The sequence below is a fragment of the Ceratotherium simum genome, chromosome 1 (genome assembly GCF_057802395.1).
Source record: "Ceratotherium simum simum isolate JZ-2026a chromosome 1, ASM5780239v1, whole genome shotgun sequence".
Taxonomy (NCBI): domain Eukaryota; kingdom Metazoa; phylum Chordata; class Mammalia; order Perissodactyla; family Rhinocerotidae; genus Ceratotherium; species Ceratotherium simum.
Window position 1 is genome coordinate 98,931,609 of NC_141900.1, and position 576,716 is coordinate 99,508,324.

At 38.5% G+C, this 576,716-nt stretch overlaps 4 protein-coding genes, 1 long non-coding RNA gene and 1 pseudogene across 17 annotated transcripts; 3 read left to right on the forward strand and 3 right to left on the reverse strand.

Moving 5' to 3' along the window:
* Positions 1 to 6,164: 6,164 nt before the first annotated feature.
* LOC101393310 (olfactory receptor 2A1/2A42-like) lies at positions 6,165 to 7,101 on the forward strand (annotated as a pseudogene).
* Positions 7,102 to 26,170: 19,069 nt separating this feature from the next.
* Positions 26,171 to 27,112, forward strand: LOC101395595 (olfactory receptor 2A1/2A42). Its single transcript, XM_004430647.3, has one exon. The coding sequence runs from the start codon at positions 26,171 to 26,173 to the stop codon at positions 27,110 to 27,112; it is 942 nt and encodes a 313-aa protein (XP_004430704.1).
* Positions 27,113 to 34,015: 6,903 nt separating this feature from the next.
* LOC147918310 (uncharacterized) lies at positions 34,016 to 47,347 on the reverse strand. 2 transcript variants are annotated; one of them, XR_015552478.1, is made up of 5 exons: positions 46,772 to 47,347; positions 43,060 to 43,250; positions 37,056 to 37,177; positions 35,368 to 35,419; positions 34,016 to 34,375 (listed from the first exon to the last, which is right to left on the reverse strand). It is a non-coding gene; the product is annotated as an uncharacterized LOC147918310 (long non-coding RNA). The 2 variants fall into 2 exon arrangements; XR_015552484.1 differs by lacking the exon at positions 35,368 to 35,419 and having other exon boundaries at positions 34,018 to 34,375; positions 46,772 to 47,242.
* On the forward strand, positions 46,827 to 71,456 carry ARHGEF5 (Rho guanine nucleotide exchange factor 5). 6 transcript variants are annotated; one of them, XM_004430646.3, is made up of 15 exons: positions 46,830 to 46,923; positions 53,256 to 56,466; positions 57,023 to 57,080; positions 57,494 to 57,558; positions 57,773 to 58,026; positions 60,421 to 60,581; positions 61,086 to 61,238; positions 61,544 to 61,673; positions 61,965 to 62,039; positions 62,484 to 62,573; positions 63,716 to 63,873; positions 64,506 to 64,667; positions 66,456 to 66,526; positions 68,558 to 68,662; positions 69,382 to 71,456. In XM_004430646.3, exons 2-15 carry the CDS (start codon positions 53,268 to 53,270, stop codon positions 69,537 to 69,539), a joined length of 4,839 nt encoding a protein of 1,612 aa, XP_004430703.2. In that variant the 5' UTR covers positions 46,830 to 46,923; positions 53,256 to 53,267; the 3' UTR covers positions 69,540 to 71,456. The 6 variants fall into 6 exon arrangements, with proteins under 6 accessions (XP_087288269.1, XP_087288266.1, XP_087288252.1 ...); XM_087432117.1 differs by having other exon boundaries at positions 61,086 to 61,139; XM_087432133.1 differs by having other exon boundaries at positions 46,846 to 46,982.
* Positions 71,457 to 82,005: 10,549 nt separating this feature from the next.
* Positions 82,006 to 88,271, reverse strand: NOBOX (NOBOX oogenesis homeobox). Its single transcript, XM_087434650.1, has 8 exons — positions 88,235 to 88,271; positions 85,804 to 86,355; positions 85,308 to 85,414; positions 84,844 to 84,956; positions 84,492 to 84,577; positions 84,038 to 84,269; positions 83,389 to 83,669; positions 82,006 to 82,644 (listed from the first exon to the last, which is right to left on the reverse strand). The coding sequence occupies exons 1-8, from the start codon at positions 88,269 to 88,271 to the stop codon at positions 82,343 to 82,345; spliced, it is 1,710 nt and encodes a 569-aa protein (XP_087290776.1). The 3' UTR covers positions 82,006 to 82,342.
* Positions 88,272 to 93,599: 5,328 nt separating this feature from the next.
* Positions 93,600 to 446,930, reverse strand: TPK1 (thiamin pyrophosphokinase 1). Of its 7 annotated transcripts, none has more exons than XM_087432188.1 (9): positions 446,022 to 446,122; positions 445,546 to 445,609; positions 377,169 to 377,240; positions 320,116 to 320,185; positions 298,063 to 298,135; positions 278,470 to 278,565; positions 249,992 to 250,138; positions 210,833 to 210,944; positions 93,600 to 94,968 (listed from the first exon to the last, which is right to left on the reverse strand). In XM_087432188.1, exons 2-9 carry the CDS (start codon positions 445,586 to 445,588, stop codon positions 94,958 to 94,960), a joined length of 624 nt encoding a protein of 207 aa, XP_087288314.1. In that variant the 5' UTR covers positions 445,589 to 445,609; positions 446,022 to 446,122; the 3' UTR covers positions 93,600 to 94,957. The 7 variants fall into 7 exon arrangements, with proteins under 7 accessions (XP_087288314.1, XP_087288296.1, XP_087288287.1 ...); XM_087432170.1 differs by lacking the exon at positions 93,600 to 94,968 and adding an exon at positions 118,912 to 120,482 and having other exon boundaries at positions 446,022 to 446,121; XM_087432161.1 differs by lacking the exons at positions 93,600 to 94,968; positions 446,022 to 446,122 and adding exons at positions 198,726 to 199,396; positions 446,845 to 446,930.
* Positions 446,931 to 576,716: the final 129,786 nt, after the last annotated feature.

Below are 576,716 nucleotides of genomic sequence, written 5' to 3' on the forward strand. Positions count from 1 at the left end.
TGGACTTTTATTTTTGGGGAGGTTTTTGATTACTGTTTCAATCTCCTTACTGTTGATTGGTCTACTCAGATTCTCTATTTCTACTTGATTCAGTTTTGGAAGGTTGTATGATTCTAAGAATTTATCTGTTTCTTCTAGATTATCCAATTTGCTAGCGTATAGCTTTTCATAGTATTCTCTCATAATCTTTTGTATTTCTGAGGTGTCCATTATAATTTTTCCTCTTTCATTTCTGATTTTACTTATTTGAGCCGTCTCTCTTTTTTTCTTGGTGAGTCTAACTAAAGGTTTGTAAATTTTGTGTATCTTTTCAAAGAACCAGCTCTTAGTTTCATTGATCTTTTCTATTGTTTTTTTTAGTCGCTATTTCATTTATTTCTGCTCTGATTTTTATTATTTCCTTCCTTCTATTGATTTTTTGATTTGTTTGTTCTTCTTTTTCCAATTCCTTTAGGTGTACCATTAGATTGTTTACTTGAGATTTTTTTGGTTTATTGAGATAAGCCTGTATTGCTGTCAATTTCCCTCTTAAAACAGCTTTTGCTATATCCCATAGATTTTGGAATGTCATATTTTTGTTTTCATTTTCCTCCCGATATTTTTTGATTTCTCCTTTGATTTCTTCATTAACTCAATCATTGTTCAGTAACATTTTGTTTAATCTCCACATATTTGTGGATTTTCTGATTTTCTTCCTGTAGTTGATTTCTAGTTTCACACCATTGTGGTCAGAAAAGAGGCTTGGTATTATTTCAGTCTTCTTAAATTTATTGAGACTTGTTTTGTGGCCTAATATGTGACCAGTCCTGAAGAATATTTCCTGTGCGTTTGAAAAGAATGTATATTCTGCGGTTTTTGGATGTAATGTTCTGTATATATCTACTAAGTCCATCTGGTCTAATGTGCCATTTAAGGCCAATGTTTCCTTATTGGTGTTCTGTTTGGATGATCTATCCATTGGTGTACGTAGAGTGTTAAAGTCTCCCACTATTATTGTGTTGCTGTCTATTTCTCCTTCACATCTGTTAATAATTGCTTTAATAGTTGCTTTATATATTTAGCTGCTCCTACGTTGGGTGCATAGTTATTTACAAGTGTTATATCCTCTTTTGGATTGTTATCTTGATCATTATGTAGTGCCCTTCTTTGTCTCCTGTTACAGTTTTAATTTTAAAGTCTATTTTGTCTGATATAAGTATTGCTACCCCAGCTTTGTTTTCATTTCCATTTGCATGGAGTATTTTTTCCATCCCTTCACTTTCAATTTGTGAGTGTCTTTAGGTCTGAAGTGTGTCTCTTGTATGCAGCATATACACGGATCTTGTTTTTTTATCCAATCAGGCACCCTATGCTTTTTATTGGAGCATTTAGTCCATTGACATTTAAAGTAGCTATTGATACGTATGTACTTATTGCCATTTTGTTCCTTTTTTTCTGAGTGTTTTAGTATTTCTTCTCTGTTCCTTTCTTCTTCTCTTGTTCTCTTTCCTTGTAGTTTGATGGCTTTCTTTAGTATTGTGTTTGGGTTCCTTTCACTTAATTTTTTGTATATTTATTGTAGGTTTCTAGTTTGTGATTACCTTGAGGTTCATATATAATAACCTATCTGTATTAAGTTGATGGTCTCTTTAGTTTGAGCTCTTTCTAAAAACTCTACTCTTTTACTCACTTCCTCCCACATTTTATGTTGTTTTATTTTCTTTTTTGAGGAAGATTGGCCCTGCACTGATGTCTGATGCCAATCTTCCTCTTTTTTTTCTTTTTTCTCCCCAAAGCCCTGTACATAGTCGTGTATCATAGTTTTAGAGTTGTAGCTCTATATCTATTTTGGATGCTGCCTCAGAATGGTTTGATGAGTGGTGAGCTGGTGTGCACTCTGGATCCAAACCAGCAAACCCCAGGCCACAAAGCAGAATGTGAGAACTTAACTGCTATGCCACCAGGCCAACCCCATTTATGAGTTTTTGTGCGTGTGTGTGTGTGTGTGTGTGTGTGAGGAAGATTAGCTCTGAGCTAACATCCGATGCCAATCCTCCTCTTTTTGCTGAGGAAGATTGGCCCTAGGCTAACATCCATGCCCATCTTCCTCTACTTTTATATGGGACGCTGCCACAGCATGGCTTGACAAGTGGTGCATGGGTGCGCACATGGGATCTGAACCTGCGAACCCTGGGCTGCTGAAGCAGAGCACATGCGCTTAACCACTACACCACCAGGCCAGCCCTTTCCCTTTTATGTTTGTGATATCGTGTCTAACCTCTTTGTGTGTGTTTGCGTATCTGTTACCCTCTTATCATGGAAATAGGTAATTTTAGTACTTTTGTCTTTTGACCTTCATATTACCTTCATAGGTGGTTGATCTGCTACCTTTAGTGTATTTTTGCCTTTACAAGTGATTTTATTGCTTTTTTTTTTTAGAATTTTCTCATTCCTATTTGTGGTCTTCTCTTTCCCACTTAAATAAGTCCCTTAGCATTTCTTGTAAGACTGGTTTCTTGGTGATAAAATCCTGTTATTTTTGCTTGTCTGGGAAACTTTTTATCTCCTTTCATTCTGAATGATAACCTTGCTGGGTAGAGTATTCTCTGCCATAGGTTTTTTCCTTTCAGCACTTTAAATATATCGTGCCACTCCCTTCTAGCCTGTAAGGTGTCTGCTGAGAACTCAGCTGATAGCCTTATGGGATTTCCTTTGTATGTAACTTGTTGCCTTTCTCTTGTGGCTTTTAGGATTCTCTCTTTCTCTTTAATTCTGGACATTTTAATTATAACGTGTCTTGGTGTGGGCCTTTTTGGATTTACCTTGTTTGGTGCTCTCTGTGCTTCCTGTACCTTGACGTCTCTTTCCTTCTTTAGTTTAGGAAAGTTTTCAGCTATTATTTCTTCAAATAGATTCTCTGCCCCTTTGTCTCTCTCTGTTTCTTCTGGGACACCTATAATATGGATGTTAGTATGCTTGATGTTGTCCCAGAGGTCCCTTAGACTGCTCTCATTTTTTTAAATTCTTTTGTCTTTTATCTGTTCAGCTTGGGTGATTTCCTCCAGTCTTTCATCCAGCTCATTGATCCTTTCTTCTGTATCATCTATTGAGTCCCTCTAGTGAATTTTTCATTTCTAGTATTGTATTATTCATTTCTGATTGTTTTTTTTTTTTATTTTCCAATTGTTTGTTGAAGTTCTCACTGAGTTTGTCCATTCTTCTCCCAAGATCAGTAGGCATCCTTATGACTTTTTGTTTGACCTCTTTGCCAGGTAGATTTTTTTATTTATGTTTCATTTAGTTCTTTTTCTGGGGTTTTGTCCTGTTCCCTTACTTGGAATGTATTCCTTTGTCTCCTCATTTTGCCTCTTTCTCTGTGCTTATATCTATGTATTAGGTATGTCAGCTATGTCTCTTGATCTTGGAGAGGTGGCCGTAGGTAAGAGATGTCTTATGAGGCCCAGCAGTGTGCTTTCCTCTTGTCACAAATTTAAAATATTTCAGGAGTGTCCCCTTTGTGGGCTACAAGTGTCCTTCTGTTGTGCCAGGGCTGTTCTTGCTGCAGGTGCCCAGGGAGTCTACACTATCCCCGTGGGTGGCTGGTTGTAATGCTCAGCTGCGTGTGGCTGCTATGGACCCTTCAGTCACTTTATCAGTCATGGGGAGCCTCAGCACAGTTGGCTGCAAGGTCTAATAGCACGTTCCTGTTGCAGTTTTTCTGGTAAGTGAGTAGGCCACTAGCGTGGCTTCTTGCTAGACCCAGGGGCTTACAATTGCTGTAGGCCTCCATCCTACAAGGCTCTTGTCATCTCTTTCAGGATTGCAGCTGAGTGGGGCTCACCTCAGGCATGGGAGCACCCAATTGTTTCAGGCTTTGGAAGGTGGGGCTGATCCCCTATGCAGCTGTTTGAGAAGCACAAGTCTTCTTCAGTTGACACACCCTACCACCCACAAGTCCCCACACACACTGTCAACACAGTCCTGCCCTGTGCACACACCTCAATCTCCTGAAGAGGACCAAGTTGCCCCACTGCTGCGGCCCCACACACTACACTGCTGCTGGGGCCCCACACACTACACCCACTCCTCGTGCATGACCTGCCCTGCAGAGGTGGACCCACTCACCCTGCTGCAGAGGATCCAGGCAGCCTGCCTATTCAGGCCCACAAGTTGCTTGAGGGCTTTCTGTTGGGTGAGGCCAGTCCCTAGGGAAGGTTGCCTGCCATGGCTGAGCTGGATTAAATAAGTGCTCTAGTAGGTGGAGCAGACCATGGGCTAACAGGCCAGGGGAAGAACTCCAATGGCATCTGCCAGCATCTTTGTCAGCACGCTGGTACTAGGTCACAATAATGGCTGCCACCAATGTCTCAGTCCCTGGAGAGGTCTCACCTCTCACCAAGATGCACCCAGAGCCTATCAGGTGAATCTCTTCATCAAAGGACTGTGCATCTTTCTTTCTGGTGATTTTAGGTTGCTCTCTGAAACAGGTGAATTTGTGCATGGGCCCTTTAAGAGCAGGCTTTTTTTTCCTTATGACTGATAGCTTTTCTGAGGGTATTCCCTGTTATTGTTAGCAGCCAGCAAAGCCAGATATTATGACACTCACTCATCTCAGTTGTGCTGAGTCCAAAAGCTGCTTATAGTGGTACTGCTCCCTGGCTCAGATCCCCCACTCCTCCGGTGAAGGCTACATACCTTAGGATTGCTCCTGGCCGGCTATGAAGTGCCACGCCTGGAAGGTGGTTTTTTTTCTCTCCAGAAAGGAATTTCTGCCTCTCCTACCTCAGTCAGCACTGTCCCTTGTTCTGTGGGTTCTTTTTATCCAGTTTTCAGATCTCTCTCAGGGGTAAGTGTTACAAGAGTAGTTGTAAATTTGTTACATCCATGGGATGAGGTGAGTTCAGAGTCTGCCTATGCCGCTGTCTTGACACCAACCTCTCCACTTGTTTATTTTTTATTTTGTTGCTTGTGCTTTAGGTGTCATATTCAAAAAATCATTGCCAAGACCTATGTCAAGGAGCTGTTTTTCCATTTTCTTCTAGGAGTTTTATGATTTTCAGTCTTATATTTAAGTTTTTAATCCATTTTGTGTTAATTTTTGTGAGTGGTGTAAGATAGGGGTCTAGTTTTATTCTTTTACATGCGAACATCCAATTTTCACAGCACCATTTATTGAAGAGGCTGTCTTTTCTCCATTGAGTATTCCTTGCTTCCTTGTCAGATATTAGTCAACCTTATATGTACGAGTTTATTTCTGGGCTCTCAATTCTGTTCCATTGGTCTATGTGTCTGTTTTTATGCCAGTACTATACTGTTTTGATTATTATAGCTTTATAATATACTTTGAAATCAGGAAGTGTAATGCCTGCTGCTTTCTTCTTCTTTTTCAGTATTACTTTGGCTATTCGGGGTCTTTTGTAGTTTTAAATTTTAGGATTGTTTTTTCTACTTCTGTAAAAAATGCCATTAGAATCTTGACAGGGATTGCATTGGATCCATAGATGGTTCTGAGTAGTGTGGACATTTTAACAATATTCTTCTAATCTGTGAACATGGGATTTAGATACTGATAGTAACTCAATCATAATTTCTACTGAAGTAAGTAAAATTGTTTTCTTTTCCAGGACCATTCTCATTTTTAAAGCTCTTCTGTAACTATTTCTACTGTCCAGTAATTCTCTTACAGATTTGGACATTTGTAGCTCTGAGACAATCCATATTTCCTGATTATTTTCTTTGCAATCTGGTTTGATATTTCTTAATTCCATCACAGTGTCAGTGGATCTAGGTAGGTAATCACTGGTGACATAGTCCCCTTCTGTAAAATTGCATATCAGATTAAGAATTTAGCTTAATGGACAGACACAATTTAAATTTGTTTAAATAGGTAAGTCAGTCTCTTTCTTTCTTTCTTTCTTTCTTTCTTTCTTTCTTTCTTTCCTTCTTCCTTCTTTCCTTCTTTCCTTCCTTCCTTCCTTCCCTCCCTCCTTCTTTCTTTCCTTCCTTCTTCCCTCCTTCTTTCCTTCCTTCCTTCCTTCCTTTCTTCTTTCTTCCCTCCCTCCCTCTCTTTATTTATAAGTCAATGAGTTCGGTGATTACTAATAATTTTTCACACAGTAAAAATTTATGGGACAATAAATAAAATAGATGTCACATAGCTATCTGGTTCTCTCTTTAATAGTGAAATGAAGGAAAATCAGACAATGGTTACAGAGTTCATCCTACTGGGATTTTGTCTTGGTCTAAGGATCCATGTTGTCCTTTTTGGACTTTTTGCTTTATTCTATACCTTCACCCTGCTGGGGAACGGGGTCATCCTGGGGCTCATCTCACTGGACTCCAGGCTGCACACTCCCATGTACTTCTTCCTCTCACACCTGGCCACTGTCAACCTAGCCTATGCCTGCAACATGGTGCCCCAGATGCTGATGAACCTCCTGAATCCAGCCAAGCCCACCTCCTTTGCTGGCTGCATGACACAAACCTTTCTCTTTTTGAGTTTTGCTCACATCGACTGTCTTCTCCTGGTGGTGATGTTCTCTGATCGGTATGTGGCTATCTGCCATCCTCTTCAATATTCTGTCAGCATAAGCTGGAAAGTCTGCATCAACTTGGTGGTGATTTCCTGGGCATGTGGCTTTCTCCTGGCCCTGGTCCATGTGAGCCTCATCCTGCGGCTGCCCTTCTGTGGACCTCATGAAATCAACCACTTCTCCTGTGAAATCTTGTCTGTCCTCAAGTTGGCCTGTGCTGACACTAGGCTCAACTTAGATGTCATCTTTGTTGCTTCTGTGTTTGTTTTAGTTGGGCCACTCTGCTTTGTTCTGGTGTCCTACACACGCATCCTATTTGCCATCCTCAGGATCAAGTCTGGGGAGGCCGCAGAAAGACCTTCTCCACCTGCTCCTCTCACTTCTGTGTGGTCGGGCTCTTCTTTGGCAGTGCCATCGTCACGTACATGGCCCCCAAATTCCACCATCCTGAGGAGCAGCAGAAGATCCTTTTCCTATTTTACAGTTTTTTCAACCCTGTGCTGAACCCACTGATGTACAGAGGAATGCAGAGGTCAAGGGTGCCCTGAGGAGAGCACTGTGCAAGGAAAGTCATTCCCAATTGGAATGACATTTGAATCACCAGCCTAAGTGCTTGATTACTGCCTAAATCCAGAAAAGTTTACAACTCTCTTTTTATGTGTGCCTAAATGACACAAGAGCAAACTTTCCCTCTTCCTTTGAAGGAAAAGTTTTAGACATGTCGTATTCATTGATTTTCTATCAGATGTGATTTTTTTCTTTTATTTCTCATTGACTTAAGTATCTGTGAGATTAAAAATTATGTTAATTCATTTTCTGGGTTCCAAAAGTTGAATACAGTCTATCTACCTCCCTTATCTAACTATATTAACTCACTAACTGTATATGTCACAAGATTTTGGAAGAAAAAACGCTGCTGTGAAAGGAAGTGCTCCCCCAAACCCGAAGGCACACTAGTCCATTCTCCCACAATTGCACTTGCCCTGTTAAAGAATAACTGAGGGATATTTCGTTTTGTTGCATGACATTGAGAAATTGCACATGAAAATTGTCTCACATTAGGGAGTTAACAAGCAGGCCAAGTGAAGGAACAAAATTAATACAAAGTATATAGGAGGAAGGAGAGGCGAGAAGGATAAAACCTCAGTCGGTGTGGGAACAGTGCACATTGTTTACAACTATGGGGTAAACTGGTTGCTTCCAGAGTCTTTCTCAGTTTCACAGTAAGAGTGAACAGAAGATTTGTTCAGAAGAATAAGTGTGTGCCCTTCACTTGGGAATTAATAATTACTCATCTCAATTCTTAATTACTGTGTGTGGGCAGCAGAGCTTACTGAATGTAAAAACAAAACGAGTTCTTATAATAGCTAGCATTTTGATTAATTACTTACCAGGTGCTATATGCTATATCCTGATAGCACTTTACATGGATCATCTCATTCAGTCAAAGAAATCCATGACGAAGGTCCTATTATCATTCTATTTTATATATCCACACACCAGAAAGTAGCAAATGTCAGATTTTACATAGACATTCTGGCTACCGAGCCCTCTGTACTTAACCACAACAATATAGTATGTCAACATCAGTGTTATCAAATAAAAAACAAGGCTAAGTTATCCCAAGGAAGGATGTGTTAAGTGAAGGAGGGTTTCCTCACAGCCTCATGTGTCCACAGTGAACCGATCTGTGCTCTGTGAGGCCTGCGAGATCATCTATGAGAGGCTGGTTGTCCTGGACAGTAAATCCTATGGGCAGAGTCACAAAAATCATTGGAACTTTAGAGGAATACAGAACATGAAGGTGAGAATAAAGGTCGTTCTCATTGAGATTGGTGATTTATTTCAGCTAAGACCCAGAACCAATATGCCAAGACACCAACATAATAGTCTCTCTCCCACTGTCTCTCTGTCTCTATCTCTCTCTCTCTCTGACTCTATGTCTCTGTCTCTCTCACTGTCTCTCTGTCTCTATCTCTCTCTCTGACTCTATGTCTCTGTCTCTCTCACTGTGGATCAGTCACTGCACTTTACTTTATTATCTCCTTTAATCCTCAAAACAGCCCTTTGAGGTAAAAGATAATCAATATCCCCGCTTTACATATAAGGAAACTGAGGCACAGAGAGATTGAGTAACTTGCACAGTATCATAGCTAACAACTATCCAGTCCAGGACTGAACTAAGGCAATCTGATTCCTGACCCTACAGTCATAACCACTGAGTAAAATGGCCTCTTCAGCGCATATCCGTGGATCAGAGGGTAACACTGCCTCTTTACAGCATATCTGTGGATAAAGATCAGAGAAATCAAGAGGGTGAAACAAAACAAATGACCAAGACCAAGTGATGGGCATTAGACTTTAGACAGAAAAGGACTTACAATTGCTAATGAAAGCAGCTTAACTCTAAACTGATATGTGAAAAATGGATGTGGTAACAAGAAACAACCGTGACTCCCTGGGTCAGAGATGGAGGAGGGCTCTGGCGATGAGCTGGGCAGTGAAACAGAAAACAATGGAAGAGAAGATTGATGTTGCAGTTTCACATTGGTGCCTCATCAATGGAATAGAATTAGAATGGATGTTTGGTAGTATTATATCCAAAAAGAGCACTTCTCCTAGACAAAGGAATTCAGATTTCATTTTCCATGTTCAAAATTGTTATAATCATTCAGGTGGTATTTACAGAACAGTGCTCAGGTAGGTATCAAGTTTCAGGGTTCCCTGAGGGTAGGAACTGGACTCTGTTCATCACACTTTCACCAACACTAGCACACTGCCTACCACATAGTAAGCAATCAACAAGCACTGGTTGTGTAACTTCATGAGCCTTTAACTCTCAGTTAACTACTTACACACAATTTTCGGAGTTAAACTATCTTCTGATTTCTACTTTGTGTGTGTGTGTGTGAGGAAGAGTGGCTCAGAGCTAACATCTGTGCCCATCTTCTATTTTGTATGTGGGACACCACCACAGTATGGCTTGACGAGTGGTGTAGGTGCGACCCCAGGATCCGAACACGTGAACCTGGGCCGCCAAAGCAGAGAGCGCTGAACTTAACCACTATGCCACCGGGCTGGCCCCAAATGATTTCTACATTTTTAAAATCCTTTTGTTTGTGGAACATAGTATGGTAGAAAATAATTGTAGCTAAAATTCATTTAGTACTGGCTGTGTACCAGACACTACATTAAATTCTTTAGATGTAATCCTCACATCAAAGCTGTGAAGTAAGTATTAAGAGTATTTTCATTTATACAAAGGAAATTGAGGTTTAGAGAATTAATTAATTGTACTCAATGTTACAAAAATATCAAGTGGTGGAATCGGAATTCAAGTGCAGCCAATTGTGTCTAGATTAACTGTGAACCATTCTTTTGAAAAGGATCTTCTGATATTTACATTTCCAATGGCTAGACTAGGCCTGTTTCATAGCAGTCACTCAATAAATGCTGACTAAATAAATAAGTGAATGATCACTTAGCCCAAACCTCTATTCAGTACAAAGTACGTAACTCCATAAAGCATGTAACTTTAGTATGGCAGCTATTCGTTCTTCAAGGTTTAACATCTTACTGCCCATTTAGTTCCGGATGTACTCAGTTCTTGCAAAAGTTTCTTATGGGGTGAATATTAATAATTAATTGCATTCCTTTTGCCAGTGATCACAGAGGAACTACAAACATATTAGGAGAAGGTATTTAGTGCTTAATATACAAATAAGAGAGAGAGAGAGCTATGTATATTCATGTAGAACAGAGGTTATGGGCCTTTCAAAAAGAGCATGCCAAATCGCTAAACCCTATGATTATGGTATGCTGGGATGGTGCTTGTGCTAGCAGAGCAGTCACACAGGCAGTATTAACCCTCCTATCTCTTCCAAGAGGGTGGAAATATTAGGGGCAGTAACTACCAAAAATGATAGGAATGGGATGCTGTGGGTGGAAGCCAATGAAATTGGCTTGAAGCCACTTGAAATTGGATCCCACTATATCTTTGACTTGTGGAGCCGGCACTGCCAACCACTGACCTATAGGATAATTGTTTAGTCTTTGCTAGATAGTGTAGACCAGTGCTTCTCTGATATTAATGTGCATTCAGATCATCCAGGGATCTTACAAAATTACAGGTTCTGATTCAGCAAGTCTGAATGAGACGGGAAGAGATTTGCATTTCTAACAATCTCTCATTTCTTGCTGATGCTGCTGACTCACAGACCACACTTTAAATATTAATGATATAGAGAAGCATTGTTAAATCTGTGGTTCTTAGGAGGAGGAGGGAGGAAAAGGAAAGAAGCGTTAGAATGTGGTCTCACAGGATGTCATGGCTGTAATTTTTTCCCCAGACCACAAGGAAGGCTCCATTTTCCTTGGCTTCTTGATGAACGTTGACTAGAGCACTGGCTCAATTTATCTGGTTTTGGTTTGGTTTTTGCTTGTTGTTCTCTGTTATTTGTTTGTTTTTAATTTGTGTAACCCTGTTGAGCCAAGAGAAGAGGTGCATTGTTGGGCGCGGTCTGGCTTAATCCTCAGAGGGCTGGCTCAGTGCCAGGACGTCTGGGTTTCTAGTCCACTTCTACCAATGCCACCAGGTCGTTGTGTGGCCTTAGAAAAGTCACTTACCTCCTCTAGGCATTGGTCTTCCCACCTGTAAAATGAAATATTAGACTAGATAATCTATAAGTTCCTTCCATTTCTCTAATTCTATGCCTCTTTACTAGCTTTCTAGCATTTAGATTTTTTCTTTTACATAGGAGACAAAATAAAATGGATTATTTTGAGATAACTGAATAAAATTAACTCCTGAGATCCTTGCACATAGTAGGAATTCAAAAGTAACCACCAAATTAATGAATGATTTGCACATATTTATGATTTAAGAACTATGAATGGCATACGGCATGTAGAATATTACATAAGAAGTTCTACATGAACTGTTGTCCTTAAGAAAAAATGGATCTTGTTATCCTGTTTGGAAAGGATTAAGAATACCATTCTTTGAGGTCAGCTCAGTGGCCTAGTAGTTAATTTCGGCACACTCCACTTCAGCGGCCCAGGTGTGGTTCCCAGGCACAGACCTACACCACTTGTCAGCAGCCATGCTGTGGCAGCAACCCATATACAAAACAGAGGAAGATTGGCACAGATGTTAACTGATGGCAAATCTTCCTCAGCAAAAAAAAAAAAAAAATAGAATACCATTCATTCACAAAGGCTCCCATATCTCTACTCATGAGTGTTATCATAATATCAATAGCTTGCATGTATTGAGTGCTTATTCTTTATTAAGCACTGTTCCATGAGGACACATCCATTAATATCATTCTAATCCTCACAACAATTACTAGAGGTAAGTTTTACTATTATATTCAATTTATACATAAAAAAGCTAAGGCGCAGAGATGTTAAGTACCCCTTAATGGTCACATAGCTAGTGAGAGGCACAGCAGGACTCTCATCTAAGTCTTCCAAAGACCAAAGACCATGTCCGTAACTACTAAGTTATACTGTTCCCCTGCAGTCTGAAAAATCATCCTAAGAAAGGAGATAGTTATACAGCTAATATATTTTAACACATATGTTTAAAAAAAAAAGTGGGGGGGTAATATACAAACCTGTAGCCAGCCCTGGTGGTCTAGTGGTTAAGATCTGGCCCTCTCACCATCGCGCCCCAGGTTCATTTCCACGTCACCTGTCATTTGTTATACTGTCACAGCTGCATGTTGCTGTGATGCTGAAAGCTATGCCATCAGTATTTCAAATACCAGCAGGGTCACCCATGTTAGACAGGTTTCAACAGAGCTTCCAGACTAAGATAGACGAGGAAGAAGGACCTGGCCACCCATTTCTGAAAAAAATTGACCACGAAAGTCCCATGAATAGCAGTGGAGCACAGTCTGATGTAGCGCCAGAGGATGAGAGGATGGTGCAAAAAGACCAGAAAGGGTTCTATTCTGCTGTACACACGGTTGCTGCAAGTTGGAAGCGACTCCACGGCACTAACAACAACAAAAAAAATACAAAACCGTGAGAAAATGGACAAAAATATTTAGATACAGATACTCAGACTATTCACATAATAAACACAAGTCACCAATAAATATGACAATGTCTTTATCCTCAATCAGAAAAACTGACTTTAAAATGAGATACCATTTATTGCCCAACAGATTGTGAAAAAAAGTCGATACTATGTATTGTTGGTGATTATGTGAGTAAAAATAAACACACACTATTGGTGGAAGTGTAAACTGGGACAGCTTTCAGATGATAAAAAATTTAGAAATATTTATTCAACATTTAAAATGTGAATACCTGGGGCCGGCCCAGTGATATAATAGTTAAGGTCACATGTTCCACTTAGGGGGCCCAGGGTTCCCCGGTTTGGATCCTGGGCGCAGACCTACTCACCACTCATCAAGCCATGCTGAGGAGGCGTCCTATATAGAAGAGCTACAATTCTACAACTATGATACACAACTATGTACTGGGGCTTTGGGGAGAAAAAAGAAAAAGAGGAAGATTAACAACAGATGTTAGTGCAAGGCCAATCTTCCTCAAAAAAATAAATAAATAAATACATAAAAAATAAAAATGAGCTGCCCATCCTAATGGCCCAGTCTCTGCTGGCCAGTTGGTAGGTTTCATTTTAAAAAAATAAAAAGAAAAACATAAAATAAAATGTGGGGGCCGGCCCGGTGGCACAAGCGGTTAAGTGCGTGCGCTCCGCTGCGGCGGCCCGGGGTTCGCTGGTTCGGATGCCCGGCGCGCACGGACGCACTGCTTGGCAACCCATGCTGTGGCAGCGTCCCATATAAAGTGGAGGAAGATGGGCACAGATGTTAGCCCAGGGCCGTCTTCCTCAGCAAAAAAAGAGGAGGATTGGCGGATGTTAGCACAGGGCTGATCTCCTCACAAAAAAAAAAAAAAATGTGAATACCAATCCCAAGAATCTATTCTAGAGAAATACTTAACGTATATAACTGCACAAAGGAATGTATACAAGGGTTTTGAATGGAAATTTATTGCAAAAAATTCCAAATAATCTAATGTTTATGAATTTTGGAGTTATTAAATTATGATAAGTATATTATGCAGTTCTTGAAAAGAACAAGTATCATCCATAATGAGCTACAACAGAAATTGCTCATCAAATATAGTTAAATAAAGGAAGCAAGTCACATTTTTATCATTCTTTCTCATTTTGTAGGGAAAATTCCTAGATACACACAAATTCATATACATGTATGTATGTGGGTACACGTGTGCATATATGTTTTTATATGTCTGTATGTAATTTAATGAGAAAATGATCTAGAATGATGCACACCGAGCAGTCAACAGAAGTTGCTTTTAGAAAGAGAGTAAGCTATGAGAAATAAATGTGTTTTTTGATAATCTTAGAATGAATGTGTATTAATGTTAGAATTTTTTTATAAAACCTTCTCTCAAGGCACCTCTGGTCCCTTAAGTTCTCAAATATGTGTCAGTACTGTCAGTGCAAATAACCAATAATCAATCTACAGATCAAAATAGAAGTGACTTTAGTATATGAGCCAATTCTGAGAACTATGGCCTGGGGGAAAGCAACCTCCACCAAGGAAAGAAGCATGCTGAAGAAGCAAAGTGTACAGCAAGGTTATATAACGTTTTGGAACAAGGAACATATATCAAATATGACAGATATACTTTTTTTTCTTTTCACTACGTCTCAAGATGTTTTGCTATGCACAGCAGGTCAGTCTGACCCTGATTTCCGGGAAGGAATGCTTATCTTGAAAGAGATGCTGATATGAGACATCCCTATCTTTAAAGGCAGCATTCTTTGCTTTGGGATACTGTAAATGTTTAAAGCAATGTACAATGCATGCTTGACAGGCCACATCAGGCCATTCTGGAAAAACAAGTTCAGGCCAAACCAGTTTTAAACCAAAATGGCTTCCTGATATACCTCAATATATTAACCTTCCTTATTGCTTTTCATTTATTCCATCAGTACATATTTCTCACATATCTTAGTGAAAGCCAAAATTAAATTATTATTAAAAGCAGTTTAGAATTTTGTTGGACTGCTAAATTGTATAAAGGTATTTCTTTGAAAATAACCCTTTTGTATCTATTTACTTTATTATTGAATATTACAATGTAATGTTTAAATAAGGTAACCTACTTATTAATTAAAATAATTTGAATGAGAAACCAAATAACACACAAAATAAACCATGATTCCCCAAATTCTAAGGCAACTGCATGGCATAAACAAAACACCAATATATTGTGCAGGAATTAGATGCTCTTGACAATGTGAATTGATCTTGGGGGCTCCTAATACTTTAGTTTTAGAGTTACTAGTCCTTCTTCACTCCTTTTATCTCTGTAACAATGTTAAGTAATATATCAGTTAGGGTAAAGCTGTAACAGATAAACCCCTAAATCACAGTGATTTAACAAAATAAAAGTTTACTTCTTGCTCATGTGAAGTCCTATGCATGTATGTGAGACAGCCTTCCATGTGGTGATTCAGGGACCCAGGCACCCTCCATCTCGTGGCCCAACCATCCTTGGGGCCTTGGAGACCTTCATCTCCAGCCCAAAATGGGAAGAGGAATCATGCAAGAAGCATTCCCACTTCACACCCACTGTAGCCCTAGAAGTGGCACAAATCTCTTCTGCTTATATTCCTTTCTTAAGAATATGACCCCCACAATATAAGAGGCCTGGGAAATGCAGCCACTTGCTGGCAGTTACATTCCAGAGACAATTGTGCCTAAGGAAAAGAAGCGCACATCTTTTAAGGAGCTATGTCTTCCTTAAGGTAACACTAGCAGCTGACATAAATAAACCCTAAAAATAGCCTTAGTAAATTCTGCCTCTTTCATTCCCTGTGGTTAAGAATTCCAAACAAACTTCTGCCCTTTTAACCCATGATTACTTAAGAAATACCATACAGACGTTACCATTTTCATTCTCTACCAACACTTTGTCATACCATCCACGCCATTGATCTATTTATAACCAATATTCTTAAGGTGTTGATAATAGAAATGGATTCTCTAAAACCATTCTTAACACAGGTTTCCAGTGTACTGGTTGCTCGTGAAAGGCAGTCTCCTGATTTCCGCATGCTGACATATAATGTAAACCTTTGAGGGCATATTCATGTCAACTAAGATCTGACCATTCCCTCTCTGTTGTTCTCCTTCATAGACATTTATATTTTGTGTATGTTCATGTGTCACTTTCACAACTTTTAGAAGCTGTCCACAGGTTAAAGTTATGCCAACTTGATATGTAACAGAAAACACTTTATTTTGAGGTGCTGCATTTCCTAAACTTTATTTTGTTTGGCATTATAAAATTTTACATTTAAGTTCTGATTGTCTTAGTTAAAACTTTCTATTTTTATACCTTAAAGTGACTTTTTATAACTGATGTCTATATGGTGTTGAATACAGAAAAACATGTCCTAAAACTATTGTTTTCACAATATTTTTGTCATTTACATCAGTTTCCTAATTTCCACCTTTTTTGTAGTATACCTGGGTGTGAAAAGAGAAATAAAGAAGATTCTAATATTTATGGATTGCCTACAATGAGGCGGTATTTTTATATAATTAGGAACACTATTTTGTGTCCCTAAGTAAATATGTGGTTCTTCTCACAAGACATGTACAGTTGGAGCACAGGTAAGCATGTTCTCAAAATACGATAACCTATGCAAGATTTTCCTCAAGTTTATGTCATAATCCCAGCAGGTCAGGGATCACACTGTAACAAACTCATTACTTTGCAAATTGCACAGCCGCTAGATATGAAATCTTTAGTCCTCTTACGACTGGTATAAGAGAGAAACATAAATAAACATAAGAACCCCTTAGGCAGCAAATATCTCCACCCACCTGAGAGAAGGGGTGGCTTCTAGGGGAAGCTGCATCCTTGGAGAGGGTCCTTTCCTCCCCTCCCCTAAGGGACTGGACTCAGAATCTCCCCACTTCACAATGGAGAGTAGAGAATACTTCCAACAGTTGACCTGCATTGGTGGTTCCTGCCCTAGAAAACCCTCCCTGGGCAGGTTCTAATAAGCCCCACTGGCACACCTTGGGCTCTCTTTGGACTCCCTAATCCACTCCAGGCCTCCATAACCACCTCTCTACAGTGTCTTCACACCTTGAGTTACTTGGAATCAGCTGATTTTTCAGGGTCCCGTTTTCCCACCTCTGCTGCAACTCGAGGGTCCCGGATGACAGTGGGGAGAAGCTGAACGACAAGGTTAACGCCAGGAGCTTGTTCATTGCCACACTGGTTCTGCTTCCTTATAGGTTCACCTGGACCATCTGGAGATGTGGGAACTAGGGCAGAGTGGGATCCATGAAATCCAAATAATGCCAAGTATCTGGGGACCGTAATAAGTGATGTTGTCTCAGAGGTATGCTCTGTGGCTCCGTCTGTGTTCCCTAATTGTGCGTCCTGCTGGGGATGAGAACGGAAACAGAAAAAGAGTATTGCTTTGTATCTCCTTCCCAGTGGAGGTGGGCATGCATTACATCTCACGGCCCACTTACTCCAGGGATCCCTCCAGAGCTGCCAACTAGTTTGAGATCATCAGAGAATAAAACCTCCTTTTCTGATGATTCTGCCACATTTTCCATCAGGAACAGAAGTGAGGGTTCTGGAGCTCCCACAGAAGCTTCTAGAAAGCAGGACCCTGCCCAACCTTCAGGTGCTTTCCCCTTCTGAGATCCTTGAGTCCAAATGTGGGAGCTAAACAGGTTGCCTTTTTTATTTTACCATCAATTCCTCTTAGATGTGTTGTAGCATCTAGTCTTTTGTTAACTCTCACTGTTATATTGCTCTTCTTTTTAAACATGGGTAAGGAAATTCAATCCTCTCTAAATGTGGACTGATTATTATTCTGCTATGGGGATAGTTTGAGGAAAAGTTATTGCTAGCTTAGTTGAACATGTTGCTCACAAATAATGTAAGTATGTATAGAATTTGGTTAATTTCATCTTATGCAGTAGAGAAGTAGCTGCATTAAAGCAATAACTTTGTGAACATTGATGCTAGATAAAAGAATAAGAAATTTCTGTGTGATGGATTTAATGGAATATATGGAATAATTTTCTTAAGCCAAAGGAGAGTGCACTTTATATATTATGGAATCATTTTACACTTCAGGGAAACTTACATTGGTTTAGTCCTTGTGTTTATGTCTTGTCAACAAAACCACAATCTATGATCTATACTGTCCATACACATCTCTTCCATTACCCATAACTTGGAGAACGGTTTCAGGCACACAGGAAATACTTAATGATTACTTTTACATGTTAGACTTTCCCAAACGTGGAGGTGAGTGAATGTGTGTGAGCGTGTGGTTGAGGTGGTAGGGGGGAAGTGCAGAAAAGGGAAGGAGTTGCTACCTAAAGGATAATCTCTTCAGTTTTTAATAGAATTGTCAGTGTTGTGCTCTTTTTAATCCCTAATATCTCTTCAACTGATTATGCACTTTCCCAATAATGACATCAAAAGATCATAAGCCAAAACCTGTTTTACTAATCCTTCAACAACATATTATCCACAAAATACGTTGCTGACTTACATTGTTATAATCAAGACTTTGCAAAATGGGCTTTCAGAGGATAATGGCTAACAAGAAGAATGACTTCCAGGGACTACCAGGAACCATAAACAGGCCATGTTGGTCAGGTCCATACAATCATAGGCTAGTCAAGAAGCTGATAGAGATTGATAGTACCTGATCCCAAGTACTGAGTGTTCACTGTGTAGCGGGCATATGCTCAATGTATAACAGGTATTATCTCAATTAACAACCTCGTGAGAAAGGTACTATCACTTTTCTCCTTTTAAAAAAACAGGAAATTGGGGTTTGGAGAGCTTAAGAAATATACTCAAAGTCACTCAGATAGTAAATATGTTTCTGACCCCTAAGCCCATGATCTTTAATTGCTACTCTATAGTGCCTTTCAATGTTTTGGGAGGTTTTTTGTTTTTATTTTTTTGCGTGAGAATCTGGCTCAAGGAAGAATGTGGAGAGCTCATTAATGTTTTGTTTTCTCAGATTTAATCAAATTGATATCCAATCGGTAAATAAATATTTATTGAACACCAACCATGCCCCAGGCACAATTCATGGTCAAATATATGGTCTTTTTATCACTGACTAGATCAAAAAGATTTCTTCAATCAAAGGGTATATTTTAAACACAAATAGTTATTAAATTAACTCTCAAGTACAAGTCAATAGCCCTTATTGGCTGTTATGGTATCAGGAGAGAGTATTTCAATATCCCAGATAAGTGCATTGGCAGATATTACTGCTATTATGAATTATAAGATAATATTTTCCAAGGTTGCTTATAAGACAGTTTACCTGAATGTAGACTTTCTATGTAATCAAAATCCTCTAAGAAACCACGCAAATATTGGAAATATTGACAAGTCTCTAGAAATACTGTGGAGATACATAATGGTGAGGTAGGAAAGAGAGATTTTGAGAATGGGGAATTGTTGAAAAGAGATAAGGAAAATAGGAAATGGAGAGAGAATATCATAAAAGAGACCAGAGAAGGAAAGAGATCGGGATAGACGCAATAATATAGTCAGGCACAGGAACAGGGACAGGGGAGATACAGCCATCAAGAGAGGCAAAAAACTCAGAGCAAAGAAAGTTACCAGGGATAAAGAGGGACATTACACTTGATAAGGGTCAATTCTCCAACAAGACATCACAATCCTTAATGTATATGCACCTAACAACAGAGCATCAAAATACATGAGACAAAAACTGATAGAACTGAAAGGAGAAATAGATGAACCTACTATTATAGTCGAAGACTTCAACATCCTTTTATCAGAAATAGACAGACTCAGCAGGCAAAAAATCAGTAGGAATATAGTTGAACTCAACAATACCATCAATCAATTGGATATAATGAATACCTACAGACTAATTCATCCAACAACAGCAAAATACACATTCTTTTCAAGCTCACATGGAACATTCACCAAGATAGACCACATTCTGGGATATAAAACATACCTTAGGGGCCGGCCCCATGGCGTAGTGGTTAAGTATGCACGCTCTGCTGCTGGCTGCCTGGGTTCGGATCCCAGGTGCGCATTGAAGCACCGCTTGTCAGGCCATATAAAGTGGAGGAAGATAGGCACAGATGTTAGCCCAGGGCCAGTCTTCCTCAGCAAAAAGAAGAGGATTGGCATGGATGTTAGCTCAGGGCTAATCTTCCCCACAAAAAAAGAAAAAGAAAAAAACCCACCTTAAGTTTAAAAGAATAAAAACAGTACAATGTCTGCTCTCAGACCACAGTGGAATTTAAGTAGAAATCAATAACAGAAAAACAGGTGGAAAATCACAAAATATTTGGAGATTAAACAATGCCTTTCTAAATAATACATGGATTAAAGAAGAAATCTCAAAAGAAATTTAAAAATACAAGCATACTTAGGAGATATTGCAGGTTCAGTTCCAGACCACTGCAATAAAGCAAATAACACAATAAAGCTAGTCACATGAATTTTTTGGCTTCCCAGTGCATATAAAAGTTATGTTTATGCTATACTGTAGTCTATTAAGACAGCAATAGCAATATATCTTAAAAAACAATGTACATACTTTAATTAAAAAATACTTTATTGCTAAAAAATGCTAACCATCATTTGAGCCTTCAGCAAGTCATAATCTTTTTGCTGATGGAGGGTCTCGCCTCAATGTTGATTGCTGCTGACTGATCAGGGTGGTTGTTGCTAAAGGTGGTTGCTGGGATGCCAGTGGAAATATCTTAAAATAAGACAACAATGAAGTTTGCTATGTTGACTGACTCTTCCTTTCATGAACATTTTCTCTGTAGCATTCAATGCTGTTTGATAGCATTTTACCCACATTAGAACTTCTTTCAAAATTGCAGTCAATCCTCTCAAATCTTGCTGCTGCTTCCTCAACTAAATTTGTGTAATATTCTAAATCTTTTGTTCTCATTTCAACAGTCTTCACAGCATCTTCACCAGGAGTAGATTCCATCTCTAGAAACCACTTTCTTTGCTCATCTATAAAAAGCAACTCCTCCTCCGTTAAAAGTTTTATCATGAGATTGCAGCAATTCAGTCACCTCTTCAGGCTCCACTTGTAACTCTAGTTCTCTGGCTATTTCCACCACATCTGCAGTTACTTCCTCCACTGAAGTCTTGAAGTCCTCGAAGTCATCTGTGAGGGTTGGAATCAACTTCTTCCAAACTCCTCCTAATGTTGATATTTTGACTTCTTTCCATGAATCATGAGTGTTCTTAATGACATCTACAATGGTGAATCCTTTCCAGAAGGTTTTCAGTTTACTTTGTCCAGATCCATCAGAGGAATCACTATGCATGGCAGCTATAGTCTTACAAAATGTGTTTCCTAAATAATAAGACTTGAAAGTCAAAATTAATCCTTGATCCATGAGCTGCAGAATGGATGTTGTGTTAGCAGGCATGAAAACAACATTAATCTTGTTGTACATCATCAGAGCTCTTGGGTGACCAGGTGCATTGTCAGTGAGCTGTTGTATTTTGAAAGGAATCTTTTTTCTGAGCAGTAGGTCTCAGCAGTGGGCTTAAAATACTCAGTAAGCCATGCTGTAAACAGATATATTGTCATCTAGGCTTTGCTGTTCCATTTATAGAGCACAGGCAGAGTAGACTTAGCATAATTCTTAAGGGCCTTAGGATTTTTGGCATGATAAATGAGCATTGGCTTCAACTTAAAATCACCAGTTGCATTAGCCCCTGACGAGAGAGTCAGCCTGCCCTTTGAAGCTTTGAAGCCAGGGATTGACCTCTCCTCTCTAGCTGGGAAAGTCCTAAATGGCATCTTCTTCCAATATAAGGCTGTTTCATCTACACTGAAAATATGTTGTTTAGTCTAGCCACCTTCATTAATTATCTTAGCTAGATCTTCTGAATAAGTTGCTGCAGTTTCTACATCAGCATTTGCTGCCTCACCTCGCACTTTTATGTTATAGAGGCAGCTTCTTTCCTTAAACCTCATGAACCAACATCTGCTAGCTTCAGACTTTTCTTCTGCAGCTTGCTCACCTCTCTCAGACTTCATAGAATTGAAGAGAGTTAGGGCCTTGCTCTGGATTGGGCTTTGGCTTAAGAGAATGTTGTAGTTTGATCTGGTTTGATCTTCTATCTAGACACTAAAACTTTCTCCATATCAGCAACAAGGCTGTTTTGCTTTCTTATCATTCACGTGTTCACTGGAGCAGCACTTTCAGTTTCCTTCAAGAGCTTTTCCTTTTGCATTCACAACTTGGCTAACTGTTTGGTGCAAGAGGCCTAGCTTTCAGCCTATCTTGACTTTCACTATGCCTTCCTGACTAAGCTTAATCACTTCTAGCTTTTGATTTAAAGTGGGAGACGTATGACTCTTGCTTTCACTTGAAAACTTAGAGGCCATTGTAGGGTTATTAATTAGCCTAATTTCAATATTGTTGTGTCTCAGGGAATAGGGAGGCCCAATGAGAGGGAGAGAGATGGGGGAAGGCTGGTCAGTGGAGCAGTCAGAATACACACAACATTTATTAAGTTCGCCCTCTTATGGGGGCACAGTTCATGGCACCCCAACACGATTACAATAGTAACATCAAAGATCACCAATCACAGATCACCATAACAAATATAAAAATCATGAAAAAATTTGAAATATTGACAGAATTACCAAAATGTGACACAGAAACGTGAAGTGAGCAAATGTTGTTGGAAAAATGATATCATTAGACTTGCTTGAGGCAGGGTTGCCATAAATCTTCAATTTGGAAAAAAATGCAGTATCTGTGAAGCACAATAAAATGAGATATGCCTGTATTTTGAACTAAAAGAGAAATGGAAGAAGGTTCTATTGAGTTCATTTGTTGTAACAAATATTTCTTATTACTTGGAAGTAAACTATCCAATACTTCAGTTCAACTGAGGATTTAAAAATAGCTTTCATTTTAGGAATGCTGCATGACTCATGCCCACAACATTTAAAAAGAGTTAGTCAGCTCATCAGATCTTAAATTTTACTTTTGGAAACATTGGCTCCATCTAGTACTGACAGGTTTGTTCATGTGTAAAGAAATGATTTCAATCTTAGATATTTAGTTTGAAGCCATGGAGATACCGGATAATCTATTAGTCATCAAACAATTTGCCAATTTTTAAATTGCTAAATTGTAGAGACATACAGATAATTTCAAGCACAAAACAATGCCTGCATGTTACATTTGGAACTGGGATATGTTTAATTTCTTTTCTAGTCTCTCCTTTCACTTCTGCCAATCCTTTGGCAAATTTAATCCATTTGAGTTCAGGTAAGAAGATTTTAGTATCATTTAGAAGGAAATAAAATATGAGGAAAAAAGAAAGAATATAGAAGTGTCTTTCAGGTGTTCAATGCTTAAACATTTTGGAGAGTCTACAGTTATGCTTATTAAACTTCAGACAGGGGGCCAGCCTGGTGGCGCAAGCGGTTAAGTGCGCGCGCTCCGCTGCGGCAGCCCAGGGTTCGCAGGTTCGGATCCCGGGCGCGCACTGACACACCGTTTGGCAAGTCATGCTGTGGCGGCATCCCATATAAAGTGGAGGAAGATGGGCACAGATGTTAGCCCAGGGCCAATCTTCCTCAGCAAAAAGAGGAGGATTGGCAGATGTTAGCTCAGGGCTGATCTTCCTCACAAAAAAACAAACAAACAAAAAAAAACTTCAGACAGTCTGTTCTTTTTCGCCTTGGGAAGATTGTCCTTAATCAGGTATTATTATGGTAGGCAAGCAAGCCAGAAATTCCAGATCCAGTCCAAGGATGGTCCAAAAATTTAATTTTTAGGCATTCATTCATTCACATGTATTCATTCGTTTATTTCTTCATTCAGTAAACATTTGCTAAGTGCCAGAATTACAAAAATGGGTACACTGTTCCTTGTTCACAAGGAGTGTATTACAATCCAGTCCTGTAAAAGAAATCAGACTTTCAGCCCATATGGCAACTGTTCCTAAGGAATCTTACTGTACACATTAGACCCTCCTTTCTCTCATCACTCCTTTTAAATTTCAAAGAGATTCATTCTTTGTAAGTAATGTTTCTTTTCCCTTTATATAAGCATTTTGGAAGGAAATAAAGAAGGACTGAATAAAGAGATTAAGCTTTTTATAGGATGTGGATTCAAATGCAAGTTCACAACTAAATATTTTCATATGTTTTGTGTGTTTTCTGAATAAATTTAGAAGGCTGTCCTAGCACAATAATTTTTTATATAATCCCGGAAAAAAAATAAGCCATGATCTTGTGATAGGAGTTCATAGTATAATAGCTAGATTCATTTGTGTCTGGGTGATATAATAATTTATTGAGAGTGGTTATTTTAAAAAACAATCATTTGTTGCTTCTAGAGAGGAATCTAGAGGGAAATGTCCTTCCGGATCCCAATTAGCTGCTCAGAAAAGCTTTCCTTGGGTTGGATTTCAACGAGATTATCTCTGCCCAGGGCCTGGCCCTCACTCTGTAGATCCAGCTTTGGAAATTTTTTTCAGCATACACATTTCTCAGCTGTATATACTATCCAAACTCAAAAAAGAACCATGAATAAACTTAATGGAATTATGTATTATAAAAAGTTGGGAAGAACTTTGCTTATAGCACATTCTCTCTTTGTCAAAACATCGACACAAGACAGCAAATTAATACCTAACGGTTGATTGGTGAGCACAGGATTGGAGCAGAGGGGGTTAACTGGAGATGCTGCCAGCCAGGGTGATTGATCACTTATCACTCAAGCCATCTGAGCTGTAGAGACAGAGCCACCTGGAGGGCAGCACTTGCATACTGCTGGGCTACACTCCCCTGGACAGTGCCGAAGCCGTGCCAGCAAACACTGGCCCTCGTGAACCACCCCTTCTTCCGTCGCCTTTCTCTAGTACTCCACACAACTGTTACATTTGGGTGCCCTGAATCACAGATCCTCCTCCGCTGCTTCTGTGAGATTGCATCAAAGCACTTTGAGTGGAGTTCTGGATGCACTCAGAACTCCCCAGTGACATGTTCATTCAGGTTGTCTTGTTTTCTTCCTCCAGTTCTTCTCATCTATTATGAGTGAATTTTACAAATTTCACTTCTCCAAAAGCAGTGTTCTCTTATTTCCAAGATCCTTGGGAGCATTTCATTGATGTCTCCATTGGTATTAGTGACGGCTGGACCGGGGTCTTATTAACAGCACGGCCTTTCCTTACAGTAATCCTGGAGAAACTTTTTCTTCAGAGGCAAGCAGACACAAGTTCAATAGCTCAGCCTCAGGTTATTTTTGCAAAGGCACTAACAAATGTTTGCACTAGCAAAGATGCTGGATTTCTACGTGGTATATTGAGGAACCTGTTATCTAGGACTTAAGGACAAGCCAACTATTACTTGGCACATCACCAATTCACAGAAGTATCAAATGCCTGACTGCCAATTTATTGCTACAGCAATCTGTAAAATGACAAATTCACTAAACTGTCTCTTTTTCAAAATTTTTTCAATTAGCCATCTATAAAGCATTTAGCAATTCTTGTGTTGCTGTAGTAAGGCAGAGTTAATTTCTTTATGAAGGGTCATTTCTTATGTTTTTGAATTTTACACATGGTATGTGACACAAATGCTAAGCCATTAACCAAGTAGTAGGTCTTCTAACACACTGCCATTCAGGGATGGCCTTTCCTACTTATATTAGTGCCTGGATTTGCTCTTTTAATAGGAATAGATATAGGATGAGTTACAAATATTGCATGGGGAACTACATCCTGAAATGTCATCACACATTCACACACAGTGAGCCTTCAAGTCAATGTGTGAATGCCTGGCATCATGCCCATTGACACCCCTGCACACAAAGTCTAGACTCACAATACATGAACACTGAGTAGTCCCAAAGAATCCAATTCCTACAAATTTTATGTGCTGTTATTCAAAACAGATTTTTGGTAGATCAGTAACCGTGAATCAATCAGTAGATTAATTGACAAATGGCCAATTGTCAATTTGTATTCATTACCCACTGTAAAAATATAGTCATTAAAGCCCATATGTAGCACGTCCATTGATTCCTTCTTAGCAAGCTAAACAATCACATTGTCGTAAAATTTGCTTTTCCTCTTTTTGTTCCTCCTGTTACCATGTAAACTGCTCTAGAGCGCAAAGATTGATTTCAGTTGCTCAAAGCAACAAAGTTGATATTTCTATTGATAAACTAGAATTACCTCTCTTTTCTAGGACTTCTCTAATTCTCATTTTTGGAGTTCTCCCATTACTGATTACTTCTACATTCCAGAAATTTTCTTAATAATCTTGACACATACAGCTCTACGACGATCCCCATTTCATGTTTATTTTACTTCCTCTTTTGGTTTGACATTCTTTCTTCCTGTCACAAGCATCAATGGCTCTAGGAAATCTTTAATTGATGGCACAATCTCCTTCTATAAAATGGGACGTCAGATTAAGTGACTAGGATGTAACTAGATCATTAATTTATCTTCTAAAGTGACTAAATTTATAAAATAATATCTAGATGTTTTTTGACAATTCTGTTCTAAATTATCCATTTTATGTTTTTCACAGTGAAATGGGGAAAAATAAGACAATGGTTACAGAGTTCATCCTACTGGGATTTTGTCTGGGCCCAGGGATTCAGATGCTTCTCTTTGGGCTCTTCTCCCTGTTCTACGCCTTCACTCTGCTGGGGAATGGGGTCATCCTGGGGCTCATCTCACTGGACTCCAGGCTGCACACCCCCATGTACTTCTTCCTCTCACACCTGGCCATGGTCGACATAGCCTATGCCTGCAACACAGTGCCCCAGATGCTGGTGAACCTCCTGAATCCAGCCAAGCCTATCTCCTTTGCTGGCTGCATGACACAGACCTTTCTCTTTTTGACATTTGCTGTCACTGAATGTTTTCTCTTGGCGATGATGTCCTATGATCGGTATGTGGCCATCAGCCACCCCCTCCGATATTCTATCATCGTGAGCTGGAGAGTCTGCATCACCCTTGTGTTGACTTCCTGGGCATGTGGCTCCCTCATGGCCATGATCCATGTGAGCCTCATGCTGAGGCTGCCCTTCTGTGGGCCTCGTGAAATCAACCACTTCTCCTGTGAAATCTTGTCTGTCCTCAAGTTGGCCTGTGCTGACACTAGGTTCAACTTAGTTGTCATTTTTGTTGCTTCTGTGTTTGTCTTAGTCGGGCCCCTCTGCTCAGTGCTGGTGTCCTACACACGCATCCTGTTTGCCATCCTCAGGATCAAGTCTGGGGAGGGCTGCAGAAAGGCCTTCTCCACCTGCTCCTCCCACCTCTGTGTGGTCGGGCTCTTCTTTGGCAGCGCCATCGTCACGTACATGGCCCCCAAATCCCGCCATCCTGAGGAGCAGCAGAAGATCCTTTTCCTGTTTTACAGTTTTTTCAACCCTATGCTGAACCCACTGATCTACAGCCTGAGGAACGCAGAGGTCAAGGGTGCCCTGAGGAGAGCACTGTGCAAGGAAAGTCATTCCCAATTGGAATGACATTTGAATCAGCAGACTCAGTAGTCCACTGGAGCCTTGGGTACTGAATACCACCTAAGTTCATTACTCTCTTTATATCTGAGACTGAATGATCCAAGAGACTCTGTAAAGCCCTCCTTTTTCCTCCCCAGAAAATATTTAGGTTTTGCTGTATTCATACATTTAATTCTATCAAACATTTATTTTTTTCATTTAACTGCTTAGTGAGTTGAGAATATCTAGGGGGAAAAAATTATTTCATCCACTGCTATGTATTCCAAAAAGTTAAAACAGCCACTGTCCCTCTGACTGCATCAGGTGTGCTCAGTAATAGCAGAACAGCAGGTGTTACCAGATGTAGCCACACTGTTAACAATTTTTTTAAACAGTGCAGCCACTGGCAGAGACCCAGAGCCCATTGATAACCTTTGTCCATTTTCACCTTACATTTGGATATTTCCCTTCAATTGTACTTCCTCTTACAAATAGTAAATATATCTAAATGCCTACTCAAGCTTGGGTAAAATTGGTATTACTGATTAAATCCTGTAGTCTGTCTTACAATTTCTGTGGTAAGAAAGTGAGTCCACACGCATGCAGCTGGCATCCTAAGGAATCACCCAGCAAAATCCAGTTTCCAATCTGCCCTGGGCTTTTGATAGCCACTTGTTTCTCAACTCTTCTCACCTTCTCAAGAAGAGAATCTGTGATTCTCTCTGAATAAACACACACTCCTCACTCAGGGGGAGTTAGCAAGTGCTACAACCCACCTTCAATTGCCAGGTATGGATGGAAAGCCCCAAGCAGAGGCCACTAATGGAATAAAAAGGGTTTTTAATAATGATAATAGGTAATATTACTATTAAGTACTTCTTCTATGCCATCCACTGCACATTGATAGCTACTTTGCAGAAATCACCTCATTTTATCATCATAACAAATCCATTTCCCCTTAACATTCCATTTTATAGATGCAAACATTAATGAATGGCAAATGCTAGACTCATACCCCAACAATCTGACTCCCAAGCCTTCTCTACTTAACACAACAATGTAGTGCATCATTATCAATGTTATCAAGTTAACAATAAGGCTAACCTATCCCAACACAGTTATTTTAGGTGAATGTGGGTTTCTTCTCAGTCTAATATGAGCCATGTTGAGGCCAGGAGAGCCAGAGATCATTTACAGAAGACATCTTGTCCTGGTCAGTGAGTCCTATGGGTGTGGTCGCAAGGGAGGTGAAGAGTTTTAGAGGAGCACAGAGCACAGAGAGGGTAGGAATGGAGGGTGTTCTCATCAAGGTCAGAGGTTTAGTTCAGAACTGAGCATGATGGGAAGACCCAGAACCAAGACATCTCTAGTTTCATACACACCATTCATGTTCATGTGCACATGTGTGCATGTGCCCACACATATTTATTGAGTGCTTACTATGGTGAGACATTGTTCTAAGCACCTTACAAGTATTACCTTTTTAAATCCCCATGATAACCTTATTAGATATGGGCTATTATTAACTACTTTTTAAGTGAGAAAACAGAGGCCCTGTGATCACAACCACTATATAAAAATCAAAGAGATTGTGATGTTCCGGAAGAAGAAGGAGAAGGAAGAGGAGGAGGAGAGAGTAAGAAACTTTCAACCTCTAGCCAAAGGTAGGCACTGGGCTCCAGATAGAAAAAGTACTTACATTTGCTAAAGAATGCAGCTTGACCTTACGCTGGTGTGAAAATGAGGGTGAGGGAGCAAGAAAGGATTGTGACTCCACTCAGGGATGGAGAAGGAGCCTCTCCACTGGCAGGACCGTGAAACAGAAAACAATGGAAGAAAGAGGCTGACAACGCGGATTTAAATTGATGGTTCACCAATTGAAGGGCATTTGAAAGAGTTCTTGTGATTTATCCAAACTGGATATAATTCATAATTCCAATATTTCCTTATACAGTCTTTAAATGATGTTTAGTTTTATGGAAGATAAACTGCAATGCAGTTGCATGCTGCATTGCAACATTTGGTGGGATACAGTCCAGCAGCAGGAAAAAGTGTGAAGAGCTGTAATTCCAGGGGTTGGTCTCAAGGGAAAAAAGCTCCCCCGGTACAAGACAGAACAGCAAAAAAGCATGAGGTACAGAAACCATGCCCAGGGACCCACCTGTGTGGACCCTTGACTCTGTGTACAGCACTCTCCAAGGACTGGCCTAAGCGTCCAGGAAGCCCAACCTGCTGCCCAGACCTTAACCACATGTGATTTGTAGCTAGAGACCTGGGATCTAGTTTCAGGTTGACCATTTGCTGGCTGTGCTCTTTCCAGGGAAGTCTGTTATACCGCCTGAGCCTCAGTCCCTCATCTGCACATTATGCACAGTGAGAGCTGCCTAGCTGCCCCACAGGACGGCTGGAAGGCTCAAACAAGAGAGATGCAAATGGACATATTTTGAAGACTTCAAGTGCTAGGCAAACATAAGATATTACTATTATTATTAACATTATGTCAGAAATTATTCTAATACTTTCGAGGTTGCCAAACTTTTGAGTCTGGTACCAAGACTATCCTTTAGTCAGGAAGAGCACTGGGGCTGATAGGTCACCAAACCTTTGCCTTCATGGATTCCACATGCCCCCTTTAGCAGCACAAGAGGCCACTCAGCTTTGCAGGGAACAGCCATACCAGGAGTCCCAACTGCAGCCCAGACTCAGGGACCCTTTTGTGTCAGTTGGCAAAGGACCTAGGGGGAAGCTCTCTTCCTTTGAACCTGTTCCTAGCCCACCCACCAAGATAACATGGGAGACCTTTCTTAAGGCAAAGGAATTCAGATTTTGTTTTTGATCTCCAACATTTTATAATCTTAAACCTGGGTTTTATTATACATTTCTCAAATCTGTATTATCTCTCCACAAGGGGAAGGACAAGAATGGTTCATCTCTTCATCCCCAACACCTTAAATTCCTAACAGGTAGTGAGCGCACACGAAATACTTGGTAAATAAATAAAGGCCACTTTAACTATCTGATTGCCTCATTTCCAAATTTTCAGTGTTGAGCTATCTTCTGATTTCTAACCTTTTTAAAATCTCTCTAACTGTGGGTTATAGTATAGTAGAAATTTAATTGTATTTAATAATTATTGGGCACTTACCATGTGGCGGACACTATATAAAATGTTTTAATATAGACTTCACATTAAATCTGTGGAGTGGGTATTATTACTATCCTTATATAATGATCAGGAAAATGAAGTTTAGAGAAGTTAATTAATTTACCCAAAGTCACAAAATTGTTCACTGGTACAAACATAATTCAAGACCAGGCAGACTGGCTTTAAATTAACTCAGAACCACTCTGTTGGAGGATCTACTGATATTCATAACCTAAATGGTGGCATCAGGACTGTTCATAGTATACACTCAATAAACTTTGATTGAATGAACAAACAAATAGTCATTGTGTCCAAATTTCCACCCACAATTTATGGGCCAGGGATATGTTACTGTGGGAGATCAAGATTTGGCCACCCTGACATATGTCTCTTTACCTTGATTGTTTTCTCTGATGGACATTTGACCTCCCCCACAAACTGCCTAAAGAATTTGACATAGAAGACCAGGTTCCAGGAAGGAGTTACTATCTGATGGCTGTAATATAATGTAAAATAGATGTTACAATAGGAAAGGCACCAACGGGCCCCTCTCATCAAAAATTCTGTCTCTTCCCAGCCACATTCTCTAGGTGGCCCTGCTAGGAGTTGCCAGACAAACATTTACATTTATAAGGGAAATCTCCATTTGTAAAGGTATCTCCCTCTCTGTATTGGGAAGAGGGGGGATGACCTCATTTCTAGAAACTTATCAATGTGAAAGTTGAGGCCTTAAATCTGCATAATAACCTTACTCTTGTTTACTGTGGTTTTCTGGTACTCTCCCATAACTGACTCCCCCCACCCCCAACATCCTCCTTTGTCTTGGCTGAAGATGGCATTTAAGATGAGAATCTCTGGGGGCCGGCCCGGTGGCACAAGCGGTTAAGTGCACGCACTCTGCTGCGGCGGTCCTGGGATCGCCGGTTCGGATCCCAGGCGCGCACCAACACACTGCTTGGCAAGCCATGCTGTGGCGGCATCCCATATAAAGTGGAAGAAGATGGGCATGGATGTTAGCCCAGGGCCAGTCTTCCTCAGCAAAAAAAAAAAAGAGGAGGATTGGCAGAAGTTAGCACAGGGCTGATCTCACAAAAAATAAAAAATAAAAATAAATTTAAAAAAAAAGATGAGAATCTTTGCTATTGTGTTGAGAAACTCAGTTTCCCTGGTTCCTCCCATGTATATATGTTATTAAACTTGGTATTATTTTCTCCTGCTAACCTGTCCTTTTTATTATTTGGCCAGCCATAAGAACCTAAAGGGAAAGGGTGGAAGGGGATTCTCCCTCTTCCCTGACATTACCCTTCATTCCTTTAAATTAGATATCCTATTGACCATTAGATTTATCCAATTCTTGCTTTCAGTATACTCTTATGTGATGGATATTAATAGTCAAGAATATATTATTGCTTGATCACAGAGAAGAAAGGAAAGAAATTAGGGTAGAAATATAGCTCCTAATATAAAAAATGCTGGGAACGTTTATTCATTTCTATCATAGGGAGCAGTGTTCATTGGTTTCTCAAAGGAGAGTGCCAAATTACTGAGCCTGTGATTCTGGAAGGCCAGGATGGTGCAGATGCCAGATGGGAAGCTATGTCAGGGTGTTGCCTTTGAAAACTGGCAAGGGGTGGAGACAATTATGGGCAGTAACTACTGGAAACGATAGGGATGGGGATCTGTGTGTGGCAGCTCATTCACTTGCCACCTGAAATTGGCACCTGTGGCATCCTTGGCATGTTGGACCAGGGATTGCCAACCACCGACCTGTAGGATTGCCATTCACTGTTGCTGTGAGTGTAGAGTGTCATTGTTAAATATGGGTTGTTGAGAGCAGACAAAAATGGAAGGAGAGTTGGAATGCCGTCCCACTGGGTGAAAACTCATCTATGTTTTCCCAATCAGCTGGGAAGGGAAGTCTTATACTCCCGGCTTTCTTGACAAACTTTCAACAGCATCGGCTTATTTTGATCTTTTAACCTGTGTTTCTCTGTTTGTTTTTAATTTTTGAAATCATGTTGGGCCAAAAGAAGAGGTGGATCCTTGAGCAAAGTATGATTCAGTCAACCAAGTGCTGGCTCAGAGTTAGGATGTCTGGGTTCTTATCCCAATTCCCCCACTAACTCACTGTGTGACCTTAGAAAAGTAACTTAACTCCTCTAGCCTTCGGTTTCCTCATGTATAAAATGAAAAGTTGAACTAGACAATCTTCAAAGTTCTTTCATATTTTCTAATTTTCTGTCTCTCTGTTGGTTTCCTCAGATTTCATTAGAATTTGGATTTTCACTTTTTCAAAAAACATAGAATAAATTCCATGCAGAAAAAATGAAATGGACTCTTAAAGATAATTGAATATCTTTGGCCTTAAACATAGTAGGAACTCAAGAGTAAGTGCTGAATTAATAACTGCGTTGAATATTTCAGTGGTCTGGTAAATGGGAATTGCATAAGGCTGGCTGAAACATAAGGTGAAATGCCTACTCTAAGAAAAAGGAGTTTTATTAGCCTTCTTGGATCTTATTAAGAGTAATTTTCATTGGGAAAGGATCTAGGACCTGGAATAAAACTTAAATGTCTAATTCTGTATCTCTATTGCCCACATTATAAATAATAATTTTAATAGCTTGTATTTATTGAATGCTTATTAAGAGTTAGGCATTGTGCTAAGATACAGGAATTATTATCTTGTCTAAATTTCATAACAATTCTATGAGTTTAGTACTTTTATTACACTTATTTTTAAAAAGGAAACAGAGGCACAGAGATGGTAAGAACTTTCCTACAGTTATAAGCAAGTGTGTGACACAACCTGGGCTCTCATCCAGCTCAGCCTGACTCTGGAGACCACACCCATGACCACTCAATGTACTGCCTCCTTGTAGCCTGGGCTTAGGGAATCTTTTCTGTCTACAGTTAAGTGAGGCTCAAGAAAATCAACGTGAATACTCTGAAAGTCCATTTTAAGAAAAAGATAAAAATGTAACCAACAGAGTTTTCAATACATATGTGTAAAAAACAAAATAGTAATATACAGATCAGTTTTTTAATTGGGCAAAAACTACCAAGGTGTAAGCAGAGATAAATGAACCATGCACAGTAGAACAGGTGAAAACTACTAATGAATATGATAAGAAGTGTACAGCCTCTCTAGGAATTAGAGAAATAAACTTGAAAGCATGAGATACCATTTTTTGCCCATCAGATGGACAAGACACTTTCTAGTATTGTTGAGCATGTGGGCAAATAGATATTTCCCCCATAGTCTTGGTGGAAACACAAATTGATTTGGTGGTTATTTGGGAATATATCTTTAAAAATAAAAATTTGCACAACTTTTGATGCAGCAATTCCAATTCTAGGAACATAGCCAAAGAAATATTCACATATATGTGTGTCAAATATATACATATAAATGTATTTTAAATTGAAGCATTATTGGTAATAGCAAAATGTCACAAACAACCTAATATTCTTCGATAGTAAAGTTGTTAAATAAAACATTATAAATCTATAATATGGAATATTATGCATCTATTAAAATAACCAAGTTTTATCTCTATAATGTCCAGGGAAGATGCTCATAAAAGAAGTTATATTGATATACTACTTTCTCATTCACGTAGAGGAAAACCTATCTGTGTGTGTGTGTGTGTGTGTGTGTGTGTGTGTATGTATACAGACATATAGTAAGCCACAGGAAAATATTCAAAATGATAAACATTAAAGGGTTAAAGAAGATGACTCTCAAAATGGAAAATGTACAACGGAAAATTATTAGAAAATTTTAAAGTAAACAAGTGTTGGTATTGTAATTTAAAAAAAGGAAAAGAAACAGTTAATTCAGCTTACTTTATTCTGATGTCTTCTTGATCTTCTGGCTCTCAAATATGAGTCAGCACACATTTGCTCACACACTACAGTCAAACCCAGGACAAAATAAACAATGATTGATATTTTGGATTTTGTTAGACTGTTTTAAATTGTACTACAGTATTTTCTTTAATATAATAAAAATTTCTCCTCTTGTTCAGAGCAGGCATTCCTGACTAGCAAGCAGCTAGCCACCAATTGGTGAGTCAGAAAGGATCCTTACACCTTGTGGATCTGTCATCATCTCCACGTATTTCCCAAGGTTGTGATGTGTGCTGGAAGGAGAAAAAGCACAGAGGCTTTAGTGGACCTGGCTTAAAAGTGGACTCGTCACTTCTGCTCACATCCTACCAGCTAAAACTTGGTCACGTGGTCATACAAAAAATGCAAAGAAGTCTGGGAAATACAGTCTCTATATTACACAGGAATAAGAGGAAACAGCTTGGATAAACATCTAGCAGTCTCTGCCACAAGTAATCAGAGGCTCTGAGTTTCTAGCTCTCTGGCTCTTCAAGACAACAGGGAAACTCCAGAGAAGTGGCAGTACTAAGAGGTGGAGAGACTTGAGCCTTCTCCCCAGATCTCCATCAGCAGCACTCCCATTGATACATATAATAGATCTTTTCCAGTTTTATGTGAAATACAATCCAAGTAAAGCTTCACGACAAATCCCCTCAGCCCCACTACAGTAGAGACATTGTGAACTGTGCTGCTCCCCAGATCACTTCCTGAGGGACCCAGCTGTGTCAGCCCTGAACCATCAAATCTCTAGATAGTGGGGAATCCTGTAGACCTGGGTTCAGGTATCCATGATTAGCTGTATCCTTGTTTTGCTTCCCCTTCTATAAAATGGTGATAAGACACCACTCACCCTCTCTGTTCCAAGGGGATGTCCTGAACTTCAAAAAACGTAATATACATGGGGCTGGCCTGGTGGCGCAAGCGGTTAAGTGCGCCCACTCAGCTGCGCGGCCCAGGGGTTCACCGGTTCGGATCCCGGGCGTGCACCAACCACCGCTTGGCAAGCCATGCTGTGGCGGCATCCCACATAAAGTGGAGGAAGATGGGCACGGATGTTAGCCCAGGGCCAGTCTTCCTCAGCAAAAAAACAAAAGAGGAGGATTGGCAGATGTTAGCACAGGGCTGATCTTCCTCACCAAAAGAAAAAAAAAATGGTAATATACACATCAACACTTTTTAAGCTGAAAAGAAGTACTAAACATTACTCCTAGTTCAGCATAGAGATTCATTAATTCTCTTCTCTCACCTTCTTCCTTTTCTCCTCTCCCACTTTCTCCATATATTAGTTACCTGAGCCCCTGTAAAAGAGATAGAGGACTTGAAATGTGCTGTCTCTAACTAAAGCCCACTATAGTTCAGTTCTAGGGAAGATATCAGGAAAGAGCCAAAGGAGAGCATCTAAACAAAAAGTATAACTGGGCAAAGGGTTAAAGCTAGGGGAACCCAAACTAAACAGGTATGTGGTCCTTTCTTCCCAGAAAGTAGGCTGTCATAGGAGATTAGACAGCTGATACTGTAGGAGGGTGGGGAGAACGGAAAGGCTGCATTTCCAGCTGCTATCCAAAATGATATTACTATGGTGTTTGCACTGAACTGGAAAAGCAGAAAGGAAGTGATGACTGAAGTTGGGAAAGAGTCAAAATACTAAGTGATTGAATCTTCCGGCATACAGAAGACATCCCATACTCCATGCCTGGGTTGTTGGATCCTTCTCCATCAGACACATAAGAACAAATTGCTACTGTGTAAGCAGTGGGCATCTTCTTGTGGGTTGTAGCAATGCTACTGGTAGAGTAATATGACTTCATGAGCTATTTGCCCTTTTATGAAGCTAATGCCCATACAGTATGATTTTAGAGGCACTCGAGGCTTACAATGATCTCTCCTTCCTGCCTTCAGATACTCAGAATTTCTTTAGCAAGACAATCTTTTGTTTCACAATCATAGATAAACTTAACACACAGATGCATATGTCCATGGTACGTTGTGAATAGCAGGTCCCAGGGGACCTGTTTTGATAAGAGTTAGAGTCCTAGATACCTAAAGAGGGTGAGGAGTAAGGGAAGCTGGGACTCTCTCTGTCAAGCTCACCTACCTTAATTCTTACCTCTTCTAAAACTTGTGGCCACACCAGATTTTTAGCTACCATTTAAGTCTCTAAAACGTGGAGACTTAAGAAAATGGCAAAAATGAAACAAAACAAATATACACTAGTTCCACCAATAGGTGGCTGATTAAGTAAAGAGCAGTACCTCAATGCAATGGAATGCCATGTAATTATCAACAAAAAACAATATGGACATTCTTCATATCTTACATAGAAAAATCTCCAAGATACATCGAGAAAAGCAAGTGTAATAGGAAGATGGGTAGATAATCTATATCAGTATGTGCTTATATGTGCATAATATAATCTGGAGGGATACATAAGAAACAAGGGGGCTGGAAACTGGGATGATGGTGACAAGCAAGAGCATAACCAGGCCTGAAGCTTATAAAATTGGGGGCAGCTTCTTTAAGAAAAAGAATGTGAATTTATGACTACAAATGTAGTTCAGGGCTCTGGAAGGGGCCCTTGGTAGGGCTCTGAAGCTTTGCTAGCATCACAGTAAATCCACCACTGGGGACAAGCAGGGGAGGGAGAATATCAACAAATACCTTTGAGAGCTGCTAGAAATTTGAGCTGTTTTTACCCATTCAAAAAACTAAATTAAAAAAAAATCACAATATTTGCCAATGTAGCTTTGGAGAAATAGAACTGATTAGGTGACCCAGCCTCGTGAAAAATTTCAGTTCAGATAATCAAATTCATAACAAGAAAATTGTGAAAACTGCAACAGTAACTACACTGAAATATCATATTTCACCTATCAGATTGGCAAAGATTAAAAAGTTCTAAAAACACATAGTTAATGAGAACATGGGGTGTCATACATTGCTGTTACTTGGTAAAAATGACCTCCATGGAGAATGATTTGTCAGTATCTTCCACAATTACGAATGCACATGCCATTTGACCCAGCAATTCCACATCCATTCAACAGAATATTGTACAGCTGAAAAATAAACAAGGAAGCTCTTTATGTACTGATAATATAAAACAATCTTCAATTTATATTTTTCAGTGAAAAATGCAAGTTTCAAAATATATCCTGGGCCAGCATAGTAATATATTTCCTATAAGCTCAGAATATTTTTGGAAGCATTTCACAAACCACTTGTAATATTGGAGTGTCCAGTAAAGGGAACTGGATAGCTGAGGGAATATGTGTGAAAGAAAAAATTTACACTTTTGTACTTTTAAATTTTGAAACGTCAATGTGTAACTTTTTCAAAACATGATTTTTGAAAAAGCTGAAACAGATTTTTTTGAATATTGCAAAATTTACAGTAATGTTAAACTCTAATGAAGCCTGAGACTGTTCAGAGGGCAGCCTATTCAAGTCCCAGACCTTCCCAGGGAGATCAATTCCACATTTGATGCAGACCAAACCAGGGTCAAGAAAGGTTGAGAAGATGGGGTATTTCTTCCCCTCCACTGGAAAGCAAAGCATTCAAAAGTCTCATTAGTCGTTCAATGATTCAATGAATCTATGATTCTAAAAGAAACATCTTCCCAGGGAGTATTTTTTCAGTGGACCCAATACAATTTGTAGAAATTGATTCTGTAAGTTTCTGGCAGTGATGAATTCTTCTCTGAGCTCCCCTTTACAGTGCTTTAGCTCCCTAAAGATTAAGGGACCTCTTTTTCCCAACTCCTCTGCAGGAGACAGAAAAGAGCCACGGCAGCCAGTGTTTCTTCCTTTATTTTCCTTTGTTTTCATTGGGGACTTAGAGTTACTTTGCTAAATTAAAAGAAGACAGGATCCCTTGGGACATGGCTGAAACCCAAACCTGAGGACACACCACCGAAAAGAAACAAGTCTGAGACAGGAGAATATTGGATCCCGTATGTGTGTGATTATTCTAAATATAAGAAAGATGAGCTGCTAGCTCGGCCATCAAAGATTTAGGATATATGAGAAACCTTTTGTTACTCATAAATTGGGTATTCCAAGAATTATTTAGAGCCAAGAATGCATTTCACAATTGATTTTTTTAAAGACTGTTTTCAGAACAAAAAGGCTTGTGATGGAAAGAATTTACTTCCACAAGATGGTGCTATTGCTTCTGCCAGGCAGAAAACACATTTCCTTCAGGAACTAGAAATCCAAAATAGACTTCTGACTGGTGACCAAATCTGTGAGTGCTTTGGTGAATCTGCCACAGCAGCACATTGTCAAAAGCATTCTGATGGAGAATGATTCGGGCCAAAAGGGTGAAGGTTGTCGCAGGTAATCATGCCTTCCACTCCTCCACACATACCCCAGCTGATGTCTCAAGGCTTCATGCTCACCCTCCAGCCCACTACTACTCCCAAATGCTACTCCTACCACTGTCAGGCGTATGTGTGTCAGGAAGGGAACCTGGGTAGTAAGGGGAGGCATAGAGTGTCAACGGTCATGGAAATGTATCTCCCATCTCCCACATCCTCCCACACTTTCTGCCCAGGGGCAGCTCAAGACTCTCCTCTTCAGCAGAGCCTTTCCTTACCACTCTGGCCCACATTAGTTATACTTTTCTTTGAATTTCCCTGGCATTATTATTTTTACCCTGCTTTGAGCTTATCAGAGGTTGCTTTAGAATATTATTTTATCATTTCCATCTAAATTTTCCAAGTTCTTTTGGAGCAGAGTCCATGTCATAATTGCCTTTGTATATGCCACAACAACGAGCATGCTACCTTGAATTTATGCATAGTAATGACATCGCAAATGCAGATAATCTAAGGTAAGCGCTCAACAACCTCGGTTGGTAGCCTGAGTGAACGGGAGGATGCTAACCCCAGTTGGCCACTATCCAGCAGCTAGGAGTATGACCTTTTAAGCCACAACCTCTCTGGAGCTGTTTGATCATCTCTAAAAGGAGAGGCTTGAACTGTCCTCCTAACTCTATTTTCTTTTTAATGTTTTGCTTTATGAATTTAATGGCTTCAATGTCCCTGTCTTGAGGGAACCATGGAGGCAGGAATATTTGTATCATAAGGGAAATAGAAGGATACTTCTGATGAATTGAAAAGCATCTCCCTCTCTATTCATCCTTATTCTGCCCCCATTTTTCTGTCTCCCATCCATGCCTCTCTGTGCCTTGGCAATCAGAACTGTGACACAGCAATAGACAGCAGGTAATTCCCTTTCTCTTTTGCTACCACAACCTCTCCACTCCCACAGGGAGGTGAGGGCAGGTAGGTGGAAGCCTAGGGGCACAGTGACAGCAGGATCCTCTGGGCCCATTGTTAGGAGTAGGACAGGAAACCTGCTGTGCAGCTATAGGAGTCGGGGCTGCAGTTGGAAGACGAATGGGATAAATAATACAGATTAGGATGGAAGAGAGATACTTGTGCCCAAGGACAGTCACTGGGGACTTTGATAACTGGAACAGGACATTTGCAGAAATGGACATCGAAGACGGATTAGGGATAAAGCCAATGACTTTCTAATGGCAAAAGGGAAAGACAGTGTTTGACCAAGAAGGGCAGAACTAAGATCATTTCTGTGTTCAAAATAACCAGCATGTTGTTATCAGTTTTTGCCTTCTATTATGCCCATCGGAAGAGGCAACACACAAAGACCCAACTCAGTCTTTCAACAATATGATGAGATTTTAGTCTTAAAAAGATAAAATACAAAAAAAATACAGACATAATGCATGTTTTCCACCTTCCAAATAGGAGGAAAAAAATAAAATATATATGTATAAAAATGATAGAAGATTTGGCTTTAAGCCCCAACAGAGGAATTCCTGGCACCCTAACTCCCTCTTCCTATCAGTGTAAGATCTGGTATAAACATTTATGTACATATCAGTATGCATTTGTGTGTGTATATTTCTCATCTTATACCAAAAAGAATACAGCTCATAAACATATATACACATGTACATATTCACACACGATAAAAGTGGATGAAAGAAGAAAATACGACAAAATGAAAATAAAAATAGAAACAGTAAGAGTTCACAGAGAAAAATGACTAGAACTTTAAAATTCATTCTGATTGGAAAAAGTAAAAAACATAAGATTGATGCACAATCTTATGTATATATGTAAATTATGTAAATTAAAAATACACGAGCATTTATGTAAATTAAAAATACACGAGCACAAACAATACAGGGTTTTTTATAATAAAAAAGGAGTAAATAAGCAACACAAAGGAGGAAACTTGAACAAACCAAAGGAATCACCTTTGACAGTGTGCCATGAAGACTGTAGTTAATACAACTTTCGGCACCTGCCTTTCCCAAATAAAAATAAAGCAGGTGATTTATAACAAAACCTAGGAAGTGCCATTATGGAGATTAGCTCTAAATGTCGTGAAAGTTTGGAAGAGAGAACAAGGGAAGGTTTCACCAAGGAGTGACCTCAATGTTGGATCTTGAAGAACGTGTAAGAGTTTGCAGAAAGTAGGGAAAGAGAAAGTGTAAGCTGAGGGCAACATAAAAGCAGAGGTTTCCAAGTCCAATCAAAGGATAAGAAGGGAAAGAGTAGAGATAATTTGCTTCACTCTTATGCAATGTTTTTGAGATGCAAATCTGGCCCTGTCACTCCCTGCTTTAAATCCTTCAATGGCTTCCCTTGCCCTCAAGATAAAGACCAAAATCCTTAATGTGGTCACCCAGGCCCCCACGATCTCTGGTCTCTACTCACATCATTAGTTTCATTTTGTGCCAAGGTCCCTCCATCCTCCTCCAGATCTGAGACACTCTAGCTTTCATTCAGTTTCTAAAATGAGCCAATGACCTTGCTGCCTCAAGGTTTTCAAACGCTTTATCTCCTCCTAGAACTCTCCTCCCCATCCTCTTTGCCTAGCTCATTTCTATTCATCCTTCAGAGTTCAGCTGAAATAGGACTTCCAAACTATTGATTTCTCTAACTATTCAGATGAGGTCATTCTCTTGGGTTATAAATATCTACTTTTTAGCATGCATTAAAATTATACTAACATAATAATTAAGTAATCATGTTTAATGTCTATGTGCTGGCGTAACATAAGCTCCTTGAGATCAAGGACCATGTAAACCACTATATCCCCAGCCCCTCATTCAATGCCTTGCACATAATGGGAACACAATAAATATATGTTGGATGATTGAGTGAATTAAATAATTGAGTAAGAATGCCCTGGTTGGGTTGGGGAAGTGATTCTGCTCTCAGACAGCTACCCAAGACTGTAGAATCTAAATAAGAGTTGAGGGCCCGGCCCTGTGGCCTAGTGGTTAAGTTCGGTGCACTCCGCTTCACCAGCCTGGGTTCGGTTCCCAAGTGTGGACATACACCACTGGTCAGGGGCCATGCTGTGGCGGCAACCCACACGCAAAATAGAGGAAGACTGGCACAGATGTTAGCTCAGGGCGAATCTTCCTCAGCAAAAAAATAAATAAGAGTTGAGGTCCAAAAAAGGAATCACTGACCCCATTCTTTCTATCAGGGGTCCACACAGTGGGATGCTCAGTGGATCCATAGTGAGAACGGGAGGAAAAAGAACTTTTCATTATATTTATTCTTATCTCATTATCTTAATCTCATTATTTTAAAATGTCTGTTTTTGCATATTATAAAGAAGTAAATGTATATAGTTTATAAATAAATAAACCACTCATATATTGAGAATGCTTGTTGAAATTTTTTTTATTGATGGAAGGTAGGATAAAAGATGTTTTTAAACCACTGCTGTAGATCAGAGGGTCTTCATTATCATTAAGCATCCAAATCAGCAAGGAGCTATTTTCCAATAGTTCTGCTTGACTCCATATCTCCAGAATTGAAACTCCACAGGTTTTGGGCAAGGGCAAATTCATAAAGCTCATCAGGCGACTATAACGGAAGCCTCTGGTAAAGAACCACTGCTTTTATATCAGGATTCCCAAATCTAGCTTCTCATCATAATCACCTGGGACACTTAAAAACAAACAAACAGACAATAAGAAAGAAAAAAATCTTTCCTGGAGATTTTTCTAATTTGCCAGGTTTGAGAGACACTGCAATAGAGCCAGAACTCCACTAAAGGGACTCCATCGGTTTTAGTCTCTTTGTGATCAGGGATCATCCTCATCCCCATTCTTATCTTCCAAGAATTTTGAGGAAACTTGAGAAACATCCCAAAACCAAGCACTGAAAACAATCGAGACAATCTGCATCTGAATAATGGCACTTCTAGGGATTGCTACTGCAATGCAGGGTAGGACCCTGCTGTCTCTCTATGGCTCCCGGCACTCTACCATAGCTGTGACCATTCTGTGGAAAGACGTGGTCCTTCTCAGACATTATTTACCAGACTCTTTGGAGACGCTCAATTGAATAAGATGCAGAGGCATGTATATTTTCCTATGATATATGCACCCAAGTTAAAAATATACACAGGAGAAATGTCAAGAACTATGAGCCTCCAGCGACCTGGGGAGAGTGTGGAGTCAGGCAGCCAGATTATGAAGGATCTTGTAGGCCATGCATGCTACTGGGGTTAGACTTTACTCTTCCAGAGATGGGGCTCCTCTAAAAGATTTTTTTTCAGCCTTATTGAGTATAATTGACAAATAGGAATTGTATATATTTAAGATGGACAACTTGATGTTTCCACATACATACACACTGTGAAATGATTACCACGATCAAGCTAATTAAGATACCCATCAGCTTATATAGTTACGATTTTTTTCTTTTTCTTCCCTGTCGTTTCTTCACCACACTTCATGTTAAGCCCACACTATTTGCCCTTCCCAGAATGTGCTCAGGCTTCTATTTTTCCACATCCCATTTCTAGTGTTGGTATGCCTTTCCCCTATACTCCTCTCCACCAGGTAACAGAGTCTTTTTAGGACAAGTCAACTCAAGCATCACCTTATCCATTCAGGCTTCTCTCCTTGCCGGAGCAGGGCTCTCTGCTTCAGGCTTCCACCGCACTTTGTGTAGATCTCAACATAACACTTATCAGGCTCTGCTATCGTGATTTGTTATCTGTTTCTCTCCTCGATTAGATGGAGAGCTCCTTGGGGCCAGAGACTTGGTCTTTGTATATCTGGTTTCTAAAACTGCATATTGAGTAAATGAACAAAAAACAATGAATGAGGCAATCAGTATTTACACCTTGAACAGCATTAAAGTTAGACTAGTGCCAATGTGCAAAGGTTGAGAAAAGAAATAAAGGGAAATCAAGGATGAGAAAAGAAAAATATATTCATCATAATGGAACAGGATAGTTAAGAATCACACTGGCCAGGTCAGGGTGGATTGAACGGAGAAAGACAGAGAGACCAGAGACCACGGTCAGCCAAGTTAAGAAAAGAACTGAGTTCAAAATCAGTTCAAAAAGGTTCAAAGGGGGCTAATGGGATCAGGCAAAAAGCACAGTCTGAAAGGCCAGAGGAATAGTCAAAGAACTAGCACTGGATCCACTGAGAGTCAGAGGTAACCAAGTGGGACCCCACACAGCCAGTAACCGCGGATGGTGGCACCAGGAGGACATCTGGTCAGAGCAGTGACAGCCCCAGGGATAACTGATGAGTTCCTGCTTCAAAAAGGTCACTGTGATTCCTTTAGTCTCAATACCAAGAACTACACAGGATAGTTCTCTGTCTTTCCCCCACCATGGCTGGATCTCAAAGGCATTGTCTCCAATTTAAATGTCCCCCAATTCCAGAACCTGTTCTTTTTCTCCCCCATCTAATATAGCTCTTATTTTAAAATAACTTTATTTTGAATCTGTTTACCTTTCCCAGCTCTTATCACCTTGTTATTGTAAACGTATTCATTCAACATACATAACTATCACGCACTGTTAGGAAAGGAAACTAACCCGTATCAAGCACCTTCTACACCTGTACTAAGGTGATGTATTACCTTATTGAATTACCACAACAACCCAGTGAGGCAGGTATTATTAAATATTATTATCCTCATTTAAGACATTAAAAAAATGAAGCATATGAAGATTAAAATGAAGCAAAGGAAGGTTAATACGCCAAATTTTTGCGTTAAGTGGTGAAGGTGGGATTCAAATCCACCCATCTGAATCTAAATCTCATCCTCTTTCCACTGTATCACTCTCTCCTCTCTAGGCCTTTACAGAGGAAATATAGGCCCAAACAAAATATCAAAATCTCGGGATAGGATGACAGGCCTGCTTAAGAAGCCCACACACCAAGGGCAAGTATCAAGTAATGGAAAAAACAAAAATGAACACCCCAGTTTGCAAAGTGAAGGGAAGAGGAGCCTGGAGAGCTAGATTTGTCCGCATATGCAAACACCCTGCAGACAGGGATGCTCCATGGCAAGAGCCAACTCCCTAAGTGATAAGTTTTAACTTTCCTACATCTCACTACTAGTTGAAAAGTCAGGTCAAGCCTTGTATGCTTAACTCTCTGGACAAGAGCCCCGAGGTCACTGAATCAAGGGTGGTGACTTAAAAAAAAAACAAAAATGCTGATAGGCCAGAGCTGGCAGAACAAGAGGAGGTCAAGTCTATGAGACATGACATCCAGAGAAAACAAAGGGCTAGAGAGCTGTAATCAAGGAGAAACAAGTGAAGCCCGAGCAGAGCAGAAAGAATAGCCAGGCTGGTTCAGGGGGCAGTTTCAGCTCCTCTGACCACACTGCCCATTCCCAGCAGGCACTATGGGACATAGCAGAGATCAGCAAGTTCAGCCCAAGGACCAGACATTTACTAACCTTGCTCACCCACTAGAAATTGTGGACAGCGATGACAAAATGGAGTAACATATGTCATACTTCTAAAATGGAGCTGGGAGGCCATTAAGGAAGTAGGGCTTACGCATGCACGCCATGTCCCAACCCAGAAGGAATGTAACTTCTGAACTGTGCTTCACTGCTGTCACCTTGACCTTCTTTCAAGAAATATGCTTGCTCCCCTAGATAAGAACTTTCCACCTTAGAGATGGCCTTAGCAACCAATCACGTATAACCAAGAAGTAACAGTTGTTGCCAGCACCAATGAAATTTTGGAAAACAACCTGTGTGATTTATCTCTTTTTGCCTTTATAAACCCTCGCCTCCTTTGTCCTCCTCGGAGCACATTTTGGGTTTCTGCCTGAATCTGTGTCTCTGGAATTGCAATTCTAATTCCCCAGATAAATATCTGCTCTTTGAATTGTAGTGAATTTTTCCTCAGTCAACAAAATCAAGGGCTCTCATACCTTGGACTGAGTTCTCTTTCCCAGCCTAGAAATAGTCAGTTCTAGCTTAAACCTTTTGACTTACTGCACTCTCCATTCTTACTCCCTTGCTGGGTTTATGACACGTGCTAGGCCTGCCCTTACGTACCTGAACTTCTAGTCTTGGTTTTGCCCATTGCTTCCCACACCTTACGTGGCAGCATAGAGAAGGCTGAAGGCTGCTGAACCATTTAGGGCCTAACCTCTCTGGCCAAAGTAATATGGGCAAAGTAGCACATTCTTTGAACATAGAGATGCTTCACGACTCTATTGGAGAAGAGACCATTCTACCTTAATGACATTCTGTCCTAAAGCCCCCTTCAAAATCCTTGTAAGCACAGTCAGCCAGGATCAATGCAGCAGCCAATGGGCACAGTAATCTGGAAATGGTCTAACTGACTAGCTGTTTGGGCTTATAGATGATGGCATTCCCAAGAACAAAACAGCCAGACAGCCCATTAAGATTCTACCTGACTTATATCATCACGGAAACCCCTGGAGTAACGAGTGGGGTTGGGGGCTGAGCAGACTAAAATGAACATATCAAGAATCTCTGTCCCCTAGAAGAAGGATTCTTACTGTGTGTGTGTGACTGCACCATAGAATATTTTGGCATTCTTTGAAGTCTGTGGAGAGGTATAAAGATAGACCCACTCTGGCTTGGCCTCCAAGACCACTGGGGCACAAGGTTTCCCTGAAAGAATCAGAAAAAAAAACACACAGGCCTGCGACAGAGGCTTAGATACTTAAAAACAAACATACACACGTCCTGGGAAGAAGACAGAAGGAACACATACCCTGAGATATATAACCATCCTAAAACGAACTCAGATAATACATAGCTGCACATTCCTAGGCCGTAAGAGATGGCCTCCTAGGGAGACAGAGAAAGAGAGAGTAGGATACACCCTTCCTCATGCAGGGAGAGACAGGTAGACATCAAGAAGAGAAATGAACATTGAGGCCCGAAGATAAAGACGCATGTACAGACAAACACAGAAACTCAGACATTCAGAGACACAGACCAGCCAAAGAGAAACACCAACAGAGGGCAGATCAGCATGGTCCCGAGTCAGGCGCAGGTGAAGACCTGAGTACAGGGGAGAAGAAACGCGCAGCAGCTTTCAGAGACACACCAGGACACAGGCGAGGCCCCCCCGCTCCGTGCGGCCCGCGCCCTCTGGTCCCTCCTGCCGGCCGCTGTGCGCCCGGCCTGCGCCCCGCACGCCGCCCCGCTCTCCCGCCGCCGGCCCGCGGCGCCCGGTCCTCCGCCCGGCCGGCACTCCCCAGCTCTGACGCGGGAGCTCCCCTCACACCAATGAGGCTCGGCCGCCGCCGGGACCTGCCCCTCCCCCGGGAAGGTGTGTCCCTGGTTTCCTCACCTGAAACTTCCGAGGAGACCAGATCCCTCCCTCCCGTCCGGGCGGGCCGCGGGTGGGGCGGCGCGGGCGGCGGGGCCTGCGCTGGGGACTGCCGGCCGGCGCCGGGGACCGGAGGGGGCTCTTGGGCCGCGACAGCATGTGACACTGACCAGGTGGGTGCCCTCGTCCCTGCGCAGCTCCTGGCTCCGGGCGGCTGGAGAGCCCGGCGGAGGTAAGGGAGGCACGGGGAGACAGGAATCTAGGCCTTCCCCCTGGGACCAGCCCCAGCTGGGTGCCGGGCGCAGGCTCCGGAAATGGGGGGCTGGGCAGAGAGGCGGGGTTCGGGGCGTGTGACTGAGTACCCTGGTCAGGAAGAGGAGGGAAGCTGGAGGAAATACTCTTGCCTGAAAAACTTGCTTCCGGCCTGGTCTCTACCTTGGAAATGGGCACCCTGCCCCCAGATCCCCCGGCCAATAATCAGGGCTCTTTCTTCAAAGTTTAGGCCCTGGGGAAAGCTAACCCCTATGATAAGGGATGACTGAGATTCCCTTGTGAATGCGCTCCCAACCTAGAGATCTTTCATTGTCTCCTTCTTAACCAGGCCTGGGCCTGCCTTCCTTTATCTTCCTATGGATTAGCATTCTGCGTATGTCTAAGTACACACCTCCCCCTGGTAGCCAGGGTGCTTTAACCTGTAAAAATGACTCCTGCCCTGCCCCCCACCCTATTTCCGCCTATACTGGGAGTACTTCCAAAGCTTCGTGTTAATCACCACACTGCATTTTGAACTTGGGGAGGCGCGAAGGGAGCTGTTAAGAGTTGGAGGTTGGGATGGGGGTGCTAGAACCTGGTTCAGGCTCTAGTTCTGAGCATCATTTATAATTGCCTTCCAGCAAGACTGCCCTAGGAGAGCTGATCCTGATGCCGCTTGCTTTTCAGATCTCAGGCCCTTCTCTCCTTCCTGGAGCCTGGGTTCCCAAGACAGATTGTCCCTCTTTGTCCACCTAGGAGTGAACTCTGGCCAGGACTCTTGTCAGATTGAGGGGAAAGGGTATGTCAAACAGACAAGGGAGGGGGTGACTTTCCTTTCTAGCTTCTTCCCTCTTTTGCTCCCCCACTGCATTCCAAGCCCTTGCATCCTTGGCCTACTCTAGAAATCCCAGCCCCTCACTAAACAGCTCCTCATGTGGCCTCTTTCTTATGCACACCTGGGGTATCCTAGGCCCTAGCAAAGTGGGGATCATTTGTTAACCAATTGGTGAGCCTGAAACTGAAGCCATGTCTTCTGAGGGGGCTCGTGGGGCAACGGCTGGGGAGAGGGAAGGATAGGGGGTGTCGATTCTGAGTGACACTGCCCTGCAAGAGGAATGTATGTCATTACGCTAGTGGGGAGGAAAGAGGAGTCAGGAAGTGTGCAAAGGAATCCCTCTTATCAAAAGAATACAGTGATTCTAAATATAGTCAAGAGTCTTCATATATTAGGGGTCCCTAAAGGGTATGGCTGCCCACACTGTGGTCTGTCTGAGGTTGTCTGTGGCCACATTAAGCATGGCATCTGTGGGATAGACAGGAACATGTCATTCCTTGTGTCTGGAGTGGTCAGTCACTGTGTGGTGTGGACAAGAACGGGGTCACTCACAGGGTCATGGGTTGAACAGGAGCAGTGTCACTCAAGTGTCGGTGGTACAGATCCAAACAGGTGACTTACAGCATCTGGTGTGGACAGGCGCTGAGTCACTCACCATGTCTGTGGAGTGAACAGGAGCTGGTCATTTAGTGTCTGCAAGGTGGACCAGAACGAGCTCATCCTCACAGTCTTTGTGAAGGACACAAACAGGTCACTCACACTCACATTATCTTTGTGGATGGTGCCGGGGCCACAGGTAGGCTTGGTGTATGTGAGCATTAACACTAGAGATGTTCTCTGTAAGACCAACTGTCTACAAGACAGTGGATGATGTGATATTTTCAGACATTAGGGAATAGCTAAGAGATTTTTATTACAGTTTTCACTGGGATGGTGAGACTTTCGTAAAGTGAATAAACACTGGTCTTAGCAGTTAGTCGTCCAGAAAGCTACTCTTATTTTGATATCTTTGTAGCATTGGGAGCAGTAAAGTCAAACAGTGAATAAAGGCATACATCTATGTGATGGTCATATTTTCTAAATCAAAATTAGAACATATATCTTTTGATTTGGGGGATGTTTTCCTAAGGTGAGCAGCAGTATGGATGATATAGTGTAAATGCAGAAGTATTGTAACCTCAAGAATATTTTAGTAATTTGTGGTGTTAAGTCAGAGTATTCAAAACAGACACTGCTAGAAAATCCAGGAAATATGGTCCTCAAAAATACACATGGCACTCGACATCGGTTCAAAGAATAAGTAGTGTGATGAGGGGGAGGAGATATCTTTGAAATACAATTTTATGTCTCGTGCCTAGAAATGGACAAGAGCTAAGGTGTTGAGGGGCTCCGAGGGAGCTACTGAGCTCTGTCACACACTGTTAATGGGATGACTTGGAGCTTTATCTCAAAAGAAGTTCCGTGTAGATGGGGTCAGCAGATGCAAAATAAAATGTCTCTGGTCTGGAGGAAGCCCAGATCACCATGATGCCATGCTCATGCACCATGATGCTGTGCTCAGACAAATAGTGATTATTCACCGCCAGTGGAGAGGAAATGAGGTGGCAGCCCCATAACGGGCAGTGCAAAAAAACTCTCTCTTGATGTCTTTATGTGAGTAAAACTATGTTTTACAGACTTCCTTTAGCTTTGTCATGTTCTAGGTTTGTATTGCCTGATCGTAATAGGATTACTAGGACAAGATCAAGTATAGGGAAATGGTGGCTGAGCTGGTGACCACCAATATTTCCAAATGGATAAAGATAGTATTAGAAATAATGTCAGTGGGGTTGCAGGACACAGACTTGCATTGTGTCACTAGAATGGAACTGAAGATGTCCATGTAGCACACGGTGTATATAGATATAGCCTAAATAGAGCAGAAACACACCTATATACTGAGAGACTGCTTGTTGTGAGGACATGACGGTGTATATGGGTACAGTGACAGGACAGTATAGATGTGGGTAAGGGGAGACTACAGGTTTAGTCCCACGGTCTCCTTAGGCAGGTAGGAGCCAAGTTTCAGAAAGTGTTTACAGTGAGCAAGTATATTATTTAACGCGTGGTTGAGAGAATAGAGTCAGGTCACAGAATCATCCATAGTGATTATAGTATTTTGTACTTAGGGCTAGAAATAGGGAACAAATCACGCACTGTGTCAATTAACTGGAAAAGGCCATAAAAGTCCTTCTACACAAGGACACTTATGGTAGACATGGCCCATCGAGATGGTATCTGTGTCTATGGGGTGGCCTGGAACTTGTCACATACTACGTCTGCAGGGTGGCTAGGGACCTGCCTGTTTAATTATGTCAGGCTCTATTGCATAGAAACTGCAAGGGTGGCTTATTGCATGTGTGTGTGTGTGTATGTGTGTGATGTGCGTGTGGATGTGTGCTCGTGCAAGCATGTATGCATGTGCAATACCTCAGCAGGAAAACAGGCGTTTTGGGCAGGGGGCTTCCACTTTAAGCCTAGGCCAGACAAGAAAGGTGCGGGTCCAGGTGCTGCTGTGGGTTCCATAGGCCCCCGGGGTCTTCCCCAGGCTCGTGACCTGCCAGCTTTTTTACAGCTGGGCTTCTGGTTGCTTATAGTAGACTTCAGTCAGGAGACCTTGGTTTGAGTTCACCTGTACCGTTTGCTTAGGAAATTTGAGCAAGTGACCTTCAGTTTCCTCATCTGTAAATTAAGCAAAGTTTTCTGTGTGTCTCTAAAGGTCCTTCCAGCTCATAAATCCTATATTTCTCTCTTACACTTACTCTCTCTCTCATCAACAATAATTACAATCCCTAACATTTCTATGACCCTTAAAGTTAGCAATGTACTTTTTTGTGTTATCTTATTTAATCTTCATTAGAACTCCTTGCAAAGGAAGTATTTTATCCCCTTTTTAAAAGAAAATGGATAATCATTTGGATACCCAAGAAAATGGATATCCAAGAAAATGGATAATCCGTTTAAAAGAAAATAGAATATCAAATAAAGGATTTCTACAGTTGTCTTAAAATTAGCAAGATACAAAAAATGCAGAACTAAAAATTGAACAACCCCCTTTAACTCTGTGTTCTCCCTTCCTTCATTCATGCAATAAATCCTTGTCGAGGGCCATTTGAGCCTCAGGCAGAGGGCACCGAGCAGTTAATATGGCACTGTTTGTGCCCTCATGAAGCTCATGGTCTAGCCCAGACAACAGATATGTAACTACAAGTGCAATGAGTGTGAGAGAAGAAGCAAAGGGTTTTCTGGGGCAGGAAAAGAGGATTCCAGGCAGAGGAGCAGCACATGTGAAGGCCTACAGATGAGAGAGAGGGAGGTGAGCTAAAGGGACTGAAACACAGTGGGGTGGGGGAGGTCCTGACAGGTGATGAGGCTGCTGGAGGGGGCGGCAGAGGCCAGGTTGTGGAGGGCATATAACCCATGCTGAATATTTGCATTTGATCCCAGTGGCAGTCAGAGGCTACTGAAGAATTTAAACTAGAAGCGGGCTTTTAAGGATCACTCAGGTGCTGGGTAGAGAGTGCCTTGGAAATAGGGCAAGAGAAGCTGTGTGGAGGCCAGTGGCCAGGCTGTGCCCCAGGTGCAGTGGCCTGAGTGAGAGGCCAGCAGCATGCACCAGGGCCAAGCAGTGGAGATGGAGAGAAGTGGACAGACTTGAGGAATATTTAGGAGGCGGGGTCAGCAGGACTTGGTGACTGATTAGATATAGGGAATGTGGGCCAGGAGGGAAACAAGAAATTTATTTTATAATTGAAAAATATTTATTGAGCACTTAGTATGGGCCAGGTATTGTGCCAGGTATAGACAACTGAGCAGGACAGATATAGTTCTTGATCTCGTGAAGCTTACCACCTATTGTTTGAGATAGATGATAATCAAAATACACACATAATTATATAATTACAATTGTATAAATGCTACAAGGCAGAGGTAAAGTGAACTATGGTTGATAAGTGTACAAAGAGGAGTAAAGTAACCTAGTTAGAGGATTGGGGAACTGAAGGGGTTAAACCAGGAAATGGAGTCTCACAAATAACAAGAAAGAGAGTTTTTCTAATGTCAGTAGTGTCAAACACTGACAAGAATCACCAAAATAAGCATCATAGTATCTCCTTTGGAGTAAACAACTTGAAGATTGTAGGGGAGGTGGGCAGAGTGGTGCTAATGAAGTTTGGTTGGAGGTAGGTGAGATGTGAGGATATGAAGACAGCAGGTGTGAATATCTCCTTTCATGAGTTAGAAAGATGAGAAAGACATGAACAAACTTAAATTCTGTTGGGGTGGTTCTAACAGAGAAGATGAAGTTGTGAGAGGAAGAGTTGACCCATAGCATAAGGTCCCTGAGACAGCAGGCTAAAGAAGATGGCCTTGGAAAGAGGGGACACATCTTGCGCTGCCAGAGGAGGACAGATGGAAAAAGCGAAATGCACGTCACTGTGAATTGCAAGAAACTGAAGCAGTTCTTCTCCATTGGTTTCTAAATTCTTTGCAAATTAGGATATGAGGTATTCTGTGGGAAGTGAGAAGAGAGGTGAGAAGGTCAAAATTTTGAGAAGTAATGAGAAGAGTTTACAAAGTTGTTGGAGAGAAGGGGAGAGTAAGATAATGAGGGTGACACACTTTTATGGATGTAGTCGAAGTGGGTAACCGTTGTATCTACTATGGTTCTAATAAGTCTAGTTATCATTCCACTTTATAACAGCTGTCTCTATAATTGAACACAAAATTGTTGATTAGTTACAAGGCTCTGCTAGACACTATGGCAAATAAGATATAGTAAAATCCAGACCCTGTATAAAGGAGATCACACAATGCTTTAGTACCTCGGACATTGGCTGTAATGGCCAGACCTATTTTAATCCCCCATCAACAGCTTAGGAGGATGATCCCCCTCCAGACACTGCTTCTCTGGGCTGTTAGATCTAAGGTGTGTCACTCATAGTGTCTGGGAGTTATATGAGACTGAGTCATTCTTGGTGTCCAGAGAGTAACAGAGAGAGACTATATGACATAATACAATCTGGGGAGTCATGACCACTGGGAACACTTGTTACTCTGGCAATGGTCTTATGCTCTAATTTAATTCTTTATTATCTGTCTCCCCCACAAGAGTGCAGGCTCCATGAGGACACTGTCTTTGTCTCGTTCACTACTGAATGACCCACACTTAAAAGGGGCTCTGGGAAAATATTTATTAAATGAATAAATAAATGATAAGTTTTATAGAGGCTATTGCTTATTTTGTTGAGTAACTTTCTTCTCAAAGAATGCCTGTAAATGGAACCAAAGAAATGTCCCACTCTTGTTCTTTTTGGTCTATTCCTCTGATAGGTAAAAGCAGAAGAGGTGACAGAAACTTTATCTTTTATTCCTCTTTAGGATTCAGCCCTGATGGAGGATGAGGAGCCCCAACATGGAGCCTCAACTTCTATCCCTGACATAGCGGAATTCGATGCTATCCCTGAAGCTCTTATGAGAAGCAGCCAAACCCTTGCCTTGGGGCCTGAAGCTCAAGAAGGCCAGGACCCATCCTATAAGTGGGCAGAGGGACGCAGACTCTTGGAGACCCAGCAGAGAGATTTAAGGGATGTGAATGACTATGCAACAGAGAGTATGATTTCTTTCCCCAAGGAAGCCTCTGCAGATGTGGAGACCAACCAGGACAACCTTATGGCTGAGGCTTGTGACACTCCAGAGCGCCAGGAGGCAGTGCCTCAGAGCCTGGCAGACCGACAGGCGGAGACACTAGCTCCCCCAGAGCTCTGGGCTTGCCCTGTCCAAGGGGAACATCTAGACATGGTCCCAATATCCAGTGAACTGGGCAGCAGAATGGAGGTGGAATTTAGAACAGAACTCACTTCGTTGATATTGGGAACCGAACAAGCAGAAGAGAAGGAAAACAATTCTCCAGACACCTCTGCTCAGACCAGATTTTGGCCTTCCTGTGAAGAGCACCCTGCAGAGACCAGCCGGCCACAGGACTCTGAAATTGGAACCGTCAGGCAGGGGGAAGAGCTACAGTCTATGGGGGTGCAGGAAATCCAAGGGAGAGAAGGGCTCATGTGTCCCCAGGAGGCTGAGGGGCTGGAGGCGCAGGGACAAGAGGAAGTGGGATTTCAGGGAGCAGGAAGTCTGGGGGAGGATGTTTGTTCTGATGGGCATTTAGGGGAGCAGGAACACATGGGACAGCAGGTTAATGATACAGAGGAAGAACAGAAGCAAAAACAGGAGCAGATACAAGATGATGTGATGCTTGCCAAACAAGGAGAAAGAGAGGGGCTTAATGGGGGATTGGGAAGTCTGAATTATGCTGAGTGGGAGAGGAGGACTCAGTGCCAGGGAGATCTGGAACAGGGCGGACAGAGGCAGAGGGAGTGGAGGGGGCCAGAAGAAAGTAGAGTGGACACTCAGTATGAGGAGAATCAAAGCTTAGTGGGGAAATCAGTGGAAGTAACTAAAAAGCAAGAAGACCAGGGTCTATGGGGGACATTGATGCCAGTAGAGGCCCAGGAGGAGGAGGTGGGATCAAGCAAGGAGGACCCAGGGAATTGGGGTGGGGCTGCACTAGGGGGAGTGGGAGGAGAAAGGAATCCAGAAGAGGGGGAAGAGCATGATGGTCCTTCCACAGTGGCACTGGTAGCCCCTGAGGTGTCTTCTCCCTGTGACTTGTTTCCGGACACCTGTTATCCCATGACCAGGATTCCCAGGACTCAGACAGAGCCTAGGGCTGAGGAACTGTGCCCCAAAGCTCTGTCTCCTACACTGGAGCCAATAGGATGGTCCCACCAGCCCATTTCTGTACCTAGCTCCTTTCCTGCTGGGGAGTCGCCTGACCAAGAAACAAGTCAAGACAGCCAGCAAGAAGGATCCGAGCTGGGGAAGGGGACAGCATCCAGCCAGGGGACTGAGGTGGCCTCTGCCAAGACCTCTGTGACTCCTCCAAGGACACCAGATTCAGCACCTTCCAGTCCTACTGAAGTCTCCCCCAGCACCACTGCCTCATCATCTGCTAGCTCCTCAGTTGCCTTTCCCAGGAGGGAGCCCTCTCTTGCTGCATGTTCACCAGAAACCTCCAGAACCTCTCTCTCGACTGACAACCCGTCTCCCTGTGGGGCTTCCAAGACTCCACTGGCTGCCTTCCATGGCTTCCCATCTGCAGAGGCTACCATGGACCCATGTGCCAGCTCCGACTGGGCCAGCCCTCAGAGCCCCCTAGCCAACTGCACAGGGGCTGTCCAACACCTAAGGAGCAACTCCTTCCCGGGCTCTCACAGGACAGAGCTGATTCCAGACCTGGTGGGACTATCATTTTCCTTCTCCCATTCAGAGTTACCCCAGAGGCCCCCCAAACCTGCCATCTATGGCTCTGTGATCCCAAGAAGGGACAGGAGAAGTGGAAGGGACTGCAGCGTCTTTCCAGAATCTTCTAGGTCATTATCCGCTCCAGGGCAGGACTCTCAAGAATTCACCTCACATCCAGAGAGGCCCAGCAGTCCCCACAGCAGCCAGCAATGGGGCTCCCCACGTAATTCAGACTTAGCCCCAGGGTCTCTTGCCTGTGTCTCTTCTCCACCCCCAGTCTCCATAGATATGAGGATCCATGAACCTCCACCCCCGCCTCCTCCAGAGAAGAGGCACGTCCACTCCTCCATGGTGGAGAGAGATGGCCGTCTCCATGCAGTGGTCCCCACACTGAAACAATGTAGCCATCATCCTCCATTAGCCCTAGGTTCAGAGCTACATGGCCCCACCAAAGGCCCAATTCCCCAAGTTCCTGAATCCCTTGTGGCAAGGCAACACCGACCTCTGCCCTCTACCCCGGACACTCCCCACCATGCTCGGACCTCTTTCCCCCCAAGGCTGAGATACAACAAGCCATTACCCCCAACTCCTGACTCGTCCCAGCCCCACCATTCTTCCATTTCTTCTTCCACTAGCCCAAGAGTCTACAGGCCTTTACCCCCTGTCCCTATCATGGATTCTCCCACTGAACCACCCCCGTTACCCCCAAAGTCCAGGGGGAAAAGCAGGAGCACCAAAGGAGGACTCATGAATTCAGGGGTTCAAGCCAAGCCAAGGCCTGTTTGTCAAGAGTGGACCGTCTCCACTCCTCATGTTGCTGGACGTACTTCCTGGCCCCCAGCCATGGGCAGATCAACAGATTCTTTGGCTTCCACCAGTAGGAGTAAGAGTGAAATGTCCCCTGGCATGGCTTTCAGCAACATGACAGCTCTTCTGACTCCCGGTTCCCCCAGCAGCCCCTGGCCTCTGGAGCCCCAGGGACCCACCTCTGAACCAGGGCTCTCAGAAGGGTCTGAGACCCCTGCCAGAGGATCTTTGAGAAGAACAGCCCCTCAGGAAGGAGCCAATGGCCTGAGGAGGTCAGACGTAGGCCGAGCATGGCAGCCAGAAAAACCTAGCCATCCCCATCTGGAGAAGGCGTCCAGCTGCCCCCACAGGCGGGACCCGGGGAGACCACAGGAAGGGAGCAGTGGACAGGCTGCAGTCCCTGATGAGGGGTCAAATAAGCACAAGGGCTGGAACCGGCAAGGCCTACGCAGACCTTCCATCTTGCCCGAGGGCTCTTCAGGTGAGCAAGGACAACAGGGACACTCACATCAGACCAAGCTTTCTCCACCTCTTACCACCTCATCCATCTTCTGTCAGGGGCTCCTGCTGTTCCCTCTGCTGGTTTCACTCACCCACATACCCAACCCCACCATAGAAGGAAGCCCAGAGAGCCTCTCTGAGCTCACGATGCTCTTCCTTCTCCTTCCCCTCCCTCTCCATCACCCAACCATGATGTTCTTTTATTGTGTATCTCTTTTTCTCAGGGTTGTTCTGGACCCCCACTTCTTTCCAGTTACCAACACCTGCTTGATGTCCTCCTAGTAGTAGAGAAGACATCCTCTACTTGTCTGATTCATGTTCTGACATGAGGGATGGGATGTCCCTAGTACTAGGGTATTAGTGTCCTCAGATGCTTTCTCCTTTGGTACTTCCCTCCCTCACAGATTCCTAGTGGAGCTCTTTCATTCCACCCCCCAACCCCCAGTTGCCTGCATCTCCCTCTCTAGGTCTTACCTTCTTCAGCTCTCTGAAAGTCCCTCTAAAATCTCAGTTACTTCACCCATTTCCATTTTCAGATATAAGAGGTCCAGCCGTGGAAAGATTCCCTGTCCTCTCAGACACCATTGTTTTTCGGTGAGTTACCCTCTCTCCTAACAGACACACCTGTATTCTCTTTTTTTAGGATTCTGAGATGTCCATTAGTTGACAAGGGTTCTGGGACCCTGTCTTTTCCAGGGGTGGGGAGGGGAAGAGACAGACATCAGGATTCCACGGTAGAGAGATCCTTTATATACCTGCTTCTGTCAGCTGAGTCCAAGTCTCCCATCCGTTTGGCCATTTACTAAACCTCCTATAAAGGTTCAACATGACATCCAAGAAAACTCCAAACTACCCAAAAGTGGGTCAGGCTACAACTTGCCTCGTCAGGGGATTTGGCCCTGACATCCCTGCACTGAGAGTTTAAAGACTATCTCATCTACAGTTACCTGGGGCTTCTCTGTATCTAATGGCCAGCGAGCACCCCAGAGCCCTTCTCTACTCCACAGGGAGAAAAAACCAAAGGAGCTGATGGGAGGCTTCTCAAGGCGCCGCTCGAAGCTCATCAACTCCTGTGAGTACCTTGAGACAGAACCACAGACCCACTTGGGTGTTCTGCCCAAGACTGGAGAGGGGCTCATGGCTCTCAGCAGTGGGGTGGTGATATCTATAGGGAGACAGAATTGCAGGAGAGCCAGAAGCAGTTTGGTGGCTTCTGTCTGTTTCTGTGCCTCAACTCCCCTGTCTCCCTAACTCTCTCCCTCTCCCACGCTTCTTCACTGCTGTAGCTCAGCTGCTGTACCAGGAGTATAGTGATGTGGTTCTGAACAAGGAGATTCAGAGCCAGCAGCGGCTGGACAGCCTGGCAGAGGCACCTGGGCCCGCCTCCCCCCGGCAGCCCCGAAAGGCCCTGGTCTCCTCAGAGTCTTACCTGCAGCGCCTCTCCATGGCCTCCAGAGGCTCCCTCTGGCAGGAAATCCCTGTGGTGCGCAATAGCACCGTGCTGCTCTCCATGACCCATCAAGACCAAAAACTGCAAGAGGTACACAGCGGGGCAGGGCGGGCAGGGGAAGGGGATACAGGAGGGAAAGCAAAGTCTCATTTGTTTGCATCCTTATCTCATACTCATCACCACCACTGAGAGCAGGCTGTCCCCACCACACACTCATGCACATCATGACTATTGGTCATCTCCACTCTGATGGATTTGAACTGCTTTCTGAATGTCACCACTCTCCCTCCTCTCCATCTCCTCATGCTATGGGCCCTTTACTCCTGCCCATTACTGGTTTAAGCTCATAAAAAGTGACCACGCCTCTGAATTTCTTGGGAAGAATGTGGAATTAATCTCATCACTACTGCTTAGACTAAAAAATTTCCCCGCTCAACCAGGGTTTCAGGCTACACTAAAGTTTTCCTCTTCAAACAAGGCACATGTAGGGGCTTTTGTTGCGTTCCTTCAAGAGTGCCCCTTGCAGCTGTCCTGTGGTCCATTGGTCTCACAGAGGCTTTTGAATGACCATCAGTCTCTGCTTGGTTGTCACTCCCAATAGCAAGACTGTAGTAGAGGCTGTTTGTCTGATGTTATTGCCATTAATAGGTTTTACGTGGAGAGCTTCTATGTTTACTGCTTTAAGGTCAAGTCATGCTGACCTGATTTTGAATCCTGGCTCCACTGTTTACTAGCTGTCTAACCTTAGGGAGGTTATATAACTTCACTAAATCTCAGCTTGCTCACCTAAAAATTGAGGATAATAATGTCAACCTTTCAGGGTTGCTGTGCAGTTTAAATCAAATAACATATCTGGTTTTTAGCCTAGTGTCTGGTACAGAGTGTGACACATAGCAGTGCCATACTCTCCCCCTTTCAGAGGTGAGAAGGAGTGAAGTTTTGGCCAGAAGGATTTACGGGTAAACAATGCTCTTACCAAGTCAAACAAAGACAGATATAAATATTTAGGTGTTTTGAAGCTCAGACTTGGGGGCCCTGTTCTGACCTCAACTTTTAAAGCACGTGGAGGATATTTAGAAAATCACTGATCTGCCCCATATTTATGGACCAAACAATGGGGAGATGACATGTGCTCTAGCTCTCTTTCACCAACTCCAGCATACTAGGAAGTCCGCGAGGGCTCCTGGGCCAGCCCTGATCTCACATTTCTCAGAAGAGAGACCTCTATGCCTCGACCTCTTGTGCACACATATTCCTTTCATAAAATAGCACTTCTGGGGTCTACAAAGTGCTTTGACTGACTCCATTTCTTTTGATTGTCACAACATCTTTGTGAGGTGGGGGTCATTATATCTACACAAGAATATTAGAAAACTGAGGCTCAGAGATTAAATGAGCCACCCAAAATCATATAGTCAGCATATTTTAGAGCCAGGAGGCAAACCTGAACCTTCAGTGTCCCTGTTAGTGTTGTTGTATGTGAGGGTCATCTGGCCGTGTCATCAGTTATCCAAGTCATCACTGAGGTGTGGGTGTCTTCTTTCATTTTTCTATCCATGCATGTATCTTGAAGCTGCATGCTTGGATGAAGAGCATGACCAGCCTAGCTAGAGAAGGACAGGGCCGTGAGTCATTGTGCCCCCTGCCAAAACCTCCAAACAGGATCTCAAGTCCTGGACGATTTCCATGAAGCCACAACTGCATCATCTCATTCTCAAATATCCTGCTTCCTTCCATTTCTCCTCAAATCCCAAATCACCTTCATCCTCTAAACCTTGTCCTCTTTTAAAGTTCTCTAAGTGACTCCATCGTCTGCCCATTTACCAAACTCCAAAACTGAGGCCTTGGCTGTGACTTTTCCTTCTCTTTCAGCCCCCATTCTAGCAAATAACCAAGTCCTTCCAAATCTCCCTCCTAAATAATTGTGAAATTTGCATACCTCTCCCCATCCTTGTGGCTCTTCTGGCCTTCATCTCTCATCTGGACTTACTGCGAAGTTTCCTAACGTGGCTCTCTTGGCCCTTCCAATCTTTTCTCCACACTGTGCTCAGAAATATCTTTGTAAAAACAAATCTGGCCAAGTTGTTTCCCTACATAAAGCCTCTTTTTGTTTTCCCATTGTCGTAAGTCCAAACTATTTTACCTTGTTTACATAATCCTCCAGACCTTGTCTCTGTTTGCCTCTCCAGCTTCATCTCCTGCCACTACTATAGTATGCTTGGTTCCAAAAACACTCAATTTATTTAAGTTTCTTGAAAGCATCTTTTTCTCTGACACCTTTGGAGGCTTTCACATGTTCTTCCCTTGGCCTCAAATGCTCTTTTCCTGTCCCCCCTACCTTAGATTAGGTTCTGGTATGACTGTGAGCTATAAAAGAATCTGTCTTGTTCATTGTTCTACCCCTAAAACTTTACACAGGGGCTAGCATACACCAGGGACTCAAGAAATGTTTTTAATCAATCTTCCTCCTCCTCAACCTCCTAGGCCAAATTTGAGCTGATTGTGTCAGAAGCCTCATACCTGCGCAGTCTGCATATAGCTGTGGATCATTTCCAACGTTCAGAGCAGCTCAAGGCCATTCTTTCCAACCAGGATCACCAATGGCTCTTCTCTCGTTTACAGGATGTGCGTGATGTCAGCACCATGTGAGATTCCTCTGCTTCCAAATGCCACTTGCTCAGCCTCACTATCTTTAGCCTATAAACCTTCAGTTGTTTTTTTTCTCTCTCAGAAACCCTCTCATTGCTCCCTCCATGATTCCCAATGGTCATATGAATAGGGAAAGCAGAGGAGAGAGTGTGTAGGTGGATAGATCCATTAATGGATAAATAAGTGAATGAGAAATGCCTCCTGGGTTGAAGTTTTGGATGTACTGTGGGCCGCACTGCATTTGAGATGTGGGAAGCATCTAAAGATCAGAAAACCAGAACAGGTTCAAAAGAAGAACAAGAAATGGAATAACAGGACCAGAGAGTTAGATCAGTGGTAAACTGGGGACAGCCCTAGTGCACAGCAAGGGGCACAGAGCTCAGGACAGTCAATAGAAGTTATTTACTAATAGAAGTCACAAGCTCAAGGTATAGCAGGGGTCAGCCAACTGGTCACGTGAGGCTCACGAGTCTCATGAGACTTGTTTGGATGCTGTACAGGTTCCTTTCAGACCTGGAGGAGAACTTCGAGAACAACATCTTCACCTTCCAAGTGTGTGATGTAGTCCTGAACCATGCCCCCAACTTCCGCCGGGTCTACCTGCCTTATGTCACCAACCAGACCTACCAGGAACGCACCTTCCAAACACTGCTGTGAGACCCAATCCCATTCAGTCCCCATGTGGGCCCTGCAATGACCTTGCACCAAAACCCCCAACACCCAACCCAGAGTGCTATCCCAGGAGCACATGTTCTTGTGCCTGCTCTGTGATCTTAAGTTCTAACCTTCCTACCAGATCAGATGCCCTCAGCCATTACATCTGGGCCCCCTATACATTGAATCCCACCATTCCTTCCCAACCCACAGACATTCCACTGAGTCTCCACTCCCCATGCCTTCGCTGTGTCCTCCAATACTCCCCACATCCCTCCTCACCTGAGGCTTGCTGCCCATGCAGGAATACCAACAGCAGTTTCCGAGAGGTCCTGGAGAAGCTGGAGAGTGACCCCATCTGCCAACGCCTTTCCCTCAAGTCCTTTCTGATCCTGCCCTTCCAGCGCATCACTCGTCTTAAACTGCTGCTCCAGGTACAGCAGATCCTACCTGGGTCCTCTCCCTTCAATTCAAAGGGATGATCCCAGGAAGTCCCAAGACTATCTGTTCTTCTGCCACTCTTCCACACCCTGTGGATGACGTGAGCAGTCTCCTCACTTCCCACATCCTCCTTTCTCAGGGTGAATTTGCTGCTAAAATTTTGTTTCCAGAATTCTCCATTAGCCCACCCCCAATCACCTCTTCTATTAGCCCACCCCTATCACCTCTTCCTGTTTTCCCATCCCTTCTTTCCATCTGGCTCCTACCTACTGTTTGTTCTATAGAACATTCTGAAGAGAACACAGCCTGGCTCTTCAGAGGAAGCTGAGGCCACGAAGGCACACCATGCCCTGGAGGAGGTAGGCAGCCACCACCCTGACTCTGATGCCCTGATTGTCCTTCACAGAGAACTTTTCCTTGTCCAGGCCCATGACTCCAGGAAGCACAGGACCCTGCCAATGGGATTGCTCAGCCACCTCACTGCATCCACCAAACCTCCAAACATACATACCCCACAGCCTCCTCTCCCACACGGAGGGCACTCCACACCAAGGGACTCTGCTCTCACTACCACAATCCCCAGATTAAATCTTCCTTTCACCCAGTCCAGGAATGTTTTATCAGGTCATACAAAGCATACCAGAGTCCTAGAATTTCAACTTGATGCTGCCTTCATGCAATTTTAGCCTGGTAGAAAAGACTGAGGCTCTCACAACCGATTTCCAGATTTCTTTCAGGGGACTCAAAGGTCAAAGCCTCTAACACAGTGCTCTTCCTCTTTCCTCACCCTGCTCAACACTCAGCTGATCCGAGACTGCAATAACAACGTCCAGAGCATGCGACGGACCGAGGAGCTGATCTACCTGAGCCAGAAGATTGAGTTTGAGTGCAAAGTGAGTTATTCCCTAACCCCCCACCCTGCCCATGAAACTCTTTAGCTTATCCCACAGGTCACCCTCTAACATAGAACCATCTTGCTCACACAGTCCTAGTCTCTAACCTCATCTCTGCACACCTTCTGTTCTGTCCTATTTCTAGGATACCTGAATACCTACTTCAATCTCCATGGTATATTGTTAAATGAAATGGGCAGATACAGAACTGTGTGTGTTATAATATATTGCCTTTGGTGAAAAAGTAGGAGGATACAAATTTGTATGTATATTTTCTGGTATATACATAAAGAAAATCTGGAAGGATACATAAGAAATAAAGAACAGTGGTTACCTGAAAGAGAGAGTGTTCATTTGGGAACTGGGCAGATGAGGGAGAATTTATCAGTGTAAACCTTTATGAAGATATATTTTTGGTGCTTGAACCATTCAATATTTTATCAACTCTCCATCTACTTTTACCAAAGAAATGTAAAATTGAATCCAAATATAGGTCCAAAATCTCCCAACCAAGTACAAATCTAAAATAGACAGTCTACATTCAAATTCCAACTCAGAACAAATACCATCTTCATCTCCCTGGAAGAGAGGGAAAAGCTTATCCACATATTAATCATAGTCTGGTACCCTTATCTTTACCCAAATTCCAGCTCCAAGCAGACCCCACCTAGTTCTCCTTATTCTCACTCCCACATGTGATTCCAACTGCTTCTCTCATGTCTCTGGTTATAATCAAAGAAAGAACAGATGTCAGAACTTCTCAAATCTTTTGACGTTAAGACACACATCATGCTGTTCCCTGCCTTGTTCCTTCACATGCCCTGATTGGGCTCTTCTTCAGTTCAAGCTTCTAGGGAGGAGCTTTCTCATATAGTCGCTATCCTGGGTTGGACCATAGGCACATTCCATTGCCTGAGCTATGGACATAGGAGCTGTACAGCAGTGGACATTGGTAGTTAGAGGGTTCAGAGAGAAATCAAGTCTAAGTAGATGGGTTATGAGCAAGAGGGAAGATGTGGAGGAGAGGAATGTCAATGGCAGAACTTAGGAGAAAGAGGCATGGTTAGGAAGGGAGGACTGAGAGGAAGCCTCATGCTGTCCTGTCTGTGACACTGCCTTCTCTGTCTTCCCCTACCCTGTAGATATTCCCGCTCATTTCACAGTCTCGCTGGCTGGTGAAGAGTGGAGAGCTGACAGCCCTTGAGTTCAGTGCCTCCCCAGGGCTGCGAAGGAAACTGAACACGCGTCCAATCCACCTGCATCTCTTCAATGACTGTCTGTTGCTGTCTCGGCCCCGAGAGTCAGTGACTGGAATGGGAGGCCAGGGCGCAAGAGGGAAATGGGATGAGGCAAGAGGGAAGGACTAAAAGGGACAGAGAAGGGTCATGTTCCTAAAAGAACCCTTCTCAATGGTTCAACCCATGGTGTGGAGGTCACGGCCTAATGAAGAGAAAGAAACATCCAAAGCAAAAAAGGGGATCCTGCCTAATTATGTATGAAATCAAATGGTAGGACCCATGTTGTGTTACAGACACGGAGCAAAATAGAGCAAATTAGCTTATCACATACTCCATCGGTCTATTTGAGGTTTCTTTGGGCTAGGCTCAGGCTGCTAGCCTAGAAGCACTTAGCCAATTCCAGATCCTGACTCTTTGGGCCTAAGGGCCTTAGACAATTTGTATTGGTTCTCTCTTCAACTCTTTAAAATGGCAAAGTATCCATTGCACTAGATGTGTGGTTTGCCAAGCTGGTGACAAATTCCTGGGGACTCTGGAGCTACCATCTTGGGAGCAAGTTAGCACCATCTTATGGTTTTTATGAGAATATGCAGGCTGCCCAGATGCTAAGAACACGGATTCTGAATCAAAAGATATGAGGGTGGATGAAGCATGACAACTCTAGAATCAGGTTGAAAAGACTTGTATTTTGCAGGGGTAGCCGATTCCTGGTATTTGACCATGCTCCCTTCTCCTCTATCCGGGGGGAAAAGTGTGAAATGAAGCTACATGGACCTCACAAAAACCTCTTCCGACTCTTCCTGCGGCACAACACCCAGGGCAGCCAGGCTGAGTTCCTCTTCCGCACCGAGACTCAGTGAGATGGGGCTGGGCAGAGGAGTCGCAGGGAGGTGGGAGGACAGCTTGGAAAGGACGTGGGACCAAGGCAGAAAATGTGTCCAGAAAACAGCCACAGCACTATTTAGCCCATTCTGGACTGGGGAGCATCCATAGAGAAACCCACCAAACTCCTAGAGCTAATAGACGCCTTACAGGAGACTGGGTGGGAGAGGGTGTAAAGTCGCTATGAATGCTTAACATCTATTTTATACCCTTTCATCAAGAAGGGCAAAGTCTATGAGATACCAGAAAGGAGATGGACTAGTATGGAGTAACTAAAGAATTGGATTACTGACATCATGAGCAAATGCCTGTGTGTACAAGCCAGAAATTCCTCAGTGCCCAAGACTGGTGGGCATATAAGTGCATAAGACAGGCACTGGGGTGCCTTTAGCTTTCCTTGCTCCCACCTTCCAACCCAGTCCTCTGCTGAACAGAAATCCATAGTGATGAGAACTTGGATTTGCTCATCTTTTTAGTAATAATTTTTTAAAAAATACATTCACCCATACATTTTGGAGAGTATTAAAAACAATACCTATAAAATCTGGTACACAATGCCTATAATATTAAACAGCTATAAGACTATAACTATTATTGCTGTTATAAAAGACATAAGAAATGTCTTCTTTAAAAAGTTTGATATAATTTCTTATGGTCTGAGGATCCTCATGTTGTAGACACTGTTCAGTTTGGTCCCTCAGAAGACAGTTCAGGGTGGGATCAATAATGCCTGTCCTGGGCCGGCCCCGTGGCTTAGCGGTTAAGTGTGCACACTCCGCTACTGGTGGCCCGGGTTTGGAGCACGGGCGCGCACCAACACACGGCTTGTCTGGCCATGCTGAGTCCACGTCCCACGTACAGCAACTAGAAGGATGTGCAACTATGACATACAACTATCTACTGGGGCTTTGGGGAAAAAAAAGGAGGAGGATTGGCAATAGATGTTAGCTCAGAGCCGGTCTTCCTCAGCAAAAAGAGGAGGATTAGCATGGATGTTAGCTCAGGGCTGATCTTCCTCACAAAAAAAAATAAAATAAAATAAAATAAAAAATAATGCCTGTCCTCACTTATGAGACAGAGGGGCTGGTACAGGGGTTTGTATGCAAAATGTCACCTAAATCAGATAATTAGATGCAGACTCATGTTCTTTTCTTAGTGCTTTGGGCAACATCTTCCAGGAACAGTAATAGTGTCCTCTTTCAATTACTCCAGCAAGTATGGAAGCAAAGGCTAAGATAATGCAAAAACCTCCAGATAATTACAAAATTAGGCTTGGATTATATTACACAACAAAAAAATAGTAGATATATCTCCCTGATCTAATTATGATTACAGAATAATTTTCATCTCTGAGATAGTTGATTGAAGGGAGGTGGCAGAGGAGTGTCAAGAATTATGCAAAGTGATAGAGGCAATCTAAACTGAGATGAACATTTTGCTCAGTACAAGTCCCAAAATGGAAAATGTACATGTATATACTTGACAGTTGACTTTTTGCCCCCACTTGCAAGATACAAGAAGCCATTAGGAGGATAAGCTTAGAAAGACAAGGGAAAAATATAGGGTGACAAGACACATTATCATATAGTTCAAGATCCTGTCATATTTCCAACCAAGCAGAGTCACATTGACTTTTGTCCTAGATATCATTGAACTAGACAACTTTTTGAACTAGGCAAGTAATTTCCCTTCCCCATCATTGGCCCTTATCCTACACCCCTAGAGCTGCAGTTGAAGCAATGACCCTGCTTTGTTTTCTCAGAAGTGAAAAGCTTCGATGGATCTCAGCTTTGGCCATGCCAAGAGAGGAGTTGGACCTTCTAGAGTGTTATGGTGAGTGAGGGTCTAAGAGGGAGAGAATAATGGCAGGGTCATAAGTTTCCCTAGGATATAGGAGTTTAGGAGGCTGGATGGTAACTCTGGGAAGCTTTCATTTATTGCTTTTGTCCAGAATTTCAGGGTAGAAGACTGGCCACTGGAGCTTAAACACCTGAGATGCATCTGCTTAAAACTGCTCATCACCTTGACAATGCCTCCCTCCCATACTCTCCCTACCTTGGGCAATAGCTTGCTCTTTTTAAGTATTTGTCTCTTTAAGTCTATTCTGCTATTATTTTGCCTAGATTTTATCGGCTTAAAGGTCTTAGCCCTGGTGGGCTAGTGGTTAAGATTCCGCTCTCTCATTGCTGGTGCTCAGGTCCGTTTCCCGGTCAGGGAACCACACCACCCATCAGTTGGTTGTCATACTGCTGTGGTGGCTGTGTGTTGCTGTGATGCTGAAAGCTATGCCACCGGTATTTCAAATACCAGCAGGGCCACCCATGGTGGATAGTTTTCAGTGGAGCTTCCGGTCTAAGACAGCCTAGGAAGACTAGTACCTGACCACACACTTCTGAAAAAATTGGCCATGAAAACCCTATGAATAGCAGCAGAGCATTGTCAGATATAGTGCAGGAAGGTGAGAGGATGGAGCAAAAAGACTGGGCAGGGTTCCTTTCTGCTATTCACCAGCTCACTAGGAGTTGGAATCAACTTGACAGTACTAACAACAACAAAAAGGTCTTAGAGAAATCCGGGAGGATGTAGGGCTGGAGTGGGAGTTGCAGGAGGGTTAAAAACACAGTAGATTTGTCTTGACCACACTCCCTCCTGTATAGGATGACCTGAGACCACTGCCCCTTACCCCAGGCTTCCAGGTACCCACGGGCAGCCACAGGCACACATGCATTAAGAACGTGTCTGCATTCATGCCAAGACTGGACTTCTAGGTCTCATATAAGCCCCACAGTTGTCATCCAGCAAGAATTCCTTAATTCATATCCAGAGAGGAACTGAACTCAAAGGAATACTGGGCCTGTAGTGACTCAAAAAAACCAAATACAAGGAAGCTTGGAAAAGGAAATAGGAGAACCAGACTGTAAACTGAGTTCTGTTCTGTAATTTGTTCACTTTGTAATCCATCTGGTTGCCTTCGGTTCCCTGGCAGGTAAGGAAGGCAAGATAATTCTTCCTCCCTCACTGTGATCTTGTGAGTGGCACATGTGGATGAGCGGTAGAAAAAGACGTAGAGATAATAGTGCAGTGTTCTGTTTGTTTTCTGAGAGAACCAGGGCAGTGTGGTAAAGTAGAAAGAACAATAAACCCGTGTAAGATGGTATGTTTATGAGTTAGGAATACTCTGAGACTTGTTATCTTGAGCTTCAAAACTGGATTTCCCCTGGTTCACAAAAATCTAGAAATATTGAAAATCCAAAATTTCCTCAAGAATCGGCTTGATCAACCCAGTCATTTATAGATGAGGAAACTGAAGCTAACGGGGATTAAATGCCTTGCTTAGATCATACCCGGAACCACACTGGTTCAGTCTCTTCTAGCCCTACATCTGGTACTGTGAAGAATGAGTCACAGACTCAGATTTTACAATCTAGTTGGAGAGACATAATACATACATGAAACAGATAAGATAAGAAGATAATGGTGTGGCATAGACAATCACTTTTAAAGGAATTCAGAATCCATTGAGGTCCAAAGAGTCAGGGAAGGTTTCAGAGGGAAGATGGGTCTCTAGCTGAATCTCAAGTATTTGTAATAATGAGTCACTAATGGTGGTCACAGCATATTTCTCAATTCATCTTCCCTGGAGAAATAGAATTTTTGATTGATTTCAATTCTGATATTCCTCTTTCCTTATCAACTGTTTTGTTCCCTGGTAGAAGATGGAGACTTTTCCAGTTGTGTCTTTTGTCTGTAACTTTCAGCAGCCCAAACTTTCTCTATCACAAGTCCTCCCAACCTCCCTCTGTAATTACTTCTCCATGTTCCAGTCATTTTCCTAACCTTTCTTCACACTCTTGTCTTCCAAAGCCTCCCCACAAGTACAGTGCCTTCGAGCCTACCATCCCCGAGAGAATGACGAGTTGGCACTAGAGAAGGCTGACGTGGTGATGGTGACTCAGCAAAGCAGTGATGGTAAGAGGGAGAATCCACCAGGAGTAGGCTGGGCATTGGAGGTGGACACCCTAGGTGGATGTATTAGTTTCCTAGGGCTGCTTAACAATGTACCACAAATTGGGTCGCTTAAAACAATAGAAATTTATCCTCTCACTGTTCAGGAGGCCAGAAGTCCAAAATCAAGGTGTCATCAGGGCTATGCTCCTCTGAAGCCTCTAGGGGAGGATCCTTCCTTGCCTCTTCCAGCTTCCAGTAGTCTCGAGTATTCCTGGGTTTGTGGCAATCTCTACCTTCGATCTCTACTTCCATCTTCATGTGGCCATCCTCCTTCTGTGTGTATGTGTGTGTGTCCAAATTTCCCTCTTTTTATAAGGATACCAGTTATATTGGATTAATGGCCCACTTTACTCAAAGGTGACCTCATCTTAACTTTACTAATTACATCTGCAACCACCCTGTTCCCTAATAAGGTCACATTCTGAGGTACTTGGTGTTAGGACTTCAACATGTATTTTAGGGGAGCACAATTCAACCCATGGGAGTGGAGAAGGCCCAGGAATAGGCAACTGTAGGCTTTGCCAGAACCAGAGCAGCCAGGGTTAGTGCATTGGGAGGCTGGACTTCCCATGCTGGGGGCTCTCCAGTCTATTCAGTCTTAGGATTAGACAAGTTTCCAGGAGAAATTATTGTGAGTCTTTCCCAGGTAATTCTTCTTCCCACCCACTTTGTGCCCATAGGCTGGCTGGAGGGCGTGAGACTCTCAGATGGGGAGCGAGGCTGGTTCCCTCTGCAACAAGTGGAGTTCATTTCCAACCCAGAGGTCCGTGCACGGAACCTGGAGGAGGCCCAGCGAGTCAAGACTGCCAAACTACAGCTGGTGGGACAGCAGACCTAGCTATTCTCTGAGAGAAATCCCCTGAGCTTAAGGGCAACACATTCGTGGAGAGGGCTGGCCCCAGAACCCTGCAACAGAGGCCTTCTGTGGACCAAGAACTAGACCTTCTGAAAGCGACAGGACAAAATCCAGCTACCAGTGCTAGTCCCACGCCTCCTTTTTTGTGCTTTGTGCTTGGTGGGAGGATTTTGAGGGACTTTGCACTGGTATCTAGGGACCTTTTTCTCATAGGAAAAGGGACAAATGGGGCCTAAGCCAAGAAACTTTACTTCTACTACCATGTAGTCCTTAAACATTCTCTGCTTCGGACTGCAGATTCAGAGCTGACCAGTTTCCATCATGGCCGTATGTTAAACAGAATCTGACCTCAGTCCACTGGAGGGAAATGTTTAAGGGAGTTAACACATCAGATGGAAGGGTCAACCTTGTGACCCCTAAGGTATCTTCCAACTTTGGAGATTTTCCATAATTATTGGTGTGAGGTCAGTGCATATATCTCTGGGATCTATGTCTCTTGGTGGCCACGTGAGGGTACTACTCTCTCACTCTAATAAACTTGGCACTTCTCCAAGCATTTTCTTTTCAGACTCCTCAGCACTGAACAAGGTCAGAACACGGAATCCCATGAGGGTTTGGATTTAGATGTAATGAGAGACCAAGATGGTGCCTAGGTTAGGCAGATGCTGACTCCTGCTTTATGACTCCCGAGAGTTTGGGCAGCTTTTCTGCTTGTTATAGCCTCAGAGGTTGTAGAATGAATTAGAAAGAATTGAAGGAAGGCTAGTTTGGATGGATTTGGAAATCTAGCTCAGACCATTCATAACTTTATATTCCGACCTGAATTATTGTGAAGGTATCTTCCCAGCTATTTCATCCTCTTTGTAAAAGTCAGCATAGTGTAATGGAAAGAGTTCTAGAATCCAAGTCAAGAAACCTCAACTCCAGTTACTGCACTGCCATAATTCAGCCTGTCTGTGTCTCAGGTTCCATAAATGTAAAATGCAGGATCGGACCAAGTAACCTCCCAAGTCCTATCCAACTCTACAATGTACGATTCTCTCTCTCCTATCAGATTGCCCTGCTGAGTTGAAGAGCATCACTCGTTACACCTTGTTCTCATATAGTGCCCTTATACAGCAATAGTACTTTTAAGCTGGATCATTATGGTCCTTGCCTGGACATTCTAGTACTCCATTTTATCTTTAGGAGAGCTCAAGAGTACAATTGCATTGCAACTTTGTACAAAGGTAAGAATAATACTATAAACTTGTCCTATGCCCAATTAACAATGATATGACATGATAGTATCACTTCTGATGACACATTTTATTTTCAATGCATCCTAAAATGTAAGTTAGCTTGCTTAATTTTTAGAAAAGTTGTCACTATAGTAATTAAGATGGAAGTAATATTAATTTTACCTAAATCGGTTGACCCTACTAAAAAAACTAAAATAGGGATAGTTTTGGAGAAGTTCAATTGAGGTTTTTCACTATTTTCGTAAAGCCAGCTTTCTATTATTAATATATGATATATTAATATGTATATGTTATAATGTAAACTAACAACTAGTTCTTCTTAATAGCAATAACCATAATTATAATCCAAATTATTTGTTCAAACCAGTATTTGAATACTGGCCATATGGCTCAAACAGAGCCATAGTCAACCTTATATTTTCTAGGCAAATTCTCCCTTATCTTCCTAGAGAGATAAAATATCAACTTCTGAATGATACATATGCAAGTAACTTTTTTAGTTGAATGACTGCTTCTTTGCTTGAAGTTGCTAAGGCTTTCTGAGCACCTTTGAAGCTGACTTCCATAAGACTAAAACTGTTTTTAGATGTTTAATATGTATTCGTTTAATTGGGTGATTCTCACCTCATCTGGGAAATTAAAAGACAATTGGCTTCTACCTGTTCTTGGTTTTAAAAACAAAAAACAAACAAAACTTAGATGTGAGTAGTCTCTCCTCAGTTGAATTACTAAATTTTCCATACATTGGGTTTTGAAAAATTGGGTACAGTTCTCCTTATTTTCTGCTTCCTTCTTCAGATTTCCAGAATTTAACTCAACTTATTCTTTAATCCTAATTGGCATCACTGTTTTAGAAACATAGCAATTTCTTATGCGAGAATGTGAAAACAACCACTAACAGTGCTTTTTGGACAGAACTACCTTTGAGGCATATATGAATATACAGTATTTTGTTGGCTTTTGAGCAAAACCATGCACACAGGTAATGTCTTCAGGAGACACAACAACAGTCCTATCTACAGCCCCTTTTCTGAATTGTACCGTGCTTGGCGCTTAACATCTCTAGATAGATACTGAGTTATTTCCTCTGTGCACTTGACCATGTTGAATTTCCTTCTGTCACTTTCACCTACTCACGCAGCATAGAAAGCTGTTCTTTAAAGTTTATTTTCACCATCAACTTTTCACTGAGAGTTAACTATGGTCTTAAGATTTTTATTGCGCACTCCTTGCTCTATCATGGTCATTTATAATGATTTTAATAAGATTAGTGTCCATGTTAGTGTCTGGAAGGCTCAGAGTTTGAGATGTGTTTGTTTTCCCGAATTTTGTTTTCTCTTAAACAACTTCTATATGCATGATTTGCTACGAGATAAAATGGATTTGGGTCCTATAATGCCTGTTTTTTTTTAAATTAGCATTTGGAGTAGGCGTTAAAAGTCTGAAAATCTAAAGAAATTACATTCGCTGGCTCCCTTTCTTTCACATACATAGATAAACTCCATGCCCTTTTGGACCCCATTTGCTCTACCCACAATAGTCTGTGTGCTTTTAAGTATTCAGTGCTGCCCTTATAACCTCTTCTTAAGGAGGTAAAATTAGAAATCCAGTATTTTGGTACAGTGGCCCTTTATAGACACAACTATTCCTAACCCACCCACCCCAGGACACATTGAGATGGATACGTGCTTGTACATGGTTTCTCAAAGCTCTACATACATATCTTTTTCTGGTGATTCGGCTCTATCACTCACCCAGTTCGGTGACCCCAAAGCTGCATTTGCTATAAACATGACTCAGGAGCTGCATGATTGCAGCAACTCCCAGCCTGCTGTTTAATGTAATCTTCTAATTCTGAAATCAGGTGTGCAGAGAGGCCAAAGGTTACAAGTAAATAAGCTAAAGAGAAACAGATACCACACTCAGTGATGATTCAAATGTACTTAGAATATTCTCTATACTTAATAGTTTTTGACCCACTTCTTCCGACCCACCCATTTTAAATGACAATTATGGCGTGGAAATTTCTCTAGCCTCTTCCTTGAAAGAAGATGAGGCAGAGCATCTCTTCAGTCTGCAGAATCCCAGGCAACATTGCAAAAACAAGGCTATGGGCACGAAGAAGACTCAGGGAGGGCAGGTGAGTGGACGAGGGTGTTTATGCTTCCTGGGTGGCCTGTGAGCGGGAAATGTGTGGAGGAAAGGAGCTGGGCTGGTGTGTGCTGTAAACTTTTCCAAGGGAGCAAGCCAGTGAGGGTGGGAGTGACTACCGATCCCTGCTGCCTGGTGAATGAGTCATGGGCCTGAGGGCAGAGCCTCTACAGGGAGGGGCCAGTCTGGCCCACAAAGTTCCCCAGGAGCTCCAATGGGCAGATAAATATCTTCCTGGCAGTTTACCTGAGCATTTCAAAGAGGCAATTATCTCTGAACAATGCAGATGGAAATCCAGAAGTAGAGTGGGAGCTGGTCAGTTGATTGCACTGAGTGAGATGGAGGTTCTAAATCTGCTCACAGACTGAGGGGCTCCCGAACGCCAGGGAGAAAGTTTAGACTCTTCTGGAAAGGGTGGCTGAGAGGGATAGACCATAGGATACTATGGTAGAGTCCACAAATCCAGCAAGAGAGACGTTAGCCATCACAGAAGCAGATAGTCCTAGGGAGAACAGGAAAATGCAGAAGGCAATGGGATGAAAATGCAGAAGGTTGGGACGCATCTAGCCAGTTTTAGAGTGTTTTATTATGGAGCCCAACTTGTAGTGGGGATGAGAAAATCATCCACTGTTGGAGTGGAAAGAACTCTAAAGACCTTTGTGTCTCACACCCTCACTTGTCACAACGGAGCCTGGAGGAGGGAGATCATTTGCCTGATGTCAATCAGCCACTTATAAACCACAGATTAGAACAGCTTGATGTTCACCTCTAGAATTTAAGCAAGTGGTTTGCTGAGTTTGTGCTCATCACAAAAGGTTGAAGGTGACTTGTCATAAAATGCAAAGATTGAGCAAACAGAATATGTATAGGCAGGTTATTTTGGAGAGAGTGTGAGGAGCTGGTGGTCAGACTTGTGGAATTGTTAATAAGCAGGCTTGGGTGATAGAATTGAGCTCGGCCAGGCAACAGACTGGAAACAAAGGTGAGGTGTGGTTTTCGCAGCCATTCATCATCCTTGCACGGCAGGGCCTTAAAGAAGTGGAGAGTCAGATAATGTGGTGTGTGTGTGTGTAAAGAGGTGGCCGTTTAGATTTAAGGGAGAGAAGTACAAGAGGATCTTTACTAGAAGACAGAATTTATGCAGAAAAACTGGGCTTCCTCCTTGAGCTAAAACCATACCGGCATTAACAAATAAAAAAAAGATGAAGAGTTTTCCAGCTGAAAATGAAGGAAAATGAATGTATAAAATTTTTTTTTAAAACATTTGACAGTAGTCCTTTAAATTGGTTCTGGGAACATTTTTTAGTTCACTGGGTAAGAAAATATACCTGATTTCACCAATTCAAATAATTAAGAGTTATAGGAAGTAACAGAAAGTCAAACCAAAATGAATACAGTCACAAACTGCATAATGACGTTTCAGTCAACAATTGACTGTATATACGACAGTGGTCCCATAAGATTAGTACCATAGAGCCTAGGTGTGTAGTAGGCTACACCATCTAGGTTTGTGTAAGTACACTCTATGATGTTTGCACAACGACAAAATCGCCTAATGGTGCATTTCTCAGAACTATTCCTGTCATTAAGCAACGCATGATGGTAATGAGCAAGAAGGTGAAATAAAGAAGTGGGCAAATTGGAATGCTTGGAAACATTATATGCTTGTTATTGACGGTAGCTCAGAAGGGAACTCTGGAAAACAGATTGCGTCCGTGGCAAGCTGCAGGAATATGGATTGGGGCAAGGGAGCCGAGTAGGAGAGGACACATCGGATAGAATTAGATGGAAAAAATGCCGTGAGTAGCAGCAGGGTGAAAGTGCATCAGAAAGGACCATGGAATCTCTGTGGGTGGAAATTCCATTCTCAGATAATAAAACTGTGGCAGGAGGAATGTTCTTGAGGCAACTTGACCAGAGTAATGAGACTAAGAAACAAAATGTGAAAGCTACAAATGAAGATGCAGAAGCTATAATGCTGAGGCAGAAACCAACTCCTCTGGGCCTCCATATTTTGTAAACCGTATTCCTAGATGCCTAGGCTCTAAAACCTAGGCTCAGTTTGACATTCTTTCCTCCCTACCCACACAATTCTATTCCATTGATTTCTTCCTAGCATTGCTCACATTGATTGCTTCTCTCTTGTTTGTCTACCACTATTTTAGTCTCAACACCTCATTCCTGGACAAGAGAATGACTTCCCCGTTGGTCTATCTACTCCTAGATTTCACCTGCAATCTCTCTGGAGGAGGGCGCTGTAATAATCTCAAATTTGGCTGTATCTTCTTTACCCTTCTTATTATCTGCCAGGCAATAAGTCTTGTCACAGCTGGCCCCCACCTGGCCACCCAGCTCCCACTCACCCCCTCCACCTCCCTCCCTTTTTCACATTGCTCCTACACACACTTCACTTCTCCCTCTGACTGTTCTTCTCATATGTTCCAATTCCTCTTCCAGTTTTGGAACATGCAGCTTCCTGTTCCCTTTCACCACTGTTCTCTCTTCCCTCTTCTGTCTCACAACAATGTCCCTACTTCTTTTTAAATCAAACTAAACAGTACTGAGTGTTTATTTAAATACAAGCCTGGGGTCTTGGAAGGATTTGATTCTAAATCTAGTCTAGATCACACCCATTGTTTGATGACACCCACCCCCACCTTCTGAACTTCCTTATTATCTCCCTTTAAAACTATCCAAATACATTGCTTCCTGGAGTTGGCACCTCCTGACAGAGGGTTACATCCTGTCCAAAATTTATGTCTTTTGTAACTTTGGGAAAATACACCTCTCTGAGTCTCAGATTTTCACCTGTCAAATGAGTAACACCTTATGGGATTGTTGTGAAATGAAATTACCTATTAGAGAGCTAGATACACAATCGATGCTAAATAAATGGTTATCATCATCATTAGTATTTTGTCTGAGGACCGATTTCTGGGTAAGGTAAGTAAGCTATTTCAGGTCCTCATGGGGTCTCATAAAACACACAAACACACAAAATTGCCTATCATTAATAGCCTTTGACCTGTTAAGGCTCTTTCAGTTTTTTAAATGATATAGGCATTCAGGAAGAAAGACTCTTGTATCTGCATTTAGTGAGATGGAAAATAAAATGAACTCAGAAGACTTCTATCTAGACTTGGCTAAGGCATTCTTAGGAAATCATTTCAGCCTTAGTGTCCTCCTCTGTAAATTGAGATTATTATATCTAATTTGCACAATTATTTGTCCAACCTCCTCTGCAGACTGACTGACCTAGTTGGGCTTCTGATTCCTGCCTCATCCGGCTCCTCCAGCTCTCTCCTCCTCTACTGTCAGGCCTTTCCTTCCCCATCTCAACGCCACCTTTCCTTCAGCCCCTTTCTCCTTTTCTTCATTGGTGTCTCTGTGAGTCCATCCTAACGCCCTTTCTTTTGCTCTTCCTGAGCAGTTTGGCATGGTCTCTTGATCTCCGCTAGTGTTTTCTATGCTGAAGAGGCCCAGCGGCAACCATTAGTCCTTATCTCTCTCACAGATGCTAGTTCCATATTTTTCTCCCTAGCCATGTCCACCCAGAAACCACAGGAACTTCAGCCCCAACATACACAAACAAAATGGTCTCTTTTCCCCAAATTTGCTCCATCCCCATTATTTCCTTTCTCAATTGTCAGCATTTCTTAGTTACTGAAGTCTTTGTCCTCTTCTCTGTCTCTTCAATTCCTTTCAAGTAATTTTCTATTGCATTATACTAATTCTGGCTCTTAAATATTTCTCAGATCTGGCCTTCTTCTTTCTTTACACTGCCTTACTCTGGGCTCTTATCATCTCTCACTTACACTAATTCACTAGTCTTGTCTCGTTTCCCTCCATCTCCTCTTTAAGCCCTGCCATCTCCATTTGTCTTTCTAAAATACAAATTTGGTCAAGTCATGCCCCTGAGTTAAAACTGCCAGTGCCTCTCTAATCGCCCAAAGAATACGCTCCAACATCTTAGCATTGTGTTTGAGGCCTTTCCTACTCTCCTCTCACCACCTCATCTTTCACCACAGTCCCTCCAATGGCTTCTTCTACAAACAAATCCAGCCACTCTGAACTTGTCCCTAATCGTCTTTCCAATCTCAATGTGCTTACACTCACTATACCTTCTTCCTGAAACACCTTTTCCTCCCCTCCCTGCTTTTCCAAATTCTACTCTTCCGTTATGCGTAATGCCTCGAGCTCCGAAGCTTTCTTAGCCCCAGCAGACACGGCTGCTCCACCTTCTGGACTTCTGTCACACTTTGTTCTCATGGCTGGTCCTGCACGGCATTGCCCCCTGTACTGTAAGAGGTAATTTGTGTTGTCAGAGTCCCCCACAAGACAGTCAGTTCCCTGACAGCTGGAAAGACATTTTATTTATCTTTGTATTCACTCAGTACTGTAGATGCCTGTAAATCTCCATCCAATGACAGAATGATTGTCTGCCTTTATTTCTCAGGACTTTGTTATGAAACTCAAATGAAAGAGTATTTTTAAAAGAGCAGTGTAAACTAAAATACAAATATAAGAATACTAAACCTTCCAGACTGTCCCTTAAACTAAAATAACACCACTTCCTGGTGAATGAAGGAGATGCCTCACTTCCCGGAAGTCAGATTTACTCTTAATTAATCAAGACTATTCACTTGGAGTGGAATCAACAAAGGCCAAATTATCTTTTGCAGCCTGTTTTCCTGTGTTCTGTTTATGCAAATGTTGTTAAAATATACATTTAAAAATAAATTCTAATGGACTATCTCGGAAATATATAAATAACTAATATAAAAAATTTAGCTAACAGGAACAGAAAATATAATAGGAATCCAACAGATTTCAGAGCATTTTTTTTAGACCAGTGTGGAGCCTGAATGGAGGGTTATAACGGCAGGAGGGAGGAGAGTACCAAATGAACTGGGTTTATGCAATGAACACAGGACTGCTCAGGAGCCTGAACTGGAAGAAAGTTGAGTAGAGATACAGAGGCCGACTCCTGGACCATCTCTATCTGAATTGCAAAGCTATCATGGATCCTTAGCAGAGCGCTACAACTAGGGTTGCCAGATTTAGCAAATAGAAATACAGGACAACAAATATTGCAGAAAGCATACTTATACTGAAAAATCATTTGTTGTTTCTCTGCAATTCAAATTTAACTGGACAGTCTATATTTTATCTGGCAAACTAAGCTACGACCCAAATGACTTCACTATGTTTGAACCTGATATTAGTGGCTCTAGGGCGTTTTGGAGAAAGAATTAGCATGGACTTTTTTGTGTGTGTGTGAGGAAGATCAGCCCTGAGCTACCATCCATGCCAATCCTCCTCCTTTTTTTCCCTTTTTCTCCCCAAAGCCCCAGAAGATAGTTGTATGTCATAGTTGCACATCCTTCTAGTTGCCGTATGTGGGACACGGCCTCAGTGTGGCCGGACAAGCGGTGCGTTGGTGTGCGCCCGGGATCCGACCCCCGCCGCCAGTAGCGGAGCGCGCGCACCCAACCGCTAAGCCACTAAGCCACTAAGCCACCGGCCGGCGCCCAGCATGGGCTTTCTTACTGCAAACACCCAGAATGGTTTAAGGCCACAGTGAAACTGGTGCTAGATTGCCATCTAGTGGAAAAATTGTGATCATGAACGCTTAAGCTGGAGGGATAGACACATTTTTTTCCGGAGTCTGCAAGGAAGACTCTAGCCAACTGCAAAGCCCTGAGGATGCGCTGTTGAGAGGGTGATGATATCAAGAGGATGGGGCAGGGTGGGCGGGGGTGGAGGTGAGGTGGAAGGAATGCTGAAATGTGCTGGCCCTGAGATCTAAGAACAGGAGTGCCCTGCCTGTGGCTTCCCAGCAAGCAGAGACTTGGCTCCCTCACTCCAACCACAACCAAAAGAAAAGTGAGAGCTAATGGTGAGAAGCACACCATCCTCCAAATGAGGATGGCCCAGAGGGATGTGGAACTATTCAAAATGAAGTTCTGCAAATGTAATCCCAGATCATTATAATGAGGAAGGAAAGAAGTCATCCAAAAGGTAACAATGTGGCTACAAGCTCAGATTTTTTAAAAGGGCTGAAAAGATGTAAAAGTTAAAAAGAGGCACATACTGGAATTCCAAGGATAACCTCTCAAAGGGTGAAGCCCAGAAGAAACTTGTGCTACAAAACATGCTCAAGACCAATACTAACAGTAACACTAGCAGAGATGATAATAAAACCACCCTTGGAACAGGAAGAACAGGGAAAAGAGAATTGTATACTCCTGGAGACAGACATTACAATGTTAACATAAAGAGAGCAGAAGCACTTAACTCTTAGTGTAGCCTGTCTTCTCCAGAACGGAAAATAGTCCAGAAATTAAAAGCATTGGACAAAAAACTTAAGATGGTCTTAAAACCCAGACAAGAGTCTTGTAGCTGATTTAAATAATTCTATTTTTTTTTTTCCAGAGCAGAAGATCTCTAAGATTTAACAGAGGGAATTTTTCTAATCTTCAAAGAGATGATTTGTAGAAACTAAAGGAGGATAAATTTAATGTAATATTCTCATAAGTTTCTACAAGAGATTATTGAAAGATGTTTTATCAATATTTAGATAAAAATTATCATAAAAGACAATAAGTGTTCCCCAAGAAAAAGCCATGCCAAACTCATCTATTATGTTTAGGTTTACAAAAACATTAAATTATTGCAGTGCTATAAAGAGAATATTTTATTGTAGTGAGTCATACAGCAAAGTTTTTCCCAAAATCCTTTTCTAAAATCCTGGAGATCGCAAAGAATGGCCCCATTATTATGAATGATAATATAGTTAAGGAGGACTTTTAGCTAGTTTAACTCTCTTCTCAAAAAAGTGCTCATTAATGGAGTATTTTCAAGGAGGGGTATCAAAATATTGTGTACTTCCTTATATTCTGTTTACTAATTATAAGCTACTTGATTATAAAATGTATAAAACATACTGATCAAATTTGCAGAGAGAACAAAATTGCATAAAATGGAAAATGTTATATAAGGACTCCAAATCATTTTAACAAGCTCAATAATGGGCTAAAATTAACCAAATGAAACTGAAGAAGCAATATAAATGTCAATTCTTCGAATACAAAATTAGAGAAAATTGCTTTAAAACAGCTTCTGTTAAATGACCTAGGGGTCGTAGTTGACAGTAAGTTTATTTTGGGCCAAGAATATGAACTGGTTGCAAAAAATAAAGCCAATTCCTCTCTAGAAAACATTAAGAAAAAAGAGTGTCCTATTTGGTGGAGGTGACAGCCACACTGTACAATGCAGTTGATCAGACTGCATTCAAAGTTTCATCTCTGGCACCACTCATAAAAGGGACATCCATAAACTCATATTCATTTGAAAAGAGGCATCTAGGGTGGTAAAGAGCCTGGAGACCAAGCCACATGAGGGCAAGGCTTTGAGGAACGACTTTGCAATATTAGATTTATTCTTTGTAGCACAGAGAAAGCAAAACTCAGATCAATTAAACAATATTGACTTCCTCCTACTAGAAGGAAGAACTTTATAATAATTAAAGCTTTCAGAAATTCTATAGGCTCTTGTGTAAGGGTTAGCCACCCCCTCCTCTGCAGCATCCCCTGGAAAATCAAGACTGAATGATCCTCCCCCAGGAGTCGGGTAGAGGAGATTCCTGCATTTGTCAGGAGGTTGGACTTGTCAGCCTGTAAGCTTTCTTCCACCTCTAGGATTCTATGCTTCTAAGACGTTGTCACCATTTTCTCTTTGTTTGGTCTACCATGCATTCTTAATTATCAATTAACTCGTTTTGTTTTTAGTATACGATTAGATTGTCTAACACTTTTTAATCTAAGTGTTGCCTGTAAACACAGATCTTCAAGTATATCACCCTTCAGTTCTTGGCTTTAGATGTCTACACTGTTGCATTTGCTCCACACCAGGGTGCTACTAATCTGAGTGGCAAGAACCTGAACCAATTAAGATCTGGAGGAGAAAATATCCAGCCTCCCCAGGGAGTTTTGAAAGCAACAGAATGTTGTGGTGATGGATGGAAAGAGAGGAACAATAGCATATAATTGAACGGTTATCATCTTTCATCTTTTCCCCTCATGTCTGCTTTTAGGCCGCTCATTTTGTGGGCTTCATGAGACAGAATGTGAAAATAAAAGATCTGTGAAATGTATGCTTTAAAAGACCCAGTTATATGTCATAATACAAGACATTTAACACTTTCATGTATACATTCTAATCCCTAAATTAAGCCTGGCTATTACAATACTTGAGTGGCAATGAGAGATGATGGCTAGAATACTAGAGCAGGACTACTAAATACTGTTGGTCTATAAAGCCCTCCACAGATACACGGACATGTGTGTTTGTGTGACTAAGGAGTTTCTTCTCCATTTCCAACTATTTTTCCTTTTCAGTTCTTATGGGTCATAACCCTGGAACTATTGTGATGGATATAATAATTGCTTATAACACAAGTTTTTGAAAAATATTATATATTTTCCGATAATCATAGCATTTGGAGGTTCACAATGGCACCCCCTACACCCCCCCAAATGCACAGTGGTTTAGATCAATAGCCCTCAAATCCTAGCTATTTGGGTGCTGTAGGGCCATCAGATGTGGGGTGCTAAACATATATATATATAAAAGCATCTTCCTCTTGGTGCTCGCTCTTCTCATTCCCACCTACCCCAACCCCCAAAAAAAGAGCTTTGAGGAAATAAGTTATGGTTCACACACGAGAGACCTGACCTAAAATATCCTTGGGCTTCTCTTGTAATCGTATTGCTACAGGGCCCAAATACCAGAGAGGCCCAGGCTTGAGTTTGCTCAGGTCCAGTCCTGAGTTTGGGAATAGAACATGGTTTAATGGCAGAACTAAAGACAAGGCCCAAGATGCCCAATTCCTCCCCCAGCAGGAGAGATGGGCCCAGGGAGGATGCCAGGCTCCACATGATCATGCCCAATGGACACCTCATCCAGGACGCACAGGACTACATCAACCAACCAATCAGCTGAGTGGAAGGAAATGGAGCTTACTGTGAGCGGGGAAACACATTATTACAGAGAGAAACCAAAGAGTAGACTAGTTTATTGCTTACAATGGACACTCTGGCTCATTTGTCTAGCAAGGAAAGGAAACAACACAAACTGATAAACATTCAGAAGTAATACAGCCATCCTCTGTCTTCAGGACCACCATAAAGAGGTGTGGAGAAAAGGGCAGGGCCAGCCCTCTTCCTTCTCCAATCAGTGTCCAGCAACATGAGCCCACACAGGGGGAATCCGCCGACTTCCACCGCAGGCAACAGAATCCACTGTCGTTCCTAACACTTCAACTGCCATCTCCCCACTGGCACCCCAACACTCTCTCACGGAGCAGCCTCTTTTCTCTCCTCAGCCCCATGACTAGGGCCTATGGCTGTTCTTGTCTTCCTCTCGAACCTCCTTGGGTGCTGAGGGCTGCTCCACAGAGACAGCAGGCTGCTCCTCTTGGGCCTTGCCGAGTACAGGCCCAGTTCCTGGTCTGGCCCCTTCAGACAGCCGGGTGAGACCTGGAGAAGGCTGCCTGCTCGTAACCTGAGCACAGGAAGCTGGAAAAAGATTGGAGAAGTGGCCATCGCCTCCTGGGGGGTGCCCCAGAGCAGGTGGACAGAAGGGACCGGGGAAGGGCAGTTCTGGCAAGCAGGGGTCATTCCAGGGGACTGTACCTGTGGGGTCAAAGTGCATAGGAGAGATTAGGCAGGATTAAAGATATCAACCCCAATTCAACATGTTCTGTGACAGAGTCCCCTCCCCCCTCCACAGAAACCCAGGTTAGGACCCCATGCAAGTCTGGGTGAAATCCCAGCATCAGGTGCTCCTTCAGGACCGGGCACGCTCCTGACTCGAGGTCCTGTGGTTCGGGAACATCAACACAAAGTGGACCATGGGTCAGGCCAAGTGTCCTCTCACACAGGCAGCAAGCAGACCAGGAACCAACCAGACACCTCTTTCTTCTCTGTCTACTGGAATTTAGTCTTAAGAAGATGGTTGCTTCCAGGATTGCAGAGATCCGAGTGGTCTGTCAGAATACTAATATTGTTGCCATCTACTCTGTGCCAAGGACTTCACTCATATTGTTTCTAATCCTCATCAAATTCCTCTATGATATGGCAATATTACTCCCATTTCAGAGTCCAGGAAACCGAGACTCAGGAGAGCTAGTAACTGCTGAGCTGGACTTCACCCTTTGGTTTTCCTAACTCCAAAGTTCTCTTGCTGATTCTCACTCTGCTCTGCAGCCTCCAAGACACTTGAGGAAGAAGAGCTTCACAGAGACAACCAGGGGCCAGAAAAAGTGATTCCCTCACCACCCTGCCCTGCCTCAGCATTTCCTCCAGCAAATGAGGCTCTCTGTCCATTCCCACCTTCCTCAGTCACGAAGGGCACCTTCTCTTCCAGCCCCAACTCACTCATGTTCCCAGCAGGTGGCTGCAGCAGGATCTGCCCTGATGGGGGACCTGGGAAGTAGCCCTGCGAGGTACCCCCATTGGGGCCATAAGGCAATGTGAAGAGAGAGTCCTCTGGCAGTGGAGGCGTCAGTGAACTGGGCACGTGGAAGGGGAAGGGATGCAGGTATGAAAACTGGGGCTGTGGAGCCTGGGGGAACTGGAACGGTCCCGGCTGGTTGCTTTGTTGGTAGTCCTGGGGTTCCAGCTCTTCCAAGTATGAGCAAGTGGGTGGTGGCGTGACACTGTGGGGGACAGACGAGTATTTCGTGAGGCTCAGGCGTGGCATCCTCATTCCTACCACACAATAGGTAAGTCCCTCCCCCTCCCCTCCTCTCCCCCTCACCTCCCCTCCCCATCTCCATGACCCCAGACTTGCTGCCTCTTCTCCGTCCTCTTCCTCCTCCTAGCTTCTCACCCTCATTCCTGCTCTACCTCTGTGATATCCTTGATCCTTCCCACCCCAAATCCACTTATCCCTTTAATCCTCATTACATTTACTACTCCCTGCTTCTCACAGCTAACTCTTTCCCGTCCCAAGCTTCATCTATCTTTTCTCCTTCTTTACCCCTCCCAAGATAACTCAACTGCCCACACCCATTAAATTCCATACCTTGTCCCCCAGGACCCACAGGGGCCATTCTTGTGGCTGCTGTCACTGTCAGGAGTATCCACCAGCATAGGCATCAGTTGGGGGGTGTGGACAGGGCCGAGGGGAAAAGGAAGGTTGGCTCTTCGAACCGGTGGGGGGCTGAAGAGTGGTGGGGTCACCGCCGCCCTCTGAGCACCCTCACTCTGTTGGGTTGGGGTCAGGGTCTGGTCAGACATCAGCAGCATGGGCGGCTCTGGGAACAGAAATCAAAGAAGCATTGTAAGAGTAAGAAAATGCGGAGGCAGATTTGGGATTGCTGGATGGTAGAAGTGTGCCATACCTGGGTCCCCCTGAAGAGGCCCCACTGGTCCAAAACAGTGGAGAGCTTTGGTCCACTCCCACATCTATCGAGAGAGGACCCTCTGTCTTCCTAGCTGCCATATCCCTCAGATAACCCTCAGAAGGGTCAGCTCACCTGGAAGAGTATCCAGAGGGGGCACCTGAGGGAAGATACCAGGCTCTGGGTCCATGGGCACAGTCGGTGGCAGCTCAGCTGCAGAGCTAGAGGCAGACAGAATAAAGATTATAGGTCGAGTGGTCCCTGGATTTAGACCACAGCCTCAGTGCAGAGAAAAGGACACCGGATTCCCAACTCTGCCTCCATGCAAAGCAGTGGCAGCTTCCTGACCCCATCTAGCCAAAATCCCTCTAAACACTAACCAACAACGCCCAGCCTTCCAACACTCTCTCCTTCTAGACCCCAGGATCCCAGCTTAGACCCCACCTCCCACCTGCAGGGAGGATCCAGGAAGAGGGGCAATGCTTACCTGAACTGACTGCTGGCAGGGGTAGGGGCGGGCCCTGCAGGACTGTCCTTATTCTCCTTCCCATTCAGTTTCTCCACTTTTCGCCACTTTGCCCGGCGATTCTGGAACCACACCTGCAGGGGAGAGACACATGAAGAGCTTGAGAAATGGGGTAGAGACTAAGACTCAGGTCCTGACTGTCACAAAGTGAGCTACCTGACTTCAGAACGTCATTTCACCACTTTGCTTCCAATGCCTCTCTGTCAAATCAGTTTTATAAAAAGGTTCATCGAGATAGCCTCTGAGATACTTTCCTCTTCTAATATTCTAAGGCTGGAACTGTATGGAAACAGGCAAAGACACAGCTAGATCCGAGACCTCACTTCACCCCTATTCAGGGAGACGCTGGTACTTGGTCTGCTCTTTGAGAGTTCCAAGCCGCAGATTCTCCTCCACCCCGCAACCAGTTGGCCAGCTCCCTTTACCATGATGCGTTGGGGGGTGACCCCCACCGTCTGGGCGATCTCCCGGCGCTTATCACTGTCTGGGTAGTGGTCTTCTTGGAAGATCCTTTCTAGCTCCTCCAGCTGATCTGGAAGAAAAAAATTCGAATGAGAACAACCAGTGATGTGGCAGCAGAGAAAAAAGACAGATGCCTTCAGGATGGGACCACTGTCTTCAACCCAAGGGCCTTCCCAGAGCCTTGCAACTAAATTCCCCATTGGGCTGGGGCCTCTGTCTCCTGGGCTTTGTGACAGGTACTAACCTGGTCCCAATTTCACTTTCTGATGAGGCAACCTAACCTTCCCCTCTGAGGGTCAGAGGCCGTGGCGCTGCCACAGGTCAAGAAAGAATCCCGGACAAGGTGACAGACAAAACTACCCACACTCGAGTCTCCTGGGGCTCCGTTCTCTGCACAACTCACCTTCCCTGGAGATGACACCAGATCTCTTAGGTTTCCTCTCACTCGCAGGGACTTACCTGAGCGGTATAGTGTTCGAGTCTTTTTCCGAACTTGGCAGGTCACTTCTGGGGGCCTCTTCTTCTGGTCTGTGTTGTGGCTGTTTGGGGCCAATGTGCTGAGGAGGTTGGACAGATGGCAAGGTCCCCGGCCTGACCCACAAGGCACTGGGTTGTGTGTGCCATGGGCTGAGTTAGTGGCACCAGGAGATGATGTGGAGGCCAAACCCACGGCATTAGGCTTTTTCTGCTTATTGGGGGCTGGAGAGCAGGGCCTCTTCCCTGGCTTCACCTCTCTCACCGGGAGGGCGCAGCCTTCCCCCTGGGGCTGGGGCCTAGGCGGGGCCAGAGTTCTGTCTTTGTGGAGAGCCCCCGAGCCAGTTGGCTGGCACACTCTCCCAGCATCAGCCCCAGTTAGTTCCCCAGGGGCCTCTGACGGCTTCTTCTCCCAGGAGACAGCGCAGGAGAGGGGTGGTTCCTCATCCGGGGCACCCTGAGGGTGGGGGGCTGAACTCCGCAGTGGTTTCTCCTCCTTCAGCCCAGCAGCCAGGGGCTTGCCTCCACCTTCCTGGCCTGTGGAGAGCCAGCAGGCACTGACCTTAGCACCAGGGAGAAGGAAGAGCCTGGACTAAGAGGATATGCTGCTTCCCGCTGGGCAACTGCTCTCCTGTTTGATCTTAAGCTTTACTTTGTCCACTTATCAAATGGGGTAACAATTCCAGGCTTACCTTCCTAACTTGGCTATTGTGAGGAGCAAATTAGATAATCCAATTGCTTTGAAAAATGTAAGCAAATATACGCAAGCATAAGGGGTTGCACACATACATAGACGGTAGGAGAGCCTAATTTGGGGAGCACTCACTCCCTGTGAGCTCCCTGGTTTTTTCCAGACACCAGGAATGGGAGTTTGAGGAACAGGTATCTGTTTAGGTCTTTCTAAGAGGCAAATGTTGGGACAGGGGGTGGACTGGGAAGAAAGAAAGAGATGGAGATTCTGCTTGTTCCCAGACTGGATCTTGGTCCTGCTGCAGATACAGGCAGTATCACTTAGAGCAGGGACCAGGCAGGATCGGATGGTCTCCAGACGAACAGGCAAGGACATCAAAGGAGCTAACAGGAATGAACATCCTCACCTTTCACAGAACTCACTCTGTCCCTGCCAACCCTCCTCATCCCCATACCCACCCCCAAACCCCTCCCTGCAAAGCAGAAGCTCGCTCAGGGGCCTTAGACGCAGGCCAACCCTCTTTTTTTTTTTTTTTCAATTTTATTTATTTTTTCCCCCAAAGCCCCAGTAGATAGTTGTATGTCATAGCTGCACTTCCTTCTAGTTGCTGTATGTGGGACGCGGCCTCAGCATGGCCGGAGAAGCAGTGCGTCCGTGCGCGCCCGGGATCCGAACCCAGGCCGCCAGCAGCGGCGCGTGCGCGCACTTAACTGCTAAGCCACCGGGCCAGCCGAGGCCAACCCTCTTTTACAGGTAAGGACGAGTGACTCACCTGGCACTGAAAGTCCTATCACTCATCCTCCAAGTTGGTTGGACGATGAGTGGTTCGAGCTACGACTGGTTCATCAGGAGCTTACCATGTCCCAGGCACTGTGCTAAGCACCTCTCAAAGACCAGTACAGTATACATTCAATCCCTGAGAGGAGACCTATTAATATCTCATTCTAACAGATGAAGAACTAGGGATTAGAAAGTCGAGTAATTTGCCCCAGATCACACAGCACAGCGCTCTTAACCACCATGCCGAGTCCTTCCCAGGCTCACCAAACCCTCTCCAGTTCACCTCTCCACTTATTCATGACCCCCAGAACCCTCAGCTCAAGGAGCTGCTTTATCATTTCCAAGTAAATTGGAATCTTTTTAAATGGATGCTACCCAGTGACTAAGAGCTATTGTTATTTTAATAAAAATTGCATGAGATATAATGTCCTAAGGAATGACTAACAATGTGTCAAGGAAGATGGATGGTCGTGGGGTAAGGTGTTTTGTCAAACTGTTTCCTAGGGTACACTTTAGACCTGACTGGCAGGAGGGGCCTGGAGCTGGTGGAGAGGGCGAGCAGGCCTCCACAGGGGAGAAGGGGCACGGCCAGGTGGCAGTATGAGGGGGAGGGCCAGAGTGGTTTTACAGCATTTCAGGAGAGCTTGTAGCCTAGCAAACCTGGTACACAGCAGGTGCTCGAGAAATGCGACATATTACAGTGCTACGCCCACGTAAGAAAGGTGACTGGTGTCGGAACCTAGACCAGAATGGTCCTGGGACTCCCGGGCCTGCGTTTTCTCCTCCACGTGGAGAGTGATCCAACCCCAAGGATGGAGGGTGCGGCGCTGTGGGCCTCCCTAGCACCCGGCCCACCCCAGCCCCTCGGCCTCCCCAAGCTCTAGAGTCGGCTGACACCCACTGGCCGTGTGGCCAGAGGCCCCCCAGACCAGCCCAGGCGCTCACCCCGCGGTTCCTGGCGGGGCTCCCGGGTGGGTCCCATGGCCCGGACTCCCTCCGCGGCTGCTCAGCCCGGCTGCACAGGCGCCGCCTAATGAACCTCGCGGGCCGGCAGGTGTGCGGAGCCCGCACGCGCGGGGAGCCCGAGCCCGCGCCCCTCACCCGCGCCGGGCGAGGCTGTCCCGGGACCGCCGCGTGGGGCAGCTGCACGGCCCGAGGGCCTGGGGCGAGGCCCGCAGCTCCCGCCCCCGCGGCCAGCGGGAGGGCCAGGTGCGGGGCTGGGCCGGCGCCCCTCCCCAGGCGGGGGCGGGAGCAGACCTCCTGGGGGGCCGGAGGCTCGCCCTTCCACGGCTAGGCTCGGTCCTGGGCCCCGTTGGTAATGGATTTGGTCGTGGCTTGAGGCTTGGAAGCAGAGACCCTACCCTTCCCTGCGAACTGTGGAAGGCGACCTCCGGAGCCACTTATCAAGGGAGCCGCGGACGCTGGGGCGTCCCATCTGTCTCTCGGCTGCTCACTGAAGTTTCTCCAAGCCTCAGGGTTCATGAGCCTCCCAGCCCCCCGTACTGATTGAAGGTCCTTAGAGCACAGAGCTGTCCTCGGTGACTGAGAGCAAGCTGAAAGAAGCCACTACAAGGTCAACTCCAGGAGGTGCGAACTTCTCCGGAAGGACACAACTGCGCAAGCACGGGAGGCCGCGGGTAAACCCAAGAAGGTACCGGCTAGTCAAGGATTTGTCACCGTGTCTCCCCCACCTGATGTCAGTTTTATTCTCTGAGAATGAAGGGGAGTCTCATAGGGGAGCTCTCACAGGGGTGATCTTTATGATTCCTAGTTCATAGACTGTTTCTTGCCTTCTTTATAAAACAGTTTCAGAATTTAAAATTCTCATCGCCTCTTCCCTACATCTGCCCGAGAGTGGGAGGTGCTGGTCAACTTGAAACAGGTGCTTGGAGCTGGGGGGGAGGGGGCACAAGTCCAGAACGGATTCCAGGTGTTTTGGTTTTAGGATGTAAAAGACTCTGGACACCACATGCTTTCATGCTGTAATCACTTATTGGTACATTTTCTTGTGCCATAAATTCCTTTGAGGGGCTTGGCCTACCCGTGTGGACTTGGGAGAGTTGCAAGAGTTTTAGTTCTTTCTGAAACATAAAAATATAAGTGGACTGACTTCGTGACAGTATGATCAAAACTTTAGACATCTGACGTTTCTTTCTAACTCCTTCTATAAGACTAATATCCTCCAGTAAACGAGGGGTTTAGAAATAGGGCCCAGTTTCTCAGCTACCTATGAAGCGTTCTAGGCCAGGTGAGCAAGGAGGGGCGGGCCGTGAAGTTGCTTTCTGCGTGAGAAATCAGAACTGTTTGGTGGTGACATGGTTGTAAGTGGAATACAAGTCTGCTTGATTAAACACTTATAGGACACCTACTGTATGCCAGGCACTGTGCACAAGTCATTTCCTTGCCTGCAGATGCTTACTGGTAGGGAGGGGATTAGAAGAGTAACACAAGTAAATGGACAATGTCAGTACAACGTGGTCAGTGACGAGTCAGAAGCATGCGCAGGCTCATGAGCACAGAGGAGCAGGAGCCTCTCCAGGACTAGGATTGCGGGGTGGGGGGGGACGGGGAGGGACACAGGTAAGGCCTTTGGAAAGAGTGACACGAGGGCCGGCCCCGTGGCTTAGCGGTTAAGTGCCCGAGCTCTGCTGCTGGCGCCTGGTTCGGACCAGGGCGCGCCCCGACGCACCGCTTCTCTGGCCATGAGGCCGCATCCCACATACAGCAACTAGAAGGATGTGAAACTATGATGTACAAGTATCTTCTGGGGCTTTAGGGGGGGAAAAAAAAAAAAAGTGACACGAGCTATGAGGTGAAGGATAAAAGGAGAGGCGTGTTCAATGTCCCAGCCTTGCTTAGAGCCCTGGGTGGCCCTTGCCTGCCCCTGAGATCAAGACCCAGCTCCCCCACTGGGTCAGGTCCTTTTCTCTGAAGCCTTGGCTCCCCTGCTTCCCAGGCCCAAGTACTCCAGCTTTATTGTCTTTTGACCTAGTGATTCTCAAAGAGTGTTCCTAAAGCCCCGTAGATCAGAATTTCCTAGGGAATTTGTTAAAAATGTGGCTCCCAGGCCCCATCCCCAGAAATTTTAATTGGTAAGTCTAGAGAGGGATCCAGAAATAGCCATTGTAACAAGCCCCTCAGGTGATTTTTATTCATGTTGTAGTTTGAGACCCTCTTAGACTTTTCAAAAACAAAGTCAATTAAAACCATCCTGGGGATGGGGGTGGGGGTCTGCGTGGGGGAAGGACGTGACCTTTTGTCCTTTACTGAGGTGTCTGCTGCACTGAGATCGGGCACAATTAATTTCATAATAGATTATCCTAGCATATTAATTTAAGAATAAAGCATCCTTTTCTGCCATCATTTATGTTGGCAGAATGATCTTTCCTCTCACTGGTTGCCCTCTGCCTGGGTGAAGGTCAGAAAAGCAAAGATTTCAAGTCACCCATAGACTAGACCCAGCCTTACCCAAAACTTTGAAAGATACAGGGTCTAACTGTATAAAAGAGTTTGCTCTTGGATTTAGGGAACTGAAAGTATTGGCATCTTCTAAATACATAATCAGATTTGTTGAGCTTGGGCTTGACAGAAAAACCCAGGTTGTCTGTCTGTCTTCCTCAGTCTTGATATTCTTGGCTTACTGTTGTGTGACTTTTTTTACAAATGGTATAGTTTTGTTTGTTTATTAACATGAAAATTTGATTTAATGCCTACAAGTGAATTTAGCCTAAGAAGGCTTGGGAGAATGCCTTGATGTGTTTTGATGGGAAGGGGTTGTATTTATGATAAATGCTAAAAGTCATGTTTCATGGGTCAACTTGGAGGGAAGGAGGTAGGGAAGGGAGAGACGACAAGAAGATATTGATTTAGCTCATATGCTCAACCTTCTTTAGAGGGAAGGGTTTTTTATCTTTATTTTTTTGATTTCTTAATTTTCAGAGCCAAATTGTAAAACCAGCACTGCCAGCCTCTTAGCAAGAGCCTTTTATTCCAACATCTTTTTATTCTCATGGATAGAATGACAGAACAAAAAGAAACATGTGTGATGCTCCTAAAGAATATAATTAATCATTTTTTTCAGTCTATGTAGAGTTAATCATATAATTAGGTTAAGTGAAATAAGCATTCTTTGTCCTTGCTCTCTTGCTGCCTATAATGAGAAAAATAACCAGTAGAAGGCATCTGATTGAGAAAATTTTTCAAAGCAGAAACACAAAGTAATTTGTTCTTGGCCTATGTGCCACCCTGGGCGTAGGCGACAGCAGGTCGTTGGAAGACCTGGGACCAGAGAGGCAAGAATACGGTTGTGAAAGACAGGAAAAAATCTGAACTGGCCCTTGGTAGGGAGATGACAGTGGCAGCCAAAAGAGAGGTAGGGCCCAGGAAACCAGGAGGAGAAGCACCGTCCAAGGCAGGGGAGGGCAGAGGGTAGCTGAAGCCAGTCACATGTTCAGGGACAAGGACATCTGAGCCTGAAGAAGCAAATGGCCAGATGATCAGATAAACACCCCACCCCCGATGGCGAAGCTGAGGGTGCCAGTGACTGGGAGGGGCAACGGGAACTGCCAAAGTCTCTGCCCAGCGGCTTCCTCTGGAAGTCCCAGAAAACGAAGGTTTGAGGTTGCCCTCAAAGGGCACTGAGAACACCTGGCTAAAGTGGAAACTGCCCTGGCAGGGAGAAGACAGATTCTGGCATGAATTAGCCTAGTAACTTCTAATCCTTGTGCCCCACTCACTCAAGATTTTATGGTTCTAACAAGAATGGGGACCACGTTTAAGACGTGTGGTTGTGCTGCTCTTGTTTTTAATAATAAACCACCATTGTGTGTTTTGGAATTTAGGAAGTACCTTCCATCCATTCTCATTCCTTCCTCCCGATGCGCCTGTGTCGTGGAGCTCCTTTCTGCTCATCCTACCTAGGCTTCCTCAGGATTGCAAAGCTGTAGTGCTAATTATAGCACTACATTCAAGACCCCCTGCAGACCTGGCCCCAACTTCCTGGAACTTCATCTGTGGGTACCCCCCCAGCCCCTGCCCCTCTTGCCTAGTCTCCTCTCAGCCTTTTGTTCTAATCTTGCAATCCTCTCTCAGAAGGGCCCTTGCCTTCTCATGCCTCAGGGCCACAGATCACATTGTTCTATGAAACCTCTTCCCCTTCCCTTTTATTTCTGTTGAAGTGTTACTCATACTTCAAAGCCCAGTCCTTTCCTGTGAAGCCTATCCCAGCTTTCCACAGCCAGAATGAGTTGTCCCTCCCATGTCCTCCCACTGGGCTGTGTTTACATTGACGTTAAGTCATTTAGCGTGGGCTGACCTGATTTGAATTCTGTATGTTCTCCCCTGGATTGTGAGTTCTTAGGTGTTAACATTACCTCTGTTCAGGCCAGGCTCTTTCTACTTGCTTTACAAACATCAACTCACTGAATCCTCCTAACAACCCTAGGAGACTCTATTATTAGCCCCATTTTATTGAAGAAGCAACTGTGGTGTAGAAAGCTTAAAAGTACTTCGCCAAGGTCACACGGCTGGTAAGTGCACACCTAGGATTTGCACCCAGTTAGTCTGGTTCCCGCCCTAGGTTCCTAACCATTAGGCTGCACTGTCTATTTGATTCTTGTTTGCATCACAATCCTCCAGTGCTTGGCATCGTGATTTGCACATGGGGGATCAATAATTGTTCATCGACCAAAAATTGATCACGATTGCCAGGAGTTAGGGAGCTGGGAGGAGGGCGGTGGGTGGGGACGGGGTGGCTTTGGCTATACAAGGGAGCAGCAGTGATGGAACTGTTCTGAATCTTGACTGTGATGGTGGCCACACAAGTCTACACATGAGATAAAATCGCATAGAACTAAAGATAGACACAAATGAATGTGTGCAAGACTGGTGAAATCTGAGTAGGGTCTGTGGATTGTACAGATGTCAGCTTCCTGGAGTGACATTGTATTATAGTTATGCAAGATGTTACCATTGGGGGAAATAGGGGAAGGGTATATGGGATCTTTCTGTGTCATTTCTTACCATTGCATGAGAATCTACAATGATCTCAAAATAAAAAGTAAAAAAAAAAAATGTTGATCCCAATGTTCTGACAACAAATTCAGTTCTCCTGGACTTGGTTAAATTTAATTCACAGAAATAATATTTTGTGAATAGTATCACTACTAACCTTTTGTTAACAATAATTTAAAAACATTTAGATTTAAATTATACCTCTTCCTTTAACAGGGCTGTGGATAGCAAGCAGAAGAATTTATATCTAATTTGTTTTAAAAGTAAAACAAGAACTATGTCTCTGTTCAAATAGGAATGTAAATTTATTAGGAACATATTGGTAAATACAGAATGATTAGGAAGGAAAAATATAATTTCCCGTCAAACAACAATGCAGTTTGGTGCATTTCCTCAATAGCATTTTTGCCATTATTGTTGTTTTGTATATGTTCTCTATGATTATAATTATACTCTGTACATAATTTTTAGCATTTCTCCCCCACCATGTACTATGAAAAGCACAGTCCTATATTATTTCAAAGTCTTCAGAATTTATTGAGTGACAATATTGTAATTTAACTATTCTCCACCTGTTGGAAAAACTTTTAATGTAAATCTCCACATTTTTCAAAATTGAAAAGCAAATTTGAAATAAAGCTTGTAACTCTTTTTTTCTTTTACAGACTTTTTAAATCTCTTCCAGTTGGTGATTGATCTGGTCTGGCTTTTTACAGTCCCATACCCATGAGGAGCCATGAAGTTATTCACTGCGCAGAAATAGACCAGCAGCCAGGCTGGCACGGGTACAGCTAAAGTGTTTCATCAAGGAGGGGTCCGGGATTCTGAGGTCATTAACTTAACAGGCTGGCATGGCAGCTTTAGTGAGAGGAAGAAAAACCCCTATACGAGGTGTTTTTTCCTCCTTTGCTGTCGTGGGGCAGCACCTCTGCCAGTGGCTTGACAGACTTTTCTGGTGTTCGGGTCTAGGGTCGTGGCTCTTAGAAGGAAGAGCTCTGCCGGGAGACCTCAGTGTGTGGGAAGAGAGCCCTGTCTTCCGGCCACAGTGTGGTCCTCGCAGTTCTACTTGTGCTTTCAGGACATGGATGCATGTCTTCCTGCGCTTGGAAGCCTTCCTTGTCCCCCGTGACCCAGGTGCCCTCCAGGTCTGGTGAATAGCGTGAAAGGTGGGGGACGTCATGGTAAGCAGGCTTCTCCGTCCTTCTGGGGCTCCAGACTTTTAGGTCCACTAACATTAGAGTGACAATTCCAGGTCTTGGGAATTGAAGATGACGTGCCCTGTCTTGAAATGTCTCCTTTTGCTTAATATCAATCAAGGGCAAGATCATTAGTGTGGGTTAGAAGCTAGGAGCTACTTCCTTTGCATGGAGGAGGGAATGGGGAAATAGGCTTGCGTTTAGTGAGGCGGAGAGATGAAATGATAGAAGACTAGATTGATTACCCGAGAAATAATTAGGCCTGCAAAACCTGTCGTTCAATTTGTTGGAAAGACAAGGGAGCGATAGAACCGGATAGGCTACTAGACTCTGTCTTCAGCTTGCAAAAAGCTTCTGATTGTCTCTGTCTTGCCAACGAGGTTGCTGCGTGTGTTATTAAATTGGTGCAAGGGAGTCTGGGGCTGTGACGGGGCCACCTGGAGTTCAGGCAGGGTGTCATTCAGAGCAGTCCTAAGGAGAGGAAGAAAAGAGCAACAGAGAGGGGAAAGCCATGTTTGGAATTAGAGATGGATTAGACATTATTAGATACATCTGCTTTAGTCAGGCGATCTAATTTCTCATCTGAACTCTTAGAGATTCTGATCTGGATTCTTAGAGATACTGCTCCAAGGCCCAATTCTTTGGCTTTTCTGTTGATGTGGCCTCATGAGCCAGGGTGAGCACTGATGCCTCTCCAACTTCTCAAACTGAACTGATTCCCACCCACAAATTTGTCGCACCTCCAGTCCTCCGTCCTTTTGTATCACCCAGCCAGGTGGACTCACCTTTGACTCCACTCTCTCCCTCACAGCTTACGTGTAAACTGCCAAAATAGTCCCACCAGCTCAACCTACAAAACACATCTCAAATCCTTTAACTTCTGTCATTGTCACCACTCTGATCAAGCCCCTCTCCTCTCCTGCCTGTCCTTCAGTGACAGCTTCCTAAACTTATTTCCCTGTTTCTACTCCTGTGCCGTTACAATCCATTCTCCACACACTTGCAAGGGAGATAGTCTTAAAATGTAGATTAAGTCACGCATGTCATTCTTCTATTTTTACGCTATAATGACTTTCCATGGTACACAGAGGAAAATGAAAACTTCTTACTATAGCCCTGCATGATCTGGCTCTGGTTTACCACTCTCAGCTGACTATTCTTGTCTTTCACGCACCTTAGACATATCTAGTTTTTCCCATCTGGAGGTCTTTACATACGCTATTGCTGTACCTGAAAACGTTTTTTTCTTCTTGTGGCTCATTCCTACTCAGTTCTCAGTTTAAATGTTAGCTCTCAAAGAGGACTCCTTTGACCACTTTATCTACTTAGCACCTGCCTCCTAATATTTTCTCTTTTTTTCCGTTACAACTCTTAAGACAACATGTAATTATATTTTTGTTTGTTTATAGACTGTCTTCTCTACTGTATTTTAAGCTCCATGGGTACAGAAACTACACTGGTTTGTTTGACCGAGGTATTCCTGTGTGTACAGTGCCTCTGTCACAGTGCTGGCTTATAAATATCAAATATTTGTCAGACGAATGAATGAACTAATAATATGGCCATTTTAGTTGGAAAGGAGAAAAAAGGATTATCAGATTCATGGCACAAATTGCAGTTTCTGGTAATTCACAGTCTGATACATAACAGGTATTTGATAAGGCCATCAAGTTGTAATGATTCCTGAAAGTATTGGCCATTTTGAGAACTGAAGAGTTCAGAAGCCAGGGATACAATGTGGCGTTTTATTGCTTGTTGTAGAGAACACAGTGAGACTTGGCGTGACTCTTTGGTAAAGTCTATCTTCACCAGAGGCCATGACTTTTCAGAGGAGAAGTAGAAGCCAGAGCTGCAGCCCGTTAGGGCTGTCCTTTGTGCTGTTATTGTCATATATTTTCCTTCTACCTATGTTATAAACCCCACAACGCATTGTTATTTTTCTTGCTTTCAATAGTCAATTACCTTTAAAAATATTTTTAAAATAAGAAAAAATAATATATTTACTTACATATTTACCATTTCCAGTGTTCATCATTCCTTTGGTTAAAATAGATTTCTATCTGATATCATTTTCCATGTTAAAGGAATTCCTTTAACGTTTCTTGTGGTAAAAATCTGGTGATGAATTTTTCAGTGTTTATATGTCTGAATGATCTTTATTTTGCCTTGTTTTGCAAGTTGGGTATAGAATTCTAGGCTGACAGTTCTTCTTTTATTCCTTTAAAAATGTTGGTCCCCTGTCTTCTGTCTTGCATTGTTCCTGAGGAGGAGTCAGTTATCATTCCTGTCTTTGTTCCTCTGCACATGTGACTTTTTTGTCTCTAATTGGTTTTAAGATTTTCTCTTGAGGGCCGGCTCTGTGGCTTAGCGGTTAAGTGCGCGCGCTCTGATGCTGGCGGCCCGGGTTCGGATCCCGGGCACGCCCCAAGGCACCACTTCTCCGACCAACCCGAGGCCGAGTCCCACGTACAGCAACTAGAAGGATGTGAACCTATGACATACAACTATCTACTGGGGCTTTGGGGGGAAAAAAATGAATAAATAAAATCTTTAAAAAAAAAAAAAAAAAAAAAAAAAAGATTTTCTCTTGATAACTGGTTGTAAGCAGCTTGATTATGATGTGCATTAGTATAGTTTTTTATGCATCTGGGGGTTCATATAGCTTCTTGGATTTGTCATTCATAATTTCCATCAAATTGGGAGATTTTTCTTCCATTATTTCTTCAAGTATTTTTTTTCTGTCTTACCTTCTCTCTCTTCTGTTCTTCAGGGTCACCAATTATACTATATTATCCTTTTGAAGTTGTCTCACAGTTCACTGATGTTTTATATGCTGCTTTTTTTGGTGGGGGGCAGGCTTTTTCCTTTCTGTGTTTCATTTTGGAGAGTTTTCTTTGCTATGTCTTAAAGTTTTCTATCTTTTTCAGTGCCTGCACTTAATTCCATTCAGTTTATCATCTAAAACATTGATTTTTTTTTTTCATCTCTCAAAGTTTGATTTGGTTCCCTTTTATATCCCCCATGTCTTTACTTAACATGCAATATTTTCCTTTACCTTCTTGAGTATATGGAATATAATTATGTAACTGTTTAATGTCCTTGTCTACTATTTTTGGGTCTGTTTCTATCAATATACTTTTGTCCTAATTATAGGTCATATTTTCTTGCTTCTTTGCATACCTGGAAATGTTGTATTAGATGTCACACATTGTGAATTTTCCCTTGTTGTATATATAGGAGATATGTATCTAGATAGATAGATATCTCTCTATATTCATATCTCCTATATGTATATTCTTGAGCCTTGCTTTGTGTTCTGTTACTTGGAAACACTTGAATCCTTTTGAGACTCACTTTTAAGTTCTGTTACATAGAACCAGAGGCATCTTCAGTCTAAGGCTAATTTTCCCTACTACTGAGGCAACACCTTCTGAGTACCCCACCCAACACCATGTGTCACAAGGTTCTTCCACTCTGGCTTGTAGGAATACAAACTATTCCTGGCCCTGTGTGAAGTCCAGTGATTGTTTGTTTTTCCATTGGTTTTTCCTAGCTATTGAAGTTGCCTCATAGACATGCAGTGGTCAGTACTCAGCTGAAGACTTGAGGGGAATCCCTGGAGATCTCTGGAGCTCTCTCTTTGTCTCTTCTGAAGTAGTCTTCTCTAGATGCAGCTCTCTCCTCTCCCTGTAGTTCTCTCCTTTCCAGTATTCCATCCTCTGAATTCTAGCCACTTTAGTCTCCCTGAATTCTCAATTCTATATCCTCAACTCAGCAAGGCCAACCCCTGCCCTGCAACCTGGAAATTTCCTCCAGACAATAAGCTGGGGTAATTGTAGGGCTCAGCTCATTTGTTTCCCTTTTCTCAGGAATGACAGTCCTGCATTGGCTGTTGTCCAGTTCTGAAAATCATTGTTTCATATATTTTGTACATTTTTTTACTTGTCTAAGATGGTAGGGTAAATCTGGTGTCTGTTACTCCATACTGACCAGAAGTGGAAGTGCCCACAAACTACTTTATATATTTCAGTTAGCTCTTCACTGCCTAAAGGGTCAAGTTCAAACTCCTTAGTGTTGCACAGTCAGTCCTTTACAAGCCGACTTCATGATAACCCCCGTCCCCCACTCCAGCCTCTTTCAGTAATTCAAAGTAATTTGTCAAATCTTGACCATATGCAAACTCTTTCATCCTCAGTATATTGCACATGCTCTTGTCTCTGCCTAGAAAGACCTTCCAGCGTATCCCCCATCTGGCCAAATTCCACTTCTTCTTTAAGACTCAACTCAATTCTCAATTTGTCTGTTAAATTCTTCCAGACCTCAGTGTTAATTGCTACTGCTGTGTTCCCACAGCACTCAGGACATGCCTCTGTTATGCACTTAAGACACTTTTATGGAGATTCTTAGTTTGACTTCTACACCTGACTGAGGTCTCCTAATCTCATTGAGGATAATAACCTCTACATCTTATTCACATTTTCATCCTCAGCCTAGCCCAGTACCTGACTTGTAGTAGGTTCTTGGCAAATGTTTGCTTAATGACTGAATGTTCTGTCACAGTGTATGATCTTGCTCTTTGAAGATAACATTGGCTTGCTTATTTGAGGAACTTGGGAATGATAATTAAGAAAAACTGAATAAAAATTGGACTAGCAGAGCTGCCATTGTCAAGCAGGTGTTCTACATGATGTTTATCAGTGAAGATGCTGAGCAGGTGCTCTTCGCTTCTAGGATATCATCCCGCCATTAACACAGCTCATGGCCAGTAGTTTTTCTCTCTCTCTCACAGATGGTGGTTCTGTGACTGATTTCTGTGAGGAGTGAGTGCAGGAAAAGTTATTCCTTGGGAGTTCCCTGGAGTTAATATAATATAATCATTTTCAAAGCATCAGCTTCAACTCTGAGAGAGAATTGGAATCAGGGTACTTCTGGCATGATGGAAGGCCAGTATCGTAGAGACTATGACTCAGATATCCCCTGAATTGCCTTGGACATGTGCAATCAAGATGATGTATATTAGGGATTCAAGATTCTTGACACTTCTTGAAAGCTGACAATTTAGGAAAAAGCAAACATTTTGGAAGCCTACCTCCATAATCAAGATGGGGAAGGGTAATCAGGTGTGTCACCAAATAAAACAAAGCCCACCAGAACTATAAAGGAAAAAACAACAACCTGAATTTATTTACTTGCTTGCCATGCAAGGGAAGACACACCACTGAAGAAATTCACTAAATAGTTAACTGGGGTGGAAGTGGAAGTGGGGATCAAGGAGCTTTATCCACTAGAATGGGGGCTTCAGTGTAGTTATGCTAAGTAATGATTGAAAACTTCCTCTCTGAATTGAACAGAATGAGTCCATAAGTCTGTACATGATTGGCTAAAACAAGCCCATTGGTCAGAAAAGAGTCTATAAGGTTCTGACATACCAGATTACTCAAAATTCTGAGTCTTTTATCAGCTTGGTTTAGATAGTAGTTTGCTAAAAGTTCGTGGTTGTTCAATAACTTCACCTGGTTGGAAACAATTTTGGTGAAACCCAGCATTCGGTTTTGATCTCCCCTAGGCATGTGTAGTGGTAAGTGGAAAATTTTCCTTTTATAGGTGTGATAATGTTATTTATCACATGTATAATTTTAGAGGGACACACCTGATTTAGCTTGGACAAGGGTAGACCATGAGCTCTATATTGGTAGAGGAAAAGTAATGATGTTACAGAGATAGGACTCTCAACAGGTAAAATTTATCAAGTGCTGAAAAAAACAACTTGGGCTTTGGAGTAGGGAAGGCTTGGTTTTGCATTCCAATTTAGCCGCCTCTTCACTTGATAAATTCATCTAAGTCTCAGTTTTTTCATGTAAAACAAAGATAATATCAGTTAATGGGAAGATTAAATGAGATGCTGTATGTAAGGCACCTCCTGCGGTGGCCTGCCTGCTCCTTACATGATGGACAGTGGAGAGCTGATAGCTTTCCTCCCCTGCCGTCTCCCACCCACATGCACCCCCAGATATGTGAACACCTCAACTGTCCCTCTACACGCTCCTGGACTCCTAGACTCCTTCTGAGCATGCCCCTCCCATGCCCTCTCCCCCCGCCCCCCACCTTTCCACATATATCCCCTTTTATTTCTCTCTTCTCCTCTTAACACATAAAGTTCTATTTGTAGGTCCAAAAGATGACCTTTCTTCATATTCTTCATTAATAAATTAGATTATAACTTCAGTACAACATTCCTCTTTGTTATAAAATTCTAACTGCTTAGTGTTGGAAATCAAGCTGCTTTTGGGAAAGGCAAATTGTCAAATGCAACTGTGAAGGAGGTTTAGATTTGAGAACCAGCAACTCAGATGCCCAGAACCAGTGAGTCTGTCTCCCTTCATCCCTCATCCCAAATACGGGGACCTATATGGCCTATAGCATAATCCTAATTTTACTCAAACAGCAAAGATCTTCTATGACAGGGCTCAGGATGCCTTGGAACATTTGATACTCATTGAGCAAGGCTGGGTGGTCTGTCATTCTTGTCACAGGAGAAAATGGTCACGATGTGGGCATTCTAGGAGACAGAAGAATTAGTGGGATCATAAACTAACAGATGTCCAAGTTCCTGTAGAACAAGGTGGAGAACTGGGTACCTCATTATATGAAAAGAAATTATATGCCTTTGAAACTCTATGAGACTCCTGGATTACTGGCCCTAAAATCTGAGGGGAACTGTCACCTTCCTCCACCATTCTCTTACCGCATCTTGTTTGACGTTTTCCCTAATGCACTTGGAACAATGTCTCTAGAGGAGTGCCAAAGAGCATGGTAGGGAGTGATTTAGAATGACTGCTCTGTTGTTTTGCAACTTCTTTAGGCAGGTTTGAGACTCTAATGTTGATTTTACGGAAAGGGTCATCCATGAAAGATGAGGACGGTGTGAATCGTATCAAGGGAGAAAAAGAAGATTGCAAAGTAAATAGGACAGGTTAGGGTAGGGTCACTTATGCTGCAATAATAATAATAATAATAAAAGATGTTTATTTGTCACTCATGCTGCATGTCCAGCACTGGTCGGTAGGGCATTCTGCTCCATATGCTCGGGGACCCACGCTGACCAGCTTCTGCCCCATCATCTGGAAGGCACATCCTGTTCCTCAGACCTGCCAGCAGAAGTGAGGGCCTTTCAACTGCCTCAGCTTGGAATTGACCCCATCCCTTCTACTCATATTTTGTTATCCTGAGCTAGTCAGATGGCTCCAATTAACTGCAAGGGCACTGAGAAATGGGTGAGAAAATGGAATATTTAGGGGAGCATTATTGACTTAGCCTGCTCTTCTGGTCGCCAAACATCTATCTGCTCTCTTCCCAATTTCTAAAGACAATCTAAAAGTTGTATTTGGTCAATGCATCTGGCACCACTTCCAGGATCAGTGAGTGCTGTACAATAGTCACTGTATCGGGTTAGGACCAGCTCCTCTCAGTTTGGAGATCTAAGAAGAAGACAAGTTATCTACTGCTCTCATAGCTAGTACACAGTGGAAGAATAAGAACAGGTTAGCTGTAATAAACATATTTTGTAAGGTCAAGAATGGGAGTTTTGTACATTTGCTCTTCTTTATGGCCTCTTCTCACCAGAAGGAGGGGGCTTTTCTTCTGTCTTCTCACTTTGCCCTGCTAAGAAGGGTCTCGCATTTCTAAATATAATCTCTCCCACTGCTTAATTAATCCAATTCTTCCAATTTTTCTAGGAACTTCTACCCACCTATTTGCATCGTTAACCCCTCTCTCTCTGTTGATTTCTTCCCTTCCACTTGAATGAATTTTATTGTTCTGTGTATTAAGCACATTCTGTGTGCAAACAATGTATTAAGCACATTCTGTGTGCAAACAATGATGCTGAGGTCACAGAGTAACACAGATGAAGGAGACCTTTGATTCTCATAATCTCATGGAAATGAGTAAGAGAGAGATGTTGGAAGATAACTTTTTGAGATAGTAATTTGTATTTTGTTCATTGTATTTTTTCCTCTTTCATATTTCAGACAAAGGTTTACGCCCTCTGCATTCCCTTGACTCAGGAATTTTTGCAAGGTAGAAAGCTAAAGAAAGCTGCTTGAAATCAAAGACTCTTCTGCCTCTCTTAAAAAAGTGAAGGACATTAAAGGGTCTGTGGGAGGAGAAAGGCAAGAAGAGAGTCCTTTGAAAGGAGCAAGCAGGGACACTGCCCAGCTGGGGAGAGGTTGTGGCGGGGCCCAGGCACTGCTTGGCAACCTCCCAGTGAGGAGGAAGGACCACACAGGGCCTGGCTTAGTTTATGTCTCAGGAGGCCCAGGGGAATTCCCATTCTGCATGTTTTACCTTTTATTAAGGCTCAATCTTTCCTTTCTTACCCCCTGCCTTCCTCACATATTTCCAGAGCACCTGCTGGGGACAGCATAGGAAATACCCTATGACTGCAATGGGAGATAAGTGATGGTTCTTACTCTAGTGGTACCAACAGTCTACTGGGGGGACATAATTATAATTAATAATTAATTATAAATATACTATATTAATTATTAATATAATTATTATAATGTAATTATTGTTATAATAATTATAATTCTTAAAATAAGAATGTGGTCAAAGCAATCTGGGAGGATAGAAAAGGAAATGGCCAACCCTCACACATCAGTTTCTTCTCTTTCTTCAGTGAACTCTTTCTTAATTTCTATGGTATTGCACTCTCCTGAATCCTTATCTCAAGCAATCATTTGACCCTTTGCTCTCAGAGCGTGCTTTCTCTGTCTCATATCTTTGTGTTTCTTTCTCTCCAATATCTGGAGGATTGTATCATGCATTTACTTTTGTTCTCTAGTGTTCTTCAAATCTTATAAACTTAGGCAGAAAAGGAATTTATTGAAAAATATATGAGTAGCTCATACATTCAGAGGTAAGGTAAAAAGTCATACTTGGCAAATGGCTCTACGAAGTCAAGTTCCCAACCAAAGAAGAGTCTGGGTCAGGCATCGCCATGGGCGCCTCGACGCTAGGGAGATCATTGCTGTGAATCATTTCTTAACTCTTTCTGCATCTTTGAGTTTCTCCTTTAAGACTCAGAGTCCTGAGCAGAAGCATCTAATTGACCTGGTCTTGATACATCCTCACCCTCCAGCCACTAGAGGGCAGGGGCAGGGAATAGCTGGCTTCTAGGTTCCCACAGCGGGAAGTGGAGCCCTGCTTCCACCAAAATCCACTCAGTAAGGAGTCTTCCTAAACAGGAAGGTATTTGGAAGTTGAATATAGAAACAAACAACTTGCCCCTTCAAGTGTCATTACCTGCCTATATTTTATCAGGAAATTCAGATTCATCCCAAATCTATAACTCTAGTTCTGACCCTCTGCTTGTCTTTCCAGTTGCGTTCAGAGCCTTCCTCTTGGATGCTCCATAGCACTCCAAACTTACATAGGATAAAGAGTGGCCATCTCTCTTCTCCTTCTCATACTATTTCTTCAAGAATCACCTGGGAAACTAGTTAAAAAAGCAGCTTCCCTTGATTCATTCCCCCTCGCCACAATTCTGATTTTGTGCTTCTGGAGTAGGGGCCGGGAATCTGCAGTCTTTAGCAGGAGGCCCAGGTAATCTGACACTTGTAGTGGCTGTTCTTTGAGGAACAAGGTTCTCATCTCTTAGCAACTCTTGCCAACTTTTTCTCTGCTACATCTCTTAAATTTTTCTTTGCCACATCTCTCAAATCCTTCTTTTCTTTTCCCCCAAATAGTATGCCTTCACTATTACAAAGAGTGTTTTCAAGCCACCTTTCTCCATTATTGGTTTTATCTATCTGTCCCGCCATCGCTGGTGTAGAACTTCTCATAGGCATCTCTGTTTATTCTGTGGGAGGTAGAGGGAAACTGCCATCGACTTCCTGGTTCTCTTGAGAATTGGCTATACTTCCAGAAACTGGGTTCTGGATGATATGGTATGAGATCCCTGGAAAGACAGGCACTGACCAATCAGAATGGATACTGGCTGTAAACAGCGGGTAACAGGCCTGAATCCTGCTAATCATAAACAATAATTCTTTGGGCTTCTGTTTTTGCAACCCAGCAGGTCTTCACTAAGGCCACACCTGCACAGGTCACACTATAAGTCAAATTAGTTGTCAAAGTGATTTCTGCCCTGCTCCAGAGGGGCTCTGCAAACTGCCTTCTGAGCATGACCTGTGGTGAATATTTACTCCCTCATTTGGGCACATTATGATCATGCCCCCATGATTTCCTTTAGACATCTTCCTTGTCAAACTGAATGGTGTGTTCAAAGGTTTGTTTTGTACCATGGAGCTATTCATATAAAATTATTCTGAGGAGTCTTCCATTATTCACTACCCTGGCACAAATAGTACAGCTTTACTTCCTCTCTTCCCAGTGAGCAAGGGGTTAGAATAAGGAGGCTGCCTCCCTCCACAGGGACAGTTTCTTATGAAGAGGATTATACAGTTTTCTTTTGTCTTATAGTTGATATATTGATGTGGTTTTATGTCTTTTCTCACCTTGAAATTTTCCTGGTAGATTTTAATTTAAAAGTTGAAGATGGAAGTCTCAATTTCCTTGATTCTTTGACCTCTGAGTTAGAAGATGGTTGTAGTAAATCATTAGAAGCAAAGAAGTGAGAATGTTCCATTTGTTCTGGGAGCGTTTGACATCATACGTTTGACCTCAGACTTACAACAAGGCAAAACACTGAAAGAGAAACATTCGTGATCTCTATTCCTAACCTAAGCCAAACAATAGCATTGTCCCATGCAGCCTGTAAGGAACACGCAGTATCCCTGCTCCCTTGTTTCTGTATATATTAAAGCACTGAGCTCCCTGATCAGATCAAGAGACTAGCACTACAACCAACAGCTCAGTGCAAAGGCTGAATAAATACAGAAACTTACCCTGAGTGCTTCCAATTTATTTAATAACTGTGGCACATGTGAATCTAGGTTCACACACTCAGATATGTGAGAATGTCACCTTTCTTTATGTTCTCTAAGTTACTCTATTTTGAAGCTAAACATCTATTTCTTTAGGCTGCCACGAAATACAACGTGTCATTTTAAGGGCTTCTCCAAGGTTCTGGGCCTTACACAGTAGAGACCTGGCATCTGTTCATATAGGTCATCACTGAGACACCTGTTGCCATTGTCTACACATTCCCTTTAGGCCTGAGAGCTCTCTACGTGGGAGAAAGGAATCTTTGGCAAACTGCATCAGTGGTCCTATCTCTGTAGACGTTGCACACTGTCCCTCTCTCTGGGGTCTTGCTGCTTCCTCCTAATACAATCCACCACCTCAGCCCAGGGACAGCTCTTTCTGTCTCCGATGAAGCTCCTTCCTGTTGTCTGCTTCTCCAGTCCACTCTCCTTTTCCCCTCAAAGCTTGTTCTTAGACTGAATTATTAGCAACCAAAAATTTAGTTTCTTTCCTTGAGAACAAGGAGGACAGAAGCTCAGAAAGAGAGGGAATGTTCGCGTCCCCTCCTTCTAGTGTAGCAGAGGAAAAAAATAGAGAAGTCTGATACTAGAAGTCTTATATGCTAGCCCCCGGGCATTTGTTCAGTTCCTACTATGTATAAAATTCAGTACTCACTCCTTCTCGTGAATTGGCTCTGACTATATCTTAGACACTCTGTTAAGCATTGAAGGCATATGTAGTCCTTGTCAACATCATGCAGGGTTCTAGGGTGCAATCAACAAAAACCAATTCTTGCAAATTTAAGCAAAAAGGGTCTGGGGCATCAGGGAAGTCCCCCTCCAAAAAAGAAGGAAAAAAGAAATAATGCGGAGTTAGCCAGATAAATGAATTGTAAGAATAAATGGTGACAGAAGAGACTGAAGAAACAAGTAGGGACCAAGCACTGGAGAAGGAGAAAGGGAAACAAAGATGAATAGGCAGTTTCTGCCCCTAAAGGACTTTACAGTTTGATGAGGAAATGGACCTCTGTGCCAATAATTTGAGGAAATGAATGAAGGGAGGTAGAGCTTAGTCACAGCTCTGCTTGGAAGCAGCCAGCTTCCATGTTCCTGGAAAGTTGGTCTTGAGCACCGTGTAGCCTCTAAGTGCTAACACTGAGGTAGAGATAATGATCAAGTTCTTCTACAAGGCACAAGGGAACAGGCTGTCAGGCATAAACAGTAGAGCATCCTGAATGGAGAAGCCACTGTAAAATTCTCTTCCTTGTGGCCTTGCTTTGTCAGTAGTAAAATGTCATCCCTGAGTTTGGAAGGAACCTTCACATACCATATGATTTCCATTGTTGATGTTGAATATCTTCTAGAGAATACCATTTCCATGGGGTCAAACCCAAGTCATTAGAGACAAGCACTCCATTTGCAGTTTGATCTTAAAGCTATTTACTTTTCATCAATTGAGGCAGTTATCTTGACACACTGTATTTTAGTAAGGCTTGGCTGCCACCTGGTGGAGGAAGTTCTCCAATAGGTACATTTCAATATTGAACAAATAAGATGTTTGTGTCCTTAGTCAACTGTATGTTTGGAGGTGTAAAAAAATATTCTGCAATATTGTGGTTGCCTTAGGGGAATTAAAGACTTACATGAATATAACTGTGTTCATGGTATGTATGTAGAGTTCAGGGTATGTATGCAAAGTCCTGTTTATCTGCAAATAGGATTACATGTCAATCAAATGAGCCTCGAGCACCAGAGTCAATGTCTTCTAGGGTTCTTTCTAGCTCTGAGATTGTGCAAGTCTTTACCTAGCTCTAGAGAACAATTTTGAGGCCAGAACTATTGGGATTCTTATTGCCAGCCAGAGCTAGACTAGAATCCTCCCAGTTCCAGCCCAGGTGTGAAAACTCCTAGAAACCACTCCCTCATGGAAGAGATCACATGGAGCAAATTCGAACCAGAAAGAATCCTCATCTCCTTTTACCAGACAACAGCCCTGTAAGGGAGGAACATGTGAAAGGTGAGTGGAAAGCAGGCAGGGTGAAATTTAACAATGCTAGTCACCTGACGGATTCTCCTTAAGTTGACTTCTTCCTTACCAATGTCTAAAAGAACCACACAAGCCAAGGGAAAATGATCTGTTTGCCTTTGGATTCTGGAACCATCTAGGATATAAGAAAGACATCTTGATAGTGTAGAATGATTAATATAATAATATATTGGATGGGCCAGCCTGGTGGCTTAGTGGTTTGGATCCGGGCGCGCACCGACGCACCGCTTCTCTGGCCATGCTGAGGCTGCGTCCCACATACAGCAACTAGAAGGATGTGCAACTATGACGTACAACTATCTACTGGGGCTTTGGGAGGGGGGGAGAAGGATTGGCAATAGATGTTAGCTTAGAGCCGATCTTCCTCAGCAAAAAGAGGAAGATTAGCACGGATGTTAGCTCAGGGCTGATCTCCCTCACAAAAATATAATAATAATAATAATAATATATTGGATCAAATTTATACCCCTTCCCCGATTTCCATGGCCCCCTTTTCCCACTGGCTGCCACTGGCTGCTTGGTCTATGAGCATCCCACCACTGCTGTCCCCTCACCTAACACGACTGTCCCCTTGTTCTCCCCCAGTGAAGGCTGGGTTCCAGGGGTCTGTTCAAGTCAGGCGTGGACACCAATGCTGCCCTCCCCCTGGGAGAGGCCAGGGCAGACCTCAGTGGAGTGCCTGGGATTTGGCTTCCATAGTGGCTGCCTGGAAAGCCCAGTGACAAATCCAGTGGAAGTACAAGGGGTAGGGTCTGGGTCATAGGCAGGGGAAATAGCTTGTACAGAGGTCTTGAGAGAGCAAAGAGAGTTCAGAGAATGGAAGGGGTCAGCGTGGTGGAGTGTGGGGAGCAGACGAGAGAGGAAGGCAGAGGACAGATGACACAGAGCCTTGTAGGATGATCTGGGACCTTAGCCTGAGTACAGTGGGAAGCCATGTACAGAAGAGTTATACAGCAGGTGTGCATTTTGAGAAGACTGCTCAGGCTGCAGTGAGAGACGTGATTGGAGGGAGACAAATCTTGAGCAAGGGAGACGCGTGAGGAGATGTTTGAGAGGAGGCTGGAGCTGATGGTGGCACTAGGTGGTGGCAGTTGACTTGCAGTCAGGAGACCAGAGATCGTGTTCTGGCTCTGTCTCTAACTCGGGGTGAGTTATTTAAACCTCCTGATGCTCTATTTTCTCATCTGTCTGTTGGAGTTAAAACTACCTGATTCCTAGTCTTATTTTGAAATTAAATAAGATCATATGAACACACTTGCTAAATAACAGGTGCTTCAGGAGTACTATTTGGGTGTGAAGGGTGTGAGGAAGGAGTGGCCTCCAATGATTAGCACAGCTGTCATGGCCATTAAGCATGGCCACCAGGAAGTCCTTGCTAAGCAGGCCCTAGCTTCGGTTCACACTGAGTAACACAGGTGACTTACCTGGGCATAAGGAGGTTTATCTTAAATACTATCTCCACTGGGTTAAGGATGGAGCCAGAGATATTTCTGGTAATAGAAATGTCAACACCAAATGGCGGCAGGCCACTTGAAACAGCAGCGCAGAGATATGCCAGCTGGCATTTGCTGCCCACTGTGTATGCACATATTAAAACACAGGCCGGTAAACATTGTAATTAACAATCCTGGAGTGACGGTATGTTCAGGCAGTAAAAACAGGTGATGGATTTGAAATGCAATTTGAGCTTAATCATTTAGGTGAGGTTATTTCATAGTTGACTAATTTAACAAACCATTTTTAAAGGGTGCTAATTAAAAATTGCCCGAGGTTATCAATTTGCTGCCAGAACTGCAGAAGAATGGGCAGGGAAGGGTTTCAGTCCAGCTACTTATTGAATAAAGCATAAGACTTGATTACCATGTCAGGGGGATTTTTTAAATGGAGATATTTTCATTTGGAGCATATTTTTTCATTTAGGGGAGGAGTTATTGCAAGACTAGAATGACATAGTGCCTTGTGTGGTTTCTTTTGTTCCTCATTATATCCAGTGTCATTAGGGCAAATTCTGTTTTACATCCTGGAGTGGGGAGCCTTGGAGTCCTGGTTTGTAGTCTCTAAAATGTATGGAATAGAACTGAAGGCTGAAACCCAAGGCACCTGGTTACCGTGTCTATTTCAGTCATCCAAGTCTGACGGTTGGTTTAGTTAGAGCATTTACAGTGCTGAGAGGGTGGTTGATGCAATTCTTCTTGGTGCTTTTCTACTTTCTTTGGAAGATTCTAAAAATTAGTCGCCTCCAGGAAATCTCAGTAAGAATTAGACTGTAAGCTCCAAGGCGACAGGCACCATGTTTGTCTTGCTCTGCCCTCAGTTCCCAGTGCTGGCACGTGGTAAATTCTCAGTGAGCCCCTGCTGAATGCGGGAATCTGCTCTGTGCCAGGTGTTGCTCTAGGGGTTTGGGGTACATCAGGGAATAAAACAAAAATCTCTGTCCTTTTGGAGATACATTCTAGCAGGAGGAAGAGAGAACATAATAAATAAGTAAATTATATGGTATGATAGAAGATGATAAATTATTTGAAAAAAAAATTAAAGCAAAGTAAGAAGGATTGAAAGTGCCAGCGACATGGAGGGGTGGAGTTGGGGTAGTTGGCACTTTTCTTTATTAAACAGCATGCGTCAGGTAGGCCTTGTTGAGAAGGTGAGATTTGAGAAATGATTGAAAATGACAAGGGCGCTAGCCTGGCGGATCTGGGCAGGAGCAGTCCTGACAGACAGAAGACCTAGAGCGAAGGCCCTAAGGCAGGAGTGCCACTAGGGGTGTTTGAGGAATAGCAAAGAGGCCCGACTCTTTGAAGCTTGACCAGAGTCAGCAGGGGGAAAGTATAAATCGAGAGGGAGGTTATGGGGGGAGTGGGCCAGATCATCTGGGCATTTTGGTCCATTGTAAGGACTTGGCTTTTTCCCTAAGCCACTGCAGGATTTTGAGTAGAGAAATGGCATGATGGGACATGGCCTATGCAGAAAACAGTCAGGGGAGGAGGACAAAGTATAAGCAGGGACACTTGGGGGTGATTGCAGGGATTCCGATGAGAGATAATGGCGGCGTGGACCAGGGTGATAATGGCAGAGATGATGAGAAGTGGTCAGATTCTAAATACACTTTGAAAGTAGAGCTAGCAATTGTGAGAGAAGGAGGAGACAAGAGTGACTCAAGGCTCTGGGCTTGAACAACCGGAAGGATAGGACTGCCATCATCGAGATGGGAAGTAGTAGATGGAGCAGGCTTTTGGAGAACAGCACAGGTTTAGTGGTGGACATGTTGAGTGTGGAAAGTCTATTACATATCAGAGTGGAGGTGTCAAGTAGACAATTCAATATGTGGGTTTCCATACAGACGTTGTCTGAGTCTGTAAGTGCTAGATGAGATCACTAAGAGAGTGAGCAGACACTCTGAAAAAGAAAACAGTAAGGACTAACCTAGGAGTTGTCCTACATTAAAAGGCTGGAAGAAAAGTGGAGGAACCAGTACAGGGTACAGAGAAGGAGCCACCAGTGAGGCAGGAGTAAATCCAAGAGAGTGTGGTGTCCTGAAGTCAAGGGAAGAATGTGATCACTGTGTTAAATATTCCTAATAGGTCAAGGACGTGAGGACTAAGCCTTCATCATTGGCTTGGCTCTAGAATAGGGATGCCATTGGTGCCCTTAAAGACAGTACTTTGTGGAGTGGTGGGGCCATGGCATCATCAGAGTGGGTTTGAGAGACAAATGGGAGCAGAGGAATTGGAAAGAGTGCATTTATTTAGATGACTTTGGAGAAAGGTTTACTGCAAAGGAGGATAAAGAAATGAGGTGGTAGCTGATAGAGGAAGTGGGGTCAGCAGAAGAATGTGTTTGAGATAGTATTTTTTTTTTATGCCAATGAGAATGATACGGGGAGAGGAAAAGATGATGATGTAGGCGTGAATGGATTACAGACATGTAGTATGGTTGCCAGGCATCATTGAGGGCCACTTAAAAAATGGTGTGCATGTATGTACATACATGTTTAATTTCAGGTGAGGCCAGTCATCATGGTTGTGTTTTTCTCCCGCTATTTTCAGGTACAAGGGAGGCAGAGAGTTGGATTTAAACAGAGTTTTGGCTTTGCTAAGTGAGCACAACGAGAGAGTTGAGGGTTTAAGTAAGGGTGTGATTATGATTGAAATGGAATTTACGAGGAATTTAATGAATATGTGATTGAATGAAAAGCTGAAATTTCATTTATAAAAAAGAAAAAAATTTGTGTTTTGGAACAATAAATGTTATCTTTCAATGTCTGAGAAAATACAGAATGAATCAGACACTAGGGGTCTCCATGCTGGTGGATGTCCTGTGTGTGTGTCTGTATAGTCTTTGCCCACTTCTCTGTCCATCTGTCTTCCTGGGCCTGTCTGTCTGTGTGCTCCTATTTATTAGTGCCTTTGAGAATCTGACTGTGCCTTCCTCTGTGTGTCTCTCTGGGCCTGTCTGTTTGTGTGAATGTCTTTGTAATGTTAGAAAATGGTTTTTGTTGTTTTTGTTTTTGGTGAGCAAGATTGGTCCTGAGCTAACATCCGTTGCCAGTCTTCCTCTTTTTGCTGAGAAAAATTAGCCCTGAGCTAACATCTGTGCCAAGCTTCCTCTGTTTTGTATATGGGATGCTGCTACAACATGGCTCGATGAGCGGTGTGTAGGTCTGCGCCCAGGATCCGAACTCAGGAACCCTGGGCCGCCAAAGCGGAGTGTGTGAACTTAACTGCTACACCACCTGGCCGCCCCCTAGAAAATGTTTTTATTAAAATGTGATGATTTATTTATTTATTTTTTTTTTCATTTTATTTATTTATCTATTTTTTCCCCCAAAGCCCCAGTAGATAGTTGTATGCACATCCTTCTAGTTGCTGTATGTGGGACGCGGCCTCAGCATGGCCGGAGAAGCGGTGCGTCGGTGCGCGCCCGGGAGCCGAACCCGGGCTGCTAGCAGCGGAGCTCACGCGCTTAACCACTAAGCCACGGGGCCGGCCCTGATGATTTATTTTTTCTTACAGATAGGGATTTTACTGGATACATAAAAGTCCATCTTCTACTGCTATGTTAACTATTAATAGTTGAAGGTAACGTTCACTAGAATTCCAAATGGATTAGAAAAGGGAAGCAAACTTTTCTCTCTTTTTCCTCTCTCTTCTTTCCCCATGTCCTTTGCCCAAAGTGAATGTGCCATTTTTGGCCTCTTTTTTCAGTTTTCATTGTCTCCATTGCCATGTATATTTCCTTTTTTTCTTCCCTCTTTTTTCCATCTCTCTTGTCTCTCTGTTATTTAATTGTAATGTAAGCCTGTGAGGGCATCATTGTACCCCAGGGTCTGCCTTGCAGAAGTGTTTAAATTTGTGTTTAAGAACAGCAATATTTCAACTTAGAATGTCCTGTTTAACTGGATTTTCTGCTTTATTGCAAGTGAACTCGTTGTAATGAACAGCACAGGGTCAGTCTCCTGCCTAGGACTTGGGAACTCGCATCGAACCAGGGAAATGCACTTCACCTACATTCTTTCATCTGCCTTCTTCCGTAGGTCAAACACTTCACCAGCCATAAATTTTCAACCTAGAAACCTGACAAGCAGATGCAATAGCAGTAAATTTTCAATGAGGCCCTAAGAATACATTTGTAAAAAATACAGAATTAAGATTGCTTCTGATGGTTTTAGCTAAGCACCACAATTCTAGAAAGCAGTATCTAGTCTCTCCCTCAAACTTCATATAGGTATAAAATCTTGGATTGCCTGGGGAGTTACTCAGCATAGAATCTTGGGGATTAATTTGGAGCCCAGATCCCACAAGTGTTGGTCCGGCCTTGGGTTGAACACTGGGGAGCTTGCCAGGTTGAGACAGAGTGAGCCCATTCTGTAGTTGCTGGATGGCAAAATTGTTAGGGGATTCTTTTTTACGTGAAGATGAAATGGGTCTCCATAAAGTCTGCAGAAGGTCCTGGTATAGTGAATGTTTGGAGTAGGCTAGAATCTGAGTAAGTGGACACTTCAGTAACTTGGGCATTCTGTAACTCCTATTCTTTGTAGTCAATCCATTCAACCTATCCCCTTGGACTCTAATATCATTTACTTGATTTTAGTGCTATGAACTTCAGCTCTTGTAAATTGCACATCTATCCAAGAGAAAGGTTAAGCCTTAGAACAACTTGTGGAAAGCTATTACTGAAAACAGGAATGAATAACAATAGCATCAGTGTGACTAACATCATTTATGTATTGATATGAATACACAATTACTAGCAACATTTAGTCTAGTGAAGAAATTAGGAAAATGATTTGCATATCCACATCTTAAAATTTAGGGCAAAGGTTTCTTTTTGTGGAAAACTTACTTTCTTCCTAAAAAATTTCTATCCTACCTCCATTTAGCCTTAAAAATAATATATTCACTGCTTCATGATTTAATCTGTGATTTTTCCTCATGAAACTCATTGTTCAACACCGCTGGCATACAAATACTCAAACTGACCATGTTGCTCAGTTCCTTGCAATGGAATTGAATAAAAACTTGGATTAAAAGGTCAACTTTAAAATATGCATAATAAATTCACTGACTAAAAGCTATCCCAACAACTTTCTGCACCATTTCTCCTCATCTCATTATTCTTGTAGGCTTCCCTGAATTTTAAGGAGTGCAAATAAAAGAGCAGAATGTGTAGACCACTGGGGCCTAGGAAATTTTTTTCATGAATAGGGAATGAAAGGGAGAGTGAAAAGTATTTCTTAAATTAATGAAGTTGATATAGTAGAGAGAGAATTGATGGACACTTAATATTTCCTATAGCACAAAAAAGTAAAATCTCTATATTCTTCTAAGAAATCTGTTACTCTATGTCCTTCACGTATTTGGTCCCATAGCCATGGTATTGAAAGCCTCACTATTTTTGAGATTATTTTTCTAATTTTATAACCAATGATACTAAAATTATTGGGGTTATCCAGCAGGGTGTGGTGGGACAAAGCATAGGAATTTCTATAAGGGAGAGGTGAGTAGAATGTCTTAATATTACAGAGAACACTTGTACATGCATTCTACAAATATTTTCTGAGTAACTATTTGTGTTAATAAAAGTTGTATGAAGAGAAGTTTTTTGGAGAAGATAGGTTTTTTCAATAAAAAACAGTCTTTTGTGGCATTTATATTTTTTTAAAAGTTAACAGTGCTACTTATTAATAGAGAACACTGAATTAAAATCACAAATAATAAGGTTTAGTGTGGGTAATTCAGTTGAAGATAACATACCTTTTTTTTATGGTTTTAGACTCAGGCTAATTTCATATGCATATTAAAGGTTTAATTTGAAGAACAGATGTAAACACAAATAAAATGTCAGAACTGAATGCCATGGTCTCCAAGTATTTGAAAATAATATGTATTCTTCTTGTCTGTAGTCTATGTCAACTCATGACAGCCAAGGTCATTCTTTGAACCTCCAAAGCTGGAAATAGGTCCACCTACAAAATTTCCGACTCTGAAAAATTTCTTTGTTAACCTCTTATTTTTGCATTTTCTCCAGCAAGTCAAGCCAGTCAAATGTGCTCTTCACATTTATTTTGACCTTGTTTCTTTTAGTCGATACCAGTCTTCCAAACTTCTGTCATTACTCACCTCGTGGCTTTCATTTTCCCTTATCTGTCCATTTCAAGGAACTTAAAATTCCTTGGCCTTTTGATTTTCCTTTATTGTTTACTTACTGTAATTTGCCTTGAATGACATCTGTAAGCCCAGCCTTGGTGCTGTGAACATTATTTCCTTCTTCTGATGTATGAGTGAGCAAGTATACATACTAGTCTATCCAATCTAGAATTAGGGTGCTTATCTTTAGGACTGAGGAACCTATTCAGGGGAAACCTGAGCATAATACTACTTTAAAGCTTGGATAGTTAGGGATCAAGGAAGGAAAAGAACAATAGTCTCCAGGGACTAGGGAAACCAAGCAGTATATTCCTGGGGTCTGGGTTCAAGTGGGGAGGTTAGTTAATGCACCAGTGGTACCACACAAATATTTTTTGCACACTTGCTGATGACAGGGCCCTATTCTAAGACAGAGGATACAGCAGATAACAAGAAACACAAAGTCCATGCTCCCAAGGGGTTGACATTTCAGCAAAGGATTCAGAATGTTAAGCAACTAAGCATAAAATTAATTATGCCATTCAGATTGGACTCTGCTCAGTTCCTGCAGAATTTTATACTCATAATTTCCCATGTTTATTGTTCAAAAATATAACTGGCTGTTAAATATTCACTAGTCGTTAGGGTTTAAAGGTAATTTGAAAAGAAATAAGATATGATTTGTAATCTTTTATCAATTCCTTTTACTGTTAGATAAAAACCCTTTTCAACCTTTGGACTAACACAGTATTATATATCTTAGATTTCTTGGTTCTCAGGGACCGTCTATGGGTCTATTCTGAGAAATTTCTTATTTCTCAACTATAGGTGATCTCAGGGCGCTGTTTATGTTTTTCAAGTCATTGGGAGAGATGGCATTAGTTTTTCTTTTTGTTTTGCTGTATACAAAGCCCTTGCTTTCAGTGGTGGAATTAAGTACACAGGGAACAAGTCCTTCATTCCCCAGGAAGAAGAATGATGCTGCCATGACCTCTTTCCCAGGATGGAACCGTAGCTGTTCTGTGTACAGTGGTGAGATCACACATCAGCTCTGAGCCGCCAGGGGTGCCAAGCCAATGGAGAATAATTGATCATGGCTGCCTGGAGAATCGTTTTGAGATGAGGCACAGGCTCTGGCTCATCAGAAAAGAAAACTATGATTGATAAGTGAAATCTGCTGTGGGCAAGGGAGGGCAAACTCGTACTGTATGAGCCGGGAATTTTCCATTCTGTGTATACAGACTCCCTGGGACCGGCTTGACCTTGAGGCTTCAATTTTCTTCTCCCCAGGTACAAGGATCATTTATTTTATTCTGAATAGAATGCTTTAGACAGAACTTAAATAATCTAGCTCCCTACCACCACCCCCTTCCTAATGAAGTTAAATTGGTTTTATTATTCCCAAATCGGATTAACATTCAGCCTGCTGTCACTGGTAGGTTATTCCCCTTAGCACACATATAAGAATAAAAACTATTATTATTAAGTGGTAAGGATAAAGAGGTAAATTATACTCATCTTGTCTTAAACTGAGGAAAGAAGTATATGTTCAGTGCAGAACTCTCGCATGCACACACACATACACATTTTTAAAAAGTCGCTTTATGCATTTTACTCTACCCTTTGGTGTGTTTTTTCAATCTAGAATAGATTTCTGGGTGTTTTTCAATTTAGAATAAATTATCAGAGTACACTACATGTTTGTGTGTGTCAATCAGGTCAAAAGACAAAATGTATTTCTAGAAAGTCGTGGTCAATCTAGTTGGAAAGTCACCCCTCAGACCACACTCCTTTCCTAAGCACAGAGCCTCAGGGTAGAGAACAGTTTTTAACCGCTTCCTGACGTGGCGTCTGTTATCAGTCTCAATCACATCAAATCCATGTGCTGCTTGATTGTGATTGTTCAGGTAAAGCTTTGGAAGGCGTGAATTTGAGCAGGAGTAGTGAGCAAGGTCTGTTTAAAATGCATCCACATGTACAGAAGCATGACACAGATGCTTGAGCAGTTACCCTTACGAACGCCCAGGCTCTCAGGGCCACCTCCTCCTGGCTCGGAGCGAACCTCTGTAACTAGTGAAACGGCCCAGTTCCCATCCCAAGAGAAAACTGCTCTGTCTGCTTAGCAGAACTTAAGGAGTGAAGATGGGTTACGGTGCCCGGCCTGTGTCTGGGAGCGTGGTCCACTCCCAATGCCTGGACCACACACCACTTATCACAGCTCATAGTCACCGTGACTCCACCCAGGGTTTCAATCTGCAGCCATTTTCAGGTTTTCCCTGCTGCCTGAAGAGTGATCACAGCATGTCCTCACTAGTCCGTGATTTAGGAGCCAGATGCCATTTCTGGGGGACTGGCACTAGATTTATAAAAACCCACGTAAAGAAGAAACAGATTGAAGTCAAAAGGGCCAAGGAGCACAGGTCACTTGCCCACCAGAGCCCAACTTCTGGTTTCTCCATGGCTGCAAGCTGGAGGTCAGGACAGGACAGGAGTGCGGGCGGGGGGCCGCGGGCGGGGGGCCGCGGGCGGGGGGCCGCGGGTGGGCTAAGAGAGCGCACTGCGATCTCAGCAGCAGACTCGGTAACACTGGAATATATAGTTAGTAACACTGGGAAATAACGAAGGGATGCTAGTCGAAATGATGTGGTGAGGAAGTCCCTAAAGAGGAAATTTGTATTTAAGTGGTGTTAAGGAATGGCATGGGGTCAAATAATAAGACCAGTACCTAATTCTTCAGTGGCCTGGCAGGAATTGGGAGGGGTGCCCTGTACTTGAAGCGAAACCCTTCCATGGGCCTCCAGTGGCTGCAGCGTGATGCGTAGGTGGTGATGTGGGATAAGTCTCAATGATGTTTTTATTCTCCCTCAGTGCTTACTAAGCTTCAGCAAACTTCTTTTTGTTAAGTATCCACTTACTAACACTGGTAAGAATTTCAGGATAAACAGGACATTCTTTTGTAGTAAAATTTTGAAACAGTGGACACATTTCTATGTATATAATACATGTCTAGTGATGAATATATGATGGCTGAGCCTGAGCTTCTAAGTGAAGCAGAAGGAGTAAGTGCTGAGTGCCACGCCTCTTGACCCGCTCTCCTTTGCTCCTTCCTAGTTCCTTTTGGTGCAGGTACTGTTTCGGGCAGTGCTTTGGAGGTCTTAGGTGTTTTTCTGTTGGAGGTTCCGAGTTGAAGGAGCCAGACTTGACTGATCTTCCCCCCTGGCTTCCTGACAAGGGTTTCTGCTGTGAATGGGAAGGTAGGCAGTATATGCACAGAAGCTCTGGGCTCTGCATTTGTGCTGAGCAGATGCAGAAGGGCCCAGAACTGGGCTCCACTACAGCACTGACCATCTGATCTGGGACTCACCTGTGCTCCAATCCCTTCTCTTGCTCCCCAGGGTTCTTCCTCCACCGATTTTCTTCACTTTCTCTACTATGGCATTTCCTTCTCTCTGTTGGTTCTTCTTCCTCCAGCTTATAAAGATCTTTGAAAGCAATCTACCTGTCCTTCCTTTGCAAGTCCTACAAGGTACACCAGTGCTACCTATAACCCCAGTTTCATAGATGGGGCAGCGGGTCCAGAGAGATGAAGTGCAAACACCTGGCACAGGTGAGCTAGAGAGTAACCTCCATGGAGATTAGAGAAAATAATAATGATGCTGGGCTGCTCTGAAATCAGATGAGCAAAGTACTGTAGCTATTAATCCTTTGAGCAAATCTTTTTCTTGTACAGAAATACTGATTATGAGATTGGTGATAATGAAATACAGTTGAGAAAACGGACTGTTTTCTTAAAAACTGACCACAGACATGGGCATTGGTAGCTAAATATTTTTATTTGACCTCCAGATTCAATCTCACATATATTTGCATAAATAATTAAAATTGTCTCTAATGATTGACTGTTCACACTTGCATGCCAGTTCAGCTGCTCTGCTTCCATTCTCCACTTACAATCCGACCCTCCCTCTGTGGTAGCACCAGGAAGAGCTACTGCTGGTCCCTTTCCTTACAGCAACATGGGGACTGCGTGTACGGAAACCACATTAGGCAGGTCTTCCTTATGTCGTGGTTTGTATGGCAACATTCGGTTTGGTAAACAGGACAGAAAAGGGTAAGAGGATGAAGAGGGTCTGATCATAAAATAAACATGAATACATTTCAATGCCCCAGGTGGTTTAGTAACTGTGCATTATCTGCCTAATAACATCCAAGCGTCAGGGTCTGGACTCTGAGGGTGGGGAGGAACCTCAGGCACCGTCTGTCAACCCCTTCCCTTTTCTATGGAGACGGGTTCAGGGAACTTGGATGGATGGCTGCACTGGGACAAGAATGCAGGCTTTAGACCCAGGCTCCTTAGTACATGGTGTTCACTTGTGCACGTGGATTGCCAACCTCATTTTCTGCTAATCAGAGCAAACTTGTGGTCTATGAACCAATATTTTTTCAGTCTGAGGTATGTCAGAAACAGTTCAATTTCATGCTTAAGTTTCCTCTGCACAACATTTACAGTCCAGGTTGTAATTATGATGAGGGCAGTTCTGATCTGTCACTCCACTACAGCCCAGCACACTCACTGCAGAAGCTGAGTTTGGGGTGAATATGTCAGTAGAGCTTTATGAATTGTCATTTATCCATCATGTCATTTCTCTTTTCACCTATAGCTTACCTACCTGTTTTCCAATTTAATAATTAGGTCAGTGATTCTTGATGTATTCCTAAAAGATAATACCAAAGACAGTACTAAGGCCAGACTGAAATGGTGCAGTTCTAACATCGCAATGTGGAAGAATTTCCTTTCTCTATTATATGAAGGAATCTAATATTAACAGACACTCAGAAGAAGCCCTTGATGTTAAGCATTTAAGGATGGGCAGACGGAGGTTTATATCCTGGACACCAAGGACCCTCAACAGAGCTGTCTCAGCTTCAAAATTAAAAGCAATTTTCTAGGATAAGTGGAATGTTTAATAACATAAGAATAATCAGTACTGAATTTTATGGTGGAATGATCCACATTAGTTTTCCAACTGAATGTAACAGAGCTTATTTGTTTTATTAACAAATAATGAGCCCCCCCCCACTATAAAACAGAGATCTGTCATTTATAATGTCACCTTAATTATTTAAACGGTAACATCTTTAAAACTAGCAGGCTTCCCATGGAGAGATTTGGATTCCTGCAAACCACAGTGAACTGTTCTTGTTGAGCAATAAGTCTTGCAAATGAGGTAAGTCTGAGGCACGGCTGTGGACGTTGGTGGGTGGGTTAGTTTTTGATGGCCATGGTCCAGAGGAGTGGGTGGTCTGTTTCCACGGTCACAACACCAGATCCATCGTAGGTATTGGAAGTACTGACTAGTGTTCCAAAACTAAGCATATGATTTGCTGTAAGAAAATAAGAAGAAACTATTTAATGAGAGCCAACCATTCTCCAGTGTAGAATGTCTTTGTCAAGTTACCAAAAAGCAATTAAGCACGTGCTTTGATAGAAGATATATAAAATGTGATAGGTGAAATATATGATATGGGATTTTAAAACTGAAAATGTCTATAACTTGCCATAACCACTCTTCCTGGAGTTGGTTATTGGTTATTTACCATTTGGGGATATATCCCATTCTCAATACTAAATTTCAGTAAAATTTTTTTTCTTTATTGACTATAAAACCAAAACCCATTTCTGTTATGTGCTATTCCGTGCTTGGGTACCATTTTAATTTTTCTTGATGATTCAGAATTAACATTTTACGTAAGTTATTAAGCTCTATAAAGATGCAGTTTTAGCTTCAAGCATAAATGATATGGGGCAGAAAGCTAATTACTTCAAACAACATGAGATTTTGGTCATTTTTTTCTCAAAGTAAGAAAAGCCCAAGTGAACACAGCTTACTTTCTGTAAAATTAATAGGAACTCAGAGGTCAAGGCAGACTTCCAACTACGTCATCATGAGCAAGCTACCTAGGCTCAGCCGTAAAATGAGGGCAAGAGATGAGATAATCCTTTAAACTACTTAATTATCAAAGTAAAGGCTTAAGAGTTAAGTTATATAATTAGAATTTATATATTTACAAGTTACATAAATATATTGGCTGAAGTTAATGCCTAGGCACAGATTGGGTTCATGTCATCAACCTGATCTAAACTCATGACTATCCTATAAACATTCCTTGATAATATTATTTTCTTTGAGAAAATTCAAAGAGAAAAATAAACGTTATGGAGCCCACACTGTCGGAGCCAGAAGAGGCCTCCTTTCCTTCAAAGTGTAGCTATGAAGTTACACTGCTCCGGGGAAATAATGCAGTTATATTGCTCACTTCCCACTAGAGGGAGCCTGTTATCTTCCTGAGGAAATCGTGAAAAGGCAATTTAAAAATTCAGAAAAAGTATTACAGGATAACATATGATCAATATTACCGGTTCACACAATTTACTTATTAAAACTCAAATTATTTCTTTTTCATAGTTGTCAATGCCTTTACTAATGCAAACACGAAGTTATGAAGTAAAACTATACAGGAATACAGAGGGGACCTCATGTGACTATTACCCGAACATACAACTCACTATAAGAGGCTCTTGCCTCTTCAGTAATCTGGAACTGTTCTGAGATGAAGTTTCTAAATGATATTAATATGCACATAAATTAAATTTACAAGTCCAGACACTTATTACATAGATAGTAGGCTAGGGTGGTGGTCGTGGCAGGATTGACAGCAAAGTCAACTTGGAATCTGTTGAGAAAGAAGCCTTGGCTCTCCTGAAGGGCAGCCTTGCCTGGAGTCTGGGCGCACACCAGGTGCCTCCTAACATCCAGCCCAGGCCTGGGGTTTCAAGGTTTTCCCAAGAGCCAACAGGGGAAAAGAGCTGGGGAGCTGTTTGAACATTTCAAACCATTTATTCATAAAGGCAATTTAGGATGCTTTAGCATACCTGCCAGCTCTACAGTGGAAACTCCCCAGTGAAGAACAAGGTATGCACAACCCACCTGAATTTGAAACAATGCATTTTAAGATTCTGGAAACTGATTAGATTAAAATCTTGGCTTTTACTTGGGCTCAGAGTACAAAATTATTTCTCTAGTTTGCAGGTGCATATAAATTCCTTTCTGATTTTCTGAAGGCAGACTATGGATTTCAGATGATCGGGGGTAGAGACTTACATGATGTATATTGGTTTTTCTAAGACATTGTTGCATCTTAATTCTTAAATGGGGAAAGAACTGAAATGGTTTTATTAGGGCATAAGAAGCTACAATTTTTTCTTTGCAGGAAACATTTCTTTGAGTTAAGGAAGGCCATTATTATCCATACTTGTAAATTATGTTTTTATTTTATTTATTTTGCAATGTTTAAAATTCCAGGGCCGGCCTCGTGGCTTAGTGGTTAAGTGCACACGCTCTGCTGCTGGCGGCCTGGGTTCAGATCCTGAGTGTGCACTGATGCACCGCTTCTCCAGCCATGCTGAGGCTGTGTCCCACATACAGCAACTAGAAGGATGTGCAGCTATGACATACAACTATCTACTGGGGCTTTGGGGGGAAAAATAAATAAAAAAATTATATTTAAAAAAAAAATTCCACCAAGACCAGTTATTAAACATGTCTTAGTTGGCTTTGGGATGCTGTAACAAAATACCATAGACTGGTGGCTTAAACAACAGTCAGGGTACCACAGCGTGGTTGGGTTCTGGGGAGAACCCTCTTCTGGCTTTCAGACAGCTGCCTTCTTGCTGTATCCTCAAATGATAGAGAGAGACATCTCCTGTCTCTTCCTATTTTATTAATTAATCCCATCATGAGGGTCATGAGTTACCCTCATGACCCAATCCAACTCTAACTCCCTCCCACAGGCCCTGCCTCCAAACAAACACCATCACATTGGGGGTTATGGCTTCAACATATGAATTTTAGAGGGACACACACATTCAGTCCATAACAATCCAGTTACAATTAATTAAAGGTTACAATTAAATGTGCTTGATTATCTCCAACTTTATGGAAAGTACAATAAAATAATAGAAAACTAAGATGAATATGCTGAAACACAATATCATGAAATTTAATTTACTATTTCACTACAATTATTTTGGAGTATATTTTCTTCAAGTCAAAGAATCATAATTTTGGACAAAACCTTAAAGTCTTCCTTAAGTGAAAAAAATCTTTATTTTTTTTTGAAGAAAATATTTGGAATTATGACTGAACTCCCTCCTCCCCAAATGTTTGAGGGTTGATTGTGAAATCAAATACATAAGACTGGCAGACAGACAACTTCCCACAGAAAGGAGAGAAACAAATTCTTTTTTTATTATTATTTTTCTTCATTTTATTGAGATATAATTGAGATATAACACTGTATAAGTTTAAGGTGTACAGCATAATGACTTGACATGCATATATACTGCAAAATGATTACCAAAATAAATTTAGTTAACATCTATCACCTCATATAGTTACAAAATTTTTTTTTTCCTTGTGATGAGAACTTTTAGGATCCACTCTTACCAGCTTTCAAACATACCATACAGCATGGGTCACTACAGTCATTGTGTTGTACATTACCTCACCAGTACTTATTTATCTTATTTGACCACTTTGCTACAAGTCACCTCACGCCCTGCCTCTGGCAACCACAAATCTGATCTCTTTTTCTATGAGTTTGGTTTTTTTAGATTCCACATATAAATAAGATCATACAGTATTTGTCTTTCTCTGTCTGACTTATTTCACTTAGTATAATGCCCTCAAGGCCCATCCATGCTGTCGCAAATGGCAGGATTATTTATATGGCTTTACTCTGCAAATGGGGAAAGCCACTAGCTGTGCTCTCAAGCGCCACTGTAAGCGGGGCTGCAGGGTGGGCTACACTGATTGCTGGGAGCTCTGTTAGGGTTGCCTGGTCAGGCGGGGCTGGAGGCTACATTCAGCAGGTAGGGCTGTGAATTAGCCTCCCTGTCAGGTGGAGCAGCAGAACAGGCTTCAAGGCCAGCATGGCTTGTTGTTTGGGGTCCTAACTCAAGCAGAACTGTGCACCAAGTTCCCTAAACAAATGGGGCCACTGTCCTGGCTCTGCACATGGGCAGAGCTCCTGCCTGGGCTCTCAACCCACCAATCTGTTTTTCTGTAGCTATGAGTTCGTTTGTGTGTGTGTGTGTGTGTGTTTAGATTCTATACAAAAGAGAGATCATCTGATATTTGTCTTTCTCTGTTTGAATTATTTCACTTAGCGTAATGCCCTCAAGGTTCATCCATGTTGTTGCAAATGACAGGATTTCCTGCTTTATTATGACTGAATAGTATTTCATTGTGTGTGTGTGTGTATGTATCACGTTTTCTTTATCCACTCATCCATCAATGGACACTTAGATTGTTCACATATCTTGGCTATTGTAAATGATGCTGCAGTAAACATTGGGGTGCAGATATCTTTTCAAGTGAGTGTTTTAGTTTCCTTCAAATACCCAGAAGTAGAATTGCTAGATCATGTGGTAGTTCTATTTTTAATTTTCTGAGGAACCTCCATACTGTTTTCCATAGTGGCTACACCAATTTCCTTTTTTTGATAACAGCCATTCTAACAGGTGTGCGGTGATATCTCATTGTGGTTTTGATTTGCATTTCCCTGATGATTAGTGATGTTGAGCACCTTTGCATGTATTTGTTGGCCATCTGTATGTCTTCTTTGGAAAAATGTCCATCTAATTTGATTGTTTGGGGTTTTCTGCTATTGACTTGTATAACTTCTTTATATATTTTGGATATTATCCTCTTATCTAATATATGATTGCGAATTTCCTATTTGGCTTTTCATTTTGTTGGTTGTTTCCCTTACCGTGCAGAAGCTTTTCAGTTTGATGTAGTCCCACTTGTTTATTTGTGCTTGTGTTGCCTTTGCTTTTGGTATCAAATCCAACAAATCATTGCCAAGACTCATGACAAGGAGGTTTCTTGCTATGTTTTCTTCTAGAAGTTTTAAGGTTTCAGGTCTTTCTTACATTCAAATCTTTAATCTATTTTTAGTTGATATTTGTGTATGGTATAAGATAGAGGTCCAGTTTTCCCAGCACCATTTATTGAAGAGACTGTCCTTTTCCCATGGTATATCCTTTGTCATAAATTAATTGACCATATATTTGTGTGTTTATTTCTGGGCTCTCTGTTCAGTTCTCTTGATCTACGTGTCTGTTTTTATTCCAATACTATGCTGTTTTGATTACTATACCTTTGTAAATAGTTTGAAATCGGGAAGCGTAATACCTCCAGCTTTGTTCTTCTTTCTCAAGATTGCTTTGGCTATTCGGGGTCTTGTGGTTTCATCAAAATTTTAGGATTGTTTGTCCTATTTCTGTGAAAAATGCCATTGGAATTTTGATACAGATTGCATTGAATCTGTAGATTGCTTTGGGTAGTATGGGCATTTTAACAATATTAACTCTTCCAATCCATGAGCACGAAATATCTTTCCATTTATGTGTGTCGTCTTCAATTTCTTTCATCAATATCTTACAGTTTTCACCCTACAGGACTTTCACCTCCTTGGTTAAATTTATTCCTTGGTATTTTATTCTTTTTGATGCAATTGTAAATGAGATTGTTTTCTTAATTTCTCTTTCTAATAGTTCATTATTAGTGTATAAAAATGCAACAGATTTTTGTATCCTGCAATTTTATTGACTTTTTTTATTAGTTCTAACAATTTTTTGGTGGAGTCTTTAAGATTTTCTGTATGTAATATCATGTCATCTGCAAATAGTGTCAGTTTTACTTCTTCCTTTCTAATTCAGATGCCTTTTATTTATTTTTTTTACTTGCCTAATTGCTCTGGCTAGGACTTCCAATACTTTCTTGAGTAAAAGTGGCAAGAGTGGGCCACTTTATATTCATTTAATCCAGTATATCTACTATCATTTTAACATGTCATCAATATAAAGAATTATTGAAATACTTTACATTCCTTTTTAATACTAAGTCTTTGAAATCTGGTGTGTATTTACGTTTACAGCATATCTCAATTCGGATAAGTCACTTTTTAAGTGTTCACTAGCCACATGTGGCTAGTGGCTACCAGATTGACTGGACAGTGCAGATCTAGGTTATTGAAGCAGGAACCACACTTATGATTCCATTATCTATCGTTCCAGAGGAACATTATTTTTTGCATTGATTATACAGATACCGATTTTCATTTCCCATTTCGCCTGCAGATAGGCAGTCATAGAGTCTTGCATTATATAAGGACTACTAAATTCAAAGTGAGCAAATCATTTCAAATAATTTCAACTTATGATAGGAATGTATCAACAAACACTTGGATACTTAACATATGCTCAGCAGTGAGAAAGATTGAGCCCAATGCCCTTCAAGTGGAAGACTGAGAAATATGTAGCAGAACTGTAGAAAAGAAAACCAAAAATGTGAAATCTAAACAAATTTAACTTAAAATTACCAATAGAGTACATACTACAATCTTCTAATTGAACTCCTTACGTCAAATCATCACCTCTCCTTCCCACTCCTCTAAATTCCAAATCTGATCATGTCATTCTCATGTGAAAGAATAACTGATGGAACCTCATTGCTTATAACCTCCCTGCCCCACACCCCAACATCGTGGCCTGGCATTTAAGGCCCTTTGTCACCTGGCTACTTCCTCCCCTAAAACCTACCTGCCAGCTACCACATGCTACTTGCTACTCCTTTAACAGATCACGAATTTCCCACTCCAATGAAAACTTTTGATGTATCCCCTCCTTCTGGAACATATCCAATTGTTTCTGTGCTTGCTGTATCCTTCAAAATGTCAAATGTCACCTTCTAGCCTACAGAGCTCTCTTTGATTCTCTACCCACTACAGGCCGAATTAATAATTGTCTTTTCTATTTACAAAGTACCTTATTGCCTGCCCTAGACTAGGAGTCTAAATAGCCACTTTTAATACAGAGTATGTTCTAGGGAAGCAAAGTACAGGGTGAGTGGAAACATTTTGTTACAGAAAGCGAGAGAGTGCTCAAAAAAAAATTTAGGGCACTGAGATAAAGAAGAATACTGAGAGTGATGCCAAATAATATATTGAATCATAAAAAGAATCCCCAAAGGCCAGCAGAGAGAGGAAAAAATCTCTTCTTTAGAGAAGAATGCCAACTACTAAAGGAATGAGCGACAGAAGTAGAGAATTAGAAAGGCACCATTTTGTAGCTGCCAATGTAATAATTGGTTCAGGCAAGGCCCATCCATGGATGCTAAAACCACTGGGTGAGATGTTATTGGGGAGCAAGATATTTACAGTGTCAGAGTACACTCCATGTATTACTTTTAATTAAAAAAAAAAAAGTAGCAGTCAGATCTCATGAATGTCATCTGACATTTAACCAAAATGATCAACCTTAGCATTGGCAATAAAAGGACAAACTGACATATGTGCCTCTTGATATGATGCTGGGCTGAATTCAACATCACTGAGGTAATAATTTTTGCCAAAAATGTTTAAGCTGGATATAATCATGGGGAAACTATCAGACTAACGCAGACTATGGGGCACTTGACAAGTTAGCTGGCCTGAGCTCTTCAAAACTGTTAATGTTAAGGAAGCCCAAAGGTGGGGGGCTTTTCTGGATTAAAAGAGACTAAATGCACATGACAACTAAATACAATGCATAATTTTTTAGTAGATTTTTTAGTGGATTTAAAAAAACTTATAAAGAGCATTACTGGGAAAATTAAGGAATATGAATATGGACTGTATAATACTATATCAATGTTATACTTTTTGGAGTAGATAATGGCACTGTAGTTATATAAGAGAATGTCCTTGCTCTTAGGAGATATAAGCTGAAGAATTTCAGGGGTTAACTATCATCATGTCTTCAAAGTATTTTCAAATGGTTCAGAAAGCAAAATACACACACAAAGAAAGAAATGCAAATGTAGAAAAATGTTAACAGTTGGTAAATCTGGGTGAAAGGTATACAGATTTTGCTGTAATATTCAGTTTTTCTGTAGGTTTGAAATTGTTCAGTATTAAAATCTGGGGGCAAAAATTTGGGGAAAAAAGCTAAGAGCTTGTGAAAGGAAGAGCTTTCCTCCTGGTTCACCTTTACTTCCCCAAAAGCTGAAGTAATGCCGGTTACAAGAATCAAATCAAGAAATGCTCACTGATTTGAAGTTCATTAAAATAAATCCGAATTGAAGAAAATACGTGCCAAATTTAGGAAGAAGTCATCCAGCTTGTGATATCTGCATTACAGCTTCTTGGAGGAGCCTATAAGGAGATGCTAAGCACACAGCCTGGTGTGTGGGGAGGAGTCCTTCTTTTGTCAACTTACTGAGGTTCACCAAGGACAACTTGACTTATACTTATTGATGCAGGAGGACCTGAAAATTACCCCAAATTATGTACCAGAATTTCTTAGTGCCTGGGAAAATGATAAGCGCAGACTTACTCATTGTTATGCATGCCTCTGATAACAAGCCCTCAGCTGGGCTTTCTTTAAGGACATTATCTCTGGAAACCCTGATCTGCTGAAGACTCTTCCCAAGGTGAGCACTAGTCACCTCTCTATCCTGCCAACTGCTCCTTTCTTGAACTCAGGTGTCTAAGGAAGGGCTATTATAATTCTCTTTGAAAGTGGCTGCATTTATCTTCCTCTCTCTCAGAAGTCACATATCTCCCTTGTCCTTGAACTAGGGCTGGAAGGCATTAGAGGGCTTCTGATGTTCAATTATTCTTCCATCTCCACATTTCCTGTGGTGTGACTCAGCCTGCTGTCCAAAAAACGATTAGACCAAGGAAATGCTGCTACTTGGAGGAATCAAAGCTACTTATGCCAGTTAGAAAGTGGCTCCCAAGATCAGCACTTTCAAATGTTCAGGCATTTCTAAAACAAACAGAAAATGTTATTATTTTTCTTTGTTAAAAAGAATTCCCTAATGTGTTATATCATTTACACGTTCTACTCACAGGCCCCATGTTGCAGTTAAAGAGCCAATCAGAGCTGCATTAAGAAAAAAGAAAAAGCTTACTGAGTTTATGAAATAAAAATCCATAGATCCTTAAAATCCATAAAATGTGACCTCTTTACATTAATTATTAGTGGTAAAATGAATGATCTGTGTAGAACTGGCCAGAAATTTTCAGTGTGAAAAGTCTGTATCAGATTTAAATGAGTGTGCCACGAGGGAATGTTATTCTGTCCAAACGTGGCCCTGAGCTCATTTATTTTGCTCTACTTCCTTCAACTGGGGCCCTACTTTGCCACCTACGGACATTGGCCTGCCCCGAAACATTCACACGAGTGTGAGAATTATGGCTGCAAATGGCAGAGATGACAGTCCTAGATACAGCTTCCCATCCCAATCTGTGCTGACTGGCTGTAGAACACTGAGCAAGTCATTTTGTGCTGCTGGCCTCAGGGCCATCCCTGAAAACAGCGAGTTGAACTTTCTACTGTAAGATTCTATGACTTTAGCTCAAAGTTCCTCAGGTGACCTCAGCATCCATTTGCAAAATACCAATAAGACCTGTCCTCAGTTATCTCTAATTCAGCTGATGTGAAGATGAATGCATTAATGCCTGTGAAGGGCTATGACTTCTCCATAAAAGTCCTGAAAATCTGTTATTATCATCATTCCACCTGCAATGAGGAAGCTTTCATGTGGCATTGCTTCTATCCTTCAAATGTCAACAGAGATTATTCTAAGGACATCAAACAAATGGAAAAGGCATAGAAAAGTGAAGAAAGAAAAGAATATGTGAGGTAGCATGGTATAGTTACTTAACATCAGTCTCAAACCTGCAGGTGACATCTACACAAAATAGGCTAAGGAGACATAATCCATGCTCTTTCAGAATTTACCAGTCAAAGCAGATAACCCCAAACAGACAAATAAAAAAACATATAAACATGATGCTCAAGAAAAGACATAAATGAATTGGGAGGAATAGGAAGTGATGAAGGACTGTTACAGGATGCTGCACCACCTCCTCATACGTTGAGAAAGAGGGAAGAGATTAGAAGAAGGGAATGGGTGGGGTTGGAAAAAGTTGGTGAAACCTCCCCCCCAAAACTGCTTTGAAGGACATAACTCATTGGAATAATATTTGATTAAACAGTCTACCTACCAGTCTATAAACCAGCCTATTTATACCACATGCATAAGATGACTTGTCATCTGTAACAAGAAGGATATATATTCAATTGGTGAAGGCATCTATTAAACTTATCTTTAACCATATCGATTTGAACCAGCTGTAATACGTGATGGGTAGGCTCTAGATTAAATTGGTCACCTTGAGTATAGATAGAGGTGATGAAAGTGTGGAAATCATGAAGGGCAATGATACATTTTGGCTTGTGACATCAGAGAGCACAAACCCAGCGTATCTGTGGAAATAAAGTCAGGTGGCTCTAAAAGGGGATGAAGGCCTGACAAGTCTACTTTACAACCCACTGTGGCTGCCCTTGGATGCCATGTCAGACAAAAATCTTTCTGCTCAGTTAAAAATAAATTTCTTACAGTTTTTCAATGCTAAGCTAATATTATGTAATCTGTGTTCTGTTTGATGAATATGAGGTAATCACTAAAGATGAAGACTATGCAGCAATATAGAAAAATTGCTTAATTTAAATATGTAAGAAAAATTTGCATTTCAAACTATATACATTGATCACAACTGGGAAAATATATTCATGAACATATATTTAAATTTTCTTATAATACTTTTTAACAATAAATTAAATAAAAACAAGAACAGAATGGCATGGATTTTCATATAAACCAGGTGCAGAAGGAACACTTCCTTAGATCAAAGAGTAGGACCACTTTGGAGAAAGGTTTCCAAATTCTGAACACAAGGTACTCAAAGGTATTTTTGAAAACACACTCATTGTAACCTAATATATATTTGCACATACCCCCACACAAAAACACACACGAAGATATGAAAAAATCTATATTTTCCTATTTCCATCACCTAGCAAGAATTAGAAAAACCACTGCATGAACTGATAAATCTTAGGAGTGAAGTTTAGGTATCATTAGAAGTTGATTCTCTCTATGAGGCTGGAAAGATCTAGTCAAATTAATCAGAGGACTCTGAGTCCTTGAGTTTACAAAAGCTCTTGAAGTTCTGAAAGATTTGCCATGTAAATCCCTCTGAGATTCTGGCTCAGTCTTGATAAATTCAGCCAGACCAACTGCTCCTCTGAGGTGACCCCTTGCTGATGAAATGCCCGCTTCTCTCACTAAGGCATCTTCCCTGCTGCCTGTGTCCCTGATTTCCTCTTTGGCTCCACCACCTGCTCCACTCTAGAGTCCACGTCAACTCCAGTTCCTCCGGGCTTCCTGACGCCCTCTCCTATGCTCTCCTCGACCAGGGACATCAGTGCGACTTGACTTCAGCTCCTTTGATAATAGACGCTCTTTCTGATACCTCTCAGCCTGAAACTCAGTTAGTTGCTTGAAAATGAAACCCCAGTGGTCACAGTGGCTTTTCACTGCCTTGTTGAAAAATATTTACAAAATAGAAATAGTAGATGGATGTTTACCATCAAGCAGAGTTCATTAAATTATGTGGCTATTTTTAGAGTAGAATTTCATTTAGAGCGAGTCTGACCACTGTCTTTTAGGAAAAACAGCATTTGATTTAAGTCAAATGTTTTAGTATTAAAAGATATGACTTGTTATATTGAAGGTAATAAAACAGTGTCTTAGACTTTGTCCATAAACCAATAAATATATATGCTTGCTCCTAATATATTTCATCATGACCTATTTTCATTTTTAATTTCCCCTTACAATATACAATGATAATATTTCATATTAGGAATAGCTGTCATCTCACTATATGAATATTCTAATGAGTCTGAAAATATTAGCCAATTTTAAAAACAAGCTCCTTTAATTCACAATTAATATGTTCCCTCCTGCTCTAGTTGTAATAATCAACCCATTTTTCAATACTCATACCATGGATCCTTTCCTGATGACAGCTTGAACTTCTCTTTTCTTGATGAACTTTCTTTGCATTAACTATTTGCATACAAAGTTGCAAATTATATTATCCCAGCCTTAAATGTAATTTATAACGTTCTATTTAGCATTTACTATATCACTGTGGAGTGGTGGCAGGTATATTCTAGCTTGTACATTAAATGTTCAAATGCCTTTTTCTCCCAGTCAGGTATATGACTTGGTCTAACTTCATTTATCATAGAATTTCTAATCCGGAAGGGACCTTATCTATTTTCTAGTTCAGTGGTTTAACACAGATAAAGTGAAGCCGCTCTTAGGGTGCTAGGCTCAGAGTTTTGTCCACTTGGCTTTACCCCACTCCCAAACTAAGGGGGCCTTAGGAAACTCACCAGGTCTTTAGGGATTCAGAGAATGTAATCCAAGAACACTGGTGTAATATGCACCTCCTTTCTTTCAAGACTGGTGAACCAATTCAAGATACCTAATTGACCTAAGGATGCACAGCAACAGAATCCAGGTCTCCTGACTTCCAGCCCAGTAAGCTTTCTGCTATCACAGAGTCAAACTATGTAACTTAACCCATTGGAAGGCTCTCCAGGACCATTTTCAGGCTGACTGATCAAAGTTAAATGAGTTGAGCTACATACCGGATATTAAATTGCTTGAAATGTAGCTATGTTACCTCAGTTTTTCTAAAGCTTTGTTACAAAACAGAAGCAAGTGATTCTGGCAGATTGACCAAAGTCATGGGCTTCAGGACAGCAGCAAAACTAATTCAGACGTTTCTCACTCCATATCTTTGAGTGAGCTACAGAGCATGGGACACAGACATAAAGTGCATAACTGAAGCACTTTGTACTACATTTTCTTATTTAGAAAAGGTACTAATTCCATTAATACAACACCGTCTATAGGAGTGTTGTTGTCAGTGTTAGCCACTCTTTAGCAGTATTAATAGTCTAGACAAGAGGAAAAGAAAAAATGATCCAACAGGCTTAGCTGCTAGGACATGGTTCAACACCGGGCTTTAGTAAAAACATTTTGCTATATCTGTAGAAGACACATTAGATAAAAATAAAAGTGAAATTCAGCTAATCTACTTTCATTTTAATATGGGAAGATTATTTTGTGGTACAGAAGAAAGATTTAAATTACAGAGCCTTTGTAATTCTTAGGAAATTGATCTATATTTTTGGAGAAGATGAAAAAAATCATTTGTAATGAATGGCGTTATTTGCAACTATCAGAATCAAAATTAACATTTTCAAAAGATCTGACATCAGTTATACCCAAATAAGATGATTACAAAATTTTTATGTAGAAAAAATATTTACTTTGAAGTATTTGGAGGGAGGGATGGAGAATGACAATTTTGTTGTTATATGGAAAAAAAAATCTTTCCTCAAAAACTGTACAAGCTAAAGTTATATCAAAGCTGCAGGTTAAGAAGTCATATTTATTTGGCATGATATAGACAAATTTACAACTCTAATCTGGTAAAAGCAATCATCACTAAAATTGAACTAATTTTTAGAACTGTTAGATAACAAGTATGTACATGTAGAAATAGCTTGAGAATATCTTTTCTATATTAGTAGTGAAGAATAAACAATCATCTATATTCCGTGCAAGCATCTAGGCTGATGAGTGAAAGATCCGTGGCTTCATGTGGCATGTAGTTGGTGGTAGGATTGAGTAGGAGGCACCTCAGATTCTGGCCCTCATGGTGCCTTGTTGATGAGCAGGGTCTAAGCTACTTGTATTAGTCCAGTCAGTAGTGGATGGAACATCCTAACCCACCCTCTGATGGTTACAGTGGACTTCTCACTTTTCTACTCTTAATCAAAGATATTTTATCAAGAAGCAATCAGAGGGCAGCAGCGATCCCTCCCCTTATTCTTCCTAGAACATCCGAGTCATCTGGAAAAATATTAGTATTTGATCTGGGTTCCTTTGGGCCTCATTAATGAAAACTCACCAAGATGCCTCTGATGTCCTCTAAGTGTTGATACACCTCCTGCTGCAGAGATGGCGGACACAGTTGTGATGTCTCTCTCTTCTACACTTAATAGTAGAGCTTTGCCAAGAGGTGACCACAGATTGGCTTTACTTGGGCATTTGAGGCCATCTGATGGATCCTGAATAACATCTGTCTCTGATCTTGGCCTTGGGGCAGCTTCGCTTATGAGCAGTGGCAGGGAATCCTCATCTATCTCATTCTATTAGTGCTGGAGTATCCCATTTCGCACTCATTGGCAGACGTGGCAGTGACATCCGTCTCTTCTCAGAATCAAAGGGGCATTTCCTACACTATGCACTGCAGGACTGTGGATTGGTGCCAAGTTGTTGTAGGCATTAATCTGACTGATAAAATCTCTATTCTGGCCTTTAGAAGTCTCATACTTCCAAATAAATCCAAAGACACAAACAACCTATCCCATTCCCCATTTCCCTGTCAAGGGATGAAGAAACCATCTTGGCAGATTGTGTCCTTCTCATTTAAGAGACACGTTTAGACTTCTACCTGGAAACAGAGATGAGCATCTTCCAGATCCAGATTTTAAGCACCTGGACACACACCTGCCTCTAATGTGCGCCCTGGTGTACCTTCTTCCTGGCACCCTCCTAGCAATTTCGCCTGAGAGAATGATTGATCTCTTGATTCAGGATTTAAATGTGCTTCAACATTCTAAATAAATTTTACTTTGTTTACTAAATTTGCCATTTCATTAGATCTTTTTCTCCCTTTTCTCCCTATGTTGCCCTAATATATTAAATTTTTGAATCAAAGAGGAATAGATTTTTTTCAAAAAACTTGCCACAAATGCAAATTGTTTTTTAAACAGAAGTTAGTCCTTTCTGGTTCTTATGTGCAATGCAAGAATGGTGGTGTGGTTTAGGATTAGTCAATGTGGCTTTTGTAAATGATTTTATATGTCATGAAAAAAAAATCTGTAAAATCAAACTAAAAAGATATCTTAGGGCCTGGCCCGGTGGTGCAGTGGTTAAGTTCGCGCATTCCACTTTGGCAGCCCGGGGTTCGCAGGTTTGGATCCCAGGTGCAGACCTATGCACCGCTCATCAAGCCATGCTGTGGCAGGCATCCCACATACAAAGTAGAGGAAGATGGGCATGGATGTTAGCTCAGGGCCAATCTTCCTCAGCAAAAAGAGGAGGATTGGCAACAGATGTTAGCTCAGGGCTAACCTTCCTCATCAAAAAAAAAAAAACCCTATCTTTTTTTATTTTAAAGGTTCAAGTACTATATTAATCGTTTTGAACCTTATTATTCAGTTTCTACCAGGCTTGGTGATGTAAACTCATGACTCTCAAATACAAAGGTTTAATGCACCACTAAATTAGTATACTGGTACCTTCTGCAGGCAAAGACATTAAATTTTTAACAGTGCAATTGACTGCATGTAGTTCAACCTTCAAACACGTTGCTTGTGAAAAACTGCAAAAGACATGCTCTGGTATGTGATATATGTTACTGGTGTCTAAATGCTAAGATAAAAGGATCTACGTTCTGTTTTGATTTAGCCAAAACCCAGTGTAGAAAGGGATTTACGCAGCCTCAGAAACAGTTAAGAGGCCACAGTAGGAAATACAAAAATAGCAGACTATCTTCTGGTCTAAGTTCCTTCCATATAGCTAATTTATGACATTTAGAGTTTAAGAGATAGTGTAATTACAATGGGAAAGAGGAAAAAAAAGCACCTTAAAGGCCTGTCTCTTTTTTTAAAGACTATAGTAAATTTCTTTTGAGCCCATTTAATTGCCATTTTAGGATGCTTGAAATCTCTGTCCCTTTGTACACCCTTGAATTTTTTTAAAGTTTTGTAAAAATTATGAAAAAGGCCAAATTACTGTAATCTACATAGACATTCATATGCTTTATTACACTGGGGTAGAGTGGGAAGTTGTATGCATAGTTTGCAAAAAATATTCTTAAAATTGCAACTGCGTTAATCTTTTTAAGCACAAAATTTACTGTGAAAATTCAGATATTAAGGGTAATATTTTTAAGTTTATTAAAAAGTTACAAGTTTAAAAAAGGTAAGAAACACTGGAATAAGCAGGCATTCAATAAGAATGCTGAAAGGTGCTTCCCCAATCCATTCTTCGTTGTGGTAATGGATCAGCTGTGTTCCACAGTTCAAGACTCTGACAGTATTAACACATATTGGCAGGGGCCCTTGCTGGAATTAAGGGTTCAGTGTATGTGCAACTTTAGAGCCTTGGTGTTATAAACAAAGAACTTTATTAAAAGGAAGTGAGGAAGGCTATTTTATAATGATGCTTAGGGCTATTCTAAATTCGTAGAATACAGCCTGCCATTCGAGAAGCTCCAATAAAAATGAGGAATCCCTAAAGATACCTCTCGAATTGTTTACATTATGCAGATGTATTAATATTAAAAACATTCCTTCTACAGCTTGCTCACCACTCAGCATCACGTCAGCCCGGGAGAGACCAGGTTTGTTTTGCTTTCCGATACACCTGTACACATCATAATACTGAGTTATCAAGTGGACTTACTATAAATATTTATTGAATGAATAAATGAATATCTGAATAAAACAACCAACATAAAGACTAAGAATGACTTTGGTACCCATGAAAAAAAATACCTGACCTGAAACTGAGTGTCTGCTCTACACACATCCACCCAGGCCGTGGGTCTAGGTGTCAGATAATTCCTCCAGAAAGCCAAGACACAAACCAACCCACACTCCTTTGGTATTGATTCTCCTTGAGCTCTCAAATCAAGGGTCTTTCACTGACTTCCAAAGAGATCCCTTTCCTAGAACTCAGTATTTCCTTAAGAGGTTATTACTGTGAAGCATACCAACCCCAGGTTTTCCAGAACTTATTTAATGTTGTTTCTAGGCCACTTTACACAGATGTGTTCAGAAGCACCAGGGGAGAAGGAACACTTGCCTTAATGGCTAGACCCTTGCTTCCCATTCTCTCCCTTTTCATCTGTTTCCTTACCCTTTGAGATCATTAGCAACATCAGATGGCCTTTGTTTGATCCATAAAGTACCACACTTACGTGGATGGAACTTTGAGAAATGTTACTATGCTTTTGATAAACTAAGTAGTCTGTTAAGCTTTTCATCTTAGCACAACATTAATGTTGAAGTCTTGAATCTTCCTAGCTGGTATCAAGGTGTTTCCCTCACTAGATATAAAAAGCATTTTCTCTATGGCTCAGTGGTTTTACTACCGGAGGAAACATCCCATTAAAATTTCCCATCAGGCAGTAAGGAGAAGAGAGATTCATTATGTGAAGAGAGGCAAGGTAAAGGTTTACTATATAATCAATCAATGGTAAGATACCCTTGTTTCTCTTATCAGGGAAACTGCCCCTCAAATATTTTATAGGAACAAGGAAATTTCTGGAGTGGGAACAATAATCCTAAAAGTATGCATACTCTGACATATCATTAATCATAACATTTATCATGCCTTATGGTTATACATTTATGAGTTTAAATTCTCCTTAAACTCTCTTAAGCCTAAACAGTCATGATGAATAATAGGTATTCATAATAGGTTTATTATGGTTCTAGACAGCTCCATGGAGTAATTAACAGAATGTCTGAGTTCATGTCCTGCATTATTTGAACTGTGTGATTCCAGATTTGAAAAAGAAATTTGCAACATATTGGACATAATGGCTAGTTCTTAGATCAATGAAAATGAACGAGCACTGGGGTGAGGTCTAGTCTCAGGGAGCTGTGCGAGTCCAGGCAAGGCCCTTAGAGTCTCAGTTTTAAGGGTGTAAAATACGAAGTCTGTGCCAGGTGACTTCTTAAGTCTCTATCCTCTAGTCTGCTGGTCTGAGAGATGTGGCCTGACGCTTTGCTTGCACGGCGTGTGTATACCTTATGCAAGGTACAAAATAATGTGATGCAGTTTTTAAAAATGTTTCCCTTATGGTACAATTTAAACTTCCATTTTAATTCTGGAAATGTATTCCTACAAATTCCCTTACCACCATTCCATTATTGACTCTTTCCTGAGTCTGTTCTCTCAGGTTCTATATTCTTTTAACTAAAGGAACTATAGATTCTAAATAGAAAGTCATATTAAGTTTCATAATAATAAAGTGGTGAGAGACTGAATATACAAACAGACAATGGCCAGACTGTATATAAAATAGAACTCTGACCCACAACCTACAGAAACTGGCCCAGGAAACCAACCCCTTATCTACAATAACCAGCCCAGGAAGCCAGCCTGCTATAAGGCAGACTTGTAGGAAGTCAGACTGCTATTTCTATTAAAAATCCAGGAAGCCAAACAATAACTTCGAAACAAGTTCGGCCCCAAGTGGCTGAGACTTGATTAATACCTGGCAGCTTCCCTAATTTTTGTCCCTGTTTCCAACCTGAAGACCAACCAAAGAAAGCCAAATGTGCTCCTCTAACCCATCCCACAGGATGCCCCACTTCTAGTTAGCCTGTCTACAGCTTCTCCAAACCAACAGACTCCAGTCAGAAAGGACCTGAAGTGTTCCATTTTTTCATTATAAAGTTTCCTACTCTTCTGCCTGCCGACTTTGAGTCTCTGCCAAAATGAGTCACTCGGAAAGTGACTCTGAATAAATAAGTCCTTGTTTGTTCTCATTTGGTTGGTATTCATTTATTTCCACAGTGAGAATGAAAAAGGACATAGACAAAGCACTCATCTTCAACCAGACTGTCAGTTGAAGCAATCTTTCTAAGTCCTTGGTAGCTACTATTTAAAAACTTCCACATACCTAAAACCTCCTATACTGCCACATGCCTAATACTTATCTACTCTAAGCATATGACTACCCCAACTTCTCAGGGAAAACAGAAGCCCAAGAAGAACTGCCTCAGCCTCTTAACATTCACTCCAAATATCTACAGTTTCATCCATGCGATTCCTCCCTTCCTCTGGTTATGACAGAAAAGCCGACATCTGTTCGATGCTCAGGATCCTGTTGTCCCCTACCTTCTCACAACTTTCATCTACAGATCATTCACCACTCTCTCCTGTTTCTTCAAACTCTTCTCATCTCTTTCTTTCTATGAGCACTTAGATATGTTCAAGGCTCTACCATCTTAAACTCTTTACACCCCTACTCCAAGCCCCTTTCAGCTATCAATCTCTCTCTTCCCCACTTTAGAGCCCAAATGCTGGAATTACTTGTCTACTCTTCAATTCCCATTCACTCCACAACTGGCTGTGATGTAGGTTCCACCTCTGTGACTCCACTGAAACTGCACTGAGATCACCAGTGACTTCATTTTTCCCAAATACGTGAATTCTCAGTGCCTGGTATTGTGACTGACATGCGGCAGAAACTCCCCTTTCTTGATTTCTTAATTTTAACAATAGCTTCGCATTGTTGAGCTCTGCGTTGGAGATAGCTTTACCTGAATTAACTCTTATAATCCTCCTAACAACTGGATGAAGTTGGTATTATTACTATCATTCCTATTTTGGAAATTGGGGCTCACAGAGGTTAAATCTCCCCATGCAGAACACACATCTGTTCCTCCCGTTCTTCTCCCTCAGATTCATCCTTGCCTTCTCCCTCTGAAATAACAGCAGTAGATGGGAAAATTTCCTGAAAAACAATTAGCAGATTTCCTGGCACATGAACAAGAACTCAATATATGTTGAGTATTATTTTTCTACCACTTAAAACTGTGTGTTACACATGTAATATACTCAATAAATTCTGACTAACTAAATGTGCCCCAAGAGGTCAGAACAATGATGCTCAAATAATTATTTTTGCTGGGAGTGGTGGCCCGCGGGGGCTTTACAGGCAAGGAGCGGCATTCTTCTTGGACCTGGAGGCCTCCAGAGGCCTTTCCCTGGTCACATTGACTTCAGAAAAGAATAAGAACAACCTTTTTTTTTTCCCTTTCTCCACAATACGCACTCACTCATTTCTAAAAAGGCAAAATTATAGATGGTGTTATTTGATCATCACAGTCATCTTTTTGGGAACAGGGTTTACCTTATCTCATTATGGCAAATATTGGTTTGTAGGTGTGAATTGAGGGGGAGAGCGATTAAGTCTTGTTTTCTATTATGTACATGTATAAATATTGAAATTCATGAGATTTAACTTTGAAAATCTGCTACTCTAGGAAAATAAAGTGTAATTGCAGAGCTGAACAAAACTAAAGGGGAAACAAGAGCATAGATTTACTGATTTACTCTCTTGCCTTCCCTCCCACTGGAATCAGTTTATGGGGGATGGAGAGGATGAAGACAGCTGGAGGAACAATAGGTTGTTAACACACATTATAAGGACAGGAAGTCCCTTCAGATTTCAGGAACTGAGCTAAGGGAGAAGATTGGAGAGATACTGTATTTACACTGCACGATCATGTGCTCATGTAATTGTCTGAGCTCCTCAAAAATCCCTACTAAAATAAAAGTATTAGTATCTGTCATTCTGCCTAAATATTGTTAAATTCTTAGGAAAAGTCCCCAGTAGATAGTTGCCAGTTTGCCAAGAAGTCCCGTAAAGAATTGCTTACCAACTGGGAGACGTTTTTCCTTAGTGTAAGAGTAAGGAGATAGGACAGGATTCATGCTATTATACACACTGTGTTACTTTAATGATGTTGCCCTTAAGGAGAGACAATTATACCAAGAAAAAAAAAGGAGACTATAGGAAGCAAACAGTTCACTGGGTGCTGGCATTCAACAAAGGATAGGTTTCTGGCTCGAAATGCAACACAGGCAAAAATTTGGCCAGAAACCTATAAATTAGATAAAAGGAGCTCAGATTCAAATGTGGAGAGGAAATGAAAAAATTGCCCAGATAAATTGCCAAAAGCAGGTAACATGGATGGATGTGATATCTTTCTGGATGCCATGTTGAGGTCATGAGGATATTGTGAAATTCTCATGAAAGCTGGCTGGGAACACTCCCTGTGGATTAGGTCCTAAATACTAATAGAGAGAAAACAAACAAAAAAAGCTCTTAAACCACAGAATTCTACATTTTATCATAAAAGACTAAATATTACTATTTTATAATCATAACTCTGAGGATGGACTCACCACTGGAAAATAGAACTGGAAGGGTTTCCTTTACTGGAGTGAATACTTTAAAAGATGGAGAAAATAGAAAAGTTAAAGATCTAGAAGAGGGCCGGCCCCGTGGCTTGGTGGTTAAGTGCGCGCGCTGCAATGCTGGCGGCCCGGGTTCGGATCCCGGGTGCGCATCGAGGCACCACTTCTCTGTCCATCCTGAGGCCGAGTCCCACATACAGCAACTAGAAGGGTGTGCAGCTATGGCATACAACTATCTACTGGGGCTTTGGGGGCAAAAAATAAAATAAATAAAATCTTTAAAAAAAAAAAAAAAGATCTAGAAGAGCATAAAACCAAAAAGTGCTAAATTCAGTAACTAAAAGGGGCTTAAAAGCCATGTCTGGAGCAAAGTTAAAAAAGAGCTGACTTCTGCTTGGAGAAGACGATGCAGCATCAACTTTCGTATTCTCAATCAGGGCAAACAGTCTTGTGTGTTCTACAAAGGAAACTGAGCTCAAGGTATGGGATGATATGGAGTTCTGTTTGCTGGACTCAGACTACTGAAAAGAATGTCCAACAATCATGCTTGAGTAATGGTTTGCTTTTCTTTTCAGAGACTACAGTTCTATTTTTGTATATTGTCAAGAATAACATGGTGAAGTGTGGCCTAAAGGATTATACAGACACATGAATTCAGAGAGGTTGAATACCTTTCCCAAAGAGTATTGATTAGTGGCTCTCTGGAAAAGCTTTGAATGATGCAAGATTCTGTCCATGGAACTATCCCATTCAGCTTTGTAACATCTTGGAAGAAAACCAGTAAGGTTAATCTGATCTGTAGATGACAAAATACTGGGAGAGAAACTAAAGATAGAATCAAGATTCACAATGATCCTGAAAAGTTAAAGTTACAAGCCAAAAGCAGTGGGAGGATTATATACTTTAAAGGGTGAATTTTATGGTATGTGAATTATATCTTATGAAAGCTGTTATATAAAAAACAGAAGCAATAGGAAGATGTTTAACTGGAAAATGTAAAGCCTCATCTTTGAGTTAGAAAACAAACATACTGGATAGGGAAAGCTTCATTGGTGAGAGTCTTTGGGTTTGAATCGACTCTGAGCTCAGTCTCAGCCAACAGCAGGGTCTACTGGGATCTCAGCTTCCTGAGGACCAGACCCTGAATCCTCAGCACCTAACATGATGTCTGCACAGAGTAGATGCATAATAAATATTTGTTAATAAGTATGCTGCTTAAAAACAATACAACAAAACACAAGAAAAGCCAAAAAGCTAACACAACCTTAAGTTACAAGAGCTTCAATATAGGAGTTTCTTTTCTAATTAAGAAATATAACACAGAAAAGAGCCTGGAATAAACCCTGAAGTGCTGACGGTGGTTGTCTTTGAGTTAGAGGATTAGGGGAGAATTGTGTCTTCTTATTTTATATATTTTCCTTGTGTTCCACTTTTATAGAATGGGGAAAAAATATCCCTGCTGCCCTTACCACCAGGTTATTTGAATGACATTGTTATGGACTGCATGTTTGTATCCCCCCAAAATTCATATGTTGAGATCCTAATGCCAAGGTGATGGTATTAGGAGGTGGGGCCTTTGGGAGGTGATTAGGTCATGAGGGTGGAGCCCTCATGAATGAGATTAGAGCCCTTATAAAAGAGACCCCATGGCCAGCCCTGATGGCCTAGTGGTTAAAGTTCGGCACTCTCCACTTTGGCAGCCCAGGTTTAGTTCCCGGGCGCGGAACCACACCACTGGTCTTTTAGTGGACATGCTGTGGGGGCATCTCACAAAAAAAAAAAGACGACGACTGGCAACAGATGTTAACTCAGGGTGAATCTTCTTCAGCCAAAACACACAAAAAAAGTAAGTAAAGTTAAGTAAGTAAATTCCCCAGGGAGCTCCCTTGCCCCTTCCACTATGTGAGGACACAGCAAAGGACACACCACTTCCTGGTCTGTGAACCAGGAAGCAGGTCCTCACCAGACACTGAATCTGCCAGCAGCTTGATGTGGACTTCCCAGCCTCTAGAACTGTGAAAAATAAGCCACCCAGCCTGTGGTATTCCATTACAGCAGCTCAAGCAGACTAAGACACTGAGGACGCTGAAGCACTGATCCTCTTGAAAAAAATATTTTATATATGCTACTTTATATTATTTATATTCTCATATCTTCTTATGCACATGTCTTTTCTCTCTCCCTAAACTGTAGACACTTTAACTGCAGAGATGAGATTTTATTATCCTGCACATAGTCTGATGGTAAGGACAACAGCAAGTTCAACCCCCTCTCCTGCAAATGCTAATACAACTGAACTAGGGAAAAGAAGAGAATTTTATCCACGTGGCTGATCTTACCACATCCTAATTTGATGTACGATCTCTAAGAAAAGATACCTGACTCAAAATAAAGTAAAAAAAAAAGTTTAATACTATGACTTAAATTTTAGGCTAGATGCCAGTTCTGGAAGTCTCCTCTTTTTTCTTGGTGGTGGTGAGGAAAAAACGCTCTCTCAGAGCATCAACTTTTCTTTCAGTGCACATGGTTGGTAATTTACCTGTGTTACCTCCACACCCCTATGGAGGACTAACACCTCTGAGTGTACATTCTCCTGCACAGGAGGATCTCACCACTCAGTCAGTCACAAGAGCAATAAATTAGAGCAATACACAGAGAAGAAAAACAAAGGCCACCAGCTTAGGTGGGGTACTTGCCACAAGGCAGTGGAAAAAATATCCTTCTAAGGTCTTTATTTCTGGACAAATTTAGAAGGGAGTTGGCTGTTTAACTTCCATGGTTATGGGAGTTTCTGGGCCCAAGACTGCCTAGGCAAAGCATATTCCCCAGGGCCTCAGAAATTAGTATTGGTAAGAGATTGTATTGCTACCACTGGTCATGAAAGAAACCTAGAAGTTAGCAATTACGATCTCGAGCCTTGAATACCCTGTTTAAGTTGTAGGCTTATGTAGATGGGCATTTACAATAATCACAAAATAATGCAAACCCACAACCAAGAAACCAACCCTAGGTCACTTTCCAAGCCACATTTCAACTCTCTAAGTTTCCCATTTTTTTTAAGACCTGCAGCCACAAGAGCTTCAATGGAAGAAGGAGAGATGAATCCAATGCAAGGTGAACCAAACCTCTCTCATCTTAGGATCACTATCAGAAATTTTTAGTTAAACAAATTTGATAGTGTGTGGCCATGTGCACAAACTGGTTTAGATTATCCTAACAAGTCCAGTTAGTCAGTCCAACCAAATCAACTCATAAAAAGGAGTCTAATGAGTCAAAATACAGAATTCCAATCAGGTTGTATGCATAGGCCACAATTTATCCTGAGACTCATGCAAAATATTCTTAATTATGTAGTCCTGAACATATGAAATATTTAGAGTATGGTTTGAGATTTAAAAACAAAGCAAAATAAGTTAATACCAATTTGTGGTAGATGGAGTTGCAGAAAGGTATAACGGATGAGTGTGAATAATTATAAATGAATTCATTTAAGAAAGTAAATGTACCCTAAAATTCTATAAAAATGATTTGTTTATCCAAATAGTTTAAATGACTCATTGTTTACCCTGCCATGCAATCCTTTCTCTTTAGATAATAAAAGGTTTGATGAATAATCACACGTTCTGAATTAGTGACATTTAACTTAAAGAATCATTAATCATACCACCTTCAAATGTAAAAATCATAAATATTAGAAGTTACAAAGACCTACAAAACCCTATGAATAGAAGCAGAGCATTGTTTGATGCAGCGCCAGAAGATGAGAGGATGGCGCAGGAAGACCAGGAGGTTCCACTCTGCCGTACACAGACTCACTAGGAATGGAAATCGACTTGATGGCACTAACCACAAAGTCCTTTATCCTGCCTAGCCTTCATGACTTAATCTAGATGACAATACAACCCTTTGTAATTATGCGTGACACATTCTTTTTATTTATTTATTTTTAAATGCTACATTCTTTTTTGTGTGAGGAAGACCAGCCCTGAGCTAACATTTATTGCCAATCCTCCTTTTTTTGCCTTTTCCTGCCCAAAGGGCAGAAAACCTTCTAAATTTACCTTACTATTATCTTATTATTACTTTACTTACTATTATCTTACTATCTACAGCAGGGGCTTTTTTGGGTACAAAATTTGGTACAACTTTGCAGGGATTTTCATCAAGAGCAGAGTGGACTTCCGAGCCCCTTGATATGGCCTTGGCCATGTGACTGTTTTGGCTAATGGTATGTGAACGGAGAGGACAGTGTGCCAGGTCAGAGCTCAAGCCTTTAGAAGGTTTGCATGTTTCCGCTTGCTGTCTTGTGTGTGTGCCACTGCCTTGAGAGGAATATGCTAGCTTTAGGTCCAAAGAGAGACACGAGGAGCACGGCCATCTAGATGTCCCACAGATCTATTTTAAGAGGCAGAGCAGCAACATGCCAGGTGCTGTGACACAAGTCCAGTTTTAGATGAGCCAAATCTTACCTGAGCTGCAGCTGCATGAGCGATATAAATGATTGTGGTTTTAATCACTGAGTTTGGAGGTGGTATAAAACACAGCATCTTTGTGCCAAGAGCTAATGGATATAGTGGCAAAATGGATTATTGGAATCGAAGTTTGCAGGCTCTGAGATGAATATAGATTTTATCAATCACTTTTTCCCATTACACTAGGCATGACACTGTCACATAAGAACTGAACCTGTGCGATTTTAGTGCCCTTTCCATTTATTGCCTTTTTCAGCAATCTGCAGTTCTTGGATTAACTACCTTGGCTTCCCACTGCCCTTATACTTTTTGTTAGTATGTATGTATTTTCCCATGTTTTGGAGTTTCTGACATTTTGTTTTCTTTCCTTAGAAACCTAAACTCTTTCAAATAATAGTCTCTTTCTCGGACAATTCTTTCCACCTTAAGATCCTTACCAACTTTGAGGAGAAAAAGAAACATTGATAATCTGTCATTATCATTTTTACTTTTGTTTAATCTTACCCAAATCAGGTTGTGACAATTTAGGGTATGCCTCCAGAAACTTGCTGTGTTTTTTATTTTTAATGGAAGTTTATACATCAGAATGCATGAGCGAGAAATGCAAAGTTAGAAACATATCCCATGAAGTGCTTTGGACACTGTGACAGCTGCAATTTATCAACATAAATTACCGCGCTTAACTGTAAAGCTTTTGTCATGAGGAGATAGGGCACTTCCTAAATTCCCTGCTGCCTTCTTTAATAATAATCTTAGTTTTTACCATCCAGACATCCCAAGATAAAAGGTACCTTGATACATACAGGTATAGAAAAATTCAGATTTCATGTACCTCACTGGGAACACCCACATGCTGCTTTATTCATCTGCAGATTAGAATTTTTCCCCTCTGTCTAGGTGTGGCAATAGATTACTCAGGCAAGAAAATGTGGGCAGGAGAGCCGGGAGAGGGAGCTTAGCAGTACACAATCAGCCTGTCTGCTGTCTCACTCTCCTTGTAATCAAAGAAAAGAATTCACTGTCAGCATCTTTGTGGTGTCTTCCAACAGCATTAGTAGGGAAAACCCTTTTATCTCTAGCATCACACACACAAATTGATTTTAAAATGCATACATTTAACATGTGTTCTTAAAGGCATTATCTTTTGGTAAACAGTATAGCTAAGTGTCTTTAAACTACTTTAGACACTTTAAGCACCAATTTTTCTCATTTTTTAAAAATCAATCCCCCTTTTAGAGATATTTGAGATATGCTACCATACAAATGCAATGTTTTGTACATATCCATAAAAACCTAGTTTTTTGGATATAGTTGAATTCCAGGGGACTTTTCTAATAAAGTGGATGAGTTGAAACCTGGTCCCAGATCCACTTAACTCCAAAGCCCATGTCCCTCTACAGTACCATGCTGTTCTTAAAAGAAGTACCTGCCCACAAAACCCATTTCTAGAAAGACACTTTTAAGATTCTAGCCATAATGCCAAATTTATGAGCTGCTTTCCTCCAGGATTGCAGGAACAGAAACTTCTGGTTTAGGAATTATAAAACAAGCTCATTAAGAATCAATAATTTGCATATTTACTAAGCTTTCTGCCCTTATGATCTGTGCCACAACTAAATAGGGTTGTAGAGACAAGACCAAAGTTATTTACAGTCAATTTCTTTCTCAATACTTGCAATTTCATTAGCTGTCAACAGATGTACCACAGTCCCTAGCGTTAGTAGAACAGGTCAGCAGTAAGGTCATCTGTGGTACACGGAATAGTAACTGCCCAAAGATGTCCACTTGCTAATTCTTAGAGCCTGTGAATACATGTTATGTGGCAAATTAGGAATTAAGGTTGCAGATGGAATTAAGTTTTCTAATCAGCTGTCCTTAAAATAGATTATCCAGATGAGTCCAAAGTAATCAGCAGGGTCCTGTCAAAGTGGAAAAGGAGGTCAGAGTGATGAAATGAGAGTAAGACTAGGTCTAATGTTGCTGGCTTCAAAGATGGAGGAAGACAGCCAAAAGCCAAGGAATGTGGGTGGCCTCTAGAAGCTGGAAAGGGCAAAGAAACAGATTCTCCTTGAGCCTCCAGAAAGAAACATGGGTCAGCCGACACCTTGATTTTAGCCCAGTGGGACCCATTTCGGACTTCTGAACTACAGAAATCTATGATGATAAATTTGTGTTGTTTAAAGCCACTCAGTTAGTGGCAATTTGTTAGAGCAGCCATAAGAAACTAATACAGCATCTCATTAGTGAGACAGATTACTTTCTAAATTATGGCTCCCTAAATGCTAACAACATTAGGGATAATTGAGAGACAAGAATTTAAAATACAAAACATCTTATTTCAATAAAAATAGCTTTATAAAAGAATAGAAAAGCACAAGCAACCAAAGAAAAAATAGATAAATTGGACTTCATCAAAATTAAAAACTTTTGTGCAAAGGACAGTATCAAGAACATGAAAAGACAACCCACAGAAAAAGAAAATATTTCCAAATAATATATCTGATAAGGGTCTACTATCCAGAATATATAAAAAACCCTTACAACTCAACAATAAAAAAGAAAAATAACAAAATTTTTTAAAGGGTGAAGGATTTGAATAGGTATTTCTCCAAAGAAGATCTACAATTGGCCAATAAGCACATGAAAAGATGCTCAACATCACTAATCATTAAGGGAATACAAATCAAAACCACAATGAGATACCACCTCACACCCACTATGATGACTATTTAAAAAAAAAAAAAGTAAAACAACAAATGTGGGTGAAGATGTGGAAAAAGTGCAACCTTCATATATTGCTAAGCCCATGTGAACACTCACCACTAGGTGGTGTGGCTCAGCCCCTGCGAAAGAGCCCCTACCAAGCACAGCAGCTCAGGCGAACTGCCTGTGAGTGCAGAGGCAGCCTGTGTGCATGAAAGAAAGCGTCCCTCCCCTTCTGCCCAACACCCCAGCTTGGCTGGACCCCTGCCAAGGCAGCAGTCCTGCACCAGAGCACATGTGCGTGTGTGTGACCCGCCAAGTGGCTGCAGCCAGCAGGCAAACACAGACAAACCCTACCAGCAAAAATTCCAGCAGATGCAGCGGGTTCAGAAAACACAGCTCCTGTCACCCCCCCAAAGGTGGTAGGTGGAATCTGCGACCTGATACTACTATAAATGCCCTGGCAAAGGATCAGTTCATCAAACACCATGGAAAACTACAGTAACACTTCAGAGCAGAAGGAAAATGACAGGTTTCCAAAAACCAATCCTGAAGTCAGAGAAATTTACAATCTAAAGGACAGAGAATTCGAAATAGTTGGCATAAAGAAACTCAACAAGTTACAAGAAAATTCAGAAAGACATTTCATTGAGCTCAGGAATAAAAATAATGAGCAGAAGGAGTAATTCACAAAAAAGATTGACACTCTAAAAAAAAAAAAAACCAAACAAATTCTGGAGATGAAGAACACAATTAATGAGATAAAAAATAATCTAGAATCCTTAAATACTAGAGCTGACATTATGGAAGACAGAATTAGTGATTTAGAGGATAGAAATATAGAAGGGCTTCAGGTGGAGGAGGAGGGAAAACTAACATTTAAAAAAAAAATGAAGCAATTCTTGGAGAAATATCTGACTCAATTAGAAAATGCAACATAAGGATTATAAGTATTCCAGAGGGACAAGAGAGGGAGAAAGGAGCAGAGAGCTTGTTTAAAGAAATAATAGGTGAGAACTTCCCAAACCTGGGGAAGGAACTGGACTTACAAGTACATGAAGCCAACAGAACTTCTATTTACATCAATGCAAAAAGACCTTCTCCAAGGCACATAATAGTAAAACTGGCAAAAGTCAATGACAAAGAAAAAATATTAAGGGCAGCAAGGCAGAAGAAAACAACCTACAAAGGAACCCCTATGAGGCTTTCAGTGGATTTCTCAGCAGAAACCTTACAGGCTAGGAGACAATGGAATGATATATTCAAAATACTGAAAGACAAAAACTTTCAGTGAAGAATAATCCATCCAGCGAAACTATTCTTCAGATAAGATGGAGAAATAAAAGTTTTTCCAGATAAAAGCTGAGGGAGTTCATCAGCGGTAGACCTCCCTTGCAAGAAATGGTGAAGGAAGCCCTCATATCTTAAACAAAAAGGCAAAGGTTTACAAAGCTTTGAGCAAGGAGATAAACAGTCAGACAAAATCAGAAAATTGCAACTCTCCATCAGAACTGGTTAGCAAACAATTATAACATAAAAGATAAGGGGAAGGAAAGCATCAAAAATAACTAGAAACACTACAATTTAGTCACAAAATCACAACATAAAACAGAATAATTTGTGAAAACAATAACTCAGAAGGGGAAGAGGAAAGGGATGGAACCTGCTTAAGCTAATAGAGATAAGAGGCTACCAGAAAATGGACTATCTGATCTACGAGATCTTCTATACAAAGCTCATGGTAACCACTAAACAAAAAATCAGAGCAGAAACAGAAATCATAAATAAAGAGAAAACTGAGAAAACCACCACAGAAAAGCACCAAACTGAAATAGCAGTCAGAAATACAAGGGAAGAGAAACTATGGAAATATGGAACAACCAGAAAACAAGAGATAATATGGCAGTATTAAGCCCTCATATATAAATAATCACTCTAAATGTAAATGGATTGAATTCTCCAATCAAAAGACACAGAGTAGCCGGATGGATTGGATAATAAGACCCAACAATATGCTGCCTCCAGGAAACACATCTCAGCTCTCAAGCCAAACACAGGCTCAGAGTGAAGGCATGGAAGATGACACTCCAAGCAAATAGCAAACAAAAGAAAGCAAGTGTTGCCATACTTATGTCAGACAAAGCAAACTTCAAGATAAAAAAGACAATGAGAGACAAGAGGGGCAGTATATAATGATAAAACAGACATTCCACCAGGGGGACATAAGACTTATGAATATATATGCACCTAACACAGGAGCACCAAAGTATATAAAGCAACTATTAACAGATCTAAAGGGAGAAATTAACAGTACCACAATAATAGTAGAGGACCTCAACACTCCACTTACATCAATGGCTAGAACATTTAGACAGAAAGTCAACAAGGAAATAGTGGATTTAAATGAAACACTAGATCACATGGACTTAATATATATATAGAACATTCCATCTAAAAACAGCAGAATGTATATTCTTCTCAAGTGCACATGGAACATTCTCAAAGACCATATGTTGTGAAACAAGGCAAGCATCAATAAATTTAAGAAGACTGAAATCATATCAAGCATCTTTTCCAACCACAATGCTATGAAACTAGTAATCAACTACAAGAAAAAAGCTGAGACAGTCACAAATATGTGGAAACTAAACAACATGCTACTGAACAACCATTGGATCACTGAAGAAATCAAGGAGAAATAAAAAAATACCTGGAGATAAATGAAAATACAACATACCAACTCTTATGGGATGCAGCAAAAGCAGTTATAAGAGGGAAATTCATAGCAATACAGACCCACCTCAACAAACAAGAAAAATCTCAAATAAGTAATCTTAAACTACCTCTAACAGAACTAGAAAAAGAACAAAGCCCAAAGTCAGCAGAAGGAGGGACATAATAAAGATTAGAGCAGAAATAATTAGAGACCAAAAAAAACAGTAGAAAGGATCAATGAAACTAAGAGCTGGTTCTTTAAGATAAAGAAAATTAACAAACCCTTAGCTAGACTCACTGAGAAAAAAAGAGAGAAGGCTCAAATAAATAAAATTTGAAACGAAAGAGGAGAAATTACAATGGATACCATAGAAATGCAAAGGATTATAAGAGAATACTATAAAAGACTACATGCCAACAAATTGGATAACCTAGAAAAAATGGATATATTCTTAGACTCATACAAGCTCCCAAAATGGAATCAAGAAGAAATAGAGAATTTGAATAGACTAATCACAGGTAAAGAGATTGAAACAGTAATCAAAAGCCTCCCAAAAAACAAAACTCCAGGACCTGATGGCTTCTCTGGAGAATTGTACCAAACATTCAAAGAAGATTTAATATCTTTCCTTCTCAAACTTTTCCAAAAAACTGAGAGCAGATTGAATGCTTCCTAACTCATTCTATAAGGCCAACATTATCCTGATACCAAAACCATACAAGGAAAACACAAAGAAGGAAAATTACAGGCCAATATCACTGATGAACATAGATGCAAAAATCCTCAACAAAATATTGGCAAACCAAATACAGCAATACATTAAAAGGATCATACACCATGATAAATTGAAACTTAGGGATGCAGAGATGGTTCAACATCCACCAATCAATCAGTGTGATACACCACATTAACAAAATGAGGAATAAAAATCACATGATCATCTCAATAGATATGGAGAAAACATTTGACAAGATCTCACCTCCATTTATGATGAAAACTCTCAAAAAAATGGGTATAGAAGGAAAGTACCTCAACATAATAAAGGCCACATATGACAAACCCACAGCAAACATCATACTTAACAGTGAAAAACTGAAAGCCATCCCTCTGAGAACAGGAACAAGACAAGGGTGCCCACTCTCACCACTCCTATTCAATATAGTACTGGAGGTTTTGGCCAGAGAAATTAAGCAAGAAAAAGAAATAAAAGGAATCCAAATTGGAAAGGAAGAAGAGAAGCTCTTGCTGTTTGCAGGCGACATGATTCTATATATAGAAAACCCTAAAGCATCCTTTGGAAAACTGTTAGAAATAATCAACAACTACAGCAAAGTCGCAGGCTACAAAATCAACTTACAAAAATCAGTTGCATTTCTATACACTAATAACGAACTAGTAGAAAGAGAAGTCAAGAATATAATCCAATTTACAATCACAACAAAAAGAATAAATTTCTAGGAATAAATTTAACCAAGCAGGTGAAAGACCTATACACTGAAAACTATAAGACATTATTGAAAGAAATCGAAGAAGACATAAAGAAATGGAAAGATATTCCATGCTTATGGATTGGAAGAATAAACATCATTAAAATGTCTATATTACCTAAAGCAATCTACAGAGTCAATGCAATCCCAATCAGAATGCCAATTACATTCTTCACAGAAATAGAACAAAGAATCCTAAAATTTATATGGAAAAACAAAAAACCCTGAATAGCCAAAGCAATCCTGAAAAAAAAGAACAAAGCTGGAGGCATCACAACCCCTGACTTCAAAATATACTACAGGGCCGGCCCCATAGCTTAGCGGTTAAGTGCACACGCTCTGCTGCTGGCGGCCCAGGTTCGGATCCCGGGCGCGCACCGACGCACCACTTCTCTGGCCATGCTGAGGCCGCGTCCCACATACAGCAACTAGAAGGATGTGTAGCTATGACATACAATTATCTGCTGGGGCTTTGGGGGAAAAAATAAATAAACAAAATATACTACAAAGCCATAGTAATCAAAACAGCATGGCACTGGCACAGAGACAGACACACAGGGGGCAGGCCCCATGGCTTAGTGGTTAAGTTTGGCGTGATCCACTCTGGCAGCCCAGGTTTGGTTCCTGGTGCAGACTTACACCACTTGTCGGTGGCCATGTTGTGGCAGCAACCCACAGCCAAAACAGAGGAAGATTGGCACAGATGTTAGCTCAGGGCGAATCTTCAAGCAAAAAAAGGAAGATTGGCAACAGATGTTAGCTCAGGGCAAATGTTCCTCAGCAAAAAGAAAAAACAACAGACACACAGAACAATGGAACAGAATTGAAGGCCCAGAAATAAAACCACACATCTAGGAACAGCTAATCTTTGACAAAGGAGCCAAGAACATATGATGGAGAAAGGAAAGTCTCTTCAATAAGTCGTGTTGAGAAAACTCGACAGCCACATGCAAAAGAATGAAAGTAGACCATTATCTTTCGCCATACACAAATATTAACTTAAAATGTTTGATTAAAGACTTGAATGTAAGACCTGAAACTATAAAACTCCTAGAAGAAAATATAGGCAGTACACTCTTTGACATCGGTCTTAGCAGCATATTTTCAAATGCCATTGTCTACTCAGGGAAGGCAAACAAAAGAAAAAATAAACAAATGGGACTACACCAGACTAAAAGGCTTCTGCAAGGCAAAGGAAACCATGAACTAAATGAAAAGACAACCCAACAACTGGGAGAAAATATTTACAAATCATATATCCAATGAGGGGTTAATTTCCAAAATATATAAAGAACTCATACAACTCAACAACAAAAAAACAAACAACCCAATCAAAAAATGGGCAGAGGAGGGGCTGGCCCGGTGGCAATAGCTGTTAAGTGCTCGCGCTCTGCTGCGGCAGCCCGGGGTTCGCTGGTTTGGATCCCGGGCGCGCACCAATGCACTGCTTGTTGGGCCATGCTGTGGTGGCGTCCCATATAAAGTGGAGGAAGATGGGCATGGATGTTAGTCCAGGGCCAGTCTTCCTCAGCAAAAAAAGAGGAGGATTGGCAGATGTTAGCTCAGGGCCGATCTTCCTCACAACAAAAAAAAAAACTGGGCAGAGGAAATGAACAGATATTCTTCCAAGGAAGATATACAGAGGGCTAACAGGCACATGAAAAGATGTTCAACACTGGGGCCGGCCTGGTGGCGTAGTGGTTAGGTTCGCATGCTCTGCTTCGGCAGCCGGGGATTCGCAGGTTCAGATCCTGGGCGAGGACCTACACACCGCTCATCAAGCCATGCTGTGGTGGCGTCCCACATATAAAGTAGAGGAAGATTGGCACACATGTTAGCTCAGCAACAGTCTTCCTCAAGCAAAAAGAGGAGGATTGGTAACAGATGTTAGCTCAGGGCCAATCTTCCTCACACACACACAAAAAAAGTTCAACATCACTAATTATTAGAGAAATGCACATCAAACTACAATGAGATATCACCTTACACCTGTCAGAATAGTATAATTAATAAGACAAAAAATAACAAATGTTGGAGAGGATGTAGAGAATAGGGAACCCTCATGCACTGCTGGTGGGAATGCAAATTGTGCAGCCACTATGGAAAAAAGTATGGAGATTTCTCAAAAAATTAAAAATAGAAATATGATCCAGCTATCCCACTACTGGGTATTGATCCAAAGAACTTGAAATCAACCATTCAAGGAGATTTATGCACCCCAATGTTCATTGCAGCATTATTCACAATAGCCCAGACATGGTAGCAACCCAAGTCTCCATCAACTAATGAACGGATAAAGAAGACGTGGTATATATATACAATGGAATACTACTCAGCTATAAAAAAAGACAAAATCATTCCATTTGCAACAACATGGATGGACCTTCACAGTATGATATTAAGCGGAATATGCCAGACAGAGAAAGACACACACCACATAATTTCACTCATATATGGAAGATAAACACATGGATAAAGAGAACAGATTAGTGGTTACCAGATGGCAGGAAGGTTGGGGGGTGGGCAAAAGGGGTAAAGGGGCACATATGTAAGGTGACAGATAGAAATTAGACTATTGGTGGTGAGCATGATGCAGTCTATATAGAAACTGATAAATAATAATGTACACCTGAAATTATACAATGTTATAAAGCATTATGACCTCAATAAAATAATTGGAAAAAAAATTTATGCTAAGTGCTAAGAAGCCAGACACAAGAGGCAATAAATTGTTATTCCATTTATATGAAATGTCCAGAATAGGCAAATCCATGGAGAGAGAGGGTAGATTAGTGGTTGCCATGGAAGGAGAGAGTGAGGAACTGGGAGTAATTGCTAATAGATATAGTATCTCTTTATAGGATGATAAAAATATTCCAGAATTAGATGGTGGTAATGGCTGCATAACACAGTGAATATACTACAAACCACTGAATTATATACTTTAAAGTGGTGCATTTTATGTTATGTAAATTATATATCAATTTAAAAAAAGAAAAAGAACTCATCTCCCTGACACATTTATAGCTTAGAACTAAATATCTAGGTAGTAACCATTACCTTGTCACCTTACTGAGTTGGACTGATACTAAATGCTATTTAACTAAACCTTGATTTTCTCCTGCACTTTAAGTTCCCCAAAATGCTGCCTTTGATCTTATTATGAACCCAACTCCAACTGGAATAAAAACATTGCCTCAGCATTTTTAATTTCTTTGATTGAAATCTGACTGGGCCAGCCCCATGGCTTAGTGGTTAAGCACGTGCGCTCCGCTGCTGGCGGCCAGGGTTCGGATCCCGGGCACGCACCGACGCACTGCTTGTCCGGCCACGCTGAGGCCGCGTCCCACATACAGCAACTAGAAGGATGTGCATCTATGACATACAGCTATCTACTGGGGCTTTGGGGGAAAAATAAATAAATAAATAAAATTATAAAAAAAGAAATCTGACTTATTGGAGTATGTTCTCAATTTTAGTTTCAAGTTGTGCCTTATTTATTTTTTTTGCTTGTTCTTATGTCTGTAGTCTCATCAACAAGAGGCTCCCTCTGTCCTGTGGTACCCCTTATTCTTTATCAATCTCAAATTCCCTGAGTATCTGTCTTCTAGTTTGGCAGTTAGACACTGTTTCTAGTCTTTTATTGATTACTTTAGAATTTCAACCTGTTTATGCTAACAAAGCCTAATATTCTTCAATACCTTTAGCCTCTTCCTAGAGAATACAAGAATTAATTTAACTCCATTTAACCATCCCAACTCATATACATATATGTTATTGTAGTTGTGTATTTTAATTCTGTATATTTTTCCCTTCATCATTTTTTTAAACTTTTTATTTTGAAATAATTATAGATTTACAGGATGTTGTAAAGAAAGTATAGGAAATTTCCATGCACAGATAATTCTATTAATAATATTTTAATCCCCCAATCTATAATGATAAGGAATATTATAAAATAATTCATTTTAATTTTGTCTATATTAGAAGTAATTTAGAGAGGCCAGCCCGGGGGCATAGTGGTTAAGTTTGGCACACTCTGCTTTGGTGAACTGGGTTTACAGGTTCGCATTTTGGGCGCGGACCTACACCACTCATCAAGCCACGCTGTGGTGGTGACCCACACACAAAACAGAGGAAGACGGGCACAGATGTTAGCTCAGGGACAATCTTCCTCAAGCCAAAAGAGGAGGATTGGCAACAGGTATTCGCCCAGGGCTGATCTTCCTCAAACAAAAAAAAAAAGTAATGTAGAGATTAAGGTCCTCTGCTTTGTCAAAAAATTAAAGAGATCTAATAATGTAGGTTGTGATAATCCTATAACATTTTATTACATTGTGCTAGTAGGTCCAAGAATCTATGGTGAAAACCTGATTAATATATTTATCATCTTTTTTAGTTTCTTTTAATCAAAGAAGATTCATGTTTATATTTCATAAAGAGACATTTAACTTCCTCATCAGGTCATTGTCAACTTCTCTTTAAAACATAAGAGCTACTCTCTACCTCTGAACCAAAGAAAAGTCAAATTTGTGCAGTAGAGTACGGAGGAATATAGAACCAGCTGAGTCCAAAGCCACATACCCTCTTTCCTTTCCCCCAGAAATACAAAGATTGAAATGCTAAGCTAGAATATATGTTCAGATTTCTTCAAGGGATGCAAAGATGTGCAGATAATGAACAAGACCTTATTTTCTTTACTGTGTATGTATCAGCATAGTTGTCAGCATGTGTATATGAAAATGTTAAAAATATAATCAGGAGCATTGTTTTTACCTGAAACTATAATAATAATCCTTGATGGTTTTGACTCATATTTTCTCTGCTGTTCATTTATATTTTCTTAATTACTTGAGAACCAATAGCCTTTTTTTACATTTTTAAGTGTATTATTGACACGAACTAAATGACCAACATCATTTATTCTCCCTAATAAGGAGTTATCTCCTTGTCACTCAGGATACGTGACAGCTTTCAAGTTTGAGAGGTTTCAATTGCGTTTATTGGAAAGTATCTTGCTATATAATGTGTGTGTGGAAATTTATAATGAAAGAAACCTCAACTAAATTGGAATTAGGATGGCCTGTAGGGGGAGCTCTCACACAGGAAGAGATGTATGCTTGCATCTCTGGCAGGAAGTGCAACTATTTTAGCACTGAAGGAAGATTTCTTTCCCCTCCTGGCAACAGTCCAGCCAATGAGAAGCTGTTGCCACCCTAAACTGTTAGTTTCCTCCAATGGAATTTCGTTTAGAAGCACCTCCCCCCACCTTTGCTCTATAAAAGCAAGCCCCTTCCTTTGTCTCTCTGCATTTGTCTGGTTCACCATAGCACGAACATCCAGAATTGCAATTCTTAGCTTATCTTGAATAAACAAACCCATTTTTGCCGGAGAAATAACTGTCTGTCTATTTGTTTAAGGTCAATATGTATTATAATCAGGAATTTTTGTACATCACCCCCTAGAAAATTTTCCGAAAAGGTGAGCCAACAGAATTCCAATTCCTTGTAATGAAAAAAGAACTCAAGCAATATTGAGCCAATGGAGAGGGCTAAATCAGCAATTGGTAGGGGCTTTTCTCCATTCTCTTCTCCACAGATCAAAATTATGTAAGTCACTGGTATTCAAAAAGTAGACCTTAAGCAAATAATTTTTCTAGTGAGGTTGGAAGATTTACTGTGTAGTATCTTACAGGGAATATGAAATCTCTGATAGTATGTGTCACTTGTTGAAATAAAATACCACTACTACTAAGACCACCTTAAATTTGGATAGATTTCCAAAGTAGCATTATAATTAAGATCTTATTTATCTCTCATAGCAACTCTAGGAGGTTGGCAAAAAAAGGTATTATCACTCTGTGACAGATGAGGAAACTGAGGCAGAGAACATCTAAGTGATTTACTATTGGTTGGGGGCGAGTAGCAGAGCTGTGACCAGAACTCAAGACACCTGATTAAATCAATCAATCGAATATTTTTTATTGACCACCTATTACTTATAAAATGTTACACTAGAACTTTGTTCTTGAGGTGATTACAGTAGAGGTAAAAAGACAATACATAAAGATGTGGAAAGTTAAATTACAATAGAGGGGTTAAAAATTCAGATTTCCAAAGTAACTGAAATACTTGTACAAAAGGAAAAAAACTAAGATGATTATGTCTTTCAGGCTGGGATATCTCCTAGATAGTATATTCACTTCCCATGCTAAGTTTCTCCTCTTTCTATGTTTAATACTGGGACTGGAAGATAAACCCAAATTCATTTTCTGTCCTTCACCATCTCGTCTGATCTTGCTTTCAGATAGTAAAGGAAGACATTTGTTTCTTAACTCGAGTCAAACCCTCTTCCTATATTCCAGGGGCTCTAACTGCCCTTTTATTCAAGGCCCTTTCTGCTCACAGTGTGGTCTGTGAAGCAGCAGCAGTGTCACCTGGGTTCTCCTCCGGAAAGCAGAATTCCAGGCCTCCTCCCCCCCAGGGACCTGCAGCATCAGAATCTGCGTTTTCACAAGACACATTAAGGTTTGAGAAGCTCTGATCTAGGGCATTCCTTTAAAAGTTAACTCCTCCTTTTCATGCACCATTAGTCTCTTTTCCTTCACCATTTCCTTTCCTTCCTTCTTGAAACAACCCACTAGGGGTTCATTAGTAAAAAAAAAAACAAAAAACAAACAAAGTAAAACCAAATTTCTCCCCAGGCCCTACCACCATTAGTGACTGATACACCTCTTTTCCGCTCTCAGACTATCTCAATTTGGTTTCCTTGGTTACCAGCTTCCTGGAATGAATTCTATGCCCCTTGCTCTCTTTACTTTTAAATCACTTATTTCCTTCTTAAAACTCAAACTTGGCTTTCACTCCAATGTAGTTTGCACACAAAGAAAGCACTAAGAAAAAATGATGTAGATAATTAACTTTGGTAAGCTTAGATAAACTTTTAAAGCTTCCAGAGTCCCAATACTGATTGGAAAATGAATTATCTTAGCAGCATTTGGTGCCCGATGATTTTCCAGCGCCACTCTTATCATGCATCTGTTCCAGATCATCTGCGTATCTGTACTCCTGCTTAACTGGCCGGATGGACCTACACTGGGCCAAATTTACTGACTGCCTCCAGCAGCGCTGTCCCAACCACGAAAAACAGAAATTTCATATCTCTGCAGAAATAACCTATAAGTATACACAGACATTATTCATGAAAGTAAAACAAAATGAGACCTAGTACTTAGAGCTTATCTCTTTTAGATTTTCTTCCTGAAGACTTCAGGCTCCTAAGTCCTAGAATGCAGAATCTGTCGTCTTGTGTAGAAATGAAGAAAAGGAAAAAGCTGTCAATGGAAGCCATGGGATTCCTCATCACCCAGCGTTATAGAAAAAGCTTACACTGTTGAGGAACCTAAAGGCAAATTCTCCTCTTAATGCCAATGACTTTCTTCCCTTTATTCTTCCTTTTTATTGTAGTAAAACACTTAACATGAGATCTACCCTCTTAATAAACTTTTAAGTGCACAATACAGTATTGTTAACTATAGGCCCAGCGTTGTACAGCAGATCTCGAGAACTTATTCATCTTGTATAACTGAAACTTTATATTCGTTGAATGGCATTTCATGCAACAAAGGTTTGAAGGTTGAGATGCTTTGAAATTTACTGGGTACCACAGCCCACTCACCTTCTATGGATTTCAAGCAGTCTGCTCACTAGTGATTGGATCTTGTGTTATTCATCAGGTCTGCCTTTTATGAAGAAAAATGAAGAGCATAAAAGAAAAGAACCCCAGCAAAAATGGGGGTGTGCTGAAAGGTTAATGTGCTCTTTAGCCCACTTCAGACAGATCACTGCGCAGCCACACATCTGTTTATCTGATGCACGCACAAAGAACTGTCACGCCTCACCTCTGGAAAAGGGCCATTACTCCTGGTGACAGACTATGAATTGTGGAATATGGCCAGCACGGGGCCTGACAAGGAAGAGTTCATAAATCAGACTCCAAACAGAAATACCTAACTAAAATTCTCCAGTTCTTTGAGGGGTTTAAAAAGGATAAATAAGGAGAGAATGAGTTAAACCCACCTGTGTGTATGTGTATGTGTTTTGAGGGGTGGGTAGAGTGTTGATTTTCTAAAGGCCTTTGTTAAGGTTCTCCAAAGAAGTATTTTTGGTTGGCTGAAGAGTTTTGCTTCACCATGGAATAGGGTGGGAATTGGGGGTCAAGGTGGAGGGTGGTTGGGATAAAGATTTTGGTCTTAAACAGGAAATTGGCTTGGCCTTCTAAGGAAGAGAGAAGTGATCAACTCTCTCAACAAAAAAGTATAAACAGTTGATTCTTAGGGGTCAGTGTTGATTTTACAAATAATCTGGAAAACAGGTCCATAAACTTACAGATCTGGAAAACAGCTACAACTTGTTAGATAATACTAGGCAAATTGCTAAATGGATGAGAAAAAATTAAAAGAAGGGTTTATAAGTATGTGAAAATAGCCAGAAAAATGTCAACTAAAATAAAATGTTGCCATCAATGCCCTTGGAGAAAAATCATCTAAACCTCTTGTAAGAAGATGGGCTCAGAATACGTGTTTTGTGATGAAGGAATGAAATATTCAAAAGGAATTTTTAGAACTATTATCTGAAAATATGCTCCAATGAGCCCCCAAAGGCCAGCAAATACTGATAATCCTCTAGAAAGGTACTAGTAACACCCAAAAGGTAGTGTTCTACTGTTGTGTGATCCATGGCAATTCCTCCTACACTGATTAAGGGCTTACTACAAGCATAAAAATATTAACATTCAATAAAATTTTGTGCTTTTCCTCTGTTAATCTGTCTTTTGTCAGTTTAATTCTCAGGCCCAGCCACAGAACCTAAGAGGTTAGAGGAAAGTCTTTCTTCCCCTACAATCTCAGATGGATGGGTAGCATCTGACCAAGAAGTAAAGAGGAAAGTATGCTGAGCACAAAGGCTCCGTTTGTTAATTCCTCTAAATCTTCAAAAAACAGCAGATAGAAAAAATGCTTCTTAATTATTTTTTTGATGTGAGCAAATATAGCACTAATATCAAAAACTGAAAGATCTATTTATTTAAGATAACTTCAAGACATATGAAATAATTAGTGATAAATTTGAAAACAGATCACAGGAGCTATAAACTAAAAATGATAAAACATTGCTGAGAGAAATTAAATAAGTCCTAAACAAATGCAGAGATACACTGTGTTCTTGGGCCAAAAGATTCAATATTGTTAAAACAGATCAAAGTTAGAGGATTTCCACTACCTGATTCCAAGACTTATTATAAAGCTATAGTAATGAAGACATTGTGGTACTGGGGTATAGATAGTCATAGAGATCAGTGGAACTGAATGAAAAGATCAGTGGAACTGTTCACATACATGAACACAATTTCAACAAAGATTTCAAGGCAATTCAGTGGGGAAAGGAAAAAATTTTCAACAAATGATGTGAAACCACAGGACAGCCATATGTATTAATATAAACCTCAAGCCTTAACTCATCATTTACAGAAATTAACTCGAGATGGATAATAGATGTAAATGTAAAGCAAAACTATGAAACTTCTTTCCCCCCACCCCAAAGCCCCAGTAGATAGTTGTATGTCATAGTTGTACAGCGTTCTAGTTGCTGTATGTGGGACGCGGCCTCAGCATGGCCGGAGAAGGGGTGCATCGGTGCGCGCCTGGGATCCGAACCCAGGCCGCCAGCAGCGGAGCGCATGCACTTAACCACTAAGCCACGGGGCCAGCCCAAAACTATGAAACTTCTAAAAGAAAATATATGAAAACATTTTAGTGACCTTGAGTTAGACAAGGATTTCTCAAATAAGATACAAAAAGCATGAATTATAAAATCAATAAATGGATTTCATTAAAATTAAAAAGTTTTGCTCTTCAAAAGAAACTGTTGGGGTTGGCCCTGTGGCCTAGTGGTTAAGTTTGGCACACTCCGCTTTGGCAGCCAGGGTTTGGTGCCCGGGCACAGACCTACACCACTCGTCAGTGGCCAAGCTATGGCAGTGACCCACATACAAAATAGAGGAATCTTCCTCAAGCAAAAAGAGGAAGATTGGCACAGATGTCAGCTCAGGGTGAATCTTCCTCAGCAAAAAAAAAAGAAACTATTAAGAAAATGAAAAGGTAGCCACAAACTGGGAAAAATATTTGCAAAACATATATCCAAAAAAGGATTTATACACTGTATCTAGAATATATAAAGAGCTCTTATAACTCTGTAATATAAAGGCCAAAAATCCAATAAAAAATAGGCAAAAGATTTGAACCACAGTTTTTTCAACTGTGGTATAGACATTTTGGGCTGGATAATAATTTTATGGTGGGAGGCTATATTGGGCACTGCAGGATTTTTAGCAGCCTCCCCAGTCTCTACCCAATAGATGCTAATAGGATCCCTAGTAGTGACAACCAAAGACGTCTCGAGACATTGCCAAGGGTCCCATGAGAAGCAAAACTGTCCCAGCTGAGAACCATTGCTTTGAATAACACTCTACCAAAGAAGCTATAAGGATGAGGAATAAACATATATAACCTATGATAATCAACTGAAAACAATTGGAAGTGTTTGATAAAGTTATCAAATCTACAAATATTTACAAGGTAGAAAATATGAAAATACAATGAAAGGTAAGATTTCGTGCTCAACTGCAACAAAAATACTTTAGACATGAGCTTAAGAAGAAATTTACTGAACTTATATGAAGCTATAAAATTTTACTGAAGGGGCATGAAAAAAGATCGGAATAAATGAATATGTGCCTGCAGAACAAATTAAAAGTATGAAAAATTCCCCTAACTTAAAGTTATAAATTCAGTGAAACTGCAATAAAAATAAGATTTTCTTTTAAGAACATGATAAAACAATTCTAAAGCTCATTGAAAGCACAAACTGAATACCGAGAAAAATATTTGGGGGGAGTAATAATGGTAGATCTAAGCTACAGTTATTAAAAACAGTATAGGGATAGGAAAAATGCAGAGAGAAACAAAGCCGTTGGCCATATGTACCTGGATAGTGCATGTTTGATAAAGGCAATGTTTTCAATCAATAAGCACATGTGGAATTGATGAACGAGCTATAAGCAAACCGGCCAGCAATTTGGGGGAGAAAATAGTATTGACTCCCTACCTACATGACTTCTTATCCTCAAATAAATTTCAAATGATCCACATCAAAATTTTAAATGTGAACCAACAAAATACAAAAGAAAAGAAGAAAATAATTGGGTAATTTTACACTTTTGACAGGAGGAAAGTCTATTAAAAGACAAGACATAAAAGACCACTAAATCTGATTGTATAAAAATTAAACAACTTGAGCTAAAATTATGCATATCTACATGGATAAATCTCAAAAACATAACATTCAGTAATAAAAGAAAGTCTGAATATTATATAAAATTTGCTCTTATTTACAAAAATATTAAAATACAGAAAGCAACGTAATATACTGCTTATAGAAACATATGCAGGCATTCAAAAATACACAAAATGTTAGAAGAATATAGAACATTCTTTGTCACTCAGGAAGATAAATGAGGTCCAGGGCTGGTGGTCTGAAAGACTAGCTTTTCTTACAATGTTATTAAATGTTTTATTCCTTTAAGTTAAAAAAAAAAAGAGGACTGAAAACAAAACCATAAAAAGAACTGCTACTTCTGGATAGTAGAAAAGAGAATGAGAATTATATTATTTTTCTACACTTGTGCATTTCAAAAAATTTCTCAAAATACCTCAAAATTTTCTGAGGTAAAATAAAGAAGCACATATGTGTACCATGTCAGAAGACAAACTATAAATAAATTTACAGTACACATAAGTCCAATAACCCTAATAGAAAAGTTTGTTCACACAACTGAGAAGATGAATAATCCAACAGAAAAATGGGCAAAGACAATGAATGGGCAATTCAAAAAAAAAAAAAAGAAATTTACAAAGCCTATACTTATAAGAAAAGATGCTCTATTTCCCTAATAATTAAATAATAATTTCCCTAATAATTAAATTAAAATGACAATTTCCCCCCATTAGATTGGCAAAGAAAATTCATTTTGGCAAGTGTGTGTCTGTATGTCTCCCATGATCCAGCCACCTCACTTCTGGACGTGGGGTCCTCTTGACTATTCACACAAGTACACGTACAAGGGTTTTGGTTGCAACACTGTAATAAAAAAACCTAGAGATAATGCATATATATATCAAGTTAAAACTAGTTTAGAGGGCCAGCCTGGTGGCGCAAGCGGTTAAGTGTGCACACTCCGCTGCGGCAGCCTGGGGTTCGCCAGTTCAGATCCCGGGTGCGCACCTACGCACAGCTTGGCAGGCCATGCTGTGGCAGCGTCCCACATAAAGTGAAGGAAGATGGGCACGGATGTTAGCCCAGGGCCAGTCTTCCTCAGCAAAAAAAGAGGAGGATTGGCAGATGTTAGCACAGGGCTGACCACCTCACAAAAAAAAGAAAACTAGTTTAATAAGTCATGGTAGCTCTATACAATATGATGCAAAGTGTGCATTAAACAAAGTAGTTAGATCTGTATTTATAAAATAAGGCAATATATTTAATAATACATAAAATATGTTTTTAAGCCAAAAAAGCTAGTATAGAAGAATATGTTTATTGTGAACATTTTTTGGTTAAAAACATACATATAAAGAGTAACACACGGGCCGGCCCCGTGGCTTAGCGGTTAAATACCCACGTTCTGCTACTGGCGGCCCAGGTTCGGATCCCGGGCGCACACCGATGCACCACTTCTCCGGCCATGCTGAGGCTGCGTCCCACATACAGCAACTAGAAGGATGTGCAACTATGACATACAACTATCTACTGGGGCTGTGGAAAAAAAAAAAGTGAGCTTTAAAAAAAAAAAAAAAAAGAGTAACAGGCATAAAATTCTAGGAAGATAAATACCAAATTTTTAGATTCAGTTACTCATGGCAATTAGATCATGAAGGAACTTCCATTTTCTATGTTTCATGTGTCTGCACTGTTTCATTACTTTGACAAAATAATTTTTGCAAAAAAACAATGTTTTTAATGTTGATTTTACATTTTATTTATTTATTTTTATAGGAGCTCATAATCAAAGACATGGACTGTAAATGGCATGGGAACCTGAAAAGACTTGCTGAAGATTTTATTTAAAAGGAGGAAATAAGTTTAGAGTAGTATGTGTTTCTTTGAGCAATGTGCTATAATATTTTAATCTGGATGTAGAAACTTTGTGATAATTCCTAATGTTGTAAATCAAAGCAGTGTTGCCTTATGTTCTTGACTGCCCTTCTAAGTACAAATAACTGTAAAGAAACAAACGAAAAACATTCCATACTTATCCACCTGAATACAGTATTTGAAATATTTATATATACGCAAAGTAGGTCATATTTCATCCAAGTTGTCATCAATTCATCCAATTCTTGACATGACATATAATTTTTAATTATGTGCAAAAAAATTCTGGAAGTACTCTATCCAAAACCGTCCAAGTATTAATAAGACCAAAAGTTAGAATGACACACTAAATATAACCAAAACTTAGGGCAATATTCTCCCCTTTCTATCACAAAATAGATAACTTTAGCTCACAAAAACACAGTACAGGCAGCAACTGAGAATTTTGTGGCATCTCTTGATAGGTGGTACCACTGCCAACCTCAACAAATTCCCAAGACATTTTAAAATGAGCAATTTAGTGCCAGCTCCAAAATAAATCATTTTATTTATGCAAAGGCTGAGACAGTCTTAGATACATGGCAGAAAGTTTGCCTCCTTTCTCTCTCTGCCTGAGTGACTCAAGTATCTGACAGTCATCCTAACTAATCCTCTTGAAAGTCCAAGATCAGAATCTTTACTGGTGTCTGTCATCTCTAGTGGAGTACCCAAAGATCTCTCGTGGTCCATTCTACTTCAATTGAATTCACTAAAGGATGTTGGAATTATTCCACTAGTTAGGGTCTGTTAATTTACCAAGAAATGTCCTCTACTTTCCACAAAATATACAAACCAAGTTTGTCCTGAAGATTTGTTGCATGATTGCCTTCCTCTGAGGCTATGGACTGTTGTAATCGTTGATGGTTAAGGAGTAACAACCCGAGAGTATTCATTCAGCTAAAGAAATGGTTCATTTTAAGTGGCCTATGAAGGAATCACTTCACACCAGCTACAATTTCATAATGACAGGGAGAATGTACTTTGCCCCTTTACTAGAAGAAAGTCTGTAGAACTGTTACAAATTTGGGCTCATATACAGAAGACACCTTATTTTGTTCTGCATTTCTATTATGCAAACAGTATTTTGGAAAACAAGAAAAATCACCCATAATCTTATTACTCTAATTAAATATATTTTCCCACCTTCAGTCTTCATGCATATATGTGATTTTTTGTTTTGCATAGTTCAATCATAGCATATGCAATTTTATATCTGATTTTTAAATTCATTTTACAACTGAAAAATTGTTTTCAATGAGCAACTTTCTTCTTTATCATGATACAGTAGTCATTTCAAGAGGGATGGGAAGGGAAATATTTTAATCTAACCAGATGTTTATAAATGTAGTATTCTATTCTTTGGGGATATTGTGGAATCACAGCAGAGGTGTAGAACTTTTGTTTCCTTCCTGATTCTGCTCTCACTAGGTGACTGAGACTACTCCACAGTGCTGTATTTCTGCTGGAATGCTGAGAGCTTTGGATGTATTTGCATATTACTTTTGTTATTCATTTAATCTCTCCTGAAACTAACTGTGGTTATTTGACCTTTTACATTTCTAATTTTACTTTTTTTGTGCTTTCTCCTTTTTGTTTTTTGATGGCCCACTGTCTAGTGGTTTCTTTCTCTCTTTTTAAGAACCAGTTTTTTGACTGCTTAACAATTTTGTAATTTTTAATTTCTCCTTTGATCATTTTTATTTTCTTCATTTGACTTCCTTAGATATACCATGTTATTCCATTTGTAGCTTCTTAAGTTAAAACTGCATTCATTTATTTTTTTTCTTTTTTAGAATGCAAGTAAAAGCTACATATCTTCCTGAGCAAACTTTACTGTATCCTATGATATACCGGGATTTTTTTTTCAATTCTTATAGTGCATAAATATTCCTTTTGATTCAGGAGTTGCTTAAGAGTAAATTTTTACTTTCCAAAATATGTTATTATGAATTATTATAATTTCTAGTTTTATTGCACTGGGTCAGAATGTGGAACATAAAATTTTTATTTCAGAGAAGAAACTGAATTTTTTTGGTCACTTTTTCAAGGTGATTTAAAAAATTGTTCTGTTATCATATAATTTTAGTCATATGCATCCACATGTAGTGTTTATATTTCATATACACATATATCTATATATATATATATACACACACACACACACTTATAAGTTATGTAAGCCTTACTAATTATAATTCAGATCTTTCACCTCTTTTTGTTTGTTTTCTTGATCTGTCATGGGCTGACAGAGGTTAATTAAAGCCTGTAATCACTATTGTGTTTCTGTCAGTTTCTTCTTTTACTTTCCTGTAATATATGCTTTATTGATTTTGGTGCATTAGTATTTGAGTAGATACTTATACCCTCATTATGCCCTTTAATATTACAAAGTCCTCACTCATATCTCTGTTGACATAGTTTATCTTGAATCCAGCTCCAATAAAAATCTTAACAGCTTTATTCTTGTTAGTACTTTTAAGTGTGTTTAAGTTTAACCTTTCTGGCTCACTTCGCTTAAAGGGATCTCTTATAGTCAGCATACAGATTTTTTTTTAACCCAATCTCCTTTTTTTTTTAAATACCTAAGTTAGTTGTTTACTTCTGTGTTAGTTTTTGTTGTTTTATTTTTAGTTTGAAGTTAGAAATCACACAACATACATTCTAATACATAAAAATGTTTGTAGATTGAAAATTCTTGGATAGTTCCACATTTATTAACTTCTGAATCCTCTACAATTCCCAGAGCTGTGCATAAGGATTGGATTCAAAATATATTTGTTAACTGACTTGAACTGAAATGTCAGAATGAGTCAATCTCCAGTGGCAGAGTTTGGAAAATAGTCAACAATCCAGTGGTGAGAGATTTGGGACAGGAGTCTTCCTCGCCTTCCTGGAAGCACAAAAGCTGAGTTGCTACATCCCTCAACAGTGTGCACCTGCTCTTTCTGTGCCTGGCACAGACTAATGAGACAGACACACTTGTGGTCAATACGAAATAAAGCACAGGGGCCAGCCCCGTGGCCTAGCGGTTAAGTGCGCGCAATCTGCTGCTGGCGGCCCGGGGTTCGGATCCCAGGCACGCACCGACGCACGGCTTGTCAGTCCATGCTGTGGTGGCGTCCCATATAAAGTGGAGGAGGATGGGCACGGATGTTAGCTCAGGGCCAGTCTTCCTCAGCAAAAAGAGGAGGATTGGCAGATGTTAGCTCAGGGCTGATCTTCCTCACACAAAAAAAAAGAAAGCACAGAGTCCCTTCCTCTTCAGCCACCACCTTGCCAGCACTACAATCAATCTAGAGGCAGTTCCAATTTGGAGTGAGATTTTAACTGCCTACTTGCTTCTCCTAGAGCAATGTGATAGCTGAAAACAGCAACAAAAGAATAATTCAAACAAGTTTAAAATTCAAAGGAACACAGACAACACAGAGGCCTGAAAAAGAACTGCATCCAGAGTAACTGTATTCCTTCCTTTTCCTGTTTCATTTAAGCCCCTTGTTATCTCTGCGTCTTTCCCAAAGTCACTCCTCATTTACTTTAAATTATAAGTTAGTCTTCCTAAACATACTTTGATAGACATATTTGTGAATTCTTTAAAGCAATCTTTGAAAGAATGAGGTTGCAGTCACTGGACTGTTATTTCTAAGCTAGGCTCAACAGATAAAGACTTCAAAAAATTTTAAAAAGGGACTCTAAGGGTGTGTTGGCTCACCTGTCCCCTCTACAGTAAAAAGAGCTTCACCCTGAGAATCCTGAAGCGGATGGGGTGTGGGGGGAAATATAAGTGGGTTTGTTTTGTAGGAAAAATGATTTTTAAAAAACAGGCACGTGTGCTAGAAGCTATTTTGTTAAGTAGCATACTATGCTTCTAGATACAAGCAGAAAAAATAATCACAGCCAGATACAAATCCAAATGCTAGACCAGGGGAAACCTGTGCTGAATAGGTGACTAGAACAGAACCATAAGAATGAAAATGCATGGTCCTTGGTATTTGGAAAAATTTTTTTAAATCTCAGGAAGAGAGCCCGTGGCCTAAGGAAAGGAATATCTCCCTCCTCTCTCCTTTTCATATTGAGGAGCACTGACTTTGAAAGGTCATGGTCTCTAGGACCACTGGTCACCATACCATCTTAATTAGTTTTCAAGATTCTTTATGAGTGATTTCTTCACAACAGATTAAACGACATTGTTTCCTGAAATAGATACCAAATCAATCAAGCTTTGCATACTCTTGTATGAAGTGATTATGATAATAAACTAAAACAAAAATTAAATAAATAAAAAGGGTGGTAATGGGGGAGCAAAAGAGAAAAATGTAGCAGGTGGCTGAAAACATAGAGATATGTAGATGTATTCTTCACTCCACCTTTTAAGTGGTTTTACTGGCAACGAGCAGAGAAGAAGATAGAAAGTGTCCTTTATTTCTAGAACCTGATGAGGTTGTGAATTTTGCTTTAATAGCTATGAAACAAAGACTGGAAAGAAATGGAGCAATATGGAGCTCCATCCAGCGTGAACTATATATATATTTGATGGAAACGAAACAAATTCAAATCCAGGTATGTGAAATTTTTTCTTAGTAAGTGTCAAAACAAAACAGCATTTGGTTTCCAATTCATTTATATACTTTGGGTTTCTGTATTCTTTCTCATTCTTCCCAAGTTAAATTTCCAAACTTTGCAAAGTAACTGTCAGGTCGTTGACTGTGGATGACAGAACGGTCGAGGAGAGCCTCTGGGACCCAAGAACCTTTGTACCTATGTTGAAACTGCTGATCAAGTTACAGTCTCATTTGTCAACGTTTTCACATTCTGACAGAACTGACATTTTGATTCAAGAGACAAGAGAAACCTGCCCCGTCTTTTCTTCATATTTAAATTAAAAGGAGAAAAAAAGCAAATAAGCTAAAAAAAAAAAAAGTGAGTAGATATCTGACAAAAATTCATGTCTTTGAGTAATGAACGGGTGATTTAAAATATCCACTCAAATTATTAGGCTCTTTATGCCAAATGGCTGAATTTCCTAATTTCCTCCTTCCTCGCTTTCCTTTGCTTGTATAAAACACACCGAAAGCCATGAATCTAATTCAAGTCAGTAGGGCTTCACCTGGCTTTCATGGTTTGGAGAATTGTCACTTTTCTACTTTTGTCCTACATGCACAGTAACTCTGTATGAATTCTTTTTTTAAATTTTAATTCACAATGCTTCCTAAACAAACCTCCTCTCCTTCTATGATGGTAGATCTCAAATGGAACATAACACAAACCCCAGAGTTTACAGATCTGTGTGGTAGAAAGTCTGGTCAAAAACAGTTGTCTGGTGGTGAGTTATATAATCTACGTGAATTCGATCAGAGTTTAAATCAGGGATGGATTTAGAAATAAATAGCTCAAGTGGCATAATGAAAGTTGTGACTAGTAGGAAAATATGCTGAACAAATCTATAAGTTCAATTCAAAGAAATACTCTACATTTTTTGTTTGACTCAGGTCCTTAGGTCCTGGGGGTTTTGAGGTAGGGAAAAAAAAAAGACACCATCTATTCCCCACGGCATTTACAATCGGGGCAAAAAGGGCTTATTGTCCCCTGATATCCATTTTTTCCTTCATCTAGAATAATAGAACCACTGATTTTCAGCTGGGTACATAGTTCCTGAGAATAGAGATAACATTTCTCAGTCTCCCTTGTAAATTAGGTAAGTCCATGAGGCGAAGTTCTGGCTAAAAAGATATATGCAGAGGTTTTATAGCAACTTAAGGGAATTTTCCTTAACAAGACAGCTGATGATTTTGCTCCTTTATTTATACACTGCTGCCTGGAGCACTAACAGGACAAAGCTCTAGCTGCCACCCGTGACCAGGAGAATGAAAGCCCCACTCAGGCAAGGTGGAAGGAGCCAGCGTCTGGGATGACTGTATGAAGTGGGGCCACCAGATCCTGTATTGAGCGAGAGTAAGGAATTAATTTTATATCCAAAGTCAACCTTAAGACTTCTTTTTATTATCCATGATACTTAACAATGAATTGCCAACTACCCAACTCTCCAATGGTTGAATGATTTCCATCTTACAAAAGGGTCAGATTTAGAATGAGATCCAGCGTTTTTCTCTATCTTATTTTTTTTTTTAATTTTTCGTTTATTGCAGTAACATTGGTTTATAACATTGTAAAAATTTCAGGTGTACATCATTGTACTTCTATTTCTGCATAGATCTCTATCTTATTAATGCTTCCCCATCCCCCACATATCCACCTGCGGATACTTGTGTTCTCAGTGAGTTAGAATCTTCCCATGATTCGCTGGAATCCAACGTCGTAACCAGCCTCATAGCCACAGACTGCCTAGTAACTCCTACTAACCCCTCACATCTCAGAAAAGTGAGCTATCATTTGTAAAAACATAATGATTTTTCAATAATTCAGCAAGTCTAGATGCAGCAGAGGCCTGAACATTGGCACTTGAGGACGGGTAGTCTTTTCACAATATGGCAGCCGAGTATTCCTTATAAAGTATGTCAGATGTTATTCCTTTGCTTAAAACCCTCCAATTCAGCTCCATCCCAACAATAAGTAAAAAGCTCAACAAACTGAAAAAGCAACAACTCTTCTTAGATCCTTAAGAGAAGTGAGGTCACAGGGCAAACGGCTGCCCCCAACACTGGAAAGACCAACAGGCATGAATACAGAGACTCAAACCTTCCCAGAGCAGACATGTGCAGGGGAACCAGTGCTGGGGTAGGGAAACCTGAGCTGTAATTGATGAATTGCTGGAGGCTCAGTAGGGGCAAGTCTGCGAGACAAAAACTATAGGAGGCCCAGTCATGAGGAGCCCCCACACTTCTGTGAGTGTTACCTCTAGGAGCTTGACCACATTCTCACAGTAAATATCAGGGAAAAATCTTCCCCTGCTTTTAATGGGGGGGAGGGGAAAAGGAACCATTTTTGAAATACACCAGAGCACTCTGTTCTTAACAAGGACTGACCTCAGGAGGAACTATTTAACCAGAGCCTAACCTGCTGGGGTATTATCAGAGCCTAACTGACCTAGGGGAAGGGAAATGCCCAACTCTAGCCCATGTTAGCCATCCTGTCCCACTGAAGGTACGGGGGATGGGAAGAAGGACAACTGAGAAGCACGTGTGAAGTTCACAGTCCAGAGGCAAAGGCTCACTAAAGACTGAGACCTAATCCTAGGGCTATAGAACACTCCTCTCCCAACACCTCACCACCACATCACTAAAGGCCTACTTACAGCGGTTCCTTTATCCGAGTACATCACGTCTAGCTATCAAGAAAAAATGACAAGGTATATCAAAAGGCAAAAAACAGTTTGAAGAGACAGAGCAAAGATCAGAACCAGACTCAGATATGGTAGAGATGCAGGAATTTAAAACAACTATGATTAATATGCTAAGAATTCTAATGGCTAAAGTAGACAGCATGCAAGAACAGATGGGCAGTGTAAATAAAGATGAAAATTCTAAGAACCAAAAATAAATACTGGAAATCAAAAACACCATGAGATGCCTTTGATAGGCTTATTGGTAGACTAGACATGGCTGAGGAAAGAATCTCCGACTTGAGGATATCTCAATAGAAACCTCTCCAAAAATGAAAAACAAAGAGAAAATAGACTTAAAAAAAAAAATCAGAACAGACTATCCAAGAGCTGTGGGACAAGCAGAAAGTTTATAACAAACGTGTAATGGGAATACCAGGAAAAGAAGGAGAGGAAGGAACAGAGGAAATATTTGAAACACTAATGACTGGGAATTTCCCTCAAATTAATGTCCGACACCAAACCACAGATCCAGGAAGCTTAGAGAACACCAAGTAGAATAAACGCCAGAAAACTACACATAGGCATATCATTTTCAAAACAGAAAATCAAAGATAAAGAGAGCATCCTGAAAGAAGCCAGAGGGAAAACTCGCCAATTTTTCCCAACTTACCCACAACAAAAGCCAACATCTTCAGAATCCCTATAAGGCCATACAAGGACCAAATGAGTAGACAGGAATCTACCTACTTCTAGATAGAAGTAGAACTTATACATTCCTTATGATTCTTTCCAAACTCTTTCTACCCACTAAAAAGAGAAATGTCCAGGGACGGTTTAAGAAAAATTTGAAGTAAAGTGTTTAGGAGACAAGGACAATTTAGTGCATTCATGCCTTATGGTTTTATTGTTATCCTGTCTTTTTTCAGTGGCCCTTTTCCCTACTTGTCTATTTCTCTACTTATCTATTAGTGAGTATTTGGATTTTCACTCAAATGAAAATCCTATTTTAATGAGGAGGTATTGGTCAATATTTTTTAAAAGCAACAAAAGACAAAACCTTGTAAGTAGTAAGAGTCTATTCAACTCCAAGTTTTTATCCCTGAATCCGTAACTATCTGAAACACTATGCAGTTAATACTTTAAAAGTGTAAAGTGCTTTCCATATATTATCTTTTTTTGAATTTTGCAACACTCCTGCATTGTTAAAATTATTTGCTTTTTGTCCTACTTATCTGTGGTCTGATTTTTCACTGTGGTTTTGACTTCTTCCTCTATTTTGGCATTTTATTTTCTATCACTTATTGTAAATTCTGCCAAACTCTTTGTTGAACAAAGACAATAAGAAAAGAAAGAAGAAAGAAGAAAGAAAAGAAAAGAAAAGAAAGAAAAGAAAAGAAAAGAAAGAAAAGAAAAGAAAAGAAAAGAAAAGAAAAGAAAAGAAAAGAAAAGAAAAGAAAAGAAAAGAAAGAAAATGAATAAGAAGACTCTTACATTGGAAAAATCAGGAAATATAGAGTTCTTGAAGGTCATATAATTTGACTAGGTGGGAGATGTGACCAGAACCAGTTGGTCTGATTCCAGGCCCATTTCTGCTCCATCATGCTGCCCCTCCCAACTCCTATATCCTTCCTTCTCCTGCCCAGGATTATCAGCTCCCAAATACCAGGAATAGCAGAGAACACAGTGCTGAACATGCAGTAGGTCCTCAGTGAACCTCATCTCACAGATCAGTTTCTCGGCACTCTAAATTCTAAGTAATTTTTCATCCGTTCATGTTTGTCTTCTTGACAATCTCACTTCAGCTAGTACCTCCTGGGACTAAAGTCCAAAAAGATGGGCCAAATAGATAGGATTAACTTCTTTGGATTCAGAAAGGAAAATGAAAATCTCACATACTGTTTATGAAACTTCTGACGTACATTTTGCATGTCAGAAGCCTTATTTATTTCCTAGTCATGCTTCTGTTTTTTCCACCCTAATGTATATGTTGTTCATGTCTTTGCTTCAGGAGTCAAATATACTCAATAAACATGACCAAAATACGTCTGCCCTCCCCAAACACATACACACACACACACAAACTTTGGAGAGATGCCAAGAATTACCATTTTACCTGAACAGCATTAGATAATCTATTTAATCTGTTCCAAACTTTAGGAAATGCAGTACCACTAAAATATATATTCTTAATGTAGGCCAGTGAGTCTTAAACCTAGAGGTATAGGCTGCATATCCACCCCAGGCCACCTAACTTTCTAGTACTGGGCACTTCTAATTGAGAAATCAGCAATGCAGTTCTTGCTAGATCTTCTAAATCCCCATGCTGCGATCCTAGACTCCTTCTCTGGCCCTCTTACTCTAACTAGCAATGATCTGACACACGAAGTAGTGAACTTGGGTTAAGACAGAGGCCAGAGAAAACTGCCTCAGTCTTCCTATGACCTGCCATAGCCCCACCGCCACCCCACCACCCCCAAGAGAACAAATTAGAGCCTACATTTTAGACTGATCATCATCCTCTGGTTAAAGGCTACATTTCTGGGAGGCCAGAGGCTGTTTCCAAGGGTGCAGAATAACACACATATAATGCTATCATCAATCATTCATCAGTTACAATTACCATTTGCATCCATTTATCTAATCACAGCCTGCAGCAGCTACCACCCATGAACTGCTCAAAATCAGTTTACCACAGAAACACTGAGGGTGATTATGTTATAATCACCCACAAATTCTCTAACACTATCAAATGTATATGCCTACTCCTGTTCATGTTTCATTTAAACGAACCATATATGTTCTCTCTCCCCCATATCACATGCTTAAGGAGGGGCGGGGGAGGGTAGAATACTGTACTGTAATGAGACTAGAGGGCTAATCACATGCCACATTTCTTCAGACCAGCAGAGGAACACATCCTTTGGGCTGCTAATTCCTGGGACTGTGGTCCTAAGCATATTCTCTCTTTATTTATATAACCACATAAAGGGCTCATTATGCGAAGCTGCTTTATACTTCCATTCATCTTCCTCCCTACTCTTGCACACATATCTCCCCAATCACCTCTCTTCACTCTATTCATGGTGTTTTTTTCCCTACCAGGCTTTATCTTAGTGGTTTCTACATCAGGTTCTTTTCATGGTTACAGTTAGCCTTGAAGCTTCTACACAGTCATTTTATCCATGACATCTTTTTGGGATCATCATTAACAACACTAAAAGCACTGAAGATGGTCACGGACAGGACACTAACGACCTTTCATTTTTCCTGTACTTGGAAACGTCTCATGCCTCTCCTACCACAATCGTGTGTGTGTGTTTTGACTCAGAATCACACCTCACTGGTCAGACATATACTGAATTGATTTTTGTTCACTTCTTGTTACATCATTAATGTGCTTATATACTTTTTACTGTATATAACATAATTTAAGGACTTGAAACTCTCAAACTTCTGTTATATATAACACAATTTATTTTAGTTTGAAAAGAAATATTTAAATAATATAACACTTAGGCGATAGCAAAATGATTTTGTTGCTAAAGGATAACATTCTAGCAAGGCTTACATTGTACACTTAGTGTGATCAGCTACAAAGACCTGGGGAAGCAAACAGCACATCTCAAGTCAAGTGTGGCCTGGGTCACCTGCTCCTGGCCTTGCTCCTGGATTGTGTTAGTGTAGCTATTACAATTTGGTGGGGAATTGCATGATAATAAACCCTCGCAATTTTATAATTTTAACTAAACCCACTAAGGGATGGGGGATATAGGGGTAGGGGGAGAGGGGGTCCAAAGTATATTAACTCTTAAGCTATCCCAATGGATTTAGCTGAGTGTCTCTTGTTCTTCAGCTAAAAGGATTAGTTGCACTCTGCATCCTGGTTGAAAACATCCTCAAGGAACTTGAAACATTGGTTAAGACTGAAAAGTGCTACTTTCAGGTCAATATCTCCTCCTCTGTCCCTGCCCCATGCTCAAATCTGTTCCTACCTACAAAGGAGGCCGAAACCTCAGTGCTGTTGTATCTGAGGTAGTATAAAAATTGCCTCCCCTGGGGTCTCTGCCAGGCCTATCTTTAGCATGGATAATGTGATAATTGGGTTCTAGGATATTTTCAGTAGAAGGAGAAGGTGGGTTGCTCAGTAGCCAGCATGCACATTCCTGCTTCCACAAGTATTTTTATATGCTTCCTTCTGCCAGGAATGCTCGTTTTCTCTCTCTCACCTCCCTCTCTCTTTCCTTTTTCCACCTCTTCATCTTCCCCAACTTTTAAGGCCCAGCTCAACCCAAAGCTGAATTGTGATGCCCTCCCAGAATATGACAGCAATTTCTCCTTATGTACTTCTTATTGCATATTTTCTGGAATATATAACACTGAATTCTACTACATACTGCATTCTTCATGTATGTACAAGATCATGTCCCTTCCAAAGCTCTGTGGTGTTCTTGAGATCCAACAGTCCTCTATCAGCACTGTGCTACTCAGGCTTATGGAAATCAATAATATTTAAATTGATGTTTCTTAGAACTTGGATTTTTAAAAATTACTTATTTGGAAGAGAAAAACACTCTCTTGTGCCTTAAAGGCTTAGAAACTGGATATTTTTAGATTTCTGGGAAATTAAATAATGACACAGGTAGTGTTAAAGCCAATTAGGATAGAGCTCCAATGTCTATATAAGATCCAACTCGAATGGATTTTACTGTTGTACATTTCTAAAGTAACTTTCATAAAAATCATGTTTTCAAACTTTAAAATGCTTTGAACATAGATATATGATGATACTGGAATCCATTTAAACATTTTATGTAATAAAAATGGGTTAATACATTCCTCAGCAATTAAGCAAGATTATCTAAAACAGTAATGGGATTTATGGTACATCAAATCTATAAATATATCTAACTATATATACATCATTTCTTAGAGGTAACACACAAAATGAAGTATGCAGAAAAACTTGAAAAAATATCCTTTGTTCACATATTTTGAAACGTGACATAAGAGTGACTTATTCATGAGAATTTCGTAATACATTATTAGTAAGCATGCTGCAGGATATTTTGGAAAAGTAATGAAGGTTTAATAATGCAAAATTTTTCTCCAGCATTCTTTTCTAAGAAATAAATGAAGTGAGACTCTCTTTTCAGTTCAAGACTTTGGCTCTTGTTATCCATAATCTCATTTTTTTATCACTTCATCCTACACATTTATGTAGTTGCTTATTCTTTTATGAATCTGCTCCAGCTCCTCTACCAGACTCCCAGTCCTCTGGAGACAGATCCAGGACACGACATCTGTTTGCAAGGTCTACAGAGTGCCCAGTGTAAAGTACGTGTGCATGATATCAAGGAAGGAGAGTTTGCCAGATAGACATGGGGCAAAATGGGAGAGGAAGGAGAATGAATGTGAATGACGACCTGGTTAGCACCCACTGTCTACTAAAGACTGTGCCCCTGTGCTAGCTCGGCACTCGAGCAACATTCTCTCATGCATCCACACAGCTATCTTTATCCAAAATCTCCATCCAACATTTACTGCAAGCCTCTTGGCTGCTAGGCACTTTTCTCTGAATATCTGCAAGGGAACTCATAAGCAGATAAGGAAACTAAATAGAAATATGGCACAATGAGTTCTGGATTGTAGTGGCAGGGATAACGAGTATAGGGAGAAAGACTTTTTTTTTAAATGAGGAGTTAGGCTGAAAGTGGGAGGACACCCTGGCACAGAGACTAGCAGGAATGCGGACAGGGAGGCGGGACAGGATGGGAGGTGCAGGGAGCTGACCGCAGTTTGCTGTTGCTGAAACTAGAAGTGCAAAGCACAAAATAGTGAGGAATGGGTATTAAAACAACAGAGGCCGTGCCATAACCTGATAACCTGGTTAATGGCTTGGACTTCATCTCCTGTGCAGGCAAGGAGAGTGACAGGACAGTTTGGACAGTTTACTCGGGCAGTTTTGTAAAGGACAGATTTAAAGAGAGAGAGCTGAAGGCAGGAGATCAATTAGTAGAGGCGATGAGCAATGAGACACTCAGCGGGAGTATTAGATTTGGGATGAGGGGAAGATGCAAGAAATATTTTGGAGGTATAATTACCCCTCTGCCCAAGTCATCTTCTCAATGTAAATCATATATCCCTCCTTGGTTAAACCCCTCAGTTGGCTCCCTACTGCTCTTAGAACCCTCACATCTCCCACAGCCTACAAGGCTTCCCTCCTGCTCACCTCTTTATCTAACCACAAACAACCCAACCACTGTCCCCCATCCCAGGCCTCTCTCCTAGTCTTCAGAAATGCCAAGCCCTCACCTTTCACACTTGGCATTTCTTTCCCTTCTGTCCAGAATTCTCTTCCCTCAGCTCTCTCCATGGTGAGTTCTTTCTCATTCTTTAGGTCTCACCTCCTCAAAGGAACCCTCCATGGAAACCTTACCTAATGTGACCTTCCTCACTTACTCTATATTTTTAATTTGCTACTTTCCTTCACACCACTTATCACAGGTAAAAACTTGTTATATTCTCACCCCCCTCCCTGAATGTGTCATGGAAACCCTTGAATTCTTGAATTTTGGTTATCCTTGACAGTGCTAGCACAGTAGTGCTTGGTACATGGACATACCCACCCCCCCACCCCCCAAAAAACATATGACTATATATATGAATATATATGAATAAATGATATATAAATGAATGACTGGATATAATACTTAGAAGGTGATTAGAGGAAAAGATCCAGAGATAGATCCAGAATTTGCACCTAAGACTATCTGATTTCAAATTCTACTTTTAGCCACTATCCAAAGTACTCCTGCTTTGTTTGAGTAAATATATAATCCATCCATTGATACTATAAGGCAAGTGCTACAGGGTAGATAATGACTCGGCATACAGACACTGTCCTCAAGACAAAAGCAAATATAAAAATGAGTGAAAACGAGTTTAACTGGCCTAAGAGATACTTGTGTGCTATAGAAGCATATACCTATTTATAAACTTATTATCACACAAAGAAATGTTTTACTTCTTACATGGTTAATCTGCAAATATGGTCATCTTAAAGATATGATTTTTCCCATTTAGTTCTCAAAAAATGCTTAAGAATAGAGGATGGTAGAGAAATAACCTCAATGCTAAGAAGTTAACTATTTTTATGATATGCTAGAGCATATAATATACTGTACAGCATTTTAACATAAAAACTAATGTGGCATTTCCTAAATAAAACTGAAAGTCAATCCCATATAGGTTAGATTTTTTCCTTTGCTCTCTTTTTAAACTATTTTATATAACATTTGTATCCTACTTTGTGAAATGTATGTAAAATCCTCTAAAATTAAATAATGTTTATGTATTAAGGGACTTTTTATTTACATATGCCTAGATCCTTTAATTCCAAATTTTTATAAAAGTTAGGTAGTGCTCTACACCATAAATTAAATAATAATAGATCAATTAAAATTTTCTGTATTTTCCTTATGACAAAGAAATACAACTTCTTATCAAGAATAACTGAGGGAGGGGCAATATTAAAGGAGTAACTTTCATTTTGGATTCAATTCACTTTCAACCTCTTTTTCATGTCAGAAGTTCCATGTTAGTATGCTTCAGGATTCTGAATTTTTTTACAAAATGAAGATTGCCAGCCCCCCCCCCCATATGATCTGGGGCCCAGGTATGTACATTTTAATAGTACCTAAGGAAATTATGGGGGAAAGGAGGGCGAGTTCTTACATTTTCTTCATTTCTAGAGATCTACCAAAAATAAAAAATGCTTCTTGGGAAAAATGAGTAAATTTTATAGTGCCTTATAGTTTACAGTACTTTGCCATCCATTATCTCATTTAATTTTCAAAAGAACAGAAAGATAGGAAGAACAGGTATTGGCAACCCCATTTTAAAAGCAAGAACCTAAGATTCAAGGAGGGTAACTAACTGTCTTTCCACCTTTGGTCCTCCTACTAGCAAAGTACAATGATATTTACTCATTCACATACAAATATCTGAGTACCTGCTTTTGTGCAGGCATTGTTCTAAGTTCTTAAGAAAAATCAGTAAATAAAATAGATAAAAACCTCTCCCTCATGGTAATTATCTTCTGGCAGGGAGAGACCGATAGAAGCAGTAGATATAATAAATAAGTAAATCATGAAACTAAGTCCAATACAATCTATTAAAGTAACCAGAAAGTTAAATACTATATTTTAAAATGATTATCAAATGGATTTTTGAAACAAATGGGCTCTCCAGTTAATTAATAAAAACCAAAACGAAACACAGCACTCCATTCCCTTAGGAGTCTAACTAATAGAGATTTAAGTACGATAACAGCATTTTGCAAACATACAACCATTTTTTTTAATGTAGCAACAGTCTTACTATATGTACACAGCTAACTCTAAAACATACACTTCTTAATTCCCTTGTGGCTGCCTTATTTGAAGTGCACAAGAGAAGTGGAATCTCCATTATTCAGTCTACTCTGTAGATGGCACTGTGAGTCCAACAATGATCCTTCACTCAGAAGTCTTGCAGTCGTCAGGCACAGCTAAGTATCAGGCTGGGGGCTATGAAAACCACTCTTCACTCTAAAAGCAGACATCACTTTGCAATGGCAGGACACAACTCTAATCTGTAATTTAATTAAAACTTTCCTTATAAAGCATTAGGTCCCACAAAGGCTGAACTGCTAAAATGTTTATCCTGCTGTATCTATTTTAGTTTGTTGCTAGGTATAGTATAATGTCCATTCTTGAAGCGGACAAATGATTCATTGATATACTGATACGTAATAAATCATTTCTGTGGGTTCTGGGTCTGACTCAACCAAAAGAATGCTTTTTATGGCATTTGAGTTTTTATTCCTAACCCAGAAAGTTAAGTAATTTTCTGCGGGGCGGTGGACTTAATGTCTGCGGAAGGTACAGGACGAAGGGTTAAAGAGAGAGGCATTACAGCAGTCAGAACATAACGCCAAGGACAGCACATCTGTCATCTTGAGCTAGAGCAAGGAACTGCTGTAAGTCAGCTGAAGTATTTAAGAAAAGAGAAAGGTCAAGGCTTCTGGTCCTGAAACCCAGACTTTTATTTTATTTCGTATTGACTGACTGATTGATTAACCTTTTAGCAGGGGTCACTAATGGCTAATGTAACTGTAGAAGGAGGGCAGAATAGTTCAAACTATGCCATAGAATCAGACTACTCTCTTTTCCCATATGCTTCAATTACACTTGTTTTTTCTGGCTGTGGTACTAGGCCAGAAAACAGGTCACATTGATCAGGCATTCAAAAGCATGTTTCATTCGACATGCATCCATTTCCTTACAGGTAAATCCTGAAGGTACTGGAGGGATGGTAAGTCCGGCAGTTAATTGTCATGGCCATTCGAGTGTCAGGATGAAGTTTCTCAGCGAAAGAAATCCTTTCTTCAGTTAGACTGTTAAAGAGACACAGCTCCCTGCAGTCCTCACCCTCTTGGCTATTTATGCTCTGTACTAAAGAGATGCCTTGCTGAACTCTTCTTGTTGATGAATACTAGGTCACCGCTTCCATCGAAGTTGGGCCATCTCTCTTCCCCTTGGTCTGAGCCTGTTACTTTAAGGAGCTGACAGGGGAGAGATGAGGTGTTCTCTTTTTAGCCCTTCCTTGGAGTGTGCTGCTTCAAGCAGTCACTCATTCTTCCTGTCTGTCTGGCCAACTGAACCTTGGTAACAGAAATAAAGAGTGAAGAGTAATACAGAGACATATGTTTCCGATCCAGAAGCAGTGAGGGTGCTAGAATGATGAGAAAGCAGAATGACAATTTGGACAAAGAGAGAAAGAAAGGATGTAGTATATCAATCCTGATCCACAGTTCCTCAAGCGGACCACAATGATTTTATTTTTCAATTATCTAGGAGTTGAAGTATTGAAAGGAATCCAACAAGGACCCCAGGGCTCTCAGAATCCTAGTGGGGCAACAGCCTAGATTAGAAAACCAACAAATAAACTGTCGAAGCAATAACATTACTCTGCTTCCCTATATCTCAGGCACAGTGAATAGCTGGGAGGTTTGTCTTAAAGAATTCCCCAAATTTACTATAAGGTCAAATTTACTTATATGTCAAAGTGTATCATTTGACATAATTTCAATTACTCTAATATCACATGTGACATATTTTAATTGAAAAAAACAAAGTACAACTTTTTTAGTGATCCCCTGATTCAACACTAATTGTTCTGTGCATTCCCAGTCAGCAGTTACTAATGGGGGAGCCATCCAAGACGAGAGTTCTGCTCTTCTGCCCTCCAGCTAGAAGGAGCACTGCAGGCTACTGTAAAAACAAATTCAGACTTCGTGTCTTTCCTAGGCAAGTAGTTGTCTTCATGCTTCCAAGGATTCTGTTAATTCATGTTGTAACAAAGTCCTCATAAAAAGCAAACTTATCTACAGGATATATAAGGTTATGTAGAAAAAGTATTTAATTATAATCTGAATGCAGAAAGGGAAAAAAGTAAGAAGTAAACCACAGTATAAATTCTAATTTGTAATCTAAAAAGGAACATCCTTAATGTGACAGCATAGCGAGCTCATTGGAACTAAACAATCATGATTTTTTAAAAAATCACAACACACGAAAATTGGTGGTGGGGGAAGAGGAATGTATAGATATGTTTTGGGAGGTGGTGTTAAGCCATTAAACAAGTATTTGTTTTCTTGAAATGAAAATCACCTGATGGCATATGGTTTACTTTTAGTTGTTTCCAAGAAAACAAATGAATATATTTAATTACTCTAGATGGAAATATAATTGCATGCACATGCAATAACAGAAAAGAACTAATCTATTTGCCCAAATAATAATTTAGTGATAGGCATGGAAATCAACCTGTTTTTCTCTCTGTTCTTTCTTTCCTCCTCCCACCTCCCTTCCTCCTTCCCCCATCATGTATGTGTATACATGTATGTATGTATGCATGCACACATGCCAGGGCTGTGAGTCCCTCTCTGGTCACTAATAGTTTTGCTCTGTCATAGTCATAAAGAAGGCGTTACATATGACATGTGCTCCAGCTAACAAGCCACAGTGTGGCTACTACAGAAATAGTAACAGGCGCCAGCCCAGTGGTGTAGTGGTTAAGTTCGCACACTCCACTTTGGCAGCCTGGGGTTCACGGGTTCGGATCCACACACCGCTCATCAAGCCATGCTGTGGCAGTGTCCCACATACAAAGTAGAGGATGCACAGATGTTAGCTCAGGGTCAATCTTGCTCACCAAAAAAAAAAAAAGAAAGAAAGAAAGAAAAGAAATAGTAAGAGGTCCCTATGAGGAAAAGGTTTTTAACCACTCCTACTCATTGACATAAACAGATGTTCCCTTTCTACAGAATCTTCCCATATACAATCCTATGTTCTATTATCCAAAATAGTGCTTTTCCAAACTTGAGATTTTATTGTTTTTCATATCACAAGGTGTAAAGCTAGAAATCATAAAACACGTACATGAACACGTACTAGACCTAGACTGTTTTCAAGAACCCATTTGAGAATTCTTAGGGAATTACTGGTTTCTGTGGAATAATAGAATAGTGATTTAAAGACTCAGCATTACTAAGTGGTCTGATTATAGGAAAACTTGGAATGATTTTATTTTAGCGGCCCATCCCACTCTGTCCGTTAGCCCCATTTCATGTATGCCCTCTGTGAACAAAGGCATGAACACACAGAAAGGCGGCTTAGCTTTAAAGCCGGCCCTTTTTAACCCTGACTGCACAGGAAGCACCTGAGAAGCTTAAAAAAAAAAAACCAGCATCATCAAGGCCACACTTGAGATCAGTTAAATCAGACCCTCCACGTGAGGACATAAGTACAGGCATCAGTACATTTTACAGCCCCCAGGCAGCTCCAGTGTCAGGCCAGTGTTGAGACCCGCATTTGCTTCAAAAATAGTTCAAGAGGTACCAAAGAAGGGAATAATAAGACAAAATCCCTGGCCTATGGGCTAACTTATCAGAAGGCCATAAGACAACTAATTCTCTGGAAAATTCTCTTCAAGTATGTCTGACGAAAATCTCTGTATAGCAGCCCTGGGGAATTCTGAGATCCTGGTGAAGGTTTATTTTTACTTTAGGTAGGAGGTGGTGCATGAGTGATAAATACACGGGTTTGGGAGTCAAACAGCCAGAGAACAATTGCAGCTCTATTGCTTCAAGGCTTTGTGACCCTGGGGCAACGAAGCTAATATCGCTACACCCCAGTTTCCCCACCCGTAAAATGGTACTTGTCACTGCTGAGTACATGAGACAACTCACAGAAAGCACTCGAAAGAGTTTCTGACACATAGGAAGCACACACTGTTCCCTCGGTATTTACCAGCTATTATTTCTTGCAGAAAAAATAAAGCAGAGGCCATAGAATTAGAAATATAGGTAAAATGATAGAGATTTATTTCATGGACTTGAAAAAAAACTGTATGGGATAAGTCACTAATCATCTGTATTACACTTACTCCAAATAAAACAGCTATTTATCTACCTTTGTGGTTTAAGGGTCTAGGTAAAATTTTGGTTGAGCAAAGGGTTCTGCAATTTAAGAAAATGTTTAAAATGCTTTGTGTTAACATAATTTACCTTTATTGCATAGATTTAAAACACATCTTTAGAAATATTCACAGGCAACGGAATTTTCTTTTCTGAGGTCTCTCTGATTATGTTCATTAGATGGATGCCTAGTCTAAATATGGGTAAAGCTATATGGCTAAATTCTGGCTTTCAAGCCGTTTACAAAACATCTTTGCTTAGTAGTGTACTTTGGAAACTTTGCTGACAGAGATAATGATACTGATAAGACTGTTGTTGGTCACAGACTTTAGATGACTTAAAACCACTGAGAACACCATAGACCTTGACTAGCACAGTGCTAAACATGGCCTTGAATCTTCAGAAACTTCACAAGTTTTTAATATTCAGGAAAAAAGTTTGATCTTCAGTTCTGGTGGAAATATCCTATTTCAGCTGTCTATCAAGAGCTCAATGTAGGTAGAAGTATAATTTATTATTGTAATTACATTGGCTGGTGATTGGAAACACATCACCAATGTACAGATTAGAGCCTTTAATTCTAAAGTTATTATCAGCCAATTTCAGAGTAGTTAACACGATTAAAATTATGAGTGCATTAGTTGATTTACCCTCACAAATCAAATTTTGATTAGATAATATTACATGCTAATAGGTATACAATTCAAATTTCTTAAAGGCTTTTTAGTATAAAAACTTTGATAAAAATTTTCCAATAATGTATGCAGAGCTAGGGAGAGGGAATGAATGATTGATGGGTTTTTCCTCATAAACCTTATTAAAGGTCCTGATTTGATTGGTCTCCAACTGTTTGGGCTCAGAATTAGGAATTCCAGTTTTGATGATGGCTCATGTACACTGATTAGAAAAACATATCAGAGCTATTACAAAAGCAAATTAATTATTAGAAAAACAGTAGTGTTGGAACAATATTTCATACTGAAAGTTCTTAAAGCTTCTGCTTTTCAATTTATCATAGGACATATGCTCTTAAAGAAGCATCAGTGAACAATTAGTACCTACATAAGGACATGAAAATATATCCATTATCTGAAGGTAATATTTGAATTCTTCCTCTAAGTATAATCCTTCTATCAGCAGCAGCAGGCAGTGTGAAATGCAGTTGAGTGGGTGTGTGGTTTTAGGTGCGTAATTGTGATGATTTCCTAATGTCTAAAGAACTTCATTTGTAGTACATTTGGCTCTCTAAATTGCATCACTGTTTTAACCAGAAGACTGGTAGGTCATCTGGTTGGGTCAGAACAACAGGATAGAATAAATTACAGAAACAGAAGTTCGTCACATTTCACAAGGAGAAGAGACACTTCCAATCTTGTGTTTGTTGGAAAGAACCAAGTGACCCCACAAATCATATCCCTGAAGAAGAAAATACCCTCTTTCAAAAGCATACATGGAAGTTGAATTTGGAATTTTAAAGGTCAATGGTATACACTGAAAAAGAGGATTCTATATTTAATGTAGCCATCTTTTTTTAAAAATGTCACTTAACAGATCTTATCCCTCTAATGAGTGAGAAATGCTTCTTTTGAGTGTTTAGTCAGATAAATGACATAAGGTTCTAATTTCATATATGGTCTGATTTTTAAAAAGGAAAAAAAAAAATTCTATTTACTGTATCTTTCTCTAATCCAATCCATACAATAATTCCAGAGCCATCTTTGTTAAACACAAAAGTGATCATTTCCCTCCTCTGTTAAAAATCTTTCCCCACTGCCTACAGAGTAAATCCAAACTTCCTCTGATAGTACATAAAGGACTTTATGATCTGATCTCACCTAAAGTTCTAGCATCATCTCTCATCTTTCCACCACTTCTACTATATACTTTTGCTACGTAAATACCTCTTGACCTACCATGACATACTCTTGCAAATGCTGTACCATCTTCCTGGATGGTTTCTCATTGTAGTTGCTCCAAAAGGTTTCTCTTCAAAGATTATTTGTAATTGTAACATACCATAGCTTCCCAAGAGAACAAATTAGCGTAAAAATAATGAGCCTTTGGCATCAAAGGAAATATTCAACTATATGGATATATGCACTTATACATAAGTTACAAATTATTTGAACCTGGTGAAAAAATATTTGTTTTTCCACACAAAAAATAAACAAAATAAACAATAACAATAAAACTTATCTGACTTGATCTTATTCATAGGCCCAAGGCATAACAGAAATTACTGTAATAACAGAAACTCACAGAAATACATGAACATCATAACAGACTTAGAATAGATTTAATATTTTTCCATGTTCAGAAAATCAGGTTGATGTATTTCATGTCCCTCCTCTCTCTCCTGGTTTTATGGTTCTTGGCAATTCTTTTGATTATTTTTGCTCTCAGGCAGGGCTGCCAAATCCTTTTCTCAGCTTCATCCCTTCCCTAGTTCAGGTCTCCTCGGCTCCAATTCTTGCTCTGCTGCCAAGCGCTCCTTCACTGCCTTGGCATCCACAATGAAATGCTGCCATAAAGGAAAGCTACCCTAACAATCAGTGTGTGCAGGCAAATAGTAATTTCCTTAAGTCCCTCTCTTTTAAAAAATCAGATCAAACATAGCCTTGCATATTATAGGTCTTTAATGGATAGTTTGCTTCTGCTTTTGATATCTCTGCCTTCTCTCCCTGGTCCTTTTTCCTTTATTTATTCAATTATACAACCATAAAATTTGTTTTTGAGTATGCAAGGACATAAAATACTGGATTTTCATCTCTGTGGTTGCCATAATGAAAATTAAAGGATCTGATAGAGGTGGAAATAACTGAGTAATAATTCTGATAAATAGCCCCTATAGTCTAGAATTGAATATATTGATTCTTAGAACTTAAATTGCTGCGCCATACAGTACCTGAGAGGTTGATAACATCTTTGCATGTATTTTAGGGGAAAAGTTGGCAAGTTTCAAACTTTTAAGAAGTTTCTGCAAAATTATGTCAGCCTTTCCAAAGCTCTTTTCTAATAATTTAATCAGAATCACTTTCCCTTCTCTCGGGGATCCATCTATCCTTTGATAAACTTTCTATCCACTTTTCCAAATCAATGAGACCAATTTGTACTTTGACTGGAATTTCCCCTTTTATAATATAAATTACTTTAAAAACAATTTAAAAAGGCAAAAGATTCTGGGATTTGTTCTAATCAAAGGTATAAGGCACAAAGCAAGGCATTATTAATACTTCAGAACACACACAACAAAGGAAATCATTTAGCACCATTTCAGCATATTCCCCCACTCAGGAGATTCATGCATATTTAAACGAATTAATTTATTTTCTGCAATTTGCTCTTTAAGAGCTTAAGTGGCCATTTGCTGTTGCTTATTTCAGGATCTTGTGCCCTTGTTCTCTGAGTCACCAACTTATAGCTTGAGTGCGCCAGGTGTATTTATGCTCCCAAGTATTTTAAATTACCCATTAGGAAATCCAATTTCCTATTCATAAGACTCAGAAGTGATTTTCCACTGTTAACTTTTTCTTAATTAAGGATGTAGGCCTGTATTCACAGCTGAATTTTTGGTACTGTATTTATTATTGGCTCCATGATGTCAATATTTGAGAATGTCATCATATTAGAATCACAGATAGTCATGTAACCTGGGCCACTCTTGGCTTCTCTTGGGATTGACATTTGGGGTACCCATAAAAGTCATCGCCATAATAATATCTATTACTTATTGTACTCTGTGCCAATCTCTGTGTATACGCCATCTCATTTAATTCTTTCGACAGTCCTATGACGTGTTTATTATTTTCTCTATCATTATTTCAGTTTTAGAGATGAGAAAATGTAGGCTTAGAGAAGTGAATCACAAGGTCATATATCTAGTAACTAGCAGAACCAATTGAAACCCACCGCCCTCTCCCTCCCAAGCTTTACACTGATTCATTAATGTTGAAGGCATGTGATTGTGTTTTAGAGGGTACAGGAATTAGAGTGTATAGGAATTAGGACCCAGTTTCTGCCTTTAAGGAATTTATGATCTAGTTAGGGAAAGGAGGCTAAGGCAATTATTAAAATATTACAACCCAAGGCTACACGTGCCTTAAAGAGACACTCGCAAAGTGCTTTGAAGATTCAGAGAAATGAAAGATCACATCTGGTTGGGGGTATACATCTTCACAATGCAATAGCTGCTTTGAAGAAGCCTCGAAAATAAGGTGAGATTCAGAAAATGGAAGTTGAGGATTTCAGGGCATTAGTAAATGGCCCATTCTAGGATCATAGTAGAGGAGATGGGGAGAAGGAAAGAATGAGTCTAAAGTTTTTGGTTTGAGTGATTGTGTATTTGTTGGTTTACTGGCCTGGGGAAAACAGGGAGAAGAACAGGTGGGGCAAAAGTCAAGTATTTTGTCATGGTCATGTTAGCTCAGACAAGGTGTTTAAACATTCATTCAACAAAGATGTACTCAACAACAACTCTGTACCAGGTACTCTCCTGAGCACTAAGTTCTAAACAAAATAGATGAGTTTCTACACTCTAGAGCAGCTTATATTGCAGGAATCCCAGTGCAAATGAAGGATAGTCAGAGAGGTCAGGGGGTGGAGACATACAGTTGAGAAGCAATGGCATTTAGATGTATTTAAAGTTACAGGTTGTGATAAGATCATTTAGGGACAGCTTATAGACAGAAGGGGACTCAGGACCAGACCAAGCAAGGGGGAGCATTTTCTTAATGAGAAATGAAGTGGGCAAAATAAATCTATTGAATTCTAGGTAACAAACTTGTGTTACATTTGTTTGGGTATATTAAATGACATGACCAAGTTACCTTCCCTCCCCTTCCCAATGAATTTTTAGATTTTTCAGGGGCAAGTACAATCAAGTTATTGATGTATTACTCTCATTTTCTTCTTCTAGTCACACATTCTGTATTAAAAATTTACTCATGGGTAAAGTTAAACAGAAAACACAGCCAACTATAAAACTGCAACTATGAAACTCTAAATAATTTGTGACTGCCATAACAATTAGTGATAAATCAGTAAGAATACTGCATACAGAAGGAGGCACCAATAGATGAGGGTGAAAGTACAGACAACTTCTACAACCCTGACTCTAATCCACAGGTTTCTTTTCAATCCAAAGAAGTACACTGAATTGCCAGGGAGACATTATTTTAAGAGTGACCTTTAACCTACTTTAATGAATGAAAAAAAACAATCAAAATCATTAGTAGTTACACGTAGTTACAGATTACTTGTGGCATAATTTATGACTGATGGAGATGCCGTGGCACTGAGACCTGCTGCCATAGACCACACTTGCCCATAATCAGAGGCCCCAATCCACTCTGTCCACTAGTCCCCACTAGAATTCCCCTAGAGAGAAATTCAGAATTAAAGAACCGTTCACGTTCAACAATTAGTCCTTGCTGTGGTCCAAAATTTATTCAAAAGTTATTTAATTTTTAACACAAAATTTATTCAAAAGTTATTTAGGGGCTGGCCCATGGCGCAGCGGTTAAGTGTGCGTGCTCCACTGCTGGCGGCATGGGTTCGGATCTCGGGCGCACACCCACGCACCACTTGTCAGGCCATGCTGTGGCGGCGTTCCACATAAAGTGGAAGAAGATGGGCACGGTTGTTAGCTCAGGGCCAGTCTTCCTCAGCAAAAAGAGGAGGATTGGCATGGATGCTAGCTCAGGGCTGATCTTCCTCACAAAAAAAGTAAAAAATTTGAAAAAATAAAAAAAAATAAAAAAAATAAAAATCTGTCCCATTAATAGTAACAGTTCATCTCTGGTAGAAGTACAAATACAAATATCTAAGACCCTGTAGATCTATCATTATTTCAAAACAAAAAAAATTTAAAAAAGTTATTTAATTTTTAACACACTCTCTTTGATAGTTATTTTAAATTTTCTAAATCCTGACTTTAACCCAGTGCCTTATCCTCTGATGCTGTGGCCAACTTATTGGTAAAGATTCATGCCACTTATAATTTGTGGCTTTATCCCTAAGTGTCTTCACCTTAATACCTAAATCGACATCTCTCATTTTGTTCTTTCTTTCTAGTTTTGGAGGCGGAGCTACACATACCTCTCTCTAACACCCCCCGCGGCCACCCTGGGCCCAGTCTGCCAGTCTCCTCAGGGACATCACTTCCACCCCTCTCCTATCTCCCCCCGTTTCTCCCACCTCTCCCTGGATCTCTGGAGGTTCTTGGCTCCTTTGACTTTCAACATAAAGAGGCTTCTTTTACCTCGGACATAAAGCATAAAGGCCTCCTTGATAACGGAACTCTATACCTATATTTCTTCCTCTATCACTGGTAAAATTCTAAAAAGCTTAATAAATCTGTTGCCATTGTTTTCTCAACATGCATTTAACTCCTTTCAGCCACCTTGAGAAACAGAAATCTGGCTTTTATCCCTAGTTTGTTACTACTTTTCTGCATTTTCAAGAGTCACCAAAAGATTCCTTCAGTGAAATCCAGCAGTTTTACTCTCTTTTGCATATGGAGCCTTCTCACTAAACCCCTCGTTAAATGGCAGCTTTTTTCTCAGTTAAACTGTACAATCCCATCCTCTTCCTGCCTTACTCACTGTTCCTTCTTTGCCTTTTCCTGCAGGATCCACCATTTCTTACCAACCTGTAAATATGATCATTTCCCAAGGTTAGGAACCACTTCCTAACTGATTTCTAGTTGATAATGCTAGAGAAATGGGTAAGGTCTGAATGTGAAAAAGAAAGAGCAACTCTGACGAGGAATCATTATTAATCAATGTCAATTAACTATCTGTTATTGAAAATGTTACTAAATAGGATGCGGAGAAAACCTAAAGGGCTCGTAAACTAAAGAGATATACAATCTAGTTAAGTGGGTAAAATAAAGATACAAAATAATTACAATGAACATAAACTCACTTTTTATATTTATACAACACTATCAGAATGCCCTGCAGGACACAGTAGAGTAAGCTCAACTAGGATTTTTCTGTTTTCTTTCTTTTTGCAAAGCAAATATTGTAACTTTCATTAAACAAGACAATGAGAGAACCAATTTCACTTGTCTTTGTTTTTATAATACTTGCTCTCAAATTATAGTTTTATACCATTTTCAACATTTATAAAAGGGAAATCTAAAAATGAAATGCTTACACCTTGCCTCATGCTCAGAGCAGGGAAGAAATGGGCCAGAGAAAAGCATCTAGGTAAGCAGTGAATTCGTTTGAAACCCCAAATCCCCAATATGGCGAGATGTCTACAGATTCATTCCTCCTTCGCCCACTGCCTAGACAGGCCCTCTCTCAATACACACACAACCACACAAACACACTCAGACTCAAAAACCCTCTTTTGTAATAATCACATTCTTGATGGCATCACTTTAAATCCTATCAACTTCTGGCAGGGTTTACACCTGTAAAATTTTACACCCTTTTTTCACCCTTAAAATTCAACTTACCCTTCATTATTCTAATTGTTGTAAAGGTTTATGATAAAGAACTCTTGCCTCAACATCTCTTACCAAAGTGCAATTGACTCTGTGTCCCAATACAGAATTCCCGTGGGTAAAATGCACTTGCTAATTTAAGAAAGGTTGCTAATTACATAAAATATGCAAAGTGCAATTCTAGCCGACTAGGTGGAGACTGAGATGACAAGCACCAAATCTTTGATGCAAATGCATTCTAGTAAAAGGAATAAGAAATCTGCACAAAGAACGACACTAACAGGTAAGAATCCTGAAGAGTCGCACGGCACACTTTAGGAATTCAGAGGAGAGAGAAATCACATTTAGTTAGGAAAGCTTCATGAAAGATGTGATTTGAAATGGCCCTTAAGGATGAGTAAGATTTTCATAGGAAGGGAGGGGAGATGTTAAAGGGAGAACAAATTCTGAGAATCCTGGGAATGGGGTCATGTTTTATGGGGGAAATGGCATATGTACTGGACCTCAAATGCTTTTCACAGGCATTCAGGAGGAGAGAACAAAATAGTAAAATTCTGCTATTGAGAGTAAGGAAGAAAGACTAATGCTCGAGATGAAAAAGATTGAGATCATTTAGTTTAAAGTCATTCATTTTAAAGGAAAGGGAACTGAATACTGAGGGCAGGTGAGAGTCCTGCTCATATTTACATCATGATTGTAGTCACAGTGAATCAGGATGAGGAGAGGCCAGCCTCTCTGTCCTCAATCACTGTCCTACATGCACAAATCAGATTTCTCCCCCTACAGCAGTGTATCCTTCTATAACGGGGAGCCTTATTTATTTAATTCACATAGTAATTAGCATGTACCACGCAAGACAGTAGGAAATAAAACTTCTTTATCATTATCTACGGAATATCAGCCTTTGGTGGGATACAGGTCAACTGTAAACACTACAGGTTTCAATTTGTATTTTTCTTAATTATATGTCAGATTTAAATTACCACTGATATACTGCAAATAAGTAATTTTTTAAATGGTTAAATATAAAAGTTGGTTATCAGTTGTAGCTGGTAAAAAAAATTAGAAAGCATTCTTGCTTTGATAACTCTTTCTAAGCACGTTCTTTAAGACACACATTATACATACACACAGAGAAGAAAAAGGGGATTTAGGGATAGATAGTTGAGAGAGACAAGTTGTTAATTTGCAATTAAATGTGGTCCAGAAAACAGATGAGTGAAAAAGGCTGATGTGATTCCCCCAAAGTGAAACCTTGCAATTAAATGGAGAAGACAGCCCGAGTGTGATGTTGGCCCTGGGGCTGCCGGGAGATCACAATACTACTAATGAATCATTATCAAAGAGTATTTTATTGACTGAAGCCAGAGCTGCAACCTGGCTTCAGTGTAAACGAGGAGTAATAATAACTTCCCACTCCTGGCTTCACTGTGAACTTCTGAAGAGTGAGAACCTTCAGCAGGAGATTATAAACTGTAGTGATGACACAGGACGTCCTCCTCCGCAGTGTTCAAAGCCACTGTCGTCCATGAACTATATGACATGCAATCTATGAGAGAAGGGAAGGGTATGCACAATGCAAAGCCAACCCTTGATGCGCTTCCAAACAAAAGTCCCCTGACTCTGGTCCTATTACTGCTTCGCATGGGAACTTTTAATTGCCACCACATCGGGAATTAAGGAAGAGAGGCATTAAGTTCCTGGCATTTATGATCTGGACTCACCCATTTCTCTGTGGGGTCAGCAGCCACAGTTGTTACACTGAAGGAGACCTTCGACATCATCTACCAACCCTCTGTGTATAGATGAAGAATCGGCATGATGTCCCAGTACCACAGAATTCATTCGTGTCAGAGTCATAACCTGAACCCTACTGTCATCTTTCCTCCACATTATTAACTGAAGTAAATAGCTGCAGAATTTTTTTTCTGCTACATTTCAAGGGAAACTCAGGGTACCAATTACATAGAGGGAAGGTAAATTATACGTTCTATGATAATCTCCAGAGAGTGATTTTGTCAAGGGGTTTAAAGAATTGATTTGTTCCCTTTTTTGGCTGTTTTATAATCACAAAGCCAGGGGATTCACCCTCTCTTTAGCGCAATTCTACTCTCTTTTCTGGAAGAAGAAAGAGAACTACCATGTAGTTCCCTGATGCTCTCCTTTGGCTCGAAAACTTACTTTCTCTCTATGTAATCTGTACCTTGAGTTTCCCTTAAAGTGTAGCAAAAAAAAAAAATTAATTCACTAAAAATTTTATTTGGGATACACAGATATACATATGCCTTTTTATGGGGATGCTTCTATTTTAGTCTGCATCCTAGACATTTCCCCAGTTTGACCTCCCCTTCTTTTACTTTAAGCCTAGTGTTCTCCAAATAGTTTCAGCTTTTTCACAATTTGGCCTCCAAGCAAAACAGAGGACAAATGGCAGCTCACTGCTGAGAGAACTGTATACAACCTAAACCTCCTGCAATCGAGCCATTCTGCCTTTCTATCACTGTTTTTTCTGTTTCATCCTTGAATCTTTAGACACTCAAAAATCCTGTTTCAGGGGGCCGGCCTTGTGGTGTAGCGGTCAAGTTCGCGCACTCCACTTCGGCGGCCCGGGTTCACAGGTTCGGATCCCAGGCATGGACGAAGCACCACTTGTCAAGCCATGCTGTGGCGGCGTCCCATATAAAGTAGTAGAGGAAGATGGGCACGGATGTTAGCCCAGGGCTGATCTTCCTCAGCAAAAAAGAGGAGGATTGGCAACAGATGTTAGCTCAGGACTAATCTTCCTCACACACAAAAAATTCTGTTTTAACCATTTATCCTCCTTTGTGAATGCTAAATAAATCTTTTTTTCCTTAACACAAGTACCTTGAGAACCATGATGAATGACAACATTGGTTTATAATCACCCCAGAAACCAGATATCACAGTGAGCATAAATTACACTTAAATTACACACTCTACAAATCTGCATGGGTTCTAGCTTGTGATTTGTGGCTCGCAGAGTGGAAAGAAATGTCTTAGGTGGGGTTCACTTCGTGATTTTAATTGCTAAGGTGTTAATTCTCTGTCTCCTTTGTCTTTGACCCTGCTCAATTCCAGGGAAAATTCCACTTTCATTTGAGATAGTTATTTCACCATGTCCAGAGCTTTCAAAAATAGACACGTATGTAAAGGACCAATGATGGATCCATTTTATGTGCACAGGAGACCAAGTTAGGAAACAAGAACTTGGACAATTTATTTAACATCCTGTGTTTCAGTTTCCTCATCTACAAAATGGGGATAATAATACTTTGCATTAATAAAAAAATTGATGTTATGCCTGAATGAGAGTGAGTGTGGAGAAAAGACAGACAGTATATATGGGAAAGTGCTATTTCAAAACACAAACTATGATTATTTGGACCTAGTAGAAAATTATACCCAATGAGCTGTTCCCGTGGTAAAAGTTTATTCACCTGCACCCCTTGATTTGTTCTCCACAATTCATGTGATGACCAAAAGTTATTGCTTTCTTGTCTCAATTTATTAGCTGGATGGTTGAATGCACAGAGCTCACATCTCAATCAGCACAAAAGTGAAACCTGGAGGAGGGAAATAGAAAGGGACTCGCGAGCTTCCACTGAAACCATTCTCATCCGTCAACCTGCCCACGTAAATACCAGGAAATCAACTCATTTCAACAACTTGGGAGGCAAACTTGAGTTATTATAGTGTTCTTGAATGCAGGTCAATGAAAAACTTGTCTGTTCACAAATTCCCATTTGTCATATTCCCTACAAATGCACATTAATCGTTTTCATATTTAAATGCCTAGAATCAACTATAATAAATGTATGTTGTCAGGTTGTTGGGAGTTTTCTAAAAACAAAACAGGATGATTATGGTATATAGTAAATTACTGTTGGTTCCTTGTGCTCTCAGCGGAATCACAAAAGGGTAAGAACTTAAGAAAAATCATGTCTGGTTCAAATCCTACAACATAGAAAATAGAATTGGAGCTGAGTTAATGAAATATATATTTAATACAAGTTTGTAGTAGGCTGTACATCATTAGTCTTATATGTCCAAAATGAAATATTTGCTTACAAGTAGAATATGTGAAAATTCTTCAGAACAACATAGCCTAAAAAATAATCTTGTTCCTCTTTGTATTTTTCTCTCCATAGAAATAATATCTACTGCTTGTCAACCTCCCCCCCAACCCAACTTGGCCTTCTTCATAAAATCTGGGTCCTAGAGTTTCCCATGATCGTCATTTTGTGCAACGATTCCTCGATGCTAATATTCAGAACTTATCAGAAGTAGCAGTTTTGTGGTCTATAACCCCAGACTGCCCAAATCTATATACAAAAGAAAAACCCAAATTGTAATATATCGTAGTACAAGTATATGCATGTGGCATGTGTATGTGGAAGGGGTAGGAATAAAAGTGACAGCGGCATAAGTAGTAAGCCAGTAGTCTGATGGTGTATGTGTGCTCAGTAAATTAACTAATAAATACTCGCTTGATCTTTAAGGACCTGTAGAGTCCTGAGATTCTAATAATATGTGACTATAAAAACAATATAAGGAAGACTCAAATTTTCCACCTTTTGTTTTTACCACCTTAATCACGCATCAGATTGCTGTCTGTTATTGGTAGAAACCATCAGTTTCTCATATAAGTACAGCCTCAAAGGCTAAACAAGAGAAGAAGCATACAAAGGATAGAAAAACAGGACTATTTCTAATAAGATACTGGTTACAACCACAGTTGAATGGAGCTTTACCTCTGGCCTATGCAAACCTTCTGGTTTCCTTCATGGTTCCCGGGGATCAGAATTGGCTAAACTTGACTACAAACCAGATTGAATGGAAATTATAACCTTCATTCCCCTTTGTGGACACCAGATCAATCATCCTCACATCATTTGTTTGGTTTTTGTTTTGTATTGAGTCTCTACCACAAGTTATCTGAGGCCAAGATGAATGACAACACTGAGATTCAGTTTCTCAGTGACAATATAAACAGTCTTCACACATCAATTTTCACAGTAACTGCAAAGATTCAATGATGTAATAATTGTATTCAATAAGTATTATTTCAGGAAATTATTTAATTCATTGATTACTGATCTGATATGGTAGGCTGAATAATGGCCCCCCAAAATGTCCACATTGTCATCCCTGGAACCTATGAACAAATTATTTACATAGCAGGAGGGATTTTGCAGATGTGATTAAAAATCTTGAGATACAATTATCCTGGATTATCCAGGTGGTCCCAGTGTAGTCACAAATTCCTTAAAAGAGGGAGGCTATAGAGTACAAGTCAGAGAAAGAGATGTGACAATGGAAGCAGAGGTCAGAGAAAGAGAGAGTGATTTGATGATGCTATGCTGCCAGCCTTGAAGATGGAGGAAAGAATCATGAGCTGAGAAATGTGGGCAGCCTCTAGAAGCTGGAAATGGTAAGAAAAGGATTCTCCACTGGAGCCTCTGGGAACAATGCAGCTGTGTCAATACCTTGATTTTAGTCTTGTAAGACCCGTTTCCGACTTCGATCTCCAGAACTACAGATAAGGAACGTGTTGTTTTACGCCACTAGTTTGTGGTAATTTCTTATAGCAGCAATTTGAAACTGATACAGCTGAAAACTTGTATCATGAAAATTTTCACAAATATCGTCATATTTTTTGATGTGCCTATGAAACATCACACTTTTAAGTTTACCTATCTTTATATATATTTAAATCTATTATCAAATATCAATATTTTCTACTCTACTAGTAGTAAAAGGAACTAGGAGGAAAAAGCCCTGAGCTGGGAGTTGAGATACTGAGTTCCAGGCCAGCTCTGGCACTAGGAAGCTGCTGTGTGGTTTGTGGAAGTCACTTTTATTTTTTTATTTTTATTTATTTATTTATTTATTTATTTATTTTAATTTTTGTTTATTGCAGTAACATTGGTTTATAACATTGTATAAATTTCAGGTGTACATCATTATATTTCTGCATAGATTACATCATGTTGACCACCCAAATACTAATTACAACCCATCACCACACACATGTGCCGAATTATTCCTTTCGCCCTCCTCCCTCCCCCCTTCACCTCTGGTAACCACCAATCCAATCTCTGTCTCTATGTGTTTGTTTGTTATTATCTACTACTTAATGGGGGAGATCATACGGTATTTGACCTTCTCCCTCTGACTTATTTCACTTTGCATAATACCCTCAATGTCCATCCATGTTGTCACAAATGGCTGGATTTCATCATTTCTTATGGCTGGGTAGTATTCCATTGTGTATATATACCACATCTTCTTTATCCATTCGTCCCTTGATGGGCACTTAGGTTGCTTCCAAGTCTTGGCTATCGTGAATAACGCTGCAATGAACACAGGGGTGCACGTATCTTTACTCGTTGGTGTTTTCAAGTTCTTGGGATAAATACCCAGCAGTGGCATAGCTGGATCATATGGTAGTTCTATCCTTAATTTTTTGAAGAATCTCCATACTGTTTTCCATAGTGGCTGCACCAGTTTGCACTCCCACCAGCAGTGTATGCGAGTTCCCTTCTCTCCACATCCTCTCCAACACTTGTTGTTTCCTGTCTTGCTAATTATAGCCATTCTGACGGGCGTGAGGTGATATCTCATTGTAGTTTTGATTTGCATTTCCCTGATAGTTAATGATTTTGAACATCTTTTCATGTGTCTGTTGGCCATCTGTATATCGTCTTTGGAGAAATGTATATTCAGGTCTTTTGCCCATTTTTTAATTGGGTTGTTAGTTTTTTTTGTTGTTGAGATGCATGAGCTCTTTATATATTTTGGAGATTAACCCCTTATCAGATACATGGTTTGCAAATATCTTCTCCCAATTATTAGGTTGTCTTTTCGTTTTGTTGATGGTTTCCTTTGCTGTGCAGAAGCTTTTTAGTTTGATGTAGTCCCATTTGTTTATTTTTTCTATTGTTTCTCTTGCCTGGTCAGACATGGTTCTTGAAAATATGTTGCTAAGACCGATGTCGAAGAGCGTACTGCCTATGTTTTCTTCTAGAAGTTTCATAGTTTCATGTGGCAGTCACTTTTAGATCTTAGTTAATTCATTTGAAAATCATAGGTCTAGACGAACAATGATGTGCCTTTCGACATTATGATACTATAATTATCCTAGAATCTAAATAAAAGAAATAACATTCATACAGTCTGGCCTACACATCACAGAAGTTGTCATTTGCTGACACTTACTATAGAGAATGCATAAAAAAAATCAAGATGTGGTATCAACAACTAAGATTTGTTTTTTCAAATATATCCCATTAAAAAGAATGTAATGTTCTGCTATTTCCATAATGTAGTCCAAAGTATAAGAAATCACTCAATGCAGCCTAGAGTAATGAACTTAATATGCACTGTTACACTTTAAAGGTTTACCAAATACTTGAAAATATTCAGTACCCTACAAATAAATGTGTAAGGCTTCCCTGAAAAACATTTGTGAGAATATTTATTTGTAATTATCATTCTAAATTATATAAATAAATGTAATATTGTAGGTACAGCTATTATGAAAAATAAACCTTTCAGTCTTGTACCACCCCTTTAAATTTACACAAATTTGTGAGAGAACATTTTATTTCTAAGATTTGAAAGATTCTTAGTTGGAAGTTATTTTTGGAGAAAAATCAATATTGGAATTCATAGCTAGCACTTTCCATTATAAATAAAAATGGCCTATGAAAACAACGCCTTTCCTAAATTAATAATATAAAGCTGTGGAGAAGGAAAGCCATTGAAGGCTAACTAAACATAGACTGGGGAAAGATTTCTCCTTACTCACGTGTGGAGATAAGTGTTTTTTAAAAGAACACTTAGAGATTATTGGATACAATTTTCACGTAAATGAAACCTCTTCCTCAGCAGGATGTGCTTGCTTAAATGCTCAGTCCTCCACTTCCTCAGCAGAAGGGCTGGCAGTCCCGCTATGTATTAGTTAGATACAAGCTGCTCTGTAGGTCTCATTCTCTCCTCCCCTCCTCTCTGGCAGCAAGCACACAAATAAAAGAGGGCAAGGTACAAGGCACCACCTGTCTCTGGATCAGAACATACTTCAGGTGTCTCCTGCAACCAGTACTCCCTCTATGCTATGTCCTCCCCAAATCTGCATCCTGCCTGCTGGACCTACTTTACTTGCATTTTGCTCTTGCTGCCTTGGCTGACTTCTCCAGAGTTTCCCTCTTGAATGCCTAGACTTTAAGAGTAGTATACTTTAAGATCAGTATTTCCCTGATACTAAAACTAGTCAAAGCTATCACCGAAAAAGAACTCTACAAAACAATATATTTTAAGAATATGGATGCAAAAATTCTTAACAAAATACTAGGAAACTGAATCCATATAAAAAGAATTATACATCATGACCAAGTGGAATTTATTCCAGGGATGCCAGTTTGATTTAACATCTGAAATTCAATTAATATAATACATTATATCAATTTAATTTTTTAAAAATAATTTCTCAATAGACAAAAAGCAAAATCCAACACCCTTTGATGATGAAAACTAGGAATAGAATGGAATTTCCTCAATCTGAGAATGGACATCTATGAAAAACCAACAGCTAACATCATACTTAATGGTGAAAGACTGAATGCTTTCCTCCCAAGATCAGGAACAGGACTTGAGTGTCCACTTTTGCTACATTTAGTATTATTTGAATACTATTTCAATACTGTTTGAATACTAGTCAATATTGAGGTGGAGGTTCTAACCAGCAAAATTTGGTAAAAAGAAGAAATAAAAGGCATCCAGATTAAAAAAGAAGTAAAACTACCTCTATTTGCAGATGACATGATCTTATATACAGAAAATCCTAAGAAATCCACTAAAACACTATTAGTACTCATAAGTGAGTTCAGCAAAGTTGGAGGATACAAGATCAACTGATACAAAAATCAACTATATTTCTATACACTTGCCATGAACAATCCAAAAAGGAAATTAAGAAAACTCTTCCATCCACAATAGCATTAAAACAATACAATACTTAGGAATAAATTTAACAAAAGAAGTGCAAAACTAATACTATGAAAACAACAAAACTTTGTAGAAAGAAAGTAAAAATCTAAGTAAATTAAAAGTATCCCATGTTCATGGATTGGAAGACTTAACATTGTTAATATGACAATACTTCTCAAACTAATCTACAGAATCAACACAATCACTATCAGAATCCTAGCTGACTTCTTTGTAGAAATCAACAAATTAATTCTGGACCATTACCTCACACCATATACAAAAATTAAATCAAAATGGATCAAAGATCCACATGTAAGAGAAAAAACTATAAACTCTTAGAAGAAAACATAGGAGTAAATCTTTATGATATTGGATTTGGCAATGAATTTTAAGATATGACACCAAAAGCATAATCAGCAAAAGAAAAATATAGATAAATTAGACTTCATCAAAATTAAAAATGATTATGCTTCAAAGAACACCATTAAGAAAGTGAAAAGAGAGCCCACAGAATGGGAGAAAATATTTATACATCTTATATCAGATAAGGGACTTGTATCTAGAATATATAAAGAACTCTGCAACTCAATAATAAAAAGACAACCCAATTAAAAAAGGGCCAAAGGATCTCCATAGAAGGTATACAAATGGCCAATAAGTACCTGAAAAAAATGTCCCACATTGTTAGTTACCAGGGAAATGAGAATCAAAATCACAATGAGATACCAGTTGATTTCCACCAAGATGGCTAAAATCAAAAAGTCAGATGAAAATTAGTGTTGACAAGGATGTGGAGAAATCAGAACTCTTACGCCTTGCTGGTGGGAATGTAAAATGGTGCATCTCCTTTGGAAAACAGCCCAGCAGTTCCTCAATGATTAAACATAAAGTTACCATATGTCCCAGCAATTCTACCACTAGGTATGTACCCATGAGAAATGAGAACATATGTCCACAGAAGAACTTGTACATGAATGTGTATAGCAATATTATTCATAACAGACAAAAAGTGGAAACAATCCAAATGTCCATTAGCAGACAAACAGATAAACAAAATGTGGTACATCCATACCATGGAATATTATTTGACCATAAAAAGGAACGAAATACCGATAAATTCTACAACATGGATGAACTTTGAAAACATTACGCTAAGTAAAAGAAGCCAGTCACAAAAATCCACATATTATATAATTCTATTTATGTGAAAGTCTAGAATAGGGAAATCTATAGAGATAGAAAGTACATTAGTGGTTTCTTAGGGCTGGGGGGTGAAGGGCACGGTGCGGGATGGGAAGGGGGGACGGGAGGTGGGTGGCTAAAGGGTACATACTTTCTTTTTTTGGGGGGGACAGGGGGTGAGGAAGATTGTCCCTGAGCCAACATCTGTTGCCAATCTTCTTCTTTTTGCTGAGGAAGATTGTCCCTGAGCTAACATCTGTGCCAGTCTTCCTCTATTGTGTATGAGGGATGCCACCACAGCATGGCTTGACAAGCAGTGTGTAGGTCCGCGACCAGGAACTCAGGCCACCAAAGTGGGGCGCACAAACCTTACCACTACGCCACCAGGCTGGTCCCACGTGCCTTCTTTTTGAAGTTATGAATATGTTTTGAGTTTGACTGGTGATGGTTGCACATATCTGTGAATATGCTAAACACCACTGAATTGTATACTTTAACTGGGTAAACTTTATGGTATGTAAATTATATCTCTATAAAACTGTTTAAAAATGCCATTTCCTTCTAGCTTAGCTTACTAGTGCTAGAATGAACTCATGCCTTCTAAAAGATTACATTGGTCTGATTCGTTTTGCTTAAAGGGCTCACAGTCATGGCCATGATTCTTTTTCAACAAAGAGTGCACAGCACAGCTCTTTGTGAGACCTTTCCCAACATACAAATAGAAAGTGACATCCTCAGACCTCTGTTCGAGGGCCACCTCTCACCTACTTCACAGAGCCGGAAATTAAGTGGTATTTTGCAATGTTACATTTTACACATTTCTTTTAAAAGACCACAATAGCTTGTGATCCTTTAAATATCATAGGTGATTACAATTTGGTTTGTTAGAGAATAATCTTTCAAAGGGTAAAACAATGACATACAAAGATAAAATGAACACATCAAAGATTTCATTTAAGTCATTAACTAATGAGAAAACCAGTAAGATGTAAAAAACTAGCTCAAAGGACACTACAAATGACACACATACATACAGACAAATAGGAAGGCTGATATGGATTTGCTAATAGATGGAAAACTGGCCATTTCCATAGGGTGATAATCCATTGTGTTTTCACAGAACAAAAGTTCAATTGACTTATATGAATAGGAATCATTTACATTATGATCAGCCCTTTACTAGTTAACTTCTAGCTCCAAAGAGTTGCAAAATAAGCAAAAACAATGAAAGGCTAAGTGTCCTACAGAATCAGATAACTCTTGAGGGGACCTCTAGACTAGGCCTAACAATCCACTGAAAGATACTCAGGAATTTTTTTTTCCATTACAAAGGCTTTTGCAATTTGTCATGACAGGTTTAAGAGTGCCATCTCTATGCATATAGTTTGATAATTAAGTTGCTATGCTATTTGATCTACCATATTTTATCAGTTCTAACCTGTACATTTCCCCACATCTATGGAGTTATAATTAGTAGTATTTTTTTTCTTAAAGTACATAAAATAATAATGCATCTTACAACTGACGACATCTTAGAAGTGATGAAATATAGTCATTTCACCAACTTGTAAACTCAAGAAAACGATTTGGGGGTGGGGAAACTTTAGCTAACATCTTCCTTGAGGAAGACTGAGGAAAAAAAAAAAGCCATCCTTATTACCACCTTTGATCTCTGAAGCATGTTTTATGTAAAAATTTTAACAATATCTTTAATTCAACTCAAAGTGGGTCATTGATTATCAAAGAATTACGATACAAAAGATACTGTCCTTGAATCAGACAGGAAATACTGACGTCATGGTTTCGGAGTGCTTTTTTTATAAGCACTGGACTAGAAAAGCAATAATTAAAATAATAACAAAGACATATAAAAATATGAACAATCTCACACAAAATATGAACTAGCTCACAAAAGTGGGTATCACTATGTATATATATAATCTAAGTGGGTATAGCTATTGTCGAACCATGACAACTGACTAGAATTGCTTTGTGAGGCATAATGGAGTGAGAATTAACAGCATTTCTCACTGAAACTGCATTATTAGCAAGTGTAGTTTTATAGTTTTATAGAGGCATGAACTGTTCCCTTGTTAGACTGGCACTTAAAATCCTCATAGAGAACTCCTGCAGAAAATCACGGTGCCTGTACACACTTATTACAAGTCATTTTCCATAGAGATGAAAAATCTTTTCAAACTGTTTTCTCACAATTTTTTTCTTTCTTTCAAAACTCTCACTTGGGTTAGGAGATTTGAGTCCCTTTCAGTCAATGCTACAAAATTACGTCATTCTGTCATTTATTTCTATACTTCTTGGAAAAAACACAAAAGAAGGAACAATGAATACATAATTTCAAACTCAACTTGAGTGTTCTATTAAGAGGCTTACGCGAATGGAGGGCAATTCCATTTAACATTTTTTTTAGGCAAAACTGTAGAGAAGTTAAAAGTCCTGTCCCTCAGAATTTTTATTTATTTATTTTTATTTTTATTTTTCTTCCTAAGTACTTTCCCTTTCCTACCATTATCCCCTCTTTCCTATCTCCTTTGCTTTCCCCTGTCTACAGTTACCTTCCTCTTGTTTTCTTCTCTTTATCCTGAATTCATTTTAGTGATTTTTTTAGACATCAACTTACTTTATATGCAAAGTTTTTCACTTACTAATTGGAAACAAGGAAAAATAGCAACGAAGACTTGAATTCAGATTTTCAGTGCATCAATCCCTAATGATCTGAATTTGGGCAAATCACTAACTAGAGCTACTACGTCCTTCTCTGAAAAACGAGAATATCTGAAAAATTTTCAGATCAATGAACTACATCAATTATCAGAGCTAAGGAACACCAACTAGAACAAAAGCTAGGCTACACTTAAACATGTTATAGTAAAACTGTGGAACATCAAAGAAAAACATCAGGTGTAAAGAAGGAAGAGAGTTAAAGACAGAGTATAAACAAATCAGAATTAGTTTGATTGACTACGGGTTCTTTAACAGCAACAACAGACATTCATAAGAGTGTGGCTGAAAGAAAGTTAAAATAAATTTTTATTATATATATAGCTAAAATGTTCAACAAGATGGTGGACAAAGCAAAGACATTTTTTGATAGACAGAAGAGCAGACTTCTACTCACCCTCTTCTTCCTCACCGACAGAACCTCAGTTTTATTTGGGGTGACTACATCCTTAGAAAATTGCACGTCCCAGTCTCCTTTGCAGCTGGGGTAGCTGTTTGACAGTTCTGGCCACTGAGTCAAAAGGTTAGACGCAGGAAGGAATCTGGGAATGTTGGGAATCTCGGCTGCCTTGTTTTCCTACTGTATGTGCTGCCCATCTTCCTCTCTCCCCTTCCCTCCCTCATGATGCTGAAGGGGAGACACAGTGGCTGGAGTTGCAACAGACATCTTATGATTTTGAGGCAAAGGCTGAGGAAATCACAGAAACCTTGCCCTGTAACTACTCACCTCTGTACTTTGCTACATGAGAAAAAAAAAATAGGCTTTTTTTAAAGCTACTGTTTCAGTTAGTCATAACTGAATGCAATCCTATTTATTACAGACTGAAGAAGAAAGAAAACCTGATTACTAACAAAAATATGACTGTCTATAGAAAACCCAAGTGAATCTAGTCATATTTTTAGAAACAATAGAAGTGTTCAGAATATATTAATACAATATACTAAAATCAACTGTATGTTCGAATACCACCAATGAAATCAGAAAATGTGATTTTTAAAAATGTATAACTTACAATAGCAACACAAAATACAGGGTTTCTAGAAATAAATCTTATATAAGATGTACAGGATCTTATGGACAAAATTTTAAAATTATTGAGAGCAATCAAAATGTTCTAAGTAAATGGAGAGATAAATTATATTTATGGATGGGAAGACAATTTCCTTCAGAAATTTTCTTATCTAATTGTTCTATTCTCCCCAAATTTATCTATAAATTTAACATAATTATGAAAAAAATTACAATGGAATTGTGTGTGTGACACTTGTGAAGCCAATGCTAAAATTTATGAAGAGCAAAATGCCTGAAATAGCCATGAAAATTCTGAAGAAGAACAAGGTTGGGGACTCAACTTATCATACGTCAATATTTATTATAAAGCGATGGTAATTAGGGCAGTGTGGTATCAGTACAGGAAGAAGAATGTAAGCCAAGGGAACAGCCTAGAGATTTAAGAAACATACCCACGAATACGAAACTGTATGGTACCTTGCAAATCACTAGAGAAAGGATGATAACTGATGCTAGAGCAATTGGTTATCAGCATCGAAAAAAAAATCAGATCCCTAACTCATATCATACACAAAGATCAATTTCAGGTGAAATAAAAGATCTAAAAATAAAACTAAAATGTGAGAACATCGTTATGACCATCAGGAATAGAAAGATGACTTAAGACACAAAAATTACAAATCTTAAAGCAAAAGATTGATAAATGACTACCTTTAATTTAATAACCTCAGTGGATACAAAAACGCCATAAACAAATAGAGAAGGCAAAGGATAGCCAGGAAGAAGATAATTAGGGTCTGAAGAACTCCTAAGAATTAATAAGAAAAAAACAAATAGTCCAATGGCTAAATGGGCAAAAGAAAGTAGCAATCTGCAAAAGAGGAAACCAGCATGGTTAATAACTCCAAAAAGATGCTTCCCTCACCAGCAATCAGAGACCACAGTGACACATCATTGACATTCACCAGACTGTCAAAAATGATTAAATCTGACAACACCAAGAACTGGGTGGAGATGTGGAGCACGAGAACTCTTGTACACTCCTGGATGAGTGCACACTGGTATAACCAGTGCCAGAGCAACGTGGCATACCTAGCAAAGGTGACGATGCTCTTACCTACGATGCAGCTGCTTTACCCCCAAGTGTACATAGCCTAGAGAAGCTCTTGTGCCAGACACATGTCACAGGATGGTCACAGCATACTGCTATGAAATAAAATATTGTAATATCGGTAGCTTCAACAATATTTGTAAAGATTCATTTCTGAGTGATGGGTACATAGGCATCTTTCACACTTATTTAAAAGACAGAATGTGATCTGAGATACTGCAAATTGAAACAGCTAAATCCCACTATTTTAGAACTTCTGGCATATTTCACAGTGGGTGTAGGTTGGGAGAGACCAAGCCTGGAGACCTACTGAGGAAGATTTTGATATGCTTCTTTACGAGGACTTGCTTCCTCTCCCTGAGCCAAGAAGTGAGCAGCCCTGACTAAGCTACTGCATCTCATTCCTCCTTCTCCGGGCCCAGCCCCATCCTGTCACTTTGTAGGTGTGACTGACAAAATGACACTGACCTCAGGGCTCCGCTTTCACAGAGCAAGACACTGAGTAAGCAGGGGCCCTCTCTGTGAAAGAAATCTAGCCACTTCTCTTCAAGTCAACATGCTGTGATTTCACAGCTATTTTTATTACTTTTTAATGTAGTAATCTTTTGTATCAGAAGACCTCGTTAATTAGCACTTTTACGACAGATAATTGAGGAAACACTTCGTGTCTCAACTCTATTGCTTTGCATACTCCATGAAGTTGCTGTTTACTTATTTTCATAAAATTGTAGAGAAAAAAGTAATCATTTTGAAAGCCAAAGCAATCTGTAAATATATAAATAAGTCATAGTATATAGCATTTCAGCAGGATTGAAACATTATCACAGATAGGAGGGTTAAAATCCCTTTACCCTCAGCATGCCGAAGGCCTCCCTGGAGTAAACGTTATTATACAGGATGAGGATGTGCACCTAACTGTGGGACGCAGGGGATCAGAGGATATTCTAAAGAACCCTGAAGAATCATGCCTAATGCTATGACTCTTCCCTATTACTGTAAGATAAAGGAAGCTGGGGCGATCAGCAATATTGCCAACCCTCCTCTTCACTTTGCTCAGGGTTCCTCCTGTCTTGGGCCAGCCCTGAAAAGTGGTCACTACTAGATCCAGGAAGATGTTCACCACTGTCTAGATTGGGTCCTTGGAAAGAATGGGAACTGTAAAAAGTACGACAATTGTTTTAGGCTGGAATGTTTTCAAAAAAGCTTCTAATGGGAGCTTGTGTCAGTCTCAGCTAAACAGCTTCAAAGCCTGTCACATATTTCTGTGCACTGAGGAGATGTGTTCCCAGCGTCCTTTCAAATTCTGGTGAGCTCTTCAGACATTTGCTTCAAAATCTCTCTAGTTTTTCCTAATTACTTCAGCAGTGGCTCATAGAAATGTCTTTTAAAATATCTTTTTATCTTCGAATTACTTATTTCTTAAAATATTTATTTTCTTCTGGGAACCTAAAAATTTTACATGTTATAGAAGAATGACATGGGGGCCAGCCCCGTGGCTTAGCGGTTAAGTGCACACGCTCTGCTACTGGTGGCCCAGGGTTCGGATCCCAGGTGCGCACAGACACACCGCTTCTCTGGCCATGCTGAGGCGGCGTCCCACATACAGGAACTAGAAGGATGTGCAACTATGACATACAACTATCTACTGGGACTTTCGGGGAAAAAAAAAGGAGGAGGATTGGCAATAGATGTTAGCTCAGAGCCAGTCTACCTCAGCAAAAAGAGGAGGATTGGCATGGATGTTAGCTCAGGGCTGATCTTCCTCACAAAAAAAAGAATGACATGGTTCTGTATTTTACTTTTTACAACCTTAGAGGTATTGGTCAATCAGGAGATACTCCCTCTGACATTCGATCAAAGCTCTTTGATTTAATTATCATTACTCTTAAAGATGCTAGAGTTGATTCACTTCACAACACCTGATGGTTTCTCTTGGAATCAGCCTTTATTTCACGACCAGATTCACCTCAATTTTTGTTCTTTTCAAACCAGACAGTTTTAGTATAACTAGAATCTAAAGCAGTTAATAAGTAGTGGAAAACATTTTAAAACTTAATAAGAGCAGCTAATCTTATAAAATCTCAGAGGTTTGACTATGAAAAGAACTTGCTACTTTAGTTAGAATAGCTACTTCTCTGGAAAAATAAAGGAGATTTCAAGTATACAAAATCTTGTAGAAAGAAGATTGGGCAAAGAGTTCTTAGATATGACACTAAAAGTACAATCCATAAAAGAAAAAAACGGAGCTTCATCAAAATTAAATTAATGAATTTAGTTAATTAAATTTAAGAAAATGAAGAGATAAGCCAAAGACTCTGAGACAATATTTGCAAGTCATATATCTAATAAAGGACTTGTATCTGGAATAAAATATGGGCAAAAGACCTGAATAGACATTACTCCAGAGAAAATATACAAATGGTCCATAAGCACATGAAAAGATGTTCAACATCATTAGTCATCAGGAGAATGCAAATAAAAACCACAATGAGATACCACTTCATACCCACTAGGATATGTATTAAAAAACGAAGAGAATAATAGGTGTTGGTGAAGATGTAGAGAAGTGGAACTCTCATACATCACTGGTAGGAATGGAAAATGGTGCAGCCGCTGTGGAAAAGAGTCTGGCAGTTCCTTGAAAAGTTAAACACAGAGTTACCATATGAACCAGCAATTCCACTCCTAGGTATATACCAAAGAGAAAGTTTTTAAAGAAATAAAGAATATATCCCTTTGTGCAAGGGTTTTACTTACTGAGGTTCCACTTGAGGCCTGTTGTCGTAACCTGACTGCATGGCTGTCCAACAGGAATAAGGCCACACCAATCACCTTCCATTCCAGTATCTACGTGCAATTTGTGCCTTCCCTGAACGAGAGAAGGAATGATCATTAAGACAGGGAAGAGGAAGTTAGGGACACTGATGTGCATTGAAAGCCTGGTGGTATGCATCAGGCACCATCCTAGGAACTTCACATGGTTTATCATACTTAATCTTAACAACAAATTTATGTAGTATGTACTGAATAATCCTAGGAACTTGCAGCTGACTAAATCCTAGTGATAATTTTACAAGGTAGTTTACTGTTAATTATTACATTTACATATGAGAAAACTGAAGCTTGCAGAGATTAAACGTGTCTAGGACCACACTAATAGCAAGGGGGCAGAATCGGGATTCCTACCTATAGCTGCCAATTCCAAAGACTAGACTGGTTCCACATGCTAAAGATGTAGCACCATATGATACAGAATTCTAGGGTCTTACTCAAACATTTAACTCAAGTGTAAATAAAATATTGCTTCCTAAGTAAAATCTCTGCTTTATCTGAGAATTGAGTTTCTAACTTTCAGAATTCAATGTCAGTCCTACTAGTGGTTAACCTGTTTCTTATACCCATAGCCATTCTAGGAGATGCTCAGTGAGAAGTACCTCTACCAGGAAACAGAGTATCTGCCCTGAGGAACTGGTATGCTGCTTCCATTCTGATTATGAAAACTGACATAATTTACCATGTTTTCAATTTTTCCATTTACAAGAAGGTTCAAGTTAAATGTAATGCTCAATCAAGGCTACAACGTTTGCTTTCAAATAGACTACTTGGAAACTCCTCTTCTACAGAGTAAAGATTTTCCATTCCTACTCTATTCATTATCCTTAGTGCATATGGTCTTTATAAAAAGATACTTCAAGTCCCTATGGGAAAATGCCGAGGCATGTGCACATTCAATAGGAGAATAAAAAAGGTATTTTTCATAATTCATATAACTCTGAATAAGTTCCAAAGGATATTCTTTATTTTAATAAAATATTGTTTTAAAATATATTTAATATATGACATATTACCAGACTAAGGTATCTAGGTCTCCTTTTACAGTCATTTTACTTTTATTCCAACTATGCCTTTTGTACCTTGTACTGCAAGCTTCTGAGGACTTATTCTGCTGTATACAAAGCCTTGACATGTGAGTACACTTTGTCTTTAGTCAAAGGATTGCTTTTATTAGGAACACAGTTCTCTAGATTACATATCAGTCCTTGAAATTTAACACAAATTCATTCAGATCTTTACTAGCTACACAATTCATATACACATATTTCTATTTGAACATTCAATCAGAGGGCATAAATTCAATCAAAAGGGCTTAAATATATTCAAACACAAGATTTTTAAAGAAAATATAAAATACATTTGAACTTGGTGTCAATCACTGGGAGAAAAGATAGGCACACGTGGAGATATACACCAAGCAATGGATTAGATGCACACAGAGAAATGTGGGTAGACTGAAAACATAATACATTCTGAAACACGATGCATAGTAGGAAACAGAATCATGTAAATTACAGAACCCATTCATGTAAATTAAAATAAATGCAAACACAAGATATTTTTTCTAATAATAAAATTTTTAAAAATATATGTTAAAAATTTTTTAAATATGTGAGTGCATATATACACGTGAACATGTTTGCCTATGGGAAGGGCAAGGAGAATGGGAACGTGGTGTAGGGATATAAAGGAAGCAACGGATCAGTCAATCAATAGGATTCTTGCCTGGACCAGAGAGGACGATGCGCCACGAACATTAAGATCTTATAAAAATAAAATAACAAATATGTTTTTTCGACATGGAGCAAAACAAGACAGAAGTTCTTAGACTTTTCTGAAGAAAAAATAGAGAATATATTCTAATAATTCTAAACAGTAATTCAAGAAAGAGGGAATAATGAGGACACAACCATGGAAAAAAGTTAGGAGTGAAATAAAAACTAATCTTGTTCTTGAATAATGATCTTTGGTGTTTTTCTTTTAGTGTCAATTTAGAGCAAAAGCATAGACACCATTAATACAGTTATAGAAACTTTCTACACATTACAGTGTAAAAGTAGTGCTACGATTGTGAAAAGATACAGCTGAGGAAAAGAGTATAAGAAAATGCAGTGCCCCTAATTTTCTCATCATTTTGCATCGTGGGGGGAAGCCCAAGAAATTGTGCCTGAAGTTGTAGATTTTAAAAAGGAGGATTTTAAAATTGCTCCTGGTCTGAGTAATTGGTAATATGCAAAGGCAGCAGCAATGAGACTGAGTATGAGATTCGAAATAGCTCTTTTCTTCATCCAGCCATATTAATCATTCATGAGCCTCCATGCTAGAGTCAGAGACAAGTTATTCACACAACTATACATACGAAAACTGTGATCGGTGCATGGAAGGCAAAGCACGGAGAGGTAGGAAAGATAATAGATCAGAGACCTTATCAGGTGTGGGGAGTGGGGGCAGCATGTAAGCAAGGGGTTCCCTGCGGAGCGATGCTTCTGTGGGAACTGAAGGATAAACAGGAGTCAGCTCCGTGAAGGGAGGGCGAAGAAGCGTGCAGGTCCAGGGCGCCCACATGCAAAGGCATGAGATGGCATCAGGACATCACTGACTGGGCGAGGGGGGTTGTGAGGAGTGGGTGGAGCACAGATTTTTAGGGCAGTAAAGCTCTTCTGTGTCACACTGTAATGGTGAATACACGGCATTATGCATTGTCAAAACCCACAGAACGGTATAAACACAAGGAGTGAACCCTAATGTAAATTACGGACTTTCATTAATAATAATGTATCAACATTGGTTCACCATTTGCAACAAATGTACCACACTAATGCCAGATAATGGAGAAATTGCCAGCAGGAGGCAGATATATAGGAACTCGCTGTCTATTCTGCTGAACTTTCTGTACATCTAAAACTGCTCTAAAAATAAAGTCTACTAATTAAAAAAAAAAGTCTCTCAATTTTTCAGTTTTGACCTTTCAGTTTGCCATCCCTTAAATGGGACTGACGGGCATGTGATGGGTGCTTTGCAACCTGTCCTAGCTGGATGAAAGGGACCACACACAGAGAAACGTGCAGCTGCTTCTCAGCAGCCATTACAACCTTATTCTGCTCTATTGCCTAAAAAAATAGGGTTGTTTTTGTTTGTTAGTTTAAGCCATGAGCTGTCTTTATCTCTTCGTATAGCATTTTTCCCTAAATTGATTTACATTGAATAGCTTGCCACACAAATATGAGTTTTGTTCTCCCTACTATCCTCCACTGTAGAATTAATTTTCTCTGAAGATATAGATACTAAATATAATACAAATTATCATCCACAGATGCCAAACGTAACACACTTTAAACAATTCTGAAAGCAGTAACAAAGCCTCCTTTATAATCAAAGGAGTTGATGAGAGAGGGTGTTGGAGAAATTCCGATTTCCTTAGAACTGCTTTGGCTTCAGCTGTGAATAGGAAGCAGAGGAGGAGGTGACCTGTCATGTGGGCAGATCCCAGCCTGATAAAACCTGTCCTCCCAGGTCCCCATCAGAAAGCACAGCATATCAGAGGGGTTACAGGTAACCCGAGCCTCCTGGGCACTGGGTGGCAGAGAACACTGGAGGAAGGGCAGGAATGCACACCTGGCCCAGGGCTCGGGTAACAGTGTCTCTGACAACGAGACCTTTGTTAGAGACTGTGACTTCTTCATTCCTTATCAAAGAGAGACTCATGTGTCTGTGGGCTGTGTTATTTTCAATATGTTACAGTTAATTCTGAAGACTTTCCTCCCTCTGTTTGTGGTCTGCTTAATGGTTTGGCAGTGGTCAGCTGAACACGTTAAAATGTTTGCTTCTCCATCGAACTTCAGTAAAGAATAATGAAGGAAATAAGGAATGATTTCTCAACTTGTGGATATTAACTCCCTAAGAAGATTCTTCAACTTGTATTACAGAATGCAAAGGGAAAGCACATATACATGTTAAGTTTTACTATCCCAGGGAGAGGAAGGCTGTTATAAAATCTACTGATTCAGATGGCATAGTAGAAAGCTTTCTTTTCCAGCCTTGCTATATATTCATTGCCTTCCTCATTATTTTAAGATTCAACAGACCTTGAAATTTTCAATCTGGGAATAAACTAGTTCGTGGACTTGAGAAGTCACCTAGGTCTTAGCCTATAATCAATTAACATTTTTTCTCCTGTTCCGAAAAGGTGTTATGTATGTTACATACGTAGCCATATGTAAATGGTCTTTGTGTTTACAAACATGCAAATTTAGCTTTGTGTAGTTAAAGGAGAGCGATCCTTTTCTCCTATATCCTCATTTGTATGTGACATCTTTAAAAAATGAACAACAAAAGGAATTCTGTTCATTCCTCTGATTTCTCGATTTATAATATATGCTAGCCTATATGTGATTTGACACAGGCAGGCATACAGTATGACATTAAAGAACCTCCTTAAAGATTTATGCCATTACTGGAGACCAGAGGCACGTGAGCTAATCACTGACTTCCATCTCCTCGCATGAATCATTGCACAGGTTCCTGTTCTGAGCTAAGATAACTGTTGGAAGTCAAAGGCAGTTCTATATAGTAAAGACGAAACAAAAATCAATCACAGACAGTTTGCTTTTCCAATCACGGTTATTTTTAACATATTAACAACCTCTATAAGGTATAAAATTGTAATTTACTGAAAGCTAGCCAAGATGCTGCTTGGCACCTATGCTAGAAATCATACTTATGAGCATGTTAAGGACAGGTACCATCACAGGGTCACTTTCCCTAGACTGTAATGCCAAGTCAGAGCAAAATAAACACAAATAGACCCCTAATGAAGGAGTAAGAAATTACTGTTGCTTTGCTTGTATTATACATCCTCTTTGCAAATGACTAGGACATGACTGAGAGAAAAGACAGCCCACCTTGGATTTTGCTTTTGCAAAAATACCAAACATTGAGGTATCTGAATCCTGTTTACATCTCTAAATCCTTAAATCCAATAATGATGCCAAGTTTTATGTTAAGATAGCTTAGTGTGGCTCTCACAAAATACATAGCAATTTAATAAGATCATTCACAAAGCAAATGAACACAAGAAGAGCATAAATGTACCTTCTACTTGGTATAAAAGATTCAAGGAGCAGGTACCATTGCTAGGTGATAAAGTAGAAAACCGTTCATCAAATTGCTGTTAATGCTGAACTTACACCCTGTGGCTAATTGCAGCTAGAATTTCTGGCACACAGACCAGTATGCATGCAACACTGCTGTACACTAATAAAATACAAGGCTGACCTCTGGTAGCTCATCTTTTGTTAGTTTGTCCGGGTACTTAAAAAATTCATCAACAAACACCGCAGGAAATTAAATAGCCTGCAGGAAAGAAGAGTGAAAGAAGTAAATAGAAGGATCTACACTATATTTACCAGAAGAGGTTACCTCTCCCACACAAAGATGGACTTTTGTGCGTCTTTTCATACCATGACTATTCAATGACTGAAAGTAGTCACAAGAGAAACGGTCTTCCCAGTGAACTTGTAGTTATACAATCTCAAAGCTTGAAGACTGGTATTTTTACTTTTATTCTGTCCCACAAATGTAGAATTCAAAATACACAGGGGTATTGGTTTTATTTGAAATAGCCTATACTGAATCAATGTTACATATAAATATATATATTTATACATCTTTATTTATTATTAATGGTATTTCCTTTTGAAAATGCATTAATATCTTATCTATAGATAACTTTTAGAGTTTCAAACCATGTCAGAACCACACTTTCCAAAGTGCATTCCACAGAACACTATTCCCAGGGTCAGATAAGATTGGAAAAATTGGGCCGGCCCCGTGGCTTAGCGGTTAAGTGCGTGCTCTCCGCTGCCGGCGGCCCGGGTTCGGATCCCGGGTGCGCACCGAGGCACCGCTCCTCCGGCCATGCTGAGGCCGCATCCCACGTACAGCAACTAGAAGGATGTGCGGCTATGACAGACAACTATGTACTGGGGCTTTGGGGGAAAAATAAATAAATAAAATCTTTAAAAAAAAAAAAAAAAAAAAAAAAAGATTGGAAAAATTGCTTCTTAGATTCTCCTCTTGGAAGTCACAATGCACACCAGCATGTTAGATGTTCTAGGTAGTCTTGCAGCAAAAAGTCTTTTTTACCTGAGTATTTCCCAAACTTACTTGCCTATAGATCCTCCACATGCCCCTCAAATAACACCTCGTAATTACCCATGGAATCTGCATTTCATGAAATCCACCTTGGAAAATATTGATTTGGAATAGTAATTTTGCACACAGCATCTAAAACTATGCTATTTTGGTTTAATATTTCCACAGTCAGAACATTTCAATGACATGCTTGAAATTAATAACCTCCATCTGATTTTTGTTTTGGAAATTATTTAATAACCTCTGGCTGAAATCATGTGTGTTTTGACATGAGGTCCACTTACTCTAATTAAAAGTTTAATGACAATACTGGATGATTATCCAAAAGAAAACCTTCTGAATGCTAGTTAAGCTAGTTTGTTTATTCAAAAGTCAAAAATATTTATGAAATACCAACTATTGTTAGAGACAGTAAAATACTATAATGACAGGCTAATTTTCTCATTAACCACAAATACTAGACTATTTCAAAATAAAACTGATGAAATGGATGTTTATCCTTTCTTTTCTATCACCTCCATATTCATGCCTTTTTACAATGTATCCTATCCTTATCTTTATGCCTCTCTTTTATTCCTGTCAGAGGAAATAATCTGCTGAGTGCTCTCACAATCAATTGTCAGAAACCTACTCTTGGTTCCTTCAGAAGATATCGACGTTTTAAACGATGACTTCTAAAGACAATACTTATCCCAGAAGCAAGCATTTCTAACAGTGGAAACAGGACAGGTTGAAAGATACGTTTTGAGTCAGAGAGTGATGGCAGTTTTCAAATAACTTTCAGATAAATGTTACTCTACTTAATGTAGGTATGATCAGGATGCCCGTGCTCTCCTATCCATTCCTATGTTATTTCTCCTTCCTTAACTGGGAGAAACGTCAAAGCAAAGAGCAAGCTCTACTTTTTTATGAAAACTCCCTATGCATTCCTGTTAACATAGATCACTTCCTTCTAACGGCTACACTCTTCAATTATTTACACTATAAAATATAGCATTTTGTTACTGTATTGCATCTCTCAAACGGGTTCATGTAATATCCTTAAAAAGAATAAAATTTCTTTGAAGGCAAAGATCCTGCCTTTTATTTCTGTTGGATTTATAGCACAGTGGAAGGAACATATTAGTGTCTAATAAATATCTGATTGATTAATGGCTTAGAACAAAAGGAAAAAGTATTGATATAAAGGTGTCAATATGCTTAGAAAAATCTCTATCAAAATAGAGTAGATGAGGGAGGGTCCAGTTGAACTGAAAGGACTCATTACAGACGCCTAGAATTCTTTGTGTAAATCTTTTTTTTTTTTTTTTTAAAGATTTTATTTATTTATTTCTTCCCCCCAAAGCCCCAGTAGATAGTTGTATGCCATAGCCGCACATCCCTCTAGTTGCTGTATGTGGGACTCGGCCCCAGGATAGACAGAGAAGTGGTGCCTCGGTGCGCGCCCGGGATCCGAACCTGGGCCACCAGCATCGGAGCACGCTCACCCAACCACCAAGCCACGGGGCCGGCCCCTTTGTGTAGATCTTGTCTGCTTCACTGGACACTACGACAAAACCACACACAACCAATAATTACAAATACCCTGTCAAAAGTATTCAAAGTACACTTGAAAGTATATACACAGTATACATTTTATATTTCTATATAAAATGGGCATTACAATACTACCTCATTTAATTATTTTGAGGACTAAATGGGATAATATGTATAAGGTGCCAAGAACAGGGCTTCAAACATTCATGTTATAAATGTTAGTTTACTTAACCCTCTCCCTCCACAGGTCTTCCAAGTTTAATGTGAACACAAATTTTCTTTCCACTGTTTTCTGCCTTTTATTTTCTAAAAGCCTAGTCACTTTGTTCCAGTAATTTTTAAAAGAAAATATATGTGATTACTCCTCATAAGACTAATATGAAATAGCAGGAAGGGAGAAAATTTTTTTATTTAAACATTTATAAGGTATTAAGATATCTTTTTTTTTTTTTTTTTAAAGATTTTATTTATTTATTTTTTCCCCCCAAAGCCCCAGTAGATAGTTGTGTGTCATAGCTGCACATCCTTCTAGTTGCTGTATGTGGGACGCGGCCTCAGCATGGCCGGAGAAGCAGCGCGTCGGTGCGAGCCCGGGATCTGAACCCGGGCCGCCAGCAGTGGAGCACGCGCACTTAACCACCAAGCCACGGGGCCGGCCCTAAGATATCTTAAGGAGAAGAATCATATCTCCAATTGCTATATAACAGCTCTAGTTTTCAGTAAACTATTTTTTTAAATGATCCCCTATTCTGAAATAGTCCTTTTTTATAGGATCATACCTTCCCAACTTTGTCCATCAATTTTAGAAAAGTTCTAAGAACTCTTTCTGAGGTTTCAAGTCTGGTATCACATCCAAAATGCAATTCTTAAAGTTATTTTTTGGAAGTCTCAATATGAACTGAGCCTAGTACCAAAATAACACAAGATTCTCTTTTTTCAATGCAAGCAAATAATTGAAATAAAATTCAATTCAGATTCTAAATTCACTAGACTTGTTCCTCACGTTTTCTCATGACTGGTAAAGAGTTGATGGGAATGCCAACACTGAAAGATATATTTCAACGATCCTCCTCGTATCGTTAACTACTCCACCTTTCCTTCTACATAAGAGCTGTATGTAGAGTCTCCTGCAAGAGACAATCAGCTTTTCGCAATGACTCCAAGCACCAACATTCTCCTCTACCTGACCCTCTCTTTTGTCAGATTCATCAACCCCTCATGCACTTCTCTTTTCTGTTATGAAGCTGCAAGTCATTAAGACTGGCAGGCAGGTGGAGGGTAAGGGTCAGGTGGTTTGACAGTGGAGAGAACTACTGGAATGATCCTAGTCATTATCCTATCTAAATAAACTCCAGGAAGTGCTTCTGTTTGCTGGATGTAGTATGACTGATGTTCAGCACGTTAAACTGAGTTGGGTGTCTAGTTTGTTTGTTTTTTTTCACTCATATTCACAATACTCATGAGATATTGTTAGTGCTCCTAAAGAAGAGGGGAGAAAAAGACAACTTTGCATTTATATATTTCAAACCCCAGCATCACTATCAAACTTTACAAACTGGAAGAAATAATGAGGACATTCCAGTTAAAGAAAAAGAGAGAGAACTGAAGTAACAATTTTTGAGTATTTGCTATGTCCTAATATTCTTCTGAGCACCATAATTCTCATAACAACCTTGAGTGGTAGAGTTACTACTAAGATAGAGATTGTAGACTCAGTACAGTCATTAACTTGCTCAAGATCACTCAACTAGTAACTAGTAGATGTGGGATCTAAACCCAAGTACGTTGTGATTTTCAAGTCCATTTCTTTTTACTACATCATCATTTTTTTTAGGCTTCTAACTTCAAAAGCCAGTCAGAACTTTATTCCTTTGCTTTTCTTTCCATTCTTGCTTTTTGTTCCCTATATTCAATCTCCAAGTTAAGCTTTTGCATGACCTTGTCCAAAGTTTATCCTAAATAAATAAATACTTGTGCAGTAAATGAATGAAGTGAATGAATAACTATCTTCCTTGACCTCTCTTCAACATTTCCCATTCTCTTTACACGTCCCATTTACTTAATTGTTCTGTGCTAGTGATTGAATATATGTAAGGTGCTGATAAGAATGTGTGGGACACTCATTCATGTTTTCAAAACCCACCTATTGGGTTTTCCAGAAGTTCACAAAGAATGGTTAAAGCAAAATCAACGACTGGGCTAAGATTAAGAAAATTAACACACGAAAGTGTTTTTTAAAAGACTGGATTACTTTTAGTCAGCAACAAATAGGACAATTTTGTTTCTCCCCCAGATCCTATAAAATATTAATTAGAAGAAGTTGGGTTAATATTCAGATGGTACAAGTCCCAAGACTCAGTTCAGACATCATCTTCTCCATCATCCTTCTTCTCCAAAGCCCTCCCTGAACCTGCAGCCTCGGCTACTTGCACACTGTTTAGCTCCACAGAACCTTGTTTTAAGTCTAACTCCCTTACTGGAAGGTAAATACCTCAAGGAAAGAAGTCGTATTTGATGAATTTTTATAGTTTTAAAACTTTGTACAATGTTGGACACATAGTAGGAATATAATAAATATTTACCAATAGGGGGCACTAAGCTTAGCTGTTTTCATATAACTACTCTGGACTCCCAATTCTTGTGCAAACTATCAGCTCACTATCCCATTTCTTTGTTCCTCTTGACATTAAAACTCCTAGAAAAGGTTGTCTAAATTCAGTCTCCAATTCCTCTCCTCCAATTCTCTTACATTCATTCCAGTTAAGCTTTTGCTCCCACTCTTTTTCAAATTGGCTTTCATCAAGATAACCAACGACATCCAAACTGCTAAACCCAATGGTCAATTATTCGTCCTCATCTGACTTGACCTATCAGCTTCCCACAGTTACTCCAAGCACAAACACCCTTCTCTACCTGACCCCTATCAGCAGAATTCACAATGGGTTATCACTCTCTCCTCCTTGATATACTATCTTTACTTTCCTTCCAGAACACCACACTCTCTTGGTTTTCCTCTTCACCCACAATTTCCTTTGCTGTCTCCTCCTCTTCTCTCTAAACTCCTAAAATTGGACTGGCTCAGGGCTCAGCCCTTTGTCTCAGCTAGATTCTCCTCTCTAATCTACCTACATTTATACCCTTTATGATCTCAATCATCCAGATCTTGGCAAATCCCAAATTTGTATCTCCAGCCTAGACTTTTCTCCCTAACTCTGGTCTTCAATGTCTAACTTCTTATTTGACACATCCTGATCTTTTACCTCAAACTCGCCCCATTCACAGCTTTTGATCTGAGTTGATATCTACTGCATCCTTCCAACTGCTTAGCTGAAAAGTTTTTCTTCTTTTTTCACACCTACAAAGAAATCTTATTTACTCTATATTCTAAATATATCCAGATCCCATCACTTCTCACAATTTCCCTTACTACCACCCTATTCAAGTCACCATAACAAGATCTCCTCTTGCCCCACCAGAGTCTGTTTTCAATTTGGCAGTCAAAGTGATCCTTTTAAAAAGTAAATCAGACCTACCTACCTCCACACGTCCCCATCCCTGAAGGGAAACACTCCAAGCTTTCTGAAAGCTTTCCATTTCCCTCTTCTAGACCCTGGGAGTCTGCCTAGACTTTGATTCTGCCCATGGAGTGAGTCTGAGAAATGCTGTCATTATTACTGAATTCTTGCTTTGAGCTAGCCTGAAGGAGTCTGTTCTATGTACAGTGCAGTGGTTAAGCGCATGGGTGCTATAGACAGACTTCATAGATTTGAATCCCTTTTCTACCATGTCTGAGTTTCATTTTCTTCATCTATAAAGCCAGAATAAAGTGGTTGTTGTGAGATTAAATGACTTGATATGTGAGGTGTTTAGAATAGTGCCTGCCACAGAGCAAATGCTCTATAAACATTCACTATCATTATTTTTATCATACAAAAGGATTAAAATGGGCAACAATGCATTACTTTTAATTTTAGATAGTCAATTTACCTGCCTCCATTTTTTTGTGTCAAGAATGTTGGGATAATTTTGTCTTCTGAAAGCAACTTGAAAAGTACCCCATATATTATGCATTGGCAAAATGTTGGAATAAATATATCTTTCAAGTTATATAAATCACAATCTTCATTGTTATAGTAGTCTATTTTGGTACCTCTTACATATGAGGTAAGAATCTTTAACATCAGAAAGTAAAAATACTTATTTTTTTTGGGGGGTGGGTGTAGTTTCTGATGACTTGAGGTAAAATTGTGGTAAGCTTTCTGAGAGAAATCTCATGCCTTAATGCAGCTTAGCTTTACAGTTCTGTGCTGTAAAGGAGATTATCATCATGAAGGCACAATTAAGCATTCTAGATCTGATGCATTGGGTTTGAAGTAACAACTGATATTACAGAGTCTTTATGTTTGTTACAAATCAAGCACGTTGCAAGATGATCATGATCACATTCATCTCATAACTCAACAAAACCTAGTTTTTCACCTTCTCCCACTTGTACAAGTGTATGTGCTCATGCATGTCTACCACTCATCATATTTCCCTGTGATAGTCAGTCTCCAAAATGGCACACAATGAACCTTGCCTTCTGGTATTTATGTCTTGTATAGTGATTCCCCACACTGCATAGGGCTACCTGTGTGTATCAAGAGGATATTGCAGAAGTAGTGGTGTGTGACTTCTGGCTAAATCATAAAAAATATTATAGCTGCCCCCTTGCTTCTTGCTCTTGAAGATCACTTGTTCTGGGGGAAGTCAATCACCATGTCATGAGGACATCCAAGAAGCCCTGCAGAGGCCCAAATGGAAAGGAATGGAGCTGTCCCCCTTGACCTCAAATAGCCAGCACCAAATTGCCAGGTCTGCAAGTGAGCGACCTTGGAATCACATGACTGATGCCCCGGACAACTGAACTTCATGAGACCCCAAGCTTGAAGCACTCAGAAAAGCCCAAATTCTAGACCCACAGAGAAACTTGGAGAGATAATACGTGTTTACAATTGTAAACCAAGTTCTGTGGTAATTTGTTACAGAAATTTGTAACACACTCTCAATCTTTTGCTGTCCCTTTCCAGATGCCTTTGTTGGCACTGCTTTATCTTTATATCCCCACAGCTTTTTTCCTTCTCGTTTCCTGTACCCTTTCTGCTTCTTTAAATGTCCATAAAACAGAACAATATGTATATATATAGTGTATATATATATATATACAGCATATATACACATATATATTTTTTTTACTTTTGTTCAAAAGAGTGTATGGATCCTTTTTAAAAAGTGGAAATGACAAGTTTTATTTTTTATTTTTCTTTGTTTCTAAAGAAAAACATCACCAGCTTTTCTTTGCCCCCTTCTCTGTGGTTTATCTGGACTGATTTTTCCCTCATCTTTATTCTTTCCTAAGCTATCAACTTGGGAAAGGTAGGGGGGAGTTAGAGGGAAAAGGTTTCCCAACAATCATTAGATTTCATCTTAATGAAATTAACAAAATCATTAACACAGAACATTTTATGCTTAACAACGCTACATGTACTCAAACTCACTATACTTTATGTCATTATTTAGAAAGACTACATCAAAGCAAGAATGAATTTGGCACAGTGGGGAAAAAAGCACTAGTGTTGTATATTAACTACCTCACTTCCTATCCCAAAGTCATTTATTTAATATCATTTAAATAAATGATAAAATGTGACCAAGTAATTATTTTAAATTTCATTTGGATACTGTAAAGTTTCCAAAATTGGATCCTCTAATTCCAGACATACTTCAGGAGCAACACACAAGAGGCTGCCTCCTGTGTTCTCTACTTTATATTTTCTACTCTTCTATTTTTTTTATACAGTAAAAAATTTTGTTTTAGTTTTGCTGGCACCAATTTATGGTATCCTAGAAACTCCACAATGATAGAAAAGAACAGGTACTCACAACAAAGCAGAATTACCAACATATTTACAGCCTTATCATTTGACAGGGAAGGTCAAAGCTTCTCAGAGTTTATTCATAACCCTGCACAAGCTTTCAATTCTCTGAAAATTGCTCCTTGATCCTGGCTTCCCTGAAATCACAGAGAGTGGCAGCCACTCTCTTAAGACATAAATCAGATTCTAAATAACTGATAGCACTTTTTTCCTCTAGCCCTGGACAAGCAGAGCACTGCATTTTCATTGTTGAGTGCCAGCACTTAGAAAAACCAGCGCACCTAGGATGTTTTTGGGGTTTAATTTCCGAAGTCATCTGTAAGAAAATCAGTCTTTGGGATTATAAAAAATAAAGGTCCTGCTCTGGAATGTCACTGGCATTTTAATATCCTCTCTTCTTTCACTCTCCAAATCCAAAATAAATACTATCACAGATTTTGTGACTGTTTCTCTCGATTAATCCTGCCGTGACTTTGTTGTTCCAAGCTTAAAATACACAAAATGTGTGTGATTTTGGCATACTATAATACAAGCCAATGACACACGGCAAGTGAAATAGCTGGATATATGTATATATAACTACTAACAACTTAGAAAAAACAAGTCAAATTAAAGAAAGACATTAAAAAAGGCAGGACTAAATATTTTGATTTTTCTCTATGTCAGTAATTCTTTGTTGCAGGGGACATTAAGAAGTAGGTCATGGGAGGCCTTTTATTCTAATAATAAGTAACATTATTTTTTAAACATTTGGCATTTAACATCTCAGTCATGGCAGTTGGGCACTTCTTCTGAGATATATTGATGTACCTGGTGAAGGGTCTGAATAACATCCCAGGTGAAAAACAGTTGAAAACTCAGGATCTTTAATCTGCAGGCATGGTTTTCAATCGATGAGTTATCTATTTATCTATGAATATAATTAAATGTTGCTTTTACATTTAGTTGTTTATCTTAATAAAAAATTAATATGATCCTATTAAGGGCCATTCAGATGACTATTTTATAAGGGATTATTGGCATTCAAGCTCAGTCGCTATAATTTAGCTTATATTTATCATTGTTTTGGCAAGAACAGTGCTAAGACAATCAGCAACACTGCAGCAGAAATCAGCGTAGACTCTACCTGGGATCACGTGCTGTTCTGCCCCTTGTTGGCTGTGTGACTTTGGACACTTAACCTCTCTATGTCTCAATTCCCTCATTTGCAAAATTGAGGTGCTATTACCCAATATCACAGAGTTGTTGCAATGGTTAAATTAAATCGTACACATAAAGTGCTTAGAACAGTGCTTGGCACATAGTTTTCAATAAATCTTAGCTATTTCATTATCATTATTTTGTCATGGCTAATAAAAAAATGACTGAGGTGGGCTTAATGTGTGAACGATGCACTTGCATGAGGACAGGGGCTCTGCTGTTCATCTTTAACTGTTCTCTACTTTTGTCAGATAAGCTAATAGAGAAGCAAGAGGCAGAAGACAGGTCACGATTTCCATGCAGTGCTCTGATATGAAATACACTAATATAACTCCACCTCTGTCTACATTACTCCTGTTCAGCCTCAATCCCCATTCTAAGGCCAGTCTACATGGCAGTGTTATTCACTTTCCCACGATCTCAAGGCTGCTTTGAAAACACAGACCAAATAAGCAGGCACAGAGCCTATTACATGAAAAAAAAAAAAAAAAATAGTACAACCAAATCATTATTTGTCTTAAAAATGCCATAATTTTATGCTTTATTTTACATCCGAGTACCTCCATAAATTCCACAATTCACAGTGCTGCTCTGTTTGGACATATCCTAGTACTGCCAATATCTGAACCCTTATCTTCTGACTCTAGGTTGGACACCATAGCTGGTATAATCAGTTATCGGAAAAATGTAATTTTGTGATAATTTTAAATTCTCAATGAATTTTTAAAAATATTACTTAAAAAATCAATTTTTCAATTTTTATAAACATTAGACATTGGAGCATCAGGAGCTAGGTTGCCATGTGTTTCTAACAGAGATAAATTAGGATTCATTCTGTAGGAACTGTCTTATCCAACTTACTTTTCCTTACGGGAGAATTGGACATTAGAAAGTATAAAAGGAGAGTTTTTAAACCCAAGCAGTTTCTTTCCCATTAAAATAGTTTCTATTAATGCCCCTCTTCTGAGAGCTGAAGGATGACATCTTATTAGCTTTGAGTATTAATAAATGACCTCATTCAATTCTTTAAGTAACTCACAAAAAAATGCATTCTGAAAGGAAAGATACTACTTTCTCAAATGAGGAAAGTTAGTATCTAAATGTTAACATAAATAATGTACTTTTGCAAGTGAAAGAACTGTATATATGATATATATGCTTTTAAACAAAAGTAGCACATTTTAACCTGCCACTCCTAAGATACTAATGAACAAATAAATTTTAAAAAATCCCAGTCTTTTCTCTCCTAACCAAAACTATATACTCAAATAGAATAAATTTTAAACAATCAGAATAATTCTGCTGTATGAGAAGTCAGCATGGTGTGGCAGATGAAGAGAGCACAAGGCAGAGTAGAAAGAGCACAAAATGAAGGTAAATATAATGTTTTATGACCTCACAGAAATCTAGTTCTCTCGGCCCATTTGGATATGATAAAGTACTCCTCACTTGCCTATTGTGATTAAATGTGTTAATGTAAGTGCAACATGCCCCATATATTCTTCTGCTGTTTCTTATTGAATGGGAAACTTTTAGATTGATCCAGTTTTAAAATAAGGGAAGATGTAAAAGCTAACAACATTACAAAGTTAGGAGTGATGGGTGAAAACGTGAAAGAACTAGGGCAGAATAGAAGGTAAAGCTCCTATATGTAGTACTGTGCTCGTAGTTCTAGCGGTGCCAGGGGCAGCTGCTAAAATTGAGATGTGTCAAGATTTACCATTTCAGACCTTGAGTCTAGGTTATGACAAGCCTTCTAAGCACTTAAAACTTAAATGAATATGGAGTGGATAATGAGATTTTTTTTCCTCTAAAATGTAAGCCTGATGAATGAGGCTTGAAAGTACCACCAGTCATTTTTATGAGTGCTCAGCACAGCAATAGAAGGCTTTTTTTTTTCCTGTACCTAAAAGAAAGATTTTCTTTGTTTTGGCTTCTCAAGGATGGTCACATCCCCTACTGAAAGAAATGTCACCTCTATAAACTTAAATAGCTAAGATAATAAACATTCTTCCCAAATAATAAAAATCAAACTATGAATATACTTTAATTTATAAAACCATGGATTTGTGTTAATGACTGTATATCCTAATTAGAATTATGGTATTATTTACAACAACCAAAAGGATTAGTTCTACTTAAAATGACAGTGTATGTGATAATGAATTAGTTATGGTTTATAAAAAGATAAATTACAGATGAACATACAATTGTGTATAATAGAAATAACTCTTTTTTATTTGATGAAAATAAAAAATAAATCTTGGGGGCCGGCCCCCGTGGCTTAGCGGTTAAGCACGCGCGCTCCACTACTGGCAGCCAGGGTTCGGATCCCGGGTGCACACTGACGCACCGCTTCTCCTGCCATGCTGAGGCCGCGTCCCACGTATAGCAACTTGAAGGATTTGCAACTATGACATATAACTATCTACTGGGGCTTTGGGGAAAAAAAGGAGGAGGATTGGCAATAGATGTTAGCTCAGAGCCGGTATTCCTCAGCAAAAAGAGGAGGATTAGCATGGATGTTAGCTCAGGGCTGATCTTCCTCACAAAAAAAATAAATAAATAAAATAAATCTTGTAAAAAAATCACAGTCTTGGAGGAATCTAGAATTAATGACCTTTGTGAGCCTTAAAAAAGAGAAAAGTAAAAAAAAAAAAAAAAAGGGGGGGTGAGAGAGAGAGAAGTACATTAGTATTATTGTTTGACTCAAATATTTTTCTGTTGTTTGCAAGCCCAGAGGTTGCCAAAGGCAAACCTCTGACATCACAAACCTGACAATAATTGTATAAAAGTGTTTTGTTTCTCTTTTAAAAATCATTTAATAATTAAGGTTTTGCTTTTAAATAATAATCCTGAAGTAAAAATTGTTTACAAGTTAAAAAAGATACACATTTGCATACCCATGGGCATTTTCTTCTCAAGGAAGATGGTCCTGAAACTATAATATTCAATACTTGATAACTGAATCTCATGAACATACCATAGATTTGCATCAAAACTATTTTCACATTCAATTTAAACATGAGAGTCACCTTGAGTTATTTCTTAGAATCTAAATGTGAAATGGAGAAATAGTATCATTTATAAGGTGAATAGTAAATGTTCTAAGAAATACATCCAGAGAGCCCTTGAAATAAACCAGGTGACTGAGAGGGGCAGGGAGTGAGTAGGGTTAGGACGGCACATTTCCTTGGGTAACCATGACTCCATAAAACTTAAATATTTGGGATAAAAAAATGAAATTATGATCAAAATTACATAAGTAGCAAAAAAAAATCACTATGATACAACTTCAATCCCAATTCCTTAAATAAAAATTTTCTCAGTAACTTTAAACAAAACTTCAAGTTTTAAAACATAAATGAAAGAAGAAAATATAATCTTCAAGGAACAATAAAAACAATTTAAAATATTAAAACTAACAAAACCTCATGTTTATTCCAGGCTCGCATATCCAACTGCCTTCTCAAGATTCCTACTTGAAGGTTCAATAGACATCCCTAACTTAACACAGCCAATGAAACTCCTGATTCCTACTCCCAGCCCATCCTTTTCCCCTCCAAGTTTTCAGCATGTTAGTAAATGGTACTACCATCCACCAAGCCAAAGACTAAACTGATTATTCTATTCAACAAAGGGTATCATGAACAAAACTAATAGACAGTTGATGTAATGAGAAAAGTATCTTGTAACGTTCAAAACTGACAGGGATTCATCTCTAAAATATATAAGAAATACTTGCAAGTTGGCAATAAAAAGTTGACAGTATCCCCAATAGAAAATGAGCAAAGACTAAAAGCATATGAGGAGATGCTCAGACTCATTAGTAATTACAGAAATACAAATGAACACAATGAGATATCACTTGATTCCTACATAATTTATATCCAGAAAGTTGGACAATGTGAAGTGTTGGTGGGGATATGGGGATAATTTTTAAAACACACACACACACACACACACACACACACACACACAAAAATCCTCACACGCTACTGGCTTGGTAAAACCATTCTAGAGAGCAATCTGGCATTAGTCAAATAAAGTAAACATACACCCTATGATCTGACAATTCCTTTCCTGGATGGATGAATAGATGGATAGATAGATAGATAGATAGATAATGTCAAAGAAAAGCTCACACAGGTTCATAAAGGCATATATGTGAGGTGGTTCATTGCAAAGATTACTTAGTGGTGGTGGAGGCGGGTGGGGTTTGGGGGATGCAAGGTTTGGAAGCAATTTGGTGTCCAGCACTTAGAGAGTGGATAGGCAAATATACTAGATATACAACACACAGTGGTATGAAAGAATTAAAAGGAAAAGAATTGACGTATACACAGCAACACAGATAGGTCTTAAAAATATACTGCCTAGTGAAAAAGATATCAGAAAAGACATGGAGGAAGCTTAAATGCACACTGCTAAGCAAAACAAGCCAGTCTGAAAAGACTACATACTGTCTGAATCCAACTATATGACAGTGGGAAAAGGCAACATTATAGAGACAGTAAAAAGATCAGTGGTTCCCAGGAGTGTGGGGAAAGGTGGGGAGGGATGAATAGGTGCAGCTCAGGTGACTATCAGGGTGGTGAAACTATAATGCATTCATGATATTGTAATGGTGGACGCATGACAGCAAGGGTGTGTCAAAACCTACAGAACTTGACAACACAAAGAATTAACTTTATCATATGTAAATCTAAAAAATCATTTAGTAGAATCAAGGAATTCTGAGGCAAAATGCAGATTGTTTCAAGACAACCAAATTGTATTACAAATATATGAAACAACCTCAATGAAGAGAGCAGGAAAAAAGGTGCTGACCTAAGTAACTTTGGAAATGAACAGAGTCTGTAAAACTAAAAGCAAAGGGAACTGCAGATAAGTACTGTATTATAGCTGATAAAGTTGTTTCCTACAGGAGGACAAGTTAACAATTCTAACACTGCTATACATGTATATTGGAATTAAATAATTAAGTAAATGGATAGTGGACAGTGGGATCCAGGTTTCTCACTGTTAAAGTAGAAGGTTACAGACAAGCAAGAGGAATAAGCTAGAATGATCCGTGTGGTAACGGATTACAGTTGGAAATATCAGTAAGAACTCACGTTGAACTTAATGTAGATGCAGATGGCTACATACAGAAATATGTATAAATATGTGTAAATGCACAGGTTAGTATACACACCTACATTTCTTTGCAGAGGGCCTGAAAAATGACACCCCAGTAGCAATAAGCACACCTAGCACCAGATCTTGGTTTCTAATATCATTCTCCAAAAAAAGGAAACAGAATTCTATAGAGAAATAGCTGATTATAAGACTAGGGCAGGAAATATACAAGATGAGCTTGACATATCTTGTAGTGGTAAGAAACGAAGAACGCATGTGTGCATGCACATGCACACACACAAAGACACACACACATACACACACATTTATGGGGCTATGTCAAAGTGGCACAGAAGTCAAGTGAAAGAGCTCCCAATGGCCAAAATTGGAACAATTTGAACAACTAAATAAAGTAGCATTGGAATACAAATCAAAGTGTAAGATAAATATTCATGAGCCAAATCTGATAAAAATAAATTATTTAATAAAATTTTAAATAGTGAAAAAGTGATAAATCTCTCATGTAGAAGAATTCCAAGTAAATTATGTAACTACTCCCCCCTAATGGAGGGGCAGTATAACTCCCCACTCCTTAAGTGTGGGCTACACATAGTGACTTCCTTCCAGAGCACACATGGAAGGAGGGGGCAGAGTAGCTTTACCGTGGAGAAAACTGACACACACTACTTTTAGCCAGGTGATCAAGGTCAACAAATCTATCATAAACCATGTTAATAGTATGTACCCTTGTTATAATGTGATAAAAATGGCACGTTAACTGTGATATTCTTCTCTACAATACATAACCCAGTCTAATCATGAGAAAAACATCAAAAGAATTCCAACAGAAGGCCATGCTACAATATGTGTAACTAATATTCCTCAAAATTGTCAAGGTCAACAAAAGCAAGGAAATTCTGAGAAAATGTCACAGCTAAGAAAAGCCTAAGGAGATATAACATCCAAATGTAACATGGGATTCTGGAACAGAGAAAGGATATTAGGTTAAAAAGTAATGACATACGAATAAACTATGGACTTTAGTCAACAATAATGAATCAATTATTGGTTCATTAATTTAATAAATGTACAATACTAAAAGGGGGAACTATGTGCAGGGGCAGGGGCACATACAGGAACTCTCCATACTATCTGTTCAATCCAATCTGTAAATCTAAAACTGTTCTAAAAAATAACCCTATTATTTAAAAAATAAATTACATAGAAAGGTAATAAAGAAAAGGCAAAAACAATATCATTTGTGCAAAGAATAACTGCATACATTCATTCCCTGAAATAAAATAAGAAATAAGAAAAACAGAGAAAAGTATATACAACTTATAAAGGGGTAATATCACTAACATCAAGAACTTCTAACAATGCAGAAGAAAAAAACAAACAACTTTCTAGAAAAGATAGGTACTACAGAGAAAAAGAAGTGTGAACAGCTTTTAAAGATATAAAAATACACTCAATCTCATTTATAAAAAGAGAAAAGCAAATTAAAACTACCCTGGGATGTTATTTCTCACCTATTAGATGGGTAAGGCTGAGGGGAAAGAGGTCTTCTGATTGTTGCATGTACAACTCTAAGGGCTGAGCATTGGAAGTAACCTTGACCCAGTAATCACATTTCTAGGGATCTATCCAAAAGACACACTGGCAAAAACACAAAAAGACACATGCAAAAGACTATTCATAGCAGTTGAAGTAATCATATCACTGTAGTACTAGCTTAAAGACAAACTAAAACATCAATGGGGTCTATCAGAGAGGCTAGAAATAGATCCACACATACACGGAGAACTAATTTTTGACAAAGCTGTAGACATTACAGTGTTCGGGAAAGAAGAGTCTTTGCAACAAACGGTGCTGGAACAATTGGATATCGATATGCTAATAAATGAACTTCAATCCATATGTCACATGGTATATAAAAATTAACTCAAAATGGATCACAGACCTAAATGTAAAACCTAAAACTATAAAACTCCTAAAAGAAAACATAAGAGAAAACCCTTGTAACCGCAGGTTAAAGATTTCTCAAATACAACACCAAAAGCATGAATCATAACAGAAGATATAGATAAAGTGAACTTAATCAAAATTTAAAAACTCTGCTCATAAAAAGATATTATTTGCCTGTAGTACTGAGGTTGATGAGAAGAAGTATAAACTCATGTTATCTTAAAAAAAAAATCCTAGCTTCGTCTACTGAATCAACTCATTAGCAACAAGCACTCCTGTTAATGCCCAGATTATGATCTCTAAATATTATTTCTTACTAAAAAGGCCCTTTGGATAAATTCCAAACCTCAGCCAGGAAATGTACAAGATGAGCTGGGAACATCTGACAGAGATGGAAAGCAAGAAAGTTATCAGACTACTGGGTTTGTGTAAAAAGGATTTAGGAGCCAAACTGAATATGCACCCACTGGCCAAACACAGGACACTCTGAGTAGCAATAAAGACAGTAACTAAAATGGATTGATTATACATATCAAATATGTTTAAAATCATGAGCTTAAAAAAACTACTGATCAGTGTTGATGAATGCTAGGGAATCAACTTATTATTTTGAAAAATAGGAAATAAAAGAAAAAAGAATTAAACGTGCCATGAAATAGGAGTATGATTAACTCAACCCTTTCCACTCGACGCCCAAAGGAAAGAAACCAAACAAAACCAAAGCAAAAAGTAATTTCATACACATGGCCTTAAATATTTTAATTTTCATGAAAATCAAGTGCATTTTCATTCCAAAGTTACAGATGAAGAAACTGAGACTCAGAGAGTCCCCAAGAGCCACAGTTGGTAAACACCACAGTCAAGACTCAACCCTCCCCTTCAGAGCCAGAAGCCCCTAGACGATACCTAAGTCTATGCTGAATAATTTAAAATTTTCAGGCCTAACAAACATAGAATAATAGACACCACGTTGCTTCTTCATACTCTTGCATATTAAACATCTATTCTACAATTAACTATGACATAGTCTCCTTCTAGTTCCCTAACGGTTCTGAATGTTTTCCTTTCTTTGAGTATAACTCCTCTCCAAAAGAGCCTTGTTGTAATACACTTCTATTTTGGATATAAATGCAATTTTTCAGGTAAAAAGCACTATAGGTAAAAGGAAGAGAGGATGAGATTTGTAGCATTATTTTTTTAATGTTGCACATCAACATTTTTATGCTAAGTAGTAAGTTAGAATTTGGTTCATAAAATTGTTTTAAATGAAGTGTGTGTTAAGAATAAGACGACTTTAAAGAATTATGCACTATTTGGCTTTAGAAATGAAATTCTTTATGGCAGCCTACTGGATGATATGCAGTATTAAGTGTTGCTGCTAATAATCTTGTAGCCATATTTAACACTATTCAAAATCGTGTTACGAATGAGGCTGCAATGAATTGGTGCTTACAAGGGCAGAAATCTTTACATCTAAGAAGGAAGTAGAATGAATAGAACGTAAAGTCTGCACACTGAGTTGTACCTATGGCCAATCTGTCTAGGTTTCCATTGCTGAAAACAGCCTCAATTTGGTTTTCTCAGGGAGAGCATAATGTAGTAATTGAGAGTACAGAGCAGTACGTGTGCAGCCAGAATGCCTGAGTGCGTCCCATCTCTGCACCTTATTAGCTGTAAATAAGACCTGGGGCTTCAGTTTTCTCATCTGAGAAATAGGGAGAATAACAATATCTTCTTCATAGAATTACTGTGAGGTTGTTATACAAGTTAACAAATAAACAAAAACAAAGAAACACTCAGAATAGGGCCTGGCACATGGTGAGACTCAGTATTAGCTACTATCTTTATTTTCATTATTACTGAAGAACTTGGCTACCCTCTATTTCATAATTTCTATTAGTAACTCAATGTGAAACTCCTGTCTATGAATCTAACTAAACCCTTTCCACGCTAACTGGTAAGATAACGAGGTACATTAGAATTTGTCTGAAAGAGTCAGTTTCCAAGTGGAACTCTATGGATAGGCTCAGGGCTACTATAAACTCCTAAAATTATATTTAAAAACTTTAATGTATGTTTGAATATACATTTTTCTGGAGAGAAAATACTTTTCTTCAGATTCTCAAACAGGCTCATACCTTTCTTCAGATTCTAAAAACAAGCTCACGACCCCCAAAAGTTACAAATCATTTGTCAACCTCTAAAGGATTAAGATCCAAATTCCTTAACATGGCACAGGAGGTGATCTTTTAATTGCTTCCCTGCCTACCTTCTTTTGTCTCATCTATAACCATATCTTTCTTTTCTTTCCCAGAAACATCAGGCTTTCTACAGTTGTCCCTAATAAACTGTGAGGCTTCTTCACTGTACATCTTTGCTCACACTGTCCTTTCTAGGGGTCTTCTGACCTCTCAACTCTAAGTAACCCCTACTCATCTGCCTACTTTTGAGACCAGCTCAGATATGACCTCCTCCAGGAATCCTTCCTATACCTGTCTGTGGTATGTTACATGCGGCTTCTCTAGGCTTCCATAATATTCCGTATATATTTGTAATATTGAACTTATTTTATCTTATTCTGTAATAATGATCTATTTAGAGAAGATATTATTGGCTTTTTGAGAGTAACTGATTGATCTTCAATACGGCAAAATACCTGATACAAATAAGTCCTTAATATGTTGGTTGAATAGATACATGAAAAAAATTGTCCAAGTCCTTTTATTTTTCATAAGGCTTGCTCTGCTCCTGGAAATATTTTATAGTGTGACAGATGCTCAGAAAAAAATATTAAGCTCTAGTCATAGCTTTTCAATTACTATTATCAAAATTTCAAAGAGTGCCCACTTCCTAATAGGCTAGCTTCACCCAGGAGAAAATAAATCCTTCTCTACTATCCCAGCAGCATTTTTGTACATTAAACTTGCCTGATAAAATAGGATCAATGTTCCATACTCTGTGCCTTTCACCTTGAGGGCTTCTGGTAGGAGTGAAATTGGTTTCCTATCATCAGACAATTGGAAAGGCCAACGTGTACGCAGTTAATCAATTTTGAGGCTCCTCTATCAACATGATTTTCTCCAAAAAAGAAAGACTCTGGTTCATTATCATTACTATTCAGCTATAATAGAATATTCTTCCTTGATAAGAAAACTGATTATGTCCATTCATTTCTTTCTATTTAAAAACTTACCTACACTCTACAAAAGGTGGCAGTGAAGCCTAATGCTCTGTTATAGAAGAATTATGTGGTCTTTACAGCTTATGCATGCTTAATGAGTTTACCTTTTATAATTGCTTCTTCTCACTAAGTGGCATCATACCAAGCTCACGAATCACATGATTGGAAACAGAATCATGGAATATAGAGAGCTAAAGGGTCAGTCTGACATGGATTTGGAATGTGTCTTTATCGTTAAATGGAAGAATAACCCTTGACAAGTCAATTCATCTTTTTAAGATACAGTTTGCTCATCTTTAAAATCGGATCATATTATCTCCACTTCAAAAAGTGTTTTGAGAGCAAAATAGAGGTCTCTAATTAGAACATACATAGAATCACTTGAGGAAAATTCAAAATATACAGACCCACAATGCAAAGAACTACCTAGTCTGAATTTCCAGTATGTTCTTTCAAAAAGCTACACATGGATATATTACGGTACATTTAGGTACATCCACCCAATACAGTACTAAGCAGCCATAATAAAAGCATGAGGATGATCTCTATTACTGAATATAGCATGATCTCCAAAATATAGAGAGTGAAAAAATGAAGGTAGAGACAGATACACATAGTATGCTAAATTTCGTATAAAAAGGGGAAAATGAGAATATGTGTACATACTTGTTTTTATTTTTATTTTTTGCAAGAATCTAAAAGATTCTGAACGAGGGTGGTGGTGGTGAGGGGGAGAGTTATGGAAGCATGACCTCTCCTGACAATATCCTTTTATCAAGCTTTGCTTCTTAAACTATGTAACTACTTTAAAACATTTTAAAATACAAATTAAAAACTAAAGTCTTATAACTTCAAATAAACTGCAACAAATGAATCTAATAGTATACAGATGGTCCCCAACTTAACGATGTTTCGACTTAAGATTTTTCAACTTTACGATGGTGCAAAAGCCACATGCAGTCAGTAGAAACAGTACTTCAAATTTTGATCTTCTCTGGGGCTAGTGGTATGCAGTACGACCCTCTCTCGTGATGCTGAGCAGGGGCCGCCGCAGCCCCCAGTCAGCCCCGCGATCACGAGGGTGAACAACCTATACACTGACAACAATGCTGTACCCATCAACCATTCTGCTTTTCATTTTCAGTATAGCATTCAATAAATTACATGAGATACTCAATATTTTATTATAAAATAGGCTTTGTGTTAGATGATTTTGCCCAACTGTAGACTAACGTTAAGTGTCTGAGCACGGTTAAATCAGGCGAGGCTAAGCTATGATGCTTGGTAGGTTAGGCATATTAAATGCATTTGTCAACTTACGATGTTTTCACCTTACGATACATTTATGGGGACGTGACCCCACTGCAAGTTGAGGAAGATCTATATTAAATTAGTAGCATAACCACAGAAAGAACAAAATTTAATATTTCAAGTGACAAATCTGAGACACAATACTCTGAGTGGGATATAATTTAAAGACAGAAAGACCTGAAAAGAAATCTTAAATTGTACTCAGCAGTTTTACTATTAGTAGTAATATGGGTATTATAATTTTGAAACTAGTTACTATATATTGTTGTATAAAAGAAGTATGTTATTTCAAATGAGGATTTTTTTGGGTTAAAGAAATAAAAATAGTTTAAAAACTATTTATTAAAACTGAATTCAAAATATCAATATAAACTCACGATTTATACACCCACACAACTGTTTTTGTTGTTTCTTAGTTCTGTTCACTGAAAACGAACTAGAAGCAATGCCACCACAGTACTAATAAGCACATTTCTTACCTGAATCTTGGTTTCTAAACATCATTCCCCATGTTGAAGTATTTAGGATAATTATGATGTGATATCTGCAACTTACTTTCAAATGGTTACCCCAAAAAATGCATCTATAGATAGACAGAGCATACATGATACAATGTCACAAAAATTAAAAATGGTTGGCTGGAATATGTCATTCATTATACTGTTTTTTCAAATTCTCTGTATACATGACAATGTTTATAACAAAAAAAGCTGACTGGGGAGAAAAAAAGGCTATGCAGATGGTTTCCATGCATACTCCGCAGTGAACCATTCTCAGTGCACAGAAGCTACTGGTAACTGGTTACTTTTCCTTCCTTCTTTGGGAGCCCTCCATATGGATCTAATGAAATTTGGAGAGTAAGTGTGGATTCTAACAGAAAGCTATAAAGCAAAGGGTATAGGTCTAGGATTCAGAAAATTCCTAGACTGTGAACGTATTTACACTTGCAATGTTGTTCTGTGCATAGTTTCCTCATCTGAGAAACAAGAACAATGGACCTGTCTGCTTGCTTACCAGAATTACTGGAGAATCAAGTGAGGTGGTGATGATGGTACTTCAAAAACTATAAAAGTGCTGTATAACTCTAAAAATATTATTTTTGGTAATTTTCCAGCCTTTCAGATACAGAGGCTACTTTATAACTCACACATGGCTCTCAAGAGATTTCAGTGGTATATTAATATTCAGTATGTCTTTAACATTTAGATTATTTAGATTATCCTATCTACTTAATATCACATCAGCAGTATCTCAGTCTGCTTCAGAAGACAACGTGGAATCAGGGGCATCTTTAATCCTATTATCTGTCAAAGTAAGTTGTCTAACTCTTTCTCAGTCTATCAATCATCTTGGGTTATATTCTGCTTTGCTAACTTGGTTCCCGACTCTGATGCATTTTTATAAATTTCACTGTTAAACATTCCGTACGCATTTAAGTCAAATATCTTAATTCTGATCATGACAAAGTTATGAAGGACTAAGTGGAGCTTTTAAAAGACAACTATATAGGATAATGGTTTCCAAAAAATATCCTCCCCAATAAACCTGAGAGATAGAAAACTTACTTTCCTTCCTCTCAGTAAGATTGGCTTAGAAGAGCTGAGATTCTTGGGGGATGGGGGGTGGGGGTGTACAGACACTTGTGTGTTACATGTAGGATGTGTGTGTGTGTAAGAGAGAGAGGCAGCTTACACCATTCCTTGGAAAAGATGAAAATATCCAGAGTGAATATACAGTCTGAATAAGTACCCTCAAATCTCAGCCCTCTTAGCTTAACCTTGTTTGGATAAATTTTCCACTTTTTCTTCACTTTCAGTTTTGATCACTTTTGGAACAAATAAGATCAAAATGCTCCCAAATTCAGGGAAAAAAGAAATCTTAATTGGATGAGAAGCAATACAACCCAGCTGGAGCTATATGAAGCTCTTTATATAGAAACTTTCACTTGTGCCAATCTTCTTCCCAGAGGCTCATTTCATTTCCCTGCTGGTAACACTCACATCACTTCACAGTTCATTGATACCGCATTGGCAACCTTTTGTTTTCAATCAAAAGAAGAGGCTAAAGCAATGCTCAATTGAACTAAGTATACATGACACAGTGTACTTGTGTCCTTGCCACAGAGGACTGTGGGAGGGGGGATAAAGGAAAAGATGACACCCAGCATCCAATATTTCATTACTTTACCTAGAATTGGATTATGATAAATTATGATGACAGGGCTCAGACAAACGCTGACGCTATCTCTTCTATTGTTTCACCTGCACACAGCACTCTTATGGATTGCATTGAGTCTCCAAAACCCATTCTCTGTCACTCATGGTTGAAAATGAAAGGCCAATGTTCAAATAAGTTTTTAAATAGCTTCCATGGAGACAGAATTTGATATTTCCTCCCTTGCTACTTTGGAATCACTGAGCGGTCACCACAGGTTTTTGCTGATGGGCATCTTGCTATAAACCTCCCTGAGTGAAAGACTCCTTTAAGGTCAAAGAACCTGTATGCCGTGCGGGTAAGTGGCGAGTATCAGGGTTGTTATTTCACGCCTTTCCCCTTGAGATTTCATTGAATCCAGGTTGCTTTAAAACCTACCACCCCTGCCACCATCATCCTCATTTATTTGCTCAAGAGTAGAAACACACCACTAGCCACTAAAAGAAGTAATCGCCTCCCCACCCCCACTTCCCTGACCACCCCTGCCCCAGATGAGCTTCCAACAAACTAGGAAGAAAGCACATGCCAACAGGGAAATAAGTGGACTAAGTCATAGCCTCTGACTCCCAATCTGGGTCGCCCAGGCACTCTGAATTTTACAAGAGGCGGCAATAATGAACAGTTTTGATCGTGGGAATAGTACACTTAGATCATCTAAAACTTCCTATTTATTTGCATTTGGCTAGCACCGGATGAACTAAGTGTGATAATTATTTCATCTTTGATCAAAAATACTCAATTCTATATTTTTTAAGGTTTAGAAAATGAGAAAAGTTATAATAATAAATTTTGTTTTACGGATAGACTATTTGAGCCACAGGAAAAAAAAGACTTTAAAAAGTGATGACAATGATCCTGATGAAGGAAGTTGAGAGAGATTTATTTGGTAATTCCATGTAGAAGACAGAAAATTTGAGTAGGGCTTTAAAAGAAGAGAATGACTTAAAAAACATATTTGACAGAGAAAGTATTAGTTGTGGTAAGTTTGGAAAACCAATAGGTGGACCAGTTTCCTTAGGCCACATAACACTGAGAAGATGACAGCCCAGAGAGAGGGCGATTTAAAGGTCTGACTCAAAGGTTAATGCTTATGCCTAGACCAAGGGTGCCACGGAGAGAAGGAGGAGGGAGAGGGCCTATCCAGATTATGGAGCTGGGGTTGGGCCAGAAGATGTTTCTGCTTGTTTTGGAAAAGAATATGGATTTAAAACAGGTTGAAAAGGACTTCCCCAGTGTATAGTGATACAATTAGTATGCATAAATGTACAAGCTATCTTACAAAGGTGCAGTATGGCAGCTGTACTTCTGGTCATACCTGGAAAGAAATAAATGCATAATCCCAAACATACATGTTCTGGTTTTGTTTGTTTTAACTTGGAAAATGGCCTCACCAAAATAATTTTATAAGCCGTCATTAGTTCCCAGGTTAGTCCCCAAAATGCAACTGCTATAAGGGAACAATGAAAAGGGGTAAACAATAATACAATATTTCTACCTCCCTTCTCATTTAATACTCAACTCATAGTAATCTGGTTTCTACCCACATTTTGCCATGAAAACTGTACCTTAAGTTTCTTCCTAGCTGCCAAACTCTTTGTATCTTTTATATTCTTGACACCCTAGCTGATCACACTCCCTTGCCTCTTGAAATACTAAACCTCCTTGGTCTCAGTGACATCACTCTCTTAGTTCTCCTATTTCTTCTCCTTTAAGATGTTCTCTAGGGTTCCACCATCCGCCATTGCTCTTTTCACTCTATACCTTCTTTCAGGGTGAGAAGAGTCCACTCCCAAGTTTTTAATTACCATGTATATGTTGATAATTTTCAAGGTATACTGCCAGGCTATCTATCTCTCTCTCTCTCCTCCCCACCGCAGCCCCCCGCCCCCCGCCCTGCCTTTTAGGCAATTCTACCCAGTTCTAAAGACAGATCAATCTCTTTCTATTCTAAAGTCACCTGACCATCTTCCTATTTTGATCTAGTCTTCTCATATTCTCTATTTCAAAGAAAGACAGCACCCAGTTGCCTAATCCAGAATCCTAGTCATGACATTGACTCCCCACTCTGTGTTCCTCCAATGAAGACTTCCCAGCACACATCCCAATGAACTCCATCACCTCTTCTTCATGCCCATATTTACTTCTTAAGTTCACTTACTCGCCATTTCTTTTTCGGATTTCTAAAAGAGTTAAATAGTCTCCATCTCTTCTCTAACCAATTTATCCTCCATATTGCTACCCAACTAAACTTCCTACAATGGTAATCTAATACCATTCCCCTGAACAAAATGCTTAATACCTGACCTTCGCCCTCAATATAAAGACCATCTTCCTGAGAACGCAAACAAGGCCCCCATGCTCTAGAAGCTTCTTACCTCTAGCTGCATCTCCTAACACTCCCCAGGATCCAGCATTGGTGTTCCCCCAAATGGGCCAAGTTCTCTAAGGTCATCTCACCTTTGTACACGATATTGCTTCCACATTAAATGTCTTTATTCCTTTCTTTGCCAAACTCCTCATTGGATAATATCTTCCCTGAGAAACTGTCCATGTTATCACCACCAACCCCATGCCCAGTCTTGGTGAGATGCTTTCTCCATGCCATCGTCATAGACCTAGTGTTTTCTTATAATATATTTCTAAACTTTGCTCTTTGTTCTTCTATCTCTTCCACTAAACTGTGAGCCATAGAACAGAAGCAGTGTCTTTTATTCATTTCCGTACTCTCAGTGTCCACAATAGTGTCTACCACATAATAGGTGTTTGAAGAATGTTTGCTGTTGAAGTATTCTACGCTGTAAATCAACAAAACAGAACACAACACCTACAAAATAAACACTTTATGCATGTATGGCTTAACTTCTTAATTAAAGAAAATTCGTCTAATTAAGCCATGGAGGGAAAATTTCTATGGAAATCTAAAGGGGACATTACGGCACTTACAAAAATGAGAGTTGTACAGCTCTGGAATTTGGTTGTCTTATTGTAGTAATGTTTTCCTACTAACATGTGCAAGACTAACACACTGTTCTGAATAGAATAGGTTTGTGTTTTATACTTTTCAAATGCCATGTAGAGGAGGAGGAGTAAAGCACAGAGAAGAGGAAAGAAGAGAAGGAGAGAATGGGCACAGAAACATTTTCCCTAGAAAGCTGGGCAAAGTTTGAAGCAAAGGCAAAGAAGAAGATGTTTAGGGAAGACGTGTGTCTATATGCATGTGGAGAAGAATCTGCTGCCCTGACATAGCATAGCAGAGCAGACAAGCTGAAGAGGAAGAGTGAGCAAGGCAAGGGCACAATTTGAAGGTAATGAATGTTTAGGTCACACAGTGAGGAGCAGAGCTTTCCCAGAGAAGCAAGCTTAGCTGGGTGGAGGACAGAGGAAGACATAGGTGTCAGCAATTTGCCTCTGGAAGAGGAAAAGGAGGTTGTAAGAGCTCAATGTGGCAGGCCATTCTTAAATACGAAACGCCTAGTGGTCCTTTTTTAGACTACCTCTTTTTTAGAGATCTACTTCATGTTCAGCATAAATTTTCATTCAAAGAAATACTGTGTATAACCCTGCGTAAGTCACTTTACCTTTATGTCCCTGCAACTGCTCATCTATAAATGATCTCTAAGGCTTTATACTATTTACACTAATATTTAATGTTTCTATGCTACTATATAGTTAATACTAGAGATTCTAAAAGGCCAACCGACAACAAAAATTATATGAGAAGATGATACAGGGAAGAATGAAATAATAATGACTATTCCAAAGAAAGGAATTATTATTGGCTCATAAATGGTGAGAAGACGATCAGTGTTGTCTAGAATTGAGAACTCCCTATCCCGTCACTCCGAATCACTCTGAGAATCACTTCTCCAGTGTTACCACTGATGAGATTGTGCTGGACATGTGTCTATGTGGGTAGACAGACCCAAACCCTCAGTTCTCAGCAGAAGCCATCATGCATGCCAAATTTACATCATGCATACTCAGCTTCTTTCTATCAGACTATTAACATATTTCTACCATTTCATTACCAGCATTACAAATGTATAATGTATAAAATGTCAGGACTTTATGCAGTAAATAATTGTCTAGTGAGAGAGAAAAAAATAAGCAGTAGTAAACATGACTCAGATCATGAAGAAGTATTTACAACATATTTAAGAAGTTTGTTCAAGTGAGATAAAAACTGACAGAAGTCTTCTCTGTAACACCATTCTCCTACATCAGATACTAGAATCCTGAATAGGAATCACTGAACAAGGTTTAGGATAATGTAAAAGGCACGGCTTATTAACTCTTGGACATCTCATTTCTTGGTCATAAATCCTATTAACTTGTATTACCAACTGCCATAAAACTTGGAGATAAAAGATAATTTATGTTCAGTGTACAGAAGCTAATGTTTCTGTACTCCTGAGAAGCACAGGACCAGAAAATGAGAAAGTATGTGAAACCTAGAGCCATTCACACTCTGCATGGTTAGCATGATCAACACGGTTCTGAGTGCCTGACTGTCTTCAGCAGCAATATAACCAACTCGTAACTGACGTCAGTGATGTTTCATGTCTAAAATGTCTTTCATCGATTCCATAAAATCTCCTGCTCATAAAAGGTGATGATGTCTTATTAAGAACACATTTTTGGAAGTAAAGGGGGGATGCTTACTTTTAAGGGAGGAGCTATTATGTATTCTATTTTTAACTTTCAATTTAAAAATGGCAGATTGATCATTCCTTCAAAGCAAATGCTACCTACCGAGGTTTTCACTTATAATGACATTTTGACCCATAGTAAGTGAAATATGCCAAAACACAATATAAAAGATATTATATACTAAAAAATTAACTGGCTAAAATTTTTTTAATTATATTTTTTCAATATTTTTCCATATTTATATAGACCTTAATTACACTATTGTTTCCTTGTTTTAAAATTCAATTTGTAATTAACAAAAATAAGTCACAAAAAGGGGACTGAAAAGAGAATGTAGATGAAAGACTTTAGGCTGGAACAACCTAAACAACTTTAACTGAACTGCTGCTGGACATACAGGTCAGTCCCAAATGACTAAAATAACTTTAATGAATGAAGGATGATCACTTATTTGTACAACACAGTTTCATGAGAGTCTCACATGAAGACTCTCTGAAAGAAACACAGAATGTTACAGGACCACTAAGATGATTTGAGGGTAGGGAGGCTTTTTTTTAGAAAGATGACATTTTGGTCCCACAGTCCAGAGCCATCCTAGCCACTCAGCAATACGGCAGACACAGCACTAGCTCTCTTACCAAGACACAGCACGAAAACACATACCAGCCAAACAGTTCCTGTAAGATGTCTCATTCCTCCTACATTACCTTCAATTTCAGATAATCTATAATTAGATAACAAATCCTAGAAGACACTGTCCTCAAAAATAATACTCATAATTAACATTTCTATTGAATCTTACCACTTTTTGAAATATCTTACCAAAACTCAATGGTAATCTCACTTTACCTGCTTAAATGATAAAGATTCTTGTTATATGCAGATTTTGTTATAGTTGAGGAAAATTCAGAGAGTCATTGTTTAATTTAGAGGTACAGCAACAAGGTGGGATATACTCTTAAAGTATATTCAAGATTTATTTTATTTGAAAATAATGTTGTTGAGAATATATATATATACAGTCACGCACCACCTAACAATGTTTCAGTCAACAATGGACTGCATATATGACGGTGTCCCATAAGATTAGTACCATATACCCTAGGTGTGTACTGGGCTATACCATATAAGTTTGTGCAAATATACTCTATGATGTTCACACAATGACAAAATCACCTAACGATGCATTTCTCAGAAAGTATTCCCATCATTAAGCGACAGACACATGACTGTATTTATATACACCCACCAACTGGCCACTCAGTCACACGTTGTTTACGGAGAATTACCAGCCTCTGGACTGTGACTTGTTTGAAATGTCTGTCATTTGCATGTTAGTCTATTAATGCCATGAAAGAGGAAATGTAGTGTAGTGGAAAAGCACTGAGTCAAAACACTTGACTGTGCAACTCTATGATCTGTCCTGCTTTCCTCACAGCGTTGTTATGAAGCTCAAATGAGATGCTTCTTATAAAAGCCCCCAAATTATCTTCCTTCTTGAGAACAGCTACTGGTTGACTTGTAATTAAAAAATATTTTAAAAAATTTTGAAACCATTCTTTACTTGGCGCTGAGGCATACCAGATTGATTTTCTTGAGCCTACTTCCACAAAATTTAAAAACAGTTTCAATTTAAATTTATGGTACTACTTCTGTCCATCCTATGATTACAGTAAATCCTATTAACAATGAACAGTAGCCGTAGACATCCTTTCTGAATATTCCCCCAGAATATGCACACTCTCTAATACATATGCCTACTCTAGCAGATGTATAACACATAACACAGTTATATGAAAACACACTTGGCAGAGCCAGTTCAGCTCCAATGATGCAAGTCTCGTTTCTAGGAGGTAGAATGCTTCTACGCAATAATTTCACTATAGCTCCTAATTGATTTTTAGTGTTAACCACAATTCATAAGTGTACAATTAAAACTGCTTAAAAACACGGTAGCCTATATGAGGTTGGTTCATATCTTAAACCCTCAAACATACTCATTTTGACTTTTGAGTTTGTATTAGTAGTTGACTTACTATTCTCTCACTAAAAGTGATTGAAAAGCAGGGACCTAGGCTGGGTCTCTGGAAAGATTTCTCTAGAATCAAGTGGCAAAGAGGAGCAAAGCCAGCACTGCTGACCCCACAGGCAGAAGTCTGTGCTAAACACTGTCACTCTTCTACACGACAGAGGGTGTGGTCTTGCATGAGCTTTTTGCTCCACACTCTGTAACAATTACTTTCTTAGGATAAGGTAATTTTCCACTTGCTCCAATGAAACAAAATCAAAATTACCAGAGAGAGTACCTGGAGGGCATTGTGTTGGGGGATGCAGGCTACACAGGTCCACATAACATGATTACCATATTCACAGAACTGGGGATTCTGCTTTAACAACTAACTAAAATTTGACATATCTTATAGATGAAAAAAAATTAGATAATTATGTTCCTAGAAATTAATAGGGTCATGATTCCAGACTTTCTTTCCTGACTTCACTTTCTGGCAGTTTGACAGAGAACCTTCTGTGCTCACACAGTGTTTCCTCTCCCTGGGCCACAGCCTTCCTTTCTTAGAAGACCTGGCAGCTGGGCTGGGGCCGTGTAACTGTGTTCCCACTGAAGGTGACACAAGCCACAGCCAGGATTGGCCTTTCAAAAGATGTGGTGCCACTTTCTAGCATGCTTCTTTCCCTGCTGCTGCAATGTGTTCCCGTTGGCACAGACATAAAATGGAGGATGCTGCCCAAACCCCACCAGATTTTCCATTAACGAGAAAAAACTTAAGAAACTTAACCTCAGTTAAGCCTCTGAGATTTGGGGGTTAATTATTACTGCAACATAGACAGGGTAGGACCTGACTTACAGAAACAGTATGGTAGAGTAGAACCCTGACCAACTGAAAACAATAAAAAATGCTAGAAAAAAACTTAAAAGGAATCTTTTAAAATGTATTAAACATCTGTTTTGTTTTTTAAAGAGTACTCAGAAGCCAAAAGCTAAGTTTTGACTGAAAAAGAACCCCAAATCTACCTTTCGTCTTGTAAACATCTGGTGTTTACCAAATCAGATGAACCTGAGCTTTGGCTACTAAGGCCTTCAAGGATGGAAGGTCATCAGGAGACAAAGCCCCAGGCCTGCCCAAGGTCCGAGTGTAAAAGGATACTGCACCACATAAGCCAGAGGCTCTCAGTGTCAAGATAAATAACCAACACTCCCATGGCACGCCTAGGAGACCTTGGCACTTCACAGCTGAGAGGAGAGAACAAGGCTCCCCTGAGCATTTGTAACCAGAAAGTCAAAGTCCCAGCAGGATTACCGTCAGGATTCACACTGCCTAGATGGTCCAAAAAAGTCTCAAACAAAATGTCCTAAGTTGTTAACCTACAAATAACCGGGCAAGGAGTCCACTCTAAATTCTCCTCGGACTCACTTATAACTCACACTTCAAATGATTCCCACAGGCAAAGTTCCCTGAAATACGAGGTCATGGCCAAAAATCACAAAACACAGAAGGAATCGAGGTTACAAAATACAAAAGCAGAAGTGAATATAAAAGACAACTGACTTCTAAAGACTGCAGATATTAGAATTATTCTAGACTATATCATAAGTATGACAATTATCTTTTAAGAAAGACTCTTGAAAATGTGAGTAAAGGGCAAGCATATAAGAAAGAAGAAACATGATAGGAATTAAAAACTCACTGGATAGATTTAGCAGCAAAACAGACACAGTGGAAGTGGAGAGGGAAGTCGATCACAGAGGTGACGAAGGACTTCAGAATGCAGCCCAGAGAGATTAAGACAGAAAATATGAAAGAGGAGTTTTGAGAGATAGATGATACAATTAGAGGATCTTATATACGTTTAACTGGAGTTGCAGAAAAAGAATAAGGCAGAAACAATATTTGAAAATATAATGGCTGAGAGTTTTCAAAATTGATGACAGATAGCACTCTGTAGATAGAGGAAATCCAATGAACCCCAAGCTGAATACATTTTAGGAAGCCCACAACTATACACATTACATTGAAGGTACAGAACACCAAAAACAATAAAAAGATCTTAAGAAGTCATTTTTTCAGACGTGGCTTTTTCTATCAGTCAATCATTCAATTTTACTTTTTAAAAATTATTGTACTGCATCTGTAACTAGTAATCTATTAACCAGACTCTCTACACAGAGACAAGTTACTGTTGACTACTTTAGCAAACATCTGAAACCATTGGGAAATTGGGTATTTAACAAACATGTAATTAGAAATCCAAAAAGCATATCTGTGCACATAACACCACTAACTGAAATCTTTTCATGACCTCCCACCTATGGCAAAAAAGTTCACACTCCATTGCGTAGATTTCAAAGCTCTTTTCAATCAGATCCTAACTAGTTTTCCTGTCTTTCTGGCATTTTTCCATACTGCTGCACAGAATCACCTGCAGACCCTACAACATACCCTGCCCCTCCATCTTTCTTTAGTGGCTCCTTCTGGCCTGAACGACTTCCCAACATCTCCCATAGCAAACATCTACTCATCCTTGAAGATTCTGCTGAAATGTAAGCTCAATATATGTATATTCCATGAAAGCAAGGGGTTTTGTCTGTTTTGTTGGCTGTTGTATCCCTGAAAAAGTGCCTGGCATATAGCAGGTACTCAATAAATATTTGTTGAATTAACGAGTGCCTCTGGGAAGCCTTTCTTTACCAAATTCGTTACCAAATTATATAATCTTTCACCATCTTTATGTGCCAGCTTTTTAACATTGCTTTATGTTTATGTTTTTATAAATGACTCCTTCATTGGACATGTACTGGAGAGCAAAGATCATATGTTACTATTTTTTTTAATCCTCAACTGCCTAGTAGTGTAACAGGTAGCAGACACTCCATACCTGTTTGTTGACTAAATAAATGGACAGTATGGAGTTTGAGAACTGAATTCTTTGGCTCCCCTTCCACATCTCATAGAAAGCGTTCCAGAAAGCAACAAAGACAGGCAATGCAGAGAGGCAGAAAAAAGTGCAAAACTGGTTGAAGAATGGTGAGCATGCATTACACCCACGGTATTAATGAAACGTTTAAGTAAAGACATGCTACAGATGGTGGATAGCAAATGGTGCACAAACTATACTGTAAGTAGTATATTACAATGAGAGGCAAAAAGAAAAAAACTCTCCACTATCTTGAAAAAACTGCTACCAAATGATTTTTCAAACTGAAATCCACCACTCAACCTTATAAAACTTGTTCTTTTAATAAGAACTCTGTTCTAAGCACTACATTGATAGAAAATTTCCTGAATGTTTATCATTGGAAATGAATGACATCATCATTAGAAATTTATTCCAGAGCAGTGAAATTAATAAGCAGGCAACTTATGAACAGTGAAGCTAAGATTTTCTTTTAAGTACTTAACAAAATCAAATCCAGTTTCTAATTATAAGGACAACACTGAAAATATATGAGAATTCCACATGAAATATTTGCCAAGCTTCATGTTTCCTCTGTTGAGATTTTTCTCAAGTGGCATTCACATTCAGCTGCTCAAAATGCAGAAGTGCTAAACTTAATTCTTAGTCAATTCAATTCAGTTACAAGATTTTTTTTTTTTTCTGGGTGCAATAAAATGAAAACTTTGAGGCTTCTCCTCTACTTTTTTCCTGTTCAGTGACCTGAGGCCATAGACTAAAGTAGCCACAAGTTCAGCAAACATGGTCAACTTCACTCATAGTTCAAGGACACAAACTGAGCTGGTATGTTCTCCTAGTCTACGCAAACGTTAGCAGTTTCATGGAAGCAAAGTACTGACAATGTGTTTATTCTTCACTTACTGGCTGGAGCAGGTAGATGAGAGATTCCTCTTGGATTATTATAATTGGCAAAGGAGTGATGCGAGTTGCTTGAAACAGGGTGCTTACAGATGCCATGATCTGGTCAAAACGCCCAGCAAGTCCTCCCAGGGTCACAATCACATCCACCTACAAAAGGCAAAGTAAAACTGGGAGTCACATGTTTCAACAACTTTAAATAACTAAATAGTATCAAACACCTAAATAGAGCTTTCAATACTATATTTTCTTTGATAAGCCATAAAGAAATGGTAGACATCATTTCCGTTATTCAGATGAAGGAATGAAGTTACTTGTTCAAGGTCACATGTTGGTGAGTGGCGGGGTCAGCTTTCCAGAACAGCTCTTTCGAGCACAAAGTTTAGGTTTTTCCCATCTGCCTATTCACTTGGAAAACTAGCTAACTCTTCCTTTAAAACTGCTTACATGTTCCTCCCATTTGGAATCTTCCCCGATTTCACAGCTGGTGCCTCTCGCATCCACTCCCATAGCATACCTGTGGGCACTTCTTTCACAACACAGCTCACATGACTGAGCCTGTCTTATAGGTTAGTCACCCTCTAGAATTCAAGAATCTTGAGGGGCTGGACTGTCTTTTTACTGAACCTCATTTTTATTTTTACATGCAAAAATTGGATAACAACAGCCAGGGTTGCTGTGAGGATTACATGAGGTATTTACATGACTTAATAAGTGTAAAGCATCTAGAACATGTTCTATAGCATAGTGATTAAAAAAGCTTAAAAAAGTTAGCTACTCTTCTATTACGTTTATTTTTATTACATTTATATTACTATTAATATTTTTGTTACTATATATAGTATAATTATATATATTACTAATGTCATATATCATATAATTATATATTATTAATAATATATAATATTATATATTGTTATTATATGCAGTTTGGTATGTTACTTTTTTCCCTTAACACTTTAAAGAGAGCATTTCCTATGACTATAGTATAGTTTATTTAAATGTTCCCCTGTTGTGGAATATATATTTCCAGGATGTTTATGTATAAAATGACTGAGATGCTTTTCTTACACATAAGACAATGGGTCAAGAAGGGCTGCAGGGCAGTGAAAGGGCTGGAGGAACTGTCTCCTCCTGCATAAAGTAGTTTTCATGGTCCTGAGGAGAATGGAGAAAGAGACACGCCTCCTCTCTTGACTCCTACTCTCCTGGTGCTGGTCGGTCCCATCTTACAAGGTATCAGCACAGTCAAAGCTGATATACTGATCATGAAAGAAGGAGGGAAGAGCTTAATTAAAATACTGTAAGAAAACCTTACATAAGATAACAACTAACAGTAATAATCATTCTCTCAGGAATAAAATAGAAATTGTTTAAAAATAGGGAATATTTGGTCTTTAGGTTTTAAAGTAGTACATTAAAAAAAAGCTTAGATGACGTTTAGTCCATGCAGATGGCATGACTTTAGAAGAATTACGTTACCCAAGCACCAATATAACCTGTTCAATTCTCAGAGGAACAACAAGCGGTATAAGCTCCACGCAGCCGAAGGCTGTGTTCCTCTGGTTCACTGGTCATGGCCCTGTATTCTGCATAGTACCTAACACACAGGATACTCAAGCGCTTGATGAATGAATAAGCGAACACATTGCAAGAAGGGACTCATCAGCCTAAAGAAGAAATATATTAATTGCCAAACTGTGGGAATATATAAATCAGAATGGGGTTCCATAAAAACACAAAAAGTAAATCACACAGAACTGAGAAGTTTGGAACAAGTTTCCTATTCCTGACCTTATCAGAGTGTAGGGAGAATGGGAATTTTTACTTTGGATAAGATGCTTCAAGTCAAAGCTATAGTATTTTAAGACAGGCACACCACACATCTCTATGACCTAATACTATCTTTGAAGATCTTTCTAGAACTCTAAGAATTAGATTTGGGGGCCCAGGAAGACAGTGCACCCCAGGAAGCACGCATTACTCTGAATACGTGGGTGAAGACAGGGACATCTGCTAATCTTCAGAGGAAAAGGGTAACTTGTAAGCTTCTGTTTGCATGTCAAGTCAGATAAGTGGCTTCTAATCCTGTTGAGGAGGCCTCATCAGTAAAGCCTCTGCAGACCAGTAGAGAAAGGCCAAGAAATTATATAGGACCTCAGAAAAACCAAAGAGAATCTGCTTTAAACTGAAGAGAAAGACAGTAAAAGAAGTTATATATGAAATATATAGAAAGTTCTAAGGCTCTAGTAAAAACCACATGGCTTATTCCTATCTACATAATCCTAAATTCATATCTGAAGCAAGGCCTCATGATAAAATAGTTTATTCACGATGCAGATTCTGGAATCCCTTTTTCAGGTTCTCAATTTTTCATTACTATACTCTAAGCCTTGAGGGATCCCACAACCTTTAAGGCTGAAATTTAATCCCCATCTTCTACAGTGGGATATTATGATGAATAAGCAATACCTGTAAAATAGTCACTGAATTTTTCAGAATAAGGAAGCAGGAAGATTACTTCTCATCACGACTCATTTTCCCTCCAGGAAGTATTTAGCAAGACTGATTAAAAACGTTATAGAGGATCGATGCAGGCTGCAGGTGGGGTGGGAGGAGCCAGCCTGGGAGCAGCTCCGCGGGTTCTCTGGCTCTGGCCGTAAGGAGGACATCTGAGAGTCACCAAGAGAGAAGAAAGGAGACAGACACCACCCCTGCCTACTTACATAGGTTTTACAAGGCTAGATTTATGTCTTTAGGACAATAATGCCTCTGGGACAGGAGTGTTCAATCTGAAATAGACCATTTACAGACTGCCAGGGGGCCTTTTCTATGTAGATCCAAAGCCTTGTGCATTTATTTCTAATATCACCCAGTGCATGGTAAATTTTTAAAACTTTATATTTTCCTGATGCCTCAACATTCCCACAAAAAGCCCGTAAGCACCCATCCCAGGTGCCCCAGGGTGATAAGGCTGGTCCCTGCCACAGTTCCCCTTCTTGCCCTCCCCTGACTGTGACCTAGTGACATTCAAACACACCAATGAAACCCTCTCCAGCTTTTGCTTGTGACCCCACCCTGACCTCCGATAAGGCACTTGCCCACAGGTCCTCGCTCTCTCCCAGCTCCACACCTGCTTGGTTGAGCCGGCTCCCTGGGTGCTCCTCCCATGTGGCCCCCTGCATGGCACACCTTGACCTGTGATATACCAGCCCTTTCATTTCATACGCCTCTCTGCGGTGTTACTCTGTGTTTGCATGTGTCTGCATCAGACTGATCATCAAAAACTCCCAATTTAAATAGCATAATTATTCCTTACACACACCCAGTCACACTTGGTTATAACTATTGATGTACTTGTAACATCTCTCTTTCTAGAGGAGGCCCATGAATCACAGATGCCTGCTGCGGTGTTCCCAACATGGCAGACAACAAGTACTTACTGAGCTTCCCCTAAGCATATAAAACATCAGGGAAAACTGAATAAATCATCAGAGAGGCAAGAAGCTAATTATTAGGCTGAGTTACTATCACCTAATTCCTACAAAATAGTTCTTTCCTACTTGGCAAGAGTTCCAACAATTAGTGGCTTTTGAAAAGAGTAGCTTATTTCACATTTGTTACCCCAGGCAATATTTATTGATCATTTACCACGTGTTAGGCACTGTTCTAAATACTTAGGAAATATCAGTAAAGAAGACAGAAACTCCTGCCTTCACAGAGTTGACATTCAAATGGAGGTTAATACACAATTGATAAAAATATGTTTATTAGGATGTGAAAAGGTGGTAAGTGCTATAGGAGAAAAACACAGTAGATGGGAGATCAAAAATGCCAGGCTTTCCTGAAAAAGCAATAGAATAGCAGCAAAGACCTGAAGGAGATGAGGGAGTTGGCCAGTGTACGGATACCTGGGGCAGGATGCTTCAGAGAACAGACTGTACTGAGGCTCTGAAGCAGTGAAATGACCCCAGGCACTTTCAAAGAGATTCAGGAGCTTAGTGGGCAGAACTGAATGAGAAATTAGTAGGAGGAGTGAGAGAAATCAGAGTAAAACGTTAAGTGCTAGATTTGTATAGAGACTTGTGAAACCACTGTAAAGTCCTTGACTTTTATTAGCATTAAATGGGGAGCCATTTGAGCACAGGAGTGACATGATCTATATATTTTTAAAAGTCACCAAGTTGAGTGTGTTGAGAATAAACTGTGGGGAGGCAAAGAAGAAAGCCAAGAGACCAATAAGAGATTATCGTAGGACTACAGATGAGGTAAATTTGCTGGCCCCATCAGTCTATCAAAAACTATCACCAGTGGCATCCTCACTGCCAAATCAGACGATCAGTTTTCATTTCTGCTATTATTTGATCCATCAGCAACATCTGACCAATTCATTCTTACCTCCTCCTGGATACAGTCTCTTCTAGGAAGATGGGCTTCCAGCAAACCATATTCTCTTGATCCCACTGGTTGCCCCTTCTCAGTCTCCTTTGCCAACCTGTAGACTTTGGAGTGGCCCAGGGCAAGGTCCTTGATTCTCTTCTCTCTCCTGTCACTACATTCTCTCCCTTGGTGTTCACACACAGCCTTGTGGCTTTAAATACCATCTCTGTCAACATTTCCTAAACGTGTATCCCCAGTCCAGACCTCTCTCCTGAACTCCAAGCTCATATATCCAAGTGCTTACTTGACATCTGCATTTGGATATCCAATAGAGATCTTGAAGTTAACCTGATCTCTCCCACTGTCTTCTCCATATTAGTAGCTCCAGCCAAAATCCCAGAGTCATCCTTAACTCCTCTCTTTTTCTTATACCCCTTCTTCATTTTCTTAGGAAATTCTATGGGCTCTACCTTCAATATGTATCCAGAATTTTTCCACTTCTCACTACCCACAACCATGGCTAAAGCCACCAAAATCTGTCAGGGAGTGTCAGCCACCACTATATCTCACTTGAAATACTACAACAGCCTCCAATAGGTCTTTCTGCTTCTGCCCTTATTTCCCCACACCTATTCTCCAAGCAGTATCAAAAATAATCCTGTTAAAGTGTAAATTGGACTATAACATCCTTCTGCTCAAAATCCCCCAGTAACTTCCCAATGTTGTTTATTAGGACTTACAAAGCGCTGCATTGTTATCCAGATATCTCTCTGACTTCACCTTCTATTTCTCTTCTCTTCCTCCTCTCTGCTCCAGCCATCCTTCCTTCCTCCTTTCTATTTCTTGAATACACCAGAGTCCCTCCTATTTCAGTGACTTTGCATTTGCTGTTCTTTCTGCTGAGAATGCCATTATCCCAGATATTCACACGGCCAGCTTCTTTACTTCCTTCATTAGCCATCTCTCTAAAAGTTTCCCCTCCTCCATGCCAACAGTTCATAGCCCCATTCCCTGATTTAAATGTTCTCCGTAGCACCTCTTATTATCTAATATCATGCTAAATATGTTACTTATTTAACTTGTCCTATTATTTGTCACCCCAATTAAACTAAAAGCAACATGATGGCAGAGATTTTCTATCTCCAGTGCTTAGAATGCAGCATGGTACATAATACGTGTTTGATAAATATTTGTTGAATAAAGGAAGGAGTGAAACAAGGGTTGAAGGATAGCAAAAAAGATGGTTAATGGATCAGAGTACTGGTTGAAGAATTGTTGGAGTCGAAGTACAAGAGAGAGAGTCGAATGGTTAAAATAGAGATTATGGAAGGTTTACAAATCTTGTGATAGACAAGGTCTAGGTGTGTTCATAGAGTTGGGTAATTAAGGAAAAGAGGTAAACAAGACAACCAGAGGGGATAAGTTCAAGGAAACAAGAGGTCGGTGTATTGGAAAGTTCACTCAAGTATATACTGAATGTACCATGAATTAAGACAGTATTGTTGAACAAAGTATTGGTGACCTAGGCATTAACTTGATCAAGACATGAAGAGAAATGACCAGGACCATAACAATGAGGACTAGAGCAATGAGCGATAAGGGTGATATAATCTGATGACGGGAGATTCAGAGCTGGAGTTTTCAGGGGAGAAGAAGAATGGAATACAACAGCACTGTCCAATGTTAATATAATGGGAGAGATATGCAATTTTAACTTTTCTTGTAGTCATATTTAAAAAATTTTTTAAAAAGAGGTAAAATTAATTTTAAAATATATTTTAGTGTAATATATATAAAACATCATTTTAACATGTAATCTGTAATAAAAGTATTGAGGTGTTGGAAAACTGGATAATCACATGAAGAAGAATAAAATTGGAATCCTATCTTATACCACTCACAAAAATTAACTCGAAATGGATTAAAGACTTAAACATAAGACTTGAAACTATAAAATTCCTAGGAGAAAACATAGGGGGACAGCTGCTTGACATTGGTCTTTGCAACCATTTTTTAGCTATGACACCAAAAGCACAAGCAACAAAAGCAAAAATAAGTAAGTAGGACTACATCAAACTAAAAAGCTTCTGCACAGCAAAAGAAACGATCAACAAAATGAAAAGGCAACCTATGGAATGGGAGAAAATACCGGCAAATCATCTATCTGACAAGAGGTTAATATCTAAAACATATAAGGAACTCATACAACTCAACAGGCAAAAAATGAACAATTTGATTAAAAAGCAAGCAGAGGAGCTGAACAGACATTTCCTAAAGAAGACATACAAATGGCCAACAAGCACATGAAAAGATGCTTGACATCACTAATCATCAGGGAAATGCAAATTAAAACCACAATGAGATATCACCTCACATCTGATAAAATGGCTATTATCAAAAAGACAAGAAATATAATAAGGTTGCTGAGGATGTGGAGAAAAGGGAACCCTTGTACACTGTTGGTGGGAATGTAAATTGGTGCAGCCACTACAGAAAACAGTATGGAGGTTCCTCAAGAAATTAAAAATAGAACTACCATATGATCCAGCAATCCCACTTCTGGGTATATATCCAAAAGAAACAAAATCAGGATCTTGAAGAGATATCTGCATTCCAATGTTTATTGCAGCATTATTCACAATAGCCAAGATATGGAAACAACATAAGTGTCCATCAACAGAAGAACGAATGAAGAAGATGTGGTATACATTTGCTGTATACACACACACACACACACATACACACACACAGTGGAATATTATTCAGCCATAAGAAAAAGGACACCCTGCCATTTAGACTACATGGATGGACCCTGAGGGCATTATCCTAAGTGAAATATGTCAGACAGAAAAAGACAAATACTATATGATCTCACATATATGTGGAATTTAAAAAAGCCAAACTCATAGAAACAGATAGTGGAATGGTGGTTGCCAGGGGCTGGGTGGTGGGGGAAATGGAGAGATGCTGGTTAAAGGGCACAAACTCCCAGCTGTAAGATGAATAAGTTCTGGGGGTCTAATGTACAGCATGGTGACTATAGTTAACAACACTGTATTATATGCTTGAAAGTTGCTAAGAGAGTAAATTTTAAATGCTCTCACTACACCAAAAAAAAAAAAAGTAGTTACGTGAGGTGATAGAGGTATTAACTAACTCTATTATGGTAATCATTTTGCAATATACATGTGTACCAAATCACCATGTTGTACAACTTAAACTTACATGATGCTATACGTCAATTATATCTCAATAAAGCAGGAAAAAATAGAGAGATATTTTAGAAATATTTTACATTTTTTTCACACTTGGTCTCCAAAGTCCTCAATGTATTTTATACTAAGAGTGCATCTCTTGGGGCCGGCCCCGTGGCTTAGCGGTTAAGTGCGCGTGCTCCGCTACTGGCGGCCGGGTTCGGATCCCGGGCACGCACCACGCACCGCTTCTCCGGCCATGCTGAGGCTGCGTCCCACATACAGCTAGAAGGATGTGCAACTATGACATACAATTATCTACTGGGGCTTTGGGGGAAAAAAAAGGAGTATTGGCAACAGATGTTAGCTCAGAGCCCGTCTTCCTCAGCAAAAAGAGGAGGATTAGCATGGATGTTAGCTCAGGGCTGATCTTCCTCACAAAAAAAAAAAAAAAAAAGAGCGCATCTCAATTTGGACCAGCTACATTTCAAGTGCTCAAGTAGCTAGTGGCTAGAGTTTTGGACAGCACAGATGTAGAAACAGCAAAAAGCAGGGAAGACACCTACTCCTACTTTCAGGGTCCATTCTAGAAAAAGTCATGGGAGACAAAACAAACAACACAGCAGCACTACTATGGCTGCAGAGAATTGCTGTTCTTAGGGAAAAGCCCAGTTTATGTTGGAGTTGGATATAAAGACATTGCGAATATAGGGGATTATAGTGAGGATGGATCATGAATTTCAGAGGGCACTAAAAGGGAGGGTGTACATATTCTAGGGCAATTCTGTTTATTTTTTAATATGCTTACCATTCTCCAAAGAATGGAAGGTAGCCTCAGAGGCTAACACGTTTTCTATTGGTTGTAATACATCAAGGATTCAGTGTTTGTAATTCTAAAAAGTGTTGTTACACTCCTATTAGCCCTGTGGATAAATTATTTTAAATAACGTATTTGTGCACACATACACACAAGTACCCAGCACATACCTATTACGCCATATTCTGTATTACAGAAAATGTAAAAAATACATTTCTACCTGGTTTCTATACATTTCCTACACCCAAATCAGAGTATTTTACATGGACCTTTTTTTGTAAGCAATGGGGACTAGTAGGAGCAAGGGTTGCCTTTAACTCTTCATATGCGATCACGTCTAGCAAAAGGAACCCCAAAACCCTGGATTATACATTGGAAATACACTGGAAATCTGACTATAGTGTGGTATACTCCTTTAAGAGCCATGTAACTGCATACAAGTTACACGATGTCCTTGTGACTTAGGTGGCTCATCTGTAAGGGTAGGGGGACAGGCTAAATTCACTAACATATTTTTCAAGATTCTTTTCACTTCTAACAGTCCACGTAAGGTTCTCTGGTTTCCACCAAAACAGGTTAAACAATAATTGTGTCTATTTTGTTTAGAAAATAAATGAAAAACTTGGCTTTGTATTATTTGCCTTAATAGAATCATGACAAGACTGGCTGAGGAATATGTAACACCAAAAGGGGAAGTAATTTCATTTTTCTATTACAGCAATAAAAACCCTTCAGTAACAAATGACATGTTTTCTTCTATTTGTCCTCAAAAAGACTTAGATACAGCATGCATGAAGTCTACAGCAGGGACAGTGGCTGTCAGCATATTTTAATTACATTTACTTTCCATAAACTGAATTTTGGAGATGCATAAATGGACAATTTCTTTGTGGCTCTTCCTGATAGATAGGGTGACCATCCAATTTAACATTCAAACTGAGACACTTTTAAAAGTAAAGGGGGACATTATAAATAATTACACCAAGAATACAGGCATAAACTGGGACTATCCCATGTAAACCAAGACACATGTTTATCCTACTGTTTGAGAATTACAGCTAACACTAACATAGTCAACTTAACAAAATTAAATACCAGGGTCTCAAAAAACTTAGACATTATTCTTAAGCTCCCCTTAAGCTCCCTTTAGACATTATTCTTTGCTCCCTGCAAAGATCTGCACTGTACTACAGTTGGGCTTGAACAGTATGATGAAATTCCTTGGTCCAATTGTTTGATGCTCTAATTTAAAGATGGACAACCCAATGCAGGCTACGAAGAAAAGAGTTAGATCAAGATAGAGCAAAAACAAATCAACTGACAGAAAAATAGCGATATCAAATATGCTTTAAGAAGCCTATAAAACAATTCCAGTGACTGATGTAAAGAACAATGAGACACCAGAGAAATTAAAATCCTCAGATTTTATGGTATCACAATATACTATACTGACAAGCACAGAATATACCTGGCTGGATCTTGGCAGCTCGTGGAAACAATACTACAGGGATCCCATTTCAATTTCAACCAGGCCCAAGGAGTCGCAGTTTAATGTAAGCCTGCTTGGGTGAGAAAGAAATAATGCCTCTTGCATTGCCAGGATAATGAGATGTCCATTCACAGAGGAGAAGAAGTCTAAAAAAATTCAGGATTTTTCTCAAATAATTCCTACTCCAGCCTCCCTGCTGCAGCCTTAATTCAGGCATCACCATTCTCACCTGGATAACCCCAGGGGCCTCCTGCCTGGGCTTCTATAACCAAGTTATCTTCCACTTGGTTCTGTGAGGAAGCTTTCTACATCTCAAATCTGATCACGCCAATGTTCTGCTTAAACTTAAGTATTGGCTTTCCAGAACCTACAAGATAAAGTCCAGTCTCCTCCAGTACTGACCCATAAGTCACATCCTCAACTTCCACCCCATTTACAGTCTAGAAATACTTTAGTTCTCAGAACAAACCACACGATTTCAAACCTCAGTGCCTGGACCATCGCCTTTCGCCTCCCTCCCTGTAAAGGGTGTGATTCCTCTAAGCATTTTCAATGGATGCCTACCTCCACCTCCTAAAAAAATGAACTTGATGAACAAAATTGTTTTTATCCAATTTTGTTAAACTGTAAATATGCTGATATTAAGAAATGTCATAAAGTTTATAAAAACTTGTTTTTGAACGTTATTTTAGAGAAAAGTTAAAAAAAAAAAAAAAAAGGTGGAGAAAGCGACCTATTTATACCTGAAAAGTGAACAATGCAAGCTCGTTTGCATTTGAGAGAAAAACTATGGAGGCAATGATAGGGATCTAAGCTAAGACTGCTAACTGCTATAAACCATAATCCCCAGGTAAAGGTTTTAGCATAAAAGCCCAGGCAGCTCACAGCCTCATTGACCATGGGGAACTTACTCTGTCCCCGTGCCTCCCTGGAGAGCTCAGCGGAGGGGACCCCAACCTCCTAGTGCAGACTGGAAGACACTTGCTGGCAGAGGTCCCTGACACTGGCTGCAAGTCAGCAGTGGAGGCGGCCAGGAGGGACTGACCCTCCCAATACGGTTGTGTGTGTGGTCCCCTCCCTGCTAGTTCATTCTGTTAGCTTGTGAAAGGAAAGAAATGTAAATATTGCACTAACCAAGGGTGCACATGTGATTAGCACTTTCAGTATTAGTGACCCTTTGACATCCCAAACCTAAGAGTTTTACCTTTAACCTTGAATGTTCAGAATAAAACACTCCCTTATTCTGGTTAGCTCCTATTCTACCTTCCACACAAAGCTGAGTCACTATCTGTAGGAGGAGGGTCTAGACTGGAAAAAGTTCACTTCCAACGGGCTTCTCACCCATCTAATCAGACTTGCACTACAGCACTACTGAGAACATATCAGGATAATCTCTTACAAAGGCATCCACTCCAAAGGCCACGGATTCTTCAAGTCAGAAACTGCATCTTATTCAGTTTGCACTTCTCAACCTACGACACTTAGCCAAGTGGCCGGTATACACATAACAGATGTGTGTCAGCTGAACAGCTGCAGCATTCTTCATGCTTTAAGTCTCTGGCAAACAAAAAGACCAGTCATCACCAAATATATATTTTAAGTCTATTTTCTAAGGTCCTTATTTCGTTCTCAAATTCTTGATGAGAATTATTCTTAAACAGTTACTCTTCAAAGAATCCTATAATTAGTTCTTTTATTCCTGTCATTACAATTTCCATCTTTCAACTCAGCTTTCACACATTACACTATTTTTCTAAATTATCTTAGGGTTTTCTGTTCAAAAATTCTTTAATGGATTATTACCATCACCTGTGGATCAAAATGCAAATCGTCACTACAGATGACAGATTCTCCACGTCAACCCCACACAATCTTTCCATCACTGACGACTGCTGTGACCACTTCTTGTCCTTTCAACTCTTACTGCACATACTGTTTGAGTTTTTCTTTGTTTACCCTCAAATTGCCACTAAAGATCCCTGAAAACACTTTAATTTCAGGTACCCTGGTCAGTACAGAGTATAGGACAATGACTGAGTTCATTCCCAGAATTAGGAAATGCTTTTTTGATTTACCCTGGGCAAGGCTTTGAATTTTTTAGTTCAACACTTCAAGCCTGGTTGTAATAACAGTGCTGTCTTTCCTCACAGACCTGTCCTGATTCCTAATACTTCCTTGATTAACTGGACTATAGGTTCTCAAACCATATCACTGAGATCCCTAGGGATGGGACATTTTTTCCATATAAACAAAACAATAGTGTGATACATATAAAAATGTGGAAATGTGTTATTTTTCCTTCCCATGTAAGCACACCAAGGATGGCAAGAGCAAATTTGCATTTGTTTACATTTCTCTATATCAGGAAGTGAGTGCCAAGGAGAACTGAATAGAATAAATAAAACACATACTTGCTGGGGTTTTTTTTACATGATTTTATTCTATTATCTCTGCTGAAAATTAAATTCTTTGAAGAGTCAGGAATATATTTATAAGTCAAATTACATAAAATCATGGTCTGTATAAACAAAGAACATGGATGTTATAAAATCTGCAGGAGGGCCGGCCCCGTGGCTTAGCGGTTAAGTGCGCGTGCTCCGCTGCTGGCGGCCCGGGGTTCGGATCCCGGGCGCGCACCGATGCACCGCTTCTCTGGCCGTGCTGAGGCCATGTCCCACGTACAGCGACTGGAAGGATGTGCAGCTATGGCATACAACTATCTACTGGGGCTTTGGGGAAAAAAATAAATAAATAAAATTATGAAAAAAATAAAAAATAAAATCTGCTGGAGGTGATTATGGTCTCCAAACCTCTCATGCTGTTAGGATATGAAGATATTTCTAGGGAAAAGGAATTCAAAGGTATTCCTTTTGAATTAACGACTGTCACGAGTAATGGGAAAATGTATTATTTGTAGTTTGGAACACTCAAAATACCTAGCATAGCATCTTCAGCACAGTTGGTAATTAGTGTAAAATGAAGAATGAAAATATGATAATATCATATTCTAGCTATTTGGAAGCAGAGTTGGAAAGAATATTAGGATTTTTGTTATATAAACGTCGTCCATAGAAGCTAAATGATTCCTAGGTAGAGAATAGAAAAATTCATATCTGCCTTTTTGACCATCCACCTCAAAAGGCACCAGATATATTTCACTCTGGCTAAAAATTCTCCAGCATATATGAGGCCCTACTAAAGTGGAACATTTGAGAGAGTACCAAACAGAATTCTTCCTGTTCTGCGGGAACTGAGTTACAAAGTACTAGGGAACAGAAGCGGTATCTGCTCTCTTTGCTCATTCCCACCACTGAGCAAGTTGAAAGTAGACAGATAATTTTCCAAAGCTTCCTGCAAACAGACTGACTTTGGTAAGAGAGGCTTTGCTCCCAGAAGATTAGTATTCTGCACTTGTGATCATTTTTTAATAGCAATTATCCTCTCTTGCATCATCGTGATTTGTTTTCATCCAACACATTTCTTGCTTTGCTTCAGCCATAAAATAAGTCTTCACTGCATACTCTTGTCCAAAGTGATAAATGAAAACTCTTGGTCCCTATGTCTGAACAGATTAGATTCAGCTATTTGTAATACTTTGGGTGCATTATTTTCCCAAGGTTTAGTGGTATAAAACTCTCTTCTTTTTTTATTGCCAGTTCATAATAACTGGCTATCAGACTTGCTGTAGTGCGATCCTTAGGTTTTGCAATTTGGTGCGATATAAATAGTTTACGTTAATTATCCCCTTTCCACCTTCTGGGAGAACAGGGAACATTTTGATTGCAAATTTTGCACTTGGTCATTAACACTCTGGTTTCTAGATATGCACTGGACCATTTTATAATGCCAAAATGAGAACGTTAAAACTGTTACTGCAGTGACATTAATTACTTAAAGCTTACTTCTCACAGTGTAGTAAGTTTGCTTCAGCTAATACATGTATACAAAATAGTTGATCACCTTATCATCCTCAGCTTTACCTTAAAGTTATAGGCAATGCTATTTGCTATTTTGCTAAACGTATTCCATATCCATGAGCACAATAGTAAACTGAGTGCAATCTGGGATAAAATATTTGTTCAATAGTTTTTCTTTCTGAAATAATTTCCTTTATTTATATGGATGTTTTAAAAAATCAAAATCTTTAGGGTCAATTTTATAGGCATTTAAATCTCTAATAGAAATGGATGAGGAAATAGAATTAAAATGTGATCAGTATACTTTGAATTCAGATATACCTGTTTCCTAATATGTTTCAAAATATCTTGATCCAGCTGTTCATACTGGGAATTATATACATTCACATATGTGTTGAGAGGGGAAGGTTTACAGTGGATTGAGGAATGAAGCTGGTATCACCTTATTTATACTCTATGCATCTGGATTTTAGTGTGCCACTTGCTTTCATAGACCAACACACTGACCGTGGAACTGTTACTGGAAAATCAGAAGGTCATGGAAGCAGCAAGACATTTTCTACTTCCAGCTACTAAGAGAGGAGAAGGATGGAAAGTGAATACTGTAGGATTCCATCTTCTCCTCTGATTTAAATGGAACTTTCTGAGGTACCTAGGCTCATCACCTAACACAAAGAAGAATGTATTTCTGTGTATATATCTCTCTTCTGATTACTTAAGTACCACTGAAAATATATTGATCTGATATATACATTCCTGTGAAAAGCAGTAACATCATTTCAGTTCTTCAGTCATGACTTAAACAAATCATTTCTTAAACATATAGGTACTGGGGCCGGCCCGGTGGCGCAAGGAGTTAAGTGTGTGCGCTCCGCTGCGGCAGCCCGGGATTCGCCGGTTCGGATCCCAGGCGCACACCGACGCATCGCTTGTCAAACCATGCTGTGGCAGCGTCCCACATAAAGTGGAGGAAGATGGGCACGAATGTTAGCCCCAGGGCCAGTCTTCCTCAGCAAAAAAGAGGATTGGCAGATATTAGCTCAGGGCCGATCTTCCTCACAAAAAAAAATATATATATATAGGTACTATTATCACCGACAATCATAATTACGGATGTAGGTACTGCCACATGTAACATGTTTTGCTAAGAGATCCGCAGAATGAGAAGGAGAAATTTTATAAGCTACTAAGCAATTTCAGGATGTTCTATTATATGTGCATTACTCTTACAGAAGTCCTCAAGATATAGCTCCTCCTCCATCTCCAGTTTCCGCCTCCTCACAATGCAGTAACTCATAATAAAACAGTTCTTTTCACATAAGGTCAGTGTTTCCTCTGCAGAAGAGCACCACACCAACCATACCTGTACTTCTCTGCATCAATAAGAAATTTTATCTGGCAAATGAGTCATCCAACTGAGATTCCTGGTAAGCAGATAAACTTAACCCTTGTCCCGGGTCCTCTAAAAGCAGCTTCTCCTCTGGCAGGGATGAATCAGCCTGCCACAGCCTCTAAGGCAGTAAGCTTTTTATATCCGTAGCAACGTTTCCCAAGTCACTTCAAAGCACCGGGTGTGTCCATTTTCTCTTGCTGCACAGCACTATAAAAAAGACTGCTGCTCTCTAAGAAGAAGGAAAAACAGAGATGTGAATTTCTCTTTGAAGGCTTCTCTAAATGACCTAGCAAACAGCCTGCTCGTTCACTGGTCCAGAAATATTTTTCTTCCTGCTTCCTCATCTGATACTTAGCTTGCACAGCATTTGTTCCGGAACTTGAATGTATAAGTGGTTACTTGGGCACTCGACAAAGAGAACAATGTTGACTATATACTAGAAAGCAGGAGGCAGTTTGTGTGGACAATACGTATAGCTGAATATCTTTGTGTGTGCGTACATCATGCTGCTTTCTAGAATTTCATAAAAGTTATCAATTTAAGCTTACAACATCCCTTTGAGATAGATACACACAAGCAAGAAGCTGGAGAAACCTGTCATAAAAGTCTTACAATGCCTCAGCTATAGACCTGATGTTGGAATTGTATGGTATTGCTTTCAGCATTACTTCAAGGAAGCTGGCAAGATTTGTTCTTGTCAAGTTCACAATGCTAAGGGCTTATAAGACAACCTCTATGTACTTTCATCTTTTAGCTCTCAACTTTCACAAGTAACTTAGAACTTGGAAAAAGAAGTATATCCCAGGGCCGGCCCTGTGGCTTGGTGGTTAAGTGCGCGTGCTGCGATGCTGGTGGCCTGGGTTCGGATCCCGGGTGTGCATCGAGGCACCACTTCTCCGTTCATCCTGAGGCCGAGTCCCGCATACAGCAACTAGAAGGATGTGCAGCTACGACATACAACTATCCACTGGGGCTTTGGGGGGAAAAAATAAAATAAAAAAAATCTTAAAAAAAAAAAAAAAAAAAAAAAAAAAGAAGTATATCCCAGAATTTATAAAATACCAATTAATGAAATGAAAAGAAAGTATTATATGAACTGCAGCATTTTTAGTCACACACAACAGGCATCCCCTGCCCGATAAAATGGAGAAAAAAACCACAGGTATATATATGATCAAGTAATAGTGGATATCTCCATGTACTGCGAAAACCAAAAAATTTTCAATTCTAATGGAACAAGAGCTGGCTCAGTGGAATAAGCATTGTTCAAGTTAAAGCAGATTACTTAATAAAGTTTGCCAACATTTATTGAAAAGGCTTGCTAAGAAAGGATTCTCTCATATATATACATATTCATTCATTCAATAAATATTTAGGGAGTGCCCACTATGTGCCAGGTATTGTTTTCAGTGCTGGGGACATCGCAGAGAACAAACACACACAATTCCCTGCCCACATGAAGTTTATACTCCCGTAAGCAAAGATGTAATAGAAACCAATACCCTACATATGTCAGATGGCGACAACTGCCATGGAGAAAATCGAGCAGGGCAGGGTACAGGACTGCTGAGCCAAGGAATCAGACAGGAGGTGGGGTGACGGGTGCTATTTTAAAGAGAGTGGTCATGGAAGGCCTCACTGACATGAGCTGCAATTTCATTAGCGAAAAAAATCATACTATCCCATTTTCTCAACTAAAAAGTGAAAGGGTGAAATAGAGAAGGGTTCTATATAAACAATTATTAAAAATCAAAGTTGAATCTATTCTGCAGAGGCAAGTTAGAGCATTTATTATAGTCTAGATTATTCTTTGGCTACATGTACATCTGTCTCCTCCATTAGACTGGAGACTATTTGAGGTGGATTAAGTCACCTAATTACAGCATAATGACTTAGCAGACAGGTACTAGATAAAAGTTTTTTAAACTGACTGGAAGAAGATCCCCAGTAGCTTGCACGGTCTATCTAAAGGGAGAAAGTACACCTTTGGACTCTAAAGTGCACTTTTGACTAATCTTGGGGAAATATACCCCTCAGTGAGCATCAGGCACACAATGTCCATTGCGGGACTGGAGAAGCTGGAGCACATCACCCTTTTCTCTCTCCATCCAGGCAAGATGCAAACGATGGTTAGCTGGGGCATGCAACTCATCTCCCTGTTGGATTCCATTACTAAACACATAGATACCATTCTCATTGGTTCCCTGGGCAGAGGGGAAGTTGAAGACCTCCCCTAGAAAATACTTCAACAGGTAAGGAGTATTCCTTTTAATTCAAGTGTCTGATTTTAAGAAAATTATGTAAAATTAGAATATGTCCAAAAGAAACAATGTTAGATGTTAACTTGACTTATTGTGGTGATCATTTTGCAATATATACAAATATCAAATCATTATGTGTACACAGGAAACTAATATAATGTTGTATGTCAATCATTCCTCAATTAAAAAAAACTGTTTCCATTAAAAAGAAAAGGAAAAATAAAAGAAACAATATACTATGGTGAGTACATGAACATGGGCTATAAATTTTATCTAGTCTAAGAGATTCCTAAAAACATTGTCTAATTATAAAATTCTATGAAATTTATTACAAGATCAAAAGATCACATTATATATATTTTATAAAATACAATATATTATGCATATATACAATATATATTATATATATTAAAGAACTTAAATAACTTTCTACTGTCATGCAGCTAGAAAGAGTGCCAAGCCTATCCCAAGCATCTGAACACCTGACCTCTAATTACGATGTGTTGGAGACTAATACTTTTAATAATAAGCATATTCATTATTACAATTGGTAGAGATAATAAGGATGCTAAGCATCTGGACACGTGTCACAGGAGAATTAATATGACATCAAGAATGCTACTAAGAAGATTTGTTCAAAGAATCTACATGCCAGCTAAGATTTCCCACAATGTCCTTTGGAATTTACTTTGATGTATTGGAAATATATTTATTCACTGAACAAATACTTACTGAATAACTGGGAGACAACAAAAGATTTCAAGCAGATATATATTTAAGATATAGGACATGGAAAATAAGTGACAAAACAGCAACATTAAGCCCTCATATATCAATAATTACCCTAAATGTAAATGGATTGAACTCTCCAATCAAAAGACACAGAGTGGGAGGATGGATTAAAAAGCAAGACCCAACAATATGCTGCCTCCAGGAAACACATCTCAGCACTAAAGACAAGCACAGGCTCAGAGTGAAAGGATGGAGACAATACTCCAAGCTAATGGCAAACAAAAGAAAGCAGGTGTTGCCATATTCATATCAGACAAAGTAGACCTCAAGATAAAACAGGTTAAGAAAGACAAAGAAGGGAAATATATAATGATAAAAGGGACACTCCACCAAGAAGATATATCACTTATAAATATATATGCACCCAACATAGGAGCACTAATGTACATAAAGCAACTATTAACAAACCTAAAAGGAGACATTAACAACAACACAATGATAGTAGGGGATCTTAATACCCCACTTACATCAATGGATAGATCATCCAGACAAAAAGTCAGTAAAGAAACAGTAGACTTAAATGAAAAACTGGACGAGATGGACCTAGTAGACATATACAGAGCACTCCATCCAAAAACAGCTGACTACACATTCTTCTGAAGTGCGCATGGAACATTCTCAAGGATAGACCATATGTTGGGAAACAAAGCAAGCCTCAATAAATTTAAGAAGATTGAAATCATAACAAGCATCTTTTCAGACCATAATGCTATGAAACTGGAAATGAACCATGAAAAAAAAAAGGGACAGGGAAAGTGACAAAAATGTGGAGATTAAACAACATGCTACTGAACAACCAATGGATCACTGATGAAATTAAAGGAGAAATCAAAAACTATCTGGAAACAAACGAAAATGAAAATATGCCATATCAAACCATATGGGACGCAGCAAAAGCGGTCCTGAGAGGGAAACTCATAGCGATACAAGCCCACCTTAACAAACAAGAAAAAGCCCTAATAGGCAACCTTAAATTACATCTAACAGAACTAGAAAAAGAAGAAAAAACAAAGTCCAAAGTCAGCAGAAGGAGAGAAATAATAAAAATCAGAGCAGAAATAAATGAAATTGAGACCAAAAAGCAGTAGAAAGGATTAATGAAACAAAGAGTTGGTTCTTTGAGAAGATAAACAAAATCGACAAACCCTTAGCCAGGCTTACTAAGAAAAAAAGAGAAAAGGCTCAAGTAAATAAAATTAGAAATGAAAGAGGAGAAATTACAATGGATACCATGGAAATACAGAGGATTATAAGAGAATACTATGAGAAATTATATGGCAACAAATTGGACAATCTAGAAGAAATGGATAAATTCTTAGACTCATACAACCTCCCAAAACTGAACCAAGAAGAAATGGAGAATCTGAATAGACCAATCACAAGTAAAGAGATTGAAATAGTAATCAAAAACCTCCCAAAAAATAAAAGTCCAGGACAAGATGGCTTCTTCGGTGAATTTTACCAAACATTCAAAGAAGATTTAATACCCACCCTTCTCAAACTATTCCAAAAAATAGAGGAAGATGGAACACTTCCTAAATCATTCTACGAGGCCAACATCACCCTGATACCAAAGCCAGACAAAGATAATACAAAGAAAGAAAATTACAGGCCAATATCGCTAATGAACATAGATGCAAAAATCCTCAACAAAATATTGGCAAACCGAATACAGCAATACGTTAAAAAGATCATACACCATGATCAAGTGGGATTTATACCAGGGACGCAGGGATGGTTCAACATCTGCAAATCAATCAATGTGATACATCACATCAACAAAACAAAGAATAAAAACCACATGGTCATCTCAATAGACGCAAAGAAGGCATTTGACAGGATACAACATCCATTTATGAGAAAAACTTTCAACAAAATGGGAATAGAAGGAAAGTACCTCAACATAATAAAGGCTATTTATGACAAACCCACAGCCAACGTCATACTCAACGGGGAAAGACTGAAAGCCATTCCTCTGAGAACAGGAATGAGGCAGTGCTGCCCACTCTCACCACTCCTGTTCAACATAGTACTAGAGGTTTTGGCCAGAGCAATTAGGCAAGAAAAAGGAATAAAAGGAATCCAAACAGGTAATGAAGAAGTGAAACTCTCACTATTTGCAGATGACATGGTTTTATATATAGAAAACCCTAAAGAATCTGTTGGAGAACTATTAGAAATAATCAACAACTACAGCAAAGTTGCAGGGTACAAAATCAATCTACAAAACTCAGTTGCATTTCTGTATGCTAATAACGAACTAACAGAAAGAGAGCTCAAAAAGATAATACCATTTACAATTGCATCAAAAAGAATAAAATACCTAGGAAGAAATCTTACCAAGGAGGTGAATGACCTATACAATCAGAACTACGAGACATTATTGAAAAAAATCCATGATGACATAAAGAAATGGAAAGATATCCCATGTACGTGCATTGGAAGAATAAACATAGTTAAAAGGCCTATATTACCTAAAGCAATCTACAGATTCAATGCAATCCCAATCAGAATCCCAATGACATTCTTCACAGAAATAGAAAAAAGAATACTAAAATTTATATGGTGCAACAAAAGACCCCGAATAGCTAAAGCAATCCTAAGAAAAAAGAAAAGTCAGGAGGCATCACAATCCCTGACTTCAAAACATACTACAAAGCAATAGTAATCAAAACAGCATGGTACTGGTACAAAAACAGACACACAGATCAATGGAACAGAATTGAAAGCCCAGAAATAAAACCATACATATACGGACAGCTAATTTTCGACAAAGGTGCTAAGAACATACAAGGGAGAAAGGAAAGTCTCTTCAATAAACGGTGTTGGGCAAAATGGACTGCCACATGCAAAAGAATGAAAGTGGACCATCTGCTATCGCCATTCACAAAAATTAACTCAAAATGGATCAAAGACCTGAAGGTGAGACCTGAAACTATAAAACTCATAGAAGAAAATATAGGCAACACACGAATTGACATTGGTCATAAAGGAATCTTTTCGGATGACATGCCTACCCAGACTAGGGAAACTAAAGAAAAAATAAACAAGTGGGACTTTATCAGATTAAAGAGCTTCTATAAGACAAATGAAACCAGAATCAAGATGAACAGACAACCCACTAGCTGGGAGAGAATATTTGCAAAACACACATCTGACAAGGGGTTGATCTCCATAATATATAAAAAACTCACACAACTGAACAACAAAAAAACAAACAACTCAATCAAAAAATGGGCAGAGGAAATGAACAGACACTTCTCCAAAGAAGATATACTGATGGCCAATAGGCACATGAAAAGATGTTCAACATCACTAATCATCAGGGAAATGCAAATCAAAACAACACTAAGACATCACCTCACGCCCATTAGAATGGCTATAATCACCAAGACAAAAAACAACAAGTGTTGGAGAGGATGTGGAGAAACAGGAACCCTCATACACAGCTGGTGGGAATGCAAACTGGTGCAGCCTCTATGGAAAACGGTATGGAGAGTCCTCAAAGAATTAAAAATAGAGATGCCCTATGATCCAGCCATCTCACTACTGGGAATCTATCCAACAAACCTGAAATCAACAATCCAAAGAGGCTTATGCACCCCTATGTTCATTGCAGCATTATTCACCATAGCCAAGAAGTGGAAGCAACCTAAGTGTCCCTCGACTGACGATTGGATTAAGAAAATGGGGTATATATATACAATGGAATACTACTCAGCCATAAAAAAAGACAAAATCGTCCCATTTGCAACAACATGGATGGGCCTGGGGCATATTATATTAAGTGAAATAAGCCAGAAAGAGAAAGACAAACACTGTATGATCTCACTCATATGTGGAATATAAACCAACACATGGACAGAGAAAACTGTATTGTGGTTGCCAGGGGCAATGCGGGTGGGGGGTGGGCACAAGGGGTGTAGGGAGTCATATATATGGTGATGGACAAACAAAAATGTACAACCCAAAATTTCACAATGTTAAAAACTATTAAAACATCAATAAAAAAAAAAAAAGCCAAGCACTATTAAAAAAAAAAAAAAGATACAGGACATGAATTTTAGTAAGAGAATGGAGTGAAGGGAGTCAAACAGAAGGCTAATAAAATAACCTGAGTGAGGAATGATAAAGGTCTGAACTAACATAGTAGCAGCAAGACTGGAAAGAACACAGTGGGCATGAGAGATACTTGTAGAATTAAAGGAACTGAGACCTGCCAAGGGATGGTATAGTAAAATGTAAGCTTACTCTCAGGTTTCTGCTAGGTGGATGGCCGGTAGTGCCATCGAAAGAGACAGAAAATAAAGAGAAAATAAGACTTTGTGAGAAAGATGATGAATTTTATTTTAGACACTGAAATGAAGTTCCTCTGGTCTCCCAGTTAGCAGTTAGAAATAGGGGCTTTGGAGTTCCAGATTAGAGGTATACCTTAGAGAGTTAATGGCACAGAAGCCCAGGGAAACAACATCAAAGTAAAAGGCAGGTATGACAGAATATCAACCTAAGAAGAGTGGGGAGCATATGGAGGTGGTGATGGAGACCACAGGAGTTTGACAGGTAAGGAGGGCACGCAGGAATAAAGACAGTTACTCCCTCTAGAGTCAATTCTGATAAAATCACATCTGGTGCCAGTTCTATCTTTGATTGAGTCCTACCCTACTTTGAAGTGGATCTCTTGGGAAACTGGGAAGGATGAGGACCTGGGCTGTCACCATAGTTTAAACGCCATCAAGTTCCCAGCTAAGATGTTCAAGCAGGGACAGTTTTCATGTAAAACAGTTGTCTAAACAAGCAGCAGACACTTGCAACTTGAAACTTTTTTGAGGAAACACATTAAAGGTGAGCGAGTTCATAACAGGCATTTTGATTTGCCTAAGTGCTAAGAAGTATTTGCCTTTTTCTTCTATATTTCTTGGAATCATGTCAAAAAGATTACATTATTCTAGAGTCATAGCATATTTGAAACAGTGAACATGTTTTTTTCAAGTAGACTTTATCATTTTGGAATAATTCTAGATTTAGTAAAAAGTTCCAAAGACAGTACAGAAAGTATATCCTTCACCCAGTTTCCATCAATGTTAACATCTTACATAACCAGTGTCAAAACTAAGATCGACACTGGTACCCTACTATTAACTAAAGTCTGGACGTTATTCACATTTCACCAGTTTTTCCACTAATGTCCTTTTTCCATGTCAGCATATACATCAGAATACCATATTGCATTTAGTTTTCACATCTCTTTCATCTCCTCTGGTTTGTGACAGTTTCTCAATCTTTCCTTGTTTCTCATGACCTTGAAAATGTAATTAGTATAATTTGTCAGATATTTTGTAGAATAACCTTCAATTTGGGTATCTCTGATTTTTTTGAAAAATTAAACTGGGATTACAAGTTTTAGAGAACTCCAGAACTGCCTTTCTCACCCTATACCTATACAGAGAGATATGTGCTATCAACATGCATTATCACTAATGATATGAATTTTGATTACTTGATTAAAGTGGTATCTGCCAGGTTTCTGTACTGTAAAGAGAGTATTTATCCCTTTCTAGAATACACGTTTACACATACAACAGATTTATTATATTTTGCTTTAGATGAGATTGGAATCTTGCCAAAGACATCAGTGCATCAGAGCAGGCTGTACAAGACACCAGAGAACCTTGAAAGATACTTCTCAGAGCACTCTCTTGGTTCCTCCTGCAGCCCTGTGAGTCAGATCTTATTATATTGATGAGTAATTAGTCCAATTAGATAAGTCAGTCTTGAATTTGATTTTCAAGTGAGGAGCAACAGATATTTAGTACGAACATAAAACAAAGCCATTAGTCCATTACAAAACAATAAAGTACACCTAACCCCAATCCTGATAATTAGTGGATATAAATAAATATTCCAAAACTCATAGTATTTGCAGATATATATTCTAAAACTCATAATATTTGCAGATGTATAAACATAATGTATTGACTTGAGAAATACCATGTGGGAATTAAATAGAAAGACTATCTAATATTCCTTACCAAAGTCCTAATTATCAATAATTGAGAACTCCAATTCAGCATAAATACATAGAAACTATCCTAATACATATAAATCCCAATTCAATATTTGCTTAGGCTATTAAAAGAATTAAAAAAAAACCTTAATATGCAATAATCCTATAGTCTTTATGTAGTATTTAACTTGTAGTTATTGTGTGTGTGTGCACACGCGCGTATAAAATTTAGGCATTTGCTCTCATTCATATAGTATTTATTTAGCATCTTGCATCATGTGATTAAAAAACTGCTTAAAAAATAACAGTATAAAGGGGCTAAATGTATTGAAGTTTTAGCAAATAAAACTAGTATGAATTTAAACCTACATAACATACAGTTTGAAACTAATGGCAATTTTTCTGCCCAAATTTTGTCAAATGTAAATTCTGTGTTTAAAACACCAGAAACTGAAGTAACTGATTCTATTGCCATATAATACTAGGAAATATCCAAAACTGTATTTTGGGAGACCTATAATTCTTAGGGCCTTATAACCTAGATTTATTTCTGCTTCATCCTAAACAACATACATCTTGCATTTTCAGAAACTTGGAGCAATTGCTTTCAATATTTTGCACTGAATTCCAGGGTTTATATCCCAAGTGTGTATCACAGCATCAGAAAATATACCTGTGCTTTGAAGATTCGGTCATATCAGATGGCAGCCTAATAATATATTATTCATGACTCAGTTACAGATAAACAATATGGTAAACACAAAAGCAAAGCATTAAAAATTCACATGTATCAGAGAAAGCTTTTGCCAAAGAATAAAAGTTGAGGGTGAGAAGGTTTAAAATAAATAAATAAATAACTTAAGGAAATCTTTTTTCTTTTTTAATTAATCTTATGTTCTAGATAGTAAACTCTTTTAAGATAAGGATGGACCCTTATTCAAATTCTAAAAAGTTCTAATATATTATACAGTATAGTTCCTTCACATATGAAATACTACTTTGCGTTCAATTTACTTACATTATAATTAACATTTTATAGTTCATGCTTATAAGCATGATCTTACTATAAAATATAGACACTGATTACAAATTTATATTTATAATTTAATAAGTGGAAAAATAAAAATGTATGATAATTTGAAAGGATTTATTAGGTGGAGAAGTAGAAAGGATTTTTTGATGCAGTTTACGTGTATCTCAGGGAGAAATTTTTAAAAGCCCTCATGATGATCTCACTTGGGGGTAGGAGGATGTGTGGAGGGGAATCTTCTATTACTTTCCTTTCTAATCTTTCTAATCTTGCTTTGCTCTTGCTGTCACATTAAATGAAATACAATGTTGTACTTCCAGATTAAACGTAAAATCAGGTGGAAGCTCACAGATACCCCATTTCGTCAGATTTAATATAACCACCTTTTTCAGTGTGAATGAGAGCTACCTTAGAAAGTTTTCATTGTTTGTAACGTAGCCTTCAGTTTATCTACCTGTGCTTTTTAAAACATCAAACTAATCACACCGTTCTCCGTCTTAAAACTTCAAACTATCTGCGGTTGGTCACCGACATGCCACCCATCCTCCCTGGGTGCCACACTGCTTCTCCTCGCACACTCTTCTCCCCGTCGCCATCTAACTCCTATTTGTTTATTATGTCGCAGCCTTCTCTAAAGAGACTTTCCCCTAATTGTGTTATGTTCTCCTCTCCTGTGCATTCCCATCGTGTGTAAGATGGCCCCAACACTCCCAGAGCACCTCTTAAATTCAAAGTGCTGCTGTTCAATCGTGAACAAGACAGACCTGATCCCAGCTTCATGGCTATACAGGCAGGCTGGGAAGAAGGGCTTCAAGCAAACAATCAGAAATAATAACAAAATTATTAGAAGTGTTCAGAGTGCCTTAAAGGAGAAATAAAGAGAGTACAGAAATGTAGAGTCTAACCTAGAGGGATGGTGAAGGAAAGTCCTCCCTTAAGATGTCAGCTACACTCTGCCATCGTGGTCTAGGCAAAGACAAGGAAATATGCAAAAAATATTCAAAAAGTTGTAGGCAGAGGAGGCAACATGTACAAAAACACCTTAGGCAATGGAGTAGAGGGAATATGGCATATTTTAGGAACAAAGAGAAACAGTGATGCAAGATGAAGTTGGAGAATGCACCGGGCCCAAATCATGCCAGGGGCCTGCAGCCACCTTGGAGGTGCACTACTCTGCTTCCCCCAGAAAGAACTCGCTGTTGAGCTGTGAGAGGGCAGTTGGCTGTCGTGGTCCAGTGGCAACTCCTTCAGGATGCAGGACAGCATGCCACCAAGGACACACTCTTCTCTGGCAGCCTCCAGTCCATGACTAAGTTGGGTGCAAGGAGGAGGTCTGGCCCTTTCTGCCCAATGCAGGAGTCCTCTGACAGGTCCTCTTGCTTCAGGCCTCCTCACTGGACTGGCCAAGACTTTGTCAGATTTGTCTCGCAGATTATATACACCCAATTACCGTCTTCCCCCAGTTTGAAGCTCTCTCTGGATTTTGGTCTTGTTGTATTTGCTCTGAGAGTCAATGACTGAATACTGTATTATAGATACTATCAATTAGACACAACAAATGAGACTCACATAATTGCATTCCCAGCTTTCAATAATTTCACTGGAAGTGCTGGGAGAATTGAAACACAGTTGTGAAGATTTATAATATTTTTTCGAAGAAACTCAAAATCAGCTATGTCTGGATGAAGTAGATAACTCTCAATGGGCTGTGTTCTGTTTTCATTAAACAAATATTTAATTATAGCAATTTATTGCTAGAAATAGCATAATACATTTGGCATAATTCAAGCTACAACAGAGATAAGAAATGTTCGCTCAATTACTTTTGTTGGGTTTGCGCAATGAGCTACTTCCCAATTATGATAGTTAACAAGGCTTTTCTTCAAAGGGAGAAAAGGATCTACTACCTCAACTTAGTAAATATATGCTATAATCAATCTCTGATAAACTTTTGTGAGGGAGTAAGTTTTTGTCAGGGTTCCCTCTCCAACACCTATCTTGTCCTCTCACATGGGTATTAGCCATGTAGATTGACACGTGAGACGAGCGGATTGACCCCACTCCCCGCTCCAGTCCAAGACAATCAGGATACTCTCATCCTCCTTCACCAAAACCAAGAGTGACCTAATGGAGAGATCTTAGGACTTAAGTTTGATGATGGTGGGAAGTGACGTCCCTCCCCTTTACTCCCCCCAGATGTGAAAGGATAAAAAGTTGCTACAGGTGGCCATTGGAGACAATCAGGGAAACCAGGCTGAAGACAAAGCCTACACAGCAGGGTCAAGACAACCAAAACATAGACGTGAGACCTGGCTGAGCTGTGTCTGAAGACTGCCCTATCCCACTTGATGATTGAGGCCAGGTTGAAATGTATCTCCTATTATTTGTACTATCAAAAGCATTCTAATATACAAGGGTGTTTTCTTAGTTTAAAATTACATATTTGATCCTGCATCTCAGCTTACCTTCTTGCCTCTGCCAAAAAAATAATGGTCAACTGTCATTCTGCACTTCATGTTTAATTTTGTTGATCTTCACTAAAAACAGGCTTAAAAATTTTTGCATACCGTTTCAACAAGTATCAAAAAATATTGTAAAATATAATAAAATATAAACTTGTGCATTAGCTAATTAATGTGATTAAACACTTGAATGCTAGGGGAAAATCATTACCGAATACCTCAAAGAGTCCACAAGTGCAAAGCAGCAGACTCTTCTCTGATTTAAAAATTTAAAAAGTCGCTAATATTTATTTGTTTATATAAGAGTTTGCAATGATGACCCATGGGCCAAATCTAAGCCATATTTCTTTGTCTGTTTGTTTTGCCCAGACAATATTTAAACACACATGTGAAAAAACACATAGCTCTGCACGACAACAATCAACTAGAGATGAAAAGTTGCTACTCACTTTAGGCCAAAAATGAACTGCCAGTTTTGATTACATTATCCAAGGTCCACTTTTCCCCCTTTTGTGACCTTACCACTGTAAGGCATTTGAATCTGTGACCTGTGGTTTAAGTGCACACATTAATATCTTGGCAGCTAAGTACAGATTTATTCGATATACTGAAAAAACCGGACAGGGAATCCAAAAAATTGGCACAAAAGTAAATAATGCTTTTAGATGAGTAAAAACTTTAAACAGGATCTTTCACATCCTGGGTAGTAAGATTCCAACCACCAAATGGGTACATATCTTACCTGTAGGTCTTTTTCTTCTATCTTTTTTTGGAGCAGTTCAAGGCACTTGGTAAAGTCAGTACGGGCTTGATCAGGAGTTGAAATAAGCTCACATCCCTATGTGTTAAAGTAAGAGAAAAGGTAAAAATAAGAACGATGTCAGCCTTATGAATGAGATCAAGAGCTATGAAAGTAAAGATAAGGTATCAGTAGACATATGCTATTATGCCTGTATTATACCCGACCATTAGCATCATTATCATTATTATCTTTTTTATTTCACATAACAGGACATCTCAGGAATGGTGTTAGAATATTACAATAACCGTCTGATTATGACAATCATTTTAACCAAGAAAAGTACAGATTATACTACATTAATGGTCTTTTTAAAAATCACTGCTGTGATGACATTCAAGATTAACATAAGGACTCTGGCTACAAGTTTTATAAAATATATTCACAGTGAAATTACCTGAAATTAAAATTAAACTATTTCTAAAATACTTTCAATTCTTCAATCAGACCTCATAAGTTTACTTACATGAATGGAAAAACTAATGTTAATATTGAACTAATGATAAAACTACATTTTAAGTTAGCTGTCCTATAAAATTCTTGTACAGCACTTTTTCTTCCCCATGCAAAAAGCAGCATGAAGAGCTATGCCAGAGTAAATAAGTCTCTCGGATTATCTTTTGGACATAATGAAGTGAATTCATAAGTTCTTTGTCTCTTGTACAACACACACCTTACCCAGTGAAAAACACTGATACATATTTATAAATATAAAGCCACAAAAGTGCCAGCTAGTTGGCACTAGTGAACTTAGATGGCTGAAGAAACGATATTTTTCAAATGACACCTCCTCCGATGTCTTACAGAGCCAAAGGTATGTAAAACCAGAGTGTAATGCGACTTCAGACTTCTTAATTCAGGAATAAAACAATTCATGGTCTCTGACAAACAGCTGAGTAAGGGAAAGTTAAATATAATCTAGTATATAAAGTTGCCATTCAAAGAGTTTTCAAGGATACAAAACACCCATTCTGCCTCTTAAATTATTCCAAGAACCATTCTCAGTAGATTTAAAGGTTCTTCTTTAACTTCAAGGTCTCTTTAAATGTGTCAAGCTCAACCTATGCTTCATTCATTTATGACTGTCCTACAATATAGTGACCAATGAAGAAATTAATTTCTCATCATTCAGAAATATATTATGCCCTAAAAGATGTATATGTCATTTTTACAAGATCGTCAACATATACTTTCCTCACCCAAAAAGAACACTGAAATTTACTATAATCACCAAGCAAGGACATAAAGAAATCGACTCATCTCAGGTTAACACTCCTAACAAGGAAGATAGAAGAATACACTAGAGCATACAGGAGGACTATCAGGGCTGAGGAGATTACACTGTAACCAAACCAAAAATCACTATACTGAAAGTTCCCTGAGGACAGGAATTGTGTTTCATTCATTACTGTTTCCAGTGCCTTGCACCAGTCTGCTATATAGTAAGTGTTCAATAAATGTTTAAATAATATTCTTGAGGGATAAAAATGTATGCTGGCAAACGGGGAGGAGAGTGTGGCATTTTACTGTTAAATATAGCATATATGACCACGGGACATTACCTTCCTCTTTTAAGTGCTGACGACAGAAATAATCACTCCAGCAAAAGAAAACAAAATTTAAAATGCAAATAGAAATAGCAATACAAGGGACGGTTAAGAGGTCATTGTCCACCTTCACAGTTTCTTCACAGAATCAACACAGATCCACAAGAAAAATTATGCTAAAGAGAACTCAAGAAATTATCTATCTAGCCCCATTCTAATATTTTGGAGATTAAGAAAACAAAAATAAGAGATTTAAATTGACTTGCTAACAACTGGACAGCTAGGTAGTAATTAGCACTGTCATATCTAGAAATTCTGTCTTTACTACCATGAAATGGGAACAAATTCCTAGATATCTGACAGAAAAAGTCATGTAACATCTCTAGAGTTGATTCTACAAGACTGATATTATGAAAAAAGCTACTTGAAATATATGAGCAAGGCTTGAATAATATCTGACTTTACCTCATCAATTTAAGATGGACACACAGAAAAGGTTAAGTCAGGACATGGAGACAGATTACCAGCACTGAAAAATTCAAACTGTATCTAAACTAAGAACTTCTAGAAACTCTCATTGAGTTGTTTATCAGCCATCCACAGCTTCTGGGAATTTTCATGAATTTAAAGGATTCTAATCTCATCACAGATTGAGAATGAATTCACTAGAAGTGGACACAGCTCCGCTACCCCTCATAGGGCAGTTTTTAACACCTAGAAAGGAGACCTGTAAAACAAAATATTAGCCAAAGTGCAATAACTGGCCTTTGGCCGACTAAAGATATTTTCAGTGTTTTCTGGGTCTTATGATAATACATTAAGATCTAAAAGAGGAAAAATATAAAATTAAAGATGAGAACTATCAAGATCCTGTAGGATAGGATAGTTGGATAGGATACCTTCCAAAGCATAAACTACAAAACTCTTTAAAATAGTCATAAGATAACAATGTTTGAATGGAAACTTGTTTCAACAACTATTATCATCTTTGATTTTTCTCAGTTGTCTGAAATATATTTTTTTAGGATACAAATTATTATTTTATGAGCCAGCAGGTGGCTCCAATCTCATACTATGCATTTTTCTCATGTAGGTTTTCTCATTATACAAATGGAAATTTAAATAACTCAACTCTGATAATAAGTTTCCTTTATGAATACGCTACTTCTCTCAAGATGGATTATCATCTTTTAATATTACATTTTGTTAATTTTGTTTTATACTAGAATTTGAAAGGAAAAGACTGGGATTGGCGTCACAGATTTCAGTATGTGTTAATATCAAGGCTATTCCGATTTTGTTCTAACCTAAAAAGAATCTTTTGAAGATGAGGAACCACAATGCCCACTCTCTCCTCTCCAAACCATACCCACATAAAGGGAAAAGCAACGAGAACTGAGTAAGTTAGAACAACTAGTTTAAAAATTCTGTTCCAGTGTCGAACTGACCTCAGTCTTCCTTATCAAGACTCTCTCATCCCATAAGTCAAAACCAGGAGAAGACATATATAAATTTAATTATAAATCAATTACCAGAGGACCAATCAACTACGTTTTAGGGGTTTATTAGGTGTCTACTGTTTTATTAAATAATACTGTGCACCGAAGAAGTAGGAATCTACCACATACTAATAATAGAGCCCAATGGAAAATAAAAACATGAATATTATAATTAGTAAATATATAAAATATAAATATATTTGTATGTTTGTGTGTGAGAGGAAAAGACAGATAACGGGAAGCTCCTTTTCTTCCTCTTCCCAGACTGCAAAATTCCTAGCAATGCTTTGACACTATCCAATAAGTGCTTAAAAGTCAGTCTTCTATTCATCCCTAAATTGCTCCTTTCTTTTTGCTGGGTAGTGGGGGTAGTGTCGGCATTTGAAATCCCATTTTGACTCTGGGGCTAAGCTATATTCTCTAAAATAGAGCCATTTGCAATATACTGCAATACATTAATTACATTAGCTTCTCCTTAATAAAGGTGTAACTGAAGAACAAAAAGTTGCAATGTTGAGAATTATATAATAATAGAAAATATGTAATAACAAATCGAAATAATTCACAATGATCAAGGAAATATGAGTTCATAGGGAACACCGGATCTTCAGCCAGGAGGAGAGACTCAATGCTCCTTGAGGATAGGGAAATCGACTTCTGCATTTCAGCTGCTAGGATAGTACCAGCACATATTAAGCAGTTAACAGAAGTTTGATGGACAGAGAAATGACGGATGGGTTAAAACCATTGCTCTCCTCATGGGACTCATGATATGCATCTCTAAAATATAAACATGGATAAACCAGACCATGAGTCTAACACAGAAAAGCAACAGTGACCGGATTTTTTACGTATTATGTTACTGCTGCCATAAGTAAATTAACGCATTTGTTTTAGGGAACTATTAATGCAGATTCTTAAAATGGTGACAAATACTACTGCTTTATATGCAATTAAGTAGATTAAAATACGATACATGAATGTTAACAAAGCTAACATCCAATGAGGGAAAGTGAAACACAAATGTACACTGAGGATAACAAAGGCAGCAGTATAGAGTGCTACAGAAATAATTCAGAACATTTTTGAAAGAGTTGTAATTTATTTCTTAAAAGAAAGACAAGTGACAAGGAAACAAACTGATATCAAGGATTTAGTAAAAATTTAGCAATAAACAGTTTTCAGAACATGCCCTGGAATGATATTTCAGCTCAATTTCCAATACTGCCCATATCTATAGCTATAGCAAACACAAAAATATATGCTCATAATATATGATCCTAATCACAATAAAATCACAAAGCACCTAAAAAGTACAGGTTTATGTTCAGTGTGGTATACTCACACATTTAAAAAAAAAGGTTCAAACAATAAAGGTTATGGTAAATGCTTAAATTAACCAATTTTATTATTATATAAGTTATTAATAGTCTACCTTATGAGTATTAAAATATTTTATTAAAATGACCAAATAACTTTATTGTTATGTAATTTATTAAATCCATCTTATGACCATTAAACTACGAATCAAGATACTGGCTGTGAGCTATAAGCTCCACGAAGGCACCCACTGTGTCCTTTTGCCCACTACTGCAACCCCAGGACCAGAACTCAACTCAGCGTGAGGCAAGTGGTAAGCATTCAAAAGAGATTCAAGTCACTTATAAAGGCCTGAGATACATTATCACTCTAGACTGGGGATCAGCAAAGTTTTTCTGTAAGGGGCCACATATTGATTCTTTTAGGCTTTGTAAGCCCTAGGGCCTCTGGTCCAACTACTCAATTCTGCCTTTGCAGCATGAAAGCATCTACAGACAATAAATAAATGAATGGGAATGGCTGTGTTCCAATAAAACTGAAATTTGAATTTCATATAATTTTCATGTGTTATGAAATCTTATTCTTCTTTTGATTTTTTTTCCTATCATTTAAAAATGTAAAGAACATTCTTAGCTTGCCAGCTGTACAAAAACAGACAGCGGGCCAGATCTGGCCTGTGTCTGTAGTTTACCAACCAATCCCTATTCTAGGCCCACAATTAGTTTGTGTGATTATAACAACTCAACCCTATACACATGCAAGGAATTTAATATGAGGGAAAAGGTTCAGACCTTTAAAAAATATCTCTGGGGGCTGGCCTGGTGGCGTAGTGGTTAAGTTCAGCGAGCACTGCTTTGGCAGCCTGGATTTGTGGGTTCAGATCCTGGACGTGGACCTACAACTCGCACCAGCCTTGCTGTGGCAGCAACCCACATATAAAATAGAGGAAAGATTGGCACACGTGTTAGCTCAGGGCCAATCTTCCTCACCAAAAATAAAAAAATATCTCTGAACCTCATCTTCCTCATCTGTAATGGAACCAATATACAAACTAAAATTGCTGTTGAGATTCCATGTGAAGATGCATATAAAGCACTGGGCCCAGCGAACACAGAGCAGATGCTCACCCAGCACTTCAGAAGACTCTCTAGAACGTCAGATGCTACAGTCAGACCACCTCACAGCAAAGCTTACTACAGTAAGCAAAATATCGTTAATATTCTCCAAAGATCCTTGTATGGATGCTTACAAAACTATTTTTGAATTTACTGACAACTAAAAGAAATTATTACAAGGCAATGGAGTGTCAATAATCAACCTAATTTCAAAAGACCAAAGCAAAGCCATTAGACTGTCATTCTCGATTACTTAATTTACTGTTTGCCAATAATTTAACTAATATAGGCTAAAGAGTTTTTACATTTAACACACACAAAACCTATCAGGTTATACTATGCTGACTCTTCTTAAACTCTTTAATGGGAAAGAAAACACATCTTTTGAAAAAATTGTAATAACATATCAATTGTTATTTCATGCACTACATCCAGAGAGAGACTTGGCCTCATTAAAATAAGAGACAAGGAGTTAAGTGTGGTGAAATCATTTCCAAATTTGCTATTAGCTTATTCATTTTAGGTAAAGTCATTTAGTGCCCATGCATCTACTCAGGACAAGAAAGGACTTGTGCAAATTATGCTGCAAAGATTTTTAAGGGGCTCTGAGATCTCTACTATAACTTCATGGACTAAATTGATAAGGTTAAGAATTCGGAAGTATTATTTCCTCCTAGGTACCACACACACCAATCTTGAAAATTTATTTGGAGTGACTTACACATAGCCTCACGCCTAGCATAATTAAATACAATATGTATGTAGTTATAAAATCTCAGACGCTTTTCAATAAATTAAGATTTTTTCCCAACAAAATGTAAACTAATTCTCTGAAAGATCAGATAGTCTTAAAAGTATCTATTCTTGGGCCGGCCCTGTGGCTTGGTGGTTAAGTGCGCGCGCTGCAATGCTGGTGGCCCGGGTTCGGATCCCGGGTGCGCATCGAGGCGCCACTTCTCCGTTCATCCTGAGGCCGAGTCCCACATACAGCGACTGGAGGGATGTGCAGCTACGACATACAGCTGTCCACTGGGGCTTTGGGGGGAAAAAGTAAAATAAATAAAATCTTTAAAAAAAAAAAAGTGGCGGGGGTAGGGGAAAAAAAAAAAAAAAGTATCTATTCTTAAAATTAGAATCTTAAAATTATGATCTATTGGGGCCGGCTCAGTGGTGTAGCAGTTAAGTTTGCACACTCTGCTTCAGCAGCCCAGGGTTCACAGGTTTGAATCCTAGGCACGGACCTACACACCGCTCATTAGGGCATGTTGTAGTGGTGTCCCACATACAAAATAGAGGAAGACGGGCACAGATGTTAGCTCAGGGCCAATCTTCCTCAAGCAAAAAGAGGAAGGCTGGCAAGAGATGTTAGCTCAGGGCCAATCTTCCTTACCAAAAAAATAAATAAATAAATAAAAATTATGATGTAATGATAATTAACTGTCTTCTCCACTAAATTAATAACATTAATAAGCACTAACATTTGAGAACCCTTTGTGTTTATATGAGATAGTAATCATTTTATATGAATTATGTTCTTGAATCCCACAATAACCTTATAAGGTAAATATAATTATCACATGTTAAGATATGCAGACTGAAGGTTAGAGAGATTAAATAACTTGCCCAAGGTCACACAGCTGATGAGGACACTGTATGTGATCTGAAGCCCACACTCTTTACCTACCACACTTTGTACTCAATCCTGCTTAATTCAACTTTGGGTATTTTGGCCGATTTAAGCAGAAAAATGCCTTTACAATTTATACTGAACACCTTTATTTAGTTGGTTTTCTCCAGTTTTAAATACATGAAAATCCTTTACCCCTTAGGCAGACACGACCCCCAACTCCATGCTGCTTCTGTGGTAACCAAAGACGTAGAAAGCCTCAGGGTTCTCACAGCCATCTGAAAACGGGCAATGAACACTTAGCTATCCCTCTCACTTTTTTCTGCTTTCCCAACTTATTATATTATCATTATATTTATCATTATATTTCTGACATAATGCACTTTTTCTCTTGCTATTAAATTAAAAATACCATTACAATCGCTATCTCTGTGTATAAGTGTTTATTTCTGATTATTTTCTTAGAATTAAATTCTAGAAGTGAAATTACTGGGAAACTTACAAGAACATTTTTTATGATCCTGGATATATGTTGCCAAAGTGCTTTCTAGGAAAGATGTAAAAATGTGTACTCCTACTAATAGTATATAAGGGTGAAGAGTTTCTTCTTTTAAAATATAAATAATAGGAGGAAAGAATTCATCATGAATATTTTACTGTGAATTAATTTAACTGCTGTACTTGCTTCTTAACAGCAAACAGAGATCAGTTTCATTAAGGGAAAGATGACTTCCATTGGAGAGGAGGGGAAGAGAAAGGTAAGATAATTTTGGAGGGGCCGGCCCCGTGGTGAAGGGGTTAAGTGCACGCGCTCCGCTGCTGGCGGCCGGGGTTTGGACCCCAGGCACGCAGCGATGCACCGCTTCTCCGGCCATGCTGTGGCGGCGTCCCATATAAACTGGAGGAAGATGGGCATAGATGTTAGCCCAGGGCCAGTCTTCCTCAGCAAAAAAGAGGAAGATTGGCATGGATGTTAGCTCGGTGCTGATCTGCCTCACAAAAAAAAAAAGAAGATAATTTTGGAGTGTGAAGCAGGGAGGTGATGGAAGCAGTTTATCCAATTGAGGGCTGAGTGGCTAAAGGACAGTACAAAAGAAATGGACACATTTGGGAGGGGAAACAGGTGTCAACCAATAGGGCAAGGAAAAGGACGCAAGAAGATGTCAAAGATCATCTCTCAAATTGGCTCTGAAAACATGAAATATAATTTACTATCCCATCACATTAGAGTATTGATATGGATCTTCTTTTGTAAATAAGCAATGATAAAAGTTTTAATGAGTCTTAAAATTCTGGCTCCCACACACCTTATTTTCCCCTATTCATTGCTGAAGTAGCCTTTCTTCTTGTATGTAAGCACAACATACACTTAAAAATATTTTGGGGAGGAGCTGGCCCCACAGCCTAGTTGTTAAGTTCAGCACGCTCCACTTCAGTGGCCCAGGTTTGGTTCTCAGGCACAGACCTACATCACTCGTCGGTGGCCATGCTGTGGTGGCGACCCACATACAAAATAGAGGAAGACTGGCACAGATGTTAGCTTAGGTCAAATATTCTTCAAGCAAAAAAAAGGAGGAAGATTCGCAACAGATGTTAGCTTAGGGCGAATCTTCCTCAGCAAAAAAATAAATATATATATGGAATATATTCAAGAATCTTTGAAAAATGGAGTACATTAAATTTTTAATAATAAGTTTCTATAATCATTCATTAAATTGAATTGACTGGAACTCAATAACAAGAAACTGCCTGCCAGATTAAGAGCACAGCAGGCATAGAGTGAAATGAGATATACTCTGGATAATCAAAGATACACATCTAAAATTAGCACAGACTTGTTCTCAAATTTGCTAAGAAGGGGAATAGTCAGATGAAGCCAATTGGAATCTAAATGATCTATATTCTTTGATATAGGTATGAAAATCATCTTTGTACCCTGTAGAGATGTAATCACAAAGTAACCATTTCCCACTTTTGTCTTAACTGTATAAAGTATACCGCGGTAGATTGCTCCTTCAGTTTTATTTACCAGCCTTCTAAAAACATTTCTACTTTTCAAACTAAAAAGATTTTTTTTATCATCAAATGATAGCCTACAAGTAACAATTTCTTCAGCAAGAATGTCACATGATTAGACTCTTAAAAACTCTAAGCAACAGGTTGCCCAATATAATTTAGTGTTCTCTGTCTGGTTTTCTAGACGGTGCATAAAAGAAAAGAATAAACACAGTTTAACCTTGTAGCAACTCTCCATTCAATCCCAAAAATAAGGAGACATTCTAATCTAGCGTAATCTTTACTGCCCTGGATATTCTAAGATAACCTTTGCTTTCAACACTGCATTAAATGAAAGCTACAGTGTTTCAAACAAGAAAGTCACCACTTATATTAATGGAAGTCAAAAGTCTTTTTAGAATAGCATAGGGTCTTAATGATGGCTTCCTTCTTAACAGCAGAGCCTGCGTTCTGGGTGGAAGAGGGTCCCCAAAAGAATTAGCATAGCAGGCTGGAGACTGCTATCCTGAAAACGGCCTGCCTGCCAAGGGGCTGACATCTGAGAACGTGAATGGTAAATAGTTCCCTACACTGATTAAAAAAACTTTCCCTAAATGTTCATGAAGTGTACAAGTGTCATTAGAGACTAAGGTCAAGATTACCCACATGCTCGTATCCCCAATTATTATGTATAGGTGTGAAAGTGAAACAGCGAGGAAGACTGACAGAAAAAAAACTGATTTGTTTGAAAAATGGTCTTGGAGGAAAGCTCTATGGATACCCTGGACTGCCAGAAAGATGAACAAGTCGGTCCTAGAGCAAATTAAGCCTGAACTATCACTGGGGGCAAAAAAGGTAAAACCGAGGCTGTCCTAATTTGGGCACATCATGAGAAGGCAGGATTCTTTGGAAAAGACAATAATGCTGGAAAAAGTAGAAGGCAGGAGGAAAAGAGGAGGACCAAATGTGAGACGGATTGACCTCATAAAGGAAGACACAGGCATGAGTCTACAGGAGTCGAGCAGGGCTGCTGAGGACAGGACACAGTGGACATCCATAGGGTTGCCAGAAGTTGGAGCCAAGCTGACAGTACGTAACAACAAAAGTTGCCACCAGTGGCTCCCTCCGCCTCTACATTGTTTGTGCAAACAATGCGGTTCACGCTGAGCATCTGCTTGTTTTCCTTCTGGGAGTGCGGCATTGTGATACATGCTAGCAGCCCCTGAGGGTGCCTACACGTGGGTGCCCCCAGTAAAATTTTGGGCATTGAGTCTCGAATGAGCTCTCCTGGTGACAACACCTCACACTTGTTGATTAAGCACATCCTGTGTGACTCTAGTGGGAAAGGACTCTTAGAACTGGTGACTAATCTCCAGACTTTGCCTCCTGCGCCTCTTCCCTTTGCTGATTCTGCTTTTATCCCTTCTCTGTAACAAATCACAGCCATGAGTGTGACTCTGCCGCATCCTGTGAGTCCTCCTAGCGAACCTGGCGATGATCTCGGAAACTCCCGAAACAAAAGCTAGAGAGATTCTTCCTCAGATTGGATGCTTGCATAAGCCTTTATTTTACAATGTTCCTGGTAAGCATCTAGACCCAGAGATTGTTCTTTGTCTGGGTACTGTTCCTTCACAACCATCACGACTAGGCCGAGGCAAGAATTAGCCTCTACCAGGCCTCTCTACCAAGTCTCCCCAGATAAGTGAGGATGCTGGTGGGGCAGAGTGGGAGCAGAGAAGGTAGCCCGGGTGGGTACTGTTGCTCGATTACTTACAACTAAGTAGAAATAGAAAAGGGAAATTAAATACACACAAAGAGAAAAGGAAGCCACAGAATATCCTCAGCAGGTAAACCTAATCTTCACTTTGCTTTGAGAAACTCCCTCCTTTAAACTAGAGGATTACGGACAATGGTTAGAAAAGAGCATGGATTCCAGGCCAGAATGCCTGTTGGGATCCCACTTCAACCATTTCCTGGCTGTGTAAGCTTAGGCAAGTTACTCAACCTCTCTGTGCTTCCATTTATCTGTAAAATGTAGATAGTAGCTCTAACCTAATAAAGTTTGTTACAAGGATTAAATGAATTTATCAAGGAAAATACATATAAAAGTGCTTGGCATATTGTAAGCACTTTAGAATAACTGTTGGCTATTATCATTTTCAAGGTTGTGTTGATTATATTCTCTTATCAACTTTTAAAAGTAAAGAAAACCTGAAACAGTAAAACAAGCCTAGAAACATCCCAATACATCTTAGTCTAGTTGGAAACCAACATACCACATTAGATGTTGGTGGGTAAAGAGTAGGTGTTCTGTGGTCAAACTCATTTGAGAAATGCTAACGTAAACAAAATGAGATTTTTGGCAGACTTACTTAAAATGATATTGTGCAAGGCGAATTTCCAAAAGGGGCATATAGAATTTCACAAACTCATTTGATCACAGAAATCTTTTTTAATCCAAGTATGGTGTGGTACCAGTGCTTCACTGTTCTAGTTCTAAAAGGAAGAGATACCCGCTTCATATGAACTTTAATGAGAACTACCTACTACTAGGGACACCAGGATGATTGACCACAGACCTCAGGCTGCAGAAGATCACATATTAACAGGGATTAAGAGGAAAATTATGATAAAATTACTTATATCAAGCTCTGCAAGAAAAGTATTAAGGAAGGAATACCCAACAGCTACAGGTGGGGAACTGTGAGTGGGGAAGATTGATGAGTAGGGGGTCCCATGAGCCAGATGAATGAGGGAGGAGAGACTGTCACAGAGGCCCAGGAGAACACAGTCAGATGAGTCAACAGAGGCAGGCAGGCGCCAATGAGTCACATGTGAGGCACTTGGGAGTTTTTAAAAATGTAAAGGGCAAAGGCTCCCCTTTTTAAATGCCTTAAGTATGTTAAGCAAATTCAAACAAAACTGGCTTTGAAAACTACAGACAATTTGAAGTAAAATCAATCTGAAAGGACTGTGATTGAGACAAGCATGAGAATTAAGGTATATTCAAGAGAGAGTTTCACATAACGTCCCCTGCCTGTCTTATCATTCCCTCAGTGAGATGCTAATAAGGGTGAGCCAACCAGTTTTAAGAATATAAAGTGAAGAACCTATCACTCAGTTGTCACTGGAAACTGCTTGTCTGTAATTCCCTTAACAAAGCCTTTATATCTCAGCATATGTTAATTAGTCTTAAGGCTTAAGCCTAAGAATTTACTATACTCAGGGGTTTTTTGTTTTTTGTTTTTACTTTTTAAAGAAATATACCAATAAATAGAGTTGAGCTTTCTATATTTATATAGTTTCCTCTATTTGGCATAATAGTCAAACTTTCTAACATTTTACCATTTCTAACAGTCCAGTTTGCCATCGTCTCTAAATTAATTAATTTTACCATATCTAAAAGGTGTTGGCATGTGGCTGGGCAAAACTGGAAAAGAGACACAGCTAAAAGTAGAAAATAAAGGATTCATGAGATCAGGCAGATCAATGCAGATGTTTTTTAACTGGAGATTAAAAACATCTGTGGAGACTCTGTAAAATTTAAATAGAATTGAACCCAAAGCATTATTAAACTTAAAAGGATATTTTAAGCGATTTTGATTATAAATTAAATCTAGGTTCACGAATTGTACACTTACGGAAATGAACTGATTAGAAATCTTTTTGAAAGCAACCTTACTGAGAACAGTTATTAAAAACCTCAAGTAAATAATTTTAGAAAGTAAAACATAACACTACCACCTTATATTAAAATAGTTCTTTAGCACTTCGAGAGTACTTCCACATGTATAACATCATTTGGTCATTATTACAAGTATATGAGAAAGCCACAGCTACATAACACAATTTAATTTTATATGCCTTGGTAAGACTTTCATACATGTAAACTAACAACTCAAAAAATAATTTACATAGTTCAAGAAAACATAATTACTTTATTATTTATAAAAATCTAACAACTAAAATGCACACTTTTCATAGCCAAGACTAAGTATTAGTTATTTGACATCTCCACCTGAGTCGTGCATCACTTAACAACGGGGACACGTTCTGAGAAATGCATCGTTAGGCACTTTCGCCATTGTGCGCACATCATACAACGTACTTACACAAACCTAGATGGTATAGCCTACTACACACCTAGTCCATATGGCACTAACCTTATGGGGCCACCATGGTATATGTGGTCCGACGTTGACTGAAACAACGTTATGCACTGCATGACTGTATTTACACATACCTCCCACCCCACTATTTGAAAATCAGTGTCCTCATCTTTAAATTGGAATTAAAATATAAGCATTTCCTGCTTAACATCAGTAGTTCATTTATGAAAAATCAGACATTCTATTCAAACATCAACCAGAAGCCAATTTCCCATTATTTTGACTAGGAAAAGTTATATTCAAACTCAAATCCTGTCTCCTAAAATGTAACTGAAATACATTTGTAAAGGTAACAGCCATTATGATGAGATGTAAAATGATGAGTAATTTTCTGCTATTGTATGTAACATTTATAGCATCTTATATTTATCAAAGAAGCACAGGTTTTAAGTTTAGACACACTGCCCTTGCCTATTGAGAGTAGCCTTAAAAAACTTGGGTATAGCCATGCCAGTATTAGGTAACAATGGGAAAATCATCAAGAAACATTGATTTAATAAAAGATATTCTTCAATAATTCATGTCTTTGCCTTAAAAAATCTTATCTTTCCCAAGTCTGAGAAAGATACAATGAAAGACAAGGAGACATAATCTGCCTGGATCTCCATCTCCACTCCTCCAACTTACACTGCTAAAACTACCTAGTGGCCTATTAAAATAATCTTGCAATGTCTGTTTAGCATCAACTCAACCTTTCTGTAAGTCTCATTCATTATTTATACCGAGGCTCACAGTATCTCTTCAAGCAAGCCTTGCCTTTTTAACTGCAGTTCTATCAAGGTCGTTGGGCCACACCATGTTGCAGTATTCTTGACCTTGACCGCTGTTACGATACCATACTATGTTTTTCCAGGACTTGGAAGGATTAACAGACAAGATAAAATTACAAGTTAGACCTAGAGTCCTATTCCTAACTCATGACTAGGGTCATTTTCACCATGCTATCTAGAATATGGCCTAGTGTGGATGGCAACACTTTCTGGAATGCCGAAATACTCACTTACAGCCCCAAGGAAGACATTCTTACACTTATAGGATACCTATGCCCTTGTTAATTTTCTATTACCAAATCACCTTGGTTGGTGAATGTTCAATCATGGCTCAATCCTAGGTCCTACAAATAGCTTTTAGGTAATTTAATAATTTATCAGTTTGTTTGGTCATTCGTGGTCTGGCCTAACTATTTATTGCACCCCTACTCTTGCCACCCCAGAATTGGGGGTGAAAGCGAGCGACATGATGAAAATGTGAAGATGGCGTGTTTGGTTATTGCAATGATATTATCACATTGATGGTGATACTGGCATTCATTCCCAGGGATACTAAAAATCCTGTGCAAGGAACAACTGTCTCGCCTAACAGGCCAAAGGTGTAATCTGTTGACAAGCAGTAGTAGCAACTGAGTCCCAGTTTTAACAAAATTCTTTTTATAGAAAACATGGATATTGATCGAACAGCTGTCTCTGACTAGCTCTACCATTTTCTTCAAGTCATTTAAGCTTTATGAACCTCAGTCTCCTCATCAGGAAACTGGGCTAAATAGTATTGTTTAATTTTTTATTATATTTTAAATTATTTTCCATTTTCATCACTATACTTACAATATATTTTTATATTCTATCTTACATGCCAACATTTATGGAAAAACCTTGGTATCCAGTGACTTTTTAAGGCATTAAACACTGCAACTAGTTCCTTAACCTCCTAAATACGAAGGAAGCATGCTTTAAAACCCCCTTTCCTATAACCAGTGAAGAACCCAAAGACTGTACAACAATCAATGAATATTAGGAGTTACATCAGATATTACAATTTCTTCAAGAGTTCTCAGGAAACCGAAACACACGTGGACATGATCAATAGAATAATTAAGATTGAAATAGGTGATTTTAGCCTTGAATCAAGAAAGCACTGACTGACTCAGAAAGAGAATAAAATAAAATATCAAACGGAAAATCTATAATAGACGTTCCTCATTCTGAGTGAATATTAGTGAACTAGGCAAGGAAGAACTAAGACAAACGGGTGAAAGGGGAAACACAAAGATTTTACAACTATCTGACAAGGAAGCCTTTAAGGAGTAAATTAAGGATGGCATACCATATGCATCAGGGAAGTAGATTACAAGTAGTTGAACTATGAGTATGTATAATCATGTTTATTGTATCTAAATGTTTGATATTGAAATAGGTTAAATGCAGTTACTGGCATGGAAAAATACATTGACAGTTACAAGCCATGTTGTACTTCACTTGAAATTTCAAATTACAACTTTGGTATTGACTCAGTGATAGATCACTGCATCCCTAAAATATGCAGTTTTCAAACTGCTTCATGTTAATTAACAAAAGGTATAAATTGTATATCTTAGTTCTCACTCTTTGGACCATATGGACTTAAGTGGTAGACCAGCACTTGCCCCTTACTTGTCCAAAAACCAAAGGAATAAATAATTCAGGGCTATGGACATAAAGACTGAGTTGATTGGATGGTGGTATGTAACTTACCTTGAAGCAGGTTATGCATATAAAGACCTAATCAAAAAGAAATCTTCTTTCTTCTTACATAGTACTAATTAAAGACCAAGAATGCATTATGACATCATTAAAACATCTTTCTCATGCCTAACACTCAGGCTTTGTCAGTACAAAGTCAGGCAGGTGGTGTGGCAGCTAGCCCCCAAAATGGGTACCAATGATTCCTGCCTCCTGGTGTTGACACCCTTGTGTAGTCTGATGCCACACTGTACGGGGTTGGTCTGCGTGACCAATAGCATCTGGCAGAAGAGATGGTAAGATGGTATATCACTGCTGAACTTAGATTATAAATGACAGCTACTTCTGTCTTAGGCTGGCTCTCATGCACGCATGTTCTCCTTGCACTCCCTGCCTCCCTCTCCGGAAAGCAAGCTGCTATGTTGTGAGCAAACCAATGGCAAGGAACTGATGCCTCTAACCAATAGCCAGTGAGAAATAATAGCCAGTGAGACCAATCAACAACCACATGAATAATCTTGCAAGAGAATTCTGTAGCCCCAGTGGAGCCCTGAGGTGACTGAAAGACCCAGCTACATTATAACCTCATCAGAAACCTTGAGCCAGAACCACCCAGTGAACTGACTCTCTTTTCCTCACCTGGAGAAACTGTGTGAGATGAGAACTGTTTACTGTTTTAAGCTGCTAAATTTTAGGACAATTTGTTACACAACAATAAATAACTAATACAGATGGCAAGAATTGGGGTATAACATATTCTGTTTAAAAGATGACAAATCAAATACTGTACAGTGTTCTCAGAAATTAAGCAGGCAAACCAATTTAAAGTTTTGTATAGTCACATGAACCCGGATTTTTCCTATAAGTCAAAGACATATCTATTGGGGGAAAAAAAAAAGTTGTATGAATAAACATTGACTACAAAATCCACTTTATGATGTTATGATTTTAACAACCGCTTAGCGTTGTAAATTTCTTCCTTATTTTACTTTCTTCACTAGAGCCCCAGTTTCAGCTTCATTGAAAACCCAGACCAGGTGGGAAAAAAAATATATTTCAAAGTGGAGGTGATCTCCTTTCATCTGTAATAGAGTAGCTTAAAAACTGCTAAGTTGGAGATAATGGTCTACATGAATTAACTGTAATGCTGCATTCACTTGTCATTATGATTATTATTAAAACTGCAGCTAAACACCCACCCTGTGCTATACAGGGCGCATTATCGATATAAAAGACATCACCAGTGCCCTCTAGGAACAGATTTGCAAAGTTCAAAAGCAGTGAGTTCTCATCAAAACATGAAAACAGATTGTACTATATCAACTTAGAACTATGCAATGTAGGAATTAGAAGATTCTAATTTACTTACTTTAAAAAACCAAACCTTAACAAATGTAAATTCAGTTTCGATGTTAAAAAAAAAAAAGTGAAGCATGAAATATAAGAGAAATTCATCAAAAGGTATTCACTCAAAATTTTTCTTTATCCCTGAGCCATTCAGAAACAAAAAAGCTAGCTTCCTCTTATTTCCTGTTATTTCCTCATCCTAGACAGAAACTGTCAGACTGATACTTCCATGGAGTTTTGGCAAGCCATCAGCCTTTAAGAGAGGGGGAGAAAAGTCACATCTGGCCAGATCTTCAACTTTTTCTGATTCTGCTTATCCCTGCCTCTCCTGCTGTTTCTTCTGCTCCCCAAAATACGATTAACATCTATGGAATTTGTAAAACTCTGCATTGTAAGCAAGGCTGAGGGCTTTCCATCCCAACAAGGTTGAGGTATGGAGTTAATGAGAAGTGAGGTTGTGGGGAATGAACAGAATCATGCCAATGTTAAAGTAACTGAGCATGAATATCAAACACTGACTTGGGAACAGTCTTCATTTGCTGGTGGAATGTCTGATCAGCTGGTGGGCAGATGGAATGTGCACAGATCTGCATTCACTGCCGGTCCCACAATTTCCAGATCATAGCAGCCTGTACTTTATAACCTTGGTACCTTTGTTTACCCACCTAAAATCATGTTTTCGTTTTTTTCTTTTCTTTCTTTCTTTTCCCTTCCTTCATTCCTTCCCACCTTCCTTCCTTCTTTCCTTCCTTCCTTCCTATGAAAGATTTCCTCTTTCTTCTTTTTGAATTTATCTCATCCATCCCCAAGTCTTATAAAGACTTTAAAGTGTTGTTATTCCAGTAACTGCTGTTTCTTTTAAAAACACATGGAAAGATGTTCAAAATCACTAACTATCAGGGAAATGCAAATCAAAACTACAATGAGATATCACCTCACGCCTGTCAGAATGGCTATAATTAACAAGACAGGAAACAACATGTGTTGGAGAGGATGTGGAGAGAAGGGAACTCTCATACACTGCTGTTGGGAGTGCAAACTGGTGCAGCCACTATGGAAAACTGTATGGAGATTCCTCAAAAAATCAAGGTTAGAACTACCATATGATCCAGCTATTCCACTGTTGGGTATTTATCCAAAGAACTTGAAAACACCAATTTGTAAAGGTATATATACACAATGGAATACTACTCAGCCATAAGAAACGATGAAATCCAGCCATTTGTGACAACATGGATGGACATTGAGGGTATAATGCAAAGTGAAATAAGTCAGAGGGAGAAGGTCAAATACCGTATGATTTCCTTCATTAAGTAGTAGATAATAACAACAATAAACAAACACATAGGGACAGAGATTGGATTGGTGGTTGCCGGGGTGAGGGGGATGGTTCGGTACATGTGTGTGGTGATGGGTTGTAGTTGGTGTTTTGGTGGTGAACGTGATGTAATCTGTGCAGAAGTGGAGGTATAGTGATGTACACCTGAAACTTTTACAATGTTGTAAACCAATGTTACTGCAATAAACAAAAAATTAAAAATAAATAAATAAATAAAAATAAAAAAATAATAATAAAAAAAAAATACGTGTAATTTGCTAATGCCAGGTCAGAATAACACAGATGATGGTGTCGTGGCTAGAAGAATTGCGGAGGCTATAATTTCCTTTTAAAAACTCTGCATTGTCCTCTAAAGCCAGTGAAAGCCTGAATTATTAATTACCACAATACACTCCTACATGTCTTCTATCATTCTCAATTGGACCATTTATATATTATTCTTAAGTGATAAGAATCTCTGGAAGATTTGCACCAGTAGTAACAAAATGAACACTTTAATAAGCTGTATGTTATTATTAATTTCAAATTGTAATAAATAGTTTTATTCAGAACAGAGTAATAGTTTCAAAGAAACTAAATATTAAAGAAAAAAACTGGTTCTACATTCGAGGAACACACAATTATGCATTTTTACAAAAATCATTTACAAAGATGTTTTTAGTACTTTACAATGCAAACAAATGGACACAAATGTAAATCAATTAGGAATTGGTTAAGTAAAATACAACACATTCATTAAATGAAATTAAAAATGATTTGTGAAAAATATATAATGAGGATGTAGGCAGCAATACTACATTATTAAATGAGCTTATATAAATTACAAACTCTTTTAAAATATATATGCTTAAAGGACTAAGCACTGATGCTGCTTTGATGGCGACAGAATTTCTAAGATTGAGTTTCTACTTGTCATTTTTTAAATTTCCATTTGAATGTGTATTACAATTGCTATAAAATTTTTTTTAAGTAACCAAACAATGAGTTTCTCAATCACTACATATACACCAAGGAAATCAGAAAGAACACAGGAAAAGCAAACATATGAGAAAGATCTTAAAAATAAAAGTGTTTATAGTTTACCTTAATGGCGTAGTATTCTCTAACGTCAGGCCTAATGGAATCAAAGTCACCACTGATGAATTCAGGCAAAAAGCTGAAAGAAAAAGTTCCAAGTAAGTCAACTAATTAAGACTACTTACTTGTCAATCTTTAAAACTATGATTATAAGGACCCCAGAGAGAACTAATGTACTCAAAAGGAAAAAAAAATAGAACAGAGCCTTTTTTTAGAGCAAACGGGATGTCATATCTTATGGTTTCAAATCTCTTGGTTTCAATACAGTGTGACTGTATTGCTAATTAATTATCAAGGAAATAAATGTTAAAGCAATAGTAGGATACTGTCTTTTACAAAAGAAATTGTCAAAAATTAAGAAGAGCACAGGCTGAATAAAATGGGTACACTCATAGACTAGTGGGATGGTGAAGGGAATACAGCCTATAAACCAGCAGTTCCACTTTGGGAATCTATCCTACAAAAAACAGTACACAGGATATGTGTACAATAATAACAAGGAAAAAAACTGAATGTTCAATAATACAGGAAGGTTGAACAAAATACAATGTACCCTAATAGGGAAATTAGGCAGCTTTAAGAGGAGCTGATGTCTGTCCTAGAGGAAATGTCCACCACATGTTAAGTAGAAAAAGCAAGCTAAAGAAAAATGTATATACTCTTATCTTGACTGTAGTTTTAAAAAAAGTTTTCTACATACAACAAGCAGCATATAACAGATATATACAACTTGAGGAGTTGAGAGATAAGTATACACCTATGAAACTATCACCACAATCTATGTCATAAACATATCCATCACCTCCAAAAGTTTCCTCCTGGTCTCTTATTTATTATTATTATTTTTTGATAAGAACACAACATAATATCTAACCTCTTATATTGTATACTTAAAAACTTAAGTATACAATATAACATTGTTAACTACAGGCACTATGCTGTAGAGTAGATCTCTAAGACTTATCTTGTGTAACTGAAACTTTGTACCCTTTGACTAATAACACCCCCTTTCCCCCTTCCCTCAGGCCCTGGCAACCACCATTCCACTCTCTACTTCTCTGAGTTTGACTACTTTCGATTCATCATAAAAGTGGTATCGCGTAGTATTTCTCTTTCTGTATTTGGCTTATTTCACTTAGCCTAATGTCCTCCAGGCTCATCCACGTTATCACAAATGGCAAGATTTCCTTTTTTTTAAGGCTGAATAATATTCCAGTGTATGTATATACCACATTTTCATTGTACATTCATCCATCCACAGACATTTATGCGGCTTCCATGCCTTGGCTATTGTGAATAATGATGCAATGAACATGGGAGTGCAGATAATCTCTTTGAGATCCTGATTTGAATTCCTTTGGATATTTACCCAGAAGGAGGATTGCTGGACCATATAGTAGTTCTATTTTCAGTTTTCTGAGGAACCTCCATACTGTTTTCCACAGCACTTGCAACGTTTTGAATTCTTGTCAACAGTGTACAAAGGGTTCCAATTTCTCCACATCCTCACCAATATCTCCTGGTTGTTGTTTTGATAACAGCCATCCTAACAGGTATGAGGCGATATTTCATTTGATTTGCATTTCCCTGATGATTAGTAACGTTGAGCATCTTTTCATATATCTGTTGGCCATTTGTGCATCTTCTTTGGACAAATGTCTATTCGGTTCCTTAGCCCGTTTTTTTTTTTAATCAGGCTATTTGTTTTTTTGCTATTGAGTTGGAGAATTTCCTTATACATTTTGGTTATTAACCCTTTATCAGATATAGGGTATGCAAACACGTTTTCTCATTTTGTTGACTGTTTCCTTTGCTGTGCAGTAGCTTTTTAGTTTGATATAATCCCAGTCGTCTAATTTTGCTTTTGTTGCCCGTAGTTTTGGCATCGAATCCAACAAATCACCACCAATGCCAATGTCCAGAAGGTTTTCCCCTATGTTTTCTTCTAGGAGTTGCATGGTTGCAGGTATTCCATTTAGGCCTTAAATCCACTTTGGGTTGATTTTCATGTACAGTGTGAGATAAGGGTCCAATTTCATTTTTTTGCATGTGGCTGTCCAGCATACCCAGTGCTGTTTATTGAAGAGACTATCCTTTATGCATTGTGTTTTCTTGGCACCCTTATCAAAGCTCAGTTGACCGTATGTGTGTCTGCTTATTTCTGGGCTCTCTATTCTGTTCCATTGGTGAATATGTCTGTTCTTATGCCAATACCATACTGTTTCAGTTACTGTAGCTTTGTAATATATTTAGAAATCAGGAAATGTGATGGCTCCAGCCTTATTATTCTTGCTCAAAATTGCTTTGGCTATTTGCAGTCATTTGCAGTTCCATATAAATTTCAGGATTTTTTTTTCTATTTCTGTGAAAAATGCCATTGGGATCTTGATAAGATTTGCATTGACTCTATAGATCACTTTGGATAGTATGAACATTTTAACAACATTAATTCTTCCAAACTATGAACATAGGATGTCTTCCCATTTACTTTTGTCTTCTTTAATTTTTCATCAGTGTTTTATAGTTTTCAGCATACCAGTCTTTGACCTCTTCGGTATTTTATTATTTTTGACGTTATTGTAAATGAGATTTTCTTAGTCTCCTTTTAAAATAATTCATTGTTAGTCTATAAAAATGCAGCTGATTTTTGTATGTTATTTTGTTGTAACTTTGCTTAATTCATTTATTAATTCTAACTAATAGTCTTTAGGGTTTTCTAGATATAAGTTCATGCCATCTGTGAACAGATATAATTTTACTTCTTCCCTTTCCAATTTGGATGCCTTTTATTTCTTATTCTTGCATAATTGCCCTGGCTAGGACTTCTAGTGCTATTTTGAATAGAAGTGGTGCGAGTAAGAACCCTTGCCTTTTTCCAGATCTTAGAGGAAAAGCTTTCAGTTTTTCACCATTGAGTATGATGTTAGTTGTAGGCTCTTCATATACGGCCTTTACTGTGTTGAGGTAAGTTGCAAGTTTTTATCACAAGAGTGTTGAATTTTGCCAAACTCTTTTACTGCATCTATTGAGATGATAATGTGATTTTTATCCTTCATTCTGTTAACGTGGTGTATCACACTGATTTGCATATGTTGAACCATCCTATATACCAGAGATAAATCCCACCTGGTCATGGTATGTGATCCTTTTAATGTGCTCTTGAACTTGGTTTGCTAATATTTTGTTAAGGATTTTTGCATCCATTTTCATCAGGGATATTGTTCTGTAGTTTTCTTTTGGTGTCTCTGGCTTTGGCATCAGAGTGATGCTGGCTTCACTAAAAAAAAAATGGTAGTGTTCTCTCTTCTTCTACTTTCTAGAAGACTTTAAGAAGGACTGGTATTAATTCTTTAAAAATTTGGTAGAATTTACCTGTGATACCATCTGGTCTGGGCTTTGCTAGTTGGAAGGTTTTTGATTACTGATTCAATCTCCTTATTTGTTATTGGTGTGTTCAGGCTTTCTATTTCTTCTTGATTCAGTCTTGGTATAGGCTGTATGTTTCTAGGAATTTATCCATTTTTTCTAGGTTATCCAGTTTGTTGGCACATAATTGTTCATTATAGTCCCTTACGACATTTTTTATTTCTGTGACATCAGTTGTAAAGTCTCCTCTTCCATTTCTGATTTTATTTATTTCAGTCTTTTTTTACTTAGTCTAAGGAAGGATTTGTCAATTTTGTTTATCTTTTCAAAGAACCAACTCTTAGTTTCACTGATTTTTTTATATTTTTTTAATTCTCTATTTCATTTCTTTCTGCTCTAATCTTTATGATTTCCTTCCTTCTGCTAACTTTGGGCTTGGTTTGTTCTTCTTTTCCTAGTTCTTTGAGGTGTAGTTTAAGGTTGTTTATTTGAGATCTTTCTTCTTTTTTAATGTAGGCAAAAAAAATGGAAGAAAAAAATTAAAAATAAAATGAAAACTCATAGACTGATTATAAGAACAAAAACCAGTGCTTAACAATCACCGAGGTTGTTATAAATAACTCCTAGTCAAGTTATCCAAGACAATGTTTCATCTCTTAAGATTTTTTATCTCATCTTCTCAAACCAAGTAGCCAAGGAATAAATATTACAAGGCAGAAAATAACTTTGATTTCCAAAATAATTTTTTAAGAATTTCTTTATGTGCTAATGAAAATCCAGAGAAAACAAAAATAACAAAAAAACGGTAACAAAGGAAATACAGATAGAATCTCCATATCACACAGTTGAAATAATGATTAGGGACAGAGTGAGAAGGTAAAAATCATAGGGGAAAAAATATACAACTTTGCAAAAGACTTGTTGATTTTGATACAGAGGGAAAGACCAAAAATAGTTGCAAAAAGGAGAAAGACCTGAGGGCTCTTACCCTAGAAAAAGCCTTCTATGAAACATTTTGAATACTTCTTATGTGCCAGTCTCCGTATTTTATTCACGAATTTTACATTTATTAATCTGTATAATTTTAGTTAATTTTCATAATAGTTCCACAAGGTTAAATCATCCTAATTCTATGGTAGAAAGCCACATCTGAGAGATATGAAGCAACCTACATAGGTGTAACACAGATTCAAAACATTCTCTCTCTTCCTCCTCCTCTCCCTCCATTCTGATTTGAAGGATAACCTCGCCTGACATAGCGAAATTTTCTTGCTACACCTCCTTCACAAGATGCAATTTCACTTCCAGCCCTTATTTCAAATCTGCTCTACTTGTATGTCCAACCAGAGTTGCATGGCAATCAGGCAGCAGTGTGAGTGGATTGCAAAGTTACTCCACACCGTAAACTATCAATCCCAGGGGACGTTCTACTTATGCTTCTAGGTTTATGATTAGTTTTAATGAATAGAGAAGTGGTAAAGAGAGGTACAATTACAAAATCATATGAGGCTTTTGAGAGTATATTTCATTTTAGGTAGTAAACAAACAAACAAATGAATATTCAATTATGTAACCAAGCACTCTAACTCAATATAAGCAATGTAAATTTTACAGATCAGTAAGAAATAACATACAGACTGCTATGTCTACATATTCTATGGGAATTAACCTCTCACTGTAACCACTTAGAAAACCAGATAAAATATGTGAAACAATGGTATTCAGACAGTGGAAAATAGGCAGCTCAGGACAGTGATTGCTGAGAAAAGGAGAACAAATAAGATGAGACCAGTATTTGCCTCAGCTTTCTTCCTGAAGGCAGTTTCTAGCCACAGCACAGTGACGGAAAACTCAGAGACCTGTGGTCCTCCTAAATTGAGAAGACCAGGATCAATTTTAAGGGAAGTTGAAGAGCTAGAAAATGTAGGACAGGGTACCTTAGAGAATGGAACTACAGAGAGAAAGGGAGCTCTAGAAAGCCTCAGAAAGATTCCCTTGAGTGGCTGGACACATACTCATCTACACACATATGACAAGGCCAAGGGGAGAAAAGACGCCAGAAAGCAATGGATCCAACAATTCCCAGGGATAAAATACAGCTGAGTACCATCCATGTTGCTGTCCTCAAGAGCAGAGAGACACAGTAATAAACAGGTCAGTAAGTGGAGTCTCACCTTCATAAGTGAGGCTAAATTAGTCCCAGAATAGAAATCATTCTGGACCTACCATATGCAAGTTTTAAAATAAAGCATCCAAAAGTGGTTAGAAGGAGAGAGGAAAGTAATGAGAGAGGTTATTTGAATACAAAGAAAGCTACGGGGTTACTTTTCTAGAAGGAAGTAGTGATGGTGGTGTGAGGTAGTGCCAGAAAATGCCATGTGCACTGAGGAGAACTGTGCTAAGCCTGACACAGTGCAAAGTGGAGGCTTTCGTCTTTTCTTATTTACAAACACATAAGAGCCCCAAAGCATATGTACAGGTTAATGCCAATTCTTCACCTTAACAAATATAAAAGGCTAGCTCACTGATAGTGAATTACTTTGTGTAATTTATTTGCTTTACGCTTCTCTCTGTGATTCAGCAGAGACATAATACACAGAAGGCAATAAATACAGCTAGTGATAAATACCATTAGGGTCACTAATAAGTTATTTGCTCCTCCCAAGTTTTTCCAAAGCCACGCGTAATAAGCTACCTCGCTAATGATTCTGCTAGTATAGTGTTTTTAATCCTTATTCTTCCTTTTTCCCCACAGCTTCCCCATGGCAGGAATTAAAAACTTAAGAAAATAACAAAAAAAAATTTCTTAAGACATATGCTGTCCTGCTGAAGTAAAGATTTTCTATCCTTGCTAGTTTCTGGTTTTATCTTGCTGCTTCTATCCATTATATACGGATGTGTGAACTCTTATCCCACAAGACAGGGACTAGAATCTGGTAGTTCTCCATAGTACTTAATAAAGATTTCTGTATTATAGGAATCCGAAAAAATTTAATCACTTGATGATGGCTTAGGTCCAGATTACCGTGAAATCATAAACTCATTAAATGATGACTGTCATTAATGAAAGCAAAAGGCATACTAGGAAAAACATTTAAAAGAAATACAAACAACAGAGGGTGACTATCTTTGTTCAACTATAGGTGGTACCAATGGTTTATTCAAATAGAAATTAAATAAAATAGAAAAAATAAAAGACGTGATACCAAAGAGAAGGAATTGAAACACCTTAATATATATAATCTATAATCATTATACATTTATATATAGCTTTTACATTTTCAATCTCCAAAGACTCCATATTGCCACATTGCTAAATCTAACGGTCAATTCTCCCATGTTACTTTATCCATCAGAAGCATATAACACAATTGAGCACTCTCTATTCCTTGATTCTTCTTCTTCATTTGATTTAAGGAGTCTGGTTTCCTGGTTTCCCCTCTGGTTACTCTTGTACTGTCTACTTGACAGTTTTTGCGCTTCACTTGGATTATTTTAACACTGGAGTACCCACAGCTCAGTCCCCAGACCTCTCTCCTCTTCTGTCTGCACTTACTAGGTTATCTAACCAAGTCACATGGCCTTAAATGCCTTCAATATATTGACGGCTCGGAAGCTTATATCTTCCCTCAACTCCAGACTCATATAGTCAACAATCCACTCAATGTTAGATGTATATAAACATGTCTCCTTGAATCTCTGCTCTTTTCCCCACCAAAGCTGCTCCTCTTAGAGTCTTTCCAATCTCATCAAATGAAAAATCCATTTTTTCCAGTTGTTCAGGCCAGAATCCTTGGAGTCATCTTTGTCTCTTCTTTCTTCTACCTCATAACCTATTTCTAAGCAAGTTCTCTAGATTCTTCTTTCAGAATGTATTCTGAATCTGGCTCTTTCTTACCATCTTCCGTGCTACAAACCTGATAAGACCGCTGATATCAATCCTCTGCTCAAAATCCTTCAATGGCTTCCCATCTCACTGAGAGTATTTAGTATTACCTACAAAGGCCCTACAAGATCCACCCTCAGTTACATTTCTAACCTCTCTCCTTCCTAGTAAGTTTCCCCTTATTCTCTCCACTTATAGTAGATTGTTTGCAAAATTATCCATAATTATTTTCCTCTCTTTATCAATACTCATTTATAATGTGACTTTCCAGATCCTTCCATCAAGCGGTGCTAATACAGGTCTATTTCCCCACTACTTGAATTTGTATTAGCCTTGTCACTTGCTTTGACCAAGAAAATGCAGTGGAAATGATGATGGCAGCTACGAACCAAGGCCTCATATGGAGTTGAAGCTTTCTCTTTGCTCTCCTTCAACCCTCCTCTGTTGCCCTGAAAACAATCCTGGACAAGCCTGAGGCTAAAAGATGAGAGAGAAGAGTCAGGTGCCCCAGCTTATAGGCAGCCAACCTTCACACACGTGAGAGAGTCCTCTCTACACGCTGATGTTATCAGAGGTGCCTCCCCAACCCACATGACTGACACAAGTGAGCCCAAAAGATCTGCCTAGCTGACCCTTAAACTTATGAACAGCAATAAATCATTGTCTTTTAAAGACACTAAGTTGTGGGCTGATTTGTTATACAGCAGAAGCTAACTGATACCATTCTCAGGTCTCAGAGTCTTTGCACAGGCATTCCCTCTGCCTGGAATGCTCTTTCTTTGGATAGCCAAGTGACCGACTTCTTCACCTCCTACAGATCTTAACTCAGAAGGCACTTTCTCAGTGAGGCTTCCCCTCACTTTCATTACCATCCTACCACAAAATATGCTACCCCTTCTCCTGCTTTATTTATCTCTTTGTCACTAGTAATATACTCTATATTTTAATTATTTATCTGACTTACTACCTATCTCCACGAAAGTTCACTGAAGTCAGGCATTTTGTTCCCTGCTGCATTCCAAGTTCCTACAATAATGCATGTCATAGGGAATGACTGAATAATCTACAATGTGCAAAAATAACAATGGAATATAATTTCCTGCATAACATACCAATAAAAAATTAAATTTTAATAAAGCTGGCAAGGGTGGAGAGAAATGTATATGATCTTATATTGTTGATAAAAGTAAAGATGAGCTCAAATACTCTGGAAAGCAAATTGTCAACTTGGATTTAAAGTTTTTTTAAAAAAATTCACAACTTTTGACCCCATATCTTAATTCCTATGAATCTACTTTAAGTGCCAGGAACTCATACAAGGCTTTACTTATAAAACTTAACCTAAGTTTTACATATCAAAGTTATGCTTATAAAAAATTATGAATATACATTTCTGATATATGGAGAATGGTTGATAAGTAAGAATGAAACAAATAAAATTTTTATTTGATGGCATAATAACGTGTTCATAATATAATGTTAAGAAAATAGGCATGATGTAAAACAGTATATGCATAAAAATCCCTATTTTGTTATATGTGCACACACACACACTCAGTAACAGAAAAACATACTTACAAAAGTATGAAATTGAAAAAGGTGTGTAAAAATATTAGCAGTGGGAATCTAGGTGATTTCAGGTTTTTATTTTTTTCTTTGTATCTTCCTATATTCTCCAAGTTCATAATAATGAACTTGTATTACTTAAGTAGGAGGGCAGGTGGGAGTAGGGAAAGATGCGCCTTTAGAAAAGAATATATAAAGTTAAAACAAAAACAAAAAGGCAAACACTAAATAATAGATTTAGTTTGTTAAAACTCATTTATTTTTGTATTGTTTTTATTTGCAATTATGATTGCATTAAAAATACTTGAATACAGTTTTGTTTAAAACTGAACAAATAAGGACAGTTTAGTTCAGACTTTTGCCATACAATTTGGCTAAAATCTCTGGTTTTGGTAACCTTTGCACCTGTATCCTAACTTGATTCCATCCTATTAAAAGCATTAGAATGCGTCAGCACAATGCATGGCCATTAACTTTTTCTCCTACCATATCAGAAGCATACTTTGGAGAAGAACTGCCACATGGAGGAAATTCACTCTGAAAGCCCTATTACTGGTAATAGGAATCATAAGACTACACTATTATGCAAAAATGTTCTTTTCACTGACTGATAAAATGCTAAGATGACAGAAACTATAGTTGTTTTTCTTTTTCCTAACACACAGAACTGCTCTCTAGTTACTAATAAGCTACTAATGTATAGCCTAGCAGGAAAAAATTGAATACACACTAGAGGCCGCTAGTGATAAATAAGTGAATTTCACATAAAGTGAAAAACATGATAGCTGTACAAAGAAAACTGCTTCTAAGCTTCGTTGCCTTTTTAAGCACTATGCTTCAAGTCAGAAAACATTTTTTCTGTCTTGTCTTAACTTTTTTTTTAATACAGGAACTAAATCTGGGAAAATTTGATCTTAAAAAGACAAATCAAGGAAATTTTGTAAAAATGTATATTGTTATATTCTTAAAGCAAAGCTGTGCCTTTAAGTAATGAAACTTTTTCACATACTACAAATTACAAAAAATTTTCATTCTTTTACTCAATTGTCACAAAGATCCAGATCAATTAAACAAAGCCCTATGCTGTGTAATATAAACTTGTCTTGGTAATAGTTCATTGAGAGGAATATTATTTTAAAAAGCAAAAGATATCTACAAAAAAATTACAGCCTCCCTCCCAGAAAAATTACGAATCATAAGAGTGGGACTTAAAGGAGCTGACTTAGAAAAAAATATATGATAACGTGAAGTCAGTGAAAACATACAGAATCTTCTGATTAACAACAAGCTTTTAAAAAACTAATGAAGTGTACGCTATACATTTCATTAAAAATTTGGGAGGAATGTTATTAAATTTCTCAGAATGTATGAGAGGTATTTTTATCACTTACATGCATGACAGGTAATCATTAATTCCCTTTCATTGTCATTAAGAGAGTGAGGAATAAAAACATCTCATACCTAGGGGCATTTTATATCACAATAAGTATTATGTGAGGGAGGTACACATGGAGGGGAAGTATGAAGGAAATTAATCAAGACCATAAGACTGTACTAGGGCACGATGATAGCACTGGCAGCCAGAGAGCAGACGTTGTAGAGGGATATTTGAGGGGACTTTTTGGTTTTGTTTGTATCTGTATTTGTATTGGGCTGTCCCTACCCATGTTTGTAGAAACTAACATTGTGTGAGTCTTGATGCTAGGCACAGCCCACTCCAGAAACAAACAAGAGTCAGATATTTACTGGAGCCACCCCTAGAAACAAAGACATGGGGTGATACTCCCCCAGTTAACAACTGCAGCTCAGTCATTCAGTCATCTGCAAGCATCTGCTCTTACGAAAGAAAGGAGAGGGCGCTGGGAACTCCTCAGCAGCACCCAGTGCCTGGCTCACAGAGGGCTGAGTACAGGCCCTAACTTGTTCTTCAACACAAACGCAGCTGTGGATCTGGTTTCCAGCTTCCTCCGTAATGCCCAAACTCAACTGTCCAGCCTTCCCACTTATTCTGTTAACTATAATATTTTTAGCAGATTTTTTTTTTGGTCATTGTTTAAATTGGTCAGAGTTTTTTCTGTTCTTTACAATCAAGAACCCCCAGTGATACAAAAAAAATTAAATAAGAAGTTCCTAACAATGTTAACATAAGAGCTGTTAGTATCAGTCTCTGATTCTCCTCTGAAATAATCTGAAGAATTACTTTACTGGGTCAGAAACATGCTTTCCTACTTAATCTATGATAGTAGAATACACCACATTTTTATGGAAGACCATGTCTAGTCATTGTTAAATAACTATTTACCATATACTGAACTAGTTACTGGGGACGAGACAGTGAAAAAGCCAGAGACAGGACCTGCCTTCATGGGGATGACAGGCTCGGGGGCTGTGCAAACAGGTGATTCCAAGGTGTTGTGATAAATGCTGACAGGGAAGCACTGGATAAGAAAATGTCCAGGGGGCCGGCCAGGTGGCAAGGTGGTTAAGTGCGCGCGCTCCACTGTGGTGGCCCGGGGTTTGCTGGTTTGGATCCCAGGCACGCACCAACGCACCGCTTGTCAAGCCATGCTGTGGCGGCGTCCCATATAAAGTGGAGGAAGATGGGCACGGATGTTAGCCCGGGGCCGATCTTCCTCAGAAAAAAAGAGGAGGATTGGCATCAGATGTTAGCTCAGAGCTGGTCTTCCTCACCAAAAAAAAAAAAAAGAAAGAAAATGTCCAGCAAGGACACTCAATGGACAAATGAAGTAAAAGAGACTCAGAATAACTGAACACAACCTGGTAAAATAAGAACTAGCTGCCAAATACCCTTAGTTCATTTAGGATTTGTCACCTACTGGTTTACCTGTGGGGAAATTATTATTATTTTCAAGGAGAGCTATCTAAAAGCTATCTAAATATTCCTCAGTCAAAAATATTTATTTATCATCTACTGTTCATCAAACCTCCTCCTGGGTGCTAGGGTTATTTCCACATATAAATAAAACAAAAACAAGGAATTTTGCCCAATTAAGCAGCAATACCCATGGATAATTTCAACCTAATGTGGAGTGATGGTCAAGTGTTGCTTAGAGAATTTATGCCTGACTCAAGTCTATAGAAACTGAGAGTCATCAGGAAAGACTGCTGGGGAAACACAACAGTAAGCTGAGTTTTTAAATATAAGGATTGTAGCACTTGGAAGAAAGCAGAAGAGAGTTTTTATCAGTGAATTTTATAAAAGAGGGGTTTTTATCAAATAGGGTTTTTATATACGCATCAGATATACTGTACTGTAAAAAAGTATCTCCATTTGATGCTAAAACTAATTCCTTGACATTTCAATGGGCACTCCAATGGTTTTTTGAACAATAGGCTGAGTAGGAGATCAATATTTAGATGGCACAAATATTTTAAATACTCGTTAAAGAGTGCTGGTGCTTAAACAACCGCCCCCTTCATGGCTCTTCCAGCCCTGAGCAGCACAACCCAGGTGTCAAGCACCCCTACGTGGTGTTCAGCAGAAAGGATGCCACCTGACAGCCAAGGTCAGAAATAGAGTTCACCGGCCTAAATCCTGTGGGGAAACACCTTCTTCCCTACAGTCTCAGCAGAAGCACTGCTCATCTCATTCCACAGAGTGCTAACTGCGATTGTAGATCACAGAGTTTACTGAGTAAGTCAACATTTTTAATATCTGTGATTTTTTATTCGAGTTCCTTTCAGCACAGCCTGGGCATTTACAGATTAATGTCCTCTTGCTCATCATTTAAGTTCTCTTCCCCTGACTTTCTCTAGCTCTCTTCCAACTTCCTAGGGCATATAATATCCAGAGTTAAGTATTTAAGATATAATATATACAAATACATAGACACAATGATTTTTTTCTTAGGGTGGTAAAATGTTTTCTGTTGTATTTTAAATACTCTTTCTGAAATTCTCCAGTATATTCTTGAACTTTGTGGGTACAGAAGTCTTCAAAGAATACAGTCTCAAACAAGTCTCAGATCGCTAACCCAGGATTACAGGTGACAGTTCAGGGCTCATCTTGATATAACTGCCATTTGGATCTTTTCCCACAAAATTTATTACCTAGCCCTTGCCAGTTGAATTCCAGCTGTCACTGTTCTGTCCCCTAACAATGAGGAGGTCTTTGCTGGCTCAGGTGCAATCCCATCATCAACTCAAATTTCACATCTCCTAATGATGTGTCCACAAATAATATACGCCATCTTGTCGCTGGAGTTACTCTGCTTACTCTTGGTCTAATAACACAAAACCAAAATTTTCATAACAAGAAAACCATGCAGGAAGTATCTAAGTGTGTGTGTGCAAGTGTGCATGCATGTGCACTCACTCAAATGCGTATGAAAAATCAGACAGGGACCATTCCACAGCTTTTTAAAAAACAGTTATATAAATACATATATATGATGTGATTACTCTCAACTTGTACTTCTTAACTCAGCAATCTAATAATATATTGAAAATAAGCAAAAAAGTGATAAAAAAAGAGCGCTTAAATTGTATTAACGAGTGCTAAAACAATTCAACTTAATTTTTTTAAAGTAAAATTAAAAGAGCTATGTGATACTCAAAACTTTTGACAGATGATCCAGGTTTCTCTAAAAAAATCATCCAAAGGTAATTTATTTCTGAAGACTCCATCCACAGTGCAGGAAAGGAAAAGAGTTTTGTCATGAACATACTTTATGAAATAGGATAGCCATAAAGAACAATGCCTCTGATTAAATTTAGTTGTAAGCTGACTTCCTGCACCTGCTTAGAATGATCTCACTCTGAAAATCTATTTTGACTTTATGCATGATCTGACAAATATCGCATCTTTGCATACACATTTCCCCCCTCCTCCAACACCCCGAAATGATTCAGAGCTATGCATGGATAACTTGGAGATCTCTGATTTATAGCACTTGATAACCAACTGACTAAAATATATTACTAAACTAATCCAATCAATAATTCAAGATAAATATGCCCTCACAGTTTGTTGTGTAGGGTTCTCTAATATCAAGACTCCTATCATAAATTTTCTTTTAAAGATGCTACTCATTTTTATCTTCCATCATTTTGATTCAAAGACCCAATCATGTTGACATGATTACAGAGCTTAGTAATTTGATTGCATTAGTATTTGTTACTAGAAACTTGTGGAAGCAAAGGACTAAATATTGCTTAAGGCTAAGTTTACAAGAATCAAGTTAAACCAAAGACCTTTGGTTTTCCTTAAGCAAAGTACACACATTTACTTTCTATATATGTTAAAGCATACTGAAAGTTCATTTTTCAACGACGCCATGAAATGCTTGAACATTAGTTAAAATAAATCCCAATCACTGAGAAAATTCTAGTCACAGGTAGACTGAAATCAATTGTCACATATATTGGAGGTTATCGAGATCACAATCTATGCTCAGATACTTGACACCAACTTATTCCATCATAATTTTATATTTATTGCCTTATTCCATAAAAACCTAACAGTATTGAGCAAGCTTTTGTAGAATTTTCACTAAGATACAGAAAATGTAGGCCTTACATCTGAGTCTCTACTACTATTTATATAACCTCTAGGGTTGAAGCGACAACTTTCAAAATTGTGATTGGTTCTAACTAAAAGAACAAACATTCCTCCCAAAGAAGCACTTGAAAAAATGATCGCAGCTTCCAGCTAAAAGAGCAAGTCTTAAGAATCAGATCTGTCAACTACATTGAATGAATAAACAAGATTGTAGTGGACCATATGACGAACACTACGCAATAAACTGGAAAGGAACAAACTACTGATACAATAACATGGATGAATTCCATGGCATTTGATAAGTGAAAAAAGTCAGACACACACACACACAGACACACACACCAAAATTTCAGACACAAAAGACAACAGACTGTATGATTCCATTTATATGACATTCTAGAAGGTTGCAGGAGCCAGGGGTGGGAGTTGGGGATTGACTGCAAAGGACAGGAAGGAACTTTTTGCGATGATGAACATGTTTAAATCTCGACTATGGTGGTGGATACAACTCTATACCACTCCAAAACTCACTGAACTGTATGCTTAACATGGATGAATTTTATTGTATGAAATTATATCTGAATAAGCCAATTAAAAACAAAAAAGAGGGGCTGGCCCAGTGGTGTAGTGGTTAAGTTCGCATGCACCACTTTGGCCCGGGATTTGCGGATTTGGATCCCAGGCGCAGACATACACATTGCTCATCAATCCATGCTGTGGCGGCATCCCATATACAAAATAGAGGAAAACTGGCATGGATGTTAGCTCAGGGCCACTCTTCCTCAAACAAAAAGAGGAAGATTGGCAACAGATGTTAGCTCAGGGCCAATCTTCCACACCAAAAAAAAAAGAATCTGAGAAGCCCAACACTACACCCCTTCTTTACAACCACAACATGAAAAGTGCTTACAACATTTCTAAGAAGTTGTACAATTACTGCACGCAGAATATTAAGTGTGAAAGTATGTTTACAGCTATTGCCTAAAACTGCATCATGTACATATTCAACTATTCCATAATTCATCATACTATAGCTTTGAAGGGCCACCCTCCATCCCCTCGGCTTACCCAAGTTTTGTATAACCAGCCAACTAATAGGTTTCTTTATTAAGATTTCTCTGAATACCCCAAAAGATAGTGATCTCTCCCTGAAATGTCACAGATGAGGAAACTACAGCCCAAGAAGTGAAATCACTTGCCAAATGTCTCATAGTAATGGAGTTGCAGAATCAGATTTTGAATCCTGACCTAACTAATGAGTCCATGCATACTCTCTCCCTACACAGGTCCCAACCTTGAAGCTATTGCTACCTGCAATGAAACAGGCTGAGAGAACAAAATTGGTAAAAGTTATTCATATGTAAACAGACAGACAAGTCATTGATTCCTTCAAGGGGTGCATCAGATACTTGCTGCCAGATTCCTGGTTTAATTACATTGGTAAAGGCTTTAGAATCTAATTTTTAACAGCTAGCCTCCCACATGATTCAGTTATTTAAACTATATTTTGAAATTGGTTTAGCTGGGGCACCGTTAGTTTTAGAGTTATAAAACAGGCATCCTCTATTCCCATTTGATCACTCTGAAAAGTGGTATTGATCTGCTGGTGGGAAAGTTGAAAGAACATATACAGCTAGAAAGTCTGAAATCTTAACTGTGAGAAAATTAATGGAGTGAGAGGAGTAAGGGATCGAGAATGAATCTCGCTTTTCTGTTTAAGCACCACAAGTCCTCCTCATCTAACTGTTAATGTGTGTTTAATTGAATGGTCATTTGTATTAATTCAGGGAATTTTTGCTGGGTGCTCATCTTTTAAATTAAACAATAGAGTAACTCCTAAATATCTGAGCTAAAATAGAACAATGTTCGTATAAAAATAATCTTGTGTAAGATTTCCCATTCAGAATGCTATAGTCATCACTTACTCTGAGAAAAGTAACCTAAAAACAACCCACTCCCCCAATTTCAAATGCCTACACACTAATGATACCAAAATTCACACCTATTTCTCAGACTACTATGCTGATGAGTTTGAGATCTCTAAGTCTCACAAAACCAAAATCAAAAAAAACAAACAACTCTCACATTTAGCAGTGATACTCATGTTGCTCTCAAAATACCAGTGAATTCAAAGATAAGGATCTTAGTTTCATGATAAAAGAATCATTTAGAGAGAAATTAGAATGCAATGTAATATAAGACATTCTGGAAATAAGTGGAACACATACTATATGTGATTTCAGACAAAATATGCATAATCTTTTTAGATATAAGATACTTCCAGTTTATACATACTAGTAAGACACATAATTATCCAAAGATTCTTCTCTAGCCTAAAGATATTTCCAATAGCTGATATTATATCTTAGAAATCCCTGGCTGAAGAAAAGCTTAGTCTTTGTGACATTTCTGCTAAGATATCAATGAAAAATCATTAATTCAATAAATTCTCGGATGCTCATTAGTGTACTAGATATTATGAGGCATATAAAGAAGATTAATTATGACCACCGCCTTCAAGGACTTCGCCACCTAGTGAGGGAGATAAGATACATCTACACACAACTACACCACAATTTAAAATAAGCAAGTAAATAATTACAAAGTATTATGCATAGTTAAATGACAACAGATCACTAGAAATTTACAACCTAGTAGAGGATATAAGTCTTTAAGGCTGTAAATCAAGGTAAAATGTGAACATAACATTGTGATTTAAAAGTATTATTATGGTTTAAGAGATGTCAGGTCACACCAGGCTGGATAGAGAGCGGAGCCCTCAGAACGGACAGCATTTTAGCTGAGCGCTGCTGCATGGATAGGATTGCTACCAGAAATGCCAGCATATGGTACTGAAGCCATCTGAGGATCAGTACAGCATAGGATCTATACGTACCAACTAGTCAGAATGGAACAGTCAGACAATCAGAATGGATTATGGGCAGTACCAGTGAGTACAAGCTGAAGATCAGCCTGAGAAAGGTTCTGAGCACAGGCAGTGAGGGGAAAGGGCATGGGAGAAGACAGGGAAGCAACTGGGCATGGCTGACAAGACAAGGAAAGGTCAAACCCTGATTCTCAAGGTAGTGAGTTTAGATTTTATCCAGGGGACAAAGGAAAACCTCCTCTCCTCCCCCGAGTCACCACACACACCCCCCCCCCCCCAAACCCTGTGGCCCTGACGTTTTACACCCCATTACGGTCCTCAGAATATTTTCTAATACCCCTATTCTAGATTAATTGTCCATCTCCCATGGCTTCCTTTGTCACAGAACCTATCCTGCTGAACTAAAATTTTCTCATTACGTGCTTTATAATCTATCATATTGAATACTAATTTCCTCTTTACTTTTATTACACTGTAAGTTTCTTGAAGGCAGGAACTGTATTTTATTTATTTATATATTCATAGGAACTATCAAAATGTCTAACTATAGAAGGAATTCAGTAAATGCTTGAAAGAATGAATAAAAGATAAGTTAAATGCTACATTCTTATTTCTGCCACTGAATCACTCCGGAGAGATCCTGTCTCATTGCAAAGCTCTCTCTTTCTCTCTTTTTTTTTGTCAGTTTATCTTAAATTTCTAATAGAATAGGGTTTACAAATATTTGCTTATCTTTAAAGGTATTATTTTAAAATGATGAATATAAACTATTTCTCCCCATCGTCAGAGCACTCTTGTCATGTCATGGGTCCTGTGATTCTTGTTCCTTTCTGTACAACTCTTTACTCTCTTCTACCTGATTCTGTCACTCCTCCCATCTCTTGCCATAATTATGGTGACCATACTTCTCCAGCAGGACCTACACAATGTTTCTTAATCCTTCGTTCAGGTTCAGGGAGCTATGAATTCTATATACAAAACAAATTCAGAATTTTTTTTTCCAAAATTCATTCCATACACTCAAAATTCAATACATTATGATTCCATTTTATAAAGTTCAAAAATAGGCAAAATTAATCTAAGATTAATTAAGTCAGATAGTGGTTACATTTGAGGATACCTTTGAAGGGAGATGGCGATGGCAGGGAGTATGCGGAAGGCTTCTGCGATGCTGGTAATATTCTATTTACCAATCTCGGTACTGTTGCCATGAGGGTGCTCCCCATGTGAAAAGTCACTGGGCTATATGATTTTAATTTGTGCACTTCTCTATATGTTTGTTTGTTTGTTTTTAATATTTCCCATGGTGAGAAAGGTTGGTAATTACTGCCACAGTTGATTACTTTTCAGGCTCTGGTCAGAAAACGACTAGAGCAGAAACTATTCTTCTCTAAGAGCATCTGTTAAAGATATAGAAACAGGAGGGAAATGGGAGGAGACAACGGTGGCTGGGGGATGGGGCCTTAACCCTCCCATCACCATGATTACTTACCTGGTACATACAAATAACCGTCTTTCAATTTTCTTTGATGTAGACAATTTACACCTTCCTGATCTAACATAGTGGCAATAAAATCATCACTAGAACAACAAAGCAAACCTCCAGTGCCTATCGATGAAGGGCAAGAAAAAAATCTGCTCCATAAAATCTTCCTAGAAAATCTTACCCTGCTTCTCAGATATTTTTTTTTTTCCATCTCCGTAGCCTGTGATTATTCTGACAAGTGGGGCCCTGCTTTACCATCCTGGTTCTCACCAGTGGTGGGTTTTACCTACTAGAGAGAAGCCAGGAGGAGGAAGTTATAAGGCCACTATTGGAGTTTTTAATCACAGACTACTACCAGAATATAAACACGAGACTTCAGTCAGTATTAGCTTGGAGCTATAGAATTAAGGGTATTGGCCCACATATCTGATACCCAAACTTACGACCCCACATTTCCAAAAACAGGCATCTGGGGTTAAGAAAACAGTCAATGAAGAGTACAGGAGTACAGTACAAAGACTGAGTCTTCCTAAAATTTCTCCTCTTTAATCTCAATTCCACAGCCAAAGGTAAGGGTGGAGGCCTGTCATCGGTGGAGGCCTGTCATCGGTGGAGGCCATTCTATGTGTTCCTGACTGGGTCTTCAATCTGCCTCAGTTTGATGTATAGACTGAACATACATCCAAATCAGAACTTATCAGTTCTCAGAGCAGAGGTAATCTATTTACTCAAAACATGAGGGTCATCAATCAAAGTCACTCAAAACCTATGGGAAGAGAGAACAAAATAACTATATTCAAATGTTCATTTATTAACAGATATTTGTTGAGTGTCTAATATTCCCAGACAATTTTCTAGGCACAAGGGAGTTTACACTCATCAAGCTTACATTCATTTGAGCAAACAACTACAGAAAAGTAAGTTATATTTTCTGTTGTTCCAAAGGGCAGAACCAATAGGTAGACTCAATGCAACTCTTTGCTACTTAGGAAGAAATAACAGATAATTTTTATTTTCTTCTTTCTGTTTCTTCCAACTCACTAACATATATTCAATCATCATGTATTATTTTCACAGTAAGAAAAAACATTTAGGACTTCTAAGCCTGATAAATAGAGAGAAGCCACTTTTAGAGCTGAAACAAAGACAGACAAACAAATAATGAAATGGTGTGGAGAGCTGAATGCATTGGGCAGAGGATTGGACCTAAGGTCACCACTGATTTTTGCCTCAACTCTATCCCTCTATAAACCTTGCTCCTGTTACAGTCTACATCAGTACTTCCTTCCATTCTAAATGTGTAAATATCTCATTTTGCCTTCAACTGAAGATGGTTCTCTACACGTTCATGTTTTGTCGCATAATTATAAGGTATTATGTTGTAAATATGGACATTAAATAAACAAATAAGAACAAGCCAAGCAGTGGTCCACAAACCATACTTGGCTTTTTAAACTCATAAATATTTTTTCCTTTTTCATTGTGAATCCATTCTGTTAAAAATACAGGAATCATGTTTAGTCACCTGGATCCAATTAGCTTAACTGGTTAGGATTTGGATTTAATGAGATTTATTCCAAGGACTTAATTCCAACACGAGGCAGTTAGCTTCACTCATCTCCCTATTAGAGGCTCTACCCTTACCTATGCCAGCCATGTCCCTAAGCATCATAGTAGGAATCACTGTAAACATATTATTACAACTAGAAACTCAACAGAAAGTGCATTTTCTTATTGAACATCTTTGTATATGGACAGATAGTTATTAGATAAATCATATAAATCTCCTTGGGAGACTTCCATAAGATTACTTATAAATGTGTTAAGAAGTATCAGAAATGATTATTTTGAAATTTGGGAAAAAATGATGGTACCCACTTCTCAAATATGGCAATCTGTTTTGCTTTCAAATGTGAATAAAAGTGTTGTGTGTTATCTTTCTTATTAGTGTCCAGCCCAATCCAATAAAAATAATCAGCAAAGAAATCTATATTTTTCCACAAGTATTCTCGATGGTTCTTACAATCAAGGAAGAGTTGGGAAGCACTGTGTTAATAGCATTTCACAGCTCTGGTTCACATAATTATGTTCATGAACTACACCTACCATTAGAGAAATAGTACTCAGTACCAGATTTCTTTCCAGCAAGCAGGCTACAGGCATGAAACAAACAGTATCCAATTCATAATCTTGGCCTCATGGGCATTATGCTCTTCCCTGAACTCACTGGCACTTTTTATAACACATAATTATTTTTTCACACACTGTCCGTGTCAGGTCTTAGAGAATACAGACAGAGGAAATCTGTAGAGTTAAAAAATAAAGTAGCAGAAAATGTTAATAATTTAAATTGTTTCCTAGGCTGTCACTTTTGCTATATTCTATGATAATGCATCCAGTCCCTAGGCGTTAGCATGCTCAATCTCAAAAGAAACATGCCTTCCTCCTAACAAGCTACCAGCTGCTTTCAAAAAGCAGCTCCTGCATTAGAAAACTGAAGTCAAAAATTGTGATGCCATAAGGATGTATTTTACATCACTTCAAAATACATATATTTAAGTCACACCTACAGTACGTTGCATCATAATATTTTATTTTATTTTTTGCAGCACGGAGGTGATTTCTCAAACTATAAACATTTCAGTACATTTAATAACATATATGATAGAAGTGGAACTAAATTTCATAGCTAGTCTACTTATATCTAGAGTATAAATTCTTGTGTTTGCCAAGAAGTTGAACTATGAACATGTTGGCAGTGAGCTAGATTTAAATTTTGCTCTCATCAAACATATTCTCTTACCTAAAAATAGCTCACCATGCAAAGATCAGGAAAACCAGCCAGCACAGACAACAAATCATTAATAAATTATTTATCTCCTAAAAAATACATATGTGCATAACTCAGAAGTAACAAAGTGAGAGTAAATTCAACTGAGCTTCAATCAACACTAAGATAAAAATCTCTCTTTCTACAACAGAACATATATTTCGTTTATACGAGATCAGTTTTTATTCATTTAAACTGAATAACAACTCAAATTACCACTAGAAATTTTATTTTAGTCAATATTCAAAGTCCTCACAAATATCAATATTTGATAATGCTACTTAATGAGACTTTTGAAGTAGCAGAATGGGGTTTTTTTAAATAAGAATATGATTAGCCTGGTTCTACTAAGAGATCCCATTCAAAGCAAAGAAATAATACAACATGGTTAAGCAGGTTTCTCACTGAGGTGGTTTTCTGCTAAGTTTGAAGGAAAATTAATTTACTAAGAAGAGAGTAAAACAAACAGAAGAGCAGAAGTAGTGGTAGCATGGACACTGGCTAAAAGAAAGCATACCTCTCTCTCTTTCCTTCGGTGATATCATACAAGCGGTTGGCACCTCCATCAGCACAGGCTCTTAAAAGAGCTTCAAACAGAAAAACACAAAGAACGTTTCAATACAGGAAGTTTAGAGCAGTATCTTTGAAATGATAAACATTAAAAAGCAGGCACTCAGAAGTGTACACAGTCACGCTTCCCTCCTTGGATCATTTCACATTGAGCCAGTGACACTGCTGGTATTAAAGATGATCCTACCGAGCACACACACAAGGAAGACAGAATCACCTCAGACAAAGCGTATTTCCTTTTTGCATCTTTTTCAATTCCTTTTATTAAATAAAGGAGAGGACTGCATACGGTGTCTTCGATATCTCTTGAAGCTTGTCTTTCCTTCTTTATAACAGAAGACAGGCCTCACGCACAATAACGGGCAACAGGACATGGTTATACGTTTGTTCCCTTATTTTATTTTTACAGATACTTTCTATTTATGGTAGGTATTATGGGTTTCCATATTTTATTGTGATATAAAAGGTTTCTTTTAAAAATAAATCATAAGCATAGCGTAAGTTTATTTTAAAATATTAAGTAACTAGTAATCTAGATAATGTGTGAACATTGTAAAAGTTGTGAAGGTGGCATGAAATTGACTGAAACTTGGGAAATACTAAGATAATCAAATAAGACCAGCTGCCTCTCTGACTGAGGCTTATCCCTTCCTTTCCCACATTTTCTCCTTGCTGTCACTCTAGGATTTGATGCTGCGAATCAATTGTTCCTTGAAATTTACTTAGTTCTCTAATTTTTAATTTTCCTAGAAATGTTCAGTGTCTTAGCATAAATTCCTTTTATCCTTTTTTTTAAAAAAAAAAAAAAATGTCTTTTACCTAATGGTTTCAGATCAAACTTTATTTTTTATCCTGGGCAATGCAAGTGAATGCAGAAATGTCTGAGATTCTAATTCTTCACCCCGAACAGACCCAAGCCCTGCCTCCTGTCCCCACAGCTGTCAACACCAAAGTCACAGGTCACAGAGACCAGCAAAGACTTTGGGCACCAGCAGCTTCAGAAGAAACTAACCATTCTTTTGAGCTACTTCCTCGTTTTAAGGCACTTATGAAATCACCTTACCTTTTTGCACATTTAGCTATACATTTAAAGGAGTGTTTATAATATTTACTTCCAAATTTCAAGGTGTTTAATAGCAGGTGGGATATTTCAGGATATTTCAAGGATATCTAATTGACCATATTGGCAGAAATAAAAGTCTCAATGAATTTTCCACTAATCCAAAATATGTGAGACTATTTTCTGTGTTCTATGTCATATCAGAAACAAAACAGAGGCTAAGTGACAAAAAAGATGTCCCTTTTTTGCTTTAGCTTCCTCATCTGTAAACAGGGATAATATCACCTATGGCGTAGATTATTAAGCAATTAATGATATAATAATTACATATAGTGCTTATCACAATACTGAAACACAGTAAGCCTTCAATAAACATTAGTCCTCTTCCTCCATTTTTGTGAGAATGAAAATAAACTCTCAAAAGCATTGTGTTCCTGGAAAAAAAAATAATGAATTTTTACAAAGATATCTAAGAAGATGTCTCATTTTTACCAACTACCCACAATACAAATTTCCTTATAAGGAATGGCACCCAAATTCAAATCATGCCACAGACATAACTTGCAGAAAATCACAGAATATTCTGCACATTTCCTAAATATCAAAACCTAAAAATTCAAAATTATCAAAAGCTAAAATGGAGAGATCATCTCATATATAAAATATGCCATAGAACAAATTAATAGGGAGACTGAAAAGACTGATAAATAGAAACAGATGGTAAACTATTAGTAACTGCCCTCAGAGTATATAAAAAATTCCCTATAAACAAAATTAACAAGTATATGGGATCTTTTTATGTAAAATTGATTCACTGAAGTAATATGAAAATCTAAGAAATAGTTTTTAGTGGCTAAGGATTATCAAATAGAATGACTTGTCAATTTTTCACAGTATATTATTTTGCAAAGATCAGGTGAATTCAACATTTATACTATTATGTGCCAGGCCCTAAATAGAATAGAAAGATGATCAACAAAAACTAGCTCTCCAGGCTCAATTATAGTGGAAAAAAGAGAAACAGAAGCAAATATATGCAATGCACGGTAGACTCGGATGAATGCTGTAATAAAAGCAACAAAATGCAAGGGGAGGATGTGGAAAGGAGAGATGAATTTCAATGGACAAATCTGTAAAATTACTTATTAATCAATCTAGCTCTGTTAATATCAGAGTTACTTTTAGAAACCAAAAACTTTTTCTAATGCCTGTTACTTCTCACATCTAGATTTAAATTGGTATTTTTAAAGCAGTTTATGAAAAGAGAAATAACTAGGTCATAGGAAGTAAATTTGTCCACGTCTCTTCCTGTTTTAAATGATAAATGGAGTTACAATAACCATGATGAAATCTCTGGACTCTTCTCTCCTTACTTGGAAGCTGGGAGCAGGGGAGCAATCCATCTGGAAGGAAAATAAGTACCAGTCTGTCCCTAAAACTATTTTGTTTTGTTGTCAATAAAGCTTGACCAAAAAAGATGTAGTCTACCACTTTTAAATTTTATTAATAATATATTTTCCATGTGCATAGGGGAAACGGCATTTGGAAAATAAAATATTTCAAGCATAAATTATATAATGTTTGCATGAAATCATTGATAGCAATTTGAAAACTAAGCAAACAAATATCACTACTAATGAAAGGGACCAACTAAAAGAACCGGAAGTAGAGGGTACTCTTATTTTTTTTTTTTAATTTTTTTTTTGTGTGTGTGTGAGGAAGATCAGCCCTGAGCTAACATCCATGCCAATCCTCCTCTTTTTGCTGAGGAAGACCGGCTCTGAGCTAACATCTATTGCCAATCCTCCTCCTTTCTGTTTTTCCCCCAACGCCCCAGTAGATAGTTGCAGGTCATAGTTGCACATCCTTCTAGTTGCTATATATGGGACGCTGCCTCAGCATGGCTGGAGAAGCGGTGCGTCGGCGCACCCGGGATCCGAACTCGGGCCGCCACTAGCAGAGCGCGTGCACTTAACTGCTAAGCCACAGGGCCAGCTCCCAGAGGGTACTCTTAAATAACATATTTTTGGGAAATCATAATGAATCAGCCTCAAAAATATGTTCACTCCATCATCATTTAACTTGTTCCAAGCTTTAATGAATATAACTTATTGCATGAGTTATCTTTTAATGTAAAAATTTCAATGGCTTATACAGCAAAATTTTTGCAGATCTGTCAAATACTACAGCTTCAGTGGTTGAGCAATTATTTACTATGCATCAGGCTGATAAACAGCTGAAGACTAAAACACACTAAAATCTCTATATCAACTTTATATATTGGTACTACCAATAAGTAAATTAAATACATCTTAAACTAACAATTTTTTAATGTGGTTCAATGTAAATTAATGATACTGACAAATAACGAAGAGCTCCACTCACAATCAGAGGTTAATTGGCTATTTTAGTAATTTCTGTTGAATAAAACTGGACAGAAATAATTTGACTTTCTGAAAAGTAGTCTATTAAATTCGTTTCAAGTATTAATATGGAAGAAAAAAAGTAAAATCAAATAAACATTTTGCAGTGTCAGTCAAATGAAAGAATACTAGATATGAAAGATTTCAATTCTAATCTAGATCAGCCATTTATTAGTCCTATGATTTTGAGGTAACGCCAGTGTGCTGATTCTAATACAAAATAAAGATTATTATATATATTTTGGCAAATTCACAAAATTTTTCAGGGAGTAGAGAGAGAGAGACAACATAGATACAACTAGAAGGAAGCAGCACGGGGAAACAAATTCTCTCACATGCTCTTAATGAGACTATGACTTTGAGAGACAGTTCGTGGATTTACAAAAATTTAAATGTATATCCCCTTTGATTCAGAAATTCCATGTAGCCTATATAAGCACTTGCCCAAGTGCACAAGGGCATACGTACAAAGATACGATACGTACAAAGATATGTACAAAGTTTGCTACTAGTTTCACATAATGTGTAACCACATAAGTTTGCTACACATAGTGTGTAATCATGAAAAACTAGTAGCAAACTTTAATGGCCATCAGTTGAATACTGGTAAAATATATCATGGTTTTAGTATGCAACCATAAAAAAGAAGATAACTCTTATATGTATTTATATGTTATCTCTTCTAAGATATATTGTTATTTAAAACTTTAAATAAATAACCCTTGGTAAAATTTTCCTTGCAATAGCAACTCAAGGAACGTACAGAAGTACACCAACTTTAAAAAAACTAAGAATTGGCCTAAGATTACTATGTCAAGAATGTTTATTAAGTAATCATTAATCAGCATTAATAATATGCACCTGCACTGAAGAATGGGCACTAGTCGCAGACGCTTATGAAACTCGTAACAACTAGCAAGGGACAAACACCAAAGAGAACCAAGAATCGATGGCTTCCATGGCCATGTGCATACCAAACAATTTGTGACTGGAACATTTGAAAGTCACTCCGAGGAAATGACCAGACCTTCATCTGACTTCAATTCTTTTGGATAAACACCCAGAAGTGGGAATGCTGTATCACATGGTAGTTCTTTTTTAATTTTTTGAGGCTCCTCCATACTGTTTTTGATAGTGGCTGCACTGTTTTGCATTCCTACCAAGAGTGCACAAGAGTTCCCTTTTCTGCTGTCCTGCAACCTGAGAGACTGGAAGCTTGGACCTATGATACCTATGATCTATCATATTGACCCAGAGAATGAAGCCAACACAGTAAAGATAAAGCTAGGAGACAAGAGCCTTGTTTGAGTCCCATAGCCATAGCAATAACCAGGCACCAGCCTTTTCAATTATGTAAGCTATAAATTCCCTTTTTAGGCTCAGGCCAGTTTGGGTTGGGTTCTCTGTCATTTGAAACAGAAGGAGCCCTAACTAATACAAATATTAATTTCTACTTCAAAGACACTGAATCTTCCTCTCAGTTGGAGAATACTATCTTATTATGCCTCAAATCTGTGTTAGATCAAGCCCTTAAGGGGAGTTGTGTATTTTTGTAGATAGTTTGCCTATTATTTGTATACACTACCACCAACGAAGCCTTGATTATGATTCGAATCAGTTAGTTCATGGACACGGTTAACAGAGACGGATTAGCATGTTTCCCCATCAAGACATCATTTCATGCGGAGAAACTCATGCAAAGCATTTCATGGAAATATATGCTCTCTGAGAGAGATGGCAACAATTTAATTTGCTCATAGGAGTACCAAAATGCATAATTAATCACTGTTTAGATAACTCTTTCAGAGTTTTAGATGAAAGGTTTTATTTATAGTATATTTATGTGCAATTATTAAGAAAGTTCACATTATTTGTAATATTCCACAAATAGTAAGTGGAATACTATTTAAATTTTAGTCAAGTCAGTAGCACAGAATTATCTTTATTTCAAATAAAAAGCAAGTGGTATTTATATTGAGCATCTACATGCTCAGTACTGCTAGTCCTAATGATCTGGTTCACATCACATAATGAAGACTTTTATTACCTTTAGGTAAATGTTGCTATGTAAATTCTATTACCCTTTCTCCCTGCCACCTTCTACTGCCTCCTCTCCTAGTTATGCGCTATGGAGATAAAGCGTGACATTTAGTCATGCTTGATGCTATTTATAAAGTCTACAATCAGGTACCTCTTTAACACTGAGTGACACAAAAGATCTCATTACTAAGAAATCTTAAAAACAGCCAAACATCAAACTGTCTATTTATCCTAAAATGGCACAGGGATATTTTTCTAAAAGATGAGTAAAGCCCATAATGTGTAAAAACTGCAAACGGCTAAGCAGCACAGAAAAATATGTTCTTGTACATGTGAAGCTGGCATATGCATGTTTGTCCCACTGTCAGTTGTTAGGAATGATTAAGGCTGAGCACATTCTCAATCATCAAATTTCTACTAAAGATTAGCCATTCTTTAGGAACAAGGTGGCAAATACATACATTCAATCTACAAGGAAGAAAAAAAGATATAATAGATCTTTGTTGGTGTTGCTATAATACAGGGTTGCTCAACCTTGGCATTTTCCACATTTTGGGTCTTTCCTGTGAGGGGTTGTCCAGCACATAGTACGATGTTTAGCAGCATCCTTGGCCTCTACCCACTAGATGCCAGTAGCACCCTCAAGTTTAGACAACCAAAAATATCCAAAGACAATGCCAAAAGTCCCCCCATGGGCAAAATCACTCCTGGTCTAGCAACAGTGCTCTAACCAGAGGACCACTTATACCTCAGCAGGCGGCCCAGAGTCCCAAAATATCTAGCTGTGCAGCAAATTGCTCATAGCTATTCTCTCCAATTTAAAAGCAAGATGATCACCCAGAAACTACATTCTACCTAGCTACCAAAGGCAGCTGAATTAACAAAGCAATTTACATCCTAGCTAAACTGTCTTCATCTCTCCCAGCTGCAGACCTACCATCTTATCTTCTATTTTAGACTTCTGGAATCTTCAGTAAGTCCTCTTATACAATCTATATCTGTGATATTATGGGACACCTTCTAGCGTGATCCCACGCCATCTCCATTTGTGCCTTCTATCCATTTGAGAGCCTATTACTAAATTATTGACACTAGTCACAACAGTCGAAGGCAGGTCTTTCTGACTGTCTGTCTTCTGCTAGAAAGTTCATATCATCTGCCGAGTCAGATGAGATAAACAACCATTGCACAGATATCACCATAGATGGTGAGCCTTAAAAGTGACAACTTCCATTAGCTGACTTCATAATGTACAAACATTGGTAAAGTAGCAGTGACAGAATAATGAGGGGTGGCAGATGTCTTTGGACGAGCAAAAAATAATAAAACTAGAACTACCTAGACGTTCTGCCTAGAACTACCAAGAAGAGCTGGAATACAAGAAAACAGCAATGATGGTGGCTGGTTCACTTGGCAAAAGTAAAAGCTTTTAAATAAAAATCACTTGGTTGGTGCAAATATGTTACATAAGACAACAATGCAGAGAGATTTGGAACCGATTTGCCTCATTGCTTTTTCCTTTGGCCATGTAATTTCCTTCCCCTCTGCTTTTTTATGGATCAGTGGTAACAGATCTCAGAAATTATATGGGAGACATTTCAATTGAGAGAGTCACTGTTGCACATATCAAAAGTGAAAATGCAGAGTGATGTCAGCAACATGGTGGAGTGAGCTGTTCCCTTTGTCTCTCCCCCTTTGAACTACAACTAAATGGACATTCACAGAAGATTTAATACTTAGCCTCCTCAAACTTTTCCCAAAAATTGAAGAAGATGGAAGCCATTTTGCGAGGCCACCACCACCCTGATCCCAAAAGCCAGGCAAGGACAATACAAAGAAGGAAAACTACAGGCCATTATTGCTGATGAACATAGATGCAAAAATCCTCAACAAAATACTGGCAAATGAAATACAGCAATATATCAAAAGGATCATACACCATGATCAAGCGGAATTTATACCAGGGACACAGAGATGATTCAACATCCACAATTCAATCAATGTGACAGCCACATTAACAAAATGAGGAACAAAAACCACACGATCATCTCCATAGACACTGAGAAAGCATTTGACAAGATCCAACATCCATTTATGACAAAAACTCTCAAGAAAACGGGTGTAGAAGGAAAGTACCTCAACATAATAAAGGCCATATATGACAAACCCAGAGCCAACATCAGACGCAATGGGGAAAAACTGAAAGCCATCCTACTGAGATCAAGAAAAAGACAAGGGTGCTCACTGTTGCCACTCTTATTCAACACAGTACTAGAGGTTTTGGCCAGAGCAATTAGGCAAGAAAAAGAACTAAAAGGTATCCAAATTGGCAAGGAGGAAGTGAAACTCTCACTATTTGCAGACAACGTGATTTTATATATAGAAAACTCTAAAGATTCCATCAGAAAACTATTACAAATAATTAACAATTACAGCAAAGTTGTAGGGCATAAAATCAACTTACAAAAGTCAGTTGCATTTCTATATTCTAATAACAGACTAACAAAAGAGAACTCAAGAATACAATCCCATTTACAATTGCAAAAAAAAGAATAAAATACTTAGGAATAAATTTAACCAAAGAGGTGAAAGACCTATACAATGAAAACTATAAGACGTTATTGAAAAAAATCAATGATGACAGAAAGGAATGGAAAGATATGCCATGGACATGGACTGGAAGAATAAACATAGTTAAAATGTCCATATTACCTAAAGCAATCTACAGATTTAATGCAATCCCTATCAGAATCCCAATGAAATTCTTCATGGAAATAGAACAAAGAATCCTAAAATTCATATGGGGCAATAAAAGACCCTGAATAGCTAAAACAATCCTGAGAAAAAAGCTGAAGGCATCACAATCCCTGACTTCAAAAAATACTACAAAGCTATAGTAACCAAAACAGCATAGTACTGGCACAAAAACAGACACACAGATCAATGGAACAGAATCAAGAGCCCAGAAATAAACCCACACATCTATGGACAGCTAATCTTCGACAAAGGAGCCAAGAACATACAATGGAGAAAAGAAAGTCTCTTCAACAAATGGTGTTGGGAAAACTTGACAGCCACATGCAAAAAAATGAAAGTAGACCCTTACTTTACACCATACACAAAAATTAACTCAAAATGGATTAAAGACTTGAATGTAAGACCTGAAACTATGAAACTTCTAGACGAAAACATAGGCAGTATGCTCTTCAACATCAGTCTTAGCAACATATTTTCAAGCACCATGTCTGACCGGGCAAGAGAAACAATAGAAAAAATAACTAAATGGGACTACATCAAACTAAAAAGCTTCTGCACAGCAAAGGAAACCATCAACAAAACGAAAAGACAACCTAATAATTGGGAGAAGATATTTGCAAACCATATATCTGATAAGGGGTTAATCTCCAAAATATATAAAGAACTCATGCATCTCAACAACAAAAAAACTACCAACCCAATTAAAAAATGGGCAAAAGACCTGAACAGACATTTCTCCAAAGAAGATATACAGATGGCCAACAGACACATGAAAAGATGTTTAAAATCATTAACTATCAGGGAAACGCAAATCAAAACTACAATGAGATATCACCTCACGCCCGTCAGAATGGCTATAATTAACAAGACAGGAAACAACATGTGTTGGAGAGGATGTGGAGAGAAGGGAACTCTCATACACTGCTGGTGGGAATGCAAACTGGTGCAACCACTATGGAAAACAGTATGGAGATTCCTCAAAAAATTAAGGATAGAACTACCATATGATCCAGCTATGCCACTGCTGGGTATTTATCCAAAGAACTTGAAAACACCAATGCATAAAGATACATGCACCCCTGTGTTCACTGCAGCATTACTCACAATAGCCAAGACTTGGAAGCAACCTAAGTGCCCATCAAGGGATGAATGGATAAAGAAGATGTGGTATATATACACAATGGAATACTACCCAGCCATAAGAAATGATGAAATCCAGCCATTTCTGACAACATGGATATAGACATTGAGGGTATTATGCAAAGTGAAATAAGTCAGAGGGAGAAGGTCAAATACCATATGATTTCCTTCATTAAGTAGTAGATAATAACAACAACAAACAAACACATAGAGGCAGAGATTGGATTGGTGGTTACCAGAGGGGAAGGGGGAAGGGAGGAGGGCGAAACAGATAATTCGGCACATGTGAGTGGTGATGGGTTGTAATTAGTATTTGGGTCGTGAACATGATGTAATCTATGCAGAAATAGAAGTATAACGATGTACACCTGAAATTTATACAATGTTATAAATCAATGTTACTGCAATAAACAAAAAATTAAAAAAAAAAAAAAACAGCATGGTACTGGTACAAAAACCAAAAACAGACACACAGATCAATGGAACAGAATTGAAAGCCCAGAAATAAAACCACACACATATAGACAGCTAATCTTCAACAAAGGAGCTTAGAACATACAATGGAGAAAGGAAAGTCTCTTTAGTAAATTGGTGTTGGGAAAACTGGACAGCCACACACAAAAGAATGAAGGTAGACCATTATCTTACACAAAAATTAACTCAAAATGGATTAAAGACTTGAAGGAAAGATGTGAAAACATAAAACTCCTAGAAGAAAATATAGGCAGTACATGCTTTGACTTCGGTCTTAGAAGGATCTTTTCAAATACCATATCGACTTGGGCAAGGGAAACAAAAGAAAAGATAAACAAATGGGACTTGATCAGACTAAAGAGCTTCTGCAAGGAAACTATGAACAAAACGAAAAGAAAACTCACCAACTGGGAGAAAATATTTGTAAATCATATATCTGACAAGGGGTTAATCTCCAAAATATATAAAGAACTCATATAACTCAACAACAAGAAAAAAACAACCTGATCAAAAAACAGGCAGAGGATACAAACGGACATTTTTCCAAAGAAGATATACAGATGGCCAACAGGCATATGAAAAGATGTTCAACATCACTAATCATCAGGGAAACGCAAATCAAAACTACAATGCGATATCACCTTACATCTATTAGAATGGCTATAATTACCGGGACAAAAAACAACAAATGTTGGAGAGGATGTGGAGAAAAGGGCACCCTCATACAGTGTTGGTGGGAATGCAAACTGGTACAGCCACTCTGGAAAACAGTATGGAGATTTCTCAAAAAATTAAAACTCGAAATACCATATGACCCAGCTATTCCACTACTGGGTATTTACCCAAAGAACTTGAAATCAACAATTCAAAGAGACTTATGCACCCCTGTGTTCACTACAGCATTATTCACAATAGCCAAGATGTGGAAGCAACCCAAGTGCCCATTGACTGATGATTGGATAAAGAAGATGTGGTATATATATACAATGGAATACTACTCAGCTATCAAAAAAGACAAAATCGTACCATTTGCAACAACATGGATGGAACTTGAGGGTATGATGTTAAGCAAGATAAGCCAGACAGAGAAAGACAAACACTGTATGATTTCACTCATATGTGGAAGATAAACAAATACATGGATGAAGAGAACAGATTAGTGGTTACCAGAGGGGAAGGGGGTTGGGGGTGGGCATAAGGGGTAAAGGGGCACATATATATGGTGACTGACAAATAATAATGTACAACTGAAATTTCACAATGTTATAAACTATTATGACACTAATAAAAAAATGAGAAAAAAGTAAAAACGTTATCAGATCCTATGTTACACAAAAAAGTGATACATTTATCTTATTTTATAGAGATAGAAGAAAAAAATATCTAATCAGATCATATCTGTACCTTCGACATTTTTATAAAAATATTTTAACACAATATATTGAGTTTCTAGCAAACAAATCTATTCTCTTAAACAATAATCACTAAATCTAAATGGTAATAATAGGTTAACTTCATCAATTGGACCTTAATACAAAATAATTGGAAACTGAGAAATAATCACATATTTTTACTACCAACAATGTAAGAACTGCACAAATTATAATTCTACATCTTGACTGTGCTCTTTTTCAAACTTCGCACGATCATAAGCTAATTCTTCTTCCTATTTAGGGGAAAAAAGGTGGGGGGGCACTATTTGAAGGCTATGAGCAGAAAGAAGGGAGAGGAATTAGGGTTAGTGTCTCCAAAAAAAGATGGAAAGAAAAGGAATCACTGGGTTCAGGTTGAAAGCAAGAGGAAAGTACCCAAAAAGTCATACTGTGCCTTCTTTAGGGCAAGAGTTACAGCCATCGGGACAAAGTACAACTGAAGAGCCAAGTGCTTAGAGGGGCTGAATAAACACCTCATTAACTACCACATTTCTTAGTTTGTAAGTTATCTCAGGGCATTCTTAGAGATAAATTCATCTTAGTCTTTAAAGCATGATTTATCAAGGCATGAAAAAGTTTATTTTTAAAAATAATTAAAAGAAGGCCTGTTGCTGTCGAGTTTAGTCAGATAAGGGAATAGCTATGAGAGACCAAGTTGAGAGACAGTTAAATACCAGATTAAGCAGCCCATGGTATAGAACAGAGTTTAAATACAAAAGGAAGGCATTAAGGGCTTTAAGTTTTAGAGTGTTCTATTTAACTTACCTATTAAAGATCATTCTTCCTCTTATGTTGGGAAGAGGTTAGAGGGAGACAAGACTGGAAGGAATGAAATTAGTTAGGAGGCTAATGCATTGTCCAGGGAAGATGGAGGCTTAGACTAGGTTTGTAGCATTTACAGCAGGGAGAAATGGATGTACTTCAAGTTACATCGGGAGGTGGAAGTGATTGGACTGGCTGAGAGACTGGATATGGAGAGGAGTCCAAAATGATTCAGAGATGACCCTCAGGTTCCTGTCTGAGCACCTGACAAACACTGGTACTGTTTACAACTGTTTAGCATTCCCTATACTGTTTATTTGTTCCAATGTTTGGCCATATTCCAGAGAATATTTCTTGCCATTCTTGCCCTTCTATCATCTTTCGAAATTTTACTGTTCCATTTATATAATAATCAGATGGGCCTACCAACGTTCTCCTCACAATGAGAGACGTAAAGTTTTGAATAGCTTTTCTCCACGTTGCATTTACCTCAAGGTGTCTCTACCTAACGGAAATATTTTATACTAATGGTAGCTAAAAATTAAAAGGCATTATCAAAAGTTTAATAAAAATTTAAAACACGAAATACAGTTTGTAGGATAGATGCATTGTTAGTAAGCGTTGTTCAGAGTAGTGTTATTGTTTGGGCTTGAGTATGGGTTTCTTTGTTTCTTTGTTTGCTTTCGTTATTCCCAAATCACAGGAAACATGAAACCAAAATGTTAGAAAGAACCAGAGGTAACTGTGGATGTGTAGGTTAACTTCTGGTGAAAAAGATCTGGTTTGAAAGCTCAGGAAGAATTGCAATGGCAAATACCAAAGGAGAAACCTGAAACAGGTCTGTTTTTCCCAGCTTGTCTTTTTAACACTATAAGAAAATTATAAAAAATGTTACTTTCAGGAAATTTAAAAAAGAAAAACAAGAGATTATAGAGATGGCAAATACGCACACGAAAAGATGTTCAACATCATTAGTCATTAGAGAAACTCAAATTAAAACCGCAATAAGATATCACTGCATACTTTAAAAAATTGCTGAAATAAAATATTGTGATTTTATTTTACATCAAATGCTGGCAAGGAAGCAGAGAAATTGGACCATTTATATAATGCTAGTGGTACTTTATTACAACATGATTAACCTCACAGAAACCTGAAAGGCATGTATTTTATTTCCTATTTTACAGACCAGGAAAAGAGATCAAAGACACAAAGTGAGCTGCCCCAAGTTATGTGACAGATTTTTCTATGGTCTTCAGACTGAGAACGTGGATGTAGAAAATAAGATTTTTCATTTATGTGTTAATGGAGTTAGAATTATTACAACAATGGAACTAAAATGAGAACCTGGGTTCCCTTGATAACAAAGCCCACATTATTTTTGTTATACCAGAAAGCCCCCACTGTGCATCTGAGACAGCTCAGTAAAGCAACGTGAAGTATAAATGATGATACAACACAAGCTTACTGTGTAAGAATCTTAAACATCAACTTCACTGGTAACAATAACGCACATGGCTTTTCCAAAGCAATAGAATACATGGTAAGAGTCATACATGTTCACATCTACTGACACAGTAACCCATTCTCAGAGCTGGCTAATGTTCTATTAAAAGAAAATGGAGCACAGCTTGAAGAGATCCTAAGAGATCTTTTAAACATCAAAGTCACTTTTATTGACTTCAGCATACTGGAGAAAAAGCAGTTGGCCTTCCATATCTATCAGGGTCCAATCAGGAGACACCATGCAGTAATTCGAACATGAGAAATTAACAAGGATTGGACTAATGGGGGGCTGAAGGTAAAGAATACAGGAAGAGCAGATCAAGGAAGCAGCCACTGCCCCTAAGACTGAGAAGGAGATAACACTGGCAAGAGCTCAAGGGCGGGACTAGCTGGTAATCCTACCTCTGAAGAGCAGGGGACACCATTCACAGAGTGGTGCCGGCCTTGTAATTCACTACAAAACCTCCTAAAAGGTGCTAGAGGAAGCAGTCAAGGGAGGTGGCCCACTTGGCAGTGATCTGCTGAGAAACCACCTGAGAAGGGTGCCAGGGTAGCTGACCAAGAGAAGGTAACAGGTACTGCTGACCACCAGGCACCGCAGAAAAAACCGTGTATGCTGCAGGCGGCTGACATGACAAAGACATTGGAATCAGGAGAAAAGCCCTTGGTCCAGTAATGTCCCTCCCGTGCCCTCTCCTGACACAGCTTAACATCAACTAGTTGCAAAGGAGAAATGCTCAAAAGACCCATCTCCATTATCAGAGAGGAGACAATGAAGGATGGATTTGGAGCTGAGAGATAATAAATTGATAACTTCACAAAAAAATATATTGTTCTTTCCCACTCTGACAGTGAATGTTTATTTACTCAATTGGTCATTTCCCAACTGTTTCAATATCCTGAGAAGTCGAGGGGAGTCATTTCCTTCTTCCCCTCACATACTACTATCTCCCAGCCACCTTCAAGCCTGATGCGGTGCCCTGCACATACAAGCATTCCATAAGTGCTTGTTGAACTGAATTGAAATACATCGCAGCCCAAATGTCTTTGAAAGGCTGAGGCTATTCTAGATTTTTTAAAAATATGTTTTATCTTAACTCACAAGGGTACAAATGGTCCTGTGGGATACTGAGTTTATTAGGTATTTCCCCCTAGGGATCTGGATTAAAATTCTTGCCTGAAATATAGGACAAAGTTAATTCAGTTATAAAATGCACTTTTGTACTTGTGGACATCAAAAGGACACTTCTCCATCTGTGCATCCTTTTTCAGCAAAGGACTGAAATAATTCATATGAAGTATACTGATAAAGAAAAATATCCCTAGCGTTTACAATCCTAAATTTTTACTTTCAAATATATATAGTACAGATCTAAAAGAAATCTTCTGATGTATAAAATGTATCTTATAAATTGAAAAAAATTTTAAATACATCAACGACTAAGATACCATCTCTACGACCACCACCTAAATTGCCAATTGTTATTATTCAGCACTTTGTATCACAAAAAACTACTTAAGTTTATATTCCCTAAGTACATCTCTAATGACCCCAACCTACTCCAATGTCCCTTACCAGTGGCACACATTCTTCTGGATGTAGGGTTTACCTTTACAGTTTGGCTTTTTTTTTAATTATTTTATTGAGGTCATATTGGCTTACAACATTGTGTAAATTTCAGGTGTACATCACTATATTTTAGTTTCTCTATAGACTGCACCGTGTTCACCACGAACAGTCCAGTTTTTATCCGTCACCATACATATGTGCCACTTTACCCCTTTTGCCCTCTCCCCCCCGCCTCCTCTGGTAACCACTCATTTTGTACAGCATGCATTTACAACAATGAGCAATATATAATATTGTATGAAATGTTTTCAATTTTTAAAAAATGGTATTGCAAAACTTGCTTTTATCACTTAACATGTTTTTGAGGGCTTTCCATTTGGAAATACAAATCTAGTGTACTAGATTCATTTAACTCCCATACAGAGTTAATGAATATGTCAAAAATATTTATCTGATCTCCTATTACTAGTCATTTAGGTGGTCTACAAGTTTTTACCATTTTTGAAAATGCTGCAGTTATCATTTAGACACCTCTTTGTGTACATATGAAATACTTTTTCAATGAAATATATCTAAATGGATAATCACTGGGTCAAAGAATATGCACATTATTAAGTTTACTACATAATACCAAACAGTTATCAACAATGACTGTATCAATTGATACAATTGTATCCATTTTATTTTTTAAGCAGCAAACTGAAGCTGATAGACTAGCCTCTGTTTCTATTAAATAGGTATGCACAGGACTTGATTACGAATTTGATTATGACTACTGTGGTAGAAACAGCTTAGTGGACCAGAAAAATGAAAGGTGCTGGTTGTCAATGCTCTGGATTCGGATATATCGCTTGAAAAGCAGACCCTAAATGGAGACTGGCGACACTCTTAATTTCCCCTCCTAGCTGTCCCCTGCAACGAATCCTCGGCAACTTCACCTCTTTGAAGGCTGCCCACTGGCCTACCTTATGATTGGAATGCAGGATCCTTCCAGCCTCAGGGTCCTCTTTTTAGTCAATGTGCCTCAGTTCTCTTGACAGAAGGTACTGATATTATTAGTGATCAGCATCAATCTACATAATAACTCTCCCAGTATATTCTATTCACTCATTCATTCATTTATTTGTAGGCACACACTGAATGGGCACCAACTTTAGACAGAAATAGAGCAAAAACCAGACATGGTTCCAACTTTCAAGGAGACCACAGTCTAGAACTATGCTATACAGTCAGGCACCGCATGAGGACGTTTCAGTCAAGGACGGACCACATATATGACGGTGGTCCCATGAGACTAGTACCATATAGCCTAGGTGTGTACTAGGCTGTACCATCTGGGTTTGTGTAAGTACACTCTATGAGGTTTGCACGATGTCGAAATCGCCTAACAACACATTTCTCAGAATGTACCCCCACTGTTAAGCAATATATGACTGTACAACATGGTAGCCATCAGCCACTTGTGGTATTGAGCATCTGAAATGCAGCTAGTCTTGATCAAGATGTGCTGTAAGGGTAAAATAAACCCTGCATTCTTAAGACTTAGTACAAAAAGAATATAAAAATATAATTAATTATTTTTACATTGGTTATATGTTGAAATGATAATATTCTGAATATATTGGGTTAAATAAGATGGTATTAAAATTAATTTCTGTTTCTTTTTGCTTTTTTAATGTCGCTACAGGAAGATTTAAGTTTATATTTGCACTTCACATTATATTTGTATTAACCAGCACTGGTCAAGAAGCTTGAGAGACAAATACAATAACACAGTGAGATGACTCCTAAGGGGGACTAATGCAAAGCTCCAGGGGAGCATGGAAAAGTAAAAAGAGCAAAAGAAAAACAGTGAGATTTGTTGTTAGATGATAGTTTTTAAAAAGACTTAAAAAATAATTAATTTCAACAGCTGGGAATTACATTTGGCTCATATTAAAGAAATGCTGCTGCTGCTGTTTGCAAACATGATAAATGGAGAGCAGCTTGCAAGCATGATGGATAAAAATAAATATTTCGTTACGCAAAATGTGTTTCATTGTTTTGTTTGTAAATTTGAAACAATTTTAAGTACTGCATGGCAGTGCATCCTGTTAGTTATTTTCACTGACTGACAGGTAGTGGTTGGGGTTTTTTTTTTTTTTTTGCTTTTTTTGGCTGCAGTGTATTTGAAAATAACTTTTGGCATTTAATGACAGAAACGAAAATAACTATCTCCTTCCTCACCAAAGTATAGAGCCATGAACTTGTTTTCCCTACATCTTTGATCTTCGAAACACAAAAAGCAACACTATGTAGAATTCAATAATAAAAGGAAACCAGTGCCTCCGGATGGGATGGCAAGCAAATAAAAGTTACTCATATTCTTTTTAAAAGATGTATTCCAGCTTGTTTTAATAATTCATAAGATATACAACCTCACAAATGCACAAAGAAGTACAATATAGCCCAGAGAAATGAACTGAGATGGAAATATTGATCCCTATAATATTTTTAATAAATGCAATACCTTGGTGTGCCCTCAAAACAAACAATCCTCATAGTACAGTGATGCCCCACTTGTTCATAGTTAACCCATCTGGGAAACCAACCCACAGACAGTGAAATCTAGTCCTCAAGTAAAACAATTAACAATCAGAAGAAAAATCAGCAAGCAATAAAATGAAGGATGGAAGTGCCAAGAAGCCAAATCCTAAACATTACTTTGAAGAAGGCTTTTGCTAGCTGGAAGAAATTTACTGAAAGATTTAAAGAAAACAAAATATATGACTTTGTTTTAAGACAGCAGAGTGGAGAAGTCTCTGTCCTTTCTCCATCTGAAACCAACAGTAGAATGTCAAAAAGAAATGGAAATTCCATTTTGGATAAAACTAGGCAAAATCGATCACCCAATCACAATAGATGTGAAAGAGCTGCCAAAGGCAGTAAACTCAAGCAGGGATAATGAGAGGAGGTCTTCGGCTAAAGATTCAGATGCAAAATCAACGTAGGAAACATTCTATGGCTGAGACAAGACAGAAAAGGAAGAAAAGATTGAATTGTGAACAACCACCTGGCTGCCACTGCACTGACAGCAGTGGGTAAAGGTTAAACACTCTCAAATATACAATCCTGGGTCACAAAGTGCTTCACTGTGAACGAGGAAGAATTCCTGCTCCCCCTGCCCTCCCAGCCCCCACATAACCCAGTTTCAAATCAGTGGTCCAAGGAGGGATTCAACTCACCCAAAAATCAATAAAAAGGAACTAGCACAGGATCTAGAATAGACCAAGAAGTTAAGGGAGAGAAAGGGAAGGAGGGAAAGAAAAGAGAGAGGGAAGAAGAAAGGGATAGGGTCTAAACAGGAAAAAATGATGAGGAAAAGTCACCAGAAAAATGCTGCCACCAAGAAACTGGAAATCATGACTAGGAATATCACTACGACCCAAAGAACTTAATGGAAAAATAAAAACATTCAAAGACATATGAGAGCTCTTGGAAGATATGGCAAAACCACAGAACAAGACGAATCAAGAGCCTCAGATTCATTGAAGAAATTAAATCCAAGCAAGAAGCTGTTTGAAGCAGGATGAGCATCGCTGAAAATCCAGTAAGAGACATGTTAGATAAAATTGAGAAATGAGCAAAAACAAATGGAAATTAGCAACGAATTAGAAAAGACTGAAAGAAAAGGAGAAATAGGAGATTTAAAAAAAAAAAAATGACATGTGTTTAACTGCTTTCCCTTAAGAACACAGAACAAATTAAAGACAAATTTTTCAAACCAGAGGAAGACTTAAACCTATGGATGGAGAGGGCACACACACGCCAGGAAAAACCAACACAGAATGATAATACTGCGACAAGTCTAATTAAAATTGCTGGTACTGGGGCCAGCCCAGTGGCGTAGTGATTAAGTTCACACGCTCCACTTTGGCAGCCCGGGGTTCACGGGTTCGGATCCCGGGCGTGGACCTATGCACCGCTCATCAAGCCATGCTGTGGCGGCATCCCATATAAAGTAGAGGAACATGGGTGTGGATGTTAGCCCAGGGCCAATCTTCCTCAGCTAAAAGAGGAGGATTGGCAACTGACGATAGCTCAGGGCTAATCTTCCTCACACACACACACAAAAAAATTACTGATACCTCAAGATAAAAGTACAAAAGCTTTCTTTAGTTGGGGGAGTGGGGGGAATCAAGCTAACCTCAGACTTCTCTACAGAAATATTCAATATACTTGTGGAATTGAAATGATCCCTATAATGTCCTTAGAAAATGGAAGTGCACCCAGTCAAAATGCTTTTTAAGTTTAAAGGAAACAAATATCCATCTTTAAACATTTTAAAACCATGCAATTTCATTCCCATATAGTTTCTTGAAAACACAACTAGAAGAAAAACCTCAACTAAGCAAAAAATACGTGGAACCACCATGGCTGCCTCTCACATCAGAGTCTTTGTGGACACCTCTGCCTGAAGCACCCATCCCACTCACCCACTCAGCCACCCTCCTGCCTCTCTCCCTCCTCATCCACCAAGGTCCCTCTTTCCTTCCATCAAGACTTTGCTCGAGCATCACGTTTTCCTTAGCATCTTTTCTGATGCCACTTATCTGGATTTGTTTCCCTTCTCCATTTCTAATAAATTACCCAACTGTATACTGTAAATAATAACCTAAAATAAACTAAAAAATTGAAAATGGGCGAAAGCATACTTTGTCATTGAAAACAGAAAGAAAGCAGGGGTCAGGCATCAACAGAAGAGTCTTAGTCCCCTTTCTCAATCCAAGAAGATAAAGGACATGGAAAAAATAAATAGCTAGTAAGGTACAATTAAGTGAAGTATATCAAACACTGTAATCTGAATCTAGATCTTTTCCAGTGTCCATTGAAAATTCGTAAAAACTAACTATATATCTAGGCCACAAAGAAAATGGCATGAGAATTCCAAGTAGTAAAAATAGGACAAATAATATTCTATGATCACAATGCAATAAAAATATAAACTGCAAAATAGAAAAAGTGAAAAACCTACGAGTTGGAAACTTTTTTAGTCCTTCAGTTGAAAGGGAGGGATGGGAGGGAGGGTCTTATAGTTAAATGAACTGATTATTTGCAAACAAAAAAAAAAACCTTTGTTAACCTAATCATGGACATAAAGAGTAACATATCTAAAAGATATGGAGTTGAACAGAGTAAAATAAATTAAATCCCTGGAAGAAAAATATAACCTGACCAAAGCACCTCAATTCCTGACCTGGGTCTAACAAAGACAGGCAAGAATATGCCCAGACATTAAAATTTTAAGGCTATTCTCCAAAGAAAATAGACACGTCTGGAGGGAATGAGGTCAGCTACAGAATGTACTGGCACCCCTTGGTCTTAGGGGATGCCCAAGCCTCCTACACCACTCACCTTTACCTTTAAATGAGAACTGCCAGCCCAAAAATCCAACCACATACAAGCAGCTTGAAGTCGCCCTTCTCTACCTTATTCTAATTATGAAAAGACAATCAAGGACTACCAGAATGGAGAAACTAGAAATATAAACAAACAGAAAAACTAAGGATCCACAAAGAATGCTAAGAATATGGCCAAGAACTGGGAGGGTGGGGGGTGGGGGATGGGAGTACATGGGGAAACTCTAGTATACTCATAGAGACCTGGGGTGAAACTGCATTTATAAAACAAGAACAGGTTACTATGAAAATGAAATAGACAATGTCAAACAAATTTCCATATGTTGCTGGAACACCTTCATCAATGAAGGAAAAGAGACCTCTACACCTCACACCATACACAAAAATTAATTCAAAATGATCATAATATCATCATAGATTATCATAGATAGAATAATCATAGATATAAATGTAAAAGCTTTATAAAACAAAGTTTCTAAAAGAAAACAGAAGAAATTCTTTACAACATTGTGGAAGATAAAGCAAAGTTTGATGTCTTAGGATACAAATAGCATTAAACATTTAAAAAATTGTTAACTTGAGCATTTAAAAATTTGATAAATTGGATGTTACCAAAATTGGAACTCCTCAAAAAGCATTCATTCATCAAAAACAAGCATTAAGAAAATAGAAAGGCAGGTCACAGATTGGGAGGCTATGTTTGCAATACGTACATATATGTGATATATGTAATATATAATACCTACAAATATATAAACAATACCTATAAATCAATAATAAAACAACCATCAACGTAATAAAATTTAAACAAAAAGACTTGAACACTTTATAAAAGAAGATATACAAATGACTAAACAAGCACATGAAAAGATGCTCAACATCATTACTATCGGGAAATGCAAATTAAAACCACAATGGTGCTACTTCACACCCAATAGAATGTCTCAAATTAAGAAGACTAACACCAGGGCCGGCCCAGTGGCTTAGCAGTTAAGTGCGCGCGCTCCGCTGCTGGCGGCCCAGGTTCGGATCCCGGGCCCGCACCGACACACCGCTTCTCCAACCATGCTGAGGCTGCGTCCCACATACAGCAACTTGAAGGAAGTACAACTACGACATACAACTATCTACTGGGGCTTTGGGGGAAAAAAAATAAATAAATAAAATTATAAAAAAAAAAAAAAGAAGACTAACACCAAATGTTAACAGAGGTTGTAAAGCAACTGAAACTCTCACATGTTGCTGGTAGAAGTGCAAAATGGTTCAACCACTTTGAAAAGCCTATTGGCAGGTTCTTCTAATGTTAAAAATACAATTACCTATGGCATTTACCTAAGATAAATGAAAAGATATGTCCACAAAAAGATTTGTACAAGAATATTTACAGGAGTTTTATTCATCAAGGCGAAAACTGAAAACACGAAATACAACCCATCAGAAGAAGACATTAAAAATGTAGTATATTCACTTAATAGAAAACTATTCAGGAACAAGGAAGGAAGGAATAGAGGAAGCAGGCAAGCAAACTACTGATGCATGCAACAACATGGACGAATCTCAAAAAACCCTTTATTGAGCAAAAAGAGCCAGACACGAAAAGAGTACATTCTGTATGACTCCATGTACGTGAGGTGAAGTTCAAGAACAGCAAAACTAACCCATGCTGATGGGAACCAAAACAGTGGCTGCCTATGGGTGGGGTAGGAACTGACTATAAGGGGGCATGAAGGAACTTTCTGGGGTGATGGAAATAGCCTATATCTTGATTAGAGTGGTGGTTGATGGGTGTATGAAACTTACCAAAACTCATCAAATTGCACACTTACTATGTCAATTCACTGTATGGAGAGTTTCTCTCAATTTTTAAAACAAAATAAAAAATAATAAAGACATACCAGGATTTCCAGGAGTAGAGTGTGGGTATTTCTGGTTCAGAAACTTCCCCAGGTGAAGATAATGTCTATTTCTAGTCAAGAACCACTAAATTAGACCTACTCCCATATTTAGCAGCTAAGGTTCAAGGTTTAAAAAACTGACTTTGCTCTAGGGTAACACTTATAACTAAGATATAGCAGAATGCAAGTCATCTCCTGCCATATCCAGGGTGCTTTGTGTCCCTATGTATTATACAGTCTTCATATGGTCAACTAAAGTTACTAAGCCCAAACATATAATTTAGTTCAATTAGACCTAAGACATCATTAACAGAAAGAACACCATTGTTATATGTACCACCAGGAATGAATAAAAAACTACCAATTAAACTATGACACAATGCTTTATTTTCACTAAGAAATAGGTATACTTATTTAAAAAGGTCTTTTTCAACTAGATTTTAACATACATTAGTCATGTACCTACATTAAAAGGAAGAGTAAAACAAACTGGATGTGACTTTGCAAAAAAACTATGGAATTATAGCTATTTATTCTTCCAAGAATAAATATCTGCTTCAAAAATATAACCAAAATTTTTACGATACCTAAGTAACTATACTGTAGGCAACTGCCTTCCAGCATCAATCTTGGGAAGATCCTCACTTATTTAAGAGAGCTTGCATATACTTGTTCTGCAAGTATATATTTATTTAAAAATATATACTATTGACGACTGAATAATTTCATTAATCAAAAACATTTCCTGTGACAATAAATGCATGATAATGTGTGGATAAAAAAATACTGTTTCATTACTAGTTAAATAATATGTTCCCCTCCATCTATTTTACAAAATAACGTCAGAATTCAGACTATTCAAAAACTGTGAACATATTCCACTGCGAGGCAAGTGCAGAGCTCTAGTCAGGGGAAGCAAATTTACTATCTGTCAGCAATCACAAACATGCCAACGTTAATATTTAGTAAAGTCAATGGTCAGAGTGGTATTCAGCAAACTTGCCTGGTGAGAATCTCTTGTGGTACAAGTTAAAAATGCCGACTCCCAGGCCTCCCCTGGGATTGTGATGCACTGTTCTGAGGGAGAGCCTTGGAATCACAAGCTGTGGGTGAAACTTATCATTGACAAAATAGGGGAATATTGTACTAGAATACGTGAAATCTCGGAATATTTAATTACAGAGAACATTTCACTAATCATGAAGATTGCATTAAGGCCTTTCAAATTCATTACAAAATAAAATGCAGATTTTGTTTTTCATGTGGAATTGCTATAAATCAAAACAAATGAGGTCCAGAGATATATATGTATATTCAGATTTCATTTGATGATTCTGAAAAATTTAAGAAAGCTACCCAGAAAAGACCAATTCTTGAAATGGGGAGAAAGAGAACTATTTCACACAGTCAACAAACTTCTTGCAACCAAGATGCATCATTTTATAAACAATTCTGCTCTTTCCCTACCATAACTACAAATTGTAAACTTAAAATATGAAAATTTTATTCTAATCATGAAAGCAAAATGTCTGCCTATTTAAGATCATATTTAAAATCTCTAAGTTCTTCTACTTACGAGTCTTACAGCCTCGATTTGTCCAGTAGAACTCCACATGATGATGGAGATGTCTGATATCTGTGCTGTCCAAAATGGGGCTATCCACATGTGGCCACTGAGCACTTACAATGTGGCCAGTTAGACTAAGAAACTGGATTTCAAAATTTATTTAATTTTTTTTTTGAGGGAGATTGGCCCTGTGCTAACATCTGTTGCCAATCTTCCTCCTTTTTTCCTTTTTCTCCCCAAAGCGGTGAGTAGGTGAGTAGGTCCGAGTCCAGGATCTGAACCGGCGAACCCTGGGCCACCAAAGTGAAACGTGCGAACTTAACCACTACATTACCGGGCCGGCCACAAAAATCTATTTAATTTTAATTAATTTAAATTTAAATAGCCACATGCAGCTAGTATGGTAGCTAGTAGCTACCATATTTGAAACATTACAAGTTCAAAAGATAAAAGTTTACTTTTGCTCAATTGAGATCTGGGTTGAGATCATTTTGAGATCCAGCTGAGCTGTTTGATTATAATAGCACACAACTAAATTACAAATTGGACAGCATGACCAGCAAGAAATGCAAAAAAAAAAAAAATGAAAAACAAAATCACTACCACTACCAATAATTTAAGATTTTTAACAATAGAGTCTTTTTTTAATTTCCAAGAGGTACTTCTGATAACAACATTTTAAAAGTTGTATTAGCTTTTTTCCTCCTAACATTTTCCTCCTCTCAACAACAGGAGAAGTAGTAGTGTATATCTAAAACATTAGTCCCTAATGTCCCTAACAGCAAGGATGGCTTCCTTCTTTCCCCTTCCAACTTGAGAGTTCTCTATTTTTTTCTTTTTAAATTTTCATCTTATCTTTTTCTTTCCTTTTTCATAATCCAAGAGCTATTCTCTCAGGCTCCCCCTCCCTATTCACAACTGCCCCTATCACTCACTGTTCTCTTTTTTGCATTTCTTTTCACATACTCACCTTACATTTGTTTTTCTCTTACCTGGCTCTCCGCAGCTATCCTTACCCTTCATGTCCTCTCCTTCCTCTTCTTCTATAAGCGACACATTTTCCCGTAGAACAAAATCTAAAGCTTTCTTGCTCATTTAATAAGCCTACTATTTTAAAAAGTCTTTTTAAAGTGGTTTAATTAGTCTCAGAACCCTCTCCTTTCCTGCTTCTTGAAAAAGGGGAACTGGATGCAGAGGTTGAGGACCACTGACCCCTCACAGCAGCCACAAGCTCTGGCCCACTCTTCAGCAGGAGAGGCACGAGGATAACGACGAGGAGATGCTAACTCCTCTCCCTCCTGGCTCACCTTTATAAGAAGCTAAAGTCAATACGACTGGCACAATAATTAGAAGAAAATAGACAGGAAGAAGGGAAATAGTCCTCAAAAAAAGACAAAGGAATGTGTATTATAACAAAAACTAGATGGTGAGTCAAAATAGTCCATGTATACATCACATTTAAGAGTTTTAATCAACAGATAAATGTGAAGTACATATGACGTGTCGAATATTGTTTTGAAACAAATCCATAAAACACAAATCCATAAAAAAACTGGAATAATACAACAAATAGTGCAACCAAAGACTCCGTGTCATAGCATCAACTACTCACACTTACGTAAATTCTGAAAAGGGAAAGATAGTACAGGCCTAGAGTCCTCAACAGGGTCTTGACAGAAGAGGAAGAAAATAAGCTGGACTTTGATGGAAAGGCAGATTATAGATCAAAGACGAGAGAGAACAGATTTACACACCCAGTAAATATTGTACATCAAAGCAGAGGGGCAAGAATGAGCATGGTCCAGCACATATAAAGGGTATTCCGGAAAGCAGCCTAAAAGGTTCATACTGGTAAATAAAAAAAAATGAGGTTATGACAGGGTCGGCTTATGGAAGAAATTGAATACCAGAAAAAGGAATTTAAGTGGGATGAAATAAACACTGTAGATACTGCAAAGGGATAAGGTGAAAATTAGGAAGGGCAGTCCAAAAGATGAATTGCAACAGAAAAGAAAATGTAATCAGAGAAAATAGCTTGAGACAGGTAATAATCAGGGAAGTAACATAGCAGCAGGGGGTACAAAGAGTTAAAGGTAAATTAAAGAGGCTTTTAAAGAATGAAAAAAATCAATAGAGTTTGAAGAAATATCAGAAAGGGGAGAAGGAAGAAAAGCAAGCATCAAAGATGATTCAATGTTTCTATCTAGGAAAGCAGAATGAAAGATTGGCGGCACGTTTGATCATAACATCTAAAACACATAAAAATTCCATCTGTTTTCACATTTTTCCTGGGCATCTGGCATAATTCATGCATGCCAAATGAGGCCCTCCAGCATTTTTCAATAAAAGAAGCTTAAGTGTATTGTACCAATATTAAGTGCAGCCACATAAAACAGACTAAGACTAGAAGTAAATTTTTAAAGTAATTTTGTTATCTGTGAGTATATATGAAATAAAATTGGCCAGGAGTGAGTAATCGTTGAAGACAGATGATGTGTACATGGGGGCTCATTAAACCATTCTCTCCACTTAAGTACCAAAACCCCCTCACCACTTTCATCCATTCACATGAATCTAATCATTCACTGAGAGTTCCCTTCTAAAGGAAATGATCATAAAATTTGACATTGTAATTTGTAAATAATTTGACTAAAAGGCAAGTCTAACACATTATAGCCATCACTAAAAGTAACTGCAAAAAACATAAAAACAAAGCAAAAAACCCTACTTCATCCGACACTTCCACTCCATCAACTAGTACTTTAGCTAAAGTCAAGAAGAATTAATAAACAGAAAAAGTTATGGGGCCGGCCCCGTGGCATAGCGGATAAGTGCACGCACTCCGCTGCTGGCGGCCCGGGTTCGGATCCCGGGCGCACACTGATGCACCACTTGTCAGGCCATGCAGTGGTGGCATCTCACATAAAAGTGGAGGAAGATTGGCACAGATGTTAGCTCAGGGCCAGTCTTCTTCAGCAAAAAGAGGAGGATTGGCATGGATGTTAGCTCAGGGCTTATCTTCCTCACAAAAATAACATAAAATAAAATAAACAGAAAAAGTTATTCAAATGCTAAGTTTTAAAAAAAATCCATAGATTAATATCAACAAGACATCTGAACAGTAAGCGTTGGTGCTATAGTTAAATACTACACGTAACATATAGCACCGTGGACCAAATACATTTAGAAAAGTTTACACATCAGGTAGCTATAACTATATCTCTAAATATTAATTGATATAAATATTTTATCTTTTGCCATTGCATCCTAATAAAAATGCAATATATAATTGAATGCATTAACACCAAGTATTAATTATTAATCTTAAGCTATAGTTCAAATTCAGCAAATTGTTCTTAATAAAGTGTAAATGGTTAACTGAGACCTTGAGATTATCTAAAATGCAACAGACCCTTAATGTATTTGCTTTTGTAGAACTGTTTTGGGATGCATAACAGAAATGTTTAAGCTCTTAGGGATGTACCCCCTGCTAAAAATTTAAACATTATAGGATCCAAAGATTCTAAAACCTGAAAAATGTCTATCACATTAAAAACAACTATATATCTAGACAAAAGTTTACAGTCTCACTTTTTTCCCTAGTAAGCTTTGTTAAATACCTAAAATCAGGTTTTATGTATGAACAGTGTTCAAAGGAGGATATTTTCCAAAAAGAAAAAAATTAAAGCACTAGATTCTATTATACTTTATAATCATTAACTTTTCATACAACATGACAAAGTGAATCGCCAAAGACTTCTTACAGAATTTCGTTTTATTTTGAGCAGATAGGTATAAATCAGCTCTGCTACTTGTTGTGTGACCTTGAGCAACTGTGACTTGCTATATGACCCTGAGCAAATCATTCAATGTCTTTGTGCCTCAATTTCCTCATCTGCTAAATGGGGATGATAAAAACATCCACTTCTTAGGGTAAGAGTTAAATGACTCAATCTATGAAAAGATCTCAGAAGAGTGCCTGGCACTTAGTAAACACTAAAAAAATGTTAATTGCCACTATTACCACTGCCACCATCATCAAACATCTGAATTGCTACTGCCTTCATATACACAAATGCAAATTTCGGTTCTTCCCAATGTTTTTCTTGGTAAATGATAGCAAGTCTGGAGTTTTGGATATACAATCCTTCTTGGCCTTGATCAGTGAAAGCAATCAAGCAGTAAAGCTAAAATGGGTTCTGAAAAGGTAACACCTCAGATTTAGTGTTTTTGACCAAGAAAGTGGATAACTACGTACACATATAATTGCTCTGGAAATTTTCAAAAATCCTATTTAACAACCCAAATGTCCATCGATGGATGAATGAATAAAGAAAATGTGGTATATACACACAACAGAATATTATTCAGCCATAAAAAAGAAGGAAATCCTGCCATTTGCAACAACACAGACGGACCTTGAGGGCATTATGCGAAGTGAAATAAGTCAGACACAAAAAAAATAAATACCATATGATCTCACTTATATGTAGAATCTAAAAAACAAACAAACAAACAAAATAAAACTGAGCTCATAGAGAGAGAGAACAGATTGGTGGTTGCCGGGGGGTGGGGGGGTACAAAATGGGTGAAGGGGGTCAAAATGTACAAATTTCCATAATAAAATGAATAAGTCATGGGGATATAATGTATAGCATTGTGACTATAGGTAATAACACTATTGCATATTTGAAAGTAGTTAGAGTAGATCTTGAAAGTTCTCATCACAAGAAAAAAATTTGTAACTATGTATGGTGACGGATGTTAACCTGATTTTTATGGTGATCATTTTGCAATATATACAAATATCAAATCGTTATGTTGTACACCTGTATCAAATCGTTATGTTAATGTTAACTATATCTCACTGAAAAAGAATCCTCTTTAACCTTTTGTGAGTATATAACTCTCAAAGAATATTTTTTCTTTAACTTGAATGAGAAATTGCATAATAAGAAATTGGCCAGGAATGCTCTGCCATCAGGGCTTTACATGGCTAGTTTCTTCTTATGTTTAGATTGCATCTCAAATGTGACCTCTTCAGAGAGGCACTTCCTGACCCCCTCACCTTTTGATTTGACTTGATTGTACCACCGTGGGATATTCTCCTTCAGTTCTTTTGTTTACTTTTACATAATCAGTCTTCCTCCCCTCCCCTCCCCCCCCGTAAACTGTAGGCTCCATGACAGAAGAAATCATGTCTTATCTACCACTGGATCCCTAGAGTAGAAAAGGACAACTGGTTGGTGCATAGCAGGTATTCAACTAAATATTAATTAAATTAATATTTTAATTTTGAACTTTAAATTTTTTGAAGTTTATTGCCTGTTAAGTTTTTCAGTGCACAGGTACTAATGGATATCCTACATGCTAAATGAGTATGGCCTGTCAGTCTATTCATGGAGCTATTATTACTTGAAATTATCTTGGAGATTCAAAATCTATCATAACATCAAATTTTTGTCCTTAAACAGATTAGGACCTATCACCTTTCAATATCTGTGGGTTACATTTCGAGCCAGAGGCTATTCATAAACCCACTTTTCAAAAAAAAAGAATTTATGAATTATTTTAGCCCAGAAAGGGAAAAAGTACGGGGAAGGAAAATCAGTGCAAAGGAAAAAATAGAGACAAGCAGAAACAGCAGCAGCTCTTCTGCTAAAGTGATGCTTCCTATAGAAACAAAAAAAAAACAAAAAATACTGCTTCTCATTTATACTGTAGAACAGAGCAATAGAGGCCTGGTTAAACAAATTATGATACCTCAATAAAGCAGAGAATTAATTTTCAAAGACTATGTCGTGATATAAAAAAAAAATCACAAAATATTTTTAATGGGAACTAAACTATATCTGCATCGTGAATTCTATTTTAGTAAGTACTATCACACATACACAATTAGAAAGAAATACTCCAAGATGTTAACAGGGCATATTTTTGGATGGTAAAATTACAAACATTATTATTACATTATCATGTCCCCTAGGGGCCTTTTTTTTCCTACTTTGTCTAAATTCTTAAATTGCATCTGCAATCTTGATAAAACTATTGGGGTTGTTAAGGTGAGTTGCCTTATGTTTTTCATTTGTGTTTTTCTTTTGGTTTTGCTCTTAAGAAAGAACAAATGGAATACTGAATCCAGTTAAAGAAATAACTTAATTATAGTCCTTAAACAGAACAAAGAGGATAAGCCGTGGTATAAACATCATTACTGGAACCACAGATACACTATATTCATAAAACTCCAAAGATGCTAAAAGGGTAGAAACTATACATGTTTCTTAAGAGTAACAATTCTAATAATGGCTTCCATTTATCAAGTAATTACAACCGTTCAGGTTTAGATCTTATCTTATTCTCCCAGTAATCCAATTAGCTTGCCTTTATTGTTTCTATTCATAAAATAAGAAAATATAGGGACTCCATTGCAGACCACTGGGAGGCGCATACATGTGCACACACACACTCACTCACTCCTTAAATTTTCAATGGAGATGTTATGCTATTCTCTAAATGTCTGAAAGATTTTATTATAAAAACTCTCACTACCATTTAATTCCTTTTTTAACTGCTCTCTAAATAATTATATACTTATTTTAGTCATGAACTCATATTTTATACCTGGCTACACACCAATGCTGTGTCTAGAAATTCCACTTAGATTAGGGCAATGATGACTAAATCTCCTTTATTGTAACACTTAAAAGGATAGTACCATTGGCCTTCCATATCCGCGGGTTCCACATCCGTGGATTCAATCAACCGTAGATCAAAAGGCCTATGATGGTTGTGTCTGCACTGAACATATATAGACTTTTTTTCCTTGTCATTATTCCCTAAACAATACAGTATAACAACTATTTACATAGCATTTACATTGTATTAGGTATTATAAGTAATCTAGAGAAGATTTACAGTATACAGGAGGATGTCCATAGGGTAATATGGAAATACCATGCCATTTCATATAAGGGACTTGAGCATCCTCGGAATTTGGTTTGCGTGGGGGTCCTGGAACCAATACCCCCCCATACCGAGGAACAATTGTAATCAAGTTTTGTGATCTCAGAATAAAATTTTTGTTCAAATGATTAAAAGTCATATATTAAGAACATTCACTGTTAACATGCTTCAAGGATGCCATGAGTAGCCCCTTCAGAAAGGATTATGGACAGATCTACAAGCCATTTGTCCAAACTACCTTCAGACTGTCCCCTCACTCTTCAAGCAACCAAGCCTGTTTCATTATATCCTATCTTGCCCAAAAGACAAGCCACATTAGCATGTCATTCCAGCTGCCAAACATTCTATTCCAGCTGTCAAAGGGCAAATGATCACAACCTTAATTGTATTTCCAAAAAAAAAAAAAATCATTTAGAAGCTTTAACCAAAGAATATTGGTTCAAATCTCGCATAATTGAAAATACAAAATATGTTATGTTAAATTTATAGAATAATTCATTTTGAGCATCTATCTTTTTCCTTTTCACTCTATCTTCTTATACAGGCAACATAAGAACACTGGTTAACAAGTACCAAAATGGCAAGTATAATGGAATTTTCTATATTTACTTTGGATTGATCCCATTTCCAATGGATATATATTAAAACTTTCATCTCTTTAAAAATCACCTTCCTTGAATGTTAATTATATCTCAATAAAAGAAAAATTACCTTCTTCTCCAAATAGTCATGTCACCTCCAGTGATTCAGTTCATGAATTAAACAAAAGAAGGCAACTATGGATTTACTCCATCCAAACTAGTTAAAATACATCATTCAACCATTTTAAAACTTCTTTATAATCAAAAGGTAGTTATTGACTTACCTACCATGAATAGAAGAAAGAAGCCTAAGGAATAGCAAAGGAGGATTAGCAAAAATCCCTCTTATTTACATACATTGTAACAGATCACTGGAGAGACAGGGAGGCAGCCGTGGGGAGGCCTGGTAGCCAGAGCCACATGGGCCACCTCAACCAAAGGAGCTCCACTTTCATCTGTTTCCTGTCCTGGGAACTCCCAGAAGGTTTCTCATACGTGATTTCACTTGAATAAAAGGATTTGCAGGTAAAACAAAATTAAAGCACTGTAAAAGATTATTGAATATATACATATATAATCCTATTTATCTGCATTCTAATCCTCAAAATATACATTTGAAATGAAGCTGGACAAAGCTCTAACAAACACACCAGAAAGAACAAGCCTCACCTGCCAGGGTCTGAATTAGGCTAGAGATATTTCCATTTTAACTCCATCACTTCATTAAAAAACATTAAACACAGCCTCCATACAGCATCATTCAGTGTCTCTCACTCTTGTCAAACTGTTAGCTATAGTGAAACGGAAGGATAAAATAAACAATCCTCCCCAATCCTATTCACCAAACTTGAATAATAAAATGTCATTATTGAATCATCATTATTCTGAACAAAATGTGATATATATCCATAAAACACAACATGGAAAGAGTAAAAATGCCCATTTTTTACTAAACTTGTTAAGGATGACCATTAAACTTCACTTTCCTCTGACAACTGTGATTTAGCCGGTAACCAAAAATGCATGAAAATAAATTGTCTATTCTCTCCTCCTTCTCTTCATGCTTTCTTTATTTATGGTGGTCGTAACTCTGCAACCAATAAAGAGTGGTAGTGAATATTGCATGAAGTCAGCGAAGTCAACATTAACTAATAAAAGCAGGTCTTATCAGAGAATAACAAAGTTACTAGCAAACCTTAGGTTACTAAGAAAATAACACATAAATTCAATGCAAGACTTAAGATAAGAATCTGTGTATGCTGACTATTGAATTTACCTAATACATATATATATATTAAATAGATGATTAAATGAGTAAATCAATATGTGCAAATTCATTTTAAATGTCATTTACTAGATGCCCAAATCATTATGTTTAATCTAAGTGTCTATTTAGAAGGAAATATACTGAGTGATTTTCGAGGCAAGGCTGATCAAGCCGACTTTTTAAAAGCACATAATCAAAACAAAGTTTGTCTAAAAAACAGCAAACAGAAAAACTAACTAAAATCATTCTTTCTGTATATATTATACCATAAATACATTCCAAAATTATTATGTATCATGGATCACACATTTCCTAAGAAAGTTGCTTTCTCTGGACAAATATTTTCTTTCTAAAATTAACTCCAATAATGAAGTTATTTTTAAAATGATTTCTATGATGCAGTTGAACACTGTGCAAAATCTTAAAAAATTATCCAAAAAAAAAGGAAGATTTTGCCTAAATAAGAACAGAGTCTTTTGTGCGGTGCATTATTTCCTATAGGAAAAAATACTGCCACTTTTCAAATTAGGATCTCTTCATCCCTACACAAAAATCAATTGCATTTCTATATACTAAGAAAGAACATGTGGAAACCAAAATTTAAAACACAATATCACTTACAATGACTTCAAAGAAATCAAAATACCTAGGTATAAACTTAAAGATACATGTACAGGACCTGTATGGTAAAAATTCCAAAATGCTGATGAAAGAAATGAGAGGACAAATATAAAAGGCAATTTCTTAGTAATGTCTAATTTTTAATGTTTAGGCAGATTCTATGTAAACAGTTAAGTATTACTATTAAAATTCACACCTAACATGACTATTCTCCTGAGCAACCATCTATCATGGCCCAGTGTAACAAATGTCCTGGGTGTAAATTGGAGTGTTCAGTACTTCATATTTCTGGGATTGCTAAAACTTCAATTTTCCTTATTCTCATATGATACTTCCTCTCAATCAAATGTTTGATCAAAACCAATGACCAACCAGTAAGCAATCATTAAAATCTCTTACTTTCTTGAAGACAAATGTCAGATATCTAACAATTTTACGTTTATCTTCCCTTATTAGCTATACATCAAAAACTGGATCTAAAAATTGGTGGATTTCAAAGTTCTATTATTGATAAAAAGGTTATTTCTTTCCCCACTACAAGGGTAGCATTCTTGAAAATCACAGTAGTAAAAGAATCTTCAGTTACAGACTCAAAAGCTAACGAGAAAAACAGGATTGGTTACAATCAAAGTCACAAGACAAAATCACAATAGCCTTTGTGGGTGTCGTGACTTTACGTTTCACTGTAAAGGCAGGACACTAAAGACACACAATGAAATTATATTTTACACTTATTAATGGGTAAGGACAAACCCAACTGGAACCACCTTAAGCAAAACTGGTGGATTTATTTGCAAAAACCCTTATTAGCTTCATGGCTTTCTGCTGCAGGTTCTTCCTCCTGCCATCCTAAGTCAGAACATATGTCTGCAAGGAAAACTGACATCTCTCTCATCCTTCTCACCTGGGGACAGTGGCAGAGAGGCAGTTAGCCTGGCTAGCTCCAGTTTAAAAATATACACCAAAGAATACTGACAGTATCCATCCTTGAACCAACCACAGTGGGCAGTGGGCTATTCACCTAGACACAGCTTGGGGATCTACCACTGCAGCCAATGGCTGGGGTAAGATGACTGGCAGCTTCCCCTAGAACTAAATGGTTACAGTGAGGGAGGAGCAGTTCCCCCAAAAGAAGTGGGGTTGCCAAAGAGAAAAGAACCGTAGCAAAAAAGGAGGAGTGCTGAGCCAACAAAAAGAACAGCTATCCACATCAGTAACAACAAGCATGGTCTTTTTATATTTTAACTTTCTGAAATTAGGGTATGTTTTAAAATCAATGAAATCGGTATTTGTTGGCCCGGTGACAATTGTGACATAATTGTCACTGTCTATGTATGCACAAAATTGGTTTGTTACTCCTGGTGACATTTATGGACCATGAAAATCCTTTGACATTTGAATTAATAAGCCATTTGAGAACCATCTGAGAAAGTAAAATGAATCTTGATGGTTAACTGAATACCTTCCATTGACACATTCTGGTAAGATCAAGAAAACACTGGCATTAAAACTTGCATTTTTGATGACAGCAGCTTAAAAAAAACCTGGGAGTCAATAGTGTATCACTCTTTTTAAAAAATGCTTCATCGGCAATGTTCTTCATGGCACAGAGGACGATACTGTGTCAAAAAACATGAACATCAACAACTCTTCTGTAAAGTGATTCAGAAGAAAAAGACAATGAACGTGAAGTTCTACAAAATCACGTTAACCATTTTTTCCACTTACAGTTCCCACTCCAGATGCGTGGTTTCAATTATGCCCCCAAATTTCATGATCCTCCTCTTTTGAGGTTTTAAAAGGTAGAGTCTAATTTCCCTCCACTTGAAAGCGGGCTTGATCTACTCATTCACGTCTAACGACTATTACAGAAGGGATGGTAGCTGACTTCTGAAAGTAGGTCATAAAATACATTACAGAATCCTCCTCACTCGCTCTCAGGGATCACTCACTCTGGGCAGCGGTAACTGCCATGTTGTAAAGACACTCAAGACCTCCATGGGGCATGAGGGAGTCTCCTGACAGCCATGTGAGTGCGCCATCTTGAAACTGGCTTCTCTAGCCTCAGTAAAGCCTTCAGATGACTACAGTCCTGGCCAACATCTTGACAGCCACTCCATAAGAGATCCTAAGCCAGGACAACCTATGCTATATTGTTCTTGAATTCTTGACACAGAGAAATCATGAGATAAAAATGTTTGTATAATAATAATAAATAGTTTAATAAGCAGGTCTTTCTTGTTAGTGGTACATAAAATAATAATGCATCTTACAATCAATCAAGTCTTAGAGTCAATAAAATGCAGCAATTAATTTCCATTTACAATCTATTGCTTAATTGATTGTTTAGCTCCACTGCATTTAACATAGAAATCCATACTCCTTCTCACTTCTATACTTACTTTCTTGCTTCCCCTCTGCCTAGAACATATCCTCTACTCTTCCAGGAAGACTTCTGTGACCTCCCTCAGCCAAATTACATATCTCACCTCATATAGTGTGCCATTCTATCCAGAACCTAGCCTGTATCACATGCAAGTACTATCATTATCTATTTCTTTATTAAAGTAATAATTGAATATGTATACTAACCATTTTAATGTATTTTTCCTCAAATAAATTAGAGATGCAGAGTTGCAATATAAAAGAGTTTACTAATCTCAAAAAAAAGCCACTAGAGAAAAGCTCTTTATAGTTGTCAAATAGGTATTCTGCAAAATATCATTACACTTCTGCCCATAACTTCCAGCCAAAAGAGATGTCTATGGCCAATTTCTTTGATACACATGTCAGCTCCCTCTCTCTTTCATATTATTCCCAAATTTTTTAATTTCATTTTTAAATACAAAAATACAATCCATATAAATGTCCCCAAACTTACACACATAAATTTATTATAAATGCTTTTATTCATGCTAGTTTTTTATACTTTCGTTTTTTGCTTTCTGCCTCTTCTCTTTTCTCTATGCTCACAAATATCACCTCATACTCTTCCCCTAGCCCCTGTCCAAGAAACATACCAGAACTATGCTTCTCCATGTTTATATACAGGCATAAATTTTCATACATACACAGTAAAATATGCAAATATGGACTCTTTTTTTACTTGGTTTTACAAAAATAGGATTCTATAACTGGAACTTTTCTGCATCTTGCTTTTTTTCTCTCTCAGTAACACCTCACTGAAATTCCAAGGCAACTAGCATAGCTCTAATTCTATTTTTCAAAACAGCATATATTCTATGACACAGATATGCCATAATATATGATGCTATTCAACTATAGATAGGCATTTACTTTGTTTTCCATTTTTCTGCCTCTATTAAGAACGTTGCAATAAATGTCCACATACTATATGTGTAAGCATGTAATATATACATATATATATATGACTTCTCACATATATATAGTTCATATTTCTATGTGATAGTCACAGTAGTTGACTGTGTTGCAGAGTAGTAGTTGCAGAATTGAAAAGACTTGTATTTTTTATGTTAATAGAGGGTGCCAGATTACTTTCCAAAAAAAAGATATAATAGATCTCATCTTGCTAACAATCTCAGATTATCCCATTTTCTAAGTCTCCAACAGCAATAGCTGTTACTTTAATTTTTGTCAGTTTAATAGGTGTAAAATGATACCTGTTATTTTAACATGCATTTCCCAACTACAGTGAATTTCAACACCTTTTCATGTGTTTGTAGTTTATGTGAATTCTCTAAAATGCCTACTTTTATCCTCAGCTAATTTTTTTTTGTTTGGCTTTTACTTATCTATTCATAAGAGTTTTTTTTATATTATAGATAAAACCTTTTGTCTATCATCTGTTTACGTTTATTATTCCAAATCTGTTGTCTTCCTTTTAACACTGTTTATAATATTTTGCGCTATAGAAAATTAACTAATTTTTTTATATAGTCAAATATGCCTATCTTGTAAACCTCTAGGTTTCCAATCCTACTGGAGATGGACTTACCCTAATCCTACATTCACATATAGCCTAACTGATTGTCTACAAAGATTTTATTGTTTCTTTTTTTTTTTTTTACATTTAAGTCTTTTATACATTTGAAATATTTCCACATGAGATATGAGGGTCCAATATTATTACACAGTCTTTATAGGTGAGAAAAATATTTTATAATCTTTAATCAGCAGTGTTGGAAAGTTTAAGTTGATTCAAGTTTCCTTACTAAATGATTTTTGGAATAAGGCAAAAAAAATGCAAATATAGATTATGTATGTATCCATCATACTCATAAATTGTTCCTAATTCAATTTAGCAAACATATTGCCTCAACTTAAAAATCTGGCTAAATCAGGCAGGCATGTTCTCATGAACTAAAAGTGACAAGGCCCAAGCAAGACCAATTTTACTGAAATAATAAAATAATCACCAAAATTAACTGCAATTCAGCACACATACATAGAACAGCTACAATGCCTAAGGAAATTTTAAGTTACATTCCAAGGGTTTTAAGCAGATAATGTCCACCTGTGGTACACAGCATTCCCCATACAGGTGTTCCTATGTTACTATTACCATTATACAAAGGAGAGATGATCCAATTCCTTGGCTCAGAACAGATATTAGAAACAGAGTTTTCCAAGGTCACTATAACCTGAGATGGTTCTAACACTTCAATATGGCAGATAAGCCCAAGGTATTAAGTTGCTTCTAATATTCTCTATACTACTATATTTTTCATTATATTCTTAACTTTGTTCATAAAGTAGAATTCTTAATCCTGGTGGCATACTTTATTCCAACACTGTAAAACATTCTAAGTAAGCTGGCTCGGTTTTTTTGGCTTATAGGTTTTTGTGCTCTTTGAGACAGTTCCCCAAACGGCGGTGCCATCCCAAGCCCGATATGAAATGTCCTCTAACAATACAGAGGGCAGGAGAGGGGCACTCAACTGATCAACTGGCATTAATCAGGACTCCTCAGTCTGATAGGTAACAGCTGTTCCCTTCCACACCGGCACAATAAAGAATTCTACGTCCTAGCTGGTTTTTTTCTTTTTGAAACATCATTTTTGATCTCCTTGCAATTTATTATCAAAGATGGCATTTTTGCCTGCAGCAGTTTTTCAATGAACTCTGATGTGTGTGCATTCACAAAGATCTCCAGCTCAATCCCCAAAGCCCCTTTGTGAATTCCAACAGCATGCACAGTCACCACCACACAATATACAATGTGTATACAGGTGGTTATTTCTTGTGCTGGGCCTCATCTCAACACAGGTTAAAAACTCTCAATGGCAGAGACTTCCTTATACACCTCTCAGATCCCCTTCAAGCATCGTACACAGTACTGGTACCTCTCAGATGCTAAGTGAATCCTCACTGATTGGTTTACAACACACACTATCAGATTGTAAATCCCTTCCAGGAAAGGGTCTTTCTTGTCTCATTGTCTTCCTAATCCCAGCAACCTGCCAGATCCCCAGCCGAGGGCTCATTCATTTATTAGTTTAATAAGCATTTGAGTCATCACTAATTCTCAACATTGGAGAATAGGCTTAGGTACTTTACGGTGGATAAGGATCCTAAGGATATTTTCTTTTCAGAAAAGGTTACGCTTGCTTGTTTTAAATCAAGATGATAAATTTCCTCAGAAAGCAGTTTTCTTCATTAAGAATTTAATACTAATAATGAATGCTTGTCACACTCTTCCACATAAAGCTTGCCTAGTAAAAATATTTTAAACAAGAATGTTCTAATTAAAACAAACTAAAGTCATTCTTTGATCTGGGAATTAAAATAAGTGCTAAGAACAGTGAAGTACACCAAAAAAATGTAACTGACATTTGTGTCTAGCTTTCTAAGTGTATCAATTTATAAAGAAATCAGTTTTTTTTCCTGTTCAAAATATTTTATTTTGTGTAGCATTACAAAGTTTCTAAACTTTCTAAGGCAGATTTGATACAAATGTTAAAGAAAATCAAGATCAAAAAGGCAGACAGAAAATAAGAAAAACCTTTCACTTGAAGATCAAGTCCATAATGCAGAAAGGGAGAGGGAAGTGTTCATAAAAGGAAATCAAATATAATACTAATTCTCACGGGTAACAGAGAGGTGCTATATGAGAATGGCAGAGTGAGAGAGATTATGCAGAGCTAAAATCTAAAATCTACCAAGGCCATTAGCTTAGAAGCTCATAAGCATGGTGCTAAAAAAAAATGATGTTCTAAAACCTAAAGCACTAGTTCTCAGACCAGACCAGAGGCATTCTTGTTAAAAACTGTTAGAAAGGCAAATTCTTGAGCCCTACTCCAGACCCACTGAATCCGAAATGCTGGAGTTGGAGCCCTCCAGGTAATTCTGATACACACTAAACTTGAGAACCATTATAAGAATATACCAAGAAGTGAGGACAGAATGTCACACGCATTTTGGTATAAATTAAAACTCATAAGTGAACATCCTAGTCAAGACAAATACTAACAGTTAATAGGATAATAAATTAATAGTATAAAGTAAATAGGATAATAAATAAAAGATATTAAATTATACCTTAATCTCTATCATTTTTGTAAGAGCTTACTAAGATATAATCCCCATACTATAAAATTAACACATTTAAAGAATATAATTCAATGGTTTTAGAATATTCAGAGTTGTGCAACCATCATAACAACCAATTTTAGAATATTTTCATCACTCTAAAAAGAAACCCCATACCTTTCAGTAACTCTCCTCTAGTTTCCCATTGCTCAGCCCTAAGAATCCGCTAATAAACTTTCTGTCTCTGTAGACTCACCTGTTCTGGACATTTCATATGGATGGAACCATATAATGTGTGGTCTTGTGTGTCTGGATTCTTTCACTTAGCTTAATGTTTTCAAGGGTCATCCATGTTGTAGCATGTATCAGTATTTTATTTCTTTATATGGCCGAAAAATTTTCCATTGTATGGACATACCACACTTTGATTATCCATTCATCTGTTAATGGACATTAGGATTGTTTCCAACTTTTGACTATCACGAATAATGGTGCTATGAACATTTGTTTTCGACAGAGGTTTTCATTTCTCTTGGTAATATACCTAGGAGTGGAATTTCTGGGTCAAATGTTAACTCTACATTAACCATTTAAGGAACTGACAATGTTTTCTGAGTGCACCATTTTACATTCCCACCAGCGGATATGCGAGTTCTGATTTCTCCAAATCCTACAACATTTATTGTCTAACCTTTTGATTCCAGTGTCGGGAGAGAGGGAGAAATCTCCCTCTGCCCCTTTCCTTAAGGTTCTTAGGGCTGGCCAAATAATTAACAAGACAGGTTAGCAGGAGAAAATAGTACCAAGTTTAATAACACGTATACATGGGAGAAAGCAGGGACACTGCGTTTCTCAACACAATAGCAGAAATTCTCGTCTTAAATACCCTGTTCAGCCAATGACAAAGGAGGATGTTGGGGGGGGGGGTGTCAGTTACAGGAGATTACCACTAACGAACAGTAAACAAGAGTAAGGTTATTATGCAGATTTAAGGCCTCAACTTCCACATTGATAAGTCTCTAGAAATGAGGCCATCCCCCCTCTTCCCAAAACAGAGAGGGAGGTACCTTTACAAATGGAGATTTCCCTTATAAATGTAAATGTCTGTCTGGCAACTCCTTGCAGGGCCATCCAGAGAATGTGGCCAGAGAGACATAAGATGGGCTTGTTGGTGCCTTTCCTATTGTAACATCTATTTTACATTATATTACAGCCATCAGATAGAAGATCTGTTCCAGGAAGGAGTTACTATGTCAAATTCTTTAGGCAGTTAGTGGGGAGGTCAAATGTCCCTCAGAGAAAACAATCAGGTAAAGAGATATATTTCAGGGTGGCCAAATCTTGATCTCCCACACCAGCCATCTTAGTGGCTGTTAAGTGATATGTCACTGTGGTTTTGACTTGCATTTCCCTGATGACTAGTGATACAGAGCATCTTTTCATGTGCATGTTGGCCATTTCTATATCTTCCTTGGAAAAATGTCAATTCAGATCCTTTGCACATTTTTTAACTGGGTCATTTATCTTCTTATTGAGTTATAAGATTTTCTTATATATTCTAGATAGAAGTCCCTTATCAGATATATGATTAGCAAATATTTCCAACCCTTCTGTGGGCCATCTTTTCACTTTCTTGATAGGATCCTTTAAGGTACAAATTTTTTTTAATGTCTCCTGAAAAATATCAGCTTCGAATTCACTAATGCTAAGTATAATTTTTATTATGATGTTAGATATTAACATATGGAAAACGTATAGTTTATACTGTGGAAGTTTTACTAGATGAGGAAAAATACTGTTCATACTACAGAGACATGACATACTACCACCACCTGGTAACAACATATCTGAACTCTCAAAATAGTACTTGGAATAAATTGTTTAAATGTAAAAATAAATGGCTCTATGACAACTTTGCCAACATCTATAATATTAACTTATCACTTTCATTGCATGAAAGGTAACCAGAAATATAAAGATACACAAAATGAAAAGTTCGTCTGCTTTCTACTTTTTAAATTCTTTAAAATACTGTATACTCTACAAGGATAATTTTCCTTGGCATACAATACGCAGAGCTCCCACGTTATCAGGGACTCAAGAAGGCAATGTAAAGATGTTCTGTGAAAAAACTGATCGTGGCTATCTTGGAAGTCTAGAAAAAGAGTAGAAACTGAACAGGTATATGTGCCTACAAAAAAAAACGGGGTGTCGGGTGAAGTAGCTAGCAGACATCAGCCTAATTTTCCTCCAACGGGAAATGTAGGACATGAAATAACAGTAAAATTAGCATAGACAGAAGCAGACTAGCAGGCTCACAGACAGAGAAGAAAGAAGGCAGGCAGCAAAACAGACACAGAGACAAGTAACAGAGATTCTCTTCGACACTATCTCTGATGGTCCACAACATGCAAGGTGCTAGACTAAGCACTGACGTAAGAGGTAGAAGCCGAAGACCTTACCCTCAAAAAATTAAGAGTCTACTTCGAAGACAACATATATGAGAGTAAGGATGGAAAAGAACTGTTGAATATAAAACCTAAAAGCCTAAGGAATCGGAAATTGATCCTGTAGGCAATAGTGAGAACTCCAAAGCTTCTGAATAGGGAGAATAAGAACCTACACAAACAAATCTAAAGATGGTACAAAGGAAAGAGAGAGAAAGTGATCACAGGTAGGCAGGTAATTCCCAGACCAACTACAAAAGACTAGGGCAAGATTACGTAGTACCTAGAAGAGATCAGTAAGTGGAGGAAAGAGGAATGAATGAGAATATGGAAATACTGTAAAGAAAAAACTGACAATAGTTGATACATATCTGTAAGGTTGAAAACAAAGAGTAGGCGGTTAAGGATGGCTTCGATGAGTGAGCCTTAGTGAATAACAAAGGAGGTAAATCCACAGAAGTTCTGATTTTAAGAGAAAGAGGAGATGGTTTCAAATGTGCTAAGTAAGAGACATATATAGAAATATCCAGTGGAGAGCATATTTCAGGCCAAGAATAATAGAGCTGGCATGAGTTTAGCACTTTGGAAACAAATCTTAATCCAATACTGAAAGTTAACAGCTAAAACAATTCTATTCAATGTAGCCGCCATGAAAACTTGCAGACTGTTTAATTAAAATTATCTATTGCTGTTCTCCACGCATAGTTATAAAGCAAAATTGGGGAGTGGAAGGGGAGGAGGAGACACACGGTTAAAAAGCACTGCTTTATACACTGACTGTAGGCAGCAAAAGGAGCTGGAAGCAGAGAAAGACTGAAGGGAGACACAAACACAGCCTCCGTTTCTGACATTCAAGTGTCCACTTAAAACCCTGATTCTTTGTAATGAGCTGTCTGTGCTGTGCTCATGAATTTAAATCTCATGAAAAGTCCTCTCACTGTATTTGCTACTATACAATGCTTATCTCCAGAAGCTTAAAGGAACATCATTTCATTCATCCTTATAAAATCTGTGCAGGAAACATCCCATTTCCCTGAGAAAATACAATGAGGAGAAATAAATGAATTTTTAAAATTGGAAAATGTTCACTAACTCATCCAGATGTGGGAATTTTGGTTTTGTGGTTGTTGTGGCAAATTGAGAAATATTTGTATGTTTCCCTTTACAATACTGGTTACCTGCAGATTTATTTTCTAAATACTCGTGGGTAAAAATATGTTTTCCAATTCTTTAATTTCCTTTGGCAGTATTAACATAATAGTTGTTAGTTTCTTTATTTAAGAAAGTTTCCAATAGCTACTTAAAAAATTAAAAGTACCATCATCATCTATTATGTCATCTAAGGTGCCAAAATAAGATCTCAATCATTCCAAATAACAAGGGTAGTAAATAAAAATGGGCAAAAATCATATAAATTTGAAGAAACTAATCAGAAAAACAATTTCATAAGTTAATAAAAAATAAAAACACACCTGTTTACCAATGTTATGAGAAGATGAAAATAAGTGGTAAACATGTATTAGCTTGTCTTGGAGAAATGTTTCCCCTCACTTTTACTTATGGTACCAAAGCTGAAAATGTGCTATTTGGGAACAAATGAAATAAAAATAACAACAGCATCCAATTAATCAACCAAGTATAATAACCTCCTAACCTAATGAACCAAATATCAGTCAGATGCCATCTTAAGGCTGTCTTGATACATCCAAGAAAGAAAAAGAAAGTAGAATAACAAAATTGTAGTATAATAACAAAAGTTCAACAATAAACATTCTTCTGCATACATTTTTAAGTTCATTCGATTTTACAATTTTTTCATTCCATAGTTGTAAATAACTTGTTACTTATCTCTGTAATTTTTCCTCACTTATTTTGCTGACATATCTACTGTTGGTTTACCTTAAAATTAGTTACAGAACTATGCTGGTATCACTCATTAAACTGAAAGAACAGAAGTTCAATTAATTACTAATAACTTTTACTTTTACTTGAGACACTACTTAAACTTACTGAAGTGACACTATCCATGTACCACAATTAGTAAATTTTCTTTTAATTTTGATTCAAAACTGAATACAAAGCAGGTGAAATTACAATTAGCTCAGTGTTCAAAAATAGAGAGAGACATAGAAAGACACCATCAATGGTATGACAATATAAAATTGTTTAAAAGAGAATCAAAATGCTAACTAGTAGGCAAAACTAAATTTTACCTTAATTCTAAAGTTAAAATGCTAACAAAGTTGTTATCTACACTACACTGAAATAGAAATATTCATTAAGGAATACAGAAGTACTTCCATTTATTCCAGGTGTTTACCAAGTATTAAAAATCTTCATATAAAATAATCAGTGAATGTTCCTGACAGGATAAGTACCAGAGAGTCAATATGACTGAAACTCACTTTACTGGCAAAAGATCTTTAAGTACCAAGGTCAACACTCAAAATATGAAGTCTCATCAGTGCAGCAACAGAACAAGTGTAAGAGAATGGATGGAATTTTTACCAAGTTGTCTTCATACTGATTGGGAGTTTGACATTTATGAGTTGTAACTTCTAAAAGTAAAGTTAGTAGAAAAATTTCCAGTTGGCTGACATACACAGTTAATCAAAACTCACCACAACGAGAATTTTTTGTATGGAATATAGGTATCGTATAGGTCAATCTTACTTCCAGAAACTTAAATGCCAGTTGTGTCTAATAAAGAATAAAAAAAAAAAACATTCATGCCACAACCTCAAATTTTTGTTAAAATGAATGAATGATTGAGAGAGAATGCCTCCAATTACTGTGAACGGCCTCAGGGTTGTACTTAGCTACAATGGTTCATAGGTGCATGCTTATGGAAAGTTAACAGATGTCACAGACATGATATAAAAATCATTTTCGGGGCCGGCCCCATGGCTTAGCGGTTAAGTGCACCAGCTCCGCTACTGGCGGTCCGGGTTCGGATCCCTGGCGCGCACTGACGCACGGCTTCTAAAGCCATGCTGAGGCCGCGTCCCACATACAGCAACTAGAAGAATGTGCAACTGTTACGTACAACTATCTACTGGGGCTTTGGGGGAAAAAAAGGAGGAGGACTGGCAATAGATGTTAGCTCAGAGCCGGTCTTCTTCAGTAAAAAAGAGGAGGATTAGCACAGATGTTAGCTCAGGGCTGATCTTCCTCACAAAAAAAAAAAAAAAAATCATTTTCTACAAGTAGAATTGCCAAACCATTTCTACACTGTATTTAACTAAATATACGTAGAGTAATGCATACACAGCCTTTAATGCTGTTAAGTATGAAAAGATTCCTTTCTATTTACAAAACAAAAAAAAAGTGTGCACACACTTTCTATTTACTGTTCTCCTGTGCAGACAAGGAGCGTTGATTCTTCAAAGCCCAGAAAGCAGATCTATTTCCCTTTGTTTTATACTCTGAGCAGATAAACACTTCACCTCTCCAAGAAAATATTCGAAAGTTATTAAAGCATGCATACAATTCTGTTATCATTGGAAAAAAAATACTAGTTTTACACTAACTTGTAAAACTAACGTTCTATTTTTTCTTTATGTAAGAAAAGATGTAAAAAGGAACAAGAGGAATGAAAGTTATTATGGAGGCCTCTGCTAAAAATGCCCCATAAAAATGAGAAACAGTGTTCCATTTGTCACATTATAGCGATATTCCTATCTCACTTTCAACAATGAAAGACAATATTTTATTCAACGAGCAAGAGTTTTGGAATATAGTACTTAGAGGCCTATTGAATGTTGTGATTGAAAGCATATTTTCTCAAGGGCATCTTTGATTTAGTAACAATTGAGATTAATAAAATTAAAAAGTAAGGAAAAATGAAACTAATAGTCCTGCCTACATAATCAAAGCAAAGGAGAATCTGGTGAATTTAAGCATATGGACATGGATAAGCCATATGGATAAGTGAAAACAATTAAATCTATTGGGTTAAATAAATACACAGTTGTTTAAGTTGGCATACTTATATTTCTCAAGCTTTCTAAATCTGCTTTCTGTGTACATTCACATCCATATTCCTACAAATTTCAGTTTATATTTATCTTTTTTTCCTCTAAGATGACAAATCTAGCCTATTTCCAGCCAGCACAAACATAATGCCCCTTTTGTGATTCCTGCAGTGTTCTATACGCTATTGAATATGAAGAATGCGCAACGCTGTGAATCATGATTAACTGCCTGTGAAACCCCAGGAAGAGGACTGAAATTATGAAATGCTTCATTATAAACAAGATATATAAAGTAATCATAAAGCAAAAAGACTGGCTTGGGTTTGTAACCAGTGATAAGTTATATATTCAAAAAATATTTGTCTAATGAATGATCCAGGCTGGTAACGACAAGCCATTTTAAACATAGTATTACCAATCTATTTTTTTAACATAAGCAAAAGTCGCGGAAAATTGAAAAAATTAATTGCACCTTATTTAGGCTCTACCGTCTCCTCTTTCCAACTCCCAAAAACAACCCTAAGACATATGGCACTAGTAAGTCAAAATACCGTGTTCCTAAAGATAATGACGGAATACAGGAGGAGGGGAGGGTGCGTTTTTTGACACTTTGATCTTCAGAATAAAATTACAGAACACTTTTACCTTAAGGGTAGAATAATAATTTCAAAAACAAATATTCTGCATGATTCTATTATTTTTCCATTAACTTCTGTTACTTTGGAATGTGTTTTACACACTGACCACTTATATACAGGATAGGTGAATTTCAACTCCAGGGGGAAAGAATTTAAAATAAAATATTTTATAATGCTAAATTCTTACAGTCATTCATTTACAACTTAATGAGGAGGAAACAACAACCATCATTGGCATTTTTACCCTTTTTACTATTTAAGTTGCACAGAAATAAAGGAAAAAAGAGAGAAGCTGGTAACTTTTAGAAGATACTAGGTTTGGTGAGTATATCTTGGCTAATTTCACCAACCCACTTCATTCATCATCCTTGTACAGTCTGGTAAATATTTCTCCCAGTTAAGGCTAAATCAATGAGTCTACTCAATTCATAAATACCACCCAAGTGTTTTTTTTTTTTTAACTTTATTTATTTATTTTTTTCCCCCAAAGCCCCGGTAGATAGTTGTACGTCATAGCTGCACATCCTTCTAGTTGCTGTATGTGGGACGCGGCCTCAGCATGGCCGGAGAGGCGGTGCATCGGTGCGCGCCCGGGATCCAAACCCGGGCCGCCAGCAGCGGAATGCGCGCACTTAACCGCTAAGCCACGGGGCCGGCCCCACCACCCAAGTGTTTATATATCTATTTGTATTAACATGGCAGGAGCTGAAGAGAAAAAAATGTGAGGTATTTTTCAAATGTAGATATTCAAAAGAAAGTAACATATCTTAGACATTTTTATTAAAGAACTATATGTCTGTTTCCAAGTCAGAAATACAAAGGAGAACCATAAAAACGAACAAAATATAACAGTATGCATCAGAACAACCTTTCTTTATAAACACATGGAAGTCTGTTTAAAAGCTACCAGCCCCTCTCTAAAACACCCTCTCATCCGTAGGTGACCTTAGCTAGTAAAAAAGATAGTTTCGCTAAGAGTCCAGTGGTGGGATTTGTAATCCCTTATTTACCACTCTATGAACAAATGTAGTAAAAGAGGGCTGGCCACCGTACTCCACCAGAACACATCTTATAAAGGAAGAGGAAAGAATTCCATTCAAGGTTGGCCTTAAAGTGAAATGACCCACAGAATACCCAGACTGAAGTTCATAATGGTCCCAAAGCAATTCAATGAATCTTTCTAACTGGTGTTTTACAAAAAAAGCAAATTCTTCTCATCTTTATAAAGGGCAATAGATCAACACCCAACATACCTATAGATAATTGAGTTATTTAAATTTCTGCTATAATCTATTTGGTCTATACTTTTTTCTACATCTGTTTAAGATGTCCAAAATTGATTTCCCAAATTCTGATTACATCCATCAAATTAATATCTAATATATAGAGTATTTCCACCATTCTTCTGAACTCAGTGAAATATCTTCTGTAAACAAAGGGGGACCAACATCAGTCGCAGGCTACAGCACTGAAACCAAGGAAGGTTCCATGCCTACCACTAACTGACCAGAGATACAATGTACTGAGGTAAGATCAAGACTGCCTGTAAGAATCCTGGCACCAGGCTTATAAATAAAAAGAACCTTTGAGATCAATGTTCTTCTATACAGAAGAGAGAGATAAACAATTCTCAACTTGCCAAGAAGCCTTATACATAATTCTATTAGTTTGCTGGAGTTTTATAGCAAAATACCACAGACTGGGTTATTTAAACAACAGACATGATTTCTCACAGTTCTGGGCACTAGAAGCCCAAGATCAAGGTGTCAGCAGGGCTGGTTTCTCCTGAGGCCTCTCTCCTTGGCTTGCAGATGGCTGCCTTCTCACTGTGTCCTCACATGGCCTTTCTTCTGTTAGCACCATCCCTGGTGTCTCTTCCTCTTCTTCTAAGGACACCAGTCCTATTGTATTAGGACTCCACCTTATGACTTCATTTAACCATAATTACCTCTTTAAAGGTGCTATATCCAAATACTGGGGATTAGGGCATCAACCTATGATTTGGGGGAATAATAATTCGGTCCATAACAATAATACATTTTGATTTGCAGAGAATATTATGATGTATACAACGGGACGGTGTACATCAGACACTAGATTGTAAGCACTTTAAAAACAGAGCCTGAGTCTTTCTCACTGATATCTCAGTCCCAGTACATTGCTTGACACAGACGATGCTCAAAAGATATGGATTTATAAAGGAAATAAAATAATGGATTTTTTTTTTGTCCCCCGGTAAACATATTAGAAAATGTAATGCTGTGAAACTTGATATTTAAAAATGACTTTCCTTTTTTAGAATTACCAAATGCAACAGTTCATATAAAGTACCATGGAATTAGGAAGTATAGCAGAGGATTTATAAATGCATTTCAAATATAAAGTACTTGAAATTTTGGTGTCAATTCCCTAAATGCCCTATAATATTGTGGTACTAAAACAAAACACAACACAACACAAAAGCATAAGAGTGAATCCTGGGAAAGAAAGTAAAACAGAGGTCCTTAATATCTGACAATATTTGTAATATAATGCCCAGAATGATAAGAGCTAATTCAATACAAATGGACCATCATCTTGTGCATGGGAATGGTAGAATATGTCTCTGGCCTCATATCAAACAATATGTATTTTGTTCTGTGCCACTAATATACTGAAATGTCTTATATATTTAAATAATCTTTTTTGTAGTCCCCCAAACGTTTCTAGATGACTGGGATAGATCTTTTCTGCCAGCCTTATTTACCGGGACTACAGCTTGTACATAACTGTTTTGCTTAATGGACCTGAACCAAGTATGCAAATTGCTCATCAGATCTTTGGCTCAATGTTCACTTAAATGTGCTCAAAGCATAAGTTCTGCGAAACACTAAGTATAGAAAATGACACAAATAGTGTCAATTTGGTAGTTCAATAAACTGTGATAAGCCTAACTATTACAGGATTCTTAAGTCTAATGACTAAGCTACTCATTACTAGAACAGATGCCTCTCAGATCATCCTAACTAAAATTCAGATAGCTAAAGCCTAGCATTTTCCCGGAGAAAGTATCTGCTGGATCTTTGCCTGGATACATTTAAATGACAAAAATGTATATGATATTCTACCTATCCAGGTAGTCATAACCATCAAATCCGTAAAAGCTAAATTGATGATAACTATTTAGATAGCAAGGAAGCCTTACTAGAAGGTGTCCCTGTTTCATTTCCAGAGAGATTCTGCCATTAGATGAATCAAATAGTTCACACTGTTCAGTTCTATTTAACAAGTTCAAAAATAGAATATTTCCTCCCCCTACAGTTCCTCTCCTACTAGCTTATACAAGTGTTTTATCCTATGATTTCCCCCTATGGTACTCCATTCAGTTTGTTCCAAACATCACCATAAACTCTAGATACAGAAATAATGTAGACCAGATTTTTCTCAGCCAAACAGCTGTCTCCCAGTGAGGTGGTAAAGAGCACGTTACACCCTTTCACTATCTTTTCTGCTTTCCAACGGTGGCTCCTTTCCAAAGACTCCAAGCAGCTACTCCTGTAAAACTAAAAGCTCAGAGAAGCTCAGCTCCCCCCAAAGACTAGCACTACAAAAAAAGTTCAAGCTATTTTTAAATCTCTAATTGTACACAAATATTAACCAATGGAAATGTTCTTTAACTCATCTAGATTCAATTAAATAGCACAACCTTAAAAATAAATAAACTTCCAGATGTAGCTAGCCTTGAAACAACCTATTACAAGGGAGAAGCCACTGAGCAACATGGGACAAACATTAAAACACACATAGAACCCTAATACTTATCTAACACATAACAGCATATGGAGTTTAAAGTAGGGCCAGGGTAGAAATAAATGTTTCCCGATTCTTAAAGGTACGATACACCATACAACATGGGAGAAAATGAACATGAACTATGCCATGTTTCTCTGATTGCTTCTCCAAAGCCTGCTCTTTCAGAAGTCCTTCAAGCCAACTGAAAAAGCTGTATATTACAACTGAAATGGAGAAAAACCACCATGGAGAAAACTTTACTTCTTAATAACAAATTGCTGGGAAGAGTTGTTGAACATTTCAGGGAAGGCCACCTAAGACCTGAGGATTCTGATTGGAAGAACGATACACCACCTTCTAAAGAGCTGGACATCATCAAGTATACGACAAGAAATGCAAAATGTTGATAACGTAGATAATTGACCCCAAGGTGATATTTTACTTATGTTTTCTAGATTTAGTTAGTAGTCCACCAACTAGTTAGTGTAGAGCTAGAATCCTTTGGGGTTTTTACTTTTACTTTGTTTCAGTAAGGATACCACACCACAAAGGCTACTGCTCAGCCTCCCTAGCAAGGATAACTGTTAATAATGTGCTCATACTCCTCCAGTTAACTACACAGCAGGCTCACTTCATTGAGGCTTAATATCAGGCAAAAAGTCTATGTGTAAATTAAACATGGAGCAAATGTAAATAAATAGTTATAAATGTATACACACACACACACACACACACACAAGCAGCCATACTAACTTGGAAGCCATTTTCTGGTTACATTAAAAACTGACATACCAGTTAGGATACAGATCTAAATAGCATAAAGAAGGAAGTAAAACAGGGAGTTAAAATGTCTATACTAACTACCATAAAGCACACAGAGTCACATGGCCTGGCAATCACCATTTTAGGGGCATTTTCCTATCTAATAGTAGCATTTCATCTATTACCCTAACTCATGGCTAAAAATAATACAAATATCATTTCACAGGAAATAATGAAAAAGAAAAAATACAAGCATAAAACAGATAATGAAAGTAGTAGTAAATAGTTAATGGGGACTGACACTTTTTCATTAAAAAATGTGATGTTTTAAATTTTTATAATGCACACATATTTCTATAATTAAAGATGGAAATCTAAATAAAAACTAAAGCATTTATATTCACAAAAATAAGGTTAATCTACAACTCTCACAAAGAAATTATTTCAAAGAAAGGAGCTTTATAAGTATTACAATAAAATGTATGATAAATCTCTTTAGACACTAATGTCAGAAGACAAGGGTACTGCTTAACTGCATAATTTTATATCCTTCTATCTAATAAAAGACATACTTTACCATAACACCTTAATAGATAAAGAGGATATAGTCCAATGACACATTTGTTAGCACTTCAACTGTCCAAGGCATAAAACCACAGAGGCAAAAAAGGGATGGATCCTTGCACATCAACTATGAGGAAAGAACAAGAGATTAATGAAAATATCAGTTCTGATCAGTTGTACCAAGAAATACTAAATAAGCATCTGGGAGCAGAGGGAAAAAAAAATGAGCTCAAGTTTAGCAGAAGCAGAAAAGGGACCCAAGCTGGCCTGAGGACCAGAGAAGAATCTGGAGGAGAGAGAGAGCAAGCACACCGCCCGCTGCCTGCTAACTGGTTCACATCAGAACAGGTGGATTTCCAGGATCTAGAAAGCATCAAAGACAGACAGAGATCTTCAGCAATTGCCAGGATGGCCTACAATAGCGACCCCCAGGCTAGTCTCACTGAAACTGAAAGGAAAACACCAACAGCCAGGCATTCTGTATCCATTTTCAAGAAGCTTATCCTCAAGAAGGGATAAGGTGACATTTATAAGTAAGAGAAACACAATACAAACACTAGAGAGAAAACCGATTTCTACCTGAGCGACTAAGGAAGCCTTCCTTCACAGGAGGTGGCATTTGAGTTGAACCTTAAAGGATGAGTTGAGGTTTGCAAGATGAATAAGTAAAAATCTATTTTCACACACACACAAAAAGAACAAATTATATCAATTATTAAATACATAGGAAGGGATAGCAGTGGGAGATGAGGCCAGAGAAAAAACTATATTAGAAACACACTCTTATAAAAAAAAAGAAAAAAACACGATGGACCAGGACTAGCCCTTCCAGAGTCAGCTGTAGGAATAACTCCAACGTAATTTCAGAATTTTAAGGTGATTATTAAAAAGCACATTTCCCTTGAAATTCTTCTAACTGGGATAACGTATAAAAATTGATATAATAGGATTAAAATAGTGACTGATACCAAGCATATTAAAGAATACCAATCAATTCAACCAATCTACACCTAAAAGTGGCAGGTATCCAGGTGCTCTATTTTAATGAGAATAAACACATTGAACACAGAAGTGAGGTCAAGAGGTCCCACTGAATAGAGAAATGAGAATAGAAAAGAAAAGAAAAAAACACTTTACCTAATATAAATTTGCTAACTTTGATTGAGCTTAACTTCAAATCAGCAGGTAAAAAGAGGCTTACAGTCCTGGGGCACAGAGTTTATGAAGGAAAGGGTAGGTACGACAAGACCACTATCACAGCAAGGTGCTTTGCGGCAGATTTCTACTTCATGTAAAAGAAACCTGACGGCAGCACAAGATCAGTATAATTAGTGGAGCAAGTCCAACTCTATTAAAAACTGTTTATTCAGGTAAGGCACTTTTTTTTAAAGAAAGAAAGAAAAGCCTACAGACATGAGCAAAGTAGATTCAATTAATGAAATACTACAATAATTTCAGCTATTAAGAAGCAAGGACAGAGCAAGTTCATTACAAGGACTTGTGGCCCACAGAGCCTTTCATGCCTTCATCAGAAATGTGCTGCACCCGTGCTCCCCTAACTCTAATTCCAGCCATAACTGAGAGCCCACAATTTCGTCCCCAGCTTCAAGCCCAAGGCCTGACAAGGAAAGGGCCTCAACAGGTATCAGTCAATTACAAACAGAACAGAAGGGAAAACAGTGATGCTATAAAACCAAAGACCTTGCTTACATTTCAATTCATGAAATGCCACATGTGCCTCCCTTTAACCTCTAAGACCCACCTGATTTGTCAAAGATTTAATGATTTAAGCCCCATCCAAAACGAACCAGAGTGCACCACCCATACCCTGGTGTAATCTTAAGGTTGGTTACCAGAGAACTAACAAAGAAAATCAAGTGAAGGAAAATAATTCCTTATTAAAGGAAAAAAGTGCCACACTGCAGATAAACACCTGACACTGACATAATCTGATCACTGATTCCTAATCTAATCAACACAGTCACCACTGTTCTGTGGATCATACGGAAGAGATAGAGAAAGGCTGTGAACTCATGTTCAAGTGAGGATACACTTTAAGAAGTCAAACTGCTAGCAATCCGATATGTGGTCAATCTATGTAACCTTATCCCAGGTAAATGAATGTCTGTTAGGTTTCTTATTTCTGTGTTGGTTTTCAATTTTACGTAGCTCAGAGTTCTCTGCTACTATCTTTGAGGACCCTGGTAAGCCTGATGACCCCAAGTTGAGAAAAACTGACCTACAACAAGAACCAAGCAGAGCCGTTCCAACACAAACATTCCTATTTTTTTTTACTTATCACATATTTCAGTGTGAGAAAGACATTTACTGGAAGAGAAAATCTGACTCGAAAAAAAAAAGAGGTTCATAAATCTTAGGGCGATATCCATTCACAAATGCCAATAATCTCTGATAGTTACAGAAAAGTTAGTTTCATACTAACTACACTTTGTCTTTTTATCTACCTACCTACCTATCTACCTAAGTACTTATTTTATATCCCCTGATTAAATCAAGTATACAAAATGCTGGGACAGGTAGGGATATATTTCAAGAAAATCACTGAAATTTCACGAGGCATTAAAGGAAAAAGACATTTTAAAACTTCTATAATTTTAATCTCTGTTAAATCCTTCCTTTAGTCATTTAAACTAAATTTCATAATATGTCAATTAAACATTGCAGGAGAAAACTAAAAAATAAACCTTCAAAGTTTAAATCTCAGGAAATACCTACTTAGAAGTCTTTGGCATAGGTTAAAGTTAAATGATTGATTTTACGTGAGAGACTTACACTATGCAGCAGCCTTCAAATTTTTCTGCATTTTGGTTGAACAGTCTGGCTTCCACTCCCTGATTTCTGCTCTTCACCAATCTTCATATCCATGGAACAGAAGTTACAGAAAATGTCGTGCATATGGGCTGAAGAATAACAAGCATGGCAACCTGGAGCCATTACTTGCTGAAATCCCAAACCACAAAGCTGCCCTCCCTCCCAAACCCCCAATACTGCTCTACACAGGACTTTTCTCTAGGCTTTTTTTTTTGTTAATAATCAACAACTCAAGCTCAAAGTCTCCCCATGTTGTTGCCTTTATGTGGAAGAACAGCCACACAAAGCAGGATGCTGAAAACAGTCACACCTTCTCTCCTGAGATGCACAAAAACCCTAGTCCACCTTTCTTAGTATTTATTGACAGATCTGCTTTTTACAATGGTTAACGGCTCCAGAAAACCAAGAATTATCCTAGAAGTACATATGAAAGAACTTAACATTTCAAGAACCTAAAGAAAAGTTATTTTGGAAATGAGAACTATCTAACATTTCAGTACACACGACATTTTATATACCTTTACTTCTCTCCATGCATACAGATTGACCAAGTGTTCATCTCTTTATGCAAATCAAATGATTAGTTGGTGTACGTCAGGCATGAGACTTTTTCAAATCTAATTCACTGCAGAAAAACTGATGAAGTGAGGAACTTCAGTCAGCTCAAAAATCTACCTCATTGCACACTATGTGCAAAGTAAGACCCTTAACTCCCCAAAATATGAGACTTCTTAAGTTTTCATTATCCAAGGTTTCCAACAATTCCTTCATCAGGAAGGAATTGTTTGTCTGTTTCTAATGCTTGCAATAAAGCAGTTGCTCACACACTCTTCCTCACAATATAATAAAACCTGATATAAGTTCAGATAAAAAGGATGTGCCCAGTTTGTTATTTACTAGCAATATAGACCATATTAAATTCACTCTTTCATTTATTTTTTTAATTACTAAGCAATTATGTGCCAGACATAGCACTAGGCACTAGAGACCAAGTGACAAAAAAGACCTGACAGCCTTATGGCCCCCAAATAACTACCTAATTACAAGCAAGGAAGCAGTATGTGTTATGAAAGAAAAGTTAATGATTAAATAATTTTCCAACTTTCCAACTTTGAGGGCAATGTTAGAAGAATTACAAGTGAAATTCTAAGTTGGCTAAGAAAAATTCTTTATACAAAATCATCTGTGATGATTTGTTCCCTCTAGTATCACAACTACCTCTGTCCACAAATGCGAGCTTATTAGCATAATAGGTTTGCATAACCTTAATGTTGAGAATGCTAAAGAGTTCTGAGATGATAAGAGAGGATGAGGAATACTCATCAACACATCAAGAATCAAGTTCTTCTGCCTATCTAATTTGGCTGAAGACACACATTCATAACTTAGCAGAAGTGTCCCTTTGAAAAATACTCAAGATTTCATGGAAGAAGAACAGAGGTTCAAACAGCAAATGATACTTAATGTTATTTTCTGGCCTAGAGCTAACCCTATAAAAATGGAAGAACAATGTAAATAGTTAAAAAAAGCCTGTTGCTTACATGAAACCTCACAGAAGCATCAATTCTGTGAAACCATCCCATTTTTAACTATACTTTTCAGCATCCCTAGAGATGCTAATATATGGGTAACATGTCTTCTTTCTTAATTTTGCAAATCCAGTCACCCTGCAGGTATCTTATTGTTGGATGCTGGGACAAGGGAGGCTTGTGGATGCTTTCTGCTGTCACTGGTGCCAAAAATATTTACACTTGAACAAATACTTGTTGAGCGCTCAGGACTAACATCCACTTAATAGATCCAAAACGCAGCAGAGTGACGCTACACTGTAATTCTGTCCTTGGGGGTCCAGGCTGCGGAAACCATGTATATAAACAGATTAACAGAGAAGTAACAATGGATTCTTCTTATAATTCATTAATTAAATCACCTTATTATGAATTCCACTTTTTGGTATTACACGTAGGTTCCAGGATATTTAATAGTCATGTTAGTCCCAAATAGAGTAAGAAAGCAAAGAAACATGAATGCTAATTAAGATTACCTTTGCTCCAAAGATGACGAAAATATTTATCCAAAGGCTGATTCAGAATCACAAGGCAGTACTTCAAATTCCCTATGGAAAAAAACGTAAAATGAAATAAATAAGTGAACTGACCCTTCTGTTCCCCTAATTTGAGTCTGCAATCACACTCTAATACTCCAGAATTTCAGTCTGTACAGAGCTAAATTTCAACCACAGCTAATTTCTCATAGCTTAGTTTTAAAAGACATCCTAGATTAACTGGATCTGCTTTATTCACTATGTCCATCACATTACTATATTGCTGAGGAATTTATTATAAAAACAATTTAACACAAAAACAATTGGGTGAGCTTCTTTCTGTAGGGGGTGGGAAGCAGAAATGCTGTTGATATGAATTCTCATCCTTATGATATACCCATCACTTTGATCCAACTACCCTCCCACCTAGCTGGTTTGACATCCTGACATTATTTACCAAGCGGTGTGGGTCTGGTGGGTGTGCATTTGCACATTCATTCTCATTTATTCATATTCTCTCTTTCACTCTCTTTCTCTCCCTCTGCCCCTTACCCTATCTTGAACTCTCCAATGCAAAACTTTGTTAACGTGTTTTCACAAAATCCTACTAGCTCTTTTCAGGACTCTTTTATTCCAAGTTTCTAAGATGACACTCAAAAGACTAAGATGGAGAAAAGTTACTTCTCCAACAATCATTCTAAGCTTCTCATAATGTACTGCAAATAATGCAAAGCAAAGTGCAATCAGGCTGTTGAAAATCCATCATTCAGCTCAGCCCAAGCACTCCATTTCATTTATGGAGAAGAAATGTTTGGTGATAAGAAAAATTAATTGTTTTTTTTAAGCTATCTCAGAGTTAGAAATGGAACAAGATAAGGAAATGAAAAGGGGACGCCATCAACCACAGCAAACATTATTAAGTGCCGATTATATACCAGGCACTGGGAGTACAAAGGGGAATAAGATTACAGGGTATCTGCGAGATAAGACATTTTTATAATAGAGATGATTTATTCCACAATACAGTACAAGTATATGAGGAGTGCCAGGCAACAGATAAACGAGAGTGGCAGGAGTTCAAAGCCTAGAAAGTCAGTAAGGTCTGGTGTCATCCTAGAAATCTTTGTGAAATGCAGATTTTTGAACTTGATCTTAAAAGGAAAAAGAAGTTGGACAGAATAAAGAAAAGGCATTCCAGACAAGGAAAACAACACCCAGGAAGCCACTCTCCTTTGCCATTAGGGTTACTACGCTGCCAAGTTTCAGAAGCAATGCCCTAGTGATGTGAACCTTAGACACTAATACTAACATCACAGGTTCTAGACTCACCATTTAAGATGACAGAGGACTTTAAGATGAGGCACCAGGAAGTCTTTAAGAGCGAGGCAGAAAAGAGTTGTAAAAGCAATTTATATATATTTGGGAATCATCCACACAGAGATAATAGCTGAAGGTCAACGGGCAGCCTAGCAGCTAAGATATTGCAAAGAAAGGGCAGAAAGAGAAAAGAACAGAGGATGAATGCAAAATGAGGGGGAAAAAATCTCAAAGACAAATCTGAAAATTCACAGAGGGAGGCTCAAGATAGTAAAGGGAACAAGGAGTTAGTAAACCGTGAGGAGAGATGCCTTTTCTTAAAAAACAAGTGAACTGTGAGAAATGGGGCAGAAGGCAGCAAAGTCAGGAGAAAGTATTTTAAATATAGAAACAATCTTATATTCTAAGTAGGAGGAAGAAGGAAGAGAAAAAAGGGAAACGATCCATTAATTCATCTAACAGGTATTTATAGGGCACGAAGTACTCTTGCTCAGGCTCTGCTCGAGGCAGCCGTGGACAAGAGAAACGGAGCCCCATCACCAGGCTTCCATCCTATTGATAAAAACAGGCACATGGAGACATACCATCGAGACACACAAAAGTGAGGCAGAGGTAGAGCATGGTCGATTTATTTATAAGAAAGCTAACAAAAGCAAGATGAAAATATGGAAGTAGAACAGAATGTGGAAAATTTAAAACAGCCTGCTATAAGAAACGGATTACTGGAGCTCACAATCCACAAGTTTAAAAACAGGAATTCAGTTGGGGTTAACTAACAAACAGGTACATGACATCAGATCTGCCTATAATTTTAGGACTTTTCCCACCAGTTCTGGGGAGTGGGAGTAGGCATAACCAAGTAAGACGGTGATGACAGCTGGCTTGAGAATTGGCAAAACCACTTGTCAAGAGGTAAGGGGAATCTAGGATGCTTATTTGGGTAGCAGTAGAGTGAATGATTGTGACAAGAACCAGTAATTGCCTCATGATATTCTCTCTCCTCTTCTTTAACAACAGAATCCTGAGGGGTTTTTTTGTTTTGTTTCATTTTTGTTTTTTGCTTTGTTTTGCTTTCTGTTTTATATTTTACTGAGCACATTAATGTCCAGGTGAAAATCGATATATCACAGACTCCTTTGCAGCAAAATGTAGTCATAAGACTAGTTCTGGCCAAGGAGATGTATACAGGAGCTTTGTATGTTACTTCTAGGGAGTCTCCTTGAGGCAGAGGGGGCGTTTTCTTCTGCTTCTTTTCTTCCTCCATCCTGCCATCAGGAGCAAGGATTGATGAATTCACTGAATGACATTCCAGCAGCCACCTAGGGTCATAAGAACAAGAGCAATAGCCTGAAGGAGCCTGGGTCCCTGATGACTCCAGGATGCCTCCATCCCAGCACTTCATTGCCTGCTTCCAGACTTCTTTTATATGAGAACAAACTAAACTTCTATTGTGTTTAAGTCAATATTATTTTGGGTTTCGCTATTTTATCAGGAGAAACCAAATTTTAATTAATGCAACGATCATGGTCCAGGCTGGGTTAAGGTATAGACAATCTAGGTAGGAACTGGAGATGACTTTAAAGAAGAGCAGGCAAGCATCAAAATGCAGGAAGGAAAACTTTCACTCACTCTTTCATTCACCAGGGACGGAGCAGCAGCATAAGAGATTCATAGCCTTGCACATGGTAAGTGCTCAATAAGAAGGCAAGGAGCTAATTATGTGAAAAAACCAATAGTCCTTTGTATCTTTGACAAGGTCTGCATGGCTAAAGGAAGCTTTCAACAATACTGTACATGTGTTTAAATGAATGAACAAAACTGCTTTCTGTCACTGATTCTCCGATACGGAACTCAGTATTTTTGTGGCTCAAAGAGCACTCTGATAAAAGGAAAACACATTATTACCCACATGATTGCTCCTCTAAACCAATATTTTCATTAAGGTAATATCTGTGACAGCATTTTTGAAAAGAATAAAGCAGTATGAAAACGTATGGTACAGTTATGATTTACTAATGATGTTAATAATAAAGAATTAACTAATTCAGCTATTTCTATACATAACATTTATGTTAAGCTGGTTCTATATATAAAGTTATTTAGGCAATAGGATCTGATTTTTTTTTTTCTAATCTAGTTTAGTTTTCTAATAGGATCTGATATTCTTTCCTCTTCTAATCTAGTTTCTTCTGGAAGTATAACTAGATGAAGTCAGTTTGGCATTTATTTCACACTCACAGCCCTCATGATTACTAATCCATAGCAGACTGCAGAAAAAGTAGCATCCAGAACCACCTATTATTCCTATATAGCTTATGGCAATATCTCAATGCAGACATTGCATCACACAGGACTCCACATCACTCTCAGGTACCGAATCACAGGACATTGCCTCTGGCTCTAAATGTCCAGGAATTTAGAAGAAGAGAGAGAGTCAGGAACCACGGAGTAAGGAAATTAATAGCCTTATTTCAAGTATTTCTCAAGCTGTCACATTGATGCCATTCCTGGGATACACAAAAAGGCCTTTAAGAGAAAGGCTATGAAGAACTTCTTCACCATGCTTTAAAGGCTACGAATTTTTTTTTTTTTTTTTGAGGAAGATTGGCAACAGATGTTAGCGCAGGGCCAATCTTCCTCTTTTTTTCTCCCCAAAGCCCCAGTACATAGTTGTGTATCACGGTTGTAGAGTCATAGCTCTTCTATATGGGATGCCGCCTCAGCATGGCTTGATAAGTGGTGAGCAGGTCCGGGCCCAGGATCCGAAACCCTGTACCCAGGGCCGCCGAAGCAGAATGTGTGAACCCAACCACTATACCACCAGGCCGGCCCCTAAAGGCTACAAATTTTTAAATCAAGTGTCCCAAGGCGATCTCAAAGAGAAATGTAGAGACAGATGGCAGGATATCAAGTGTAATAGTAATTGAACTTTTTCATTATCTATAAAAATGTATAATGCACTCCATTTTAAAGAACAAAAAAAACATAGACCTGTCTCAACTCTTAAGTCAAAATCCTTGAATTGCCTTCTCAAAGGAGTTTCAGTTATAGAAGAAGACGGAAAATCCCTGATCCTGTATATATCAAAATGAAAATGCTCCAAGATGCCTGGAAATCCTGAATTAAGTATAAAGTTCCCAGTGTCTGGCATGAAAAGAAAAATGAAGTCAAATCATCAGCCTTGGGCTAAAAAAGGGAAGAGGTCCTCTGAAGGTTAAGGACTGTTAAAAATCACAAGTTCAGATGTTAAGAAAGGTGGGAGGGGCATCCCACCTCTCTTCATTGTTATGTAGTTATCTCTCTTCTATTATTAAAAACAAAAAAGCCCTGCCTCTTTGGAGAAATGGCTGATGCTATAATTGGGGAAGGAAATATGCAAGATGAGCCTGGACCATCAGATAGTGCCAGAAAGAAAAGACAAAAACAAAACCAAAATACCCACATTGATAGGAGTATGTCAAAGGGAAACAGCCAACTCAAAGAGGTCCAATGGCCCAATGGCCAAAACTGGAACAATTTGAGCAACAAAATAAATAAAGTAGTATTGGATTACAACCGAAAGTATAGAAATAAATATGCATGAGTCAATACTGATGTAATAAAATGAGTGAGTTAATTATTAAAATAGGGAGAAAGAAACAAATCTCCCAGGCAGAAGAATTCCAAACAAGTCCAAATAACTCCACCCCAAAGAAGGGAAGCATTGCTGTGGACTATGTGTAGTATGGTGTGGGCTACACACAGTAACATCCTTCCAAAGAGCACAGTACGGAAAGGGAGGAAAATCTTCACAGTGGAGAAACCCGAGAAACACTACTTCAGCCAGATGATCGAGGTCAACAACAACAGTCATAAATCATGTTAACAGGATGTACCCTTGATATGATGTGATGAACACAGCACTCTATCTCTGTGTCTTCTTCCCAAAGTTCCATAACCCCAGCCTAATCAGGAGAAAAATATCAGACAAATTCCAGCAGAAGCACACGCTACAATACGCCTGGTCAATACTTCTCAAAACTGCTAAGGTCATCAAAAACAAGAAAAGTCGAGAAACTGCCACAGCCAACAGGATTCTAAGGAGACATGACAATTAAATGTAATGTGTATGTTGAATGGGATCTAGGCTAGAAGGAGGCCTTAGGTAAAAACTAAAGAAATCTGAAAAAACTATGTAATTAATAATAATGTATCAATAGTGTATCAATATGGGTTCATTAATTATAACAAATGCACCCTACTAATGTAAGATGATAAGACAAGGGAAACGGAATATGGCGGTGGATGGGGGCAGGCAGTATATGGGAACTTTCTTTACTATCTTCTCAAATCTTTCTGTAAATATAAAGCTGTTTATTTTTTTAAATTAAGTCTATTAGTTTTTTAAAGCCCTGGAACAAGAGAAAAAAACAGAACTGAAAACTATTCCATAACGTATTCACTCAGCAATTACTCCATGGAACAAAACTGTCATTAGAGCCCAAAAGTAATTTTGGACTTCAAGTATAAAGCCAAGGAAAAAACCACTGCACCAGAAGGCAAAGATAATTCTATTCCATCTTTGGAAAACTATAATTATATCAAGATTTTCTTTTAATTAAGAAAGTAAAACAAGGACAATAGAACAGCAAATCTCAAGAAAACCAATTTCTTTTTATTTCAGATGTCTGAGAATGAAAACTATTTGGATTATATATAGAGGTAGACCCTATTCACATCCCTAAATCAATGATCTCAAAAACTCAGTCATGCAACTCAGGAGTAAAAGGTTTATGTATTTTTTTTAATTAAAAAGAAAAAGAAATTGGGCCTGGCCCCATGGCCGAGCAGTTCAAGTTTCATGCACTCTGCTTAGGCAACCCGGGTTCACGGGTTCGGATCCCAGGTGCAGACCTACTCCACTCACCAGTGATGCTGTCGCAGTGTCCCAGACACAAAAAAACAGAGGAATACTGGCACAGATATTAGCTCAGGCAAAAAAAAAAAAAAAAAAGCAGGAGGATTGGCAATGGATGTTAGCTCAGGGCGAATCTTCCTCAGGAAAAAAAAAAAAGAAATTAAGAAAATGATATTTAATATGCAGACAAGCACTAGCACCTCACTGGTCCTTACAGTAGATGGCCATGGGTTGTCTATTATAAACGAGATCTCCTAAGAAAAAAGTGTGAGCACCACACAATGGCATCAGCAATGCACACTTACGCATTTCTCCTTCAGCATATTAGGATGACTTGCAGTTTACTTGCGCCCAGTAAAATAAAATTACAGATTTTTATATAAACTAAGCTTCACCAAATGGCTGAGTAGTTTAAAAATACTCTTCAACACATATTGAAGATAATACAAATTCTGCCAAAGCATAATCACACAAGAAAATGGCAGAACTGATCACTTCTAAAACTAGCTCTTAACAAGCTTCAAATACAATCTATCCAGCTCTAACAAGAACTTAGTGGAGAGAGGGAGAAAAGGAGGAAGGGAAAGAGAGAAAGGAAGGAAGAGAGAGAGAAAAGAAGGGAGAGAGAGGGAGGAAAGAAGGTGGGAAGGAAGGAGGGAGAGAGGGAGGAAGGGAGATGATTAAAAGATATGAACTTTGGATTTACATCAATTATCACAAATGATAAATCTTTCCTTAAGTATATGGAACAGTGGATCTCAACCTCACAGTATATTAGAATCACAGATTTAAAAAAAAAAAAAGCTAACCCCCTTCCCAGACCCCTTCCTAGAGATTCTGATTCAACATGCCTGCAGTAAGCACATTTTCATATCGCATCATGATTTTTTAAAAAGCATCATAACAGAATTTAATGGGTAACCAAAGTTCAGAACCACTGGTATGGTACCTTGAGCTAATGATAGCAGAAAGCCATCATAAAGAGCAACATTACTTTAAAATATTGTTAATTTTTATCTCATCTTTTTAAATTGTTTTCTGAAAAATGTATATACATATCACACAATAATTATTTGTAATTTTTACAAATAAACATAAATGGGTTGCTTTTTTCTTTAACTAATATGGTATGAGATCACAAAAGGATTGAAGACAGTACTCTTAAATGAAAATACATCGAAATAAAACACAACTTACAATAGAAAAAAATTTACTGAAATGCATCAGCAAGTTATCAAGGGTTTATGACCTGTTTAAAAAAAATTGGAACTAAGATAAAATCAAAATTAGCCAAAACACATGCCAGTCATTATAAATAATAGCTATTTTGAGGACCAAAGACCATTATTATGAATCTCTCATCCCTAACCGTATTTCAATTAAACAGTGAAAACTCTAGGGCACTGAATTTCATTTTCATATTGCACAAACTTCTACATTTAACAGCAGAATTTTTTTTAAGTGTGCGCAAGGAAATCAAAACTGTCAAGTCAATTCATTCTTTGTGGAAATAAATTGCATGTGGACAAAGCAGAACTATTAAAAAGCTCTGAACAAATACTCCATACCAAAGTCTATTAAAAATAATCAAATTACCAATGGACTAAGAATTGGTAAGTCATATAAGAAACTGCTTCAGAGAAAGTAAACAAAAAATAGACATAAACAGATACTTCCTTGAAAAATCTCTCGTCACCAAGAGTGACCATTTGATATACCCCAGTTGCACCCCCTGCCACTGGCAAAGTGTCCTGGTTTGGATGATAAATTAGATGGTCACTCTACCCTCCATCATCTTCACCTTCCACCTCATCTCTCTCTTTCAGTCTTCAGCAAAATTCACTTGAGTGAGGTTTTCATCCCCCCACCTCCTGGAAATAACTGTTGTCAGGGCCATCAACTACCTCCTGTTATAAAATTCAACAGCTAAATCTCAATTCTCATCTTTCCCAACATATCTCAGTAGCATAACAGAGTAGATCACTTCTTGCATCCTTGAATCATGTTCTTTCCTTGACTTCTTGGAAACCACTCTCTATTGGTTCTCCTATCTAACTAGCCACGCCTCAGTCTCCTTTGCTGCTTACTCCTCATCTGCATAGAAAGCACTCAATAAATATTTGTTGAGTCGCTCTTCCAACTCTGACTTTATGCCTGTTTACAATAAATTGACTCCAGCTACTCTCTCTAATAGTCATGTGACTCCCCCCAGTTTGTCTGGGGACGAATGGTTCCATACCCAATACAGTTCCTTACAGAATGAAATAACACCCGCATAAAACACAATGGCCCTTTCTAGGTCCTGTAGCCCTGAGTACTACTCTTAAGTGAATATTACACAAAATATTCCAGAAACAATAGAAAAGACAGCAACAAAAACCAATCACCTTGCCCTAAAACAGCTAAATGGTGTTTCAATCATTGTAATTCACAAAAAAACTAAAGAAACTGGAGATGGTCTACAAAAGCACAACTATATAATTAAAGAGTTTGGAAATATTTTCTTTGAAAATAGATTGAACTTTTTTAAGGTAAATGGATGTTTACATTTACTACCTATGTAGGAAAGAAAGAAATCCATGTAATATGCCACTGAGCTCTACAAACTCAGGCATTTATCTAGTTACTATCTTTCAACTTTTCAGGTTGAAAGTGCAAAGAGATTCTAAATGGTTTAAATCAATTTCCACCTAAGAGCATTACCTCCCATAGTGCAACAGTAATGGGTCTATCCAAGTTTGGTAATCCTAATATAACAACTATGCCACTAAAACAAAATGCCCCAATAAATTGTCGGAGGGATGCATACATGCTGGAAACGCATGTTAAGAAAAAAGCACACTTCGTATTTTACAACTAGTAAGCTTCTATTGCATAAGAAGTAGGGGGAATAGGAAAGAAAGGTTAACTCTGACAAAGTGTTGAGTCCTTCTTGACATAAAAGGAGAAGGATATACCAAGAAATATTTTCTTTCTTGTTCTTAATAAACACATTCTCACTATAACCCAAAGGAAGGAAGCTGAGTTCTTCATCTTGGCACACTGACACCTCTCGCGTTGCTGACAGAGTTCAAAGCTGCTCCATCAACTCTGCTGTGCCCTGCTGACCTGGGCCACAATAAAGTGTGCTTTCTGTCAATCAAGAAAATCAATTGGTACCTAGCAAACTGTAGATGTAAGGTCATAACCCTAAGGGTTCATCATAAAGTACCAAAAACTTATAGTCCATCACATTGGCCTTGACATGTTGACAGCTAGGCCCACAACAGTGCTCACACTTGAAAAGTAGGTTCAAAATATTTTCTGAAGGCAGAAACCATATAAGTTTGGCACGTGCTTCTAAAACAAATAGAAGGCCTACCTTTTATCCTTAAGCTACTCCTGCGACCTCAATCCATTTCTACCCACCTCAAAAGTGCAGAAGCCCTTTCACTGGCCAGCAATAGAAGGAGGGCCAAAGAGGTTCAAAGAAGGTCTGCAGATCTTCTACTCAGGTTAGGTTAGCCTGGGGAGAACTGTCTGGAGGATGGGTGGGGCTTCAAAGATTTGCAGCCCTCACATGTAACAATACTATGAATAAATAATGACAATACGGAGATCTTCTTTTTACTTTTCTAGTATTTCTTAAACAGGATTTGGACTCGAGTCAGATCAATATTTATAATCAAAATAAGTCCAAATTAAGCTAAATTGGGATATAGTCAAAGCACAGACTGATGTTCCCTGAGACCTCTAGTTTGTAAGGAGAAAACAACTGACATTTACCTGGAGTTTCAGAGTTTACGAAGCACGTTTAACAACCTTCTTAAATTGACACTGATTACACAGCACACTTCCATGTGATCAAAGTACTTATGAATAAAACAGAAGTCTTTTTGTTTGTTCTTTTTTTTTTTAAAGAAGAAAATACACAGATTTAAATTCAAAAGAACCATGTACCATGAACTAATTCTGCTTACACACATACGGTCCACCATATCAAGAGGCAAACCCACAATGGAGGAAATCTTACTAAACTCAAGGTAGGTGAACATTTTTATCTCATGGGCACTGCGGGCTTTTAGAGAATTCAACAGGAACTTCGATGAGTAGGCAGAGCCCCGACACCAACAAATGATCTGCACTGGGCCACAGGTAAGCCCTCTGACACATAACACCTCAGTGGCCCTTAATCAGATCCAGGTCCAGGTGAAGTAAACAGAATAGGTCAGGTTACTGCACCACTGTTTTTCTTTTTCTTTTTCACAGAAAAGATATTTATACAAAATAGCCTGTGAGCAAGGATATCTGAAGGTTTTGTTTTGCTTTTAACTGAAAAAGAAGGAAAACAATGCATTACCAGAGGATTATGCTACGTCCCACACAGTGGAACAGCTCTATATCATCTAGTATGGAAAAATCTCCAAGATAAAAGTACACAGAAAAAGCAAGGTGCATATGAAAAGATATGTTACACAATCATTTGTGTAAAAATGTTAAAAGGAAAATATATACATATATTTTTGGAAATGCCAAAAATATCTATCAAAGAGGAAAACTGTTAGTTGGAACACAAAAATAGAAGGGAGCATTAGTTTTACCTGTTAATTTTTTATATTTTATGAACATGGTACCCTGTACTTATATTATCACCCCCAAAAAAAGTAAAATAAAAGAGTTTAACTAATGGAAAGAAAAGAACCCTCCCCAGGCAATGAGCCTTGCCTCAGAGAAGATGTTGGTCGACAATCTTTAATCACCACGTTGGAGTATAACAAAGAATCACTAAAATAACAGGTTATTTGGGTTTCAAGTAAAAATTAAAAGCAGATAATTTGTTGAACACTAGCATTCTTTCCTCCCAAAATTATCAAGTAATTTATGTGAATTAGACTCAGTGGATTTAAAAGGTTTTTTAAGAAGCTAGGGAAAGTGACTTACAACAGAATGCCCAGGACAGCAAGTAGAGATGCAACTCACTCCATATTATAGAACAAAATAAGGGTTTTCTCCTCACTGAAATATCTTGTAGAGAACTCAGAAAACATTTGTTCTTCAAAGCTTAGGGTAAGATTTTTATAAATCAGGGTTACAGTTAGGAATTTATCCTTGTCCCAATTCCCAATTCTATTAGTATTTTCATACTTCTCTCACACAGAACATTTCTCTTCATCAAGAGTTACCAGAAATGAACATAAAAAGATGTGTAACATGTTAAAACCAATTACCTCAGGAGAATGAGAATGAAAAGGGGAGAGGGAAATCATTAACTTTTTCTGCATTTGCCTTTATACCATATAAATGCTTAAATCGTCTGTACTCCATTTCAAAGCTTTTTAAAAAGGAGGTTAGGCAGGGGGAACTTGTGAGCAAAAATAGCAGATTCAATCAGATTAGAAAACTGAAAACAGGCTGGGGTAGACGTCAAATGATATTTCTGGTCTATCGGAAAAGAAGTTGACATGGGGGGGGGGCCGGGGGAAGTAGCACCAGCCACATATTAATTAAAAGAAAGTGATCTTGGCATTTTGGTTCATTTATTCACAAATTCATTTAATATTTGTTTACAAACTTTATAAAGAATTTTAACAGCATGCACACTGCACTTTTTCAGAGAATAGCTGCAGCACTGCAATTACGAGCAACCTAGTATAGCAAAGCAGTAGCACCTCAACAGGGAAAACGAAGGGGCCTCCTACCTAGGAGGAAACTGAAGATAAAGATGCTATCAATTTCCCTGCCTCATACCACACGCTAAAGTTAATTCCAGAATAGACATAGGAAACTACATATATATAGTGTGTATATATATAGTTAATATACTTAGTTATAACACTATAAAATAATACAAAAATGAAGAAATTTATCTAAAGACTGGGTGAAGAAAAATTTTCTAGGCAAATGAGCAAAGCAAGAAATCACAACCGAAAATATGGGTATCATTACTAGACTCAGGTTTTGAAGGCAAGGCCACGTGCTCATTTCTGAATCTCCAGCACCAAGCGAAATGCCTGGCCCACAGTAGGTGCTCCATAACATTGATCAAACAAATCAATGACTGAGAGCATTTCCTGGTTGGGCAGGGGCTGTGTCCGATACTAGGTTTTCAGGTTACCTTCTCAGCTACACCAAGGCTCTAGTCTAGGGGGCTGCTCATCATTCTGTGAACATGCCAGGCCCTTCCACAGTTTTCATGTCTTTGTTCACGGTTTTCCCGCTGGCTTGAGTGCCCATCAGAAGAGTACAGTGATCAAGAACATGGACTTTGGGATCACACAGACCTAGTTCAAATCCCAGTCTTGTCACTTATTAGCTGTGTGACTTTAAGATATTTGAGAAATTGATTTAACATCTCTGAGTCCCACAAAGTGTGGACTATAACAATGAGAGATTCGATGAGGTAACACACAGAGAGAGAGCTTAGTATGGGGCCTGACAGAAAGTAAATAAACACTTGACAATTGTAGTTTCCTGCCCCTGGAAAAGACTTCCTTACTTTCAAAAACCTCGAGAACATGTTTCACTCCCTTCTTCCTACCTCTCTTTTCTCATTGATCATTCTCACCCGTAAACCACAGTATTTAATTCCTTCTGCTAATAATAATTATATACTTCTCATTCAACAACAGTTCATACACTTTAGGCATGTAGAAAAAATAATTTACTCATCTCTTTTATCTTCAAAATTTAGCCTAGGCCCCAGCACAAAGAAGTCATGAAATAACTGTTTCTAACATGAACTTTAAAAACCATTTATTGCACTATTTCCTGTTTCACGAAAAGTCACCCCCAAAACTAAACATACACACATTCACACAAACTTAATCATCACAACTTTAGAGTGTTCCAAGTTTCTTCCCAATTAATTTTTAAGACTTTCTGTGGCTTACAAAATTGCTTCTAATGTCACTATGCCCTGTAGGAACAGAAGCACAATCTTGGAGCTTTTTTTTTTAATGTAAAGAACAAACCACGACAGGCTCAATGGAGGTGTCTCTCACTCAATGAAGCACATGGTGCCGTTCTAAATCAGCTACAAACCGACTTCTGTTTCTATAGCGCTCACTATAAAGTCAGACACTGATTCTCAAGGCAGGAAAAAACACTCCAAAGACCGACAGGCCAGGTAATAATCAATAACGCCTATAGTTGAGTTGCAAATGCTGGAAGGTTTCCATCTGAACTGCGCCCACCACCACTCCTCCACCCACACACGCACCTGGAAATGAGGGGGGCCAAATGGAGGGAGCGTACAAAGATGACAAAGCAGTGCTCTTTCCTCCCCTTTTCCCTGCCAGAACACAGATCAAGGACGGTTTTAATATCCTGGGCATGTATCCTGGGCATCTGATTATCACTTCACCTCTTTTTATGCCTTTAAAGAAAGCATGCCCGAGTGTAAGGGAGTACCCATGAAATTATAAGGTGATAAACATTAGCAAACTTACACTGTGAAGCCCTGGCCCAAAGAACTAAGAGTGAGGGAAGCCCTGATTTCTAACATTTGCCAATTTCCATGCTGTAAATACCCGACCACAGCCAATTTCAAGCTAACACCTGGCTTACTAATTTCCTGAGTATTTAGCAATCAGCTGGAGACGCTCCAGCAACCACTGCTCTTGAAAAAGAACAATAATGCTTGGATTCCTGTATTTCTGGTAACCTTAATAGAAAAAGTACAGTTCTCTAGTTCTTCACTGCATATAAACAAAATTTTAATAATCATTTTAATTTTAAAATTCTAACAGAATAAAAAAATTGGGAGTGACGTACTTGCAATATGTAATAGTAGACCTGGAACACATTCTGACACCTCATGAAGTTAACTAATTCCTCTATCATACATAGACACAGAATGAAATGTTCCAATAAAGAGAAAGTAGTTCACATCAAAAAAAAAAAAAAAGAAAGAAAGAATTAATAAATCCAAACTGTTCTTTTGTTTGGTTGTTTTTGCTTACTTGCCAGGAAAATCTCCACCGCATTCAGCTGTGACACTTAATCCCAGTGACTACTTTTTATAATATACCTGGAATCTTTCACTGGGTTTTATCTAAATCAGTGATTTAAATTTTAAAGTAGAACTATTCGTGATCTGTAGAAAAAACAATTTACCCTATATACAACACCTCATAATGTGTTGTATATATCTATAAGGAATATATCTATATATCTCTCTCATATATCTATAAGGAAAATAATCTCAAATGCCATGACAGGTTTACTAATTCACCAAGTATTACCACACACCTTCCACATGCCTGGAACTGTTCTAGGCAGTGGGGATACAGCACTGAAAATCCTGGCCAATGGAGCTTACTCTCCTCACAAGACAGAAAACACACAAGACACATAAGTAAAATACGTAATATGTTAGACAACAAGAAGTGCTAAGGAGAAAAATAAAGCAGAGAAGTGACTAGGAGAGGTTAGGTAGCTCAGGATGTCCGGACTCTGAGGAGGGGTATGGAGTAGGGAGTGAGGGAACAAGCCCCATGACTTTCTGCCTGATAAGGAACCTCAGATGCAAAGGCCCTGAGGCCACCACTTGCCTGGCATGCTCAAAGATGGGCAAAGAGAATTTGGCTGGAGCTAAAAGAGCAAGGGGAGGCGTTAGCAAGTTGTAGAAATAAGGCCAGAAACATAAGTAAATTTGGGGTTTGAAACACAGATGTTTCTGACCTTTTTATTATTTATACATTTAAAATTTTTTTAAAAATTAAAGCAACTAAATTGATCTGCTTGAGGCTTTCATGTCAATTACCATCATTACAAAGAGAAGGTTCTCAACAAGGGAAAAAGCAGGAAGTCACACTGCTTTGTTTCTGAAAATGAGTAGAGGGGAGGAGGGGGACGGGGATGAATAGTCTCTGCCTCTTCCTCTCCAGTTCCACCATAGTTTATACATCTCTTTTTTAAACAGTCTTGACAACTCAGAGGGCAAGTTGTTGCTTTAACAGTGTAAAAGTAAACAGCTCAAGGCCTTGAAGAGAAAAGGACTGAATATTATGTCCAACTTCATCATCAAAAAGAACTCAACATCAAAAGAACTCAAGGTCCAGTAAGGTAGTTAAGATTTAAACAGTTAATTGTTGCCAGAGGTTGAGGTGAGACCAGACTATAGATCTCTTGCCTCTGAATTCACTGCTTATTCCACTAAACATTAGTAAAAGTAGGAAAGTTAGTGTGCCATCCAGATAGTTCTCTGTGACCTCAATGTTACTACCAAGTGATCAGCAAGCCGTCAAAGTGCACCTTGTGAAAAGCTAGCAAAAACCGTGAGAATAACCAAACCATCACCAGGGCTTGCTTATCTCCACCTAGCACATGAGGCCCACTCAGACATTAGCTGAATTAAGTCAAAGGCAACTAATTTTGACGCTCTTGCAACCAATCTTTGTACCTAGCAATCATATGAAATTTTGAAGCAAGACAACTTATTTCTCAACATGCATCCAGTTAGTTTCAGCCCCAATCCCTAAGTAGGGCAGCCTGTGCCATTTCCCATAAAATGTCCTATAATACAAAGTTTTTCAAACATAATGAGACACATTCATAATTTTTATGAATAAATATGATTAACCAATTCTCTACTTACAATTCTTACTTTGTTATTTGTAAGTTTAGTATTTTTTGTACGTGTGTGAGGAAGATTAGCCCTGAGCTAACATCCGTTGCCAATCCTCCTCTTTTTGCTGAGGAAGAGTGGCTCTGGGCTAACATCCATGCCCATCTCCTCTACTTTATACGTGGGACGCCTGCCACAGCACGGATTGATAAGCAGTGTGTTGGTCCACACATGGGATCCGAACCCGCGAACCCCAGGCCGCCGAAGCAGAGCATGTGAAGTTAACCACTACAGCACCAGGCCAGCCCCTAGGTTTAGTGTTATGAGAGCAAATTATCTAATCTGTTGAGTTCCCAGATTCTTTGTCCAGTCCTCTGTCTTCCAGCTATCTGGCATTTGTGGTCTTTGCGCATTAGCGCCATCTACCAAAAGGCAAATGAAGGAAAGGAAAGCAAATGGAAACCAATCTTTCATTTTGCTCCTTGAGGGAGTTCTTAAATCTTTCTTAGAAGGTATAGCATTACTATATTTCACTGATTTAAAAATGAACATTTTTGTACATTTTAACATCTCTAAAATGCACATTAGGATGCATTCAGAATGTATTTTGGAATCAGTGGTATCTTAGCACTGTGTCAGACTTGAGCATTTTTTTTCCTTTTTTAATGGTACATAAAATAATTGATACATCTTAAGATTAACGGCATCATGGATGCAATTAAAACCAGTATTTAAGCTATCCTTGCTGTTATTTTACACCAATATCATGAATATTTGTGAGTTGTAATAAAGTTTATAAATAAATCAATTAAAGTTTGTGGAATTAAGATGCCAGGATAAAAGATACTAGGTATTAACAGAGAATGATCATAATGTTCTCTGCTTTTCTAACAGAAACTAATGTTTATATTTAAAAGCCATTATTTCCCCATGATGCCATGAAGGGGCTGATGATATTAAGATGGTTATAAATGTTTTACAGCCAATGAAGAAAATAAGTCCCAAAATAGACAGTGTGAAGAACAGATGAAACAAAACAAACCCAATGTGCCAGTGCAATGAGATCCCACAGAAGGGGAAACATAAACCCCCAGGGGGACAGTGGGGTGTCCGGGGAGACTCACTCTAGGAGTCCTGGCTAAGAGTGCCCCAGGTGGAAGAGGTACGGCATCCCAGGCAGAGAAAACACCGTATGTAAAAAAGGGACAAACACACACACAAAAGTGGCCGTATAATACTATGAGTGGGGAAGAAGAGGTGTTAAAGTTATTAAACAAGAGGTCATCGTACTGGGGTGGCTCTAATGTCTCGATGTCTCGGTAGCCCACATAAGCAAACCAGTCCTAAACCAGAGTCACTGTAAATGCACTCATCCAAGAAAACGAAATTTAACGACAATCAATCACAAACAGCCAGAGGCTTTCCTAAATAACGCAACTGCTTAAGCTATAGCCAATCAAATAATTTCCTCACATTGCTTCCGTGTCTGCCCTTTAAAAGCCCCTCCCAGGGGCTCCTGTCCAGGGAACATTCCTGCCCACTGTCGGTTTGGCATTGCCCAATTCAAATAGACGTTTGTTCAAATAAACTCTTGACAATTTTAATGTGCCTCAGTTTATCTTTTAACAGAGGTAACAGCAGTAGGAAAACCCCGAGAGGTGTCAGCCACACAGTAAAATATATTTTAGGCCATTTTAAGTAATGATCACCAGCCTCCCCTCCCCATTAATTTCAGCCAGAGATTCCGAAGACTCAAATAATTGATTTTTTTTAATCTCCATTCTGATATGGCTATTATTGGCCTTATTGCTTAGAGCAACGTCAAGGTGTTCCAGATAGCTGTAAGGTTGTGTCTTCTTTAGACTTAACACACTAAAATTAAAATGCAGTAGTTCTTAACATGATTTCTGTTAATCAATTCAAGTTCCTCAGCATTATGATTCAGCAGGTAGGGCTTCTAAAATTACGGACTTCTCAAACAAGCCAAAAAGAACTTGTGAAGAAGATTATGAATGAAATCTAAGGAAGACAGGTTAAATCTGCTCCCAAGTATAAAAGCCAAAGAATTTATCCCATTAGCATCTGAATAATAAGTGCCAAGACAGCAAGCTGTCATCTGAAACTCTTGGCAGTTCCTTCCTTTGAGCAGTGATAAAACAGGAGCCCTAAGGTAGAGATGTGTGAGGAGATAATTAGAACTCTCTTTCCCCAGGTATTGTCAGCCCAAAGAGAATAAGGTGCTATTATTTCATTATACAGCAAGTTATACTGTTACATAAACTGTGTTACAAAATAACTTCTTATACAATAAGGTAACATTAATTGAATGCTTACTATGTAACAAGTACTGAGATTTTCCCCCACTAAGAAAGAAGCTCAAAGACGACACGAATTTTTGTCTTGTTCACTGGTGTATCCCTAGTGCCTGGCAAAGAGGAGATGCCCAATAAGTATTCAGTGAACACAAGAATAAAAAGAAAACACAAGTTAGAAATTAAGGTATTCCATATTTACTATTTCATTTAATCCCTGCCAATGATGGGGAAAATCCTATTATTTTTTCCAATATAAAGGCTTGAGAAGTAACTTACCAAATAGAAGAACAAAGACCTAAAGCCAGACTTGTACACCAAATCCTCTGTCTTTAACCTCCTAGGTGCCCCTTACATACCTCTGTTGATTTCCTACTTAGGACTACACTTCATGCAAATCCCAAGAGGCCTGGAGTTTGATTTAGAGAAAACTCAGGACAGGCTAAGTGGAAGATTCTCAGTAACTCATCAACAACCACTGAGTTTCCATCAGAATAACAGGCTGCCTATGAGCCTTCAAAGAAGCAGAGAACAGGGGAAAATTACAAGAAACGCAAGGATAAAGGGCAATTTCGGTGGAGATTTCAGCATTTAAAAGACCTGTTGTTGCAGTGTCTTCAATTTTCCTGATTACTAATGTAAGTAAAGTTTCTTTTCTATACTATTATTTTTCCTTCTATCAATCTTTTAAAATTGTTTCCCAAATTATACATAATGATTATATTACCTTGATTTTTTTTTAAGTAATGTTTATTTCATCAAATCTAAACCAGAGTTTCAAAGAATGATTTTCCACACAACTAGGTCATGACTGCCACCTGGCTGACAGTGACTGCAAGGTGCCATCCCAATTTTAGGAAGGTTAAAATATGACAGAAAAATGTCTCTAGGAATCCATGGAAAAAGAGAGAAAGAGCTAGAGAGCACGCAAGAGTGAAAGCTCCTCAAGAACAGAGGTATCTGATGCTTCTTCCAAAGAGCCTTGCACAAAATGGAGCACAAAGGAACAGCTCAGAAAATATCAACTGAAAACACATACAACAATTACCGGTTGGCTTTGAAATTCTGTGCATGTAAATGACTTCCTTTAAAAAAAAAAAAAGTAATATAAAATAATGTCTAAGCTAAAACTTCCAACAGAAAAGTATATTAAATCATTTTTTAAAAAAATAACAGACCAGGGCCGGCCCCGTGGCTTAGCGGTTAAGTGCGTGCGCTCCGCTGCCGGTGGCCCGGGTTCGGATCCCGGGTGCGCACCGAGGCACCACTCCTCCAGCCATGCTGAGGCCGCGTCCCACATACAGCAACTAGAAGGATGTGCAGCTATGACAGACAACTATGTACTGGGGCTTTGGGGGAAAAATAAATAAATAAAATCTTTAAAAAAAAAAAAAAAAAATAACAGACCAGATAAACTGGGAAAAGGGGTCACTTCTAAAACAATGGGTGTGTTAACATTTCATGACACTGCATATTTAAATTTTTTAAAAATAAAGAAAACGAGGGGCCGGCCAGGTGGCGCAAGCAGTTAAGCGCATGCTCCTCTGTGGCAGCCTGGGGTTCACTGGTTCGGATCCCAGGTGCACACCGACGCACCGCTTGACAAGCCATGCTGTGGCAGCGTCTCATATAAAGTGGAGGAAGATGGGCACAGATGTTAGCCCAGGGCCAGTCTTCCTCAGCAAAAAAAAAAAAAAAGAGAGAGAGAGAGGAGGATTGGCAGATGTTAGCACAGGGCTGATCTTCCTCACAAAAAAAAGTAAAAGAAAATAAAGAAAATGAGAAGAATGCATGGGAGATAAGGATTTCTTCACACAAAGATATGTTAGTGCATGGGGTCCTTTCAAACGCTGAAAGGTTTTTAAGAAAAACAAAAAATAATTTTACTTGCATAGACTATGGAAGACACTCACTGTAGGTAACTGTAATTACTGTGGTTACCGTGGGTTTTCATATTATGGTTAATATATATACTATTCTCTACCACATACATGGCACATTAATCTTAATGGACATTGTATCTAAAATCAGTAATGAACAAAACACATCAGCTAATAGAAAGCCTGATGTCAAACCTGGTTTTCTTCGAATGCAAAAGAATTAAAATCTTGCATCAAACCAAAATAAAGTAGAACTATAAGGACTTTAAACTGTCAAAACAAACAAGAAAGTAAAAGTGATCTCCAGTTGCAACAGGCGCACCGATTGTGACAAAGATCCTCTCAATGACCCAACTCTACTCAGGCTACCCTGAACAACTTTTTTCAACACTGCCTGACTTTTGAACTTCCATGTTCATCTCTGCATTGTCCAATTTTAGCAAGAATCCTTCTAAGTCAGTTTAACCACAATCCCTCACCCTCCATATCTGATCACCCTCCATATCCGATCTGGATCCTCCTCCACCATCCCCCAGTGATGTCTGATCACCCTGGCCTGCCTTCAGCAAGAATCCTGTTAGATTAGTTTAGCCAAAGTCTCCCCTTACCCCTGATGTTTCCTCTTAGTAATTTTCCATCCACTGACCCCCACCCCGCTCCTTGGCTATAAATTCCCACTTGCCTGTGCTGTATTTGGAGCTGAGCCCAATCTCTCTCCCCCACTGCAAGACCTCGCTGCAGTGGTCCCTACACTTATTGCCATGGCCCCTCCCTTGAATAAAGTCTTCTTTACTCTGCTTTAACAAGTGTCATTGAATAATTTTTTTTAATAGTTTTAATATTTTTTTCTTTAACACCTATTAGAGAGGGACAAAGTGAAAATAAAACACCTAATGTAGCGGCATGGTTATACTTGCGAGGAGGTTCTCCTTTTTCTAAACAACTTTTTATAGAGGGAAAAACAAAGAGTAGACAAAGAATCAAAGACAAGAAAACAAAAGTTTGTGGTCAGAAATTTCAAGAAGGTCATTATGATTGAAAAAACAGCAAATACCTACAAAAGATCTTGATAAAACTCAGTATAACAGAAGCTTCAATGAGTCTGAATAAATTTGGGGGAATATATTTGGGAGAGAGAGTTAGGACATGCAGTAATGCGGCTTAAGGGCAAAACAGACATGTCGATGACGGAACAGAAATAAAAACTACACATAGGCCCATTCCCGAGTTAAATATATTATTTTCTAGAACCATGGGGCAAGCCAGGGAGAGAAGGAGGGGAACACAGGAATTTATCAACATCTACATTAGGAACCACGAAGCAACATAAAAGAAATCACAGACTTAATCTTTACCTTTGACCAAATGGGAAAGTCTCACAAAGAAAAACGAACAGAGTCTAACCCTAAAATAACAGAATGGATTCGCCTATTACAAGAGCAAGGTGAAGCAGACACAGATAAAATGCTGGGCTTGAGTTCCATTTCTGCCATAATTAGCTGAACCTGGGGTCCATAAGGTCCAGAAATCCTCCGTACCTGCAGTACTCAACAAATAATAAACACTCAATGTGTCTCTGTAGCTTTTAAAAAGTCAGTTTCTGGGCCTCAATTTTCTCATCCATCTGTTTATTCAACACACATTTTGTTGTGCTTGGCGTTCTTATGAACTTGGCACAAAGGCACTGGCAATAGAAACATTGTACCAACCCTTAAACATCTCGGATACCGTGTGAGAGAAATAAAAGTCTAACAATAAACCTGGCATGTGTGGCCTCAAAGCCAAGTATATCTTGAAATCTTTCACCAAAATTAGTATTAATCTAAGGAGTTAAATAATTCCTATTCATTTCTCAATGTATAACTACCACCAACTGTCTTGAATAAATTAAAAATTATATCTGAATAAAATTAATTCTAAAATTGATTCATTCCAATTTAAAACTAAGTTATTTGAAAGGATTAGAGAAGAGGGGAAAATCGCATGTTCTTGAATCACATCCAGGGCTCATATTTAATAGGGACCTTCTCAAATACCCCACTGTTAGCAATAAAAATTCATGTGTCCTGTAAAATGTAATTTCTAACATGAGGCCTGCACTTGAGAGGATTTCCTTCAGGGAAGAATCTGTTTGGGAATACGAGCCCATACAACGAACAGGAAAATCCACAGGAGCCTAAACCAGTCCAGGAAGGCTTTCACTGCTAAACATATTTAAAGAACAGAGTTCACAGATATGTGAGGATAAGGAAGAATATTAAAGAAAAAGATCAACGAATTACAGAACAATCACCTCAGGGATCAAAAGAGACCTTCTTTAATGAATATCCTCAGAGATTTGAGGATGTTATGAGGATAACAAAGGAAAGAAATAAGTAATGAAGGAAGGGAGAGAAGGACAGACAAACAAAACTGAGAGTAAACCAACTCAATACAAGCAATAAACAACCAAACAAACAGTGATGAAAAAGACTTCATTAGAGATATGAGAGAGAGATTATGGAAACCTCCTAAAATAAAAAACAAAAGGACAAAGAAAGAGGAAGCACTAGAGAAAGAGGTATAAGGAAAGATATTAACAATAAATGCAATAAAACTAAGAGAAAATACAACTCGTTTTTTCCTCTTGGGGAAAATTATAAAAAATAAAATTTAACTACTTAAGCAGAAACAAAGAGGTAGTTTTTCTGAGAATCTGGTAACAGGTGTCTGATACATTTTTTGAGAGCAAGTATCTACTCAATTATCTAAGTTATGATGTCAGAATTTGTTCAGTCAGCCAACTGTGAGTCTCTTAATTTGCTTGTATATTCCATTCACCACTTTGTCCAAAATTCATAAGCAGTGGCATTGATACTGAACATCCAGAGTGCTCATACTATTTTTAGTGAAGATGATAGAACCAAGAGGATTTACTTTTGTTCTTCGAAGATTCAAAATGTGAACCCATGAAATATCTGTAAACTAGAGGGTCTAGGGCCAGCTTCTTCCAGTAGGAGGTACAAAAAACATTCTTTTGTTTGTTCTATAAACATTTTCTGTTTGCTATGCCTTTTGTGGAACCAAACTTGCCAAAAGCTGGAATAAATTTTAAATAGCATGATATTGCTATTGATATTGTTATTGATATTAAATACTCAAGATTTTCCAAGGACAATGGAAGATTTCAAATGGAGAAAAATTCTTAGCACTTTTATATTGAATTTTATGACAAGCTCACTCTCTATAATAAAAGAGTGTATGTGGGTATGTTCCTTTCCTTTGTACATGAATAAGCAACAACAGATCTTACGAGTTACAAAGGCTCTTGGAAGTACCCTTGAATTGTTTACAACTGATTCAAAATTGTAAGGACTTGTCCAAATTTTATTTATTGAGTAGCTAATTAATGCACTTGGAATTAATGTTAAAAGATATTATAGAATATAGAATGAAAAATAAGTCTATCTCTCCAGTCCTCTACCAACCAGCTCCCCTCTTTGGGGTGAACAATTTTACTAGTTTCCTAGATCTCCTTTTTGAATATTAAAAATGTTTATCTTTGTGTCTTTTCGCTGAGAATATTTATGTAACAAAAAATGCCATGCACTAGTAGCATTTAAATTTATAAAATTAACATTAAATAAACTTTACATTTATTTATCTCATGGGCATATATGTACAACCATTCAGTTTACAGGCAATATTTGGTGTTCAAATGGATTTGTCACTTCTTGCACTAATTTTGGCATACCCCAGAATCACTAGCACAATGCAAAATTCCTTCTGTAAGATTCCTTGAAGACGGTCACACTTCGGCTTAAATAAAATATAAAGATCTCACTAAATGCATTATTTTTTTGAATTAGTAGAAGGGGAAAATAATCTCTTTTACACTTAGAGAAACCACCTAGCTATAACTTCTCACAGTTTCTACTTGGTTGTGGCCTCCAGGGAAGGTTATCAAGTCACTGATTTCTAAGGCACTCTGTGGACGATATTCCTTTAAAAAACGCTCGTATACACAAAATGTGCATACAAATTTAGGAAGTGGAGTAACTTATTCTTTAAAATACATACACTTGGGCCGGCCCCGTGGCTTAGTGGTTAAGTGCGCGCGCTCCGCAGCTGGCGGCCCAGGTTCGGATCCTGGGCGCGCACCGATGCACCGCTTCTCCGGCCATGCTGAGGCCGTGTCCCACATACAGCAACTAGAAGGACGTGCAGCTATGACATACAGCTATCTACTGGGGCTTTGGGGGGAAAATAAATAAATAAAATCTTAAAAAAAAAAAAAATACATACACTTATTGTCCTCTTCCTCCTCTCTTCATGAAGAATTCAGGTGGGGCAGAGCAAGGCAGGTGTGCACGTGTTGGGAGGGAGAGGGGTACTTTGAGGTTTCAGAGCCAAAGAAAGAGGCAGAGGGCTGCCCACCACGGTTACGTCAGTGCTCTCACGAGCTGTTGTGAGGAGTAAATAAATATGTAGCGCTTAGCACAGTGTCCAGCAGAGTATGAAGATCCACAGGGCAGGGAGTCTGACCTGTTGCGTTCATTGCTGCAGCCTCAGAGCCTAGGAGGTGACCGCCATATAATAAACGTTCAATCATATGTCACAAATGAATAAATATCAACATAAAGCCTTTACTGAATATCACAGAATTACGACAAAAGACATTAAAGGAGTTAGCGAAGATCCAGAAGGCAGAGGAAAAAGGAAAACCATAAGACAGGGGGTTCCTGAAAGTGAAAGGAGAGGAAAATTTGAAGACACATCAATGAGACTGAGCACACAACTGGCCTGCTGCTTTCTCAAGATCACTCTGAGCTATCAATATTGACAAATAAAAATCTAAAGGAAAATGGCAACAGTGAATCAAAACCATAGCAAATCTGAGAAGACAAAAAATAGATGTGATCATGTTGACAATAAAACAGAATAGAGAGAAAAACTCCAGCTGATTTTTTTACTTTACGATGGCGCTAAAGTGAAATACATTCAGTAGAAACTGTACTTGGAATTTCGAATTTTGATCTTCTCTGGGGCTAGCGATATGCAGTAGGACCCTCTCTCATGATGCTGGGCAGTGGCAGCGAATGCAGCTCCCAGCCAACCCCATGATCATGAGGGTGAACAACTGATATACCGACAACCATGCTGTACCCATCAACCATCCTGTTTTTCACTTTCAGTCCCATATTCAATAAATTACATGAGATATTCAACCCTTTATTAAAAAATAGGCTTTGTGCTACGTGATTTGGCCCAACTGTAGGCTAACATAAGTGTTCTAAGCACGTTTAAGGTAGGCGAGGCTAAGCTACGATGTTCAGTAGGTTAGGTGTATGAGATGCATTTTCGACTTATTTTCAATTTAACAATGGGTTTATCCAGGCATAACCCCATCATAAGTTGAGGAAGATCTCTTTTTATTGCTGGGAGACAATTCTCCATGAGTTGCCTGCATTTCTCTCCATGTTGTGAGTGAGGCACTGACTGCCTTTGTTTTGGATTATCTTCTCAAGGATGTTCATCTAGTCAAGAGACTAGGGAAACAAAAGGTGTCCCTCAGGAGCAAAGTGTAGGTGATCTTGTAGGGGGCTCTTCCATATACTGTTGTTTTTTCTACATCTGAATGTAGAGTAGGAATTATGTGTGAAATGCTTATACTTCCCTGTAAGTGCCAAAGGGGATTTATCCAAATGAGGAAGCCCAGCATGTACAGAGTTGCTAGTCAAGCCTGTAAATCACTCTCCATCTCTTCTCCCTGTGCTGGTCCAAAAGAAACAACACAGAGTCCCAGGAAGAGGAGTGAAATCACAGTGTTGGTTAAGGACTTAAACTTAGTCTTACTGCAGGGGCAGTAAGAGAAGCAATATCTCAACACAACCATCATCCACGTGCGGCCAGTGAAAAAGGCTAACAGGAGCTGGCAGCTTAGAGTGCATCACCACTAAGGAGTGCAGTTGTTGCTCCTGTCTGACCCAGCCTCTGTGACTGTAACTGAACCACTGCAGACTAAGGGCACTCGGCTGCTGTCTCTGGCATTCCCAACACCTTCTTTTCTATCTTACAGGCACCTGAAGCCCTAGACCAATGCGCATTCATGTGCAAGGCCTCCAGGTACGTCCTGGGGGAACTAAACTCCTCAGGGTATTTGCCACCATGGAGGGGTTAGGATGTAGTGTCCTCTGACATCCAAAGTTCTCATTATAGAAGAGGTCCTGTTCGTTACAGGTCAGAAGCCTCACTCCCTACAGGCCCAACTGCGGTGTTATCACACCTCTGCCTGCAAAGGTGGCTGACAACCCCTCACAAGATACACGAGCCTTCTCTGGTTAAAGTTCTTGGGATTATGTGGGTAGATTCATGCTCAACCCCTCCGGCAGTCAAGGAAATCTGCTGTCTCTTCAGTTCCCCCCACCAAAAGGAGGCCCAATACCTTATCAGACACTTTGGGTTCTGGACCCAGCATGTGCCACCCGTGAGCACTCTACTTGCTACTTTATACAGCTTATCTATAAACCGGCAGCCTTTGGGTGCAGCCCAAGGAGGCTCTGCTGGAATCCATCCAACAAGCTGTGGCACACTCTTGACCTTTGGGGTCACTGGTCCACGATTTTACCAACTGGAGCGAAGGGGGCAGCTTCCAACCAGAGATCTGCCTCGGGGCTTTGGACTCATCCTCGCTGTGCCACGGTTAACAGGTGCAACCCTTTTAAAAAGCAGCTTTGAGCTCGCTACCTTCTCTTTCTCAAACCAAATGCCTGACCCATGGAGGCCTTGTGACTCTCTGGCCTAATATTCCCGTTGAGGGATGGATCAACTCGGACTCAATGAGTATCAAGGTGGGAAGGGCCCAATAAGCCTCCTATGACAATAGAAATGATACACTTAAGGACCAACTAGCCTGTTCCCAGTGGCAACTCAGCTTTCTATGAAAAAGTGACAGCTATCCCCCCGGGGGAAACTTTACCCCCCCACCCACCCACTCTGCCACTTGAAGCCAAGTCACTGGCTCAAGCAGCTCTTGGCTAAGCTGAAATCCAATGTCCAGTGGCTGCTGCAGCTGTTCAGTCTCAGCACCAACTACACAGAAGCAAAAATGGACATGGTTTCTCTGTTCAGGAGTCAAAACTCAAGGTCACTCACATAGCTCTGGCCAATACAGCCTTGATGAACCTTATTATATTTTCACTGACCCTTGGGCTATTACCAGTGAGTGGCCTAGCTTAGGCTGGCCTCATCCTGCTGCCTGAAGTATTACTGATAGTATCTTTGGTTAAATTTTCTATGAGACAAATTGTACAGATTTGGTCTGAGTGTCTGTCAATCTGATTAACCAGAGTGGCTGACAGAGTGGGGTAGTGATGTGCAAATTCATCAGAGCCAAGACAGTATAGAAACAAGGCTGGGAGGTCATTCTCCATGGGTCTCTCATGTCTCTCGATGTCTTACAAGTGAGATATCAACGTTTTTGTTTCAGATTATCTTTTCAAGGATAGTTTGCAAGACAGAGACAGTGTCACCTCTGGAGCAAAATACAAGCATGCTTACTATCTAGTATAATAAAGATAATATCTCCTTCTAGGGCATTTACTTCCCATTATAAAAAATTTGAGAATCATAAGCTCTAGGTTTCTCTCTATACTACAACTCACAACATAAACAGGTGTCATCTGACTGTCTCTTCACATCATCCTATGGGAAATGAGGTCCAAGAAACTGGCACAAAAATGCTAATCCTTCAGCTACTGTTGTGAGTCATAAACTGTTCTTCATCTCTGACCTAGGAGTCTCAACGTCTTTTACCAGTATCCATGAAACTGTGGCCGGATGACTTTTTAGCTTGCAAGTGGAGTAAAATCTGAGGCTGTTCACAGTTCTTAATATTTATAGCATCAAAAAAACAGTAGGGGCTGGCATGGTGGTATAGTGGTTAAGTTCACATGCTCTGCTTTGGCGGCCCAGGGTTCACAAGTTCAGATCCTGTGCACGGACCTACGCACCACTCATCAAGCCATGCTGTGGCAGCATCCCATATACAAAATAGAGGAAGATGGGCACAGATGTCAGTTCAGGGCCAATATTCCTCAGCAAAAAGAGGAAGATTGGCAACAATGTTAGCACAGGGCCCATCTTCCTCACACACACAAAAAAAGTAAATTATTATAGTTTCAGGCACAAGAATGAGTTGCATATAACCATTCATGAAATCCCTAAAAAGTTAAGAAAAATGTTAATAAATTTAACAGGGCTGGCCCCGTGGCTTAGCGGTTAAGTGCGCGAGCTCCGCTGCTGGCAGCCCGGGTTCTGATCCCGGGTGCACGCCGACGCACCGCTTCTCCGGCCATGCTGAGGCCACGTCCCACATACGGCAACTAGAAGGATGTGCAACTATGACATACAACTATCTACTGGGGCTTTGGGGGGAAAATAAATAAATAAAATTATTAAAAAAATAAAAATAAAAATAAATAAATTTAACAAAGAATGCACCCTACCCTGCTCTGCTCAACCCTTCCCCCACTTGCAAGTATCCATACTTGTATGTGCTCAGTTTTATGACCTACGTCATGTCATTTGAACCTTATAAATTTCTAATATTTTACATTTCACTATGAAATGAACAAGAATGAAATTACACAGGGCTAGAAAATTGACTATAAAAGACATTTCAAAACTTTTTAGGAATTAATAAAAGCACTGATTGGTATCTAAAATATTGCATCTTGGGAATTTGTAGTTGTCTTAATATGAATTTTTCTCAGAATTTACAACTCTAGTTTATGCTATAAATAATATATCAGCAGAAGATAAATATTATAGAAGTCACATTTCAGAAATGTTTAAGAATACCATGGTCTATAGAAACAGTAAATATGTCAGAAGAATATATATCCAGGCTTATAGGTAGAAAACATATGTCTATGTCAACAAGACTACTGAAAATGATAGCTGATTTTCTTTCCTTCCATAAGAAAATATTAACTATCCCATGAAGCACAAGACACTTTTGTTCACATCATAAACTACCAAGTCAAAATAAGTGCATATGAGTGTAGCCATGGAATATGTCTCAGTAAATGTCAGTTATCTTCATCATAAATCTCTAATAGCTCATTATAAACAAAACACAGGAACAAGATTCAAAATTACATTATTTTAAAGACAGGTCATCATTCATGATTGATAACTTCTGTACACAGCTAAGGTGGGGCTTCTATATAGTAATAACTTTTATACCTTGTAAAAAAAAAATGATGTTTACATTCGAGAGTTTTTTCAACACAAAGGCAACAAAAACAACATTACTGAAGTAAATCCTAGACATCGTATCATTTCATCTGTAACTATTTCAGCATGCATCTCTAAAAGACGAGTTCTCTCTCAAAAGATATAACCACAAGATCATTATCATATCTGAAAAAAATGAACAATGATTGCTTAATAGCAATTATTCAATGTGATCAAATTTCCTCTTGTATCAAAAAAATTCGTTATATACTTGGTTCATTCAAATGAGAATTCAAACAAGGTCTACACATACGTCTCTTAAGTCTCTTATAATCCAGGTTTCCCTTGCATTTCTTTTTATTGTTTTCCTTGCAATTTATTTGTTGAAAGAACCAAGCTGTTTATCCCACATTCCGGATTTTCCTGATTGTATCTAATGGTCTCATTTGGTTTATTCTTCTGTCACCTAAATTTCTTGTGGGTAGTATGTGTCAGCTATGAATTTTTTTCCTCCCAGCTCCAAATCTACTCTTCCTTGCCCGATCTGTGATAGTGGAATTGAACATGGTATTTATTTATCCCTTGCCAGCTGGCCCAATGTTAGGCTTTGTCAATAGAGGGACACTGAAGAAGGGATTTCTTTCTGGTTCTGGTGTACTTGTCTCACCAGATTCCAGAACAGTATGCGGTTCTTTTCAGCTGTGCTGAAAAGCCAGCATCAAGAAGCACCTTCCCATGATGGCTTCCCCCGGCATATTCCTCTCTGACTGCTTCAAAGATGAGAGCCCACAGCAGGGCCCACACCATCCCCAGGCGGTTTTGTAGCAAAGTACCAACAGCTGCCACTTCTCTTTAGATGGCCTCCCCAAAGGTATTAGCAGATGGGGCCTTTGGGAGGTGACTAGGTCATAAGGGTGAAGCCCTCACAAATGGAATTAGTGCCCTTACAAAACAAACCCCACAGAGTTCCCTCACCCCTTCCACTGTGTGAGGACACAGCCGGCAGGTGCCAGTTATGAACCAGGAAGGGGGCCTCACCAGAAGGTGACTATGTTTGCACCTTCATCTTGGACTTCCAGCCCTCCAGAACTGTGAGAAACAAATTTCTGTTGTTTATAAGCTACCCAATCTATGGTATTTTGTTACAGCAGCCTGAACAGACTAAGACATCTTTCTCTTTGTTATGATCACAGTATACATCCATTATCTTGTTAGCAGTTGAAATTCTATTTCTGCCATCTAGTTCTATCACTGCTCAATAGGGATTGGTGAGATCCTAATTCTATAATCACATTTTCATGTATTACCTGGACTATCTCTTCAAAGAGAAACTTCCTCATATCAATTATCTGTTTACCCTGATGTTTAGTTTGTAGAGGAATGGAAAGATAAACACTTTTTTTCCTTAGCTAGCAGTTTGGCTGAGGTTTATTTAGCCAGAGAGAGAAGACATTATAATAAGAAGTTACAATCAGACTGACAGCTGACTCTCAGCAGCAACACTGAAGGCAGTTGACAGTGGAATACTATAAAGTGGCCATATCTCAACACTCAACAAAATGAAGATCACGAATAACAGTGAATAACGGTCTTTTCCAATGAACAAACTCACAAAGGGTGTTTCTAAAAAATGTACTTTTTTGGATACTTTTTTGTACTTCCTTTTGGATAAGGAAAATGATCTTAAGCAGGAAGAACTGAAACGCAAGAAAGTATAATGAGGAAACAAAAGGTAAATGTGGATAAATCTAATAAAATAAATAAAACTTTTATAAAATAATTATACTGATGTGTAATTTGTAGCTTTAAAAAGGTTAACTAAAATAGCAACCAAGAGTAGTCCAAGTCTAAAGAGGGCACAGTATAGTTCAAGTATGCTTAGATCCTGGAATCTGCTTAGAGGAAGGTAAATATAATTATTAACTTTATACTTTTAAGTCAAACATACAAGTTAGAAATTTTAAGACAAGTACAAAAAGAATATACATGAGGTACAGAACTTTGCAAATGGTAAAGAGGAAGAAAATGAAGAATTATAACAAGAGAAGAAAGAATAGAGAGAAGGTTTAAAAAAAAAAAAAAAGAAAGTCACATTTGACACCAAAAGTGTGATGCCTAACAGGAAAAGTTAGTAAACTGCACGTTGTCAAAATTAAAAACTTTTGCTCTGCAAATGACCCTGTTAAGAGAATGAAAAGACAAGCTACAGGATGGGAGAAAATATTTGAAAACCACATACCTCACAAAGGATTTGTATCTAAAATATACGATCCAACTAGAAAATGTGCAAAAAACATGAACAGACATTTCACCAGAGGATATACAGACAGCAAAAACGCACATGAACAGATGTTCACCATTCATTAGCTATTGGGGAAATGCACATTAAAACCACAATGACTATCATTACACACCTATCAGAAAGTCTAGAATAAAAAGAGTGACAATTCCAGATGTTTGGGAGGGTGCAGAGAACCTGGATCATTCACACATTGCTGTGAGAACAGTCACTCCAGAAGAGTACAGCAGTTTCTTAAAAAATTAAATATGCAACTACCATATGACCCAGCAAGTACCTTCCTGGGCACTTACCAGAGAGAAATGAAGACTTACATTCACAGACAAACCAGCACACAAAGGTTTACAGTAGCTTTATTTGTAACAGCCCCAAACTGGAAACAACCCCAATGTCCTCCATGGGGTGAAGAGTTAAACAAACAATGGTACACTTCTACCATGGAACACTACTCTGCAATAAAAAGGAACGAACTACTGATACACTCAACAACTGACTGGATCTCAACGGAATTATGCTGAGTGAGAAAAGACAATAACAAAAGGTTACACACTGTATGGTTCCATTTATATAGAACTCTTGAAATAAAACTATAGAGAGAGAGAACAGATGAGTGGATTCCAGGAGTTAGGGAAGGAGGGGGGAGAGAAAGGAGCAGGTGAGGCTATAAAGGAATGGCACAAGGGAGCCTGTGGTGATGGAACAGTTGTGTATCTTCAATGTGGTGGTCGTTACACAAATGCACACAAGGGATAAAACTGCATAGAATTAAATACACGCACGTGTGCACAGAAACACGAGTGCATGTAAAACTGGTGAAATCTGAATGAGCTCTGTGAAGAGTACTAATATCAATCTCCTAGTTCTGATATTGTTTGGAATATACTGTATTAATGCAAGATGTTACCACTGGGGTGAACTGGGTGAGGTGCACATGGCACCTCCCTGTATACTTTCCTTGCAACTTCCTATAAATCTCTACTTATTTCAAAATAAAAAGTTAAAAAACACACATCCACACAAAAACTTTCATACTAAAAATAAAAAAAATCAGAGAAATGAATACAAATTTATCAGTAATCATAGTCAAGAAACAAAGTAAAATCTCTAGTTTAAAGACAGATTGTTAGACTGGACATAAAATTAAGACCCAGCCGTATGCTGTTTACGAGAGAGAGCTAAAACATAAAGACCTAGAAAGTCTGAAAGTATAAAAGTAGGAAAAAATTATAGAAGTAGGAAAGTATTAACCAAAAGATAGCTAATGCAGTTATATTAATAACAGACCTCATCACAAGTAGCGTGTTCAAGTTACTCATTTCAGGATATACCTTGTCAACTTGGCATCATCCTTCAAAAACAGGGTATTAGAGAAATATATGCCAAATCCTGGTGACATTTCCATAACCCTTACAATGCCTGCCGGGGTCTGGGACCAACAGTAAGCACTTCAATACTGTTGACTGATTGATTGAATGGAGAATACTCCTGGAATTTTCAAATAATTTGAACCTCCAGGCAATGGCTGTGTTGGGTCCGCTTTATCACCAGGCCTCACCAGAGCTCGAAGTGTACAAGGTAAAAGTTTGCTACCAGCATATCCTTTATCCTCAAAAACATACAAAGAAAGTAAATATTTTATTCTCATTTAAACAAACAAGTTCATTTAAAAGACAATATATTTAACACATTAATTAAACCTTACATTGAAATAAAAAACCTTACCTAAAAGTTGATACTGCCTTTCTGAGTAAGAGTTAATTTCTTCTTGTTAGGGTAGGTCTATCCAAGAAGCAGTTAAATATTAAAACACTGCTATTCTACGCCAGTTTAACTTTCACTCAATATTCCTATAAATCATTAAATTGGATAATTAATATTTTATTGTTACTCATTTCCATGACGTACTAAAATGCTAAAATCCAAAAAAATCCTAATTTTAACATTTTGTCATACTAAGTGATGATACATATTCAGAATATCATTTTAAAGCAAATTTTACAGAAGATTATATTCATTTTATACACATTATCTCGATTCAAGCACTCACTAATTTCTTACTGCAATAATAAAATTCACTTACAAATAAGTACAAAACACAAAATTCAACACTTGAAATTTTAGACTCTTGTCTAGAATGGAATTACAGTCTGTAAAAGTCAGTTATAAAAAGGATGGCTAAATATTATTTCAAGAAAAACAGTATCCAAGAAACTCTACATAACCAACAAGGCATGTATAAAATACTGGTTTGAGCAAAGCTCAAAAATTGAAGTCTGCTTGGTGGTAAACGGAATCTTCTGCAGTGGCCATGTCTCCCCCCAAAAAATAAAATTCCTAACTTGATTAAACTTTCTGTAATTTGAAAATGTAATTATGTGGTAACTACTGTGTAATCAATTGGTTAAACACTGGGTAAGCACAGCAATTCTATAACCAGTTACACACAGATGTGAAGTCTCTTTTTCAATCCTACCCGTCCTTTGACAATTCATAGCATCATTTAATAATCATCAGAGTAAGAAGCTATATTTGAGTACTCTGGCTGCATGGATTCAAAAGAGGGGAGAACAGATTAGATTTGGTTCTCGTGAATCTAAAATTTTATACCACGTCTAGCCCACACCCCAAGGGCAGAATCCTGGTCTTTTATTTCTCTTCTGTCTCCCCTATAGCACCCTATATAGGGCCTGGCACTCAGCAGATGATCAATAAGTGCTTTTTAACTAAAACAGCTAAGAACCAGGCCAAATATTCCATCGCTCCCCTGCTTTCATAAAAGATTTCTATTACCTCCCATGTCATGGCCCCATGGTTCACTGAAACTCAATTACAACGGACTGGTTCACAAAAATGTCTCATTTTAACAAGCAGATCTCTCCTATTGTCAGTAAAACAAAGCATTTTGTACACACTGCAGTTTTAATCCTCTGTACTTCTGAATTTTTCTAGGGTACTAGCATATCAAATAAATTTTTACAGTAAATGAACACCAAAAAATGTATTTCCTCAGAATATCTATAAATTCTTTGAGTTTTTAAAAACTAGTAAGTCAGTTTAGAAGAGATTTCCAGTTTAAGGTAAATATGTAGAGATTGTAAGCCTTTTTTTTTTTTTTGCCTCATCCCAAAAGCAGGCGATAGTTCACACGGTGTTTTAATCATGAGACAGAGAATCGTATTCCTGCTTCAGTTCTACTTTATTGACCAGTTCTTAGTGTTTAGCTAATTTGCTTGCAGACCCACAAAGGAGCATCCAAGAAGTCTTTGTGTCACCTGAACCTCTCCTGCACAACCAGGAAGGGATTTTGCTGGAGGCTACCAGTCAACACAGAATCAAAAGAAAGGTGCCAGTCACTAACAGCAGGTCGGATGGGGGCCCCCCTTACTAAGTGGAAAAAACTAAATTTAAAAAGTTGACTTTTGCATTTTTACCTATTGCAGATAAACTGGAGGAACCTATAGGAAGAAATCTGACCCAAAAGAGGCTACCTCCTTCCAGCTGGGAAATTGTAAAAAGCTCATTCTGCTGCATGTGGCAGAAGAAAGGTGTGGATAATCACTCTTTACAACTAGCATTAACTGAGCCCTTACTGTTCTAAGTGTCTTGTTTAATACTCACACAATACTACGGGTACATACTCTTTCCATTTCCTGTTTTTAAGATGAAAAACCTGAAGAAGTTAGTTCATTTGACCAGAATCACAGAACTAACAGTTGGGTGTCTGGCCCCAGAGTTTCCCATGGGTAAGCACTGCACTATATTAAATCCTGTACATTTTTGGACTGAACACTTGGGAGGATACTGGCTGAAAGATCTTTTTTTCCAATTTTTATAACAGCAAAGCTACAGAGCTTGGGGGCATTTTAAATACCTTGGAATTATACACGGAGATTAAATTATTTGGAGACTGACAGGAATAACCAACCTCAGACCAAATGAAAAAATACTAAAAGTCGCTGGTGTGCTTCTCAGGAACGGAGACATGGCCAAATCTGACTCAAGAGGGACACAAGTTCACACAGGTCTACACTCTCCACTCTCTTTAAGACTATTTATTTTGCTTCTTCTTCTTTCCCCTCAAACCTCCTTCCTCATTGTCACTCTCGCCCTATAACCTTACACCCTTCTTCAGTGATAAACTGAATCAGTCAGAAAACTTAGCACAAATCTACCCACTTATATCACCTCTAAACTCATATACACTGCTCTCCTTCAACAGTTTATGTTCCTACGGCCCAACCTCTCCTCCTGTGCCCTGGATCCCAACCCCTCTTTTACTAGATCTCATCATTTCTGTAGTTCTTCCTTCTTTTCTCTTACATAATCAATTTTTCCCTTTCTGCTGGATCATTCCTATCAGCACACAAAATGCTGTTAATTCTCCATGCTTTCAAACACACACACACCCTAAGTCTTCCTCAGTCTACCGCCCCATTTGTCTGCTCTGTGTAATAGAGAAATGCCTCAAAAAAATCTCTTGAGAATTCTGTTCTCATTTTTTTCCCAATATCTTAATAGCCCCTTCTCTTGAAACCCACTACAACCATGCTTTCACTCCTACCCAATGAAAATGCTCGTGTCACTGTCAGCAATGACTTCATACTGCTAAATCTAATGTCGCTTTTCAATCCTCGCATTCCATAACCCAGGAGCAGGATTTCATTCAGTTGATCGCTCCCTCCTCCCTGGAAGCACTTTCTTTACCTGCATCCAAAACATCATATTCCCCTAGTCTCTCTCCTGCCTCACTGTGAATCCTTCACAGTCTCTTTTGTGGTTCCCCCTCTTTTCCCCCGGCCTCTGCATGTCAGAGTGCCCAGGCGCAGCCCTTGGTCTTCTCTTCTCTACTACATTCACTCCTTTGGTGATTTCATCCAGTCTCATACTTTAATTACCATCTATGTGCTCCCGATTCCCAAATGTCTATCTCCAGCCCTAATCTCTCTTCTGAACTCCAAAACTGTATATCCAACCTATATATCATATCTCCATATGTATATATAACAGACATCTCAAATTTAACAAGTCGAAAACAAAAGTCCTGATCTCGCCAAAACTGTTCCACCTACAATATTTCCCATCTCAGTTAACGGCAGTTCTATCTTTCCAATTGCTCAGGCAAAAAACCTCAGTCACCTCTGATTCCTGTCTCTCACACCCCCAATCAACCCATTAGCAAATCTAGTTAACTCAACTTTCATAAAATACCCAAATCCTACCACTTCTCCCTGCTTACACTGTTACTCCCCTGATCCAAGCCGCTACAATCTTTCACCTAGAGTACTGCAATATCCTCCCCTTACTTGCGCCCCAGCTTCTACCTTGTATCTCCTAAACCCATTATCAACAAAGCAGATCTAGTTTATGATGAAATCAGATGATACCGATCTGGTTTGTAATTAAATCAGATGATGTCGATCTGCTTTATGACTAAATCAGATGATGTCAATCTTCTGCTCAAATCCCTCCAATGGCCCCCCATTTCACTCAGAAAAAAATTAAGGTCAATAAGGTCATACACAACCTGGCTCCCAGCAACTCACTTCAACTATCACAACTCTTGCTCCATTCTACGGCAGCCACACTGGGTCCTTCTTGCTCTGCTCCTACTTGAGCATGCCAGGCACATCTCCCACCACTGGGATTTTTCACTGGCTATTTCTCTGCCTATAATACTATTTCCACAAACATCATGATGACTTACTCCCTCACCTCCTTCAAGCTGCTGATGTGGCCAGGCCTGATCTAACCACATGTGTACAGAAGAATTTAACCATCCCCAAAGAGAGGTCTGGCCTTTGCTCTAAGCCCTTGGATTGTAAAGCCTCATAAGAGCACCTCTGTTTGCCTGGGAACCTTGCGTCATGCAGGATAGTATAGCAATGTGATTTAAGGTGGGGGCTCTGGCTCAGCTTGACCTCCAGAGGGGCAAGAGACTAAGATCAACTGCATTGGTCAGTCAACCGTGTGTACATGATAGAGGTCCAATAAAAACTCTGGACACCAAGGCGTGGGTGAGCTTCCCTGGTTGCCAATACTCTGTGCCTGCTGACATACATCGATGCTGAGGATGCTGGCCACACTTCACAGGGAAGGGACAACTGGAAGCTCTGCGTCTGGAAATTTCCTGGATTCTGCCCTATGGGTCACTGCCCATGGCTGCTTTTGATACTTTAGAGGTAATAAATCATAACCACAAGTATAACAGCTTCCATGAGTCCTGTTTGCCCTTCTAGCAAATTATTGAACCAACGGGCAGTCTCGAGGACCCTTGAACTTGCAAGTGGTGTGAGAAATGAGGGCAGTCTTATGGACTGGGCTCCCTCCTAACCGCACCACCCACGCCTCCCCATCACACATACTTGCAATCCTTCTAACCCGATTCTATTTTTCCACATTTACCACCTTCAAACATACTGTCTACCATATTTATGTATTGTGATTGTTTATTTCCCTTCAACTAAAGAGAAATTCCACAAGTACCAATGCATCTCCAACACCTGACACAGAGCAGGCATTCAGTATTTAACTGTTGAGTGAACCCGCGCAACTTTGAGCAGGCAATTAAACCAAAGCCAAGGAAACAAATGTAGCCTGGCTACTTAGAAACAGCTTGGTTATTAGTCTTTAAAAAAAAACAAAACACAACACTGTGGCCAAATAGAAAAACTTTCATTGTAGGCTCGTTCCCATTGAGAATTCCTCATCAGGAACAAACTGATCATTCCCTTCATCCAACTGACATCTTCAATCATGGTACTCTCTCCACTAGTTCAAACCAGTTGTGCTGTAATTTAAAATTATACAGCAATTGTCCTCCCAACATGAAAAATTTATATTAATGATCACTGTGCCCAAGATACACGCCATTTAATTAACATGCCATTTTATGTATTTTGATACCAACTGCTACATACTTGAATTAGAGCAGCTGGCACACTGCATCGTGACTGTAGTACTATGATTATTCTATTTCGGATGCCCAATTTGACTACACACTTCTGAACACAAGGACTAAGTCTTACCTATATTACCTGCTACACAGCACTGTACCCGGTTCATAGTCAGTGTTCAGAAATAGATATTGAATTTCATATCTACCCATGACTAAAGAGGATGGTGAATTTGATGCTGGTAGGGATCCTATATACTGTAGTTCACATTATAATACCTCATCTTTATCTTACTATCTCTCCAATATAGCCCTTACTCCTCTGTTGTTGAAATAACATGGATGATGTACACTTCTATGGAGAAAAAGAGAGGGAAGAAAGGGCAGTCGGACACACGGCCATATCGGCAAGTCTTTGACCACGTTACTCCATACCCAGACGAAAGCTTTCTGTAAAGATCAATCAGGCCTTCAAATAATAGCTCAATCGTTCAAAAACATTCAAGCTAGGACTCAAAGTCTGAATATCTTGCGGGCAATTTTGAGTACATTTCATCGTTCCGTTTACAGATGCAACTACACACTAGCATTACTAATAACCTTGATGACTGTACCAATTCTGCTTTGGGGCAAGAAGAGCCCTATCCCATCCTTCTGCCAAACACTCCAGCATGTAATTCTGTTATAACAATTTTCATGTAGACTCGCTGCTTTACTTCTCTCTCCTGGATCAGAAAGGCCTAGATGCCTGTTCATTATTGTATCCCTCAATATTAGCAAAGTATCTGGTATAAATTAAGAGTTAAAAAAAAGCGCTTACTCAAGCTCAATACTCTATGGAGCATGAAGAGGAAGCAGAAGCAAGTACAGAGAAATTGCATCAACACTACAATATCACTGGAAAAGAAATGATCAGCATTTTATTTTTAGGCTACACTGAGATTCCCTGAGAGAGAACATTTTTACCAAGTAGCTTCAGAAAATTTAGTAATTTTTAATATTGTGGTAAATATATTTGCTAGTGTAGAAACATTAAAAGTTCACCCAGGGATCTAATCTTCACTGAATGCTGGCATTAGACGGAGGTCTACTTGGTTCTACTCTACAGAAACAGTGAGATGATCTGGGTGCTGATTACACAGGTGCATACAATATGTGAAAACTGATCAGGCTAAATACTTTTCTCATTATTAGACATCAATTAAAAGTTTTTTAAACAGTGAGTGGGTACAAATTTAAGAATTAAGGAAAGAACACAAATGAAATGTAAGAGGTTCATTTGGCTTATTTTTAAAAGATTGGCAAACTTTCTCTAGTTTTGAGCACACATTAGTAGGTTAAACAGGTCAATAATGGGCACCTAGAGTAATTGATATACTTTAAAACACCAGTAGTTTGTTCTTGCTGATAAATTAGCAGCTGCTCTGAATTACATTTCATGCTGTTTTCATAAACAGCTAATTTCCTGCTGCCAGCATTAAAGCTATCTGGAACTATAGAGCGTTAACTTCATCACCTTTTCTTTATCTTTCAAGAAAAAGGTATCAAGCTCCTTGCTTATAGTTAGCTTTGGACATATCCACAAATGTCCTCCCTCTTCAAAACACTACTGGCTAGAGTATTAATTTCACAACATTTATTACAAAATTACTAAAGGATATCGGGCTTTAAAAAAATGCTATTCTCTCTTTATTGTAAGCTTCCTTAAACTAATGTATTCCTCATTTTCCACATTTTTACAGGTCATAATGTAAAGGGAAAAGGGAAAAAAAGTAAAGAGAAAAAAGTAAAGGGAAAAAAATCACTAAGTTGTACAAGTCTTTTTGATTGCAAAATCCAATTTACATTTTTACTTCCAACCTCTACCAATCAGCATTATGCAAACTGTAACATAACTTAATGCAACATAAAACCCCAATTCTCTCTAATAAAAATTTAGGAAAAAAAAATCCTCTGAAAGTTCATTTTTTAAGAGTAAGATTATTCCATTTTAACTTAAAGGAAATATTTCTAAAGTAATTCCAAAAACATGCGTGTTTATACACACTAAATGTCAGTAATCCCAATTTAACATCATAAAATTCAAGAAATAGGTAACCACACATTCTATTTCCTCAGCAAGTTGAGGGAGTTCATGCTTCTGGATTTGTTCATTAATAAAAAACCAACTAAATTTATGACAGGTTCTTTTTAAAGTGAACTTTTACAGAAATGAAAATTCTGACTATAAAAGAAAAATGGTGAGCCCGTATTTACTCTCGTGGTTACAATATTCTATTAAAGTAATTTATCCTTTTGCAATTTAAGTTTCATTTCTATGTTCCCTAGTCAAGTGTGTAACTAAATTTAAAATGGATTCCACACAAACATATATAAATATCACTGGAGGTCCAAATAAAAATATTTTCCCAGCAAATTATACTCATTCCTCTCTACGTACCCTGCAGTAGCAGTGGAAACATACTTTTTTTTTCCCCCTGTATATTATCATAAAGTTTCACAGTACAAAAAAAGACTTTATTTTGAATCCTGAAGTCACTAAAAAACTCCAGCCCTACATGCAACTTTTAAGTCTTTTCCTTTAATAATACATCTCTGCATACAATTTCAGAGACTATGATAGCATCTTTCAGTATTATATTTCAAAGATGTTGTCACTTTTCATATTCTTACTGTTCTTCAGGAGGCTTATTCAAAGGATCATTGATAAATGCCAAGACAGTCTGCTATGTCTGTAATTATATTAAATGAAAAGCCCACCACTTTTTCACTAAAAAATACTTTTTTCAATATGTTAGTTACTTCTTCCCATTCAGTCACAGCAGAAGCCCTCAGTGACCTGTAATCAGTTCAGACCTTCAAGTCTGAATTCCTTAGATAACAACCACTCTCTATGACACACTTTATCATACTTCTCGTCCTCACTGCCCTTTTATCAGAAGAAACAAATCTGACTTAATCATCACCCACAGCCACACTCTCCAGAACCCCCAACCACTTCCTGTGAGCACCTACAAAGCAGTGCACCCTGCAGAGGCAGGCCAGGGCCACGGGCTCCTGGTGGAAACTGAACATAAACTAATCCAACCACCCACCCAGTATGACTCTACGATTTCTCTCAAGAAGAGGCTACGAAGACTATGCTTGAACAGCTCGAGAACAGTCAGGAGAATTATAAAAATAGAGAACATCAGAAGAGTATCCTTCCTATGAAGATAAAGATGTGCAGGGCAAAATCTAGAGAACAGAAGCGCCAAATTCAATCTAAAACTAATGGTATGACACCCAGAGCCTAGGCAAAAATTACAGTCGGAATAAACTAGAACAGAACTGTAGCTATCTGATCACTGTGAAATTAAGCCAAAGTTACCCTTATAGCATTCACATCCTAAGATTGTTATTTCTCTCTATATATACAATCCTAAGATTGTACTCTCAAGGGCTAACCAAAGCATTATCAAAATAGCCTTAGACAGAGGAAAGTTTAGGGAAGGAAGGAAAAGGGAATTTGAAGGTAATAGCTTTGGAAGAAACCTTACTCCACCATTTTTTTGGAGAGCAGAAACCCGAGAGATAGAAAACCATGAAACCCTTCATTTCAGAGTAACTCAGCTTATTCTGCTATCCCTTAGAAACTGTACAAGGGAACTTTCAATAAAAATACAATAAACTTTAAAACCTTAAAATTCGCAAACTATCAGATCAGCTGCCTAGATTTCAAGCTTGCATAAAGATTGAATACACCTGAAATTACATGTGTAGGCTAGTAATAGTTACAGCCCACAAGAATTATTTGTATCATTCTACCACTAGTTTGACAGTGTTGCCATTAAAAAAGGAGAAGAATTACTTTTCAACCTTTAGTGAAAATTTAGGCTGCTACCACTATGTGGGATTCTGACATTATGGGAAAGAAGAACAGCTCTTCTGAAAATTAGTTCTTATTTTAAAAGCTTAAGTTAAGACACTGCACAAAGATAAAAGAAATTAAAGTAATTTTCAAAGAAAAAGCTGTCAATATATTCCCGGCTTCTTCAAGATCACTCAGATTTCAGTTTCACCTTATAATTAGCTTTCACAATTGAAAGTTACAATTGCTCATGCATAATGACTATGTGAAGGAAAAATAACTAAAATATTATAATGCAGCCTATGATTTATTGGGCAAGGAGAGCTTTAATACAAAAAATGAGGCCCAAGGAAGGAAAACGAGTTGGAATGTAGAACACAGGCAGAGTCTATTCCTCAGCAGAATTTAGGGCCCACATATCGGAAAGCCAGTGCTTCTCGCCTTGTACTTTGCAGTGGGGGCGTTTCCTTCACTGCCTTCAAACCTGCTGCCACGACACTGCTGGAGTCCCATCTCACGCTTCCTGCCAGAATTTCAGAAGCTAGGAACAATATCTGATTACTACCAGTATTATAATTCTGCTACATGATGCATTAAATGGGCTTTTATGGGCTAGTCTGATTATAACTTCGTTTCCATGAGAAAATATATTCTGAGTTTAAAACCACAAACAAAAAATACATTTTGGGTACAGCTGTCTACACAAATTTAAAGTTATTGCTAATTAGAGCTAATCAGCAGAGTAATATATTTCCTTTACAAAGGTAAATCTGACACTCTCCAGGATTAACCATTCACCATTAACTTTTTTTGGTTTTCTATTAAACCAAGCCAAATACCATATTCTCAACTATGCACAAAGGCCAAAAACCGGCTTAGAATTCACAATAACCATATCCAATAACTTATAAAATGCTCACGAACCACAGCCCATGCCCTTATGTTTTTCTATAGCAAGATAAAGCATTTAGCACATAATTACCATGCAATCCTATTTGATGACTTTGTGGTCACTAGTTTTGGGTTGGGTTTCTATGTTTTCATATACTATTTTATCAAAAACAGAGTAAACATATTGGGATAAGTAGCTTACTGACAGATTTCTATATAAAAAAATCTGTCTATTCATAAAAGACTGTGATGAGGTAGACCTAAAAAAGAGCAGATGTTTAGACAAAGGGACAATTTATACTGCAAGTGATTTTGAGAACTTGTGATATATATGTGTGTATCTTCAGTCCACTTCAAAAATCTGTTTTGAGGACTCCTTTACTTCCCTTTATTTATTTGTCAAACTCCTTAAAGATTAAGAGCAGATTGGAAGGAGGCCTGAAAGAAGAAAGAGAGGAAAAGTAAAAAAAAAAAAAAAATTTAAAGTCTAGGAGGAGGAGAAAAGGGAGGACAGGAATAATCTATAATCAATCATTTTTTGTTTTCATAACATTGCTTATTGCAACTGATTATAAGATGCAGGTGGCAGCTGTGGTTCTAATTTTGAGCCATACCATTAAACCAATGAAATAATTTTTATAGCTTTTCTGAGATCCCATTTTTACTCTACATTTTAAGTGAACTCTTTAATAGACAGAACTTTGATGAACTCAAACCAACAATTAACACTTTTGGCAAATCCTCCCAAGATCAACTTTAAAACCTGATTGTTCTTGGTAGACATAGTACTAACACATAGTAATGAATATGTTTACATTTTCATTATACTTTGACAGCATTTGTTTTCTCTGATAGAGTATTTATTTAACATATTATAAACTGTAATATACACTGGATTTTTTCAATAAGCTATTCATATGGCATTCACTCAGATGTTATCTAATGGAGTTATTTTTTAAGTTGAATAGAATCATACTGTGTAAATAGACATTTTTCTATGAGTTATAACTCACATGAGAAACATATGAGTCAGAGCAAATATAACCGCTATTATTTTTAAAACTCTTTTACACATGCAATCACTATCACAATGGCTTTCCAGTTGAAGTATGTTTCTATATAGTCTGAAATCCTATCCTAATCTTATCTTTACTAAATCATTTCCAGTTTACCCCTATTCGATCATAATCTTAGTTCATTCAGTATTTCAGCCACTACCATGAACTACCCACATTAGATGCTCCACTAAAGATAAGAAATCTCTTAGGCACCAAGGTTCTCTCTCTCCTAGCCTTTCTCTCTTTAAGCCTTTTAAATGAAGGCTTAGAAAAGGCCTTCACTTTTTTTAATTTGGCTATCTGTATGTAACCAGTAGACAATCGTTTCAAATCTTTCTCAAACTCAGCCTCTTCTAGAAAACAACAACAGAACAGTAATTTAGCCACTATAAGAGAGATTTATTGCATTACACTGCTGACTTCTGCAAGAATACCAGACCTTTCTAGTAAAACTATCTTTAAAGTAAGAAAAAGTAGGTTACCTAATTATTTTAAAACAATTGGTAAAAGGGATCAGGCTGAAAATACATAATGTGCCATTCTTATACGTACTATAACCTTCTTACATGCATACCAAAAGGGAAAATTTTTTAATTTTTAACAGTTTTAATAATTTATCAATAAAATATACAAATATTAATTTTTTTTATTACTTCACCTCTCCAACAAACTGAGAATTGAATCAAAATCATCTAAAATACCTCTGAGCAACTGACACAGAAGTCAAAAAGTCTAGGAATTGAGAGAAACACATTTACACTCACACACAGTTTCCTCAAAAAATAGCCCTAATTCTTTCAATCACTACCTATTTTTCTTCATTTACTCCTACTTTTGACACAATTCTAACAACTACTTAGTTTGTTAAATAATAGCACATTAAAAGTAACTTTGAAAAACAGTCTTTTGACTGGAGACTGTAAGGCTCAAGACAACAAGGACTATATACAAATTCTGTACTCTAGTTAGTAATTTTGTTTCTCACAGGGTTATGGGTTAACAACTCTGAAAGCACTTTATATGTACACTAGCACTGAACAAATAAGTAAACATATTTGTAGATGATGAGAACTAGGTTTCTCACTGTTGGAGAAATTACAAATAAAGAGGGGAAGTCTAGAATGAACCCTGTGATACTGGGTGGTAATCTGAGACATCAGTATGAATTCATGATGCTTTAATATACACACAGATAGATACATACGAAAATAAACACAGCTCTGTGTGTATGCAGGAGTTAGTATACCTACTTCCCTGGCTCTATCCACTGAGAGGGCCTTGAAGCAACCGACAGAACAGTACCAATGAGCACAGATAGCCCCGAGATCTTGGCTTCTAAACACCATTCTCCAATAAAAGGGGCAAGGCTCCTTGAAGTGATTGATTCCAGGGCTGGAGCAGGGAAAACACAAGATGGGCCTAGAGCATCTTGTGGTGCCAAAAATTAAGAATGCTCAGAAAGGGCAGGAATATGTCAACAGGGCCCAGCAACCCATCTGAGCTCTCAATGGTCAAAGCAAAAACAATTTGGGCAACAAAATAAACAACAGTGTTCGATTATAATCAATAAAATAAAATATCCATGGGTTCATACCAACATAAATAAGAAAAAAGAAAGGAAGGAAGGAAGAAAGAAAGAAGGGGCAGCTCTTTCTTACAAAAGAATTCCAATAAATAAACAAAAAAGATGAGGGAAATCAAAGAACCATCATTTAGAACACCACATTAATAACTGCTGCAGACAATAACTCACCAACAGATACAAAATCAGTGAACCAAAGTTTGAAGAGAAACAGGATATTTGCATAATTTCGAAGTATCTACCCGAAGATATTTATTAACTGCAAGGGGAAAAATAGTAACTTTATAGTAAAAAAAAAACCTGGGAGAAGGTGCCTTCATCAAGCGTGAACAAGGTTAACAGCACCAGCAATGAGATATATCGATGTTATGTGCCCGATACGAGGCACTGAGAAAGGCACACCATTTCTGTGGCATGCTTGCCAAAAACTGCGTTACCTAAACCTAATCATGAGAAAACACTGGACAAATACAAATCCAGGGACAGCCTACAAAATAACTGACCCCTATTTTTCAAATGTATCCAGGCCATGAAAGACTTGGAAAGATGCAGGAGACATGACAACTAAATGCAATGTGGGGTCTGGGATTAGATTCTGAAACAGAAAATGGGTATAGTGGAAAAACCGATAGTAATGGAATAAAGTTTGTAGTTTAGTAAATAGTATTGTACCAATGTTAATTTTTAGTTTGTGGTTAATGCAATATGTTAGCATTAGTGGAAGCTAGGTAAAAGGTATATGGGAACTCTGCACTAGTTTTGCAACTTTGGGGGTAAATCTAATGTGACTTCAAAATAAAATGTTTAAAAATATGGTTGCAATTTAAAAGGAAGAAGATGCTTAACAGCAAAATTCACTGTATACCAAACAAAATGGAATAAAATATACACACTCCGCAAGATTGATTGCATGAGATTATACACAATGTGTAGCCACTCTGTTACAGTGCTGGTCCCCAATAAGCCACACCTCTGATATTCAAGGCCTTGAACAGCTGACTCTAAGCTTGATCAAGTGATTGCTTTGGCCAAAGCAACACTAACAAGCACAACACAACGCCTTACTCACCACTTTCTTGGAGCCCTTAGTAAAGAGGTCCAGGTACCACAATGGAGAGACCATGTGGAAAGAGACACTCAGCCAGGCCTGTTGTATCCATTTCAAAAAAAGGCACCTTACACACAAGTGAAGAAGCCATCTTGGACACTCCAGATAGCAGTTGGAGCAGAAGAATGACCCACCTGATCGAGCCCAGATTGCAGAATTGTGAGAAAAAGTAAATCATTATTGTCTTAAGCCACCAAGTTGATGGGAAATGTACACAAAAGCAGATAAAACAGTGAGTTATCTATAAAAGGTTTAAATGTGTATAAGATACTTTGCTTAAGACAAGGAAGACATAGAAACATGGCAGACTAAGCTTATACAGAACCCTCTTACTATGAACACTTCAAAATGCTGGAAGAAATAGAATAAATAAATAAAAAGACTGTTCTCTAAAAACGTAGCTGGCTTTACAGGAGAGGAAAATCCCCCAAGTGCAGGCAGGGGGCTGGTGGATAACAAGAGGAAACTGAAAGCCAGAAAAGCACGAGCAGATGCTGCTAAGGCCCAAGGGCAAGACAGGGAGTGGAGGAAGTCTAGCCAGAGGCTGGGCCTTATAGGAGCTTATTAGTTAGGGTTTGGACACCAATGCAAGGACAGGAAAGGAAATCACGGCACATGTGACGCAGGGATTTGGAAGTGAGCATCCTGGCAAGTCAACTGAAACGTCTATCTCATCCTCCAAACATACGTAGTAGTACACTTAGCACAGGAGATACAAAGATGAGTACGAGTTCACGTCACTGCCCTCCAAGAGCTCGGACAAGGGCACAGATCAATTACAGGGCCACTCAATAAGGGATGTTGCCTCGTGAGCCCTGACCTACTTCTTTGATCTGACGTCCCATGCTTCCCCTCAACTTTAGAACTAGACAACTCCCAGGCCGGCCCCGTGGCTTAGCGGTTAAGTACGCGCCCTCCCCTGCTGGTGGCCCAGGTTCGGATCCCAGGCACGGATCCCGGGCGTGCACTGACGCACCGCTTCTCTGGCCATGCTGAGGCCGTGTCCCACATGCAGCAACTAGAAGGATGTGCAACTGTGGCATGCAGCTGTCTACTGGGGCTTTGGGGGGAAAATAAATAAATAAATAATTTAAGAACTAGACAACTCCTCTCAGACACAAAGAGCAAACTCAGAAATATCAAAAGAAACCCCAAAAATATTATCAGTATGAGGATTAAAGCTAAAACTATGTCCTAAACCTCTACAACTACATTCTAGGTATTTATGACATGTTTCACTGCCTTGTGAGTCAATGCATTGTAGGACTGCCAAATAATTTTTAATGTAAATGCATGGACACCCATTAAAATTTAAATTTCAGATAAATAAAAAATATTTTTTCGTGTAACTATAACAAATCTTTTTTAGTGTAACTATGTCCCATACAATATTTGCTAAATCTTTTTAAGTTACTAAATTTGCTAACAGTAACCAATGATATACAGTACGGGGTCTCTGCTCCTAAAGGAAAAAAAAAACCGCAAGGATTTCTTATCCCTGTTTCTCTTAGTTTACCTGAGCATTTATTGATCAAGTATTTATGTGTCTACTATTGGCAAAGCATTGGTCGCATGCTACTGTCATTTTCATATGCTTTAGCAAATAATCAGACCCTTAATTACCCTAAAATAATGCATGGCCAATGATTAGGAACACCATGACCAAAACTACTGCAGTAGGAAGCTTCACTACAGACTAAGCAAAGTATCCTGATGAGCAGATTATACTTGGAGACAAAAGATGGCATCAGAGAAACCTGTCAACAAGTAACAAGGCCTCAGTCACTAGACTGAAATTCAGCAGAATTCCCATATTTGAGATGCTTTAGAATGGGCAGAAAGCAAAAAGCAAGATAAACTCCCAGATCCAAAGAAACTAGACTCCTGGGAGTATTGCAAAAGGCCTTCAAGAAAAAGCAGGAAGTGAGCCACTTCATCTGAGACACAAGATGGCAAGTGTATCCTGGAAACTCTCCCCAGAACTGGAGCACTCAGATCCTGACTACACGCAGATTACAATGATGCCAAAGCCTGAGTGCTGGGCTGGAGGTCTCGGAAGTCATCCTGTGGTCAACTCCGTCAGCTCTCTCCCCAGGATCCATCCTATCCACCTGCTTTCTTCTGTCAATACAACCTCAATTTACGCAGGTGGTGGTACAGCCCTATCCCAGTCCAGGCGATAAACTGGGACTGGTCTAAACCATGATAACACAATTCCATGTGATTCATCTCTAGGAACGGCCATGTGACCTAGTTCTAGCCAATATGACATAAAACAAAAGTCAATTACATGAATCTTCTGGAAAAGCTTTTTCTTTTCTGAGATATAAGGATGAACCAGGCTGGCTGTCCCTTTTCAAAATCCCTCCATCCTCTTCTCTTCTTTCTCCTTGGAATGCATCCTCAACGCCTAGAGTTGCAGTAAGGATTTTGCCTCCATGAGACTACTGGCAGGAAGCCAACAGCCACCACGGTAAGGAGGGACGAGCACAAAGAACAGGCCTGCGTCCCTATCAACAGAATTCAGCAGCAGCACCAGCCCTCAACCACCCACCTCCAGACTCTTGTCATTCAAGAAAAATAAACTCCTAATTGTTGAACCTACTGTGAGATGAGCTCTTCTATTACTTCTACCCAAATGCACTCCTGACATAACTGATGTACAGTTTCCCAGATAAGGACAGTGGTGGTCTCACCGACTTGGATGAGAGCAAGTTTAAAGTGGTCCCAGAGAGGATGGGAAAGCCTTCAAAGGAGAGAAGTAAAACCACATCAGGCAAACCACATGTACACGTACGGAATCAGTATGGCATTGTGCTTATGTATCAGGCTCTGCCGCCAGACTGCCTGGATCCAAACCCTGACTCTGCCACTTACTAGATATGTGACGTTGGGCAAGACAGTCAATCTCTCTGTACCACAGTATCCTATCTCTAAAATGGGAACAAAAACATACTCCTCTTAAGAGTGGCTGTGAGAATAAACAACGTAATACATATAAAACTCTTGGAATAGCTCCTTAGAGTAAGCTCTCAGCAAATATTCATAATCATCATTATGCTGATGATGCAGACATGAATAGATAAAAATAAGGAAGTATAGTTTATGCAGCTCACACATGGCTCCAACAGTGTGGTACAAGTGAGCAGACCACTCCTCACAGAACCCAACCATCTTCAAAGTGTTCTTGTCTCAACTGAGTAGCTCCTCTGTGTCTGTTAATAGCTGTATCAGCTCTGGCTCTTAGATGCCATAAAAATGATTCAATTTCATAACAAGAAGATTGACTAAACATAAGCCATTTATACTTCAAAAACCAATTGAAGGGCAAAAGTGCAATGTCAGATTTTATCTCAAGTATTATTCCTACCTGGCAAGTGTAAACAATAACTCATCTAACGGTAATAGAAAGGGTGAATTTATGATAGATTTCAAGTTTACAATGCTATAGTATGCATAATCCTTTCCTACTTATCTAATATCACAGTCCAATGCATACTTCAGCTGAATCACTAGTTCCTATGAATGGTATCACGATGAGCCTGCAAACACAAATCTTCACAGGAGATTTTTTAATCAACAGGAATTATTACAGGCATATCCTAACAGATCCACTGAAACGGGTAACAACACTAACTCAGGTGAGGTGATAATAGGCAATAGACAACTTTCAAAAACCAATTGTTCCTATAATAGTAATTTGGATCAAGAAAGAAATGGCAGAAATTAAAAAAGTAAACTATTGCATACTTTTGAACAAAAACTGTATAAAGTTTCCACCAGGCTTCTCACTCCCAAACTAGTCTCGTTTTGAAAATTACTTAAAAGCCTCAGGCACTAGACACCTGTAAACTCCCGTTATCATCTCACTTCTCCCCAGTCCTGCTCTATTCCTGACGTTCTTATGTCAACATTCCAGCCTTTCAGTTCTATCACAGATACATCTGCTTCTTTTACCTTCCATTCCTTCCTTAATCCCAAATGCGTCCTATCCTATTTCCATATTTCAGTTATAATTTTAAAAATTTTAAATTTGGGGAAAAATAGTTTTCAGAATTGACTGCAAGACTCTGGCTCAGGAAACAAAAAGTCATTTCTATGGTTAAAGGTAATACCTCACACATGGAGATCAAGCACACAGAAATTAAAATGCGTAAAATTACATTACTGTGGCCTAAATGCAAAATTATTGACTACTATATCCATTTCACTTTTTTAGAAAACAAGTAAGGAAATACAAATCCAGATGGCCCTGGAGGTTCATTTCACCTCCCTCTCTTCCCCCATTTCTGGATCTTTTCAAGGAACTAGCTCAGCAGATCAGAGTGAACAATGAAAGAATAGGCTGAAGCCAGCCACCGAGGAACAGAGGCTCCCACCTCAAACCACCAGAAGTTCCCAGTGTTACAGAGTCACCTAGAGGTTCCAGCAAATATGTGAAACATTATGGGGTGAAATTCTGCTCTTGGAGCCATTTCCAAAGCATATGCCAACCACATGGTGCCTAGCCTAAGCACCTCTCTGCGGTGAGAGCCTGGGGCATCATGTGTGCTCTACTGCTTCTGTTTTATGTTTTTTCCTCAGAAAACACTATTTAACAATTGCATTGTGCAGTATGAGGTATCTGTGTCCCTGGCCACTTCGCCCATTCTCCTGCAAGACTCTATACTATGTTGTTCCAGATGCGTTTTCACTTTTAATTCTCACAGCCCGTGATAGATCACTTAGAAATAAGGAAACTGAGTTCAAAGAAATTTAAAACTATCTACTTACTCACCTCTTAAATCAACAACAAAAATAAGAATTTAACTGATCCTAAAGCATAATTTTCAAAAACTTTAAAAATACAACTTTTATGCAAATATAAAATAAACAAATACCAAAGATATTATTCAACTCATTATTTAATGAGGGTTTCAGTACAAATTTGAATATAAGCAAACAGGATTACTGAAATGAATTTGCTAATACATGCAAAAATGGTGAATCTATTATAAGAAGGGTTCGCAAAATGAGCACCAAGGCATTCAGGCTGGCTCAGCAAACTAACAGAGACGGTGCACAAAGTACTACTAAGCTGTCTGCAACTAACTATTAAAGAAAGGAAACAGTTAGGTATTTCTTTTGGCCTAGTGGCACCATGAAAAAATTACTCAAACACTAAGAGTATCATCAAGTGAAAGAACGTCTAGACATCTCTGCTAGAGAGCAATAAAATATCTAGGGATATCTCTACTTCACCAGTCCTGGTTGACTAGTGGTTAAAATTAGGTGCTCTCCTGCTTGCCCGGTCACGCTGAGGTGGCGTCCCACATACAGCAACTAGAAGGATGTGCAACTATGACACACAACTATCTATTGAGGCTTTGGGGAGAAAAAGGGAAAAAAAGGAGGAGGACCAGCAACAGATGTTAGCTCAGGGCCCATCTTCCTCAGCAAAAAGAGGAGGATTGGCATGGATGTTAGCTCAGGGCTGATCTTCCCCACCAAAAAAAAAAAAAAAAGATTAGGTGCTCTCTCCAGCACTGCCATGGCCCCAGTTTGTTTCCCAGTCAGGGAACCACACCACTGTCTGCCAGTTGTCATACTGTGGTGGCTGTGTGTTGCCGTGATGTTGAAAGCTATGCCACCAGTATTTCAAATACCAGCAGGGTCATCCATGGTGGACAGATTTCAGTGTAGCTTCCAGACTAAGACAGACTAGGAAGAAGGACCTGGCCACCCACTTCTGAAAAAACTAGCCATGAATAGCAGTGGAGCATTGTCTGATATAGCACTGGAAGGTGAGAGGATGACACAAAAAGACCAGGCAGGGTTCCACTTCGCTGTACACAGGGTCACTAGGAGTTGGAATTGACTCAACGGCACTAACAATAATCTCTTCTTCAGAGTAGAAATCACTTGTATCTCTACTGGACAAAAATTTCTTGCATTATTACGGATAAGAATCACTTGCACAACTATCAGTTAACTTCTACCCCTACAGAGTTACCAAATAGCCCAATCAAAAGAAAGTGAGTAAAAGGTGTATGCCCCATATATAGTCATTGGAGGGTCCAGTAGACAAGCCCAGCATTCCACTGAAAGGATACCCAGTAATCTCTTTTTGCTCATTTCCAAGTCTTGGACAATTTTCCCCACTTAGATTATGGTTGGTTCTAACAGGAATAAAGCAAAAATCATTCAAGGTGGCAGGAGGCAAGCAGAAGCAGCTACAATTCATGAGTATTTCCATCAGGAATTGCAGAGCACGCACTTCCAACAAGAACACACACTGAAGGGGACACTCACTATGTCCAATATACTACTATTGGACATCTAACTTGGTATAACCTTTCCGGAAAGCCATCTAGTAACACGTACTAGAAATCATAGAGGCTCAGATCTTTGATTCTGTAATTCCACTCCCAGAAATTTTCATTCAACATATAATCAGAAGTGGACTAAGAAACACATCTATCTCACAGCATTAATTACAAAAATAAAAAAATGTGAAACCACTTAAGTAGATTCCCCAGCTTAAATATTCTTTCCAGAAGCCTTCGTTAAGTCCCCAAATCCTTTTTATGTGATCCACTTAATACCCAGGATTTTCCTACGATGTCTCTTATCACAGTGCACTCTAATTCCGATTTGGTTATCCATTTGCCCTATTAGTCTATAATCTCCATGAAGGCTTGGACCATGTATTTCAATTGCATGGATTTAGCATGAGGTCACATGCATAGTAGGCACACGAATGTTGGCTCAATGAATAAAATGTTATGCAACCTGAAAATATGTATATGAGTATGTTTCCTCTATAGAGATACAAAAAATAATTATAAGTATTAACAACATCAAAACAAAATTATGTATAAGAAAAGCCTCAAGTTATATCTCAACTATATTGATAGAATTATCAGGATCATATGTAGACATTTTGAAAAGCACACAGACTGCCAACAAAGGGAACATGCACTTCAGATATTGCTGGTGCAGAGAAAGGTATCCAAGCGTTACAATCAGGTGAGAAAACCACTGCATGCTATTAGCTTAAAGGAAGTTTTGAATGATGATATATATTATCCTTAAATGTGATGGAGATTTTATTTTTATTTCAATTATTTTTAACAGGAATCTGATAAGTTTCTTAGGCCAGTGCTTCTCAAACTTTAAGGAGCATAAGACTCATGTAGGGGTCTTGTTAAAATGCAGATTCTTATTCTGTCAGTTTCAAGTGGGGCCTGAGATTCTGCATTTCTTATAATCCCCCAGGTAATACCAATGGCACTGGTCTGGTAACTTCAATTTGAGTAGCAAGGTCTTAGAAAATCATACAAGGAAATTTATAAATGTAACGAAGAGTATGCAAAGCACCATTTTCCTGGTGTTTTGGAGTCTTAAAGCACCGACTCTCTGATGATTTATCAAAACCTTCCTGATCAAGATTCTCAATATCATGCAGATGCTACAATTTAAAATAATGTAAAACACAGAAACGACAGAGGGGTCATCACTACTACCCCATGGAAATCAAAAAGTAATAGGAATACTATCAACAACTCTATGCCCACAAACTTAATAATCTAGATGAAACAGACCAATTCCTTGAAAGACACAATCTGCCAAAACTCACACAAGAAGAAATAGATGATCTGAATAGGCCTACATCTATTAAAGAAATTGAATCAATAATTAATAACCTTCCAAAACAGAAAGCAAAAGACCCATATGCAAAAATTAACTCAAAATGGATTAAAGACTTGAATCCAAGACCTGAAACCATAAAACTGCTGGAAGAAAACATAAGCAGTGTGCTCTCTGACACTGGTCTTAGCAGTATCTTTTTGAATACCATGTCTCCTCGGACAAGGAAAACAAAAGAAAAAATAAACAAATGGGACTACATCAAACTAAAAGCTTCTGCCCTGCAAAGGAAACCACCAACAAAAATGAAAAGATAACCTGCCAACTGGGAGAAAATATTTGCAAATCATATATATCCACTAAGGGGTTAATTTCCAAAATATACAAAGAACTCATACAACTCAATATCAAAAAACAAACAACTCAATCAAAAAATGGGCAGAGGATATGAAGAGAAATTTTTCCAAAGAAGATATACAGATGGTCAACAGGCAAATGAAAAGATGTTCAACATCACTAACTATTAGGGAAATGCAAATCAAAACTACAATGAGTTATCACCTCATACCCGTCAGAATGGCTATTATGAAAAAGACAAAAAATAACAAGTATTGGAGAGGATGTAGTAGAAAGGGAACTCGCATACACTGCTGGTGGGAATGCAAACTGGTGCAGCCACTATGGAAAACAGTATGGAGATTCCTCAAAAAATTAAAAATAGAAATACCATACGATCCAGCTATTCCACTTCTGAGTATTTATCCAAAGAACATGAAAATACTAATTCAATAAGATATATGCACCCCCTAAGTTCATCACAGCATTACTGGCAATAGACAAGACTTGGAAGCAACCCAAGTGCCCATCAATGGATGAATTGATAAAGAAGATGTGGTACATATACACAATGGAATACTACTCAGCCACAAAAAAAAAAAAAAACACAAAATTGTGCCACTTGCAACAACATGGATCGACCTTGAAGGTATTTGCTAAGCAAAATAAGTCAGAAAGAGAAAGACAAATACCATATGATTTCACTTATATGTAGAAGATAAACACATAGATAAGGAGAACAGATGGGCAGTTACCAGGAGGAAAGGAGGTTGGGGTAGGGCAAAAGGGGGAAAGGGGCACATATGTATGGTGACAGACGGAAACTAGACTTTTGGTGGTGAACACAATGCAGTCTATACGGAAGCCAAAATATAATAGGTACACTCGAAATTTACACAATAATATAAGCCAAGGTGACCTCAATAAAATAATAAAAACAAAAAAGAAATGAGATCCAAAAAAAAGAAGAAAGCACAAGACCCAGATGGGTACCTGGTGAATTCTACCAAACATTTAAAAAGGAAATTATTCCCACTATATACAAGATCTTTCAGAGGATAGCAGCAGAGGGAATACTTCCTAACTCATTCTATGAGGCCAGCATTACCCCAATACCAAAACCAGACAAAGACATTACAAGAAAACAAAACTACAGACCAATATCTCTTATAAACACAAACACAAAAATCCTAAACAAAATATTAGCAAATTGAATCCAAAAAAAGTACAAAAAGAATTATACACCATGACCAAGCAGGATTTATTTCAGGCATGCAAAGCTGATGTAATGTTCAAAAATCAATTAATGTAATCCATTGCATCAACAGAATAAAAAAGAAAAATAACATGATCATATGACTATATGCATAAAAAACATTTGGAAAAATCCAACATCCATTCATGATAAAAAACAAAAAAGCTCTTAGTAGGGGCCCACCCCATGGTGTGGTGGTTAAGTTTGTGTGCTCTGCTTCGGCAGCCCAGGGTTTATGGGTTCGGATCCTGGGCACGGACCTACGCACTGCTTATCAAGCCATGCTGTGGCAGGCATCCCACATATAAAGTAGAGGAAGGTGGGCAAGGATGTTAGCCCAGGGCCAATCTTCCTCAGCAAAAGAGGAGGATTGGCAACAGATGTTAGCTCAGAGCTAATCTTCTGTACCAAAAAAAAAAAAAAAGCTCTCAGTAAACTAGGAATAGAGGCAAACTTTCTCACTTGATAAAGACTATCCACAAAATACCTACACCAAACATATTTAATGGTGAGAAACTCAAAGCTTTCCCAATGTGATACTGGCAAAAGATTAGACAAATACATCAATGGAAAATATTAGGGAACCCAGAAATAGACCATCATAAATATAGGCAACTGATCTTTGACAAAGCAGCAAACTCAATACAATGGAGCAAAGATAGTCTGTTCAACAAACAGTGCTGGAATAACTGGACATACACAGGCAAAAAAATGAATTCAGACACAGACCTTACACTCTTCACAAAAATCAATTCAAATTGGATCACAGACCCGAATATAAAATGCAAAACTATAAAATCAACAGAAGATAACATAGGAGTAAATCTAGATGACCTTGGGTATGGTGATGCCTTCTCAGATACAACACCAAAGGCACAATACATGAAAAAAATAATTGACGTATTGGTCGTCATTAAAATTAAAAACTTCTGCTCTAGAAAAGACAATGTCAAGAGAATGAGAAGACAAGCCACAGACTGGGAGTAAATATTTGCAAAAGATATATCTGATAAAGGATTGTTTTTCAAAATATACAAAAAAAACACTTAAAACTCAACAATACGAAAACAAACAACCCAATTTAAAAATGAGCCAAAGACCTTAACAAACACCTCACCAAAGAAGATATACAGACGGCAAATAAGCATATGAAAAGATGCTCCATATGTCATCAGGGAAATGCAAATTAAAACAACACTACCACAGATACTACTACAAACCTATTAAAATGGCCATAATCTGGGACACTGGCAATACCAAATGCTCGTGAGGATGTGAAGCAACAGAACTCTCATACATTGCTGGTGGGAATGCAAAATGGTACAGCCAGCTTGGAAGACAGTTGGGTGGCTTCTTACAAAACTAAATATACTCAACCTATGATCCAGCAACTGTGCTCCTTGGTCTTTACCCAAAGGAGGTGAAAACTTATGTCTACACAAAAACCTGCACATGGATGTTTACAGCAGCTTTATTCATAATTGCCAAACCTTGGGAGCAACCAAGAAGTCCTTCAGTAGGTGAATGGATAAACAAACTGTGGTACATCCAGACAATGGAATATTATTCAGCACTAAAAAGAAAGGAGCTATCAAGCCATGAAAAGATATGGAGAAACTTTAAATGTGTAATAATAAGTGAAAGAAGTGAAGTGAAAGAAGCCAGTCTGAAAAAGCTACATACTATATGATTTCAATTATATGCTATTCTGGAAAAGGCAAAACTATGGAGAAAATAAGATCAGTGGTTGCTGGTGGGGGGCGGTGGTTGATAAATAGGCAGAGTACAGAGGACTTTTAGGGTAATGAAAATACTCTGTATGATATGATGATTGATATATTTCATTACACATTTGTCCAAACCCACAGAATGTATAACACCAATAGTGGACCCTAATGTAAGTTAGGGACTTTGGGTGATTATGATGTGTCAATATAGGTTCATCAATTCTAACAAATGTACCACTCTGGTGAGGGATGCTGATAAGGGGGGAGGCCATGCCTGTGTATAATGGGAAATCTATGCACCTTCCTCTTCATTTTGTTGTAAACCTAAAACTACTCTAAAAAAAATAAACTCTTTAAAAAAATGGAAAACAGGCTCCCAGTAAGCATTCTTGAAAGAACATCTGATTTTCCAAAAGAAAATTACTGATGCCTACACTGGGTAGTGGATCAGGAAAGTACGAACTGTAAGGAAAATTGCTGGTATGTCTTCCAATGCCTAGAATGGTCTCTGGTACATGGCAGGCACTCAAATAATTGTTGAACAAATGACTATAACATTTAGCATGGAAAAAGAGAAAAAATAAGAAAAATCTGGTCCAGGTTTTTTCAATATTTGAAGGCAATTAAGCAGAAAGCAAGTAAAAGTCTCCTGTACAATTTCAGCTGGAAAATAAGATAACTAAAGGTCAATTTCAGCTTATTTTCAATACACATTTTTAACAATCAGTTGTCCAATAGTATATGTTTTCTCAAAAAGACAGAGCTACCTGAAATGTTCAACCAAAAAATCCAGATAGCCATCTCAGAGTGATGCTAATGAAGACACACTTGCCTTGGGAACACAAAGATTTCTAAGGTCTTCTCTCTATGCGTAAGACTCACTATGCACAGCATTTTTACTTAGGTTAGCAAGACACTGCAAGAGCAGTTTTCCTACTTTGAAAAAGAAAAATAAAGTTGCCTCAACACAAACAGCAGCAATTGGGCCGGAAGCCACAAACTTCCTCGTGACCTAAGAGTAAATCAAAAGCTTAAATTCTATGGAAGCCATAAAAACAAAAGAAACTATTCCACTGTGATAAATGAATACCTTCAAAGACAATGGTGTGATAAAGATACAGGAATACTCTCAGAATGAAATCCATTTGTTTGAGCATCTGTTTGCCACCTACAAAGAATAACTCTTCCTGAGGGATTTAACCAAGAAAAAAAGGTAATAAAATTCATTTGATGGGAAGTTAATGCACGAACACACCTCATTTTCCTAGAAAACCTCCAAAGACATCTGGTGTTATGTATCAAAACCCAGAGAAGATTTTTTTTTTTTTTTTGGTGTGATCAAGCCATAACATTTTAGCATTCTGAATATTAAAACTGTGCCCACAGCTTCACTTGATATTTCCAATTGTTACATCTAAAGAAATACTATTATTTCTCAGAATGCTACAAAGTATCAATTTAGAAGACTTTTTTTAAGATTTAAGATTATTTTTAAATTCAATTTAGAAGCTTTAGTTTCTAAAAGCACGTAGCTATTAAAATGCTAATATGGAAAAGATGGGGGGGGATGCTACAGAGACTTAATACCACTAAACACAGGAAATTGATTCTCTGGATGATGTGGAAAAGATGCCTTATAAAGCTAATGAGATATTACTTAAGGCAAAAGAAACAATTTTGCCATTAACAGTGAGGATAAACCAAACATTTTTGTCATCAAATATAACGAAACTAATTAAAACAACAAAAATTAAGGCAAATATGAAAATCAAGTAAAATACAGGGAAAAGTTAAACTACATCAAACACACAAAGTGAACTGTGGTTATGGCAGCAAGTCTTAGTAAGTTAGAAATAAACTAAGGAGAACAAAAAGGAAGGATTCCAACAATTATGAGTTATATACCAACAAAAGCATGTATACTCAAAGCAGGAAATTTCCCATGAACATTCAAGAGACTTGAAGACTGCCAGAGTGGATTTCTAATTGGGTAGGAGAGTAAACTAAGAGGATTAACCCTGGAAACTGGAAAATCCACTGCTTTGTCTCTTAGATGTTTTAGCTAGCCCTAGATAACAAAAATATCACAACCTTTAAGCAGCAGCTTTAGCCAGAGGTTTCTTTGCCGTCCATAAAGAGATGAAAGTTTCTTTAAAAAAAAAAAAAAACCCTGCAAGTTTTCCAAGTTTCAAAGCAGACATGGTGCTTTAACTTAAAGAACAAAAAAGCCATGTTGATATTAGGAAAAATATATAGTTAGAAAACCCAGGTTTTAGTCCCAGTTCTATCTCCAATACCTGTTTCCAAAGGCTTTCCTTGGAAAAGGAATATTCTATTCCCTGTGTACAAAGTTCATTCCAAAATTATGAGTCTATGAGTTGCTCCTTGCTGATATGAATAAAAGCAAAATATTTGACAAATTATGACAATCTAAATGTAGATCCAGTACTTCTAATGAAAATTTAGCATCTGAATTGAGACGTGCTAGACGTATAAACTACACACTGGAGTTTGAAGATTTAGTACAAAATAATGTAAACGATTGCATTAATAACTGTTTATTCTGATTATATGTTGAAATAACATTTTAGATACATTAGGTTAAATAAATATATAATTAAAATTAAATTCATTTGTTTTACCTTTTTAATGAAGCAACTAGAAAATCTTAAATTACATACGAAATTACATTTCTACTACATTAAACTGGCTGTAGACTAAACACTTTCACAGTAAAGTCTGCCAATCTTTTTATTTTTCTAGATACTCAAGAAGCACCAAAGGAACAGAGAAAATTTTGTTATGTAAGTACAAAACAGCAACTAAATAAGACCAAAACTGACTCTTTTTGATTCATATACCAGCTATATTTTGCTGGAGTGCTATTAAAACCTCCCTTACTTGGTAATCATGAGAATTCTGAAATACAAGACCAAGTCAACTTAAAAAAAATTCACAGCTGAAAAAGTAAATTGAAATACCCAATCTGTTTTAGGATGAATTGTGTCCCCGACAAATTCTTATGAAGTCCTAACCTCCAGTATCTCAGAATGTGACTATATTTGGTGATAGGGCCTTTAAAGGGACAGTTAAGGTAAAATGAAGTCATATGGGTGGGCCTAATCCAGTATGACTGGTAGGTATCCTTATAAGAACAGATTAGAACACAGAAGACACACAGATCAGGGAGCAACATGTGGGGACACAGCAAGAAGACGGCCACCTGCAAGCCAAGGAGAGAGGCCTCAGAAGAAACCAAACCTGCCAACACCTTAATCTTGGAGTTCCTGAGAATTGTGAGAAAATAAATTTCTATTGTTTAAGCCACCCACGCCATGGCACTTTGTTATGGCAGCCCCAGTAAACTAAAACATTGTTCCAAACACTTAAAATTTTTCCAATAACTGAGTGGAGTTTTACACTAAAGTATAAATGCAGTTCTTCAGTCACCCTAGCCATATTTCAAGTGCTCAGTGGCCACATGTCGCTAGCGGTCACTGTATTGGACAGCACAGATCTAGAGAAGAGACTAAACCAGAAGTTTCTAACAAGATTGCTTACTTAGTTGGGAGATGTGACCAGAAGTGTCTTACTACTATATATTGAAGTATCTTTAATCTTTAATTTAAAAATAAAAGCAAATGCAAATGACTCAAATCTACCCTTATGTTATTCTTACTATGATTTGCTGAGTAGAGATTAAAGAAGGGAGTTAATAGTTTAAGGTTAAGGCCATGTTTGGTACCTATGAACGTCATCACCAATTCTTGAGAGGTCTGTCTGTCGCTGCAAAATACAAAGAACTACTGATGTAGGTGGCCAGTATACACTTTACCATTACGAAGGAGTCAGAACTTCAGGTACACATTACCCAGGGATTCCCAAATTGGCCACTAGTAAATCGGGAAACGCTAATACCCATCTTCAGGTTTTATTATGCCTTTTGTGAACTTAATCAGGCATTTTCAATGGAAATTAAGTTCCAGGTATAAGAGATGGCATGAACATTATACTGAATACAATCACCACTTAACCGTGAGGCATCAAAAAAACTACATCCAGGGCCGGCCCTATGGCTTGGCGGTTAAGTGCCCACGCTCCGCTACTGGCGGCCCGGTTTGGATCCCGGGCAGGCACCGGCACACTGCTTCTCCAGCCACGCTGAAGCCGCATCCCACATACAGCAACTAGAAGGATGTGCAACTATGACGTACAACTATCTACTGGGGCTTTGGGGAAAAAAAAGGAGGAGGATTGGCAATAGATGTTAGCTCAGAGCCCATCTTTCTCAGCAAAAAGAGGAGGATTGGCATGGATGTTAGCTCAGGGCTGATCTTCCTCACAAAAAAAAAAAAATTAAAAAAAAAACAAAAAAAACTACGTCCACTATTCATAATTTCATGCATCCACAAATAACAAAGTTCAACAAGCACGGAAGAAAAACACAAAATTCAGAGAACAAAGAGAATAGTTCTGGTAGACTTGCCTGAATACTTTCACCTACCTGGACTACTAAAATATGTAGGTATCTCCTTTGAGAATTAATTAGAAAAAGAATGCAAGGATTTCAAAATTTAATAATCAGTATAATAAAGTTCATATAGTGGAAAGTATTCTGTATTTGCATAGGACTCTACTTCTTAAACTTGCTTTTCATACATTGTATCTTAAATTTTCCCAAGGACTTCATGTTTGGATATATTCTTATTTTACACGGATAAAGAAACTAAGGCTCTAAGAAATTATTATTATTTTTTTTTTTTAATTTTATTTATTTATTTTTTCCCCCAAAGCCCCAGTAGATAGTTGTATGTCATAGTTGCACATCCTTCTAGTTGCTGTATGTGGGACTTGGCCTCAGCATGGCGGGAGAAGCGCTGGGTCTGTGCGCGCCCGGGATCCGAACCCGGGCCGCCAGCATCAGAGCGCACGCACTTAACCGCTAAGCCACGGGGCCGGCCCTAAGAAATTAAATGACATGCCCAAGGTCACATAACTAGTGAAGAGGGTGGCTAAAACTCAAACCTGGGTTTTCTAGTTCCAAAACTTTTCTATAGGCTTTATCCTGTTGAAGCATTAAATCTATGCCTAGCACACAGTGTTGTGTAAATGTTAGTTATTACAAAAATTTGTAATATAATTACATGGACTTGCTCAAGTGCATACTCATAATACTTAAAATGGTAATTCAGTTCAGAATAAACCTCAACAATGGTAATTCAGTTCAGAAGAAATAACTCCCAAGAGCATTATGGTCACAGGAATCTTTTTAAAATTTAAATGCATATAACCTTTTTGCAAAGAAATATAGAGTAACAGATACAAGACTTTCGCATAAAATTTATTTATGATGATCAAATTATGTGGGGAAAATAAAATGGAACTTTTGACTCAGAGTTTATTATATTTTTTTTAAGTGAATGATGATCCATCGCAAATTGCTGTATTTTTTAGTCCATTGGATCCACTTAAGAGTGATGTAAAAGCTTTATTTAAAATGTCAATATTCAATGTTAAGGACCTAAAACGTGAGGGACAACTGTGCTAGATTTACAAAGGCTGAACTAAATGCACGGGGGTCCTAGTTTGGAACAAACAACTGGAAAAGTTATTTTTGGAACAACGGGAAAATTTAAATATGGATGGTATTAGATATTATGAAATTTGACATGGAAAAGTGGAGTTATGAACTGAATAAAGCAACTTACAGCATGTTCTTATTTTGGTTTAAAATACCTCGGGGCCGGCCCTGTGGCCTAGTGGTTAAGTTCGGCGCGCTCTTCAGGGGCCCAGGTTCGGTTCCTGGGCGCAGACCTACACCACTCATTGGCAGCCACGCTGTGGCAGCGACCCACATACAAAATAGAGGAAGACTGACAACAGATGTTAGCTCAGAGTGAATCTTCCTCAGCAAAAAAAATACCTAACTGTATATTTATACACAGCAAATAACTGGCAGGACATAAATATAAATACTCACATACCAAATACACCCATACATGAAGATAACAGTGGTAATCTCCAAAAGACTGGAATATGGCATTTTTATTTCATTTTTTAAATCTATACCTTCTAACTTATTAATGCCTATGTACTATGTCATAAAAATACACAAAAACTTAAAAATAACATCTGTATTTTTATTAAACCAGAAATTAAAACCTCTGTATCTGTTTGCTCTGTGTCTTAAGTTTGTGAAATAAGCACATGTGAAATAATGATTGTGAGGATGGTTTGACTTTTCACTTTTATTTTATGAAGTGTTTAAAATAAATAAACTTTGCTTTCAAACATATGGAGTTCTAAATATTAAAGCTTCATGATAAAAACTAAAATGATCACAGACTCTGAGGAACAAAGCAAAAAAAGTCCAGATTTATAAGAATATTTTGAAAAGGCACCTATATTTACAGAGTTTAAAACAGCAATAGTATGCCCTCACCATTTAAATATTATTCTTCTCAACTGAAAAAAAAACCTTTAGATAAAAAGTTAAGAAGGCAATTAGAGAAACAATTCAAATGTCTGCTCTTACTATGTATCAGTGTTAAATACTTTACAGATATTCTTTAATCTTCACAACAGCTCTCCTTGGAAAGTGTCATTCTCTCTACTTCATTGATGATAAAATCAAGATTTAAAGAACTGTATCCAGAATATATAAAGAAACTCCTACTTGGTAATCATTTCCCAAAAATATACACAGCAAACCATTATGTAGTATACCTAAAACTAATACAGTGTTGTATGTCAATTATATCTCAATTTAAAACACAAAAAAACTCCTACAAATTGATGTAAAAAACAAAAAACAACCCAACAGAAAAATGGCAAGAGACATAAACATTTCACAAAAGATATGAAAACACCCAATAAACATGTAACAAGATGAGCATTCTGCCATAAGGGAAATGCAAATTAAAATCACAGAGATCCCTCTACACACCCACCGGAATGGCTAAAACTTAAGAACAATTCTAAGGAGTGGAAAAGAACATTCCACGTGATAAATGTAGCACGAGCTAAGGCAGGAGTATTGAAGCTGGTACAAACGTTCACATAAGTCAACAGTGGGTAGTTCAGTTTGGAATGGGCATAGAGAGGTGAACGATAAAAAAAGTATTCTGGAAAAGCAGCTAGGAATCAGATCTTGGAGGGTCTTCAAGGCCAAGATAAGGACTTCAACCTATATATGATCACAATGCAGAATCATGACATGCATGACACAAATTAATTGAGTTTTAGGGTATATAAAAGGCTGCCTCGTATAGAATGTTCCAAAGGAGGAAGGACACAGAAACTTCAAAAACTTTCTCTCTCATACCCTGCATTCAATTTCTCTATCCTCCACAATCTGGTTTTACCTCACTGCTCAACCGCTTTCTTCCAAAATCTCCATCTGCACTCTCCAACCTAGCCAGACTCTCTTTCTCTTCACTCACCACCAGGTGAACTCGTCACAGTCAGACCATCACCTGCAGGGCTCTGCTGCTTCCCCTAGGCCTCTCTCCATTTAAATCCAGGGCATTTCTGGAGGCCCAGGAGATGTCTATCTGTCCACTCCAGATCTCTTTTCCTACCCCAGCCTGTCCTCATCTCCTCCTGAGTCCCTAAGGTTCCTATGTGGGTTCTATACCACATAATTTGAACACCTAACTAGAATCCTCATTTTGTTCTTGACTCTCCAAAAGACCATAAACCCCTGGATAGAAGGGTTCACTTTTGTATCCCCCACAGCACCTTGCATCAAAGGCTATACACTAACTAGTTGTTAGTTCCTCTTGATAACAGAAATGCAAACATACCCTTTGATCCAGCAATTCCAATTCTAGAAATGTAGCCTGATATACTCACATAAATATGCAGAAATATTATGATCAAAGATATGCACTGTAGATTATAACAATAAAAACTAGAAATAACCTAAATGTCTATTAAGAAAGACTAGTTCATTTGAGTTTATACTGCCCATTAAAAAAACAAAATTGGAATATCTATACAAATGGACCATAACAAAGTAGTAAGTGAAAAGTTGCAGGAAAGGGTGTAAAACAGGTCCTATTTTATTTACTTATTTATATATACACACCATTTAGAAGAACACAAAGTTTTAGAATGATAATCTCTGGTAAGTAGGATGGACTTGTTACTTTAGAAACACTTCTATTTTGAAAAAAATTGAACAAAGAGCACATAAATGTTTATAGTAAAAAATATTTATATATTTTCACTCCTTGCCCCAAAAGAGTAATTTACAAAACAATTGATAGTATGAATCCATTTTGCTTAAAACAAGAGCAACAATATACTGGACATATGTACCAAAATAAGTATTTAGGACTTATGCCAACAGTTAATAGTTATTTCTAGAAGAGGGATTACAGGAAACTTGCACATTCTAGGTTTTGACAATAGTTTTTCTTTAAATAATAAGCCCTTACTTTAGTTACAAAAAATAAAGATTATTTTTTAAAAATCTGAGCTAGACCATCCCAGAAACACAAGCATTTTGGTCCACTTAGCAATTAGTTAATCGTAAGAGAATCAGCTTAATTGTTAGATTGTCCACTATAGTAAATGTGAGTCAGCATTACAGGTATATCATGCCTACAAATCAAATTCACAGAAGTTAACAGAAAAACGACTTCTCTGCTAAATAAGTATTAAATGTCTGTTTGGTGAAGGTAATCTCTCTAACCTCTAACAGTGACTGAATTACTATAAAGGGCTGGACATTGCACTGGTCCCTCATAATACAACGTTCTGTTTTTAAACATCTCTTACACGTCTAGAGTCAAGCATAAACTTGCCTGGGGCCCTCGTCTCAAGGCCAGGGCTTGAGATGAGACAGGAATCTCTACATGCTTTTACCCAGAAGAATGAGAGGAAGAAACTGTGAGAACCACTAAATCACACAGAAGCCCCCAGGGGAGCACTGGATTCCCTCTCCTTGGATCTGTGCTTCTACAGGATATCACAGCTCTTACAGTTCCCCCATATGCCCTACTCCAGTGCCGGGCTTACAAGGGTCTGACTTAAGGCATCAAAGCCCTCTTACCAAGGCTTTGCCAAAAACAGAGGGAGCAGAGCTGTCTGTCTTGACTACAGTCTATTGCTCCAAACCTTCTCCATATCAGCATTGACCCTGAAATCCAATTGCCTTTTTGTTTTCCCTTTAAACTTACTGCCCAATATAACAGCTCATCGCTATTGACACGAAGGGCTTTACATGTATTACAACTCATTTACAGTCACAATAACCCTGCGAAGTATTCCTATTTTACAGATAAAGAAACTGAAATACAAGGTCAGATAACTAGTAAGTGGCAAAGCTAGGATTTAAACCCAGAGATTCTGATTCCTGGGTCTAAACTTTACTATGTGACACTCACTATCTCTATGATAAACTGCCTTCAATCTAGAAAACTCTAGAAATCTTCAGTCAGTAAAGTGCTTAGGTTTTAGTAACAAATCTGAAAGTCAACAGGCTACCTGGCTCACGTTTACTCTTGCAAATGCTGTTGATCCGGCTATTACCAGATAGTTGAGAACTATGATATTTAATTTGCAAAATGTTTATGTTTGCCAATGCTTTTCTGAACTTTTGAAATGCTGTGTACCGTAATAATGAAACACCCAACCTCCTAACCAAGTCAACCATGTCTAGGTTCAGATTCTCGTTCTGTCTCTGTTTTCCTTCACCTGTAAATAAGCTATAAAGGTGTATGTAAACAACTTAGCATAGTGAATGGAGAGTAAGGAGTCAAGTCCTCTACTTTTATTCTTTAATTGTTTTACCACCAACACTCCCAGGATGTGGAAAAATTGTCAAGTTCAAAGCAAATTCAGTACCCTAAACAAAACCCAGGAATTCATGTGTTAACTGAAAACAACTCTAAAAGTTAAAAAATTATGCATTCCGTTTAAATTTATAAACTGACAAACCAGAAGTTCTACCCAACAGAAACACAATAAAAACCGGTAAACAAAAAATATATTTAATATTACAAAATTATCACACAAGTCAACTACTACATGAGCATGAATGCTAGTAACAATTAGCCTCCAACACTTATTCCCTCTATTTCCATCTGAATCACAATAATTTGAAACTAAAACTCCTTGAGTGTTGTATCTTTAAAACGTTTTATATAGCCACTAACTAATGTTTTATTGGAAAATCTCGGGCACTTTCAATGGATTAAAAATGCACAACGGACAGGCTGATCTTTACTTTGGTGCCTAATGTTCTGCTGTTAGAGACTAGTCTGCGGTTGGAGGCCTAACAGCTAACATTTCAGGTAGTGCTTACTCTTCTCCAGGTGGAATGCATACAACATATCAAGTCACTTAGTCCTCACAACAACTCCATACGGCAAGGACTAATACCTATCCTCGTTTTTTCAGATGAGGAAACTGAGGCACGAGAGGTTAAGTGACAAGCCTAAGGGCTCAGAGCTAGGAAATCAGAGGCGGACTGTAAACCATCCTCCGTCTACAGTCCAGCCCTTGTAACTCTTCAGAGCTCTGGGGAGCGGCACGTCAATGACACCGTAAAACGTGGAAGAAATACAGTACCAGTGGGAAGCAGGGGTTCCAACGGGGTAAAGGCATGCTCCATATCGGATTATTGGCCTCTGCGCTAAAAAAATAAAAATGCCACGTTAGAATTTCTCCTGTCTAATTAAACAGCGCGCGAACTCGCCAGAACCTCTGGCCGCTTTAATGCAATGCTCCGGGAGGCGTGCTAAGGGGCGGACCTTGGAGCGAGCCCGGCGCTCGGCGTTCCAGCCCGGGCGCGACTCGGCCGGGGGCGCCGCGCGGGGAGGAGCGAGGACGCGGGAGGCCGGAGCCCCGCGGGACTCCGGCGCGCCGCAAGCGGGCGCCACCCGTGCCCCCGCCGGGCCGCCCCTCGCAGCCTCTCCCCGCGCATCCGTCACCATCCGGGGACTCCGCGGGAGCGAGAGGCGGCCGCCCCCTCCCGCGCTCCCGCCGCATCCCACGGCCCGCGCGCCGAGGACGCGGGCGGCGCGCCGGGCTGCAGTCGCACTTACACAATGGCGGGTGGAGCCGCCGGCGAGCGGAGAGCAGGCTGCGGGAGGGAGGGCGATCGACCGCTCGGCGCTCGGCTGAGGCGCCTCGGGGAGCGCGCGGCCGGCGCCCCCAGGTTTAAGTGAAGGGCGCGCGAGGCGGCCCCGCCTCCTTCCGGGCGCCGGCGGCGCGTGCGAGCCGCGTGCCCCGCCCGACCGCGCGTCCCGGGTGCCGGCGCCCGGCTGCCGCTCCGCCCGCCGCCTTCCTCCAGCGCTGCCGCTCTTCGAGGCGAGTTCTGCCCTGCAACTAGTTCTGGTGTTTCTGCCGCGCGCTCTTCACGGAACTTCAGCAAGGAGGCCGCTGTTTGCTCGGGACCGAGCAGCAAATGCCCCGTCACCCTTCTTCAGCCTGGCTTCAGAGCCAAGCAGATTCCCAGGTTCTCCAGCACCCTTCTCGGTCCTCCTGCTCTCGGCTGTCTCCCACCCCGCAGTATCCCCACTGAGCACGCCTTCGCTAGGCTCTTTCCTTCCTTCGCTTGGTGGAAACAATCATAGGAAGTTTTACTTGGAAGAAACTTGAAGCCGCCTACCTACGTGCAGCTCCGCCCGCTCCAGCGCTCCCAAGATGAAGAGCGCATTCTGTGGCCATGCAGCCTTTTCCAAGACGGAGCGGGCCTAACCTCCAGAAAAGTTCGTTCTTTCTTTAGGCAAAAGTCTACTCCCTGCAACTACCACTGCCCACTCCCACCCCCCCCCCCCACCCCGGACTGTCACATGTTGGAGGGATCTCTGGTCCTCATAGCCCTCTTAGATGTGGCTGAAGAGAGTTACACTCCCTAGGCTTTACCTTGTCTAGGGTAAACTCAATGCTCTCAAGGTTCCTGTATGATGTGATTTCAGACTCGACCATCCTGGTTCCCATTCCCTGTATCTAATGTTGCTCGTAAATCGTGGTTCTGAGAACTGCACAGCTCTCAGCACGTAACAGCTCCTGCAAACCCCTGCACTAAGACACGTGATCTAATTCCAGCTTGACTTCTAGCAGCATGAGGCCTGTCCCTAGGATGACCCCGACCCCTCCCCCACCCCCGTATTAAAATGCCTGCCCGAGAATGCTCAAGGCTGCAGGGAGAATTTACTATTTGTTCTAGCCAACACCTGATGATAGGCCTTGACCTCCCAAAGGGCTTACAGTTGTGAACATGTATCTCTCACAACTCAGAAGTGCCTCTCTGTCTCGAGGACCTGAGAGCCATTCCTGTGAATGTAGTCATCAGGAAGGACAGGGCCTCTCTCTCCCATCTCTGTGGGAGGACAGAATCCTGACTTCCATAGCTGCCAACCAGCAAATAGAGCTGTCCTAACCGCATTCATACTGACCAGCCCTTTGTAATTTTTCACTTCTCTGACTGCTCAGCCCCCATCTTCCCCCTCTCTTATTTTCCCTTTAAAACGTCCAAAGCACCTCTGCACAAACCGGAATGGAGCTCCCCTCTTTCTCCTGTCAGTAGTTACTAGATAAAATCTGTTTTCACCACTTTAATCCGGCTGTTTACCTTTGACACGTTTTATCACAAAGTTCCAGGAGTGAGTCAACCATTGAAGAGTACAACGTTGCCTATGCTCATTTAACTTTTTTAGCTATCATATCAAATAGAACTTCCAGATGTTTTTCACTTTAACCACCCTTAAGCCCAGGATACACCTATCTCATACTGAATTTTAAACCAGACTGCTAGGGGCTTCGGATATTTGTAAAATTAAATATTATGAGTTTGTGATCACAGTTGGGGTAGGCAGGCCATTTCAACTATATCACCCACTAGCTGTGAGACCTTGGAACTCTACCTCAGTTCCCTCAGATGAAAAAGGGAAACAATGTTGTCTGCTTAGGAAGGTTTCTGTAGGGATCAAATGACTTGGTGTAGATAAACACCTGGCCTGGTGCCTGGCATATATAGGTTTGCAACAAACGTTTGTCGCTCTCCGTCAATATGGTATCCCACACACACCTTGATGACATCACTGTTTATAATTGTAGCATACGTCCTTGCAAAGTTTTTACATGTAATCTAGATCAAATTTCTCCCAAAGTCATTAGGAAGAAAATTGAAATATTTAACTACAATAAATTTCAAAAGTCCACATGTTTAAAGATGCCACTAGTGAAACTAAAAGACAACAAACGGGAGGTGGAGGGAGAATATTTGCACATGTAACAGACAAGTGGTTGCCATATCTGTATCATATGAAGAACTACAAACCCATCAGTAAAAGGAAAACAAACCAGTAAAATGATGACCAAGGATATATAAGTACAAGCAAATTACAGAAGATATTCAAATGGCAAATAAACATTTGAAAAACACGACATCACTATCATTGGGAGACAAATTTGAACAATGAGATAAATTTACTTGCCATATTGCAAACTACTTTTAAATAATACAAATTTACATTTATTGAGCAATTATTTTGTTCCAGCCACTGTGTTGAAGTCTTTTATATTTTATTTAATTACCCTAAAATGCAGGCTCCAAGAGAATGTCGGGGGAAGAGGGAGAATCTCCCTCTGCCCTTTCCCTTAAGGTTCTTATGGCTGGCCAAATAATGAACAAGACAGGTTAGCAGGAGAAAATAATACCAAGTTTAATAACATGTATACATGGGAGAAACTCAGAAATGAGCAACTCGTCCCTCTGTCTAAGCTGCTTGCTTAAGTATTGCAGCTAAAGGTGAGGAGCGTGTTGGGGGTGGGTAGTGGCCTGGGACTTCAGAGGGCAGGAGGACAATTCTTTTTGGGGTCATCTATAGATAATGTGGTCAGGGAGAGACAGTTTTTTGATAAAAGAGGCTTGGTGCCTTTGCTATTGTAACCTCTATCCTACATTATCTTTATAGCCATCATGATAGAAGATCTGTTCCAGGAAGGAGCCACCATGTCAAATTCTTTAGGCAGTTAGTGGGGGAGGTCAAATGTCCCTCAGAGAAAACAATCAAGGTAAAGAGATATATTTCAGGGTGGCCAAATCTTGATCTCCCACAAGAACAAGGACCAAATTTTAATTGTTCACCTTTGAATGCTTACACTCTAGCACAGTTGCTGGCAAAGAGCAAGCAATCATTGAGTACTTATTGATTGTTCATAATGAAATTGTTTGCAAAAGCCTGGAATGCTACTCCTCCAGTTCTTCTCCAGGCTCATCCATCAAGTCTCATCACAAAACTGACTTCGTTCCCCTGGTTACTCCTCCTCTCATCTAGGATTGTCTGTTTGTTTTCCTGCATAGCTATACTCACGATTTCTAGTTATTTAACCGAGCTGTTTATGACTTGTCTCCTACTAGCTCCCTAAGAGTAGGAACCATATCTGTTTTGTTCATTGCTCTTTCTCTAGCCTAGCAGGATACCTCACCCATAGCCTACTCAATAAATATTTGTTAAATGGATTAATAAACGGCGAGTGGGGAGGATGGAAAATTATAGTACATCATACCAGGAAGTTTTTAAAAGAATAAGCTAAATCAATATGCCCTCATGTGGAAAAATGTCCATGACAGAGTAAATTTTACAAATGCAAATGGTAGAATAACCCCACTTATGTTTTTAAATGTATTTGGATATCCACAGAGAATTGTTAAAAGTGAGCTCTGAGAAAAAGGGATGGAGTACACAGGAGGCCATAGGATGAGGGAAATACTACTTTTTATTTCATACACTTCTGTATTTTATTAGTATTTTTGCAATAAGCATATTAAAGAAATTTAAGTTTGTAAAATTGTATATTAAAAGAAAATTAATGGGTCATTATTGTTAACCCTTAGCATATTTTGGGCTTACAGAGAAGGCAACACACATACAGACATGGTACAATTTTCAGAGGAATGATTCCATACTTTAACCAAATTTCCAGTGGATTCTGTGACCACAAAAAGTTCCATGGGGTAGAAAGGAATTCCCAGTGGTAGGTTATGTGGTTTTCTCCAATATACAAAGATGGCTCTCCCGTCTTACTCACTAGTTATCTTCCACCCTGCCCCCATTTTCTTGAACTGGTGGAGATCAAAATGTATGGTATATTGTTCCAAAAGATTCTATAATAAAAATTTTCTGCAACGAAATAAGTTTTGAAAACACTGCACACTATCACCAACCTCCTTTGAGATTTATAACACATTATCCATCTTTTTTTTGTGTGTGTGTGAGGAAGATCAGCCCTGAGCTAACATCCATGCTAATCCTCCTCTTTTTGCTGAGGAAGACCAGCTCTGAGCTAACATCTATTGCCAATCCGCCTCCTTTTTTTTTTTTTTTTTTATCTCCAAAGCCCCAGTAGATAGTTGTATGTCATAGTTGCACATGCTTCTAGTTGCTGTATGTGGGACGTGGCCGGAGAAGCGGTGGGTCGGTGCGCGCTGGGGATGTGAACCCGGGCCGCCATTAACCGCTAAACGCGGGGCCGGCCGCACATTATCCATCTTTAAACATCTCATGAAGACCAGAAGAACCTGTTTCTCTCCAAACTCAGAATGCCTCGAAGACATTGGAGTATATTACACTGTTTTTTTGGCACATCTTTTAAAATCTTGTAGAACAGTGTTGCTCCAAACAACTGTTGGGGAAAAGCTACCAGAGACTATTAACCCTGGGTGCTAACTCCTCTTTGCTGCAATGGCTGTGCCCCTTACTGCTGCTGCTAAGTGGTCTTGGAGTTTCCAATCTTCAGTCAGCTTCCATTAGCTCATCTATTTCAGCTTTTTGTTGTTGTTGTTCAGAAAATCAAAACATTCTCTCAACTTCAAAATGCATATTTATTGTGATCTCACTTTAACAGCTCAAGCAGTATTTCTATCTGCCTTTAGGATATTTCCACTTAAATATTTCACCATTACCTCTGATTCAAGTGGTTAAAACTGAAATCATCAATTTAGTCCTCCTCCCAGAGTCTCCATTTCTTTCCTTGGTATCATTATTCTTTTGCACTCCTTGATAAGTAATTTTAATTTGCCTTATCCTTCATTCCATGAACTCGGCAAGTTGCCAACTTTTGTCCTATTGATCACTTCTTCCAGCCTGTCGAGGTCAATTTGGATCAAGATTCTATTATCCTTGTCGTTTCCTCTCATCCATCAATCAAAATTCTCATTATTTTAAAGCATATCTTGAGTATCTTCTCCAAAGATTCTTCCCTCAAGTTCACTCACAATTAATCTCATTGTGCTCTGTTATCCCATTACATTCCTTTATGCTTCTTTTACAGACCTTTCCACAGTCTGATAAGGTATGGCTCATTTTAAATGTATGCCACCTAGTGGTCCAAGAAGGCTGCTTGAGCTCCAGCCTTTACCTATTCATTTCAAGCATTAGGAAGGAGGAAGTGTACAGAAGATACACCACCTGCCATATAAACAAATGTTCAAGACAAAATGCACCTGACAACTGAGATGATTTTATTCAGGCTATTGCAATAAGGAGCACATCCTAGATCCTAAGATCCAACTGTCTCCATAGTGTGGTTTTGTCTTGGATTTTTATAGGGCAGCATAGACAAGTCTCATGTTGGGTGATTTACACTTGGGGTCATTTTGCAGTCAGGGGAAATCTTAGCTGAACAGAAAATGTTTATCTCTGTGTTTAGCTATTTTCAGGCAAACATTTCTAATATCAGCTAATCATTCATGAGACAAAGAATGGGGAGTTGGATACAGCTGAAACTAATATAATGTTTTATGTCAATTATATCTCAATTTGGGGAAAAAAAAAAGAATGGGGAGTTGGAGGGACTACCTGGCCTCCTCAGAGGTTCAGGCAAAAACAAGGGATATCTGAGAGTCTCCTGGGAGTCAGGAGAAAGTGCACACTGAGTCTTATCTAAGTCATATGGAGAAGGGTAGTTCTTTGAGGTAATCCTTTTCCTGGAACACAAAAAGGTGGGGGAGTTTCTTAGCCATCACTGTTTTCCACGAGCACAGGCTCAGGTGGAGTCCAACATGGTTAGAGGCTTCCTGAAAGTCTCAGATAATACTTTTGCTTAAACCTAATTGACCAGCACTTAATCATGTGGCTCCATCTAGCTTTAAGGGAGGCTGGAAAATGTAATCTATTACATGAGATGCAGTGGGGCCAGATAAAAATGGATGCTATTACTAAACAGGCAAGGGAAAATAGATATTAAGAGGCAACTAGCCGATTAGTGTGTACAACACTCAGACTCCATAATAACTGCTGACTGTTGGACTTTTCTGTTCTCCCACTCTTACTGAACCAAGTGGGCTCGCCTCCTGGTGAGTTAAATAAGACTCTACACCAGTGGAAGTTGTCTCACAAAGTAAAGTGTATTTGTAGCATATAGGAGGCCATGAGGAATCATTTCCAAAGTCATGGCATCCCTGAACAAAGGGAAGCAGGAACTTTTATTTCGGTTGGGGAATGAATATTCAAAAGGGAGGGGTGGGTATTTGCTTGCCCAGGCTCAGTTGGAGAACATGCTTACACATAATGAGGCCTAAGCTCCTCCTGGAGAGATCTTTGCATTAAAAATAAGGCAAAGGTCATGGGCATAGCTCTTGTGGGGAGGCTTGGTCAGTTTCAGGATGGCTGGTGGTTACATCTCCTTAACATACAAAAGGAAAAGTAACAGCTTGGAAAAACAGTTAATTGCTTCCAAACCTACCTTTGAGTTTCTCCAGCTGCCTAGTTGGTGACATTCTTGCTTGCTTAAAACTCATCAGGTGATTTAAGAATAAAATCCAAGCTGAAAAGACCCTGAATAATCTGGCCTTTACCCATCTCCAATTTTACCTGACACCATGCTTTTTACGTATGAAGCTCCAGCCAAACTTGCTGCTGTACTGCTTTTTAAACAGAACAAGTCCTTTCTATTTCTTTTTCCCTGTCCTAGAATGTTCATCCCCCCTACAAAGTTCTTTACGTAATTGGCTCATTCCAAGCTCAAATGTCACCTCTTCAAAGAAGGCTTCCTTGATTTTCCTATCTAAAATCACTTCCCCTAGTTACTCTCTATTTGGCACACTGTTACTCTTCTTTAGAATATTTTCTTGTTTATTTATTAGCCTTCTCTTCCATGAGGAGGCAGGGGCTTGGCCTGGTCTGTTCACTGCTATATTGTCAGTGCCAAACATGTATATGGTGCATAACAAGCACTCAATGCACATATATATATAATTTCTATATGTACATTTGTACATATAGATACATCTGTATATAACATACATTTGTATGTTATGTATAACGTATGTGTGTATATATATTTGTGAAGGATTTATTAACCACAAAAGATCTACATATCACTGAAAAATATCTATTATACCATAGAATAAATATGAGCTAGACATATTATTTATTCAACCTGTGGATAATATTTAAGGCGTAAAAGGCTTTGGGAACACCTGGCCACTCCATGAACTCCCAGACATTGACATCTTGCAGGTTGGAAACCACTGGCATAAGAGAAGACATCCTTGTTTTAGGCGTCAGTAACCTAGCTTTCACCACTGAAGGGGAACAAACTCTTGTTTCAACCACTGTTATATTTGTGAAAGAGCAATAAGCAATAAGGTGCTATCTTGTTTAAGCCATTCTTATTTAGGTTTTTTTTTTTCCTTTGGTTATGTGCTGCCCAACCTTACATCAGCTAATAAATGATGACTGACCTAGAGTGATTGCAGTAGAGATGCACAGAAGTGAAAAGATTTGGGATATATTTGGGGATCCCAACCAACTCTTCTTGGCTATGCATCAAATGTGGGGTATGAGAGATTTCACTCCTAAGTTTTTGTATTTTGCAATGAGGTACACTATATACCTATATATATATACCTATATATCTATATGTAGTTTCACCTGCTGAGATGGGGAAGACAAGTTAAGAGAGAGGAAAATGAATTTATGAGAAATGATATAATATAAATGTTGAGGGGAGATATATAAATGTAGGGGTGCGGGATGCAAAACTTTACCTCTGACCTCTTAGGATCTCCAGCTGAGCCTGAGAATTAAGTTAACAAAAGACAGATTAACAGGAGAAAAGCAGACAGATTTATTTAATGTAAGTTTTATGTGACACTGGAGCCCTCATAAGGAAATGAAGACCCAAAGAAGTGGTAAAACCTAACTGCCTTGGTACTAGGTTGAACAAAGAGGCAACAGTAGAAAAGTAATTAAAATGTACCAAGAGGCTAAAAGTAGATGAGTCATTTTACTGAGGTCTGTTTGTACAGAATTCCCGCAGCTTCCACTCCCATCTCTAGTGGTAAGAATCTTTCTTTCCTCCTAGTTCAGGGAGGGCAGCTTTCACCTGGGAGATTTATCTCTGGCTCTCAGGAGGAAAAGGGGAGGTCAGAGCACTCTTCTTGCACCTGCTGTTTTTCAAGTGCTTTTAAGTCAAAATAATCCTTATGCCAAAATGACATATTTTGGGTGGCATATTCTGCCACTCTTCAGTAAAAGCGTCCCCTTATAAACAGTAGTCTTGAGGATTATGTGTTTTTCAATTAATAGTTTATAGAAGTTTTCAGACCTGCAAAAAAAAAATTATGTTGGGGGCCGGACCCATGGCTTAGTGGTTAAGTGTGAGCGCTCTGCTGCTGGCGGCCAGGATTCGGATCTGGGCGTGCACTGACGCACTGCTTGTCGGCCATGCTGAGGCGGTGTCCCACATACAGCAACTAGAAGGACGTGCAACTATGACGTACAACTATCTACTGGGGCTTTTGGGAGAAAAAGGGGGGAAAAATATTATGTTGAAAACTAGTCCCCAGGGCTGGCCCCGTGGCTTAGCGGTTAGGTGCCGCGAGCTCTGCTGCTGGCAGCCCCCGGTTCGGATCCTGGGCGCTCACCGAGACACCGCTTCTCCAGCCATGCTGGGGCCGCGTCCCACATACAGCAACTAGAGGGATGTGCAGCTGTGACATACAACTATCTACTGGGGCTTTGGGGGAAAAATAAATAAATAAAATTATTAAAAAAAAGAAAAGAAAACTAGTCCTGTTTTTTTTAATTAAGACCTTTATAGGGCTGGCCCCGTGGCTTAGCGGTTAAGTGCGTACACTCTGCTGCTGGTGGCCTGGGTTCAGATCCCGGCTCGCACCAACGCACCGCTTGTCGGGCCATGCTGAGGCGGCGACCCACATACAGCAACTAGAAGGATGTGCAACTATGACATACAACTATCTATTGGGGCTTTTGGGAGAAAAAGGGGGGAAAAATTATGTTGAAAACGAGTCCTGTTTTTTTTAATTAAGACTTTTATAGGGCCGTCCCCGTGGCTTAGCGGTTAAGTGCATGCGCTCTGCTACTGGCGGCCTGGGTTCGGATCCCAGGCGTGCACTGCCGCACTGCTTCTCTGGCCATGCTGAGGCCGTGTCCCACATACAGCAACTAGAAGGATGTGCAACTATGACATACAACTATCTACTGGGGCTTTGGGGGAAAAAAAACGAGGAGGATTGGCAATAGATGTTAGCTCAGAGCCGGTCTTCCTCAGCAAAAAGAGGAGGATTAGCACGGATGTTAGCTCAGGGCTGATCTTCCTCACCAAGAAACAAAAGACTTTTATAAATAATAAGACACACATGTTCTTGAGAAGACACATTCCTAAAAAAAATCTCCAAATAAATATAATAAATTTAATACTGAAACTGCCTCAGAATTACCAATTACAGTTGATTGGTCCACATACTTCCTTCTCTAAAATGTTTTTGTAAGCTGTTTTTCAGAGAGCATGTGCAGACAATGGAAACCTTGCCCTCAGATGACCTCAAGCCATGCCAGGACCAAAAAATTCCCTAACCATGGAACCCAATGTGAAGTAGAAGCAGCACAGGGAATCTAATAAGAAGCAAAGGGCCCCTCAATTTGTAGCACACTGGACTCACCACATCCTCACACGCCCACCATCCAGATTCTGCCAAGCTAGCACTTTACATACTCACTCTCACTTTCAACTCCTTAAAAGTCTGTTCACACTTCAGCTCAAGGAGACAGATTTGAGCCTTGCCTCCTGTCTTTTTGCTGGTCAATCCTGACATAAAGCTCTTTCTTCTCTCAAAAGCCACTGCCATAGTATTGGATTCTGTGAGCATCGGGCAGGGAGCCCTTGCTCAGCAACAATACTTTTCAAAATCCCAGTGAGATTTTTATGGAATTTTAGAAAGTGATTTGTAAATATGCCAGGGGAATACCTTTTTTGAAAAAGAAGTTCAATAAGAGACTTTTCCTACTAGGTATATAAAAATACATATCACCAGAGTAAATAAAAGTGGTAGCATTAGCATAGAAACAGATAGCTTGATAGAACAAAATAGAGTTCAGAAATAAACTCATATACGTGGGAATTTAGTTTATGATAAAGGTGACATTTTAAATTAGAGGAAAAAAATATAGCAGTATACAGTTAGCCCTCCATATCCACGGATTCCGTGTTTGCGGATTCAACCAACCACAGAATGAAAGGCCTACAATGTTTGCATCTGTACTGAACATGTACAGATTTTTTTTCTTGTTGTTATTCCCTAGACAATGCCATATAACAACCAGTTACATAGCATTTACATTGTATTAGGTATGATAAGTAATCTAGAGATGATTTAAAGTATGCAGAAGGGTGTATGTAGGTTATATGCAAATACTACGCCACTTTATATGAGACTTCAGTTTCCTCAGATTTTGGTATCCAAGGGAGTCCTGGAACCAAGACCCCAAGGATACTCAGGGATGACTGTATTTAATAAATATTCTTGATGCAATTATCTATACATGGAAATGAATAAAAATCAATTTCTACTTCACATCATATAAAGATAAATTTCTAACGTATTAAAAACTAAATATAAAAGTCAAATCCTTTTTTAATAAGAATTTTAAGAAATAATATTTGGATAAGGAAGGTCTTTCTCAGTAATTCACAAAACTCAGAAGTCACCTCGGATTTGACTAAGAAATTTTAGACTCCTATAGAGTGAAAAACAACTTAAAGAGACAAGCAGCACATAGGGAAGAAATATATGCAACATAAATATCAGGCAAATACCTACTATCCAGAACATAAAAAGAGCTTCTGCAAATCAATAAGAAAAAAAGAAAAAGCAATTCATGTAAGAAATAAATACAAAATGCTAATAAATCCATCAAAGATGCTCGGCTCTCTAATAATTATAGACATACAAGCTAAAACAATTAAACTTTTTTTATTAAAAACTGAAAAATATTAATAATATCTAATGTTTAAGAGGACTTGGGGAAATGATCATTTTCAAACACCTTTATGTATTGTAAGTGGGTAAGTCCTTTTCTGGTAGGTGAATTTGATAATATCTCTCATTATTTTAAATGCACATGCCCTGTGATCCAGCATTTCTACTTCTAAGAATCTGCCTGAGAATAGTATTTGCATACTTTTCAATGATGTATGCACACAGATGTTATTGTTGCATAGTTTGAAATAGCATAAAGTTTAAAATGTTGAAAATAGAGGAATGATTGAATAAATTAACTTAAATAATACAGCACAATCTGATGCAGTGATTAAATGGAATGAAGCAGATCTCCATATACTTATATGAAAATATCACCAAAAAAGGCAAGGTGCAGGAAAATATGTCTAACAATAATTCTTAAACTTTAATGTTCATAAGAGTCACCTGAGGAGCTTGTTAAAAATGTAGATTTTAGAGGCCACAATCCCAGAAATCCTAACTTGTTAGTTCTGGGGTTTGACTAGGTAACTTGCATTTTAATGAACAATCCAGCTCATTCAGGTGTATTTACAACCATACTGCAGAAACACCATTCCAAGTTCTTGCTTTTTTTTTTTTCCCCAATAGTTAAATATATATGCATGCTTCAGGGAGTAAAGACAGCTTACTTAAACTGTATTTGTGTATATATTTATATACACATATGTGCTTGTATCTACCTGTGTTTATTTTTCAATAATATTGGCAGCTGTGTTCTGTTTAAAACCACCCGACCCCTCACCTACTCCCACCTCCATCTCCTGATGAATGCGAGACTCATTTAGGACATCACTCCAATTCATAATTTTTGGTCACTTTTACTGTTGAAATATGCTGACTTTAATACCAAAATTAAATATTAAATTAAAAACTAAATATTAAAATAGGCTCAGTTATGAAGATTCAGGGAAATTCATTGACAATGATCTCATATTTGACTCAAATCTTTCCTCCTCTTCCACCTCCCAGAGTAGACCTGCCAGAAATTTTGAGTGGAGCAGAAAAGCATCCTACTCTCTCACATCTTTCCTGTTCCCACCCCTCAGTACTTCTTTGGGATCAATGCTCATCTTTGGAGTGTGAAGTGGGAGAGGGTAGACAGGTTGCCAAGATGACATTGCTGTCCTCTCTCCATTGCTTATCATCTACCTTTCAATCATGTGCAGACATCAGTGTGAACTGAAAGTGACATCATCACACTGCATTGATGAAGGAACCATGATGCATCACACATTGATAAAGGAATTCATTCAAAACAGCTCCTATAGACACAGCCTGTTACCACATGCTGAAGAGACCATGGCAAGCCTGCAGCCCCTAGTTTCATCTATTCACAATCTGGAGCCTGTCTACAGGCAGAGGATCCATTTTCTGTACCTCTCAGGAACTAGTCACTCAAGGGGTTGGTCATTACCTCCTCAACTCCAGGCACATCACATTGCCATGTGTTTTGATTTGGGTTCTTCAGAAGCAGAACCTAAAGCAGGGATTTGAATGCAAGTAGTTTACTTGGAGGTGCAGAACCACTTGTAGAGAGTGGAATTATTAAAGAAGGCAGCTAAGGAAGAATGTATAAGCCAGGTACCACTGTGGGAGACTGGAGCTGAATCCCATGCGAAATGCTAGCAAACATATTTCAAGGTAATCCCGCTTAAGGGATATTTACACATAGACTGTTATACATCAGTTGTTTGTTGTTAGTATATAGAAATACAATTTATTGCTTACATTGGTTAAATTCACTTATCAGTCATTTAAATTTTTGTAGATTTCTTAGAATCTAAACATCCTATTGTCTGCAAAGCTACTGAACATATTGTCCACAATAAAGACAGTTTTATTTCTTCCTTTCCAATCTGTATGCCTTTTATTTATTCATTTTTATGTTTCACCTTATTGCACTGGCTAGGACCTCCTGTATAATTTTGAAGGGAAACACTGAGAACAGACCTCTTTGCCTTTTTCCAAATCTAAGGCATAGAGTGTTCAGTCTTCCACCACTAATTATGAGGTTAGCTGTAGGTTTTTTCTAAATGTGCTTTATCAGGTTGAGGAATTTTCCTTCTATTCCTTAGTTTGCTGAAATTTTCACTGCAAATTAGTGTTAATTTTGTAAAATGTCTCCTTTTTTTGCACCTGTTAAGAAGATTACATGGATTTCCTACTTAATTCTGTTACTATGGTAATCATATTGATTGATTTCTAATGTTAAACTGATCTTAACTCCTGGGATAAAACACCACTTGGCCACAATGTGTGATCCTTTTTATATATTACTAGATTTGATTTGCTCATATTTTGTTAAAGATTTTGCTTCTATGTTCGTGAGGAAATATTAGTTACTGGTATTTCTTTCTTATATCTTTGGTTTTGGTTTTATGGTGATTCTAGCCACGTAAAATAAGTTGAGAAAGTTCTCTCCTCCTGTATTTTCTGAAAGTTTATGTAGGACTGATATTATTTCTTCCTTAAATATTTGATAGAATTCACCAGTGAAGCCATCTGAGCTTGGAGTTTTCTGGAGGGAAAGACTTTAAATTACATATTCAATTGCTTCAAGAGATATGGGGTTATTCAGGTTTTATATATTCTTGTATCACTTTTGGTAATCAGTGTCCTTTCAGAAATTTCCCATTTCATCCACATTGTCAAATTTATTGGCATAATATTACTAATATTCCTCATTATCCTCTCAAGATCTGAAGGATTCGTAGTGATGATCTCTCTGTCTTTTTCTGATATTGGTAATGGGATTTTCTCTCTTTACTTTTCTGTCATTTAGCTAGAGTTTTATCTATTTAGTTAATCTTATGACAGGATGTTTTGTTTCCATCAATCCTCTCCATTGTTTTTCTTTCTTTATTTTATAAATTTGCGTTTTAAAACTTTTCTTTCTTCTTTCCTTCTACTTATTTAGGATTTAATTGGCTCTTCCTTTTTAGCTCCTTAAGTGGGAAGCTTAGGTTATTGGTTTTAGATTCTTCTCATCAAATAAATATAAGCATTTAAATCCATAAATTTGCCCTTAAGCATTCTTTAACTACATCCCCGAATTTCCAAATGTTGTGTTTTATTATCATTCAGTTCAAAATATTTTCTTATTTCCTTTATGATTTTTTTCCTTTGATCCATGTACTATGTAATGTGCAACTATTTGGGGACTTTCCAGATATATTTTTGTTATTGATTTTTAGTTTAATTCTACTATTGTCTGAGAACATATGTTGCAAATTTATACATTAGCTAAGACTTGTTTTGTGATCTAACATATGATCTATCCTGGAGAATGTTTTATGTGTGATTGAGAAAAATGTGTGTTCTGCTGGTATTTGATGGAATGTTCTGTATATGTCTGTTAGGTCCATTTGGTCTGAAGCATTGTTCAAGTCCAATGTTCCCTTATTGATTTTCTATCTGAATGATCTATCCGTTATTGAAAGTGAGGTATTGAAGTCCCCTACACTATTATTGTATTGTCTATTTCTCCCTGCAGGTCTGTTAGTATTTGCTTAATATATTTAGGTGCTTTAAAGTTGAGTGCATATATATTTATGATTGTTATATACTCTTGAAGAATTGACCCCTTTATCATTAAAGAGTGACCTTCTTTGTCTCTTGTTACCCTTTTGATTTAAAGTCTATTTTGTCTGATTTAAGTATAGCTAACCCTGTACTCTTTTGTTTTCCATTTGCATGGAATATCTTTTTCCATCCCTTTACTTTGAGCCTATGTATGTCCTTAAAGCTGCAGTGAGTCCCTTGTAAGCAGCTTACAGTCAGGTCTTCTTGTTTTTTTTTTTTTTTTAATCCATCCAGCCACTTGCCTTTTGATTGGAGAATTTAATCCATTTACATGTAAAGTAATTATTGATAGGTAATGACTTACTAATGCTATCTTATTAATTGTTTTCTGGCTGTTTTGTAGTTCCTTTGTTCCTGTCTTTCTCTTTTATTGTCTTCTTTCTTGAACTGATGATTTTCCATAGTGGTATGCTTTGATTCTTTTATTTTTATCTTATATGTATCAATTGTAGGGTTTTGCTTTGTGGTTACCATGAGGCTTACATAAGACATCTTATAGAGATAATAGTTTATTTTAAGCCAATACCAACTTAACTTCATGTCCCTTTACTCCCCACATTTTATGTTTTTGATGTCACAACTAACTTTTTATATTTTATATCCATTAACAAATTATTGTAACTATAGTTATTCTTAATAGTCTTGTCCTTTAATCTTTATACTAGGATTAAGTAGTTAACACTCTACCATATTACATTATTAGGGTATTCTGAATTTGACTATATACCTATTATATAATATAGTAATATATAATTACTATATATACTATATACAAATAGTATTATGTATAATAAATAATATGTAATTACTATATACATGAATTTGACTATATACTTACCTTTACCAGTGTGTTGTATATTTTCATATGTGTTCCTGTTATTAATTAGCATCCTTTCATTTCAGCTTGAAGAATTCCTTTCAGCATTTCTTGTAAGGCAGGTCTAGTGGTGATGAATTCCCTCTGCTTTTGTTTGTCTGGGAAAGTCTTTATTTTGCCTTTGTTTCTGAAGGACCACTTTGTTGAGTAAAGTATTCTTGGTTGGCAGGTTTTTTTCTTTCAGCAGTTAGAATATATCATCCCACTCTCTCCTGACCTACAAGGTTTCTGCTAAGAAATCTGCTGATTGCCTTATGAAGGTTCCCTTGTAAGTTACAAGCTTTTCTTCTCTTGCTGCTTTTAAGATTCTCTCTGTCTTTGATTTCTGACAATTTTATTATAATGTGTCTTGGTGAGGATTTCTTTAAGTTGAATTTGTTTGGTGACCTATGAGCTTCATTGAACTTGGATATCTAAATCTTTCCCTAGATTTGGGAAGTTCTGAGCCATTATTTCTTTGATTAAACTTCCTGCCCTCTTTTCCCTCTCTTTTCCTTCTGGAACTCCAATAATTTGCAAGTTGCTTCTTTTGAAAATATACCATTGATCATGTTGGCTTTTTTCACTCTTTTTCATTTTTTTTCTTTGTTGTCCTCTGACTAGATAATTTCAAACTTCTGGTCTTCAATCTCACAGATTCTTTCTTCTGCTTATTTCATTCTGATGCTCTCTATTGCATTTTTCATTTCATTCATTGTATTCTTTTGCTTCAGAATTTCTTTTTGGTTCTTTTTTATGATTTCTATATCTTTATTAAACTTCTCATTTTGTTCGTGTATGGTTTTCCTGATTTCATTGAATTGTCTTTCTGTATTTTCTTGTATCTTGTGGAGTTTCCTTAAATAGCTATTTTAAATTATTTATCAGGTAAATTACAGATCTCTATGTCTTTGGATTCATTTACTGGAAGATTATTGTGATCCTTTGGTGGTGTCATGTTACCTTGATTTCTCATGTTCCTTGAAGTTTTACATCGCTGTCTGCACATTTGAAGGAGTGGTCACCTCCTCCAGTCTTTACGAACTGGCTTCAGAAGAGAGATGCCTTCTGTCAGCCCTGTTAGAGATTCTGAGGCTATCTCAGTTCTTCTATTGGTTACCAGTTCCATGCTTCTTTCTCTCTCGTGTCAAATTCTTAAGTTCTGTGCCTTCTCTGGATCCTGCAATGCATCAGGCCAAGTGCTGACAGCCTCTCTTTTGTTTTCCTAAAGGTGGCACTAAAGCTCAAATTTGTGGTCTCTCCTCAGCCTGTAGATTTGGGCCAGCTTTCTGTGTGTGCTTATTAGCTATCTGCCAAAACTTGCTCCCTCTGCTGCTGTCAGGGGCTCTCACAGGGAGCTGGTCACAGGGTGTGGGTGTGTGTGGGTGAGACACATGGAGCACTGCGGGTGCCTGGAGTCTGTTGGGGGGATTTGCATGTTAGATGTTCCTAGCAACTTGTGAGTGGGCTTCTTGATGGAGTCTGTGCCATAGTTATTAGGATCCGCTTCCCTTTAATGTCTTCGTAGAGTCTCATCTGCTGTTCTCTCAGCTTCTTCCTGCCCCTCACTCATGTAGCTCATGATTCTGAATTCTGGATGGAACAAGAGAGAAATGAGCCCCTTTGGCAGCATCCCACACAGCTGGGGGTGTTGTGCACTCAGTCACATGCTGTTCCATTCCCCTGTGTGAGAAATCATAAGCCAAGGAGATCTCTATTGACCCTAAGCTGTGCTGCCCTGGGGGCAATGCACCCACAAGTCATATTTTTTTGCTCCAGTGGGGTGCTGGAACTTCTCCTTTGGAAACTTGTACTTCAGCAAAGGCTCTCTAGTCCATGGGTGATTGTCTAAGACAATGTTTTATAGGGGGTCACAGACCATGAGTGAGAGAGGCTGGAGCCAGTACACAGACTACTGCAAAGTCCACACCAGGACTGAGGTGTGTCTTCCTATTACCTGATAAAAGTGTTGGCAGGACAATTCCTGAGTCCCTTAGCATATGATGCTGGATCTCACAGTTCCCTCAAAGACACTTTTGTCTGTGGATAGATGCCAAATTTTTGTTGTTGCAGGGGGCACAAATATGAGGGACATCTTATACCACCAGGATGCTGACAACGCTGTGCATTTTTCATTTCAGGTATTGTATTTTTCAATGCTAGAAGTTCTGTTTATTACTTTCAAAATATCTTCCATTCTCCTTCAAATCCTTGAGCATAATTATAACAGCTGTTTTAGAGTTCTTATCTGCTAATTTGGGGATCTCGTTATTGCATTTTTAATTTTCTTTCCCGGTATGGGTCAAGTATTTCTGCTTCTTTGCACGTCTAGATGATTTTTGTTGGATGCTGGACATTGTGATTTTTACATGGTTGAGAGTTTGAATTTTGCTTTCTTCCTTTAAAGATCTTGAAGTTTGCTTTGGCAGACAGTTAATTTACTTGAGGATCTGCTTTATTCTTTGGAGGTCTGTCTTCAGGCTTTCGTAGGACAGGTCTACAGTAGCCTTTACTCTAAAACTATTTAGCCCTAATGCTAAGGCATGACTCTTTTGAGATGTCTAGTGACTGCCCTGTGTATTTAACAAGTTCTCTCCTCTCTGGCTGGTATGAACTCCATTATCTCCCAAACCTATGTGAATTCTGGGAATTGTTTAGCTTATAGTTTTTCGAGTGTCGTATTTTGGCTAGCCTTGCAGAATTCTACTGAACACATAACTGGAATTGAATTCAAAGACTTGAAGGGACCTGTATGCATATTTCTGGAGCTCTTTTTCTGTGTGGTTCCCTGCTACTCTGCCCTGCAAATCCCAGCTACCTTTGCCTCCCCAAGTTTTTATCTGTGTCTTATCATCACAGTAGGCAGTTGATTTTAGTTTGTTTTTCCCCACCTACGCTGTAGTCTGGAAATTTCTTCCAGATAGAAAGCTGAGATAATCATAAGTCTCATCTTGTTTGTTTCTCTTCTCTCAGGCATCACAGTTCTGCTCTGTTTCATATATTTTGTGCAGTTTTCTAGTTGTTTATGCAAGAAGACAGATACTTCTATATAGAAGGAAGTTCTATTCATTAAGGTTAAGATCAAAACTGAAATCCCAAAAAGTTCATTGGGAGCTCTGTGTTCATGATGAGGAGTTTTTGACTGTTGGATCACTTAATAGAATGGGTGATTGATTTCATTACCCTCCCCCATAAAACTTATTATCTGTGGAACCCTTTTTTGGGGCATCTCACTTTGTAATTCAATTATTCCTGAGTTCAGATCTTTTCTGGTTAAATGTCTCCAGAAAATAAACCTTTCATTTTATGTTAGGGCAGCCCAGCAATTCTCTCTTCAATTTTATTTTTCTGCTATTTAACCATATTCTGAAGATTTTTTTTCTTATTTATTTTGATATTTTCAGAATTAGTTTTTTCATTCATTTTCAAATCTGCCTGATCTTTTATTCATACTGTTTTATATTATTATGGGGTCTATTCTTTCTTTTACTTCTTTAATCATTTTCAGCTTATTTTATAGTCCTTTTCAGATTGTTAAATCATCTGCAGTTTTTAGGTCTTAATTCTCCTGTTGGTTGTATCTACTGACTCTTTCACATTGTTATTTGTTTCCTTATGTGGCTTAAAATTTTTGATTATAGGTAAACAGCAGTTTTGTGTTTGCTTATAAAAAAATCCCTTGGATTTCAACGTTTCTGAATTAGATTTTACTTTAAATTTTCATTTAGCAGTTTTTTCACCAATGTGTAACATAAATCTCAGGTTAGTTTATTCACAGCTGGTTTTTTATTTCCTTACCATTCAATGCACTGAATAAAGTATAAGGAAGCTACCTTATGAGTTTCCTGGCTGTGTTTTTGAGTGGAAGTGGCATTATGCAAAATTTTGTTTCTGGCAATCCCACCACATGAATCCCAAGGCTATGTCTTTTGTCCCAAATGTGCACTGGTGTTCTAGTCTCCCATAATAAGGTCTATAAGAGGGTCTGAATCCCTGTTAGCAACAGCTGAATCAGCATGCACATCTACGTATGTGTGTGTACACATCTATACACACAAACAAATAATATACATATCTACATATATAAAAACAAATACCTATATGTATATATATTCACACACATATATTTAAATATATTCATCATTTCAATATATTTATAGGGGGAGGATGTGTCTTCTATATCAGTTAAGCTGACGTATAGCTGGAGCATGCCTGAAATTCCTTTGAAATGTTGGGATTTCTATGTGTATGTGTGTGTGAGCAGGGGAGAGGAGTAAAGGAGGGACAGCTTTGTTTTGAATTACAGAGAAAACTCAGCACACATAATAATGAATTCACAAGCTTCCTCTCTTCCGAATTACTCTTCCCTTGTAGTCCAACTCCACGACCTCTCCCTGTACACACTCACCCAACTACACACCAAGTCCTTTCCATCGTATCTTCTAAAAATTTCTCCAAGTCGTCCACTGCCTCCTCCTTGTTTCAGGCTTCCATCGTATTTCACCGGACTTAGGCAATATCCACTGAACAAATCTGCATTCAGTCTCATCCCCACTTTCCCCACACAAACAGCATAGTGATCTCTCTTATACACAAGTCTGATCACATCATTCCTCTGCCAGAAATGACCAAATGGTTTCCAAACACTCTTGGGGTAAAGGCCAAGATCCTTAGTTGTCCTAAAAGACCCAGCACGTCCTGCTCTTGTCTCGTTCTCCAGCCTCATGCACCACATTTCATTAGCACACTGAGCTTTCAGGTTCTTGAGCTCAGCAAGTTCCCTTCCCAGCAGGGTCCTTTGCATACACCATTGCTCTGCTTGTAGCGTTGTTTTGGAAAATTATAATTAAATACTGATTCCTGCAATTTTTTTATCAAATGTCTATATCTCCGCGTAGACTATAAGTTCCATAAAGGCAGGAACCAGTCTTGCTCCAACTCTCAACAAGGTACCTGGGTCATAGAACATCCTCAATAAATATTTGTTGAAGGAAGAAAGGACAGGAGGACAGAAAGAAGGAAATGAAACAAGAAGAGCCTTAACTGGAATGAATTTTTGTTAAAGTAAAATTGATCCAGCTGTAAACAAGGGCAAATAATTGACCACCAATTTCATTCCAGTTTTGATAAGAGAGGGAAATAAATTAACTTCTTTTCTCTTCTCAGTAAAGAAAGGAGATATTTAAAAGAGGAGATTGGAACAGAAGTCAAAGTTTATAGACTTTACACACTTCCTGTCTTAACTCATTTACTTATCATGGAGTGAACAAAAAAAGCTCCAACCTGAGATCCTGAAATAATTTCCTGCCACTACAAACACAGCCATCTCCACTTAGCATGATTCATGTTTTTGGAAGATTGTTTTAATAATAGTGACTTAAAGTAGCAACCTTTCAGGGTAATTTATAATAAGGAAAAATTACCACCTCTTCTTTTTAGGTTATCTTTTTTTCTTTGTAAAGTAGAGATTTTACTTGGTATTCTACTTTTCAGTTAATAAAAACAGCATATACATTCTGGCAGCCTTGTAGAAGTTATTGATACTTCCAGTAGAGGGCAGTAGAGGAGCACATCTCAGGATGAAAATACTGGACTGCATCCATGGTCCCTTTATTAGGGCTCCCCTTGGAACGATGTGTGGCCAGCTCAGTTAAAGGAAGACTTAAGCAATTTGAGAAGATACAAACTTAGAAGACTTAATGAGTATAAAGTCACTAAATGTATCAAAATTTGGAAAACCCACGGAATTTTAAACATGTTGATTTTGAAAGGATAAATTTTATATCCTATTCTCAGGGACAGGAATATACATTCTATTATTGACAATAGCAGATCCTGGCTTTTCTTAAGTTTTTTCTTCAATGATTCACCTTTGTTTTTATTGAAAATGCAAAAGTGATGAATTTTAACAGATTGGTTTTGTGTTCATTACCTAGACGAAGGGAGTTTAAGTATGAGCTATAAACATTTTTGATCCTCGCAAAGATCGTGCCTAGGAATTTATTTTTACATTATGTGGTCTAATGTTTTTCTTATTTGGCTGAGTGAACTAGGAAGGTTACGGAACTTAGAGAAATAAATTCTGCAGTACTGTACACCTTGCATTATGAGCCACCGAAAGTGAATCATAGAGGGGGAGCACATGCCAAACCATTCCAAAGATACTTCTATTGACTGCAAAGCTGTTTGGCTAGGATGAGGCCATCAAGTTAGAATATGTAGCTTCAATGGAGTTTATATGAAGCCTTAAAGTCTGTAAAGCTTGACAGAATGGAGCTATCATTTTTTTTAAGGTTCCCTGTCACAGGAGGAGGTAGAAGTTGAAAGAAAGCAAGTAGGATGGCCTGGCTTATACGCTTGGGTGTCCTTATGGGTCAACCTCACTGAGAGTTACTGTTAAAGGTACTCTTACATACTTAATTAGAGGGAGATTTACTCAAGAGTGGTGCTGTCCAGGGTACCTGAAGTCTTTGACAGCTCCTGACATGAAGGCAAACAATGAAAGAATTGGATATCAGATTATTGACATTAGGTCAGAGAAACTCCCACAAAAATTTATACTGAACAAAGGAGAATTTATTTTCTCTAGGACACTCAAAAATTAACTTTAATACAATACTTTCTATAGTGTGAAAGCAGGTCATCTTTGGATGTTCATTTTAGAACATACTCATCTGTGGTATGTGAATGATTTTGAAAATAATAACAACCATAATAATAATAATAATGAAAATAATTATTTCTATTGATAATAACAGAATTCCATACTTCACAGAGTCTAAGACATTTTTTTCTTCACATATTGACACCTCCGACCTTGGGAGCTTCTATAACTGAGGGCCAGTTATAGTCATTGTCATCCAGGAGTACACAGTTTCCATTACCTGTGAATCCACAGTTTGGTTATAGTATTTTTACCATACTGAAAATTGTTGTGCACACAGAAAATCATAGAAACAGATGTGTGACATATGATTAAATATGTCCAAATAAGGCTAAAAAGACCTTTCAGTAAGTATAAAACAACAATTTTAAGAGATAAGAAAGTATTGTGCCTTAGTTTAGGTGGTATTTTGTTTTCCTTAGTCATACATAAAATAATGGTGTGTCTTACAATCAGTGGTGTCTTAGATTTGAAAAAAGATGACATTTTTATATCCATTTTATGAGTGGGGAATCTGAGGCTAAGAAAGGCTAAGAAAAATTTCCAAGGACACACAATAGAATATAATTCCCCATCTATCACAAGTTGCCGCATGTTCTAACTATAAAGGCTAAAAGCAACTATTTCACTCCTTCATTCTGACCTTCTTTCCCAATGCAAACTTCACTAACAACTGTTCACATGCTTATTCCTATTAGTATAAAAAGAAAGTTATGCTTTCATAAATACATTAAGAAAAAAAAACCCAGAATGTCTATTTAGAAGAAAAGCAATTAGTACTATATTATGTCACAGAAAACGAATTCTTAAAAAACTAAGAATTAAAAAGGTTAATTTGATTAATCATTAAATTAACACATAGTTAAAATAAATCTATGTGGCTACAGGAAGTTCACAGAGTGAAGCTGCTTAAAACCCAGAACAAAGTTTAAATGCAAAGCCTGTCCAAAACTTGATTGCCTGAACAACATCCTTAAGTGCGCTATAGTTCAAAAAAATGCATAGGTATAAAAGGGACAAATGGAATATTTTATTACAAACATTATAACCTCTTGTGTCAACAATTTCATGTCTCTAGGCTCTCTAAGTAGAGTCTCAGAGTGGGGGATGAAACTTGGAAGTCAATACACTTAGAAGGGCAATTGGCCCAGGGAAACAAGCACCAGGCATATTTTGTAGGATCACCTGACAGTTTTAATGTCCAAATAAGCATCAGGCGTTGGATCCAGTTCAAATTCACACTTAGCCTTTACCTCTGGCAACCAAGTTCCAGATGCAGTCCTCATCTATCACTTCCCCACAAAGGAGGAGCCTTCAGGTGCTGTGGCACTCACCATTATGTGAGCTGAGATTTTGTTTCATTCTGCGCCGTGCGAACGGAGATGGAATTCAATTTGAATACTGGCATTTGAAAGAGAAAGGCATTTTACTGTGTGACCTTGAGGATAACTTCCAGCCGGAGAGGTAGAAGCTTCTCTCACTTTAGGTTCTTGTGTTGAAGGCATTGTTTCCTGCAAGGTGCAGAGCTATTTGCAAATAATGTGTGGCTGAACAATACTAAGCAATGTGAATAGCTCTGTGAATTTTACCCCCTGGTGACTTACTTGGGATAAATGGAGAGAAAAATGGTTTCTTGGAATGGTAAAAAGCACCAAATATTCTACTCTTTGCATTTCACCAATTAGATATTCACTCATTCTAACAAACATCTCTTTGGAATAACAACGTCATTTGCTTTAATCAGAGAGGAACTCAGCTGAAATCATTCCCAGTGGAAAGGAGTTTTAATTTAAGGGAAGAATGAAGAAAATAGGGGAAAGGCCACAAAAGTGGGAGGAAAAGTATTCACAAATATACCTTTGATCTCTCAAATGCCAACAATATCTTTTTCTTTGTATTAGTGCTTCCCTTGCTCCCTGAAATTCTAGTAAATATGCCTTGGAAGGTTCTTGTACATAAATTGTGCTATTTAATCAAGAATTCAAGAAAACCAAGTTTGAAATGCATGTTTGTCATCCACAATTTTATTTACTCCTTGAATATAGACTGATTTGTTTCTACAAGAGGTAAAATGATTAGAAGTTACAGAAACTGCTTTTGATTAAATATAAGGAAGACTTTTTTATCTTAGACTCTCCAATAATGAAGCGTTCAGTTCTCTGTAACTCAACATTTTCCACAGAGGCTGAACAGCTAATTGTCAGAGATGGGATAAAAGTGTTAGATGTTAAAATGGTTTAACCTCTAAGACTCCAGTATTTTTCCATTATTTTATATATATATAAAAAGAAAGATAGACCTTCTGAACACTATCTCATATAATCCAGTAGTAAAATGTATTTAAAACATGCAATTATTCCATCTGTAGAAAGGACCAAATCTTTGGATATGTTGGTCATACAAAATCACTTGTCTAATATTGTTGTGGTTCAGTTAGAAATGTTAGAGTTCTTTGTAACTTAAATTTTAATGTATGAACTTCATGGATTTTAAATTACTCTGTTTAGAATAACTTCTGGACTGAGGATTATGTAGGTCAGCCTTAGAGAGAGATGTGCTTTACTAACCTAAAAGGATGAAGGAACATCAGTGCTCCGAGGATATAGAAACTTATTCCTTGCTTAAGTTTTCATTTTCCGACAGGCTATAAATAGCTTCACTTAAGCAAAAGGGAGCATCCTAACTCATGTGTAGCAGAGGAAGTGTTTAGCACATTGTGTCTGCTTTATTGGTCTTGTTATTTAGGTTCAGTTGTAGGCTGACATATGACAGCGTTCCCATTTAAATCTCAGAAGTAAGAGCTTCAAAAGCAACCTTAAGTTTAATAGAATGAATTTACAATGTCTGTGGTTGGAGAAAAGGTAATGAGGTACTCAGTAAATTTCTTACTAAATAGCTTGTCATCTCTGGGTCTGCAGTTGAAGCTCTACTAATGGATCATTCCATTGTCTGTAATGAGCATGATTTAAAAATATTAAGGTACTCAAATATAAGATATCATTCTAACATTTGTTAACTAGTATTTTGAAGTCCTCTTAATTAAAAATATTATTAAATATGTTTTATTAAATATATTACATAGATGGATGAGGTTATGGAAGTTATGTTTAAGCTTAGATGTCAATCACCAAACTTATCTAAAAAGTATAGGAAAATTTTGAATTAATTTGGAGTGTTTCCTCGCTTTCGAAATGCAAATAGGTTCATAGTTTTAATTTGGTCTATTTGCCGTATCAGTTTGAGTTAAGTTAAGGCATATGGCTGAAATCTTGAAATGCAATGTAGAATTAATCATTGCCCGCCGGAAGGGAGAAATGGAATATTTAATCATATTATTAGTTTAACAAGTCTGAAAAAATAAACATATCCAGGACCAAGTTGAAGTTCTACAATTGGAAAAATTTAAATAAATCACTTGAGTATTTCAATTTTTACTCTCTATATTGTAAAGTGGCCGGTTGTTTGTTTTTAACATCTTACAATTCAAGCGTTAATATATGCAAATTGCTCATTCACCCAAATCACTAATTAGTGAGGTTTATTATTTTCACTGCAAGCGTTTTGTCCAGGCAAGTTAGTAACGAACTGGCATTTAGAATACCCTGGAAAGATGAAGATTGGTGGAGCTTGGAGAACCAGATTCAATCTCAATACATTATTATTACTTAATAATGCAAGGTAAAACTATCACACTTTTGTGTTTGTGTCCTTCAGGGGAATATTTGCTTAGTTCCTAATTAGTGAAGCAAAGTGAAAATAGAGTATGAAAACCAAGATTGTCGTTAAACGTCGCTAAATGATTGTCATTAGAAACCAAGATTGTCATTATGAAGCATGTAGAAAGAAGAAAGGAAGTAAATGTAATGGTGATTAACTCAGAAAAGTCAAAGAATATATCTAGGAAAAAGTGTGAAAAGAAGAGAAACTTACCCAAGTTAGTTGAAGAGAAACATTATTTTTCTTAATGCCAAGAATCAAATACTTATAGAGATAGGAATAGAGCAATTGTTTCATTGTTATCTTCATTGTTAGGTTTTGAGCTACAAGTAAAAATCTTTTGTGTCACTAGAAGTGAATTTGTAATCTAGTAGAGTATGCTATCGACCTCAAGCCAAAAAAGTATTTCTTTAGAGGGTAATCGTGACATTTTATGAGCACGATTATTTGGCCATGAATTTCCACATGGGGAGTATTATTTACTCTCAGCCAATATGTAAAATTATCAGAAAAGCAATACTGTTTGGCTATTCTCAATGGAAATAAATATATTATTTTTAATCCTATGTGTTTATGAAAACATTCAAGAAAACGTTTTCTGCATATACTTCTGTCCGCATGTTTTTCCTTGTTAAGGTATTAGTCTCTACTGTCATCAGAGAACCAAAAGCTTTTCTGAGCAGTTTCCTCTAATCTTGCCAATCAACAAATATTTACTGGGAGAAAAAAATTTTACTGGGGTATCTACAATGTGGAAGGTCCTGGGTTTTTGGTGCTATAGGTAAAATTTTTTAAAAGTGTAGCATATAGTTGTATTTTCAGTGGGAAAGACAACTTTTATGAATGTAAAATGATAATTAATAATAAAGGCAGTCCATTTTAGGTGCTGAATAAGTGGAATATGCATGGAGAGATCAGGAGAGGTTGGGTGCAGAACAGAGTCATAGTAAACGTCTCTGGGAAGATACACGAGAAATTGGGAACCAGTTTCCTCTGGGGAGGGAAACTAGGAATTTGAAGTAGGAGGGAGATTTACACTTTGCATTGGATATCCTTTTGTATGGTTTTAATTACTTACTTGTGCTCATATAACTTTTTAAATTAAACATGTTTTCTGAAGTTAGTTTGAAGCTAGATTGTGAAGAACCTTGAATTCTAACCTAGGGAGTTATAATTTTTCTCTGCAAGCCCTGAGGGTGCAAAGATGATTTTTGATGAGTTTAATATTATTTTAAAAAATTGTGCTACAATTCTGGAAGTACTAGAGCAATGAAAGATTAAATGAAAATGCATAATGTATCAGACATTTTATAGTATAATTTTCTTTACTTTTCAGATTACTGATATGGTACACAAAATTGTTTAAAAACAGCTTTACTGAGATATAATTCACATACCACATAATTCACCCATTTATGGTATACAATTTCAGTGGTTTTTCTTATAGTCACAAATATAAACAACTATCATTATAGTCAATTTTAGAACATTGCATCATCTCAAAAAGGAACCCTATACCCTTTAACCATCACCTCTGTTTCCCTCCAAGACCTCCAACTCCAAGCAATGACTGAGCCCTAAGCAACTATTTTCTGTCTCTATAGATGTCCCTATTCCGGAATTTCATATGAACAGAATCATCTAGTGTATGGACTTGCACTTACAGTGATGCTTTCAAGGTTCATTGGTGTGTATGTAGCAGGTATCAGTACTTCATTCCTTTTAAGGCCAAATAATATTCCGTTATATGGATGTACTACATTTTGTTATCCGTTTGTCAGTTGATGGATATTTGTATTGTTCCTACTTTTTGGCTATTATGAATAATGCTGCTATGATAATTCATGTGTGTTTTTATAGACATATGTTTTCATTTCTCTTGGCTATACACCTAGGAGTGGAAATGCTGAGTTATATGGCAACTATGTTTAATTGTTTGAGGAACTGTCAAAATGTTTTCCAAAGCAGCTACACCATTTTACATCTCTACCAGCAGTATATGAGGGTTCTGATTTCTTCACATCCTCACCATCACTTGTCATTGTCTGTCTTTTTTATTCTAACCATGCTTGTGGGTGTGAAGTGGTATCTCATTGTAGCTTTGATTTGCAGTCCCTGATGATTAAAGGTTCTGAGCATCTTTTCATCTGCTTATTGGCCATTTGTATATCTTCCTTGGAAAAATGCCTACACTTTGCCCTTTTTTTAAATTGGCTTTTTGTTGTTGAGTTGTAAGTTCTTTGTATATTATGGATATGATTCCCTTAGAGCAATATTGCATGCAAATATTTTCTCCCATTCTGTGGGGTATCACTTTCTTCACTATGTTCTTTGAAACACAAAAGTTTTTCATTTTTAAGAAGTCCAAATTATCTATTTTTATCTTTTGTTGCTTATTCTTTTGGTGTCATACCTAAAAATCCTTTGCCAAATCTGAGGTCATGAAGATTTACCTCTATGTCTTCTTTTTAGAGTTTTGTACCTTCAGCACTTATATTTAGGTCTTTGATCCATTTTGAGTTAATTTTTTGGTGTAGTATGAGATAAGGATCAAATTTCATTTTTTTTTTTTGCATGTGATTACCCACTTGTCTCACCATCATTTCTTAAAAAGATTATTCTTTCCCCATTAAATGGCCTGGGCACCCTTGTTGAAAATCAGTTGACCATAGACACATGATTTTATTTCTGGACATTCAGTTCTATTTCATTGGTCTATATGTCTATCCTTGAGCTAGTACCACACTGTCTTGATTACTGTTGCTTTGTAGTAAGTTTTGAAATTGGGAAATGTGAGTTCTCCTACTTTCTCGTTCTTTTTAAAGATTGTTTTTGCTATTCTGGGCCCCATGTAATTCCATATGTATTATAGAACTAGTTTGTCAATTTCTACAAAAAAGTCAGCTGGGATTCTGATAGGGATTGCATTGAATCTGTAGATCAGTTTGGGGAATATTGATATTTTCCATTTGTTTATATCTTCTTTAATTTCAAGAATGTTTTATAGTTTTCAGAGTATAAGTTGAGCACTTCTTTTGCTAAATTTATTACTAAGTATCTTATTCTTTTGATGTTATTGTCAATGGAATTGTTTTCTCAATTTCAGTTTTGGATTATTCATTGCAAGTGTATAGTAACAATTGATTTTTGTATATTGATCTTGTATCCTGCAACCTTGCTGAACTCCTGTATTAGCTCTAATAATATACAGTGTATTCTTGACATAAAAGAACAAAAACAAGAAGAAGCTTTTATCTGCTTGAAGATGCTTGTGTGGGGAGGAGAAGGAGCCACAGCCACCACAGTTATGTCCAAATCTGTTCTTCTGGTTTGTGTCTTCCTCCTACCTGTCTGGTATCAACTTCTCAGTTCCCTAACACAAAAGCGACACTGAAGTGTTAACTGGACTCATAGCAGTCACCTGATCCTTCTGTGTCTGGATTAAGGACACTTGATGTCTAAATCAAAACATAAAAGGAAAGAAGGGAAAAAGAAATCTTGAATATAAACCCTACATTTCAAACGTTTATACATCCTTTGCTTCTCCGTCTCTTACAAATGAAGAAAATCCCGAAGCAAGTTTTGGTTTCCAATCGGCACTTGCTTTCCAGAGAGAAAAATGCTGGACAATTTTAGTTGGCTTACTACTTACGATTCACTTTGTAATATTGGATTGGTCATTATTCCTTAGTAGGAAGACTGTGAATGAAAAATTAGATCATTTCTAAGGTTGTTTGTGCATGAGCTTCTCAGCGTCATTTCTATTCTCCCAGCTTTCTTCATGTGCAAATATCCGCCAACGGGAGGTATAGGTAATCACAATTCTTTTCCAGGTATTTAGTTTCAAGTTCTGCTTCTTGCATTTGATTGTCCTTAAACACATTTTTTTTTTTTTTTCATATTGCAATACTGCAGCTTGCCCAAAATGGTTTTTGCTTCAATATCTTATTTTTGTATTTGGTTGTAATTTGAAAAACTGTTTATTGATCCTCCCCTCTCTCCTAATTAAATCTTAGGAATCAACTCTAATCCTTTAAAAATATTCTTTATCAAATTTATAAGCAGATATATAATTTCATTTGCCATATTTAGAATCATTTTTTCTGGATAGACAAGCCTGAATTTGAAGAGAGCATTTTTCTTCTGGATCCTTAGAAGTTTTACTAAATTGATGATACATTCAAAATAGTTAAGTTACCGTACAGTATTCTAAGCACCATCTCTATTCTTACATTTTAAAAAATGTCTAAGAAGATCTGGGATAATAAGGAAGAAAGTCTGAGCTTGCGCCCAGCCATAGAAACTATAGAAAGAAAATGTTTGAAATAGAAATTCTGAAAAAAAGGATGTCTTTTAAAAAAGTGGACAAAATTAACCTATGAAAAGCCCATTACAGAAGTAAAGCAGGTGTCATCATTTCTTCCCTGTTCTCTCCTCAAATATTCAGGAAATGAATATTAGAGTGTAGTGGATGCCTGCAATAGAAAAGTTTTTGTTTTACTATTGAACATTTATGAAAATGGAAAAAAAAAAAAAAAAGCCCATCTCAAGTTCTACATGATCTACGACTATGCAATGAGTGAAATGTTATTCAAGTTTATTTAGTTGCTATGTAAGGAGATAAACAACTAATTAACTAATGTGAATCTCCAGAAATGTAAAGTTTTATAAAAATATAAAGACATTAATGACTTGTATTCCCCTAGGATTCCAACCCAAAGTTTTGGAAAAAAGTGAGTTTTCTTTGTATTTAGGAGGAGGAAATAGGCAGGTAGGTCAGATTCTATCCCTTTATTTTTTTCTGTTCCTTGACTAGAGCAGAATCTGAGACTGCTTGCTCTTCCTAGCTGCACAGTCAGCAGCAGCCTCAATAGCTTGGGGGTGGGGGGCAGGAGGTACAAGCACACGGCAACCCCTTCCGTGCATCAGCGAATTCCATGCTCCAGCTATCGCCTTGGGAACATGAGAAATCCCAAACAGATGCTTTTTCCAAAGGTAAGGGAGAAAGTAAAAACTGATCCTGCTAAAAAAGAGATAAAAATAAAAAGTACATCTGTGTATCTAAATCCAACATTAGGAAGTAAAGCTGAAGATTTCACTAGCAAATTTAAACACATCAGTGCAGGCTCCTGATAATTTTACTTTTCAGCTACTTCCTGCAAATTTATCTTCTAGTTTTTTTTTAGCTTTATCTTTCCTCCTGTCCCAAATAAAGTACTGTAAACTAAAAGTTTATATATATGCATATATAGAAAATCAACTAGTGTGAATAAGACAAGTTCACACACTGTTCAGTTTTCAGTTAAGCGTTCAACTAAGCTTTCTGACCACCTCCTAGTGCCAGGCTGGGGAAACTCAGGGAGGAAGCTATTCTAATAGAAAGGATACAGACAGCAGAGTTGGGTGTCTTTGGACTGGAATCATGGCTTCACACCTGCTATTCATGTGTCCTTAGAAAGAAGTTCCTTCAACAGATAAAAACATCTGCCACAAATATTTGCTCCCCAGACAAGCACTGAGAAGGGCTTTGATGTGGGGGCTTCCTGCCTGGCCCTGAGAAGGAGGAAAGCTTGTGTATGCACAGCAAATGGTAGATTCCACTGAGAATGAAGGATCAAACTCTATGGCCCCCAAGTCCCTGCTTCCAGAGAAAGAGACCTTTTTTTTTATTGATGTTTTAATGGTTTCTAACATTGTGAAATTTTGGGTTGTACATTTTTGTTTGTCCATCACCATATATATGACTCCCTTCACCTCTTGTGCCCACCCCCCACCCCCACTGCCCCTGGTAACCACAGTCCAGTTTTCTCTGTCCATGTGTTGGTTTATATTCCACATATGAGTGAGATCATACAGTGTTTGTCTGAGAAAGAGACATTTTTGTGAGAAATGAAAGACTGCTTTTATTCAGTGTAGTAGTTTGCTAAGGCTGCTATAACAAAATACCACAGATTGGGAGGCTTAAACAACAGAAATTTATTTTCTCACAGTTCTGGAGGCTGGAAGTCCAAGATCACGGTGTCAGCAGGGTTGGTTTCTGGTGAAGCCTCTCTTCTTGCCTTGCAGACAGCCGTCTTCTTGCTGTGATCTCACATGGCCATTTTTCTGTGTGCATGCCCTTCTGGTGTCTCTTTGTCTTCTTACAAGGATACCAGTCCTATTGGATGAGATCCCCACTCACATGACCTCATTAAACCTTAATTATCTCCTTAAAGACCGTATCTCCAAATACAAGTCACATTGGGGGTTAGGGCTTCACCATAAAAATTTTTATAGAGACACAATTCCGTCTATAAAATTCAGGAAAGCCATTTATTCTATTCTATAATGTACATGATGAACTGTAACCCAGCAATTATTATTTATGCATAGCCTTTCTCTGCCAATCTCACTCTCACACTCTCAATCATGGATGTGTGTACACACGAAAACATACCCCACAGCCACGCAGGCATCCCTGCAGACCTTGTTGGCACACAGATAGCCTTGCCTTAGTACCTTGTCTCTACTCCTGAATTTTATACGACATTTTCTGACATTCCTAATACATGGCTAGTGATTATCATTTATTTTTCCAGGACAATGTTTTTCCTCATTGTACAAATCTGGTTAGATGATAATAACAACAATAACAATAATATTTATTGAGCACCAAGGACTGTGCTTATTTCATTTCCTTAACTTCCCCATCATACAGATAAGGACATAAGCTTTGAGAAGTAGTGACTTGCCTAAGGCCCCATAGCTAGTAAATTCCGTGCTGCCTGACTCAAAAGCCAGAGCTCTTAACCTCTGTACAGTGGACATTTAACACACTGACAAGATTCTGAGAGTCCAGACAAATTTTCTCTATCTTTATCTTGCAACTAGATTTTCAGTCTATTCAATCTTAGAGCTAGATTTTCAGGCTATCCCTGAGTGGGTGGAGCACTGGGTAGAGTCTCATGCCTATACATCATGAAAACAGTTCATGCTGTTTATTTTCATGATGTTTACCACTGCTCATTTGTAAGCGTTCCCCTCCCTATCTGTCACTGCTCCGCCCCAGAAGGACTAGGAAGATGAATAAAACATTGTTCCTGGGGGAAGCTCAAAATGTAATTGGGAGATAGATGTATCCAATTATTTAAAATACATCATGATGAACGGGGTCTTTATACAGTCAGTTCAAACTGTAGTGGTAGCATAGAAAAAATAGGAATGCCTGGAGGGGCCATAAAATAGTTTATTGTGGAGTAGCTTTGAGGCATAGATGGAAAGTAAGAGAAAGTTTGCCAGGCAAGACAGAAGGTGTCCCAGGTTGGGGCACAGTATGTTTTTATGTTATGGTATTTATGTTTAGCTGTGGTTTTTGTTCTGTAACATTTTAAAAAAGAAATAATGCACCTTGGCCCCGGTCCTTCTACATCCCCACTCCCCCAGCTGGTACCAATGTTTCCTGTCCTGCAGATATGTCCTCAAGGTAAAAATAAGGTGCCAGATACTGGATAATTAAACAGTCTGGCAAATTCAGGATTATATAAATTGGGTTTACAGTGATAACAATCCACCGAATACTTTTACTTTACTTAAAACATATGTGAACTGAGAAACATCAGAAAGTAAAAGTATCATAATTATATTATTGAATCAACAATGTGATATGAAGTCAAATCAGAATGCGTCCTGCCAGGGGCACTCCTTGGGGAGATGTAAAAGCTTCCCCCACCCAGCACGAAATGTTTCTCTCTAGTTTATTCTCTTACTCACATCTCATTGGTTGGAGGTTTATCAGGACTCGGCTTATTTTGCATACGAGGAATTTTATTTCAGACATCTAGTCCTGCATTACTTCCAACACAGCAAATAATCCTATTTTCAAGGTCACAGATTTCATACTTCCTGACAGTCCGGCACAAGCCCCTTGGCCACTCTTAAACCAGGTGAGTACATCTCTCTCTTCATCTATTTTTCTCAGTCTTTTCTCTAGTCTTCAAGTACAGGCATCAATCTTTCAATAATGATATCTTTTGTACCTGTGCCCTGGTCCCTTCCCCACTCCTACTCTCATAAAACCTGCCCACCATTATCTTCAATTTGCTCGCTTCCTGCTGAGAAAGCAGCAGTAACTGGTGCTGGGAAGAAAGCAGCAGGGAATTAGATAACTAGATGACTTGTTAACTCTCTTTTTCTTGCACTCTCCTCGTCCTCCAAATAAACAAGTGTCTGTGGTCGCTTCTCTAGCCGGTTCCCTCTGCAAAGGTCCAGGGAGCAAGACAACTTGGACAGGAGGGCAAATCCGAGAGCAGGGGGGCCATGTGAACATTGGAAAATGAGAATTTGGGGTATTCCCATGGGAATTAATATGGAAAATTGACAGAAGCAAAAAGACCTACTGAGAAATCAATTTAAGAGGCAAGTAGTATAGGTTAATGAAATATCTGCCGAGACTTAAACCTGTGGTTTTAGTTCAGGGAGGATCCAAATAGAGAATATATAGGTTAACATTTGGACAATTATCCTTCAGATGCAAAGGAAGATGCTGAAGAATGATGCCAACTGACTGCAGGGTTCCTTGTGGGAAGAAGACAAGTAGAAGAGAGTGAACACTGCCCGGTGATAACAGAGCTCGGTGCGTTGAGCAGGGGTTCTTGCACCTGGCTGCTCATCAGAATCATCTGAGGAGCTTTTAAAAAGTATATAATGTGGCCCTTCCCTGGACCTATTTAATCTGAATCTCTAGCTTTGAGGCCTAGGAATACATAGTGTGTGTATATAAAATTGTTATCTCGATCACTTGAGATCAAGTGATTTTTCAGTGATTCAGATGACCAGTAATTTTGGGAATCACATTCTCATGTAATCATTTCAATCAGCCAGTGAGGTGGCGTAAGGAGGATAGGCTTGCTTCTTGATAATGAACCAAAGGCTTGTGGAGAAAACTGCAATGTAGGGCTTCCGGAGGTGTAAAGTGAATTTTTGCACAATGAGTCTGGTGGTTGATGAGATAATGGAGTGGAGAAGGCTCATTAGAGCTCAGCCTGTGGGCCCGCATCTACTGTGTGGAACGTACTCAGTCACTCTATTTACCACTCTGCTTTGCTGGCTTTGGGCTCTGCCTAGAGAATAGTTACAGTTGATCAGTTTCTTACCAGAATGTTCCATTAGACTGACCATCCTTTACAGAGAAATCCTGGGACATGGCATGCATATGAGAAGCCATATGGTTTATTATCATGGTGAACAGTTTGTCAAGATGCATTTTCACACTAAGGGGAAGCCTGCTGTAGGAGCTGAGAGGCTGGGCTCAGAAGTCAGACTCTTGAGTGTGATTCCTGGCTCCACGCTTGCTGCTGTGTGACCTTAGGCACATTCCTTAACCCCCATCTGACTCAGATCCCTTATATGTAACATGGGGATCATCACTCTATCTACTTCATAAATTGGTGTGAGGATTAAATGAGAAAATGCTTGTAAAGAGTTTAGAATAGTGCCAGAGGACATGTGACGTGCTCAATAAGGAAATGCATATTTCTTGAAGAATTCTCTAATACATTCCTTAATGTACAGTGGCAAACTGAAGGACCAGGGTGGATTACATGGCATAAGAGCACATATTTGGTAAGTGGCAGATTTAGGTTTTCAATCTGAGTTTGACCAACTCAGCCTGTGCTCTTCCCGCTGCTCGATAGTGAACGTTGGCCACAGGAAATAAGGATGGTAAGTCAGGTGGTCGAAACATGGTGGGCTGAGTGCCCTGAGGAAGACAAAGATGGCACCTGGATAGAACCGAAAAGATGGATCACAAAAATGAGTGCAATTATCTCTACCTTCCAGAAGAATTCAGGAATTGAAGGAGATGGAAACATGAGAGAATGTTGCAACTAAAACAGAAACTGCTGAGAGTTACTGGTTCTTGGTAGAATATATGTTATGACCGACAACTGGGAAGAATTTCAAATATGAGAAAGATAAATAGTGGAAGAAAAAATAATCAATTTGAAATTCCAAGGAAACAAATGGTAATACAAGAATGGAAAATAATCACAAGATACTACTTTGCTCTGTAGTAAACAAGAGTACATATTAATAGTAATGTAACCATGGTTTGTTTATTTAACCTAAGGGTTGACGTTACTATGTTAGGTGCATTGGGGGAGCGAGGTGGAAGTAGTGTACAAGAATTACATCCTCATCTGTCACAGCAGAAGATCAATAGATAATGCATAAAATGGAAAAACTAAGAGCTGTTAATATAAACGTATTATGTAGACTAGAGAGAGGACTATACAAAGGAAGAAATTAAAAGGTTAAAAATGTTTACCTCTTGGGAAAGAAGCTAGAGGATTAGCATGTTGGGCACAAAAGATTTGCTTTTCATTAAAAACCATTGAGTGGTATTTGCTTTCTAAATCACATCATTGTATTTTCAAAGTAATTAAAATATGGTATCCATTAAAAATAGTTTCTCATTTTTCAAGGATCCGCAACAACCGGCTTGCCTCACTGATAGGAAGATGTAGTTTCGTCTCACCTTCTTTTCAAGATTGTGTGGGATTATCTGTTATTCTACAATACTGCCTTGGCTTAATCTAGAGAAATAAGAAAGAATTATATTGCTGGGAAAGAGCAAATGGCAATTGGTTTGGGTTCAAAGGAGAAAGTGGGTGGGGAAATCTTAGGACGAGAGAAGGGGGGTATTAACAAATCCTATATTCCCTAGAATAGTTAACATCAAGAAAATGTAAAAGTAACAGCTAACAATTATATAGGCTTTACTATGTTCCAGGCACTGTTCCAAGCTCTTCACACATAAAATCATTTAATCCTCACAACTCTACAAGGTTAGCTACAATGATTATCTCCATTTTACAAACGGCAAAACTGAGTCAGAGGGAGATAAGGTAATTTTTCTCAATATTATATGGCTAGCAAATGGCAGAGTCAAAATCTGAACCCACATCCTCTGGCTCCATGTCTGAGCTCTTAGGTTCTATACTATAGCAGTTCTAAGCACGCATGTACATCTCAGTTTTCGGTTTGAGATAGAAAACATAGGAAAGCTCACCACAGTGAGTACAGGGGGTTGTGGATAGTTCGGTTGGGGAAGCTTCTTGCTTCTTTGTACTGGTTTTAACCAACTAGAATGCCATTTGCTTATATAAGTTGACAAAATGATGTGGGAAAACTACAATAAGTATAGTGAACACCAATTTTGTTTTAAGGTGATGACAAAGATTCTCTCCTTGATCAAACTTTAGTCAGGCTCCTCTGAGCCCTCTGCTCAACTAGGCCTGACCTTAGGCTTCCATCTCCATCCTTATAGAATTCAGTTTTAGGAAGAATCCTGCCAAGTTCCTTTAGACAGAATCCCCCACCCTCAATATCTGATCACCCTGGATATCTGATCAAATTTCCTCATCCCCCATATTCCCCCAGGTGATATCTGATCATCCTGGGCTGCCTTCAGCAAGAATCCTATTGAGTGGGTTTAGCAAGAATCCCTCAACCCCTGATGTTTCTTCTTAGTCATTTTCCATCCATTGACTCCTCCCCCACCCCAATTTGTTCCTTGGCTATAAATTCACACTTATCCATGCTGTATTTGGAGTTGACCCCAGTTCTACACTAAGGTCTCTTTTCCCCTGTTGCAAAAGCCCCTGAATAAAATCTGTTTTTACTGCCTTAACTACTGTGCAGCTGTGGTTTTCTTTGACAGTGATCAAATCCCTTGGCATCCATCAGTGATCATGTTATTGGGGGATTGTTACAGACACTACTACACAATATCACCTTAGAGGGCTCTGCTCATTGTGATCAGACAGCTCTTACTTTCCCACTCCCCTCCCACACCCCTCCACCCTCAACCCCATTCTGCTTCTCCTCTCCATTCCCCCATCCTCTCAGATCACTGAAGCAGGCTTCTTAAAGTGATGAAAGCCAAATTGGCTGAAGTTTATAAAACAGGGCTATGATGATGGTGAGATATATATAAGGAGACTGTATTCCTATGGTTAAGTTGCTGCTTGACTGATTTTAAACATTTAAAATATTTGTTTTCAATAAAAATATTTGATAACCCAATGTAGAATAAGTCTAAGGCAAACATATATAGTGTGAATAGAAGATAATCAAAAAGCTACTTGGGAAAATTTCCCTGTTATAATTAAAATAGATCAATTCTATACAAGTCTCCTAGGGAGATCCACTTTTTAAAATATTTTCTCTCCTACTCCTATTTCCTATTAATTTGTCTTTTGGTTCTATTTTCGGGAGGTTATTTCCTCTTTTCAACTCCTAACCTTTTATTGATTTAAAAAAAATATATTTTTCCTACTCTACTTATAATTTCCAGGAAGTTTTTCTTGATTTTTAAATGTTCTTCATTTTCTTCCCCCTAACAATCTGTTCTTGTTTAATGAACGCAACTATCCTTCTCTTGGAAATTATTAAACACAATTTTACTCAAGTTTTTCTGGTTTCTTTGTCTCTATACTTCAAATTATTTTTTGTTTATTTTTGTCACTATCCTTTATGCTAAAGCTGTCCTTAAAATGTCTGGTGATCCTTGTCCATGCATGTTTAAAATAGTTATTAAAAAGCCAGCCTGGGGTCAGCAGGCACATTTGGCTGGTAGGTTGGTCAGCCTCACTCTAGGGCAATTGATTGGGGCAATTGTGCATTTGGTGAAGGCATATTCGAGCGTCAGCACTTGTAGGTCCTTTCTTTTGGCCTGGTTACTTTCATCAGAAAGGAATCCCTTATTACCTGCTTAGGCTGCCCTGGGAGTAGAGGGGGGTTAGGAAGGGTGAGGTCTCCCTGGCCACTAAACTCATTTTCATTTAACCCCTTCATTTAAGCACAGCTGTCAGCTATGCTTTAGGTCCGAAGTCCAGGGACTTGCTGATTTAATCACATAGGGAGGAGCAGCGGTCTGGCTATGTAGATTGGAGAGGGGATAGCAGAGTCTAATTGCTCCTTATCCAGACTCTGAACTGATCCTTCTGCTTTCACTCCCACTTTGAATCCGATCCCTAAATTCAGGTGTGCTGGGAGCCTCCCATCTCTGCTTTTGGTTTCCCCGTGCCCTGGCTTGTCAGCCCTTTAATTTAGGGATCTCCACTCTGCTAACTCACTATCTGCTTATCCTTTTATTTTCTTTTTCCCAAAATGTCATCGCTACCTTCCATCTACTATTGTCTCCTTTCATTTTTCTTTTTTGAGGGGAGGGCTATAATATTTATTTTGTCTTTAATAACCCTTCACTATTATTTTGGTGGAATTTTCATGACGGGGCAGAGATCAACACATCTTGTGTCCGCCATGTTTATTTAGAAGTGCCATTATTCATGCTTTCATATTTAGGGAGTAGACTAACAGTGGTATTCAGTGAAATTTGAAATTTCATTGGTGCTTTTTAAAGTTATTAATCCCATTACCAAAGAACAGGGCATATTGAATCCATTCTTTCAAGCAGGTGTCTAGATGACTCAGGCTAAAATTGAAGATCTATAAATTTATTTATCAGAGTCATCAAGCAGTGAAAGCTAAGTCCAATCCCATGTGGCACTGGAAAGAACATTAGATTAGGAGCTGTAAATTCTCAATTCAAGATATATCTTCGCCATCTGGGTAAAATACGTTTTCCCTTGACCTCAGTAAAATGGTGGCAATTAGATTACATAACTTCTAGGATTCCTTCTAGACTAAACAGTCTATGATTTTATTTGGTAATTTTAAATCCCTACTTGAATTTACCACTCCTCCAAATACTGTTACCCAAAGTGTGAAATGCACATTGCTGGTGGTCAAGGAAATAATTTTTTGTTGTTGTTGAGGAAGACTAGCCCTGAGCTAACATCTATTGCCAATCCTCCTCTTTTTGCTTAGCCCTGGGCTAACATCCGTGCCCGTCTTCCTCTACTTTATTTGTGCAACAACTGCCACAGCATGGCTTGATAAGTGGTTCATATGTCCATGCCTGGGACACGGACATTCCGAAACTGTGAACCCCAGGCCGCCAATGCGGAGTGCGTGAGCTTGACCACTATGCCACCGGGCCAGCCCCTCGAGGAAATAATTTTTAATGGTATAAGAATTACCACTCTTATTCATTATTATTTTTATTTAATTGATTGTGGATTTATTTTAATATTTGTATAGAGAAAATTATAGCTAGTACAACAAAACTGAAATATCCTTTGTAAATAAATTTACTTGAACTTAAAACTATGAGTTGACTGAAAGAAAATTGTGAAGTAAATAGTGGAACATGGGATGTGGACATAATAAAAGTTATGAAGATAGTGTGCAAATGAGTGCATTTTGTGAAACACGGCCCTCTCATGACATGTCCTTTCACGACTGTCTTTGCACACACATTCATTCTCCATTTAGCAAAATCTTTGAGTGTCAAGCTCAAAAGTTGCTTGCTTACTGAACCCATTCAAGGTAGGGGAGTTTCATCTTCTGAAACAGCATAGTCCATTGTAACTGGTCTATTTACATGGACCAGGGACTTCATCTTATTCATCTTAATATCTCCAGGCCATTGAAGTGCTTGGCTTATAATGGATGCTCAATCAATATTTGTTGGAAGAATGAACCAAATCAGTATATCACTAAATATAATGGGAAAATGTTTCCTGTAATTGATTTCTTTTCAACGTGTATCACTATCTCCATGTCAATGGATTCCCTGTTTACTTTATTAGTTTTAGAATACAATGCCCACAAAAACCCAGTGCAGGAAGAACAGGCTTGATATGAGAGGTCAAAAATAAACAAAAACTACTGGAAGCTTTTGAGACCAGTCATGGATCTCTGTAGATTTTAGAAAGGAAACATTTCAATCATCACTGAATTCTGAGATTCTAAGACACTGGGACATTGGGATCAATAGAAATGGACATTATCTTCCATTAGAGCAATTTATATTTTGTAGACTTTACACTGTAAAATCTAAAGTCTGTGGTAGTTTGAATTTACAAAGCATTTCTACACACATCATTTAATTTTATCATCACAATATTGTTTTGATGTTTGCCTGATATAACAGAAGGGGAACGTGAGATTAGAAAAGTTAGTTAAAGGATTTTCCAAATGTCACCTAGCTAGTAGTTGGCTAAACCAGGAGTCAGCAAACTATGATGGGGAGGTGGGGTGGGATGGGAGGGCAAGTCTGGCCCATTGTTTGTTTTTATAAATAAAGTTTTACTGTAACACAGACTCATCCCTATGAGGGATTAACTCTATTTTACACACGAAGAAGAAATGAGGCAAAGAAATGGTTATTACTTGACAATGTCACACAGGTAGAAGGTGGTGACATCAGGAAGGATTCACACCCAGGCACCCTGACTCCAGAGTCTTTGTATTCACAACTGTGCTAGTGCTAGTTTTGGTGTCCAAATCCTGTCTCCAGGTCTGTGACCTTGGGGGAATTGACTCCCTCAATCTCTTGTAAATTAATACTCATCAAATCTTAAAACAGAGCTTGGCACATTGTAAGCACTCATTTTTATTGCAAGCATTATTTTTATTGACATTCAAAGCTTTCGTTATCCTGTTTCTTTCCAATAGTAAAAATCACATTGGTGATTTTTACTAGGTGTTCTACACATATTGTCTCATTTAAGTCTTGTAGTCTGCAATTATTGATCTCATTTTAGAAGGAAAAAATGGAGGTTTGGAAGGGTTAAGTAGCCTGCTCTGGTATTGATCCCTGGTCTGTCTGTTTTTTAAGCCCACCTTCTTTATACTACTTCTAATCTTACCATTTCCCTCACATAAACTCCGTGCTTGGAAAAAAACCAATGAATGAACCATCTCTCCCACCTTCTCCCAACCAACCAACCAACAAATTAATCGACCACCGTCAACACAAGGCAGGTGCATTCACTCTACTCAAATGCGTCTAGGCTGGCCTGCTCTGTTTCCTTTAAGCAAGCTATTTCTGGAATCTGAAATATGCTGTTCCTGCAACTCCCTTTCCTGAAATCCTATTTATCCTTTGAAGTCAGATTCAAATTGCAAAGAATCCTTAAATACTTCTCTGATCACCAAAGACAGAAGTGGTTTGTTCTCTTCAGAACCCAATAGCATTTTTGTTTGTACCATGCTTATGGCATTTATATGACATATACTGATTTATAGTATTATTTTCATACATGCCTTAAAGTACCCTCAGAAACCGGTAACTTAAACCATTTGTAGAGAAAGGTGGGATATATAGAAATAGTAGTCAAAAAATATGGAGCCCTCCAATGGAATGTACTGGGATGTTTCATTTTAAAAAATCTCAAATTATTATTTTAAGTACACTTATAAAGATATTCCCTCTGCACAGTGCCTTGTCTTATATAATTAAACGGTAGGCATTCAATAAATATTTACTCACTCTAGATCTCAAGTTCTTTTTATAATGCTAATTTCATATTTCCATTTGCTCAGTACAATTAATTTAAAAGCACCAAGATCAAGATAAATAACATAGAATAGATAATTTATTCTAACCCCATATCTCTACATTCCTCATTTGAAAGTGACTACCTCTAATTGATTTTACATTCTATGTTAGTGGATTAAATATATTTTAAATTATTTTAAAAATAAAAACGACTTTTGGTAGTTTGAGACCACCTTTGCAATACTCATAATGTGAGTGATCTATCATTCAAAGTGAGTCCTTTTAAAAAAACCACTGCAGGTAATCTATTTATTTGTGTTCATACCTTATCAGCAGTCTTTATACATCTCAACTTAGTTTTGCAGCCTCTGCTTTATTTTGATTTTGATTTGCCTTAAATCATTCTTAATTGGAAATGGAGAATGCCACAGCAGTAAAATATCATCTACTTAAATTAACATCATGTGGATAGGAGGGACACTTTGGGAGAAAGAGTCATGTTGAATGAGTGAAAAGCTGCATTATAGAGATTTTTTTAAACAAAGAAATACATATTTTCCAGTACATTGGCAACTAACTGCTAACAGAGTATTTTTCAAGTAGAAGCTTCACTGCCAATTTTTCATTAAAAATTTGCATTTGCACGAGAATAATTTAATCTAAGCTATTCAAAATTTTAAGTTTATTCTTAGTAAACTTAAGTTTGTCTAAGACATAAATTTGCCATATAAATTGTTTCTCTTTGGTAGATAAATTTAATTTAATTTACGGTAGATTATCATAGACTCTGACTTTGTAGTTGGTTTCTTAAAATATATTCTGTATCTATAAAATGAATTCTGTATAGTCCATATCAAATGAATTTAATCCACACAGTATAGTCACATCATTTAACCTAATTAGCTTTCATTATTGTTTATCCAGGCTTAATCTTAAAACAGAATTTGATAACCCTTGTAAGCAAGCAGAGAACTGTATTCAACCTAGAGATGAATTCATCCTAGAGATTTTATAGTTGTCTTAAAAGTAGAAAGATTTGAATGACCAGATAATCTGCATGTAAATTTTACTTGGTCCTTCCTGTAGGAAATCTAGTGGTTCTCAAGCTTTACTGTGCATAAGAATATCACATAGGATTATATGTTTTAACAAATCTCTGATTGTTAAAATATAAATTTTAAAAGGTTGTGAAATATCTGAAAAAGCTAAATGAAAGATGATTAACATGTTTTGGGTAGTTCCTACTTCAAAATTCAAACTCAATACATAAATGACAGCTGCAGAACTTCATAAAGCGGAAGTAATACTGTTCCTCCCTAGGGACAGAGAGGGTAACCACATGTCCTGGGTTGCTCAGGACAGTATCTGTTTATGCCTGATAGCACCTCCTTTCTCTTCAAGTTTCCCAGTTCAGGTGATAAATGATATGATCACTCTACGTATAGTTTACAAGAACAGATTTAAGGTTGTAGTGGGGAAACCAAAAATCCTATGGAGAAAATCACATTAAGAAAACTAACAAACACTTTGAAAGCAATATATGTAGATATCCATTACATTACCGACCTTAATATATTTTGGGCACAAAAGGAATTCACAAGTGATTAGGTCATAATTCAATCCAAGTCCCCAATTTTAGAGGATTTGGGAATCCCTTGAGATTATCTCATTTTTACTGAATTGTATTTGCTTCTGCTAAGAGATGAGGTTACCGTGTTTCTTGGGATTAAGATTCTACCCTGATCTTTATTTTCCCCCTTTATGGCATTTATACTACATTTGTATAGTACTTTACCGTGTACGGAGCATGTTTATATACACGTTACATTCATATTAATATAAGCTTTACATTTAAGTGCTGTGATGTTAGTATTTATTGTGTCGGAAAAGCAGTATTTGTTTTGCAGAGATCTTTGATGTTTCTCTAGCTTCTAAAGTGAATAAAGCTTCTGAAGTGGACATTTGTCATTATTTATATATAATAAAAAGGTTAACATGGCTAAATCTGCCAATTTTGGTGATCGTTTTTAGCTATTAGCTAGTTTGGGCTAAATGCAGAGTAAAGGTTTAGAACTGTTCTAACGTTACGTTGTCTTGTCCATCCCAACAGATGATAGCGTATACCTCATTACTACATAAGTGCTGCAATATCTATTGTTTGCTTAATTTGCTTCTATTCCTATCAGAGTGTGTTAGAATAGACACTATTTGTATAATTGAAGAAAAATTTCTATCTGTATATAAGGTAGTGAATTCTAGGGTGAAGAAAAGTACAAATAATAGTAATAATGCTGAAATTACTTTAGATGAAAAGTTACTGGTATTAAGATGTTTTATCATAGTATAACCTTAGGAGACTACAAAGAAGAAAAGCGCCAGGAAAAGTAAACCAAAAAATCCAATTTTTAAAAACTTTAGCATTTAATTTTAATTCGTATTTTAAACATAACATAATCATATTACTATTATTTTGAACATATTTAAAGTGTTTCATTATAAAGTTATCATTTTCCATTATGTGTGTGATATTGATTTATAAGAAAAATACATTTGGTCATTCAGATAACCAAAATATATTTCTCATATATATTTGGTTTTCATTCACAGTTTCTGGCTCACAGCTCTCAAAACCCTTGGAATTTCCTAAGTGTTGAGAGTGATAAAGATGTCTTTTGTTATGTTAATGAGGTGACTTTTGGAAAGCATCTGAAGATGGGGCTGGTTGTCAAGGGAGTCAACCATGTGATTAGAGGATTGGAACTTTCAGTCCCCACCCTCTGGCCTCCAGGGAGGGGAGAGGAGAGGGGTTGGACAGTGAGTTCAATCGCCAATGGCCAATGATTTAATCGATCATGCCTATGTAATAAAGCCTTTGTAAAAACACAAAAGGAGAGGGTTTGGAGAGCTTCTAGGTTGGTGAACATGTAGAGGATGGGGGAGAGTGGCATGCCCAGAAAGAGCACGGGAGTTCCATGCCCTTTCCCCATGCCTTGCCCTATGCATCTCTTCCATCTGGCTGTTCCTGAGTTATGTCCTTTTATAATAAATTGGTAATCCAGTAAGTAAAATGTTTCTCTAAGTTCTGTGAGCTGTTCTAGCAAATTAATCAAACCTGATGAGATGGTCATGGAAACTTCTGATTTATAGCTGGTTGGTCAGAAGCACAGGTGACAACCTGGACTTGCAACTGGCATCTGAAGGAGAGTGGGAGCAGTCTTCTGGGACTGAGCCCTCAACTTTTGGAATCTGATGCTATCTCTGGGTAGATATGTCACCCAGGGAAGTCCCTAAAACATTTTCCATGTCTAATCCTTTGTTTTTAAGTTGTGCTTACTTATAGGAACCAAGGCAGAACAGTGCCAGCTGGCCAAACGGCAGAACCAGTCCAAACCAGAAAAGTTCAAGATGGCAATGGGGTGCATGCGCAAAAGGAAATGTGTGCAAAAGGTGCCGTGTGCAAGAAGGGAAGATCTGTGCATACCCCAAATGCCCCCGCCCCAAGCGATGATGCAGAGACCCCTATCCCGTCACATCCCATAAGAACCTTGCTCATCTTCCCTTCCCAGAGAAGGTGTTTTAGAGCACGAGCTCTGCCTCCTCCATTCATTGATCAATGAATAAAGTTTTTGCTCTGCTATTCCGAACGCTGTCTCTTTCTATTGGTGCTGTCTCTTTCTATTGGTGCGAGTGGCTCTGGGCTAAAGGACCCACTTGTGGGTCATTCATCCCTTAGGGCTCGGGAACACATAGTGTCAGAATTGAGTTGAATTGTAGGACACCCAGCTGGTGCTGAGAATTGCTTGTTCGTGTGGAGAAGCCTCCACACACACACCTTTGGCCCTTTGACTACAGGTTGGTGCGGAATCAAAGACATTGAAAAGAGAGGGGGGAGTACTGGTTGGGCCTGATTCTTATTTTTTGGGTGAGTAATAGGTGTGACAGGCTGGGGTAGCAGGGAGTCTCCTACGCCTGGCACAACTTCCCTTAGTGATCTTGCTCTGCTCATCCCTCCAGACTCATCTCTGGTTACCTCTGCCTTCTGAAATATTGGAAGTCCCCTGAACATATGCTGTTTCACGTCTCTGTGATTTTTCCCATTCTCTCTGGAATGCCCTCTCTTCCCAATCATTCTATCTATTAAGTGATGTTTACTCCTTTCTAGCAACATTGGAGCCCTTTGTCTCATGCTGCAATACTAACTGGTTGCTCCCTAGGTCTGCAGTATGGCTGTGATCCAAGATCTTCCTTTAACTGCCATTATTGGGAAGCTTTGTCTTCTCTTTCTTTGTTTTCTCCTTCATTTTGCTGGAGTACACCTTCAGGCATCTTTCCAAGAATGGATGTGTGAGAAGTAAATTTCAAGGTCCTTGTATATCTAAATTTATGTTTATTCTGTCATCATACCAATTGATAATGTAGCCAAATATATAATCAATTTTTGTTTGATAATAATTTTTCTCTTAGAATTTTAAAGATCTGGTTCCAGTACTTCATTGTATTACAAGTTGTTTTTGCTTTGTTGTAACAGGTAGGCATTGCTTTAGAATACTTGATATAAAAAAGACACATATCTTGGGGCCGTCCCGGTGGTGCAGCGGTTAAATGCGCACGCTCTGCTTTGGCTGCCCGGGCTTTGCAGGTTCAGATCCCGGGCGCGCACCAATGCACCACTTGTCAAGCCATGCTGTGGCGGCGTCCCGTATAAGGTAGAGGAAGATGGGCATGGATGTTAGCCCAGGGCCAGTCTTCCTCAGCAGAAAAGAGGAGGATTGGCATCGGCTGTTAGCTCAGGGCTGATATTTGTCACACACACACACACAAAGACATATATCTTCATTTTTTCTTGCAGTGGTTAAATTTTTCATACCTGAATCTGTTTGATTCATTTTTAAAACAGTAGCCTTCACTCAAGTTTTACAGTCCTAACTCTAACCCTAATCCTACCCCACATATTTGCTTGTTCTCATGGACTATGGAACTTCAAATCACTGCTGCACGTGTTCTCTTTGTTCATGTCACCTGGAGATTTTTTCTCTTGTTTTTGGAAGCTTGACTCTAATAAACCACTTTTAAACTAAATATTTTCGTTTGCACTTATTTGTATTTGGAGCTGGGGTGGAAAAAAGTAGTTCTGTGAATTGGCTTATTATGTTATTTTGAATAAAATCTTTTTTATTTTTCTAATTCAAATAAATATAATAATTAGAACTCCTCTCCCAAGATCAGCAACTAATTACAGCAGACTCTCTTGGTGTCTTGCACATATCCCCTGCACAGGCCACCCCAGAAGGCACCATAGATAGTTCTGTGTCTCTCAGTGTGAGAGCATTCTCTGGCCACATGAACAAGCTTGTGGGCAAGCTGGATGTTCACTGGAAGTTAATGCTCAGGAGTGAGTCCCAGTGATAGAGGGAGAAGAGTTGGTGGATATACATCCAGATTCCTTGCCCTCTGTTGTGCTCTACTTGGTCTCTCAGAGGGTCCCCGTAAGATTGGGCTCTGTTGTCCGCAGCAGTAACTTGCTCTGTACTGATAGTCTGCACTGTTTTTCCTGGCTTTCCTGTCTCACTTCCCACTTCTTCACTTTGCTTCCTGGAATCACCTCCAAAATAAACTACTTTCACCAAAATCCTGATTTTGGGTGTATCCAAAGACATAACTCCAACAAAGTCAGTAGTTCTGAGGACACACAATCTCTTCTCAGAGTTGTATAGGAGCTGTAGGAACTTGTAGATAGCCTCTAACAAGGTTTCTTAGTCTACATTCACTACTCTGGTGGATCTCCAGATGCCACTGTTGGGTGTTGGTCCTCCACTGCATGAGGCTTCCCCTGACATGAGCCTTTCTTGCTCGGCTTCCTGCTCAGCTAGTATGACAACACTGTCTTTGGCATATGAGGCTCTGCCAGCAGCCTTACTTCTTCCATGTCAGGCTCATCTATGGGAGATACTGCTTGGGTTTCCAAGGCTCCAGCACTTAGTGCCCATCTATGATCTCCCAGCATGAAGACTGCTCCTTGCAGAGGGATCAGATGGGCCTGCTTGAGTCTAGTATCCATCTCTGGATACTGGTCTGGAGAAGCCTTTAGGCCAGTCGATATCCATTCTTGCATGTAATTGGGGTTTATAATTGTCAGTGCCATCAGATAGAGGAGAGGCAGTTAGAGAACAGAAACGAGGAGTTTTATACTAGAATAAACAAGGAATGAAGAACCGGGAGAAACAATGGATGTCTGCTAGATTTCACCTCTTGGATTCCTACGATATTGTGATTTATAAGAAATATATATTTGGTCATCACAAAGACATATATTTGGTCTCTGTCTATGGTTCCTGGCTCATGGACCCCAAAACACCTGGAATTTCCTGAGTGATAAGAGCAAGGGGAGTATTTTTTGTTATAATATTTGTTCTCTTGTCCTCTGTTCCTGAAATCATTTCAGAGTCCTAAAGGTGAAATGGGTGTCATGTTATTCATAACAAGCCCCTTTCCACCACAACTGGATTTATGTTAATGAGGTGACTTTTGGAAAGCCCCTAAGGCTGGGGGCTGGTCACCAGAGGAGCCAACCATGGATAAAGGGCTGAAACTTTCAGTCCCATCCCCTGACCTCCAGAGAGAGAGAGGGGCTGGAGGTTGAATCAATCACCAATAGTCAATGATTTAATCAATCATGCCTATGTAATGAGGCTTTCATAAAAACCCAAAAAGGAGCAGGTTTGGAAAGGTTCCAGGTTGGTGAACATGTGGAATTGCTGGGAGAGTGGGGTGCCTGGAGAGGCCATGGAAGCTCCATGTCCCTTCCCACATTCCTTGCCCTATGCATCTCTTCCATCTGGCTGTCCCTGAGTTATATCCTTTTATAATAAACTGTTGATCTAGTAAGTAAAATGTTTCTCTGAGTTCTGTGAGCTACTCTAGGAAATTAATTGAACCCAAGGAGGGGGTTGGAACTTCCAATCTATAGCCCATTAGTCAGAAGTCCAGGATATTACCTGGACTTGTGACCGGCGTCTGAAGTATAGGGGCAGGGGGGCGGCAGTGTTGTAGGACTGAACCCTTAACCTGTGGGATCTGATGCTATCTGGGTAGATAATATCAGAATTGAGTTGAACTGTAGAACACCCAGCTGGTGTCTGAGAATTGCTTGGTGGTGTGGGAACGCCCCCAACTCCCCGCCCTCACACACCGGAATTGGGTGCAGAACCCTTTAATTCCCAACATACATAATATTTACATTCACAATTTCAAACATGCTCCATTAGTATAAGGCAATTATCACATGTATACTCAGAAACACATTTATCCTCTCCTAAAAAGGACAAATACAAAAGTCTCATCCAGTTTCAGGTTCCTGGATTTCTGGTGATGCATTCTTCCTGGTTATGTGCAGATACATTTCCTAATCATGGAGAAACTTATGCCTAAATTATACATTTAGCCACTCTAACACACCCAGGAAACAGGGTAGAGGGAAAAATGACGACAGAAAATTTTTCTCTTTCGGAAATAAGAGAAGGAAAAACAACACACGTGATTACTGTCCCCAGCATATGTGGCCTCTCTCTCTGGTAGGGTGGTGGGTTCTTGGTTAGGCAGCCTCGCTTCTCCAAGCTCTGCTCCATGGGAGAGTCTCCCACAGCATCATCTTCTACAGCCACTTCTGAGAGCAGCTTTGGGGAGCATTTTCCTGGCAGGTGCCTGACAATATTTCTAAGGGATCCTAAGTGTTTGTCAAAGTGTTTGTTTATTGAGTGAGTGCCTAAATCAAGAAATATCAAAGCATGTTAGAACCTGTGAGTTATCTGCCTGAATTACTGAGCTTGCTAAGTTATGACTACCACTTCTGAGTCACAGAAGCGCCCCCAGGGAGCACTACAACACTGCATTTTAGGGTTTTTTGATTTAATAGATCCTTTTAAAACCAAACTGAGCTAAGAGTACTGTACTTGTTCTATTGATTGTCAATTATTCTTCTATTTTTTCAATATATTGAGTGAATTCATGGAATGCTCACCAAGCTGCTGGGGCTTGCCAATTAAAGCCCACACTGAAACGTTATAAAAAAGAACAGTTTATCGTAATCACAGATACTGTACATAACACAGCAATTTGCTTCTTGAAAGCTAATTACAAAAGTTGTTTGAAATAATCAGGCTCTTATTCAGCAGCTCAGGGATGAGAACAGCTGTATAAATTCTCACTACCCCAGCAGAGGCAAGACAGTAGGGTGGAAAAAAATAGGTTAGTTAAAAGTTCAAACAAAGTGTGAAAAAACAAAATGGAAATGAATTCCCTTAGCTCTTTTCAGTGACTGTAATAAGCATTCAAGGACCTAATGTTCCAGTTTTTCAGCATAATATTGAAAGACACTTTTGACATGACAATGGCTTCTATCAGAATTATAAAGCTCTGAGTATCTATTTAATTAATTGCATCTAAACTTCCTGGAACTCTTCCATACTCAACAAACTCAGGTAGCATGTTGAATCACGTTAATTTTCTCCAGAGAAAGGATGTAAAATACGTACCAACAAAACAGATGGCATATAAAGTCCAACAATCTCACTCAATGGAATAAATTGGCATGTATAATATAACGTTAGTAAACCTGTTCTATTGTTTTACAAGGTAATTTGTAAGCGTAAGGTAGGCTATTCCACCAGTAAGTGACACTTTGTTCCAGGAACCTGACTGTGCAGGCCCTAGAAAAGCCTGTTTCTTGACTGAGTGAGCAGCTGTACTCCCAGAGTTTAATTTAGTCACTTTATCTTACCATGAGATAAGGCCCGGTGGCATTGTCCCCAAAAGGAATAATCACAATTTCACAAGTTAGTGGAGCTCTGACGGTCCAGAACATGTGTCTTCAAGGATTAAGTGCAGCCACAGCATGACCATTTCAGCAGGGCATGCTTTTCAACCCACCTGATAGCTAGTCATAGATTTCAAATATATAGCAAGAATCACTTGATTTATAGCCTCTTTTGACCAACGATAAAACCAGTTCTTACACTTAAAAATAAGTGTTCCTATTGTTCAAGGAAATTTATTTTTTCCAAAAGAGAAAGTTATTTGGGCCACAGAGAAAGAAGGTTATTTGTTCAGTTAAAAGAGCCTTGTGGAGTTATAAATATATATGCACACTGCATAGATAATCTCTACCGAGCTTCACTTTCAACTTCTTGATGGTCTCTCCACACTCATAATAAATCCTGGCCAGCCCTAATTAAATTGGGGCTCAGGATCACTAGTATTCTATCTTTTTTACCTAACTTTTAACAACTGCTTCATTATTCACTAGAGTGGGTGGAATACACATATAAATAGCAGAGAATAATGCAATATTTATTATCTTCTTTCTGTTAGAATGTTTTTACACACTTAGCAGTTTTTTTATCCCCAAATTAGAGTCGTATTCGGTATTTAGTGCAATATTGAGCAACCAGGGTATCGTGAGTATTTTTGTTGATGGATTAAAAATTAAATAAAATATTTTGAATCATTTGAATATATATTTTAAATGAAACATGGCATTTTGGTCTATAGTTTTTTAAAAAAAATCTGTGGGGCTATATAGACTTATCACTGCACAAGAATTAAGTATATGCCTTTTTAAAGAAGGCAAGGCTTAAAACATGTCAAATGATTAAAAAGATATTACAAATCTTTAATTTTCTTTTTTTTTTTTTGAAAATTTTTTTTTTTTTTCCCCTAAAGCCCCAGGCGATAGTTGTATGTCATAGTTGCACATTCTTCTAGTTGCTGTATGTGGGACGCGGCCTCAGCATGGCCGGAGAAGCAGTGCGTCTGTGCGCGCCCGGGATCCGAACCCGGGCAGCCTGCATCAGAGCGCACGCACTTAACCGCTAAGCCACGGGGCCGGCCCCAAATCTTTAATTTTCTAATTCAGTACTAACCACATATGTAACACGTCTTATATGCCTGATTCTTTTTGACTTCTCTATAGTATTTAGTAACACTGACTATTTCACACAGATGTATGTTTATCTAGAAATGATGACATTTGCTTAGAAGAATTTGTGGAAATGATTCTCCCTCCATTAGAGAAGGACCATTCCCAGCAGCTTTTTTCTTCCCATCTCCATATAGCACAGTGGAGGAATATAATAGACAAGCTATAAAAACTGAGTATGATTAAAAAGTGAATAAACACTACTGCAGTGTTTATGATATGAAATAGTGAATTCATATTAATGAATGAATTTCTTGTTTTCTGAAATGTTGTCCTTTTTTTGGTTACTATGACAATGTATTTTCACTCAATCAATAAATACAGTATTTATTAGATGTCTTCTGTGTGCCAAGTACTGGTGAGTCTCACAAATACACCAGAGAACAGGAAAGACATGGTCCTTTAAGAAGCTTCGTCTTGGAGGGAACTGCAAATATTAACAAATAACAAATAGTGTAATAAGTGCCACAAAAGTGGAAATGTGGAGCGTGATGAAAGTTTATTACAGGAGATCTCTGAGGATCTGGAAAAGGCTTCCTTAAGAGAATGAGATGTTAACTGAGACTTAAAGAATGAGGGAGTTAGCCAGGTAAAATGTGGGAAGGAGACAGACGCAAAGAAGAAATTTGGCAGAGGGATCAGAAAGTTTGAAGGACTCAACTTTGTTTACCTTTTTTCAATAATTCTCTCTTATTCTGTTCTAGCCTCCTAATTGTATTTCCAAAAATTTTTGTCCCTTAGGAAAAGAATCAATTATCACCTGCAGACTGATGACTATCAAATATGTAATCTCATTTTTGATGCATTGTGCTTGGAGCTATGGGAGATAAAAAAGATACATAAATAGACCTTGTGGAATTTACAACAACCTTGTCAAGGGAAAAAAACTCAGACAGAGGGTAAAAATTTTAGGTAGATAGAGATGTGGATTGAGAGATAGAGATAGAAAGAGAGTGGGGAGAGAATGGAAAGCGCTGTCAATGATAGATTATGTTTAAATGTTAAACATTACCTTTGTGTGATATAAATTATGTGCACAATAATTTCTCCAGTGTTTAGCAGAGTGTGTTACTCTTAATAGTCATTTAATATATTCCTGGACACTAATTCCATATTTGCATGGAAGGAAACATATTATCTGGAGTCTGGTGATATGATTCCATTCTTGGTGTAGCTGGACTTGACATTAAAGGCTCTGGGTCTTGGGCTCCTCAAACGTAAAAAAGGAGAGGGCTGCACTCAAACATTGCCATGGAATAATTTCCAAGTATTTTTCCAGAAGCAAAATTCAGTTGTTCTATGTGAACGTAATATTTTAAAGTCAAATGATAGAATAGCTTTTGTTAAGAAATGTTAAAATTTATTTTCATACATTTTAGTTTTCCTTATAGGACTAGGTGAATTGAATTTCTTCACCCACTTTTGCTACTAAAACGATGTATGGATCTTTGTATCCATTGAGATGATGGTGCTCAGGGCAAGCTGCCCCAGGAAGCACCACTCTGGTATGCGGTTTATTTCGAGCTGAAGACAATAAGGACATTTGACCTCCCCCACTAACTGCCTAAAGAATTTGACATAGTAACTCCTTCCTGGAACAGATCTTCTATCTGATGGCTGTAATATAATGTAAAATAGATGTTACAATAGAAAAGGCACCAACAAGCCCATCTTATGTCTCTCTGGCCACATTCTCTGGATGGCCCTGCAAGGAGTTGCCAGACAAACATTTACATTTATAAGGGAAATCTCCATTTGTAAAGGTATCTCCCTCTCTGTATTGGGAAAAGGGGGGATGGCCTCCTTTCTAGAGACTTATCAATGTGGAAAGTGAGGTCTTAAATCTGCATAATAACCTTACTCTTGTTTACTGTGCTTTAGTGGTAATCTCCTGTAACTGACTCCCCACCCCCAACATCCTCCTTTGTCATTGGCTGAACATGGTATTTAAGACGAGAATTTCTGCTATTGTGTTGAGAAACGCAGTATCCCTGCTTTCTCCCATGTATACATGTTATTAAACTTGGTATTATTTTCTCCTGCTAACCTGTCTTGTTGATTATTTGGCCAGCCAGAAGAACCTTAAGGGAAAGGGCAGAGGGAGATTCTCCCTCTTCCCCTACAGAGACTTTCGATAGGAAGCCACAAACCCAACTTGACTTAGCTTGAGCAAAAAAACCAAAGAACAAAAACACCAAGAACAAACACCAAACACAAAACAAAGCCAAAATGTTGGCTTTTGGAAATAAAAAGAGTAGAAACCAAATTTCAGAAAGGGCAGGAATAACTTTCTCAAAGGATCTAAAGAAGAGCTAGAACAGAGACTTGAAGGCAAGCTGACCTCCATCATCTCTGCTCCTTTCTGCCTGTTGGCTTCATCCGTATATTCTCACTTCATTCTCTTTGCAGACCACCTTTCTCCACTTGGTGGGACACATGGTAACTGATACCTCCCAAGAGCTAACTTTCAGGTCTTCAGCTTTCAAATGGAGACTCATTTTGACTCTCTGGATGTCAAACTCCAAAACCCCAGGGAAAGACTCATTGGCCCAGCTTGGGTCAGGTACACATGCTGGGCCAATCAACTGTGTTCAAGAGATCATATAAGATAAGAACAAGTTAGCTCCTTTGTTATCAAAATAGTTGGGTGAGGTAAATGAAAAGACAATACAGGAGGAGTATGCTAGGAAGACAATATCACAGAGGTCCACTGTGATTTCTGAACATTATTTATTCCGGAATCAATTCAGACATGTCTGTAAAAACATATTTTTAAAGACAATGTAATTTTATTAGCGGCTATCATCAAGTGGTAACTGAGTCCCTGAAAGCCTGGAAAGAATGTCTAGTAAAGTGCTTTGCACATAGTAGATGGTCAATAAATATCTCTTGAATTAAGCTGCTTTGAATAGCCATCTGCTTAAGATGCTGTGTAAAACTTATTAGATACAATTCTGAACTCTTGGATCTTGGACTGTAAAAGGGACAAGATTAGTACCAAAAATTGAATAAAACTGAGAGAAAAAATAGCATAAGGGAAAAAGTGTTAGACCCATAGGAAGAGGACTCTGATATTTGCATCACAAACTTTCTATTTGGTTGTTCCTTGACAAATTTTCTTAAGTGTTCTGAGCCTCATTTTTATCATCTTTGAAATTTAAAAAAATTTTCTATGTCTCAGGGCTATGAAAACTCCAGGGAGAGCTCTTCATAAGGGGAAGTAGCTACATAGATTTGCAAGATATTTGTATTAGTGTGGGGTATGGAATGAGCAGCAATGCCTCGACCTTTATCCCTCTTATCAGAAGATTCCTTTTTAGAGCTCTTTTCAGAAGCTTAGAAAACAATCACTAAAACTAATGTTTGTGTTCTTTTTTTAGTAATTCAAATAGGCTACTAGGTCAGAGCAGTTAAAAACAAATCTCAAACAAAAGAAAACAAACCAGTGCTTTTCCAGAATAAATGAGACCTTTTGGCTCAAAGGATATGGCAGTCCCATACTAATTGAGAAAATATTTTCTGTCCCAATATGGGATTAGACTATTGTCTTAGTCTGCTTGAGCTGCCATAACAAAATGTCACAGACCAGGTGGCTTAAATAATAGAAATTTAATTTCTTACTGTTCTGAATGCTGGGAAGTCCAAGATCAAGGTGCAGGCTGATTTGGTTTCTGGCTTGCAGATGGCCACTTCCCTGCTGTGGCCTCACATGGCAAAGACAGCGAGCTCTCTGCTGCCTCTTCTTTTAAGGACATTAATCCCATCAGATTAGGGCTTCACCCTTATGACTTTAGGTAACCTTAATAACTTCCTTACTTGAAATATAGTCACATTGAACGTTAGGCTTCAATATATGAATTTTGGGGGGACACAACTCAGTCCACAGCAACTACGTAGTCTGAAAATGGTTAATGAGAATTTTAAGTAGATGTGCTTACTTTAAGGACAACTTGACAAAAGTTAAAGAACTGGGAGGCCTATAATTCATGCTGGCAAGAAAATCAAAAAGAAGTTCAGTTGAGAGGATCCTAACCCTTCTTTCCAACAGCATTAGAGGCAGCTCTCATCCTCGCTGTGTAAAGATGATGGGTGTCATTGTCCACCTTGTCAAAGCCTTCTCAGGAGCCCTCAAGCCTGCTTGACTTACACTTGGGCGTGGTATCGGGTGAGGGGAAGAATGATTCATAAGAAGAGATTTCTTTCTATAGGAAGAGGTAGCGGTTTCCCAAAGGGAAAAGGGTTGGAGATTCTAACATAAAGATTTAAGGAGCCACTTGGTAAGTGAGACACAATCCTGAGGACGGGCAGAGATGGGCATTTTGGACTGGAGGATTAGGATTTACATTTTACCTACTTTTACTTTAGAGTTGCAGGGGAAATCCGATTTAGCTAAAACTTTAACCTCTTCCTTCCTATTGTAATTCTCTTTTGAGCGTGTCTTAACTCTTCAGTAGAGCAATTCACATATATACTTAAGGCTGTTATTCTGTCATACTAATTGTTAAAATGTTTAAATTCTTCCTTACTTATTGTGCTGCCCTGAGATCCCCTAAATGTTCCTTTGCCTACCATCCCAGCCACTGTAGACTCATCCTTAGGACCCTGACCTCCTCAGGATCCAGCAAGTAACTGGTTAACTGCTGGTATATCAGGGAGCTCCAGGGCTCTACTCTAGCAATCAAGACCCTTATCCTTTCTTATAGATTTATTCTTCTGCAGTGCTAGTTATTAAATATTTTCGGTATCACTCTATCTTGTACATACACATACGAATGTACTAATCTTGGGGACTCTGAAGGAACAGAAAGGCAAGAGGGATGAGAGCTTGTTTCACCCTCATCTCTCTTCAAGGTCCACTGGGGATGGACACCACCTTATCAAACAGGCTGCTACTGTTAGGTCATTGCTACATCTCCTTCAGAGGATCCGTTACAGTGAAAGTGGGAGCTGAAAGACCTATAAAGCTAAACATACTCCAGAGAGTACAGATGCAAGAAAGACAGCTTTCTGCTTACCCCTGAAATTAGAGGCTGGAGTGGAGTATATTTCTGGGTTATATTAGATAATGCTGGATAGAGACATAGGCACCCAAATATCTTGTGTGGAGAGATTGCTCTTATGAGTCAACAATGCATTGATGGTTCTACTTTCCCAAGGCTCTATTTTCCGGCATCCGAGTTTTCAACATAGTAGACCAAAGAGTACTTGCTCAGGCTCAGGTAGCCTCCATCCAAGGGAAACATCATGGAGAAGTTGCCCAAGAGTTCTCAGTTGATATCAGAGTGATTAGGACCTGCATCTTAAACATATATTGATTTAAATAGTTAATTAAGACTTGATGGATATAAATAAGCTGCCTAGAACACTGTGGTGACCAGAAGCTATTGCATTGCTTTGAATTACTAAAAATTACTTTTTTAATTATATCTTTTACTATTTTCTCTTTACCTGGATGAAGTGTATGTATTTAAAAATCAAATACTAGTATATCTGGAAGGAAACTAGAATTCACCCATTCAAACCCCCTTATTTTAGAGATGGAGAAACCAAGGTCAAAGTGCTTTAGAAGCCACATTTTCCAGACCTAGATCCAGTGTTGTTTCACAATTGCACCTATGGCAAGAGCATCAAATGGTTAGTTCTATGATTGTTTATGTTAAAAATTAATAGACTATATGAGCAGTATCATTACATTGTACAAAGTTAGGGGCATCACACATGCTGGTATATGAAGAAGGTTGATTTATAATTGATTTATTCAAAATATCTGTTGAACACCTATTATGTGCTGGGCACATGCATATGCACCTTGGTAAGTCATGTACACAGAGTATGTACCATGTGAGGGAGGTGGCAGGGCAAAGATGGTGTCCAGATGGGACTGGAACCCACATTCCTGTGTTTAATCCTTCAAGCTGCACCAGCTAAGCTGGGTGGACTGCACACTCTGCCCTGACTACCTCAGTCTGGTAACGCACGGAATCATTGCTCTCAGAATTGTGGTCGCCACCCTTGCCTCGGGATTCTCTTTTCCCCATGGCTCCTTATCTATTTGCAAGATTCCCCAAGGATCTGGGAATGCACTGGTGAAGAAAACAGACACGTTCCCTGACTTCATGGAGCTTATATGAAGTGTTAAGGGGGAAAGTGTTATAGAGGGAAGAGGCGTTAAACAGATAATTAAACAAAGAATTATTTAATTACTGCTGTAATTATTCTATAAAGTACAGGGTGAAATAAAAGCGTTTACTCTCCTCAAAGTTACACTAGGTCTAGAGGTTGAATAAGTCCTAATCTAACTTCCAAAAGGAGAGTAATAATAGTGCTCATTTATCAACGTCAGATACTTCCTGTAAATTATCTTGAATCTTCATGCAATTCTGAAAAGTAAATATTTCTCCATTTTACAGGGAGTAAACAGAGGCTCAAAGCGTCTATCTGACTTCTTCTTAATGCTTTACAGTTGATAATGCCAGTGTTGGGATTTGAACACAGGCCTCTCCAACAGCTAAACACGGGTTTTCCAGGATCGCGTTGCTTCTGTGGGCAGGACACATGCTGTGATAGGACAGCTGGGAACTTATCCTCTCACCCTGGAATATATGTTTCTTTCAGATTTGAATTTTAAGATTAGGTTATCCTAAAACTCAATACATATGCACTAATCAATTGAATTTTAAGTTAGAAAAATGCTCCCTTCTTTCTGCTTTTAATGCCTGCACATCTTGACAGGCTGAGTACAACACTGATAGGTGTCAATACGGAAAAAACTGGCAATTTCTTTTGTTCGTTTGCTAATAATAAAACATTTTTTATGTCCCATTAAAACCCAGAATTTCATGTGTTCTATTTTTAAAATAACAATTCTTCTATTGAACTGAAATGTTTTTCTCTTTTTCAAGCACACCCACCTCTGTAACAGGAATCCAGTTTTTAGCCATTATTTTTGCATGAGGCTCAGTTGGTCCCAGCATTTCTAGTTGCAAGTGAAAGTTAAACCCTCTAATTGCTGCATAAACCACCTAGTACTCAACCATGTACAAAATAAGGTGTAATTTTATAATTAATAATATAACAACACTTCCTAAACTGTGACCATGAAGCAATATGGAGAAGCTATTCTTCCCAAAGTAAGGGAAACAAATTCAAAGCTAAAAGGCCGGCTGTTAACACAGGGTTTATAGCAGGGAATTTTCTTTCCTTTTTTTGTTAATTGCGGTAAAATATACATAATGTAAAATTTACCATTTTAACCATTTGTAGATATATAGTCAGTGGCATTAAATAATTCACAATCTTATGCAACCACCACCAGCACCATCCATTTCCAGAACTTTTTTATAACCCCAAACTGAAACTTTGTACCTATTAAAAATGACTCCGCATTTCCCTTTCCAAAGCTCCTGGCAACCACCATTCTACTGTCAGTCTCTATGAATTTCACTACTTTAGGTACCTTACATATGTGGAATCATACAGTATCTGTCCTTGTGTGTCTGGCACAAAAAAAGAATGTAAAATAGCTCATTACTATTTTTTTTATGTTTATTACATATTTAAATGATAATATTTTGGCTATGTCGGGATAAAGAAAATATATTATTAAAATTAATTTTACGAGTTTCTGTTTCCTTTTACTTTCTAAATGTGGCTCTTAGTTCAAACTACATATATGACTCACATTATGTTTTTATTGGACAGTGTTGATACAGAATCAGCTCTTAGGAAAATTGTACTCAGGTTTTCTTTACTGACTTATCCATTCCAATGTATTACATTCAGTTAACAGAAGACAAGAAAACTATCCAAAGGAATTACTCTTCTATTGTGAAACTTCAGACAAGGCAAGGGTGGGCAATATTTTGAATGTCAGAAAGTCCTTCTCTTCCAGTTGGACAATATAGGAGACTGCACCCTCTTACCTAATCATGAGTTGTCATGATGATATTCCTTGTCTTCAAAATGAACAAGAATGAGTAGGAATGCATAAGCCTTCCTCTCTCATATTTCCACATCTACTTGCATCATCCCTCTTCACTGGGAACTTTCTGTTCACAGGGACTCTATTTATCAGAAAATGTTTCTTCAGTTCCTATTAGGCATTTGTTTAAAAGGTCTCAAGGTAAAAAGTACACTGCATGTACACGAATTGACTCCACTGTTTTGTTGATTAGCCTCTCAGAAAAATAATACCAGTCCTTAAGAGCAAAGGAAACACTTTGTCCGTCTATTCAAATCAACACCATTGTAAGAGTGAGGACTCCCGCTGTCTCTCCTCAGCCCACACAATGCTCTTTCTGCCTCTAGAACAGAAGTTCCAAGGGTAAACAAGGTGAGGCCTTGAAGCTACAGCAGTAAAAGAAATTGTAAGTCATAATTACTTAGATAGGTGGAATATTACATATACATTTTTCTACTTCAGCTATTTTAATGCGGAATCTTATTACACCAAGGCGTTATGGTTTTGGCTCACCAGACACTTGATCTGCGTATGTCCCTCTTTTCAGCTTCTTAAGTTCAGCCCCAAAGAACCCTTTCTGTTACCAGTGACCATGTCTGTTTTTTTTTTTTACCTGAAAGATAAACTATTAAAGAAAGTTTTCATAGATATTTTAGGCACTTTTTATTTCAATGTAAAGTTTCTTCACAGACATATGCAGATTTCAGAATCATTGTTGAGAATATAAGACGCTCAAGTGCTTACATTTGAAACTTCCCACTTAACAATGGTCTGAGTGGTGAGCTTTCCCCTGTGGATGAATGAAGGGAATACGGATCTAGATCGTTGATTCTATTTCGAGAAAATTCTATTTTGAAAAAGTCAGTGCAAGGTGGGGAATGGAGCGGGGTTAATGGCAAGAGCAGACAAGGAAAAGGCAGAAGGGGAGGAAGGTGAGTGGGGAGTTGTGGGAAGGAAGGTGAGAGACGAGAGGGAAGGCGTGAGACTGAGAAACTGCGAGAATGTCAAGAAAAGGAAAGAGAAAGAGAAACTGAAAAGGCAAAGGAGGGAGAGAAGAAATAAGCAGAGCGAGAAAAAGGGGAAAAGGAAAAGGGAGGGATTGAAGGAGATAATACAGGAAGATCAGGATTCCCGTGGTCTATGCCTGTTTTCTAAAGCACAGGATTATCTTCGAAAAGAGGACTCAAAGGTGAAATAATAACAATATCATATTATGGTAGGCATTTATTATTTCAGTGTTGTTGCCAAAATAACATGCAGGCTTTTCTAATTATCAAATGGTTAATACTTGTTCCTTTTTTTGATATATGCAATAGCTATGAATTGCCTCAGATCACTTAGAGCGTAAATAATGTCAAATTTTTAATCTTTTTTGCTTTAATTACAAAAAGCTCAAAATGCTCTCCTCCCATTCTCCACCAGAAAAAACAATTGGCAAGAAGTATAACATCAGTTGTTGTTTTAGTGGAGGTCTTTTCTCTTTGGAATTTTTCAAAATTCTGATCCAGAGCTCCATCATTTTTCTAACTCCCTAGTAGGGAGGAGCTCTGGTCTTTTGGGCTGTGGCTGCCACCATCAGTGAGGTGGCCTTCAGTCTTACTGTGGCCTGGGAGTGAGCTGGTCCCCCACCATCACTGTCACTGCTGCTCTATGCCATTGCAAAGCTCTCTGTCCAGCAGATTAGCAGATTCTAAGCTAAGCATAGGCCTGGGGCGAGCCACAAGGCTCCCTAAGCAGCCCCCAGCGCTTAGTGGCACCCCCACTGCCATTTTGAAACCTTTCTGATTTCAAAGTGCTGCCTGAAAGCAGGCTCAATGCTTTACCCTTTAAATTCCTATAACCCTTCTCCTTCAGCCTCCAGGGATCCACCCAAGGACTGGCTGCTTTTATCTTTCCATATTTCCTTCCTCCAATAAGATAAAACAAAATCCAACATTTCCTCATACACATTTCTACCTCCGTAGAACTGGATGGCTAATCAGCTAGTATTTGATTTCTTAAGAAGCCAGGTTTCAGACCCTAATATCACAAAAGAGCCTGCTTACCTTTCTCACTGGTCAAGAGGGATTAGTGTTTAGACACAAAATGCCTTGTAACTCTCCTGGGAGGAAGAAAGTAAACTTTTCTCCATTCCAGATGAATCTAAAGCAGTGGAAATACAAAACAAAATTACTATTTAATAGGTTACCCTTCTATAATATTTTTTGCTAAATGTGCAAGATGTTTTATATAAGTTCCATTATTTAATGCTAAAAACCCTGCAAAGGTATTCCATTTTTTATTTTTTTGATGAAAGAACTAAGGTTTAGAGTGGTTAAATAGCTTGTTGAAGATTATACCAAGAGTAAATAATAGAGTCTGGATTCAAACTCAGATCTGACCTCAGAGCCTATACCAGTTGTACAACATCATGCATTAAGATGTACTTAAGCCAGGTGAAATCCAGGTAAATGCCACTTGTTTGGAAGTCTAATCTTCCAAATAACAATGTTAAAACAATAGGGAATTATAGGCATACAAATTAGAGGTCTAGTTAAGCTTTGACATAAACTTATAAAAGATCAAAGCCATTTCTTCTTATAATTACAATTACAATTAGAAATTTCTGAGAAATTGTCTTGTTTTAAAAATAAACTTTAATCTATTTGTAGATAACAGATAAAATCCAAAATGCTAAAAAATGAGGCCATAGATTATATGAAATAAACATCTAAAATAATAAAACAAATTGTGCAATAACAAACACCAGAGAAAAATAAGTAGAATTTGAAACAAACAAAAGAAATAAAGAAAAAAAATAATAAAGAAAATAGATTTCACATAATCAGGTCCATGGAAATATATTTGAACGTTTGAGGTAGCTTAGTGGAGAGATGAACTTTAATATTAGTAAAATTATTTTTGTTTATTCTAAGGAAAAAAGACATTCTGTTTTTTTTCTAGGCTCCTAGAAGTTTACGTGGAAGCTATTTGTTAGTGTGGTCTGACAAAAATTGAAATAGAATGAAACTGTTAGTATACTGCTATAATCCCAACACCTTTCTGTCACAAACACTTCCTGTAAATAAAGTTTCTCTGCCAACCCACAACCCGACTCCCTCTGCACCCGTCATGTTTGTAAATCCCTGAATTAAGTACCTGTCCCTTGTGGCACTTAGCACACGTGTAGATTGATATTTGTTTGTGTGATTATTTGATTGGTAACTTCTTCCTCATTATGTGGTAAGTCCCAAGGTGGCAAGGATTTTATTTGGTTTTGCTCACCACTGGAGCTCTAATTCCTTCCATAGTTCTGCCATTTCTTGGTAACTAGAACATGAAGCTAAAAAAGTAGGTTTTAATCTAGTTAAAAACACCTACTAGGATGACCAGAATCAAAAAGTCAAATAATCACAAGTATTGATGAGGAAGCAGAGAAATTAAAACCCTCATACACTGCTGCTAGAAATGTAACATGGCACAGCCACTTTTGAAAGTCTAGAAGTTCCTCAAATAATTAAACAGAATTATCATATGATCCAGCAGTTCTACTCCTAGGTATATAGCCAAGAGAAATGAAAACACATATCTACACAAAAGCTTGTATATAAATGTTTATCACAGCTTTATTTATAATAGCCAAAAGGTGGAAACAACCCAAATGTTCATCGATGGATTAACGGATAAGTAAAATGTGGTATATGCATACAATGTAGTATTATTCAGCCATGAAAAGGAAAGAAATACTGATATGTGCTGCAACTTTGATGAACCTTGAAGACATTATGCTAAGTGAAAGAAGTCAGACACAAAAGTCCACATATTATATGATTCCGTTTATGTGAAAGTCCAGATAGGAAAATCTATAAAGACAGAAAGGAGATTAGTTGTTGCTTGGGACTGAGGGGAGTAGGGGTTGGAAGGGGTGATAGCTAGAGGGTATGGGGTTTCTTTGTGAGGAAATGAAGATGTTCTAAAATAGACTGTGTGAGGGTTGCACATATCTGTGAATACACTAAACACCATTGAATTGTACACTTTAAATGAGTGAATTGTACAGTCCATGGATTATATTTCAGTAAAGATATACGTTAAATGAAACAACTGGGTGGTGTATCCTCTCACTGCTACTGAGTTTTGATGTGGTGCACAATTGAGTGAGGCAGGGGTACACAATAGGTTCAGGCGGTCCCATGACAAGAACACGGGCTTGAAGTCAATTACCTGGCAATTGGCTCTGGCAGTTGCCGAACCTCTCTGCACCCCAGGTTCTCCATTTGTAAATCTATAAAATAGAGTAACAGCACCTCCCTCATAAGGTTTCTGAGAAGGTTCTGGATAGTGTATATTAGGTACTTGCCAATAGTTGGCATACAATAGTACAATTTGTAACTGCCTATCCTATTCTGAATGGAAGAAAAAGAAATATTTACCCATACACAGTCTACAATTCGATAAAAAGGTCTGCTATCCAAGAGAAATATTTAAATATTTCAAAGAGCAGTTCATTCTATCCCCAGCCCCGTCATGGCAAAGCAAGAGTATGCTGTGTCAAAACAACGTTCAATATTTGCATGTTCTGTTTCACAGAAGGTAAATCTGAACCAGATTGTTCACTTGGCATGAGGCTATTTGTTGCAGACTTGGATTCCTGTGGAAATACTGTTGTGCTTCTACTTGCACAAGTGTGTTCTCTTCTGTGTTACTCATAATAGTGAAAAATCAGAAATAGTCTGTGTCCAAAAACAGGGGAACGGTTAAGTTAACTTTCCTTTTGTTCCATGATGATGCAGTCATTTTGCAGGGGTTTTTTTTGGTAGAATTTTGTAGAAAGATAGAAAAATGAACAAGATAGTGTTAAGAAAAAATAGAAAAATAGTATACATAAATTCACATATAACAAATACTATACTACAGCCTTGTAAAAAGTATATATTGATCGATAAAAAAGAAGTTTGGGAAAGGACATAAAATCAAATAGCTGTGGTTTTATCATGTTGGTGACGCTATGGCTGCTTCTTATTTTAAATAATTTACATTGTTTTAAAGTTGGCTTAGGGCTGGCCCCGTGGCTTAGCGGTTAAGTGCGCGCTCCGCTGCTGGCGGCCCGGGTTCGGATCCTGGGCGCGCACAGATGCACGGCTTCTCCGGCCATGCTGAGGCCGCGTCCCACATACAGCAACTAGAAGGATGTGCAGCTATGACATACAACTATCTACTGGGGCTTTGGGGGGGAAATAAATAAATAAATAAAATCTTTAAAGTTGGCTTAATAACGTATAGAAACTGTAATAGGTTAAAAATACCTACTGCCGTTTGTCCTCTATATTATGGACTCTATTAAGAGAGATAAAACAAAAGTTAATTATAAAGGCAGATGGGCAGTATTGACAAAACTCCTAGCTCTTCAGAAAGGAGCTTTCTTAAGGGTAATAGGTTATATGAGACAACTCACTGAAAGGACATTTTTAAGGTTGATGAATGATGTTTGCAAGCCTGCTAATTAGCTGTGTCCCCATGAGCAAGCCATATAACCTCGAAGGATCTCAATTCTCTCATTTGTAAAATAAGAGATTAAAAAAGAAAAGAGAGAGAGATGCATTTTTGACATACAGAGATGTGGAAGTTGGTGGCTTGAGTAGAAAGCTGCCATCTTAAATTCTCAGGGGAAACGTGTGTCTTATTAAACTGTGTGATCTGCATTGCATACTGAGGAAAAGAAGCTCCGAGTTCTGTGACCAGGACCACATCCAGGGATGAGGGGACCTTGACTGCTATTTTTTTTTCACTCTTTAAGGACTGTTGCTTCTTGTTCTGTGTACTGGGGACACTATTAAGAGAGATTTAAAAAAAGTTAATTATAAAGGAAGGTGAACAGTAGAACCCCCCACAAGACATCATGAAGAAATAACTCTGTGACATAATATTGCATATAATTTTTCTTATAATAAAAAGCACTTATTAAGTACATTTACCTAAAGATGATGCTGTATTAGATAGAATTAGGCAGATTTTCTTTCTTCTGGTAACCTACAATTTAAGGAATTTAAAGCGTCACTGAGGCACACGGATAAAGGGCAGATAGACAAATGAACAAACATTAAATAGGCTCACACATAAAAAATTAACATGTGGACACAAGCAATAGGGGAAAACACAAAGGATTCTAGCAGGATTGGCAGGGAGGTGGGATCTTGTATGTAACAATGTAGGCAGCCATGGTATTCTGTGAAGGATACTGAAAGGCTACTCTTTTGTAATCCCCTGATAATATTTTCTGTTAAAATATTGAGGAGCTCTGTTAAAAAACACTTATATATATATTTTTGCCGTAGAAACTTATTAAACTATTACTGATCACTAACACACAACTCCAAATAATCTACCACATTGGCTAGCCTGTCACAACATAGAAGCCTGCTTAAATTCTCTGGGTATAGGATGGTGGGACTTCACAAAGTGAGAGATATTGAGAAAAGATGAGAGATGTAGTTCACTCTCAGGGCAAAATAAGGGAGAGATTCCATATGAGATACAGAGACTTTAGCCTTAGCAACACATCACAAAAGCACAGGCACAATTTCTTTGCACATCACCGGGGATGTTTTGACATCTCCTGAAACCTAGATGTGAAAATGGCAATATAAAATTGTCATCTCTTCTAAGATGAGATGCCAAGTATTTTCTACTGTGGACTGGAAAGAAAATGTAGTGGTCCTATTACTGCTAACTCCGAGCTCGGACAAAACAGTTGGGAAATGGGAAAGTGACTTTGTAATCTATGCGTCAGAGTTAATTAAGAGAATGAGAGAGAACTGTGCATTTTAATTTACATGTTTTTACTGCTGGTCTTCTATTAGCAGCAATCTTCCAATGAACAGGACCACCTGATATGAATTCCAAAGCCTCAGAATTGAGCTCGTAGGAATTTACTTGCTTCTGGCATCATCCATCCAAAATTAGATGCATGCTTGGCTGCAGGTTGGATGCGGAAAGGTGAAGTCCTTATTCCTCTCTCCTCCCATGCTCCGGCACTCCGACGTGGCACAGACGGGCTTCATTACAAGCCCTTCCCTTCCCAGTAACACTCATGATCTCTCATGGCTCCCTCCACCACGTTCTCTCATTTACTTGTTCTCAACCCAGAGGCTGATAACCCTGTTAGCATTTATCTTTTTGGGACTGTATGCCACTGTCAGCCTTCCTGCCCTTCCGTTGAAGGATTTCTTAGGATGCTTATACTTACACATCCTCAGGGGTTTATCTCTTCTCTATTTTCCTCTTTAAAATGGCTTTACCAGTACCTGTGGTCTCATTCAATCCTAAACAGTGACATTAGAAGGCAGTAAGGAAGCCTGCACCCCTTCTAATGTTGGGGAACTCTCTACTAGGTTTCCTATAACAGATACTCTATAATACGTTAAAAAAAATCTTAACAGAGTGCTGTAAAATTTTTGGCAATTCACGAGGTAACCACATACTTAGGTTATGCTCCAGTCACAGAAAATATGACTTTATAAAACATAAGCAAGACTTGGTATTTTAAGAGAAACCCTGTGAATATTGATGATAGATTCTAACATTTTTCCTCATGCTGAGGGAAAAGGCTATTCTTCACAGCTAATACATCATTCTGGGCAAAGAGTGATGAAAAAATGGCCACTTTGATTGAATTTTTAATGTCATTTTGTCATTGCTTAAAAACACCATCAGCAGGAGGGGAGACGGGCAAGACATAATGCTGGAGAAAAAATGACAGCTGTTTAAATTAAATTTAAGGAAAAATATGAAAGGAAACATAAGAGATGATTTAAATAAACGAGTACCATTATTCTTGGCAATCACTGGTTTCTTAAAACCTTTCAAAATTTAAAATGAAAATCTTTGCCCATGTCCTTACTGCAATTTCACAATAATCTGGAAGTTTTCTGCTTTGTCAAAATATGCCATATAGAAGTACCTTAATACAGAGGATGTGGGAACCACGGACATGGAAGCAGGAAGGGGACCAACGTTCATTGCCAAATTGTCCTGCAGTTACCTCCACTGTGGCTGCATAAAGGACCCATGTTTGTCAACTCCCCTGACATGATTTGCCAAGGAAATTATTAATGTTAGTCTCCCCCACCCCCAGAGGGTTAAGGTCCTTGAGCTCAGCAACCGTGTCATATTCCTCTTTATATCTTGCACATTCCCTATATCTTGCTCCAAATCTTCCCCACTCCCAGCACCTAGCACAGTGGCGGGCATATTCTAAGTACACAAAAAATGTTTGGTGTAACTGAAGTGATATGAAATAGGATATTTCTTGCAAGCTTCCCCAGAACCCAGACTTTTTTGCTCCTTTCGTAACAATACGCTATGTTTTCCAGTCATGTGACTTAGGTGAGATGGAACCCTCTGTCAACTCCTAAATTAGAACCTAACTGGCTTAAGCCAATCAACATGTTCCACTCCCATGGCCATAGTGGTTGGTTAAGACATTTGTCTTTAGTCTGGCCAAAAATGTCCAGTGAGACTCAAATGTGGGACTTTTGTTTGAACTCTCCAAGCAGCAGACTTTCTTGGACATTCAACCTGGAATTGTGAAGCTCAGTAAGTTGTGGAAGCTACTTTAGAGTCTCAAGATGAGAGCCAATCAAAAATGCAGCCTATATTAAGGAGGCAGAGCAAAGAAATTGGGAGAAAGAAATTGGGTCCAGTTCACATTTTTTAAGTGACTGAGACTTACCAGAATCCTAATTATCTTGGGCTTTTCAGTTAAATTAGGCAATAAATTCTCTTTGTGGCTTAAGCCAGTTTTGTGTGTGTGTGTGTGTGTGTGTGTGTGATAATTTTCAATCTAAAACAGCCTGTCTACGCTATAGATCCTCTAGAAAGAGAGCAGGGTTTCTTTAGAGACCACCATCTCAGTGTCTGGAGAAGGTCCTCACTCACAGCTATTCTTCAGGGTGCCTGGGACTGGCAGGCCCTGCAAGGAAGCTCTGATTAGGTCTCTGCTGTTCTCTAGATTCTGGGATTGGATTCTACCCACAGTGTCCTGTGTTGGAGCACATTTCATCCATTCTCAGAAGGATCTTTTCCCTCATGAGATGCAATGATAATATGTCCGCTCATCTTGTTAGATCCTTTCTAATAAATGAGTCCCAAGCTGTTTGTTTTCTCTGGCTAAATGCTGACAAATCTATTTGCACATGATTATTGAACATTCATCAGTTTCTCACTTATTGACTTACCGAAAGTTTATCCATATAAACACATAAAATTGATCTCTTGAGAACTTTGGAACTTAAAAAAAACAGCAAAAAAGAAATATATTGAATTTATTTTACATTATCAAATTTCAGTAATTTAACAATTTAGGTTTAGAGACAATTCTATGACTGCTTCATATCACTCTCCAGAATGACATATATTTGAGTCATGCTGTTTATGGAAGAAGTAATTATGTTGTACGTATGCCTTATTAAAGCTATTATAGCCCTGCTTTGTAATTACATATCAGCTGATTACTAATAACAGCAAAAGAGAATTGAAGATTCAACCACTCTTCTAAGAGTTACATGAACAAATCCAATGAGATATATCAAGTACTTATTTAACTACGTTGATATCTTAATAAATAATGGAGTTCTTTTCCTACATCTGCTTTACTCTATTTGCATAGGTAGGTAAATTTGTTCCAATCAATTAAGATAGGAGCATTAACTTATTTGAACAAATGTCTTCACTAAACTGGAAAGCACACTGTGCAGCCAGTATTGTTATTTCGATTCACTGGTTACACATTAGGATTCTGTAATGATCTCTCCCTTATTATGAGGTGTATGTGTTATGTGCGATATCTCAATACGTAGTGTTGATTCTAGGTGGTAGTTAAAGCCCTCCAAGAGTTTAGTGTAAGCTGAGGAACTGATTAAAAGACTTCTCAGAGGGGCAAACAGTCAAGAATCTTGACCTGATCTCTTAGGTGATTGTAATCCTACTCTTCAAGAAAGTATCTGAATGAAAAGGGAGAGTTAGACTTAGACGTGAAATTGGCAGTACTTGAGCCAGTCCCTAACTTGGATATAAGCTTGTAAACATTGTCCGTTAGTCAGCTAGCCAGTTTCTATGCTTTTGCTCTCTGTCTCTTTGGAATCCAAATTCTAAATGTCGAGCACCCTGTGAACCAAAGGATAGAAAGTTATTCAAGACTGACATAATTGCTGCATCATGGACCTGGCAGTCCAGAGAGGTAACCAAGCGAGCAAATGAGCAAGTACAATTCACTGTGAGCAGAGCTGTGTAGGGAGCAGAGAGGATGGGCTCTAGCCTGCATTGTGGGGTCAGCAATGGCATTTCAGGGGCAGAAAACTTTAATCTGAGACCTAGAGAATGAGAAGGCCTTACCCAAGACAAAGTACAGGAGAAGAGCATGTTCAGGTAGAGAACATATCAATGGTGAAGCCCCAGAATTGAGAGAGGATGTTTGATGAGAGGAATTTAAGGAAATTCAGTATCACTGGGATGTAAAATGAGAGGTTAGGAAAGCAAGAAGGATGGCTAGAGGGGTAAACAATGACCAGATAATCCAGCATCTTGTCAAAAAAAAAAAATGTTGGAATTTTTCTAAGAATGAGGGAAAAACTTTGAAAGATTTAAATAGGAAAATCTCAAGACTAAATTTGTGCTTTAGAAACACCCTCCCGTCTCAAGTACTGAGAAAGGATTGGAGTAGGCCGGTTAAAGGGCTGATGCATTGCTACAGGCGAGAGGCAGCAGGAAAGGAAAAGTTCAGTCTGGAATGAGTATGAAGCGGCTCTGAGCCCTTTAAATGTAGATCAGTGCCAAGTAGTTAAATATATAGTTCTGAGGCTGAAGACACAGGCTTGGGAGTTCTCCCCTAGGAGTCATGGGGTGGGTGAAATCGCTCCAGCAGTGTGCAGAGCAGGAAGTGGAGGGATCTTGTAGAGCACTCTGAAGAATACCAGCATTTGAGGGGTGGGCAGGGACGAGAAGGCAACGCATGACAAAACCAAGCTCCCCCTGTCCTTTCTTCTCTCCCTCACCTAGTGAACTTCCTTAACCTCAGCTGGATGCTTCCTCCTCTGGGAAGCTTGACGCCCTCAAGCAGAGTTAATCCTTTTTATGATACTTACTACATTGCATTATAATATACAGTCATGAGCCACATAATGACGTTTTGGCCAATGACAGACCTGCATATACGACAGTGGTCCCATAAGATTAGTACCATATAGCCTAGGTGTTTCATAGGCTATACAGTCTAGGTTTGTGTAAGTTCACTCTATGATGTTCGCACAATGATGAAATCGCCTAACGATGCATTTCTCAGAACGTATCTCATCGTTAAGCAACAGATGACTGTAATTATTTACTTGTCTTTTTTCTCTTTTTGATGATACCTTCCTGGAGCATAGGGATCCTCCCCTAACTTTCCTGGTATCCTCACCAGTCTAACAGTCCCCAGCAAAAAGTTCTCTCTGTTTGTTGAAAGAGTGAATAAAACCTAATGCATCTATTCCTATTTATAATATTATATTTACACTCTTTTCCAATATAAACGTATAGCAAGATATTTGAAGTTAAAAACCACGTCTTTCTTAACTCCAGTTTTGCAAAGATCTAACACAAGCTATGCATACTATGAATGCTCAGAAAGTGTTTACTGATTGATTAACATTGATCAGAGATCCTAGGATCTCATTTAACCTTCAGGAAGCGGACAGGGAGGGAGGTGCACTGGATACACACTCACCCAAGGGCAGGATACAGGGCAGCCAAAAGAAGTGAGGTGGTTGGGTCAATGTCCCTGTAAGGAAAATCACTAGTAGATTGGCTCCTTGTGACCCTGAAATATTGTTCACTAACAAACTAAATCTTTCATCTCAATAAACCCAAGGATGATTCTTTTAGAGCAGGGTAAAGAAACTTATTTATTTTTCTCTTGTAAACCAGTCACCCATTGAAACTAAATTAATTTTGGGTCACAAACAAGTAAAAGTAATTTAGTTGAGTTTTAAGAGAGAAAAAAAATATATATACTATATGGTCAGTTAAAATAACATACTATGGACAGTTAAGGAAGTGATAGAGAAGGTACAAAGGAAAGAAAAAAGGTAAGGATAAGGAGAAAGGAGGAAAAGTGAGGGAAGAAAAAATGTAAAGAGAGAGGAAAAAGAGGCCTTAGAAGATTTTAATAATAATTACAAATATAAATTGTAAGTTACTTCCTTTGCGGAAATTTTCACCTTGATCATTTGTTTCTCACAATACCGTGAGTGCTTGTTTCCATTTTATAGAGAAGAAAATCCATGTAGTCAGTGGCAAAACTGGAGTTGGAATCCCTGTTTCTATATTTCTGTCCTCTCTGCTTATATGGTGCTTAGTGGACATAAATTACACACTTTCTGTGGTTCACCTGGTCTGTGTGTCTCTGAGTAAGCTGTCACCTGTTATTTCTGCTCTTTGAAATTCTGAGTACAGTACCTCTGGTAGGCTAGAGCCACATTTTCTTATGTAAGAAAACAGCTTGTCTGTTTTTATTTCCAAACTTTAAAGTTTATTTTTGAAATAAATGTTTACTTCCCCATGGGCTTCTGAATCTTTTGCAGGTGTGTGAAGGAATGATTCCAGCTTTAGAAAATTGCTTTGGAACATTAGAGATATCTCCCAATTTACTAGCTATCACCTGTAGGCCCTTTGGCATAGAAAACTGTCAGTTTGCTTTATTTTATTCTTTCAGTGACCAGAAGTTTTTCATTACAGAAAGTTTGAAGTTTAAATTTATAATTAGCGTCTACTTGCTTTGAAATGAAAGTTTTTTTCCCTTTATTTATTTTTAAAATCTAAACCAGAGGTCATATTCAAACTATTTAATAAGAGGTGTGGAGTGGGCAACACCAATCAGAATAAATGCTTACCCTGCCTGTACACACAGGCTAGAAATACCAGCTCTGTTCTAAATCCTATTGGGAATAATACAAACAGAGAACCTCAAATCCTATATATTTTCCATTAAAAAAATCCTTCAGGAATAAACGATATCATCCACACTATTAACTACTCTTGCTACTTCATCTGTCTTGCTCTGCCAAGCAGACCTGAGAGGAGGGAAAGAATGAGGCAGAGAAGTGGTGAAAGGGGGAGAGATACAGAAAGATCAACACTCAGCTTATGTTATCTAGTCTCTGTTTTAGCATTTCCAGAGGCCAGAATGCTTTGCCGACCTTGACTTCTGCCGGAACTGCTGAGTCCTATGGGAAATTTCCCCCTCTTTCTTCTAAATAAAATTTTTGAATATTAAATATATACAGAAAAGTACACAAATCATAATCGAACAGCTCATCAATTGTTACAAAATAAACACACCTATGTAACCACTACGCAGATCAAGACAAAGAACATTACTCAAACAACATTGCTCCTTGTTTTGCTTCCTCCCACTCGCTGTCCCTGTTTTCCTTGTCAAAAGCATTATCCCCACTTCTAACATCAAAGATTAGTTTTGCCTATTTTTGAATTTTATTTCAATGGAATCATAGAGTATATATTATTTTACGTCTGGCTTCTTTTGCTTAAAGCTGTGTGTGTGAGAATCATCTGTGTTGTTGCATGTAGCGGAGGTTCGTTCAATTTTATTGCTATGTTGAATTCGATCGTATTAATATACTGTAATAGATAATTATCCATTCTATTGTTGATGGACATTCGAGTGGTTTCCAGTTTGGGGCTCTTAAGAATAATGCTGCCATGAACATTCTTGAACCTGTCTTTGCTATACATGTGCATACATTTCTGTTAAATATATAATTGTGGGGAAATGAAATATTTCTGGATATTTCAGCGATCATGTAAAAAGCCCTAGCCATGGAAACAAATAAGCTATAAAGTTATAGATGTTTGCTTTCACTTCTCTTGGAAACCTTTACATACCATAGAGATTAGATCTGTAGCCACTTGTTTCTCTAATGAAGGAGCTAATTACTCTGATCCAAAAGGATAATAAAACTTCTCTTATCTCCCCCAAAGCCGGAGGGATAGGCACCTAGGTTAGCTTATTACCTGGAAGACTGGAGCTTTATCTACCTGGGTATTTATATTTCAAGGAACAATGAGGCCCTGCAACTTTAGGTCGTAAAAGTCATGATTATGTGGCTGTGGGAGGAAGACAATTTCCTCTACCCTCTAGGTCCTTCTGGCTGGTCTAAGAATTAAATTGACATGAGACAGAATAACAGGAAAAATCAAACAAAGTTTAATAACATGTATATGTGGGAGAAGCCTAGGAAAAATGAGTTACTTGCCAGAATGGCCGAAGCCCCCACCTTAAATACCATCTTCAGCTAAAGACAAAGGAGGTTGTTGGGGGTAGTGGTTTGGGACTCCAAAGGGGAGGAAGGCAGTTTATACAGAGATGGAAATGCAAATGTTTGTTAAACGAGTGTTTGCTGGGCCGTCTATAGATAATGTGACCAGAAGGACAGAACTTTGATAGAAATGGGTTTGCTGGTGCCTTTCTGTCTATCACTCCTATTTTATATTACACTATAGTTATCTTATGGTATTAGGTCCTTCCTGGAACAGGCCTTCTATCTAAAATTGTTTTAAGCAGTTAGGGGGAAGTTCAAAGTCTTTCAGAGTCTTTTGTTCTTAAAAATAATCACGCTAAAGATTTTAGGGTGTCCAATTCTTATCCCCCACATGGCCATCTGACTCCTGGAGAGATTTTTTTTTCTTGGAAGTAAAATTGGTATATAATGTTATATAAGTTTCGGGTGTAAAACATTATAATTCATCCTCTGCATACACTACAAAATGATCACCACCGAAAGTCTAGTTACCAGTCATCACCATACAATTGACCCCCTTCACCCATTTCGCCTTCTTTCCAACCTCCTTCCCCTCTGGTAGCCACTCATCTCTTCTCTGTATTTATGAGTTTGTTTTTGTTTTGTTTTCTTTCAGCCAAAATGGCTGAAGCCCTCACCTTACACACCATCCTCAGCTGAAGACAAAAGAAGATGTGGTGGCAGGGAGAGTCAGGGACTTCAAAGGGAAGGAAGGCACTTCACAGGTGACGAAAAGGAGCAAATGTTTGGAAAACAAGTGTTTGGCCACACAGAAACAGAAGAACACAGAGGAGAGCCCAACAAACAGGCTTTTCTAGGTTCCTCCCTGTCTGTCACCTAGTTCATGTGATGCTAAGGTGATAGCCTGCTTCCTGAGACAAGGCTTTTTATCTGAATTCTTTTAGGCAGTTAAGGGGCAGGTAACAAGAAGAACTTTCTGAGTTTTTTGTTTCTTAAAAATAATCCTCATGTTAAAGAGACACATTTTGGGGTAGCAAATTTTGTTTCCCTTCAGTACACTGTATGATGTTTGCACAACAACGAAATTGCCTAACTACACATTTCTCAGAATGTATCCCTGTCTTTAAGCGACCCATGACTGTACTTATAGCTTACAATGGATTGCTACTGGGCCCTCCGGCCTTTGATGGGTCTGAGGGAACTCAGCTCTTGATGGGACGTTTTGGTTATATGGTCCCTTGATGTTCCATGGTCATCTGCTCTGTTTCTACTAGAATGTTTTCTTTCTGAAGGTGTATAATTCTTTACTGCCAATGGCATGACCTTGCTTGGGAGTCCAAGGGATCTACATTGAGATATGGAATGAGGATGTCTGAATTGATGCACTTGAGAATCTTGAATCCTCTAAACCCTCTTGTCTTGGAGAAGAGGCTCAGAGCACCATTTCTTCCCAACCACTTGACAGAGCAGACTTGTGGAGTTGGAGAATTCATTCTCTCTAGAGGTCTGCTGCTCTTATAATTAAGCCCTGGACCTAGCCAACTTTTTCCATCCTCTGGCTGCTGAAGAGTTTTAAAATGTTGACAAGGATGTCCCTCTGGCTTTTACAGCTTTCCTTAAACTCACGATTAATCACCTTCAGCCTTTCATTGTCTTTCTCCAAAATATTAATAATCTCCAGCAACAGCCATTCCAGAATCCTTACAATTATCATTTCCCTGTATTTCTCAATGTTTGATACATTGTTACCAGAGGTGGATTTTTTCTCATTAGTATCCCATCCCAGTTCATCATCAATGAAAGTTTTAACATTTGCACTGCTACACCATGCCTGGAGCTATCCACTACTGTGAAGTACACTCTGAGATATAGATTTGCATACAGCAACTTTATGGATGAGTTCTCTAGAGATCAACACCTGTAGGGGAGTGAAGGGACTATGACCGAGCAGGATGAGGAGTTGAACCACAATGAAGTTGCAATGAAGACCTCAGCCAGCCTTACAAGGGACTCTGCTGCTAGCATGGCCATTTAGAGTTGAATTGTACTGGGATAAGGATGCTAGTCTTTTTACTCCCTCATCATGCTGGTCATTGGGTGAAGGATGCCCCTAGGAAGGGACATGACCTGAGATGAGGTGGCTCTCTTCAGCTGGTGCCAAGTCTCCGAGAGGGACTTAGTTGAAAGCTGAAGGCTGCCAACACTCTCAGCAGCTGGGACAACGGGCACTTAAGTGCCAGAGTGGGGCGTAGGGAGTGTACCATGATACAGGCTTCCCCTGCTATCTGGAATTAGAGCATTCCTTACGTAAACCGAAATGGCATAAAGCAAAGAAGCAATTACCACTAACTTACATGGAAAAAAATTTTCAGCATTCCCAGCCCAAAAAATAACCTACTAAAATAAATCGAGATAAAGCACAGATGCTTACAGACACAGATGCTTATGGTGCTTGACGCTGAGATGCTGAGTGTAGTTCCTGGGGAAGGAGCTTGGCGGCGCCACTCTCGCTGCTCTGGGTGCGGGCTGCTGCTATGACGGCTCGCTGCAAAGCAAACGCTGAATGCTCTTTTCACAAAAGTGAAAATTCTCTTTGGATTTCTTTTGGTTACCGAAAACAGGTACTAATGTAGGTCTTTTGTAAGTGAAGTGGAGTAAAGTGAACTTTCGGATAGTGGGAAAACCTATGTCCTCTACGGTAGTTTTCTGAAGCATTCAGACAGATTTTTAAAATATCTTTTTGATGTTAGTTATTCTTAGTGGGATGGTTGGTCTGAAATAAGCTAGTCTGCCAAAGCCTAAAGTGGAACTCTACTGCCTACCATTTTATTTTGCTTCAGCTAGTTCAAGTCCTTTTTTACTTGCAAGAATTTATTGGACTTAACACAACCATAGCAAAGCCATCAACCCAACATAAAATTACTTTCATATTTCCTCTTTCTGTGTGCTTTTCTACTGTTGACCCTCCAGAACCACCTTTGTTTGATTTCTGTCAGTATCCTTAAACCTTTCATTTCTAGGGTTCGATCTTGATTTCCTGTCTTTTTATCTGCCCCTACTATTACAGTCATTCAAGTTATTTTCCCCACTTTCTTCAGGAATTCAAGCTATTTCCCCATCTTTTGTTTGGGGATTGTTGTTGAAATTTGTCCTCTCACTCTTATTCCTTTTGGATTTCTTAAGTGAGGTGACTGTGCTTAGAAAAATGACAACAGAATAGACCAGAATACCTTTATAAATTTCTGAACAAACATTCAATACCCCTCACTGTAATGGTTGGATTGGAGAACTTACAGTGTCAGTTGGGTTGGACAATTCAACTCAGATTTATAATCTAAGACAAGATTTCTACTTATTGTATCTAAGATGACTGAAACTATGGTGCAGTCTTCAATCTTGCTTACTCATTTGATGGTTCATAAGGTAAATAACAGGGATGGAATTATGGATAGAAATACCTTACCAACCTACTGTTGAATATGAATAAAGAAAGTATGTGGGGAGCTCTACTTGGGGAGTACTAGAATTTCACATGTAGAAACCACATCTACCAGTTCATTGTGGTGCAGGCAATGTCACAGCTATTGACAAATCCATTTAATTACTCTTCCCTTGGAGAGAACTAGTTTAGATATGGACAGATAAGTGGAAGTATGGAGGGGGGACTGATGTTCGTCCTCCAAACCCTTACTACTTGCTTGGGTTTGTGTCACTGTTGCCCTCTCTTCAACAGCTGAGTATCCCCTCACTAGTCCCTTCCTTGATACTGAGAAAAAGAAGCATTTATGGTTTTATAAACCCGTGAGTTTAAGGGTTATATTGCTAAGACTGAGACCAAAAAATGGAGATTAAAGGCAGAGAACTTTGGGATAGCAAAAAGTTTAAAAAATATCCCACAAAGTTTATACACTCATTTTCCCTTGTGGGTATTTATTCTCATGCTAAGATGTTCATTAAAATTCCCATTAGAATTCTTGCCTCTGTGTTTATGCCTGAGGTTGTACAGTGGATATTTGTTGGGTACATCCCTAGCATCCATTTTCCTTTTTTTTTTTTTGTCTTAATGACTCTGAATTTCCCAGCTGTGCAGTTTGGGCAGGACTGACCCCGAGCCCCAAGCTCTCACAGGTGGTGATCCCTGATTGTGCTAATTCAATCAGCATATCTTAATGCTTGGCAGCCATGATTGGCTTAAAGATGAGACTGGGACTCAATTAAGGCTAATGAGATACGAGTAGGCATTTGTTAGCATCTTTTGGGAAAGAAATTTCCTCTTCATTCCACGAGAGCAACCAAAAAAACAAAAAAAAAGACACATACTCTTTCACCTGCTGATCTTAAAAGTAGGAAGTATAAACCCCCCATTAGTACTGGCAACCATCTTGCTGCCATTAGGGTGCTCTTGTTAGGATGACACCAACGTCGTATGCAGAAGGAAGTTGGATTTTTGTGACATTGTTGAGCCATGGCTTCAAGAAGTACCTGAACTATGTGTATATTTTTGAGTTTGAACCAATACATTGAGCCCATATAGTGAACCAGTACATTCTGTTTCTTATTTAATATAGTTGGAATTGAATTTTATGCTGCTTACAATCAAAAGCAGTCTCACTAATATTGGCGGATCCGATCAAATATTCTCCCAGTAGAAGGTGTCAGTGCCCTTTCCATAGCTTCTTGGTCCACTGCATAGATCACCTGCAGCTTTGTGAGAGTCCTGTCTTAAGAATCTGAAATTCTTTGCCTAAGGGCTTTCTTTAGTCACAGGATCATACTTAATAACCTAGTAGTCACATTTTAAAATGTACGTAGACACAGGCAAAATTAATAATATAGTTTATTTAACTCAATGTAGCCAATATTGTAATTTGAATGTGATCACTAAAAAATTATTCATGATGTATTTTTCATTCTTTTTTTGTACTAAGTCTTTGAAATCCAGAGTGTATTTTATATTTGCAGCATGTCTTAATTTGGAGTAGCCGTTTTTTAAGCACTTGGTAGCTACATGTGGCTAGTGGCTCCTGTACTGGCTATTGTAACTCTAGAGCACAAAAGTAATTTCCTTTTTGCCATTTTTTAAAAAATGGGGAGAAAATTTACAGGTAATACTTTGATTGTTCTCTACAGGCAGGCTCTATCCTCCTCTCAAATCTCGATGTGAGAGCGAGGTTTTGTTCACTTACTTACAGTTACAATAACAAACGTAACACTGTTATCATGATCGTTTCATTTTGCGTTATGTACTAAATAACCTTACATGAGACTCTATATTCCACCACCATTATTTTAAGTAATTGATATATGGATATTTTTATGATTGAATATCTGTTGTTTTATTGCTTTCCAAGAAAGCCTATAACGGTGCAGGAGTATATTAGTTTTATGTAACTTCAACAAAGTTAAACTTAGAATTTCTTTTGCTAATTTAGTAAGGTAAAATGATATCGTCAGGTTGCTGAGATCTGCATATATTTTATTATTATTCAGGATAAGCTTATTTCTTGTTTTCCTAAAGGCTTTTATAATCTACATTTTTGTTTTCAGTGAATGGAGAAGGCATTTAAGTTTTTGTTTTTAATCACTTGTAATTGTTTCTAGACAACTGACGGGAATCTGGTTTATGTTTGAGCATATACTTTTTTTTAAAAACATTTATTAGAGAAAGAGAAAATTGATTTATATATTTTTCACTAAATCACTAATAGGAAAGTGTTAATATACTTAGAAAACAACCCAGGAAATTAGGCACATTTTTCAAAGTTGTGTTTATACTATGGAAACCAAAAAATAAATCAATAGTTTTAAATGGCAACTTGGATCAAGATGGTTTATTAAATTGGTTTTACATTTGAGAAAGTGAAAAAAAAGTGCATTTGGTGGCTGCATCTATACAAACAAAATTATATCAACTAAGTGAAAATCAGATAACTTCCTTAAAATCTAATATGGTGCAGAAAAATGTTCTAGAATGCTCTACTTGCTGGGATCTCACTCCAATAATATTAGGTATAGTTAATGGCATAAATAAAAAAGATGGAGGATGAAAAGAATCAATTTTCCTGTGGCTGAATAAGTCAAATTCTGCATTTCCCCACTTCTCTCCTCAAAGAAGTTAGCCACAACATTGTGATAGAATTAAATTTAGCTTAGTAGTATTATAGACTAATTAACAAAAAATTCATAGCTCTTTCCTTTCTCTTATCTCTCTACCATGTTTCTCTAGTTGTGTTGACTGTGAAATAGGCTGTCCCAACAAGAAAGCTAGAAAAGTGGGAGGGAATTTCTCAGACTTAAAAAAAAAGCAACCCAGGGGCGGCTTTGTGGCCTACCGGTTAAGTTGGGCGCACTCCGCTTCAGTGGCCTGCGTTCGGTTCTCGGACGCGGACCTACACCACTCATCGGCAGCCATGCTGTGGTGGCGACCCACACACAAAATAGAGGAAGATTGGCAATGGATGTTAGCTCAGGGTGAATCTTCCTCAGCAAACAAACAAACAAAAACCCATCTCTAATAACAATACAATTATTTTTAACATACAGTAAATGTAAGCATATCTAAATTCACATAGTATTTGATTTGATGATTCAATTTTTGTTTTATGATATCTTTTTGTATTATTTTCAGTAACTCACCTGTATTAAAAATAGTGTTTTGGAATGCCAGTAGCATGTGATCTAGCTAGGCTAATTCTAAGAACAAAGTCCAAGGATGGCATTGCCTGGCATTAGCAGTGAAAATAACACTGCTAAAGATGGAAACTTCAATATTACATAGGGATTTGGATAATGTCTCATTTTCTTAATAGTCCATTTTTTGAAGAACAGAAAGGTAAATATGTTTGGTTTGCTTAGGCAAACAATTTGATAAGCATATTATGGATAATGATCCCTACATTCCATGGTTGGCTGCTTGTCCAGAAAACTGACCAATCGCACACTTTTGTTTTTTGTTTTTTTGTTGTCCGAATCCCTTAATCAACCCACAGTTAAGCTTTTCATTTTTCACCTTCTGAAGTGATTTCCCTGTTTTCAGTGGTTTTCTTGTCATCACTGTCACCATAAAACTTCAACATCTTGTCTTGCTCTTTCTTTAAATCACATATAGTGGCAGCTGCCATACTATATTCTTTAGTAAGATGCTTTAGAGTGGCCCATTAACTCCGTTTTCTGCACTGCTGATAATGATAGATGCTTTCTTTTCTTTTCAATGTTACCCAAACTTTAACTTTTTGAAATTTTTGTTGTTCAATTAAACCAAAATTTACAAGGTAAAAAACCGATAATACTGGTGCATGTGCCTGGGAGAAGCACTGACCACAACCGACCACTCATGCCAGTTCCGGTCTGGTTTTGCTACCAAAATTTGCAAAAATTTTGGGTTTTAGAGGTTTTCACAATTGCAGGTAAGGCATTATGTACCTGTCTATGGAGACTGTTACATCTGATACTTATATTCTTATTCAGAAGAGAGACCCAAAATGGAGTCATCTTTGTTCAGAAGAAATAATAACACTGTGTTGGAAAAACCTTTGGTCATCAATCATATTCAAATTTGTGGTTCCTTTAGCTTCATTCAATATACATTTCCCTTGGCCCTATGTCTATGTCATAAGCAAATACATAATTCCAGCCCTGAGGTGACTCAGGTCATTGTGTGGGAGGAGATAAGAAAAAAGGAAATAAGAGGTATATGGATACGAAGGGAGGCGAACTCCCAGGGATATTACTGACCATCAACAAACTATAATACTGCACAAAATATGCAAAGCAACTGTCTTCAAGAATTTGACAATAGATGTGCAGGGTGTGGTTCTTGAGAGAAAGGAAGCACACAATGAGCTTTCTCCTAGGGCTACTTTCTAAACTGTGACATCAGGAAGTGAAACCCAAACAGAGACCATTGGCTCTGCTGGACTGATGAAACCAATCGAAGCTGAGGCTGGGATTTGTGGGCAGGTGCAGGAGAGGAGCTTGGGACCATCTTGCTTTCCTGTTGGTGGCAAGGAGGGCTGCAATATGGGCTGATAATGTCTTTTCTCCCCGGTTAGATCTGTAGTCTCTGTGCCTCCCACAACACTTAGGATGTCTCCTTCACGGAAGCCCTCAGTAAATGTTTTAAGCTCTTTGGGATGTTTCAGCAGGTTCCTGTGGCTAACCCCTAAACAGATCAAGAATTCTCATGTCTAAGGACTGCCCAGTTAAATTTCCTATGCTCTTTGATTTCATCCTAAGTATATCTATCTGCATTTCTAGGGGAGAAAATGAAGGGTTCAACTTAAAATTAGTAATATCATAATGATTTGAGAAATGAAAATATTTCATAACATCAAAACTAATTTTTGAAGATTTCTATTGAAATATATAATTTCAATGAAAGCTTTAAAAAGTTCAGTAAATTAAACTCAAAACTGTCCAATGCTAAAATAATGAAAAATAATTTTTATCTCCACTATCACTTTTTGATACTGCAGTCTTTCTCAGCATCTCATTCACCCATGCCCTATTTTATAGAAATTAAAAGACCATTTCCCAGATAGCAAATGATACCTCTCAGAAATCAATTACATTTCAGGACAATGCTAACACTACATATCTTTTTATTAGGAAATAAAACCACAGGATGTGGATAGTAATAAAACTGGAATTATTTTACTGGCAAAGTCCATAAAAGTATCCAATAATTTCAAAATCAAAGAGAAAAACATATCCAAGATCTGCTACTGAACAATATTAGCCGTATTATTTCCCCCAAGTTCACATTAGTTTCCTCTCTCCACTTCTGATATATTGCACACATTTAAAAAATCATGTGTCATTCTCTTGCTCCCCAGTTATGGAATGCTGGGGAACTTTCTCACATCATGCTAAAGTTGCTATCTTAATTCTACTCCCTCTTGATTGATTAACGAGGGAGGAGTGAAGGAAACAATGTTAGAGAGAAATTTCATTAGGTATAAATTGCAAGACATTTGTTTGAATGAACATCATATCTCAGCTCTATTTTGATGGGCCTTGGGGGAATGCTTTCAGTATTACTGTAAGTACCAGACCAAGCACTGAACAATTTAATGGTGCCATTAGAGCACGGCCTTGTATCTGATTTTTGCTTCAAAATGTTCTTGGGGAAAACTTTGCTGCCTGATAATAGGGAACAAAAGAATTCTTTCAGGTATATGTGTTACCAAAATATATTTCAGATGGGAGTTAAGTTAAACCAACAAAAAGTCTCTAAAGCTGAAGTCATTCTAATTTACCTCTCCTATAAAAAAAGAAAATCTAGATATCTCAAAGCTATCTCTGACAAGCAAAGCCAGATCCCCAAAGTGACTTGTGACTTGTGATAATATTTGCAATGACCCGATGTCCTCAATTATTTTTCACCACCACAAATTTCTGTCACCTGTTATACAAATACTGATTTTTTAAATAGCTTTAAGACATTTAAAAGAAAAATAGATGATAAAGAATAATAAACAATTACTTTATTTTCCATCTAAAATTGACAAATGTTAATATTTTATCACAAATCTCTTTTAGTATTTTTTTCTTAAATAAAACATTATAGATTTAGCTAAACTATCTGCAATTCTGACCATGGATAAATTCTATGATGTTTACTCTTTCATTCTTTAAAAACAAACAAGCAAAACATATACATACATACACTGCATATTGTGTTTTCTGTATTTGTCTATGTGTGTATGTTATATATATATCATACTGTACATATTTTGTATTTGCTTTTTATAACCTGCCATTATGTTAAGCTCAAACCATGTTTATATATATAGATCTAGCTCATTCTTTTTAATTGCTACAAAGTATTTCATCATAAGGATACTGAAATTTGTTCATTCTTGTGTTTATGTACAATTAGATTAGTCTCCCCTTCTTTATTTTTGCTATTAAAAATATGCTACAACTGGGGCCAGCCCTGTGGCCTAGTAGTTAAGTTTGGCATGTTCCACTTCGGCGGCCTGGGCTCGCGGGTTGGGATCCCTGGCGCAGACCTATATCACTCATCAGCCATGCTGTGGCGGCAACCCGCATATAAAATAGAGGAAGATTGGCACAGATCTTAGCTCAGGGCTAATCTTCCTCAAGCAAAAAAAGAGGAGGATTGGCAATGGATGTTAGCTCAGGGCTAATCTTCCTCAGCAAAGAAAAAAAAGAAGCTACAACATCCATCCTTGAATATGTTCCTTGTGTGCACATACATGCTTTTTTGGGGGAGGAGACTTGGGAGGAAGAGGTTGTATATTCAGAAGTGAAAGAACAGTGGTCCCAGGTTGGTGAGTGTTTTCAATGTTATTAGGTTCTGTTTAATTGCCCTCTGAAGTGGCTGTACCTGTTTTTGCTCTCACTGGCAGTATATGAGAACTTCTTTCCTTAAATCTTTGCTAGCACTTTATACTATCCGACTTACTTATACTTAACTTGATGGAAGAAAAATGGTATCTCATGTTTTCAATCAGTGGTTCCTTGATTATTGTTGAGGATGAGCAACTTTTTGTACATTTACTTTCCATTTGTATTTCCTCGTCTCCCAATTGTCTTTTCCTCATTTTCCTATTTTTACCATTAGATTAATGTATTTTTATTACTGGTTTCCAAGAATTCTTTATATATTCTGCATAATAATTTTTTTCCTGGTCCTCTTTGATCTTGAACATTATTTACAGTTTCTTTAGACCTACAGAAGTTTCGAGTTGTGACATAGTAAAAGTCATCCATCTTTGCTTCATGTGTTTTGATTCTTGTGTCTTAATAGCATCTTCTCTACTCTGAGGTGTGAATACCCTCTCTTTGTTTTCATTTCTAAAAACTGAGTTTGTACATTCTTTATTTTTTCCATGTGAATTTTAGAAGAAACTTTGGATTGAAGCCAAATTGAACTTATAGGTTAATTGGAAGAGGATAAATGTATTTAATATCTTCTTTCCTGGCAAACATGATATGTCTTCATGTATTCATAATTAATTTAAATCTTTCAGTAAACTTACATAATTTTCTCCATGAAGGTCTTATTCACAGAATCTCTGCTTAGCTCACAGCCTCCTGCCCGTCTCCAGTAGCTGCTCACCATGAGGCCTCAGGGAGACTTGCCCTGTGTATGCACAGCATAGGATTTGGCTAACAACAAAATGCACTCCCTCTAGAGAAGTCCAAGGCTCCTCTTCTCCTGTTCCCTGCCCATAAATTCCAGCTCCTTCAAAGCCCAGCCTCCGATCGGTTTCCTCAGGCTAACAAGGCCACTGCATTGTGTTTGGGTTCTATTTTGCTACGTCACAACTTGAAAAGTAGAGCTTACTTTGTTTTTATTTCTGTCAATGACCATATCCTGCATGTCTGTTGTCCAATTCTTGGAAATGGTTCCTTCATCCAGTGTTTGTCCAGTGTTACAATTTCTTACCAGTGATAGAGCCAGACTTATACTTGTTACTGTTACAGATTTTCCTTCCCCCAGTGGGACTTGAACTCACAATCAGAGGGGACCTGAGGAAGAGCCCAGGGCCAGTGGGCCTCGAAACCACAATCAGCCCTTTCTTCTTTGGAGGGTCCTTTTCTGTTTGGTATCATGGATTTGAAATGAAACTGAAGCTGAGCATTCAACGGCACAAGTTTTATTCAATGGCCAAAGAATGGAAAAGTGGGAACTATGTTCACAAATCAACTTCTCAGCCCTTGGGGTGATTAAGCTGCTGTCAAGGTAACTGTCAAGGGGTCAAGGTAACGAAGGGGAGGAATATTCATAGTTATTCAGGGAACTGGGCAGGCTTTTTGGGGGAACAAGGGTGCCACTTCTTTTCTTTCCTTATTTGGTTATACCCTGCCATTGCCATGTCAGTTGTAAACTGTCATGGTGTTGGTGGGTGTGTTCTATAGTATGGTAATGTATTACAGTGTGTGTATAATGAGCTGCAGCGTCTATGTCAGGTCAAGTCAGACTGCCATGTTGCCTTCAACCAGTTTTAACTGGTTTCGACTCTATGTCTCAGCCGTCTCCTCCTTCCTCTCCTTGTGGTTTCCTGTCAGCTAAAGACAACATGTTAGGCTTGTTCTGAGCAGGGTTTGTGGTTGATGTCTTATGTCTCAGGGGCTGTGGTAACATGACCACTCATTGTCCCTTAATATCCATATACCTCTTATTTCCTTTCTTCTTATCTTATTGTATTGACTACTATTTCCTGAAGAATGCTGACTGAAAGTAATAATAGTAGACTTTCCTGTCTTGCTTCTAGCATTAACAACGTTTTCTAAAGTTTCACCAATAAATATGAAATTTGTGTTAGGTTTTTGCTTGATTCTGTTTATCATGTATAGTAACTCTCCTTCTGTTCAGAGTTTATTAAGCATTTTAAAAATCATAAATGTCTATTGATTTCTTACAATAATTTTTCTCTGTTTAGATTATTGTATATTTTTTGCTTTAATCTTTAATGTGTTGGAAATAATAATTTTAATGTTGAATCATCCCTGCATTCCTGGGATAATCCTACTTAATCATGACATATTTATTTTTATATGTATCTTTGGATACAAGTTACTAATATTTTATTAGGAATTTTTTTTCTCTAAAATTCATAAAATACATTGGATAGCTTTCCTTCGTTTTTTATTCTCTGGAGAATTATTTATTCATTTATTTATTTTTTTGTGAGGAAGATCAAATCTGTGCTAACATCAGACGATTCTCTTCTTTTTTTTTTGCTGAGGAAGACTGGCCCTGGGCTACATCCATGCCCATCTTCCTCCACTTTATATGGGATGCTGCCACAGCATAGCTTGCCAAGCAGTGTGTCAGTGCGCGCCCGGGATCTGAACCGGCAAACCCCAGGCCACCGCAGCAGGGTGTGCGCACTTAACCGCTTGCCCCACGGGGCCGGCCCTGGAGAATTTTTTAAATGATAGAGATTTGGTAAAACTTACCTTTGAAACCATCTGCGCTAGGCAGAAATATATTTGGTGTTTCTTTGGTCTTTCTACATCCATGTATTTCTGAAATGTCTTTTTTATCCTTTCTTTAAAATGAAAATTTGATTGCTTAAATATTTCAAATTCAAAATTATTTAACTTCAGTACTTTAAAAATATTTCTTCATTGCATTCTGATATCTATTTTTATTGATATGGTATTTACTTTAGTCTGATTTTAGTTCTTTGAAAGCAAATCTTCCTTTTGTCTCTAATGGCTTTAAATATTTTTTGATTTCATCCTTGAGGATCTGTAATTTCACTATGTGTATCTAGATGTAGTTAAAAAATTTACTTTATTTAGCTTTCTTTGGACCAAGGTCTGATATCTTGACTAATTTCTAGAAAATTGTCAGTTATTGTTGCTTCACATGTTTTCTTTCAGTCACATTCTCTTCTCTCTTCCTCTGGAACTCCCCTTAGACAAATGTTGGAGCTTCTCATTCTCATTGTCCTCCAAGCTTTGACTTCTCTTTCATAATTTATTAATTTCTTTTTGTTATATTCAGGGAGGTGTCCTTTACTTCCAAAGTCCTAATTCTATTTTCGTTTATGTCTATTATGCTCTTTAGTCTACTGAGTATTTTACTTTTATTTTGGTGACTTTATGTTTCATACCTAGAATTTCTACCTTGGCTCTTTGTCATTTCCTCCTTTTCTTGTTTTATAATTGCTTGTTCCTGTTGAAGGACACTCTTTCCCTTGGTATCTCTGAATACTTTAAACAATCCTATTGTAAAGTTGTTTTTTTTCCAGCTTGCTTTATTCTATTTGGATTCTATTCTGAATTATCCTATTTGTTCATTTTTGCACGGCCTAATATGGCTTTGGGCTTCTTCATGAATTTTGTGATCCTTATCCATACTCATCATCTGAGACAATCATCTTCAAAGGTTCACAGGTGAGGACCTCCATGAAGCTACACCAAAGGACTGACTCTTATGTGGTTTCTCTCCTTCAAACCAAGTTTACATTAGTGTTTTGGGCTTATGCATTCTATGTGGAGAAATTGAATTTAGACCATATAGCCATGTGTAGCACCAGCTCAGTATTTCAATCTTTCTTTCATGGTGACTTTTTTTCCCCTGGGGCTTGAGGCTATCTGCTCACTTATGGCCACAACCCCTTGTTAGCAAAGAAATATTCAGGTTTATATTCAGAGAAGGGCAACATGTTCCTGGATCTCAGCTTAATGAGAGAGAACAGGTATAAAATCTGAGCTTGTAAGGCCTATAGTGAGGCCTCTCCTTGCTGCTATCCTTATCTTGTTGGCTGTAAGTGTCCCTCAGATAATCTCAACTGTTATCCCTAACTACCTAGCCCAGGAACTTGAATCTGGTAGGTCTTCAAATGGTTCTTGCCATTTTAATGCATTTTGTTTTAAAGATAGCTTTATGATTTATTTTATCTAATGACAAAGTAATATATATTCATTAAAAATTTAAGAGATGTAGAGAAGAAAAAGAAAGAAAGAAAAAAAAGAAAGAAAATTAAAATGCTTTTTAATCCCACTTTTCAGAGATAATATTTTTGGGTGTGTATTTCAATTTAGTAATGTATTCAATAACAGCTATTATGTGCCTCCTATTTACCAACATTGTTCTAGGAACTGGGTATATCAAAGTGACCAAATACTTCAATATTTTAATATATACGTACATTTTTATTTTTATTTTTTAACAAATTGAGGCAATTTGTTTCTTCAAAGGGAACAAGCTGCATGGAATCCAGTTGGAAGTGTGCAATGTAATTTATAGCTTGTGATGAGGCATACAATTTTCACATTGGTGATATTCTCTTAAGCATAATGACATTTTGACTATAAATTTAGCCTGCATCATATTTTAATAGCTGATCAGAGAACTACATGTTTTTATTTTATCATTTCGTTATAAAACTACTGGGTACAATCAGTATTTTTCTGTAACTAATTATACTTTTAGTTTTCCATTTATACTCTTTTAAAAATTGCTGCTTTAATAATCCCACATGGAACATCATTTCATTGTTGGGTTTATTATGCCTTCTCTTTATTGCCAGTAAGTCCGATTGCAGCCCAATGTTTTGGTATAATTTATAGATGCAATACGTGTAATTATTCTCTTTCCTGTAGTACATGTGGCACTTAAATGTGTCGTATTATTAGTTTGACTAAACATCATACAGTAAATCTTATTAGTGCCTTATATGTTATTTTTTAGAGATAAGAAATTAACTTGAAGAGTTCATGGTATAACTAAGTTTGTTTTGTTTCATTTAAATTATGGTTTTAAATAACCAAGAGGACAGAGGACAAAAATTCTTTAAGAAATCAATTTCATTAAAATCACTTGGAAGAGGCTGAACGTATATATAGATCTCTATGAAGAAATATCTTTCTATAGAGATAGAATATTCATGAAGAAGATGGATGATAACTAAAACATCAAGAACTTGGTTTCCAAGGATTTTTTGGTCTATATCTTCTTAAAAGAATATATTCGAGTAATACATGAATGTATTCTTGAGGTAAAATAAATGGGGTTAATCTTTCTCCCCACAGTTTATGACAGTCAAGAGTTTGGTCTATATCTTTCCAGACCATCTTCTAGGCATTGCATGTGAGTATATACAAAATATTTTCAAACTTTTTCCATATTGATACATATTTATTTACCAAGGAAATTTTTAAATGATTAGGAGAGTGTCATTGGGTTCCGTTCAGAGAAGGGAGAGAAACTCAAGATCTTTTCTCATTTTATTTTTTTTTTCTGTTTTGACTTTGGGAAGAAAAAGAAGTAGGAAGAAATCAGGAGGAAGCAAGTTCTCCATGACCCAAATGCGCTGACTGTATTCCCCTGAGATTAATGAAAGCAGATATTTTTCTGGCTTAGGTGATTAGCTTTGCTTGCAGGTAAGAGCGGCCGTGTGACAGATTTCTGGCCAGTGAGAGATGTGGTCAAGCAGATATTTATGGGTACCAACTTTCCCCTCTCCAACTTTGTTTTGTCTTGAAAGGGATGTGAGGGCTACAGCCAAAGCAGCAATCATATGGCCATGATGAAAGGCCAAGAAAATCGTGGATACATTGCACCTGCTATCATAGAGCCACTGAGCCAAGGCCAGGAGTCACTTAACATTTTCTCTTTCTTTTCAATAGATCTCTGCTTGATAAAAACAGAACCCTGAAGCCCAAAGCATTCCTGGTTATAAAAGAGTGAGTTTCTAGAGGTGGAGCTTCCAGAGTCAATGAACCAAAAGGGTCAGTATATCCTAGGAGAGAGCCCAATCTGGCCCAATGAAACCACGCCACCACGGTATAGTGGACCAATACTTCTAGCTCCTAGGGCTGATCCTCTTGATTTACATCCTGGTGAGGTAGCAGGAGAGGAGTAGAGAGTAACAGAATAGTCAGGCAGGCTCCACAGTCGCAGAAGTGGCTGTGTATATCTTTTCAGAGAAAAGAGCTGAGGGTAACCCTTCGTTTCTGTGGCTCGGACCCCTCAGATACCTGCTGGTACAGTGTAGCGGGGACTATACTGGTCCGTAGATAGAAAAAAATCAGGATCTTGTCCTAACTGTGGAATATAGTTTTCTCTGAGACTTCAAAATAAAACAGTATTTGAAATCAAGAGACAGATTTATCCCTTTACTTTTTTCATTTAAAAAATAGTTTTTGAGAACTATTTATAAATTTAACTCTTTATTCTGATAAAAGTCAAACTAATGACTTCCCTCAAACTCAGTTTTCTCATCTATAAAATGATGATGATGATATCTGCTCCTCCTACTTCACAAAGTTGTGATCATCAAAGGGAGTAAGGTGCGTTGGAGTGCTTTGGAATAAAGTGTGATACGGTGGTTTGCACATGGCTATAAAATGAGGGTGATTCTATTGACTACCTACCTTATAATGTTGTAGCAAATGAGATAATATATGCACACACAGTTTGAAAACTGGAGAGGACTATATGAATGTAAAACATCATTGTAGTGCTCAGAAGGCTAGTCATTTGGGAGACGTTTATGGTGGACTATCTTACGACCACAATGCAGTACTTGAGCGTGGAAAGGTATTTTCTTCCATATCTGTGTGAGGAAGGGTGAGGAGCATTATGAAACATTTACTATGTGTCTAGTTCCATGACAAGCAAGTTTATTTGCATTATGTTATTTCATACTAACTTCTACTCCATGAACTAAGGATTATCTCCATTTTATAGGTAAGCAATTTTTGTCACTTGCTGAACTGAGAAATCTGGATTTCAAACAAATGTCTACTTGGCTCTAAAACCAATGATCTTGCCATTGCACTGTTCTTCAGTAGTGTCTGGTTTGAGTTTGAAGTGATAGTGGACACACGTTGCTGAAGTTGGCAGAGTACTGGATGAATGCTAACCATAAGTAGTTGTACTATGCTGGACAAATAACTTACCCTCCAGGAATTTCTCTTTATCTGGAAACTGAGGTTTTGACAGTAGAACTGTTTTACTAAGGAAATTTTCAACTCCCAAATTATGATGTGGACAATACTCTAGGGGGATGGAATAACAAGAGGGAAAGAAACTGGGTACCAGAATGACCTCGTGGAAAAGAGCTGCCCCTCCCCCTCCCCTAGACCAGCTGGAATACCATGTGAAATAGAAACTTCTATCTAATTTAGGCCATTGTATTTTAGGGCCTCTTTGTATAGAAGCTTAACCTTTTCCTTACATAATATACCTGTCCCAAATCATAGAACAGTAACTTAGGCTAGGAAGTAAGTTTATTCATTTTAATGGAGAAATATAAGTGCCAGGCAGACCAAAATTCACATGTTAAAGATCAGCACATAACCAAAGAGAAACTCACTTTTTATGTCATGGAAATGAGCTTTTGGTTCTCTTGATTATAAACATGAAAGCACATAGAATTAAAGAATTAAAGAATATTGAAGCTTGAAAGAATTTTAGAGAGACGGGAGAAAATGGAAGCCCAGATAATTTAAGTAACCCTCCAGAGTCACATTATTAATTAGACAAAGATATGGGACTAGAACTGAGTAGTGCTCAGTTTTTTTTAAGAAAATCTTTTATATCAATTTCCATTGTAATTATTATAGGATGTTAATTTCCTGTGATTTTAGTGAAAGATTTATTTATGATGCAAGCTGCTTCATTCTTCAAATGTATTATATTTCGAAAAATTTGCCAAGATGTGATATCAGGATTTTTGCTGATTGATAGTGATATATTTAGTTATACCAGTTTAATTCATAGACTGCTAAAGGTGGCAGAGTCTATGATCTCCAAATGGCAAATTTGAAAATTAATTCCTAATGGGAATCACTAGTTTTGAAGAGAAGTGATAATATTATTTAGTTTCATGTGGCATTTCTAAATATAGAAAGTGATATACTGAGGTTCAATATTTTGAGCAATGGCAATTTCGTTGGAAAAATGGTATAGTCATCTTATCTTTCTATCATAGCAGGAGTGGCTTATAATTAGTGAAAATTATGTCAGCATACAAAATTATCACTAAAATAACACTATTATAACACTTTCAAAACTGAAATGGAAATAGTCATGTGAAGTGTTACAATTTTTCTTTCCAATCTAATTTAGTTATTTGGACCTTATTACTACTAAAAGTAGTAATTGCAAGAATAACAAAATCTCCTAAGTGCAAAATGTCTTTATCAAACTGAGAAAGAAAGTCTAAATTTTATACTGAGAATAAAAAACTTTAGTGCTCCTTTTTTCTGTTACTCCATGTCCTGTTATCAGATCACATGCTAGTGACCCAACATATGTAACAAAACCATCCAATATGGTCCACTGATATTAATCTTGCCAATCATATATCATTCAGGCCTGCTTTCTGCCTGAGCTAGATGACAACAGATTCCAGCCTCCGAATTTTGGCATTCATCAGCATATTTGAAATGGAAATTTTCTCAGAATATACAGAACATATAAGGACACCAGTTTTGGGGGGAAATCACTGGTTTCCTGGAGGAGTTTTTCACTGTATGAAACATATCACGAGTTCACCTATAAACTAGCCCAATTCTATAATTTCAGGTATTAATGGGAGAAGGCAACTCAATTAGATTTGAGTCTCTAAAGTTTAAATTATGTCAGGATCTTAAGATCTGAGAGCTCTCAAGCTCTCTGAGAAGCTCAGCTTTCCAGCCCAGCTACTCGTCTAAGTGAGCCAGATATTCTGATTTATTGTTTCTGGGTGGGGCTTGGGAACTGGTAGTTTTCAAAAACTCCCAAATGATTCTGCCAGGAAGTCAATATTGAGAACCGCTTAATTAGATGAAGGCGAATCTCAGCAGGTTAGTTTTCCAAGTCTAAGACATTTTCTTAGGGAAGTTTTCATACGAAAAGACATCCTTTTTTTTTTTGTTCAATGTTTTATGTATGTTTAACATTCTTCTTATATTCTCCTGTTTACTGAGCTCTTATTATATGTCAAGTCTTTATTTACATGATCTTGTTCAATTCTCACAGAAATATCACTTTGTGAATGTAGAAACTGAGGCTTAGGGAGATTAAAAAACGTCAAGGTAACTTAGTTAGTGGTTGTGATAATAGTCAAACACAGGTCTTCTGATTCTGACCTCTATATTATTGATCACTGCTTTTTTGTCTGCCTTGATTAGTATTAAAAGCAGACTGAAAAGAAAAGAAGAGAATTAGGATTTTTTTTCTAATCTGCGTGGTAGAATGACGTTAGACTAAAAATAGGCTGTGCTCAGGCAGCCTAGCTGTATATAGGTATATGGAAAGAAGGCAAATTAGTAAGGTCTGCATTTTAAGCTGGATGTAGAAACGGCTACTTTTGCTTTATGTATTTATAATTATTGTCCTGTCCATTGAGTTCCTAACACCTGGTGTCAAGCACTTTTTGTGTCAAGCACTGGACAAATATTAGAAGAATGTCTTACAGACATAAAAGGTCAAAGCTTGAAGGGAACTTAGAGGTCATCTTAGGTCAAGTTCTCCACCTTGTAGGGAAAGATAATGAAGCCCCGTGAGGTTAAGGCAGCTGCTCAGGTTACAAAGCTCCGGAGTGGCTGAGCTGAGAAGCGAACTCCGTCCTCTGTCCAGGCTGCTTTCCGCTACAACCCCAGCTGTCTTGGTTCATCAGAAGAGAGGAAGAGCCCTGAGCCTGGCGAGACAGCCACAAACCAAAGTCCCAAGTCCTCAGATGATTGCACTGGAGGCAGAGGAGCTGCTGTGCCGGATCTGAGTCAAAAAGTTGGGATGGATTCTAAGCAGTAAATTTATTCTACTTGTTGGGAAAGGGTAACAATTCTCCCAATAAGTGCTTTACAAGGATTCTCTTTTCTCTAGTGTGATACTTTATAAGGACTTAGAGTAATTGCAAAATTGTATCATTGGATCCTATCTTTCAGTGCATAATTTCTAATATTTTTTCCTAAAGTATCCTAGATTTTGAAGGTTTCTTTTGGTTTTCATCAATTTTTCAATTAAACCAACCAACAAACAAAAACCTGAGTTCAAAGGTTTCTCTAATAATGTTCTAACTATGCAGCCTGGTTTTCAAGATCCCCCTGAGTCTGGCTCAAGCCTACCTTTCTGGCTATATCTTTCACTATTTCTCTGCATAAAACCTATGATCAAGCCAAAAAGGTCACCTTTGAGTTTTTGATCATGCCTTATAATTTCCCATTAATTTTCTCAGACTGTTCCCACCAGCTGGAATGCCCACTCCTCTGAACCACGGTCCCCTCCCATTAAAATCTTATTCATCCTTCAAGGCCCACATCAAATACCATTTCCTGCACAGTGTCTGCTCTCCCTAGCCTGCAGTGATTGCTCTGAAATCTAAACTTTTGATTGAATTTTCTAGTCCCTTTACATATATTTGGATGGACTTGTCTGCCTTACCCTGCCTCCAAATGGCTGTGGGGTCTGGTGTGGGCTTGATGCTTGTGAAGAGGAGATGAGAACCTGGTGTTCTCCTTGGTTGTGACCCTAAGAAGGGTTGCTTTCCTGTTACTACAGATACGTTAAAGCAGTATCTCACCATCATGAATGGATTTTCATTGAGAAAGAATTTCCTGGGGCTAACTATAATTAAATCACTTAATCACTTTTTATATAGCAGGGGTAAGCCATTTCAAAAAAATTCCTACTGTATTTTTATTTTAATGAAACTATTTAAGTTGAAAACAATTTTATGCATAAATTTTACAACGGAGATTAAATCCATCCACTAGTCCAATATTAGATATTAAAATTTCCACTACTGTCAGTTTTTTGTGTCTACTCTTTCCTGTGTACAAAAAGCACCCCATTTTCTTGAACCAAATTTTGCAGATCTGTTTTTTTCAAGAAATTTTTGATATTTCCGACATTTCTAGTCATTAGTAAATGTTAAATGCCAAATTTTAGGGTCCAGCCCGGTGGCACAAGTGGTTAAGTGCGTGCGCTCTGCTGTGGCGGCCAGGGGCTCGCTGGTTCGGATCCCGGGCGCGCACCGACGCACTTCTTGTCAAGCCACGCTGTGGCGGCATCCCATATAAAGTGGAGGAAGATGGGCATGGATGTTGGCCCAGGGCCAGTCTTCCTCAGCAAAACAAGAGAGGGATTTGCAGATGTTAGCTCAGGGCTGATCTTCCTCACAAAAAAAAGAAAAAAATAAATAAATGCCTAATTTTAGTCATCAGTTTTATTTTGTAGTGATTAGTACTACCAGAAAGATTCATTATGAACTGGAGACAGGATTATTTAATTCTTGACACATAGAACAGAGAATTAGTAGATCTAAGGTGTAGAATGTGGGGCATGTGGGGACTAAATTTTAGCGTCAAAATATTCTGCTTTATGTAAGACCTGAAAGCATAAAACTCCTAGAAGAAAATGTAGGGGATGATCTCCTTGACACTGGTCTTGGCAATCATTTCTTGGATTTGACACCAAAAACAAAGGCAACGAAACCAAAAATAAACCGGTGGGACGACATCAAACTAAAAAGCTTCTGCACAGCAAGGGAAACCTTCAACAAAATGAAAAGGCAACGCACTGAATGGGAGAAAATATTTACAAATCGTATATCCATGATAAGGAATTAATATCTGAAATATATAAGGAATACATGCAACTCAATAGAAAAAAACCAAAACCAAACAATCTGATTAAAAAATGAGCAGAGGAACTGAATAGACATTTTTCCAAAGAGGACATACAGATAGCCAACAGGTACGTGGAAATGTGCTCAACATTGCTAATCATCAGGGAAATGCAAATCAAAACCACAATGAGATATCACCTCACACCTATTAGAATGGCTATTATCAAAAGGACAAGAAATAACAAGTGTTGGTGAGGATGTGGAGAAAAGGGAACACTTGTGCACTGTTGGTGGGAATGTAAATTGGTGTAGCCACTAGGGAAAACAGTATGGAGGTTCCTCAAAAAATAAAAAATAGAACTACCACATGATCCAGCAATTCCACTTCTGGGTATTTATCTAAAGAAAATGAAAACACTATTTTGAAAAGATATATGCACCCCATGTTCATTGCAGCATTATCCACAATAGCCAAGACATGTAAAAAATCTACATGTCCATCAACAGATGGATGGATAAAGAAGGTATGTATATCCATACAGTGAAATATTATTCAATCGTAAAAAAGAAGGACATCCTGCCATTTGCAATAACATGGATAGACCTTGAGGCATTATGTTAAGTAAAATAAGTCAGACAGAGCAAGACAAATACTTATGATCTCACTTATACATGGAATCTAAAAAAACAAAGCAAAACAAAACAAAACAAAAACCCAAACCCAGAGATATAGAGAACAGATCAGTGGTTGCCAGAGGTAGGAGGTGGGTGGTGGGGGAAATGTGTGAAGGTGGTCAAAATGTACACACTTCCAGTTATGCATAAGTCCTGGGGATGTAACGTACAGCATGGTGACTATAGTTAACAATACTCTGTTGCATATTTGAAAGTTGCTAAGAGAGTAGATCTTACAAGTTCTCATCACAAGAAAAAGAATTGTAACTATGTGTGGTGATGGATGTTAACTAAACTTATTGTGGTGATCATTTTGCGATACATAACACTTCAAATCATTATGTTGTACACCTAAAATTAGTACAATGTCGCATGTCAATTATATCTCAACTTAAAAAAAAATTCTGCTTTGGTGAATAAAAGGACAAGTAATTTAATGAATATTCTACAGTAATTACCAACCGAGGAAAGATTCTCCATCCTGGAGTAGAGCTTCCTTCAGTTACCAAACGCATCTTGATTTATGTGGTAGACCATTAGTCTCAGGCTTCACTTGTTTCTCCCTCAGCCTGGACCATGCTGAGGCCACTCTACCAACATCGGCCTCCTTGCTTTCTCTAAAAGCTCTCCCAGCTGCCTTGTCAGTTCTAAGCCTTACTCCTATTTTATGTTGTTTATTTTATTTCATTTTATTTATTTTCCTCTTTTAATCCTATTCTGCACCTTCACCCTTGTCCACTCTACCCCAAATAGGCATATTCATTCTACTGTTTTTTGTTACATGTTCTTGGAAATATATGTATTTTTGTAACATTTGTACTCTGATTTGGGGATGTATGTGTTTTTAAATCACAATAATGCAATTAGATCAAAGTTGTTTTCTATTTTTTACAGATAGAAGATATCAATATTATACAGGGATTTGAGCATGGATTTTAGAGGTAGGCGGCCTGGTTCTAAATAATTTCTTTACCACTTATTAGCTATTTGATCTCGGATAAGTTATTTAATCTCTCTGTGCTTTAATTGCCTGATACATAATCTGGGGACAATGACAGTACCTACCTCATAGAGTTTTTGCAAGGAGGAAATCAGTTAATAAATATAAAGTGCTTAGAACAGTGTCTGATGTAGTAAGTGTTACATAGGCGTTAGCTGTTACATTATTTTATTTGTATATTTTCTCAACTCTTTATTTTTAAGATCAAACCATGTGCTGTTATACACACATAATTCCTTGTTCTGATTGTTGCCCAGTGTTCCATGGTATGCACCTACTCTACTTCACTTATCCAATAATCTAATAATGAATCCTAGATTGCTTTCAGATTTGTGCCATTACAAACCAAGCTGTAATGAACATTTCTACTTACAAGACTGTGTAGGAATTTTTCTCATATTAAGGATTGTAAGATGTATCCACACTTTATTTACTAAGTACTGCCAGATGCTTGTAGATCAGCTTTACCGGTAGGTACTCTCATAACTGTATATTGTAGCTACTACCTGTGTGGTTAGGTTTCATTGGCTTCTATCCCCAAGTTCTAAAACAAGACCTTCATGCATATAAAGTTACACCAGTTGGCTCCCAGTTATTTCTCGGAGTCCTCAAAGATACCACATATAGACGCACGATACAAGTTTGTTCTGCCACTTTGTGATATAGTTGTTTTCTTCATTCCTTCTCCAGCCTATTTAGTGCAGTTTCCAGCACATACAACTGCCTGAGAGGGGCTTACAGCTGCATAGCTCTATTGGCAATTATGAGAATCTTTTTGCCTACGCCCTGGCAACTCCAAGTGCTTCCAGAGATGGTGGCATTGGCTACCACCTCTGGTTCTGCCTTTCTCTGCTGCCTGAGTGCCATCACCACTCCTCCATGCTCCACTATCTCTGCCACACCCGGATTCCATCACCTCTACTATTTTCTATGTCCTTGAGGTTCCAGAGCTACACTATGTTCTCTGGATCCCTCAATACTCCGAAGCCATGGAATTTTCCATGCCAAAGCAGCAAGAATGCCTGTCTCCCCTTCTGTGTTTTCCTCTGTTTAGGCTGAGACAGTGTTGCGTGTGTGTGTGAGGTGATGTGTTACGGAAAATCGTACCCTTAGTGTCTTCATTACAGCACCCCTTCAGAACCTCTAAGACTCAGCCACCCCCCTATTGCAGTATGTGGACCACTGGTGACATGCTAGATGATTTTTGTAGCACAGGGATAAGAGCAAGTTAAAAGAGTGAGTCATTTCAAAGTCAATGTTATGAAAAATATTGAGCAAACAATAATTCTGGTGGTGTGAGAGCTAACAAAATGGAGAAAATGGTATGCAGGATAACTAAAGTTGAAGAAACACTGTCTTTGGAAAAGTTCTCTTCCAGAATTTCCTCAGTCCCTAATGTAAATATTCTTCTGGAGGACACAGCTCCACAGTCTAGCAAATATGCCCAGAGAAGTCTAACACTCTTTGGTAGGACACAGTTTAGATTTAAGCTGGGGGCCCCACCCCTGACACTGCCTGACACCACCCTTGGGATCCTCTCCTGTGGCCTTAGTTCTGAGAACATACAGTGGTCTTTATTTTCTTCCTCACAGCATTTCCTCCTCTATGTTTGATTCTTAAAGTTTAATTCATTTCAATCCAATTCAATCCAATATTTAGTGAGAAGACAAAAGATATATTTAGGTAAAATAATTTTTTAAACTTCTTATTTTGAAATAATTTTAGACTTACAGAGAAGTTGCAAAAGTAGTACAAAGAGCTTCTCTCTACCTTTCCTTTAATGTTAACATTCTATATAACCACTGTCCAATTATCAATACCAAGAAAGTAACATTGGGAGAATACTACTAGGTAAACCACAGTCTTCATTTGGATTTCACGAGTTTTTCCACTAAAGTCCTTTCTCTGTTCTAGGATGCAATTCACAATCCCACACTGCATTCAGTTATTCTGTCTCCCTAGTCTCCTCAAATCTGTAACAGTTACTTACAAGAAGACAGTCTTTCCTTGTTTTTCATGAGAGGAAACTTCTGAAGATTACTATTGTTTTGTAAAACGTCCCTCAATTCGCATTTGTCTGATGTTTTCTCATGAATGGGTTGAGATTATGCATTTTTTGGCAAGAATGTCACAGACGTGATGTGCCTTTCTCAGGGCACCTTATCAGGGAGCACATGATGTCCATGTGGTGTCAAGGTGGTGTCTGCTAGGTTTCTTTACTGTGACAGTACTAGTTTTCTTTTTTAATTAATAAATATCTTGGGGAGGTCCATTATTTTAGCCTCCAAAGTGGCTTGCCTGCACAATTATTACTGTGGTGTTGTAATGGCCTATTTCCCTCATTTCTTCCACATTTGTTAGTAAGAATTCTGCTCCAAATAAGAGCTATTTCTTCTCCTACGTTTGTTAACTGATACTTGTTTTATTCTATAGGTATAATCCGATACTATCATTCATTCATTCATTCATTCATCTCCAAATGTTCTAGTTTTGGCGGTTGGGAGCTTTTTAGGTGGTTTCTATGCTCTGTCTACACGCTCCTCCATCCATTTTGGAGCAATTTCTTACTTTATGGCCCCTCAGGCTCCTCGAGACGCATCTTGTGTTTACTCTGCCTCAGCTCTGGAATCAAACACTTTTCTAAATGTTTCCTTTTGTCAGAGAATCGTATATTTAAACCAAGATGTGGGTACTAAGATCTGTTCATTTCTACTGGGTGTTATTGCTTCTAGGCCCTCTCAGCAAACAGAATTAGGAAATACATGTATGTGAATACTAACCCATGCACACACACAGATTATCTCTGTCTATCTATCTGTCTATCATCTACCTCCCTACCTCCCTACCTATTTATCTATCCGAAGACCATGAATTCATACTAATATTAATAGCTTCAATCCCAATCCAGCAGAAACGTGGTTCTTCTAGTCTTTTCCTTTCTCTATTTGAAACTTCTTTCAACAGTGAGAAACCTGGCTTTCATTATCTATAAACTATTTACTTATTTGTTCAATACTAGAATATGCTTCAAGTAGATTCAAAATTGCTAACCCCTGGCCCTGTAAGAAGCAAATTTACTAACCACAGTACTATTCATGCACAGTTCCTTTTGTCTTTAGCCTTAAAATATTCAGTCAAAACACTGCTTTAAAAATTTCCTTAGGTTAGTTCTTTTCTTCCCTAATCCCTTCACTGTGGTTAGGAAAGGTATTTTGAGACAGAAACTACAGTACCACAGGCACAAAGATTTTTAAAAGTACAAAATCTTTCAGGTGTGCAATCACTGAAATTTATAGCCAACTCCTCGGTCTGCCTCCCAAATCTGGCCCATATGTCTCTCTCCTAGGACGTTTAAGAAATGTTTTCATTCTTTCCAGTTTCACTGAGATTCAATCCTTGCTCCAGGTTCAGTTTTCTTGCTGGACACTAAGCGAAACAGTGGTCAACTGGTTATTTTGGTTTTCCTTGGAGCTGCGTATTTTGCAGTGTCTAGCTTCCATGACTCTTTGAATGTTTTTCTGGTTTATGTCAGAGCCTCAGGTAAAAGCTTAGCTATTGTATTGGAATTCTTATCTTGGGGGAGAAGCTAACAATGGAAGTTTTAGGAGACTCAAAGGATTCTGTCTCCACTGGCTTCCTGCGGATGGCTCCCGGCTGGCTACGATGACTAGTATCCAGCATAGACTAGAGAAGGTTGGTTAGATGAGAAGAAAACCACTTCCCTGGGCCAAAGATCCTTCTAGTAAGGAAGAGCGACCTGGAGCAGAGTTGCCAAGGGGATGTTTGCCATCTCCCTAGATAAACTATTTCACTGAACAGTGGCAATAATAAGAATCCTTGGAAAGACAGAATTCTGATGTCATCTCAGACATTTTTTCTCAGATATATTTTGCTATTCTTCTTTGGCTGTGAGCCTTCTGATCCTAGCTAAGCATGTCCTGCCCAACTCAGCTTCTCAACACTGATTTGTGACCACACTGTAGCCTGTTGTCTCTTCTCACCTGCTTTGACACCTGTCATGACTCCACGTCCCCCTGTCTGTTCCCCTGACCTCCTCTTGCTCCTGTAATACTGGGAGCCCAAGCCCTGGTGGCGACCCTAATGCTGAGCGTGCTCCTTACTGAACCCAGGCAGAATCTTCTAGTCAGGGCATCTCTCTGTGTCTTGTTTTTGCTTTGTTTAACTGTGCTCTGCCTACTTTCCTTCTAAGTCAGACTTTTCATTTCATTCATTTTTTCTTGGAATTTTTGTTTGATTTCCCTGGTAAAGAATAGTAAGATCTCTTGCTTACCCACTACCGAGGGAGTTTTACCTATAGCTCTCTCTCTCTCTCTCTTTCTCTCTCTCTCTATATATACATATATATATATATTTTTTCATCAAAACATATAACAATAAATCCAGAGCCTGGCCACAAGGAAGATGTGACACAGTGTAATCACTTACACCATCACGTTGAGCTATTAAACTTTGAACTCTATTCAACAGCCTTTCCCCACCCTACCAGTTAATTTTCATCCTATTTTATTAACTCACACAATCTACGTTTCTGGCTGTTTATGCATGAATTTGTCCCTAAGAGGAGGATTGAAGATTTTGGTCTGAGCGAATCACAAAGCTAGGTCCTGTTGGCGTAAACTAAATTATTTCTCTCCACTAAGCCAGGGTTCCTTCACCTCTATAAATCTCTAGAAACTTCCTCAAGTAAATCTCTAAATTAATTCTTCTTACTCTGTACAAAAAAGATTATTTACACTTTTCTTCAGTTACTGTGACTTGCTCATCAGAACTGCTCCTAGTAATTAAAAATTTAGTGAAAAACTGTACAAAGAAAAATAAGTTGAATTTCCACCATCCTCTCTTCAGACATGGATTGGGGGCATGGAGTGAGTTCAAGGGAAGAAAATTTGTGAGTAGATAGAGTTTAGCCTTTTGTGAAAAGGATTTTTAGCGCTATCACTCATCAAGCTTTATTAGGCTTCTAATCAATTTCTAATTAAAGAAAACATGAATCCTCATATGACAAGAGGAAAAGGTGATTCCTCAGTAAGGTACTGAATGTCTTGTCTCTGGACTTCCCAGTCTGTCAAAACAAATCAAAACACTCACTGATAATTTTAATCTCACTTTTTTACAGGACTTATTCTTTTTTAAGTATGAGAAATCCCAAAAGTTCTTCCTGGATTTTTATTCTATTGCTTCAGATCGTTTTGGGAAAAGAAATATGCTTCAGATCATTTGGTGAAAAGATGACTAATCTTAATTTCATTTCACACTCTATAAATACAATTTTATATTGTTCATTTCAGATAGATTTATTACTTTCATATTTTTGCTTTTGTATAGCATAATAATATATCCCATATTTCTCATATAAACCTGTAAGAAATATATCACTTTGATAAAGTGGAAAAGAAACTATAGGAATAGAAACTATTTCTTTGTCAAATACTAAACATAAATTTGTTTAATCAAATACAGTTGGAAGGCAGGTGAGGAGGGAGAAGGGGGGATGATCGATTATGAAATAATAATAAGACCAAGTTCATGTCAATGACCAATTAATGGAAATGCCAGTTTATCAGACGACAGTTGTCTCCATTTTACATAATTAAGTCTGTTTCTAAAACCACATATTCATAAATAAACTCTGGGTTTGTTTTATGTTTTCCTTCTATCATATAAATTATATTTATGGTTAATCCATTCATAGAACTACCAAGCTGAAGGCAATCTTAAAAATAATTCAGCTAACTCCTCATTTCTATATGAGGAAACTGAGGAAAAGTCATAGACATCATCATCATCATCACCATCATAGTGTCTTTAGTTACTTTTCAATCTTCTTTAACAGCCTTTGCCCAATTCAAATCGTACCATGTTTACTCACATAACTTTGTTTACACATCTCCCTTATTTTAAGCAAATGTTTATAACATATGAATAAGGTGGAAGCCAGGAAGAAATACCAGCCAGTAAACCACTACACTTTTCCATGAAGATTCTGTGATCTGGTAATATAGCCCTTGAGGTGGGATGAGGGTGACCTAGTTTCATTATTAGTAGGCTCCATTCTCTTTGAATAAGGTTGTAAAAACTAGCAGGTGGTCAGCTGATTCCCATTCCATTTTTTTTTTTTTTTTACTACTGCATTCTACTTCCTTTGCAACACATATTTGAATCTATGCTTTCCATTTATCATTCAAGAAAAGAAGCAATAGAAATTCTGGTGATATAGGCCAAAATATGGTGCCAAGTGAGGCACCTCATCAATGGGTGCATTTCCTTTCATAAAGTTATTTTAAGAGAGATTTAGCAAGTAGAGATAAGAGTTAAAACAGGCACTGAGTATCAGTGGGTGGCAGTGCTGTGAAGTGGAAAGAGTCCTGGTCTAGAAGTCCAGCCTGAGATCTAATTCTAAATTTGTCACTAGTTAACGTGATGCTGGGTTAGCCAGTTAACTTTCTGGGGACCAGTTTTCTTAACGTGATAAATGAGAAATTGGATGAGATTAGTAGTTAGTTGGCTAACTCAAAAGACTTTAAGAGCCGTGGACTTAAATTGAGGATATGAAATGGCCAAGTATAAGACAATGAGGAGTTATATGGACTGAGGAAGAGGCACACAGACCCTAGACATATTCAGATTAAAATTCATTTAAAACACTTTACCAAGTATTGGTGAAGATGGGGAGCAACTGGAACTCATATATTGCTGGCGAGTGTATAAATTAATTCAATTATTTTGGAAAACTGTTTGGCAGTTGTAAGCATATTTGTACAATATTTATAACTTGTGACCTAGCAATTTAATTCCTGGGTAAACATACTTTAGAAATGAGTGCTTATGTCCACCAAAAGTCACTTACAAGACTATTCATAGCAGCTATATTCATACACAACAAAAGACAACATGCTATATGATTCCATCTATGCAAGATTTAAAAGCAAGCAAAACTAATCTGTGGGAATAGATATCAGAATAGTAGTTATTTTGGGTTGCTTGGTTGTTCAAGAGGGCTATAAGAAAACTCTGTGGAAATGTCCAGTATCTTGATTGGGACTTGGTTTACATAGGTATATACATATACAAAATTCACTTAAGATTTGGACACTTCACTGTATCTAAGTCATCCTTTGATTTAAAAAAAGAGAAAAGTAGAAATGAACAATAACAAAAAAGGAAAGAAAGAAGAAAAGGAGAAAGAAACATTTTGTGGGGAGAAAATAAAACCATCTGTAGATGAACTTCTGCCTAAAGACTGCCACTTTGTTGTCCCTGGGTTTCGTGAGCTCTACAATCCTCTTCAGCTATAATTGTCAATGATTGTTTGAATGAGAAAAAAATAAGGTGAAAATTTGGAAATGGCAAAGTAAAGTTAACACCAACTTTTATGGCCCAATATTATGATTGTCAATGGACCCATTAACAAGCAAATGATACTAACTATAAAAATTCTAAATTGCTGTGTCAAGTCCTCACTTTCCTTACCCGAAAGCTATGGTTACCTTGTGCATCATAACACTGACTATAAATTAGAAACCACATTTTACTTCCTCCATCTGCAGAGACCAGTGTTTAGAGAGAGTGTGTTTGAAATGGATTTTACAATTCAAATGCAGTTGCACAAAATCTTACCACTCTGAGCAAAAATAAAAAGCTTCTCCCTGCTATTGTAATCAGAACACGACCCTGAGTTTACAGATTAGCTCTGTGTAGCCATTGTAACTAGAGTGATTCAGATTCAACTTCAATTCAAACGTCTAAGATGCTGAGGAGGAGGTGAAATGAGTGGCTGCTTCATTGGTATATTTGGTGGGAGGGAAGGGTCGTCACTAATACACTCAGCAGAACATCATCTTCTTCCCACAGATTCAAATAATGACAGAAATCTACAAAGTCATACTTTTTAAGAAATTATAGGATTCAGTCATTATACCTTGGCATGATTATTCTCTGTTGTATAAGTAAGGGGCCTCTAAATTAAGACAAAATATTCTTTGAAGAAATAAAACAACTATCATTTACTGAGCTCAAAATTCTGACCTCTACCCATCATTTAATTCTAAAACACCATTCCCACTTTATAGATGATGCAAATGAGCCTCTGTGAACACAAACACCCAGCCCTTGGTGGGACACTCAGGATTCACCCTGGTGCGTCTGACTCTAAAGCCAGTTCTCCTTCCACTGTATCCTTCCACAGGCTCCTTTAAAGGAAGGGACACTGCAATTTGCTCTATTTTTAGAGGCACCCACAACTTTAGGTCAATGCTAAAGCACTGGCATAAATACTAAACCATGAATTCAGTTATGCAAGATGTATATCTTTCTTTCAATTCCTGTGAATGGAAGTTATTTTATTTTTGTCCTCATTCTTCTGTTTGGTAGAAATTCCGCTCAGTCAATTCCAGATGTTCTCAGTTCTGCGTAGCCCCCATTCCTGAGGTTACCCATAAGTCTTGGGAAGTTGATGGGTGTGATAAATGGTTATTATCTGTTCAGGCTGGCTTTTGTCCCATCTCATTGGACCACATAGATTGTAGCTATGGCATCCAGAGTTTAGGACGTTTTCAGGTGTGGCTCAATGTCTGATTATTCCTTGATCTCTTCTAGGACTCAGGAAAATTTGCCTGCTTTTCTACTATCGCTAGGTCAAGGAAAACCCTGGAGGCCGTCTCTGGCCATGCTGCCATTTTTCTCTAAAGATCCTTAACACTACAGGGTGCGTTTTTGTGTTTGTTGGGATGGGGCTGTTGAGAGGAGGGGATGGCTTTGGATCTTTCTCCTTTCCAAGCCCTCTTCTCTTGAATATCTAAACTTGTCTGGGTATTCTGTCACGTTTCCCTCCTCAGCCTCAGTATAGAAACTGTATAGTCTGAGGGAAGGGGGGTGAGTAAAGGTAATAGAAAGGGAAATATTATCTCTGTCAATAACACATTCTTCCAAATCATTTCCATATGCTATGGCTCTCTAACTGGTTTACTCATCACAACTCTCCCTAGAGGCAATGAATGCCCAGTTAAGGTTATGGAAAACACTGGGGTGGGGGAACATATACAGTGTGAAATGTTAGACATATGAGCCCTCTATGCTAAACATATAATCAACACTCAGTGAATACTTATTTAATTGATTTAAATGAAATACTACCAAAAAGGTCATATATTGGCCAGTCTAGAGATTTCCAAACCTGGATCAGCATCAAAATCACCTAGGAAGCTTTAAAAAATTCAGATTTCTAAGCCTCATATCTGTAGTTTTAAACATAATAGGTTTGAAGAAAGATTGAGAAACTCTTAAAAAAATACTCCTCCTTAGCAGATTGGACAAGTTTGAGATATATTGATTTAGCTAATCTGATTACTTGAGTTTACCCAGTATTACCCAAGTAAGTGCAGAGCAGGGTCCTAAGGGAATGGGATACCAATAGGGACATTTTGGTAGCAGAAAAAGTAAGAATCTGAAACTTAGTAGAACACGTGGGGAAGTATATAATATAAAACTTCTTTTGTGCCTAAATTTCATTTGTCTCAGTACAAAGGAATGAATTCAGGGCACCAGTAACCCCATTTCTTCAGAGAAATTGAAGAAATTCAATTTCAGTCATTGTCTTCTTGATTTCTAATCCTCTCCTCACATCAAAATTTGGTATAATTTACTTTAGCAATAAAACTAATTTACATAAATGTGCTAATTCCTAAGTCATTTGAATTTTAGCATTTTTTTTCTCCAATAATGGAGTGAAAGATTTTTGTCCCGCTAAAAGATTTTCATGAGTTGAAGAGGTAGTCCGAGAGATATTTTTAGGGCCGGAATGGCTTTCTTGTTTCAAAAATCATACTGTACCTGAGACTTGCTTTAAAATTAAATCTATTTCAGTAATTTTAGTTTATATGTAGTGGTTGTGGTGGAGGAGGGTGGACGAGGATGGAGGAGAGAGGATAACAAAAAACCTAGAATAATCCCACTTGCTTCTTTCCCTTCAGGTCAGTTAATTGTACTTTCTAGCATTCATTCATTTATCCAAGTACTTTTTGCTAGATATTGTTGCTAGTATTTGGAAACAAGAAGATGCTAGTATTTAGAAACAAGAAGATTTAGTAAACTTGGTCTTGACTTGGGAGAACTCATAGGATAGTGAAGGAGACAGATACGTAAACACAAATTTCAATAAACTGTAAGTGGTGTCATAGAGATCTGATTGGAGTGCAACATCATCACATAAGACATATAGCCATGTTTAGAGAGATTAAAGAATGTTTTCTAGAGATGACACATCTGAATGGGGTCTCGAAGAACGAATAAGAGTTTCTAGGGGAGAGAGGGATGGAAAGAGGGATGAGCCCTCCATGAAGAAGGAACAGTGTGTGCAAAAGCAAGGGTTCTAAAGTAAAGGGTGTGTGTTTAGGGAAGGTATAATTAATTCGATGTGACTGGACTATGGGAAGAATGGCAGGATATAAGGCCAAAAATGTAGGTTGGTGCAAATTTAGGAAGGGCCTAATATTCCACATCAATGACAGTAACTTTGTTCTCTGGACAGTAAGGGAAATATCAAGTTTTTAAGCAGAATAGTGACATGAGTAGGTTTATATTTTAGAGACAAATTATACTCAAAGTATGTAAGGAATGGATTAGATGGAGAAGGTGGTGGAGGCAGAAAGACAAGTTAGTACAGGAGCCAGAAGATGAGTGCTTAAAATAAAACAATTACAGAGGAAATGGGAAAAAAAGATTTGGAAAGAAAGTAAAGAGTTAGAGTTGACAGGATTTGGTTTGAAAACATCGCTTTTCTTAGTCCGGGTTCTTTGAGAAGCAAATCCAGCGAGGATTTGAGTAGATGAAGTACAGATAATGCTGGTTGGGGATCCGGGAAGGGATAAGGCAAAGGGAAGCAGCCAGTGAATAGTGCTCTGCCCCAGGGGTGACCACAGCTGAAACTCCTGAGGAAAGTGTGGGAGGCCAAGTGACATACATTCCTCAGAATGATCACACTTATGGAGTGAGGGACTGGGGTATTTTATATTTCCCTTTGTCTTCAAGTGTAATAATGCAGAGGCAAAAGTCAGACTGTATTGGTTTGAAGAGTGAATAGGATGCATGAAAGTGATAAAATGAGTCTAAAATCTGTTAAATCTATTGCTGAGGATAGAGTGAAAATAGTAGCTTGAGAAAGATAAGACCAGAAACAAATATATACTTTTTACTTTTTGGAGATTGTTGGCCAAAGGGAACAATCAGTGGAGAGGGAGATATTGAAGATTAGAGAGAGGCTTGGGGTAACTGATAGAAAAAAATTCCAAAATGTTGGGAGTACCTGGGATCAAAATCACAGTTTTGGCAGTAGATCCAAGAGAACAGGGTGGATACTTCTTCCTCTGAGGTGAAATGGAGAGAAGTGAAGACAGGAGGGGAATAAATACATTTTGAGGTGTAAGGAAGGTCAGTTGAGGGAGCTCATGTCAGAGCTATAAAAAATAGCCATAAAAATATAAAAAATAGTTTTATTTTCAGTGCAGTGAAGAAAAGAATATGGATGAGCCTAAGAGAAAGACTTGTCTTCCCCACAGACATTAAGATCTATGAGGGCTGAAACCTTACCTGTTCATCACTATTATCTCCAGCATCCAGCAGTGTGGTTGGAAAATAGGAGACTCTCAAAAAATAGTTATTGAGTTGAATGAATGAGTTAAAAGTGGAACATACTATAACAGGAAAAGAGTCAGAAATACCTGGGTTCAAATTCCACCTTGCTGCATCACACTGAATAAATTACTTAAGTGTTAATTCTTAGGACTCTTATGAAGATTAAATGAATGTGTATAATATTTGATACACAGAAAAAATAAAATAAAAAATAACTATACATTATTGTTATTCTGCTTTTTATCATAACTCTTCAATAGTAAGTGTATTGGTTTTAGAATATGAACCTTTCATATCCTTGGTTTTAGGATATGAACCTTTCTCTTTATTTTGTCTCATTGCAAGGGAAGGCATGTATTAAGCTTGGCCTTTTAGTAGATGACTCCTAAATGTTATAACTTTTCTCCAATGAAGCAAGAGCAAATCACTGGAACACGGAGAATTTTCCATCTTAAGGTAAAAATATGCGCGCAAATATTTTCTCATCCTATTAGAATTGAACATAGCATCTAAAGTTTGAAAGGAAGGTTATTCAATGTTGTTGGATTTTAACGTCCCTGAATATTACTCAGTGCCAGGAGGGGTAGCTAATATCATGGAAAACAAAATTAATATACAGCAGATTTCTGAGAAGTTAGAGAAAGGACAGAAATCAATAGAGTGAGGTTTAATCAAGATAAATGGAAAGTAGTTCACTAGGGAAAGACCAAATCTGAAGAAAAAAGCAAGAGTGAAAGCCAGAAAATTATAGGTTCGGAGTCATTAATATGGAAAAAAAAGTTCTAAGGTGATAGTTATCAATAAATTTGATATGAGTTTATAATGAGGTGCTACTGCAAAAAAAGGGTGAATGTCATATGAGAAATTATTAACTGATATATCATAAATATGACCAGGGAATAATGATCTTTTTTTTTAAACCATATTGCTAAGTCTATAAGTAAAATACAGTATTCAGTTATTCTATGGCCCTTAGTTGTGTTCTTTGAAATGGCTCTAAGTTAAAAAAAAAACAATACAAAACAACAACAAAAATAACCCCCCTAACTGGAAAATTATAAGGCTTGTCACATCACTCTGGATCACTGCCCTTCCTTAAACATGCCACATCTCGTCCTCCTTCTGTACCTTTTCCTGTTTTTCTTCCCTCTGCATGGACCTGCCTTCCTCCATTCCCTGGTTACAGAAATTCAATTCATTCATCTAGGCCAATCTCAAATGTAATCCCACTGGTGAACTTTATTTGTGCTGCTGTCTCCGAAATGCCATGCTTCCTTCTGTCTGATTTCCCTCCCCTGAGAAGTGGAATGGGGTGGAGAAGAAAGTATTGGGATGGGAGAGAAAGTGGAGGGGGCTGTAGGTTTGACCCGGACAAGGCTAGGTCTAGAAATGGAGATTTCAGAATCACCTTCTTTTAAGAGTCCTGAGTATGGATATGATCATGAAGTAGAGAGAACACTCTGTGAGTGATGCTCCAGATGCTACAGAGATGGTTGGGGAAATGAATGACCTTAACAGACCTCCTCGAAAGCATAATACCAGATCTCTGTGCCAGTTATCAATGTATTGTCTCTCAGCTCAAATGCTTGATCAAGGGGGCCAGAATGTAAGACTAGATAAGCAAAATCTAACTGCTTAGTGGCTCTTTCTTGGAACACGAATTTAATACTTCATCAAGGACCCCAGGAGGTGGGGGGTACTCTTGCCAGGGGACACGGGAATGCTAGGAATATTGCTCCTCTGAGTGACATGGAAGGCTGCCAGCATTGAGTGGCACATGTAACACAAAAGAGTTCTGCAGAAGGTTCAGGCTTCCCTGGCACTTAGGTCATATGATCCAACAGACCCTAAGATGTTGTGGTTTTTAGTGGTGGGAAAAGATTCAGTGTGGATTTCACAGCAAGCCTCAGTGAGAAAAATCACAGCACAAGCCCCTGCAATTTGAAGCAAGACCATGCCAACTGCAGCAAAGATTTATATCATTTTAGAAACAGTTCCTGGTGTGTTACTGGGCACTGCTAGAGACTGAACCTTTGATCGTGAGACACCAAGTCACTCTGTATCTGGAACTGCCCATTGTGAGCTGGGTTATGTTGGATCAGCAGAGTCAAAAAGTCAGACAGGCCCAGCAGCAGTCAATCACAAGATGGAAAAGGTACATCTGGAATCGAGTCCAGGAATGGCCAGGGAACATGAGTAACCTGAAGAAGCAGGTATTCCAGACACTCACTACAGTAACACCAGCAGTCTTCTCCCAGCTCACTCCCACGGTCATATGGTGATCTTGTATGACTGGATAAAGAAGGAGGAAAGAGCCCAAATTTGGTTTATAAATGAGTCAGCTTGGTATGTGTGTCAAGGCTGAAAATGGATGGCAGCTACATTATAGCCATATTCAAAGGTGGCTTTGAAAATAGCAGAGAGTCAAACTCTTCTCTATGGGCAGAGCTGTGAGCAGTGCACTCTACTTTTTATGGAATGAGAAGCAGACCAAGGAGAGAATATATACAAATTCCTGGACAGTAGCCATGGTCTGACCAGCTGGTCATAGGCCTGGAAAGAGGTAGAAGATCAGAGACAAGGAGGTCTGGGATAGGAGGATGAGGATGGACGTGGGAGTGGACACAAAGTATAAATATTTTTTTATCATACACTGATGCTACCAGAAAGCATTTACTGTGAAAGAGGCATGGAATACCAAGTAGACAAAATGACTTGTCCAGTCAATCTTATCCAGCCTTTGTCATCAGCCATCCTGGATCTGGCCCAGTAACCACATTATTGGAGTGGTCATTCTGGCAGAGATGGATGCTGTGCATGGACCCAACAGAAGGAACTCCATTTGTTATGGTGTATCTAGATACTGATGCTTCTGAATGTCCAACTTGCCACCAAAAAAGACCAAGTTTGAGGCCCTAAGTGACACTGTTCTTTGTGGAATCTAATTTGGTGGCAAGGAGACTACATCCTGGAAGGAATAGGAGTTTTTCTATAGCGATAGATGCCTAATCTTGGTGTGAATTTGACTTCTTAGGCCATAGTGCCTCAGCCAGCACTGTTACCCAGGTGCTTATAGAATGCTTGATCCACAGATGTGGAATCCTACTTAACAGCCTTCTGACCAGGGGATCCACTTAGAACAAGAAAGAGCGGGAGTGGGCCCATGACCACTGGATTTACTGGTTGTATTCTATGCTACAGTATCCAGAATTAATTGACCTGTTCCTCTAACAGACCTTCTAGGAATGGCCTTCTACAGGCATAGCTGTAGCACAGCTTGGAGGCAATACCTTCAAAGGATAGGCTGCCATCCTCAGGATGCATTCATTATATGCATTGTCAGAGACCTATATATGGTCATCTGTCAACACAGGAAGAACACATGGCCCAGGAACCAAGGCAGGTAGCAGGAGTGGTTCCTCTTGTCATCACTTCCAGTGATATATTGGGGGACTTTGTGCTTCTCATCCCTGTAACTCTGGGCTCTGCATTGTTAGAGTTCCTGGTCCAAGGGAGGTGTACCGCCAGGAGACATAGAAAGAGTCCCATTTAACTGAGCACTTGGGACTTCTTGTGTTCAGGGTCCAGTAGGTAAGAAGAGAGTCACAACCTTGCCAAGGGTAATTGATCCTGACGAACAGGAGGAGGCAAGGATTGTTTCAGACATTGGTGGCAGGGAGGAATGTATAGAGCTCAGGTGATCTTGGGGCACATCTTGGTACTCTCTTGCTTCAGTGTAACTCTCAATGGACACACAAGCAACTGAGCGAGCAGGGAAGCGTATGAAAACAAAGGGCCCAGGCCCCTTAGAAACGAAGGTTTGGGTCGCACTACCAGATAGGCCACCAAGACCTGCCAACATGATCTCTGAGGGCAAGGGGAATGTGGGGATTCTCAAATTTGTCCTCCATATGGCTGATCTCAGTTTCATTTTTATTCTTTATTAATTGCAATGTTAATTTAATTTTGCTATTAGATTTTAAATGCTTTATAATTCTTATCTCCTCCATCTCTTTTTTTAAAATCTCACCTTATTGTCTCTTTTTTAGTTCAGTCTGTATGACTTTCCGCAAAAGTTTCATCGAAACTCCTTATATCTTTCTGAGGATACCTAACAATTTTCTTCTGCTCCATGACTGAGAAGTCCACTCTTCTTCTATGTCTTTGGAAGCTATTTCCTTTTCCTTGCCCTGCAATATTCTCATTCCAGGTTACTTATATGGTAAGCAATATATTCACATCTGGTGGTTGTCAACAATCAAGATATAAACATACATTGTTCCTGGCCCTAACATCTGTTTATTTAGCAGTAGATTAAAGCCCCTTCACACATTTGTAGTAGTTTGGCAAGTTGATATGTAAAGAATAATTAAATTCTCTCTGTATAACAAGTTCCACATATTTCCTAGAACTATATTGGCTTTAAATAGCAGAAATTCACTTAGGTAGCTTAAGTTAAAACAAAAACAAAGTTTAATATGAAGGTGCAGAAGTGTATCTTGGAAACCAGTGAGTAACAGGAAACGTTGGGCCAGGAATAAAATGCCATTGGGACTTTCTCTGTCTCTTTGTTTTTATGTTCACTTTCCATCTCTCTTCCTTCTCCTCTTCTCTCCCTCCTTCCTTCCGTCCCTCCCCAACTCCCTCCTCCTCTTCTCTTTTCTGGCTGGCATCCTCTAATTCACTCAATTCTGCAGTTGAAGCTGCTCTAGTCTAAAACACAGCTGTCATTAGCATGCAGGTAAAATCTCTTCTGTGGTGAAACCAAGCTGGCTGATTTGGAATCTTATTCCCAAGTCTAAATTAACGAAGCAACAAGTTTATTGGCCCAGCTTTTTTCACCCATGGTCCAGTCAACTGTGGCCCATGGACTAGGGTCATATAGTATCCAAGTCATTGTTACCATGTAGATGAAGGGAGAAAAATGGTTCTCAGAGAAGCGTACACTGTGTGGTGTCGGGGTGGGGCAGGGCGTGGGGCAGTGGGGAGATGGCTGGATAGGCAGTCTTTTTATTAGAGTCTATTCACTTTTATCTAGTATGGACACTTCTACCCGTAACACCCAGCTCTTTAAAAATATAAACAAATCAGAAAATAGAAAGTTTAGTCCTCAGTAAACTCTGCTGATAAACCTCTTCTTGTTTCCATCATTGCCCACTCCTTCCATCTTCACCTTGTAGAAGTTACAGCTTCCAATTTTCATCCTACATTGCCACTTCCCTCCAGTTTCTGCATATCTGTTTAGTGGAATTTGGAGTTTCTAACCAGATATAGGGAAAGAGTTATTGGTGCATAAGAGTATATCTTAGGCCACTTTAGATCTTTGCAGAATTTGGAGCAATTTTCTGGTTGCTTCAAGGCATTGACAAGGAATGATGAGGAGGAATACTTGTACTTATTTCCAGGTGGGTGGTGGTGAAGCGCAGGTGGCTCACAGGTGTTTTATCCGGTTCTATTGGCCTTGTCATTGATGGAGATTTATTACAGATTTAGTTAACTTTCACCCTTGTTTACAGTATTGTGAGTTTTCACCTTTCTATTTTCTTAACATTGTGAAAGTAGAAATGAGGCTGGTGTTAGAGTCCCTAACACTGAGCCGTTTAAAAGTGAATATCAATTACTATAATTTATTGACCAAAATATTTTATTTTAAAAATAGATATTTACAATTTTTACTAAAGAGCCAGCACATATTTCAGTGTGTACACAAAAAGACAATGGAACAATGATCACAGTAGAAAACTATGATTACATCTTTGGATTATGGAGTTGCTTTTCTCTTTAATTTCCATCTAACTGGGAAAGACTGCTTGTTTTTCTGTTAACTTGATTTGGTTGTTCCTTATATTTAATTTTCGAATAGTAGAGCACTTTTAAACATTATAATTAAAAATAAAATAGGTTAAATAATTCAAAAATCTATGTATTATTAAAAATACCCTGAATATCCATCTGTTGTGGTTAAATACATAATTTGTTTTAAAATATGATTATGAAAAATATAGTAATCAGGAAACCAGCATGGGAAACAAGTAAAAAAAATTTCAAATAGGCCTTCCCAACTGACTACTATTTTTGAAACCCTGGTGGGATATAAAAGGAAATTAGTATTTAATAAAAAATTGGAAAGAGTGGGTAGAGATTTAGTTAAGTAAATTAAAGAGAAGGTTTTGAAATATGAATGAAATAGCATCAACAGTATTTTGTAGAATATTAATAAAGTCTACTAAGTGAGTTCTGAAACATTTTGTGCATTTTAAGTGCTCTTGATTCTTCTAGATAATGATGCTCCGTTATGAGAAGAGTCAATATTTGGATGACACAAGGTTAAACAATAGATTGTCTGAATTGGCCTTGCTCATTTGACTTGCAACATAATATCCCTTCAATTGAGAAGCATGTATTTATATTCATTTTGAGTTTTGAAGTGCTAAATTAGGCTACAAATCCAGACTGAAAGGTAGTAATGCAAATTTGGGAGCACAAAAACCATTTACAGGGTCAGGAAACAAACAGCAAAATCCATGATGGCCAGCAAGTTTTAACTGCAACTGCTCTAGTGAGCAATACTTGATAATGGGAATGACAAATCCATAATAGAGAAAAGTGATAAGTGATACGTAACTAAAGGAGAAATCTGATAAGGCTTTGACAGATAGATGATATATTCAAAATATCTTATGTAATAAAAAAGAAAATTATGAAGCGTAATAATAAAACAAACACATCTAGAACCACCACCCAATCTTAGCAAAAGACTTTAAACAATGCCGTTGAAGCTCCAAATATTTCTCCCAATATATGACTCTTTTATCCTCCATCCCAGAGGATTGAACTGAATTTTGTGATGACCATTCTCTTACTTCTTATAATTTTTCCACATAAATACATATTTCTAGGTATTGTATTATTTGCTTTTGTAGTTTCTGAATTTTTAAAATTGAATTTGTAATATATGTGACTTTTGAAATTTGCCTCTTTCACTCAACTTTTTAAAGATTCATCTATGTTGATATATGACCCATAGTCCATTAATTTTCACTATTGTATAGAACTCTATTTTATGAATGTATAATTTATTTATCCATTCCTCTGTTGATGGGCATCGTTTTGTTTTGTTTTTTACAATTTTTAAAAATCATGAACATTGCTCCTGTGAACATTCCTGTCTATATCTACTGGTGCACATTTGTAAGTTTCTCCAGAGCAGCACTGTCTAACTAAACTTTCTGCAATGATGGAAATGTTCCATGTCTATGCTGTCCAATATCACAGCCAATACCCACCTGGGGCCTTTGAGCACATGCAATGTGACTAGTATGACTGAGGAGCTGAATTTTTTATTTAACTTACTTTTTTTTTTTTTAAGATTTTATTTATTTTATTTTTTCCCCCCAAAGCCCCAGTAGATAGTTGTATGTCATAGCTGCACATCCTTCTAGTTGCTGTATGTGGGACTCGGCCTCAGGATGGACGGAGAAGTGGTGCCTCGATGCGCACCCGGGATCCGAACCCGGGCCGCCAGCATTGCAGCGCGCGCACTTAACCACCAAGCCACAGGGCCGGCCCTAACTTACTTTTTAAAAAGAATAAATTTTGTGCTCTTAATTTTCAAGAAAATCAATCCATGGAGTGTTGAAATAAATTTGTTATTTTGATGAAAGATTAGTGGGAAAAGGAGATAATACATGTTGTTCAGAGTTACCTCATATATTTTTACTGGTGTTTTGTGTCTGTGATTATATCTCTTCTTCTTCTTCTTCAAAAAAATCAGCTTTTAGAACAGTTTTAAATTTACTGAAAAATTGTAAAGGTAGCACACAGAGTTCCCATGTATCCCTCATCCAGTGTCTCCTGTTTTCACCATCTTACATTAGTATTGTACATTTGTTAACAATTAATAAACCATATTGATATATTATTATTAACTGAAGTCCATATCTTACTAATATTTACTTAAATTATAATTTACTGATAATATTTTTACCTAACGTCCGTTTTCTGCTCTAGGATACCATCCAGGACACCACATGACATTTAGACATCACGTGTCCTCAGCTGCTTCTTGACTGTGACAGTCACTGCGACTTGCCTTGTTGTTGATGACCTTGGCAATTTTGAGGTGTACTCGTCATGTGTTTTGTATAGTGTCACTCTGTTGGGGTTTTCTGACGTTTTTCTCATGATTAGATTGGAGGTATGGGTTTTTGGGAGGAAGACAACAGAGGTAGAGTGCTATTTTAGTCACGTCATATCAAGGGTCTATCTACCAATGCTATCAACGTGACTCGTCACTGTGGGTGTTGAACTTGATCCCCTGGCTGAGGTAGTGTTTGTCAGGTTTCTCCTCTGTGAAGTTTACTCTTGACTCTCCCACCCTGCCCTGCTTTTCCATACTGTTCTTTTTGGAACGAAGTCACTGTGTGCAGCCCACACATAAGGAGTGGGAATTCTTTGGAATTCTTCTGCAAGGGAGATTTTTCTTTTCTCCCCCATTTACTTTTTTATTCAATAATCAATTTATATCAGTATAGACTCATGGATATTTATTTTATACTTTGGGTTATAATCCAATTTAGGTTTTATTTTTTTATTCCAGCTTTGGCTATTTGGAGCTTTTTCAGTTGCCTCCTGTGTCTCTTTGACATACCTTAACAATGTGCACGTGTGTGTGTGTGTGCACGCACACGTGTGTGTGTGTGTGTGTTTAGCACTTCCTTTCTCACTGGCACTACAGATGTTCCAAGCTTATTTTGTATATTTCCTGCCCCACTTCTACAATCAGCCATTTCTCCAAGGAGCCTAGTCCTTTTATTAGAAAATAGTATTAGAGACCAAGATCTGGGCACCAGGTCTTCTCATTACTTCTGGGTACTTTACTTAATTCTAAGTAACGTAAGTTAAAAGTTAAAAATATTTTATAGCCACATGTGGCTAGTGGTTTCTCTGTTGGACAGTAAAGCTCTAGGCCACGTTCTTAGGAATGGACTTACTAAGTCGCAGAATATGTGAATGTTCAACTTTACAAGATAATTCTTAATTGTTTTCTGAAGCGCATGTACTAATTTACAGTCCCAACAGCAGGGATTGAGTTCTCATGGCTCCACTTTCTCACTAATACTCTGTATTCCCAGTTTATCAAATTTTTGCCAGTGTGGTGACATCTGTATTTTTGGCCATATGTTCTTTTTCCTGAAAGCACTTGAGAAGGAAACTCTTTCTGGATTTTTTTTTACTTTTGTACAGATTTGTACATTAGCAATAGAGACAGAGATAGATTTTTAACTGCATGTTCATATACTTGCTTTATTGTGAAGAGGAATTAAAGCAATTTACAAAATGGCATGAAGTAGAAAATTATTTGCTTTGGCCTAATCTGCCTTCATAGGGAGCACTCTTTTCTCCAGAGAAGTAATCATCTACTTACAATAATAGCCTTATGTCGGTGGTATTTTGAAGGAATCTATCAGAGTGGTGCCCTACCTTCAGTATTGCTGTAGACCCACTGTTAGCATTACAAGAAACCAAGGTGATCTGTAAACTCAATTAATTGGCTAAAAACAGAAATTAAGAAGCATTCTTGGGGCCAGCCCTGTGGCCTAGTAGTTAAGTTTGGCATGCTCTGCTTTGGTGGCCTGGGTTTAGTCCCCGGGTGTGGACCTATACCACTCATTGGTGGCCATGTTGTGGTGGCAACCCACATACAAAACAGGGGAAGATTGGCATGGATGTTAGCTCAGGGTGAATCTTCCTCAGCAAAAAAAAAATAAAAAAAAAAAGCATTCTTGACTTAAGGAAATAAAACATCTCGTATACATCTCCATTTCTTTTTCCCTACCCTCCACTATCTGGAAAGAGTGGAAGGGATTGTTTCTTGCAGTAGGCTGGGTTGGATTCTGAGATAATAGCATTTGAAACTCACATGACAGGATGATGTCACCTGTCATTGGCTTAAAAACATACACTATGACAAGATAAAACAGCATCAAAATTAAATTGTTGAGGGCCAGCCCTGTGGCTTAGCGGTGAGGTGCGCGTGCTCCGCTGCTGGCGGCCCGGGTTCGGATCCCGGGTGTGCACCGACGCACCACTTCTCCGGCCATGCTGAGGCTGCGTCCCACATACAGCAACCAGAAGGATGTGCAGCTATGACATACAACTATCTACTGGGGCTTTGGGGGGAAAAATAGATAAATAAATAAAATCTTAAAAAAAAAAAAATTGTTGAGGAAACAGGGATAGGGTGAAAATTGGAGTGGAAACAAATAAAATGAAACAAGGATGAGTGCGTTTACTGCACAAATTCTGGAAGCAAGATTATGCATATGTACTAAAAGTAACTAACCTAAATAGGGAATCTATTGGATTATACAGTTCATAGTATCTGTACGATCAAGGGAAAAAAAATGCAAACCAAAGAAACCCCCAACTGTTCAGGAAAAGCACAACTTTTCCTGGTGACACAAACAAATATTAGAAAACAAAAGCAAAAAAAGTAAAACAATAATAACAACAATAAAAAAGGTGTTCACTAACAACCGTTGTTCTGCTTTAGTAAATTTATTTCTAAATTATTAGAAATCACATGTCAAATTTTATCCTTCAGTTCTTTCTCTATATAAACTAGGTGCAAAATATGCATCTTGGTAACCAAACACATTGGTACAGCAGTTGTGAGCACCTCTCCTCCTTTCCATCCCCAACGAAGAAGTTTTTTATGAAATTTATGAATTTCATAAAAATTCATAAATTTTTATGAAACATATTTTTTCATTCACACTGAAAATAGCTTCATTATGTATAACGGGAAAAATGTATACTTGTTTGGGCAACTTAGATCACTTCAATTATTGAAAAGAAGATTGTCAATTAGCAGATTGTAAATATTTGTTATTACTAAAATGTTGATAGAGTATATTTTTGTAGTAGAAATTCAATGCCATCTTTTCAAAATTCATTATGAAGTTACATCCAATTGGGTGAAGATTCTAAGCAGAAAATCTGTGGCTCCTGGATCAGCTTTCTTATCACAGATGTGTGCGATTGATACAGGTGTGATCTTAGGGGGAAAACATGAAGTGTGGTGACAACTGTAGGTTTCTCCTAGATGCCCTTTATCAAGTGAGGAAACTCTCTTCTATTACTAGTTTTTGAAGTTTTTATGAGGAATGGATTTTGGATTTTGACAAATACCTTTTCTGATCATTGAGATGATCCTATGATTTTCTTTTTTAGTTTGTTAATATAGTAAATTACATTGATTAACTTTTAACAGCTTTATTGACATACAACTTATATATCATACAATTCACCCATTTAAAGTGTAAAATTTAATGGGTTTTGGTACATTCACAGAGTGGTGTAACCGTTAGCAATTTGGGATCATTTTAATCCTCCATGAAGAAATCCTGTACCTATTAGCAGTCATTCCCCATTTCCTCCCAGTTCCTTCTCCCTCGTGTTACCAGCCCTGGGCTACCACTAATCTATTTTGTGTCTATGTCTTTGCCTCTTCTGGATATTTCATATAAATTGAATCTTATAATATACGGTCTTTTTGTGACTGGATTTTTTCACTTAACATAATATTTTCAAGTTTCATCCATGTTGCAGCATGTACTTAATTTCCTTTTCTTGCTGAATAATTTTCCATCATATGGATATATTGTGTTTTATTTACCACACATCAGTTGATACATTGATTGACTTTTGAACATAAATCAGTCTTGCATTCCCAGGATAAACCCTGCTTTGTCAGGATGTATTATTCTTTTTACATGTTTTTGGATTCAATTTGCTAAAACTTGTTTAGAACTTTTTTTTTCTGCTGAGGAAAATTCGCCCTGAGCTAACATTTGTTGCCAATCTTCCTCTTTTTTTGCTTGAGGAAGATTAGCCCTGAGCTAACATCCATGCCCATCTTCCTCTATTTTGTAGATGGAATGCTGCCACAGCGTGGCTTGATTAGCAGTGTGTAGGTCCCCGCCTGGGATTCTGCTAACCTGCTAACCCTGGGCTGCCAAAGCAGAGCACGCGAACTTAACCACCATGCCACTGGGCCGGCCCCAGTCTTCCTTATTTTATATGTGGGTTGCCACCACAACATGGCTGATGAGTGGTGCAAGTCTACACCTGGGATCCGAACCTGCAAACTTGGGCCACCTAAGCGGAGTGTGCTGAACTTAACCACTGTGCCATGGGGCCACGGGGTCAGCCCCTGTTTAGAACTTTTTCATCTATACCATAAGGGATATTAGTCTGTAGTTTTCCTTTCTTGTAATGTTTTTGCATAGTTTTGGTATCCTGATAATGCTGACCTCATAAAACGAATTGAGAAGTATTCCCTCCTCCTCAATTTTCTGGAAGAGTGTGTGTAGTATTGGCATTACGTATTCCTTAAATGTTTGATACAATCTATCAGTGAAACTATCTGGGCCTGGAGTTTTATTTATGGGAAGGACTTAAACTCTAATTTCTTCAATAGATGTAGCATCTTGCAAGGCCTGTTGGAAAATGATAGGATTCTTCGATGATTTCTTCTCAACCCTGACATTGTTGTGAAGGTCAAATACGAGCCTTCATCTCTTTTGCATTTTTACACTTATTATAATTGCTATAAGGATAAGTTTCTGGGTTCACCAAAAAACCTTACAACTTGACTTTTCTTGCAGCGCATTTGCAGGGAAAAGTACATGGCCCAAAGGATTTGAGCGACTGGTTCCCTCTGCAGTCATTTTTCTCACTGTAAGTCAATAAATTGATATTCTTATTTTATATGTTAGTTTTGTGAGCTTGGTTAATGTGACTGCCCCCGTCTTGGTGCTGACAAATCACCACAATCAACATGCAAGGCCTTGGACTGTGGCCACTTAATTAAAGGTCGGCCTCCCTATAAAGCCACTTGGGAGTTGGGAAGGGGCTTTCCTTAGCTTATTCAACTCCTTTCCCTCTAAATTATTGTGATGGTTGACACAATTCCTTACCTATTTGAAATTCTAAACCTACAATAGGAATATAATTCTGAGGGAACATGATTTAGCCCTGCTCAATTGATATGACGGAAGGGGACAATATATGTCAAAGTTTTGAAAATAAGTATTCAAGAGATAAAAATTTAAATTCTTCTTGAATCTCTGCTCTGCTTAAGGCATTACTACATGAAAAGATATATTGCATTCAAGAAGGAAATCAATATCAGTCTGTGAAAACCCAAGTGAAAACATCTTGAATGAAGTCTGGCATTCAATAGAAAGTTCACCATTATGGACTTCTAATTGTCCAGTGATAGGAAATACCAATTCTTGACCTTTTTTAGATCATAGTCTGTTAGAAGGGTTTTGTAACTGACCAAGAAAGGAAGGATCAAAGTGAGAAATTTAAGGGGTCCCTAAAAATCTCTTGAGAGTTAGCAACAAAAAATATTTAGGACAGAACTCCAAACGTATCAAAATATTAAGTTCTAATATATATTTTCTAAATAGTAAGCACAATAATAAATTACTTTTACTACATGTGGTTAGTCCATATTATGTGATGTCATAAGAGACTCGCAATTGTCATGGCAATGTGTACAATTTACAAAGCACTCACCTGCATTAAGAGATTTCTCTTGGAGAGTTCCTTTGGTTTGAATTTGCAAAGGGCATTTATAATTCTAAGTATGTCCAAGTCCTTAAAATGGATGCTTAATATTTCCTCATATTTTTACATTTAGATATCTTTCAAAGTTTTATCATTAGTATTTTTTATTTTATCCCAATTAGGTCCAATTTCCTTTTTTATATCTCTTTTACCCGATATCTGCCAAATATACAGTAAAAAACAAACTAAATTCATTAGCATGATAAATACTTAAAGAAAAGGAGAACTAGTTCTTTTAAAATGATGAAATCGGGTCTTACCATGTAGCATTGGTGAAGATGTTAGAACAACAGAAAATCTCTAAGTATGTGGTGGGAATATAAATTGGTAAATGAATTTGAAGGATAATTTGGCAATATCTAGCAAGGCGGAAGATGCACGTAACCTATGCCCATGACTTGAAGGAGATATATATACAAGAGTATTCATTACTATGTTGTTTACAATTAAACTGAAAACAACATAAATACTCATCAATAGGAGAATGGACATATTCTTATAAGTGAATAATACTAAGAGCAATTAAAGTGGATAAACCAGAACTCTGTGTATCAATATGTGTAAATCTAAAAAACAAAACTTTAAGTGAAAAAGGCAAGTTGTATAAAATTATATAAAGAATGATACAATTTACCTGTAGATTGGATACTTGCAAACAATACTATATAGTTTAAGGATAAACACTTTATAGTCAAAGTATAAAAACATGAAAGGAGTGAATAATGCCAAATGCAGAGTAGTGATTACCACTGGGAAGGAGAGAGGTGCAACATGTATATCTGAAATGTTTTGTTTGTTTATTTTTTGGTATACCTAGTTCATTGTGTTATTTACTATCTATTTTGTATGACTGAAAATATTTAATAATAGAAAAAAAGATCTCTTTTAGGTTATTATTTCTATAGTACTTGTTTTCCAAAGTAAAATTATTCACTTCAAAGGGAGTTAATCCTCTGGCTCTTAAATATGAAAAACCTACTTTGTGAGGATATTTACCTCAGTTGTCATTTTTATTTGAAGTGAAATGCACAAAACTTGAAAATGTACTAATGTATCTGAAATACCACTACTGAAAAATATTTCATAGTATTCCAATAATCCTCCATCAATTTGGGTGCTAGGAATGCAAAGAGGGTGCGTCTTTTCATCACTTTACCCCTCCCTATCTTTATTGCTTGGGGCAGCCTAGCAGTCTAACGCACATATGTACCAAAGCAGACTCAAGAAATTATTTTTAAGTGACATGATGCAAATGAACACAGAGAATAGCCAAATAGGTGGAGTTTGTCATTTGGACAAGTATTCTCCTGTTCTCCCCACCCCCAGCGAGCTTTGCCTTCTTCAAGTTTAAGCAGTGATAGTTCTCAGACTTGCACACTTCCAAATATTCCGTCTTCTAAAATTGTCACCCCCTTACCAGGATATGAAACTCAATGGTATGAGTGAAGTGGGAAGACTTCCCTGGAGGACAGAGCTCTCAGCATCATAGAAGGTCGTATACACTGTACGTGAGACAGGATACCTTGGGATACACACTATGAATTTGATGAATTTAATGAACTAATTAACATGCCAGGCAATTGTTCTCTTAGTAGTAAAATTGGAAATTGGACCAGGTAAACTCTAAGATCTTTTCCAGCTCTAAAATTGGCATAATTCTACTTTATTTCCCCACTCTGCAATATTCTAATGTATTACCAGGTAGTGGTAAGCAAACATGGCAGAGAAGAGAGAGATATAAGAGTATGAGTCACAAAATCTTTTTTAAAAGGACTTGCATCTAGGAACAGATAAATGACACAAAAGATACAGAACAACACAATAAAATATGTGATATACTGTTAATTCTTCAAAGAGATTAGCTGATATTAAATGCCATGTTTTGGGTGCCTTTACATACATCACCTCTAAGTTTTGGAATACTGAAATACAAGTGTTAATTATCCCTATTTTATGTTGACAAAATAACGGCTAAGATGAATTTAGGAAAATATTAAAGTTACCCAGATAATAGGATGCAGAGCTATAGTTTAATTCACGTTCTCTGGATACACTGCCTGTGTTACATATACTCTCCACTTGATTTCCTAAAATTATTTTTAAAAAAGAAAAGTAATCTGGGATTACATGCCTATTGCTATTAAATATTAACTATAACAAATATAGGAGCGAAAGCAAGGTGCCCTTTCCCAACCTCTTTCACCTCAGTGTTCCCACCTTGTTCCTTCACAATTTGGGATCACGCTACACATATTATTCTGTGACCTTTTTTAATGGGTGAAAAATATCTCATAGTTATTTCCTATCTGTTCATATAAACCTATCTCAATATTCCATTCCATAATTTATTTAAACATTTCCTTATTTTTGGACACAGTTGTTTCCAATTTTTTCTTATAAACAATGCTGTAATGAACATTTTTGTATATGTCGGTTTGACCTCCCTGTGCAATATCTCTGTAGGACAATTTCCTGGAAGTGAGGCGGTGTGTCCTTAGTTCTCATGAACTCCAAATCCTATTCTCTCCCCTGCTCAATCCAAATTTAATTATTTAATTTTACTCTTCTTCCTTGTTCCTTCCCTCCCTAAATTTCTCTCTCCCTCCCTCCCTTCCTCTTAACCTTTCTTTTTTCCTTTGTGAAGGTTTTTCACTGATGGCTGCTCTGAGATACGCTTTCTTGCTAATTTCTGCCTCAGGGTCTCCAACTCTTTAAAAATTGCTTGGGATAAGTTGTTACTTCAGAACTTTTGTCTTGAAATTTAACATTAAAAAAATGACAAAGAGTAAAACAGTGTTGTGTGCTAATGGCTTATATTTCATTATTATATAAACAAGATCCAACAGTGAAAATTATTTAATCTGTTTTATCTTGGCATTATGGAGAATTGGAAAATGAGGATTTTTTCCTTGGTGTGCAATATCCATTGGTAGATGTGAGTTTCTTTGAATTCACAGAATTTTAGAAATGACTTGGAAATTAAAGAGAAGAATATAGTGGAAGTAATAGAAATGAAGTGGATGTTTAAGTCAGATTGGTTTAAATTTTAGCTCTGTCGCCCATTGGTTGTGTGGCTTTGGGCAAATTATCTTATTTTTTACTGCTTTAGTGCTCTGTATTTAAATTAAAAGTAATAGTAACAACAATAACAATAATACTACTAAATGTTTTTCTAATTTGGTCTAAGATGGCGTTTTCCAAAGTGATTTCACTTAAGCCTAAAAAAAAAGTTTCATGGTCAAGTTAACATAAGAAACTCTGGGGTAAACAATTTTTCAGTTTTTTAAATTTCACTGTAGATTTCCTCAGATGATTTAATATGTGAATGTGTTTTGGGAATCTGAAAGTCAGGAAAGAGTTTGAAGCAGTTCCTAAATTATCTAGTTCCCAAATCCTATTTTTTGAAAAGAACATTTTAGAGGACTTGAGCAGCAAAGATCCTTTTTTCGGGAAATACCTGTTTAAGATTTAAAAATAATGCACACAAAATTTCTGGAATATTTTAGATACTCAATAATGGTTTCTATTACTATTATAAGCCAACTTTTAAAGTATAAACAAAGGGCAAGGTAGGAGAGCTAAAGGTCATCAGAGAAGAGGGAATACAAAGAATAATAATTAATAAAGGACCCCTCTCCCAAAATGTTTTAGGAGAAACCTTACCCAATAACTGTGGTTTGAAATGTAGCAAAGATTTAGAGAGTTTAGAAAGTGAATGTCAGAAGTATTAGTTTTCGACACAGACATATTGAATTTCTCCTGTCTTTTCCCTCGTGGTCCCATGTGTGCACATATTAGCCTGAGAGTAAAGAGCTGTAAATAGTCTCTAAGCACAAAAAACAAAGTAATAGAATGATGGCCTCAATGACAAGGAACAGGGCAGACATTATGAAAACAGGCATGTTGAGAATGGGATATTGAAAAAAGAAATTGGTAGACGCTATTTATTCCTAGGGTTTGATATATTTGTTTTGTTTTTTTTCTTTTCACACATTGACAAATTCTGATGAAATAATGATCTCTGTTGATAATTTATTAATTCAGGGCATTCGCTTTAAATATAGTAGGAGTCTATGGATTATTTCTGGTATCTTCTAATTGTCTGGTGCTTCTGATATTATTCTATTGATTGCACTTTTCCATTGTGTGTCCCAAAGGCAAAGAAGGGCAAACAGCAATCATGAAATATGAATGAGACGCCTCATTAACCTTTGGGCTTTTGAGGACGTGGAAGCATCTAATCTATGTCATCGGCAAGAAAAGCCTGGAAACACTGCAGGGGGTTGAGGAGAGAGAGGAAGGACAGTTTACTTTGTGATTGGTAAACTCTGTGCCAAGCGCTGGCATGGTGCCTGCTCTGAAACAACAGGATCCTGCATTAAACTAGAGATGCTGAGATTTTAGCAAACATAAATATAATGTAGAAAGGTTGCTGATAATCAGAATATCAGGCTCATCTCCAAAGATTCTGATTCAGCAGCTCAGGGTAGATTTCAGGGATCTGCATTGTAACAAGCACCCAGCTGATCCTGATGAAAGTGATCCGTGGACCACGCTTTGAGGAACATGGCATTAGACCCATTTGACAGAGGGATTAAGCTGACAAAATTTAGATTTCTTGTGGTTTTTAAGAACTTGTAGAACTGTTTCTGTTTTCATATATTTTTTATTTGGAATAAATTTCCAATCAAAGTATGTGATATTTGGATGGTGGCTATTATTTCTATATCACCAGAAGCTACTTTGTCAACAAAGAGGTTGTCATTTAGACTATTTAGGGCTTTTTTCCTCCAAAATTTATAGTAGCCTTGAAGTTGTATAGCCATAATTAAATGATGTAAATAGACACTGTCTATTTACAGGGAGATATACAAGGATACACAGGGAGATATATCTCCCTATAATACAGGGAGATAATGCAAGAATTTAAATTTCTCAAATGTTAACAAAAATGTTATATGACTCTGGAAGTTGACTATATATGATATCAAAGTAAATACTAGATAGCACTATTATGATTCCATGAGGCGGTGAATAGACCAAAATAACAGCACAAGGATATAGGAAGTCCAGTTCTGCAGGGAGTGAGTAGCAATGCTTAAAGAACAAGAAAGGGAGGATTGTTTACAATCATCCATCCTGAAGCAACTCGATCTTCCCTTCTGGTTCCTTCAGAAACGACCCAAGGCGTCTTGGACTAATGGGGACTGGGGTGGTGAGTGATTGGACTCAATGTCTCCTTCCTACCTTCTCTTTTCTTTGTCCTCAGTAACCCCACTGACTCCATTGCTTTTCGTTTTATAGCCAAAAGCTTAGTTAATTCCTTGTGTAACAGCTACTTTCTCATCCCCCCAACACATACTGTGACTGTTGTCTCTAATCCCCTTCTTTCTTGCCTCCTTCACCGGCTGCCTCATGCCTCAGGAAAATGTAGAATCACCATCATCTTTCTCTTCAGTTGAGAAGGTCAAAGAATAACAACACGATTGTTAAGCATAAAAATTATGACAGGGGGCTACATTATAACAAGAAAAAGAAAAGTCATACATTTTGAAATGTTAGATACAATAATAATAACAGCAAAACAGCATCATCAGGATATAAAAGGTCTTGAAAATGTTCAGAACATGTTAAGAACTCCTAAAGTAGTTTCCATCTACCAGCTCATTCTCCACTAATTAAAATTACTTTGCCTCAAGGAGCTGCTTTCAAGATAAACTATGTTCACTTAGATAAGCTGTATTCAATTCTATTATTTTTCAGTTTTATTCAATTTCAGAGTTGTGTTGCTTGGTTTTTCACACACATACAAACATACACACACCAACACACACACACATTTTGGTTTAGTTGAATACGTTCAACTCAGGATAAACCAGTTTGTCTTGGGGTAGTTGAGAGATTTTGCTTCAATTGAGAACATTGACTGCAGGAAAAAAACCTTTCTCATTCTAAACCTGTCGTAGTGAATTTCTGAACACGACGTAGGAGAAAAGTCTGAGAGGTTAGGAAAGGACATGAGAAGTCATCTAGCTCAGCTCCTTCATTCTACAGAAATTGAGGATCAGAAAGGTGAAGGTCACCTCACTAATTAGTGGCAGAGCTGGCAGTAGAGCCCATTTCCTCTAACGTGATTTCTTTGCAACATGCTGCGCATTTGTGCTTTGGGTTTGTCTATAGAGGAATTGTGTTAATTAATTATTTAATGCATACATCAAACATTTATTGTGTTACTACCGTGTGCATGGGTCTGTGCTAAACCTCTGAAATACCAAGATCGGGAAAACAAAACAGTTCCTTCTCTCACGTTTTTCACAATGAGATTTATAGTATTATTTTTTTCAGACAAAAAGTAATCTGCATCTGAGCGTATCTGTTCTCAAGCAACCACTCCCAGAGTCCAATAATGAATGAATCCATGTTCAGATAAAACTGTTACAGAACCTTGTGCCTAAAGGCTACTGTAGAGATTTTTGAGATTGCTCAATGGTCTCTCTTAAAAGTTATTTGATCGATTAATTAATAATCCACCTTATTCCAGAAATACTGTAGTTATATATAAGCCAATTCTTTTTCTTCCTTTTTATAAAAGTCTAGTGTTGCCTGGGAGACATTTGGAAGAACTGGCTCAGAAGGTTTAACATAATAGTTTTTAAATTCAGTCATTCATTTAACAAATGCTTATTAAGTCCCTATTGTATTCCAGGGATTTTTCTATTTGTGAAAAAGACAAATAACTTGTTTCCTAGAGGTGGGGAGAATTAACAAATAAGGAAAAACAAAAATAGACAAAGATAGTTTCAGATGCTGATAACTGTATGAAGTAACTAAGCAAGGTGATACAGTAGGGGGAAGGAGAAAGAAGTGAGGAATCTGCTTTAGACTGGATGTTAGGGAAGGATCTCTGAGAGTTGACATTAACGCTGAGATGTGAAGGAGAAGGACCCAACCAAATAAAGACCTGGGAAAAAAGAAGTTCCAGGAATTTGATGGCAAGTGCAACAGCATGAAACGGGAAAG

Bases quoted from the DNA above. Each gene is read 5' to 3' on its own strand.
- LOC101395595 (XM_004430647.3), top strand. From the start codon at position 26,171: ATGGGGAAAAATAAGACAATGGTTACAGAGTTCATCCTACTGGGATTT.
- ARHGEF5 (XM_004430646.3), top strand. From the start codon at position 53,268: ATGGAGGATGAGGAGCCCCAACATGGAGCCTCAACTTCTATCCCTGAC. The intron at 57,081-57,493 runs GTGAGTTACCCT...TCTACTCCACAG, and splicing joins TCAGACACCATTGTTTTTCG to GGAGAAAAAACCAAAGGAGC. The intron at 66,527-68,557 runs GTGAGTGAGGGT...TGTCTTCCAAAG, and splicing joins GGACCTTCTAGAGTGTTATG to CCTCCCCACAAGTACAGTGC.
- NOBOX (XM_087434650.1), bottom strand. From the start codon at position 88,271: ATGGGACCCACCCGGGAGCCCCGCCAGGAACCGCGGG. The intron at 84,578-84,843 runs GTAAGCATTGCC...GTCTGCCTCTAG, and splicing joins CCTGCCAGCAGTCAGTTCAG to CTCTGCAGCTGAGCTGCCAC. The intron at 84,270-84,491 runs GTGAGCTGACCC...TTCTGTTCCCAG, and splicing joins CCCTCTGGATACTCTTCCAG to AGCCGCCCATGCTGCTGATG.
- TPK1 (XM_087432161.1), bottom strand. From the start codon at position 445,588: ATGGAGCATGCCTTTACCCCGTTGGAACCCCTGCTTCCCACTG. The intron at 377,241-445,545 runs GTACTGTATTTC...TTTTTTCCATAG, and splicing joins GGAACCCCTGCTTCCCACTG to GGAATTTGAAGTACTGCCTT. The intron at 250,139-278,469 runs GTAAGATATGTA...TGCCTTTTGTAG, and splicing joins TAGAAGAAAAAGACCTACAG to GTGGATGTGATTGTGACCCT.